General features: G+C 47.5%; 19 protein-coding genes and 5 long non-coding RNA genes across 31 annotated transcripts; 13 read left to right on the top strand and 11 right to left on the bottom strand.

The window, feature by feature from the left end:
• Positions 1-15,563: 15,563 nt before the first annotated feature.
• LOC147646879 (uncharacterized) lies at positions 15,564-17,612 on the bottom strand. The gene is made up of 2 exons (XR_015281756.1): positions 17,239-17,612; positions 15,564-16,663 (listed from the first exon to the last, which is right to left on the bottom strand). It is a non-coding gene; the product is annotated as an uncharacterized LOC147646879 (long non-coding RNA).
• A 3,754-nt stretch (positions 17,613-21,366) lies between these two features.
• LOC147646880 (uncharacterized) lies at positions 21,367-27,605 on the bottom strand. Of its 2 annotated transcripts, none has more exons than XM_086872774.1 (13): positions 27,343-27,605; positions 26,913-26,984; positions 26,753-26,824; positions 26,599-26,664; positions 26,041-26,148; positions 25,340-25,411; positions 25,180-25,251; positions 25,057-25,092; positions 24,435-24,542; positions 24,078-24,149; positions 23,377-23,454; positions 22,169-22,334; positions 21,367-21,639 (listed from the first exon to the last, which is right to left on the bottom strand). In XM_086872774.1, exons 1-13 carry the CDS (start codon positions 27,437-27,439, stop codon positions 21,441-21,443), a joined length of 1,218 nt encoding a protein of 405 aa, XP_086728900.1. In that variant the 5' UTR covers positions 27,440-27,605; the 3' UTR covers positions 21,367-21,440. The 2 variants fall into 2 exon arrangements, with proteins under 2 accessions (XP_086728900.1, XP_086728899.1); XM_086872773.1 differs by having other exon boundaries at positions 24,994-25,092; positions 27,343-27,569.
• A 4,317-nt stretch (positions 27,606-31,922) lies between these two features.
• On the top strand, positions 31,923-482,727 carry LOC147646881 (uncharacterized). The gene is given in 7 exon segments (XM_086872717.1): positions 31,923-31,985; positions 32,561-32,927; positions 191,097-191,588; positions 312,351-313,023; positions 351,391-351,630; positions 418,662-419,430; positions 482,302-482,727. Coding segments are annotated over 7 exon segments (3,030 nt in total).
• Positions 40,391-47,107, bottom strand: LOC111944231 (uncharacterized). Of its 3 annotated transcripts, XM_086872790.1 has the most exons (4): positions 46,161-47,107; positions 43,629-43,855; positions 42,417-42,495; positions 40,391-42,230 (listed from the first exon to the last, which is right to left on the bottom strand). In XM_086872790.1, exons 3-4 carry the CDS (start codon positions 42,466-42,468, stop codon positions 41,224-41,226), a joined length of 1,059 nt encoding a protein of 352 aa, XP_086728916.1. In that variant the 5' UTR covers positions 42,469-42,495; positions 43,629-43,855; positions 46,161-47,107; the 3' UTR covers positions 40,391-41,223. The 3 variants fall into 3 exon arrangements, with proteins under 3 accessions (XP_086728916.1, XP_086728915.1, XP_086728914.1); XM_086872789.1 differs by lacking the exons at positions 43,629-43,855; positions 46,161-47,107 and adding an exon at positions 44,206-44,266 and having other exon boundaries at positions 42,417-42,499; XM_086872788.1 differs by lacking the exons at positions 43,629-43,855; positions 46,161-47,107 and having other exon boundaries at positions 42,417-42,782.
• LOC111944230 (uncharacterized) lies at positions 47,199-52,797 on the top strand. 2 transcript variants are annotated; one of them, XM_086872808.1, is made up of 11 exons: positions 47,201-47,426; positions 47,783-47,854; positions 48,236-48,307; positions 48,511-48,582; positions 48,673-48,774; positions 49,228-49,335; positions 49,619-49,690; positions 50,288-50,386; positions 50,807-50,936; positions 51,558-51,732; positions 52,260-52,797. In XM_086872808.1, the coding sequence occupies exons 1-9, from the start codon at positions 47,330-47,332 to the stop codon at positions 50,866-50,868; spliced, it is 756 nt and encodes a 251-aa protein (XP_086728934.1). In that variant the 5' UTR covers positions 47,201-47,329; the 3' UTR covers positions 50,869-50,936; positions 51,558-51,732; positions 52,260-52,797. The 2 variants fall into 2 exon arrangements, with proteins under 2 accessions (XP_086728933.1, XP_086728934.1); XM_086872807.1 differs by having other exon boundaries at positions 47,199-47,426; positions 47,783-48,307.
• Positions 65,549-74,036, top strand: LOC147646882 (uncharacterized). The gene is made up of 2 exons (XR_015281772.1): positions 65,549-73,534; positions 73,603-74,036. It is a non-coding gene; the product is annotated as an uncharacterized LOC147646882 (long non-coding RNA).
• LOC147646883 (serine/threonine-protein kinase pim-1-like) lies at positions 92,130-94,706 on the bottom strand. Its single transcript, XM_086872696.1, has 6 exons — positions 94,616-94,706; positions 94,032-94,138; positions 93,877-93,927; positions 93,306-93,672; positions 92,516-92,692; positions 92,130-92,281 (listed from the first exon to the last, which is right to left on the bottom strand). The coding sequence occupies exons 1-6, from the start codon at positions 94,704-94,706 to the stop codon at positions 92,175-92,177; spliced, it is 900 nt and encodes a 299-aa protein (XP_086728822.1). The 3' UTR covers positions 92,130-92,174.
• Positions 199,716-307,173, bottom strand: LOC147646884 (uncharacterized). Its single transcript, XM_086872697.1, has 5 exons — positions 307,111-307,173; positions 306,221-306,924; positions 272,069-272,078; positions 223,072-223,845; positions 199,716-200,522 (listed from the first exon to the last, which is right to left on the bottom strand). The coding sequence occupies exons 1-5, from the start codon at positions 307,171-307,173 to the stop codon at positions 199,716-199,718; spliced, it is 2,358 nt and encodes a 785-aa protein (XP_086728823.1).
• On the top strand, positions 208,924-210,994 carry LOC147646885 (uncharacterized). The gene is made up of 3 exons (XM_086872814.1): positions 208,924-209,144; positions 209,765-209,939; positions 210,467-210,994. Exons 1-3 carry the CDS (start codon positions 209,009-209,011, stop codon positions 210,708-210,710), a joined length of 555 nt encoding a protein of 184 aa, XP_086728940.1. The 5' UTR covers positions 208,924-209,008; the 3' UTR covers positions 210,711-210,994.
• LOC147646886 (uncharacterized) lies at positions 216,197-218,072 on the bottom strand. The gene is made up of 2 exons (XR_015281764.1): positions 216,934-218,072; positions 216,197-216,634 (listed from the first exon to the last, which is right to left on the bottom strand). It is a non-coding gene; the product is annotated as an uncharacterized LOC147646886 (long non-coding RNA).
• Positions 235,142-240,730, top strand: LOC147646887 (uncharacterized). Of its 2 annotated transcripts, none has more exons than XM_086872797.1 (8): positions 235,142-235,368; positions 235,725-236,249; positions 236,452-236,523; positions 236,616-236,717; positions 237,170-237,277; positions 237,561-237,632; positions 238,230-239,674; positions 240,203-240,730. In XM_086872797.1, exons 2-7 carry the CDS (start codon positions 235,994-235,996, stop codon positions 238,568-238,570), a joined length of 951 nt encoding a protein of 316 aa, XP_086728923.1. In that variant the 5' UTR covers positions 235,142-235,368; positions 235,725-235,993; the 3' UTR covers positions 238,571-239,674; positions 240,203-240,730. The 2 variants fall into 2 exon arrangements, with proteins under 2 accessions (XP_086728923.1, XP_086728924.1); XM_086872798.1 differs by having other exon boundaries at positions 235,152-235,368; positions 235,725-235,796; positions 236,178-236,249; positions 237,170-237,632.
• Positions 248,284-253,746, top strand: LOC147646888 (maestro heat-like repeat-containing protein family member 7). The gene is made up of 11 exons (XM_086872806.1): positions 248,284-249,776; positions 250,099-250,246; positions 250,492-250,679; positions 250,769-250,906; positions 251,188-251,612; positions 251,805-251,981; positions 252,125-252,277; positions 252,437-252,535; positions 252,694-252,796; positions 253,078-253,134; positions 253,425-253,746. Exons 6-11 carry the CDS (start codon positions 251,814-251,816, stop codon positions 253,622-253,624), a joined length of 780 nt encoding a protein of 259 aa, XP_086728932.1. The 5' UTR covers positions 248,284-249,776; positions 250,099-250,246; positions 250,492-250,679; positions 250,769-250,906; positions 251,188-251,612; positions 251,805-251,813; the 3' UTR covers positions 253,625-253,746.
• On the bottom strand, positions 320,224-323,132 carry LOC147646889 (uncharacterized). Its single transcript, XM_086872809.1, has 2 exons — positions 322,249-323,132; positions 320,224-322,062 (listed from the first exon to the last, which is right to left on the bottom strand). The coding sequence occupies exon 2, from the start codon at positions 321,738-321,740 to the stop codon at positions 321,054-321,056; it is 687 nt and encodes a 228-aa protein (XP_086728935.1). The 5' UTR covers positions 321,741-322,062; positions 322,249-323,132; the 3' UTR covers positions 320,224-321,053.
• Positions 326,913-332,507, top strand: LOC147646890 (uncharacterized). The gene is made up of 11 exons (XM_086872776.1): positions 326,913-327,158; positions 327,516-327,587; positions 327,966-328,037; positions 328,240-328,311; positions 328,403-328,504; positions 328,957-329,064; positions 329,348-329,419; positions 330,017-330,115; positions 330,558-330,665; positions 331,278-331,452; positions 331,980-332,507. The coding sequence occupies exons 1-11, from the start codon at positions 327,062-327,064 to the stop codon at positions 332,221-332,223; spliced, it is 1,221 nt and encodes a 406-aa protein (XP_086728902.1). The 5' UTR covers positions 326,913-327,061; the 3' UTR covers positions 332,224-332,507.
• LOC111944982 (maestro heat-like repeat-containing protein family member 7) lies at positions 340,047-345,471 on the top strand. The gene is made up of 15 exons (XM_086872754.1): positions 340,047-340,560; positions 340,835-340,899; positions 341,044-341,160; positions 341,345-341,493; positions 341,834-341,981; positions 342,227-342,414; positions 342,504-342,641; positions 342,916-343,030; positions 343,203-343,340; positions 343,533-343,709; positions 343,853-344,005; positions 344,165-344,263; positions 344,422-344,524; positions 344,803-344,859; positions 345,150-345,471. Exons 1-15 carry the CDS (start codon positions 340,440-340,442, stop codon positions 345,347-345,349), a joined length of 1,968 nt encoding a protein of 655 aa, XP_086728880.1. The 5' UTR covers positions 340,047-340,439; the 3' UTR covers positions 345,350-345,471.
• On the bottom strand, positions 363,642-385,904 carry LOC147646891 (serine/threonine-protein kinase pim-1-like). The gene is made up of 6 exons (XM_086872699.1): positions 385,855-385,904; positions 365,539-365,788; positions 365,384-365,434; positions 364,813-365,179; positions 364,023-364,199; positions 363,642-363,788 (listed from the first exon to the last, which is right to left on the bottom strand). The coding sequence occupies exons 1-6, from the start codon at positions 385,902-385,904 to the stop codon at positions 363,682-363,684; spliced, it is 1,002 nt and encodes a 333-aa protein (XP_086728825.1). The 3' UTR covers positions 363,642-363,681.
• Positions 391,963-395,025, bottom strand: LOC147646892 (uncharacterized). The gene has a single exon (XM_086872756.1). It carries the CDS (start codon positions 394,001-394,003, stop codon positions 392,144-392,146), a length of 1,860 nt encoding a protein of 619 aa, XP_086728882.1. The 5' UTR covers positions 394,004-395,025; the 3' UTR covers positions 391,963-392,143.
• On the bottom strand, positions 434,919-463,100 carry LOC147646893 (serine/threonine-protein kinase pim-1-like). Its single transcript, XM_086872700.1, has 12 exons — positions 463,065-463,100; positions 462,759-462,827; positions 442,801-442,974; positions 442,646-442,696; positions 442,075-442,441; positions 441,285-441,461; positions 440,897-441,050; positions 440,494-440,659; positions 439,994-440,153; positions 439,723-439,813; positions 437,842-439,282; positions 434,919-437,780 (listed from the first exon to the last, which is right to left on the bottom strand). Exons 1-7 carry the CDS (start codon positions 463,098-463,100, stop codon positions 440,944-440,946), a joined length of 981 nt encoding a protein of 326 aa, XP_086728826.1. The 3' UTR covers positions 434,919-437,780; positions 437,842-439,282; positions 439,723-439,813; positions 439,994-440,153; positions 440,494-440,659; positions 440,897-440,943.
• A 10,153-nt stretch (positions 482,728-492,880) lies between the features above and the next one.
• On the bottom strand, positions 492,881-496,699 carry LOC147646894 (uncharacterized). Of its 2 annotated transcripts, XM_086872793.1 has the most exons (3): positions 496,633-496,699; positions 494,904-494,982; positions 492,881-494,717 (listed from the first exon to the last, which is right to left on the bottom strand). In XM_086872793.1, exons 2-3 carry the CDS (start codon positions 494,953-494,955, stop codon positions 493,711-493,713), a joined length of 1,059 nt encoding a protein of 352 aa, XP_086728919.1. In that variant the 5' UTR covers positions 494,956-494,982; positions 496,633-496,699; the 3' UTR covers positions 492,881-493,710. The 2 variants fall into 2 exon arrangements, with proteins under 2 accessions (XP_086728919.1, XP_086728918.1); XM_086872792.1 differs by lacking the exon at positions 496,633-496,699 and having other exon boundaries at positions 494,904-495,035.
• A 2,845-nt stretch (positions 496,700-499,544) lies between these two features.
• Positions 499,545-505,748, top strand: LOC111942569 (uncharacterized). Of its 2 annotated transcripts, none has more exons than XR_015281754.1 (13): positions 499,545-499,773; positions 500,131-500,202; positions 500,291-500,362; positions 500,451-500,516; positions 500,967-501,074; positions 501,704-501,775; positions 501,864-501,935; positions 502,023-502,058; positions 502,573-502,680; positions 502,966-503,037; positions 503,661-503,940; positions 504,781-504,946; positions 505,476-505,748. XR_015281754.1 is itself a non-coding variant. In XM_086872772.1 (13 exons), exons 1-13 carry the CDS (start codon positions 499,677-499,679, stop codon positions 505,672-505,674), a joined length of 1,281 nt encoding a protein of 426 aa, XP_086728898.1. In that variant the 5' UTR covers positions 499,545-499,676; the 3' UTR covers positions 505,675-505,748. The 2 variants fall into 2 exon arrangements, 1 of the variants encoding a protein (XP_086728898.1); XM_086872772.1 differs by having other exon boundaries at positions 502,023-502,121; positions 503,661-503,738.
• A 10,023-nt stretch (positions 505,749-515,771) lies between these two features.
• On the top strand, positions 515,772-518,044 carry LOC147646895 (uncharacterized). Its single transcript, XM_086872719.1, has 6 exons — positions 515,772-515,983; positions 516,341-516,412; positions 516,501-516,572; positions 516,661-516,726; positions 517,177-517,284; positions 517,914-518,044. The coding sequence occupies exons 1-6, from the start codon at positions 515,887-515,889 to the stop codon at positions 518,042-518,044; spliced, it is 546 nt and encodes a 181-aa protein (XP_086728845.1). The 5' UTR covers positions 515,772-515,886.
• A 7,711-nt stretch (positions 518,045-525,755) lies between these two features.
• LOC147646896 (uncharacterized) lies at positions 525,756-527,764 on the top strand. The gene is made up of 2 exons (XR_015281762.1): positions 525,756-526,089; positions 526,665-527,764. It is a non-coding gene; the product is annotated as an uncharacterized LOC147646896 (long non-coding RNA).
• A 25,590-nt stretch (positions 527,765-553,354) lies between these two features.
• On the top strand, positions 553,355-556,262 carry LOC147646897 (serine/threonine-protein kinase pim-1-like). Its single transcript, XM_086872720.1, has 7 exons — positions 553,355-553,470; positions 553,576-553,951; positions 554,056-554,106; positions 554,311-554,677; positions 555,292-555,468; positions 555,703-555,856; positions 556,094-556,262. Exons 1-6 carry the CDS (start codon positions 553,355-553,357, stop codon positions 555,807-555,809), a joined length of 1,194 nt encoding a protein of 397 aa, XP_086728846.1. The 3' UTR covers positions 555,810-555,856; positions 556,094-556,262.
• A 340-nt stretch (positions 556,263-556,602) lies between these two features.
• LOC111942582 (uncharacterized) lies at positions 556,603-557,760 on the top strand. The gene is made up of 3 exons (XR_002870602.2): positions 556,603-556,762; positions 556,943-557,033; positions 557,473-557,760. It is a non-coding gene; the product is annotated as an uncharacterized LOC111942582 (long non-coding RNA).
• The last annotated feature ends 3,703 nt before the right edge of the window (positions 557,761-561,463 follow it).

Genomic DNA, 561,463 nt, shown 5'->3' on the forward strand with positions numbered 1-561,463 from the left:
TTCTGGAATTTTGTGAGATGTTTGTGGAATTTTGTGGAAATTGGAAGTGTTTTTGTGGGATATTTCTGGAATTTGGTAGGGTTTTGAGAAGATTTGGGGAATTGTGTGGGATGTTTGTGGAATTTCGAAAGACTTTGAGGAGACATGAAGAATTTTGAGGTATTTTTCTTAGATTGTGTGGAAATTTGTGGAGATTTTGTGGGATGTTTCTGGAATTTGATGGAGTTTTGCGAAAATGTAAAGAATTTTGTGGGAGGTTTCTGGAATGTTGTGCGATTTCTTTGAAATGTTGTGGACTGTTCTGGAATTTAGTGAGATTTTGAGGAGACTTGAAGAATTTTGAGGGAATTTTCTAGGATGTGTGGAAATGTGTAAAGTTTTTGTGGGAAGTTTCTGGAATTTGGTGGGGTTTTGAAAAGATTTTTCTAGAATTTTGAGAGATTTTTCTGGAATTTGGTAGGGTTTTGAGAAGGTTTAAGGAGTTTTTTGGGGTGTTTGTGGAATTTGAAATACTGAGGAGACATGAAAACTTTGAGTATTTTTCTTAGATTGTGTGGTAATTTGTGAAGATTTTGTGGGATATTTCTGGAATTTGGTAGGGTTTTGATAAGACTTAGGGAGTTTGTTGGGATATTTGTGTAATCTTGAGGGATTTTTCTGGAATTTGGTGGAATGTTTGTGGAATTTTGTGGAAATTGGAAAAGTTTTTGTGGGATATTTCTGGAATTTGGTAGGGTTTTGTGAAAATGTAAAGAATTTTGTATGAGGTTTGTGGAAGGTTGTGCGATTTTTTTGGAATGTTGTGGAATGTTCTGGAATTTGGTAAGATTTTAAAGAGACTTGAAGAATTTTGAGGGATTTTTCTAGGATGAGTGGAAATTGGAAAAGTTTTTGTGGGAAGTTTCTGGAATGTGGTAGGGTTTTGAGAAGATTTAGGGAGTTTGTTGGGATTTTTGTGGAATTATGTGTGATGTTTCTGGAATTCTGTGGGATTTTTGTCGAATTTTGTGGGATGTTTCTGCAATTTTAAGGACTGAGGAGATATGAAGCAAGTGAGGTATTTTTCTTAGATTGTGTGGAAATTTTTGGAGATTTTGTGGGATGTTTCTGGAATGTGATAGGGTTTTGAGAAGATTTAGGGAGTTTGTTGGGATATTTCGGGAATTTTGAGGGATTTTGACTAGACTTGAAGAATTTTGAAAGGGTTTTCTTAGATTGTGTGTAAAGTTGTGCAGATTGTGTGGGATGTTTCTGTAATTTGAAAGACTTTGAGGAGACATGAAGAATTTTGAGGTATTTTTCTTAAATTGTGTGGAAATTTGTGGAGATTTTGTGGGATGTTTCTGGAATTTGGTGGAGTTCTGCGAAAATGTAAAGAATTTTGTGTGAGGTTTCTGCTGGAATGTTGTGCAATTTTTTTGGAATGTTGTGGAATGTTTTGGAATTTGGTGAGATTTTGAGAAGATTTTTCTAGAATTTTGTGGGATGTTTCTGAAATTTAGTAAGGTTTTGAGAAGATTTATGGAGTTTGTTGGGATGTTTGTGGAATTTTTTGGGATTTTTCTGGAATTTGGTGGCATGTTTGTGGAATTTGAAAGACTTTGAAGAGATGTCGTGGTTTTAAACCAATAACTGAGAAAATTACTTATTTCTTGCTGTGAGATATGTATTAGAACAAGAGGAAAACAGGCCTAAAACTTAAAAGGAAAAAGGAAAGTTTATTGACAAACTACAATAATAAGAACACCAGAATAAACTTCCAGAAAACCTTTTCATCCCCTATCTACTCACTATTTCCTTGTTCTCATGACAACAGAGACAAAAACTTTGGAACTTTGATGGTTAAAACAGTTCCAATTCTCGATACAGTTATTTCACCAGTCTTTGCAGAGAAACAGAATTTCTTCCTGTTAATTTATGGAGTTTCTCAGAAGAAAACTATTTTTGTTATAGTTTTCCATTGCCCTAATGTTAACTGCCCAGAGCTGCTATTATTCGAGCCCACTCCTCCCATTTTCACATCACTCTGAGGTTTGTATGGGCCATGAGTCTAGGGGTAGCATATTTAAGGATAAGTTATTCAAAGGCAAAAAGTCTTCTTCATCTGTTCTGTGAGCTTCACTAGAAAACAGTTTTCTCATTGCCTCTCAAGGCTTCAAATCTCCCAGCACTTCACTATACCACAATTACTCTACTTTTTACTCAAATTTACACTTTGAACACTTTATTCCTCTCTAGATTCTGGATCATGAATTAAAGGAGTTCTTTTCAGAACTGTCCATCTCCATAGTTTTAACAGGGAGATATTTCAGCTTAATTAAAGCATCTTCTTAATTCTCTACCTTTCCTGAAGCTTCTTTTCTTTCCTGTCAGTGGTAGTTTATAAAGTCTCTTTTCATGTTGATCACTCTCTCTCTCTCTCTCTGGATAAAAAGATTAATCCGCAAGTCTCATCTGGGTAATGAAAGAGTTAAAATCTTGCCCAGGCTTTTTGTAGGTGGTTCGGTGATCTCTGCTGAACAGGAGCTGGAGCCGTCTGCGATGGAAGGTTCCTCATGGCTGCTCTGGAGAGTGTAGTTGCCGCTCCAGCCCGCTGCAAGTCCAGGGCCTCTCTCTTTCTTCACTCGGCATTTTCCAGTGAATTTAGTTACAGCAAAACCTGCAGCTGAGCCAGAGATCGGTTCGGCCCGGCCCGGGCCCGAGGAAAACCTTCCGCAGGCCCCCCGCCATCTGCCAGCCGGGACACGCGGCTGGCCCCGGCCCCGGCCCCGCCCGGCCGCATGGCCTGGGCAGGGAACGGGAGGCCTGGAGCTCTGCCACCCTTCACAGCCAGGAAACAAAGAGAACCAAGAGAGCTCTGGTTTTACACTTTAAGGTAGGGTTCACAAGTTGATCCCACTTTTCAATGGCGTAAACTGCTGTCAATTCTCAGCAATGACCGATAATTGGTCAGGAGAAAAGACTCCAGGCAGTTCCCAGCAACTCCAACTCCCTTAAAGGTAAAGTTAACTCCATGACAATATGATTATATTGTTTTAATTAAAGGTTTCAAGCTAGGACAGCAGTGCTGCCCACAATTTTTCATCAGTTAGTTCTTTTTGAGGCTAAATTTGATTAATGAGAGGGGTTTCCCTCTCCACTGTTTATTTGGTGAGTAAGCATTCTTTGAATTTTTAACCCATTCCTCTCTTCGGGCCACTGGCAAGAGATGGGTCTCATTCCTTTCTTCATCTAATTGTTTCTGCAAAATTTCAACTAGGTTTTGAAAGGAGATGTCATGGTTTTAAACCAGTAACTAAAAAATTACTTATTTCTTGCTGTGAGATATGGATTAGAACAAGGGCAAAACAGGCTTAAAACTTAAAAAGGGATAAAGAAAGTTTATTAACAAAACTACAAGAATAAGAACACCAGAATAAACTTCCAGAAAACTCTTCTATCTCTCACTACTTGACCATTTCTTTGTATACATGACACCATAGAGACAAAAAAAATTTTGAACTTTGGTGGTTAAAACCAGTCCCAATTCTTGCTACAGTCTTTTCATCAGTCTTTGTAGAGAAACAGAAGTCTCTTTCTGATAACCTATGGAGTTTCTCACAAGAAAACTATTTCTGTTACAGTTCTCTGTTGCTCTGATGCCAGCTGCCCGGAAATCTGTCATCAGTTCTTCTCCTCTCATTTCACATCGCTCTGAGGTGTGTATGGGCCATGAGTCTAGGGATGTCATTTTAAGGATGAGTCATTCAAAGGCAAAAGTCTTCTTCATCTGTCTCTGTGAGCTTTCCTAGAAAACAGTTTTCTCATTGCCTCAATGTTTCAAAATCTTCGCTTTACTCAGTTCCAGCAACTCACTGTATCACAATTACTCTCTCTTTTGCTCAAAAATCCACACTTTGAACACTCCAAGCTTCCCAATACTCTGTCATGAATTAAAGGAGTCTTTTTAAGCTACTATTGTCCATCTCCATAGCTTTAACAGAAAGGTATTTCAGCTTGTAAAGCATCTCCTTATTCTCTCTTCCCCATTTAAAACTTAACTCTTTTCCTCACTGCTTTTAGTAGTTTTATGATGTCTTCTTCATGTTGATTGTCTCTCTCTTTCTCTGTCTTTCTGGGAAAAAGGAGTAATCTGTACGTTTTATTCAGGTAGTAAAAGAATTAAAAGCTTTAGAAAAGCTGCAAGAGTTCATGGTGTCAGGTTTCAGTCCAGCAGCAGAAACTGAAAACTAAACCAGGTTGGCCGGCTCTGCTTTCTTTTCCTCCGCGCCCCCCCTGCCCCCGTCCCCCCCGCCTTTGTCCTCTGCGGCCTTGTCCGGCTTGTGGGGGGAGGGGGCAGGGGAGAAGGAGGAGGCCACGACAGAGCCTTGTTACCTTTTCAGAAGCCAGAAACAAAAGAGCGGACCAGAGTGCTCTGACTTTACATATTAGGGCGGTGTTCACAGTTTGAATTCACTTTTTAATGGTCAAAACTGCTGTCAGATCTTAAAAATGACTGATAATTGGTCAGGAGGAAAGTCTCCCATCAGCCACCAGCACCTTCAACTTGCTTAGCTCCTAAAATCACTATAAAGGTAAAGCCACCCCATGACATCAATTAAAGACAGGAATGGCAGCGTGGTGGGGAAAAAGGGTTTCTGGAAGTTCTATTCTGCATTCTTAACCTTGTAGTTTGGTTAATAAACTTACTCATTCCTTTAGGTTTTAAGCTTCTTTTGCCCTTCTCATCATCCACATCTCACAGCAAGAAATGAGTAAGTTTTACAGTGATTTTCTAACTAATGCTTTAAAACCACGACAGGCGTAACAGAGAGTGGAACACTGGGGCTGTGCCTGCTGTGGTGTCACAGAGAGGAGAACACTGGGGCTGTGCCTGCTGTGGTGTCACAGAGAGGAGAACACTGGGGCTGTCCCTGCTGTACTGTCACAGAGAGGGGGATATTGGGACAGTCACAGCAGTGGTGTCACAAAGAGGAGGACATGGTAGCTATCACTGCTGTGGTGTCATAGAGGCGAGAACACTGGGGCTGCCCCTGCTGTGGTGTCACAGAGAGGGGAACACTGGGGCTGTCACTTGTGCTAGTGTGTGTTAGATTGACATTTATGAAAAAAAGAGAAACAGCTAAGGAAGTTAAGGTTGCTGGAAACTGATTGGAGTTTTTTGTCCTGGCCAATACCTGGCCATTTCTGGAATTGACAGTAGTTTTGCCCATTGAAAAGTGACATGAACCTGTGAACACCACCCTTTCAATTTTAAGCCTGGGAATTTCTCTTTCTCTTTGCTTTCTGGCTTTTGAAGAGGTAACTGGGCTCTGGTTCAGCCTCCGCCGCTCCACGTCAGACAAGGCCGCAGCGGGGAGCGGGGCTGGCTGGAGTTCTGCGGTTCCTGGTGCTGGATGGCGACTGTGAAGTGACAGGAGCCCCTTCCCAGAGGGGCTGAAGCCCTCTCAGGGCTCGCTGCGCCCTGTGCAGCGGGGCTGCCGGGTCAGGCCGCTTCCTGGCTCGGCTGCAGTTTCTGACGCTGCTGGCTTTCAGCAGAGACTGCCGAGGAAGGGGAGGGAAAGCTCTTGAGCTGCGGCGTGCTGAGACAGTGGCCACACTCCTCCAGAGCAGCTACCAAAAATCTTCCCTGGCAAACGGCTCCAGCTGCTGCCTCGGCAGAGATCAAGGCCTGGGCAAGAGTTTAACCCTTTCACTAGGCAGATGAGACTTGCAGATTAATCCTTTTTCCAGAGAGAGGGGAAGAGAGAGGGATCACCATGGAAAGAGACAGCATCAAGGATCAAAGGCAGCAAGGGAAGGAATTAACCCTCAGATGGAAAGACAATAAGGAGATGCCTGAATAAGCTGAAGTTTTCTTTTGTTCAAGCTATGGAGAGGGACAATAATGTCCTGAAAAAACTCCTTTCATTCCTGAAAGAGTATTTTGGGGGGAATGGAGTATTTCAAAGTGTAGATCTGAGCAAAAGTAATTCATTGATAAAGCTGAGTCAAGGGTGAAGTGGTTGTAATCCTAGGAGATGCTGGAAGAGAAAAGGAGAAGTGAGAGTTGTTGAAGATTTGTGGCTCTTAAGAGACAAAGCAAAAATTTCTGTTTCCAGAGATGGTCACAGAGACAAATGAAGAGAACTTTTGCCTTGGAAGATCTCATCCTTCAAAGGACACCCCTTGAATCATGGCCCAAGAACACAGCTCAGAGTGGTGTGAAATGGGAGGAAAGGACTGATGGCAGAGTTTTCTGGGCCACTGGCATCAGAGCAATAGGAAGCCACGAGAAAATGGTTTTCTTATGAAAAACTCCATAGATTGACAAAAAAGAATTTCTTTTTCTCGACAAAGACTGCTGAAAAGACTATAGCAAAGTTTGGACTGTTTTAACCACCAGGGTTTGGTTTTTTTTCCTCTATGTTGTCAATTAAAGACAGGAATGGCAGCGTGGTGGGGAAAAAGGGTTTCTGGAAGTTTTATTCTGCTTTCTTAACCTTGTAGTTTGGTTAATAAACTTACTCATTCCTTTAGGTTTTAAGCTTCTTTTGCCCTTCTCATCATCCACATCTCACAGCAAGAAATGAGTAAGTTTTACAGTGATTTTCTAACTAATGCTTTAAAACCACGACAGGCGTAAAAGAGAGTGGAACACTGGGGCTGTGCCTGCTGTGGTGTCACAGAGAGGAGAACACTGGGGCTGTGCCTGCTGTGGTGTCACAGAGAGGAGAACACTGGGGCTGTCCCTGCTGTGCTGTCACAGAGAGGTGGAAACTGGGACATTCACAACGGTTGTGTCACAGTGTCATGGGGTGGTTTTACCTTTATGGTAGTTTTGAGAGCTAAGGAAGTTGAAGGTGCTGGTGGCTGATGGCAGTCTTTCCTCCAGACCAATTATCAGTCATTTCTAACAATTGAGAGCAGTTTTGACCATTAAAACGTAGAGTCACCCTGTGAACACCTCCTTAAGATGTAAAGTCAGAGCACTCTTGTCCTCTTTTGTTTCTGGCTTCTGAAAAGGTAACAAGGCTCTGTCTTGGCCTCCTCCTCTCCCCCCCCGCCCTCCAGGCCGGACAAGGCCACAGAGGACGAAGGCGGGGGCGGAGGAAAAGAAAGCAGAGCCGGCCAACCTGGTTTAGTTTTCAGTTTCTGCTGCTGGACTGAAACCTGACACCATGAACTCCTGCAGCTTTTCTAAAGCTTTTAATTCTTTTACTACCTGAATAAAACGTACAGATTACTCCTTTTTCCCAGAAAGACAGAGAAAGAGAGAGACAATCAACATGAAGAAGACATCATAAAACCACTAAAAACAGTGAGGAAAAGAGTTAAGTTTTAAATGGGGAAGAGAGAATAAGGAGATGCTTTACAAGCTGAAATACCTTTCTGTTAAAGCTATGGAGATAGACAATAGTAGCTTAAAAAGACTCCTTTAATTCATGACAGAGTATTGGGAAGCTTGGAGTGTTCAAAGTGTGGATTTTTGAGCAAAAGAGAGAGTAATTGTGATACAGTGAGTTGCTGGAACTGAGTAAAGCGAAGATTTTGAAGCCTTGGGGGCAATGAGAAAACTGTTTTCTAGGAAAGCTCACAGAGACAGATGAAGAAGACTTTTGCCTTTGAATGACTCATCCTTAAAATGACATCCCTAGACTCATGGCCCATACACACCTCAGAGTGATGTGAAATGGGAAGAGGAAATCTGATGACAGATTTCTGGGCAGCTGGCATCAGGGAAATGTAAAACTATAACAAAAGAGGTTTTCTTGTGAGAAACTCCATAGGTTATCAGAAAGAGACTTCTGTTTCTCTACAAAGACTGATGAAAAGACTCTAGCAGGAATCGAGACTGTTTTAACCACCAAAGTTCTAAAGTTTTTTGTCTCTATGTTGTCACATGTACAAGAGAATGGTCAAGTAGTGGGGGATAAAAGAGTGTTCTGGAAGTTTATTCTGGTGGTTTTATTCTTGTAGCTTTGTTAATAAACTGTCTTTATTCCTTTTAAGTTTTAAGCCTGTTTTGCCCTTGTTCTAATCCATATCTCACAGCAAGAAATAAGTAATTTTTTTAGTTACTGCTTTAAAACCATGACAAGGCCATCGCCTGCCCTTTTGGAACGACGCTCTCCTGTTGCTTAGGACCAACTGACCCATGTTCAACTGCTGTTCACATGGAACCCTGCTCCACTTTAGCCTTTGTAAGAGATGGTCCGAAGATTCTCCCATCTGTCTTACAGCTGCTGCAAGGAAGGACCCTGAATATCACAAGGGACTCGGTACAGGGGCTCTGACCTGGTTGAGGTGGATGCTTGCCAAGTGATTGTTTGCCAGTGTGCTTGCTGTGCTGCCATGGTACACTGCCCTCGTTCCTGCTGGCGAGAAGAGATTTGTACCACACATCTGCCCCCCCCGAGCAATGGGTTTCATCACAATGGTCATCAATCTCCTCTGTTTTTGGCCTTGTGCCCCTCGCTTTGTAAAAAACTATAAAATACACCCAAATATAAAATAAAATATAATTTAATAATAATAATAATATAAAATAAATAATTCTATAATAAATATAAAATTTATTTCTATAATAAAATATAAACATAATAATAAAAATTATAAATATTATAAAATAAAATAAAAATTGTAAAATAAACCCAAAACTTACTTTCCTTTGAGATCTCACCAACAGACAGAAGATTCTGCATTGTTGGATGGCGGAGTGGACTTTGACATTGGTAGCTATAATCCCCTTACTCTCTTTCTTTGTGCTTTGCTTTCTTCTCTTTTCCCTCTATCGCATATTAGTGCTGATGAGCACTCAGTAAAGTGTGTTCTGCTGTTTGAGTCCCTGGTTTGCTGATAATCTTTTGTACTCTACGATCAAATAAAAGAGCCACATCACAAATCCCACCTTGCGGATCGTGACATAAATTGGCATCATGGACAGGATTCTGAGAGACAGAAGTGGTTGCAGGTTGTTGTGCAGTCTGTATCAGGGGAAGGACGTTTTGCTTCAGCCGCCCCTAGCCTGCCACGCTGCTGAGCAGTGTTTAGAAAGCAAGGGAGGCGACTCGAATTTCTCACAAACTGCACATGCCCAGGTGAAAAGCACCCCTACACTCATTTGAGGGCTCTGTCTTCAGAATTTCACAAGGGATCTTCGAGTGCAAAAGGTGGGACTGATATTTTTTTATATTTTGACTGCTTGGTGTAGCAGAGAGACCAGCAGATATTTTAAACTGAAAGAGTCACAAGCAGATTTGGTCTCTTCACCCATTCAGGGAAGCAAAGGGAAACATAGCATGGGCTGCGTAGTGTAACTAAGTTTTACTTTACTCCCTGTAGTGGTATTGGTCCCTTCACACACAAAGATGAATGAAAACTCTGAAAACTCTAGTGCAAAAGATAAAGCTGCATTTTGTTTTGTTAGCAAAACATAATGCTAGGCCCTCTCCAGCTGGGGAAGAATGGGCTCAAAATAATTGGTTCAAGCTGGAAAATGTAACTGACAGAATTTTCTCCCTGCAACATGAGGCAAAGTTCAAATTTGGCCATAATAAAGCCATAATTTGTTCTGTATTGGGAGCTTGCCTTACGTCAGCTGTAGAGGCTTGCATGAGACAAAGGTAGGAAGAAAATGCAATTAGTCAATCCCTACAAAATTTAGTTGAAAGTTTGCAAAATGAAGAAAATAATTTCTTACAAACTGCCCTGAGTGAGGAGTGTGCCAAAAATTCACAGTGTGCTGACTCCTTTAAGGAGTTGCTGGAAAAAGAAACTCCTCAGACAAATCACATATATCCTCAAGCAGATTTACATTTGGTAAAAAATTGTGGTGAAAACTGTTGCTCCCAAGTAAGACCTTTGATTAAAACAGAATATAACTACATCAATGATGAAGATCTTGATCTGCATATAACCACTAAAGAAATCCTGTACACTGCTACTGCATTGGCTAAGTTAAAAAAGGAGTACGGGCGTCTCCCTCATGACTCAGAGACAGAATACGTATTCCGAGTGTCTCTCACAGGGGGAGATCAAATTCGATGAACAGAACAAGAAGCAAGTGGTTATTTGGGACATGGTGTTTTCTTAACAACAGGAGATAACCGCAACCCATGGTCCCTAACCCAGCGAGCTGCATATTGGCCAGGGGGACTTAACCCCCTGGAAAGGGGAGATCCTGTAGCTTTGGCTGGTTCCCCAGACCAAATTCTAGAAAATATTCATAAGGCAGCTTGTTTGCAAGTGATTCATGAAAGAAAATTAAATGCTGGTTATGAATCAACAATGTTGCTACCTGTGAATGCTAAAATTATGACCCCTTTAATTTGTGGTCTTCCAGAATCACTGAAACCTACAGCAATTCTCCTCGAAACAACCATAGATGATATCCTCGTGGGAGGAGATGAAAAGGAAGTAATAAAAAATAAAGATGCTGAAAAGAGTTACACTACCTGGGAAAAAGGATTGTTTGTAGTTATTCCAGCTCTCATAGAAGTAGGAAAAACTGCACAACAACAACCAATTGCATTAAAAGGCCCTTTTGAAGTTATGAAGACAGTCAGTACTGGGACTCCCCCCTCCAATGGGGTGGTCCAGAGGGCCTCAGTGAGAAAGTGGTATGCACAGATTGAACATTACTCTAACATCTTCTCAATAACAGAAGGAGCTGTAAAAAATCAGGTGATACAAAAAACTGAGAGCTTAAGTAGCAGCCATGACAAACCTGACTTGATAATTAAAGAAACCCCTCCTAATATAAAAACAGAAAACGGTAGGCAAATTTCTAGTCTACAGTATTGGTGGAACTTGGGGGTGAAGAAAAGGGTACTGAAGGGTTTAATGGTTAACCTGCCGCTTGAAAAATTAAGTAAATTGGTCTCTCAGTGGCAGGATTCCAGCCCCATTGTACCAAGCGCTCCACCTTGCCCTCAACTGATTCTGGGCAGTGGGCTGAAGCAACACCACTCACAGGTTCTGGACAGTGAGCAAAAACAATCAGCAAACTCTTGGTTCACTGATACCTCTGCCAAACGAGAGGGAGAGGTGTGGAGGTGCAGGGCAGTAGCCCTCCACCTTTCCTCTGCTGAACAAATTGTTACTGAGGAAGAAAGCAGCACTCAGGATGCAGTGCTGATAGCTGTTTGGAGTGTTTTCCAGCGTGAGGCACAGAATACCTCTCTTGTCTGTATCTACACTAACTCCTATGCTATGTTCAAGGGATATACTGAGTGGCTTCCTTTTTGGCAACAAAAGGACTGGGAAGTAAACAGGATTCAGGTATGGCAAAAGGAAAAGTGGCAAGAAATTCTACGCTTTGTGCTGGTAAGAGTGGGGATTATATCTTGGTTAGTCCAAGCTGAAGCTTTTAAAAGAACTACAGGAGAATATGCATGGGTATCCTTCGATGCCTTGGGGAAAGAGCATCGGATAAACACGTGCTGGATAATTCCATTGTTTTAATCTCCTGCCCCTATGTGGCAGACTCTGTTTTGTTTATTCTCTACAGAAGAATACCGAGGGACATGAAGATCAGATAAACCATGAACTTCCAGATTTAAAACAAATGCTGTAGCAAGGCCTATATTTAGTGTAATAATCACATACCATGATGTGAACACTCCTTTTTGTGCTAAATTACAAAACTAATGTTTTCCCTTCTTTCCTGTTAACTCAAGGTGATGATGTTTCAATACGCTGCAGACTGAGTACTGGATTCCACACTGAGCCTGTACACAGTCAAGTCGCCGGATCTCGTGGCCAGGTTAAATCTTGTGAAACTTGGAATCAAGATTGTTGGCTGAATTTAACAGCTGTACAATTGTCCTCCAAAATTGTGTGTGGTAAAAACAATACCAAATCTTGGGGAGAGCTTAATGTTCATGTTGTAATACCTACCACACAGCCACCAATTAGATTGACTCCAAAAATTTCTGAAACCGGACCCTATGTAATCAGGAAAACTGGCCAACAACAAATGCTATTTAATCCAGCATGGTCTATCAAACTGTGATGGATTGGCATTTAAGAAAACAAAGAGAAACACCTAAGGAAGTTCAAACCGCTGGAGCCTGATGGGAGTTTGTCTCCTAGCCAACAGCTGGTCATTTCTAAGAATTGACAGCAGTTCTTAACCATTGAAAAGTGAGACACCACCTTAAGACCTAAGCCTGGGAATTTCTTGGTCTCTTTGTTTCCTGTCTGTGAAAGGTAACTGAGCTTTAGCTGGCTTCCCGTCCCCGGTCCAGCCCATGCGGCCCGGGCAGGGGCTGGGCTGGGCCTGCCGCGGCTCCCGGCCGGGAGATGGGGCCTGCGGGGCTTGCCCCGGGCTCTGGCCGGGCCAGGCCGGTCCCTGGCTTGGCTGCAGTTTTTGCTGTGACTGAATTCACCAGAGACTGCCAAGTAAGGAAAGAAAAGAACCCGCGGCGGGCTGAGACAGTGACCACACTCTCCAGAGCAGCCATGAACAATCTTCCATCGCAGAGATCACAGAACCATCTACAAAGCCTGGGCAAGATTTTAACTCTTTCATCACCCAGATGAGACTTTCAGATTAATCCTTTTTTTCCAGAAAAAGAAAAATATAGTAAACAACATGTAAAGAGACTTTATAAACTATCAGAGACAGTAAAGAAAAGAGTTAAGCTTCAGAAGAGGTAGAGAATAAGGAGATGCTTTAATTAAGCTGAAATATTTTTCTGTTAAAGTTATGGAGATGGACAATAGTGTTCTGAAAAAACTCCTTTAATTCATGACAGAGTATATAGGGAGGAATGGAGTGTTCAAAGTGTAGATTTTGAGCAAAAGGTGGAGGAATTGTGATACAGTGAAGTGCTGGAACAGAGTGGGGAGAAGTAATAGTTGAAGATTTGAAGCCTTGAGAGGCAAAGAGAAAATTTCTTTTTTCCAGGGAAGCTCACAAAGACAAATGAAGAGAACTTTTGCCTTTGAATAACTCATCCTTAAAAATGACATCCCTAGACTCATGGCCCATAACACACCTCAGAGTGATGTGAAATGGGAGGAGAAAATATGATGACAGATTTCTGGACATCAGAAAAATAGAAAGCTATAACAAAAATAGTTTTCTTGTGAGAAACTCCATAGATTAGCAGAAGAAGACTTCTGTTTCTCTACAAAGGCTGATGAAAAGACTCTCAGGGATTGGGACTGTTTTAAACACCTGAGTTCCAAACATTTTTGTCTCTATGTTGTCATTTGAACGAGGGAATGGTTAAGTAGTGGGGGATAAAAAGGTTTTTCTGGAGGTTTATTCTGGTGTTCTTATTCTTGTAGTTTTGTTAATGAACTTACTTTATTCCTTCTAAGTTTTAAGCCTGTTTTGCTCTTGTTCTAATTCACATCTCATAGCAAGAAATAAGTAAATTTTCTAGTAATTTTTTAGTTACTGCTTTAAAACCACGACACTTTTGTAGTCTAAAAGGATTGCTCCTTTGAAAAAGAAGCCAAATTTTAAATTATAATTTACTTTTTCTCTCTTATTTTTTAAACCTCTTCAGGGCTTCATATAATTCTATTTTATAGCAAAAAGAACATTTGCCAAAAAAGCTTTAAAACAAATAGCCAAGCACTGATACACGGTAAAATGCTGATCTTTTTATCTTTTTTTTTACCATTTCTTATCAGTGTTTTTTCTTCTTCTTTTCACTGCAATAGCATCACAAGTAAGGAGAAAGAAAAAAGGCCACAGTCCATCATCATTTTCATCATTTTACAGAAATTTCTAAAAACTTTTGGGAATGAGGATGGGCAAAATCAGAACTACAAGAACAGGAGGCAAGTCCCATCAGAAAGAAACCAGGATTTTCCTGGAAAAAAAAATGCAATAACATTGATAAACACCAAAAAAATTCCCAAATAAAATGAAAAATTTGGGCCCTCCCAGGCCTTGGTAACCTGTTGTGTTGGAATTTCTCCTATTCCACCTCCAAGTTATTCTTTTCTCTCGCACTGTATTAGGAATGGCGAGGAGTACGACACTGACTCCCTTAGCTGCATTGTCCAAGAGAGCAAAGTTTATTATTCTTAATCTACTTTTATACACATGGTTGAGAAGGTCTGAGAGGTAAAACTCCCATTGCTCATTAAAGGTACACATCACCTTCATTGCTTAAGTGGAACACCAGCCCTTGACTAACACCTGCAAATTGGTGTCCTTTACCAAGAACTGTTGGGATTCCTTCTTATGCTTTCCCAGGCCAGAGAGAGAAGCCTGTGTGACTTAGTTTCACACAGGCTCTGTGCTCCCTGCCTGCTTTCAGCATCCATATGCATCCAGTGCATTTGGTTGGAATGTTATCCTTTTTTTCCCTTCTTAAAAATGCTTTTTGTCCCAGTTCCTTTGTGCTTGTTTCTACTGCGATTTCCCCATTCCCAGCACTATCCGGTATTTTTCTGGATCTGGATTCTCTCCTGCCTCACTCCCCGCTGTCTCAGACACCTGAAATCCCGCCCCCAAAAAAATCCCCAAAACTCTCAGAAGACTGGATCAGCACAACTTGTATCAGCACCATCACCAGAGTGTTCCTCGACAAACAGGCAGATTATTTGGGATGAGAACCCATCATCCAGCAGATCCATGAGTTCCTCCAATGTGGAGCTGGAAAAAGCTGCTAAAATCAGGATTTTGCCATTCTGGGAGTGTTTTGGAGCCCAGGTTTATTCCCATGGGGAATAAAATCCTTCCTGGTTTGAACCAATCCATTTGGAAGGCTGCACATGGCTCACCTGGACTGGGAACAACTGGGGAAAAAATGGGAAAATCATGGATTACAAACATGATAGCTCCATCCCTCTGGAATGCTGCACATGGCTAACCTGGGCTGGGAAAAAGCAGAAAAATCCTGGATCACACACCTGAGGGAGGGGTCTCTTAATCCTGGCTCATCCCACAAACTTCCATTCCTCAATCAGGGAAGGATGGATTAGGGAAATCCCCTGTCCAGGAGCACCTATGGCACCTCCCAAATAAACATTTCCTTCTTTTTCCAGTTCCAGGAACTGAAATCCTGGATTATTTCCCATCAGGAAATGGGGTTCATTAAAGATCAGGTCTTTTCCCAGCATTCCGGTCTTAAGCACTCCAGCCATTCTGCTATTCTCTATCCCAAGTGTGATTCAGAGGGTTGGGATCTCCTGGAAAAGGGGATTGATGGTTTGTTCCTTGGAAACCCCAGGGCTCTGGTCCTGGCACATCCTGGCATTCTCACCCCCCTCAGATAAACCTGCTCCAATCTGGAGCCCCAGGGAAGCTCCAGAGCAGCCGGCTGCCAGGAACAAGGCAAATCAAGCCTGGGGGCTGCTCATGGAGCTGGATCAAGATGCACCTGGGAGCCCTCAGCAATCCAGCCAGCACCACACGGGCAGGAGGACACAGATGGTGCTGTCAGGCTGGGACAGGGCTTGTGCCTTCAGCAGAACCACCAAAGGCCAAGGGGCTTCTGGCCATTTTCCCTGCACCACTGCATACCTGGGCAGCTTGCTGAGCACAAAGACCCTTTTCCCCCTCTTCCCCTATGCCCTGCAGACCCTGGGCAGCAAAAGAACAGTCTTGCAGTCTATTTATTAGAACACATCTTTTATTTATACACTACAGAAAAATGATAAAATAACAGTCTTGAAATAAATGGAGAATGCCTGCTGGATCAGGCGGCCACAGCAGACAGAGCCTCCCAGATCACGTCCCTGTGGAGCTCCAGCAGCACAGCCAGGCACAGCCCCACGGACGAGGCCGTGTTCTTTTCCCAGCTGTGCATCTCTTTAAATACCTTCATGCAGTCTTTGGTTATTTCACTAATGGTGTGGGTGGGATTCTTATTTTTCTTTTTGAGAATTTCTTGGAAGGCTTCCTGATACAAAATGAAGGTGCCATCACTGATCTTTGATGGGATAATATCTTCCTAGTGTTTTTTCAACTGCTTTATTGTGGTTTCTTTACGCTTTGATGGCTTTTGAATTTTTTCCTGTGGCTGCTCTTCTGTTTTTCTGTTAGTTTGTAATCCAATTGAGGCTTGTTGTTTTAACATCAGATAGCATCTCTTGTCACTGATTTGTTTTGCAGTTTTGGATGGGATGTGTTCAGCAATCAGTTTATTAATGTTTTTATTACCCTCATATTGTTTTATTAGTTGGATTAGCAGATTTTCCTCCTCTTCACTCCAGCATTTCTTGTGGGCTCCTCTTGCTGATGTTTCTTTTGGTCTCATGGCTTCTAGCCTCTCCTGGTTTCTGACTGCTGGATGTGCAATTCTTTTATGTTGTCCCAGTCCAATTTTAGTTTGAAAACTCATCTGGCATACATTGCAGGGCCATTTTCCTGGGGATGTTTTTTTTATTTTACCTTTGCATTTTGGATAGTGGCAGGCAATGCTGTGAAAATTTGTATTTTCCAAATCACATTTGGTGCATTTAAATTTGCATTCTCTAATTCCATGTGCTCTGAGTAAATGTTCAATTAATCCAGGCATTTTATTCGTTTTAATACCGCAGCACGGGCAGGGTGGATTCTCATCTGGAACTGATATGACAGGGCAGTCTTCTGATTCCCCATTGTTTGGTGGTTGAATAGTGGTTTCCTCTGGCTCTGATAAAACTGCTGCTTCTTCCTGGGTGGGTGGGGGTGTGGCAGTCTTTTCCTGGCTCTTATCAATCCCGTTATCATCTAGAGATAAGCAAGTCATTGTATCATCACAGTACACATCAGGGTATTCCTCCAGCCCCTCCCGCCCCACACAATGGGCATTACATTCTTCGGCACAATGCATCGAGCTGTAGAACTCCAGTTTTAAACTTTCCAAACCTCCCTTCCCAATTCTGAGGGTTTAAAATTTGGGTTTTGTGGCGATTTTATATACCGGTCTTTAAAATTAGTTTGAGTTGCCGTGGACACACGGAGTAGCTTTAAAGCCTTTACCGTGGTGCCGTTTCAAAGTAAAACTAAGTCCAATTGAGGGAATATTGACTAACAGCACCCCCTCAAGCGCTGTCAGCTTTGCCCAACTTGACCGCGGGCTCGGTTTCAGGCAGGGAGCTTTTAAGGAGCTTCTGCCGATAACTTTTCGACGCAAAATCGTGAAACTGCACTTTGGGTGGCGAGTCCAAAGGCAGGGAGGCAGTGAAAAACACAACCTCACTCACACTGGGGCAGAAATCAGCTAGTTACCCTTGCGGGTATCCAGCGGGACCACGAGGAGGTCTGATTTCAGCGGCTAGGCCCAGTTAGGAATGCAAACTTACCTCTGTTAAGAGTCATAGTGACTCGACTCGAGTCGCCGGCAGAGGCGGCGAGCGGGCGGCCGCTTGCACAGGCCGGCAACGGGGCGTCCCCACCCCGCGGGGAGCAGACACGGCACCAGCCAGCAAGCGGCACCTCGGGGCGGACAGCGGGGAAAAGGAAGCAGGCGGAAGCGGGCGGTGGGACGCGGCTGGAAGCCGCCGGCCCCCGGCGTGACTCGACTCGAATCCCCGGCAGAGGCGGCGAGCGGGCGGCCGCTTGCACAGGCCGGCTCTTGGGCGCTCCGCGCAGGTCTTTGGCCCCGGGCCCGCCTCCGGGGGCTCGCCGGGCGGCCCCGCCCTCTGACGTCACCCTGCCTTGGCACCGCCTTCCGGGCTTTCCCCGCCCCCCTGCGGCTTGGGTTCGGGCCGCCGCCGTCGGCCCCTCCCCGCCCACGGCCCAGGCGGCTCCTCAAGCGGCCGGCCGCTCGGCACCGCGACAACGCCTGCGGGGGCTGAGGAGCGGGCCGACGGGACCGCCGGCGGCCTGAGGCTCGGTCTCCTCCCTTTCCGAGGAAGCTTTCTCGCCGGCGCTCTCTCGGAGGCTTTCGCTCCGACGGCGGCTTCCTTCCCGCTCGCCCCCGGCCGGCCCCACCGAAACCTGCAGGCGGACGGCAGCCCCGCTGACCGAGCCAGCCGGGCAGAAACCGAGGCGGGAGCAGGGCCGCCATCTGCTCGGGCCCAGACGCGGGAGGGAGCGCCGCCGGCTTCTGAGGGCTCCCTCCTTCCCTCTCAGGGAGACGCGAAGGCGGCGAGGCGCTCAGGCCGATAGGGGAGAGCCGCTCGACGCGTCACACGGCGGCCCGCCGGCCGACAGCAGGTCTGCCCAGCCGCCGGCCGACAGCAGCCACCAAAGGCCGCTCGCATGCCACTGGGCTCCACCCCAAAGGCCGCCAACTGCCGAGGGCCGCTGTCCTGGTTTAGGGCAAATTTGGGAGAAAACCTCCAATGGGCCTCCCCCCGGGAAGCAAACCCAGGTGGCCCTTTTCTCCCACCCCTCAACCGGTTCGGAAGAGATTTCTCTGAGAGAAGTGGAAAAATCCTGTTTATTTCACAGGCACAACTCTACCCAGCACAAGAATGAATGATGTCAAATTACAAAACCTCTCGCCATTCAGAAGAGATGACGAACTTCAGAGGGTCTCTTTCCTGTGGGTGTTCGCTCTGTTATCAGTCCCTCTGGTGCTGGAAAATGCCGCTGCCCAAGCTGGGCTCCCGGTAGTCCACGGGTGCAAGCTCCCGGTGCTCCCCCGACTCCCCAGTCCAGAGCAGGTTCGATTCGTTTCAGAAAAAGGGAAAGAAAACAGTCCAGGAAGACCTCTCTGCTCCGGCTAGTTGGAAAGCCAAGGCGATCTGTGTCTTGTTGTCTGTCTGTGCTGTAGTCAAAACTCCCGATGTGTGGGGAGCAATTACAGTCTGATAACAGGCTCAGTGCTTCTTTTCCACTCACTTTTAGATGGAATATTAAGAATACAAAATCTGTGTCTGGGTTAGGTGGACGAATGGGGATACAATTTAACATCATAATCAACCCAGGACACGGGGGGTCCCTCAATTTTTTTTTTCTGGAGGTTCACCCCCTCCCCCAATATTTCCTCCATCCCCTTCCCCCCAAACTGAGGTGAGAAAATATTTTTTTAATTTTTTCTCTGGCTTTTTTTTTTTTTACCTTCCCCCCCCCCCTTTTTTTTTTTCCTTTTTTCATCTTTTTATTTATTTACACTTAATTTGGGGGGCCGAGGGGCAGGAATTTTGGGGTGGGGTCACCTGGGGGGACAGGAAACAGGGAGACCCCACTCCCCAAAAAAACGGGAAAAATCCTGAGATTTCTGATGTTTCTCCCCCCACCCAAGGTGTGAAAAAATTTATGTTCTCAGATTTTTGGTGATTTTTAGGGAGAGAGTTGCAATTTTGGTGGAGGTTTTGGGAAGGCTTGCTGGTTTTTTGGGGAGTTCTCCCAGGATTTGAGGTGGAATTGGAGAAATTTGGGGGTTCAGAGGGAAATTTGGGGTTTTGGGGCGAAACTCTGAAGGTCCTGGGGGGAATTTTGGGGTTTTAGGGCAAGAATTTAAGGATTTTTTTTCTAACATTTGGGTGTTAGGGGAGGAAGTTTGGGACTTTGGGGAGAACTTTGGGGTTTTTAGGGAGAGGATTTGGGATTTGGGGAAAAAAATTGGGGATTTGGGGGGGAAAATTTGGTGGTTTTGGGGGGAAATTCAGGGGTCCTGGTGGAGTTCTGATTTTGGGAAGGGGATTTGGGGAGGATTTTTTGTCTTTTGGGGGAATTTCCATTGATGGGGAGAGGTCCTAATCCCAGTGAGGAGGGGCATTTTGGGGAGGCCTGAATTTGGGGAGGGGTCTCAGGGAGGATTCCCAATTTTGGAGTGAGATTTGGGGGATTTTCCAGCGATGGGGAGGTGTCTTGGGGGTGGGATTTCGGGAGGGGTCTCATTGGGGCACCATCCTGAGCTGGAAGCGGGGGAGATGTTGGGAGTGGAATTTGGGGAGCGTAATAAATGGAAATGATTTGTGCTAACTAAATTGTAACTATTTGGAAAGTTATTATTAGAAGCAATCAAGGGAATTGGTGATACAAGGCAGATGTACCCCTTTGCAGATGTTACGTGTTGAAATTAAGGTACAGGATGTAGTTTTGAGATAAGTGGTGTCCCAAGAAGAAATCAACCTTGAGATGGATAAAGTTGGAACAACTTTAGGCATAGGCCTGAAGATTATGAAGTGTAAGACTAATTAGTGGAACACAATGCTTATTTACATAACACTTAGTACACATGCAAAACCTGTAAGGTTATCCAGAGGACAATGAGGATGAGTGTAAGCCTTCATCCAAAATACCATCGAAAGGAGACTGAAGACCCCCTAGCAACAAGTGAGGCTTGCGCCATGAAGAATAGTGATGTAAAATTAAAGAATCAAAAACAGGAGGAGACTTAGGGGAAACATGAATGAATATGTATAAGCATACAGTATATAAGTTTAGTTTGAATTGCTTTGTTTTGGTACGTGAGGCAGGGTGAGAAGCCCTGCCCATACCCCAGTCAGTTTTGCTCATGCTTTAATCATACTCAATTACTAGCAAATTATATTCACATATATATATATATATGAAGATATTCACTAAATTGTACTCTTTTACTGAATTGTTTTCCTTTTATACCAAATTTCTATTCAATCCACTAAATAGTATTATTTTATTATATTGCATCCTTGTGTTCAATTCACTAAGTTGTATAATTTTTTCCCTTGTTATTTAATTGCTGTTAATTCAATAGATCTTGTTGTCTGATTTTAATTTCATTTACAACAGCACCAAGAAGAAAAGGGGCTTACTGAGAGCAAGCAAACTTAATCCTCTGCCAAGGACACAAATTTAGAGGGCAAAAAATTAAAAAACCCCACAGCATCAGCCCAGCTTCCCAGTGAGAAGGGTTGGAACTCTCTGCCCTCAACACTTCCCCAGCAGGTTTACAAAGGTAACTGGGATCTAAGCTGTGCCCTCTGAACCAACAGAGCCAACCTCCCTTCAAGCTGAAAAACCACAGCCCCAGTTATAGCCCTGGGTGCCTCCTGTGCCCCAGAGAATGGCCCGGCTCACCCGGCCCAGCCTGGCCCGAGCAGCCCGGACTGGCCTCAAGGGATGGGCTCCACCTGCCCGCTGTGCCCACAGGCCAGGCCCAAGGGCTCACAAGAGGCTTCCTCCCAGCTCTGCAAAACCTTGGCCAAGACTGTCCCCTTTGCTGTGCTGAGAAGAGTAAAAAACCCTCTCAGTTTAACCCCACTGCACTCCTCCTGGGGAATCCCTGCACACCTTAGGAGAGAGCCCAAATTTTCCCTGTGTGCCTCATGAGGTGCAGGCCCAGGTGATGCCACTGAAGGAAATGTTCCCTCACAGCCCAGGGACGCTCAGCATGGGTTCCCCCAGCCCCTCAGGGCCCCACCGCTGGTCACGGCAGCCCCTGCCTGGCTCCTGCCTGCCCACACCGTGGGCACCCCCGGCTGCTCCTGGACATGGAGCTCAGCTGGGGCTGGTGCCGTGTGGGCTTTGCTGGTGGTACCAGCTGGACACTGGGGTGACAGCTCCATCTCTTTATTTGAAAAAAAACCATGGGCCAACCCCTGCTCTGGTGGACAGGGGCTGCCCAATTTCAGTCCTGGCCAGGGAACAGGGCCAGGGGGCTCAGGGGCAGAGGGTCTCGCTTGGGAGGTGTGGGTCTTGGGATGCCCTCAAGACGGGGATGCAGCCGCAGCACAGCAGATGGGGAGAGATGTGAAGAGCGAGGATAACAGGTCAGCTTCTCAGAGACTAAAATCTTTGGCTGCTCTTCTGAAGCTGCAGAGGTGCTCCTGTGGAGAGAGGAGGTGGCTGAGGCCCCCAGCTACCGCTGGCACTCAGGGACCCTCCTGCACAGCAGGGCCCAGAGCGGCCAAGGCTCCCCAGCATGGCTGGAGCTGCTGGCACAGCTTGGCCCAGCTGGACAGCTGCCCCTCCAGGCCCCAGCGAGCAGGGGATGGCTCTGGGCAGGGTCCCTGACCAGGAGCGGGCCCCAGAGCACCTCTGCCTTTCAAGGGCAATCTCATCCCCGCTCTTTCTCCTGCCCACCTTGCTTTGCCTCTGCCTGCTGCTCCTGGGGCTGCTCTTGGCCAGGCAGCCTGAGTGGGAGCCAGCACTGGCTGCAGCCCCAGCGGGCTCCCCAGGACAAGGCCCAGCAATTAAGAGGCCAATGAAAGGCCTGGGCAGCAGCATAACTCTCAGCAGAGTTATTTGGGCAACCAGGGCCTACCCACAAGTGCACAGCAGCCTCACTGGGAATGTTTCCTGACTATGAGCAGCCTTTCAAGAAGCTGTTTGAGGCCGAGATTGCAAAACACTCACCGTTTTCCCTTCTGGCAATACCAGATTCCGGCACAGCACATCATCAGGAAAACTGCTCCACCAGCCACAATGGCCATTAACTTAATCAAACCATCTGTTCCCTGGTAGAAAACTCTTCTCATGCTCTCCCAGATCTTCTGAGCATGTGCTGTGGTGCCAGCTGCATCTGTGGGAGCAATGGGCAGCGTGAGCCTGTGCTGTGCTCCACTGCTGAGCTGGCAGCACGCTGGATACAGCCAGGACGTTCTCTGTTTCCCCCAGAGCTGGGGCCTGCAGGCACCTTGCCACCCCTTGGCACAAGACTGCTCAACCCCCTGAGCTCGAATGGCACAATTTCTCTGTGCTGTGCTGGTCTTCTCCAGGCAATACTTGTCAAAGACATGGATAAGGATCAGGAAAGTGCCCACGGTTTTGGAAATGCTCCAGGGCCACCCCTCTTCCAAACAGACCCTAAACCTGAACTAGCCTGAGACTGGAAATTTTCAAGGGATCTCAAGGTGTGCGTGGCCCATGGTGCAGTTTGGGCTCCCTGTCACCTGATGCCAAATGCCTTCCTGCAGAGGCTGGGGAGAAGCTGCAGCCAGGCCAGGCTGGGAATCAGCCCTACAGGCCATGAAAGCAGCAGTGGGGCAGCAAGGCTGCCATGGATTCCTTCCTGCTGTGCCGGGCACACGGCGTGTCCTGATGTTCAGAGAAAGCCCCTGGCTGCTGAGTGTCAGGAGGAGGCTGAGGGACATGGACCCACCATGGCATCCCTCCAGATCATTCAGGACTATGTCCAGGTATTTGAGTTCCCCCATTGCTACATTACTATCTCCTATAGGTTTGTTCTTCTTTCTCAGGGGACCATTATATAAAGTATTTGCATTTCCCAGGAATGGATCCCACAGAACCAGTGGTCAGCCTGTGGGATCAGCAGGGAGGCACCACACACCCCAGTGATGGGAGCTGGGCTTGCTGGCAGAATTTAGCTCAGGAGCTGGGAAAGTCCTCCCTGCAGACACACCTATAACTCAACAGCCACAGAAGCTTCAGTCATGTCTGCTGATCTGCACAGGCAGCACTGAGCCACAGGAGCAGTGAGAGGATCACGCAGGGTGAGGGCACAACCATGTACGGCTCTGTCCTGGCACCTGCAGAGATGCCACCGTGGCCGAGCCTTGGGCTCTGAGCTGGAGGCTCTCCCAGGGGGAAAGGCCTTGACCTACCCTCATAATCTTCCTCATCATCAGGCTCAGTAACTGATATGGATTGGGAATCCGGATCATCTTCATCATCAGGTTCATCTGCAAAGAAAGTCAGGACAGAACAACTCCCGTGACACTGCTGAAGATTCTTCTTCAGGCTGGAGTGGCAGTGAGTACACCCAGGTGACTGCTGCCCTCCAAGGCACTTCCTCATCTCTGCCTTCAACTCAGTAGCAAGGGCAGGGGGACCACGTGCCTGCAGTGGGCCCACAGTGGGATGGAAGGAGCCCCTTGCATGGCAGTCAGGGGAGAAAGGACTCCCTGGAGCTGCCAGCAGCTCTGAACTGAGCCTCAAGCAGGGCCAGGGCTTGGCAGCTGGAGCAGGAGCATCTCAGGTTCCCTGGGGCCAGAAAGGAGCCACACAAGGCAGAGCCCCAGGGCACAGCCCTGAGCCCAGCCCTTCCCTCTCTGCTCTTCTCTGTGGCTGCACAGAGCACACGGAAGGAGACACTGGCATTGCACACAGGAAGAGGATTGACAGCTAAATGCTCCTTCCTCCCACTGACAGCAATGCTGTGGGATCACTCAGGGCTCCAGAAGGGAGCAGGGCAAGGTTTCCAGAATCCGTCAACCTTCAGACTCTTGAAGGAAATGGCACATGAGTGAGCTCTTGCCACCTTGACACGGATTGTTCTGTGCGGAAAGGGACATTGAGAACTTGCCTCCAGCATCTGGCAAGGTCTTCAAACCGCCATTTACCAGCACTTCCAAATGCTCCATGTCACCATCCCAATCTAGAAGGGAGCACAGATCAGAACCATTCCATGGTGAGCTGGGATCCCCTTCTGCCTTAGGGAACTGGGCATTGCAAGGGTGTCAGGGAAGGCCATGGGAGCCAGATGTCAATGGACATGGCCAAAGCTGCAGAGGGGCCTGAGGAAAGCTCTGGACTGGCTCTGGACATTCTCAACACCTTTTCCATGCTCTGTGCAAAATCCCTGAAAGGCAGGCACTGCCAAGGAGCAGAGATTTACATCTCAAGCCTCAGCAGGGCTCAGGCCCAGAGGCACAGCAATTACCTCCTGGGACTGTGCCTGGCATGGCCTCCCTTCCTGCAGCAGAGGCTGCCCATGAGCCACTGCTTCCTCCGGGAAATGGCACCTTCAGCACAGCCTTTGGGTTCATCTCTGAAGGAAGGAAGAGCCACAGCTGGATCAGATGGAACCATTCCCCGTTGAGGAGGTGGCATGTTCAAGTGGCAATATTTGTTAAAGTCATGGTTAAGGATCAGGAGAAAGGCCAGGTTATTTGGGCTGGCCAGGGCCCTCCCTCCTCCAAACAGCCCCTACACCTGATCTAGCCCAAGACCGGGAAATTGCAAGGGATCTCTGGCTGTGCATGGCCTGTGCTGCAGTTTGGGCTCCCTGTCAGCTGATGCCAAATGCCTTCCTGCAGGGACTGGGGAGAAGCTGCAGCCAGGCCAGGCTGGGAAACAGCCCTGTAGGCCATGAAAGCAGCAGTGGGACAGCGAGGCTGACATGGATGCCTTCCTGCTGTGCCAACCATAGCATGTCCAGATGTGCAGAGAAAGCCCCCGGCTGCTGAGTCACAGGAGAAGGCTGAGGGACATGGGCTCACTATGGCGTCTCTCCAGTTCACTCAACATCTTATCCATGTGTTTGGATGTCTCCAGCGACTTACTATCCTCTGTAGGTTTGTTCCTCCCTCTTGGAGAACCTTAACAGAAAGTATTTCCATTTCAGATTAATGGATCCCATAGAACCAGGGCTCAGCCTGTGGGATCAGCAGGGACAAACCACTCACCCCTGTGATGGGAGCTGGGCTTGCGTGCAGCAACCAGAAAAGGAGCTTGAAATGTCCTTGATGCAGACACACCTGTAACTCAACAGCCACAGAAGCTTCTGTCACCTGGTTTGTGACAGGTTGTCAATGATTATTTCTTGTTGGGACAGTGAGAACATACCTGCATGGGGCTCCAGAGGCTTAAAATCTTCATGCAGCCAAGCTGCTGGAGGAGCCTTCCTACCACCCTCATCTGGAAGGGAGCACAGATCAGAACCATTCCATGGTGTGCTGGGACCCCCTTCTGCCTTAGGGAACTGGGCACTGCAAGGGGGTCGGGGGATGGCCAAGGGAGCCAGATGTCAGTGGACATGGCCAAAGCTGCAGAGGGGCCTGGAGAGCTCTGGGCTGGCTCTGGACACTCTCCACCTTCTTTGCAGGCCCTGTGCAATATCCCTGGTGGGGCAGCGGCACCAGCCCAGGGCCCAGGGGCTCTCCCTGCCACAGAGGAAACCATTAAGCCCTGGGCCAAACTGCAGCATTCAGTGCCACAGATGTCCCTACCTTCCTCCTGCCCTCTCTCCTGCCCTCCGTCCTTCAGCTGGGACAGCTCCCCCAGCCCAAGGGGACAGAGCCAGGCCCTCTCAGGGCACACTGGAGCTTTACCCTCCCCTCAGCCCTTTCCCCACCATGGACATTCCTTACAGCCGCTGCCAGGTTTTGGGATGTGTCTCCCATGGAGGGACCTCAGCAGAACTGCTCAGTAGCCGAGTGCCCTGAGCCTGCTCAGGATAATTCCTCTGCACTGTGCTCACACAGCCAAGCAACAGAGATGGCAGCTCAAGCCTCAGCAGGGCTCAGGCCCAGGGGCACAGCAATTACCTCCTGGGACTGTGCCTGGCATGGCCTCCCTTCCTGCAGCAGAGGCTGCCCATGAGCCACTGCTTCCTCCGGGAAACGCTGCCTTCAGCACAGCCTTTGGGTTCATCTCTGGAGAAAAGAAGAGCCACAGCTGGATCAGGTGGGGCTGTTCCCCAACAGGAAGGTGGCATCTTCAAAAGGCAATACTTGTCCAAGTCATGAATAAGGTTCAGGAAGCCATCAAAACTTCGGAGCCAGGACAGGGCCCTCCCTCCTCCAAAGAGCTGCCATTCCACATCTACCCCAAGACTGGGAAATTGCAAGGGATCTCTGGCTGTGCATGGCCTGTGCTGCAGTTTGGGCTCCCTGTCAGCTGATGCCAAATGCTTTCCTGCAGAGGCTGGGGAGAAGCTGTAGCCAGGCCAGGCTGGGAAACAGCCCTGCAGGCCATGAAAGCAGCAGGGGGCAGTGAAGCTGCCATGGATCCCTTCCCACTGTGCCAGGAACGGCGTGTCCAGATGTGCAGAGAAAGCCCCCGGCTGCTGAGTCTCAGGAGAAGGCTGAAGGACATGGACCCACCATAGCGTCTATCCAGTTCACTAAGCATCTTGTCTTCTGTGGGTTTATTCCTCCCTCTAGGAGAACCTTAACAAAAAGTATTTCCATTTCAGATGAATGGATCCCACAGAACCAGGGCTCAAGCCTGTGGGATCTGCAAGGACACACCACTCACCCCTGTGATGGGAGCTGGGCTTGCGTGCAGCAACCAGAAAAGGAGCTTGAAATGTCCTTGATGCAGACACACCTGTAACTCAACAGCCACAGAAGCTTCTGTCACCTGGTTCATGACAGGTTGTCAATGATTATTCCTTGTTAGGACAGTGAGAATATACCTGCATGGGGCTCCAGAGGCAGAAAATCTTCATGCAGCCAAGCTGCTGGAGGAGCCTTCCTACCACCCTCATCTGGAAGGGAGCACAGATCAGAACCATTCCATGGTGTGCTGGGACCCCCTTCTGCCTTAGGGAACTGGGCACTGCAAGGGGGTCGGGGGATGGCCAAGGGAGCCAGATGTCAGTGGACATGGCCAAAGCTGCAGAGGGGCCTGGAGAGCTCTGGGCTGGCTCTGGTCACTCTCCACCTTCTTTGCAGGCCCCATGCAACATCCCTGGTGGGGCAGTGGGACCAGCCCAGGGGCTCTGGGGACTCTCTCCCACGCACAGAGGAAGCCCTCCCTTAAGCCCTGGGGGAAAACCATTCCCAATGCTTCCCAGGGAGAAGGAAGTGCTGTCTCAGGAAAGGGAAGCCAGGCCCTGGGCTCACCTGCTCCCTGTGCTCGCCATGGAGCAGCCTGGGCAGCCCTGTCAGGCAGGGCCACTGCCAGGAGGAGCAGGAGGAGGAGGCGCAGAGCAAAGGCCATGGTGCCTTGCCCACTGCCAGTCCTGCAGCTCTTGCTGCCACCACTGTCCTGACACCGCTGTCCCAGTGTCAGCACCGCTGCTGCCGCCGCTGCTGCTGCCACAACAGTCGTGGTCAAAGACTGACTGCTCAATCCTTGTGGTGCTGTGCAACCACGGGTCTCTGGGAGCTCTGTGACCTCAGAGCCTGCTGTCACCTCAGCCTGCTGTCACCCCAGAGACTGCTGTGACCTCATGGCCTTGGCTGTACCCCCTGAGTGTTCTCCCATCTGTACTCCAATCTGTACTGGACTGATTGTAAATCTTTGACTTCATCAAAGGGTCATTGCTAAACAAAACCTTGGTTTTGCCTGCTGACATTGCTGGTCATGTTCTGTCCCATGAGATGCTCTTGATGGTTGCCTCTTTTCCTGGGCATGGCACTGGAGGAGGTCCAGGCCCAGGTGATGCCACTGAAGGAAATGTGCCCTCAGCCCAGGGACACTCAACACAGACTCCCCCAGCCCCTCAGTGCCCCGCTGCTGGTCACAGCAGCCCCTGCCTGGCTCCTGCCTGCCCACACCGTGGTCAGCCCCGCCTGCTCCTGGACATGGAGCTCAGCCAGGGCTGGTGCTGTGTGGGCTTTGCTGGTGGTACCAGCCAGACACTGGGGTGACAGCTCCATCTCTTTATTGGAACAGAAGAGCTGTGTCAGGCCCTGCCCTGGCAGGAGGGACCCACCTTCAGTCCAGGCGACAGAGCAGGGCGGGTCCCTTCAGGGACACAGGGCCTTGCTTTGGGTGGTGGCAGCATCTGCACAGCAGCAAGCTGGTAACGCAGCTGTGACAGGGACATCATGTATGGGCATGGAGATGTGAAATGTGTGGTGCAGGTGTCCCTGAGGGAGGTGTTGGCCTTTCCTGTGAAGCTGCAGAGGGGAACCTGTTGAGAGAGGAGATGGCTGAGGCCCCAGCTGCAGCTGGCACACAGGGACCCTCTTGCACACTGGGAGATTCTCACTGTGCTCAAAGTTTCCCTCTGAAGACTAAGAGGTGAATGTGGATGGGCTTAGCAACTGGTCTGCAGCCAAACAATTGAGTTAGCAAAAGAAGAAATAGAGAAAATACAAGTTTATCCATAGCAAGGAAGAAAGCAAGGCCGTTAGCATGGAAACCAATAAAAAGGTGCATAAGGGGTATTTACAGTTGTAATAAATGGAATTGGTTCGTGCTAACTAAATTGTAGCTGTTATTAAAGTTAGAAACAATCAAGAATCAGTGTTACAAAGCAGATGTACCCCTGTGCAGATGTTACATGTCAAAATTAAGGTACAGGATGTAGTTTAGAAGATAAATGGTGTCTCAAGACCAAAATGGCCTTGAGATGGACCAAAATTAGACCAAATTTAGGCATTGGGCGTAAGGATTAGTAAATATAAGGCAAATTAGTAGACTAACATAACACAAGGCTTAGTACACACATACAAACCTGTAAGGTTTTCCAAAGGACAATGAGGAAGAGGAGAAGCCTTCGCCAAAAGACCACCAAAAGAAGACTGAAGACCTCCTAACAACAAGTGAGGCATGTGCCGTGAAGGAAAATGATGTAAAGTCAGAAAAATCGGAAATAGGAGGAAACTTACAGGAAACATTAATGAATATGTATAAGCATACAGTATATGAGTTTAGCTTGAAGTGCTTTGTTTTGAAGGTGAGGCAGGGTGGGAAGCCTCCATACCCTGGTGGGTTTTGCTTATGCTTTAATCATACTTAATTACTAGTAGATTATATATATAAATTTTATTTTTTTATTAAACTGTATTATTTTACTAAACTGCATTCTTTTACACCACACTATTATTCAGTTTAGTAAATTGTATTCATTTTTAATTAAACTGCCATTAAGCCAAGGGACCTAGTTGTCAAAATTCTAATTTCATTTATAACAATATTTTAGCAAAGAAAGCTGGTACAACAACATTGGTATTTAAAAAACATGACACAATATGAGCTATATTAACAAAGAAGGCACCTTACAGTGACAACATTCTACTGTTCAAACTGTAAAACATCTTTGTGTACTAATCAGAAGGTCGTGATTTACTCTTTATCATCCTGATGCTGAATGTCTCTGTAGGCAGTCTGGTCACAGGGAAGAATGAATCCCTTGCAGGCTGCCCCTGTTTGGACAACCTGCTCCTCACCCCAAGCCTCAGCATGTCTGACATGGCCCACCTGGGACTGACATCCCAAAACATTGATAACATTTCTCTTTATAATTTTTCTTTATCATTAAAATCTAATTACTTAATAAAAATAAAATTTTATTTTTTTATAATAATATTGTTCTGTATTTTTAGAACCTAATTTTTATATTTACATAAAAGAATTGATACATTTTTAGCAACTAAAAACATTATCATTCCTTGGTCAAAGTACCACAATTCCCTTCATTAATTAATTGATCACTATTTCTCCCTTTTTATGCTAATTACACCTATTTTTAGTCCTTTCATAATATTTTTTAATCATTTTCTCAGACAGGGTAAAAGGGACCACTTTGGGGTCCATGGAAACTTTTCTGAGGAACATTTGTGGCAGTTTTGTGTCTGGAGAGGGAATTTAGAGACAACCTGGGGGTCTGGAGGACACCTGGGGGAGCCAGGTGGGCACTTAGGGATTTTGTGGGACAATTCGGGGCCTGGGGGAGCACTTGGGGGTCCAGGGTGGCACTTGGAAGTCAGGAAGGGGAATGTGGGGACACTTCGGGGTCCGGGCGAGCACTTGGGGGGCTGTAACGGGGAATCTATGGGCCGCGGGGGATGATGGGAGTTGTAGGCGCCGGTATAATACAGTTTAATGGGGCCGCGGAGCATCACGGGAGTTATAGGCGCATCTCCAGTGGATTCCGGTGGGTCGTGGGGCATGACGGGAGATGGAGTCATGGCAGAAATAGCGCTCTATGGGTTCCGCGGAGCATGATGGGAGCTGTAGTCCAGGAAGTGGCTCGGAAGGCGCGTTTGGTGGCGTGTGGAAGCACTTGGAGAGCACTTCTGCGTCCGAGCCGTGGCTGCAGGTCCTCGGGGCGAATGTATACGGCTCGGGAGCACTTGGGGGGAACCTGGGGAGCTGTAACTGGGCCCTTTTGGGCAGGGGACACGGCAGGAGGTTTGGGCGTGGAACTGTGTTCTGGGATGATGGGAGATGAATTCCCAGCCATGTCTGGAAGGGGCATCTGTGGGGTCGGGAGCATTCAGGGATCCAGGGACGCTTTGGAGGGTCCTGAACGGGTGCTGAGTGGACACTCGGGGATCTTGGAGGGTTTGGGGCACACTTATGGGACATATGGGGGGCAATACTGGGGTTCTGGGGAGCGCAGGGCATATTCCCAGTTTCTCCCAGTTCCTTCCAGCATGATCCCATTTGATCTCAACTCTCCCAGTCAGCCTCAGCACGATCCCATTCACTCCCAGTATATCACATTTGCCCCCAACCTGGTCTCAATTGCCCCCTGCAGCCTCCTACTCACTGCCAGTATCATCCCAGTATGATCCCAGTAAGATCTGTCTCCCTCAGTGTGATCGCAGTCTCTCCTGGCATGGTCCCAGCTGCTCCCAGTATCATCCCAGTATGATGTCAGTACACAGCCAGTGCAATCTCAGCCACTGCCAGGACGATCCCAGGATGATCCCAGTACAAACCAGTCCCTGCCAGTGCTGCCACTCCTGGGATCCCCCAGCCCTCTCTGTGTTCCCCCCTCCCGCATCTCCCCAGAGGAGCCTCAAGGGTTGGCAGTCCCCAGCCAGGGTCCCCAGCCAGCCCCAGGTTGGATCTGCTGCCCCCAATTTTCCCAGTCTCCCAGCGGGTGGGAGCAGCGGAGAGCCCCGCGCTGCCCATCCTGACCTGTCCCGGCTCCATCCCCGCTCCTGCCATGGGCTGTGAGGGGTTCGGGAATGGGTCACTGAGGGTGTCACTGCTCCTGGGGGAGGAGGGGGAGGGATGGAAGAGGAGGGACAAAGGAAGATCATAGAAAGAAGAAGGAACCACAAATTCACGGGACCCTCAATAGCCTGGAGAGGAGCAGGGGGGAATCCTTGGACCCCCTGCACTCCAAAGCAGAGCATCAGGGGAGAAGGGGCCATGGGAATCCAAAAAGCCCCATCATCCCTAAATGAGGAGATGGAAACAGGGGAAACTTTTTAGATTCCTGGAACTCCCAGTAGCCTGAAAAGGGCAGGGACTGAGCAGACAGGGGAACCTGAGTGCAAGTGTAACCCCAAGCAGCTGAGACAGGGAGGAACCCCTGAACACCAAAGGGGAGAGACCAGAGATGGGGAACTCCTGGGAGGCAATTTCAGGGCTGAATTTTGGTGTCTGGGAGGTTTTTATGGGCCCCAGATGACCGGTGACTTCTAGAGATGGTCTTGGACCGAGAGACATTCAAAGTCAATGTACTCTTCCCCTGTTTTACCCATACCAGGATTTCCCAATCCCAGACCTTGTCTGGATGGAGAAGGAGGCTGTGAGGAAGAGGAAGATGCCCCAGAACACCCAAGCACGTGAGGAGGAAGTCAGTGCCCCTTTCCCTCTCTCCTGCTCCATCTCCCAGCTCAGCATGGCCCCCAGCTGCAGGACAACCCCGCTGCCGACACCGTCCTGCCGGGGATGCACTGGGGGGGATCTCCTTCCCCTTCCATCTGGCACGGAGGCAAATCCCATCCTCTCCTTGTCCTTCCTCCCCCAGTCAAGGAGCTGAGGATGGAGACCAGGGAGGACAAATCCCCATGGCAGAACCTCGTGGAAGAGGCTGATTTGAGCAGCTCCACAGCGCAGGAATCCAATGGGGAGGAAAAGCCCCAGAGATCCCGCAGGAGGGGCTCCAAACCCATCCCAGGGTGCTCTGAGGAGGAAAGACCCACCCTGTGCCGGGAAGGCGGCCGGAGATCCAGCCGGGGCTCTGAGCTGGTGGTCCATGAGCAGCTTCACAAAGGGCAGAAGCGCTACAAGTGCTTGGAGTGTGGGAAGAGCTTCAGCCGGAGCAGCAAACTGATCCGCCACCAGATGATCCACACTGGGGAATGGCCCTACAAGTGTGGGAAATGTGGGAAGGGCTTCAGCTGCAACTCCGAATTCATCTGTCACCAGCACATCCACACTGGGGAGAGGCCCTACGAGTGTCCTGAGTGTGGGAAGAGGTTTCAGAGGAGCTCTCATCTCCTCGTGCACCAGCGGATTCACACAGATGAGAAGCCCTTCCGCTGCCCTGACTGTGGGGAGGGCTTCAAGCACAATTCCACCCTTGTCAGGCACCAGCGCATCCACACTGGGGAGAGGCCCTACGAGTGTCCCCAGTGTGGGAAGAGCTTCAGAAACAGCTCCTACCTGACCATCCACCAGAGGACCCACACTGGGGAACGGCCCTATGAGTGTGGGGAATGTGGGATGACCTTCAGCCAGAGGTCCCAACTGACCATTCACCAGATGATCCACACTGGGGAGAGGCCCTACAAATGTCTCCAGTGTGGGGAGAGGTTTCGCATCAGCTCCACTCTCCTCGTGCACCAGCGGATTCACACAGAGGAGAGGCCCTTCCGCTGCCCTGACTGCGGGAAGGGCTTCAAGCGAAACTCCCACCTCATCTCCCACCGGCGCAGCCACAGCGGGGAGAGGCTCTACAAATGTCCCCAGTGTGGGGAGAGCTTCACCCAGAGCTCTAACTTGACCAGACACCAACAGAGGCACCACTAAGGGAAGCCCTGCGAGTGCCCCAAGTGCAGGAAGAGCTTCATATGCTGCTCCAGCTCCATCCCCCATGGGAGGACCCACGTTGGGCAGAGCCCTGATGACCCATGTTCCCAGTGATCTGTGTTGGGAACACACTGGGCTGGTGGTCCTTTTGTTTTGTTCCGATTATCTTTTGATTCATCTTTATCCTTGTAAAACAGACAAAATTGGGGTAAAAGTCTATAAATTCATCAAAGGCATCTAGAGCCTCACATTTTACTAGTGCTTCAAGGTAATCTGGTATTCAGGGAAATACTTGGGGGTTGTGGAGCTATTTGGTGGAGTTTTCTCCATTTTTTGGCACTCAAAGCAACGAGAGTTTTATCTGTCACCTCAAAACCACTCAGTGCCACTGAAAACTGCACAGTGCCACTCAAAACTATTGGATTCCACAACCCCTCCGGGTGTGATGCCTTAAGTTTTAGCTTTCATGTTTTTCATATTTTGCACTGTCTAGGTTTGTAGTTTTGAACTTCATATTAAGTGTTGGTGAGCTCTCTTCACAGAGTAGGTAGACAAAACAATTCCTTTTCTAGCTTGATACCCAGGACAATCATTACAAGTTCCAGGCTCAAAAGCATAAACAAGGGTGGACTGAAGAGAGAAAACAAGGACAGGACTTCATCATCTGAAGCTAAAATTGGACCATGAACCCAAATATGCAGATGGACCTCAACTTACAAAAATGTGAGACCTCGTGATGAGTTGTTTGTTTTTGTTTTTTTTTGACCATTTTTGGTCCATTTTGGGTGTAGCCCTGGGCAGGCTCTTGTAAGGTGTATCCTTTAAGGCCTTTTAATAAACTTTATTCTTAACTCTGTCTTGGCTCTGTTCTAGGTCAGCCTTCTGAAGGCATCGGGTGGAATGGGGTTGGAAGGGGATTGGGTGAAGTGGGATGCAGATTGGGGGTGTGACATGGGCATTGGGTGGGGCAGGATAGGTGTGATGGAGTTTGGGAGGTGTGAAATGGGGGAAATCAGGCTTGGGAAGGGGGTCTTGATGTCAAGCAGGGATGGGATGGGTTGGGGTTGGGATTGGGGATATGGGGTGGGGCCTGCAATGAGACAGCCAAAGTTTGGGGATAATGATGAAGGGAGGGCGTGTCCGTTACTGAGTGAGTTTTTGGATATTCCACATTCCTGAAGAGATTTTGGGGTATCCCACATTTCTGAGGCAGTTCTGGGGCACTCCCCAGCTCTTGGGGGGTTCCTGAGAGCAGCTCCATGGAGCCCCATTGTCAGGGGTAGTTGCCATGGGCATGAGCTCAGAGCTGCAGCCAGAGTGTGTTGCCTTGGTGCTGGAGAGCAGAGAAATGATGAATGGTCCCAGACATCTCCAGTGTGTGTTTGGGGGGCAGAACAAGTTCTGAATGGGTGGTGCAGTCTCTGCCCTAGCCCAGCCACTGCAGCCTCTGCTCCAGCCCCAAAGTGGCTGCCAAGCCCCTGGCACCCCAAAAACCCCACCTGGGAGAGGAACCACAGCAGGTGAGGCTGTGACACGGGTGTGACACTTGTTGGGAAGGTAGAATTAGAAAGAAATTATAAATATGACTCCTTAGCCAGAAAGGCTAAGGAAGAAATACAAATGAAAGAACAGTTTGAATAATTGAAAGAAGCCGGTCTGGTATGCCAGAACACATTCTTTCCCCCAGTAAAACTAAGCTAAGACCCCTCTTCCCAGCCTTATAAGGAAAGGTCTGAAGGACCCTGAGATAACTAAAAATATGCAAAAGCAGCGATTTCTATAGGTCACACACAAATGTTACTGTATTAGTATACTTAGAAAGATTGGTTAGTGAAGGAATAAAATATTCAATGTATAGGTTATATAAGCAACTGTAAAGGAGAGCTCTCTCTCTTGCTACGCTCTCTTGTCTCTCTTGCCTCACTTTTTCTACGCTCTTTTTCCTGCTCTTTTTACTTCTCTTCTTTATGCTCTTTTCCCAGCTCTCTCACTTCTGTTCTGCTACTCTCTTTCTTAGCTATCTTAAGTCTTGAACTCATGTATTCATATTTTACTCCCTTTTGTATTGTTCCCTCTGAGCCTGCTTTGAGCTTCATCTGCTGGCTCCTAGCAGGTTCTCTCTCTCTCCCACGCCCTGAAATAAACTACTGACATCTAACTCGATTATAGAGGTCTCTGCCGTGTCCCGGAACGTCCACACCCCGAAAGCGTCTCTTACAGACACTGACATGTGCCACAGCCCCGGAGCTCACAGCAGCTGAGATGGCGCTGGATCCAAGGCTGACTGTGGATCTCTGTCCCTCTCTCTTCTCTTGAATTCCTTTTCTCCAAATCTGTATAATTTGAAGTTGGATGGATTAGAGTTTGCTTAGTCAGTGCTCTGTGAAGTGCTTTACTGTAATTCCATGTCACTTTATGATTTCCCAAGTACTTCATTCTCTAAATTTTGCAAGTAAAAGTTTGTTTCCCCCCTCCTGGGAAGCTAGTTGTTTTCTCCCATGCACTGCCCGAGGAGATCGAGGTACCTCAGGTCCCTTTTCAGCAGGGGCCGAGCGAGCCTGGGGCACAGCACAGGGAACTGCAATGCTGAGCCAGCCCTGGCTGGGTTGGAGGAAGCAGAAAGGCCAAGCCCTGAGCCCAGGCCTGGCCCAGCAGGGCCTGTCCCTCACGGGTGGCTCGGGGCTCTTTGTGGGGTAGTGGGACATGAGGGGCAGCAAGGACAAATGCCATAAAACTGCAAGCCCTGCCAGCCTCCTCAGGGAGGGCCGAGCGAGGAGCAAAGACCTTCCTGGGGCTGTGCCCTGGGCCAGGAGGGATTGTGCCAGTGGAGTTGACCCTAAATTTCTTCTGCCAGGCAGCTTTAGGACACGGAACATGGAGAAGCCAAAGTCAACTCTCAGCTTTCCACAGTCTTCCAGTAGAATCCTGTGTGGGGAGCAGCTTGGGAGCAGGGTTTGTGTGTCAAGGGAGGGGAATTCAGAGCCCTTTTCTCCCCCATGGCCTAAGGATCTGCATTTTCAATGGCCCTGCAGCTGCCAAAGGGGCCTTTTTCACCCAGCTGAGAACAGTTCTGCTGATAACCTGCCCTAAACCTGCTTTTCCTGCAAATGTGCCAATGAAGCCTCATTTTTTGCAGCCCCAGGTCTTGTGCACATGCAGACGTGAAAACTGAAGGATGGAAAGGATCTGCTGGGAGGAGTCCTCTTTTTCTTGTTTTTTTTGGTGGTTTTAATTTTTTAATTTTTTTTTTTAATTGATTCCTGCTGTCAGCTCTGGGCAGAGCTCTGTAACTGTATGTGACACTTGTCTGGGGCACTGTGTGGGTGGCCAAGGGGACCTTCCCTGAGCTGTCTGCAGAGGAATCCACAGCAGCCCAGGCTGGGGGTGCTCAGTGGCCTCTCAGTTCCACTGACTGGATGCAGCTCTGGACGCTTCCCTTGGAGCATCTCCAGGGAGGGAACGCTGGGGCTGCCCTGGCTGTGGTGTCACTGCCAGGGGAACACCGGGGCTGCCCTGCTCCTGCCCCACCCCATCAGCTCTGCCAGTGCCTCGAGGGGACACAAAGGCTGAGCCAAAGGGTGAGAGTTGCACAGGGGGCTGAGCTGGGATCTGGGACCCATCGGGATCATGGAGTCCAGCCCCCGGCCCTGCACAGACACCCCAACAATTGCAGCCTGTGCATCCCTGGCAGCGCTGGCCAAAGGCTCCTGGAGCTGTGGCAGCCTCGGGGCCGTGCCCATTCCCTGGGGAGCCTGGGCAGTGCCCCAGCCTCCTGTGGGGGAAGAAGCTTTTGCTGATCCCCAGCCCTGCTCCGGCCCAGCTCCAGCTGTTCCCTTGGGTCCTGACCCTGCTCACCTGGGCAGAGATCAGAGTTTGCCCAGAGAATCCATGGCTGCCCCTGGATCCCTGGAAGTGTCCAAGGCCAGGTTGGACAGGGCTTGGAGCAGCCTGGGATAGTGGAAGGTGTCCCTGCCCATGGCAAGTGGTGGAATGAGATGAACTTTAAGGTCTCTTCCAAGACAAGGCATTCTGTGATTCTGTGATTTTGGGAGAGATGCTGAAGCTCTGGCTCAGCTTTATATCACCAAATGTCTGGACCCAGCAGCAGCCATGGGTGGGATCATCTCCTCCTCCCTCTCGCTGTGGATGTAACTCACCCAAGGGCAGTGTCATAAATGAAATTGAAATTTGGACGACTAGGTCTATTGGGTTAACAGCAGTTTAATAATAAGAAAAAAAAATGATACAATTTAGTGAATTGAATACAAGAAAACAATTAAATAAAAGAGTACAATTTAGTGGCTTGAATAGCAATTTGATGTAAAGGAATACAATTTAGCAAAAGAGTACAATTTAGTGAATATATTCATATATATATATATATATACACACGCATATGCACACACACCCACACATACAGATATATATATATCATACAGATATATATATATAGATATATAGATATATAGATATGAATATAGCTTGCCAATAATTAAGAATGATTAAAGCACTAGCAAAACTGAACGGGTTATGGGGAGGACTTCTCACCCTACCTCACATATAAAACAAAGCAATTCAAACTAAACTTATATACTGTATGCTTATACATATTCATTCATGTTTCCTGTAAGTCTCTTCCTATTTCCGATTCTTTAATTTTACATCACTGTTCTTCACGGCGCATGTTTCACTTTTTGTTAGGGGGTCTTCAGTCTTCTTTTGGTGGTCTTTGGACAAAGGCTTACATTCATCCTTGTTGTCCTCCAGATAACCTTGCAGGTTTTGTGTGCGTACTAAGCATTGTGTTATGTAAGTAAGCATTGTGTTCCACTAATTAGTCTTACACTTCATAATTTTCAGGCCTGTGCCTGAAGTCATTCCAATTTTGTCCATCTCATGGTCAATTTTCTCTTGGGACATTACTTATCTCAAAACTACATCCGGTATCTTAATTTTAACATGTAATATCTGTAAAGGGGTCCATCTGCCTTGCAACACCAATTCCCCTGATTGCTTCTAGTAATAACTTTCCAAATAGTTACAATTTAGTTAGCACAAATTATTTCCATTTCTTACACTCCCCAAATTCCACTCCCAATATCCCCCCTGCTTCCAGCTCAGGATGGTCCCCCAATGAGACTCCTCCCAAAATCCCACCCCCAAGAAACCTCCCCATCACTGGAAAATCCCCCCACATCCCACCCCAAAATCAGGAATCCTCCCTGAGACCCCTCCCCAAATTCAGGCCTCCCCAAAATGCAGCTCCTCACTGTGATCAGGACTCCTCCCCATCAGTGGAGATTCCCCCAAAACCCAAAAAATCGTCCCCAAATCCCCTTCCCAAAATCAGAACTCTGCCAGCACCCTTGAATTTTCCCCCCAAAACCACCAAATTCCTCCCCAAAAATCCAAAAATTCCTTCCAAATACCCCCAAAACCCCTATAATCTTCCAAAAGTCCCACATCCTCACAAGACTCAAATTCTCCCCCCAAAATTTTCCCCCCAATCCCACCAAATTTTCCACCCCAAAACCCCAATTTTTTTACCCCAAACCCCAAATCCTCCCCCTAAAAAACCCAAAGTTCTCCCCAAAACCCCAAATTTCCCCCCAAACACCCAAATGTTACAAAAAAATCCTTAAATTCCTGCCCTAAAACCCCGAAATTCCCCCCAGGAGCTCCAAAGTTTTCCCCCAAACCACCAAGTTCCTCAATTCCACTCCAAAACCTGGGAACACCCCCCAAAAAACAGCAACCCTTCCCCAAAATCCCCCCAAAATTGCAACCCTCTCCCCCAAAATCACCAAAAATCTGAGAACATAATTTTTTTCACATTTTTCACACCTTGGGTCTGGGCAAAACCACCAGAATTCCTGCGATTTTTCCTATTTTTTGTGGGAAGAGGGTCTCCCCAACTTTTCGTGTCACCCCAGGTGAGCCCTCTCCAAAATTCCTGCCCCTCAAAATTAAGTGCAAATAAATAAAAAGAGGGAAAAAAAAAAAAGGTGGGGGGGAAAGGTAAAAATAAAAAAAAAAAAGGAAAAAAAAGACTCTTTTACTCCAATTTGTGGGGAGGGGAATGGAGGAAATATTGGGGGAGGGGGTGAACCCCCAGAAAAAAATTGAGGCACCCACCTCCAAAAAATTGGGGGAACCCCCCCCAAAAAAGCTCACTTTGAAAAATGCCAAAACCACCAAAAAATGGCAAAAAACACTGAGAAATTAGGGGGGAACCCCCCCAAAATGCATAAAAAATGGGGGAACATCCCCTTGAATCCAAGGGATTGTTGGGATTTTTTACACAAAAGTGGTGGGTTTTTGGGGATGGAAGAGGAGGAGAGACCCCCTCCAAATTCCTGGAGTTGTCCCCAAGACACCATCTGCAGAGGCAGCAGAGGGGGACAAAAAGAGCATTATAGGGAAATTAAGGGAATTTGGGGAGTTTTGGGTGAATTTTAGGGAATTTTGGGATTTTGGAGGTCTGGGGAGGGTCTTAATTTTGCGGGGTTTTGCGTTCCAGGGCCGCAGGTTCATGTCCAGGGAGGCTATAGTTACCAGGAACTGGTATGGGACACCAACAAGACGGGATTCTGCTCAGGAAAACATTTATTCAGCAGAGGAACAAACTCAGATCCAGAGACAGCCCCGAACAGAGGCAGGGAGATGGGTTTGGAGAATCAGGGTGGAGTTCAAGGTCAGGGACCACCGGGAACACAGCAAGGGAGAAACACCAGGGGCCCAAACACAATCAGAAATCCCTGGGTTGCCATCCCATGAGGGGTCCAGGGTGGAATTTCTTCCTGGGCTCGCAGGGCCCATACTCCAAGGCAGAGGGATGGAATTCCCTCTTGCCCACACCTCTCACTTTAATCATGTTCATTTGAAACCAAATCTTTGCCTCCCTGGGCAGGGGCACCTCACACAAAAGCTCACCCAGTAATGGGCTCCCCCTCCCTTCATCATCCCCAAACTTTGGCTGTCTCATTCCAGACCCCACCCCACCTCCCCAATCCCAAGGCCAACCCATCTCATCTCTGCTGGACATCAAGACCTCCTTCCCAAGCCCTATTTTGCCCATTTCATACCTCCCAATCCCTATCCCACCCATCCTGCCCCACCCAATGCCCATCTCACCCCACCTGATTTGCATCCCACTTCGCCCAGTCCCCTTCCAACCCCATTCCACCTGATGCCTTGAGAAGGCTGACCTAGAACAGAGGCTGCACAGAGGTAAGAATAAAGTTTATTATAAGGCCTTAAAGGATATACCTTGGGTATACAAGAGCCTGCCCAGGGCTACACCCAAGATCAACCAAAAATGGCCACAAAAATGGATGAACAACTGATTGTAAGGTCTCACATTTTTGTAAGCTTAGGTCCATCTGCATATTTGGATTCATTGTCCAATTACAGCTTCAGATGGTGAAGTCCCATCCTTCTTGTTTTCTTCCTTTAGTCCACCCTTGTTTATGCTTTTGGGCCTGAAACATGTAATGACTGCCCTTGTTATCAAGCTAGAAAAGGAATTGTTTTGTCTACCTACTCTGTGAAGAGAGCTCACTAACACTTAATATGAAGTTCAAAACTATAAACCTAGGCAGCGCAGAATATGAAAAATATGAAAGCTAAAGCTTAAGGCATCACACCCTTAGAGGCTGTGGAATTGTATAATTTTGGAGTGGTTTAGAGGTGGCAGATCAAACCCTCTCATCCCTTTGAGTGCCAAGAAATGGAGACAACTCCACCAAATACTGCCACAACCCCCAAGTTTCTCCCTAAATCCCAGATTACCTTGAAACACTAGTAAAAAGTAAGGTTTAAGATGCTTTTGATGAATTTGTTGATTTTTACCCCAATTTTGTCTGTTTTACAAGGATAAAGATGAACCAAAAGATAACTGAAACCAAACTAAAATGACCACCAGCCCAGTGTCTTCCCAACACAGATCACTGGGAACGTGGGTCATCAGGGCTTTGCCCAACGTGGGTCCTCTGATGGGGGATGGAGTTGGGGCAGCACACAAAGCTCTTCCTGCATTTGGGGCACACGTAGGGCTTCCCTTAGTGGTGCCTCTGTTGGTGTTTGGTCAAGGTACAGCTCTGGGTGAAGCTCTTCCCACACTGGGGACACTCATAGGGCCTCTCCCCGCTGTGGCTGCGCCGGTGGGAGATGAGGTGGGAGTTTCGCTTGAAGCCCTTCCCGCACTCAGGGCAGCGGAAGGGCCTCTCATCCGTGTGAATCCACTGGTGCACGAGGAGACTGGAGCTGATGCGAAACCTCTTCCCACACTGGAGACATTCATAGGGCCTCTCCCCAGTGTGGATCATCTGGTGAATGGTCAGTTGGGACCTCTGGCTGAAGGTCATCCCACATTCCCCACACTCATAGGGCCGTTCCCCAGTGTGGGTCCTCTGGTGGATGGTCAGGTAGGAGCTGTTTCTGAGGCTCTTCCCACACTGGGGACACTCATAGGGCCTCTCCCCAGTGTGGATGCGCTGGTGCCTGACAAGGGTGGAATTGTGCTTGAAGCCCTCCCCACAGTCAGGGCAGCAGAAGGGCTTCTCATCTGTGTGAATCCGCTGGTGCACGAGATGATGAGAGCTCCTCTGAAACCTCTTCCCACACTCAGGACACTCGTAGGGCCTCTCCCCAGTGTGGATGCGCTGGTGACGGATGAATTCGGAGTTGCAGCTGAAGCCCTTCCCACATTCCCCACACTCATAGGCCCATTCCCCAGTGTGGATCATCTGGTGGCGGATCAGTTTGCTGCTCGAGCTGAAGCTCTTCCCACACTCCAAGCACCTGTAGGGTTTCGTCCCATCCTGAAGCTGCTCATGGACCACCAGCTCAGAGCCCTGGCTGGATCTCTGGCCACCTTCCCTGCACAGGGTGGGTCTTTCCTCCTCAGAGCACCCTGGGATGGGTTTGGAGCCCCTCCTCCTGCGGGATCTCCAGGGCTTTTCCTCCCCATTGGATTTCTGTGCTGTGGAGCTGCTCAAAACGGCCTCTTCCATGAGGTTCTGCTGCAGGGATTTGTTCTTCCTTGTTTCCATCCTCAGCTCCATGTCTGGGGGAGGAAGTTCAAGGAGAGGATGGGATTTGCCTCCGTGCCAGAGGGAAGGGGAAGGAGATCTCCCCAGTGCATCCCTGGCAGGACGGTGTCGGCAGCGGGGTTGTCCTGCAGCCGGGGGCCAGGCTGGGCTGGGAGATGGAGCAGGAGAGAGAGGGAAAGGGGCGCTGACTTCCTCCTCACCTGCCTGGGTGTCCTGGGGCATCTTCCTCTTCCTCACAGCCTCCTCTTCCATCTGGCCAAGGTTTGGGAATGGGAAATCCTGGCTTGGGGAAAAATACGATTCATGAGCACATGGGCTGAGGGGGTTCATTCTGTCCATGTTCATCTCTAGAAGTCACCAGGCATCTGCAGTCCATAAAAACCCCCAAACACCCAGATTCAGCCCTGAAAATGCCTCCCAGAAGTTCCCCATCTCTGGTCTCAGGGTGTTCAGGGTTTCCCTCCCATCTTTGGTGTTCAGGGTTTCCCTCCCATCTTTGGTGTTCAGGGTTTCCCTCCCATCCCAGCTCCTGGAGGTCACGCTTGCACTGGGGGTCCCCAATCTACTCAGTCCCTGCCCTCCCCAGGCTGCTGGGAGTGCCAGGAATCCAAGAAGTTACCCGTTTCCATCTCAGCACTTAGGGATGCTGGAGGTTTTTGGGGCTTCAGGGTCCCTTCTCCTCTTATTCTCTGCTTTGGGGTGCAGGGGGTCCAAGGAGTCCCCCCTGCCCCTCTCCAGGCTGTTGAGGGTCCCGTGAATTGTGGTGCTCCTCCTCTCTGGGCTCCCCACTTTGGGGTCCTGGGGGACACAGGGCTCTGCTCCTCCAGGCTGCCTCTGCCAGCAGCTGCCACCAGGACCCCCCAATGTTCCCCCAATGGGCATTTTGCATACAGCTTTGGAGTTCTTCATTCTTCAAACATCACCCACAAAAAAACCCAACCCAGGAACCCTCCAGGATACCAGGGCCAAGCTCCCCCTCCCCTGTCAGCTGTGGGATGCGGGGTGATGATCCCACAGGTGGGGGCTGTGAATTCAGGGAGTGCTTGACCTTGTGGTTCCTTCTCCTTTCCCTGATCCTCCTTTGTTCCTCCTCTTCCTCTTCCTCCTGCTCCGCCTCGTCCTCCCTCCTCCACCTCCTCCCTAACACCACGCCCTTCTCCTACTTCCATCCCTTCTTGCTTTCCTTCATCCTTCCTCTTCCATCCCTCCCCCTCCTCCCCCAGGAGCAGTGACACCCTCGGTGCCCCGTTCCCGAACCCCTCACAGCCCACGGCAGGAGCGGGGATGGAGCCGGGACAGGTCGGGATGGGCAGCGCGGGGCTCTCCGCTGCTCCCACCCGCTGGGGATGGAGGGAACCCGGCCCGGGGAAAAGGAGAGGGAAACTGGGAAAACTGGGGGCTGCAGATCCAACCTGGGGCTGGCTGGGGACCCTGGCTGGGGACTACCAGCCCTTGGGGCTCCTCTGGGGAGATGCGGGAGGGGGGAACACAGAGAGGGCTGGGGGATCCCAGGAGTGGCAGCACTGGCAGGGATTGGTTTGTACTGGGATCATCCTGGCAGTGGCTGAGATTGCACTGGCTGTGTAGTGACATCACACTGGGATATCATACTGGGATCGTCCTGGCAGTGAGTAGGAGCCTGCAGGGGGCAATTGAGATCAGGTTGTGAGGAACTGGAAATATGCCCTGCACTCCCCAGAACCCCGGCATCGCCCCCCATATGTCTCATAAGTCTCCCCCAAACCCTCCAGGATCCCTGAGTGTCCCCTCAACGCTCGTTCAGGACCCCCCAAAGCATCTCTGGACCCCTGAGTTCTCCCGACCCCACAGATGCCCCTTCCAGCCTCTGCTGGGAATTCATCTCCCATCATCCCGGAACACAGTTCCGCGCCCAAACCTCCTGCTGTGCCCCGTGCCCCAAAGAGCCCGGTTACAGCTATCCAGGTTCCCCCCAAGTGGTCCCGAGCTGTATACATTCGCCCCGAGGACCTGCAGCCACGGCTCGAACACAGAAGTGCTCTCCAAGTGCTTCCCTTCACCGCCAAACGCGCCTTCCGAGCCACTTTCGGGACTACAGCTCCCATCATGCTCCGCGGCGCCCATAGAGTGCTATTCCTGCCATGACTCCATTTCCCGTCATGCCCCGCGCCTCACCGGAATCCACTGGAGCTGAGCCTATAACTCCCGTGATGCTCCGCGGCACCATGAAACTGTATTATACCGGCGCCTACAGTTCCCATCATCCCCCGTGACCCATAGATTCCTCGTTACAGCCCCCCAAGTGCCGCCCAAGGGCCCAAAGGGCCCCCAGATTCCCCTCCCTGACTTCCAAGCGCTCCCCTGGACCCCCAAGTGCTCCTCCGGGCCCCGAATTGTCCCACGGAATCCCTAAGTGCCCCTCCATGTGCCCACCCGGCTCCCCAAGTGTCCTCCAGACCCCCAGGTTGTCTCTAAATTCCTTCTCCAGACACAAAACTGCCCCAAATGTTCCCCAGAAAAGTCTCCATAGACCCCAAAGTGGCTCCTTTTGCCCTGTGGGAGAAAATCATTAAAAAATATGATCAAAGGACTAAAAATAGGTGTAATTAGCATAAGGAGGGAGAAATAGTGATCAATTAATTAATGAAGGGAATTGTGGTACTTTGAACCAAGGACCAATAATGTTTTTTGTTCCTGAAAGTGTATCAATTCTTTCATATAAATATAAAAATTAGGTTCTAAAAACACAAAATAATATTATTATAAAAAATAAAATTTTATTTTTATTAATTAATTAGATTTTATTCATAAAGAAAAAAATATAAAGAGAAATGTTATCAATGTTTTGGGATGTCAGTCCCAGGTGGGCCATGTCAGACATGCTGAGGCTCGGGGTGAGGAGCAGGTTGTCCAAACAGGGGCAGCCTGCAAGGGATTCATTCTTCTCTGTGACCAGACTGCCTAAGGAGACATTCAGCATCAGGATGGTAAAGAGTAAATCCTGACCTCCTGATCAGTACACAAAGATGATTACAGTTTGAACAGTAGAATGTTGTCACCGTAAGGTGCCTTCTTTGTTAATATAGCTCATATTGTGTCATGGTTGTTAAATACCAATGTTGTTGTACAACATTGAACAACAACATTGGTATTGTACAACTTTGTACAACATTGTACAACTTCTTTGTTAAAATATTGTTATAAATGAAATTAGAATTTTGACAACTAGGTCCCTTGGCTTAATGGCAGTTTAATTAAAAATGAATACAATTTACTAAACTGAATAGTAGTGTGGTATAAATGAATACAGTTTAGTAAAATAATACAGTTTAATAAAAAATTAAAATTTATATATATAATCTACTAGTAATTAAGTATGATTAAAGCATAAGCAAAACCCACCAGGGTACGGAGGCTTCCCACCCTGCCTCACCTTCAAAACAAAGCACTTCAAGCTAAACTCATATACTGTATGCTTATACATATTCATTAATGTTTCCTGTAAGTTTCCTCCTATTTCTGATTTTTCTGACTTTACATCATTTTTCTTCATGGCACATGCCTCACTTGTTGTTAGGAGGTCTTCAGTCTTCTTTTGGTGGTCTTTTGGCGAAGGCTTCTCCTCTTCCTCATTGTCCTTTGGAAAACCTTACAGGTTTGTATGTGCGTACTAAGCCTTGTGTTATATTAATCTACTAATTACCCTTATATTTACTAATCCTTACGCCCAATGCCTAAATTTGGTCTAATTTTGGTCCATCTCAAGGCCATTTTGGTCTTGAGACACCATTTATCTTCTAAACTACATCCTGTACCTTAATTTTGACATGTAACATCTGCAAAGGGGTACATCTGCTTTGTAACACCGATTCTTGATTGTTTCTAATAATAACTTTAATAACAGTTACAATTTAGTTAGCACAAACCAATTCCATTTATTACAACTGCAAATACCCCTTATGCACCTTTTTATGGGTTTCCATGCTAACGGCCTTGCTTTCTTCCTTGCTATGGATAAACTTGTATTTTCTCTATTCCTTCTTTTGCTCCCTCAATTGTTTGGCCTGCAGACCAGTTGCTAAGCCCATCCACATTCACCTCTTAGTCTTCAGAGGGAAACTTTGAGCACAGTGAGAATCTCCCAGTGTGCAAGAGGGTCCCTGTGTGCCAGCTGCAGCTGGGGCCTCAGCCATCTCCTCTCTCAACAGGTTCCCCTCTGCAGCTTCACAGGAAAGGCCAACACCTCCCTCAGGGACACCTGCACCACACATTTCACATCTCCATGCCCATACGTGATGTCCCTGTCACAGCTGCATTATCAGCTTGCTGCTGTGCAGATGCTGCCACCACCCACAGCAAGGCCCTGTGTCCCTGAAGGGACCCGCCCTGCTCTGTGGCCTGGACTGTAGGTGGGTCCCTCCTGCCAGGGCAGGGCCTGACACAGCTCTTCTGTTCCAATAAAGAGATGGAGCTGTCACCCCAGTGTCTGGCTGGTACCACCAGCAAAGCCCACACAGCACCAGCCCTGGCTGAGCTCCATGTCCAGAAGCAGGCAGGGCTGACCACGGTGTGGGCAGGCAGGAGCCAGGCAGGGGCTGCTGTGACCAGCGGCAGGGCACTGAGGGGCTGGGGGAGTCTGTGTTGAGTGTCCCTGGGCTGAGGGCACATTTCCTTCAGTGGCATCACCTGGGCCTGGACCTCCTCCAGTGCCATGCCCAGGAAAAGAGGGAACCATCAAGAGCATCTCATGGGACAGAACATGACCAGCAATGTCAGCAGGCAAAACCAAGGTTTTGTTTAGCAATGACCCTTTGATGAAGTCAAAGATTTACAATCAGTCCAGTACAGATTGGAGTACAGATGGGAGTACACTTGCAGGAGGTACAGCCAAGGCCATGAGGTCACAGCAGTCTCTGGGGTGACAGCAGGCTGAGGTGACAGCAGGCTCTGAGGTCACAGAGGTCCCAGAGCCCCGTGGTTGCACAGCACCACAAGGACCGAGCAGTCAGTCCTTGACCACGACTGTTGTGGCAGCAGTGGTGCTGACATTGGGACAGTGGTGCTGACATTGGGACAGCAGAGTCAGGACAGTGGTGGCAGCAAGAGCTGCAGGACTGGCAGTGGGCAAGGCACCATGGCCTTTGCTCTGCGCCTCTTCCTCCTGCTCCTCCTGGCAGTGGCCCTGCCTGACAGGGCTGCCCAGGCTGCTCCGTGGCGAGCACAGGGAGCAGGTGAGCCCACGGCCTGGCTTCCCTTTCCTGGGACAGCACTTCCTTCTCCCTGGGAAGCATTGGGGATGGTTTTCCCCAGGGCTTGAGGGTGGGTTTCCTCTGTGGGAGGGACAGAGTCCCCAGGGACCCTGGGCTGGTCCTGCTACCCCTCCAGGGATTTTGCACAGGGCCTGTAATGAGGGTGGAGAGTGTCCAGGGCCAGCCCAGAGCTCCCCAAGCTTTTCTGCAGCTTTGGCCATGTCCACTGATATCTGGCTCCCATGGCCTTACCTGACCCCCTTGCAGTGCCCAGTTCCCTAAGGCAGAAGGGGATCCCAGCTCACCATGGAATGGTTCTGATCTGTGCTCCCTTCTAGACTGGGATCGTGACATGGAGCATCTGGAAGCCCTGGGACATAATGGTTTGAGACCCATGGAGAATGCTGGAGGCAAGTTCTCAATGTCCATTTCCGCACAGTATAATCAGTGTCAATATGGCAAGAGCTCACTCACGTGCCACTTCACCTAAGAGTCTGAAGGTTGATGGATTCTGGAAAAATCGCTCTGCTCCCTTCTGGAGCCCTGAGTGATCCCACAGCATTGCTGTCAGTGGGAGGAAGGAGCTTTTAGCTGTCAATCTCTTACCATGTGCAATGCCCGTGTCTCCTTCCGTGTGCTCTGTGCAGCCATGGAGAAGAGCAGAGAGGAAGGGGCCAGGCCCAGGGCTGTGCCCCGGGGCTGTGCCTTGGGTGGCTCCTTTGCCAGCCCCAGGGAGCCTGAGGATCTCCTACAGAGCCACAGGAGCTCTTCTGTCCTGCCTTTCTTTGCAGCCAAGCCTCTTAGTGAAGGTGATCTGGCTTCTCAACCCACATCCAGGACTGAGGCTCTGGGAGATGGTGAGGGTAGGTCAAGGCCTTTCCCCCTGGGAGAGCTGCCAGCTCAGAGCCCAAAGCTCAGCCAGGGCAGCATCGCTGCAGGTGCCAGGACAGAGCTGTGCACGTGTGTTACCCTCGCCCTGCGTGATCCCCTCAGCACTCCTGTGGCTCAGTGCTGCCTGTGCAGATCAGCAGACACGACAGAAGCTTCTGTGGCTGTTGAGTTACAGGTGTGTCTGCAGGGAGGACTTTCCAGGCTCCTGGGCTGGATGCTGCACACAAGCCCAGCTCCCGTCGCAGGGGTGAGTATTGTGTCCTTGCTGATCCCACAAGCTGAACCCTGATTTTGTAGGATCCATTCCTGGGAAATGGATATATATTTTTTTAATTAGGTCCTCCAAGAGGAAAGAACAAAGCTGCAGGACACTGGAAACCCCATGAGCCATCCAATACCATGCAGCAAATGCTGAAGGAAATGCTGCAGGGAGGACAAGGTGGGTTCATGTCCCTCAGCCTTCTCCTGACACTCAGCAGCTGGGGGCTTTCTCTGCACATCTGGTCACACCGTGCCCAGCAAAGCAGGAAGCAGATACATGGCAGCCTTGCTGCCCCACTGCTGCTTTCATGCCCTGCAGGGCTGTTTCCCAGCCTGGCCTGGCTGCAGCTTCTCCCCAGCCTCTGCAGGAAGGCAATTGGCATCAGCTGACAGGGAGCCCAAACTGCAGCATGGGCCATGCACACCCTGAGATCCCCTGCAATTTCCTGGTCTTGGGCTAGATCAGGTTCAGGGGCTGTTTGGAGGAGGAAGGGCTCTGGCCAATCCCATAAGTTTATATGATTTCCTAATCCTTATCCATGACCTCGACTAGTATCGCATCATGATGACACCACTTCCCTGAAAAGGGAATGGTTCCATCTGATCCAGCTGTGGCTCTTCCTTCCTCCAGAGATGAACCCAAAGGCTGTGCTGAAGGCGGCGTTTCCCGGAGGAAGCAGTGGCTCCTGGGCAGCCTCTGCTGCAGGAAGGGAGGCCATGCCAGGCACAGCCCCAGGAGGTAATTGCTGTGTCCCTGGGCCTGAACCCTGCTGAGGCTTGAGCTGTAAATCTCTGCTGCTTGGCAGTACCTGCCTTTCAGGGATCTTGCACAGAGCATGGAAAAGGTGTTGAGAGTGACCAGGGCCAGCCTAGAGCTGCCCAGGCCCCTCTGCAGCTTTGGCCATGTCCATTGACATCTGGATCCCATGGCCTTCCACGACCCCCTTGCAGTGCCCAGTTCCCTAAGGCAGATGGGGGTCCCAGCACACCATGGAATGATTCTGATCTGTGCTCCCTTCTAGATTGGGATCGTGACATGGAGCATCTGAAAGCCCTGGCACATAATGGTTTGAGACCCATGGAGAATGCTGGAGGCAAGTTCTCAATGTCCATTTCTGCACAGAATTATCAGTGTGAGTGTGGCAAGAGCTCACTCTCATGCCATTTCCCTTAAGAGTCTGAAGGCTGATGGATTCTGGAAACTTTGCTCTGCTCCCTTCTGGAGCCCTGAGTGATCCCACAGCATTGCTGTCAGTGGGAGGAAGGAGCATTTAGCTGTCAATCTCTTCCCATGTGCAATGCCAATGTCATCTTCTGTGTGCTCTGTGCAGCTACAAGGAAGAGCAGAGAGGAAGGGGCTGGGCCCAGGGCTGTGCCCCAGGGCTGTGCCTCGTGTGGCTCCTTTGCCAGCCCCAGGGAGCCTGAGCTGCTCTTGTTGCTGCTGCCAAGCCCTGGCCCTGCCTGGGGCGCAGTTCAGAGCTGCTGGCAGCTCCAGGGAGTCCTTTCTCCCCTGACTGCCATGCAAGGGACTCCTTCCATCCCACTGTGGGGACACTGCAGGCACGTGGTCCTCCTGCTCCTGCTCCTGAGTGGAAGGCAGAGAGGAGGGAGTGCCTTGGAGGGCACCAGTCACCCAGGTGCACTCACTGCCACTCTGGACTGAAGGAGAAATGGAACTACTTTCCATTAAGGTCCTCCAAGATGGAAGAACAAAGAGATAGAAGACAAGAAATCCCTGGAGGCATCCCAACTTCTGGACAGGATGCTGAGTGATCTGGAGAGACACCGTGGTGGGTCCATGTCCCTCAGCCTCCTCCTGACACTCAGCAGCCAGGGGCACATCTGGACACGCCATGCCCGGCACAGCACGAAGGGATCCATGGCAGCCTTGCTGCCCCACTGCTGCTTTCATGGCCTGCAGGGCTGTTTCCCAGCCTGGCCTGGCTGCAGCTTCTCCCCAGCCTCTGCAGGAAGGCATTTGGCATCAGCTGACAGGGAGCCCAAACTGCAGCATGGGCCATGCACACCCTGAGATCCCCTGCAATTTCTGTCTTGGGCTAGATCAGGTGTAGGGGATGTTTGGAGGAGGGAGGGCCCTGGCCCAGCTCCAATAACCTGGATATTTTCCTGACCCTTATCCATGACTTTGACAACTATTGCCTCCTGAAGATACCACCTCCCCTAATGGTGAACAGTTCTGTCTTATCCAGCTGTCCCTTTTCCTTTCTCAAGTGCTGGAGCAGATGTTTGTGCAGATGATGGCATATGCTAGAGGAAGGAATGGCCCTGTGCGAGCTCCTGATGTAGGAAAGGAGGAGATGCCAGGCCCAGGCACAGGAGGTAATTGCTGTGCTGGGCTCTCCCTCGGCAGGGCTGTGTGCCAGCAGCTCTTCCCTCAGGGCCTGCATGGCCCGGCAGCAGCCAAAGCTGGAGGTGCCGTGGCTTCCAGGCCTCTGGAGCTCGTTCCCAGCCCCTGGGAATCGGGACTTGTGCACCAACATCTCTCCCCCAGCAGCTGCTCCTGGAGCTGGCCCTAAGCATCCAGAGGCCCAAGACACAGGAGCAGCCCAGAGTGGGAGCCCTGCCGTGAGCCCAGGGCCACAGCCAGCCCTGGCTCCCAACTGGGCAGGGGATGCACTGGCCCCTTACAGGGCCTGGCTCTGTCCCCTGGGGCTGGGGGAGCTGTCACAGAGCAGGGAGGGTCAGGGGTGGCAGTGGCTGCTAAGGGATGGGTTTGGCCCGTGTCCCTGGAAGGAGCCACTGCCCAAGCAGCTGTGCTGTCCCAGGCTCTGCTCTCGGCCTTCTGGGCTTTGTTGGGTGGCACAGCCTGTGCCAAGGGGTGGCAAGGTGCCTGCAGGCCCCAGCTCTGGGGGAAACAGAGAATGTCCTGGCCATATCCAGTGTGCTGCCAGCTCAGCAATGGAGCACAGCACAGGCTCACACTGCCCATTGCTCCCACAGATGCGCTTGGCAAGTCCAATATAAATGCTGAGAATCCACCGAGCACCCCAAGAGTGTTCTGCCCGCAGGATGTGCGCAAGTCCTGCATGATAGGCACAGCAGTGACACTGTTCACAGTGCCACTTTCCATGGTCCTGTGCTATGTTGGATTCCGGTGGTGGAAGGACAAGAAATGGTAAGTTGTTGTTCATCTCCACCCTCCAGCTTCTTGAAAGGATGCTCATAGTCAGGAAACATTCCCAGTGAGGCTGCTGTGCACTTGTGGGTAGTCAGTGGTTGCCCAAATAACTCTGCTGAGAGTTCTGCTGCTGCCCAGGCCTTTCATTGGCCTCTTAATTGCTGGGCCTTGTCCTGGGGAGCCCGCTGGGGCTGCAGCCAGTGCTGGCTCCCACTGAGGCTGCCTGGCCAAGAGCAGCCCCAAAAGCAGCGGGCAGAGGCAAAGCAAGGTGAGCAGGAGAAAGAGCAGGGACGAGATTGCCCTTGAAAGGCAGAGGCGCTCTGGGGCCCGCTCCCGGCCAGGGACCCTGCCCAGAGCCATTCCCTGCTCGCCGGGGCCTTGAGGGGCAGCTGTCCAGCTGGGCCAAGCTGTGCCAGCAGCTCCAGCCGTGCTGGGGAGCCTTGGCCGCTCTGGGCCCTGCTGTGCAGGAGGGTCCCTGAGTGCCCATGGCAGCTGGGGGCCTCAGCCACCTCCTCTCTCCACAGTCACCCTGCTGCAGCTCCAGCATACCAGCCAAGGAGGTGTGACTCTCCCTTGCCCCCAGGGAGCCCAGAGACTGCCTCATTTGACAGCTCTCAGATGTGGCCTCAGAAGCAGGAGTCGACCTGGAAAGCAGAGCACCAGCACTCCGTGCCTCCCCCACGGCCCCCCAGCCCGGCTGTTAAGAGGAAGCCCCCTGAGATTCCCCCACCTCCTCCCCTCCCGAGCCAGCCACCCTGGTCCAGCTAGGACTGCAAGTGGGACAGCCATGACAGGGCTCGGCCCTCCAGCAGCTTGGGGCATCTGCTCTTGGCTTCAAATAACACATTACCTGTGGGTAACAGCCAGAGGCACTTGTCCTACTCTTCTACCTTCAACAGGAAAGGCTGAAGATTCTTCCCATGCCCTGTCTTATCCCTTTTGATTTTCATACAGCTGGGTGCTGGCTGAACCTTTTCAAAGAACTTTATTTACACTTCATGTTTTAACCCACCTATCAAGGAAAAAGAAAATAAATAAAAGATTTCTTCAGTTTAGACTTCATTTTTAATGTGGTTGGGCCACTCAAATTTTGAGCAATTAATTTTCCATGGTGCCTCTTCCCTTTTCCTTCTTATTTACAAGAAGTTCATCTGGACATGAAAATCAACAGAATTACTGAGATTCACCTCAAAGCCCAGAGGAGAATCTCACACAAAATATTCTCCCTGTATACTGCACAACAAGAAATATTCAGAGGAAAATACCATGTCACCTGAGGCTCCTGGAACTCCCAGAATCCTGAGCCTGCAAAAGAGGCAAACAGCCCTGGCAGTGGCTGAGGGGAATTCTCCTCAGACTCCTCAGAAAGTGTGTCACTTCAGGAGGGAAATGTTTTTAAACCTTTGCCTTATCTTCCTCCTGTGCTAAAATATAAGGCTCCTCCTGAGAAAATACTGAGCTACAAACAATTCTCCATTCCTCAACAAAGCTCCTCAGTTGCTCAACTTAAAGAGCAAAACTAAATGTGGTCAGAAATTTCCCATCAAAGCCCATTTGCAGAGAAACCCCACCATACGTGAGCAAATATTTATTAGCACTTCAGTTCACTCAAAGGATTGCCCCTTTTTTTTCCCAGAGAGTATATTAGAACCATTTGCTCTTGACAGGACTCCTTGGATGGCCCCCAGATCTGGCTCCTCACCACGCCCTGCCTGAGCTGTTCATGCAGCCAGGCAGCACCACCTGACTTTGCCACCCTTTTCAGGCCTTGGGCACGGCTGGTGCCACGGTCCCCTCTGTTGCCACAGTCCCCTTTGGTGCCACAATCCCCTCTGGTGCCACAGTCCCCTCTGGTGCCACGGTCCCCTCTGGTGCCACAGTCCCCTCTGGTGCCACGGTCCCCTCTGGTGCCACAGTCCCCTCTGGTGCCACGGTCCCCTCTGGTGCCACAGTCCCCTCTGGTGCCACGGTCCCCTCTGGTGCCACAATCCCCTCTGGTGACACAGTCCCCTCTGGTACCACAGTCCCCTCCTGGCTCGTGGTGTGTCCCTGCTGCTGGAGGAGCCCTGCTCGTGCTGCTGCCTGCGTTCAACAAGGCCGGTGCTACTCCCCAGCCGAAAAGAGACTAAAGGCACTGCTTTGGGCAGCTGGTTGGAATGAGTTTAACACTTCCTCATCTCTATCACAGATCTCCTAAAACCTGTAACTTCTCTTGTTCTTTTTTTTCTCTTGCTTCTTCTATACTTCTTCTGTGTTTTTCTTTCCTCACAGATTTCTCAGTCCCCTTTGGGCTGAGCTCCTTTGGGATCCTCTCTCGTGGGCAGTCCCGCTTATCTCAGGTCTCTGGGTTTGAAGAACAACTCTCAAGCTCGTTAGAATCTTGTTTCTCGTGTTTATTAGAAGGTTATTACAAAACTTGGCAGGTCTCTCCAGACTATCTGCACAAGTTCAATTCACCACAACCTGGCTCATTTTGCTCTGATGGTACAAAATGGCCCCGAACCACGCGGCTGCCTCATTTTTATATCTATTTTTAACCTTGTTAACTATGGACACATGTATTGTTTTTATATTTTAACAAGTAAGTTTTCTGTATCTATTTACATAACTAAAACTGCAACTAACTTTCAACCAAACATTCTTTGTGCTCCCCAAAACTGCAGAATCATGGAGAAGAAGGAAGAAGAGCTAAAAAAGACCACACCTTTCTTCCTCCATCTTTACTCCGTGTATTAAATCCCTCTAAAATCTATATTTTTCACCTCAGTGGCATACTAAACATTCTACTACTTTCTACTTAATTTTTTATAAATCCTGGTTTACCCAGGGATATTTGGAAGCCTTTCTGTCAATGGCAAATAGGATTGATACTGTTTTGGAAAATAGGACAAACAGAGTAATGTCTCTCCATTTCTGGATTCCTATATCTCCCCCTTCTCTTTGCCAAAAAACCCAACTTTTTTCTTTGATTACTTGTTTTAGAATGGCTTCCCTGACCCTGAATGAGTCAAGCAGATGATGTCTAGATTTGACACATTGGTCAAAGCTCTCCAGACATTTTCTCTCGACTGATTCATGGCAAAACTGTGTTGCATAAGGCAACCAACAAAAGATAAGGCACAAATACAATGGCTAATTGATCTTATTCAACAACCTTATCTCTCGCAAAAGTTCTTAAATTTCTGTATTAAACACCCCTCCCTCACAAAGTCCTCAGTCCATAAATTTTGCACGCTGTTTGTTCAATGTCTAAGATGTTGAATGCTGTTTTCATGCTAAATCATGTTTGCGTACTGGCTTCTTGATTTCTGGAGTCTTCGTCTGCTTGTTTCTCAGCTTGATACGGTTTCACGCACTTTGCAGGAACCCACTTTGGTCCTGCACCTGTGGAGACACAAGCATATCCTTTTCCTTTTTTGCCTGAAAGGGTACTCAAAGGAGTTTTTAAGCTCCATTCCTGGGGCCAGAAGAGATGTGAGGTGACTGTGACATCGGCACCTGTGTCCATCATCCCTTGAATTGACACTGTCTTGCCATTTTATGTCAAGTTGCAGGTGATTACAGGTCTATCACGACTTATCTGCTTTACCCAGGTGGCATGAACTTCAGTAGACTCATTAATAGATAAAACTTGCCTGCTGATCAATGGTCTGATTGGATAATTTGCATGCAGAGGCAAAGCAATGGCTTTAGCTACTAAAGTTTTTGCCGAAAGGATCCATGGAGGACGTAAAGCTTGAGCTAAAACCGTCAATTCTTCATTCTGGTCTGCAGAAACAACACATGGATAAATAACAAGCCCCAAAATACTGCATCTGTCCTTGCCTATAATCAGGAAGTCTTGCCTCTTTTTTCGATGTTCCGGAGACTCCTGTATGGAGTACCGCATGATCTTCATTCAAAAAACAAACCAACTTGGACGTTGCCAATTCACATTGTGCACCTGGTGGCAATAAGCCTGGATCACTGGGAAATTGACAAATGGTCTTGCTGAGGGAATCTGATTGGCGTTCCCTGATGATCACTCTCTGACCGGAGGCCTTTAATGGAATTGACTTTGAGGCTGTCGCTCCATCTCCATTTGTGTCATCATGTGGTGACTCTTTGCACTGTTTTTGGAGTTTCCCAGCAGAGCTAGAGGTTTTCCCTCTACATGTGTTTTTGAATAGCATTGGCTGGGATGATGTTTTCCTCTTCGGCACCTGGGACAAAGGCTTTGTACTTTTTTCTGCAATGGGCAGCTCTTTTTCATGTTTCCCAGTTTCCCACATGGAAAGCATGCTCCCTCATGAAGCGATGCTTCCATCATACCTGCACAGCTGAGTCACTGAAAACCTGACTCCATACTCTTTACTATTTTCATAAATCCTTTGAGTTGTTCTTCGAGCATTCTCTCGAATTCTTCTGTCGAAACACTCGCAACATGCGGAGTGCCTATCTTGCTACATGCCTCTATCATTTCTTCCATGGTTGGATATCCAGGCAACGCACTCTCAGTACGTCCGCACTCTGCATTAGCATTTGCGAAGGCAAGGCCTTGAAGCATGTGTGGCTTCACCTTTTCATCCATCACCTGCTGGTCAATCACCTGTGTGAGGTGATCAATGAAGGTAGTGAAAGGCTCTGAAGGGTCTTGCTTCACTTCTGTGTAGATGCCTTCTGAGGTTCCAGTAGGCTGAATTTGCAGCAGTGTCTTTTCAGATGCTTCTACAACATCTCAAAGCACTTCTGGAGGCAGATCTGCTATTTGAATTTCTGGCTTGTGATACGGCACATTTACTCCTGCCATTTGAGTTGCTGTGATGTCTGCATACGGTCCTCTTGCATATTTGTTCCTCAGTTCAAGGAGAGCTTTTCTCCATCTTGAATTCCACAGTATATATTGTGAATCTGTGAAAATTGTTGAGGCTATATACTTGCAGTCATATGGTGTCATTTCATGGCTGAGGAAAAGACCTCTTAATAAATGCTGAAAATATGGAGAACCAAGTCCTTTTCCTTCCACAGCATCTAATAAATCCTTTAAAAGACAGCAATCCACAGGCTCCCATCTAGGAACATCATCTCTTCTTCCAAGCCTCACTGGTAATACTGTAATGTCCTCAGTTTCTCTGAAAGCATCAGCACCTTCCTTGAGAAGTACCTGCATATCAGGTCCTCCCCCTCCTCTTTGAGGGAGATTTGATATAGATTGTAGCTTTGGTTGTTGAGGAGCTGTAGGTATAGTAGAAAAATACAGTGTTTGTGGATTGTGAATGCACACAGCTTCCTTTAAATCTTGAAAAACAGGAGAAAATTGTAATCTTGTCGAAGAAGAGATGTCCTGTCCTGAGAACCAGTCCTTTGGAGCAGTCTTTTGAAAAGCTGAAATATCGGCTTGAAGCAGAGAATGTGGCATTTGAATCGATGACAGAGGAATTCCTTCGCCTGCTGTTGTTGATATTGCGTCGTTTTTGTCTAAAATATTCTCGATTGTATTTGTAGAAAAAATTAGAAGCTGCTGTGATGCTTTTTGCCCACAAGGCAGCGCTGCTGCTCCATGAATTCGCTCTGGCTTCAGTTTCATAAACGGCTGAGCCTCCAACGGGTTTTGTACCATTCGGAAAAAGTTCTAAAATTCTAAAAAATTCTAAAATCCCCTATTTAGAGAGGAATTCCTTTTTAGGAGATAAATCCCTTTTAGGAATCTACGGATTTTAGTACTTTTTAGTACTTTTCCAAACTGCTCACTTTGCTTTCCATAGTAATCGCAACACCCTCTGCTTTTTCAGCTTTCCCCCACACCTCTCCCTCTTTTCCCAAATCCTCTGAGGGGTTGGGATCAGAGGCTCCCACGCTGTTGAGGGATTTGGGGGTTTCCCTTGCTTTTGGAAAGGGCAGTTCGGATCTGGGTGGCTGGGTTTCCTCTCCCCCTGTTCCACCCCCTTGGCAAGGGGGTGATACATTACATTAAAGACAGTATGACTTGTTTCTATCATATTTCCATGGACACACATTCCCGGGGTTTCTAACTCTATTAACCTCATATTTGCATTTGCCCATATATAGGGTTCAAACAATTGCTCCTTGCTAATGGTGGGGTAATTCTCTCTCACCCAGACCAGTAAAAATTCCAACTCTTTCGTTGGAATTTCATGTAAGGACTGCTCTATTATTTTTTCTAATTTTTGTAAAATTGCCTGTTCCTCCTTAGAAATATTCCATCTCATCTCCTAGGTTGGACAGAGCTTACCAGACCTGCTGGCTATCTCTTCAGATTACTGACCAGCAGAATCCGATGTTTCTGAGTCCTGGGCCCTTGAAGCTCTGGAATTTGGTAGCAGATATTTTCATCCAGATGGATTTCTTTCAGGAACTGGCTGCTCTGATCCAGGCAGGCTTTGATCAAATCCTTTGAGCTCTTACTGACCGACAGACATGGGACACCACTTGCTGCTGTGGAATCTTGGTCTCCTCAGGGCTAAGCCCTTCTGGGATACCTCCTCAAAGGGGAGTTTCCCTTATCTCAGTTCTGTTTCAGGAAAGATTCTCCAAAGGCTTGTTTGCTTCTTGTTTCTTGTGTTTATTAATATTTATTATCAAAAGACTTGGCAGGTCTTCCCCAGACTTTCTGCACAAGTTCAGTCCACCACAGCTTTGTGGTGACCTGAATAGCACAAAATGGCCTTGAACTGTATAGCCTTTTTATTTTTATTCTTAATCTTTCCCAATTAAGTATAGACACGTAAATTATTTTTCTTAGTGACCCTATGACCCAAGACGTTGTGTGCTGCACTGCGGCATTCTCTATCCAAACACCTGCTACTACCCAAAAACCTCTAAAAGAAGAAGATGAAGAAGAAAGAAGAAGGAAAAGAGACAACACCCTAAAGTAGCCATTTTGTCTTCTTGTTTTCTGTTTTCTAAACTAGCTTATACACTAAATTTTAACTTTTTTCACCCAGTGACTTAAGAAAACTCTCTGATCTACACAACTTACACTTTTAGTTTTTCTACTTAATTTTAAAAGTTGTTTTCATGCTGTTCAATGAAATTCAATGTTTTCTTGGATGTCAGAGCTAGGCACCAGAGACAAGGGCACACTCTGTGCCTCAGACTCCAACACAGATCCTTTAGGTGCTCACTTTTCATCACTCTCTAATTTATACAAAAGCTACCACTGGCTACACTTTTGAATCACATGACCTTGCTTCAAAAAATGACCCTCTAGGATTCTTTCTAATATGCTGAAATACATTCTAGTGGACTCATTTCAATAACAACTTTGCTTCTTGTGTTATTCATTCTTAATGCTATCTACATTTCCAAACTTAGCAGTATCTATTAGTAGTTCTTCTCTTTTCCTTATCTTTATTCCCTGTATACTACACCTTACACACACTGGCTATCTCTGAGTCACCCAACACCAATATTCTTTTTTATATTACTAACAAGCAATGTATACAAAAGGATGACATGTTCTGCACAATCTCCAAGGAATTGCAGTATGACACGACGTAAAACGAGTTTCTGAAAACACTGCCTAAAGTAATCATCAGAAGTATATGCTGATGTAAGCCTGGAGTTCACAAGCCTTGACTGTTTACATGGTTTCTAAAACCTCATGTGACTGCTCAGTGTTGTTCAAACACTTGTCAAACTCAGAGGTGCTTGATGCTGTCACCATTTCCTGGGAGAAGCTGTCCCAGTGGCTGACCATGATCTGGGTGAAAAACCTTTTCCTAATATTCAAATATAACCTGCCCTGAGCCAGCTGCCTGCCCTTTTCTTGACTCCTGTCACTGGTCACAAGCGTGAAGAGATCTGCACCTGCCCCTGTGATTCCTCTCAGGAGGATGCTGAAGACCCCAAAGACTCTCTTTAGTCTCCTCTTCTCTGGGCTCAACTAAGTGACCTCAGCTGCACCAAGGCCTTCCCCTCCATACCCTGTCCCATCCTTGCTGCCCTCCTTTGCATTCTGTCTAATGGCTTGATAGCTTTTGATATTGTGCTGCCCAAAACTGCACCTCTCTGCTTTCAGTGCTTCTCCTGGCTGCTCCTTCAGGCTGCTGGCACCATCAGCAGAGACACAGAACAGCTTCTCCTGCCAGAGTTAGCCCTATCATCTGCACTTCCCCACATGTCTGCCTTGATGTTCACTGGGGACCTCCCTGGCAGGTTCAAAAGCTAAACTTGAACATTTTTCACATGCTTGCTTAACATATTTATTCACTTACATGAGGCGTATTTCTGCTGAAACTACAAACTTCTATTCTTACTTCAAGTCTGTGCAACTTTATAGTTCTAAAGCTTCAAGCCTTCTCCAAGGTCTCAGGTCAAACTTTGCATCCATCTCTATCTTGGAGCCTGTATGCTCAAGGCCTTGAAAGCTTTCTATGCCTGCATTCCCCACATCTGCCTGTGTCACAGCCTGTGCGGGTTTAGGATGGTCACCAGACAGGACGTGTCCAAAGGAGGCCGTGCCAGCTTCTGTGCAAGGCCCCGTGCCCTTCCTGCTGCGGCTGTGTCGGCAGCCCTGGGGCTCCTTCTGCTGCCCTGAGCCCGCAGAGCAGGGCAGTGTTTGCTGATGGTTTGAGCTGTTCTTAAAGATCCTGTCAGGTGGCCTTAGACATTTGGAGTGAGGGATTCCTTCCAACTGGGCCAATTTGGGGGCGCTGGGGGTGGCCTGAGAGCAGGTGGCCGTGTGTGCAAGGGCCCTTTGTGACATGGTGCAGCATGGTCACCATGGCATGGCACAGGACAGGGTGTCAAAGGGCCCATGTGACATGTGGTGACATAGGAGCTGGTGGTGACACAGCCACACCACAGTGCTTGGTGCATGCGACGGGACAGGACACACCAGAGCGGTGCTGTGAGGAGCCCCTGCACAGCACACTCGCTTCTGTCTGACCCGGAGCTTTTCTGAAGTGTTATTCCTACACGTGACCTCGAGGCCAGACCTCTGTCCTTGTCGAGGAGCCTCCCGTCCTTGTGGCAGGAGGCCTCGAGACCCAAGAGCAGGACTTGTCCTGTGGTCTTGCCAGGACTTCAGTCTTGCAGGTGCCTTCCAGCCACAACTGCAGCACTTGCTGACGTGAAGCTGTTGCAAGGCATCGCTCCTGCAAGTAGCCATAAATCCAATCACTGGCATGGAGCAGAGAGCTCTGAGAGCACCCAACCTGGCCTGGGTGGAGGAGGAGGAAGAAGGAGGCCCTGGAGCTTCCCCAGCACAGACGACTAAAGAGGTGCAGCAGTTCCAGCTGCTACAGGAGGATGAGTGGCAGAGCTGAGCCACAAGGCTGGGGCCTGCATCCACCTGGGTCCTGTCCCATCCCATCCCATCCCATCCCATCCCATCCCATCCCATCCCATCCCATCCCATCCTCTGGGGACACACCCATGGACAGGACCAGAGAAGGGCCAAGGCTGTGCCTTGGCAGAGGCTGTGCTGCATTAACCGGGGGCATCCCAGAGCTGTCCCTGCCTGGGGAGTGCACGGCTGGGCTGTGTTCTCTGGCCTCTCCTGCAGCCCCTTAGCTCTGGCTGCTCTTTGCCAGATGCAGCCATGGACCAGACTCAAGAGCAGGACCACGCCTGTGGCCTCATCTCCAGAACAGCGCAGGTACCTGCAGCCATCCCCACCTGGGCTGGGCCTGCTGGCACTGCCCAGCCCAGCACCGCACTTGGAGCACTCCATGCAATATTCCTCTCTTCCCGACCTTCTTTCTCCTGCCTGACTTGCAAATTCATGAAATGCATTTGGCAGGAAGAGACCAGCATCATGGGCACTGTGTCCATGGAAAACTGTGATGTCTACACCACTGACACCAGTGCTACCATGCTGAAATGGATTTTGGAGAAGGCTCTTTCCAGTCCAAAGCAAGTAAGCAGCCTATGGCCAGGGTTTGATCCTCCAGGAATTGCTTGGCCTCCCAAGCCATGCCTGCTGCTCACTCTAAGCCTTGGAGGCCATTGCAGTGTGATGAGAAGGAAAGCACTTCTCTGGGGAAGCTGGGGACATTCCTGACTCCCTCTGACAGCTTTCCAACTCTCCCCATGCCTTCTCCAGGTGCCTGCCATCGTGAGGTGCATCCACCAGGTGCTCATGACCAATGAATCTGCTGAGCACAGGCTGGAGAGGACCCTGCTGGATCTCACCGAGGCACAGCCTGACAATGTGGTCATTACTCTCCTGCGTGTGGCCCCAACGTGTGACAGGTTTGGGGCCCACCTGTCCAGAGGGCTCACGGCTCCCCAGCCCATTGCCCTGTACAGCCTGGCCCAGGTGTGTCACCAACAGAGAGTTCCAGGGCCCTCTGGCTGCTCCCTTTCCCAGCCCTGGCATGTCAGCCCCTGAGCCTGCTGCCATGCTGCCACCCTGCCCCTCAGCAGCTTGTCCCCACAGGCCTGGGCTGCCTGGGTGCTGCTGCTGCTGAGGGGCAGTGGGCAGAGGCAGAGCTGGCAGCCAGCTCAGCTCCCTGCTGCTACCCAGGCCATGGGGATGTGTCTGAGACCCTGTGCCTGACATGGAGCTCTGACCCCGCAGAGCTGCAATGACCATATGGAAGAGGATCTTGTGCTCGCCCAGGACTGCACAGAGGGCACTCCTGATACTCCTGGATGTGCTGGGGGACTGGCCAGAGTACAGCAGGTGCACCTCGGATTGGAAGACCACGGGTGTCTTTGCCCTGGCTGTGAGTTTCTGGAACTGGCCTGCACTCACCCCAAGGCTGCCTCTCCAGCAGCTCTGCACCCTCCTTCCCCCACTGCATCTCCCTGCCTCAGGCACTGGGCTGAAACCTGGCCTAGGGGCAGCTTCAGGGCCACCAGGCCAGGTTCTCTCCCTGCGTCTCCCCCGGCCTCTCCCTGCCACACTCAGGCCCTGCTACACGGACACCTGGACACTGAGCGCTGTCTGAGACTGCTTTGTCCCCTGCAGGCAACTGTGGTGATGTGGAAGATCCTCCAGGTGCCCTGCTGGCCAGAAGCTTTAACAGTGTATTTCCCCCAGCTCTTTGTGCATCTGCTCCTCCAAGTGTTCTTCAGCACAGAACAGATGCCAGAGGAGGGCTGGAACTTCTGGAAGAGATGCCAGGAAGAACACGGCTTTGCCACCAGCCCCAACAGGTGCTCCATCCCAGTCCTCCTGCCCCTGCCACATCTCAAGGGCAGAAGCCAGTGCTCCCAGCATGACCTGGACTTTGCTGTGCACACAGGTTTGCAGTGCAGACCCTCAAGTCTCTCCTCTGCCAAATGCACCATGAGGAAGTGGTGCTGTCAATGGAGCACAAGTGTGGCTGGGACACGCTCCTGTGTGCTGACACCCACCACTGTGCCGTGGGTCTGCTGGCCAGGTGAGACCCCCTTCTCCCCACTGCCTCTGGCATTTCTGCCATTTCTGGGCCCAGGGCCTGGCCCAACACCGTCCCCGTGCTTGTGGGCCAGAGGGCCTTGTTAGCAAGGGATGGTCAAGCAGACTGGGAAAAGGCTTGGGAGAGGAAAGAGCCCACAAGGAGCTGCCTCCCAAGGAGCCCATGTCCACTCACATCCTTGGGGAGAAAGACCAGGCCCATGGGAGTGAGTCCCCTGGCAGAGATTTGCTCAGGGTCCTGGTCCCATTTTTACCCTGCCAGGGAGATGCGCCATGCTTCTCTAGGGTTGTGTTCCAGAATTGCATTGCACTTCCTCTGGCTGCTCAGCACACAAGAGCCACGCTGGGATCTGCCCGCCCTGGCATTCCTTGTGGAGGTGAGCCTGATGGCCAGCACTACCTCCCTGAGCTGCCTGCCAGCTCTCTGCCCTCTCATAGCCGCAGCTGCCTGGGACGCTGCCCGTGCCCTGTGCTGCTGCCTGGGCCCGGCCCTGTGCGGTTCCAGGCTTCTGCCGGCTGGCTTCCTTGTCACTGCCCTGTGCCTTTCAGATCCCAGAGTACCTGGACTCCAGTGAATGCAGTGACAGTGTTGTGCAGGTCTCCTCAAGGTGCCTGCAGAGCGAGTGCAGGGAGAGGTGTCACCTGGCGCTCAGGGCCCTTCTCAGGTTCATTGACCATCCCTCCATGGTGAGAAGGGGACAGTGGCTGAAGCTGGGGAATGCAGTCACTTGGGCTTGGCTGGGCTTGGAGCTCTGAGGCAGCTGCTCCCAGCTCTCCTGCCTCCTGCTTCAGCTGCCCCAGTGCTTCAGGACTGGCCTTTGTACTCTGGGTTCTGCCACAGCAGCAAGCTGCGATTTCACACACTTGTGTTCCACACAGGCGAAAAAAATGTGGAGCCTGACTGAAACACTCATGGACCTACTTCAGGACAAAGATGCAGACATAATTGGGATGTCACTCATCATACTCAGCGTTATATTCACCTACAAATACATCGTGGTACCCAGCCCCATTGCCCTGCAGCTGGCTGAGGCGCTCCTGCCGCTCTTTGACCACGTAAGGCTCTGTGCCCTCAGCCATGGGCACTGAGTGCTGCCCAGACACTTTGTACTCTGTGGATTTTCAGGCCTGTGCCAATGTGAGCCTGGAGCACACAATGCTAACATCAACTAACATCATTTACCCTTCCTTTCTTACAGGAGAATAGCCAGGTCCAGCTGCTCTCTATAGGGCTCTTCCGAGGTACGATGGACTTTTTGGGAAGGGGAAAAAATCCTCTGGAGATGCCTGTGCGCCAGAGCCTCCTGCCCCTGTTCTTCCATTGCCATGATGAGAACCAGCGTGTGGCAGAGGTGAGGATTCGTGGGCTGCTGTTGTTGCTCTGGGAGGGAGCTGGGCTGCCTCCTGCCCTGGTGCCTTGCCAGCCACAGCCTCCTCCAGGCCTTGGCACAGGGACGTGGCTCCTGTGCCCTGGGCTGTGGGGCCAACTTTGGGTCTCTGCTGCTCTCCAGGCCTCCCTGGAAACGCTGCATTGTGCAGCCAAGTTCCTGAAGAGGAGGGATCTCCAGAAGCTGGAACAGGAGAACATGTGGATGTTGGGCGACATCCTGGTAAGGGTGGCCTGCAAGCCCCAGCCTCAGGCTGGAGAAGTCCCCTGCCCCTGGTGCCCAGTGTGTGGGGCTGGCCGGGCCTCAGGGCTGGGCGGGCACGGGAGGCCGGGGCTGGGGCACAGCCGGAGCCAACCCTTCCCTCCTGCCGCTCTCTGCAGCTGGCACAGGACAGGAGCCGAGCGGCCGAGCACCTGCGCCGGGCCCTGCCGTACCTGCAGAGCCCACAGGAGCCGCTGCGAGAGGCGGCCATCAGGTTCATGGCTGAGCCAGGAGCCCGGGCTCCCTCCCCGCCCCGCCGCAGCTCGGGCCCAGCCGCGGCTGCTGCCCCGGCAGCGGCACCCGGGCCCGGCGCCCTGGAGCCCCGGCTGCCCTCGGGGCCGCTGCCGGCCTCTGGCAGCCGTGCCCTTGGGCTGAGTCAGGATGCGGCAAGGGCCCGGGCTGAGCCCTGCCGGGCCAGGAGGGCGTGTGGCCCCAGGGCTGGCAGCGCCGCTGGCAGGGAGCTGTGCCGCTGGGGCCCTGACAGGCTCTGTGTTCCCAGGGATGGCCGGGCGGCTCCTGAGGGGGCAGCAGGCAGAGCTGCAGCTCATCTCCGAAGGTGAGTGAGGGCAGCGGGCTGACAGCGGCGGCTGTCGGAGGGAGCTGCAAGCCCTGGCCCGGCTGCGGGGGGCTCTGCTCCCTGTGTGGATGAGGGGCGGCGTGGGCAGAGCTCACCGAGATTTCAGGGGTACGTGGGGCATTCGTGGCCAGCAGCTTCGGGCTGATCCCCTTGGTCCCTGCTCCCTGCTGGCCATGGCAAGAGCCGGCTGGGATGGCCCTGGCAGGGGGCTCTCGTTGGGTCACCGCAGGTCTGGGATCTGACCGTGGCTCTGTTGCTCTCTTTTCCAGCCCTTGAAGTTGTGATAAACGGGCCAGGAGACCAGCTCCTTTTAAAAAGGCCTTTATTAAGCAGCACAGCTCTGGGGTGGGGGCCCGAGGGGTTGCGCACACCGCCACTGCTCCCACTGGACACCGCAGAAGAGGAGGATCCGTGCAGCTCTGTCACTAGGACAGAGCTGGGCCTTCCTTCCTCACGGGAGTCCCCGGGAAGACTCATTCTTTAGGGCTCGTAGTCTAGGCTGTCATCCCAGTCGAGTCTCCTCGAGGTTACGTCGGCCCCTGGAAAGAAGCCAGGGGACTCCTCTGAGTCTTCCTTGTTAGATGGTGCTGGTTTTATTCCTTCCCTTTTGCGTGGCTCGTTGTTTTGGGGTCTTTTCCAGTCTGGGTGCATCCCATAAGTCTCTGGTCTCTCTCGTTTGCATAAAAGTCAGTATGTCATCTTCCTCCTCAGGATGGTACAGCAACTCGGGAAAGGGATACAATGTTGCCATGTGGGAGTCTAGGAGCAGTGTGGGCAGTGCCTGGCTGAACACAGAACAAAAATATGGGGTACAGCAATTTGTGACAGGGGTACAAGGTAAGTAAACCTGGGACAGGGGTACAAGGTAAGTAAGGAGTTTACAAACAGCAACTGGAACGTATTATTCTTAATATCCTGGGACCAGGGTACAAGGTAAGTAAGGAGTTTACAAACAGCAACTGTAACATATTATTCTTAACAATATCCCCCCTCTTATATTTTGATCGGGCTCTAGCCCGCATCAACCATTAACTTCTGGCTCTTGAGAATATTTATCTCTTAATTCTCGATATTGCTCATATATTTCCCTGGCAGTTTTGTGCTCTCGATCCTGACTTTGAGTCTCCATTAACATGATCCTGGCCTGCTTCTTATCTTTTATTTCAGGGATCTGGATGCTTGCTTGTACTGTGGTAGTCACTGTCTTGATTAGGCAGGGGAGTAAACAGGGCAGGAACAAGAAACTTGCAAATGCACAGACAGCAATAAAGACTATTTTTTTCCACCACCCTTTTTTGAAGGACCAAAGGTCATTCCACCAGTCTGAGTTCACCAGAGGAGTCCATTCCTGGGTGCCCACATAAGCTATCTTTCATATTTCTTTTGAGATGTTTTTGATTACCTCACTCTTATCATCTATCTCCAGGCAACATTCAGAGGAATTAAACTTTCCACAAATGCCTCCTTCATCTGCCAATAGGTAGTCCACCGCCAGCCGAATCTGATAGACTACAGCCCTGGTTTGTGCCAATTGTGTGCTGATGTGGTCTAAAGCAAGGGCAGTTCTGTTTGACACCACTTCTAATACTGCCTGGAGACGGATGATTCGGTTTAACATATAGACTGGGGTACGATACCCCCAGGATCCATCCTGGGCCCACGTGGCCGGTCCATATGTCTTAATTATTTCCTCAGGGGTCCAGATCTTCCCCTTCCATTTCTGATTGCTTCCTAGGTCCATTACATGCCTCCTCTTTCGACTGCCTTTTTTTTTAAGTTATCATACAAGGGGACTCCCAAGTATGACCCTGATTTCTTAGGTAGGAGGAAAAAAGCAGGCTTTATTATCCCAATTGTGCAGCTTCCTGCCCAATCCCCTGGGAGGTGGGTATATGCAGTGCTCCCACAAATCCAAAATAAATACTCAGGGGCCTTCCAGAAAGTGTCCTGTGTGTCTGTAGGATGTTCCCAGTATTTTGAGAGTTCTCTTAACCCCCAAAAAGGGTTTATTCCTTTTTCTGCGCACTCATACAGTTTGTACCCCTCATGATAAATACACCCCCTTTCCTTTCTCCCAGTGGCCCAATACCTGTTTGGTTCTTGGGGAATCCACCTGCTGCCTGAGTGTTTCACCGTCAGGTATCTTTTGCAGGCCATTTTTCCCACAGGGGTTTTGTATCTTCTTCCTGTCCTTTTAATGCATTCTTCCCCAATCACTCTTGCTTTCAGATCCCATTGTTCCCGTCCCCTGTTCCCTGTCTGGGGTTTTTGCTCAGTTAATTTCCACCTTAAAATGTCTAAAGGTGCTAGGCTGATCCCTTCCCAGGGCCAAATATCTGACATCTGGGTGTTCCCACATACCCAACAATTGGTTAAGTTTAACCCTCTGCTGATTCTTCTCCATCAGGTCAATGAATAGGTTCTTACCTCGTGTTTCATCCAGATCACCTTTCTTTATCTTCAATTGTTTTTCTTTTATTACATCATTCAGTCCCTCTTGTTCAAAGCAGAGCCAGGATTCTCCTACAGGGCATTCTCCAAGCAGACCTTGCCTAAATGAGGCAGTATTTCTAGTAATCCAATATGTCTTTCCTTCCTCCTGACAGGTTTCCAATTTGGTGTGATCAAAACAGGTGGGATTGATGTTTGTGTGGACCCTCATCAGTGATCTTAGATCCTCTCCATCATATAGGGGATACATGCTTCTCCACTGTCCCCCATCCCAAGGCTCACCAGCTGGACCAACATCAGTCCACCTAAGAGTCCGGTATGAGCTAGTTTTGTTTTAGGGAGCTTCATGGCTCATCTTCCCTGTTAGCCTCACCCGGTCTTGCCTCTTAGGTCTTTTTGGGGGATCAGGAGAGATGGTATGGTCCTTCTTCTCCCACCTTCTTTAATTTAGTTGCCTTTTTGGAGAATGTTCTGTGGGAGAAGTTCATGGTGGGGGGGGTTTCATTCAACTAACTTTGCTAACATCAAAATATTTAACAGCAACAACCACAAGAACTTCAAGAACACTCCCACTTAAACCAACTCACTCGGCAGAGTTCTGCAGTCTTTGTTTATATTCTTTCTCTCTCAGTCTATTTCTGGCTGCCTCTTTATCCTGGTTTAGGGCAAATTTGGGAGAAAACTTCCAGGGGGGGCTCCCCCCGGGAAGCAAACCCATGTGGCTCTTTTCCCCCCACCCCCCAACAAGTTCGGGAAGAGATTTCTCTGAGAGAAGTGAAAAAAAAACCTGTTCATTTCACAGGCACAGCACTACCCAGCACAAAAATGAATGATATCAAATTACAAAACCTCTCGCCCTTCAGAAGAGATGACGAACTTCAGAGGGTCTCTTTCCTGGCGGTGTTGGCTCTGTTATCAGTCCCTCTGGCGCTGGAAAATGCCGCTGCCCAGGCTGGGCTCCCGGTAGTCCACGGGTGCAAGCTCCCGGTGCTCCCCCGAGTCCCCAGTCCAGAGCAGGCTCAATTCGTTTCAGAAAAGGGAAAGAAAACAGTCCAGGAAGACCTCTCTGCTCCGGCTAGTTGGAAAGCCAAGGCGATCTGTGTCTTGTTGTCTGTCTGTGCTGTAGTCAAAACTCCCGATGCGGGGGGGGGGGGGGGGGGCAAGTACAGTCTGATAACAGACTTGGTGCTTCTTTTCCACTCACTTTTACTCTCAGATGGAATTTTAAGAATACAGAACCTGTGTCTGAGTTAGGTGGACAAATGGGGATACAATTTAACATCATAATCAACCCAGGACTTTCTACCCCTTATCCCCTTATTATCGACTTACTGCTAAAACTAACATTCCAACTCTGCACACATTTACATACATAGAAACTTCTCCTCTGTTTCACCCCAAAAATACAAGCAGTATATCCATCATGCCCCTGTCAAGCCCCACAACAAGCTACTGAATCCAGACCCCCCCCACGCTGGAGAGCTGCAGGATTCCCCACTCTCTCATTTTACTTACTCAATACACCATCTTTCACTTGCTCATACCTTCAACACTTACACATTTCCTTCTGTTTCATGTCTGCGTGGTTTAAGATACAGACAATGGCAGTAACCTTTTACCCAATGATCAGTTCTCCCTGAGGTACACATCGTGTTGTTCCATCTCTCTGCATTATCCACCATGTACAACCTGGTCCTTGAGCAAAGACAACCCCACGAATGGGTTTTGTCTGTGCCCAAGGTAGAATTGACCCAAACTGTCTTCCCTAGCAGACCTCTGACATGTACTACTGGGACTTTGTCTCCGTCTACTACATGTAAAGACTCAGACTGGGCAGGACCTGCTCGGTTGGTGGAATCTCTGGTATTGACTAACCAGGTGGCCCTTTGCTAGATGTTGCTCCCAAGTATAGGTTTTCTCTCAGAAAATGATCACACAACCCTTGGGTTCCCCAATGAGTCAGTTCATGTATCTCATTTAATATTTTCCGGGCTAAGGCCTTGTTCAGAAACTTTCGCCCATCTGAGGTTAACCATTCTCCTTGTTCTCCTTGAGACAGTTCTAATTTTTTTATTACTTCCCATTCTTTCTTGGTAAATATTGGTTCCTTCTTTCCGTCCTCTTCAGTTACTACCTCATCCAGTTTAAAAACTTTTACTGATTCCTTTGGATCTAAGGCCACTTCTTTAGCTGCTTGGTCAGCAAGTCGGTTCCCTCTGCTTTCTAAAGAGTCTCCCTTCTGATGCCCCTTCATGTGGACCACTGCAATCTCTGTGGGTTTGGTCAAGGACTCTAATACTGATTTAATCAGCCCTTCATGTGCCAGGTTCTTCCCTTTGGAGTTCAGGTAGCCTCTCTCCTCCCAGATCTTACCAAAGGTATGGACTATCCCAAAGGCATACTTTGAATCTGTATAGATGGTTCCTTTTTCTCTCTCTAGCAAGTCCAGACCCCTCTTTAGAGCATGAACCTCACAGCACTGAGCTGACCAACTGGGGGGTAGTCTCCCTTTTTCTAGGACCTCTAGTTTTCCTTCCCCTACCTCTATGACTACTGCATACCCTGAATATCTTTTCCCCTCCACCACCCTGGAGGAACCATCAGTAAATAGTACCTTCCCATAGGGCAGGGGTACATCTCCCAGATCTTCCCTCACTTTGGTTTGGAGATTTACCAATTCTAAGCAGTCATGTTCTAATTCAGGCAGAGGCTCCCGTGACAAAAATTGTGCCGGGTTCAGGCCCTTGGAGGTTACTAGCTCCAAATTGCTAGTATCCATTAGGATGACTTCATATTTTAATATCCTGGCATCTGTCAGCCACTGCTGAGCCTTTCGGCTCAAGATTGTTTTTAAATCATGTGGTGTGTGGACTCTGATCTTACCCTGTAGGGTTAGCTTTTGGGCCTCTTCTATTAAAATGGCAGCAGCAGCTATTGATTGCACGCAGGTGGGCCACCCACAAGCTACTGGGTCCAGCAGTTTGGATTGACAGGCTATGGGCTTACGACATCCTCCCCATTCCTGGGTCAGAACCCCATATGCAGTCCCTTCTTCAGAGTTGACAAACAAATCAAATTCTTTTTTTTTTTAAGTCAGGCAGGCTTAAAACTGGTGCTGAGGACAGCTTAACCTTCAGCCGATTTAATTACGCTTCATCTTCAGCTGTCTACCTTATGGGTTCACAATCAACTAGCTTTTCATAAAGAAACTTGATGCTCTGGGTATATTGTTCCATCCATAGTTTGCAATATCTAAAAAGGCTTAAGAGTTTTCTTATGTCCCTCTTTGTTTTTGGTGCAGGTATGGCTAGAATGCCTGATACTCTTTCTGGGCTCAGTTCTTCTGGTTTTCAGATGCTGGTACAGTTGGGAGCACATCCAAGGATCTTTAGTACCATACCAAGGCCACTGTCCTTGTATCTCTAGTTTGGGCCAAACCTCTATACAGTAATGGATCATCTTGATCCGGTCTAGGCCCTTGGTGGCCTCTTGTGCATCCCAGCAATTTAACGTTTGCCCTAGTGGGCTATCAGGGGGAATGGTTCTGGTGGCCTCTTCATTCCCCTTGGGACCTACTCTCTTACTTAAACGTTGTCCCATTGCTCCTCCTATCTCCGGGCCTTCACTTAAAAAAACTTACGGTGCCTCTACTTGAATAAAACTGGAACTGACAGACAACACAACTTCTAACCAACTTAAAACTGGCCCTTACTTAAATTAAACTTTATAAAGGTGCTCCTACTCAAACTGAAAATTTCTAATGACGGACAACTGACCTTTCAAACCTCAACAAAAACTCACACTCTAGGAACTCACTCTCTCCTCCTTTCACACTAGGGAATACACTCAATCTTCTCACACAAGAATCCACACCCTTTCTTACACTCGGCCGGCCTTCCACTCACACTTTGAATTTTCTGGGGCTTGCAGTCTCCGCTTGCCCCGGGGGTTAGGTCCCAGCGGGGCTTGCAGGTTCCGCTTGCCCCTCCCTACACCCCAATCCCGTTCCCCTCGCGCCTCGCCTCCCTGACCCCCTTGCCAGCGAAGACTATGAGCACTCCTGGGTCGACGTCGAGGGGACCCTAGCACTAGACGCTCCTGGGACCTTCCCCCGTCCCTGTCTCAGTGCCGTCCACAAGATTTGGTCAGCAGGGCTCACCCCGGAACCCCCTGCCCCTCCGCTCCCTGACTATCCCCCTTCCCCAGTGAGAATAGCTTCTGCGCGAGGGCTGACTGTAAGTGAGTGGTGGGAGAATTCCCCCTTGCCTCCTAGCCGCTCCGCCCACCAGGGAATGGCTTCGGCTAAGGGATGCGTGAGTGTATTACTCTAGCTGCCTCGCCCGCCCGCGCAGACTACCTGCCCCTGTGCTCTCCGGCAGCAGGTTGACGACCTCCCTTCCCAGGAACCCCCTGAGCCGAGACTGAGCCGCGACAACTAGAGCCTTTCAGCACGTCCTGTGTCACAGACCCTGGGAAGCGAGGGCCCTTCGCTGACCGCCTGGTGCCGGTAGGGCCTGGGGACCCCCAATTCCAATTCCCCGGTCAGGTCGTCTGAGTACCCAAGCGGGGGGGGTGTGTTCACTCACACCGAACCTAGGCACCCCCACACACCACCCCGGGAGTTACCTAGATTGCCTGCGTGTGACTCTCACTCACCTAGGCCTTCCACACGCCCGGAGCAGCCTAGGCCGTTTAGCCCTTTTCAGTAGAGGGGCCTACCCCTATGTGCGCCACTCACTCTCTTAGGTACCCTCTGCGCACTCAGAGGGGGGGCTTTTATCCCCAGGAGACGCCTCACTCGTTTCTCTAGGCCCAAGTGAGCCTCTTTCGCTTCCTGCCGTTCCCGGCCGGCCCCCTCGCGGGAGTCCGGAACCGCGGTACTGGGCAGTCCACACTCGCCCCGGGGGTCTGAGCTGCCAGCCCCCGTCTCACTCACACATCCACTCACTCGCCTCCTACTCCCGCCACCGGTGGCTTACCCAATCCGGTGCTCTTCTGCGATGTCGATCCCAGGCTGTTCTTCTGGGTCCGGTATAGCCAGCTGTCCCCCGGAGGCCCAATAGGGTGGGCAGCTGTCCCGTCCTTGGTCCTCTTCAGGGCGTGGCTATCCCGGACGAGCCCCCAAGCTGTGATAAACGGGCCAGGAGACCAGCTCCTTTTAAAAAGGCCTTTATTAAGCAGCACAGCTCTGGGGTGGGGGCCCGAGGGGTTGCGCACACCGCCACTGCTCCCACTGGACACCGCAGAAGAGGAGGATCCGTGCAGCTCTGTCACTAGGACAGAGCTGGGCCTTCCTTCCTCACGGGAGTCCCCGGGAAGACTCATTCTTTAGGGCTCGTAGTCTAGGCTGTCATCCCAGTCGAGTCTCCTCGAGGTTACGTCGGCCCCTGGAAAGAAGCCAGGGGACTCCTCTGGGTCTTCCTTGTTAGATGGTGCTGGTTTTATTCCTTCCCTTTTGCGTGGCTCGTTGTTTTGGGGTCTTTTCCAGTCTGGGTGCATCCCATAAGTCTCTGGTCTCTCTCGTTTGCATAAAAGTCAGTATGTCATCTTCCTCCTCAGGACGGTACAGCAACTCGGGAAAGGGATACAATGTTGCCATGTGGGAGTCTAGGAGCAGTGCGGGCAGTGCCTGGCTGAACACAGAACAAGAAACACAGGGTACAGCAACTTGGGAGAGGGGGCAGGGTCTGGCTGAACACAGAACAAGAAATATGGGGTACAGCAATTTGTGACAGGGGTACAAGGTAAGTAAACCTGGGACAGGGGTACAAGGTAAGTAAGGAGTTTACAAACAGCAACTGGAACGTATTATTCTTAATATCCTGGGACAGGGGTACAAGGTAAGTAAGGAGTTTACAAACAGCAACTGGAACGTATTATTCTTAATATCCTGGGACCAGGGTACAAGGTAAGTAAGGAGTTTACAAACAGCAACTGTAACATATTATTCTTAACAAAGCCATGACAGGTGACATCAGCCTTGAGGAGGGAAGCCTGGCCAGTGAAACCCTGGACCTTCTCAGGGCAGGAGACCGTGCTCCAATCTCTGTGTTCGTGAGGCTGAGAGATCAGCTCCACAGGGCATGGAGGTCACGGCCTCGTCCATGGGGCTGTGCCTGGCTGTGCTGCTGGAGCTCCACTGAGATGTGATCTGGGAGCCTCTGTCTACTGTGGCCGCCTGATCCAGCAGGCATTTTCCATTTATTTCCAGTCTGTCCTTTTCGTGTTTTCAGTTTTCTGTAGTGTTTAAATATAGGATATGTTCTAAAAAACAGACTGCAAGACTGTTCTTTTGCTGCCCAGGGTCTGCAGGGCATAGGGGAAGAGGGGGAAAAGGGTGCTTGTGCTCAGCAAGCTGCCCAGGTGTGCAGTGGTGCAGGGAAAATGGCCAGAAGACCCTTGGCCTTTGGTGGTTGTGCTGAAGGCACAAGCCCTGTCCCAGCCTGGCAGCACCGTCTGTGTCCTCCTGCCCATGTGGTGCTGGCTGGATTGCTGAGGGCTCCCAGGTGCATCTTGCTCCAACTCCATGAGCAGCCCCCAGGCTTGATTTGCCTTGTTCCTGACAGCTGGCTGCTCTGGTGCTTCCCTGGGGCTCCTAACTGGAGTAGGTTTATCTGAGAGGGGTGAGAATGCCAGGATGTGCCAGGACCAGAGCCTTGGGGTTTCCAAGGAAGAAACCATCAATCCCCTTTTCCAGGAGATTCCAACCCTCTAAATCACACCTGGGATGGGGATCAGAGGAATCACTGGAGTGCTTAAGACTGTAATGCTGGGAATAAAATCTGGTCTTTAATGAACCCCATTTCCTGATGGGAAATAATCCAGGAATTCAGTTCCTGGAATTGGAAAAAGAAGGAGATGGTTTTTTGGGAGGTGCCATAGGTGCTCCTGGACAGGGGATTTCCCTAATCCATCCTTCCCTGATTGAGGAATGGAAGTTTGTGGGATGAGCCAGGATTAACAGACCCCTCCCTCAGGTGTGTGATCCAGGACTTTTCCTGCTTTTTCCCAGCCCAGGTGAGACATGTGCAGCATTCCAGAGGGATGGAGCTATCATGTTTGTAATCCATGATTTTCACATTTTTTCCCTAGTTGTTCCCAGTCCAGGTGAGCCGTGTGCAGCCTTCCAAATGGATTGGTTCAAACCAGGAAGGATTTTATTTCCCATGGGAATAAACCTGGGCTCCAAAACACTCCCAGAACGGCAAAATCACAATTTTAGCAGCTTTTTCCAGCTCCACATTGCAGGAATTCATGGATCTGCTGATGGTGATAGTGGATGCTCATCCCAAATAATCTGCCTGTTTGTCTAGGAACACTCGGGTGATGGTGCTGATACAAGTTGTGCTGATTCAGTCTGCTGAGATTTTTGGGGATTTTTTTTGTGTGATTTCAGGGGTGTGGGATAAACAGGGGGGGGGAGGAGGGGAGGGCAGGACACAATCTGGATCTGGAAAAATACCGGATAGTGCATGGAATGAGGAAATTGTCGTGGAAACAAGCACAAAGGAACTGGGAAAAGAAGGATTTTTAACAAGGGATAAAAAGGATAACATTCCAACCAAATGCACTGGATGCGTATGGATGCTGAAAGCAGGCAGGGAGCACAGAGCCTGTGTGAAACTGAGTCACACAGGCTTCTCTCTCTGGCCTGGGAAAGCATAAGAAGGAATCCCAACAGTCCTTGTTAAAGGACACCAATTGGCAGGTGTTGTTTAGTCGAGGGCTGGTGTTCCACTTAACCAATGAAGGTGATGTGTACCTTTAATGAGCAATGGGAGTTTTACCTCTCAGACCTTCTCAAACATGTGTATAAAAGTAGATTAAGAATAATAAACTTTGCTCTCTTGGACAATGCAGCCAAGGGAGTCAGTGTCGTACTCCTTGCCGTTCCTAATACAGTGCAAGAGAAAAGAGTAACTTGGAGGTGGAATAGGAGAAATTCCAACACAACAGGTTACCAAGGCCTGGGAGAGCCCAAATTTTTCATTTTATTTGGGAAATTTTTTGGTGTTTATCAATGTTATTGGATTTTTTTTTCCAAGAAAATCCCACTTTTCCTTTCTGATGGGACTGGCAGTTGCCTCCTGTTCTTGTAGTTCTGATTTTGCCCATCCTCATTCCCAAAAGTTTTTCAAAACTTCTGTAAAATGATGAAAATGATGATGGACTGTGGCCTTTTTTCTTTCTCCTTACTTGTGATGCAATTGCAGTGAAAAGAAGAAGAAAAAACACTGATAAGAAATGGTAAAAAAAAAGATAAAAAGATCAGCATTTTACCATGTATCAATGTCTGGCTATTTCTTTTAAAGCTTTGTTTGGCTACTGGTCTTTTTGCTATAAAATAGAATTATATGAAGCCCTGAGTAGTTTAAAAAAGGAGAGAAAAAAAGTAAATGAAAATTTTAAATTTGGCTTCTTTTTTACAGGAACAATCCTTTTAGACCATGAAAAAAAATTTCCACAAAAAGAATAATAGAAGAAATAATCATAATCATAATAGTGTTAGTAAAACATTGTCAGTATTCTGAATATTTCTTCTTTGTAGTTTTTTGGGGACTAAAAGTTTGCAACTTTATTTTGCTATTTAAAAGACCTTATTTTCTCATGTATTATTCTGGAGAAGAAAACTGCTTTGCTTTTTTTTATTTTTAATTTTTATTCCTTTGAGTTGTCAGCAGTTTTCCTCATTGAAAATTAAAAAAATAGAGGGATAAAGAGATAAGGGGAAAAAAGAAATAAAAAAGATTAAAATAAAGGAAAAATCTCTTGAAAATATAAAAACTAAACAAAAAATTCAGTTACACTGTTTCTAGTGTGTGACAGAGTGCCTTGATTTTTCCATGGTGCTTGGTGCTTTCCGGACTTGTAGAGTTGTCTGGACACGATGTTGAGCTTGGCAGAGATTCCACAGCTGCTGGAGCCGTTCCCAGTTTTCCTTCCCACCTGTAGTTTTTGATACCGTCATGTACATGACCATTTTTTCGCAGTAGTTGTGCCATTTTTCATATTCCTGATGCCCGGAATGCTTTTATTCCATTGAAATTTGGTTCAGCAGCTGGAAGATTTGAAATTCCCAACGCCCAGAATGTGTTATTCCCTAGAAATTTGGAAGGGGAGCTGGAGGATCTGAAATTCCCAACGCCTGGAATGCTGTTATTCCACAGTGTTGGAGTCTGGAATACAGAGTGTGTGCCCTTGTTTCTGATACTTAGTTATAAGATCCAGAAAAACACTGAATTTCATATAACATGAAATTCATGAGCATGTTTTCATGGTGATACATGAAAACAAATGTTAAATTTAGATGGAAAAAGCTGAAAGTGTAAGTGTGTAGATTAGAAAGTTCTTTTAAATCACTGGGTGAAAAAGTAAGTTTAGAGAACAAGAGACAAGACGGAGAATTTAGGGTGTTGTCTCTTGTCCCTTCTTCTTTCTTCTTCATCTTCTTCTCCTAGAGGTTTTTGGGTAGTAGTAAGTGATTGGACAGAGAATGCCGCAGTGCATCACAGAGGTGATGGGTCATTGGGTCATTAAGAAAAATAATATATGTGTCTACTGTTAACTGGGTAAAAATAGGTATAAAGATAAAAGAACTGCGTATTTCGGGGCCATTTTGTGCATCAGACACGAAGTGTGCCACAAGGCCTTGTTTGTACCATCAGAAGAAAGAAATGTACCAGATTGCAAAGATTAACCTTGTGTAGCCAGCCTGGAGAGACCTGTTAAGTTTTCTGATGACCTTTTAATAAACACGAGAAACAAGATTCTAACGAGCTTGGGAGTTTTCTTCAAATCATAAGAACTGAGATAAGCAGGGCTCCCCACGAGGGAGGATCCCAAAAGAATTCAGTCCAAAGGAGGCTGAGAAATCCAAGAATAAAAAGAAAAATACAGAAGAGATGCAGCAGAAACAAAAACAGAAACAGAAAAAGGGTTTTTTATAGAAAAGTTACACACAGGAATTTGGGAGGAGAGCTGGAGGACCCCAAATTGCCAATTCTTGGAATGGTGCTATTCCATGAGAATTTTGTGGGAATTTGGGAGGGGAAATAAAGGATTTGAAATTCCTGATGTCTAGAATGCCATCATTCCAAGAGAATGTAGGTGCAGAACTGGAGGATTGCAAATGGCCAGTACTTGGAATGCCGTTATTCCATAGGAATTGGGTGGGAATTTGGAAACGGAACGGGAAGATTCAAATTTCCTGATGCTCGGATTGCTGTTATTCTATGGGAATTTGGGAGCGGGGATGGAAGATTTGAAATTCCTGAAGCTTGGCATGCTGTTAATCCATAGGAATTTGGGAGTGGAAATGGAGGATTCCAAATTCCCAATGTGTGTAATGCTGTTATTCCATGGGAATTTCAGGAGGGAAGCTGGAGAATTCTTAATTCCTGACACCCAGAATGCCATTATTCCATGGGAATTTGAGAGGGGAGGTGGAGGAGTCAAAAATCCTGATGCCTGGAATGCCATTATTTCATAGGAATATGGGAAGGGAACAGGAAGATTTCTAATTCATGATGCCTGGAATGCTGTTATTCCATGGGAATTTGGTGGGAATCTAACAGTGCATATAAAGGATTCCAAATTCTCAATTTCCAGAATTCTGTAATTCTATCTTTTTGGTGGGAATTGGGAAGGAGGGCTGGAAATTTTTTAAATTTTTGATACCCAGAATGCCATTATTCCACAGGAATCTGTGAGGGGAGCTGGAGGATTCCAAATTCTCAATGTCTGGAATGCCGTTATTCTATGATTTCCCAGCGTTGCCCAGCAAATCCAGCCCCTGAGCTTCAAATCCAAGTTTTGACTTTCAAATCAAACCTTTGACCACATAAACCATCTTGGAATTCAAGTCCAACCTCGACTATCAAATTTAACCTTAAAACACCTGAGATGAGATGGGATGGGATGGGATGGGATGGGATGGGATGGGATGGGATGGGATGGGATGGGATGGGATGGGATTGATAGGACGAAGCTGCTTTTTTTTTTTTCCCAGAATGCAAGAAAGACAGTCAGAAAAGCAGAAGGAAACATAACAGTATCTCTGTACTACTGAATTGTCCTGGGAAACTCAGAAATTGATGGTGTTCTGGTGCTACTGCCAATCCCTTCCATGGAAAAAATTCATTTCAGGAAGGAGCAACATCATCTGACAGATGCCCAGAGTTGCCAGCAGTTGCTCCAGGAGCTCCTGCCATCAGCCCCTGCAGGAAGGAGCCCAGCCCCCAATGCACTTGGGCTTTGACTGCCCTCTGGCACAGAAGCCCCCCAGGGGCACAGGTCTCTGGGGCAGAAGAAGGGCACCAGCAGTGCCAGGGCTCGGGGGGTGGCAGGTCTGCTTCAGTGGGGACTCTGCCACACCTGCTGATTTCAGTGCTGGCTGGGCCCCAGGGCTCAGAGCAGCATTTGTGCCCTGGCCCACACGTTCCATGTCTGTGTCACAGCCTGTGCGGGTTTAGGATGGTCACCAGACAGGATGTGTCCCAAGAAGGCCGTGCCAGCTTCTGTGCAAGGCCCCGTGCCCTTCCTGCTGCGGCTGTGTCGGCAGCCCTGGGGCTCCTTCTGCTGCCCTGAGCCCGCAGAGCAGGGCAGCATTTGCTGATGGTTTGAGGCATTCCTAAATATCCTGTTGGGCTCATTCAATGTGTTCATTCCTTGTTTTCTCACAAACCAGAATTTCTCATTCCCAAACCTTGTCCAGATTGAGGAGGAGGCTGCGAGGAAGAGGAAGATGCCCCAGGACACCCGGGCAGGTGAGGAGGAAGTCAGTGCCCTTTTCCCCCTCTCTCCTGCTCCATCTCCCAGCCCAGCATGGCCCCCGGCTGCAGGAAAACCCCGCTGCTGACGCCGTCCTGCCGGGGATGCACTGGGGGGATCTCCTTCCCCTTCCCTCTGGCACGGAGGCAAATCCCATCCTCTCCTTGTCCTTCCTCCCCCAGTCAAGGAGCTGAGGATGGAGACCAGAGAGGACAAATCCCCACAGCAGAACCTCATAGAAGAGGCTGTTTTGAGTGGCTCCAGAGTGCAAGAAAAAGCCCTGGAGATCCTGCAAGAAGAGGGGCTCCAAACCCCTTTTCCTCTGAGGAGGAAAGACCCACCCTCTGACAGGATGGCAGCCAGAGATCCAGCTGGGGCTCTGAGCTGGTGGCCCAGGAGCAGCTTCACAATGGGGAGAAGCCCTACGAGTGCTTGGAATGTGGGAAGAGCTTCAGCCAGAGCAAGAGCCTGATTTGCCACCAGATGATCCACACTGGGGAATTCCCTATGAGTGTAGGGAATATGGGAAGGGCTTCAGCTGCAAATCCAATCTCATCATCCACCAGCGCATCCACACTGGGGAGAGGCCCTACGAGTGTCCCGAGTGTGGGAAGAGGTTCCAAAGTGGCTCAGATCTCCTCCAGCACCAATGGATTCACACAGAGGAGGGGCCCTTCCGCTGCCCCGACTGAGGGAAGGGCTTCAAGGACAAATCCACCCTCATCACCCACCAGCACATCCACACTGGGGAGAGGCCCTACAAGTGTGGGGAATGTGGGAACAGCTTCAGCTGGAGGTCCCAAATGAGCATCCACCAGATGATCCACACAGGGGAGAGGCCCTACGTGTGTCCTGAGCGTGGGAAGAGCTTCTCAGACAGCTCTCACTTGACCAAACCCCAGTGGAGGCACCACTAAGGGAAGCCCTGCAAATGCCCCAAGTGCAGGAACAGCTTTGTGCACTGCTCCAGCTTCATCCCCCCTTGAAGGAACCACACTGGGAAGACACCTGGTGATCCATGTTCCCTGTGATCCACACCTGTACCTCTTCCTGCCCATGGCAATATCATGATTTTGCATTGTGGAATGTGAGGGTCTGGCCATGGCCCTGTCATTAGATTCAATCCCATCTCAGATCATTGCCAGGGGCAGGAAAAGGACTCGCTTTCTCTCTTCCAGGCATGAGAAAATACGTGGCCAGGAAGAGCCAGTTGCTGGTGTTGTAGTTTTCTTCATAAATAGTTTGTCTTATCCCTCCTGTTACCAAAATTGTTTCTATTCCTGTTTGTTCCTTATCTCGTTGCTGTTCCAAGCAAATTGTTCTTATCCCAACCCGGGATCTTTGCCTTTTGTGCTTTCCACAGGAGTTGGGATGGAAGCGAGTGGCAGTGCAGTTTTAGCTGGAGCAGGAAATTGGGGAATCCCATTCCTGAAGCCCAGCCTGTAGAAACCGAGCATCCCAGCTGGTGCCAGGCCTGGTTGCCGTGGCAGCAGCCTTGGGAGCGGGTCCCTGGTTGGGGGCTGCAGGAACCTCTTCCCTCTGGTGCCCAGGGAGAGGAGTGGAGGGAGCAGCTGGAGCTGAGGCAGGCAGGTTTAGGCTGGATGTGAGGAAAAGGTTTTTCCCCGAGGCTGCTGGGGCACTGAACAGGCTCCTCAGGGAGGGCTCCCAGCTCCAGGGCTGTCTGAGCTCCAGCAGCACTTGGCCAGTGCTGCCAGGCCCAGGCTGGGATTGTCGGGGTGTCCTGTGCAGGGCCAGCAGTTGGACTGGAGGATCCCCATGGGTCCCTCCCAGCTCAGCCAATTCTGTGGCTCTGTGATCCCATGAGCCTGGGGATGGGACTGCAAATGGTTGCCATGGCAATGGGCTCTGGCTCCAGGCCTGAGCTGTTGTCCACGGCAACAACTGAGGCATGGGGTCTCCATGGAGCTGCCAAGGGACTGACCATAGCAACAGGGGACTGTGATGGTTGCCATGGAAACAGACCATAGCTACAGGGGACTGCAATGGTTGCCACGGAAACAGACCATAGCAACAGGAGGCAGTGGTCATTTCCATGGAAACAGACCATAGTTACAGGGGACAGTGATGGTTGCCATAGAAATAAATCATAGTAACAGGGGGCTGTAATGGTAGCCATGGAAAGAGACCAGAGCAACAGGTCCTGGTGATGGTTGCCTACCAAGGATCAGATTTGTTACAGACCCTCAGAGGGGATCCATGGGGCCATTCCCAGAGTCTCCAGGCTGTTCAAGAGCTGCAATGTCACAGGCACAGACAGGGGCTACAGAGAGACCTCCCAGGGCTTTCTGGGGATGCTGAAGAGCCGTGTGGTCAGACACAGTCACAGTAATTCCATGGTGACATCCCAGGGGACCATGGGCTGCAAAGGCACCGCTCTGTCACAGGCACTCATGCAGGCTCCACGGTGACATCCCAGGAGTCCCCAGGCTGCCAAAGAGCTGGGATATTACAGACACTCCCAGGGCTTCCCGTCATGGGCAGAGTGGGAGCTTCTGGCAAAAGCTTTATTTCTTTATTGGAGAAACTCCTGCTGAGTCATGAAGTGGAGAAATGACACTCAACAGCCACCATGGATCCTCAAACCCCTCCAGAATGCCTAGACTTTCAAATCCCTTCTAAGCAAAGAGACTGGAAGCGGCTGGATCCAATTGCAGCCCCAGACTTTCTCAAAAGGTTTATGTGTACATATTGGACAGGTGGAATTGAACCGTAATGCAGTTTGTCCCACACGATTACAAATGGAATACCATCTGTCTGTTGCCGCTGAAGATGAATAGATCACACGGACACAGGTCGAGGTGTGGTGAAAAGAAGAGAGAGTTTATTTTCCCTCCCAGGATTTATAGGCTTCTGACCATGGCCACGGATTGGATGGTCAGGATAACACTTTCCCACTGCACTGGCCATGAGAGATGCCCATCACAAGATGTGTAACAGAAAGAATGTACACATATCTATGCTTACAGTTACTGTCCTGGGAAAGTACTTAGAAAACTATGTTAGCAAACTCAGAAGCTGAGTTTTCAGAGTGATAAACTCTAATTAAAATAAATAGATGGGCCTTGCTAAAATTAAAGGTAGATAGAGAGGCCTTGCTAAAATAGAGGTAAAGCATTGGCTAATAACTAATTGTCGATGTTATGCTTGTTCAGTTGGGCTTATAGTGAGAAATAAAGTATCTGGTAAAGAACTTCAAGAACATAAGACAGTTGCAAATCAGAAACTCATTGAAGATATGAAACAAGGAGCCCAGCCAAGGCTCCATTTGTCACTTTGCATTGAAAAGGTAGAAAGGGCAGAAGGAGGAAGAGCCATATCCCTTCCTCCCTTCTGTGACCCCTCCTCAGAAAAAGACCACTGACCCATTTCAAGGATCATGCTTAACTGCTTTTTTCCTAAGTAGCATAGGAAGTGAAAAGTTGGTGGGAACTGGGTCATGAATATGTATTTGTATTCAATACTTCTGTAAATAAAAAGCCTGTATTCACCTGTGCTCCGGGCTGTGTGTATTAAGGGGTGACCTGACACATCAGCCTAGTGCTGTGAATAAACATACACTTTTTAATCCTAAAACAGTTAAAGAGTCTTTGTGTGTCTCAGTTGGATATTGATACCAGATCATATCCATATTTTAGTAAATCAGCCTTAAAATGAATCCAAAAATTGCATGTGGAAAAAGGAAAAGAATTTGGGGGTTTGGGAAGAGTAGGATGGATTTTGTTAACAGCTAAGATAGGAAAAAGCACCAAGAGAAGGAACAATTGTTTTTGGAACACTCCCATGTGGAGTGACAGAAGAAGGTTATAGTCTCGAGCTCAGATTTGTTTGTGCAAGTGAAACAACAAGAACAAGAACAATAATGATAATGATTATAATAATGATGATAATGATGATAATGATGATAATGATGATAATAATATAACACAATAATATATATTTATATACATAATTAAAAATTGATAATGTGAAATAATGTTGACAGTACTGATTTGTGAGCTTTGGCTGCTCACTGTAACACTAAGCACCCTACAAAAAAGGACTGGCAAAGACCCAAATGTCAGTGGTAAACTTTTGTGAATTGTATACATGGAATAAAGGAGGAAGGGGTGAAATTGGCTGGTTTTATAGGGTTTGGTGATACTATGATGCAGAATGCTTTGTCTGTTCCTGTGAAAAGCACAGTGATTAAGACTGCTGGGTTTTTCATGTACCAGACTCTCTACAAGCTGCAGGACTGGTTGAACACGTGAAGGAGTTGTTAAGAGAGCAGTTGATAAAATGAGGAAATGGGAACCTGTCCTGGTGGAGAACCCATCTCCCAGATGTGTTCCATGCCCTTAACAATGGGCCCACTGGGGAAATGGAAACCCCTGGGTGTGCAGGGCTGCACCCAATTTGCAAACACAACCATGGACAGTGAGACTTGGACTGCCTGGGAAATGGTTCTGGGTGTGATGGCCCCTGACAGGGCCACCCCAGAGGCTGCAGGGCTGGACCTTCATGCACTGGAATTAATTAGGAAAAAGCCAAAGCAAATGAGAGTTAACAATACAAGAATAGGAATTCAGATTCCTCCAGAACACTTTGGTTTGGTAACTGCTCACTTAAGCTTGGCCTTGCAAAGTGTTGATGTCATGGGAGGAAGAATTGATGCAGATTATCAAGGAGAAATTAAAGTAAGTCTGTTAAACAATAATGAACAAGATTTTGTTTTCCAACCCCATGGCAGGATAGTACAGTTATTAATACTGCAGTTTTAAAAACAATTGTGAAAGAAGGACATCTACCTCCAATCACCTCTGTTCATGGAGATCAAGAGTTTGGATGCACCAGTCCTAATAATTGGTCCAGAGGCCAAATGGCCCTCCAGAGGCAGCTGAAGGAACAGCTCTGGGGAAAGACAACACTGTTTGAATCCTGAAACCTGGGCAGGAACAATGGGAATATCCCTGCAGCCAAGTGTTCTCTGCCACAACAAGCTGATGTTATGGGATATTGTTTTACAAATGCTGCCAGACCAGATCTCCCTGTTTGCCCCAACGACCCCTTTGGAAAATGCTCTGATCCACGGGGCTCCATGTGAAGGCTGATGTGACACTGAGGGACTTCCACACCAATTCCAGCCAGGAGCCTGGGTGCCCATCAGGGACTGGGACCTGGCAATTCTCCAGCCGAAGGGGAGAGGATCCCAATTTCCAGCTCCTGGCTGGAATTGGTGTGCAAGTCCCTCAGTGTCACATCAGCCTTCACATGGAGCCCTGTGGATCAGAACATTTTCCAAAGGGGTCGTTGGGCCAAACAGGGAGATTTGCTCTGGCAGCATCTGTAAAACAATATTGACTTGTCGTGGCAGAGAACACTTGGCTGCAGGGATATATTCCCATTCTTCATGCTCAGGTTTCAGGATTCAAACAGTGTTGTCTTTCCCCAGAGCTGTTCCTTCAGCTGCCTCTGGAGGGCCATTTGGCCTCTGGACCCACACTCTGGCTCCATTATTAGGACTGCTGCATCCAAACCTTTTATCTCCACAAACAGTGCTGATTGGAGGTGGATCTCCTTCTTTCACAAACGTTTTTAAACTGCAATATCAATATTTGTGGATAACCTGTCATGGGGTTGAATAATCCAATCTTCTTCATTCATTTTTAACAGAATTTCTTTAATTTCTCCTTGATAATCTGCATCAATTCCTCCTCCCATGACATCAACACTTTTCAAGGCCAAGCTCAAGTGAGCAGTTACCAAACCAAAGCGTTCTGGAGGAATCTGAATTCCTGTTCTTGTATTGTTAACTTTCATTTGCTTTGGCTTTTTCCTAATTAATTCCAGTGCATGAAGGTCCAGCCCTGCAGCCTCTGGGGTGGCCCTGTCAGGGGCCATCACACCCAGAACCATTTCCCAGGCAGTCCAAGTCTCACTGTCCATGGTTGTGTTTGCAAATTGGGTGCAGCCCTGCACACCCAGGGGTTTCCATTTCCCCAGTGGGCCCATTGTTAAGGGCATGGAACACATCTGGGAGATGGGTTCTCCACCAGGACAGGTTCCCATCTCCTCATTTTATCAACTGCTCCCTTAACAACTCCTTCACCTGTTCAACCAATCCCGCAGCTTGTAGAGAGTCCGGTACATGAAAAACCCAGCAGTCTTAATCAGTGTGTTTTTCACAGGAACAGACAAAGCATTCTGCATCATAGTATCAACAAACCCTATAAAAATAGCCAGTTTTATCCCTTCCTCCTTTATTCCTTGTATACAATTCACAAAGTTTACCATTGACATTTGGGTCTTTGCCAGTTCTTTTTTGTAGGGTATTCAGTGTTACAGTGAGCAGCCAAAACTCACAAATTGGTATTTTCAGCATTATTTCACATTATTGAGTTTTGATTATATATATAAATATATATTATTGTGTTGTTATTGTTATTGTTATTATGTTACTTGCACAAACAAACCTGAGCTCAAGACTAAAACCTTTTTCTGTACCTTCATGTGGGAGCATTCCAAAAAACAACTGTTCCTTCCGTTGGTGCTGTTAAGAAAATCCATCCTTGTCTTCCCAAACCCACAAGTTCTTTTCCTTTTTCCATATGCAATGTTTGGATGCATTTTAAGACATCCTGCGGTTCAGCCTCTTTTAACCGACTGCCCCACTGCTCGCACGGTGCTCCCACCTCAGCCCCACTCCAGAGCCAGTGAACTCTGGGGAGGGCTTCCCTTCTGGGAATTTCAGGTGGGACAGATTCCTTACATTTACATTTAAAAAGTGATATTTTGTTGTGATCTGGCCAGACTTTGCCAATTTGGTTTCACCAGTGGGCAGGGCCAGCACCAAAGGCACCAACACCACCTGAAGGAATCAGTGTCACTTACTGCAGCTCCAAGCAGCAAAGGATCACAAAAGGAGCAGCTCAGCAATGCACCCAATCATCACTGCCAAAGATTGCCCGCAGGCATTAACAAAGATCCAGTTCCCCTCAGACTTTGCCATCCCCAGATCCACCCATCAGCTGGGGAAGCTGTCACAGCCAAGGACTGGAGAGCCACTCCTGGACACTGGGAAATCCTGCAGGTGCCTCCAGCCACAGGTGAGGCTCAACCTCTGCTGTGAGAGAGGGCCCAGCTTTGATAGTGCTGAATAAACAAACTGACAGCACTTCTGCTGTGGGAACATCTGGTTTCATCCTCCTCTTGGGTCCCTACCAAAGCCTGGCCAGGCCTCAAGGAGGAACCAAGGGAGTTGACTCTGTCCATACACCCCAAACAAGGCCAGATATCAGACTGAATGGCCTTGTCTGGCTTCTAAACACAGAAAGGTCAATCCATGTTTCATTGATGAGTGGATCCATCTATCACAGTGCTAATGACCATGCATATTTCAGTAATGAGCAGACAGACAGATAACCTCTGGTTGGAAGGTTCATCCAGAGGTCACCTTTGGCTCAGGGCCTGTTGTTCAGGCCTCACTCAGGGCCTGTTGTTCAGAACTTGGCACTTCAGGGACGAGGTTTAGTGCTGGGCTTGAAACTGCTGGGTGACTGGCTGGACTGGATGAGCTCAGAGGCCTTTTCCAGCAAAATGGATTCTATAATTGCAGGATTCTATCTGCTGCATTCAGCTAGGTCCATTACTTAGCAGCATTACTTTGGCCCAAAAGCCCCCTCTTACTCAGCTCTTGTGGCCTGAGGCTTCAGCTCCTTCAGCTCCTGGTGCTGAGCTGCTCACGCTGAACGAGACGACTCAGAGAGAATACAGTTCATCCAATTCCTTCTGGGACACAGAGAGGGGAGGTGTGAAAACAGGAGCATTGTTAGGTGTGGCCTCTTCTCTGCCCTTCACACCTTTCAGGGCTTTGAACCAGCCAAGAGCTTCCTCCAGGAGTTCAATGAAGCAGCTGTTCCTGCTCCCAGGTCTGGCTCTTCCCAGTCTCTGACCTTGACTGCTTTTGTCGCTCTTGCTGTGCCCTCTGCTCCCCCAGGGCTCGGTGGCTGCTGCCCAGGACTGTGGGACTGGCACAGATCAAGGGGTCGAGCCCCTCCTTTCTGTGCCCTTGGAGCTGCCTGGTCACAGCAGCCTTTTCCATCTGGAAGCTCCACATGGAGAGGAAGTCCCCAGCTCTGTTCCTGGCGTAACATGCAGGAGCCCAGGGCTGCCATTTCAAGTCCCTGCTGGCACTGAGGGCTCCCAGGTGCCTCAGGCTGCTGTGACACCGCTGCACAGGGAGGGAAGCATGGCAGAGGCTGCACTGAAAGTCAGCTCCATGTGCTGCTGTTGGTACTGCTGCGGGTGCTGGCACTGCTGGTGCTGGTGGTGCTGGTGCTGGTGCTGGTGGTGCTGCTGCTGCTGCTGGTGCAGGTGCTGGTGGTGGTGCTGCTGGTCCTGCTGGTGCTGCCACTTATGCTGCTGGTGGTGCTGGTGGTGGTGCTGCTGATGCTATGGCTGGTGCTGCTGGTGCTGATCCTGCCCCTGGTGCTACTGCTGGTGCTGCTGGTGCTGGTGCTGTTGCTGCTGGCACTGGTGCAGGTGCTGGTGATGCTGATGCTGCTGCTGGCACTACTGGTGCTGCTTGTGCTGGTGTTGGTGCTGGTGACGATGGTGCTACTGGTGCTGCTGCCTCTGCTGCTGCTGGTACTGCTGGTGCTGCCACTGGTGCTGCTAGTGCTTCTGCTGGTGCTGCTGGTGGTGGTGGTGGTGCTCCTGCTGCTTCTGCTGGTGCTGGTACTGCTGGTGCTGCCACTGATGCTGCTGATGGTGCTGCTGGTGCTGCTTCTTCTGGTGCTGCTGCTGCTGGTGCTTGTCCAGCCCCTGGTGCTGCTGCTGATGCTATGGCTGGTGCTGCTGCTGGTGCTGCTGGTGCTGATCCTGCCCCTGGTGCTACTGCTGGTGCTGGCGGTGCTGGTGCTGCTGCTGCTCGCACTGGTGGCAGTGCTGCTGCTGGTTCTGCTGGTGCTGCTGGTGCTGGTGATGCCACTGATGCTGCTGGTGGTGCTGCTGGTGCTGCAGGTGCTGCTGCTGCTGATGCTGTACTGGTGATGCTGGTGCTGCTGGTGCTTCTGCTGGTGCTGCTGCTGGTGCTGCTGGTGCTGGTCCAGCCCCTGGTGCTGCTGCTGGTGCTGCTGCTGCTGCTGGCACTGCTGGTGCTGCTGGTGCTGGTGCTGCCACTGATGTTGCTGGTGGTGATGCTGGTGCTGGTGCTGCTGCTGCTGATCCTGCCCCTGGTGCTACTGCTGGTGCTGGCGGTTCTGTTGCTGCTGTTGCTGCTGCTGCTGGTGCTGCTAGCACTGCTGGTGCTGGTGGTGGTGGTGCTGCTGCTGGTGCTGCTGGTACTGGTGCTGCTGGTGCTGCTGGTCCTGCTTCTGGTGCTGATGCTGGTGCTGCTCTTGGTGCTGCTGGTGCTGCTGCTGTTGCTGCTATTGTTGCTGCTGTTGTTGCTGCTGCCACTGATGCTGCTGCTGATGCTGCTGCTTCTGGTGCTGCTGGTGCTGCTGCTGGTCCAGCCCCTGGTGCTGCTGCTGATGCTATGGCTGATGCTGCTGCTGGTGCTGCTGGTGCTGATCCTGCCCCTGGTGCTACTGCTGGTGCTGGTGGTGCTGCTGCTGGCACTGGTGGTAGTGCTGCTGCTGGTTCTGCTGGTACTGCTGGTGCTGCTGGTCCTGGTGCTGCAGGTGATGCTGCTGCTGCTGCTGCTGCTGGTGATGCTGGTGCTGCTGGTGCTGCTGGTGCTGGTGGTGGTGCTGCTCGTGCTGGTGGTGGTGCTGCTGCTGGCACTGCTGGTGAAGCTAGTGCTGGTCCTGTCCCTGGTGCTGCTACCGCTGCTGGTTCTGCTGGTACTGCTGGTGCTGCTGGTGCTGCTGCTGCTGGTGATGCTGGTGCTGCTGGTGCTGGTACTGCTGGCACTGATGGTGCTGTTGGTGCTGGTGCTGCTGGTGCTGCTGGTCCTGCTGCTGCTGCTTCGGCTGCTGGTCGTGCTGCTGCTGGTGCTGCTTTTGGTGCTGGTGCTGCTTTTGGTGCTGGTGCTGCTGCTGCTGCTGTTGGTGCTTCTGGAGCTGGTTCTGCTGGTACTGCTGGTGCTGCTGCTGCTGCTGCTGGTGCTGATCCTGCCCCTGGTGCTACTGCTGGTGCTGGTGCTGCTGGAGCTGGTGCTGCTGGAGCTGGTTCTGCTGGTACTGCTGGTACTGCTGGTGCTGCTGGTGCTGCTGGTGCTGCTGCTGGTGCTGATCCTGCCCCTGGTGCTGCCGCTCGTGCTGCTGCTGATCGTGCTGCTGGTGGTGCTGCTGCTGGCGCTGCTGGTGAAGCTGGTGCTGGTGGTGGTGCTGGTACTGCTGCTGGTGGTGCTGCTGCTGCTGCTCCTGCTGCTGGTGGTGCTGCTGCTGATGCTACTGCTGGTGCTGCTGGCGCTGCTGGTGCTGCTGCTGGTGCTGCTGCTGATGCTTTTGGTGCTGGTGCTGCTGCTGCAATCATTTTTCCAGCACTGCCCCACACTGAGGGATCAGATCCAGGCACTGCTGCTGCTCCCTCGGGACCAACCCCACTTTGGTTGTTGCTGTCAGTGCCAGCACAAGCCGTGGCTGGAGCAGCAGGTGCTGACAGTGCCCCAAGGCCCAGGGCTGGAGGGGTCCCTGGGCTGGGGCTGGGAGGGAGCTGCCCCTTGTTCTCCCTGTGCCTCACGCAGAGCTGGGCCAGGCACAAGTGGGGCAGCAGAGCCAACAGGGAGCCTGCGAGTCTCTTCCAGCCGTGCCTGCTCAGAGTTTGGCCTTGGAGCTTCAGGTGGGCAAAGGCAGCTGCTCTGCTCCCTCTGCGTGTGCCCGTGTTCAGCAGTGCTGCTCCATCAGTCTGTGCCCAGCAACGGGGAAAAGCCTCAGCCCTGCAGGGCCAGGAGCTGCTGGGCTCTGCCTGAGCAGCTCAGCCAGCGGGAAGGGAGCTGCTCCACGCAGGAACCAGGAGCAAAGGACACTTCTTTTTCATAGCATGATTTCTGTTTTAAGGGGAAAAATGCGGAAAAATAAAAGAAAAAAACTTCTATAAAATGTGAAAGATAAAAACAGAACCCAAGTGTGCAGTGAAAAATCTTCTCTAACTTTGAATTAAGGTGTAATTGGTCTTTTGAAACATAAAACTCAGTTATTTACTTTGTAAATGTGCTGATGGCATGATGCATCTTACCGGCCTCAGGAACCTTTTTGAAAAAGTTTGTGGGGTTGGATTCCAATATTGTTATTTTAAATTGTGGTGAAATTGGAGTGAAGCAAGAAGAAAGTGCTTTGCGCCTTGCCAGCTCCAAGCAGCACTGGGAATCTAAACTCTTTCAAACCCCAAATCCTTTAGAAGATGCCCTTCCTTCTCACCCTGTGAATGAGCTACACATTCCTTTTCAAACATTCAGGGGTTTCTTAAAGATGCAAAGTCCCACTTACAGCTTTTTGCTCTGGTTTGGAAGTGCAGAAGGGCGATTCTTCATCCATCAGCTCCAGACTGCACTGCCTCAGGAACACAGCAGTGGCACTTCTAGAGGAGGAAGAAAGTGCAATTGCACAATTCCAGCCAAAAAGAAAGGAAGAGTGGGACACAGAAAACATCCTGTGCAGATGCAGGCATTCAGCTGGGACTGTGGAGAGTTTGGGTCCTTGCCAATTGGATGTGTGTCCCTAACTGCAATCTCTTGGCCTGCAGGAGAGTTTCACTCACCTGCAAAAGCAGAAAGCTCAGGCGCTGTGCTAGGAACGGGCTCGTGTGATGCAAAGCTGTCAGAGCAATGGGAGGGCAGGGTGAGCCCAGCTGTGCCTGGGGCTGAGCCCAGCAGAGCCCTGGCAGAGCCCAGAGCAGCCTCAGCATCCGCAGAGCCCAGCTGCAAGGAGAGAAACCAGAAACCGCCCGTCAGCTGAAGGCTCCTGTCCCCTTGTCCCAGCCACCCGCGGTGCCCAGGCCATGCTGGCCATGCTCAGAGCTGGGCCCAAAGCTGCCCATCACTGCTGCCTTTGGGAGCAGAGCAGGAGGGCAGGCCATGTGCCCAGCCTGCAGACCCAGCCCCTCAGCAGCTGTCCAGAGACAAAAAGCAGCTTGGCAGCCAACTGAAGAATTGCTTGCATCCACCCCAGCCAAGGGGGGAACCTTTGGTGCCTGGCCAGGCTGTGCCATGCCCAGATCTGGGAGCATCCCCTGGCTGTGGACTCACCTGCAAATTGGGCGTGGAGCGAGTCTTTGAAGAAGACATGCCAGAATTGAAATCCATCATCTTCAGCTGGCCAGCTGGAGGAAGAGATTGCCATCCTCGAGGTTGCCCTTGGTGTCTCCAGCAGCAGCCCCAGCGGGTAACAGCTTCTCCAGGGGCTCCTTCTCCTTGCCTAGGGGCCAGACCAGGCTGTCAGTGCTCTGCCCAGGGTCCCAGCCATCAGTGAAGCAGACAAGCAAAAGCAGGGGGAATGGTGGCCACCAGTGCTTGCCACACCAGGTGTCCAGCTCAGCTCCAGCCCAAGAGCTGTGTGTTCCCTTCTGATGACCCCTGCTCAGAGCTACAGGCACGACAAAAACAGCCTGGTTTGCTTTGCCACTGATTGCCAAGAAATGTGTGGAGCTGTTACCTGCCAGGCCCCTGGATCCAACTGTGCATGTGGATCTCTCCCATCTCCTAGGGCAGATGAACAGCCTGCATCCAAGGATCGCGGAAAAGGTCTTCTAAGGATGGCCTGTCCGAGGGTTGCATGGACAAACACCTCTTAATAATATCTTGGCATTCTGAAGAGAGAAACCAGGAATCACCAGTCAGTTGGAGAAGTTGCCACCCCCTTCCAGTGCCCAGGCCATGCTGGGTGTGCCCAGAGCTGGGCCTAAACTTCCCCATGGATTCCCTGTTTGCAGGAGAGCAGGACATGTGCCACCTCCTCAGCAGCTGCCAGAGCAGGATGCTCATAAGCCCACAGCTGTCTCCCAAGCCTGGTGTTCCCCCTGTGCCCAGAGATGAGGATTCACCTTGGGAGAGCCGTCGTGGGAACAAGATCCGCCCCCAGATGATCTGCTGGCCCCTCATGAATGGGTGCTTCCCTATGACCAGCTGGTAGAGCAGGAGGCCCAGGGACCAGATTGTTGCTGCCTGGCCATGGTAGCGTTGCTGGCGGATCCACTCTGGTGGGCTGTAGGACAGGGTTCCTGTGGAACACAGATGGAGCTCATCAGGGGGATGCTGCTGCTCCCAGAGCCTGGCCCCAGCATCCCTGGGCATGTGGGGGCTGCCCCAGCGGCACACGGGGTGACCCACTGCCCTCTTGCCAGCACCTGGCACTTGGCTACAAACCCAGGGTTGGAAAAGAAGCCACTGCTGCTGCAAGAGGGCAGCAGAAGCACTGGGGAGGCCCAACCATGACAAGCAAATAAAAACCCACCCCGTGGTAGAGAAAACACACTCTCCTCCCTGCCTGCATGGCCTCCAAAACATTGTTAATAGGCCAAGGCAAACGTGGGGAGCAGAGGAGTTCAAGCCCTTCCTCGCTGACTCACTAAACTCTCTGGGGCATGGGGTCAGACCCCCGCCCTCTGCTACCCCCATGGGGGTTTTTGTCAGGCTGGCTGTCCCAGCCCCAGCCCAGGGCACAGTGGGTGCTGAAGGCTCTTGGCAGGGCTGGGAGCTGGCCCCCCTCACACCCCCATCCAAATCAATTTGCCTCAAGCATTGATCCCATCCTGGCAGCACCACGGGGAATCCCCGGTGCCACAGCCAGGCTAGGCCATGAGATGGCCAGGAGCATCCCCTGCGAGGGCTCACCTGCAAACTGGGTGTAGGCTGTGTCTTGCAGGAAGGCGCCACAGCCAAAGTCGATGAATTTCAGCTGCCCAGTGGCCAGGTCGAGCAGGATGTTCTCCGGTTTTATGTCCCTGTGCAGGACCCCGCAGCTGCTGCAGTGCTGCACGGCCTCCAGCACCTGGCGAAAGAGCCCCCGCGCCTCCTCCTCTGGCAGGAACCTCCGCTCCGCCAGCAAATGCGAGAGGTCCTGGCACCGCTGTGGACGCTCCAACACTAACACGAAGCTGTCGGGGAGCTCAAGCCACTCCAGCAGCTGAATGACTGCAGCACAGCCAGAGGACACCCTGTCCAGCAGCACAATCTCCAGGGGAGCACGGGTGCCGTCGGGCTGCGGGAGGAGCACGGTGCTGTCAGTGGGGCTGAGGCCGGGCCAGGGCTCTGGGACCCCTCAGCCAGCCCGGGATGCTCTGCACACCTCGCTCACCCCACGCCCGCTCTCCCCGCAGGGCTCTCGGCGGCTCCCACCCCGCCGGGCCCCGGCTCATCCCTGCCCGGCACGCCCCGGCTTCTGCCGCTGGCCCCGCACACTCACCAGCTCGCCCCAGAGCCGGACGCGATCCCGCGGCACACATTTGATGGCCACCTGCGAGCAAGGAGCAGCAGAGGCTTGAGCTCGCTGCCCGCCCCGCCGCGCCCCCGCCATCTCCTCCGCCCCCTCCTCCTCCTCCTCCTCTGCCCACCGCTCACCGGGGCGCCGTCCGAGAGTCGCGTGGCCGCGAAGACGCTGCCGAAGCCGCCGCGCCCCAGCAGCGGGCCCAGCTTGTAGCGCTGCTGCAGGGCCTCCTGCGCCTTCCCTGGGGGCGAGTCGCGGCCATCAGCGCTCGGCCCGGGGACAGGAACGGCCCCCGAGCGCTCCCCGAGCTCCCCGGGCCGGGCATCCGCAGGCGTTCCCTCATTGGAACGCGGCAGCGGCGGCTCGGGGCCAGCGGCCGCGCTGCTGAGCGGCGGAGCTCGGGCCGGGGAAGCCGCAGCGGAGGCGGCGGCAGCGGCCGCGCCGCCTGTGTCCTCCGCGGGCCCCGGGAGGAGCCGGGGCCGGGGCCGGGGTCGGGGCCGGGGCCGAGGCCGGGGTCGGGGCCGGGGCCGGGGCCGGGGCCGGGGCCGGGGCCGGGGCCGGGGCCGGGGTCGGGGCCGGGGCCGGAGCCTGCGTCGGGGCCGGGGCCGGGATCGGGCAAGGCGGAGCCAAAGGGCAGCGATTCCGCCCCAGCCCCAGGCAATGATGCCCGCCCAGCAGCGCCAGCGCCAGCACAGCCAGAGCCCGGCGAAGGCGAGACCACGGCGGGACGGCCGGGGACGGGGCCGGGACCGGGGCCGGGGCAGCCCCGCCTGGGCCCGTGGGCGGGTCCGGGGGCGGGCCGGGGGCATGGCCCGGGCGGGTACGGGGAGAGGGAACCTGGAAGAGGGGGGGACACAGGAAAAGGGAGACCCGGAGGGAATGTGGGACAGTGGGAAAGGGAGAGGAGAGACAGAAAAGTGATAAATTTGATGCTTTCGCTGCTTCCACTGCTGCTGCTGCCGCCGCTGCTGCTGCTGCCGCTGCTGCCGCCGCTGCAACTGAAGCACCGGGACAGTTTGTCCCCGTGTCCGTTTGTCCGTTGCCCGCTCGGCCCCGGCCCGAGCCCCGCACTCCCCGGGCAGCCCCTGAGCCTGGCCAAACACGGGAACTTTGCCGTGTTGAGCCAAGAGCCAGAGTCTTGACTCCTGCACAGGGGCACAGGACGGCCCTTGGCTGCTGCTGTACCTTGTCCCTGCTGAGGGTCAGACACCGTCTGAGCACATTCCCTGAATGCAGAATTTGTACCCGACCCAAGCACTGCACTTGTGTCTCCAGCATTGCTTTCCAAGGAAAACAGGGCAAGGCAAACTGGGTATAGCTCATGGTATTTTACAGTGTCTAAAACTTGCCAAGTCTCAGATCTTAGAGGTGAGATCCATTTGGAATGAATGGGATGGAGAAAGTGCAAGATGGAAAAGGGGAACATAAAAATAAATAGAGAAAAATAGAGAAAAACATATTGGTTGTTTCTTTTGATTTGATTTTCATTTCATAAAAAAGTTGTTTCAATTTTCCCAGAATCTTCTCCACAGTCACATCTGTTCTTTCCAAAAACCTGTCCTGGAGAACAAGGCGCAGCTCCTGTCACAAAATGTGCCCCCAGCTGCAGCTTCTCTTGGTTTCCCACACTGTAAGTGACTGCAGCACAACTCTTGCAGCAAAGCAGGACAAATATTTGAAGCACTTGACAATTTGTTCTTTCTTTTCCTTGTGGACAGGGGAGTTGTGCCATTGGTAAGGTTTTCACTGTTACTCTTCTAGCCAAAGAAAACATGATGAGGTACCAGGAATTGTTAGGGAATACAAGCATGGCTGAATGTGGAGAAAGAATCTCCAGGGTGTGCAGCCAGAAGTGGAGAGCTGATCATTCCAAATCCCCCATGGACACCTTGAAAGTGATCTGGAACATGAAAATGGGCTGACAGAGAGAGTTTGTTTCTGTGTTCAGTTTAGATGATTCTCCATCTCTTGCACTGGGAGAAATCAAGAGCACAATCAGTTGATGATAAGCATCTGAACATGATAAGCTGGACCTCTCTGGATGACAGAAAGAATGTGAAAAGGAGAAATGCAGGGAATGACTTGGTGAACTTTGTATATAAGAAGGTACATTTTTTCCTAATAATTTCCAATTCATTCCCTTTGTTTTATCCTTTTAAAAAGGCCAATTGCATCTCAGATTCCCCATGAAATGAGAACCCTGAGCTTGTGGAACTGCCTGAAAGGTGCCCTGTTCCTTTTTCTTCTGCTGCTCGGTAGAAACAGTGAAGCGAGTTGGGGAGTTCTGTTTTTCCTTTCTCCTGGTCGATATTTTCATTTTATTTGCCACTGTAAAGGCAATTTCTGTGATGGCCTCTGTCAGTTGATTCTATTTCAGCAGCAGCAGCAGCAACAGGGCTGTGTTTGAACACTGCAAATGTGACCTGTGTGGCTTTAATTCTCTTTGATTTTGTGCTCAGGGCCTTGGGAGCATTTGGAGATCTACTACTCATGAGGCCTTTTTAACAAGCAGTCCGAGTTCCCTGTCAGAAAAGCACAGTGGGCCGCACTGATTGAAAGAGGAAATTGCAGCTGTACTGCTAAAATTCAAGTGGCAAGCAGAAGAGGGGCAAGATCAGCTGGGATCCACAATTGCCAAGGCCAAGGCACCAACAGCCTCCTGCTGTCTCCTCAGGGTGAGTAAAACAGCGCTGAAAACAGCGCTGGAACCCGATCCTTTCTTCCTCTGAGGGCTGGCTGAGGGCAGCAGAGGCGGGCCTGAGAAATCAGGGCTGTTTGTGGGGGATTGTTGCTGTAGTCCAGAATTGCCCTGGCAAAAGGCCTGGGAAGCCGAGGCAGGAGCAGGTGGGAAGGGCCGGCGCTGCTGCTGCTCGTGGCCGGGAGCCCCGGCCGGGCCGGGCCGGCGCCCGCTGCGCTGCGGCTGCTGCTGCTGCCAGAGCCGGGCGGGACTCGGGGACAGGGAATGGACACGGGGGGACAGCAAAGGCCTTGGGGGCTGCAGGGATGTTGGGCCAGCGCCAGCACAGAGCTTCAGCCTGCAATGAACCCCGAGGGAAACGCTGGGGAAAGGCTCCATTCAGCCTTTCTTTACTCATCGCTATGAAGGGACCGAAATAAAAGGAGAAAGAGCAGGGCCCGACCCCTTCTCCTTTGGGAGGAACCCCGCGCCTGGAGCTGAGAGGGGCCGTGAGGAAAAATGAGGGGCCATGAAGGGCTTTGAGAGGCCATGAGGGACCATACGAGGCCATGAGAGGTTTTATGGGGCCATGAGAGGTTTTATGGGGCCATGAGAAATTCTATGGGGCCATGAGGGGCTGTGAGGGGCCATGAGGAGCCTCAGCCCTGGCAGGAGGGGGTCCCACCATGTTCCCAGGGCAGGGCCGCCGTGAGGGGCCGCGAGCGCAGACGTGGCAGCAGAGCGGGCTTGGGGCGCCTCTGGGAGGGGATGAGACCCTTCCCCCGCTCCAAACCACACCAAACCCGGCATTAACAGGATTTTCCGTCTTTAGAATCCACTGGCAACTTGGAGTTGAGTGTCCAGTTTAATTCTGGTGGGAAAAACAAGGGAATTTTCCCAGTGTGTGACATCCAGCCATTGTTATTTATGTCTAAGATTTAAAAGTCTTGACAATGAAAAGTAATACTAAAAAATAATAATAACAACAACAAGACCAAGAAATAAAGCCCCGAATCCCAACTATCAGCTCAGAAACATGTTTTTGTTTGTAGTAATAGAGTAGTACTAAAGAAATAAATGAAAGCGATTTAATTTGTAATTCAGACAAAAGATGTTTCATCTTTTTCCAAGGTTCTGGTCCCCTTCCTCCAGGGTCATTTCCTTTACTCACCCACTTTCTAATAGGTAGAAGGGAGTTAAGCCCATTGGAAAAGACAACAGCTCCTGTTTCCAAGATTAGCAGCCACCACTCCAGGGACCCTGAATTGCCCCCAGGCGCGTGTGTGCACTTGAAGGGTGAGCGGGTGTTGGGGACAGAGATCTCAAACTCCTTCTAAGGCTGTGAGAAACCCACAAGTGGCAAAGTATCATTGTGGGTCAGCTCCTGCTGAAATTCCATTCCCCCACACCCTCCAAATGGGCAGGCAGGGCTGGGCTCTGGCAGGGTTCAGTTTTGAGTGCCTTGTGCTCCCTGGCATGGAAGTGATCCTATGAACTCTGGCATTGATGGACTGTGGTATGGCTGCTGAAAGAGGAGGGGGAATCTCAGGAGACAGGAAAGTCTCTCGTTCTCCCTTCTCCCTGCAGAACCCCCTCTCCAAAGAGAAATGCCTGTGCCGGGTTTCCATGAGACCCCTTCCCTCAGGCCAGTGTCTGAGCCACTGTGTGGTCTGCAGGAGCCAAAGCCAGAGGAGTCCCAATATCAGTCACCCCACGGTCCCCACACAGCAGGAGAAAGCACTGCTTGCAGTGGGGCTGCTGATCTGTGACCCGTCCTGGTTCCATCCACCCCACTCCTCTCAGCCACAGGCACCAGAAGGATCCCAGGAAAGCCACAGTGCTGTACCAGATGTCAGGAGCACTCCCTGCTGTGGCCTCAGGGATGCTGGGTGACCTCGTCAATGAGGATCTGTGGCTGGTGATGGAATGTGTGGATGGAGGCCCTTGACAGGAGGTTGTTGGAGACACGCATGGGGCTGAAGGAGAGATGGCAGCTGTCAGTCGGGAGGGCAGGGACCCCGCTTGTGAGTCCATTGCCTTGGACACCCTCAGCCACAAGATGTCCAAGAAGTCACGCAAAACTTCTTTCCCCCAAGTTCCAGCTTTATGTACAGTTACAGCAGAGAACGTTGCTTGTTTCTAGAACTAGAACAAAGATCCCAGATGGAACAAGCCTTGCTGGTTTTAGTCAGAAGCATCAGTGACCAAAAGTTGTATTTCCTTTGGTTTGGTCACTTCTTTGTTCCTTCTCAGTGTTCAGGCTGGGCTGTGGGGTGTCCTCATTTGCTGCATTTTCTGAGCTCCTCTTGGATCCTTTGAGCAATAGGTTGTGCCCTCTGAGGATCCTTTGTGCTCCTTGGTGACCCAGGAGAACCTTGCAAACAATTTTTGGGGGAGCTGCTGCTGTGATGTCACAGGAACGTTGCCGTGTCTTTGTGGTGTTCCCGTTGCTGTGGGGCACAGAGGCCTCAGTGTCAGAGCGGCTCTGGGCACCTGCTCATTGCCTGAGGATCGTCCTGCCCGAGGCATTCTCAGCAGCCAGCCCAGCCCCTGATGGGTGTCCTTCTGTCCTTGCAGGGGGACAGACAGTCTGCAGACGTGTGCAGCACAGCCAAAATGATCCAGCAAGTGGTTGTTGCAGTTTGCACTCTGGACTCTGTGGCTTCTTATGGGTATTTTTTAACCCACTGGGCCCCTAAATGGAGGATTTCCCCAGGTGCACCATATGTGCCTTTGGGATTGCTGTGGGCTTTCTGTTCATCCTTTGGAACGGAGGTGATTTTGAATGAAAATTGCCATTAAGATGCCATTTATTTGGGAGAGCTCCTGCCAACAACTTCTTAAAAAAGGGGTTGTTTGTAGCCAGCAGGGTGTGCACAGCATTTGGAATGGAGCCTGGGGGGGTTCTGTTCCCCAAGAGGAGAGTCTGTGGTAGCGGACCCTGGCGCTCCCTCTGTTTGCTCACCCAGCCAAAAACTGGACACAGCCTTCTATTTTGTGCTGTTCTCTTGCTTGCTGTGTGATCCAAAAGGACTATGACTCCAGGAGGGAAGTTGTGAAAGTAAAATGCTCTCTCTTGGCATTGACTTTTTGTGTGGGATTTGCCAGCAGAGGCAGCTTTTTCTCCTAACAGCATCTGGTTCAGGTGAAGGTCCCCTCACACATGGACACTGGGAAGCTCCTTCTTCAGTGGGCAGGAAAAAAACCTTTGGTGTTCAGAGATCCCAGCTGTTCCCTTTCAACACCAGTATGAGTCCAGTAAGCTCAAGTATGATCCTTGTCACATGGCAGCACTCCCAGGATGGTCCCATTTGCCTCTGACTAGATCAACCCAGTCAGTCCCAGTATGATGCCTTTGGCTCCCAGCATGCTCCCATTTGCTCCCAGTCACCCCCAGTATGGGGGATGATGTGCATGGTATGTTCCCAGTCATTCTCAGATACTCCCAGTATGAGTCCAGTCACTCCCATTATGATCCAAAACTGGATTGCTGGGAGGCTTCATGGAATCCTGGAGACCATTGTGACACTCTAGGGCCCCATGGAACCGTGGTGACACCAGCTTGGCTGGGAGTGTTGATGTGCTGCAGCGTAGGAGGGCTCTGCACAGGCAGCTGGACAGGCTGGATCCAGGGCCCAAACCCAACAAGGTGAGGTTTAACAAGTCCAAGTGTCGGGTCGTGCACTTTGGCCCCAACAACCCCTGCAGTGCTACAGGCTGGGGACAGAGTGGCTGGACAGCAGCCAGGCAGAAAGGGAGCTGGGGCACTGATGGACAGCAGGCTGGGCATGAGCCAGCAGTGTGCCCAGGTGGCCAAGAAGGCCAATGGCTCCTGGCCTGGATCAGGAACAGTGTGGCCAGCAGGAGCAGGGCAGGGATTCCTCCCCTCTGCTCTGCACTGGTTGGGCAGCACCTCGAGTGCTGTGTCCAGTTCTGGGCCCCCAATTTATTTAGGAAGGTCATGGATGGGCTGGAGCGTGTCCAGAGAAGGGCAACAAGGCTGGTGAGGGCTCTGGAGCACACAAGTCCTGTAAGTGATAGTAAAAGGTCTCAAAATCTTAGAAAATTTGGGGACTTAGAAAGTTAGTTAGGTTTGGAAAGGCCTTGGAAAAGTTGGCCCTGGGAAATGTTAGGCCTTGTACTTGCTAAAAATTAGGTCAAAATTGCACCTGTGTAATCAGTAGATGATCATGATACAATTGTTAGATGTGATTAGCTGTAATTATTGTTTAAAGAACGTGAGGAACAATGTTAGGGGGCTGGGGGGGATCAGGAGAAATCCATGCTTGGGTAAAAACAATGCATACAATAGAACAATGTAAGTTTAATAATTAATATGTGAGTTATATAATGCTAGACTATGAAAATATGTTCAACTCAAAACCAAGATGGGAGAGATTTGGTTATGTGTACCCCTGACACCCAGATCTCTTAATAAAGCACCCGCATATAATCATTTGTGATTATGTGTGTTCCTGAACACTAACAATTTAATCAGATTTTACTGGAATTTTCTGAGATATTTGTGGAATATTGTGTAATAATTGTGGAATTCTGTGGGATGTTTCTGGAATTTTGTGGGATTTTTGTGGAATTTTGTGGGATACTGATGAGACTTGAAAAATTCTGAGGGATTTTTCTTCGATTTTGTGGAAATCTGTAAAGATTTTGTGGGATGGATCTGGAAAATGGTAGGGTTTTGAGAAGATTTACAGATTTTGTTGGGATGTTTGTGGAATTTTGTGGGATTTTTCTGGAATTTTCTGGGATGTTTCTGGAATTTTTAGGAATTTTGACTCGACTTGAAGAATTTTGAAATGTTTTTCTTAGATTGTATGGAAATTTGTGGAGATTTTGTGGGATGTTTCTGGAACTTGGTGGAGTTTTGTGAAAATGTAAAGAATTTTGTGGGAGGTTTCTGGAATGTGCGATTTTTTTAAAATGTTGTGGAATGTTCTGGAATTTGGTGAGATTTTGAGGAGACGTGAAGAATTTTGAGGGAATTTTCTAGGATGTGTGGAAATTTGTAAAGATTTTGTGGGAAGTTTCTGGAATTTGATGGGGTTTTGAGAAGATTTAAGGAGTTAGTTGGGATGTTCATGGAATTTTGTGGGATTTTTCTGGAATTTTGAAGGACTTTGAAGAGACATGAAGAATTTTGAGGTATTTTTCTTAGATTGTGTGGTAATTTGTAAAGATTTAGTGGGATATTTCTGGAATTCGGTGGGGTTTTGAGAAGACTTAGGGAGTTTGTTGGGATGTTTGTGGAATTTTGTGTGATTTTTCTGGAATTTGGTGGGATGTTTCTGGAATTTTTAGGAATTTTGACTCGACTTGAAGAATTTTGAAATGTTTTTCTTAGATTGTATGGAAATTTGTGGAGATTTTGTGGGATGTTTCTGGAATTTGGTGGAGTTTTGTGAAAATGTAAAGAATTTTGTGGGAGGTTTCTGGAATGTGCGATTTTTTTAAAATGTTGTGGAATGTTCTGGAATTTGGTGAGATTTTGAGGAGACGTGAAGAATTTTGAGGGAATTTTCTAGGATGTGTGGAAATTTGTAAAGATTTTGTGGGAAGTTTCTGGAATTTGATGGGGTTTTGAGAAGATTTAAGGAGTTAGTTGGGATGTTCATGGAATTTTGTGGGATTTTTCTGGAATTTTGAAGGACTTTGAAGAGACATGAAGAATTTTGAGGTGTTTTTCTTAGATTGTGTGGTAATTTGTAAAGATTTTGTGGGATATTTCTGGAATTCGGTGGGGTTTTGAGAAGACTTAGGGAGTTTGTTGGGATGTTTGTGGAATTTTGTGGGATTTTTCTGGAATTTGGTGGAATGTTTGTGGAATTTTGTGGAAATTGGAAAAGTTTTGTGGGATGTTTCTGGAATTTGGCAGGGTTTTGAGAAGGTTTAGGGAATTGTGTAGGATGTTTGTGGAATTTTGAAAGACTTTGAGGAGATATGAAGAATTTAGAGGTATTTTTCTTAAATTGTGTGGAAATTTGTGGAGATTTTGTGGGATGTTTCTGGAATTTGATGGAGTTTTGCGAAAATGTAAAGAATTTTGTGGGAGGTTTCTGGAACGTTGTGCGATTTCTTTGAAATGTTGTGGAATGTTCTGGAATTTGGTGAGATTTTGAGGAGACGTGAAGAATTTTGAGGGAATTTTCTAGGATGTGTGGAAATTTGTAAAGATTTTGTGGGATGTTTCTGGAATTTGGTGGGGTTTTGAGAAGGTTTAAGGAGTTTGTTGGGATGTTTGTGGAATTTTGTGGGATGTTTGTGGAATTTGTAAGACTTTGAGGAGACATGAAGAATTTTGAGGTATTTTTCTTAGATTGTGTGGAAATTGGAAAAGTTTTTGTGGGATGTTTCTGGAATTTGGTAGGGTTTTGAGAAGATTTAGGGAGTTTGATGGGATGTATGTGGAATTTTGTGTAATTTTTCTGGAATTTGGTGGGATGTTTCTGGAATTTTTTGGGATTTTGACTAGACTTGAAGAATTTTGAAAGATTTTTCTTAGATTGTGTGCAAATTGGTGGAGGTTTAGTGGGAAGTTTCTGGAATTTGGTAGGGTTTTGTGAAATTGTAAAGAATTTTGTAGGAGGTTTCTGGAAGGTTGTGCGATTTTTTTGGAATGTTGTGGAATGTTCTGGAATTTGGTAAGATTTTAAAGAGACTTGAAGAATTTTGAGGGATTTTTCTAGGATGAGTGGAAATTGGAAAAGTTTTGTGGGATTTTTCGAGAATGTGGTAGGGTTTTGAGAAGATTCAGGGAGTTTGTTGGGATGTTTGTGGAATTATGTGCGATGTTTCTGGAATTCTGTGGGATTTTTGTGGAATTTTGTGGGATGTTTCTGCAATTTTAAGGACTGAGGAGATATGAAGCAATTGAGGTATTTTTCTTAGATTGTGTGTAAATTTGTGGAGATTTTTGGGGGATGTTTCTGGAATTCGATAGAGTTTTGCGAAAATGTAAAGAATTTTGTGGGAGGTTTCTGGAATGTTGTGTGATTTCTTTGAAATGTTGTGGAATGTTCTGGAATTTGGTGAGATTTTGAGGAGACGTGAAGAATTTTGAGGGAATTTTCTAGGATGTGTGGAAATTTGTAAAGATTTTGTGGGAAGTTTCTGGAATTTGGTGGGGTTTTGAGAAGATTTTTCTAGAATTTTGTGAGATGTTTCCGGAATTTGGTAGGGCTTTGAGAAGGTTTAAGGAGTTTGTTGGGATGTTTGTGGAATTTTGTGGGATGTTTGTGGAATTTGTAAGACTTTGAGGAGACATGAAGAATTTTGAGGTATTTTTCTTAGATTGTGTGGAAATTTGTGGAGATTTTGTGGGATGTTTCTGGAATTTGGTAGGGTTTTGAGAAGATTTAGGGAGTTTGATGGGATGTATGTGGAATTTTGTGTGATTTTTCTGGAATTTGGTGGGATGTTTCTGGAATTTTTTGGGATTTTGACTAGACTTGAAGAATTTTGAAAGATTTTTCTTAGATTGTGTGCAAATTGGTGGAGGTTTAGTGGGAAGTTTCTGGAATTTGGTAGGGTTTTGTGAAATTGTAAAGAATTTTGTAGGAGGTTTCTGGAAGGTTGTGCGATTTTTTTGAAATGTTTTGGAATGTTCTGGAATTTGGTGAGATTTTGAGAAGGCTTGAAGTATTTTGAAGGATTTTTCTTAGATTGTGTGGTAAATTGTAAAGATTTTGTGGGATATTTCTGGAATTTGGTAGGGTTTTGATAAGAATTAGGGAGTTTGTTGTGATATTTGTGGAATTTTGTGGGATTTTTGTGGAATTTTGTGGAAATTTTTGTAGATTTTGTGGGATATTTCTGGAATTTGGTAGGGTTTTGAGAAGATTTTTCTGGAATTTCGTGCGATGTTTGTAGAATTTTGTGGAAATTTTTGGAGATTTTTGTGGGATGTTTCTGGAATTTGGTAGGGTTTTGAGAAGATTTATGGAGTTGGTTGGGATGTTTGTGGAATTCCATGGAATGTTTTTGGAATTCGGTGGGATTTTTGAGGGATTTTGCAGGATATTTCTGGAATTTGGTAGGGTTTTGAGAAGATTTTTCTGGAATTTTGTGCAATGTTTGTGGAATTTTGTGGAAATTGGAAGAGTTTTTGTGGGATGTTTCTGTTATTTGGAAGGGTTTTGAAAAGATTTAGGGACTTGTGTGGGATATTTGTGGAATTTCGAAAGACTTTGAGGAGACATGAAGAATTTTGAGGTATTTTTCTTAGATTGTGTGGAAATTTGTGGAGATTTTGTGGGATGTTTCTGGAATTTGGTGGAGTTTTGCGAAAATGTAAAGAATTTTGTGGGAGGTTTCTGGAACGTTGTGCGATTTCTTTGAAATGTTGTGGAATGTTCTGGAATTTGGTGAGATTTTGAGGAGACGTGAAGAATTTTGAGGGAATTTTCTAGGATGTGTGGAAATTTGTAAAGATTTTGTGGGATGTTTCTGGAATTTGGTGGGGTTTTGAGAAGGTTTAAGGAGTTTGTTGGGATGTTTGTGGAATTTTGTGGGATGTTTGTGGAATTTGTAAGACTTTGAGGAGACATGAAGAATTTTGAGGTATTTTTCTTAGATTGTGTGGAAATTGGAAAAGTTTTTGTGGGATGTTTCTGGAATTTGGTAGGGTTTTGAGAAGATTTAGGGAGTTTGATGGGATGTATGTGGAATTTTGTGTAATTTTTCTGGAATTTGGTGGGATGTTTCTGGAATTTTTTGGGATTTTGACTAGACTTGAAGAATTTTGAAAGATTTTTCTTAGATTGTGTGCAAATTGGTGGAGGTTTAGTGGGAAGTTTCTGGAATTTGGTAGGGTTTTGTGAAATTGTAAAGAATTTTGTAGGAGGTTTCTGGAAGGTTGTGCGATTTTTTTGGAATGTTGTGGAATGTTCTGGAGTTTGGTAAGATTTTAAAGAGACTTGAAGAATTTTGAGGGATTTTTCTAGGATGAGTGGAAATTGGAAAAGTTTTGTGGGATTTTTCGGGAATGTGGTAGGGTTTTGAGAAGATTCAGGGAGTTTGTTGGGATGTTTGTGGAATTATGTGCGATGTTTCTGGAATTCTGTGGGATTTTTGTGGAATTTTGTGGGATGTTTCTGCAATTTTAAGGACTGAGGAGATATGAAGCAATTGAGGTATTTTTCTTAGATTGTGTGTAAATTTGTGGAGATTTTTGGGGGATGTTTCTGGAATTCGATAGAGTTTTGCGAAAATGTAAAGAATTTTGTGGGAGGTTTCTGGAATGTTGTGTGATTTCTTTGAATTGTTGTGGAATGTTCTGGAATTTGGTGAGATTTTGAGGAGACGTGAAGAATTTTGAGGGAATTTTCTAGGATGTGTGGAAATTTGTAAAGATTTTGTGGGAAGTTTCTGGAATTTGGTGGGGTTTTGAGAAGATTTTTCTAGAATTTTGTGAGATGTTTCCGGAATTTGGTAGGGCTTTGAGAAGGTTTAAGGAGTTTGTTGGGATGTTTGTGGAATTTTGTGGGATGTTTGTGGAATTTGTAAGACTTTGAGGAGACATGAAGAATTTTGAGGTATTTTTCTTAGATTGTGTGGAAATTGGGAAAATTTTGTGGGATGTTTCTGGAATTTGGTAGGGTTTTGAGAAGATTTAGGGAGTTTGATGGGATGTATGTGGAATTTTGTGTGATTTTTCTGGAATTTGGTGGGATGTTTCTGGAATTTTTTGGGATTTTGACTAGACTTGAAGAATTTTGAAAGATTTTTCTTAGATTGTGTGCAAATTGGTGGAGGTTTAGTGGGAAGTTTCTGGAATTTGGTAGGGTTTTGTGAAATTGTAAAGAATTTTGTAGGAGGTTTCTGGAAGGTTGTGCGATTTTTTTGAAATGTTTTGGAATGTTCTGGAATTTGGTGAGATTTTGAGAAGGCTTGAAGTATTTTGAAGGATTTTTCTTAGATTGTGTGGTAAATTGTAAAGATTTTGTGGGATATTTCTGGAATTTGGTAGGGTTTTGATAAGAATTAGGGAGTTTGTTGTGATATTTGTGGAATTTTGTGGGATTTTTGTGGAATTTTGTGGAAATTTTTGTAGATTTTGTGGGATATTTCTGGAATTTGGTAGGGTTTTGAGAAGATTTTTCTGGAATTTCGTGCGATGTTTGTAGAATTTTGTGGAAATTTTTGGAGATTTTTGTGGGATGTTTCTGGAATTTGGTAGGGTTTTGAGAAGATTTATGGAGTTGGTTGGGATGTTTGTGGAATTCCATGGAATGTTTTTGGAATTCGGTGGGATTTTTGAGGGATTTTGCAGGATATTTCTGGAATTTGGTAGGGTTTTGAGAAGATTTTTCTGGAATTTTGTGCAATGTTTGTGGAATTTTGTGGAAATTGGAAGAGTTTTTGTGGGATGTTTCTGTTATTTGGAAGGGTTTTGAAAAGATTTAGGGACTTGTGTGGGATATTTGTGGAATTTCGAAAGACTTTGAGGAGACATGAAGAATTTTGAGGTATTTTTCTTAGATTGTGTGGAAATTTGTGGAGATTTTGTGGGATGTTTCTGGAATTTGGTGGAGTTTTGCGAAAATGTAAAGAATTTTGTGGGAGGTTTCTGGAATGTTGTGCGATTTCTTTGAAATGTTGTGGAATGTTCTGGAATTTGGTGAGATTTTGAGGAGACGTGAAGAATTTTGAGGGAATTTTCTAGGATGTGTGGAAATTTGTAAAGATTTTGTGGGATGTTTCTGGAATTTGGTGGGGCTTTGAGAAGGTTTAAGGAGTTTGTTGGGATGTTTGTGGAATTTTGTGGGATGTTTGTGGAATTTGTAAGACTTTGAGGAGACATGAAGAATTTTGAGGTATTTTTCTTAGATTGTGTGGAAATTGGAAAAGTTTTTGTGGGATGTTTCTGGAATTTGGTAGGGTTTTGAGAAGATTTAGGGAGTTTGATGGGATGTATGTGGAATTTTGTGTAATTTTTCTGGAATTTGGTGGGATGTTTCTGGAATTTTTTGGGATTTTGACTAGACTTGAAGAATTTTGAAAGATTTTTCTTAGATTGTGTGCAAATTGGTGGAGGTTTAGTGGGAAGTTTCTGGAATTTGGTAGGGTTTTGTGAAATTGTAAAGAATTTTGTAGGAGGTTTCTGGAAGGTTGTGCGATTTTTTTGGAATGTTGTGGAATGTTCTGGAGTTTGGTAAGATTTTAAAGAGACTTGAAGAATTTTGAGGGATTTTTCTAGGATGAGTGGAAATTGGAAAAGTTTTGTGGGATTTTTCGGGAATGTGGTAGGGTTTTGAGAAGATTCAGGGAGTTTGTTGGGATGTTTGTGGAATTATGTGCGATGTTTCTGGAATTCTGTGGGATTTTTGTGGAATTTTGTGGGATGTTTCTGCAATTTTAAGGACTGAGGAGATATGAAGCAATTGAGGTATTTTTCTTAGATTGTGTGTAAATTTGTGGAGATTTTTGGGGGATGTTTCTGGAATTCGATAGAGTTTTGCGAAAATGTAAAGAATTTTGTGGGAGGTTTCTGGAATGTTGTGTGATTTCTTTGAATTGTTGTGGAATGTTCTGGAATTTGGTGAGATTTTGAGGAGACGTGAAGAATTTTGAGGGAATTTTCTAGGATGTGTGGAAATTTGTAAAGATTTTGTGGGAAGTTTCTGGAATTTGGTGGGGTTTTGAGAAGATTTTTCTAGAATTTTGTGAGATGTTTCCGGAATTTGGTAGGGCTTTGAGAAGGTTTAAGGAGTTTGTTGGGATGTTTGTGGAAATTTGTGGGATGTTTGTGGAATTTGTAAGACTTTGAGGAGACATGAAGAATTTTGAGGTATTTTTCTTAGATTGTGTGGAAATTGGGAAAATTTTGTGGGATGTTTCTGGAATTTGGTAGGGTTTTCAGAAGATTTAGGGAGTTTGATGGGATGTATGTGGAATTTTGTGTGATTTTTCTGGAATTTGGTGGGATGTTTCTGGAATTTTTTGGGATTTTGACTAGACTTGAAGAATTTTGAAAGATTTTTCTTAGATTGTGTGCAAATTGGTGGAGGTTTAGTGGGAAGTTTCTGGAATTTGGTAGGGTTTTGTGAAATTGTAAAGAATTTTGTAGGAGGTTTCTGGAAGGTTGTGCGATTTTTTTGAAATGTTTTGGAATGTTCTGGAATTTGGTGAGATTTTGAGAAGGCTTGAAGTATTTTGAAGGATTTTTCTTAGATTGTGTGGTAAATTGTAAAGATTTTGTGGGATATTTCTGGAATTTGGTAGGGTTTTGTTAAGAATTAGGGAGTTTGTTGTGATATTTGTGGAATTTTGTGGGATTTTTGTGGAATTTTGTGGAAATTTTTGTAGATTTTGTGGGATATTTCTGGAATTTGGTAGGGTTTTGAGAAGATTTTTCTGGAATTTCGTGCGATGTTTGTAGAATTTTGTGGAAATTTTTGGATATTTTTGTGGGATGTTTCTGGAATTTGGTAGGGTTTTGAGAAGATTTATGGAGTTGGTTGGGATGTTTGTGGAATTCCATGGAATGTTTTTGGAATTCGGTGGGATTTTTGAGGGATTTTGCAGGATATTTCTGGAATTTGGTAGGGTTTTGAGAAGATTTTTCTGGAATTTTGTGCAATGTTTGTGGAATTTTGTGGAAATTGGAAGAGTTTTTGTGGGATGTTTCTGTTATTTGGAAGGGTTTTGAAAAGATTTAGGGAATTGTGTGGGATGTTTGTGGAATTTCGAAAGACTTTGAGGAGACATGAAGAATTTTGAGGTATTTTTCTTAGATTGTGTGGAAATTTGTGGAGATTTTGTGGGATGTTTCTGGAATTTGGTGGAGTTTTGTGAAAATGTAAAGAATTTTGTGGGAGGTTTCTGGAATGTTGTGCGATTTCTTTGAAATGTTGTGGAATGTTCTGGAATTTGGTGAGATTTTGAGGAGACGTGAAGAATTTTGAGGGAATTTTCTAGGATGTGTGGAAATTTGTAAAGATTTTGTGGGATGTTTCTGGAATTTGGTGGGGTTTTGAGAAGGTTTAAGGAGTTTGTTGGGATGTTTGTGGAATTTTGTGGGATGTTTGTGGAATTTGTAAGACTTTGAGGAGACATGAAGAATTTTGAGGTATTTTTCTTAGATTGTGTGGAAATTGGAAAAGTTTTTGTGGGATGTTTCTGGAATTTGGTAGGGTTTTGAGAAGATTTAGGGAGTTTGATGGGATGTATGTGGAATTTTGTGTAATTTTTCTGGAATTTGGTGGGATGTTTCTGGAATTTTTTGGGATTTTGACTAGACTTGAAGAATTTTGAAAGATTTTTCTTAGATTGTGTGCAAATTGGTGGAGGTTTAGTGGGAAGTTTCTGGAATTTGGTAGGGTTTTGTGAAATTGTAAAGAATTTTGTAGGAGGTTTCTGGAAGGTTGTGCGATTTTTTTGGAATGTTGTGGAATGTTCTGGAGTTTGGTAAGATTTTAAAGAGACTTGAAGAATTTTGAGGGATTTTTCTAGGATGAGTGGAAATTGGAAAAGTTTTGTGGGATTTTTCGGGAATGTGGTAGGGTTTTGAGAAGATTCAGGGAGTTTGTTGGGATGTTTGTGGAATTATGTGCGATGTTTCTGGAATTCTGTGGGATTTTTGTGGAATTTTGTGGGATGTTTCTGCAATTTTAAGGACTGAGGAGATATGAAGCAATTGAGGTATTTTTTTTAGATTGTGTGTAAATTTGTGGAGATTTTTGGGGGATGTTTCTGGAATTCGATAGAGTTTTGCGAAAATGTAAAGAATTTTGTGGGAGGTTTCTGGAATGTTGTGTGGTTTCTTTGAAATGTTGTGGAATGTTCTGGAATTTGGTGAGATTTTGAGGAGACGTGAAGAATTTTGAGGGAATTTTCTAGGATGTGTGGAAATTTGTAAAGATTTTGTGGGAAGTTTCTGGAATTTGGTGGGGTTTTGAGAAGATTTTTCTAGAATTTTGTGAGATGTTTCCGGAATTTGGTAGGGCTTTGAGAAGGTTTAAGGAGTTTGTTGGGATGTTTGTGGAATTTTGTGGGATGTTTGTGGAATTTGTAAGACTTTGAGGAGACATGAAGAATTTTGAGGTATTTTTCTTAGATTGTGTGGAAATTGGAAAAGTTTTTGTGGGATGTTCCTGGAATTTGGTAGGGTTTTGAGAAGATTTAGGGAGTTTGATGGGATGTATGTGGAATTTTGTGTGATTTTTCTGGAATTTGGTTGGATGTTTTTGGAATTTTGTGGGATTTTGACTAGACTTGAAGAATTTTGAAAGGGTTTTCTTAGATTGTGTGCAAATGTTTGGAGATTTTGTTGGATGTTTCTGGAATTTGAAAGACTTTGAGGAGACATGAAGAATTTTGAGGTTTTTTTTTAGATTGTGTGGAAATTTGTCAAGATTTTGTGGGATATTTCTGGAATTTGGTAGGGTTTTGAGAAGATTTAGGGAATTGTGTGCATTGTTTGTGGAATTTCGAAAGACTTTGAGGAGACATGGAGAATTTTTAGGTATTTTTCTTAGATTGTGTGGAAATTTGTGGAGATTTTGTGGGATGTTTCTGGAATTTGATGGAGTTTTGCGAAAATGTAAAGAATTTTGTGGGAGGTTTCTGGAATGTTGTGCGATTTCTTTGAAATGTTGTGGAATGTTCTGGAATTTGGTAGGGCTTTGAGAAGGTTTAAGGAGTTTGTTGGGATGTTTGTGGAATTGTGTGGGATGTTTGTGGAATTTCAAAAGACTTTGAGGAGACATGAAGAATTTTGAGGTATTTTTCTTAGATTGTGTGGAAATTTGTGGAGATTTTGTGGGATGTTTCTGGAATTTGGTAGGGTTTTCAGAAGATTTAGGGAGTTTGATGGGATGTATGTGGAATTTTGTGTGATTTTTCTGGAATTTGGTGGGATGTTTCTGGAATTTTTTTGGATTTTGACTAGACTTGAAGAATTTTGAAAGATTTTTCTTAGATTGTGTGCAAATTGGTGGAGGTTTAGTGGGAAGTTTCTGCAATTTGGTAGGGTTTTGTGAAATTGTAAAGAATTTTGTAGGAGGTTTCTGGAAGGTTGTGCGATTTTTTTGAAATGTTTTGGAATGTTCTGGAATTTGGTGAGATTTTGAGAAGGCTTGAAGTATTTTGAAGGATTTTTCTTAGATTGTGTGGTAAATTGTAAAGATTTTGTGGGATATTTCTGGAATTTGGTAGGGTTTTGATAAGAATTAGGGAGTTTGTTGGGATATTTGTGGAATTTTGTGGGATTTTTGTGGAATTTTGTGGAAATTTTTGTAGATTTTGTGGGATATTTCTGGAATTTAGTAGGGTTTTGAGAAGATTTTTCTGGAATTTCGTGCGATGTTTGTAGAATTTTGTGGAAATTTTTGGAGATTTTTGTGGGATGTTTCTGGAATTTGGTAGGGTTTTGGTAAGACTTACGGAGTGTGTTGGGATGTTTGTGGAATTTTGTGGGATTTTTCTGGAATTTTGTGGAATGTTTGTGGAATTTTGTGGAAATTGGGAAAGTTTTTGTGGGATGTTTCTGGAATTTGGTAGGGTTTTGAGAAGATTCAGGCAGTGTGTTGGGATGTTTGTGGATTTTTGTGGGATGTTTGTGGAATTTTGTGGAAATTTTTGTAGATTTTGTGGGATGTTTCTGAAATTTGGAAGGGTTTTGAGAAGATTCAGGCAGTGTGTTGGGATGTTTGTGGAATTCCGTGGAATGTTTTTGGAATTTGGTGGGATTTTAGAGGGATTTTGCAAGATGTTTCTGGAATTTGGTAGGGTTTTGAGAAGATTTTTCTGGAATTTTGTGAAATGTTTGTGGAATTTTTGGAAATAGGAAGCGTTTTTGTGGGATGTTGCTAAAATTTGGAAGGGTTTTGAGAAGATTTAGCGAATTGTGTGGGATGTTTTTGGAATTTCGAAAGACTTTGAGGGGACATGAAGAATTTTGAAGTATTTTGCTTATATTGTGTGGAAATTTGTGGATATTTTGTGGGATGTTTCTGTAATTTGGTGGAGTTTTGCGAAAATGTAAAGAATTTTGTGGGAGGTTTCTGGAATGTTGTGCGATTTCGTTGAAATGTTGTTGAATGTTTTGGAATTTGGTGAGATTTTGAGGAAACGTGAAGAATTTTGAGGGAATTTTCTAGGATGTGTGGAAATTTGTAAAGATTTTGTGGGAAGTTTCTGTAATTTAGTAGGGTTTTGAAAAGATTTTTCTAGAATTTTGTGGGATGTTTCTGGAATTTGGTGGAGTTTTGTGAAAATGTAAAGAATTTTGTGGGAGGTTTCTGGAATGTTGTGCGATTTTTTTGAAATGTTGTGGAATGTTCTGGAATTTGGTGAGATTTTGAGAAGGCTTGAAGAATTTTGAGGGATTTTTCTAGGATGTGTGGAAATTTGTAAAGATTTTGTGGGATGTTTCTGGAATTTGGTAGGGTTTTGAGAAGACATGAAGAATTTTGAGGTATTTTTCTTAGATTGTGTGGTAAATTGTAAAGATTTTGTGGGATGTTTCTGGAATTTGGTAGGGTTTTGAGAAGATTTATAGAGTTGGTTGGGATGTTTGTGGAATTCCATGGAATGTTTTTGGAATTCGGTGGGATTTTTGAGGGATTTTGCAGGATATTTCTGGAATTGGGTAGGGTTTTCAGAAGATTTTTCTGTAATTTTGTGCAATGTTTGTGGAATTTTGTGGAAATTGGAAGAGATTTTGTGGGATGTTTCTGGAATTTGGAAGGGTTTTGAGAAGATTTAGGGAATTGTGTGGGAAGTTTGTGGAATTTCGAAAGACTTTGAGGAGACATGAAGAATTTTGAGGTATTTTTCTTAGATTGTGTGGTAATTTGTGGAGATTTTGTGGGATGTTTCTGGAATTTGATAGACTTTGAGGAGACATGAAGAATTTTGAGGGTTTTTTTTAGATTGTGTGGAAATTTGTCAAGATATTGTGGGATATTTCTGGAATTTGGTAGGGTTTTGAGAAGATTTTTCTGGAATTTTGTGGGATGTTTGTGGAATTTTTGGAAATAGGAAGAGTTTTTGTGGGATGTCGCTAAAATTTGGAAGGGTTTTGAGAAGATTTAGGGAATTGTGTGGGATGTTTGTGGAATTTCGAAAGACTTTGAGGGGACATGAAGAATTTTGAAGTATTTTGCTTATATTGTGTGGAAATTTGTGGAGATTTTGTGGGATGTTTCTGTAATTTGGTGGAGTTTTGTGAAAATGTAAAGAATTTTGTGGGAGGTTTCTGGAATGTTGTGCGATTTTTTTGAAATGTTGTGGAATGTTCTGGAATTTGGTGAGATTTTGAGAAGGCTTGAAGAATTTTGAGGGATTTTTCTAGGATGTGTGGAAATTTGTAAAGATTTTGTGGGATGTTTCTGGAATTTGAGAAAGTTTTGCAAAATTGTAAAGGATTTTGTGGGAGGTTTTTGGAATTTGGTAGGGTTTTGAGAAGACATGAAGAATTTTGAGGTATTTTTCTTAGATTGTGTGGTAAATTGTAAAGATTTTGTGGGATTTTTCTGGAATTTGGTAGGGTTTTGAGAAGATTTATGGAGTTGGTTGGGATGTTTGTGGAATTCCATGGAATGTTTTTGGATTTCGGTGGGATTTTTGAGGGATTTTGCAGGATGTTTCTGGAATTTGGTAGGGTTTTGAGAAGATTTTTCTGAAATTTTGTGCGATGTTTGTGGAATTTTGTGGAAATTGGAAGAGATTTTGTGGGATTTTTCTGGAATTTGGAAGGGTTTTGATAAGAATTAGTGAGTTTGTTGGAATGTTTGTGGAATTTTGTGGAAATTGGAAGAGATTTTGTGGGATGTTTCTGGAATTTGGAAGGGTTTTGAAAAGATTTAGGGACTTGTGTGGGATGTTTGTGGAATTTCGAAAGACTTTGAGGAGACATGAAGAATTTTGAGGTATTTTTCTTAGATTGTGTGGAAATTTGTGGAGATTTTGTGGGATGTTTCTGGAATTTGGTGGAGTTTTGTGAAAATGTAAAGAATTTTGTGGGAGGTTTCTGGAATTTTTTGCGATTTTTTTGAATTGTTGTGGAATGTTCTGGAATTTGGTGAGATTTTGAGAAGGCTTGAAGAATTTTGAGGGATTTTTCTAGGATGTGTGGAAATTTGTAAAGATTTTGTGGGATGTTTCTGGAATTTGAGAAAGTTTTGCAAAATTGTAAAGGATTTTGTGGGAGGTTTTTGGAATTTGATAGGGTTTTGAGAAGACATGAAGAATTTTGAGGTATTTTTCTTAAATTGTGTGGTAAATTGTAAAGATTTTGTGGGATATTTCTGGAATTTGGTAGGGTTTTGATAAGAATTAGTGAGTTTGTTGGGATGTTTGTGGAATTTTGTGGGATTTTTCTGGAATTTTGTGGAATGTTTGTGGAATTTTGTGGAAATTGGGAAAGTTTTTGTGGGATGTTTCTGGAATTTGGTAGGGTTTTGATAAGAATTAGTGAGTTTGTTGGGATGTTTGTGGAATTTTGTGGGATGTTTGTGGAATTTTGTGGAAATTTTTGTAGATTTTGAGGGATGTTTCTGGAATTTGGAAGGGTTTTGAGAAGATTCAGGCAGTGTGTTGGGATGTTTGTGGTATTCCGTGGAATGTTTTTGGAATTTGGTGGGATTTTTGAGGGATTTTGCAAGATGTTTCTGGAATTTGGTAGGGTTTTGAGAAGATTTATGGAGTTGGTTGGGATGTTTGTGGAATTCCATGGAATGTTTTTGGAATTCGGTGGGATTTTTGAGGGATTTTGCAGGATATTTCTGGAATTTGGTAGGGTTTTGAGAAGATTTTTCTGAAATTTTGTGCAATGTTTGTGGAATTTTGTGGAAATTGGAAGAGTTTTTGTGGGATGTTTCTGTTATTTGGAAGGGTTTTGAAAAGATTTAGGGAATTGTGTGGGATGTTTGTGGAATTTCGAAAGACTTTGAGGAGACATGAAGAATTTTGAGGTATTTTTCTTAGATTGTGTGGAAATTTGTGGAGATTTTGTGGGATGTTTCTGGAATTTGGTGGAGTTTTGCGAAAATGTAAAGAATTTTGTGGGAGGTTTCTGGAATGTTGTGCGATTTTTTTGAAATGTTGTGGAATGTTCTGGAATTTGGTGAGATTTTGAGAAGGCTTGAAGTATTTTGAGGGATTTTTCTTAGATTGTGTGGTAAATTGTAAAGATTTTGTGGGATATTTCTGGAATTTGGTAGGGTTTTGATAAGAATTAGGGAGTTTGTTGGGATATTTGTGGAATTTTGTGGGATGTTTGTGGAATTTTTTGGAAATTTTTGTAGGTTTTGTGGGATATTTCTGGAATTTGGTAGGGTTTTGAGAAGATTTATGGAGTTGGTTGGGATGTTTGTGGAATTCCGTGGAATGTTTTTGGATTTCGGTGGGATTTTTGAGGGATTTTGCAGGATATTTCTGGAATTTGGTAGGGTTTTGAGAAGATTTTTCTGAAATTTTGTGCGATGTTTGTGGAATTTTGTGGAAATTGGAAGAGATTTTGTGGGATGTTTCTGGAAATTGGAAGGGTTTTGAGAAGATTTAGGGAATTGTGTGGGAAGTTTGTGGAATTTCGAAAGACTTTGAGAAGACATGAAGAATTTTGAGGTATTTTTCTTAGATTGTGTGGTAATTTGTGGAGATTTTGTGGGATGTTTCTGGAATTTGATAGACTTTGAGGAGACATGAAGAATTTTGAGGGGTTTTTTTAGATTGTGTGGTAATTTGTGGAGATTTTGTGGGATATTTCTGGAATTTGGTAGGGTTATGAGAAGATTTTTCTGGAATTTTGTGGGATGTTTGTAGAATTTTTGGAAATAGGAAGAGTTTTTGTGGGATGTCGCTAAAATTTGGAAGGGTTTTGAGAAGATTTAGGGAATTGTGTGGGATGTTTGTGGAATTTCGAAAGACTTTGAGGGGACATGAAGAATTTTGAAGTATTTTGCTTATATTGTGTGGAAATTTGTGGAGATTTTGTGGGATGTTTCTGTAATTTGGTGGAGTTTTGTGAAAATGTAAAGAATTTTGTGGGAGGTTTCTGGAATGTTGTGCGATTTCGTTGAAATGTTGTTGAATGTTCTGGAATTTGGTGAGATTTTGAGGAAACGTGAAGAATTTTGAGGGAATTTTCTAGGATGTGTGGAAATTTGTAAAGATTTTGTGGGATGTTTCTGGAATTTGAGAAAGTTTTGCAAAATTTTAAAGGATTTTGTGGGATATTTCTGGAATTTGGTAGGGTTTTGATAAGAATTAGTGAGTTTGTTGGGATGTTTGTGGAATTTTGTGGGATTTTTCTGGAATTTTGTGGAATGTTTGTGGAATTTTGTGGAAATTGGGAAAGTTTTTGTGGGATGTTTCTGGAATTTGGTAGGGTTTTGATAAGAATTAGTGAGTTTGTTGGGATGTTTGTGGAATTTTGTGGGATGTTTGTGGAATTTTGTGGAAATTTTTGTAGATTTTGAGGGATGTTTCTGGAATTTGGAAGGGTTTTGAGAAGATTCAGGCAGTGTGTTGGGATGTTTGTGGTATTCCGTGGAATGTTTTTGGAATTTGGTGGGATTTTTGAGGGATTTTGCAAGATGTTTCTGGAATTTGGTAGGGTTGTGAAAAGATTTTTCTGGAATTTTGTGCGATGTTTGTAGAATTTTGTGGAAATTTTTGGAGATTTTTCTGGGATGTTTCTGGAATTTGGTAGGGTTTTGAGAACATTTATGGAGTTGGTTGGGATGTTTGTGGAATTCCATGGAATGTTTTTGGAATTCGGTGGGATTTTTGAGGGATTTTGCAGGATATTTCTGGAATTTGGTAGGGTTTTGAGAAGATTTTTCTGGAATTTTGTGCAATGTTTGTGGAATTTTGTGGAAATTGGAAGAGTTTTGGTGGGATGTTTCTGTTATTTGGAAGGGTTTTGAAAAGATTTAGGGAATTGTGTGGGATGTTTGTGGAATTTCAAAAGACTTTGAGGAGACATGAAGAATTTTGAGGGTTTATTTTAGATTGTGTGGTAATTTGTGGAGATTTTGTGGGATATTTCTGGAATTTGGTAGGGTTTTGAGAAGATTTTTCTGGAATTTTGTGGGATGTTTGTAGAATTTTTGGAAATAGGAAGAGTTTTTGTGGGATGTCGCTAAAATTTGGAAGGGTTTTGAGAAGATTTAGGGAATTGTGTGGGATGTTTGTGGAATTTCGAAAGACTTTGAGGGGACATGAAGAATTTTGAAGTATTTTGCTTATATTGTGTGGAAATTTGTGGAGATTTTGTGGGATGTTTCTGTAATTTGGTGGAGTTTTGTGAAAATGTAAAGAATTTTGTGGGAGGTTTCTGGAATGTTGTGCGATTTCATTGAAATGTTGTTGAATGTTCTGGAATTTGGTGAGATTTTGAGGAAACGTGAAGAATTTTGAGGGAATTTTCTAGGATGTGTGGAAATTTGTAAAGATTTTGTGGGAAGTTTCTGGAATTTGGTGGGGTTTTGAAAAGATTTTTCTAGAATTTTGTGGGATGTTTCTGGAATTTGGTGGAGTTTTGTGAAAATGTAAAGAATTTTGTGGGAGGTTTCTGGAATGTTGTGCGATTTTTTTGAAATGTTGTGGAATGTTCTGGAATTTGGTGAGATTCTGAGAAGGCTTGAAGAATTTTGAGGGATTTTTCTAGGATGTGTGGAAATTTGTAAAGATTTTGTGGGATGTTTCTGGAATTTGAGAAAGTTTTGCAAAAATGTAAAGGATTTTGTGGGAGGTTCCTGGAATTTGGTAGGGTTTTGAGAAGACATGAAGAATTTTGAGGGATTTTTCTTAGATTGTGTGGTAAATTGTAAAGATTTTGTGGGATTTTTCTGGAATTTGGTAGGGTTTTGAGAAGATTTATGGAGTTGGTTGGGATGTTTGTGGAATTCCATGGAATGTTTTTGGAATTCGGTGGGATTTTTGAGGGATTTTGCAGGATATTTCTGGAATTTGGTAGGGTTTTGAGAAGATTTTTCTGGAATTTTGTGCAATGTTTGTGGAATTTTGTGGAAATAGGAAGAGTTTTTGTGGGATGTTTCTGTTATTTGGAAGGGTTTTGAAAAGATTTAGGGAATTGTGTGGGATGTTTGTGGAATTTCGAAAGACATTGAGGAGACATGAAGAATTTTGAGGTACATTTCTTAGATTGTGTGGAAATTTGTGGAGATTTTGTGGGATGTTTCTGGAATTTGGTGGAGTTTTGCGAAAATGTAAAGAATTTTGTGGGAGGTTTCTGGAATGTTGTGCGATTTTTTTGAAATGTTGTGGAATGTTCTGGAATTTGGTGAGATTCTGAGAAGGCTTGAAGAATTTTGAGGGATTTTTCTAGGATGTGTGGAAATTTGTAAAGATTTTGTGGGATGTTTCTGGAATTTGAGAAAGTTTTGCAAAATTGTAAAGGATTTTGTGGGAGGTTTTTGGAATTTGGTAGGGTTTTGAGAAGACATGAAGAATTTTGAGGGATTTTTCTTAAATTGTGTGGTAAATTGTAAAGATTTTGTGGGATATTTCTGGAATTTTGTAGGGTTTTGATAAGAATTAGTGAGTTTGTTGGGATGTTTGTGGAATTTTGTGGGATTTTTCTGGAATTTTGTGGAATGTTTGTGGAATTTTGTGGAAATTGGGAAAGTTTTTGTGGGATGTTTCTGGAATTTGGTAGGGTTTTGATAAGAATTAGTGAGTTTGTTGGGATGTTTGTGGAATTTTGTGGGATGTTTGTGGAATTTTGTGGAAATTTTTGTAGATTTTGAGGGATGTTTCTGGAATTTGGAAGGGTTTTGAGAAGATTCAGGCAGTGTGTTGGGATGTTTGTGGTATTCCGTAAAATGTTTTTGGAATTTGGTGGGATTTTTGAGGGATTTTGCAAGATGTTTCTGGAATTTGGTAGGGTTTTGAGAAGATTTTTCTGGAATTTTGTGCGATGTTTGTAGAATTTTGTGGAAATTTTTGGAGATTTTTGTGGGATGTTTCTGGAATTTGGTAGGGTTTTGAGAAGATTTATGGAGTTGGTTGGGATGTTTGTGGAATTCCATGGAATGTTTTTGGAATTCGGTGGGATTTTTGAGGGATTTTGCAGGATATTTCTGGAATTTGGTAGGGTTTTGAGAAGATTTTTCTGGAATTTTGTGCAATGTTTGTGGAATTTTGTGGAAATAGGAAGAGTTTTTGTGGGATGCTTCTGTTATTTGGAAGGGTTTTGAGAAGATTTAGGGAATTGTGTGGGATGTTTGTGGAATTTCGAAAGACTTTGAGGAGACATGAAGAATTTTGAGGTATTTTTCTTAGATTGTGTGGAAATTTGTGGAGATTTTGTGGGATGTTTCTGGAATTTGGTGGAGTTTTGTGAAAATGTAAAGAATTTTGTGGGAGGTTTCTGGAATGTTGTGCGATTTTTTTGAATTGTTGTGGAATGTTCTGGAATTTGGTGAGATTTTGAGAAGGCTTGAAGTATTTTGAGGGATTTTTCTTAGATTGTGTGGTAAATTGTAAAGATTTTGTGGGATATTTCTGGAATTTGGTAGGGTTTTGATAAGAATTAGGGAGTTTGTTGGGATATTTGTGGAATTTTGTGGGATGTTTGTGGAATTTTTTGGAAATTTTTGTAGATTTTGTAGGATATTTCTGGAATTTGGTAGGGTTTTGAGAAGATTTATGGAGTTGGTTGGGATGTTTGTGGAATTCCGTGGAATGTTTTTGGATTTCGGTGGGATTTTTGAGGGATTTTGCAGGATATTTCTGGAATTTAGTAGGGTTTTGAGAAGATTTTTCTGAAATTTTGTGCGATGTTTGTGGAATTTTGTGGAAATTGGAAGAGATTTTGTGGGATGTTTCTGGAATTTGGAAGGGTTTTGAGAAGATTTAGGGAATTGTGTGGGAAGTTTGTGGAATTTCGAAAGACTTTGAGAAGACATGAAGAATTTTGAGGTATTTTTCTTAGATTGTGTGGTAATTTGTGGAGATTTTGTGGGATGTTTATGGAATTTGATAGACTTTGAGGAGACATGAAGAATTTTGAGGGTTTATTTTAGATTGTGTGGTAATTTGTGGAGATTTTGTGGGATATTTCTGGAATTTGGTAGGGTTTTGAGAAGATTTTTCTGGAATTTTGTGGGATGTTTGTAGAATTTTTGGAAATAGGAAGAGTTTTTGTGGGATGTCGCTAAAATTTGGAAGGGTTTTGAGAAGATTTAGGGAATTGTGTGGGATGTTTGTGGAATTTCGAAAGACTTTGAGGGGACATGAAGAATTTTGAAGTATTTTGCTTATATTGTGTGGAAATTTGTGGAGATTTTGTGGGATGTTTCTGGAATTTGGTGGAGTTTTGCGAAAATGTAAAGAATTTTGTGGGAGGTTTCTGGAATGTTGTGCGATTTTTTTGAAATGTTGTGGAATGTTCTGGAATTTGGTGAGATTTTGAGAAGGCTTGAAGTATTTTGAGGGATTTTTCTTAGATTGTGTGGTAAATTGTAAAGATTTTGTGGGATATTTCTGGAATTTGGTAGGGTTTTGATAAGAATTAGGGAGTTTGTTGGGATATTTGTGGAATTTTGTGGGATGTTTGTGGAATTTTTTGGAAATTTTTGTAGGTTTTGTGGGATATTTCTGGAATTTGGTAGGGTTTTGAGAAGATTTATGGAGTTGGTTGGGATGTTTGTGGAATTCCGTGGAATGTTTTTGGATTTCGGTGGGATTTTTGAGGGATTTTGCAGGATATTTCTGGAATTTGGTAGGGTTTTGAGAAGATTTTTCTGAAATTTTGTGCGATGTTTGTGGAATTTTGTGGAAATTGGAAGAGATTTTGTGGGATGTTTCTGGAAATTGGAAGGGTTTTGAGAAGATTTAGGGAATTGTGTGGGAAGTTTGTGGAATTTCGAAAGACTTTGAGAAGACATGAAGAATTTTGAGGTATTTTTCTTAGATTGTGTGGTAATTTGTGGAGATTTTGTGGGATGTTTCTGGAATTTGATAGACTTTGAGGAGACATGAAGAATTTTGAGGGGTTTTTTTAGATTGTGTGGTAATTTGTGGAGATTTTGTGGGATATTTCTGGAATTTGGTAGGGTTATGAGAAGATTTTTCTGGAATTTTGTGGGATGTTTGTAGAATTTTTGGAAATAGGAAGAGTTTTTGTGGGATGTCGCTAAAATTTGGAAGGGTTTTGAGAAGATTTAGGGAATTGTGTGGGATGTTTGTGGAATTTCGAAAGACTTTGAGGGGACATGAAGAATTTTGAAGTATTTTGCTTATATTGTGTGGAAATTTGTGGAGATTTTGTGGGATGTTTCTGTAATTTGGTGGAGTTTTGTGAAAATGTAAAGAATTTTGTGGGAGGTTTCTGGAATGTTGTGCGATTTCGTTGAAATGTTGTTGAATGTTCTGGAATTTGGTGAGATTTTGAGGAAACGTGAAGAATTTTGAGGGAATTTTCTAGGATGTGTGGAAATTTGTAAAGATTTTGTGGGATGTTTCTGGAATTTGAGAAAGTTTTGCAAAATTTTAAAGGATTTTGTGGGATATTTCTGGAATTTGGTAGGGTTTTGATAAGAATTAGTGAGTTTGTTGGGATGTTTGTGGAATTTTGTGGGATTTTTCTGGAATTTTGTGGAATGTTTGTGGAATTTTGTGGAAATTGGGAAAGTTTTTGTGGGATGTTTCTGGAATTTGGTAGGGTTTTGATAAGAATTAGTGAGTTTGTTGGGATGTTTGTGGAATTTTGTGGGATGTTTGTGGAATTTTGTGGAAATTTTTGTAGATTTTGAGGGATGTTTCTGGAATTTGGAAGGGTTTTGAGAAGATTCAGGCAGTGTGTTGGGATGTTTGTGGTATTCCGTGGAATGTTTTTGGAATTTGGTGGGATTTTTGAGGGATTTTGCAAGATGTTTCTGGAATTTGGTAGGGTTGTGAAAAGATTTTTCTGGAATTTTGTGCGATGTTTGTAGAATTTTGTGGAAATTTTTGGAGATTTTTCTGGGATGTTTCTGGAATTTGGTAGGGTTTTGAGAACATTTATGGAGTTGGTTGGGATGTTTGTGGAATACCATGGAATGTTTTTGGAATTCGGTGGGATTTTTGAGGGATTTTGCAGGATATTTCTGGAATTTGGTAGGGTTTTGAGAAGATTTTTCTGGAATTTTGTGCAATGTTTGTGGAATTTTGTGGAAATTGGAAGAGTTTTGGTGGGATGTTTCTGTTATTTGGAAGGGTTTTGAAAAGATTTAGGGAATTGTGTGGGATGTTTGTGGAATTTCAAAAGACTTTGAGGAGACATGAAGAATTTTGAGGTATATTTCTTAGATTGTGTGGAAATTTGTGGAGATTTTGTGGGATGTTTCTGGAATTTGGTGGAGTTTTGCGAAAATGTAATGAATTTTGTGGGAGGTTTCTGGAATGTTGTGCGATTTTTTTGAAATGTTGTGGAATGTTCTGGAATTTGGTGAGATTTTGAGAAGGCTTGAAGTATTTTGAGGGATTTTTCTTAGATTGTGTGGTAAATTGTAAAGATTTTGTGGGATATTTCTGGAATTTGGTAGGGTTTTGATAAGAATTAGGGAGTTTGTTGGGATATTTGTGGAATTTTGTGGGATGTTTGTGGAATTTTTTGGAAATTTTTGTAGATTTTGTGGGATATTTCTGGAATTTGGTAGGGTTTTGAGAAGATTTATGGAGTTGGTTGGGATGTTTGTGGAATTCCGTGGAATGTTTTTGGATTTCGGTGGGATTTTTGAGGGATTTTGCAGGATATTTCTGGAATTTGGTAGGGTTTTGAGAAGATTTTTCTGAAATTTTGTGCGATGTTTGTGGAATTTTGTGGAAATTGGAAGAGATTTTGTGGGATGTTTCTGGAATTTGGAAGGGTTTTGAGAAGATTTAGGGAATTGTGTGGGAAGTTTGTGGAATTTCGAAAGACTTTGAGAAGACATGAAGAATTTTGAGGTATTTTTCTTAGATTGTGTGGTAATTTGTGGAGATTTTGTGGGATATTTATGGAATTTGATAGACTTTGAGGAGACATGAAGAATTTTGAGGGTTTATTTTAGATTGTGTGGTAATTTGTGGAGATTTTGTGGGATATTTCTGGAATTTGGTAGGGTTTTGAGAAGATTTTTCTGGAATTTTGTGGGATGTTTGTAGAATTTTTGGAAATAGGAAGAGTTTTTGTGGGATGTCGCTAAAATTTGGAAGGGTTTTGAGAAGATTTAGGGAATTGTGTGGGATGTTTGTGGAATTTCGAAAGACTTTGAGGGGACATGAAGAATTTTGAAGTATTTTGCTTATATTGTGTGGAAATTTGTGGAGATTTTGTGGGATGTTTCTGTAATTTGGTGGAGTTTTGTGAAAATGTAAAGAATTTTGTGGGAGGTTTCTGGAATGTTGTGCGATTTCATTGAAATGTTGTTGAATGTTCTGGAATTTGGTGAGATTTTGAGGAAACGTGAAGAATTTTGAGGGAATTTTCTAGGATGTGTGGAAATTTGTAAAGATTTTGTGGGAAGTTTCTGGAATTTGGTGGGGTTTTGAAAAGATTTTTCTAGAATTTTGTGGGATGTTTCTGGAATTTGGTGGAGTTTTGTGAAAATGTAAAGAATTTTGTGGGAGGTTTCTGGAATGTTGTGCGATTTTTTTGAAATGTTGTGGAATGTTCTGGAATTTGGTGAGATTCTGAGAAGGCTTGAAGAATTTTGAGGGATTTTTCTAGGATGTGTGGAAATTTGTAAAGATTTTGTGGGATGTTTCTGGAATTTGAGAAAGTTTTGCAAAAATGTAAAGGATTTTGTGGGAGGTTCCTGGAATTTGGTAGGGTTTTGAGAAGACATGAAGAATTTTGAGGTATTTTTCTTAGATTGTGTGGTAAATTGTAAAGATTTTGTGGGATTTTTCTGGAATTTGGTAGGGTTTTGAGAAGATTTATGGAGTTGGTTGGGATGTTTGTGGAATTCCATGGAATGTTTTTGGAATTCGGTGGGATTTTTGAGGGATTTTGCAGGATATTTCTGGAATTTGGTAGGGTTTTGAGAAGATTTTTCTGGAATTTTGTGCAATGTTTGTGGAATTTTGTGGAAATAGGAAGAGTTTTTGTGGGATGCTTCTGTTATTTGGAAGGGTTTTGAGAAGATTTAGGGAATTGTGTGGGATGTTTGTGGAATTTCGAAAGACTTTGAGGAGACATGAAGAATTTTGAGGTACATTTCTTAGATTGTGTGGAAATTTGTGGAGATTTTGTGGGATGTTTTTGGAATTTGGTGGAGTTTTGTGAAAATGTAAAGAATTTTGTGGGAGGTTTCTGGAATGTTGTGCGATTTTTTTGAATTGTTGTGGAATGTTCTGGAATTTGGTGAGATTTTGAGAAGGCTTGAAGTATTTTGAGGGATTTTTCTTAGATTGTGTGGTAAATTGTAAAGATTTTGTGGGATATTTCTGGAATTTGGTAGGGTTTTGATAAGAATTAGGGAGTTTGTTGGGATATTTGTGGAATTTTGTGGGATGTTTGTGGAATTTTTTGGAAATTTTTGTAGATTTTGTGGGATATTTCTGGAATTTGGTAGGGTTTTGAGAAGATTTATGGAGTTGGTTGGGATGTTTGTGGAATTCCGTGGAATGTTTTTGGATTTCGGTGGGATTTTTGAGGGATTTTGCAGGATATTTCTGGAATTTAGTAGGGTTTTGAGAAGATTTTTCTGAAATTTTGTGCGATGTTTGTGGAATTTTGTGGAAATTGGAAGAGATTTTGTGGGATGTTTCTGGAATTTGGAAGGGTTTTGAGAAGATTTAGGGAATTGTGTGGGAAGTTTGTGGAATTTCGAAAGACTTTGAGAAGACATGAAGAATTTTGAGGTATTTTTCTTAGATTGTGTGGTAATTTGTGGAGATTTTGTGGGATGTTTATGGAATTTGATAGACTTTGAGGAGACATGAAGAATTTTGAGGGTTTATTTTAGATTGTGTGGTAATTTGTGGAGATTTTGTGGGATATTTCTGGAATTTGGTAGGGTTTTGAGAAGATTTTTCTGGAATTTTGTGGGATGTTTGTAGAATTTTTGGAAATAGGAAGAGTTTTTGTGGGATGTCGCTAAAATTTGGAAGGGTTTTGAGAAGATTTAGGGAATTGTGTGGGATGTTTGTGGAATTTCGAAAGACTTTGAGGGGACATGAAGAATTTTGAAGTATTTTGCTTATATTGTGTGGAAATTTGTGGAGATTTTGTGGGATGTTTCTGGAATTTGGTGGAGTTTTGTGAAAATGTAAAGAATTTTGTGGGAGGTTTCTGGAATGTTGTGCGATTTCGTTGAAATGTTGTTGAATGTTCTGGAATTTGGTGAGATTTTTAGGAAACGTGAAGAATTTTGAGGGAATTTTCTAGGATGTGTGGAAATTTGTAAAGATTTTGTGGGAAGTTTCTGGAATTTGGTGGGGTTTTGAAAAGATTTTTCTAGAATTTTGTGGGATGTTTCTGTAATTTGGTGGAGTTTTGTGAAAATGTAAAGAATTTTGTGGGAGGTTTCTGGAATGTTGTGCGATTTCATTGAAATGTTGTTGAATGTTCTGGAATTTGGTGAGATTTTGAGGAAACGTGAAGAATTTTGAGGGAATTTTCTAGGATGTGTGGAAATTTGTAAAGATTTTGTGGGAAGTTTCTGGAATTTGGTGGGGTTTTGAAAAGATTTTTCTAGAATTTTGTGGGATGTTTCTGGAATTTGGTGGAGTTTTGTGAAAATGTAAAGAATTTTGTGGGAGGTTTCTGGAATGTTGTGCGATTTTTTTGAAATGTTGTGGAATGTTCTGGAATTTGGTGAGATTCTGAGAAGGCTTGAAGAATTTTGAGGGATTTTTCTAGGATGTGTGGAAATTTGTAAAGATTTTGTGGGATGTTTCTGGAATTTGAGAAAGTTTTGCAAAATTGTAAAGGATTTTGTGGGAGGTTTTTGGAATTTGGTAGGGTTTTGAGAAGACATGAAGAATTTTGAGGGATTTTTCTTAGATTGTGTGGTAAATTGTAAAGATTTTGTGGGATTTTTCTGGAATTTGGTAGGGTTTTGAGAAGATTTATGGAGTTGGTTGGGATGTTTGTGGAATTCCATGGAATGTTTTTGGAATTCGGTGGGATTTTTGAGGGATTTTGCAGGATATTTCTGGAATTTGTTAGGGTTTTGAGAAGATTTTTCTGGAATTTTGTGCAATGTTTGTGGAATTTTGTGGAAATTGGAAGAGTTTTTGTGGGATGTTTCTGTTATTTGGAAGGGTTTTGAAAAGATTTAGGGAATTGTGTGGGATGTTTGTGGAATTTCGAAAGACATTGAGGAGACATGAAGAATTTTGAGGTACATTTCTTAGATTGTGTGGAAATTTGTGGAGATTTTGTGGGATGTTTCTGGAATTTGGTGGAGTTTTGCGAAAATGTAAAGAATTTTGTGGGAGGTTTCTGGAATGTTGTGCGATTTTTTTGAAATGTTGTGGAATGTTCTGGAATTTGGTGAGATTCTGAGAAGGCTTGAAGAATTTTGAGGGATTTTTCTAGGATGTGTGGAAATTTGTAAAGATTTTGTGGGATGTTTCTGGAATTTGAGAAAGTTTTGCAAAATTGTAAAGGATTTTGTGGGAGGTTTTTGGAATTTGGTAAAGTTTTGAGAAGACATGAAGAATTTTGAGGGATTTTTCTTAAATTGTGTGGTAAATTGTAAAGATTTTGTGGGATATTTCTGGAATTTGGTAGGGTTTTGATAAGAATTAGTGAGTTTGTTGGGATGTTTGTGGAATTTTGTGGGATTTTTCTGGAATTTTGTGGAATGTTTGTGGAATTTTGTGGTAATTGGGAAAGTTTTTGTGGGATGTTTCTGGAATTTGGTAGGGTTTTGATAAGAATTAGTGAGTTTGTTGGGATGTTTGTGGAATTTTGTGGGATGTTTGTGGAATTTTGTGGAAATTTTTGTAGATTTTGAGGGATGTTTCTGGAATTTGGAAGGGTTTTGAGAAGATTCAGGCAGTGTGTTGGGATGTTTGTGGTATTCCGTGGAATATTTTTGGAATTTGGTGGGATTTTTGAGGGATTTTGCAAGATGTTTCTGGAATTTGGTAGGGTTGTGAAAAGATTTTTCTGGAATTTTGTGCGATGTTTGTAGAATTTTGTGGAAATTTTTGGAGATTTTTGTGGGATGTTTCTGGAATTTGGTAGGGTTTTGAGAAGATTTATGGAGTTGGTTGGGATGTTTGTGGAATTCCATGGAATGTTTTTGGAATTCGGTGGGATTTTTGAGGGATTTTGCAGGATATTTCTGGAATTTGGTAGGGTTTTGAGAAGATTTTTCTGGAATTTTGTGCAATGTTTGTGGAATTTTGTGGAAATTGGAAGAGTTTTTGTGGGATGTTTCTGTTATTTGGAAGGGTTTTGAAAAGATTTAGGGAATTGTGTGGGATGTTTGTGGAATTTCGAAAGACTTTGAGGAGACATGAAGAATTTTGAGGTATATTTCTTAGATTGTGTGGAAATTTGTGGAGATTTTGTGGGATGTTTCTGGAATTTGGTGGAGTTTTGCGAAAATGTAAAGAATTTTGTGGGAGGTTTCTGGAATGTTGTGCGATTTTTTTGAAATGTTGTGGAATGTTCTGGAATTTGGTGAGATTTTGAGAAGGCTTGAAGTATTTTGAGGGATTTTTCTTAGATTGTGTGGTAAATTGTAAAGATTTTGTGGGATATTTCTGGAATTTGGTAGGGTTTTGATAAGAATTAGGGAGTTTGTTGGGATATTTGTGGAATTTTGTGGGATGTTTGTGGAATTTTTTGGAAATTTTTGTAGATTTTGTGGGATATTTCTGGAATTTGGTAGGGTTATGAGAAGATTTATGGAGTTGGTTGGGATGTTTGTGGAATTCCGTGGAATGTTTTTTGGATTTCGGTGGGATTTTTGAGGGATTTTGCAGGATATTTCTGGAATTTGGTAGGGTTTTGAGAAGATTTTTCTGAAATTTTGTGCGATGTTTGTGGAATTTTGTGGAAATTGGAAGAGATTTTGTGGGATGTTTCTGGAATTTGGAAGGGTTTTGAGAAGATTTAGGGAATTGTGTGGGAAGTTTGTGGAATTTCGAAAGACTTTGAGAAGACATGAAGAATTTTGAGGTATTTTTCTTAGATTGTGTGGTAATTTGTGGAGATTTTGTGGGATGTTTCTGGAATTTGATAGACTTTGAGGAGACATGAAGAATTTTGAGGGTTTTTTTTAGATTGTGTGGTAATTTGTGGAGATTTTGTGGGATATTTCTGGAATTTGGTAGGGTTTTGAGAAGATTTTTCTGAAATTTGTGGGATGTTTGTGGAATTTTTGGAAATAGGAAGAGTTTTTGTGGGATGTCGCTAAAATTTGGAAGGGTTTTGAGAAGATTTAGGGAATTGTGTGGGATGTTTGTGGAATTTCGAAAGACTTTGAGGGGACATGAAGAATTTTGAAGTATTTTGCTTATATTGTGTGGAAATTTGTGGAGATTTTGTGGGATGTTTCTGTAATTTGGTGGAGTTTTGTGAAAATGTAAAGAATTTTGTGGGAGGTTTCTGGAATGTTGTGCGATTTCATTGAAATGTTGTTGAATGTTCTGGAATTTGGTGAGATTTTGAGGAAACGTGAAGAATTTTGAGGGAATTTTCTAGGATGTGTGGAAATTTGTAAAGATTTTGTGGGAAGTTTCTGGAATTTGGTGGGGTTTTGAAAAGATTTTTCTAGAATTTTGTGGGATGTTTCTGGAAATGGTGGAGTTTTGTGAAAATGTAAAGAATTTTGTGGGAGGTTTCTGGAATGTTGTGCGATTTTTTTGAAATGTTGTGGAATGTTCTGGAATTTGGTGAGATTTTGAGAAGGCTTGAAGAATTTTGAGGGATTTTTCTAGGATGTGTGGAAATTTGTAAAGATTTTGTGGGATGTTTCTGGAATTTGAGAAAGTTTTGCAAAAATGTAAAGGATTTTGTGGGAGGTTCCTGGAATTTGGTAGGGTTTTGAGAAGACATGAAGAATTTTGAGGGATTTTTCTTAGATTGTGTGGTAAATTGTAAAGATTTTGTGGGATTTTTCTGGAATTTGGTAGGGTTTTGAGAAGATTTATGGAGTTGGTTGGGATGTTTGTGGAATTCCATGGAATGTTTTTGGAATTCGGTGGGATTTTTGAGGGATTTTGCAGGATATTTCTGGAATTTGGTAGGGTTTTGAGAAGATTTTTCTGGAATTTTGTGCAATGTTTGTGGAATTTTGTGGAAATTGGAAGAGTTTTTGTGGGATGTTTCTGTTATTTGGAAGGGTTTTGAAAAGATTTAGGGAATTGTGTGGGATGTTTGTGGAATTTCGAAAGACATTGAGGAGACATGAAGAATTTTGAGGTACATTTCTTAGATTGTGTGGAAATTTGTGGAGATTTTGTGGGATGTTTCTGGAATTTGGTGGAGTTTTGCGAAAATGTAAAGAATTTTGTGGGAGGTTTCTGGAATGTTGTGCGATTTTTTTGAAATGTTGTGGAATGTTCTGGAATTTGGTGAGATTCTGAGAAGGCTTGAAGAATTTTGAGGGATTTTTCTAGGATGTGTGGAAATTTGTAAAGATTTTGTAGGATGTTTCTGGAATTTGAGAAAGTTTTGCAAAATTGTAAAGGATTTTGTGGGAGGTTTCTGGAATTTGGTAGGGTTTTGAGAAGACATGAAGAATTTTGAGGTATTTTTCTTAAATTGTGTGGTAAATTGTAAAGATTTTGTGGGATATTTCTGGAATTTTGTAGGGTTTTGATAAGAATTAGTGAGTTTGTTGGGATGTTTGTGGAATTTTGTGGGATGTTTGTGGAATTTTGTGGAAATTTTTGTAGATTTTGAGGGATGTTTCTGGAATTTGGAAGGGTTTTGAGAAGATTCAGGCAGTGTGTTGGGATGTTTGTGGTATTCCGTGGAATGTTTTTGGAATTTGGTGGGATTTTTGAGGGATTTTGCAAGATGTTTCTGGAATTTGGTAGGGTTGTGAAAAGATTTTTCTGGAATTTTGTGCGATGTTTGTAGAATTTTGTGGAAATTTTTGGAGATTTTTGTGGGATGTTTCTGGAATTTGGTAGGGTTTTGAGAAGATTTATGGAGTTGGTTGGGATGTTTGTGGAATTCCATGGAATGTTTTTGGAATTCGGTGGGATTTTTGAGGGATTTTATGGGATATTTCTGGAATTTGGTAGGGTTTTGAGAAGATTTTTCTGGAATTTTGTGCAATGTTTGTGGAATTTTGTGGAAATTGGAAGAGTTTTTGTGGGATGTTTCTGTTATTTGGAAGGGTTTTGAAAAGATTTAGGGAATTGTGTGGGATGTTTGTGGAATTTCGAAAGACATTGAGGAGACATGAAGAATTTTGAGGTACATTTCTTAGATTGTGTGGAAATTTGTGGAGATTTTGTGGGATGTTTCTGGAATTTGGTGGAGTTTTGCGAAAATGTAAAGAATTTTGTGGGAGGTTTCTGGAATGTTGTGCGATTTTTTTGAAATGTTGTGGAATGTTCTGGAATTTGGTGAGATTCTGAGAAGGCTTGAAGAATTTTGAGGGATTTTTCTAGGATGTGTGGAAATTTGTAAAGATTTTGTGGGATGTTTCTGGAATTTGAGAAAGTTTTGCAAAATTGTAAAGGATTTTGTGGGAGGTTTTTGGAATTTGGTAGGGTTTTGAGAAGACATGAAGAATTTTGAGGGATTTTTCTTAAATTGTGTGGTAAATTGTAAAGATTTTGTGGGATATTTCTGGAATTTTGTAGGGTTTTGATAAGAATTAGTGAGTTTGTTGGGATGTTTGTGGAATTTTGTGGGATTTTTCTGGAATTTTGTGGAATGTTTGTGGAATTTTGTGGAAATTGGGAAAGTTTTTGTGGGATGTTTCTGGAATTTGGTAGGGTTTTGATAAGAATTAGTGAGTTTGTTGGGATGTTTGTGGAATTTTGTGGGATGTTTGTGGAATTTTGTGGAAATTTTTGTAGATTTTGAGGGATGTTTCTGGAATTTGGAAGGGTTTTGAGAAGATTCAGGCAGTGTGTTGGGATGTTTGTGGTATTCCGTGGAATGTTTTTGGAATTTGGTGGGATTTTTGAGGGATTTTGCAAGATGTTTCTGGAATTTGGTAGGGTTTTGAGAAGATTTTTCTGGAATTTTGTGCGATGTTTGTAGAATTTTGTGGAAATTTTTGGATATTTTTGTGGGATGTTTCTGGAATTTGGTAGGGTTTTGAGAAGATTTATGGAGTTGGTTGGGATGTTTGTGGAATTCCATGGAATGTTTTTGGAATTCGGTGGGATTTTTGAGGGATTTTGCAGGATATTTCTGGAATTTGGTAGGGTTTTGAGAAGATTTTTCTGGAATTTTGTGCAATGTTTGTGGAATTTTGTGGAAATAGGAAGAGTTTTTGTGGGATGCTTCTGTTATTTGGAAGGGTTTTGAGAAGATTTAGGGAATTGTGTGGGATGTTTGTGGAATTTCGAAAGACTTTGAGGAGACATGAAGAATTTTGAGGTATTTTTCTTAGATTGTGTGGAAATTTGTGGAGATTTTGTGGGATGTTTCTGGAATTTGGTGGAGTTTTGTGAAAATGTAAAGAATTTTGTGGGAGGTTTCTGGAATGTTGTGCGATTTTTTTGAATTGTTGTGGAATGTTCTGGAATTTGGTGAGATTTTGAGAAGGCTTGAAGTATTTTGAGGGATTTTTCTTAGATTGTGTGGTAAATTGTAAAGATTTTGTGGGATATTTCTGGAATTTGGTAGGGTTTTGATAAGAATTAGGGAGTTTGTTGGGATATTTGTGGAATTTTGTGGGATGTTTGTGGAATTTTTTGGAAATTTTTGTAGATTTTGTGGGATATTTCTGGAATTTGGTAGGGTTTTGAGAAGATTTATGGAGTTGGTTGGGATGTTTGTGGAATTCCGTGGAATGTTTTTGGATTTCGGTGGGATTTTTGAGGGATTTTGCAGGATATTTCTGGAATTTAGTAGGGTTTTGAGAAGATTTTTCTGAAATTTTGTGCGATGTTTGTGGAATTTTGTGGAAATTGGAAGAGATTTTGTGGGATGTTTCTGGAATTTGGAAGGGTTTTGAGAAGATTTAGGGAATTGTGTGGGAAGTTTGTGGAATTTCGAAAGACTTTGAGAAGACATGAAGAATTTTGAGGTATTTTTCTTAGATTGTGTGGTAATTTGTGGAGATTTTGTGGGATGTTTATGGAATTTGATAGACTTTGAGGAGACATGAAGAATTTTGAGGGTTGATTTTAGATTGTGTGGTAATTTGTGGAGATTTTGTGGGATATTTCTGGAATTTGGTAGGGTTTTGAGAAGATTTTTCTGGAATTTTGTGGGATGTTTGTAGAATTTTTGGAAATAGGAAGAGTTTTTGTGGGATGTCGCTAAAATTTGGAAGGGTTTTGAGAAGATTTAGGGAATTGTGTGGGATGTTTGTGGAATTTCGAAAGACTTTGAGGGGACATGAAGAATTTTGAAGTATTTTGCTTATATTGTGTGGAAATTTGTGGAGATTTTGTGGGATGTTTCTGTAATTTGGTGGAGTTTTGTGAAAATGTAAAGAATTTTGTGGGAGGTTTCTGGAATGTTGTGCGATTTCATTGAAATGTTGTTGAATGTTCTGGAATTTGGTGAGATTTTGAGGAAACGTGAAGAATTTTGAGGGAATTTTCTAGGATGTGTGGAAATTTGTAAAGATTTTGTGGGAAGTTTCTGGAATTTGGTGGGGTTTTGAAAAGATTTTTCTAGAATTTTGTGGGATGTTTCTGGAATTTGGTGGAGTTTTGTGAAAATGTAAAGAATTTTGTGGGAGGTTTCTGGAATGTTGTGCGATTTTTTTGAAATGTTGTGGAATGTTCTGGAATTTGGTGAGATTCTGAGAAGGCTTGAAGAATTTTGAGGGATTTTTCTAGGATGTGTGGAAATTTGTAAAGATTTTGTGGGATGTTTCTGGAATTTGAGAAAGTTTTGCAAAATTGTAAAGGATTTTGTGGGAGGTTTTTGGAATTTGGTAGGGTTTTGAGAAGACATGAAGAATTTTGAGGGATTTTTCTTAGATTGTGTGGTAAATTGTAAAGATTTTGTGGGATTTTTCTGGAATTTGGTAGGGTTTTGAGAAGATTTATGGAGTTGGTTGGGATGTTTGTGGAATTCCATGGAATGTTTTTGGAATTCGGTGGGATTTTTGAGGGATTTTGCAGGATATTTCTGGAATTTGTTAGGGTTTTGAGAAGATTTTTCTGGAATTTTGTGCAATGTTTGTGGAATTTTGTGGAAATTGGAAGAGTTTTTGTGGGATGTTTCTGTTATTTGGAAGGGTTTTGAAAAGATTTAGGGAATTGTGTGGGATGTTTGTGGAATTTCGAAAGACATTGAGGAGACATGAAGAATTTTGAGGTACATTTCTTAGATTGTGTGGAAATTTGTGGAGATTTTGTGGGATGTTTCTGGAATTTGGTGGAGTTTTGCGAAAATGTAAAGAATTTTGTGGGAGGTTTCTGGAATGTTGTGCGATTTTTTTGAAATGTTGTGGAATGTTCTGGAATTTGGTGAGATTCTGAGAAGGCTTGAAGAATTTTGAGGGATTTTTCTAGGATGTGTGGAAATTTGTAAAGATTTTGTGGGATGTTTCTGGAATTTGAGAAAGTTTTGCAAAATTGTAAAGGATTTTGTGGGAGGTTTTTGGAATTTGGTAAAGTTTTGAGAAGACATGAAGAATTTTGAGGGATTTTTCTTAAATTGTGCGGTAAATTGTAAAGATTTTGTGGGATATTTCTGGAATTTGGTAGGGTTTTGATAAGAATTAGTGAGTTTGTTGGGATGTTTGTGGAATTTTGTGGGATTTTTCTGGAATTTTGTGGAATGTTTGTGGAATTTTGTGGAAATTGGGAAAGTTTTTGTGGGATGTTTCTGGAATTTGGTAGGGTTTTGATAAGAATTAGTGAGTTTGTTGGGATGTTTGTGGAATTTTGTGGGATGTTTGTGGAATTTTGTGGAAATTTTTGTAGATTTTGAGGGATGTTTCTGGAATTTGGAAGGGTTTTGAGAAGATTCAGGCAGTGTGTTGGGATGTTTGTGGTATTCCGTGGAATGTTTTTGGAATTTGGTGGGATTTTTGAGGGATTTTGCAAGATGTTTCTGGAATTTGGTAGGGTTGTGAAAAGATTTTTCTGGAATTTTGTGCGATGTTTGTAGAATTTTGTGGAAATTTTTGGAGATTTTTGTGGGATGTTTCTGGAATTTGGTAGGGTTTTGAGAAGATTTATGGAGTTGGTTGGGATGTTTGTGGAATTCCATGGAATGTTTTTGGAATTCGGTGGGATTTTTGAGGGATTTTGCAGGATATTTCTGGAATTTGGTAGGGTTTTGAGAAGATTTTTCTGGAATTTTGTGCAATGTTTGTGGAATTTTGTGGAAATTGGAAGAGTTTTTGTGGGATGTTTCTGGAATTTGGAAGGGTTTTGAAAAGATTTAGGGAATTGTGTGGGATGTTTGTGGAATTTCGAAAGACTTTGAGGAGACATGAAGAATTTTGAGGTATATTTCTTAGATTGTGTGGAAATTTGTGGAGATTTTGTGGGATGTTTCTGGAATTTGGTGGAGTTTTGCGAAAATGTAAAGAATTTTGTGGGAGGTTTCTGGAATGTTGTGCGATTTTTTTGAAATGTTGTGGAATGTTCTGGAATTTGGTGAGATTTTGAGAAGGCTTGAAGTATTTTGAGGGATTTTTCTTAGATTGTGTGGTAAATTGTAAAGATTTTGTGGGATATTTCTGGAATTTGGTAGGGTTTTGATAAGAATTAGGGAGTTTGTTGGGATATTTGTGGAATTTTGTGGGATGTTTATGGAATTTTTTGGAAATTTTTGTAGATTTTGTGGGATATTTCTGGAATTTGGTAGGGTTTTGAGAAGATTTATGGAGTTGGTTGGGATGTTTGTGGAATTCCGTGGAATGTTTTTTGGATTTCGGTGGGATTTTTGAGGGATTTTGCAGGATATTTCTGGAATTTGGTAGGGTTTTGAGAAGATTTTTCTGAAATTTTGTGCGATGTTTGTGGAATTTTGTGGAAATTGGAAGAGATTTTGTGGGATGTTTCTGGAATTTGGAAGGGTTTTGAGAAGATTTAGGGAATTGTGTGGGAAGTTTGTGGAATTTCGAAAGACTTTGAGAAGACATGAAGAATTTTGAGGTATTTTTCTTAGATTGTGTGGTAATTTGTGGAGATTTTGTGGCATGTTTCTGGAATTTGATAGACTTTGAGGAGACATGAAGAATTTTGAGGGTTTTTTTTAGATTGTGTGGTAATTTGTGGAGATTTTGTGGGATATTTCTGGAATTTGGTAGGGTTTTGAGAAGATTTTTCTGGAATTTTGTGGGATGTTTGTGGAATTTTTGGAAATAGGAAGAGTTTTTGTGGGATGTCGCTAAAATTTGGAAGGGTTTTGAGAAGATTTAGGGAATTGTGTGGGATGTTTGTGGAATTTCGAAAGACTTTGAGGGGACATGAAGAATTTTGAAGTATTTTGCTTATATTGTGTGGAAATTTGTGGAGATTTTGTGGGATGTTTCTGTAATTTGGTGGAGTTTTGTGAAAATGTAAAGAATTTTGTGGGAGGTTTCTGGAATGTTGTGCGATTTCATTGAAATGTTGTTGAATGTTCTGGAATTTGGTGAGATTTTGAGGAAACGTGAAGAATTTTGAGGGAATTTTCTAGGATGTGTGGAAATTTGTAAAGATTTTGTGGGAAGTTTCTGGAATTTGGTGGGGTTTTGAAAAGATTTTTCTAGAATTTTGTGGGATGTTTCTGGAAATGGTGGAGTTTTGTGAAAATGTAAAGAATTTTGTGGGAGGTTTCTGGAATGTTGTGCGATTTTTTTGAAATGTTGTGGAATGTTCTGGAATTTGGTGAGATTTTGAGAAGGCTTGAAGAATTTTGAGGGATTTTTCTAGGATGTGTGGAAATTTGTAAAGATTTTGTGGGATGTTTCTGGAATTTGAGAAAGTTTTGCAAAAATGTAAAGGATTTTGTGGGAGGTTCCTGGAATTTGGTAGGGTTTTGAGAAGACATGAAGAATTTTGAGGGATTTTTCTTAGATTGTGTGGTAAATTGTAAAGATTTTGTGGGATTTTTCTGGAATTTGGTAGGGTTTTGAGAAGATTTATGGAGTTGGTTGGGATGTTTGTGGAATTCCATGGAATGTTTTTGGAATTCGGTGGGATTTTTGAGGGATTTTGCAGGATATTTCTGGAATTTGGTAGGGTTTTGAGAAGATTTTTCTGGAATTTTGTGCAATGTTTGTGGAATTTTGTGGAAATTGGAAGAGTTTTTGTGGGATGTTTCTGTTATTTGGAAGGGTTTTGAAAAGATTTAGGGAATTGTGTGGGATGTTTGTGGAATTTCGAAAGACATTGAGGAGACATGAAGAATTTTGAGGTACATTTCTTAGATTGTGTGGAAATTTGTGGAGATTTTGTGGGATGTTTCTGGAATTTGGTGGAGTTTTGCGAAAATGTAAAGAATTTTGTGGGAGGTTTCTGGAATGTTGTGCGATTTTTTTGAATTGTTGTGGAATGTTCTGGAATTTGGTGAGATTCTGAGAAGGCTTGAAGAATTTTGAGGGATTTTTCTAGGATGTGTGGAAATTTGTAAAGATTTTGTAGGATGTTTCTGGAATTTGAGAAAGTTTTGCAAAATTGTAAAGGATTTTGTGGGAGGTTTCTGGAATTTGGTAGGGTTTTGAGAAGACATGAAGAATTTTGAGGTATTTTTCTTAAATTGTGTGGTAAATTGTAAAGATTTTGTGGGATATTTCTGGAATTTTGTAGGGTTTTGATAAGAATTAGTGAGTTTGTTGGGATGTTTGTGGAATTTTGTGGGATGTTTGTGGAATTTTGTGGAAATTTTTGTAGATTTTGAGGGATGTTTCTGGAATTTGGAAGGGTTTTGAGAAGATTCAGGCAGTGTGTTGGGATGTTTGTGGTATTCCGTGGAATGTTTTTGGAATTTGGTGGGATTTTTGAGGGATTTTGCAAGATGTTTCTGGAATTTGGTAGGGTTGTGAAAAGATTTTTCTGGAATTTTGTGCGATGTTTGTAGAATTTTGTGGAAATTTTTGGATATTTTTGTGGGATGTTTCTGGAATTTGGTAGGGTTTTGAGAAGATTTATGGAGTTGGTTGGGATGTTTGTGGAATTCCATGGAATGTTTTTGGAATTCGGTGGGATTTTTGAGGGATTTTATGGGATATTTCTGGAATTTGGTAGGGTTTTGAGAAGATTTTTCTGGAATTTTGTGCAATGTTTGTGGAATTTTGTGGAAATTGGAAGAGTTTTTGTGGGATGTTTCTGTTATTTGGAAGGGTTTTGAAAAGATTTAGGGAATTGTGTGGGATGTTTGTGGAATTTCGAAAGACTTTGAGGAGACATGAAGAATTTTGAGGTATTTTTCTTAGATTGTGTGGAAATTTGTGGAGATTTTGTGGGATGTTTCTGGAATTTGGTGGAGTTTTGTGAAAATGTAAAGGATTTTGTGGGAGGTTTCTGGAATGTTGTGCGATTTTTTTGAAATGTTGTGGAATGTTCTGGAATTTGGTGAGATTTTGAGAAGGCTTGAAGTATTTTGAGGGATTTTTCTTAGATTGTGTGGTAAATTGTAAAGATTTTGTGGGATATTTCTGGAATTTGGTAGGGTTTTGATAAGAATTAGGGAGTTTGTTGGGATATTTGTTGAATTTTGTGGGATGTTTGTGGAATTTTGTGGAAATTTTTGTAGATTTTATGGGATATTTCTGGAATTTGGAAGGGTTTTGAGATAATTTATGGAGTTGGTTGGGATGTTTGTGGAATTCCGTGGAATGTTTTTGGATTTCGGTGGGATTTTTGAGGGATTTTGCAGGATATTTCTAGAATTTGGTAGGGTTTTGAGAAGATTTTTCTGAAATTTTGTGCGATGTTTGTGGAATTTTGTGGAAATTTGAAGAGATTTTGTGGGATGTTTCTGGAATTTGGAAGGGTTTTGAGAAGATTTAGGGAATTGTGTGGGAAGTTTGTGGAATTTCGAAAGACTTTGAGAAGACATGAAGAATTTTGAGGTATTTTTCTTAGATTGTGTGGTAATTTGTGGAGATTTTGTGGGATGTTTCTGGAATTTGAAAGACTTTGAGGAGACATGAAGAATTTTGAGGGTTTTTTTTAGATTGTGTGGAAATTTGTCAAGATATTGTGGGATATTTCTGGAATTTGGTAGGGTTTTGAGAAGATTTTTCTGGAATTTTGTGGGATGTTTGTGGAATTTTTGGAAATAGGAAGAGTTTTTGTGAGATGTTGCTAAAATTTGGAAGGGTTTTGAGAAGATTTAGCGAATTGTGTGGGATGTTTGTGGAATTTCGAAAGACTTTGAGGAGACATGAAGAATTTTGAAGAATTTTGCTTATATTGTGTGGAAATTTGTGGAGATTTTGTGGGATGTTTCTGTAATTTGGTGGAGTTTTGTGAAAATGTAAAGAATTTTGTGGGAGGTTTCTGGAATGTTGTGCGATTTCGTTGAAATGTTGTTGAATGTTCTGGAATTTGGTGAGATTTTTAGGAAACGTGAAGAATTTTGAGGGAATTTTCTAGGATGTGTGGAAATTTGTAAAGATTTTGTGGGAAGTTTCTGGAATTTGGTGGGGTTTTGAAAAGATTTTTCTAGAATTTTGTGGGATGTTTCTGGAATTTGGTGGAGTTTTGTGAAAATGTAAAGAATTTTGTGGGAGGTTTCTGGAATGTTGTGCGATTTCGTTGAAATGTTGAATGTTCTGGAATTTGGTGAGATTTTGAGGAAACGTGAAGAATTTTGAGGGAATTTTCTAGGATGTGTGGAAATTTGTAAAGATTTTGTGGGAAGTTTCTGGAATTTGGTGGGGTTTTGAAAAGATTTTTCTAGAATTTTGTGGGATGTTTCTGGAATTTGGTGGAGTTTTGTGAAAATGTAAAGAATTTTGTGGGAGGTTTCTGGAATGTTGTGCGATTTTTTTGAAATGTTGTGGAATGTTCTGGAATTTGGTGAGATTTTGAGAAGGCTTGAAGAATTTTGAGGGATTTTTCTAGGATGTGTGGAAATTTGTAAAGATTTTGTGGGATGTTTCTGGAATTTGAGAAAGTTTTGCAAAAATGTAAAGGATTTTGTGGGAGGTTCCTGGAATTTGGTAGGGTTTTGAGAAGACATGAAGAATTTTGAGGTATTTTTCTTAGATTGTGTGGTAAATTGTAAAGATTTTGTGGGATTTTTCTGGAATTTGGTAGGGTTTTGAGAAGATTTATGGAGTTGGTTGGGATGTTTGTGGAATTCCATGGAATGTTTTTGGAATTCGGTGGGATTTTTGAGGGATTTTATGGGATATTTCTGGAATTTGGTAGGGTTTTGAGAAGATTTTTCTGGAATTTTGTGCAATGTTTGTGGAATTTTGTGGAAATTGGAAGAGTTTTTGTGGGATGTTTCTGTTATTTGGAAGGGTTTTGAAAAGATTTAGGGAATTGTGTGGGATGTTTGTGGAATTTCGAAAGACTTTGAGGAGACATGAAGAATTTTGAGGTATTTTTCTTAGATTGTGTGGAAATTTGTGGAGATTTTGTGGGATGTTTCTGGAATTTGGTGGAGTTTTGTGAAAATGTAAAGAATTTTGTGGGAGGTTTCTGGAATGTTGTGCGATTTTTTTGAAATGTTGTGGAATGTTCTGGAATTTGGTGAGATTTTGAGAAGGCTTGAAGTATTTTGAGGGATTTTTCTTAGATTGTGTGGTAAATTGTAAAGATTTTGTGGGATATTTCTGGAATTTGGTAGGGTTTTGATAAGAATTAGGGAGTTTGTTGGGATATTTGTTGAATTTTGTGGGATGTTTGTGGAATTTTGTGGAAATTTTTGTAGATTTTATGGGATATTTCTGGAATTTGGAAGGGTTTTGAGATAATTTATGGAGTTGGTTGGGATGTTTGTGGAATTCCGTGGAATGTTTTTGGATTTCGGTGGGATTTTTGAGGGATTTTGCAGGATATTTCTAGAATTTGGTAGGGTTTTGAGAAGATTTTTCTGAAATTTTGTGCGATGTTTGTGGAATTTTGTGGAAATTGGAAGAGATTTTGTGGGATGTTTCTGGAATTTGGAAGGGTTTTGAGAAGATTTAGGGAATTGTGTGGGAAGTTTGTGGAATTTCGAAAGACTTTGAGAAGACATGAAGAATTTTGAGGTATTTTTCTTAGATTGTGTGGTAATTTGTGGAGATTTTGTGGGATGTTTCTGGAATTTGAAAGACTTTGAGGAGACATGAAGAATTTTGAGGGTTTTTTTTAGATTGTGTGGAAATTTGTCAAGATATTGTGGGATATTTCTGGAATTTGGTAGGGTTTTGAGAAGATTTTTCTGGAATTTTGTGGGATGTTTGTGGAATTTTTGGAAATAGGAAGAGTTTTTGTGAGATGTTGCTAAAATTTGGAAGGGTTTTGAGAAGATTTAGCGAATTGTGTGGGATGTTTGTGGAATTTCGAAAGACTTTGAGGAGACATGAAGAATTTTGAAGAATTTTGCTTATATTGTGTGGAAATTTGTGGAGATTTTGTGGGATGTTTCTGTAATTTGGTGGAGTTTTGTGAAAATGTAAAGAATTTTGTGGGAGGTTTCTGGAATGTTGTGCGATTTCGTTGAAATGTTGTTGAATGTTCTGGAATTTGGTGAGATTTTTAGGAAACGTGAAGAATTTTGAGGGAATTTTCTAGGATGTGTGGAAATTTGTAAAGATTTTGTGGGAAGTTTCTGGAATTTGGTGGGGTTTTGAAAAGATTTTTCTAGAATTTTGTGGGATGTTTCTGGAATTTGGTGGAGTTTTGTGAAAATGTAAAGAATTTTGTGGGAGGTTTCTGGAATGTTGTGCGATTTCGTTGAAATGTTGAATGTTCTGGAATTTGGTGAGATTTTGAGGAAACGTGAAGAATTTTGAGGGAATTTTCTAGGATGTGTGGAAATTTGTAAAGATTTTGTGGGAAGTTTCTGGAATTTGGTGGGGTTTTGAAAAGATTTTTCTAGAATTTTGTGGGATGTTTCTGGAATTTGGTGGAGTTTTGTGAAAATGTAAAGAATTTTGTGGGAGGTTTCTGGAATGTTGTGCGATTTCGTTGAAATGTTGAATGTTCTGGAATTTGGTGAGATTTTGAGAAGGCTTGAAGAATTTTGAGGGATTTTTCTAGGATGTGTGGAAATTTGTAAAGATTTTGTGGGATGTTTCTGGAATTTGAGAAAGTTTTGCAAAAATGTAAAGGATTTTGTGGGAGGTTCCTGGAATTTGGTAGGGTTTTGAGAAGACATGAAGAATTTTGAGGTATTTTTCTTAGATTGTGTGGTAAATTGTAAAGATTTTGTGGGATTTTTCTGGAATTTGGTAGGGTTTTGAGAAGATTTATGGAGTTGGTTGGGATGTTTGTGGAATTCCATGGAATGTTTTTGGAATTCGGTGGGATTTTTGAGGGATTTTATGGGATATTTCTGGAATTTGGTAGGGTTTTGAGAAGATTTTTCTGGAATTTTGTGCAATGTTTGTGGAATTTTGTGGAAATTGGAAGAGTTTTTGTGGGATGTTTCTGTTATTTGGAAGGGTTTTGAAAAGATTTAGGGAATTGTGTGGGATGTTTGTGGAATTTCGAAAGACTTTGAGGAGACATGAAGAATTTTGAGGTATTTTTCTTAGATTGTGTGGAAATTTGTGGAGATTTTGTGGGATGTTTCTGGAATTTGGTGGAGTTTTGTGAAAATGTAAAGGATTTTGTGGGAGGTTTCTGGAATGTTGTGCGATTTTTTTGAAATGTTGTGGAATGTTCTGGAATTTGGTGAGATTTTGAGAAGGCTTGAAGTATTTTGAGGGATTTTTCTTAGATTGTGTGGTAAATTGTAAAGATTTTGTGGGATATTTCTGGAATTTGGTAGGGTTTTGATAAGAATTAGGGAGTTTGTTGGGATATTTGTTGAATTTTGTGGGATGTTTGTGGAATTTTGTGGAAATTTTTGTAGATTTTATGGGATATTTCTGGAATTTGGAAGGGTTTTGAGATAATTTATGGAGTTGGTTGGGATGTTTGTGGAATTCCGTGGAATGTTTTTGGATTTCGGTGGGATTTTTGAGGGATTTTGCAGGATATTTCTAGAATTTGGTAGGGTTTTGAGAAGATTTTTCTGAAATTTTGTGCGATGTTTGTGGAATTTTGTGGAAATTTGAAGAGATTTTGTGGGATGTTTCTGGAATTTGGAAGGGTTTTGAGAAGATTTAGGGAATTGTGTGGGAAGTTTGTGGAATTTCGAAAGACTTTGAGAAGACATGAAGAATTTTGAGGTATTTTTCTTAGATTGTGTGGTAATTTGTGGAGATTTTGTGGGATGTTTCTGGAATTTGAAAGACTTTGAGGAGACATGAAGAATTTTGAGGGTTTTTTTTAGATTGTGTGGAAATTTGTCAAGATATTGTGGGATATTTCTGGAATTTGGTAGGGTTTTGAGAAGATTTTTCTGGAATTTTGTGGGATGTTTGTGGAATTTTTGGAAATAGGAAGAGTTTTTGTGAGATGTTGCTAAAATTTGGAAGGGTTTTGAGAAGATTTAGCGAATTGTGTGGGATGTTTGTGGAATTTCGAAAGACTTTGAGGAGACATGAAGAATTTTGAAGAATTTTGCTTATATTGTGTGGAAATTTGTGGAGATTTTGTGGGATGTTTCTGTAATTTGGTGGAGTTTTGTGAAAATGTAAAGAATTTTGTGGGAGGTTTCTGGAATGTTGTGCGATTTCGTTGAAATGTTGTTGAATGTTCTGGAATTTGGTGAGATTTTTAGGAAACGTGAAGAATTTTGAGGGAATTTTCTAGGATGTGTGGAAATTTGTAAAGATTTTGTGGGAAGTTTCTGGAATTTGGTGGGGTTTTGAAAAGATTTTTCTAGAATTTTGTGGGATGTTTCTGGAATTTGGTGGAGTTTTGTGAAAATGTAAAGAATTTTGTGGGAGGTTTCTGGAATGTTGTGCGATTTTTTTGAAATGTTGTGGAATGTTCTGGAATTTGGTGAGATTTTGAGAAGGCTTGAAGAATTTTGAGGGATTTTTCTAGGATGTGTGGAAATTTGTAAAGATTTTGTGGGATGTTTCTGGAATTTGAGAAAGTTTTGCAAAAATGTAAAGGATTTTGTGGGAGGTTCCTGGAATTTGGTAGGGTTTTGAGAAGACATGAAGAATTTTGAGGTATTTTTCTTAGATTGTGTGGTAAATTGTAAAGATTTTGTGGGATTTTTCTGGAATTTGGTAGGGTTTTGAGAAGATTTATGGAGTTGGTTGGGATGTTTGTGGAATTCCATGGAATGTTTTTGGAATTCGGTGGGATTTTTGAGGGATTTTATGGGATATTTCTGGAATTTGGTAGGGTTTTGAGAAGATTTTTCTGGAATTTTGTGCAATGTTTGTGGAATTTTGTGGAAATTGGAAGAGTTTTTGTGGGATGTTTCTGTTATTTGGAAGGGTTTTGAAAAGATTTAGGGAATTGTGTGGGATGTTTGTGGAATTTCGAAAGACTTTGAGGAGACATGAAGAATTTTGAGGTATTTTTCTTAGATTGTGTGGAAATTTGTGGAGATTTTGTGGGATGTTTCTGGAATTTGGTGGAGTTTTGTGAAAATGTAAAGAATTTTGTGGGAGGTTTCTGGAATGTTGTGCGATTTTTTTGAAATGTTGTGGAATGTTCTGGAATTTGGTGAGATTTTGAGAAGGCTTGAAGTATTTTGAGGGATTTTTCTTAGATTGTGTGGTAAATTGTAAAGATTTTGTGGGATATTTCTGGAATTTGGTAGGGTTTTGATAAGAATTAGGGAGTTTGTTGGGATATTTGTTGAATTTTGTGGGATGTTTGTGGAATTTTGTGGAAATTTTTGTAGATTTTATGGGATATTTCTGGAATTTGGAAGGGTTTTGAGATAATTTATGGAGTTGGTTGGGATGTTTGTGGAATTCCGTGGAATATTTTTGGATTTCGGTGGGATTTTTGAGGGATTTTGCAGGATATTTCTAGAATTTGGTAGGGTTTTGAGAAGATTTTTCTGAAATTTTGTGCGATGTTTGTGGAATTTTGTGGAAATTGGAAGAGATTTTGTGGGATGTTTCTGGAATTTGGAAGGGTTTTGAGAAGATTTAGGGAATTGTGTGGGAAGTTTGTGGAATTTCGAAAGACTTTGAGAAGACATGAAGAATTTTGAGGTATTTTTCTTAGATTGTGTGGTAATTTGTGGAGATTTTGTGGGATGTTTCTGGAATTTGAAAGACTTTGAGGAGACATGAAGAATTTTGAGGGTTTTTTTTAGATTGTGTGGAAATTTGTCAAGATATTGTGGGATATTTCTGGAATTTGGTAGGGTTTTGAGAAGATTTTTCTGGAATTTTGTGGGATGTTTGTGGAATTTTTGGAAATAGGAAGAGTTTTTGTGAGATGTTGCTAAAATTTGGAAGGGTTTTGAGAAGATTTAGCGAATTGTGTGGGATGTTTGTGGAATTTCGAAAGACTTTGAGGAGACATGAAGAATTTTGAAGAATTTTGCTTATATTGTGTGGAAATTTGTGGAGATTTTGTGGGATGTTTCTGTAATTTGGTGGAGTTTTGTGAAAATGTAAAGAATTTTGTGGGAGGTTTCTGGAATGTTGTGCGATTTCGTTGAAATGTTGTTGAATGTTCTGGAATTTGGTGAGATTTTTAGGAAACGTGAAGAATTTTGAGGGAATTTTCTAGGATGTGTGGAAATTTGTAAAGATTTTGTGGGAAGTTTCTGGAATTTGGTGGGGTTTTGAAAAGATTTTTCTAGAATTTTGTGGGATGTTTCTGGAATTTGGTGGAGTTTTGTGAAAATGTAAAGAATTTTGTGGGAGGTTTCTGGAATGTTGTGCGATTTCGTTGAAATGTTGAATGTTCTGGAATTTGGTGAGATTTTGAGGAAACGTGAAGAATTTTGAGGGAATTTTCTAGGATGTGTGGAAATTTGTAAAGATTTTGTGGGAAGTTTCTGGAATTTGGTGGGGTTTTGAAAAGATTTTTCTAGAATTTTGTGGGATGTTTCTGGAATTTGGTGGAGTTTTGTGAAAATGTAAAGAATTTTGTGGGAGGTTTCTGGAATGTTGTGCGATTTCGTTGAAATGTTGAATGTTCTGGAATTTGGTGAGATTTTGAGAAGGCTTGAAGAATTTTGAGGGATTTTTCTAGGATGTGTGGAAATTTGTAAAGATTTTGTGGGATGTTTCTGGAATTTGAGAAAGTTTTGCAAAAATGTAAAGGATTTTGTGGGAGGTTCCTGGAATTTGGTAGGGTTTTGAGAAGACATGAAGAATTTTGAGGTATTTTTCTTAGATTGTGTGGTAAATTGTAAAGATTTTGTGGGATTTTTCTGGAATTTGGTAGGGTTTTGAGAAGATTTATGGAGTTGGTTGGGATGTTTGTGGAATTCCATGGAATGTTTTTGGAATTCGGTGGGATTTTTGAGGGATTTTATGGGATATTTCTGGAATTTGGTAGGGTTTTGAGAAGATTTTTCTGGAATTTTGTGCAATGTTTGTGGAATTTTGTGGAAATTGGAAGAGTTTTTGTGGGATGTTTCTGTTATTTGGAAGGGTTTTGAAAAGATTTAGGGAATTGTGTGGGATGTTTGTGGAATTTCGAAAGACTTTGAGGAGACATGAAGAATTTTGAGGTATTTTTCTTAGATTGTGTGGAAATTTGTGGAGATTTTGTGGGATGTTTCTGGAATTTGGTGGAGTTTTGTGAAAATGTAAAGAATTTTGTGGGAGGTTTCTGGAATGTTGTGCGATTTTTTTGAAATGTTGTGGAATGTTCTGGAATTTGGTGAGATTTTGAGAAGGCTTGAAGTATTTTGAGGGATTTTTCTTAGATTGTGTGGTAAATTGTAAAGATTTTGTGGGATATTTCTGGAATTTGGTAGGGTTTTGATAAGAATTAGGGAGTTTGTTGGGATATTTGTTGAATTTTGTGGGATGTTTGTGGAATTTTGTGGAAATTTTTGTAGATTTTATGGGATATTTCTGGAATTTGGAAGGGTTTTGAGATAATTTATGGAGTTGGTTGGGATGTTTGTGGAATTCCGTGGAATGTTTTTGGATTTCGGTGGGATTTTTGAGGGATTTTGCAGGATATTTCTAGAATTTGGTAGGGTTTTGAGAAGATTTTTCTGAAATTTTGTGCGATGTTTGTGGAATTTTGTGGAAATTGGAAGAGATTTTGTGGGATGTTTCTGGAATTTGGAAGGGTTTTGAGAAGATTTAGGGAATTGTGTGGGAAGTTTGTGGAATTTCGAAAGACTTTGAGAAGACATGAAGAATTTTGAGGTATTTTTCTTAGATTGTGTGGTAATTTGTGGAGATTTTGTGGGATGTTTCTGGAATTTGAAAGACTTTGAGGAGACATGAAGAATTTTGAGGGTTTTTTTTAGATTGTGTGGAAATTTGTCAAGATATTGTGGGATATTTCTGGAATTTGGTAGGGTTTTGAGAAGATTTTTCTGGAATTTTGTGGGATGTTTGTGGAATTTTTGGAAATAGGAAGAGTTTTTGTGAGATGTTGCTAAAATTTGGAAGGGTTTTGAGAAGATTTAGCGAATTGTGTGGGATGTTTGTGGAATTTCGAAAGACTTTGAGGAGACATGAAGAATTTTGAAGAATTTTGCTTATATTGTGTGGAAATTTGTGGAGATTTTGTGGGATGTTTCTGTAATTTGGTGGAGTTTTGTGAAAATGTAAAGAATTTTGTGGGAGGTTTCTGGAATGTTGTGCGATTTCGTTGAAATGTTGTTGAATGTTCTGGAATTTGGTGAGATTTTTAGGAAACGTGAAGAATTTTGAGGGAATTTTCTAGGATGTGTGGAAATTTGTAAAGATTTTGTGGGAAGTTTCTGGAATTTGGTGGGGTTTTGAAAAGATTTTTCTAGAATTTTGTGGGATGTTTCTGGAATTTGGTGGAGTTTTGTGAAAATGTAAAGAATTTTGTGGGAGGTTTCTGGAATGTTGTGCGATTTCGTTGAAATGTTGAATGTTCTGGAATTTGGTGAGATTTTGAGGAAACGTGAAGAATTTTGAGGGAATTTTCTAGGATGTGTGGAAATTTGTAAAGATTTTGTGGGAAGTTTCTGGAATTTGGTGGGGTTTTGAAAAGATTTTTCTAGAATTTTGTGGGATGTTTCTGGAATTTGGTGGAGTTTTGTGAAAATGTAAAGAATTTTGTGGGAGGTTTCTGGAATGTTGTGCGATTTCGTTGAAATGTTGAATGTTCTGGAATTTGGTGAGATTTTGAGAAGGCTTGAAGAATTTTGAGGGATTTTTCTAGGATGTGTGGAAATTTGTAAAGATTTTGTGGGAAGTTTCTGGAATTTGGTGGGGTTTTGAAAAGATTTTTCTAGAATTTTGTGGGATGTTTCTGGAATTTGGTGGAGTTTTGTGAAAATGTAAAGAATTTTGTGGGAGGTTTCTGGAATGTTGTGCGATTTCGTTGAAATGTTGAATGTTCTGGAATTTGGTGAGATTTTGAGAAGGCTTGAAGAATTTTGAGGGATTTTTCTAGGATGTGTGGAAATTTGTAAAGATTTTGTGGGATGTTTCTGGAATTTGAGAAAGTTTTGCAAAAATGTAAAGGATTTTGTGGGAGGTTCCTGGAATTTGGTAGGGTTTTGAGAAGACATGAAGAATTTTGAGGTATTTTTCTTAGATTGTGTGGTAAATTGTAAAGATTTTGTGGGATTTTTCTGGAATTTGGTAGGGTTTTGAGAAGATTTATGGAGTTGGTTGGGATGTTTGTGGAATTCCATGGAATGTTTTTGGAATTCGGTGGGATTTTTGAGGGATTTTATGGGATATTTCTGGAATTTGGTAGGGTTTTGAGAAGATTTTTCTGGAATTTTGTGCAATGTTTGTGGAATTTTGTGGAAATTGGAAGAGTTTTTGTGGGATGTTTCTGTTATTTGGAAGGGTTTTGAAAAGATTTAGGGAATTGTGTGGGATGTTTGTGGAATTTCGAAAGACTTTGAGGAGACATGAAGAATTTTGAGGTATTTTTCTTAGATTGTGTGGAAATTTGTGGAGATTTTGTGGGATGTTTCTGGAATTTGGTGGAGTTTTGTGAAAATGTAAAGAATTTTGTGGGAGGTTTCTGGAATGTTGTGCGATTTTTTTGAAATGTTGTGGAATGTTCTGGAATTTGGTGAGATTTTGAGAAGGCTTGAAGTATTTTGAGGGATTTTTCTTAGATTGTGTGGTAAATTGTAAAGATTTTGTGGGATATTTCTGGAATTTGGTAGGGTTTTGATAAGAATTAGGGAGTTTGTTGGGATATTTGTTGAATTTTGTGGGATGTTTGTGGAATTTTGTGGAAATTTTTGTAGATTTTATGGGATATTTCTGGAATTTGGAAGGGTTTTGAGATAATTTATGGAGTTGGTTGGGATGTTTGTGGAATTCCGTGGAATGTTTTTGGATTTCGGTGGGATTTTTGAGGGATTTTGCAGGATATTTCTAGAATTTGGTAGGGTTTTGAGAAGATTTTTCTGAAATTTTGTGCGATGTTTGTGGAATTTTGTGGAAATTGGAAGAGATTTTGTGGGATGTTTCTGGAATTTGGAAGGGTTTTGAGAAGATTTAGGGAATTGTGTGGGAAGTTTGTGGAATTTCGAAAGACTTTGAGAAGACATGAAGAATTTTGAGGTATTTTTCTTAGATTGTGTGGTAATTTGTGGAGATTTTGTGGGATGTTTCTGGAATTTGAAAGACTTTGAGGAGACATGAAGAATTTTGAGGGTTTTTTTTAGATTGTGTGGAAATTTGTCAAGATATTGTGGGATATTTCTGGAATTTGGTAGGGTTTTGAGAAGATTTTTCTGGAATTTTGTGGGATGTTTGTGGAATTTTTGGAAATAGGAAGAGTTTTTGTGAGATGTTGCTAAAATTTGGAAGGGTTTTGAGAAGATTTAGCGAATTGTGTGGGATGTTTGTGGAATTTCGAAAGACTTTGAGGAGACATGAAGAATTTTGAAGAATTTTGCTTATATTGTGTGGAAATTTGTGGAGATTTTGTGGGATGTTTCTGTAATTTGGTGGAGTTTTGTGAAAATGTAAAGAATTTTGTGGGAGGTTTCTGGAATGTTGTGCGATTTCGTTGAAATGTTGTTGAATGTTCTGGAATTTGGTGAGATTTTTAGGAAACGTGAAGAATTTTGAGGGAATTTTCTAGGATGTGTGGAAATTTGTAAAGATTTTGTGGGAAGTTTCTGGAATTTGGTGGGGTTTTGAAAAGATTTTTCTAGAATTTTGTGGGATGTTTCTGTAATTTGGTGGAGTTTTGTGAAAATGTAAAGAATTTTGTGGGAGGTTTCTGGAATGTTGTGCGATTTCGTTGAAATGTTGAATGTTCTGGAATTTGGTGAGATTTTGAGGAAACGTGAAGAATTTTGAGGGAATTTTCTAGGATGTGTGGAAATTTGTAAAGATTTTGTGGGAAGTTTCTGGAATTTGGTGGGGTTTTGAAAAGATTTTTCTAGAATTTTGTGGGATGTTTCTGGAATTTGGTGGAGTTTTGTGAAAATGTAAAGAATTTTGTGGGAGGTTTCTGGAATGTTGTGCGATTTTTTTGAAATGTTGTGGAATGTTCTGGAATTTGGTGAGATTTTGAGAAGGCTTGAAGAATTTTGAGGGATTTTTCTAGGATGTGTGGAAATTTGTAAAGATTTTGTGGGATGTTTCTGGAATTTGAGAAAGTTTTGCAAAAATGTAAAGGATTTTGTGGGAGGTTCCTGGAATTTGGTAGGGTTTTGAGAAGACATGAAGAATTTTGAGGTATTTTTCTTAGATTGTGTGGTAAATTGTAAAGATTTTGTGGGATTTTTCTGGAATTTGGTAGGGTTTTGAGAAGATTTATGGAGTTGGTTGGGATGTTTGTGGAATTCCATGGAATGTTTTTGGAATTCGGTGGGATTTTTGAGGGATTTTATGGGATATTTCTGGAATTTGGTAGGGTTTTGAGAAGATTTTTCTGGAATTTTGTGCAATGTTTGTGGAATTTTGTGGAAATTGGAAGAGTTTTTGTGGGATGTTTCTGTTATTTGGAAGGGTTTTGAAAAGATTTAGGGAATTGTGTGGGATGTTTGTGGAATTTCGAAAGACTTTGAGGAGACATGAAGAATTTTGAGGTATTTTTCTTAGATTGTGTGGAAATTTGTGGAGATTTTGTGGGATGTTTCTGGAATTTGGTGGAGTTTTGTGAAAATGTAAAGAATTTTGTGGGAGGTTTCTGGAATGTTGTGCGATTTTTTTGAAATGTTGTGGAATGTTCTGGAATTTGGTGAGATTTTGAGAAGGCTTGAAGTATTTTGAGGGATTTTTCTTAGATTGTGTGGTAAATTGTAAAGATTTTGTGGGATATTTCTGGAATTTGGTAGGGTTTTGATAAGAATTAGGGAGTTTGTTGGGATATTTGTTGAATTTTGTGGGATGTTTGTGGAATTTTGTGGAAATTTTTGTAGATTTTATGGGATATTTCTGGAATTTGGAAGGGTTTTGAGATAATTTATGGAGTTGGTTGGGATGTTTGTGGAATTCCGTGGAATGTTTTTGGATTTCGGTGGGATTTTTGAGGGATTTTGCAGGATATTTCTAGAATTTGGTAGGGTTTTGAGAAGATTTTTCTGAAATTTTGTGCGATGTTTGTGGAATTTTGTGGAAATTGGAAGAGATTTTGTGGGATGTTTCTGGAATTTGGAAGGGTTTTGAGAAGATTTAGGGAATTGTGTGGGAAGTTTGTGGAATTTCGAAAGACTTTGAGAAGACATGAAGAATTTTGAGGTATTTTTCTTAGATTGTGTGGTAATTTGTGGAGATTTTGTGGGATGTTTCTGGAATTTGAAAGACTTTGAGGAGACATGAAGAATTTTGAGGGTTTTTTTTAGATTGTGTGGAAATTTGTCAAGATATTGTGGGATATTTCTGGAATTTGGTAGGGTTTTGAGAAGATTTTTCTGGAATTTTGTGGGATGTTTGTGGAATTTTTGGAAATAGGAAGAGTTTTTGTGAGATGTTGCTAAAATTTGGAAGGGTTTTGAGAAGATTTAGCGAATTGTGTGGGATGTTTGTGGAATTTCGAAAGACTTTGAGGAGACATGAAGAATTTTGAAGAATTTTGCTTATATTGTGTGGAAATTTGTGGAGATTTTGTGGGATGTTTCTGTAATTTGGTGGAGTTTTGTGAAAATGTAAAGAATTTTGTGGGAGGTTTCTGGAATGTTGTGCGATTTCGTTGAAATGTTGTTGAATGTTCTGGAATTTGGTGAGATTTTTAGGAAACGTGAAGAATTTTGAGGGAATTTTCTAGGATGTGTGGAAATTTGTAAAGATTTTGTGGGAAGTTTCTGGAATTTGGTGGGGTTTTGAAAAGATTTTTCTAGAATTTTGTGGGATGTTTCTGGAATTTGGTGGAGTTTTGTGAAAATGTAAAGAATTTTGTGGGAGGTTTCTGGAATGTTGTGCGATTTCGTTGAAATGTTGAATGTTCTGGAATTTGGTGAGATTTTGAGGAAACGTGAAGAATTTTGAGGGAATTTTCTAGGATGTGTGGAAATTTGTAAAGATTTTGTGGGAAGTTTCTGGAATTTGGTGGGGTTTTGAAAAGATTTTTCTAGAATTTTGTGGGATGTTTCTGGAATTTGGTGGAGTTTTGTGAAAATGTAAAGAATTTTGTGGGAGGTTTCTGGAATGTTGTGCGATTTTTTTGAAATGTTGTGGAATGTTCTGGAATTTGGTGAGATTTTGAGAAGGCTTGAAGAATTTTGAGGGATTTTTCTAGGATGTGTGGAAATTTGTAAAGATTTTGTGGGATGTTTCTGGAATTTGAGAAAGTTTTGCAAAAATGTAAAGGATTTTGTGGGAGGTTCCTGGAATTTGGTAGGGTTTTGAGAAGACATGAAGAATTTTGAGGTATTTTTCTTAGATTGTGTGGTAAATTGTAAAGATTTTGTGGGATTTTTCTGGAATTTGGTAGGGTTTTGAGAAGATTTATGGAGTTGGTTGGGATGTTTGTGGAATTCCATGGAATGTTTTTGGAATTCGGTGGGATTTTTGAGGGATTTTATGGGATATTTCTGGAATTTGGTAGGGTTTTGAGAAGATTTTTCTGGAATTTTGTGCAATGTTTGTGGAATTTTGTGGAAATTGGAAGAGTTTTTGTGGGATGTTTCTGTTATTTGGAAGGGTTTTGAAAAGATTTAGGGAATTGTGTGGGATGTTTGTGGAATTTCGAAAGACTTTGAGGAGACATGAAGAATTTTGAGGTATTTTTCTTAGATTGTGTGGAAATTTGTGGAGATTTTGTGGGATGTTTCTGGAATTTGGTGGAGTTTTGTGAAAATGTAAAGAATTTTGTGGGAGGTTTCTGGAATGTTGTGCGATTTTTTTGAAATGTTGTGGAATGTTCTGGAATTTGGTGAGATTTTGAGAAGGCTTGAAGTATTTTGAGGGATTTTTCTTAGATTGTGTGGTAAATTGTAAAGATTTTGTGGGATATTTCTGGAATTCGGTAGGGTTTTGATAAGAATTAGGGAGTTTGTTGGGATATTTGTTGAATTTTGTGGGATGTTTGTGGAATTTTGTGGAAATTTTTGTAGATTTTATGGGATATTTCTGGAATTTGGAAGGGTTTTGAGATAATTTATGGAGTTGGTTGGGATGTTTGTGGAATTCCGTGGAATGTTTTTGGATTTCGGTGGGATTTTTGAGGGATTTTGCAGGATATTTCTAGAATTTGGTAGGGTTTTGAGAAGATTTTTCTGAAATTTTGTGCGATGTTTGTGGAATTTTGTGGAAATTGGAAGAGATTTTGTGGGATGTTTCTGGAATTTGGAAGGGTTTTGAGAAGATTTAGGGAATTGTGTGGGAAGTTTGTGGAATTTCGAAAGACTTTGAGAAGACATGAAGAATTTTGAGGTATTTTTCTTAGATTGTGTGGTAATTTGTGGAGATTTTGTGGGATGTTTCTGGAATTTGAAAGACTTTGAGGAGACATGAAGAATTTTGAGGGTTTTTTTTAGATTGTGTGGAAATTTGTCAAGATATTGTGGGATATTTCTGGAATTTGGTAGGGTTTTGAGAAGATTTTTCTGGAATTTTGTGGGATGTTTGTGGAATTTTTGGAAATAGGAAGAGTTTTTGTGAGATGTTGCTAAAATTTGGAAGGGTTTTGAGAAGATTTAGCGAATTGTGTGGGATGTTTGTGGAATTTCGAAAGACTTTGAGGAGACATGAAGAATTTTGAAGAATTTTGCTTATATTGTGTGGAAATTTGTGGAGATTTTGTGGGATGTTTCTGTAATTTGGTGGAGTTTTGTGAAAATGTAAAGAATTTTGTGGGAGGTTTCTGGAATGTTGTGCGATTTCGTTGAAATGTTGTTGAATGTTCTGGAATTTGGTGAGATTTTTAGGAAACGTGAAGAATTTTGAGGGAATTTTCTAGGATGTGTGGAAATTTGTAAAGATTTTGTGGGAAGTTTCTGGAATTTGGTGGGGTTTTGAAAAGATTTTTCTAGAATTTTGTGGGATGTTTCTGGAATTTGGTGGAGTTTTGTGAAAATGTAAAGAATTTTGTGGGAGGTTTCTGGAATGTTGTGCAATTTCGTTGAAATGTTGAATGTTCTGGAATTTGGTGAGATTTTGAGGAAACGTGAAGAATTTTGAGGGAATTTTCTAGGATGTGTGGAAATTTGTAAAGATTTTGTGGGAAGTTTCTGGAATTTGGTGGGGTTTTGAAAAGATTTTTCTAGAATTTTGTGGGATGTTTCTGGAATTTGGTGGAGTTTTGTGAAAATGTAAAGAATTTTGTGGGAGGTTTCTGGAATGTTGTGCGATTTCGTTGAAATGTTGAATGTTCTGGAATTTGGTGAGATTTTGAGAAGGCTTGAAGAATTTTGAGGGATTTTTCTAGGATGTGTGGAAATTTGTAAAGATTTTGTGGGATGTTTCTGGAATTTGAGAAAGTTTTGCAAAAATGTAAAGGATTTTGTGGGAGGTTCCTGGAATTTGGTAGGGTTTTGAGAAGACATGAAGAATTTTGAGGTATTTTTCTTAGATTGTGTGGTAAATTGTAAAGATTTTGTGGGATTTTTCTGGAATTTGGTAGGGTTTTGAGAAGATTTATGGAGTTGGTTGGGATGTTTGTGGAATTCCATGGAATGTTTTTGGAATTCGGTGGGATTTTTGAGGGATTTTATGGGATATTTCTGGAATTTGGTAGGGTTTTGAGAAGATTTTTCTGGAATTTTGTGCAATGTTTGTGGAATTTTGTGGAAATTGGAAGAGTTTTTGTGGGATGTTTCTGTTATTTGGAAGGGTTTTGAAAAGATTTAGGGAATTGTGTGGGATGTTTGTGGAATTTCGAAAGACTTTGAGGAGACATGAAGAATTTTGAGGTATTTTTCTTAGATTGTGTGGAAATTTGTGGAGATTTTGTGGGATGTTTCTGGAATTTGGTGGAGTTTTGTGAAAATGTAAAGAATTTTGTGGGAGGTTTCTGGAATGTTGTGCGATTTTTTTGAAATGTTGTGGAATGTTCTGGAATTTGGTGAGATTTTGAGAAGGCTTGAAGTATTTTGAGGGATTTTTCTTAGATTGTGTGGTAAATTGTAAAGATTTTGTGGGATATTTCTGGAATTTGGTAGGGTTTTGATAAGAATTAGGGAGTTTGTTGGGATATTTGTGGAATTTTGTGGGATGTTTGTGGAATTTTGTGGAAATTTTTGTAGATTTTTGTGGGATGTTTCTGGAATTTGGTAGGGTTTTGAGAAGATTTATGGAGTTGGTTGGGATGTTTGTGGAATTCCATGGAATGTTTTTGGATTTCGGTGGGATTTTTGAGGGATTTTGCAGGATATTTCTAGAATTTGGTAGGGTTTTGAGAAGATTTTTCTGAAATTTTGTGCGATGTTTGTGGAATTTTGTGGAAATTGGAAGAGATTTTGTGGGATGTTTCTGGAATTTGGAAGGGTTTTGAGAAGATTTAGGGAATTGTGTGGGAAGTTTGTGGAATTTCGAAAGACTTTGAGAAGACATGAAGAATTTTGAGGTATTTTTCTTAGATTGTGTGGTAATTTGTGGAGATTTTGTGGGATGTTTCTGGAATTTGAAAGACTTTGAGGAGACATGAAGAATTTTGAGGGTTTTTTTTAGATTGTGTGGAAATTTGTCAAGATATTGTGGGATATTTCTGGAATTTGGTAGGGTTTTGAGAAGATTTTTCTGGAATTTTGTGGGATGTTTGTGGAATTTTTGGAAATAGGAAGAGTTTTTGTGAGATGTTGCTAAAATTTGGAAGGGTTTTGAGAAGATTTAGCGAATTGTGTGGGATGTTTGTGGAATTTCGAAAGACTTTGAGGAGACATGAAGAATTTTGAAGAATTTTGCTTATATTGTGTGGAAATTTGTGGAGATTTTGTGGGATGTTTCTGTAATTTGGTGGAGTTTTGTGAAAATGTAAAGAATTTTGTGGGAGGTTTCTGGAATGTTGTGCGATTTCGTTGAAATGTTGTTGAATGTTCTGGAATTTGGTGAGATTTTTAGGAAACGTGAAGAATTTTGAGGGAATTTTCTAGGATGTGTGGAAATTTGTAAAGATTTTGTGGGAAGTTTCTGGAATTTGGTGGGGTTTTGAAAAGATTTTTCTAGAATTTTGTGGGATGTTTCTGGAATTTGGTGGAGTTTTGTGAAAATGTAAAGAATTTTGTGGGAGGTTTCTGGAATGTTGTGCGATTTCGTTGAAATGTTGAATGTTCTGGAATTTGGTGAGATTTTGAGGAAACGTGAAGAATTTTGAGGGAATTTTCTAGGATGTGTGGAAATTTGTAAAGATTTTGTGGGAAGTTTCTGGAATTTGGTGGGGTTTTGAAAAGATTTTTCTAGAATTTTGTGGGATGTTTCTGGAATTTGGTGGAGTTTTGTGAAAATGTAAAGAATTTTGTGGGAGGTTTCTGGAATGTTGTGCGATTTCGTTGAAATGTTGAATGTTCTGGAATTTGGTGAGATTTTGAGAAGGCTTGAAGAATTTTGAGGGATTTTTCTAGGATGTGTGGAAATTTGTAAAGATTTTGTGGGATGTTTCTGGAATTTGAGAAAGTTTTGCAAAAATGTAAAGGATTTTGTGGGAGGTTCCTGGAATTTGGTAGGGTTTTGAGAAGACATGAAGAATTTTGAGGTATTTTTCTTAGATTGTGTGGTAAATTGTAAAGATTTTGTGGGATTTTTCTGGAATTTGGTAGGGTTTTGAGAAGATTTATGGAGTTGGTTGGGATGTTTGTGGAATTCCATGGAATGTTTTTGGAATTCGGTGGGATTTTTGAGGGATTTTATGGGATATTTCTGGAATTTGGTAGGGTTTTGAGAAGATTTTTCTGGAATTTTGTGCAATGTTTGTGGAATTTTGTGGAAATTGGAAGAGTTTTTGTGGGATGTTTCTGTTATTTGGAAGGGTTTTGAAAAGATTTAGGGAATTGTGTGGGATGTTTGTGGAATTTCGAAAGACTTTGAGGAGACATGAAGAATTTTGAGGTATTTTTCTTAGATTGTGTGGAAATTTGTGGAGATTTTGTGGGATGTTTCTGGAATTTGGTGGAGTTTTGTGAAAATGTAAAGAATTTTGTGGGAGGTTTCTGGAATGTTGTGCGATTTTTTTGAAATGTTGTGGAATGTTCTGGAATTTGGTGAGATTTTGAGAAGGCTTGAAGTATTTTGAGGGATTTTTCTTAGATTGTGTGGTAAATTGTAAAGATTTTGTGGGATATTTCTGGAATTTGGTAGGGTTTTGATAAGAATTAGGGAGTTTGTTGGGATATTTGTGGAATTTTGTGGGATGTTTGTGGAATTTTGTGGAAATTTTTGTAGATTTTTGTGGGATGTTTCTGGAATTTGGTAGGGTTTTGAGAAGATTTATGGAGTTGGTTGGGATGTTTGTGGAATTCCATGGAATGTTTTTGGATTTCGGTGGGATTTTTGAGGGATTTTGCAGGATATTTCTAGAATTTGGTAGGGTTTTGAGAAGATTTTTCTGAAATTTTGTGCGATGTTTGTGGAATTTTGTGGAAATTGGAAGAGATTTTGTGGGATGTTTCTGGAATTTGGAAGGGTTTTGAGAAGATTTAGGGAATTGTGTGGGAAGTTTGTGGAATTTCGAAAGACTTTGAGAAGACATGAAGAATTTTGAGGTATTTTTCTTAGATTGTGTGGTAATTTGTGGAGATTTTGTGGGATGTTTCTGGAATTTGAAAGACTTTGAGGAGACATGAAGAATTTTGAGGGTTTTTTTTAGATTGTGTGGAAATTTGTCAAGATATTGTGGGATATTTCTGGAATTTGGTAGGGTTTTGAGAAGATTTTTCTGGAATTTTGTGGGATGTTTGTGGAATTTTTGGAAATAGGAAGAGTTTTTGTGAGATGTTGCTAAAATTTGGAAGGGTTTTGAGAAGATTTAGCGAATTGTGTGGGATGTTTGTGGAATTTCGAAAGACTTTGAGGAGACATGAAGAATTTTGAAGAATTTTGCTTATATTGTGTGGAAATTTGTGGAGATTTTGTGGGATGTTTCTGTAATTTGGTGGAGTTTTGTGAAAATGTAAAGAATTTTGTGGGAGGTTTCTGGAATGTTGTGCGATTTCGTTGAAATGTTGTTGAATGTTCTGGAATTTGGTGAGATTTTTAGGAAACGTGAAGAATTTTGAGGGAATTTTCTAGGATGTGTGGAAATTTGTAAAGATTTTGTGGGAAGTTTCTGGAATTTGGTGGGGTTTTGAAAAGATTTTTCTAGAATTTTGTGGGATGTTTCTGGAATTTGGTGGAGTTTTGTGAAAATGTAAAGAATTTTGTGGGAGGTTTCTGGAATGTTGTGCAATTTCGTTGAAATGTTGAATGTTCTGGAATTTGGTGAGATTTTGAGGAAACGTGAAGAATTTTGAGGGAATTTTCTAGGATGTGTGGAAATTTGTAAAGATTTTGTGGGAAGTTTCTGGAATTTGGTGGGGTTTTGAAAAGATTTTTCTAGAATTTTGTGGGATGTTTCTGGAATTTGGTGGAGTTTTGTGAAAATGTAAAGAATTTTGTGGGAGGTTTCTGGAATGTTGTGCGATTTCGTTGAAATGTTGAATGTTCTGGAATTTGGTGAGATTTTGAGAAGGCTTGAAGAATTTTGAGGGATTTTTCTAGGATGTGTGGAAATTTGTAAAGATTTTGTGGGATGTTTCTGGAATTTGAGAAAGTTTTGCAAAAATGTAAAGGATTTTGTGGGAGGTTCCTGGAATTTGGTAGGGTTTTGAGAAGACATGAAGAATTTTGAGGTATTTTTCTTAGATTGTGTGGTAAATTGTAAAGATTTTGTGGGATTTTTCTGGAATTTGGTAGGGTTTTGAGAAGATTTATGGAGTTGGTTGGGATGTTTGTGGAATTCCATGGAATGTTTTTGGAATTCGGTGGGATTTTTGAGGGATTTTATGGGATATTTCTGGAATTTGGTAGGGTTTTGAGAAGATTTTTCTGGAATTTTGTGCAATGTTTGTGGAATTTTGTGGAAATTGGAAGAGTTTTTGTGGGATGTTTCTGTTATTTGGAAGGGTTTTGAAAAGATTTAGGGAATTGTGTGGGATGTTTGTGGAATTTCGAAAGACTTTGAGGAGACATGAAGAATTTTGAGGTATTTTTCTTAGATTGTGTGGAAATTTGTGGAGATTTTGTGGGATGTTTCTGGAATTTGGTGGAGTTTTGTGAAAATGTAAAGAATTTTGTGGGAGGTTTCTGGAATGTTGTGCGATTTTTTTGAAATGTTGTGGAATGTTCTGGAATTTGGTGAGATTTTGAGAAGGCTTGAAGTATTTTGAGGGATTTTTCTTAGATTGTGTGGTAAATTGTAAAGATTTTGTGGGATATTTCTGGAATTTGGTAGGGTTTTGATAAGAATTAGGGAGTTTGTTGGGATATTTGTGGAATTTTGTGGGATGTTTGTGGAATTTTGTGGAAATTTTTGTAGATTTTTGTGGGATGTTTCTGGAATTTGGTAGGGTTTTGAGAAGATTTATGGAGTTGGTTGGGATGTTTGTGGAATTCCATGGAATGTTTTTGGATTTCGGTGGGATTTTTGAGGGATTTTGCAGGATATTTCTAGAATTTGGTAGGGTTTTGAGAAGATTTTTCTGAAATTTTGTGCGATGTTTGTGGAATTTTGTGGAAATTGGAAGAGATTTTGTGGGATGTTTCTGGAATTTGGAAGGGTTTTGAGAAGATTTAGGGAATTGTGTGGGAAGTTTGTGGAATTTCGAAAGACTTTGAGAAGACATGAAGAATTTTGAGGTATTTTTCTTAGATTGTGTGGTAATTTGTGGAGATTTTGTGGGATGTTTCTGGAATTTGAAAGACTTTGAGGAGACATGAAGAATTTTGAGGGTTTTTTTTAGATTGTGTGGAAATTTGTCAAGATATTGTGGGATATTTCTGGAATTTGGTAGGGTTTTGAGAAGATTTTTCTGGAATTTTGTGGGATGTTTGTGGAATTTTTGGAAATAGGAAGAGTTTTTGTGAGATGTTGCTAAAATTTGGAAGGGTTTTGAGAAGATTTAGCGAATTGTGTGGGATGTTTGTGGAATTTCGAAAGACTTTGAGGAGACATGAAGAATTTTGAAGAATTTTGCTTATATTGTGTGGAAATTTGTGGAGATTTTGTGGGATGTTTCTGTAATTTGGTGGAGTTTTGTGAAAATGTAAAGAATTTTGTGGGAGGTTTCTGGAATGTTGTGCGATTTCGTTGAAATGTTGTTGAATGTTCTGGAATTTGGTGAGATTTTTAGGAAACGTGAAGAATTTTGAGGGAATTTTCTAGGATGTGTGGAAATTTGTAAAGATTTTGTGGGAAGTTTCTGGAATTTGGTGGGGTTTTGAAAAGATTTTTCTAGAATTTTGTGGGATGTTTCTGGAATTTGGTGGAGTTTTGTGAAAATGTAAAGAATTTTGTGGGAGGTTTCTGGAATGTTGTGCGATTTCGTTGAAATGTTGAATGTTCTGGAATTTGGTGAGATTTTGAGGAAACGTGAAGAATTTTGAGGGAATTTTCTAGGATGTGTGGAAATTTGTAAAGATTTTGTGGGAAGTTTCTGGAATTTGGTGGGGTTTTGAAAAGATTTTTCTAGAATTTTGTGGGATGTTTCTGGAATTTGGTGGAGTTTTGTGAAAATGTAAAGAATTTTGTGGGAGGTTTCTGGAATGTTGTGCGATTTTTTTGAAATGTTGTGGAATGTTCTGGAATTTGGTGAGATTTTGAGAAGGCTTGAAGAATTTTGAGGGATTTTTCTAGGATGTGTGGAAATTTGTAAAGATTTTGTGGGATGTTTCTGGAATTTGAGAAAGTTTTGCAAAAATGTAAAGGATTTTGTGGGAGGTTCCTGGAATTTGGTAGGGTTTTGAGAAGACATGAAGAATTTTGAGGTATTTTTCTTAGATTGTGTGGTAAATTGTAAAGATTTTGTGGGATTTTTCTGGAATTTGGTAGGGTTTTGAGAAGATTTATGGAGTTGGTTGGGATGTTTGTGGAATTCCATGGAATGTTTTTGGAATTCGGTGGGATTTTTGAGGGATTTTATGGGATATTTCTGGAATTTGGTAGGGTTTTGAGAAGATTTTTCTGGAATTTTGTGCAATGTTTGTGGAATTTTGTGGAAATTGGAAGAGTTTTTGTGGGATGTTTCTGTTATTTGGAAGGGTTTTGAAAAGATTTAGGGAATTGTGTGGGATGTTTGTGGAATTTCGAAAGACTTTGAGGAGACATGAAGAATTTTGAGGTATTTTTCTTAGATTGTGTGGAAATTTGTGGAGATTTTGTGGGATGTTTCTGGAATTTGGTGGAGTTTTGTGAAAATGTAAAGAATTTTGTGGGAGGTTTCTGGAATGTTGTGCGATTTTTTTGAAATGTTGTGGAATGTTCTGGAATTTGGTGAGATTTTGAGAAGGCTTGAAGTATTTTGAGGGATTTTTCTTAGATTGTGTGGTAAATTGTAAAGATTTTGTGGGATATTTCTGGAATTTGGTAGGGTTTTGATAAGAATTAGGGAGTTTGTTGGGATATTTGTGGAATTTTGTGGGATGTTTGTGGAATTTTGTGGAAATTTTTGTAGATTTTTGTGGGATGTTTCTGGAATTTGGTAGGGTTTTGAGAAGATTTATGGAGTTGGTTGGGATGTTTGTGGAATTCCATGGAATGTTTTTGGATTTCGGTGGGATTTTTGAGGGATTTTGCAGGATATTTCTAGAATTTGGTAGGGTTTTGAGAAGATTTTTCTGAAATTTTGTGCGATGTTTGTGGAATTTTGTGGAAATTGGAAGAGATTTTGTGGGATGTTTCTGGAATTTGGAAGGGTTTTGAGAAGATTTAGGGAATTGTGTGGGAAGTTTGTGGAATTTCGAAAGACTTTGAGAAGACATGAAGAATTTTGAGGTATTTTTCTTAGATTGTGTGGTAATTTGTGGAGATTTTGTGGGATGTTTCTGGAATTTGAAAGACTTTGAGGAGACATGAAGAATTTTGAGGGTTTTTTTTAGATTGTGTGGAAATTTGTCAAGATATTGTGGGATATTTCTGGAATTTGGTAGGGTTTTGAGAAGATTTTTCTGGAATTTTGTGGGATGTTTGTGGAATTTTTGGAAATAGGAAGAGTTTTTGTGAGATGTTGCTAAAATTTGGAAGGGTTTTGAGAAGATTTAGCGAATTGTGTGGGATGTTTGTGGAATTTCGAAAGACTTTGAGGAGACATGAAGAATTTTGAAGAATTTTGCTTATATTGTGTGGAAATTTGTGGAGATTTTGTGGGATGTTTCTGTAATTTGGTGGAGTTTTGTGAAAATGTAAAGAATTTTGTGGGAGGTTTCTGGAATGTTGTGCGATTTCGTTGAAATGTTGTTGAATGTTCTGGAATTTGGTGAGATTTTTAGGAAACGTGAAGAATTTTGAGGGAATTTTCTAGGATGTGTGGAAATTTGTAAAGATTTTGTGGGAAGTTTCTGGAATTTGGTGGGGTTTTGAAAAGATTTTTCTAGAATTTTGTGGGATGTTTCTGGAATTTGGTGGAGTTTTGTGAAAATGTAAAGAATTTTGTGGGAGGTTTCTGGAATGTTGTGCGATTTCGTTGAAATGTTGAATGTTCTGGAATTTGGTGAGATTTTGAGGAAACGTGAAGAATTTTGAGGGAATTTTCTAGGATGTGTGGAAATTTGTAAAGATTTTGTGGGAAGTTTCTGGAATTTGGTGGGGTTTTGAAAAGATTTTTCTAGAATTTTGTGGGATGTTTCTGGAATTTGGTGGAGTTTTGTGAAAATGTAAAGAATTTTGTGGGAGGTTTCTGGAATGTTGTGCGATTTTTTTGAAATGTTGTGGAATGTTCTGGAATTTGGTGAGATTTTGAGAAGGCTTGAAGAATTTTGAGGGATTTTTCTAGGATGTGTGGAAATTTGTAAAGATTTTGTGGGATGTTTCTGGAATTTGAGAAAGTTTTGCAAAAATGTAAAGGATTTTGTGGGAGGTTCCTGGAATTTGGTAGGGTTTTGAGAAGACATGAAGAATTTTGAGGGATTTTTCTTAGATTGTGTGGTAAATTGTAAAGATTTTGTGGGATTTTTCTGGAATTTGGTAGGGTTTTGAGAAGATTTATGGAGTTGGTTGGGATGTTTGTGGAATTCCATGGAATGTTTTTGGAATTCGGTGGGATTTTTGAGGGATTTTATGGGATATTTCTGGAATTTGGTAGGGTTTTGAGAAGATTTTTCTGGTATTTTGTGCAATGTTTGTGGAATTTTGTGGAAATTGGAAGAGTTTTTGTGGGATGTTTCTGTTATTTGGAAGGGTTTTGAAAAGATTTAGGGAATTGTGTGGGATGTTTGTGGAATTTCGAAAGACTTTGAGGAGACATGAAGAATTTTGAGGTATTTTTCTTAGATTGTGTGGAAATTTGTGGAGATTTTGTGGGATGTTTCTGGAATTTGGTGGAGTTTTGTGAAAATGTAAAGAATTTTGTGGGAGGTTTCTGGAATGTTGTGCGATTTTTTTGAAATGTTGTGGAATGTTCTGGAATTTGGTGAGATTTTGAGAAGGCTTGAAGTATTTTGAGGGATTTTTCTTAGATTGTGTGGTAAATTGTAAAGATTTTGTGGGATATTTCTGGAATTTGGTAGGGTTTTGATAAGAATTAGGGAGTTTGTTGGGATATTTGTTGAATTTTGTGGGATGTTTGTGGAATTTTGTGGAAATTTTTGTAGATTTTATGGGATATTTCTGGAATTTGGAAGGGTTTTGAGATAATTTATGGAGTTGGTTGGGATGTTTGTGGAATTCCGTGGAATGTTTTTGGATTTCGGTGGGATTTTTGAGGGATTTTGCAGGATATTTCTAGAATTTGGTAGGGTTTTGAGAAGATTTTTCTGAAATTTTGTGCGATGTTTGTGGAATTTTGTGGAAATTGGAAGAGATTTTGTGGGATGTTTCTGGAATTTGGAAGGGTTTTGAGAAGATTTAGGGAATTGTGTGGGAAGTTTGTGGAATTTCGAAAGACTTTGAGAAGACATGAAGAATTTTGAGGTATTTTTCTTAGATTGTGTGGTAATTTGTGGAGATTTTGTGGGATGTTTCTGGAATTTGAAAGACTTTGAGGAGACATGAAGAATTTTGAGGGTTTTTTTTAGATTGTGTGGAAATTTGTCAAGATATTGTGGGATATTTCTGGAATTTGGTAGGGTTTTGAGAAGATTTTTCTGGAATTTTGTGGGATGTTTGTGGAATTTTTGGAAATAGGAAGAGTTTTTGTGAGATGTTGCTAAAATTTGGAAGGGTTTTGAGAAGATTTAGCGAATTGTGTGGGATGTTTGTGGAATTTCGAAAGACTTTGAGGAGACATGAAGAATTTTGAAGAATTTTGCTTATATTGTGTGGAAATTTGTGGAGATTTTGTGGGATGTTTCTGTAATTTGGTGGAGTTTTGTGAAAATGTAAAGAATTTTGTGGGAGGTTTCTGGAATGTTGTGCGATTTCGTTGAAATGTTGTTGAATGTTCTGGAATTTGGTGAGATTTTTAGGAAACGTGAAGAATTTTGAGGGAATTTTCTAGGATGTGTGGAAATTTGTAAAGATTTTGTGGGAAGTTTCTGGAATTTGGTGGGGTTTTGAAAAGATTTTTCTAGAATTTTGTGGGATGTTTCTGGAATTTGGTGGAGTTTTGTGAAAATGTAAAGAATTTTGTGGGAGGTTTCTGGAATGTTGTGCGATTTCGTTGAAATGTTGAATGTTCTGGAATTTGGTGAGATTTTGAGGAAACGTGAAGAATTTTGAGGGAATTTTCTAGGATGTGTGGAAATTTGTAAAGATTTTGTGGGAAGTTTCTGGAATTTGGTGGGGTTTTGAAAAGATTTTTCTAGAATTTTGTGGGATGTTTCTGGAATTTGGTGGAGTTTTGTGAAAATGTAAAGAATTTTGTGGGAGGTTTCTGGAATGTTGTGCGATTTCGTTGAAATGTTGAATGTTCTGGAATTTGGTGAGATTTTGAGAAGGCTTGAAGAATTTTGAGGGATTTTTCTAGGATGTGTGGAAATTTGTAAAGATTTTGTGGGATGTTTCTGGAATTTGAGAAAGTTTTGCAAAAATGTAAAGGATTTTGTGGGAGGTTCCTGGAATTTGGTAGGGTTTTGAGAAGACATGAAGAATTTTGAGGTATTTTTCTTAGATTGTGTGGTAAATTGTAAAGATTTTGTGGGATTTTTCTGGAATTTGGTAGGGTTTTGAGAAGATTTATGGAGTTGGTTGGGATGTTTGTGGAATTCCATGGAATGTTTTTGGAATTCGGTGGGATTTTTGAGGGATTTTATGGGATATTTCTGGAATTTGGTAGGGTTTTGAGAAGATTTTTCTGGAATTTTGTGCAATGTTTGTGGAATTTTGTGGAAATTGGAAGAGTTTTTGTGGGATGTTTCTGTTATTTGGAAGGGTTTTGAAAAGATTTAGGGAATTGTGTGGGATGTTTGTGGAATTTCGAAAGACTTTGAGGAGACATGAAGAATTTTGAGGTATTTTTCTTAGATTGTGTGGAAATTTGTGGAGATTTTGTGGGATGTTTCTGGAATTTGGTGGAGTTTTGTGAAAATGTAAAGAATTTTGTGGGAGGTTTCTGGAATGTTGTGCGATTTTTTTGAAATGTTGTGGAATGTTCTGGAATTTGGTGAGATTTTGAGAAGGCTTGAAGTATTTTGAGGGATTTTTCTTAGATTGTGTGGTAAATTGTAAAGATTTTGTGGGATATTTCTGGAATTTGGTAGGGTTTTGATAAGAATTAGGGAGTTTGTTGGGATATTTGTGGAATTTTGTGGGATGTTTGTGGAATTTTGTGGAAATTTTTGTAGATTTTTGTGGGATGTTTCTGGAATTTGGTAGGGTTTTGAGAAGATTTATGGAGTTGGTTGGGATGTTTGTGGAATTCCATGGAATGTTTTTGGAATTCGGTGGGATTTTTGAGGGATTTTGCAGGATATTTCTGGAATTTGGTAGGGTTTTGAGAAGATTTTTCTGGAATTTTGTGCAATGTTTGTGGAATTTTGTGGAAATTGGAAGAGTTTTTGTGGGATGTTTCTGTTATTTGGAAGGGTTTTGAAAAGATTTAGGGAATTGTGTGGGATGTTTGTGGAATTTCGAAAGACTTTGAGGAGACATGAAGAATTTTGAGGTATTTTTCTTAGATTGTGTGGAAATTTGTGGAGATTTTGTGGGATGTTTCTGGAATTTGGTGGAGTTTTGTGAAAATGTAAAGGATTTTGTGGGAGGTTTCTGGAATGTTGTGCGATTTTTTTGAAATGTTGTGGAATGTTCTGGAATTTGGAGAGATTTTGAGAAGGCTTGAAGAATTTTGAGGGATTTTTCTAGGATGTGTGGAAATTTGTAAAGATTTTGTGGGATGTTTCTGGAATTTGAGAAAGTTTTGCAAAATTGTAAAGGATTTTGTGGGATGTTTCTGGAATTTGGTAGGGTTTTGAGAAGACATGAAGAATTTTGAGGTATTTTTCTTAAATTGTGTGGTAAATTGTAAAGATTTTGTGGGATATTTCTGGAATTTGGTAGGGTTTTGATAAGAATTAGTGAGTTTGTTGGGATGTTTGTGGAATTTTGTGGGATTTTTCTGGAATTTTGTGGAATGTTTGTGGAATTTTGTGGAAATTGGGAAAGTTTTTGTGGGATGTTTCTGGAATTTGGTAGGGTTTTGATAAGAATTTGTGAGTTTGTTGGGATGTTTGTGGAATTTTGTGGGATGTTTGTGGAATTTTGTGGAAATTTTTGTAGATTTTGAGGGATGTTTCTGGAATTTGGAAGGGTTTTGAGAAGATTCAGGCAGTGTGTTGGGATGTTTGTGGTATTCCGTGGAATGTTTTTGGAATTTGGTGGGATTTTTGAGGGATTTTGCAAGATGTTTCTGGAATTTGGTAGGGTTGTGAAAAGATTTTTCTGGAATTTTGTGCGATGTTTGTAGAATTTTGTGGAAATTTTTGGAGATTTTTGTGGGATGTTTCTGGAATTTGGTAGGGTTTTGAGAAGATTTATGGAGTTGGTTGGGATGTTTGTGGAATTCCATGGAATGTTTTTGGAATTTGGTGGGATTTTTGAGGGATTTTGCAGGATATTTCTGGAATTTGGTAGGGTTTTGAGAAGATTTTTCTGGAATTTTGTGCAATGTTTGTGGAATTTTGTGGAAATTGGAAGAGATTTTGTGGGATGTTTCTGTTATTTGGAAGGGTTTTGAAAAGATTTAGGGAATTGTGTGGGATGTTTGTGGAATTTCGAAAGACTTTGAGGAGACATGAAGAATTTTGAGGTATTTTTCTTAGATTGTGTGGAAATTTGTGGAGATTTTGTGGGATGTTTCTGGAATTTGGTGGAGTTTTGTGAAAATGTAAAGGATTTTGTGGGAGGTTTCTGGAATGTTGTTCGATTTTTTTGAAATGTTGTGGAATGTTCTGGAATTTGGTGAGATTTTGAGAAGGCTTGAAGAATTTTGAGGGATTTTTCTAGGATGTGTGGAAATTTGTAAAGATTTTGTGGGATGTTTCTGGAATTTGAGAAAGTTTTGCAAAATTGTAAAGGATTTTGTGGGAGGTTTCTGGAATTTGGTAGGGTTTTGAGAAGACATGAACAATTTTGAGGGATTTTTCTTAAATTGTGTGGTAAATTGTAAAGATTTTGTGGGATATTTCTGGAATTTGGTAGGGTTTTGATAAGAATTAGTGAGTTTGTTTGGATGTTTGTGGAATTTTGTGGGATTTTTCTGGAATTTTGTGGAATGTTTGTGGAATTTTGTGGAAATTGGAAGAGTTTTTGTGGGATGTTTCTGTTATTTGGAAGGGTTTTGAAAAGATTTAGGGAATTGTGTGGGATGTTTGTGGAATTTCGAAAGACTTTGAGGAGACATGAAGAATTTTGAGGTGTATTTCTTAGATTGTGTGGAAATTTGTGGAGATTTTGTGGGATGTTTCTGGAATTTGGTGGAGTTTTGTGAAAATGTAAAGAATTTTGTGGGAGGTTTCTGGAATGTTGTGCGATTTTTTTGGAATGTTGTGGAATGTTCTGGAATTTGGTGAGATTTTGAGAAGGCTTGAAGTATTTTGAGGGATTTTTCTTAGATTGTGTGGTAAATTGTAAAGATTTTGTGGGATATTTCTGGAATTTGGTAGGGTTTTGATAAGAATTAGGGAGTTTGTTGGGATATTTGTGGAATTTTGTGGGATGTTTGTCGAATTTTTTGGAAATTTTTGTAGATTTTGTGGGATGTTTCTGGAATTTGGTAGGGTTTTGAGAAGATTTATGGAGTTGGTTGGGATGTTTGTGGTATTCCATGGAATGTTTTTGGATTTCGGTGGGATTTTTGAGGGATTTTGCAGGATATTTCTGGAATTTGGTAGGGTTTTAAGAAGATTTTTCTGAAATTTTGTGCGATGTTTGTGGAATTTTGTGGAAATTGGAAGAGATTTTGTGGGATTTTTCTGGAATTTGGTAGGGTTTTGATAAGAATTAGTGAGTTTGTTGGAATGTTTGTGGAATTTTGTGGAAACTGGAAGAGATTTTGTGGGATGTTTCTGGAATTTGGAAGGGTTTTGAAAAGATTTAGGGACTTGTGTGGGATGTTTGTGGAATTTCGAAAGACTTTGAGGAGACATGAAGAATTTTGAGGTATTTTTCTTAGATTGTGTGGAAATTTGTGGAGATTTTGTGGGATGTTTCTGGAATTTGGTGGAGTTTTGTGAAAATGTAAAGAATTTTGTGGGAGGTTTCTGGAATGTTGTGCGATTTTTTTGAAATGTTGTGGAATGTTCTGGAATTTGGTGAGATTTTGAGAAGGCTTGAAGAATTTTGAGGGATTTTTCTAGGATGTGTGGAAATTTGTAAAGATTTTGTGGGATGTTTCTGGAATTTGAGAAAGTTTTGCAAAATTGTAAAGGATTTTGTGGGAGGTTTTTGGAATTTGGTAGGGTTTTGAGAAGACATGAAGAATTTTGAGGGATTTTTCTTAGATTGTGTGGTAAATTGTAAAGATTTTGTGGGATATTTCTGGAATTTGGTAGGGTTTTGATAAGAATTAGTGAGTTTGTTGGGATGTTTGTGGAATTTTGTGGGATTTTTCTGGAATTTTGTGGAATGTTTGTGGAATTTTGTGGAAATTGGGAAAGTTTTTGTGGGATGTTTCTGGAATTTGGTAGGGTTTTGAGAAGATTTAGTGAGTTTGTTGGGATGTTTGTGGAATTTTGTGGGATGTTTGTGGAATTTTGTGGAAATTTTTGTAGATTTTGTGGGATGTTTCTGGAATTTGGAAGGGTTTTGAGAAGATTCAGGCAGTGTGTTGGGATGTTTGTGGTATTCCGTGGAATGTTTTTGGAATTTGGTGGGATTTTTGAGGGATTTTGCAAGATGTTTCTGGAATTTGGTAGGGTTGTGAAAAGATTTTTCTGGAATTTTGTGCGATGTTTGTAGAATTTTGTGGAAATTTTTGGAGATTTTTGTGGGATGTTTCTGGAATTTGGTAGGGTTTTGAGAAGATTTATGGAGTTGGTTGGGATGTTTGTGGAATTCCATGGAATGTTTTTGGAATTCGGTGGGATTTTTGAGGGATTTTGCAGGATATTTCTGGAATTTGTTAGGGTTTTGAGAAGATTTTTCTGGAATTTTGTGCAATGTTTGTGGAATTTTGTGGAAATTGGAAGAGTTTTTGTGGGATGTTTCTGTTATTTGGAAGGGTTTTGAAAAGATTTAGGGAATTGTGTGGGATGTTTGTGGAATTTCGAAAGACTTTGAGGAGACATGAAGAATTTTGAGGTATTTTTCTTAGATTGTGTGGAAATTTGTGGAGATTTTGTGGGAGGTTTCTGGAATTTGGTAAGGTTTTTATAAGACTTAGGGAGTGTGTTGGGATGTTTGTGGAATTTTGTGGGATTTTTCTGGAATTTTGTGGAATGTTTGTGGAATTTTTTGAAAATTGGAAAAGTTTTTGTGGGATATTTCTGGAATTTGGTAGGGTTTTGATAAGACTTAAGGAGTTTGTTGGGATGTTTGTGGAATTTTGTGGGATATTTCTGGAATTTGGTTGGATTTTTGTGGAATTTGGTGGGATGTTTCTTGAATTTTGAAGGACTTTGAGGAGACATGAAGAATTTTGAGGTATTTTGCTTAGATTGTGTGTTAATTTTTGGATATTTTGTGGGTTGTTTCTGGAATTTGAAAGACTTTGAGGAGTCATGAAGAATTTTGAGGGTTTTTTTAGATTTTGTGGAAATTTGTCAAGATTTTGTGGGATATTTGTCTGGAATTTGGTAGGGTTTTGAGAAGATTTTTCTGGAATTTTGTGGGATGTTTCTGGAATTTGGTAGAGTTTTGAGACGATTTAGGGAGTGTGTTGGGATGTTTGTGGAATTCCGTGGAATGTTTTTGGAATTTGGTGGGATTTTTGAGGGATTTTGCAGGATGTTTCTGGAATTTGTTAGGGTTTTGAGAAGATTTTTCTGGAATTTTGTGGGATGTTTGTGGAATTTTTGGAAATAGGAAGAGTTTTTGTGGGATGTTGCTTAAATTTGGAAGGGTTTTGAGAAGATTTAGCGAATTGTGTGGTATGTTTGTGCAATTTCGAAAGACTTCGAGGGGACATGAAGAATTTTGAAGTAATTTGCTTATATTGTGTGAAAATTTGTGGAGATTTTGTGGGATGTTTCTGGAATTTGGTGGAGTTTTGCGAAAATGTAAAGAATTTTGTGGGAGGTTTCTGGAATGTTGTGCGATTTTGTTGAAATGTTGTGGAATGTTCTGGAATTTGGTGAGATTTTGAGGAAACGTGAAGAATTTTGAGGGAATTTTCTAGGATGTGTGGAAATTTGTAAAGATTTTGTGGGAAGTCTCTGGAATTTGGTGGGGTTTTGAAAAGATTTTTCTAGAATTTTGTGAGATGTTTCTGGAATTTGGTAGGGCTTTGAGAAGGTTTAAGGAGTTTATTGGGATGTTTGTGAAATTTGTGGGATGTTTGTGGAATTTGTAAGACTTTGAGGAGACAGGAAGAATTTTGAGGTATTTTTCTTAGATTGTACGGAAGTTGGAAATGTTTTTGTGGGATGTTTCTGGAATTTGGTAGGGTTTTGAGAAGATTTAGGGAGTTTGTTGGGATGTTTCGGGAATTTTGTGGGATTTTGACTTGACTTGAAGAATTTTGAAAGAGTTTTCTTAGATTGTGTGCAAATTTCTGGAGATTTTGTGGGATGTTTCTGGAATTTGAAAGACTTCGAGGAGACATGAAGAATTTTGAGGGGTTTTTTTAGATTGTGTGGAAATTTGTCAAGATTTTGTGGTATATTTCTGGAATTTGGTAGGGTTTTGAGAAGATTTTTCTGGAATTTTGTGGGATGTTTGTGGAATTTTTGGAAACAGGAAGATTTTTTGGGATGTTTCTAAAATTTGGAAGGGTTTTGAGAAGATTTAGGGAATTGTGTGGGATGTTTGTGCAATTTCAAAAGACTTTGAGGGGACATGAAGAATTTTGAGGTATTTTGCTTATATTGTGTGGAAATTTGTGGAGATTTTGTGGGATGTTTCTGGAATTTGGTGGAGTTTTGTGAAAATGTAAAGAATTTTGTGGGAGGTTTCTGGAATGTTGTGCGATTTCTTTGACATGTTGTGGAATGTTCTGGAATTTGGTGAGATTTTGAGGAGACTTGAAAATTTTGAGGGATTTTTCTAGGATGAGTGGAAATTGGAAAAGTTTTGTGGGATTTTTCGGGAATGTGGTAGGGTTTTGAGAAGATTCAGGGAGTTTGTTGTGATGTTTGTGGAATTATGTACGATGTTTCTGGAATTCTGTGGGATTTTTGTGGAATTTTGTGGGATGTTTCTGCAGTTTTAAGGACTGAGGAGATATGAAGCAATTGAGGTATTTTTCATAGATTGTGTGGAAATTTGTGGAGATTTTTGGGGGATGTTTCTGGAATTCGATGGAGTTTTGCAAAATTGTAAAGAATTTTGTGGGAGGTTTCTGGAATGTTGTGCGATTTCTTTGGAATGTTGTGGAATGTTCTGGAATTTGGTGAGATTTTGAGGAGACGTGAAGAATTTTGAGGGAATTTTCTAGGATGTGTGGAAATTTGTAAAGATTTTGTGGGAAGTTTCCTGAATTTGGTGGGGTTTTGAGAAGATTTTTCTAGAATTTTGTGAGATGTTTCTGGAATTTGGTAGGGCTTTGAGAAGGTTTAAGGAGTTTGTTGGGATGTTTGTGGAATTGTGTGGGATGTTTGTGGAATTTCGAAAGACTTTGTGGAGACATGAAGAATTTTGAGGTATTTTTCTTAGATTGTGTGGAAATTTGTGGAGATTTTGTGGGATGTTTCTGGAATTTGGTGGAGTTTTGCGAAAATGTAAAGAATTTTGTGTGAGGTTTCTGCTGGAATGTTGTGCGATTTTTTTGGAATGTTCTGGAATGTTCTGGAATTAGGTGAGATTTTGAGGAGACTTGAAGAATTTTGAGGGATTTTTCTAGGATGTGTTGTAATTTGTAAAGTTTTTGTGGGAAGTTTCTGGAATTTGGTGGGGTTTTGAGAAGATTTTTCCAGAATTTTGTGAGAGGTTTCTGGAATTTAGTGGGGCTTTGAGAAGATTTACGGAGTTTGTTGGTATGATTGTGGAATTTTGTGGGATTTTTCTGGAATTTGGTGGCATGTTTCTGGAATTCGAAAGACTTTGATGCGACATGAAGCATTTTGAAATATTTGTCTTAGATTGTGTGGAAATTTGTGGAGATTTTTGTGGCATGTTTCTGGAATTTGTTAGGGTTTTGAGAAGATTTAGGGAGTTTGTTGGGATGTTTCTGGAATTTTGTGGGATTTTGACTAGAATCATTTTGAAAGATTTTTCACAGTTTGTGTGCAAATTTGTGGAGATTTTGTGGAATGTTTGTGGAATTTGTAAGACTTTGAAGAGATGTCGTGGTTTTAAACCAATAACTGAGAAAATTACATATTTCTTGCTGTGAGATATGTATTAGAACAAGAGCAAAACAGGCCTAAAACTTAAAAGGAAAAAGGAAAGTTTATTGACAAACTACAATAATAAGAACACCAGAATAAACTTCCAGAAAACCTTTTCATCCCCTATCTACTCACTATTTCCTTGTTCACATGACAACAGAGACAAAAACTTTGGAACTTTGATGGTTAAAACAGTTCCAATTCTTGCTACAGTCTTTTCACCAGTCTTTGTAGAGAAACAGAAGTTTCTTCCTGTTAATTTATGGAGTTTCTCAGAAGAAAACTATTTTTGTTATAGTTTTCCATTGCCCTAATGTTTGCTGCCCAGAGCTGCTATTATTCGAGCCCACTCCTCCCATTTTCACATCACTCTGAGGTTTGTATGGGCCATGAGTCTAGGGGTAGCATTTTTAAGGATAAGTTATTCAAAGGCAAAAAGTCTTCTTCATCTGTTCTGTGAGCTTCACTAGAAAACAGTTTTCTCATTGCCTCTCAAGGCTTCAAATCTCCCAGCACTTCACTATACCACAATTACTCTACTTTTTACTCAGATTTACACTTTGAACACTTTATTCCTCTCTAGATTCTGTATCATGAATTAAAGGAGGTCTTTTCAGAACTGTCCATCTCCATAGTTTTAACAGAAAGATATTTCAGCTTAATTAAAGCATCTTCTTAATTCTCTACCTTTCCTGAAGCTTCTTTTCTTTCCTGTCAGTGGTAGTTTATAAAGTCTCTTTTCATGTTGATCACTCTCTCTCTCTCTCTCTGGATAAAAAGATTAATCCGCAAGTCTCATCTGGGTAATGAAAGAGTTAAAATCTTTCCCAGGCTTTTTGTAGGTAGTTCGGTGATCTCTGCCGAACAGGAGCTGGAGCCGTCTGCGATGGAAAGTTCCTCATGGCTGCTCTGGAGAGTGTAGTCGCCGCTCCAGCCCGCTGCAAGTCCAGGGCCTCTCTCTTTCTTCACTCGGCATTTTCCAGTGAATTTAGTTACAGCAAAACCTGCAGCTGAGCCAGAGATCGGTTCGGCCCGGCCCGGGCCCGAGGAAAACCTTCCGCAGGCCCCCCGCCATCTGCCGGCCGGGACACGCGGCTGGCCCCGGCCCCGGCCCCGCCCGGCCGCATGGCCTGGGCAGGGAACGGGAGGCCTGGAGCTCTGCCACCCTTCACAGCCAGGAAACAAAGAGAACCAAGAGAGCTCTGCTTTTACACTTTAAGGTAGGGTTCACAAGTTGATCCCACTTTTCAATGGCGTAAACTGCTGTCAGTTCTCAGCAATGACCGATAATTGGTCAGGAGAAAAGACTCCAGGCAGTTCCCAGCAACTCCAACTTTCCTTAAAGGTAAAGTTAACTCCATGACAATATGATTATATTGTTTTAATTAAAGGTTTCAAGCTAGGACAGCAGTGGTCCCCACAATTTTTCATCAGTTAGTTCTTTTTGAGGCTAAATTTGATTAATGATAGGGGTTTCCCTCTCCACTGTTTCTTTGGTGAGTAAGCATTCTTTGAATTTTTAACCCATTCCTCTCTTCGGGCCACTGGCAAGAGATGGATCTCATTCCTTTCTTCATCTAATTGTTTTTGCAAAATTTCAACTAGGTTTTGAAAGGAGATGTCATGGTTTTAAACCAGTAACTAAAAAATTACTTATTTCTTGCTGTGAGATATGGATTAGAGCAAGAGCAAAACAGGCTTAAAACTTAAAAAGGGATAAAGAAAGTTTATTAACAAAACTACAAGAATAAGAACACCAGAATAAACTTCCAGACCACTCTTTTATCCCCCACTACTTGACCATTTCTTTGTATACATGACAACATAGAGACAAAAAAAATTTTGAACTTTGGTGGTTAAAAACAGTCCCAATTCTTGCTACAGTCTTTTCATCAGTCTCTGTAGAGAAACAGAAGTCTCTTTCTGATAACCTATGGAGTTTCTCACAAGAAAACTATTTCTGTTACAGTTCTCTGTTGCTCTGATGCCAGCTGCCCGGAAATCTGTCATCAGTTCTTCTCCTCTCATTTCACATCACTCTGAGGTGTGTATGGGCCATGAGTCTAGGGATGTCATTTTAAGGATGAGTCATTCAAAGGCAAAAGTCTTCTTCATCTGTCTCTGTGAGCTTTCCTAGAAAACAGTTTTCTCATTGCCCCAAGGCTTCAAAATCTTCGCTTTACTCAATTCCAGCAACTCACTGTATCACAATTACTCTCTCTTTTGCTCAAAAATCCACACTTTGAACACTCCATTCCTCCCAATATACTCTGTCATGAATTAAAGGAGTCTTTTTAAGCTACTATTGTCCATCTCCATAGCTTTAACAGAAAGGTATTTCAGCTTGTAAAGCATCTCCTTATTCTCTCTTCCCCATTTAAAACTTAACTCTTTTCCTCACTGGTTTTAGTGGTTTTATGATGTCTTCTTCATGTTGATTGTCTCTCTCTTTCTCTGTCTTTCTGGGAAAAAGGAGTAATCTGTACGTTTTATTCAGGTAGTAAAAGAATTAAAAGCTTTAGAAAAGCTGCAAGAGTTCATGGTGTCAGGTTTCAGTCCAGCAGCAGAAGCTGAAAACTAAACCAGGTTGGCCGGCTCTGCTTTCTTTTCCTCGGTGCCCCCCCTGCCCCCGTCCCCCCCCCTTCGTCCTCTGCGGCCTTGTCCGGCTTGGGGGGGGAGGGGGCAGGGGAGAAGGAGGAGGCCACGACAGAGCCTTGTTACCTTTTCAGAAGCCAGAAACAAAAGAGCGGACCAGAGTGCTCTGACTTTACATATTAGGGCGGTGTTCACAGTTTGAATTCACTTTTTAAAGGTCAAAACTGCTGTCAGTTCTTAAAAATGACTGATAATTGGTCAGGAGGAAAGTCTCCCATCAGCCACCAGCACCTTCAACTTCCTTAGCTCCTAAAATCACTATAAAGGTAAAGCCACCCCATGACATCAATTAAAGACAGGAATGGGAGCGTGGTGGGGAAAAAGGGTTTCTGGAAGTTCTATTCTGCATTCTTAACCTTGTAGTTTGGTTAATAAACTTACTCATTCCTTTAAGTTTTAAGCTTCTTTTGCCCTTCTCATCATCCACATCTCACAGCAAGAAATGAATAAGTTTTACAGTGATTTTCTAACTAATGCTTTAAAACCACGACAGGCGTAACAGAGAGTGGAACACTGGGGCTGTGCCTGCTGTGGTGTCACAGAGAGGAGAACACTGGGGCTGTGCCTGCTGTGGTGTCACAGAGAGGAGAACACTGGGGCTGTCCCTGCTGTCGTGTCACAGAGGGGGGGAAATTGGGACAGTCACAGCAGTGGTGTCACAAAGAGGAGGACATGGTAGCTATCACTGCTGTGGTGTCACAGAGAGGAGAACACTGGGGCTGTCCCTGCTGTGGTGTCACAGAGAGGGGAACACTGGGGCTGTCACTTGTGCTAGTTTGTGTTAGATTGACATTTATGAAAAAAAGAGAAACAGCTAAGGAAGTTAAGGTTGCTGGAAACTGATTGGAGATTTTTGTCCTGGCCAATACCTGGCCATTTCTGGAATTGACAGTAGTTTTGCCCATTGAAAAGTGACATCAACCTGTGAACACCACCCTTTCAATTTTAAGCCTGGGAATTTCTCTTTCTCTTTGCTTTCTGGCTTTTGAAGAGGTAACAGGGCTCTGGTTCAGCCTCCACCGCTCCACGTCAGACAAGGTCGCGGCGGGGAGCGGGGCTGGCTGGAGTTCTGCGGTTCCTGGTGCTGGATGGCGACTGTGAAGTGACAGGAGCCCCTTCCCAGAGGGGCTGAAGCCCTTGCAGGGCTAGCTGCGCCTTGTGCAGCGGGGCTGCCGGGTCAGGCCGCTTCCTGGCTCGGCTGCAGTTTCTGACGCTGCTGGCTTTCAGCAGAGACTGCCGAGGAAGGGGAGGGAAAGCTCTTGAGCTGCGGCGTGCTGAGACAGTGGCCACACTCCTCCAGAGCAGCTACCAAAAATCTTCCCTGGCAAACGGCTCCAGCCGCTGCCTCGGCAGAGATCAAGGCCTGGGCAAGAGTTTAACCCTTTCACTAGGCAGATGAGACTTGCAGATTAATCCTTTTTCCAGAGAGAGGGGAAGAGAGAGGGATCACCATGGAAAGAGACAGCATCAAGGATCAAAGGCAGCAAGGGAAGGAATTAACCCTCAGATGGAAAGACAATAAGGAGATGCCTGAATAAGCTGAAGTTTTCTTTTGTTCAAGCTATGGAGAGGGACAATAATGTCCTGAAAAAACTCCTTTCATTCCTGAAAGAGTATTTTGGGGGGAATGGAGTATTTCAAAGTGTAGATCTGAGCAAAAGTAATTCATTGATAAAGCTGAGTCAAGGGTGAAGTGGTTGTAATCCTAGGAGATGCTGGAAGAGAAAAGGAGAAGTGAGAGTTGTTGAAGATTTGTGGCTCTTAAGAGACAAAGCAAAAAATTCTGTTTCCAGAGATGGTCACAGAGACAAATGAAGAGAACTTTTGCCTTGGAAGATCTCATCCTTCAAAGGACACCCCTTGAATCATGGCCCAAGAACACAGCTCAGAGTGGTGTGAAATGGGAGGAAAGGACTGATGGCAGAGTTTTCTGGGCCACTGGCATCAGAGCAATAGGAAGCCACGAGAAAATGGTTTTCTTATGAAAAACTCCATAGATTGAAATAAAAGAACTTCTTTTTCTCGACAAAGACTGCTGAAAAGACTACAGCAAAGTTTGGACTGTTTTAACCACCAGGGTTTGTTTTTTTTCCTCTATGTTGTCAATTAAAGACAGGAATGGCAGCGTGGTGGGGAAAAAGGGTTTCTGGAAGTTTTATTCTGCTTTCTTAACCTTGTAGTTTGGTTAATAAACTTACTCATTCCTTTAGGTTTTAAGCTTCTTTTGCCCTTCTCATCATCCACATCTCACAGCAAGAAATGAGTAAATTTTACAGTGATTTTCTAACTAATGCTTTAAAACCACGACAGGCGTAACAGAGAGTGGAACACTGGGGCTGTGCCTGCTGTGATGTCACAGAGAGGAGAACACTGGGGCTGTCCCTGCTGTGGTGTCACAGAGAGGAGAACACTGGGGCTGTCCCTGCTGTGCTGTCACAGAGAGGTGGAAACTGGGACATTCACAGCGGTTGTGTCACAGTGTCATGGGGTGGTTTTACCTTTATGGTAGTTTTGAGAGCTAAGGAAGTTGAAGGTGCTGGTGGCTGATGGCAGTCTTTCCTCCAGACCAATTATCAGTCATTTCTAACAATTGATAGCAGTTTTGACCATTAAAACGTAGAGTCACCCTATGAACACCTCCTTAAGATGTAAAGTCAGAGCACTCTTGTCCTCTTTTGTTTCCAGCTTCTGAAAAGGTAACAAGGCTCTGTCTTGGCCTCCTCCTCTCCCCCCCCCGCCCTCCAGGCCGGACAAGGCCACAGAGGACGAAGGCGGGGGCGGAGGAAAAGAAAGCAGAGCCGGCCAACCTGGTTTAGTTTTCAGTTTCTGCTGCTGGACTGAAACCTGACACCATGAACTCTTGCAGCTTTTCTAAAGCTTTTAATTCTTTTACTACCTGAATAAAATGTACAGATTACTCCTTTTTCCCAGAAAGACAGAGAAAGAGAGAGACAATCAACATGAAGAAGACATCATAAAACCACTAAAACCAGTGAGGAAAAGAGTTAAGTTTTAAATGGGGAAGAGAGAATAAGGAGATGCTTTACAAGCTGAAATACCTTTCTGTTAAAGCTATGGAGATGGACAATAGTAGCTTAAAAAGACTACTTTAATTCATGACCGAGTATACTGGGAGGAATGGAGTGTTCAAAGTGTAGATTTTTGAGCAAAAGAGAGAGTAATTGTGATACAGTGAGTTGTTGGAACAGGGTGAAGCGAAGATTTGAGGCCTTGAGGGCAATGAGAAAACTGTTTCCAGAGAAGCTCACAGAGACAGATGAAGACGACTTTTGCCTTTGAATGACTCATCCTTAAAATGACATCCCTAGACTCATGGCCCATACACACCTCAGAGTGATGTGAAATGGGAGGAGAAAATCTGATGACAGATTTCTGGGCAGCTGGCATCAGGGAAATGTAAAACTATAACAAAAGAGGTTTTCTTGTGAGAAACTCCATAGGTTAGCAGAAGGAGGGGAAGAAACCTCTCAAGAACTTCCAAGTCAGAATCCAACTCCAAAGTTTCTTTTCCTTTTAATGGGTCCCACTGAGGGACGTGACTGAGAAAGTGTCCCCAGGCCCCAGGCAGAGCAGAGAACTGGAGGCTCTGATGACAGATGGGGACAAAGAGAAGCCAAGTCCTGGTGCCCTGGGCCACAGCAGCCTCTGTGCCAGCAAGGGCTGTGAGGAGACACTTTGTCCTGAGGCCCTGGGGCCTCCTGGCACAGCCCCAGCAAGGCTGGCCACTGTCACCCCCTTGGCCTGCCCTCAGCATCCCCCCTAGCCCACATGCCAGTGGCCTCAGGGATCTGCTGGAAGGAGTCCCTGGGGAGCCTTGCTCAGGAATGGCCCTGGGGGCTCCTTCATGCTCCAGGGACTGCAGCTTTTTCAAAGGACTTTGGCTTTTGCCTTGGAGTCTCTGAGAGCTTTGTGCAATCCTGGTCTCCAATTATCTGCTGTAATTAGTCCCTTGAGAGGCTTTGTCAGTAACAACACTCCGTGGGGCTCATTAATGCTTCAAGGTACTTCAGTTTTTAAGGTACTTTCTTTTTTCCTTCCCACACTGAGTGTCTGAGAAGTTTGTGCAATCAAGGCCCCAATTATCTGCTTTAACGAGTCCCTTGGGAGCTTTGCATTGACACTCGGTGGGGCTCATCAATACTTTGAGATACTCTGGGGTTTTTCAGCTACTTTGGATTTTCCTTCCAACACTGAGTCTCTGAGAGGTTTCTGTGCAATTCTGGCCTCCAGTTCTCTCCTCCAAGGAGTCCATCAGGAGCCTGTGTTGGGGATGAATCTCAGTGGCACCCATTAATGTTTGGAAATACTTTGGGTTTTTCCTCTGACTTGGACTCCTGGAAAGGTTTGTGCAATCTCCTCTCAGGCCCTGAGGTTCAAGGGCTCAGCTCCAAATGCACCACGGGGCTCATTAGGATCAAGCAAATCCTAACAAACCATGGCTGTGCCTTGATTTCCCTCTGGTCTGGTGCAGTTCTTAGGAAAGTTTCCTACAATAGTTATGGAGAAATAGTTCAAAGAGCTTCTAGGAAGTATGTGTTCCTATTTTAAAGGGTGTCTTTTATTCCTGTTCTCTTTAGAGCAGATGTGATTGCAGCATTCAGTGATGGATATTGATCCAGGGTCTCTCCTAAGGAGGTCTGGCCAGGTCAGAGAAGCTGTGCCTTGAGGTCTGACCCAGTGTGGACAACCTTGTTCCACATTCCCCAGCCCCATCCTGTCTCTCCTCCCTCACCTGGGACCTGCTTTGCTCAGAGAACTGGCTGCACTCAGGCAAAGAGGGGTTTTTCTTCTTTTATTGTAGCAATCTAAAACTTCTGAGTTTCCCCATGGAAATCAGATACCCTCCTCAAGTGTGTGCCAAGCCAAGGTGCCACCAAGGAGGTTCCCCTTCTCCAAGGCAGAACCACACAAGGAATGTTTCAGACACGCAGGGAGTTCTACAAGAAACACAAACCTAGAGTTGGCTGAAGGCAGAATTAGAGCAGCTGCAGAGGGACAGACAAGCTTTGAACTCCTTGCAGCTGAAAGCACCAAGTGGGTTGTTGGGAGGTGTGTGAGTGAGGCAAGAGTGAGGGAAAGGAAATGCAGAGAGCCCTGGAAGTGCTTCTGTGCAGACAGGCTGTGGGAAAGGGCACTGCAGAGCTGCCCTGGGCCAGCTGTGAGAGTGGATTATCATCCCAACCTGCACTGGGCCATTGCAAGGGGCTGTTGCCATGGACACTGCACTGACCCCACTGTTGGGTTTGGGTGCCACAGCTGGCCTCATCAGATTTGAAAACTTGAATCAAATTATTCCCAGAGGTTTGGTTTGTTTAGGTCTTCTGAATGCTCGTGAGCCCTGGGGCACTGAATTCCTGACTTGAAGAGCTGAAGGCTGAACAAGCCTCTGGAGAAGTAAAACTCAGCACCAGCAGCCTCCAAGTTTCTGAGGAAGTCAGCAGCCCCCACTGAGGCCATCCCTGCCCAGAGACTGTGGGGGAATGGGCAGACAAGGAGAGCATCCCTGGGGCTGGGGAAGCAGAACTCAGAGGCACCAGCAGCTCCAGGTGGGAAATGGAGCGTGGAATGGGGCTGTGAAAGCCCTGCCTGGGCTGTGCCAATCAGGACAGACAAACCCTGACCCCCATCCCCCAAACAACTCTCTCAAGGACACATTTAGAAGGAATTACAATTGTTTGTGTCCTCTGAGTTGGATGCACTGGAGAAATACCTACAAGAAATTTTTTAGAGCTCAAAAGAACAAAATATACTTTACTGGCAACTTTAGAAACTCAGAGAAACTTTGTCAAAAGGTTTAATATGACATTCAACCAACAAAAAATATTTCTCAAAGCAATAACTTGGCTCATTCAACTTTAAAAACTCTAAGTTTTTAAGTTTCTCAAAATTTGCAAGAGGATAGAAATAGAAGAAGAAGACACTGAAAGACAGAAAGACAACAAAACCTTAGAGAAGCACACACAGAGATACCAACTCCTGGATTCCAGCAGCATTCAGATTGAAATTCCAAGAGGATGTAGGGTCAAGACTTGTTCTTGCCTTGTGGTCAGCCTTAAATTCCCCTTGGTCTTCCTGGGCCCTTTCCCCAGGTGGGATTTCCCATCATTTGGTCACTCAGGAGCTGGGCTGGGTGCTCCAGAGGTGGGTGTGGAGCATTGCCTTTGGTGTGCCAGGGACTGGCAGACACTGCTGGGCTGGGAGAGAGGCTCTGGGGGGATTGGGGTTACAGGGCAGTGCAGTGCTGGGGTTACAGGGCAGGACAAGGCTGGACCTGCCCCTTCCTTCCCCACAGACAAGATGTTTCCAGCCAACAACCTCCTCCAGTCTCACAACAGGCAACGTTGGAGGTGGAATCCCAGTTCTGGCCATGGATACCTGGCTGAGAAAGTCAGTTCTTTTTCATTGGAGGGAAGTACAGAGCCCCAGGGTTTGGAAGGCAAGTGAGACATGGACATCAGGAGGCCAAGGCCAGCCAGATTTGCCAATAATGGCAGACTTCATCTGGGAGCAGAATTTTCCTGGCAATATTCCTATGGGAAAACTGCTGAATATCAGGAAATTTGGAGATGCAATCCCAATTCTGGTTTTTGGTGCCTAGAGAAGAAGGACAGTTCTTTTTCATAGCAAGGAAAGCATGGAGCCCCAGTGTTCTAGTAGCAGATGAGAAGTGATCCTCAAGAGGCCCAGGTCAGCCACACAAGTCAGGCCAAGCCAGACCTGTTCTGTGTTCCCTTGGTTCTATTGGGCCCTGCAGTGTCACAATGGTCTCTGTGGTTCCACAGGTCCCAAAATGTCACAATGGGCCCTTGGTCCCATGGAGCCCCCCAGGGTCACTCTGGTTCCCTTGGATCCATGAGGCCCCGTGGTATCACAATGGGTCCTTGGTTCCATGGAGCCCCACAGTGTCAGAATGTTCTGCTTGGTTCCATTGGGCCCTGTAGTGTCACAATGGTCCCTTGGTTCCATGGGGCCCTGTGCTGGTGCATTCCCCCCTGCCCTTCTCAGGCCGCCCTGCCAGCTGAGAAATGCTCCTTGGGCCTGGGCCTTGGCCAACAGCCCCTGGGCTCAGCTCCTCTGCAGCTCATCAGAAACACTGTCTGCTCCCAGGCACTGCTGCTGCCCAAGCAGCTCCTGCTTGCTTCAGGAGCAGCCCTGGGAACTGTTTCTGTTCCCTCCATGGCACAACATCCCTGTTCTCAGCCTTGCAAAGAAAGCTGTCGATGCCAAGAGCGGCCAAGATGAAACATTGCTGTGCCTGAAGCCCCTCTCTTGAGGCCCTACAAACAGCGCTCCAAAAGGAGCCCCTTGCAGCTCTCCTGGGCCAGCCACCTCCCTCGGAGTGGGGCCTCTGTGAGCCGGGAACTCTCCCGTTTGCTGCACTCGGGGCGTCCCCGAACAGCGACGGAGCCTGGGCCGATCCCCCCACTCCTCCAGGCTCAGCCCTTGCCCACTGGGGAGATGCCAGGGAGCATTTCCCTGCCCTGCAGGGGAATTTCTCACAGCTGCCTTGCACTGCCTCTTTGTGTCTGTGTGCACACACCAGTGCTGTGCCCTGGCAAATGTGGCAGAAATGCTGCTGTCGGAGGAGCTGGAGTGCCTTGGAAATGTGAGTCAGTCAGGCCTGTAAGTGAGGTTAAGTCATGAGGTCTAAGCTAAGTTAAATGTTGCTAAGTGTTGTTCTTTTCCTAACTTGTAATGTTTTATATATATTATAAGCTAAGTTAAATACTGTTAAATATTATTCATCTGCTAAACTGCTAAGTCATATAAGTTAGGTTAAATACAGTAAATACTGTTCTTTTGCTAAATTGTGATGTTTGGGATATCAATTAAGGTTAAGGTATCAGTTAAGTCCTGTTAAGTTTGAGCTCTGTTAATCTTTTAGGCTGTATTACTTTTATCCTTGCTCTCACTGTCCTTTTGTCACACACACACACACACACACACACACATATACACACACGGACACTTCTGGGTTCATTTTTGGTTTAGTTGCCTGGAATTTCTTTGGTTTTGTTGTTGCTTTGTTTCCTTGCTGTGCCTGAAGTGTCCAGTCAGGACTACAGTGACTCTTGCAAAGGAACTTTGTGCTGCTGGTGCTTAATATTAAATCTTGTTTTTGTTCCTTCCTTGCCAGGGATTTTTTAAACGCTCTCAAGCCCTCGTTTGCGACAGGGTGAAGGAGCCCTGGCCCAGGCTCTGGTTCTGGCAGCACTGGCCAAACGCTGCTGGAGCTCAGACAGCCCTGGAGATGGGAGCCTTCCCTGAGGAGCCTGTTCAGTGCCCCAGCAGCCTCGGAGGAAAAACCTTTTCCTCACATCCAGCCTAAATCTGCCTGCCTCAGCTCCAGCTGCTCCCTCCACTCCTGTCCCTGGGCACCAGAGGGAAGAGGTTCCTGCAGCCCCCAGCCAGGGACCCGCTCTCAAGGCTGCTGCCACGGCAACCAGGCCTGGCACCAGCTGGGATGCTCGGATTCCACGGGCTGGGCTTCATGAATGGGATTCCCCAATTTCCTGCTCCCGCTAAATTCGCGCTGCCGCTCACTTCCCTCCCGCCTCCCATGGAAAACACAAAAGGCAAAGATCCCAGGCTCGGATAAGAACAATTTATTGAGAATAGAAAAAAGATAAGGAACAAACAGGAAGAGAAACAATTTGGATTACAGAAGGGATAAGACAAACTATTTACAGGGAAAACTAAACACCACCTACTGGCTCTTCCTGGACATGTATTTCCTCCTGCCAGGAAATGACACCCTTCTCCTCTGGTGAGTCCTTTTCCTGCCCCTGGCAATGACCTGAGATGGGATTGAATATAATGACAGGGCCATGGCCATACCCTCACATTCTTTGATCCCAAATCATGTCATTGCCACAGGCAGGAAAAGGTACAGGGGTGTTCTCAGCATGGATCACATGGAACATGGATCACGAAGTCACCAGGTCATTTCCCAACATGGATCCTCTGGAGCTGGAGCCATGGACAGAGCTCTTGCTGCATTTGGGGCTTTAGCAGGGCTTGGTGGAGGCACTTACTGGTGCTTCTGTTGGTGTTTGATCAAGTGAGAGTGCCTGGAGAAGCTCTTCCCACACTGGGGACATTCGTAGGGCCTCTCCCAAATGTGCATGAGTTTGTGGGTACTGAGGCTGGAGCTTGGGCTGAAGCTCTTCCCACATTCCCCACATTCAAAAGGCCTCTCCCCAGTGTGGATCCGCCGGTGCCTGACGAGGGTGGAGCTGTGCTTGAAGCCCTCCCCACAGTCAGGGCAGCAGAAGGGCTTCTCATCTGTGTGAATACGCTGGTGCACGAGGAGATTGGAGCTGGTCTGAAACCTCTTCCCACACTCAGGACACTCGTAGGGCCTCTCCCCAGTGTGGATGCACTGGTGGATGATGAGTTGGGAGTTGAAGCTGAAGCCCTTCCCACTTTTCCCACACTTGTAGGCCCAATCCCCAGTGTGGATCATCTGGTGGCGGATCATTTTGCTGCTCCGGCTGAAGCTCTTCCCACATTCCAAGCACTTGTAGCGCTTCTCCCCATCCTGAAGCTGCTCATGGACCACCAGCTCAGAGCCCTGGCTGGATCTCCGGCCACCTTCCCTGCACAGGGTGGGTCTTTCCTCCTCAGAGCACCCTGGGATGGGTTTGGATTCCCTCCTCCTGCGGGATCTCCAGGGATTTTCCTCCCCGTTTGATTTTTGTGCTGTGGAGCTGCTCAAAACAGCCTCTTCCATGAGGTTCTGCCCTGGGGATTTGTCCTCCCTGGTCTCCATCCTAAGTTCCTTGTCTGGGGGAGGAAGGACTAGGAGAGAATAAAATTTGCCTCCGTGCCAGAGGGAAGGGGAAGGAGATCCCCCCAGTGCATCCCTGGCAGGACGGTGTTGGCAGCGGGGTTGTCCTGCAGCCGGGGCCATGCTGGGCTGGGAGATGGAGCAGGAGAGAGGGGGAAAGGGGCACTGACTTCCTCCTCACCTGCCTGGGTGTCCTGGGGCATCTTCCTCTTCCTCACAGCCTCTTCCTCCATCCAGCCAAGGTTTGGGAATGGGAAATCCTGGTTTGGAGAAAACAAGGAATGAGCACAATGAGTTTGAATGTCCCTTGGCCCAAGTCCCTCTCTAGAAGCCACTGGATATCTGAGGTGTCTTGGTTTGAAAGGAAAGGTGTTTGCTAGGGAAGGCAGAAACCTCCACGGAAATTGATAAAAATGTAAGCAACAACCCCTTCAAAATTCCAGAAACATCCCACAAAATCTCCTCCAATTTGCACACAATGGAAGAAAAATCTTTCAAAATTCTTCAAGTCTCGTAAAAATCCCTCAAAATTCCACAAAAATCCCAGGAAATTCCACAAACTTCCCACAAATTTGGCTCCTCTCCCTGGGTGGAGCATCTCACAATGGGCTGATGTCATTTTATCACTATTGCAGTGAGACTCAATGGCCCATTACCAGAAGATATCCCCCTGGGGGAAGGATGGGTGGTGGGAGAGATAAAGAAAACTGCCTCACCAGGTTTTAACAGCTGGCCCATTAACAGAAGATATCCCCCCCATTATGAGGGATGGGTGATGAAAGAGATAAAGAAAACTGCCCCACCAGGTTTTAACAGATGGTGATAGAATACATACTTTTGGCTACATCTTGCATTGTAACCCAAGACATGGGGTCCATAAAAATTTTACACCACCAAAATTCAGCCCTGAAAATGCCTTCCAGGAATTCCCCACCTCTGTTTTCTCCCTTTTGCTGTTCAGGGTTTCCTCCTTGTCCCAGCTCCTTGGGGTCATGTGTGTACTGGGGGTCCTCTGTCTACTCAGTCCCTGACCTCTTCAGGCTGCTGGGAGTGCCAGGAATCTAAAAATTTCCCCTGTTTCCATCTCAACACTTAGGGATGCTGGAAGTTTTTGGGGTCCCAGGGTCCCTGCTCCCCTTATTCTCTTCTTGGGGTTTCAGGGGGTCCGTGGAGACACCTCCCTCCCCCCCCCCGCCCCTCTCCAGGCTGTTGAGGGTCCCGCGAATCGCGGCTGTCCCCCTCTCTGGACTCCCCACTTTGGGGTCCTGGGGGTCACAGAGCTCTGCTCCTCAAGACTGCCTCTGCCAGCAGCAGCCACTGGGAACCCCCAATGTCCCCCCAAGGGGCATTTTCCACTCAGCTCTGGAGTTCTTCATTTTCCAAACATCCCCCCCGCCCCAAAACGCAACCCAGGAACCCCCCAGGATATCTGGGCCGAGCTTGCCCTCCCCAGTCACCTGTGGGATGGCGGGGTGACGATCCCACGGATGGGAGGCTGTGAATTCAGGGAATGCTCAGCTGGGATATACTGGGCCTGATATCATACTGGGATAAGAAGCACTTGACTGGGATTACTAGGAGTGTCTGGGAATGGCTATGGACATGCTGAGGGCAAATGGGATATACTGGGGGTGTCTGTGACCATACTGGGGATGACTGGGAACACACTGGGAACAATGGGAACTGTGCTGGGGACAACTGGGACCCTGTGCTGCAGACAACTGGGAACAAGTAGGAGTGACTGTGTCTGCACTGGGTGCAACTGAGCGTGACTGGGACCATGCTGGGAGCGGCTGGGATCATCTGGGGAGGGACTGGGACTATACTGGGGGCAACTGGGTGCAACTGGGATCACACTGGGAGGAACAGGGAGCAACTGGAACCATGCTGAGGGCAACTGGCATCCTGCCAGGAACACAGTGGGAGCAGCTGGGCCATGATGGGCAAGACTGGGACCATACTGGCAGCAACTGTAACTGCACTCAGGATGACTGGGAGTGGCTGGGAGCAACTGGGATCAGGCTGGAAGCACCTGAGGAGTGACTGAGAGTGACTGGGATAGACTGGGAGAGACTGAAACCACAGTGCAGGTAAATGGGAGCAACTGGAACCACACTGGATAATCATGGGAGCAGCTGTGCCCATGCTGGGGTCATACTGGGATCCCAGTGGAACTAACTGGGGTCCTACTGGGAGCAAATGGAATGGAAAGGTGCTGGCCATGACTGGAAGCATGCTGGGAGGATCTGGGGTTGACTGGAACCATACTGGGAGTGACTGAGTGCAACAGCTCATACCTGAGAGTGACTGCAATTGTACTGGGAGTGGCCGGGATCATCCTGGAAATGTTTTTCTGTAGATCTTCTGTCTTTCTGGTCTCTTTTTCTTCTCCTTCTTATCCTACGTACCTGGAAAATTTTTGGATATCTTAATGTTACCCAAAATCTTAAGGGTTTACACTTTTTAGGTTAAATGGTTAAAGTTAGTAAACTTAATGCTATGGTAAGAGTTGTATGTTCAGTTTAATGTTGTATTAAACCCTTTGCATAGTTCCATGATTGTCTATGTTCTGCCAGTTAAATTTTGTATCATTTTGACCTTTTTGCTCAGTTGGTCAGAGAATGGTGCCAGCATCACCGAGGTTGTGGGTTCAATCCTTGTGGGGCTATTCACTTAGGAATTGGATTTGATGGTCCTTGTGGGTCCCTTCCTACCAAGAATATTCTTTGCATCTGTCCATTCTGAGAATATCTGGTTGGTGTTCCTCCTGTGCGCTAAACTCAAGCACAGGAACCTTTGGTTACCACCAGCATTGAAGTGTTCTGGGGTGTTACAGCCCTGCAGGCTCACAGTGGCATCTTGTTTCCATAAGGCCCCAGAGTGTCCCACTGGTTCCTTGGTTCTATGGGCCCAAGAGTGCCAAAATGATCCCCTTGGTTCCACAACTTCCCACAGTGTCCCACTGGCCCCTTGGTACCATAAGGATCTAGAATGTCACACAGGTTTATGGCATTTGTCCTTGCTGCCCCTCACATCCCACTGCCCCACAGAGAGCCCTGAGCCACCCGTGAGGGACAGGCCCTGCTGGGCCAGGCCTGGGCTCAGGGCTTGGCCTTTCTGCTTCCTCCAACCCAGCCAGGGCTTGCTCAGCATTGCAGTTCCCTGCTCAGAGCCTTTGGCTCCCGGCAATCCTGGCCTCCAGAATCTGCTCTCACCAGTGCCTGGGGAGCCTTTGGCAGTCCCTGCCCTCAGTGGGGCCGATTGAAGCTCCAAGGGTCTTGGAGTTTTGCTTCTGATTCCTTGAGCAGCTTCTTCAGCCTGAAGGAGGGACAAAAGTGGATCAGGAAAAATAGAAGGAACCACGAGGTTGAGCACTCCCTGAATTCATAGCCCCCTACTTGTGGGATCATCATCCCCCACCCCTCAATCCGACAGGTGCCTGGGGAGGGGGAGCTCGGCCCAGATATCCTGAGGGGTCCCTCAGGGGTTGGGTTTTTTGGGGAGGATGTTTGGAGAATGAAGAACTCCAGAGCTGAGTGGAAAATGCCCCTTGGGGGGATACTGGGGGATACCAGCATCCCTAAGTGAGGAGATAGAAATAGGGGGAACATTTCAAATTCCTGGCACTCCCAGCAGCCTGAAGAGGTCAGGGACCGAGTAGACAGAGGACCCCCAGTACAAGTGTGATCCCCAGCAGCTGGGACAAGGAGGAAACCATGAACACCAAAAGAGGGAGACCAGAGATGGGGAACTCGTGGAAGGCATTTTCAGGGCTGAATCTTGGTGTTTGGGAGGTTTTTATGGACCCCATGTCTTGGGTTGCAATGCAAGATGTAACCAAAAGTATGTATTCTATCACCATCTTTTAAAACCTGGTGGGGCAGTTTTCATTATCTCCTCCATGACCCAACCCTCATAACTGGGGGATATCTCCTGTTAATGGGCCAGCTGTTAAAACCTGGTGAGGCAGTTTTCTTTATCTCTCCCACCACCCATCCTCCCCCCAGGGGGATAGCTTCTGGTAATGGGCCATTGAGTCTCACTGCAATACTGATAAAATGACAACATTCCATTGTGAGATGCTCCACCCAGGAGCATCCTGGGCCATTCCTGCCTAGATATAATCTGAGCATCAGAACACCACAGGCAGTCTTTCTCCACTTGTATCCCAGAGGAGACAGAAGACACATCTACAGCACCAGAATTTCAGAGGTAAGCTACACCCTTCTATGGGATCATTGCTTCAACAGAACCACATCTGTCACTCCATGTGGACTGCAGCCACCATTTAATCTTAAATTTGGATAAGACTGCTTCCAACACCCTGACCAACAGGGTGTCAGGTTGTATTCTGATTCTCTCAGTGAGTTGTTTTTTTGTTGGTTTGTTTGTTGTTTTTTTTTTTTGTACTGCTGCATTTTCATTTCCTTTCTTTAGTAAATAACTGTTATCTATCTTCCTATATCAATATTTGAGAGCACTTTGATATCAAGATTATAATAATTCGGAGGGGGGTGTTGCTTACATTCTTACCAATTTCAGTGGAGGTTTCTGCCTTCCCTAGCAAACACCTGTCCTTTCAAACCAAGACACCTCAGATATCCAGTGGCTTCTAGAGAGGGACTTGGGCCAAGGGACATTCAAACTCATTGTGCTCATTCCTTGTTTACTCCCAAACCAGGATTTTCCAATCCCAAATCTTGTCTGGATGGAGAAGGAGGCTGTGAGGAAGAGGAAGATGCCCCAGGACACCCAGGCAGGTGAGGAGGAAGTCAGTGCCCCTTTCCCCCTCTCTCCTGCTCCATCTCCCAGCCCAGCCTGGCCCCGGCTGCAGGACAACCCCGCTGCCAACACCGTCCTGCCAGGGACACACTGCGGGGATCTCCTTCCCCTTCCCTCTGGCACGGAGGCAAATTTTATTCTCTCCTTGTCCTTCCTCCCCCAGACAAGGAACTTAGGATGGAGACCAGGGAGGACAAATCTTCACAGCAAAACGTCATGGAAGAGGCTGACTTGAGCGGCTCCACATTCCGGGAATCCAATGGGGAGGAAAAGCCCTGGAGATCCCGCAGGAGGAGGGGATCCAAACCCATCCCAGGGTGCTCTGAGGAGGAAAGACCCACCCTGTGCAGGGAAGGTGACCAGAGATCCAGCCGGGGCTCTGAGCTGGTGGTCCATGAGCAGCTTCAGGATGGGGCGAAGCCCTACAAGTGCTTGGAGTGTGGGAAGAGCTTCAGCTCGAGCAGCAAACTGATCCGCCACCAGATGATCCACACTGGGGAATGGGCCTATGAGTGTGGGAAATGTGGGAAGGGCTTCAGCTGCAACTCCGAATTCATCCGTCACCAGCGCAGCCACACTGGGGAGAGGCCCTACGAGTGTCCCAAGTGTGGGAAGAGGTTTCAGAGGAGCTCTCATCTCCTCGTGCACCAGCGGATTCACACAGATGAGAAGCCCTTCTGCTGCCCTGACTGTGGGGAGGGCTTCAAGCACAATTCCACCCTTGTCAGGCACCAGCGGATCCACACTGGGGAGAGGCCCTGTGAGTGTCCCCAGTGTGGGAAGAGCTTCAGAAACAGCTCCTACCTGACCATCCACCAGAGGACCCACACTGGGGAACGGCCCTATGAGTGTGAGGAATGTGGGATGACCTTCAGCCAGAGGTCCCAACTGACCATTCACCAGATGATCCACACTGGGGAGAGGCCCTATGAATGTCTCCAGTGTGGGAAGAGGTTTCGCATCAGCTCCACTCTCCTCGTGCACCAGCGGATTCACACAGAGGAGAGGCCCTTCCGCTGCCCTGACTGCGGGAAGGGCTTCAAGCGAAACTCCCACCTCATCTCCCACCGGTGCAGCCACAGCGGGGAGAGGCCCTATGAGTGTCCCCAGTGTGGGAAGAGCTTCACCCAGAGCTCTCACTTGACCAGACACCAACAGAGGCACCACTAAGGGAAGCCCTGCGAGTGCCCCAAGTGCAGGAAGAGCTTCATGTGCTGCTCCAGCTCCATCCCCCATCAGAGGCCCCATGTTGGGCAGAGCCCTGATGACCCACGTTCCCAGTGATCTGTGTTAGGAAGACACTGGGCTGGTGGTCCTTTTGTTTTGTTCCGATTATCTTTTGATTCATCTTTATCCCTTTAAAACAGTCAAAATTGGGGTAAAAGTCTATAAATTCATCAAAGGCATCTAGAGCCTCACATTTTACTAGTGCTTCAAGGTAATCTGGTATTCAGGGCAATACTTGGGGGTTGTGGAGCTATTTGGTGGAGTTTTCTCCATTTTTGGCACTCAAAGCAACGAGAGTTTTATCTGTCACCTCAGAACCACTCAATGCCACTGAAAACTGCACAGTGCCACTCAAAACTATTGGATTCCACAACCCCTCCGGGTGTGATGCCTTAAGTTTTAGCTTTTAAATTTTTCATATTTTGCACTGTCTAGGTTTGTAGTTTTGAACTTCATATTAAGTGTTAGTGAGCTCTCTTCACAGAGTAGGTAGACAAAACAATTCCTTTTCTAGCTTGATACCCAGGACAATCATTACAAGTTGCAGGCTCAAAAGCATAAACAAGGGTGGACTGAAGAGAGAAAACAAGGACAGGACTTCATCATCTGAAGCTATAATTGGACCATGAACCCAAATATGCAGATGGACCTCAACTTACAAAAATGTGAGACCTCGTGATGAGTTGTTTGTTTTTGGGTTTTTTTGACCATTTTTGGTCCATTTGGGGTGTAGCCCTGGGCAGGCTCTTGTACTGCCTAAGGTATATCCTTTAAGACCTTTTAATAAACTTTATTCTTAACTCTGTCTAGCCTCTGTTCTAGGTCAGCCTTCTGAAGGCATCAGGTGGAATGGGGTTGGAAGGGGATTGGGCGAAGTGGGATGCAGATCAGGGGTGTGACATGGGTATTGGGTGGGGCAGGATAGGTGTGATGGAGTTTGGGAGGTGTGAAATGGGGGAAATCAGGCTTGGGAAGGGGGTCTTGATGTCCAGCAGGGATGGGATGGGTTGGGGTTGGGATTGGGGATATGGAGTGGGGCCTGCAATGAGACAGCCAAAGTTTGGGAATGATGAAGGGAAGGCGTGTCCGTTACTGAGTGAGTTTTTGGATATTCCACATTCCTGAAGAGATTTTGGGGTATCCCACATTTCTGAGGCAGTTCTGGGGCACTCCCCAGCTCTTGGGGGGTTCCTGAGAGCAGCTCCATGGAGCCCCATTGTCAGGGGTAGTTGCCATGGGCATGAGCTCAGAGCTGCAGCCAGAGTGCGTTGCCTTGGTGCTGGAGAGCAGAGAAATGATGAATGGTCCCAGACATCTCCAGTGTGTGTTTGGGGGGGCAGAACAAGTTCTGAATGGGTGGTGCAGTCTCTGCCCTAGCCCAGCCACTGCAGCCTCTGCTCCAGCCCCAAAGTGGCTGCCAAGCCCCTGGCACCCCAAAAACCCCACCTGGGAGAGGAACCACAGCAGGTGAGGCTGTGACACGGGTGTGACACTTGTTGGGAAGGTAGAATTAGAAAGAAATTATAAAGATGACTCCTTAGCCAGAAAGGCTAAGGAAGAAATACAAATGAAAGTACAGTTTGAATAATTCAAAGAAGCCGGTCTGGTATGCCAGAACACATTCTTTCCCCCAGTAAAACTAAGCTAAGACCCCTCTTCCCAGCCTTATAAGGAAAGGTCTGAAGGACCCTGAGATAACTAAAAATATGCAAAAGCAGCGATTTCTATAGGTCACACACAAATGTTACTGTATTAGTATACTTAGAAAGATTGGTTAGTGAAGGAATAAAATATTCAATGTATAGGTTATATAAGCAACTGTAAAGGAGAGCTCGCTCTCTTGCTACGCTCTCTTGTCTCTCTTGCCTCACTTTTTCTACTCTCTTTTTCCTGCTCTTTTTACTTCTCTTCTTTATGCTCTTTTCCCAGCTCTCTCACTTCTGTTCTGTTACTCTCTTTCTTAGCTATCTTAAGTCTTGAACTCATGTATTCATATTTTACTCCCTTTTGTATTGTTCCCTCTGAGCCTGCTTTGAGCTTCATCTGCTGGCTCCTAGCAGGTTCTCTCTCTCTCCCACGCCCTGAAATAAACTACTGACATCTAACTCGATTATAGAGGTCTCTGCCGTGTCCCGGAACGTCCACACCCCGAAAGCGTCTCTTACAGACACTGACATGTGCCACAGCCCCGGAGCTCACAGCAGCTGAGATGGCGCTGGATCCAAGGCTGACTGTGGATCTCTGTCCCTCTCTCTTCTCTTGAATTCCTTTTCTCCAAATCTGTATAACTTGAAGTTGGATGGATTAGAGTTTGCTTAGTAAGTGCTCTGTGAAGTGCTTTACTGTAATTCCATGTCACTTTATGATTTCCCAAGTACTTCATTCTCTAAATTTTGCAAGTAAAAGTTTGTTTCCCCCCTCCTGGGAAGCTAGTTGTTTTCTCCCATGCACTGCCCGAGGGGATCGAGGTACCTCAGGTCCCTTTCCAGCAGGGGCCGAGCGAGCCTGGGGCACAGCACAGGGAACTGCAATGCTGAGCCAGCCCTGGCTGGGTTGGAGGAAGCAGAAAGGCCAAGCCCTGAGCCCAGGCCTGGCCCAGCAGGGCCTGTCCCTCACGGGTGGCTCGGGGCTCTTTGTGGGGTAGTGGGACATGAGGGGCAGCAAGGACAAATGCCATAAAACTGCAAGCCCTGCCAGCCTCCTCAGGGAGGGCCGAGCGAGGAGCAAAGACCTTCCTGGGGCTGTGCCCTGGGCCAGGAGGGATTGTGCCAGTGGAGTTGACCCTAAATTTCTTCTCCCAGGCAGCTTTAGGACACGGAACATGGAGAAGCCAAAGTCAACTCTCAGCTTTCCACAGTCTTCCAGTAGAATCCTGTGTGGGGAGCAGCTTGGGAGCAGGGTTTGTGTGTCAAGGGAGGGGAATTCAGAGCCCTTTTCTCCCCCATGGCCTAAGGATCTGCATTTTCAATGGCCCTGCGGCTGCCAAAGGGGCCTTTTTCACCCAGCTGAGAACAGTTCTGCTGATAACCTGCCCTAAACCTGTTTTTCCTGCAAATGTGCCAATGAAGCCTCATTTTTTGCAGCCCCAGGTCTTGTGCACATGCAGACGTGAAAACTGAAGGATGGAAAGGATCTGCTGGGAGGAGTCCTCTTTTTCTTGTTTTTTTTGGTGGTTTTAATTTTTTATTTTTTTATTTTTTAATTGATTCCTGCTGTCAGCTCTGGGCAGAGCTCTGTAACTGTGTGTGACACTTGTCTGTGGCACTGTGTGGGTGGCCAAGGGGACCTTCCCTGAGCTGTCTGCAGAGGAATCCACAGCAGCCCAGGCCGGGGGTGCTCAGTGGCCGCTCAGTTCCACTGACTGGATGCAGCTCTGGACACTTCCCTTGGAGCATCTCCAGGGAGGGAACGCTGGGGCTGCCATGGCTGTGGTGTCACTGCCAGGGGAACGCTGGGGCTGCCCCGGCTGTGGTGTCACTGCCAGAGGAACACCGGGGCTGCCCCGCTCCTGCCCCACCCCATCAGCTCTGCCAGCGCCTCCAGGGGACACAAAGGCTGAGCCAAAGGGTGAGAGCTGCACAAGGGGCTGAGCTGGGATCTGGGACCCATCGGGATCATGGAGTCCAGCCCCCGGCCCTGCACAGACACCCCAACAATCGCAGCCTGTGCATCCCTGGCAGCGCTGGCCAAAGGCTCCTGGAGCTGCGGCAGCCTCGGGGCCGTGCCCATTCCCTGGGGAGCCTGGGCACTGCCCCAGCCCCCTGTGGGGGAAGAAGCTTTTGCTGATCCCCAGCCCTGCTCTGGCCCAGCTCCAGCTGTTCCCTTGGGTCCTGACCCTGCTCACCTGGGCAGAGATCAGAGCTTGCCCAGAGAATCCATGGCTGCCCCTGGATCCCTGGAAGTGTCCAAGGCCAGGTTGGACAGGGCTTGGAGCAGCCTGGGATAGTGGAAGGTGTCCCTGCCCATGGCAAGTGGTGGAATGAGATGAACTTTAAGGTCTCTTCCAAGGCAAGGCATTCTGTGATTCTGTGATTTTGGGAGAGATGCTGAAGCTCTGGCTCAGCTTTATATCACCAAATGTCTGGACCCAGCAGCAGCCATGGGTGGGATCATCTCCTCCTCCCTCTCGCTGTGGATGTAACTCACCCAAGGGCAGTGTCATAAATGAAATTGAAATTTGGACGACTAGGTCTATTGGGTTAACAGCAGTTTAATAATAAGAAAAAAAAAATGATACAATTTAGTGAATTGAATACAAGAAAACAATTAAATAAAAGAGTACAATTTAGTGGATTGAATAGCAATTTGATGTAAAGGAATACAATTTAGCAAAAGAGTACAATTTAGTGAATATATTCATATATATATATATATATACACACGTATATGCACACACACCCACACATACAGATATATATATATATATATCATACAGATATATATATATAGATATATAGATATATAGATATATAGATATGAATATAGCTTGCCAATAATTAAGAATGATTAAAGCACTAGCAAAACTGAATGGGTTATGGGGAGGACTTCTCACCCTACCTCACATATAAAACAAAGCAATTCAAACTAAACTTATATACTGTATGCTTATACATATTCATTAATGTTTCCCGTAAGTCTCTTCCTATTTCCGATTCTTTAATTTTACATCACTGTTCTTCACGGCGCATGTTTCACTTTTTGTTAGGGGGTCTTCAGTCTTCTTTTGGTGGTCTTTGGACAAAGGCTTACATTCATCCTTGTTGTCCTCCAGATAACCTTGCAGGTTTTGTGTGCGTACTAAGCATTGTGTTATGTAAGTAAGCATTGTGTTCCACTAATTAGTCTTACACTTCATAATTTTCAGGCCTGTGCCTGAAGTCATTCCAATTTTGTCCATCTCATGGTCAGTTTTCTCTTGGGACATTACTTATCTCAAAACTACATCCGGTATCTTAATTTTAACATGTAATATCTGTAAAGGGGTCCATCTGCCTTGCAACACTAATTCACTTGATTGCTTCTAGTAATAACTTTCCAAATAGTTACAATTTAGTTAGCACAAATTATTTCCATTTCTTACACTCCCCAAATTCCACTCCCAACGTCCCCCCTGCTTCCAGCTCAGGATGGTCCCCCAATGAGACTCCTCCCAAAATCCCACCCCCAAGAAACCTCCCCATCACTGGAAAATCCCCCCACATCCCACCCCAAAATCAGGAATCCTCCCTGAGACCCCTCCCCAAATTCTGGCCTCCCCAAAATGCAGCTCCTCACTGTGATCAGGACTCCTCCCCATCAGTGGAGATTCCCCCAAAACCCAAAAAATCCTCCCCAAATCCCCTTCCCAAAATCAGAACTCTGCCAGCACCCCTGAAATTTCCCCCCAAAACCACCAAATTCCTCCCCAAAAAATCCAAAAATTCCTTCCAAATACCCCCAAAACCCCTATAATCTTCCAAAAGTCCCACATCCTCACAAGACTCAAATTCTCCCCCCAAAATTTTCCCCCCAATCTCACCAAATTTTCCACCCCAAAACCCCAATTTTTTTACCCCAAACCCCAAATCCTCCCCCTAAAAAACCCAAAGTTCTCCCCAAAACCCCAAATTTCCCCCCAAACACCCAAATGTTACAAAAAAATCCTAAAATTCCTGCCCTAAAACCCCGAAATTCCCCCCAGGAGCTCCAAAGTTTTCCCCCAAACCACCAAATTCCTCAATTCCACTCCAAAACCTGGGAACACCCCCCAAAAAACAGCAACCCTTCCCCCAAAATTGCAACCCTCTCCCCCAAAATCACCAAAAATCTGAGAACATAATTTTTTTCACATTTTTCACACCTTGGGTCTGGGCAAAACCACCAGAATTCCTGGGATTTTTCCTATTTTTTGTGGGAAGAGGGTCTCCCCAACTTTTCGTGTCACCCCAGGTGACCTCTCTCCAAAATTCCTGCCCCTCAAAATTAATTGCAAATAAATAAAAAGAGGAAAAAAAAAAAAAGGTGGGGGGGAAAGGTAAAAATAAAAAAAAAAAAGGAAAAAAAAGACTCTCTTACCCCAATTTGGGGGGAGGGGAATGGAGGAAATATTGGGGGAGGGGGTGAACCCCCAGAAAAAAATTGAGGCACCCACCTCCAAAAAATTGGGGGAACCCCCCCCAAAAAAGCTCACTTTGAAAAATGCCAAAACCTCCAAAAAATGGCAAAAAACACTGACAAATTAGGGGGGAACCCCCCCAAAATGCATAAAAAATGAGGCAACATCCCCTTGAATCCAAGGGATTGTTGGGATTTTTTTTCACAAAAGTGCTGGGTTTTTGGGGATGGAAGAGGAGGAGAGACCCCCTCCAAATTCCTGGAGTTGTCCCCAAGACACCATCTGCAGAGGCAGCAGAGGGGGACAAAAAGAGCATTATAGGGAAATTAAGGGAATTTGGGGAGTTTTGGGTGAATTTTAGGGAATTTTGGGATTTTGGAGGTCTGGGGAGGGTCTTAATTTTGCAGGGTTTTGCGTTCCAGGGCCGCAGGTTCATGTCCAGGGAGGCTATAGTTACCAGGAACTGGCATGGGACACCAACAAGACGGGATTCTGCTCAGGAAAACATTTATTCAGCAGAGGAACAAACTCAGATCCAGAGACAGCCCCGAACAGAGGCAGGGAGATGGGTTTGGAGAATCAGGGTGGAGTTCAAGGTTAGGGACCACTGGGAACACAGCAAGGGAGAAACACCAGGGGCCCAAACACAATCAGAAATCCCTGGGTTGCCATCCCATGAGGGGTCCAGGATGGAATTTCTTCCTGGGCTTGCAGGGCCCATACTCCAAGGCAGAGGGATGGAATTCCCTCTTGCCCACACCTCTCACTTTAATCATGTTCATTTGAAACCAAATCTTTGCCTCCCTGGGCAGGGGCACCTCACACAAAAGCTCACTCAGTAATGGGCTCCCCCTCCCTTCATCATCCCCAAACTTTGGCTGTCTCATTCCAGACCCCACCCCACCTCCCCAATCCCAAGGCCAACCCATCTCATCTCTGCTGGACATCAAGACCTCCTTCCCAACCCCTATTTTGCCCATTTCATACCTCCCAATCCCTATCCCACCCATCCTGCCCCACCCAATGCCCATCTCACCCCACCTGATTTGCATCCCACTTCGCCCAGTCCCCTTCCAACCCCATTCCACCTGATGCCTTCAGAAGGCTGACCTAGAACAGAGGCTGCACAGAGGTAAGAATAAAGTTTATTATAAGGCCTTAAAGGATATACCTTGGGTATACAAGAGCCTGGCCAGGGCTACACCCAAGATCAACCAAAAATGGCCACAAAAATGGATGAACTACTCATTGTAAGGTCTCACATTTTTGTAAGCTTAGGTCCATCTGCATATTTGGGTTCATTGTCCAATTACAGCTTCAGATGGTGAAGTCCCATCCTTCTTGTTTTCTTCCTTTAGTCCACCCTTGTTTATGCTTTTGGGCCTGAAACTTGTAATGACTGCCCTTAGTATCAAGCTAGAAAAGGAATTGTTTTGTCTACCTACTCTGTGAAGAGAGCTCACCAACACTTAATATGAAGTTCAAAACTAAAAACCTAGCCAGTGCAGAATATGAAAAATATGAAAGCTAAAGCTTAAGGCATCACACCCTTAGAGGCTGTGGAATGGTAAAATTTTGGAGTGGTTTAGAGGTGGCAGATCAAACCCTCTCATCCCTTTGAATGCCAAGAAATGGAGACAACTACACCAAATACCGCCACAACCCCCAAGTTTCTCCCTAAATCCCAGATTCCCTTGAAACACTAGTAAAAAGTGAGGCTTAAGATGCTTTTGATGAATTTGTTGATTTTTACCCCAATTTTGTCTGTTTTACAAGGATGAAGATGAACCAAAAGATAATTGAAACCAAACTAAAATGACCACCAGCCCAGTGTCTTCCCAACACAGATCACTGGTAATGTGGGTCATCAGGGCTCTGCCCAACGTGGGTCCTCTGATGGGGGATGGAGCTGGAGCAGCATATGAAGCTCTTCCTGCACTTGGGGCACTCGCAGGGCTTCCCTTAGTGGTGCCTCTGTTGGTGTCTGGTTGAGTTAGAGCTCTGGGTGAAGCTCTCCCCACACTGGGGACATTTGTAGAGCCTCTCCCCGCTGTGGCTGCGCCGGTGGGAGATGAGGTGGGAGTTTCGCTTGAAGCCCTTCCCGCAGTCAGGGCAGCGGAAGGGCCTCTCCTCTGTGTGAATCCGCTGGTGCACGAGGAGAGTGGAGCTGATGCGAAACCTCATCCCACACTGGAGACATTCATAGGGCCTCTCCCCAATGTGGATGCACCGGTGCCTATTGAGGTTGGAGTTGTCCTTGAAGCCCCCACCACAGTCGGGGCAGTGGAAAGGCCTCTCCTCTGTATGAATCCACTGGTGCTGGAGGAGATGAGAGCTGGTCTGAAACCTCTTCCCACACTCGGGACACTCGTAGGGCCTCTCCCCAGTGTGGATGCACTGGTGATGGATGCAGTCGGAGTTGCAGCTGAAGCCCTTCCCACATTTCCCACACTCATAGGCCCATTCCCCAGTGTGGATCATCTGGTGGTGGATCAGGCTGTTTCTGTAGCTGAAGCTCTTCCCACACTCCAAGCACTTGTAGCGCTTCTCCCCATCCTGAAGCTGCTCATGGACCACCAGCTCAGAGGCCTGGCTGTATCTCCGGCCGCCTTCCCGGCACAGGGTGGGTCTTTCCTCCTCAGAGCACCCTGGGATGGGTTTGGAGCCCCTCCTCCTGTGGGATCTCCAGGGCTTTTCCTCCCCATTGGATTTCTGTGCTGTGGAGCTGCTCAAATCAGCCTGTACCATGAGGTTCTGCCGTGGGGATTTGTCCTCCCTGGTCTCCATCCTCAGCTCCTTGTCTGGGGGAGGAAGGACAAGGAGAGGATGGGATTTGCCTCCGTGCCAGAGGGAAGGGGAAGGAGATCCCCCCAGTGCATCCACAGCAGGACGGCGTTGGCAGCGGGGTTGTCCTGCAGCTGGGGGCCATGCTGGGCTGGGAGATGGAGCAGGAGAGAGGGGGAAAGGGGCACTGACTTCCTCCTCACCTGCCTGGGTGTCCTGGGGCATCTTCCTCTTCCTTGTAGCCTCTTCTTCCATCCAGCCAAGGTTTGGGAATGGGAAATCCTGGCTTGGGGAAAAATACGATTCATGAGCACATCGGCTGAGGGGGTTCCTTCTGCCCATGTTCATCTCTAGAAGTCAACAAGCATCTGCAGTCCATAAAAAACCCCAAACACCAAGATTCAGCCCTGAAAATGCCTCCCAGAAGTTCCCCATCTCTGTTCTCTCCCCTTTGGTGTTCAGGGTTTCCCTCCCATCCCAGCTCCTGGAGGTCATGCTTGCACTGGGGGTCCCCAATCTACTCAGTCCCTGCCCTCCCCAGGCTGCTGGGAGTGCCAGGAATCCAAGAAGTTACCCGTTTCCATCTCAGCACTTAGGGATGCTGGAGGTTTTTGGGGCTTCAGAGTCCCTTCTCCCCTTATTCTCTGCTTTGGGGTGCAGGGGGTCCAAGGAGTTCTCCCTGCCCCTCTCCAGGCGGTTGAGGGTCCAACAAATTGCAGAGCACCTCCTCTCTGGGCTCCCCACTTTGGGGTCCTGGGGGACACAGGGCTCTGCTCCTCCAGGCTGCCTCTGCCAGCAGCTGCCACCAGGACCCCCCCAATGTTCCCCCAAGGGGCATTTTGCATACAGCTTTGGAGTTCTTCATTCTTCAAACATCACCCACAAAAAAACCCAACCCAGGAACCCTCCAGGATACCAGGGCCAAGCTCCCCCACCCCGGTCAGCTGTGGGATGCGGGGTGATGATCCCACGGGTGGGGGTTGTGAATTCAGGGTGTGCTGGACCTTGTGATTCCTTCTCCTTTCCCTGATCCTCCTCTGTCCCTCCTCTTCCTCTTCCTCCTGCTCCGCCTCTTCCTCCCTCCTCCACCTCCTCCCTAACACCACTCCCTTCTCCTACTTCCATCCTGTCTTGCTCTCCTTCATCCCTCCTCTTCCATCCCTCCCCCTCCTCCCCCAGGAGCAGTGACACCCTCGGTGCCCCATTCCCGAACCCTTCACAGCCCACAGCAGGAGCGGGGATGGAGCCAGGACAGGTCGGGATGGGCAGCGCGGGGCTCTCCGCTGCTCCCACCCGCTGGGGATGGAGGGAACCCGGCCCAGGGAAAAGGAGAGGGAAACTGGGAAAATTGGGGGCTGCAGATCCCCCAAAACTGGGCTGGCTGGGGACCCTGGCTGGGGACTGCCAGCCCTTGGGGCTCCTCTGGGGAAATGTGGGAGGGGGGAACACAGAGAGGGCTGGGGGATCCCAGGAGTGGCAGCACTGGCAGGGACTGGTTTGTACTGGGATCATCCTGGCAGTGGCTGAGATTGCACTGGCTGTGTACTGACATCATCCTGGGATATCATACTGGGATCGTCCTGGCAGTGAGTAGGAGCCTGCAGGGGGCAATTGAGACCAGGTTGTGAGGAACTGGGAACATGCCCTGCGCTCCCCAGAACCCTGGGATCGCCCCCCATAGGTCCCATGTGTCCCCCAGACCCTTCAGGATCCCCGAGTGCCCCCATAGCGCCCGTTCTGGACCCCCCAAAACGTCCCTGGATCACTGAATGCTCCCGACCTCACAGATGCCCCTTCCAGACACTGCTGAGAATTCATCTCCCATCATCCCAGAACACAGTTCCGCGCCCAAACCTCCTGCTGTGCACCGCGCCCTAAAGAGCCCAGTCAGAGCTCCCCAGGTTCTCCCCAGGTGCTCCCGAGCCGTATACATTCGCCCCGAGGACCTGCAGCCACGGCTCGGACGCAGAAATGCTCTCCAAGTACCTCCCCACATCGCCAAATGCGCCTTCCGAGCCACTTACGGGACTACAGCTCCCATCATGCTCTGCGACGCCCGTAAAACGCTATTGCAGCCGGGACTCCATCTCCCGTCATGCCCCACGCCCCACTGGAACCCATTGGAGCTGTGCCTATAACTCCCGTGATGCTCCGCGGCCGCATTAAACCGTTTTACATCGGCGCCTACAGCTCCCATCATCCCCCGCGACCCATAGATTCCCCGTTACAGCCCCCCAAGTGCCCGCCTGGTCCCCGAAGGGCCCCCAGATTCACGTCCCTGACCCCCAAGCGCCCCTTTGGACCCCCAAGTGCTCCCCCAGGCCCCGAATTGTCCCACAGAATCCCTAAGTACCCCTCCAAGTGCCCACCCGACTCCCCCAAGTGTCCTCCAGACCACTAAGTTCTCTCTAAATTCCCTCCCCAGACACAAAACTGCCCCAAATGTTCCCCAGAAAAGTTTCCATGGATCCCAAAGTGATCCCTTTTACCCAATCTGAGAAAATGATTAAAAAATATGATCAAAGGACTAAAAATAGGTGTAATTAGCATAAGGAGGGAGAAATAGTGATCAATTAATTAATGAAGGTGGAACTTTGAACCAAGGACCAATAATGTTTTTAGTTGCTAAAAATGTATCAATTATTTTATATAAATATAAAAATTAGGTTATAAAAATACAGAACAATATTATTATAAAATAATAAAATTTTATTTTTATTAATTAATTCAATTTTATTGATAAAGAGAAGTTGATAAATGTTATCAATGTTTTAGGATGTCAGTCCCAGGTGGGCCATGTCAGACATGCTGAGGCTCGGGGTGAGGAGCAGGTTGTCCAAACAGGGGCAGCTCACGAGGGATTCATTCTTCTTTGTGACCAGACTCCCTAAGGAGATATTCAGCATCAGGATTGTAAAGAGTAAATCCTGACCTCCTGATCAGTACAGAAAGATATTTTACAGTTTGAACAGTAGAATGTTGTCATCATAAGGTGCCTTCTTTGTTAATATAGCTCATATTGTGTCACGGTTGTTAAATACCAATGTTGTTGTACCAGCCTTCTTTGTTAAAATACTGTTATAAATGAAATTAGAATTTTGACAACTAGGTCCCTTGGCTTAATGGCAGTTTAATTAAAAATGAATACAATTTACTAATCTGAATAGCAATGTGGTATAAAGGAATATAGTTTAGTAAAATAATACAGTTTAATAAAAAATTAAAATTTATATATATAATCTACTAGTAATTAAGTATGATTAAAGCATAAGCAAAACCCACCAGGGTATGGAGGCTTCCCACCCTGCCTCACGTTCAAAACAAAGCACTTCAAGCTAAACTCATATACTGTATGCTTATACATATTCATTAATGTTTCCTGTAAGTTTCCTCCTATTTCTGATTTTTCTGACTTTACATCATTTTTATTCATGGCACATGCCTCACTTGTTGTCAGAAGGTCTTCAGTCTTCTTTTGGTGGTCTTTTGGTGAAGGCTTCTCCTTTTCCTCATTGTCCTTTAGATAACCTTACAGGTTTGCGTGTGCGTACTAAGCCTTGTGTTATGTTAGTCTACTAATTAGCCTTATATTTACTAATCTTTACGCCCAATGCCTAAATTTGTTCTAATTTTGGTCCATCTCAAGGCCATTTTGGTCTTGAGACACCATTTATCTTCTAAACTCCATCCTGTACCTTAATTTTGACATGTGACATCTGCAAAGGGGTACATCTGCTTTGTAACACTGATTCTTGATTGTTTCTAATCATAACTTTAATAACAGCTACAATTTAGTTAGCACGAACCAATTCCATTTATTACCACTGCAAATACGCCTTATGCACCTTTTTATTGGTTTCCATGCTAACGGCCTTGCTTTCTTCCTTGCTATGGGTAAACTTGTATTTTCTCAATTTCTTCTTTTGCTACCTCAATTGTTTGGCCTGCAGACCAGTTGCTAAGCCCATCCACATTCAGCTCTTAGTCTTCTGAGGGAAACTGTGAGCACAGTGAGAATCTCCCAGTGTGCAAGAGGGTCCCTGTGTGCCAGCTGCAGCTGGGGCCTCAGCCATCTCCTCTCTCAACAGGTTCCCCTCTGCAGCTTCAAAGGAAAGGCCAAACACCTCCCTCAGGGACACCTGTACCACACATTTCACATCTCCATGCCCATACGTGATGTCCCTGTCACAGCTGCATTATCAGCTTGCTGCTGTGCAGATGCTGCCACCACCCAAAGCAAGGCCCTGTGTCCCTGAAGGGACCCGCCCTGCTCTGTGGCCTGGACTGAAGGTGGGTCCCTCCTGCCAGGGCAGGGCCTGACACAGCTCTTCTGTTCCAATAAAGAGATGGAGCTGTCACCCCAGTGTCTGGCTGGTACCACCAGCAAAGCCCACACAGCACCAGCCCTGGCTGAGCTCCATGTCCAGGAGCAGGCGGGGCTGACCACGGTGTGGGCAGGCAGGAGCCAGGCAGGGGCTGCTGTGACCAGCAGCGGGGCCCCGAGGGGCTGGGGGAGTTTGTGTTGAGTGTCCCTGGGCTGAGGGCACATTTCCTTCAGTGGCATCACCTGGGCCTGGACCTCCTCCAGTGCCATGCCCAGGAAAAGAGGCAACCATCAAGAGCATCTCATGGGACAGAACATGACCAGCAATGTCAGCAGGGAAAACCAAGGTTTTCTTTAGCAATGACCCTTTGATGAAGTCAAAGATTTACAATCAGTCCAGTACAGTTTGGAGTACAGATGGGAGTACACTTGCAGGAGGTACAGCCAAGGCCATGAGGTCACAGCAGTCTCTGGGGTGACAGCAGGCTGAGGTGACAGCAGGCTCTGAGGTCACAGAGGTCCCAGAGCCCTGTGGTTGCACAGCACCACAAGGACCGAGCAGTCAGTCCTTGACCACGACTGTTGTGGCAGCAGTGGTGCTGACATTGGGACAGCGGTGTCAGGACAGTGGTGGCAGCAAGAGCTGCAGGACTGGCAGTGGACAAGGCACCATGGCCTTTGCTCTGCGCCTCTTCCTCCTGCTCCTCCTGGCAGTGGCCCTGCCTGACAGGGCTGCCCAGGCTGCTCCGTGGCGAGCACAGGGAGCAGGTGAGCCCAGGGCCTGGCTTCCCTTTCCTGGGACAGCACTTCCTTCTCCCTGGGAAGCGTTGGGGATGGTTTTCCCCAGGGCTTGAGGGAGGGTTTCCTCTGTGGGAGGGAGAGAGTCCCCAGAGCCCCTGGGCTGGTCCTGCTGCCTCTCCAGGGATGTTGCATGGGGCCTATAAAGAGGGTGGAGAGTGACCAGAGCCAGCCTAGAGCTCCCCAAGTCCCTCTGCAGCTTTGGCCATGTCCATTGACATCTGGCTCCCATGGCATTACCCAACCCCCTTGCAGTGCCCAGTTCCCTAAGGCAGAAGGGCATCCTAGCACACCGTGGAATGGTTCTGATCTGTGCTCCCTTCTAGATTGGGATCGTGACATGGGGCATCTGGAAGCCCTAGGACATGACGGTTTGAGACCCATGGAGAATGCTGGAGGCAAGTTCTCAATGTCCCTTTCCGCACAGAATAATCACTGTCGAAGTGGCAAGAACTTACGTGCCACTTCACTTAAGAGTCTGAAGGTTGATGGATTCTGGAAACATCACTCTGCTCCCTTCTGGAGCCCTGAGTGATCCCACAGCATTACTGTCAGTGAGAGGAAGGAGCATTTAGCTGTTAATCTCTTCCCATGTGCAATGCCAGTGTCTCCTTCCGTGTGCTCTGTGCAGCCACAGAGAAGATCAGAGAGGGAAGGGGCCGGGCCCAGGGCTGTGCCCCGGGACTGTGCCTCGTGTGGCTCCTTTGCCAGCCCCAGGGAGCCTGAGGATCTCCTACAGAGCCACGGGAGCTCTTCTGTCCTGCCTTTCTTTGCAGCCAAGCCTCTTGGTGAAGGTGATCTGGCTTCTCAACCCACATCCAGGACTGAGGCTCTGGGAGATGGTGAGGGTAGGTCAAGGCCTTTCCCCCTGGGAGAGCTGCCAGCTCAGAGCCCAAATCGCAGCCAGGGCAGCATCGCTGCAGGTGCCAGGACAGAGCTGTGCACGTGTGTTACCCTCGCCCTGCGTGATCCCCTCAGCACTCCTGCGGCTCAGTGCTGCCTGTGCAGATCAGCAGACATGACAGAAGCTTCTGTGACTGTTGAGTTACAGGTGTGTCTGCAGGGAGGACTTTCCAGGCTCCTGGGCTGGATGCTGCACGCAAGCCCAGCTCCCGTCACAGGGGTGAGTATGGTATCCTTGCTGATCCCACAAGCTGAACCCTGATTTTTAGGATCCATTCCTGGGACATGGATATATATTTTTTTAATTAGGTCCTCCAAGAGGAAAGAACAAAGCTGCAGGACACTGGAAACCCCATGAGCCATCCAATACCAGGCAGCAAATGCTGAAGGAAATGCTGCAGGGAGGACAAGGTGGGTCCATGTCCCTCAGCCTTCTCCTGACACTCAGCAGCTGGGGGCTTTCTCTGCACATCTGGACACGCCGTGCCCAGCACAGCAGGAAGGGATCCATGGCAGCCTTGCTGCCCCGCTGCTGCTTTCATGCCCTGCAGGGCTGTTTCCCAGCCTGGCCTGGCTGCAGCTTCTCCCCAGCCTCTGCAGGAAGGCATTTGGCATCAGCTGACAGGGAGCCCAAACTGCATCGTGGGCCATGCACATCCTGAGATCCCCTGCAATTTCCTGGTCTTGGGCTAGATCAGGTGTAGGGGCTGTTTGGAGGAGAGAGGGCTCTGGCCAATCCCATAAGTTTATATGATTTCCTAATCCTTATCTTTGACCTCGACTAGTATCCCATCATGATGACACCACTTCCCTGAAAGGGGAATGGTTCCATCTGATCCAGCTGTGGCTTTTCCTTTCTCCAGAGATGAACCCAAAGGCTGTGCTGAAGGTGCCTTTTCCCGGAGGAAGCAGTGGCTCATGGGCAGCCTCTGCTGCAGGAAAGGAGGCCATGCCAGGCACAGCCCCAGGAGGTAATTGCTGTGCCTCTGGGCCTGAGCCCTGCTGAGGCTTGAGCTGTAAATCTCTGCACCTTGGCAGTGCCTGCCTTTCAGGGATTTTGCACAGAGCATGGAAAAGGTGTTGAGAGTGTCCAGGGCCAGCCTGGAGCTCCCCAGGCCCCTCTGCAGCTTTGGCCATGTCCATTGACATCTGGCTCCCATGGCCTTCCATGACCCCCTTGCAGTGCCCAGTTCCCTAAGGCAGAAGGGGATCCCAGCTCACCATGGAATGGTTCTGATCTGTGCTCCCTTCTAGATTGGGATCGTGACATGGAGCATCTGAAAGCCCTGGCACATAATGGTTTGAGACCCATGGAGAATGCTGGAGGCAAGTTCTCTATGTCCATTTCTGCACAGAATTATCAGTGTGAGTGTGGGAAGAGCTCACGCTCATGCCATTTCCCTCAAGAGTCTGAAGGTTGATGGATTCTGGAAACTTCGCTCTGCTCCCTTCTGGAGCCCTGAGTGATCCCACAGCATTGCTGTCAGTGGGAGGAAGGAGCATTTAGCTGTCAATCTCCTCCTATGTGCAATGCCAGTGTCACCTTCCATGTGCTCTGTGCAGGCACAGAGAAGAGCAGAGAGGAAGAGGCTGGGCCCAGGGCTGTGCCCCGGGGCTGTGCCTCCGGTGGCTCCTTTGCCAGCCCCAGGGAGCCTGAGCTGCTCCCATTGCTGCTGCCAAGCCCTGGCCCTGCCTGGGGCTCAGTTCAGAGCTGCTGGCAGCTCCAGGGAGACCTTTCTCCCCTGACTGCCATGCAAGGGGCTCCTTCCTTCCCACTGTGGGGACACTTGGGGACACTGCAGGCACGTGATCCCCCTGCTCCTGCTCCTGAGTGGAAGGCAGAGAGGAGGGAGTGCCTTGGAGGGCACCAGTCACCCAGGTGCACTCATTGCCACTCTGGACTGATGGAGAAATGGAACTACTTTCCATTAAGGTCCTCCAAGATGGAAGAACAAAGAGATGGAAGACAAGAAATCCCTGGAGGCATCCCAACTTCTGGACAAGATGCTGAGTGATCTGGAGAGACGCCGTGGTGGGTTCATGTCCCTCAGCCTCCTCCTGACACTCAGCGGCCAGGGGCACATCAGGACACGCCGTGCCCGGCACAGCAGGAAGGGATCCATGGCAGCCTTGCTGCCCCACTGCTGCTTTCATGGCCTGCAGGGCTGTTTCCCAGCCTGGCCTGGCTGCAGCTTCTCCCCAACCTCTGCAGGAAGGCATTTGGCATCAGCTGACAGGGAGCCCAAACTGCAGCGTGGGCCATGCACACCCTGAGATCCCCTGAAATTTCTGTCTTGGGCTAGATCAGGTGTAGGGACTGTTTGGAGGAGGGAGGGCCCTGGCCCAGCCCCAATAACCTGGGTATTTTCCTGACCCTTATCCATGACTTTGACAACTATTGCCTCCTGAAGATACCACCTCCCCTAATGGTGAACAGTTTTATCTTATGCAGCTGTCCCTTTTCCTTTCTCAAGTGCTGGAGCAGATGTTTGTGCAGATGATGGCATATGCTAGAGGAAGGAATGGCCCTGTGCCAGCTCCTGTTGCAGGAAAGGAGGAGATGCCAGGCCCAGGCACAGGAGGTAATTGCTGTGCTGGGCTCTCCCTCGGCAGGGCTGTGTGCCAGCAGCTCTTCCCTCAGGGCCTGCATGGCCCGGCAGCAGCCAAAGCTGGAGGTGCCGCGGCTTCCAGGCCTCTGGAGCTCATTCCCAGCCCCTGGGAATCGGGACTTGTGCACCAACATCTCTCCCCCAGCAGCTGCTCCTGGAGCTGGCCCTAAGCATCCAGAGGCCCAAGACACAGGAGCAGCCCAGAGTGGGAGCCCTGCCGTGAGCCCAGGGCCACAGCCAGCCCTGGCTCCCAACCGGGCAGGGGATGCACTGGGCCCTGACAGGGCCTGGCTCTGTCCCCTTGGGCTGGGGGAGCTGTCAGAGAGCAGGGAGGGTCAGGGGTGGCAGTGGCTGCTCAGGGATGGGTTTGGCCCGTGTCCCTGGAAGGAGCCACTGCCCAAGCAGCTGTGCTGTCCCGGGCTCTGCTCTCGGCCTTCTGGGCTTTGTTGGGTGGCACAGCCTGTGCCAAGGGGTGGCAAGGTGCCTGCAGGCCCCAGCTCTGGGGAAACAGAGAATGTCCTGGCCGTATCCACCGTGCTGCCAGCTCAGCAATGGAGCACAGCACAGGCTCATGCTGCTCATTGCTCCCACAGATGCACTTGGCAAGTCCAGTATAAATGCTGAGAATCCACCAAGCACCCCAAGAGTGTTCTGCCCGCAGGATGTGCGCAAGTCCTGCATGATAGGCACAGCAGTGACACTGTTCACAGTGCCACTTTCCATGCTCCTGTGCTATGTTGGATTCCAGTGGTGGAAGGACAAGAAACGGTAAGTTGTTGTTCATCTCCACCCTCCAGCTTCTTGAAAGGCTGCTCATAGTCAGGAAACATTCCCAGTGAGGCTGCTGTGCACTTGTGGGTAATCAGTGGTTGCCCAAATAACTCTGCTGAGAGTTCTGCTGCTGCCCAGGCCTTTCATTGGCCTCTTAATTGCTGGGCCTTGTCCTGGGGAGCCCGCTGGGGCTGCAGCCAGTGCTGGCTCCCACTGAGGCTGCCTGGCCAAGAGCAGCCCCAGGAGCAGCGGGCAGAGGCAAAGCAAGGTGGGCAGGAGAAAGAGCGGGGACGAGATTGCCCTTGAAAGGCAGAGGCGCTCTGGGGCCCGCTCCTGGCCAGGGACCCTGCCCAGAGCCATCCCCTGGTTGCCAGGGCCTTGAGGGGCAGCTGTCCAGCTGGGCCAAGCTGTGCCAGCAGCTCCAGCCGTGCTGGGGAGCCTTGGCCGCTCTGGGCCCTGCTGTGCAGGAGGGTCCCTGAGTGCCCACGGCAGCTGGGGGCCTCAGCCACCTCCTCTCTCCACAGTCACCCTGCTGCAGCTCCAGCATACCAGCCAAGAAGGTGTGACTCTCCCTTGCCCTCAGGGAGCCCAGAGATTGCCTCGTTCATCAACTCTCAGATGTGGCCTCAGAAGCAGGAGTCGACCTGGAAAGCAGAGCACCAGCACTCCGTGCCTCCCCCACGGCCCCCCAGCCCGGCTGTGAAGAGGAAGCCCCCTGAGATCCCCCCACCTCCTCCCCTCCCGAGCCAGCCACCCTGGTCCAGCTAGGACTGAAAGTGGGACAGCCATGGCAGGGCTTGGGCCACCAGCAGCTTGGGGCATCTGCTCTTGGCTACAAATAACACATTACCTGTGGGTAACAGCCAGAGGCACTTGTCCTACTCTTTTACCTTCAACGGGAAGGGCTGAAGATTCTTCCCATGCCCTGTCTTATCCCTTTTGATTTTCATACAGCTGGGTTCTGGCTGAACCTTTTCAAAGACCTTTATTTACCCTTCATGTTGTAACCCACCTACCAAGGAAAAAAAAAATAAAAGTTTTCTTTCAGTTTAGACTTCAGTTTTAGTGTGGTTGGGCCACTCAAATTTTGAGCAATTAATTTTCCATGGTGCCTCTTCCCTTTTCCTTCCTATCTACCAAAAGTTCATCTGGACATGAAAATCAACAGAATTACTGAGATTCACCTCAAAGCCCAGAGGAGAATCTCACACAAAATATTCTCCCTGTATACTGCACAACAAGAAATATTCAGAGGAAAATACCGTGGCAGCTGAGGCTCCTGGAACTCCCAGAATCCTGAGCCTGCAGAGGAGGCAAACAGCCCTGGCAGAGGCTGAGGGGAATTCTCCTCAGACTCCTCAGAAAGTGTGTCACTTCAGGAGGGGAAAGCTTTTAAACCTTTGCCTTATCTTCCTCCTGTGCTAAAATGTAAGGCTCCTCCTGAGAAAATACTGAGCTAGAAACAATTCTCCATTCCTCAACAAAGCTCCTCAGTTGCTCAACTTAAAGAGCAAAACTAAATGTGGTCAGAAATTTCCCATCAAAGCCCATTTGCAGAGAAACCCCACCATATGTGAGCAAATATTTATTAGCACTTCAGTTCACTCTAAAGATTGCTCCTTTTTTTTCCCAGAGAGAATATTAGAACCATTTGCTCTTGACAGGACTTCTTGGATGGCCCCCAGACCTGGCTCCTCACCATGCCCTGCCTGAGCTGTTCATGCAGCCAGGCAGCACCACCTGACTTTGCCACCCTTTTCAGGCCTTGGGCACGGCTGGTGCCACGGTCCCCTCTGGTGCCACAGTCCCCTCTGGTGCCACAGTCCCCTCTGGTGCCACGGTACCCTCTGGTGCCACGGTCCCCTCTGGTGCCACGGTCCCCTCCTGGTTCATGGTGTGTCCCTGCTGCTGGAGGAGCCCTGCTCGTGCTGCTGCCTGCGTTCAACAAGGCTGGTGCTACTTCCCAGTCAAAGAGACACTAAAGTCACTGCTTTGGCCAGCTCATTGGAATGAGTTCAACACTTCCTCACCTCTATCACAGATAAAAACCCACATACTCCTAAAACCCACATACCAGCAGCATAAAGTCACCTCATCTACAGAGGTGAGGAGGCCTGAGCAAACAGAAGGTCGGCTTTCAAGCACATTGGGTTTTTAATTTAGTGGAAGCACTCAGTTGTGCACAAGCCTTATTTGTCAAACTGGACTGTGCAATGCTATTCTCTTGCTCGTATTAAAGAGGAGCCAGGGAGAAATTACCTAAGAAACCAGAAACACTTGAGGCTCAGGCCTGGCACACAAATAGAGCAGGGTGGCACCTGCCCACTTTTCCCGCATCCCTTTTCCTGACAGACAAAGGTGGACGCGGCTCCACTGGGGGCACCATGGAAAGGCTTCTGATCTGTGCTCCCGTCTAGATTGATATCAGAACATGGATTATCTGGAAGCCCTGGCACATGACAGTTTGAGATCCATGGAGAATGCTGGAGGCAAGTTCTCAATGTCCCTTTCCACGCAGAACAATGAGTGTCAATGTGGCAAGAGCTCACTCACATGCCATAGCCTCTTGAAGATGCCACCTCCTGTAATGGTTAACAGTTCTATTGTTGTGATGTCTGCTTTGCTTGAATGGTTTCTCCAATTGTTCTCCATAGTCATTGGTTTGCTCCTAGTTTGTATCCTCCTACCCACCTATAAATCCAACCTGCCTCAAGCCTAGCCCTTGTTTTCTCATGTTCCCCATCTGTCATTACACCCATTTGTCAGTCTTCCCTTAGGCCAGCCTCCTACCTGAACCACCCCTCTGGAAATCCCCTAATCTCCAATTCCCCATTGGCCCATGTGACCCACTCTGCTCCCCTTGTTTCCCCTATTGTATTGTTGAATGGAACCTTCCACTCCTCCCATAGTTTCTTCCGATTGGTTAAAATTTTGTACCCTCCCTCTGGCCTCCCCCATATAAAAACCCACACTCAGTTGTGTTCTTGGTCTTCAGTCCCTGGATGCTCCAGTGGAGTAAAAGCCTTTGGAACCCATACTGGAGATCTCCTCCTCATCCTTGTCTCCACCGTGCGCCTACCAATATCCTCGTGCCGTGGAGCATTTGCTCTAAGCCACACCTTGGGTCACCCCGCTCCCGAGTGTCACGATCCGCTAACACAAGTGGGAGTCATGAGAGGTTCATTTGATCTCAGATTGCAAAAAGGACACCAAAGGATTTCAGTTTAAATCACATCAGCAGTAATACATCTTTATTTTAGTGCCAGCAACAAGGGTTATGCGATAGAGGATAGGGAGAGAGAGAGGGAGAGAGGGATAAAGAGGCAAAATGCAAGGAGAAAAAAGCGGGGAGGGGGGGGCGGTTATAGCTACCAACAGACAAAACAGGGTCGCCGGTGTCTTCTTCCATCTCTCTCAAAAAAAGTAACGTGGAAAAGTCATTTTTACAGTCTGTTTCAAAGCAAGGGGCAGCTGGCCAAGAGGTGGGGAAATTCCTCGGCTATTTTGATGAGACCCCTTGCTCTGGGAAGCAGGTGTAAGGTACAGAACAGGCCGCTCCTTACAAGTCCCTGCTCACCAGCAGGAATGAAGGCAGTGTACCTTGACAGCACAGCAAGCACTCCTGCAAACAATCACCTGGCAAGCTTCCACCTCAACCAGGCCAGAACCCCTGCACAAAGTCCCTTGGTGTCTTCAGGGTCTCGGTCTCTGTTCTTGCAATGGTTGTGAGGCAGATGAGGGAAACTCTGGACCGTTTCTTACAGGCCTCTGCCCATGTTTAGAGTTTGAACACTCCATCTCTCCATATTTTCTAATGAATTAAAGGGGATATTTTAGTGTATCATAGTCCATGTCCATTGCCTTACCAAAAGAACTTTCAGCCCCAATACTAAGGCATCTCCTCATTCTCCTTTCATCTGGGACTTGACTCCTTCTTTACTGACTTTGGCGTCTTCATGTTGTCTTCTACATGTCCTCACTCTGTCCTTTTCTCTCACCCAAGGGGAGGATCGAGGTCTGCAGGTCTCATCTGTGCACTGAAATAGTTAATATCTCACCCAGGCCTGCAGATGATCATGATGGTTTTTGCCTGGTCCAAAAGCAGTCACAGTGATGAATTTCAGGCTGCCCTGGAGCTGTGCAAAGATCTCAGGGGGCCTGGCCAGAACAGTCGTGGCTATTCTGCCCACATGGCTGGTCCCAGGCCCCTGCTTCCTTCAATTTCAGCTGCGGGCCGATGGCTTCCCCTCCCTGTGCCTGGCAGCCGCTGGGGCCGCGCGGGCCGTGGTGAAGGGGGCCTGGCGGAGCCCGGCTCGGTGCAGGCCAGGGTGGAGCAGGGCCGGCCTGACCAGCACCCAGTTAACTCTTCACAGCTGGAAACAACAGAGAGCTTTCCTCGGCTTGACTGTCTTTAAAATGTGGATTTCACAGAGGAGAATCCAGCTTCTAAATGGTTTCATAGGTTGTCAGTTCTCAGAGCCAGCCAGCTATTGGTTTTGCTAAGCACAGAGGAAGCTCTTAGCAGCCCCCTCCTAGAAAAAGCATTTGCATGGGTGGCTTCTTCCCTCCTCACCAACTATCAACTAATACAAACCAGCACAGACACTCACGGTGGAACAGGAAGCAATTTTGAAGCAATTGTTTTAAAGCAAAATCAGTTATTGCACAGAGATTGATGTCACTCCCCCACACCACTGGAGAGACACAGTGACTCCACCACCTCCCCTCTGGCCAGCCCATTCCAATTCCCAATCAGCCTTTCTGTGAAGAACTCCTTCCTATTGTGAAAAACGAGGTTCACTCACTTAATAAATTATAAAAGGTTTAATATAAACAAAAAGACAATTAGGAGACAAAGACAATAAAGCAAAGGGTTAAAACAGCCAGGGTATCCTGGTGCATTGCCAGGAACACACCTGATATCTTTGGAACACTCCCATTCTGCTGGGGGGTTTTAATGCATATTCATATTTTTCCAGAAAGTATTTTTCATGTCTACGCCCTGAATCTGCCTTTTTAGAGCATGTGTCTTACAGATTTTATTTCCCTTTAGCACATTTTTATTTGGGCTGGGTTTCCTTCTTCTGCAGGCGGTCAGTGTTGATAGCAGCCTGGGCCCCATCATTTGTTTCCTGGAGGTTATCTTGCTTTGCACAGACAGGACATTGCCCTAACGTGCAAAATTCTTCTTGACCTATGCCTAAAACTTGCTAGCAGGAGAAAAAGACATTGCAAAAGCATAGAACATACAGCATTCATCTTAATACTTGCAAAAGCCAGTATCACAACATGGATTTATAACAAGGTACCCTTTATTGTCCACTGTATTTTTGATCTAGTAGTGGCTCTTTTTGTTTTGTCCTATGTACTAAGTGGTCTATTTAAAGTCTGATGTCTTTTAATCCTTTTTCAATTCAATAAAGATTTCATTTTATAATAAACCCAATCAGCCATTCTTAAGAACTTGTGAATGAGAGACATTTGGGGTGCAGGCTGCCTCAAAATGAGCTGCTGCCACAAGGCTGAGACAAAGGCAGAACTTGTCTAAACTTGTCTCCATTTGTAACAGCAGAGCCCAAACAGAGGCGGAGGAAGAAGGAGCTGGAGCTGTTTTGTGGCCATGCCCAAGAGAGACTGGAAGGATGCCCTCCCTCTGGTCTCACTTGCTTGGCTTTCTGACAGGCTCTGAGGCAGGGGCTGCAGTTCCTCAGTTGTGGGGCCCAGAACCAAAGCCGGGATCCCGGCACTGCCTGACAGCGCTCCGGACGCCGGCACGGTTGTGCGTCCGAGTCTCGGCCACTGTGCTGCTGCTTCATTTGCTCTTAGACACACCCACAGCTCCCTGTTAAGCCCAGATGCTCTCTGGTTCTGCCCTCTTCCTGATCCTGAGCAGGGATGGAGCATTACTGTGCTTTCAGGAAGCTATTCTTGAAAGCCTCAGGCATTCTAAGCTCCTTTGCTGTCTGTGGATGCTTGACACAGAACCCCTCACAGCAGGGTTCAGGGCATACTCAGCTTGGCTCTTCCAAAATCCAAGGCTCAGGGTGCTCAGCAAGACCTTTAACTCCACAATGTTGTGGAACTGGACCTTCAGCACAGGGACCTATCCAGCCTGATCTGCGCTCGTTCCTCTGCATCTCTGAACAAAACAGAGTGCAGAAGAGAACAGCAGGAGGGGCCCGTGTGTCTCAGGGCTCAGGATTTGTGTCACAGAACTCCAGAATTGTGACCCTTCAGCTCCACACAGATGCAGGTTAAGTGAAAAAGCCAAACTGTTTATTGCTGGAAGGCAAAGCAAAGGGATGAGCTGAGAGGCAAAAAAGGGGGTGGCACAATCTGAGGGCTGGGGGGATGGAGCTGTCAAAAGGGAGGGAGAATGAAAGGGAAAAAGAAGGAGTGGGCAGTGTCTGAGGGCTGCAGGGAGGGAACTATCTACAGGCAGGGAGAGGCCTGAAGCCACATGAGCTTCCCACAGGCTCAGCTGTGCCAATCATTAGCTGTGCCTGGAGCTCCAGCTGGTCTCTTCTGGTGTCAAGGTGTTCTCATCTTCCATGGCATCTGGAGGTCTTCAATGAACACTGTTTCTTCTGAGCCAGCAGATGAGTGTACTTCTGCAGCTCTTTCACAGAATATCAGTTGAGCTACTGTGTTTGTCTGGGAAGGGCTGTCATTCCTCCTCAGGGCTTAAAAGGCTGGAAGAGAGAGGAACAGAGCCACAATCAGAGCCCGCACCTGTGGGAATCCTAGGAGAATGTCCTGCCAAGGCCATCCCAGCCTGCTCTTGCCAGTTACAAGAGGAGAGTGGCCAACGGGATCAGCTGCAAGGTCCTGGTCACGAATCCACACCCGCCAAACCCCCCGCCCCACGTCCCTGAAATCTCTCTGTGCTCTGCCCTCACCACCCCTTGTCCACACAGGGAGCAAAGCCCTCAGTGGCCAGGGCAGAGACTGCAGCTCCCCCCGCCAGCCCCCACGGACAGCACTCACTCACCCTTACTGAAGGCCTAGAGCTCTTCCTGCTGACCCCTCATTGGCACCTCGACCATCTCTGGGAACACAGAGCCTGTCAGGGCCCCAGCGGCACAGCTCCCTGCCAGCGGCGCTGCCAGCCCTGGGGCCACACGCCCTCCCGCCCCCGGCAGGGCTCAGCCCGGGCCCGTGCCGCATCCTGACTCAGCCCAAGGGCACGGCTGCCAGAGGCCGGCAGCAGCCCCGAGGGCAGCCGGGGCTCCAGGGCGCCGGGCCCGGGTGCCGCTGCCGGGGCAGCAGCCGCGGCTGGGGCCGAGCTGCGGCGGGGCGGGGAGGGAGCCCAGCCAGGTTCGTGGCTCACCCATGAACCTGATGGCCGCCGCTCGCAGGGACTCCTGAGGGCTCTGCAGGTACGGCAGGGCCCGGCGCAGGTGCTCAGCTGCTCGCCTCTCGTCCTGTGCCAGCTGCAGAGAGCGGCAGGAGGGAAGGGTTGGCGCGGGCTGTGCCCCTCGGTCGGGCACTGCCTGCGGCCAGCCCCGGCCTCCCGTGCCCGCCCAGCCCTGAGGCCCGGCCAGCAGCCGCTGGCGCCGGGCTCTGGAGGGGGCAGAGGGCCGGGTGCTGCCTGGGGAGCCGCGGTGCCGACCCGGCCCACAGCCCCAGTGGGCCAGGGTGAAACAGAGAAATTAGGAATTAGGAATCATTTATAAAAATTGCCTTGAGTAAAAGAAAGGCTACAAAACCCGTGTGAAATGCTGACTGCTCCCCTAAGAGCAGGAAGAGAATAAAGACTGCAGGATGAGATAAAGAGCTAGAATACATAAACAGGATGCAAGCATAAATGCACCACAGGATGAGGGGGGTTCCTTGGATTCTTTTGGACCCCTAAGCCACAAGTTCAGCTGCAGGAAAATTGCTGACTTCAGCCCCAAAGGCCTCCAGACGACCACCAGAGTGACCAACAAGGAGCAGTGTGCAGCTGCAAATAGGCGTGGAACTAATTTTAGTATGAAGCGGGGAAAGGCAGGGTTAGCAAATGAATATGTATTAGGCATACTGTGTAACCCTGGTTTGTAGAGAATAAAAAGGGAGAAACAAGTCTCCAAGGTGTGCATGCTTTTGGAGGAGATATCCCCCATGCACCTCAGCACTGAATAAATTCATACCTACTCTCATAACTACTCTGTGAGTTACAGAGGTTTTCTATCCGCATACCAAGGGCTCCATTGGCACCTGGCTCGGGGCCACGGGAGCCTGGAGAAGAACGTGTGCGGCCCAGGGAAGGGAGCGGTGTGTGCGGCGCAGGCTGGCGCCCCTGGGTGCGGCACTGGGCAGGGGCACGAATGCCGCTCTGAGCCCTGGGGCCCAGCCAGCACTGAAATCAGCAGGTGTGGCAGAGTCCCCACCGAGGCAGACCTGCCACCCCCCGAGCCCTGGCAGTGCTGGTGCCCATCTCCTGCCCCAGACACCTGTGCCCCTGAGGGGCTTCTGTGCCAGAGGGCAGCCAAAGCCCATGTGCATTGGGGGCTGGGCTCCTTCCTGCAGGAAGCTCCTGGAGCTACTGCTGGCCACTTGCTATCTGTCAGATGATGTTGCTCCTTCCTGGAATGAGGTTTTCCATGGAAGGGGTTTGCAGTAGCACAAAAACACCATCAGCTGCTGAGTTTCCTAGGATGGTTTGATTGTACGGAGGCACTGTCACATTTCAGTCTGATCTTCGGTCTGTTTTTCTGGGAGAAACATTAGCCCACTCTCTGATGTTCAAGGCTTCAGTTGCTGCCTGTCTGTCTGTGTGCAGCTGGTACAAGGCAGACATTTTCCCCAGACACAAAAAGTCCTGCCTGGACAATCACAGAGCTACATCTATTTTTAATTTTAACTTTTTAAAATTTTTCCAGAGCCTGCTGGCTGTGTTCAAGGTTTTCTCCCAATTTTCTCCCAGGTGCACATTCTCCAGAAATTGTGCTTTTACATCCTTTTGCATTTATTAAATTTACCTGCAATGACCAGTCAATCAAAACACTGGGAAAACATGAACATCAGGTTGAACCCAGGCAAAATACTTATCTCCCACATCTGAAGCCATGAACTGCCAAGTACTGTCCCTGCAGTCACACCCTGTCCCCTGTAAGTGTGCTGATGCCATTTCAAAGGGGTTGCAAATGAGAAGTTTTAATATTTTTGTAGTTTCCGCATTGGCATTAAAATCCTTGACTAGAAAAATCACATGTCAAAATTTCTAGGATTCTTCCATACCAAAGCTGTCATTTTCACCCTGGATTTTAGAGTGTCTGAACAGTCACACAAGGTTTTAGTATTAGACATTACAGAAAAAATCTTTGCTGTTTGGCTATATCTTTACATCAGCATGTAGTCCTGATGATTCCTTTAGGCAGGAGCAGCGAACACAAGAATGAGCCAAACAAGCTATTCCTGTGTTCTCATGTCCTGCACAGCAGTAACTGGGAATTCAAGAATGGATTCAGGAGGCAATGGGTGCACAGGGAACCACAAAGACTTTGGGATGCTGAAATGGACCAGACTGGTGCCTGTGCCCAGGCTGCACCAGGCTGAGTCCAACTGGACAATCTAACAATGGTTGAATGGACACACCATGGGCCACTGGAGACTCCTGCTCCTAATTCTGTGAGCTACAATATTCATTTGTGATTCACCAGATGATTTTTTTATCTTTGCTTGAAATCCAGGAGAAGAAAAGGTCAACATGGAGAAGTGTTCTTCCAGTTCTAGTGACAGTTGTGTCTGCACACCACCTGTGCCCATGGCAGGGTGGTTGGAACTGGATGTTTATGATTCTTTGCAACACAAAGTGCTCTGGAATTCTGCGGTTCCCCAAGTGGAGAGCAAAACTGAGCTGTGTAAGTCCCTGCTTTTTTTCAGCACATGCTGCTTCTTCCATTGTTCTAAGCAAGTCCAGGGTTTAGTTTCAGAGCTGACGCCTCTGTCATTAAGATGCCTTCACAGAAGAGAGGGAGGACAGGTGTAGCACAAGGCTCGAACCCCATCAGTGTCTCTCTCTCACGATGGCACCAATGCCACTGCCTTGGGACACCTGAGTGTGGAAGGCGAGCCCGCCCTCAAGCATGGCCATCCAAGTCAGTCACGGGCACAGGCTGCAGCTGAAGCTGCCCAGTGTTGCTGTGAGGCTGCAAGTGAAGAGAGCCATTGTGGCCAATTCTGCTGAAACCTTTTGCCAAACCAAAGGCAGCTGTGCCCACAGCCTCCCCGTTTGGCACCCGGCTGCTGCGGACGCCTCAGTGTGCAGGTGCCGACGTTCGGGGTGCTGCTGTTCCTGTGCCCACTCTGCTGCTGTTTCTGTGGCTCCAGAGCCTCTTCAGCAGCAGCGACTCTGCAGCCCTGCTCGAGGAGACATCGCCACCCTCCCCATGGTGGCAGCAGCTCTGTGGGCCCCGAGCTCTGCGTCAGGGGGGCCTCGGTCACAGCACCGTGGCCTGGGCAGCCGTGAGGGCCTGGGCTGGTGGCCAGCCCTGCCTCTGCCCACTGCCCCTTCCTGGAGGCACCCAGTGGCCGTGGCCTGGCAGCACCCCCCTGCCCTCCATGTCCCCAGCCAGCCCAGCCTGGGCACCTTGGGCTGTCCCCACCCTCCTGGAGGGCTGGTGTCCCAGCCTCGAGGGCTTCTGCTGCAGGCCTGGGAGACATTTTGTGGAAGCACCGGAGCAGCCGGGTGTCAGGAACAAGGCGGCTGCCCGGGGGCTGCTTATGGCCTCTGACACCCAATTCCTCAGGTCTTCCCACCACCCCAGCCCCTCAGGGGCCTCCTGTCCCCTTGGAGCCTCCAGCCTCCACACATCCCCCTCACGCCTTCCCACGGTTTTGTCCCGTCTAGGCCTCCACAGCCCCTCATCCATTTACAGCCTCCCAGTGCCCTGTTCCCTCAGTGTCTCCCCCAGCCTGGCCCAGCAGCAGCGCTGCAGCCCCACAGGAGCTCCAGAGGAGCTGGATCAAGAGGCACCTGGGAGCCCTCAGCAACCCAGCCAGCACCACACGGGCAGCAGGACACAGATGGCGCTTCCTGGATGGGACAGGGCTTGTGCCTTCAGCAGAACCACCAAAGGCCAAGGGTTTCTGGCCATTTTCCCTGCACCACGGCATGCCCTGACAGGTTGCTGAGCACAAGCACCCATTTCCGTCTCTTCCCGTATGCCCTGCACACCCTGGGCAAAAGAAAGATCTTAGGACTCTGTGTATTATAACATATCCTGTATTTACTGTATGTATATTCCCTATGTAGGGAAATACTTTAATAGAGTAAAAGCATGATATTTTAGTAAAAGCCTGTCTGCACAACCCAGCTTTTAATTCAGGTGACAATATTAAAGGCAGTGTCGTTGAAATTCTCCTGGAACAGTGAGAATAAAGAAAAACAATGGCATGGTGTACATGCAAAAGAATGTAAACAATATGTGTTAACCAATAGTAGCTTGTTAAGCCCCGCGAACCCTGTCAGACCCTACAAAAGTGTGCTAAAGATAGAAATAAACAACGTTCACTACACCTCTATGAGGACTCAGTGAATAGTCTGAACAGTTTTCCATTGGCCTATTGGACCAAAATGTTATATATTTCTGTGCAGAGAAGAAACTCTGACTTCCACAAGCTATGGCTGACTTGTTGCTCCTCTATTAATCTCATGCCTTGAGACTGATATCTTATCGAACTACTTGAGCAATAAATCATCTCAAAGCATAGTGGTCCCATCCCTCATTTTTCATCTTGACACCAAACGCACACTGGAGATGTCTGGGGCCATTCATCATTTCTCTGCTCTCCAGCACTGAGGCAACGCACTCTGGCTACAGCTCTGAGCTCATGCCCATGGCAACCACTCCTGGCAGTGGGGCTCCATGGAGCTGCTCTCAGGAGCCCTGTAAGACTTGGGGAGTGCCCAAAAACCACCTCAGAAACATAAGATACCCCAAAATCTCTGCAGGAACGTGGAATATCCAAAAACTCACTCAGTAATGGGCTCCCCCTTTGTTCATTATCCCCAAACTTTGACTGTCTCATTGCAGACCCCACCCCACCTCCCCAGTCCCAATCCCAACCCATCCCATCCCTGCTGGACATCAAGACCCCCTTCCCAAGCCCTATTTCCCCCATTTCACACCTCCCAAACTCCATCACATCCATCCTGCCCCATCCAATGCCCATCTCACCCCTCCTGATTTGCATCCCACTTTGCCCAATCCCCTTCTAACCCCATTCCACCTGATGCCTTCAGAAGGCTGACCTAGAACAGAGCCGAGACAGAGTTAAGAATAAAGTTTATTATATGGCTTTAAAGGATACACCTTGGGCAGTACAAGAGCCTGGCCAAAAGTACACCCAAGATGGAGCAAAAATGGTCACAAAAATGGACAACTGATCACAAGGTCTCACATTTTTAGAAGTTGAGGTCCATCACCATACTTGGGTTCATGGTCCAGTTACAGCTTCAGATGACGAAGCCCTGTCCTTCTTCTTTTCTCTCTTCAGTCCACCCTGGTTTATGCTTTTGGGCCTGAAACTTGTAACAACTGCCCTTAGTATCAAGCTAGAAAAGGAATTGTTTTGTCTACCTCCTCTGTGAAGAGAGCTCACCAACACTTAATATGAAGTTCAAAACTACAAACCTAGGCAGCGCAGAATATGAAAAATATGAAAGCTAAAGCTTAAGGCTTTACACCCTGAGAACCTGTGGAATCCAATAATTGTGGGTGGGGATGAATATTTTCGGTGGCATTGAGTGGTTTTGAGGTGACAGATCAAACTCTCTCATCTCCTTGAGTGGCAAAAGATGGAGACAAATACACCAAATAACCCCCAAAACCCTCCCATGTACCTCCCCCAATCCCAGATTCCCTTGAAGCACTAGTAAAAAGTGAGGTTTTAGATGCCTTTGATGAATCTGTTGGTTGTTACTCCAATTTTGTAAATTTTAAAGGGATGAAGATGAATCAAAAGAATATTAGAGCCAAAAAAAATCACCACCAGCTCACTGTCTTCACAATGAAGATCACTGGGAACATGGGTCATCAGGGCTCTGCCCAGCGTGGGGCCTCTGATGGGGGATGGAGCTGGAGCAGCACATGAAGCTCTTCCTGCACTTGGGGCACTCGCAGGGCTTCCCTTACTGGTGCCTCTGTTGGTGTCTGGTCAAGTTACAGCTCCTGGAGAAGCTCTTCCCACACTGGGGACACTCATAGGGCCTCTCCCCAGTGTGGATGCGCCGGTGCCTGAAGAGGTGGGAGCTTTCCTTGAAGCCCTTCCCGCACTCGGGGCAGCGGAAGGGCCTCTCATCCGTGTGAATCCGCTGGTGCTGGAGGAGACTGGAGCTGGTCTGAAACCTCTTCCCACACTCGGGACACTCGTAGGGCCTCTCCCCAGTGTGGATCATCTGGTGGATGATCAGTTGGGACCTACACCTGAAGGTCATCCCACATTCCCCACACTCATAGGGCCGTTCCCCAGTGTGGATGCGTTTGTGGGTAATGAGGCTGGAGCTCTGGCGGAAGCTCTTCCCACATTCCCCACACTCAAAGGGCCTCTCCCCAGTGTGGATGCGCCGGTGGTTGATGAGGTTGGAGTTGTACTTGAAGCCCTCCCCACAGTCGGGGCAGCGGAAGGGCCTCTCATCCGTGTGAATCCGCTGGTGCACGAGGAGATCTGAGCTCCTCCGAAACCTCTTCCCACACTCAGGACACTCGTAGGGCCTCACCCCCATGTGGATGTGATGATGGATGACGAGCTGGGAGTTGCAGCTGAAGCCCTTCCCAGATTTCCCACACTCATAGGCCCATTCCCCAGTGTGGATCATCTGGTGGCAGATCAGGCTGTTGCTGTGGCTGAAGCTCTTCCCACACTCCAAGCACTTGTAGGGCTTCTCCCCATCCTGAAGCTGCTCATGGACCACCAGCTCAGAGCCCCGGCTGGATCTCTGGTCACCTTCCCTGCACAGGGTGGGTCTTTCCTCCTCAGAGCACCCTGGGATGGGTTTGGAGCCCCTCCTCCTGCGGGATCTCCGGGGCTTTTCCTCCCCATTGGATTCCTGCACTGTGGAGCTGCTCAAAACGGCCTCTTCCATGAGGTTCTGCCCCAGGAATTTGTCCTCCCTGGTCTCCATCCTCAGCTCCTTGTCTGGGGGAGGAAGTTCAAGGAGAGGATGGGATTTGCCTCCGTGCCAGAGGGAAGGGGAAGGAGATCCCCCCAGTGCATCCCCAGCAGGACGGCGTCAGCAGCGGGGTTGTCCTGCAGCCGGGGCCATGCTGGGCTGGGAGATGGAGCAGGGGAGAGGGGGAAAGGGGCACTGACTTCCTCCTCACCTGCCTGGGTGTCCTGGGGCATCTTCCTCTTCCTCACAGCCTCCTTCTCCATCCAGACAAGGTCTGGGAATGGGAAATCCTGGTATGGGTAAAACAGGGGAAGAGTACATTGAGTTTGAATGTCTCTCGCTCCAAAACCATCTCTAGAAGTCAACGGTCATCTGGGGCCCATAAAAACCTCCCAGACACCAAAATTCAGCCCTGAAATTGCCACCCAGGAGTTCCCCATCTCTGGTCTCTCCCCTTTGGTGTTCAGGGGTTCCTCCCTGTCTCAGCTGCTGGGGGTTACGCTTGCACTCAGGTTCCCCTGTCTGCTCTGTCCCTGCCCTTTTCAGGCTACTGGGAGTGCCAGGAATCCAAAAAGTTTCCCCTGTTTCCATCTCCTCATTTAGGGATGATGGGGCTTTTTGGATTCCCATGGTCCCTTGTCCCCCTGATTCTCTGCTTTGGAGTGCAGGGTGTCCAAGGATTCCCCCCTGCTCCTCTCCAGGCTGTTGAGGGTCCCATGAATTTGTGGTTCCTTCTTCTTTCTATGATCTTCCTTTGTCCCTCCTCTTCCATCCCTCCCCCTCCTCCCCCTGGAGCAGTGACACCCTCGGTGCCCCGTTCCCGAACCCCTCACAGCCCATGGGAGGAGCGGGGATGGAGCCGGGACAGGTCGGGATGGGCAGCGCGGGGCTCTCCGCTGCTCCCACCCGCTGGGGACGGGGGGAACCCGGCCTGAGGAAAAGGAGAGGGAAACTGGGAAAATTGGGGGCTGCAGATCCCCCAAAACTGGGGCTGGCTGGGGACCCTGGCTGGGGACTGCCAGCTCTTGGGGCTCCTCTGGGGAGATGCGGGAGGGGGGAACACAGAGAGGGCTGGGGGATCCCAGGAGTGGCAGCACTGGCAGGGACTGGTTTGTACTGGGATCATCCTGGGATCATCCTGGCAGTGGCTGAGATTGCACTGGCTGTGTACTGACATCATACTGGGATGATACTGGGAGCAGCTGGGACCATGCCAGGAGAGCCTGTGATCACACTGAGGGAGACAGATCATACTGGGATGATACTGGCAGTGAGTAGGAGGCTGCAGGGGGCAATTGAGACCAGATTGGGGGCAAATGTGATATACTGGGAGTGAATGGGATCGTGCTGAGGCTGACTGGGAGAGCTGAGAGCAAATGGGATCATGCTGGAAGGAACTGGGAATATGCCCTGCGCTCCCCGGAACCCCGGGATCACCCTCCATATGTCCCATAAGTGTGCCCCAGACCCTCCAAGATCCCCGAGTGCCCCCTCAGCGCCCGTTCAGGACCCCCCAAAGCGTCCCCGGATCCCTGAATGCTCCCGACCCCACAGATGCCCCTTCCAGACACTGCTGGGAATTCATCTCCCATCATCCCGGAACACGGTTCCACGCCCAAACCTCCTGCCGTGCCCCGCGCCGCAAAGAGCCCGGTTACAGCTCCCCAGGTTCCCCCCAAGTGCTCCCGAGCCGTATACATTCGCCCCGAGGACCTGCAGCCACGGCTCGTTCGCAGAAGTGCTCTCCAAGTGCTTCCCCACGCCGCCAAACGCGCCTTCCGAGCCACTTCCGGGACTACAGCTCCCATCATGCTCCGCGGCGCCCACAGAGCGCTATTCCTGCCATGACTCCATCTCCCGTCATGCCCCGCGACCCACCGGAACCTATTGGAGCTACTCCTATAACTCCCGTGATGCTCCGCGGCCCCATTAAACCGTATTATACCGGCGCCTACAACTCCCATCATCCCCCGCGCCCCATAGATTCCCTGTTACAGCCCCCCAGGTACTCGCCCGGACCCCGAAGTGTCCCCAGATTCCCCTCCCTGACTTCCAAGCGCCCCCCTGGACCCCCAAGTGCTCCCCCAGACCCCGAATTGTCCCACAGAATCCCTAAGTGCCCACCTGGCTGCCCCAAGTGTCCTCCAGACCTCCAAGTTCTCTCTAAATTCCCTCGTCAGACATAAAACTGCCCCAAATGTTCCCCAGAAAAGTTTCCATGGACCCCAAAGTGGTCCCTTTTACCCTGTCTGAGAAAATGATTAAAAAATATGATCAAAGCACTAAAAGTAGGACAAATTAGCATACAGAGGGAGAAATAGTGGTCAATTAATTAATGAAGGGAATTGTGGTACTTTGAACCAAGGACCGATAATGGTTTTTGTTCCTAAAATTGTATCAATTCTTTTATAGAAATATAAAAATTAGGTTCTAAAAATACAGAACAATATTATTATAAAAAAATAAAATTTTATTTTTTTAATTAATTAGATTTTAATGATAAAGAAAAATTATAAAGAGTAATGTTATCAATGTTTTGGGATGTCTGTCCCAGGTGGGCCATGTCAGACATGCTGAGGCTCGGGGTGAGGAGCAGGTTGACCAAACAGGGGCAGCTCACGAGGGATTCATTCTTCTCTGTGAGCAGACTGCCTAAGGAGACATTCAGCATCAGGATTGTAAAGAGTAAATCCTGACCTCCTGATCAGTACACAAAGATGTTTTACAGTTTGAAGAGTAGAATGTTGTCACCATAAGGTGCCTTCTTTGTTAATATAGCTCATATTGTGTCATGTTTTTTAAATACCAATGTTGTTGTACCAACCTTCTTTGTTAAAATATTGTTATAAATGAAATTAGAATTTTGACAACTAGGTCCCTTGGCTTAATGGCAGTTTAATTAAAAATGAATACAATTTACTAAACTGAATAGTAGTGTGGTATAAAAGAATATAGTTTAGTAAAATAATACAGTTTAATAAAAAATTAAAATTTATATATATAATCTACTAGTAATTAAGTATGATTAAAGCATAAGCAAAACCCACCAGGGTACGGAGGCTTCCCACCCTGCCTCACCTTCAAAACAAAGCACTTTAAGCTAAACTCATATACTGTATGCTTATACATATTCATTAACGTTTCCTGTAAGTTTCCTCCTGTTTCGGAGTTTTCTGACTTAACATTATTTTTCTTCACGGCACATGCCTCACTTGTTGCAATGGGGTCTTCCGTCTTCTTTTAGTGGTCTTTTGGCAAAGGCTTCTCTTCTTCCTCATTGTCCTTTGGATAACCTTACAGGCTTGTGTGTGTGTACTAAACCTTGTGTTATGTTAGTCTACTAATTAGCCTTATGTTTACTAATCCTTACGTCCAATGCCGAAATTTGTTCTAATTTTGATCCATCTCAAGGCCATTTTGGTCTTGAGACACCATTTATCTTTTAAACTACATCCTGTACCTTCATTTTGACATGTAACATCTGCAAAGGGGTACATCTGCTTTGTAACACTGATTCTTGATTGTTTCTAATAATAACTTTAATAACAGCTACAATTTAGTTAGCACAAACCAATTCCATTTATTGCAACTGCAAATACGCCTTATGCACCTTTTTATTGGTTTCCATGCTAACGGCCTTGCCTTCTTCCTTGCTATGGATAAACTTGTATTTTGTCAATTTCTTATTTTGCTACCTGTACTAGTTTGAAATCAAACCAGTGAGAGATCGCAAGTCAGAATTATAATTTAATAGGAAAATGATAAAAAGAATAAATGCAATAATATCAAAAACACTGACAGAGTCAGAATACAGCCTGGAACCCTGTTAGGGTGATGGTAGTCGTCCAGATGAGGTGGTCTTGTTGAAGCGTGATCCTCTGGAAGAAAGGGGGTCTGGTCTTCAGCTGAAAGTCCAGCAGTAGCTCCTGTCCTCTGGAAGTCCCGTAGGTAAGGGCTGCTGTGGTGTTCGAATTCTCAGCTTATATCCAGTATGGAATGCTTGGCTCCTCCCTCGGGGAGGAGCATCTCACAATGGGATGGTGAGTCATGAGATAAGGCCTTGATGAGCCATTAACAGAAAACAGTCCAGGAGGAAGTTATCTCTGAGTCATGCAGCAAGGCAGTGGTGGGCCCATTAACAGGGGACAATACAGGGGGAAGTTATCTATGAGTCATGGGGCAGGGCATTGATGGGCCCATTAACAGAAGGTAGCCCGGGGGGTGGGGGGGGAGGCAGGGAGCACTGCCTCACCTGGTTTCAACAGTACATGAGGATGGTGATAGAATATACTGCAACCCAGGACATAATCCACCCCTTATTCTATTACCATCTACATAATTCCAAATCAGTACCTTCCTTAAACTCCACACACACACACACACATATATATATATATATACAATGGAACCTTACACACAGTTCTCACTTAAAATGAGGTCTCCTTGTGGCACACATCGGGTTTCCCCATCTTTCCGCATTACCCACCAAGTGCAACCAGGTCCTTGAGCGAAGACAATCCCACGGATAGGTTTGCTCTTGCCTGAGGTGGGATTAATCCAAACAGTCTTTCCTAACATACCTCTCATGTGTACCACAGGGACTTTATCTCCATCCACCGTGTGCAAGGGTTCAGACTGGGCAGGACCAGCTCGATTGATGGATCCTCTGGTGTTAACCATCCAGGTGGCCTTTGCTAAGTTCACTTCCCAATTTTTGAAGGTTCCTCCACCAAGTGCTTTTAGGGTAGTCTTGAGTAGTCCATTGCACCGTTCAACTTTCCCAGCAGCTGGTGCATGATAAGGGATATGATAGATCCATTCAATTCCATGTTCTCTGGCCCAAGTACTTACGAGGCTGTTCTTGAAATGCGTCCCGTTGTCTGACTCGATTCTCTCAGGGGTGCCATGTCTCTAAAGGACTTGCTTTTCCAGGCCCAAGATGGTGTTCCGGGCAGTAGCATGAGGCACAGGGTATGTCTCCAGCCATCCAGTGGTTGCTTCCACCATGGTCAACACGTAGCGCTTGCCTTGGCGGGTTTGGGGAAGGGTGATGTAGTCAATTTGCCAGGCTTCCCCATACCTGTACTTGGACCATTTTCCACCGTACCACAGAGGCTTCACCCGCTTGGCCTGTTTGATTGCAGCGCAGGTCTCGCAGTTGTGGATAACCTGTGAGATGCTGTCCATAGTAAGGTCCACCCCTCGCTCACGAGCTTATCGGTACGTTGCATCTCGTCCCTGATGACCAGAGGCATCATGGGCCCAACGAGCTAAAAATAATTCTCCCTTGTGCTGCCAGTCCAGATTCACCTGTGATATTTTCACCTTGGCAGCTCGATCCACCTGCTCATTGTTACGGTGCTCTTCATTAGCCTGACTTTTGGGTACATGAGCATCTACGTGTCGAACCTTCACGATCAGCTTCTCCACCCGAGCGGCGATGTCCTGTCAAATCTCAGCGGACCAGATGGGTTTCCCTCTGCGCTGCCAGTTGGCTTTTCTCCAGCGATCCAGCCATCCCCACAGAGCATTAGCTACCATCCAGGAGTCAGTGTAGAGATAGAGCCTCGGCCACTTCTCTCTTTCAGCAATATCTAAAGCCAGCTGGACAGCTTTAAGTTCTGCGACCTGACTCGATCCACCCTCTTCTTCGGTAGCTTGTGCAACTCGTCGTGTGGGGCTCTATACAGCAGCTTTTCATTTCCGGTTAGTGCTTACAATTCGGCAGGAACCATCGGTGAAGAGGGCATATCGTCTTTCACTCTCCGGTAGCTCATTATATGGTGGGGCTTCCTCAGCACGTGTCACTTGCTCCTCTTCTTCAGAAGATAATCCAAAAGTCTCACCTTCAGGCCAGTTTGTTATAATTTCCAGAATCCCAGGGCGGTTCAGGTTTCCAATACGGGCACGCTGTGTAATGAGGGCAATCCATTTGCTCCAAGTAGCATCGGTGGCATGATGCGTGGAAGGAATCTTTCCCTTGAACATCCACCCCAGCACCGGCAGTCGGGGTGCCAGAAGCAGCTGCGCTTCAGTACCAATGACCTCTGAGGCAGCTTGGACTCTTTCATAGGCGGCCAAAATTTCCCTCTCTGTTGGGGTGTAGTTGGCCTCGGATCCTCTGTAGCTTCGGCTCCAGAATCCCAGTGGTCGACCCCGAGTCTCACCAGGCACCTTCTGCTAAAGGTTCCAGGACAGACCATTGTTCCCGGCTGCAGAGTAGAGCACGTTTTTCACTTCTGGCCCCGTTCTGACTGGACCAAGGGCTACCGCATGAGCGATTTCCTGCTTGATCTGGGCAAAAGCTTGTTGCTGTTCAGGGCCCCAATGGAAATTGTTCTTCTTGCGGGTAACCAGGTAGAGAGGGCTCACAATCTGGCTATATTCAGGAATGTGCATTCTCCAAAAGCCTATGGCACCTAGGAAAGCTTGTGTTTTCTTCTTGTTGGTCGGTGGAGACATCGCAGTGATCTTATTGATGACTTCAGTGGGAATCTGACGCCATCCATCTTGCCACTTTACCCCCAGGAACTGGATCTCCCGGGCAGGTCCCTTGACTTTGCTCTTTTTGATGGCAAAACCAGCCTTCAGGAGAATCTGGATGATCTTCTGTCCCTTCTCAAATACTTCTGCTGCCGTGTTCCCCCACACAATGATGTCATCAATGTACTGCAGGTGTTCTGGAGCCTCACCCTTTTCTAGCACAGTCTGGATCAGTCCATGGCAGATAGTAGGACTGTGCTTCCACCCCTGGGGCAATCGGTTTCAGGTATACTGCACACCCTTCCAGGTGAAGGCAAACTGAGGCCTGCACTCTGCTGCCAGAGGAATGGAGAAAAACGCATTTGCAATATCAATGGTCGCGTACCACTTTGCTGCCTTGGATTCCAGCTCATACTGAAGCTCCAGCATGTCTGGTACGGCTGCACTCAGTGGTGGCGTGACTTCATTCAGTCCACGGTAATCCACCGTCAGTCTCCATTCTCCACTGGACTTACGCACTGGCCATATGGGGCTGTTAAAGGGTGAACGAGCCTTGCTGACCACCCCTTGGCTCTCCAGCTCACGAATCATCGTATGGATGGGGACCACAGAGTCTCTGTCGGTGCGGTATTGCCGACGGTGCACTGTTGCTCTGGCAATTGGTACCTGTTGTTCTTCAACTCTCAGTAGTCCCACAGCAGAAGGGTTGTCTGAGAGACCAGGCAAGGTACTCAGTTGTCTGATGCCTTCTGTCTCTAGAGCAGCTATCCCAAAAGCCCAGCGATAACCTTTTGGGTCTTTGAAGTACCCGTTCCTGAGGTAATCTATGCCGAGGATGCATGGGGCCTCTTGACCAGTCACGATGGGGTGTTTCTGCCACTCATTCCCAGTTAAACTCACTTCAGCTTCCAGTACCGTGAGCTCCTGGGATCCCCCTGTCACCCCAGAAATAGAAATGGGTTCCGCTCCCACATACCTTGATGGCATTAGAGTGCATTGAGCGCCGGTATCAACCAAAGCCGTATATCTTTGTGGGTCAGATGTGCCAGGCCATCGGATCCACACTGTCCAATAGATCCGGTTGTCCCTCTCCTCTACCTGGCTAGAGGCAGGGACCCTCTAATCCTGGTCATGGTGCACGTTGCTCTCTTCCGGTGAATATGCTCTTGATGTCCCTTCAAGAGGATCACTCATATCATCATTTCTATACCTTCTGATGTTCTGGCCACGAGAGACCGGAGCGGCGCTGGCTCTAGATGAGCTCCTTGTGGTAGTTGTCCCTCTTTTTAGTTCACGTACCCGGGCTGCTAAGGAGGAGGTGGGTTTTCCATCCCACTTCCTCATGTCTTCTCCATGCTCCTGGAGAAAAAACCAGAGGTTACCTCGTGGAGTGTATCCTTTCTCCCTGGCTGGGGAATGCCTACTCCTAATAGCAGAGACTCTTGTTGGTTCTGGGGAGACGTGGTAAATTTCTTCCTTAAGTTCCTTTTTTAGTTTCTGATGGCCCTCTTCAATCAAGCTCCGGACTTGCTCAGCCAGCCTTGTTTCCACAGATGAGACATGGGTGCGAAACGGGGCAGTGACAGTGTCCTCGTAGATTCTTAGTTTATTGGCCAGGACACCCACCCTGTCCTCACCTTCCCTCCATTGCAGTGTTGCCAGGTAACGGGAGTACATCTCTGGTCCAAGCCGTGCAAATCTCAGCCACATCTGTGACGTGCACTGGACACCATCTGGGCTCTTAGGAAATCTCTCATCTTCTGCAAAAATGATCTCCAGCACAGCCAACTCCCTCAGGCATCGGATACCCTGTTCCATTGTGCTCCATTTTCCCTGGTGCACCTGGAGGTCTTCTTTGCAGAGGTATCTGTCCCTTACACTTGTCAGCAGTCGCCTCCAGAGGCTGAGAGTTTCTTGGGTTCTCCCAATCCCCTGGTCAATGACCACATCCCGGGACAGCGATCCCAGTTGCCTGGCCTCACTTCCATCCAGGATGGTGTCGTTTGCTGCAGCGTCCCAGATGCGGAGCAGCCAGGTTAGGATGGACTCGTTCGTCTGGCGGGTGAATTCCCTCCGCAGGTCACGCAGCTCACCTAGGGATAGAGAGCGAGTGATAATCTCTGGTTCTGTCTCCTCCGCTGCGTGTGAAGGTCCTGCCTCACCCTCATCAGTCACTATGCGGACTGATTTGCTTTTTGATTTCTTTTTCTGAATGGGGGCAACTTCTACCGGTTTAGGCTGCTCTGGTTCGGTGACTGTTTGTGTGGAGGTGCTCATGGCCCTTTTGGTTCCTTTCTCCTCTGTGGTAGTCTGCGTAGACATGGACGCTGTTGTTTTGCTCTTGGTTCCTTTCTCCTCTGTGGCAGTCTGAGTGGACACGGATGCTGTTGCTTTGCTCTTGGTTTCTTTCTCCTCTGTGGCAGTCTGCGTAGACACGGACGCTGTGGCTTTGCTCTTGGTTCCTTTCTCCTCTGTGGCAGTCTGTGTGGTCATGGATGCTGTTGCTCTGCTCTTGGTTCTTTTCTCTTCCTCCTCAAGAAGACGCTGTACCACACCAAACAGTGCTTTGTTTCTAAGCATGGTGTACATGGTGCAGGCCATGCAGAGAAAACAAAACAGCAAGACTAGGCTGTCCTTGGCATCCAGAGAGAACTCAATATTTTTAAAAACTGCTGTGCCTGACCTGAAAGGCTGGAAGAAACCACTCTCCACTCTTCCCACCAAGGGCAGGGTGCGATTGTTGAGAAGGTCCCAGATGTAGCAGCCCAGACTAGGACAAGCAAACAAAATTGAGTATATATTCCGAATGGTATTCATTGCCTCACAGGTTATCATGCCATAAGCATAATAAACCAATAAAGCAATTCTCATACCATTCCCTGGTCTCAACAGGAGCAATACAACAGGCAAGTAGTTCCCCATGTGAGGGAAAATATAGAGAGCAAGATACAGTACCCATATAGACAAGCCAACCACCATGGTGGATAGGTTTCTGTTAATATGAAATTGCAATTCTGACTTTCTCTCAGGTTAATGCCCCACGTTGGGCGCCAAAATATGTACTAGTTTGAAATCAAACCAGTGAGAGATCGCAAGTCAGAATTATAATTTAATAGGAAAATGATAAAAAGAATAAATGCAATAATATCAAAAACACTGACAGAGTCAGAATACAGCCTGGAACCCTGTTAGGGTGATGGTAGTCGTCCAGATGAGGTGGTCTTGTTGAAGCGTGATCCTCTGGAAGAAAGGGGGTCTGGTCTTCAGCTGAAAGTCCAGCAGTAGCTCCTGTCCTCTGGAAGTCCCGTAGGTAAGGGCTGTTGTGGTGTTCGAATTCTCAGCTTATATCCAGTATGGAATGCTTGGCTCCTCCCTCGGGGAGGAGCATCTCACAATGGGATGGTGAGTCATGAGATAAGGCCTTGATGAGCCATTAACAGAAAACAGTCCAGGAGGAAGTTATCTCTGAGTCATGCAGCAAGGCAGTGGTGGGCCCATTAACAGGGGACAATACAGGGGGAAGTTATCTATGAGTCATGGGGCAGGGCATTGATGGGCCCATTAACAGAAGGTAGCCCGGGGGGTGGGGGGGGAGGCAGGGAGCACTGCCTCACCTGGTTTCAACAGTACATGAGGATGGTGATAGAATATACTGCAACCCAGGACACTACCTCAATTGTTTGGCCTGCAGACCAGTTGCTAAGCCCATCCACATTCACCTCTTAGTCTTCAGAGGGAAACTGTGAGCACAGTGAGAATCTCCCAGTGTGCAAGAGGGTCCCTGTGTGCCAGCTGCAGCTGGGGCCTCAGCCATCTCCTCTCTCAACAGGTTCCCCTCTGCAGCTTCACAGGAAAGGCCAACACCTCCCTCAGGGACACCTGCACCACACATTTCACATCTCCATGCCCATACGTGATGTCCCTGTCACAGCTGCATTACCAGCTTGCTGCTGTGCAGATGCTGCCACCGCCCAAAGCAAGACCCTGTGTCCCTGAAGGGACCCGCCCTGCTCTGTGGCCTGGACTGAAGGTGGGTCCCTCCTGCCAGGGCAGGGCCTGACACAGCTCTTCTGTTCCAATAAAGAGATGGAGCTGTCACCCCAGTGTCTGGCTGGTACCACCAGCAAAGCCCACACAGCACCAGCCCTGGCTGAGCTCCATGTCCAGGAGCAGGCAGGGCTGACCACAGTGTGGGCAGGCAGGAGCCAGGCAGGGGCTGCTGTGACCAGCAGCAGGGCCCCGAGGGGCTGGGGGAGTCTGTGCTGAGTGTCCCTGGGCTGAGGGCACATTTCCTTCAGTGGCATCACCTGGGCCTGGACCTCCTCCAGTGCCATGCCCAGGAAAAGAGGCAACCATCAAGAGCATCTCATGGGACAGAACATGACCAGCAATGTCAGCAGGGAAAACCAAGGTTTTCTTTAGCAATGACCCTTTGATGAAGTCAAAGATTTACAATCAGTCCAGTACAGTTTGGAGTACAGATAGGAGAACACTCGGGGGGTACAGCCAAGGCCATGAGGTCACAGCAGTCTCTGGGATGACAGCAGGCTGAGGTGACAGCAGGCTCTGAGGTCACAGAGGTCCCAGAGCCCCGTGGTTGCACAGCACCACAAGGACCGAGCAGTCAGTCCTTGACCACGACTGTTGTGGCAGCAGCGGCGGCGGCAGCAGCGGTGCTGACATTGGGACAGCGGTGTCAGGACAGTGGTGGCAGCAAGAGCTGCAGGACTGGCAGTGGGCAAGGCACCATGGCCTTTGCTCTGCGCCTCTGCCTCCTGCTCCTCCTGGCAGTGGCCCTGCCTGACAGGGCTGCCCAGGCTGCTCCGTGGCAAGCACGGCGAGCAGGTGAGCCCACGGCCTGGCTTCCCTTTCCTGGGACAGCACTTCCTTCTCCCTGGGAAGCATTGGGGATGGTTTTCCGCAGGGCTTGAGGGAGGGTTTCTTCTGTGGGAGGGAGAGAGTCCCCAGAGCCCCTGGGCTGGTCCTGCTACCCCACCAGGGATTTTGCACAGGGCCTGTAAAGAAGGTGGAGAGTGACCAGAGCCAGCCTAGAGCTCCCCAGGCCCCTCTGCAGCTTTGGCCATGTCCATTGACATCTGGCTCCCATGGCCTTACCTGACCCCCTTGCAGTGCCCAGTTCCCTAAGGCAGAAGGGGGTCCCAGCACACCATGGAATGGTTCTGATCTGTGCTCCCTTCTAGACTGGGATCGTGACATGGAGCATCTGGAAGCCCTGGCACATAATGGTTTGAGACCCATGGAGAATGCTGGAGGCAAGTTCTCAATGTCCCTTTCCGCACAGTAAAATCAGTGTCAATGTGGCAAGAGCTCACTCACGTGCCACTTCACTTAAGGATCTGAAGGTTGATGGATTCTGGAAACATCGCTCTGCTCCCTTCTGGAGCCCTGAGTGATCCCACAGCATTGCTGTCAGTGGGAGGAAGGAGCATTTAGCTGTTAATCTCTTGCCATGTGCAATTCCAGTGTCTCCTTCCGTGTGCTCTGTGCAGCCACAGAGAAGAGCAGAGAGGAAGGGGCCGGGCCCAGGGCTGTGCCCCGGGGCTGTGCCTCGTGTGGCTCCTTTGCCAGCCCCAGGGAGCCTGAGGATCTCCTACGGTCCCAGGGGAACTCTTCTGTCCTGCCTTTCTTTGCAGCCAAGCCTCTTGGTGAAGGTGATCTGGCTTCCCAACCCACATCCAAGACTGAGGTTCTGGGAGATGGTGAGGGTAGGTCAAGGCCTTTCCCCCTGGGAGAGCTGCCAGCTCAGAGCCCAAATCGCAGCCAGGGCAGCATCGCTGCAGGTGCCAGGACAGAGCTGTGCACGTGTGTGCCCTCGCTCTGCGTGATCCCCTCACTGCATCTGCGGCTCAGTGCTGCCTGTGCAGATCAGCAGACATGACAGAAGCTTCTGTGGCTGTTGAGTTACAGGTGTGTCTGCAGGGAGGACTTTCCAGGCTCCGGGGCTGGATGCTGCACGCAAGCCCAGCTCCCGTAGCAGGGGTGAGTATTGTGTCCTTGCTGATCCCACAAGCTCAACCCTGATTTTGTAGGATCCATTCCTGGGAAATGGATATATATATATTTTTAATTAGGTCCTCCAAGAGGAAAGAACAAAGCTACAGGACACTGGAAACCCCATGAGCCATCCAATACCATGCAGCAAATGCTGAAGGAAATGCTGCAGGGAGGACAAGGTGGGTCCATGTCCCTCAGCCTCCTCCTGACACTCAGCAGCTGGGGGCTTTCTCTGCACATCAGGACACGCTGTGCCCGGCACAGCAGGAAGGGATCCATGGCAGCCTTGCTGCCTCGCTGCTGCTTTCATGGCCTGCAGGGCTGTTTCCCAGCCTGGCCTGGCTGCAGCTTCTCCCCAGCCTCTGCAGGAAGGCATTTGGCATCAGCTGACAGGGAGCCCAAACTGCAGCATGGGCCATGCACACCCTGAGATCCCCTGCAAGTTCCTGGTCTTGGGGTAGATCAGGTTCAGGGGCTGTTTGGAGGAGGGAGGGCTCTGGCCAATCCCATAAGTTTATATGATTTCCTAATCCTTATCCATGACCTCGACTAGTATCGCATCATGATGACACCACTTCCCTGAAAAGGGAATGGTTCCATCTGATCCAGCTGTGGCTTTTCCTTCCTCCAGAGATGAACCCAAAGGCTGTGCTGAAGGTGCCTTTTCCCGGAGGAAGCAGTGGCTCATGGGCAGCCTCTGCTGCAGGAAGGGAGGCCATGCCAGGCACAGCCCCAGGAGGTAATTGCTGTGCCTCTGGGCCTGAGCCCTGCTGAGGCTTGAGCTGTAAATCTCTGCACCTTGGCAGTGCCTGCCTTTCAGGGATTTTGCACAGAGCATGGAAAAGGTGTTGAGAGTGTCCAGGGCCAGCCTGGAGCTCCCCAGGCCCCTCTGCAGCTTTGGCCATGTCCATTGACATCTGGCTCCCATGGCCTTACCTGACCCCCTTGCAGTGCCCAGTTCCCTAAGGCAGAAGGGGGTCCCAGCTCACCATGGAATGGTTCTGATCTGTGCTCCCTTCTAGATTGGGATCGTGACATGGAGCATCTGAAAGCCCTGGCACATAATGGTTTGAGACCCATGGAGAATGCTGGAGGCAAGTTCTCTATGTCCATTTCTGCACAGAATTATCAGTGTGAGTGTGGGAAGAGCTCACTCTCATGCCATTTCCCTTAAGAGTCTGAAGGTTGATGGATTCTGGAAACATCGCTCTGCTCCCTTCTGGAGCCCTGAGTGATCCCACAGCATTGCTGTCAGTGGTAGGAAGGAGCATTTAGCTGTCAATCTCTTGCCATGTGCAATGCAAGTGTCACCTTCCATGTGCTCTGTGCAGCTACAAGGAAGAGCAGAGAGGAAGGGGCTGGGCCCAGGGCTGTGCCCCAGGGCTGTGCCTTGCGTGGCTCCTTTGCCAGCCCCAGGGAGCCTGAGCTGTTCCCGTTGCTGCTGCCAAGCCCTGGCCCTGCCTGGGGCTCAGTTCAGAGCTGCTGGCAGCTCCAGGGAGTCCTTTCTCCCCTGACTGCCATGCAAGGGGCTCCTTCCATCCCACTGTGGGGACACTGCAGGCACGTGGTCCCCCTGCTCCTGCTCCTGAGTGGAAGGCAGAGAGGAGGGAGTGCCTTGGAGGGCACCAGTCACCCAGGTGCACTCACTGCCACTCTGGACTGATGGAGAAATGGAACTACTTTCCATTAAGGTCCTCCAAGATGGAAGAACAAAGAGATAGAAGACAAGAAATCCCTGGAGGCATCCCAACTTCTGGACAAGATGCTGAGTGATCTGGAGAGACGCCGTGGTGGGTTCATGTCCCTCAGCCTCCTCCTGACACTCAGCGGCCAGGGGCACATCAGGACACGCCATGCCCGGCACAGCAGGAAGGGATCCATGGCAGCCTTGCTGCCCCACTGCTGCTTTCATGGCCTGCAGGGCTGTTTCCCAGCCTGGCCTGGCTGCAGCTTCTCCCCAGCCTCTGCAGGAAGGCATTTGGCATCAGCTGACAGGAAGCCCAAACTGCAGCATGGGCCACGCACATCCTGAGATCCCCTGAAATTTCTGTCTTGGGCTAGATCAGGTGTAGGGACTGCTTGGAGGAGTGAGGGCCCAGGCCCAGCCCCAATAACCTGGATATTTTCCTGACCTTTATCCATGACTTTGACAAGTATTGCCTCCTGAAGATACCACCTCCCCTAATGGTGAACAGTTCTATTTTATCCAGCTGTCCTTTTTCCTTTCTCAAGTGCTGGAGCAGATGTTTGTGCAGATGATGGCATATGCTAGAGGAAGGAATGGCCCTGTGCCATCTCCTGATGCAGGAAAGGAGGAGATGCCAGGCCCAGGCACAGGAGGTAATTGCTGTGCTGGGCTCTCCCTCGGCAGGGCTGTGTGCCAGCAGCTCTTCCCTCAGGGCCTGCATGGCCCGGCAGCAGCAAAAGCTGGAGGTGCCGCGGCTTCCAGGCCTCTGGAGCTCATTCCCAGCCCCTGGGAATCGGGACTTGTGCACCAACATCTCTCCCGCTGCAGCTGCTCCTGGAGCTGGCCCTAAGCATCCAGAGGCCCAAGACACAGGAGCAGCCCAGAGTGGGAGCCCTGCCATGAGCCCAGGGCCACAGCCAGCCCTGGCTCCCAACTGGGCAGGGGATGCACTGGCCCCTTACAGGGCCTGGCTCTGTCCCCTTGGGCTGGGGGAGCTGTCACAGAGCAGGGAGAGTCAGGGGTGGCAGTGGCTGCTCAGGGATGGGTTTGGCCCGTGTCCCTGTTAGGAGCCACTGCCCAAGCAGCTGTGCTGTCCCGGGCTCTGCTCTCGGCCTTCTGGGCTTTGTTGGGTGGCACAGCCTGTGCCAAGGGGTGGCAAGGTGCCTGCAGGCCCCAGCTCTGGGGGAAACAGAGAATGTCCTGGCCGTATCCACCGTGCTGCCAGCTCAGCAATGGAGCACAGCACAGGCTCACGCTGCCCATTGCTCCCACAGATGTGCTTGGCAAGTCCAGTATAAATGCTGAGAATCCACCGAGCACCCCAAGAGTGTTCTGCCCGCAGGATGTGCACAAGTCCTGCATGATAGGCACAGCAGTGACACTGTTCACAGTGCCACTTTCCATGGTCCTGTGCTATGTTGGATTCTGGTGGTGGAAGGACAAGAAACGGTAAGTTGTTGTTCATCTCCACCCTCCAGCTTCTTGAAAGGCTGCTCATAGTCAGGAAACATTCCCAGTGAGGCTGCTGTGCACTTGTGGGTAGGCCTTGATTGCCCAAATAACTCTGCTGAGAGTTCTGCTGCTGCCCAGGCCTTTCATTGGCCTCTTAATTGCTGGGCCTTGTCCTGGGGAGCCCGCTGGGGCTGCAGCCAGTGCTGGCTCCCACTGAGGCTGCCTGGCCAAGAGCAGCCCCCGGAGCAGCAGGCAGAGGCAAAGCAAGGTGGGCAGGAGAAAGAGCGGGGACGAGATTGCCCTTGAAAGGCAGAGGTGCTCTGGCGCCCGCTCCTGGCCAGGGACCCTGCCCAGAGCCATCCCCTGCTTGCTTGGGGCCTTGAGGGGCAGCTGTCCAGCTGGGCCAAACTGTGCCAGCAGCTCCAGCCGTGCTGGGGAGCCTTGGCCGCTCTGGGCCCTGCTGTGCAGGAGGGTCCCTGAGTGCCCATGGCAGCTGGGGGCCTCAGCCACCTCCTCTCTCCACAGTCACCCTGCTGCAGCTCCAGCATACCAGCCAAGAAGGTGTGATTCTCCCTTGCCCCCAGGGAGCCCAGAGACTGCCTCGTTCATCAGCTCTCAGATGTGGCCTCAGAAGCAGGAGTCGACCTGGAAAGCAGAGCACCAGCACTCCGTGCCTCCCCCACGGCCCCCCAGCCCGGCTGTGAAGAGGAAGCCCCCTGAGATCCCCCCACCTCCTCCCCTCCCGAGCCGGCCACCCTGGTCCAGCTAGGACTGAAAGTGGGACAGCCATGGCAGGGCTTGGGCCATCAGCAGCTTGGGGCATCTGCTCTTGGCTACAAATAACACATTACCTGTGGGTAACAGCCAGAGGCACTTGTCCTACTCTTTTACCTTCAACGGGAAGGGCTGAAGATTCTTCTCATGCCCTGTCTTATCCCTTTTGATTTTCATACAGCTGGGTTCTGGCTGAACCTTTTCAAAGAACATTATTTACACTTCATATTTTAACCCACCTATCAAGGAAAAAAAAAATAAAAGTTTTTTTTCAGTTTAGACTTCATTTTTAGTGTGGTTGGGCCACTCAAATTTTGAGCAATTAATTTTCCATGGTGCCTCTTCCCTTTTCCTTCCTATCTACAAAAAGTTCATCTGGACATGAAAATCAACAGAATTACTGAGATTCACCTCAAAGCCCAGAGGAGAATCTCACACAAAATATTCTCCCTGTATACTGCACAACAAGAAATATTCAGAGGAAAATACCGTGTCACCTGAGGCTCCTGGAACTCCCAGAATCCTGAGCCTGCAGAGGAGGCAAACAGCCCTGGCAGAGGCTGAGGGAAATTCTCCTCAGACTCCTCAGAAAGTGTGTCACTTCAGGAGGGGAAAGCTTTTAAACCTTTGCCTTACCTTCCTCCTGTGCTAAAATGTAAGGCTCCTCCTGAGAAAATACTGAGCTACAAACAATTCTCCATTCCTCAATAAAGCTGCAAAACCAAATGTGGTCACAAGTTTTCCATCAAAGCCCATTTGCAGAGAAACCCCACCATACGTGAGCAAATATTTATTAGCACTTCAGTTCACTCAAATGATTGCCCCTTTTTTTTTCCCAGAGAGTATATTAGAACCATTTACTCTTGACAGGACTCCTTGGATGGCCCCCAGACCTGGCTCCTCACCACGCCCTGCCTGAGCTGTTCATGCAGCCAGGCAGCACCACCTGACTTTGCCACCCTTTTCAGGCCTTGGGCACGGCTGGTGCCACGGTCCCCTCTGGTGCCACACTCCCCTCTGGTACCACGGTCCCCTCTGGTGCCACAGTCCCCTCTGGTGCCACAGTCCCCTCTGGTGCCACAATCCCCTCTGGTGCCACAGTCCCCTCTGGTGCCACAGTCCCCACTGGTGCCACAGTCCCCTCTGGTGCCACAGTCCCCTCTGGTGCCACGGTCCCCTCCTGGCTCGTGGTGTGTCCCTGCTGCTGGAGGAGCCCTGCTCGTGCTGCTGCCTGCGTTCAACAAGGCCGGTGCTACTCCCCAGCTGAAAAGAGACTAAAGGCACTGCTTTGGGCAGCTGGTTGGAACGAGTTTAACACTTCCTCATCTCTATCACAGATCTCCTAAAACCTGTAACTTCTCTTGTTCTTTTTTTTCTCTTGCTTCTTCTATACTTCTTCTGTGTTTTTCTTTCCTCACAGATTTCTCAGTCCCCTTTGGGCTGAGCTCCTTTGGGATCCTCCCTCATGGGCAGTCCCGCTTATCTCAGTTCTCTGGGTTTGAAGAAAAACTCCCAAGTTCATTTGAATCTTTTTTTCTCATGTCTATTAGAAGGTTATTACAAAACTTGGCAGGTCTCTCCAGACTATCTGCACAAGTTTCATTCACCACAACCTGGCTCATTTTGCTCTGATGGTACAAAATGGCCCCGAACCACGCGGCTGCCTCATCTTTATATCTATTTCTAACCTTGTTAACTATGGACACATGTATTGTTTTTCTATTTTAACAACTAAGTTTTCAGTATCTACTTACATAACTAAAACTGCAACTAACTTTCAACCAAACATTCTTTGTGCTCCCAAAAACTGCAGAATCATGGAGAAGAAGGAAGAAGAAGAGCTAAAAAAGACCACACCTTTCTTCCTCCATCTTTACTCCGTGTATTAAACCCCTATAAAATCTGTATTTTTCACCTCAGTGGCATACTAAACATTCTACTACTTTCTACTTAATTTTTTATAAATCCTGGTTTACCCAGGGATATTTGGAAGCCTTTCTGTCAATGGCAAATAGGATTGATACTGTTTTGGAGAATAGGACAGAGAAATGTCTCTCCATTTCTGGATTCCTGTATCTCCCTCTTCTCTTTGCCAAAAAAACCAACTTTTTTCTTTGATTACTTGTTTTAGAATGGCTTCCCTGACCCTGAATGAGTCAAGCAGATGATGTCTAGATTTGACACATTGGTCAAAGCTCTCCAGACATTTTCTCTCGACTGATTCATGGCAAAACTGTGTTGCATAAGGCAACCAACAAAAGATAAGGCACAAATACAATGGCTAATTGATCTTATTCAACAACCTTATCTCTCGCAAAAGTTCTTAAATTTCTGTATTAAACACCCCTCCCTCACAAAGTCCTCAGTCCATAAATTTTGCACGCTGTTTGTTCAATGTCTAAGATGTTGAATGCTGTTTTCATGCTAAATCACGTTTGCGTACTGGCTTCTTGATTTCTGGAGTCTTCGTCTGCTTGTTTCTCAGCTTGATACGGTTTCACGCACTTTGCAGGAACCCACTTTGGTCCTGCACCTGTGGAGACACAAGCATATCCTTTTCCTTTTTTGCCTGAAAGGGTACTCAAAGGAGTTTTTAAGCTCCATTCCTGGGGCCAGAAGACATGTGAGGTGACTGTGACATCGGCACCTGTGTCCATTGTCCCTTGAATTGACACTGTCTTGCCATTTTATGTCAAGTTGCAGGTGATTACAGGTCTATCGCGACTTATCTGCTTTACCCAGGTGGCATGAACTTCAGTAGACTCATTAATAGATAAAACTTGCCTGGTGATCAATGGTCTGATTGGATAATTTGCATGCAGAGGCAAAGCAATGGCTTTAGCTACTAAAGGTTTTGCCGAAAAGATCCATGGAGGACGTAAAGCTTGAGCTAAAACTGTCAATTCTTCATTCTAGTCTGCAGAAACAACACATGGATAAATAACAAGCCCCAGAATACTGCATCTGTCCTTGCCTATAATCAGGAAGTCTTGCCTCTTTTTTCAATGTTCCAGAGACTCCTGTATGGAGTACCGCATGATCTTCATTCAAAAAACAAACCAAGTCGGACGTTGCCAATTCACATTGTGCACCTGGTGGCAATAAGCCTGGATCACTGGGAAATTGACAAATGGTCTTGCTGAGGGAATCTGATTGGCGTTCCCTGATGATCACTCTCTGACCAGAGGCCTTTAATGGAATTGACTTTGAGGCTGTCGCTCCATCTCCATTTGTGTCATCATGTGGTGACTCTTTGCACTGTTTTTGGAGTTTCCCAGCAGAGCTAGAGGTTTTCCCTCTACATCTGTTTTTTGAATAGCATTGGCTGGGATGATGTTTTCCTCTTCGGCACCTGGGACAAAGGCTTTGTACTTTTTTCTGCAATGGGCAGCTCTTTTTCATGTTTCCCAGTTTCCCACATGGAAAGCGTGCTCCCTCATGAAGCGATGTTTCCATCATATCTGCACAGCTGAGTCACTGAAAACCTGACTTCATACTCTTTACTATTTTCATAAATCCTTTGAGTTGTTCTTCGAGCATTCTCTCGAATTCTTCTGTCAAAACACTCGCAACATGCGGAGTGCCTATCTTGCTACATGCCTCTATCATTTCTTCCATGGTTGGATATCCAGGCAACGCACTCTCAGTATGTCTGCACTCTGCATTAGCATTTGCGAAGGCACAGCCTTGAAGCATGTGTGGCTTCACCTTTTCATCCATCACCTGCTGGTCAATCACCTGTGTGAGGTGATCAATGAAGGTAGTGAAAGGCTCTGAAGGGTCTTGCTTCACTTCTGTGTAGATGCCTTCTGAGGTTCCAGTAGGTTGAATTTGCAGCAGTGTCTTTTCAGATGCTTTTACAACATCTCAAAGCACTTCTGGAGGCAGATCTGCTATTTGAATTTCTGGCTTGTGATACGGCACATTTACTCCTGCCATCTGAGTTGCTGTGATGTCTGCATACGGTCCTCTTGCATATTTGTTCCTCAGTTCAAGGAGAGCTTTTCTCCATCTTGAATTCCACAGTATATATTGTGAATCTGTGAAAATTGTTGAGGCTATATACTTGCAGTCATATGGTGTCATTTCATGGCTGAGGAAAAGACCTCTTAATAATTGCTGAAAATATGGAAAACCAAGTCCTTTTCCTTCCACAGCATCTAATAAATCCTTTAAAAGAGAGCGATCCACAGGCTCCCATCTAGGAACATCATCTCTTCTTCCAAGCCTCACTGGTAATACTGTAATGTCCTCAGTTTCTCTGAAAGCATCAGCTCCTTCCTTGAGAAGTACCTGCATATCAGGTCCTCCCCCTCCTCTTTGAGGGAGATTTGATATAGATTGTAGCTTTGGTTGTTGAGGAGCTGTAGGTATAGTAGAAAAATACAGTGGTTGTGGATTGTGAATGCACACAGCTTCCTTTAAATCTTGAAAAACAGGAGAAAATTGTAATCTTGTCGAAGAAGAGATGTCCTGTCCTGAGAACCAGTCCTTTGGAGCAGTCTTTTGAAAAGCTGAAATATCGGCTTGAAGCAGAGAATGTGGCATTTGAATCGATGACAGAGGAATTCCTTCGCCTGCTGTTGATGATATTGCGTCGTTTTTGTCTAAAATATTCTCGATTGTATTTGTAGAAAAAATTAGAAGCTGCTGTGATGCTTTTTGCCCACAAGGCAGCGCTGCTGCTCCATGAATTCGCTCTGGCTTCAGTTTTATAAACGGCTGAGCCTCCAACGGGTTTTGTACCATTCGAAAAAAATTCTAAAATTCTAAAAAATTCTAAAATCCCGTATTTAGGGAGGAATTCCTTTTTAGGAGATAAATCCCTTTTAGGAATTTATGGATTTTAGTACTTTTTAGTACTTTTCCAAACTGCTCACTTTGCTTTCTATAGTAATCGCAACACCCTCTGCTTTTTCAGCTTTCCCCCACACCTCTCCCTCTTTTCCCAAATCCTCTGAGGGGTTGGGATCAGGGGCTCCCACGCTGTTGAGGGATTTGGGGGTTTCCCGTGCTTTTGGAAAGGGCAGTTTGGATCTGGGTGGCTGGGTTTCCTCTCCCCCTGTTCCACCCCCTTGGCAAGGCAGTTTTGGAAAATGACTGTGATACATTACATTAAAGACAGTATGATTTGTTTCTGTCATATTTCCATGGACACACATTCCCGGGGTTTCTAACTCTTTTAACCTCATATTTGCATTTGCCCTTATATAGGGTTCAAACAATTGCTCCTTGCTAATGGTGGGGTAATTCTCTCTCACCCAGACCAGTAAAAATTCCAACTCTTTCTTTGGAATTTCATATAAGGACTGCTCTATTATTTTTTCTAATTTTTGTAAAATTGCCTGTTCCTCCTTAGAAATATTCCATCTCATCTCCTAGGTTGGACAGAGCTTACCAGACCTGCTGGCTATCTCTTCAGATTACTGACCAGCAGAATCCGATGTTTCTGAGTTCTGGGCCCTTGAAACTCTGGAATTTGATAGCAGATATTTTCATCCAGATGGATTTCTTTCAGGAACTGGCTGCTCTGATCCAGGCAGGCTTTGATCGAATCCTTTGAGCTCTTACTGACCGACAGATATGGGACACCACTTGTTGCTGTGGAATCTTGTTCTCCTCAGGGCTAAGCCCTTCTGGGATACCTCCTCAAAGGGGAGTTTCCCTTATCTCAGTTCTGTTTCAGGAAAGATTCTCCAAAGGCTTGTTTGCTTCTTGTTTCTTGCGTTTATTAATATTTATTATCAAAAGACTTGGCAGGTCTTCCCCAGACTTTCTGCACAAGTTCAGTCCACCACAGCTTTGGCTCTAGTTTGCTTGAATAGCACAAAATGGCCTTGAACTGCATAGCCTTTTTATCTTTATTCTTAATCTTTCCCAGTTAAGTATAGACACGTAAATTATTTTTCTTAGTGACCCTATGACCCAAGACGTTGTGTGCTGCACTGCGGCATTCTCTATCCAATCACCTGCTACTACCCAAAAACCTCTAAAAGAAGAAGATGAAGAAGAAAGAAGAAGGAAAAGAGACAACACCCCAAAGTAGCCATTTTGTCTTCTTGTTTTCTGTTTTCTAAACTAGCTTATACACTAAACTTTAACTTTTTTCACCCAGTGACTTAAGAAAACTCTCTAATCTACACACTTACACTTTTAGTTTTTCTACTTAATTTTAAAAGTTGTTTTCATGCTGTTCAATGAAATTCAATGTTTTCTTGGATGTCAGAACTAGGAACCAGAGACAAGGGCACACTCTGTGCCTCAGACTCCAACACAGATCCTTTAGGTGCTCACTTTTCATCACTCTCTAATTTATACAAAAGCTACCACTGGCTACACTTTTGAATCACATGACCTTGCTTCAAAAAATGACCCTCTAGGATTCTTTCTAATGTGCTGAAATACATTCTAGTGGACTCATTTCAATAACAACTTTGCTTCTTGTGTTATTCATTCTTAATGCTATCTACATTTCCAAACTTAGCAGTATCTATTAGTAGTTCTTCTCTTTTCCTTATCTTTATTCCCTGTATACTACACCTTACACACACTGGCTATCTCTGAGTCACCCAACACCAATATTCTTTTTTATATTACTAACAAGCAATGTATACAAAAGGATGACATGTTCTGCACAATCTCCAAGGAATTGGAGTATGACACGATGTAAAACGAGTTTCTGAAAACACTGCCTAAAGTAATCATCAGAAGTATATGCTGATGTAAGCCTGGAGTTCACAAGCCTTGACTGTTTACATGGTTTCTAAAACCTCATGTGACTGCTCAGTGTTGTTCAAACACTTGTCAAACTCAGAGGTGCTTGATGCTGTCACCATTTCCTGGGAGAAGCTGTCCCAGTGGCTGACCATGCTCTGGGTGAAAAACCTTTTCCTAATATTCAAATATAACCTGCCCTGAGCCAGCTGCCTGCCCTTTTCTTGACTCCTGTCACTGGTCACAAGCGTGAAGAGATCTGCACCTGCCCCTGTGATTCCTCTCAGGAGGATGCTGAAGACCCCAAAGACTCTCTTTAGTCTCCTCTTCTCTGGGCTCAACTAAGTGACCTCAGCTGCACCAAGGCCTTCCCCTCCATACCCTGTCCCATCCTTGCTGCCCTCCTTTGCATTCTGTCTAATGGCTTGATAGCTTTTGACATTGTGCTGCCCAAAACTGCACCTCTCTGCTTTCAGTGCTTCTCTTGGTTGCTCCTTCAGGCTGCTGGCACCACCAGCAGAGACACAGAACAGCTTCTCCTGCCAGAGTTAGCCCTGTCATCTGCACTTCCCCACATGTCTGCCTTGATGTTCACTGGGGACCTCCCTGGCAGGTTCAAAAGCTAAACTTGAACATTTTTCACATGCTTGCTTAACATATTTATTCACTTACATGAGGCGTATTTCTGCTGAAACTACAAACTTCTATACTTACTTCAAGTCTGTGCAACTTTATAGTTCTAAAGCTTCAAGCCTTCTCCAAGGTCTCAGGTCAAACTTTGCATCCATCTCTATCTCGGAGCCTGTATGCTCAAGGCCTTGAAAGCTTTCTATGCCTGCATTCCCCACATCTGCCTGTGTCACAGCCTGTGCGGGTTTAGGATGGTCACCAGACAGGACGTGTCCCAAGGAGGCCGTGCCAGCTTCTGTGCAAGGCCCCGTGCCCTTCCTGCTGCGGCTGTGTCGGCAGCCCTGGGGCTCCTTCTGCTGCCCTGAGCCTGCAGAGCAGGGCAGCGTTTGCTGATGGTTTGAGCTGTTCTTAAAGATCCTGTCAGGTGGCCTTAGACATTTGGAGTGAGGGATTCCTTGCACCTGGGCCAATTTGGGTGGGCTGGGGGTGGCCTGAGGGCAGGTGGCCGTGTGTGCAAGGGCCCTTTGTGACATGGTGCAGCATGGTCACCATGGCATGGCACAGGACAGGGTGTCAAAGGGCCCATGTGACATGTGGTGACATAGGAGCTGGTGGTGACACAGCCACACCACAGTGCTTGGTGCATGCGACAGGACAGGACACACCAGAGCGGTGCTGTGAGGAGCCCCTGCACAGCACACTCGTTTCTGTCAGACCCGGAGCTTTTCTGAAGTGTTATTCCTACACGTGACCTCGAGGCCAGACCTCTGTCCTTGACGAGGAGCCTCCCGTCCTTGTGGCACGAGGCCTCAAGGCCCAAGAGCAGGACTTGTCCTGTGGTCTTGCCAGGACTTCAGTCTTGCAGGTGCCTTCCAGCCACAACTGCAGCACTTGCTGACGTGAAGCTGTTGCAAGGCATCGCTCCTGCAAGTAGCCATATATCCAATCACTGGCATGGAGCAGAGAGCCCTGAGAGCACCCAAATTGGCCTGGGTGGAGGAGGAGGAAGAAGGAGGCCCTGGAGCTTCCCCAGAACAGATGACTAAAGAGGTGCAGCAGTCCCAACTGCTGCAGGAGGGTGAGTGGCAGAGCTGGGCCACAAGGCTGGGCCCTGCATCCAGCTGGGTCCTGTCCCATCCCATCCCATCCTCTGGGGACACACCCATGGACAGGACCAGAGAAGGGCCAAGGCTGTGCCTTGGCAGAGGCTGTGCTGCATTAACCGGGGGCATCCCAGAGCTGTCCTTGCCTGGGGAGTGCACGGCTGGGCTGTGTTCTCTGGCCTCTCCTGTAGCCCCTCAGCTCTGGCTGCTCTTTGCCAGATGCAGCCATGGACCAGACTCAAGAGCAGGACCCCGCCTACGGCCTCATCTCCAGAACAGCACAAGTACCTGCAGCCATCCCCACCTGGGCTGGGCCTGCTGGCACTGCCCAGCCAAGCACCGAGCTTGGAGCACTCCATGCAATATCCCTCTCTTCCTGCCCTTCTTTCTCCTGCCTGACTTGCAAATTCATCAAGTGCATTTGGGAAGAAGAGACCAGCATCATGGGCACTGTGTCCATGGAAAACTGTGATGCCTACACCACTGACACCAGTGCTACCATGCTGAAATGGATTTTGGAGAAGGCTCTTTGCAGTCCAAAGCAAGTAAACCCTGTGGCCAGGGTTTGATCCTCCAGGAATTGCTTGGCCTCCCAAGCCATGCCTGCTGCTCACTCTAAGCCTTGGAGGCCATTGCAGTGTGATGAGAAGGAAAGCACTTCTCTGGGGAAGCTGGGGACATTCCTGACTCCCTCTGACAGCTTTCCAACTCTCCCCACGCCTTCTCCAGGTGCCCGCCATCGTGAAGTGCATCCACCAGGTGCTCATGACCAATGAATCTGCTGAGCACAGGCTGGAGAGGACCCTGCTGGATCTCACCGAGGCACAGCCCGACAATGTGGTCATTACTCTCCTGCGTGTGGCCCCAACGTGTGACAGGTATGGGGCCCACCTGTCCAGAGGGCTCACGGCTCCCCAGCCCATTGCCCTGTACAACCTGGCCCAGGTGTGTCACCAACAGAGAGGGGCCTCTGGCTGCTCCCTTTCCCAGCCCTGGCATGTCAGCCCCTGAGCCTGCTGCCGTGCTGCCACCCTGCCCCTCAGCAGCTTGTCCCCACAGGCCTGGGCTGCCTGGCTGCTGCTGCTGCTGAGGGGCAGTGGGCAGAGGCAGAGCTGGCAGCCAGCTCAGCTCCCTGCTGCTACCCAGGCCATGGGGATGTGTCTGAGACCCTGTGCCTGACATGGAGCTCTGACCCTGCAGAGCTGCAATGACCATATGGAAGAGGATCTTGTGCTCGCCCAGGACTGCACAGAGGGCACTCCTGATACTCCTGGATGTGCTGGGGGACTGGCCAGAGTACAGCAGGTGCACCTCGGATTGGAAGACCACGGGTGTCTTTGCCCTGGCTGTGAGTTTCTGGAACTGGCCTGCACTCACCCCAAGGCTGCCTCTCCAGCAGCTCTGCACCCTCCTTCCCCCACTGCATCTCCCTGCCTCAGGCACTGGGCTGAAACCAGGCCTAGGGGCAGCTTCAAGGCCACCAGGCCAGGTTCTCTCCCTGCGTCTTCCCCGGCCTCTCCCTGCCACACTCAGGCCCTGCTACACGGACACCTGGACACTGAGCGCTGTCTCAGGCTGCTTTGTCCCCTGCAGGCAACTGTGGTGATGTGGAAGATCCTCCAGGTGCCCTGCTGGCCAGAAGCTTTAACAGTGTATTTCCCCCAGCTCTTTGTGCATCTGCTCCTCCAAGTGTTCTTCAGCACAGAACAGATGCCAGAGGAGGGCTGGAACTTCTGGAAGAGATGCCAGGAAGAACACGGCTTTGCCACCAGCCCCAACAGGTGCTCCATCCCAGTCCTCCTGCCCCTGCCACATCTCAAGGGCAGAAGCCAGTGCTCCCAGCATGACCTGGACTTTGCTGTGCACACAGGTTTGCAGTGCAGACCCTCAAGTCTCTCCTCTGCCAAATGCACCATGAGGAAGTGGTGCTGTCAATGGAACGCAAGTGTGGCTGGGACACACTGCTGTGTGCTGACACCCACCACTGTGCCGTGGGTCTGCTGGCCAGGTGAGACCCCCTTCTCCCCACTGCATCTGGCATTTCTGCCCTGGGCTCTGGACCTGGCCCAATACCGTCCCCGTGCTTGTGGGCCAGAGGGCCTTGTTAGCAAGGGATGGTCAAGCAGACTGGGAAAAGGCTTTCCTCTGGGAGAGGAAATATCCCACAAGGAGCTGCCTCCCAAGGAGCCCATGTCCACTCACATCCTTGGGGAGAAAGACCAGGCCCATGGGAGTGAGTCCCCTGGCAGAGGTTTGCTCAGGGTCCTGGTCCCATTTTTACCCTGCCAGGGAGATGTGCCACGCTTCTCTAGGGTTGTGTTCCAGAATTGCATTGCACTTCCTCTGGCTGCTCAGCACACAAGAGCCACGCTGGGATCTGCCCGCCCTGGCATTCCTTGTGGAGGTGAGCCTGATGGCCAGCACTACCTCCCTGAGCTGCCTGCCAGCTCTCTGCCCTCTCATAGCCGCAGCTGCCTGGGACGCTGCCCGTGCCCTGTGCTGCTGCCTGGGCCCGGCCCTGTGCGGTTCCAGGCTTCTGCCGGCTGGCTTCCTTGTCACTGCCCTGTGCCTTTCAGATCCCAGAGTACCTGGACTCCAGTGAATGCAGTGACAGTGTTGTGCAGGTCTCCTCAAGGTGCCTGCAGAGCGAGTGCAGGGAGAGGCATCACCTGGCGCTCAGGGCCCTTCTCAAGTTCATTGACCATCCCTCCGTGGTGAGAAGGGGACAGTGGCTGAAGCTGGGGAATGCAGTCACTTGGGCTTGGCTGGGCTTGGAGCTCTGAGGCAGCTGCTCCCAGCTCTCCTGACTCCCGCTTCAGCTGCCCCAGTGCTTAGGGACTGGCCTTTGCACTCTGGGTTCTGCCACAGCAGCAAGCTGCGATTTCACACACTTGTGTTCCACACAGGCAAAAAAAATGTGGAGCCTGACTGAAACACTCATGGACCTACTTCAGGACAAGGATACAGACATAATTGGGATGTCACTCATCATACTCAGCTTCATATTCACCTACAAATACATTGTGGTACCCAGCCCCATTGCCCTGCAGCTGGCTGAGGCGCTCCTGCCGCTCTTTGACCACGTAAGGCTCTGTGCCCTCAGCCACGGGCACTGAGTGCTGCCCAGACACTTTGTACTCTGTGGATTTTCAGGCCTGTGCCAATGTGAGCCTGGAGCACACAATGCTAACATCAACTAACATCATTTACCCTTCCTTTCTTACAGGAGAATAGCCAGGTCCAGCTGCTCTCTATAGGGCTCTTCCAAGTTACAGTGGATTTTTTGGGAAGGGGAAGAAATCCTTTGGAGATGCCTGTGCGCCAGAGCCTCCTGCCCCTGTTCTTCCATTGCCATGATGAGAACCAGCGTGTGGCAGAGGTGAGGATTCGTGGGCTGCTGGTGTTGCTCTGGGAGGGAGCTGGGCTGCCTCCTGCCCTGGTGCCTTGCCGGCCGCTGCCTCCTCCAGGCCTTGGCACAGGGACGCGGCTCCTGTGCCCTGGGCTGTGGGGCCAACTTTGGGTCTCTGCTGCTCTCCAGGCCTCCCTGGAAACGCTGCATTGTGCAGCCAAGTTCCTGAAGAGGAGGGATCTCCAGAAGCTGGAACAGGAGAACCTGTGGATGTTGGGCGACATCCTGGTAAGGGTGGCCTGCAAGCCCCAGCCTCAGGCTGGAGAAGCCCCCTGCCCCTGGTGCCCAGTGTGTGGGGCTGGCCGGGCCTCAGGGCTGGGCGGGCACGGGAGGCCGGGGCTGGGGCACAGCCGGCGCCAACCCTTCCCTCCTGCCGCTCTCTGCAGCTGGCACAGGACAGGAGCCGAGCGGCCGAGCACCTGCGCCGGGCCCTGCCGTACCTGCAGAGCCCACAGGAGTCCCTGCGAGCGGCGGCCATCAGGTTCATCGGTGAGCCACGAACCTGGCTCGGCTCCCTCCCCGCCCCGCCGCAGCTCGGCCCCAGCCGCGGCTGCTGTCCCGGCAGCGGCACCCGGGCCCGGCGCCCTGGAGCCCCGGCTGCCCTCGGGGCTGCTGCCGGCTTCTGGCAGCCGTGCCCTTGGGCTGAGTCAGGATGCGGCAAGGGCCCGGGGTGAGCCCTGCCGGGCCAGGAGGGCGTGTGGCCCCAGGGCTGGCAGCGCCGCTGGCAGGGAGCTGTGCCGCTGGGGCCCTGACAGGCTCTGTGTTCCCAGGGATGGCCGGGCGGCTCCTGAGGGGGCAGCAGGCAGAGCTGCAGCTCATCTCCGAAGGTGAGTGAGGGCAGCGGGCTGACAGCGGCGGCTGGCGGGGGGAGCTGCAAGCCCTGGCCCGGCTGCGGGAGGCTCTGCTCCCTGTGCGGATGAGGGGCGGCGTGGGCAGAGCACACCGAGATTTCAGGGGTACGTGGGGCATTCGTGGCCAGCAGCTTCGGGCTGATCCCCTTGGTCCATGCTCCCTGCTGGCCATGGCAAGAGCCGGCTGGGATGGCCCTGGCAGGGGGCTCTCGTTGGGTCACCGCAGGTCTGGGATCTGACCGTGGCTCTGTTGCTCTCTCTTCCAGCCCTTGAAGCCATGGCAGGTGACATCAGCCTTGAGGAGGGAAGCCTGGCCAGTGAAACCCTGGACCTTCTCAGGGCAGGAGACCGTGCCCCGGTGTCCGTGTTCGTGAGGCTGAGAGATCAGCTCCACAGGGCATGGAGGTCACGGCCTCGTCCATGGGGCTGTGCCTGGCTGTGCTGCTGGAGCTCCACTGAGACGTGACCTGGGAGCCTCTGTCTGCTGTGGCCGCCTGAACCAGCAGGCATTTTCCATTTATTTCCAGTCTGTCCTTTTCATGTTTTCAGTTTTCTGTAGTGTTTAAATATAGGATATGTTCTAAGAAACAGACTGCAAGACTGTTCTTTTGCTGCCCAGGGTCTGCAGGGCATAGGGGAAGAGGGGGAAGAGGGTGCTTGTGCTCAGCAAGCTGCCCAGGTATGCAGTGGTGCAGGGAAAATGGCCAGAAGGCCCTTGGCCTTTGGTGGTTGTGCTGAAGCCACAAGTCCTGTCCCAGCCTGGCAGCGCCGTCTGTGTCCTCCTGCCCGTGTGGTGCTGGCTGGATTGCTGAGGGCTCCCAGGTGCATCTTGCTCCAGCTCCATGAGCAGCCCCCAGGCTTGATTTGCCTTGTTCCTGACAGCCGGCTGCTCTGGTGCTTCCCTGGAGCTCCTAACTGGAGCAGGTTTATCTGAGAGGGGTGAGAATGGCAGGATGTGCCAGGACCAGAGCCCTTGGTATTTCAAGGAAGAATCCATCAATCCCCTTTTCCAGGAGATCCCAACCCTCTGAATCACACCTGGGATAGAAATCAGCAGAATGGCTGGAGTTCTTAAGACCGGAATGCTGGGAATAAAATCTGGTCTATAATTAACCCCATTTCCTGATGGGAAATAATCCAGGAATTTGGTTCCTGGAATTGGAAAAAGAAGGAAATGTTTTTTTGGGAGGTGCGATTGGTCCTCCTGGACAGGGGATTTCCCTAATCCATCCTTCCCTGATTGAGGAATGGAAGTTTGTGGGATGAGCCAGGATTAACAGACCCCTCCCTCAGGTGTGTGATCCAAGATTTTTCTGCTTTTTCCCAGCCCAGGTTAGCCATGTGCAGCATTCCAGAGGGATGGGGCTATCATGTTTGTAATCCATGATTTTCCCATTTTTTCCCCAGTTGTTCCCAGTCCAGGTGAGCCGTGTGCAGCCTTCCAAATGGATTGGTTCAAACCAGGAAGGATTTTATTTCCCATGGGAATAAACCTGGGCTCCAAAACACTCCCAAAATGGCAAAATCACAATTTTAGCAGTTTTTTCCAGCTCCACATTGCAGGAATTCATGGATCTGCTGATGGTGATAGTGGATGCTCATCCCAAATAATCTGCCTGTTTGTCTAGGAACACTCTAGTGATGGTGCTGATACAAGTTGTGCTGATTCAGTCTGCTGAGATTTGTGGGGATTTTTTTTGTGTGATTTCAGGGGTCTGGGAGGAGCGGGGGGGGAGGGGGGGAGGGCAGGACACAATCTGGATCTGGAAAAATACCGAATAGTGCAGGGAATGAGGAAATTGTCGTGGAAACAAGCACAAAGGAACTGGGAAAAGAAGAATTTTTAAGAAGGGATAAAAAGGATAACATTCCAACCAAATGCACTGGATGTGTATGGATGCTGAAAGCAGGCAGGGAGCACAGAGCCTGTGTGAAACTAAGTCACACAGGCTTCTCTCTCTGGCCTGGGAAAGCATAAGAAGGAATCCCAACAGTCCTTGTTAAAGGACACCAATTGGCAGGTGTTGTTTAGTCGAGGGCTGGTGTTCCACTTAAGCAATGAAGGTGATGTGTACCTTTAATGAGCAATGGGAATTTTACCTCTCAGACCTTCTCAACCATGTGTATAAAAGAAGATTAAGAATAATAAACTTTGCTCTCTTGGACAATGCAGCTAAGGGAGTCAGTGTCGTACTCCTCGCCATTCCTAATACAGTGCGAGAGAAAAGAATAACTTGGAGGTGGAATAGGAGAAATTCCAACACAACAGGTTACCAAGGCCTGGGAGGGCCCAAACTTTTCATTTTATTTGGGAAATTTTTTGGTGTTTATCAATGTTATTGGATTTTTTTTTCCAAGAAAATCCCACTTTTCCTTTCTGATGGGACTTGCAGTTGCCTCCTGTTCTTGTAGTTCTGATTTTGCCCATCCTCATTCCCAAAAGTTTTTCGAAACTTCTGTAAAATGATGAAAATGATGATGGACTGTGGCCTTTTTTCTTTCTCCTTACTTGTGATGCTATTGCAGTGAAAAGAAGAAAAAACACTGATAAAAAATGGGAAAAAAAATATAAAAAGATCAGCATTTTACCATGTATCAGTGTCTGGCTATTTCTTTTAAAGCTTTGTTTGGCTAATGTTCTTTTTGCTATAAAATAGAATTATATGAAGCCCTGGGGAGGTTTAAGAAAAAGAGAAAAAATGTAAATTAAAATTTTAAATTTGGCTTCTTTTTCACAGGAGCAATCCTTTTAGACTACAAATAAAATAAAAAAAAAATCCCACAAAAAGAGCAATAGAAGAAATAATCATAATCACAATTGTCCGTATTCTGAATATTTATTCTTTGTAGTTTTTTGGGGACTAAAAGTTTGCAACTTTATTTTGCTATTTAAAAGACCTTATTTTCTCATGTATTATTCTGGAGAAGAAAACTGCTTTGCTTTTTTTGATTTTTAATTTTTATTCCTTTGAGTTGTCAGCAGTTTTCCTCATTGAAAATTAAAAAAATAGAGGGATAAAGAGATAAGGGGAAAAAAGAAATAAAAAAGATTAAAATAAAGGAAAAATCTCTTGAAAATATAAAAACTAAACAAAAAATTCAGTTACACTGTTTCTAGTGTGTGACAGAGTGCCTTGATTTTTCCATGGTGCTTGGTGCTTTCCGGACTTGTAGAGTTGTCTGGACACGATGTTGAGCTTGGCAGAGATTCCACAGCTGCTGGAGCCATTCCCAGTTTTCCTTCCCACCTGTAGTTTTTGATACCGTCATGTACATGACCATTTTTTCACTGTAGTTGTACCATTTTTCATATTCCTGATGCCCGGAATGCTTTTATTCCATTGAAATTTGTTTCAGCAGCTGGAAGATTTGAAATTCCCAATGCCCAGAATGTGTTATTCCCTAGAAATTAGGAAGGGGAGCTGGAGGATCTGAAATTCCCAAAGCCTGGAATGCTGTTATTCCACAGTGTTGAAGTCTGGAATACAGAGTGTGTGCCCTTGTTTCTGATACTTAGTTATAAGATCCAGAAAAACACTGAATTTCATATAACATGAAATTCATGAGCATGTTTTCATAGTGATACATGAAAACTAATGTTGAAGTTAGATGGAAAAAGCTAAAAGTGTAAGTGTGTAGATTAGAAAGTTCTTTTAAATCACTGGGTGAAAAAGTAAGTTTAGAGAACAAGAGACAAGATGGAGGATTTAGGGTGTTGTCTCTTGTCCCTTCTTCTTTCTTCTTCATCTTCTTCTCCTAGAGGTTTTTGGGTAGTAGTAAGTGATTGGACAGAGAATGCCGCAGTGCATCACAGAGGTGATGGGTCATTGGGTCATTAAGAAAAATAATATATGTGTCTACTGTTAACTGGGTAAAAATAGGTATAAAGATAAAAGAACTGCGTATTTCGGGGTCATTTTGTGCATCAGACACGAAGTGTGCCACAAGGCCTTGTTTGTACCATCAGAAGAAAGAAATGTACCATATTGCAAAGATTAACCTTGTGTAGCCAGCCTGGAGAGACCTGTTAAGTTTTCTGATGACCTTTTAATAAACACAAGAAACAAGATTCTAATGAGCTTGGGAGTTTTCTTCAAATCATAAGAACTGAGATAAGCAGGGCTCCCCACGAGGGAGGATCCCAAAAGAATTCAGTCCAAAGGAGGCTGAGAAATCCAAGAATAAAAAGAAAAATACAGAAGAGATGCAGCAGAAACAGAAACAGAAACAGAAAAAGGATATTTATAGAAAAGTTACACACAGGAATTTGGGAGGAGAGCTGGAGGACCTCAAATTGCCAATTCTTGGAATGGTGCTATTCCATGAGAATTTTGTGGGAATTTGGGAGGGGAAATAAAGGATTTGAAATTCCTGATGTCTAGAATGCCATCATTCCAAGAGAATGTAGGTGCAGAACTGGAGGATTGCAAATGGCCAGTACTTGGAATGCCGTTATTCCATAGGAATTGGGTGGGAATTTGGAAACGGAACGGGAAGATTCAAATTTCCTGATGCTCGGATTGCCGTTATTCTATGGGAATTTGGGAGGGGGGATGGAAGATTTGAAATTCCTGAAGCTTGGCATGCTGTTAATCCATAGGAATTTGGGAGTGGAAATGGAGGATTCCAAATTCCCAATGTGTGTAATGCTGTTATTCCATGGGAATTTCAGGAGGGAAGCAGGAGAATTCTTAATTCCTGACACCCAGAATGCCATTATTCCATGGGAATTTGAGAGGGGAGGTGGAGGAGTCAAAAATCCTGATGCCTGGAATGCCATTATTTCATGGGAATATGGGAAGGGAACAGGAAGATTTCTAATTCATGATGCCTGGAATGCTGTTATTCCATGGGAATTTGGTGGGAATCTAACAGTGCATATAAAGGATTCCAAATTCTCAATTTCCAGAATTCTGTAATTCTATCTTTTTGGTGGGAATTGGGAAGGAGGGCTGGAAACTTTTTAAATTCTTGATACCCAGAATGCCATTATTCCACAGGAATCTGTGAGGGGAGCTGGAGGATTCCAAATTCTCAATGCCTGGAATGCCGTTATTCTATGATTTCCCAGCGTTGCCCAGCAAATCCAGCCCCTGAGCTTCAAATCCAACTTTTGACTTTCAAATCAAACATTTGACCACATAAACCATCTTGGAATTCAAGTCCAACCTCGACCATCAAATTTAACCTTAAAACACCTGGGATGGGATGGGATGGGATGGGATGGGATGGGATGGGATGGGATGGGATGGGATGGGATGGGATGGGATGGGATGGGATGGGATTGATAGGACGAAGCTGCTTTTTTTTTTTCCCAGAATGCAAGGAAGACAGTCAGAAAAGCAGAAGGAAACATAACAGTATCTCTGTACTACTGAATTGTCCTGGGAAACTCAGAAATTGATGGTGTTCTGGTGCTACTGCCAATCCCTTCCATGGAAAAAATTCATTCCAGGAGGGAGCAAAATCATCTGACAGATGCCCAGAGTTGCCAGCAGTTGCTCCAGGAGCTCCTGCCATCAGCCCCTGCAGGAAGGAGCCCAGCCCCCAATGCACTTGGGCTTTGGCTGCCCTCTGGCACAGAAGCCCCCCAGGGGCACAGGTCTCTGGGGCAGAAGAAGGGCACCAGCACTGCCAGGGCTCGGGGGGTGGCAGGTCTGCTTCAGAGGGGACTCTGCCACATCTGCTGATTTCAGTGCTCGCTGGGCCCCAGGGCTCAGAGCAGCATTTGTGCCCTGGCCCACACGTTCCATGTCTGTGTCACAGCCTGTGTGGGTTTAGGATGGTCACCAGACAGGATGTGTCCCAAGAAGGCTGTGCCAGCTTCTGTGCAAGGCCCCGTGCCCTTCCTGCTGCGGCTGTGTCGGCAGCCCTGGGGCTCCTTCTTCTGCCCTGAGCCCGCAGAGCAGGGCAGCATTTACTGATGGTTTGAGGCATTCCTAAATATCCTGTTGGGCTCATTCAATGTGTTCGTTCCTTGTTTTCTCACAAACCAGAATTTCTCATTCCCAAACCTTGTTCAGATTGAGGAGGAGGCTGCAAGGAAGAGGAAGATGCCCCAGGACACCCGGGCAGGTGAGGAGGAAGTCAGTGCCCTTTTCCCCCTCTCTCCTGCTCCATCTCCCAGCCCAGCCTGGCCCCCAGCTGCAGGAAAACCCCGCTGCTGATGCTGTCCTGCTGGGGATGCACTGGGGGGATCTCCTTCCCCTTCCCTCTGGCACGGAGGCAAATCCCATCCTCTCCTTGTCCTTCCTCCCCCAGACAAGGAGCTGAGGATGGAGACCAGAGAGGACAAATCCCCACAGCAGAACCTCATAGAAGAGGCTGTTTTGAGTGGCTCCAGAGTGCAAGAAAAAGCCCTGGAGATCCTGCAAGAGGAGGGGCTCCAAACCCCTTTTCCTCTAAGGAGGAAAGACCCACCCTCTGACAGGATGGCAGCCAGAGATCCAGCCGGGGCTCTGAGCTGGTGGTCCATGAGCAGCTTCAGGATGGGGAGAAGCCCTATGAGTGCTTGGAATGTGGCAAGAGCTTCAGCCAGAGCAAGAGCCTGATTTGCCACCAGATGATCCACACTGGGGAATGGCCCTATGAGTGTAGGGAATATGGGAAGGGCTTCAGCTGCAAATCCAATCTCATCATCCACCAGCGCATCCACACTGGGGAGAGGCCCTACGAGTGTCCCCAGTGTGGGAAGAGGTTCCAAAGCGGTTCAGATCTCCTCCAGCACCAATGGATTCACACAGAGGAGGGGCCCTTCCGCTGCCCCGACTGAGGGAAGGGCTTCAAGGACAAATCCACCCTCATCACCCACCGGCACATCCACACTGGGGAGAGGCCCTACAAGTGTGGGGAATGTGGGAACAGCTTCAGCTGGAGGTCCCAAATGACCATCCACCAGATGATCCACACAGGGGAGAGGCCCTACATGTGTCCTGAGTGTGGGAAGAGCTTCTCAGACAGCTCTCACTTGACCAAACCCCAATGGAGGCACCACTAAGGAAAGCCCTGCAAATGCCCCAAGTGCAGGAACAGCTTTGTGCACTGCTCCAGCTTCATCCCCCCTTGGAGGAACCACACTGGGAAGACACCCGGTGATCCATGTTCCCTGTGATCCACACCTGTACCTCTTCCTGCCCATGGCAATATCATGATTTTGCATTGTGGAATGTGAGGGTCTGGCCATGGCCCTGTCATTAGATTCAATCCCATCTCAGATCATTGCCAGGGGCAGGAAAAGGACTCGCTCTCTCTCTTCCAGGCAGGAGAAAATACGTGGCCAGGAAGAGCCAGTTGCTGGTGTTGTAGTTTTCCCTGTAAATAGTTTGTCTTATCCCTCCTGTTACCAAAATTGTTTCTGTTCCTGTTTGTTCCTTATCTGGTTGCTGTTCCCAGCAAATTGTTCTTATCCCAACCCGGGATCTTTGCCTTTTGTGCTTTCCACAGGAGTTGGGATGGAAGCGAGTGGCAGTGCAGTTTTAGCTGGAGCAGGAAATTGGGGAATCCCATTCCTGAAGCCCAGCCTGTGGAAACCGAGCATCCCAGCTGGTGCCAGGCCTGGTTGCTGTGGCAGCAGCCTTGGGAGCGGGTCCCTGGCTGGGGGCTGCAGGAACCTCTTCCCTCTGGTGGCCAGGGACAGGAGTGGAGGGAGCAGCTGGCACTGAGCCAGGCAGGTTTAGGCTGGATGTGAGGAAAAGGTTTTTCCCCCGAGGCTGCTGGGGCACTGAACAGGCTCCTCAGGGAGGGCTCCCAGCTCCAGGGCTGTCTGAGCTCCAGCAGCACTTGGCCAGTGCTGCCAGGCCCAGGCTGGGATTGTTGGGGTGTCCTGTGCAGGGCCAGCAGTTGGACTGGAGGATCCCCATGGGTCCCTCCCAGCTCAGCCAATTCTGTGGCTCTGTGATCCCATGAGCCTGGGGATGGGACTGCAAATGGTTGCCATGGCAATGGGGTCTGGCTCCAGGCCTGAGCTGGTGTCCACGGCAACAACTGAGGCATGGGGTCTTCATGGAGCTGCCAAGGGACTGACCATAGCAACAGGGGACTGTGATGGTTGCCATGGAAACAGACCATAGCTACAGGGGGCTGCAATGGTTGCCATGGAAACAGACCATAGCAACAGGAGGCAGTGGTCATTTCCATGGAAACAGACCATAGTCACAGGGGACAGTGATGGTTGCCATAGAAATAAATCATAGCAACAGGGGGCTGTAATGGTAGCCATGGAAAGAGACCAGAGCAACAGGTCCTGGTGATGGCTGCCTACCAAGGATCAGATTTGGTACAGACCCTCAGAGGGGATCCATGGGGCCATTCCCAGAGTCTCCAGGCTGTTCAAGAGCTGCAATGTCACAGGCACAGTCAGGGGCTACAGAGAGACCTCCCAGGGGTTTCTGGGGATGCTGAAGAGCCGTGTGGTCAGACACAGTCACAGTAATTCCATGGTGACATCCCAGGGGACCTTGGGCTGCAAAGGCACCGCTCTGTCACAGGCACTCATGCAGGCTCCACGGTGACATCCCAGGAGTCCCCAGGCTGCCAAAGAGCCGGGATATTACAGACACTCCCACGGCTTCCTGTCATGGGCAAAGTGGGAGCTTCTGGCAAAAGCTTTATTTCTTTATTGGAGAAACTCCTGCTGAGTCATGAAGTGGAGAAATGACACTCAACAGCCACCGTGGATCCTCAAAACCCTCCAGAATGCCTAGACTTTCAAATCCCTTCTAAGCAAAGAGACTGGAAGCGGCTGGATCCAATTGCAGCCCCAGACTTTCTCAAAAGGTTTATGTGTACAGATTGGACAGGTGGAATTGAACCGTAATGCAGTTTGTCCCACAGGATTAAAAATGGAATACCATCTGTCTGTTGCCGCTGAAGATGAATAGATCACACGGACACAGGTCGAGGTGTGGTGAAAAGAAGAGAGAGTTTATTTTCCCTCCCAGGATTTATAGGCTTCTGACCATGGCCACGGATTGGATGGTCAGGATAACACTTTCCCACTGCACTGGCCATGAGAGATGCCCATCACAAGATGTGTAACAGAAAGAATGTACACATATCTATGCTTACAGTTACTGTCCTGGGAAAGTACTTAGAAAACTATGTTAGCAAACTCAGAAGCTGAGTTTTCAGAGTGATAAACTCTAATTAAAATAAATAGATGGGCCTTGCTAAAATTAAAGGTAGATAGAGAGGCCTTGCTAAAATAGAGGTAAAGCATTGGCTAATAACTAATTGTCGATGTTATGCTTGTTCAGTTGGGCTTATAGTGAGAAATAAAGTATCTGGTAAAGAACTTCAAGAACATAAGACAGTTGCAAATCAGAAACTCATTGAAGATATGAAACAAGGAGCCCAGCCAAGGCTCCATTTGTCACTTTGCATTGAAAAGGTAGAAAGGGCAGAAGGAGGAAGAGCCATATCCCTTCCTCCCTTCTGTGACCCCTCCTCAGAAAAAGACCACTGACCCATTTCAAGGATCATGCTTAACTGCTTTTTTCCAAAGTAGCATAGGAAGTGAAAAGTTGGTGGGAACTGGGTCATGAATATGTATTTGTATTCAATACTTCTGTAAATAAAAAGCCTGTATTCACCTGTGCTCCGGGCTGTGTGTATTAAGGGGTGACCTGACACATCAGCCTAGTGCTGTGAATAAACATACACTTTTTAATCCTAAAACAGTTAAAGAGTCTTTGTGTGTCTCAGTTGGATATTGATACCAGATCATATCCATATTTTAGTAAATCAGCCTTAAAATGAATCCAAAAATTGCATGTGGAAAAAGGAAAAGAATTTGGGGGTTTGGGAAGAGTAGGATGGATTTTGTTAACAGCAAATAGGAAAAAGCACCAACAGAAGGAACAATTGTTTTTGGAACACTCCCATGTGGAGTGACAGAAGAAGGTTATAGTCTTGAGCTCAGATTTGTTTGTGCAAGTGAAACAACAACAACAAGAACAATGATGATAATGATTATAATAATGATAATAATGATGATAATGATAATGATGATAATGATGATAATAATATAACACAATAATATATATTTATATACATAATTAAAAATTGATAATGTGAAATAATGTCAACAGTACTGATTTGTGAGTTTTGGCTGCTCACTGTAACACTAAGCACCCTACAAAAAAGGACTGGCAAAGACCCAAATGTCAGTGGTAAACTTTGTGAATTGTATACACGGAATAAAGGAGGAAGGGGTGAAATTGGCTGTTTTTATAGGGTTTGGTGATACTATGATGCAGAATGCTTTGTCTGTTCCTGTGAAAAACACACTGATTAAGACTGCTGGGTTTTTCATGTACCAGACTCTCTACAAGCTGCAGGATTGGTTGAACAGGTGAAGGAGTTGTTAAGGGAGCAGTTGATAAAATGAGGAGATGGGAACCTGTCCTGGTGGAGAACCCATCTCCCAGATGTGTTCCATGCCCTTAACAATGGGCCCACTGGGGAAATGGAAACCCCTGGGTGTGCAGGGCTGCACCCAATTTGCAAACACAACCATGGACAGTGAGACTTGGACTGCCTGGGAAATGGTTCTGGGTGTGATGGCCCCTGACAGGGCCACCCCAGAGGCTGCAGGGCTGGACCTTCATGCACTGGAATTAATTAGGAAAAAGCCAAAGCAAATGAAAGTTAACAATACAAGAACAGGAATTCAGATTCCTCCAGGATGCTTTGGTTTGGTAACTGCTCACTTGAGCTTGGCCTTGCAAAGTGTTGATGTCATGGGAGGAGGAATTGATGCAGATTATCAAGGAGAAATTAAAGTAAGTCTGTTAAACAATAATGAACAAGATTTTGTTTTCCAACCCCATGGCAGGATAGAACAGTTATTAATATTGCAGTTTTAAAAACAATTGTGAAAGAAGGAGATCCACCTCCAATCACCTCTGTTCATGGAGATCAAGAGTTTGGATCCAGCAGTCCTAATAATGGAGCCAGAGTGTGGGTCCAGAGGCCAAATGGGCCTCCAGAGGCAGCTGAAGGAACAGCTCTGGGGAAAGACAACACTGGTTGAATCCTGAAACCTGACCATGAAGAATGGGAATATATCCCTGCAGCCAAGCGTTCTCTGACACAACAAGCTGATGTTATGGGATATTGTTTTACAGATGCTGCCAGACCAAATCTCCCTGTTTGGCCCAACGACCCCTTTGGAAAATGCTCTGATCCACGGGGCTCCATGTGAAGGTTGATGTGACACTGAGGGACTTCCACACCAATTCCAGCCAGGAGCCTGGGTGCCCGTCAGGGACTGGGACCTGGCACTTCTCCAGCCAAAGGGGAGAGGATCCCAATTTCCAGCTCCTGGCTGGAATTGGTGTGGAAGTCCCTCAGTGTCACATCAGCCTTCACATGGAGCCCCGTGCATCAGAGCATTTTCCAAAGGGGTCGCTGGGGCAAACAGGGAGATTTGGTCTGGCAGCATCTGTAAAACAATATTGACTTGTTGTGGCAGAGAACGCTTGGCTGCAGGGATATATTCCCATTCTTCATGGTCAGGTTTCAGGATTCAACCAGTGTTGTCTTTCCCCAGAGCTGTTCCTTCAGCTGCCTCTGGAGGCCCATTTGGCCTCTGGACCCACACTCTGGCTCCATTATTAGGACTGCTGGATCCAAACTCTTGATCTCCATGAACAGAGGTGATTGGAGGTGGATCTCCTTCTTTCACAATTGTTTTTAAAACTGCAATATTAATAACTGTTCTATCCTGCCATGGGGTTGGAAAACAAAATCTTGTTCATTATTGTTTAACAGACTTACTTTAATTTCTCCTTGATAATCTGCATCAATTCCTCCTCCCATGACATCAACACTTTGCAAGGCCAAGCTCAAGTGAGCAGTTACCAAACCAAAGCATCCTGGAGGAATCTGAATTCCTGTTCTTGTATTGTTAACTTTCATTTGCTTTGGCTTTTTCCTAATTAATTCCAGTGCATGAAGGTCCAGCCCTGCAGCCTCTGGGGTGGCCCTGTCAGGGGCCATCACACCCAGAACCATTTCCCAGGCAGTCCAAGTCTCACTGTCCATGGTTGTGTTTGCAAATTGGGTGCAGCCCTGCACACCCAGGGCTTTCCATTTCCCCAGTGGGCCCATTGTTAAGGGCATGGAACACATCTGGGAGATGGGTTCTCCACCAGGACAGGTTCCCATCTCCTCATTTTATCAACTGCTCTTTTAACAACTCCTTCACCTGTTCAACCAATCCTGCAGCTTGTAGATAGTCTGTACATGAAAAACCCAGCAGTCTTAATCACTGTGCTTTTCACAGGAACAGACAAAGCATTCTGTATCACAACATCACCAAACCCTATAAAAACAGCCAATTTCATCCCTTTTTCCTTTATTCCTTGTATAAAATTCACAAAGTTTACCACTGACATTTGGGTCTTTGCCAGTTCTTTTTTGTAGGGTGTTTAGTGTTACAGTGAGCAGCCAAAGCTCACAAATCAGTACTGTTGACATTATTTCACATTATTGATTTTTAGTTATATATATAAATATATATTATTGTGTTGTTATTGTTATTTTTATTGTTATTGTTATTATTTTACTTGGACTAACAAACCTGAGCTCAAGACTAAAACCTTTTTCTGTACCTTCATGTGGGAGCATTCCAAAAACAACTGTTCCTTCCGTTGGTGCTGTTAAGAAAATCCATCCTTGTCTTCCCAAACCCACAAGTTCTTTTCCTTTTTCCATATGCAATGTTTGGATGCATCTTAAGACATCCTGCGGTTCAGCCTCTTTTAACCGACTGCCCCACTGCTCGCACGGTGCTCCCACCTCAGCCCCACTCCAGAGCCAGTGAACTCTGGGGAGGGCTTCCCTTCTGGGAATTTCAGATGGGACTGATTCCTTACATTTACATTTAAAAAGTGATATTTTGTTGTGATCTGGCCAGACTTTGCCAATTTTGTTTCACCAGTGGGCAGGGTCAGCACCAAAGGCACAAACACCACCTGAAGGAATCAGTGTCACTTACTGCAGCTCCAAGCAGCAAAGGATCACAAAAGGAGCAGCTCAGCAATGCACCCAATCATCACTGCCAAAGATTGCCTGCAGGCATTAACAAAGATCCAGTTCCCCTCAGACTTCGCCATCCCCAGATCCACCCATCAGCTGGGGAAGCTGTCACAGCCAAGGACTGGAGAGCCACTCCTGGACACTGGGAAATCCTGCAGGTGCCTCCAGCCACAGGTGAGGCTCAACCTCTGCTGTGAGAGAGGGCCCAGCTTTGATAGTGCTGAATAAACAAACTGACAGCACTTCTGCTGTGGGAACATCTGGTTTCATCCTCCTCTTGGGTCCCTACCAAAGCCTGGCCAGGCCTCAAGGAGGAACCAAGGGAGTTGACTCTGTCCATACACCCCAAACAAGGCCAGATATCAGACTGAATGGCCTTGTCTGGCTTCTAAACACAGAAAGGTCAATCCATGTTTCATTGATGAGTGGATCCATCTATCACAGTGCTAATGACCATGCATATTTCAGTAATGAGCAGACAGACAGATAACCTCTGGTTGGAAGGTTCATCCAGAGGTCACCTTTGGCTCAGGGCCTGTTGTTCAGGCCTCACTCAGGGCCTGTTGTTCAGAACTTGGCACTTCAGGGACGAGGTTTAGTGCTGGGCTTGAAACTGCTGGGTGACTGGCTGGACTGGATGAGCTCAGAGGCCTTTTCCAGCAAAATGGATTCTAAAATTGCAGGATTCTATCTGCTGCATTCAGCTAGGTCCATTACTTAGCAGCATTACTTTGGCCCAAAAGCCCCCTCTTGCTCAGCTCTTGTGGCCTGAGGCTTCAGCTCCTTCAGCTCCTGGTGCTGAGCTGCTCACGCTGAACGAGACGACTCAGAGAGAAGAATACAGTTCATCCAATTCCTTCTGGGACACAGAGAGGGGAGGTGTGAAAACAGGAGCATTGTTTGGTGTGGCCTCTTCTCTGCCCTTCACACCTTTCAGGGCTTTGAACCAGCCAAGAGCTTCCTCCAGGAGTTCAATGAAGCAGCTGTTCCTGCTCCCAGGTCTGGCTCTTCCCAGTCTCTGACCTTGACTGCTTTTGTCGCTCTTGCTGTGCCCTCTGCTCCCCCAGGGCTCGGTGGCTGCTGCCCAGGACTGTGGGACTGGCACAGATCAAGGGGTCGAGCCCCTCCTTTCTGTGCCCTTGGAGCTGCCTGGTCACAGCAGCCTTTTCCATCTGGAAGCTCCACATGGAGAGGAAGTCCCCAGCTCTGTTCCTGGCGTAACATGCAGGAGCCCAGGGCTGCCATTTCAAGTCCCTGCTGGCACTGAGGGCTCCCAGGTGCCTCAGGCTGCTGTGACACCGCTGCACAGGGAGGGAAGCATGGCAGAGGCTGCACTGAAAGTCAGTTCCATGTGCTGCTGTTGGTACTGCTGCGGGTGCTGGCACTGCTGGTGCTGGTGGTGCTGGTGCTGGTGCTGGTGGTGGTGCTGCTGGTCCTGCTGGTGCTGCCACTTATGCTGCTGGTGGTGCTGGTGGTGGTGCTGGTGGTGGTGCTGCTGATGCTATGGCTGGTGCTGCTGGTGCTGATCCTGCCCCTGGTGCTACTGCTGGTGCTGCTGCTGCTGCTGCTGCTGCTGCTGGCACTGGTGCAGGTGCTGGTGATGCTGCTGCTGCTGCTGGCACTACTGGTGCTGCTTGTGCTGGTGTTGGTGCTGGTGACGATGGTGCTCCTGGTGCTGCTGCCTCTGCTGCTGCTGGTACTGCTGGTGCTGCCACTGGTGCTGCTAGTGCTTCTGCTGGTGCTGCTGGTGGTGGTGGTGGTGCTCCTGCTGCTTCTGCTGGTGCTGGTACTGCTGGTGCTGCCACTGATGCTGCTGATGGTGCTGCTGGTGCTGCTTCTTCTGGTGCTGCTGCTGCTGGTGCTTGTCCAGCCCCTGGTGCTGCTGCTGATGCTATGGCTGGTGCTGCTGCTGGTGCTGCTGGTGCTGATCCTGCCCCTGGTGCTACTGCTGGTGCTGGCGGTGCTGGTGCTGCTGCTGCTCGCACTGGTGGCAGTGCTGCTGCTGGTTCTGCTGGTGCTGCTGGTGCTGGTGATGCCACTGATGCTGCTGGTGGTGCTGCTGGTGCTGCAGGTGCTGCTGCTGCTGATGCTGTACTGGTGATGCTGGTGCTGCTGGTGCTTCTGCTGGTGCTGCTGCTGGTGCTGCTGGTGCTGGTCCAGCCCCTGGTGCTGCTGCTGGTGCTGCTGGTGCTGGCAGTGCTCGTGCTGCTGTTGCTGGTGCTGCCACTGATGTTGCTGGTGGTGATGCTGGTGCTGCTGCTGCTGCTGCTGATCCTGCCCCTGGTGCTACTGCTGGTGCTGGTGGTGCTGCTGCTGGCACTGGTGGTAGTGCTGCTGCTGGTTCTGCTGGTACTGCTGGTGCTGCTGGTCCTGGTGCTGCAGGTGATGCTGCTGCTGCTGCTGCTGCTGGTGATGCTGGTGCTGCTGGTGCTGCTCGTGCTGGTGGTGGTGCTGCTCGTGCTGGTGGTGGTGCTGCTGCTGGCACTGCTGGTGAAGCTAGTGCTGGTCCTGTCCCTGGTGCTGCTACCGCTGCTGGTTCTGCTGGTACTGCTGGTGCTGCTGGTGCTGCTGCTGCTGGTGATGCTGGTGCTGCTGGTGCTGGTACTGCTGGCACTGATGGTGCTGTTGGTGCTGGTGCTGCTGGTCCTGCTGCTGCTGCTTCGGCTGCTGGTCGTGCTGCTGCTGGTGCTGCTTTTGGTGCTGGTGCTGCTTTTGGTGCTGGTGCTGCTGCTGCTGCTGTTGGTGCTTCTGGAGCTGGTTCTGCTGGTACTGCTGGTGCTGCTGCTGCTGCTGCTGGTGCTGATCCTGCCCCTGGTGCTACTGCTGGTGCTGGTGCTGCTGGAGCTGGTGCTGCTGGAGCTGGTTCTGCTGGTACTGCTGGTACTGCTGGTGCTGCTGGTGCTGCTGGTGCTGCTGCTGGTGCTGATCCTGCCCCTGGTGCTGCCGCTCGTGCTGCTGCTGATCGTGCTGCTGGTGGTGCTGCTGCTGGCGCTGCTGGTGAAGCTGGTGCTGGTGGTGGTGCTGGTACTGCTGCTGCTGCTGCTGCTGCTGCTGCTCCTGCTGCTGGTGGTGCTGCTGCTGATGCTACTGCTGGTGCTGCTGGCGCTGCTGGTGCTGCTGCTGGTGCTGCTGCTGATGCTTTTGGTGCTGGTGCTGCTGCTGCAATCATTTTTCCAGCACTGCCCCACACTGAGGGATCAGATCCAGGCACTGCTTCTGCTCCCTCGGGACCAACCCCACTTTGGTTGTTGCTGTCAGTGCCAGCACAAGCCGTGGCTGGAGCAGCAGGTGCTGACAGTGCCCCAAGGCCCGGGGCTGGAGGGGTCCCTGGGCTGGGGCTGGGAGGGAGCTGCCCCTTGTTCTCCCTGTGCCTCACGCAGAGCTGGGCCAGGCACAAGTGGGGCAGCAGAGCCAACAGGGAGCCTGCGAGTCTCTTCCAGCCGTGCCTGCTCAGAGTTTGGCCTTGGAGCTTTAGGTGGGCAAAGGCAGCTGCTCTGCTCCCTCTGCGTGTGCCCGTGTTCAGCAGTGCTGCTCCATCAGTCTGTGCCCAGCAACGGGGAAAAGCCTCAGCCCTGCAGGGCCAGGAGCTGCTGGGCTCTGCCTGAGCAGCTCAGCCAGCGGGAAGGGAGCTGCTCCACACAGGAACCAGGAGCAAAGGACAATTCTTTTTCACAGCATGATTTCTGTTTTAAGGGGAAAAATGCGGAAAAATAAAAGAAACTTCTATAAAATGTGAAAGATAAAAACAGAACCCAAGTGTGCAGTGAAAAATCTTCTCTAACTTTGAATTAAGGTGTAATTGGTCTTTTGAAACATAAAACTCAGTTATTTACTTTGTAAATGTGCTGATGGCATGATGCATCTTACCGGCGTCAGGAACCTTTTTGAAAAAGTTTGTGGGGTTTGATTCCAATATTGTTATTTGAAATTGTGGTGAAATTGGAGTGAAGCAAGAAGAAAGTGCTTTGCGCCTTCACAGCTCCAAGCAGCACTGGGAATCTAAATTCTGTCAAACCCCAAATCCTTTAGAAGATGCCCTTCCTTCTCACCCTGTGAATGAGCCGCACATTCCCTTTCAAACATTCAGGGGTTTCTTAAAGATGCAAAGTCCCACTTACAGCTTTTTGCTCTGGTTTGGAAGTGCAGAGGGGCGATTCTTCATCCATCAGCTCCAGACTGCACTGCCTCAGGAACACAGCAGTGGCACTTCTAGAGGAGGAAGAAAGTGCAATTGCACAATTGCAGCCAAAAAGAAAGGAAGAGTGGGACACAGAAAACATCCTGTGCAGATGCAGGCATTCAGCTGGGACTGTGGAGAGTTTGGGTTCTTGCCAATTGGATGTGTGTCCCTAAGTGCAATCTCTTGGCCTGCAGGAGAGTCTCACTCACCTGCAAAAGCAGAAAGCTCAGGCGGTGTGCTGGGAACGGGCTCGTGTGATGCAAAGCTGTCAGAGCAATGGGAGGGCAGGGTGAGCCCAGCTGTGCCTGGGGCTGAGCCCAGCAGAGCCCTGGCAGAGCCCAGAGCAGCCTCAGCATCCGCAGAGCCCGGCTGCAAGGAGAGAAAGCAGAAACCGCCCGTCAGCTGAAGGCTCCTGTCCCCTTGTCCCAGCCACCCGCGGTGCCCAGGCCATGCTGGCCGTGCTCAGAGCTGGGCCCAAAGCTGCCCATCACTGCTGCCTTTGGGAGCAGAGCAGGAGGGCAGGCCATGTGCCCAGCCTGCAGCCAGCCACGGCAGACCCAGCCCCTCAGCAGCTGTCCAGAGACAAAAAGCAGCTTGGCAGCCAACTGAAGAATTGCTTGCATCCACCCCAGCCAAGGGGGGAACCTTTGGTGCCTGGCCAGGCTGTGCCATGCCCAGATCTGGGAGCATCCCCTGGCTGTGGACTCACCTGCAAATTGGGCGTGGAGCGAGTCTTTGAAGAAGACATGCCAGAATTGAAATCCATCATCTTCAGCTGGCCAGCTGGAGGAAGAGATTGCCATCCTTGAGGTTGTCCTTGGTGTCTCCAGCAGCAGCCCCACCTGGTAACAGCTTCTCCAGGGGCTCCTTCTCCTTGCCTAGGGGCAAGACCAGGCTGTCAGTGCTCTGCCCAGGGTCCCAGCCATCAGTGAAGCAGACAAGCAAAAGCAGGGGGAATGGTGGCCACCAGTGCTTGCCACACCAGGTGTCCAGCTCAGCTCCAGCCCAAGAGCTGTGTGTTCCCTTCTGATGACCCCTGCTCACAGCTACAGGCACGACAAAAACAGCCTGGTTTGCTTTGCCACCGATTGCCAAGAAATGTGTGGAGCTGTTACCTGCCAGGCCCCTGGATCCAACTGTGCATGTGGATCTCTCCCATCTCCTAGGGCAGATGAACAGCCTGCATCCAAGGATCGCGCAAAAGGTCTTCTAAGGATGGCCTGTCCGAGGGTTGCATGGACAAACACCTCTTAATAATATCTTGGCATTCTGAAGAGAGAAACCAGGAATCACCAGTCAGTTGGAGAAGTTGCCGCCCCCTTCCAGTGCCCAGGCCATGCTGGGTGTGCCCAGAGCTGGGCCTCAACTTCCCCATGGATTCCCTGTTTGCAGGAGAGCAGGACATGTGCCACCTCCTCAGCAGCTGCCAGAGCAGGATGCTCATGAGCCCACAGCTGTCTCCCAAGCCCGGTGTTCCCCCTGTGCCCAGAGATGAGGATTCACCTTGGGAGAGCCGTCGTGGGAACAAGATCCGCCCCCAGATGATCTGCTGGCCCCTCATGAATGGGTGCTTCCCTACGACCAGCTGGTAGAGCAGGAGGCCCAGGGACCAGATTGTTGCTGCCTGGCCATGGTAGCGTTGCTGGTGGATCCACTCTGGTGGGCTGTAGGACAGGGTTCCTGTGGAACACAGATGGAGCTCATCAGGGGGATGCTGCTGCTCCCAGAGCCTGGCCCCAGCATCCCTGGGCATGTGGGGGCTGCCCCAGCGGCACACGGGGTGACCCACTGCCCTCTTGCCAGCACCTGGCACTTGGCTACAAACCCAGGGCTGGAAAATAAGCACCTGCTGCTGGAAGAGGGCAGCATAAGCACAGGGGAGGCCCAACCATGACAAGCAAATAAAAACCCACCCCATGGTAGAGAAAACACACTCTCCTCCCTGCCTGCATGGCCTCCAAAACATTGTTAATAGGCCAAGGCAAACGTGGGGAGCAGAGGAGTTCAAGCCCTTCCTCGCTGACTCACTAAACTCTCTGGGGCATGGGGTCAGACCCCCGCCCTCTGCTACCCCCATGGGGGTTTTTGTCAGGCTGGCTGTCCCAGCCCCAGCCCAGGGCACAGTGGGTGCTGAAGGCTCTTGGCAGGGCTGGGAGCTGGCCCCCCTCACACCCCCATCCAAATCAATTTGCCTCAAGCATTGATCCCATCCTGGCAGCACCACGGGGAATCCCCGGTGCCACAGCCAGGCTGGGCCATGAGATGGCCAGGAGCATCCCCTGCGAGGGCTCACCTGCAAACTGGGTGTAGGCTGTGTCTTGCAGGAAGGCGCCACAGCCAAAGTCGATCAATTTCAGCTGCCCTGTGGCCAGGTCGAGCAGGACGTTCTCCGGTTTTATGTCCCTGTGCAGGACCCCGCAGCTGCTGCAGTGCTGCACGGCCTCCAGCACCTGGCGAAAGAGCCCCCGCGCCTCCTCCTCTGGCAGGAACCTCCGCTCCGCCAGCAAATGCGAGAGGTCCTGGCACCGCTGTGGACGCTCCAACACTAACACGAAGCTGTCGGGGAGCTCAAGCCACTCCAGCAGCTGAATGACTGCAGCACAGCCAGAGGACACCCTGTCCAGCAGCACAATCTCCATGGGAGCACGGGTGCCGTCGGGCTGCGGGAGGAGCACGGTGCTGTCAGTGGGGCTGAGGCCGGGCCAGGGCTCTGGGACCCCTCAGCCAGCCCGGGATGCTCTGCACACCCCGCTCACCCCACGCCCGCTCTCCCCGCAGGACTCTCGGCGGCTCCCACCCCGCCGGGCCCCGGCTCATCCCTGCCCGGCACGCCCCGGCTTCTGCCGCTGGCCCCGCACACTCACCAGCTCGCCCCAGAGCCGGACGCGATCCCGCGGCACACATTTGATGGCCACCTGCGAGCAAGGAGCAGCAGAGGCTTGAGCTCGCTGCCCGCCCCGCCGCGCCCCCGCCATCTCCTCCGCCCCCTCCTCCTCCTCCTCCTCTGCCCACCGCTCACCGGGGCGCCGTCCGAGAGTCGCGTGGCCGCGAAGACGCTGCCGAAGCCGCCGCGCCCCAGCAGCGGGCCCAGCTCGTAGCGCTGCTGCAGGGCCTCCTGCGCCTTCCCTGGGGGCGAGTCGCGGCCATCAGCGCTCGGCCCGGGGACAGGAACGGCCCCCGAGCGCTCCCCGAGCTCCCCGGGCCGGGCATCCGCAGGCGTTCCCTCATTGGAACGCGGCAGCGGCGGCTCGGGGCCAGCGGCCGCGCTGCTGAGCGGCGGAGCTCGGGCCGGGGGAGCCGCAGCGGAGGCGGCGGCAGCGGCCGCGCCGCCTGTGTCCTCCGCGGGCACCGGGAGGAGCCGGGGCCGGGGGCAGGGCCGGGGTCGGGACCGGAGCTGGGGTCGGGACCGGAGCCTGCGTCGGGGCCGGGGCCGGGATCGGGCAAGGCGGAACCAAAGGGCAGCGATTCCGCCCCAGCCCCAGGCAATGATGCCCGCCCAGCAGCGCCAGCGCCAGCACAGCCAGAGCCCGGCGGAGGCGAGACCACGGCGGGACGGCCGGGGCCGGGGCCGGGGCCGGGGCCGGGGCAACCCCGCCAGGGCCCGGGGGCGGGTCCGGGGGCGGGCCGGGGGCATGGCCCGGGCGGGTACGGGGAGAGGGAACCTGGAAGAGGGGGGGACGCAGGAAAAGGGAGACCCACAGAGAATGTGGGACAGTGGGAAAGGGAGAGGAGAGACAGAAAAGTGATAAATTGGCTGCTTTCGCTGCTTCCACTGCTGCTGCTGCCGCCGCTGCTGCTGCTGCTGCCGCTGCCGCCGCTGCAACTGAAGCACCGGGACCGTTTGTCCCCGTGTCCGTTTGTCCGTTGCCCGCTCGGCCCCGGCCCGAGCCCCGCACTCCCCGGGCAGCCCCTGAGCCTGGCCAAACACGGGAACTTTGCCGTGTTGAGCCAAGAGCCAGAGTCTTGACTCCTGCACAGGGGCACAGGAATGCCCTTGGTTGCTGCTGTGCCTTGTCCCTGCTGAGGGTCAGACACCATCTGAGCACATTCCCTGAATGCAGAATTTGTACCCGACCCAAGCACTGCACTTGTGTCTCCAGCATTGCTTTCCAAGGAAAACAGGGCAAGGCAAACTGGGTATAGCTCATGGTATTTTACAGTGTCTAAAACTTGCCAAGTCTCAGATCTTAGAGGTGAGATCCATTTGGAATGAATGGGATGGAGAAAGTGCAAGATGGAAAAGGGGAACATAAAAATAAATAGAGAAAAATAGAGAAAAACATATTGGTTGTTTCTTTTGATTTGATTTTCATTTCATAAGAAAGTTGTTTCAATTTTCCCAGAATCTTCTCCACAGTCCCGTCTGTTCTTTCCAAAAACCTGTCCTGGAGAACAAGGCGCAGCTCCTATCACAAGATGTGCCCCCAGCTGCAGCTTCTCTTGGCTTCCCACACTGTGACTGCAGCACAACTCTTGCAGCAAAGCAGGACAAATATTTGAAGCACTTGACAATTTGTTCTTTCTTTTCCTTGTGCACTGGGGAGTTGTGCCATTGGTAAGGTTTTCACTGTTACTCTTCTACCCAAAGAAATCATGATGAGGTACTGGGAATTGTTAGGGAATACAAGCCTGGCTGAATGTGGAGAAAGAATCTCCAGGGTGTGCAGCCAGAAGTGGAGAGCTGATCATTCCAAATGCCCCATGGACATCTTGAAAGTGATCTGGAACATGAAGATGGGCTGACAGAGAGAGTTTGTTTCTGTGTTCAGTTTAGATGATTCTACATCTCTTGCACTGGGAGAAATCAAGAGCACAATCAGTTGATGATTAAGTATCAGAACATGATAGGCTGGACCTCTCTGGATGACAGAAAGAATGTGAAAAGGAGAAATGTAGGGAATGACTTGGTGAACTTTGTATATAAGAAGGTACATTTTTTCCTAATAATTTCCAGTTCATTCCCTTTGTTTTAGCCTTTTAAAAAGGCCAATTGCATCTCAGATTCCCCATGAAATGAGAACCCTGAGCTTGTGGGACTGCCTGAAAGGTGTCCTGTTCCTTTTTCTTCAGCTGCTCAATAGAAACAGTGAAGCGAGTTGGGGAGTTCTGTTTTTTCTTTCTCCTGGTCGATTTTTTCATTTTATTTGCCACTGTAAAGGCAATTTCTGTGATGGCCTCTGTCAGTTGATTCTATTTCAGCAGCAGCAGCAGCAACAGGGCTGTGTTTGAGCACTTCAAATGTGACCTGTGTGGCTTTAATTCTCTTTGATTTTGTGCTCAGGGCCTTGGGAGCATTTGGAGATCTACTACTCATGAGGCCTTTTTAACAAGCAGTCCGCGTTCCCTGTCAGAAAAGCACAGTGGGTCGCACTGATTGAAAGAGGCAATTGCAGCTGTACTGCTAAAATTCAAGTGGCAAGCAGAAGAGGGGCAAGAGCAGCCAGGATCTCCAATTGCCAAGGCCAAGGCACCAACAGCCTCCTGCTGTCACCTCAGGGTGAATAAAACAGTGCTGAAAACAGCGCTGGAACCCGATCCTTTCTTCCTCTGAGGCCTGGCTGAGGGCAGCAGAGGCGGGCCTGAGGAATCAGGGCTGTTTGTGGGGGATTGTTGCTGTAGTCCAGAATTGCCCTGGCAAAAGGCCTGGGAAGCCGAGGCAGGAGCAGGTGGGAAGGGCCGGCGCTGCTGCTGCTCGTGGCCGGGAGCCCCGGCCGGGCCGGGCCGGCGCCCGCTGCGCTGCGGCTGCTGCTGCTGCCAGAGCCGGGCAGGACTCGGGGACAGGGAATGGACACGGGGGGACAGCAAAGGCCTTGGGGGCTGCAGGGATGTTGGCACTAGGGCCAGCGCCACACAGAGCTTCAGCCCGCAATGAACCCCGAGGGAAACGCTGGGGAAAGGCTCCATTCAGCCTTTGTTTACTCGTCGCTATGAAGGGACCGAAATAAAAGGAGAAAGAGCAGGGCCCGACCCCTTCTCCTTTGGGAGGAGCCCCGCGCCTGGAGCTGAGAGGGGCCGTGAGGAAAAATGAGGGGCCATGAAGGGCTTTGAGAGGTCTTGAGGGACCATGAGAGGCCATGAGAGGTTTTATGGGCCCATGAGAAGTTCTATGGGGCCATGAGGGGCTGTGAGGGGCCATGAGGAGCCTCAGCCCTGGCAGGAGGGGGTCCCACCATGTCCCCAGGGCAGGGCCGCCGTGAGGGGCCGCGAGTGCAGACGTAGCAGCAGAGCGGGCTTGGGGCACTTCTGGGAGGGGATGAGACCCTTCCCCAGCTCCAAACCACACCAAACCCGGCATTAACAGGATTTTCCGTCTTTAGAATCCACTGGCAACTTGGAGTTGAGTGTCCAGTTTAATTCTGGTGGGAAAAACAAGGGAATTTTCCCAGTGTGTGACATCCAGCCATTGTTATTTATGTCTAAGATTTAAAAGTCTTGACAGTGAAAAGTAATACTAAAAAATAATAATAACAACAACAAGAACAAGAAATAAAGCCCCGAATCCCAACAATCAGCTCAGAAACATGTTTTTGTTTGTAGTAAAAGAGTAGTACTAAAGAAATAAATGAAAGCGATTTAATTTGTAATTCAGACAAAAGATGTTTCATCTTTTTCCAAGGTTCTGGTCCCCTTCCTCCAGGGTCATTTCCTTTACTCAGCCACTTTCTAATAGCTAGAAGGGAGTTAAGGCCATTGGAAAAGACAACAGCTCCTGTTTCCAAGATTAGCAGCCACCACTCCAGGGACCCTGAATTGCCCCCAGGCACGTGTGTGCACTTGAAGGGTGAGCGGGTGTTGGGGACAGAGATCTCAAACTCCTTCTAAGGCTGTGAGAAACCCACAAGTGGCAAAGTATCATTGTGGGCCAGCTCCTGCTGAAATTCCATTCCCCCACACCCTCCAAATGGGCAGGCAGGGCTGGGCTCTGGCAGGGTTCAGTTCTGAGTGCCTTGTGCTCCCTGGCAAGGAAGTGATCCTATGAACTCTGGTATTGATGGATTGTGGTATGGCTGCTGAAAGAGGAGGGGGAATCTCAGGAGACAGGAACGTCTCTTGTTCTCCCTTCTCCCTGCAGAACCCCCTCTCCAAAGAGAAATGCCTGTGCCGGGTTTCCATGAGACCCCTTCCCTCAGGCCAGTGTCTGAGCCACTGTGTGGTCTGCAGGAGCCAAAGCCAGAGGAGTCCCAATATCAGTCACCCCACAGTCCCCACACAGCAGGAGAAAGCACTGCTTGCAGTGGGGCTGCTGATCTGTGACCCGTCCTGGTTCCATCCACCCCACTCCTCTCAGCCACAGGCACCAGAAGGATCCCAGGAAAGCCACAGTGCTGTACCAGATGCCAGGAGCACTCCCTGCTGTGGCCTCAGGGATGCTGGGTGACCTCGTGGATGAGGATCTCTAGCTGGTGATGGAATGTGTGGATGGAGGCCCTTGTCAGGAGGTTGTTGGAGACACGCATGGGGCTGAAGGAGAGATGGCAGCTGTCAGTCGGGAGGGCAGGGAACCCGCTTGAGAGTCCATTGCCTTGGACACCCTCAGCCACAAGATGTCCAAGAAGTCACACAAGACTTCTTTTCCCCAAGTTCCAGCTTTATGTACAGTTACAGCAGAGAATGTTGCTTGTTTCTAGAACAAAGATCCCAGATGGAACAGCCTTGCTGGTTATAGTCAGAAGCATCAGTGACCAAAAGTTGTATTTCCTTTGGTTTGGTCACATCTTTGTTCGTTCTCAGTGTTCAGGCTGGGCTGTGGGGTGTCCTCATTTGCTGCATTTTCTGAGTTCCTCTTGGATCCTTTGAGCAATAGGTTGTGCCCTCTGAGGATCCTTTGTGCTCCTTGGTGACCCAGGAGAACCTTGCAGGCAATTTTTGGGGGAGCTGCTGCTGTGATGTCACAGGAACGTTGCCGTGTCCTTGTGGTGTTCCCGTTGCTGTGGGGCACAGAGGCCTCAGTGTCAGAGCGGCTCTTGGGCACCTGCTCATTGCCTGAGGATCGTCCTGCCCGAGGCATTCTCAGCAGCCAGCCCAGCCCCTGATGGGTGTCCTTCTGTCCTTGCAGGGGGACAGACAGTCTGCAGACATGTGCAGCACAGCCAAAATGATCCAGCAAGTGCTTGCTGCAGTTTGCACTCTGGACTCTGTGGCTTCTTATGGGTATTTTTTAACCCACTGGGCCCCTAAGTCGAGGATTTCCCCAGGTGCACCATGTGTGCCTTTGGGATTGCTCTGGGCCTTTTGTTCTTTCATTGGAACGAAGGTGATTTTGAATGAAAATTGCCATTAAGATGCCATTTATTTGGGAGAGCTCCTGCCAAGAACTTCTTAAAAAAGGGGTTGTTTGTAGCCAGCAGGGTGTGCACAGCATTTGGAATGGAGCCTTGGGGGGTTCTGTTCCCCAAGAGGAGAGTCTGTGGCAGCGGACCCTGGCACTCCCTCTGTTTGCTCACCCAGCCAAAAACTGGACACAGCCTTATATTTTGTGCTGTTCTTTTGCTTGCTGTGTGATCCAAAAGGACTATGACTCCAGGAGGGAAGTTGTGAAAGTAAAATGCTCTCTCTTGGCATTAACTTGTTGTGTGGGATTTTCCAGCACAGGAAGCTTTTTCTCCTAACAGCATCTGGTTCAGGTGAAGGTCCCCTCACACATGGATACTGGGAAGCTCCTTCTTCAGTGGGCAGGAAAAAAACCTTTGGTGTTCAGAGATCCCAGCTGTTCCTTTTCAACACCAGTATGAGTCCAGTAAGGTCCAGTATGATCCTTGTCACATGGCAGCACTCCCAGGATGATCCCATTTTCCTCGGACTAGATCAACCCATTCAGTCCCAGTATGATGCCGTTGGCTCCCAGCACGCTCCCAGTTGCTCCCAGTCACCCCCAGTATGGGGGATGATGTGCATGGTATGTTCCCAGTCATTCTCAGATACTCCCAGTATGAGTCCAGTCACTCCCAGTATGATCCAAAACTGGATTGCTGGGAGGCTTCATGGAATCCTGGAGACCATTGTGACACTCTAGGGCCCCATGGAACCATGGTGACAGCAGGTTGGCTGGGAGTGTTGATGTGCTGCAGGGTAGGAGGGCTCTGCACAGGCAGCTGGACAGGCTGGATCCAGGGCCCAAACCCAACAAGGTGAGGTTTAACAAGTCCAATTGTCGGGTCCTGCACTTCGGCCCCAACAACCCCTGCAGTGCTACAGGCTGGGGACAGAGTGGCTGGACAGCAGCCAGGCAGAAAGGGAGCTGGGACACTGATGGACAGCAGGCTGGGCATGAGCCAGCAGTGTGCCCAGGTGGCCAAGAAGGCCAATGGCTCCTGGCCTGGATCAGGAACAGTGTGGCCAGCAGGAGCAGGCCAGGGATTCCTCCCCTCTACTCTGCACTGGTTGGGCAGCACCTCGAGTGCTGTGTCCAGTTCTGGGCCCCCAATTTATTTAGGAATGCCATGGATGGGCTGGAGCATGTCCAGAGAAGGGCAGCAAGGCTGGTGAGGAGTCTGGAGCACAAGTCCTGTAAGTGATAGTAAAAGGTCTCAAAATGTTAGAAAATTCGGGGACATAGAAAGGAATTTAGGTTTGGAAAGGCCTTGGAAAAGTTGGCCCTGGGAAATGTTAGGCCTTGTACTTGCTAAAGTTCAGGTCAAACTGCACCTGTGTAATCAGTAGATGATGATGATACACTTGTTAGATATGATTGGATATAATTATTGTTTAAAGTACATGAAGAACAATGTTAGGGGGCTGGGGGGGATCAGGAGAAATCCATGCTTGGGTAAAAACAATGCATACGATAGAACAATGTAAGGTTAATAATTAATATGTGAGTTAAATAATGCTAGAGTATAAAACATGTTGAGTTCAAAACCAAGCTGGGTCAGATTTGGGTATGTGTACCCCTGACACCCAGATCTCCTAATAAAGCACCTGCATAGAATCATTTGTGATTATGTGTGTTCCTGAATGCTAACAATTTCATCAGATTTTACTGGAATTTTGTGAGATGTTTCTGGAATGTTGTGGATTTTTGTGGAATTTTGTGGGATATTGAGGGGACTTGAAAATTTTTGAGGGATCTTTCTTAGATTTTGTGGAAATTTGTGGAGATTTTATGGGATGTTTCTGTAATTCGGGAGGGTTTTGAGAAGATTTACAAATTTTGTGGGATGTTTGTGGAATTTTGCGGGATTTTTTTAGATTGTTGTAGCATTTCCTAGAATTTTTGGGGATTTTGAAGAGACTTGAGGAATTTTGAAATATTTTTCTAAGATTGAGTTGAAATTTACAAAGATTGTGTGGACTATTTCTGGAATTTGGTAGGGTTTTGAGAAGAGTTATGTAATTTGATAGGGTTTTTCTGGAATTTTGTGGATTTTTTTTGAATGTTGAGGAATTTTCTGGAATTTGGTGAGATTTTGAAGAGACTTGAAGAATTTTGAGAGGATTTTCTTTGTGCGGAAATTTGTGGAGATTTTGTGGGATATTTCTGTAATTTGGTAGGGTTTTGAGAAGATTTTGGGAATGTTGTGAGATGTTTTTGAAAATTTGTTAGATTTTTTGGGAATGTTGAAGAATTTTCTAGAAATTTGTGGGATTTTGATGAGACTTGAAGAATTTTGAGGGATTTTTCTTAGATTGTGTGGAAATTTGTGGAGATTTTGTGGGATGTTTCTGGAATTTGGTAGGGTTTTGAGAAGATTTAGGGAGTTTCTTGGGATGTTTGTGGAATTTTATGGGATGTAGCTGGAATTTTTGTGGGATGTTTTTGGAATTTTGTGGGAAGTTTTTGGAATTTTGAAGGACTTTATGGAGACATGAAGAATTTTGAGGGATTTTTCCTAGATTGTGTGGAAATGTGTAAAGATTTTGTGGGATGTTTGTGGAATTTGGTAGGGTTTTGAGAAGATTCAGGGAGTTTGTTGGAATGTTTGTGGAATTTTGTGGGATTTTCCTGGAATTTGGTGGGATTTTTGTGGAATTGTGTGGGAAGTTTTTGGAATTTTGAAGGACTTTATGGAGACATGAAGAATTTTGAGGGATTTTTCCTAGATTGTGTGGAAATGTGTAAAGATTTTGTGGGATGTTTGTGGAATTTGGTAGGGTTTTGAGAAGATTCAGGGAGTTTGTTGGAATGTTTGTGGAATTTTGTGGGATTTTCCTGGAATTTGGTGGGATTTTTGTGGAATTGTGTGGGAAGTTTTTGGAATTTTGAAGGACTTTATGGAGACATGAAGAATTTTGAGGGATTTTTCCTAGATTGTGTGGAAATTTGTGGAGATTTTGTGGGGTGTTTCTGGAATTTGGAAGGGTTTTGGAAGATTTAGAGAGTTTGTTGGGATGTTTGTGGAATTTTGTGCATGGTGTGTAGAATTTTGTGGGTGGTGTTTGTGGAAATTTGTGGGTTGCTTGTGGAATTTTGTGGAATTTCTGTGGAGTTTTGTGGGATGATTCCTGAGTTTGGTAGGACTTTGAGGAGACACAAAGGACTTTGAGGTATTTTTCTTAGATTGTGTGGTAATTTGTAAAGATTTTGTGGGATGTTTGTGGAATTTGGTAGGGTTTTGAGAAGATTCAGGGAGTTTGTTGGGATGTTTGTGGAATTTTGTGGGTGGTTTATGGAATTTTGTGGGTGGTTTGTGGAATTTTGTGGGATGTTTCTGGAATTTGGTAGGGTTTTGAGGAGATTTAGAGTTTGTTGGGATGTTTGTGGATTTTTTGGGAGGTTTCTGGAAATTTGTTGGATTTTTCTTTGATTTTCTGGAAATTTTTGGGGCGTTTCCTGAATTTTGAAGGACTTTGAGGAGACACGAAGCACTTTGAGGTATTTTTCTTAGATTGTGTGGAAATTTGTAAAGATTTTGTGGGATGTTTGTGGAATTTGGTAGGGTTTTGAGAAGATTTAGGGAGTTGGGATGTTTGTGGAATTTTGTGGGATGTAGCTGGAATTTTTGTGGGATGTCTGTTGCATATTGTGGGTGGTTTCTTAAATTTTTGTGGAATTTTTGTGGACTTTTGTGGAATGTTTCCTGAATTTTGAAGTACTTTGAGGAGACATGAAGAACTTTGAGGGAATTTTCTTAGATTGTGTGGAAATTTGTAAAGATTTTGAGGGATGTTTCTGGAATTTGTAGGGTTTTGAGAAGATTTAGGGAGTTTATTTGGTTGCTTGTGGAATTTTGCGGGTGGTTTGTGGAATTCTGTGAAATTTTTCTGGAATTTCGTGGAATTTTGTGGGACATTTCCTGAATTTTGAAGGACTTTGAGGAGACACAAAGCACTTTGATGTATTTTTCTTAGATTGTGTGGAAATTTGTGGAGATTTTGTGGGAAGTTTTTGTAATTTGTTGGCATTTTGAGAAAATGCTTAGAATGTTGTCGGAGGTTCCTGGAATGTTGTGCGATTTTTTTGGTATGTTGTGGAATGTTCTGGAATTTGGTGAGATTTTTGAGGGGACTTGAAGAACTTTGATGTATTTTTCTTAGATTGTGTGGAAATTTGTGGAGATTGGGTGGGATGTTTCTGGAATGTGTTAGGGTTTTGAGAAGATTTAGGGAGTTTGTCGGGATGTTTGTGGAATTTTGTGGGATTTTTCTTGAATTTTGTGGGATGTTTGTGGAATTTGGTGTGGTTTTGAGAAGATTTTTCTGAAATTTTGTGGGATGTTTCTGGAATTTGGTAGGATTTTTAGAAGATTTAAGGAGTTTGTTGGGATGTTTGTGGAATTTTGTGGGATGTTTCAGGAATTTTGTGGGATTTTGACAAGACTTGAAGAATTTTGAAAGATTTTTATTAGACTGTGTGCATATTGCAGGAGATTTTGTGGAATGTTTGCGGAATTTTAAAGGACTTTGAGGAGACATGAAGCATTTTGAGGTATTTTTCTTAGATTGTGTGGTAATTTGTAAAGATTTTGTGGGATGTTTCTGGAATTTGGTGGGGTTTTGTGAAAATGTAAAGAATTTTGTGGGTGGTTTCTGGAATGTTGTGCGATTTTTTTGTAATGTTTTGGAATGTTCTTGAATTTGGTGAGATTTTGAGGGGACTTGAAGAATTTTGAAGGATTTTTCTTAGATTGTGTGGAAATTTTTTAAAGATTTTGTGGGATGTTTCTGGAATTTGGTAGGGTTTTGAGAAGATTTAGGGAGTTTCGTGGGATGTTTGTGAAATTTTGTGGGATGTTTTGTGGAATTTTGTGGAAATTGGAAGAGATTTTGTGGAATATTTCTGGAATTTGGTAGGGTTTTGAGAATATTTAGGGAGTTTGTTGGGATGTTTTTGCAATTTTGTGGGATGTTTCTGGAATTTGTAAAGACTTTGAGGAGAGATGAAGTGTTTTGAAGTATTTCTCTTAGATTGTGTGGTAATTTTTTAAGATTTTGTGGGATGTTTCTGGAATTTGGTAGGGTTTTGAGAAGATTTAGTGAATTTTGTACGATTTTTCTTTAATTTTCTGAGATTTTTAGGAGACTTGAAGAATTTTGAGGGATTTTTCTTAGATTGCGTGGAAATTTGTAAAGGTTTTGTGGGATATTTCTGGAATTTGGTAGGGTTTTTTTGAGAGTTAGGGTATTTGGTAAGGTTTCTCTGGAATTTTATGGATTTTTTGGAATGTTGCGGGATTTTCTGGAATTTGGTGAAATTTTGAAGAGACCTGAAGAATTTTGAGAAATTTTCTTAGGTTGTGTGGAAATTTACAAATGTTTTGTGGGATGTTTGTGGAATTTCATAGGGTTTTGAGAAGATTTAGGGAATTTGGTGGGATGTTTGTGAAATTTTGTGGGATTATTTTGGAATGTTGTGGAATTTTCTAGAATTTGGTGAGATTTTGAGGAGACGAAGAATTTTGAGGAGATTTTCTTTGATTGTGTGGAAATTTGTAAAGATTTTGTGGGATGTTTCTGGAATTTGGTAGGGTTTTGAGAAGAGTTAGGGAATTTGGTTGGGTTTCTCTGGAATTTTATGGATTTTTTTGGAATTTGTGGAATATTTTGGAATTTGGTGAGATTTTGAAGAGACTTGAAGAATTTTGAGAAGATTTTCTTAGATTGTGTGGAAATCTGCAATGTTTTGGGTGGATGTTTCTGGAATTTGATAGGGTTTTGAGAAGATTTTGGGAATTTTGTGGGATGTTTGTGGAATTTTGTGGGATTTTTTTCTGGAATTTTGTAGAGTTTTCTACGATTTTGAAGGACTTTGAGGAGACATGAAGAACTTTGAGGGCTTTTTCTTAGATTGTGTGGAAATTTGTAAAGATTTTGTGGGATGTTTCTTGTATTTTGAGGGATTTTGATGTGCCTTGAAGAATTTTGAGGGATTTTTCTTGAATTTTGTGGGATGTTTGTGGAATTTTGTTTAAATTGGAAGAGATTTTGTGGGTTGTTTCTGTAATTTGGTAGTGTTTTCATAAGATTTTAGGTGTTTTTTTTTATTTTTCTGGTACTTTGTGGGATATGGATGAAACCTGAAGAATTTTGAGGGATTTTTCTTAGATTGTGAGGAAATTTGTAAAGGGTTTGTGCGATGTTTCTTGTATTTTGAAAGATTTTGAAGTGACTTGAAGAATTTTGAGAAAATTTTTTTGATTGTGTGGAAATTGGAAGAGATTTTGTGGAATCTTTCTGTAATTTGGTAGGGTTTTGAGAAGATTTGGGGACTTTTGTGGGATGTTTGTGGAATTATGTGGGATTTTTCTTGAATTTTGTGAGATTTTGAGGAGACTTGAAGAATTCTGAGGGATTCTTTTTTAGATTGTGTGGAAATTTGTAAATGTTTTGTGGGATGTTTCTGGAATTTGGTAGGGTTTTGACAAGATTTTGGGAATTTTGTGGGATGTTTGTGGAATTTGGTGGGTTTTTTCTGGATCTTTGTGGGATATGGATGAAACTTGAAGAATTTTGAGGAGATTTTCTTTGATTGTGTGGAAATTTGCAATGGTTTTTGTGGTATGTTTCTGTAATTTGGTAGGGTTTCGAGAAGATTTAGGGAATCTGGTAGGGTTTCTGTTGAATTTTATGGATTTTTTTTGAATGTTGTGGAATTTTCTGGAATTTGGTGACATTTTGAAGAGACTTGAAGAATTTTGAGAAGATTTTCTTAGATTGTGTGGAAATTTGTGGAGATTTTGTGGGATGTTTCTGGAATTTGGTAGGGTTTTGAGAAAGTTTTGGGAATTTTGTGGGATGTTTGTGGAATTTTGTGGGATGTTTGCAGATTTTTTGTGGGATTTTTTTCTGGAATTTTGTGGAATTTTCTAGAATTTTGTGGGATTTTGAAGAGTCTTGAAGAATTCTGAGGAGATTTTCTAAGATTTTGTGGAAAGTTTTAAAGCTTTTGTGGGATGTTTCCAGAATTTTTAGGGATTTTGAGGAGACTTGAAAAATTGTGAGGGGATTTTTCTAAAATTGTGTGGAAATTTGTAAAGATTTTGTGGGATGTTTCTGGAATTTGGTAGGGTTTTGAGAAGATTTAGGGAGTTTCTTGGGATGTTTGTGGAATTTTATGGGATGTAGCTGGAATTTTTGTGGGATGTTTTTGGAATTTTGTGGAATGTTTGTGGAATTTTGAAGGACTTTGAGGAGACATGAAGCACTTTGAGGTATTTTTCTTAGATTGTGTGGAAATGTGTAAAGATTTTGTGGGATGTTTGTGGAATTTGGTAGGGTTTTGTGAAGATTCAGGGAATTTTTTGGGATGTTTGTGGAACTTAGTGGGATTTTTTTGGAGTGTTGTAGAATTTTCTAGAATTTTGTGGGAATTTGAGGAGACTTGAAGAATTTTGTGGAGATTTTCTTAGATTGTGTGGAAATTTGTGAAGTTTTTTGGGATGTTTCTGGAATTCAGTAGGGTTTTGCGAAGATTTTAATGGAATTTTGTAGGTTTTTTCCGGAATTTTATGGAAATTTGTGGAGATTTTGTGGGATGTTTCTGTAATTTGGTAGGGTTTTGAGAAGATTTTGGGAGATATTTGTTGAATTTTGTGGGATTTTTCTGGATCTGTGTGGGATATGGATGAAACTTGAAGAATTTTGAGGAGATTTTCTTAGATTGCGTGGAAAATTTTAAAGATTTTGTAGGATGTATCTGGAATTTGGTAGGGTTTTGAGAAGATTTAGAGAATTTGGTAGGGTTTTTCTTGAATTTTATGGATGTTTCTGGAATTTTGTGGAATTTCCTAGAATTTTTTTGGATTTTGAGGGGATTGAAGAATTTTGAGGAGATTTTCTTAAATTGTGTGGTAATTTTTTAAGATTTTGTGGGATGTCTCTGGAATTTGGTAGGGTTTTGTGAAGATTTAGGGAGTTTTGTGGGATGTTTGTGGAATTTCGTGGGATTTTTCTGGACCTTTCTGGGATATGGATGACACTTGGAAAATCTTGAGGGATTTTTCTTAGATTGTGTGGAAATTTGTAAAGAATTTGTGGGATATTTCTGGAATTTGGTAGGGTTTTGAGAAGATTTTAATGGAATTTGGTATGGTTTTTCTTGAATTTTATGGAGTTTTTTGGAATGTTGTAGAATTTTCTGGAATTTGGTGACATTTTGAAGAGACTTGAAGAATTTTGAGAAGATTTTCTGAGATTGTGTTGTAATTTGTGGAGATTTTGTGGGATGTTTCTGGAATTTGGTAGGGTTTTGAGAAGATTTTGTGAATTTTGTGGGCTGTTTGTGGAATTTTGTGGGATGTTTGTGGAATTTTGTGGGATTTTTATGAGACTTGAAGAATTTTGAGAAGATAATTCTTCAATTGTGTGCAAGTTGGAGATTTTGTGGGGTGTTTCTGGAATCTGGTAGGGTTTTGAGAAGATTTTTAAGGAATTTCTTAGGATGTTTCCAAAATTTTGTGGAAATTTGTAAAGATTTTGTGGATGTTTCTGGAATTTGGTAGGGTTTTGAGTAGATTTAAGGAATTTTGTTACGTGTTTCTAGAATTTTGTGGGCTGTTTGTGGAATTTTGTGTGATTTTTGTGGAATTTTGTGGGATTTTTACAAGACTTGAAGAATTTTAAAAGATTTTTTATCGATTGTGTTCAAATTGGAGGAGATTTTATGGGATGTTTCTGGAATTTGGTAGGGTTTTGGGAATATTTTTCTGGAATTCTGTGGGATGTGTCCAGAATTTCGTAGGGTTTTGAGAAGTGTTAATGAATGTAGTAGGGTTTTTCCTGAATTTTATGGGGTTTTTTGTAATGTTGTGGAATTTCTTGGAATTTTGAGGGATTTTTATGAGACTTGAAGAAGTTTGAGAAGATTTTTCTTTGATTGTGTTCAAGTTGGAGGAGATTTTGTGGGATTTTTCTTGGATTTGGTAGGGTTTTGAGAAGAGTTAGTGAATTTGGTCGTGTTTTTCTGGAATTTTATCGATTTTTTTGGAATGTTGTGTAATTTTCTGGAATTTGGTGAGAACTTGAGGAGACGATGAATTTTGGGGAGATTCTCTTAGATTGTGAGGAAATTCGTAAAGATTTTTTGGGATGTTTCTGGAATTGTTTTGAAAAGATTTTTCTGGGATTTTGTGGGATGTTTGTGGAATTTTGAGGGATTTTCAGGGGACATCATAATTTTTTGGGAGTTTTCTTATATTTTGTGGAAACTGGAGGAGATTTTTTGGGATGTTTCTGGAATTTGGTAGAGTTTTGAGTAGATTTAGGGAATTTTGTGAGATTTTTCTTGAATTTTGTGATACGTTTCTGGAAGTATCAGGATTTTGAGGAGGTTTGGGTAATTTTGTGGATTTTTTCTGAAATTTTTGCAGGATTTTGAGAACGTTTGGGTGAATTTTTATGAAGATTTTGATGAAAAAGACATTTGGAGAAAAACAGGTAAAAGTGATTAAATTTTGCTAAACAAAGCTGAAAAGCAAAACCATCCAAAGGAACCTGAACTCTGTGCTAAATCCGCGTGGTTTGGCCTAACATCAGCCAAATGGGGTTAAAATCATCCCAAGGTGTCCAAAGTGCAACCAAAAGGGCATAGAAATGCCCAAACTGGTGTAAAACCCACTCCAAATGGCCTAAAATCAGCCTTGAATCTCCCAAATGCGTGCAAGATCCACCCTGAAAGTCGCTGGTTTTGCCTCAAATCATCCAAAGGGCTCCAGCATCACCCAAACTGGCCTGAAATGCCCAAAAGGGACCTAAAATCACCCAAAAAGGGCTCAATTTGACCAGCACCAGGACTGGGAGCGAGACTGAGACCTAGACCAGGCCTGAGACTGGGACTGAATCCGGCACCGGCACCGAGACTGGCAGCGCTCCAGGACCAGGACTGAGACCGGGACCAGGATCAGCACTGGGATCATTCCAGGACCAGCACTGGGATCAGTACCGGGATTACTCCAGGACCAGCACTGGGATCAAAACCGGGATCAGCACCGGGATCGCTCCAGGACCAGCACTGACACTGGGACAGGAACTGCTCCGAGGCCAAGACCGAGACCAGGACTGAAACCAGCACTGGCACCGGCACTGAGACTGGCACCGCTCCGGGACCAAGACCAAGACCGGGACTGAGAGTGAGATCGAGACAAAGACTGGGACTGGGAGCGCTCTGGGACCGACACTGGGACCACCACAGCTCCGGGACAGAGATCGACACCGGGACCGGAATCAGCTCTGGGATCGCTCTGGGGCCACCGCGTTCACTCCGGGCAGTTTTGGCCGTGCCCCCGGGCGAGACTGGGAGGGAACTGGGAGGGAACTGGGAGAGAACTGGGAGAGAGCCTTCAGCGGGGCGTGACCGCCTTGGTTTGCATCGTTCCAGTGCAGCCATCCCGGTCCATGTGGTCCTGGTCCATGTGATCCCAGTCTCTGGTGCTGATCCATACGGTCCCGGTCTGTGCGATCCCAGTCTGTGCAATCCCAGTCTGTGCAATCCCAGTCTGTGCGATCCCAGTCTGTGCAATCCCAGTCTGTGCGATCCCAGCCAATGGATCCCAGTCTGTGTGGTCCTGCATGGCACACACTCCAAGAGTCTGGAATTCCAGTTGCCAGCAAGGAAAAGATGTTCCTGCCCTTGAAGGCAAAGCTCTTGAGAAGGGGCCGAGAGCCAAGTGCAGCAAGATCTTACAGTGATATTTCTCTGCCAGCCCCCAGAACTTCACCCATGCTTGTTGTAGCTCCTGGATTGGGAATTAAATCAGGGAAGGGTTCTGGTGGGAGCTGCCCTGGGTGCAGGGAGACGCTGATGTCAGCGTTCACGAACACACATAATCACAGATTGATTATATGCAGGTGCTTTATTGAAGTGCACGGGAACTAGGGGTATCAGCAACCCAAATCTAGCTCCATCGTCTTTGTCCAAAGTGCACATATTTCTACAATTTCAGCTGGAGCAGTAATCACTGTAACAACCTTACCAATATTGCTTCATTAATATTGCTTGATTAGCTTTATCAATATTGCTTCATGACAGTTAGCTCATCCTTGTACAAACATGTACAAATCTGATCTCTGGGTGGGTACCTTGGAATCCCCAAGTACCAGTTCCCATTACCATAAACATTTCAGCTTGCTAGACCATCCCCAATACCAGACCTTCTTGCGGCCTACGTCTTCATGGTTTTAAGAAACCTTTTCAGAAACATTAAACCCCATAGTAACATATTTCTCCCCTTTGAAAGTATTTCACTTTACTAAAATTAATGTAATGCTTTCACTATATAGTCTTTTTCCTCTGAGTTTATACTTGATGTTCATTTTCGAATCTACAGTTGTTGTAAGCGTTGTTACACTCTGGAGGACTTGGAGATGACAAATGCGGATGTGGATCTCTGTCCCATGTCAGTGCCTTTATTATTTTCTGGTTCCAAGATACTCTTTTCTTTATCTCTCCTTTCAGAACTGCATAGATTAACCAGATTGCTAAGAACACAATCACTAGGATTATCAGACTCTCAAGAATAGATTTGATCCATGAGCTCACATTCCATCCCAATCCTTCAAAAAATTTTATCTAACTAACTTGTGGTCAGATCTTGCTGCTCTTTCTGTGCTTCATGTTCTATTGGTTTTAATTGATTAATGTCGTGTTCTACATCTGCAGTTCCATTTGGGATGTGGATGCAGCAGTGATCAATTTGTCCTTTTATGTACCCCCATACTCCGTGTTCTTTCAACAATAACATATCTAAAGCCAATCTGTTTTGCAGGGTCATTTTAGTCGTGGCTTGTAATTGTACATTTACCTCTCTAAATCCCTCTGGTAACTCCTGCCAGTCTTTCTACCTGACCTGTAAGTTTGTACATCTTTCTCTTATTGTAATTTGTTATTGGACTAAACAAGGATTCCAGAGCTCACTCAAATTTTATACTACTGGAGGGTTCTTGCCATCTTTCTTCATCTTCAATTTTGTTTTCCTGAACTTCTTGTCTCGTCCTTACTTGCAGAAGTTCATGTTCTCCTTTAAATGGGGACCTTTTCCAAATTGGGCATAAGGTGGGGAGGCCTAAAGTAATCTCTTTTACTTTTCCACTTACAGGCAAATGTGTTGTCCAGGTGCCATCGCTTGCTGCCCACACAAATTGGCCTGGACTCTGAACTGTACTTCTGCTCCATACTACCTTTTGGATCACTTGTCCTATCTTGTCATTTTTTTCACCTTGTTTATGTTTGATTCCTCTGCAGGCACATCCAATTCGCAGAGCTACCACTGGCAGTGGCATTTGTTTTATTTCCTCATCATCAGAAGTACAGTCCTAAGTTTTGTTACATACCCACCAATTCACTTTGTCTGCTTCCATTCTACTATTGCTTGCAGTGTTCCGTACTTATGGATCTGTTTCATTTTCAGAGCCTTCCCACTTAATGCACCAAGGGCTATCTGACATGTATTGGAATTTCTGAAGCACACTCACTCACCATGCAGTGTCCCAAGCTTCAGCCCGATCTTTTCTTTCCTTTCATACTTCCATTGTGACACTGGAATCTTTTCTTTAATAACCTTTACTATCTTTCCATAACACCATCCATAATTTCCTAATCCCCCATACCAGCCTAGTTTTGGTTCATCCTTTCCTCCATTTTCATGACAATCCCATATAGATGAATACTTTGGCTTCACAGCATTTTCAAACACTGTCTTATTTGGGTACTGGTAATCTATTTGCAATACACAGCTCATGTTTTCATTTTTATTCTTTTGTATTTCTGGTAATTTTGATGGTATAATTCCGCAACTTATTGGGTCTCCTGCTGCCTTTGGTATTGGCAGACAGACAGTTATTTTGCTGGTGTTTTGCATGTTGGCAAAATCTTTAATTAATCCAATCATCACATTTTCTGCCTAAATGCTATTAGAGACTTTTATCACTTGTGTTTCAGGCTGCACCCCCACATCCCTCTTCATTCTAAAATGAAGAGTTGTCAGCTGATCCTTTTGCATTTCACATCTCAAGGTAACATTGATTCCAACTGATGGCACTAAAGGCCATAAAATAATCACCATTACAGTCACTAGCAACCTAGACATTTGAAACAATCAAACCCGCTTTATCTGCAGCTTTGTTGGCCCTACAGTTTGTGCAGTCCACAGTGCAAGGGAAACCTTCTTCACTCTGGTGTAAGTTATCCAGGGATCCAGTCCAGCTATTTTGACTGCTGTAAAGGTAGTTAACAGTACCTGATAGGGTCCATTCCACCTTTCTTTTAATGGTTCTTCGTTCCAGCTTTTAACGTACACTTCATCTCCCGGGGGGATGTCATGAACTGGATTCTCAAGAGTCAGCGGCCTATTCCACACAAGGGTGCTCTGAAGTTGAGCTAGAGCTTTTCCAAGAGACAACATAATTCTACACCTCTTGCTTCCCTGTAACATGTACATTTGCATTAGGTTCAGGGGATTCCTATGGTTTCCCATACAATATCTGAAAAGGACTGACTGACATCCTGCTTCTAGGCTTTATCCGAATCCTCAGCAGTGCTATTGGTAGAGCTTGTGGCCACTGCAGTTTAGCCTCTTGGCATATTTTGCTGATTTGCTTCTTCAAGGTCTGATTCATCCTCTCTACCTGTCCACTGGATTGGGGTCTCCGTGGTGTGTGGAGATCCCAAGCTATTCCCAGCAACTGACTCACCTCCCTCACTACTGTGGCTATGAAATGTAGGCCCCTATCTGATGATATTCCTAGAGGCACCCCAAATCCTGGAATGATTTCTTGCAGTACCCACTTGACTGTCTCCTTTGCTTGATTTGTGTGACAGGGAAGAGCTTCTGGCCATCCTGAAAATGTGTTCAACCCCTACCAATAGATATTTGTATCCTCGAGTTCTTGGTAATTCTACAAAATCTACTTGCCAATAATCTCCTGGTTCTGCTCCTACCCAAATTCTTCCTATTTGTGCCTGTTGTTTAGCCACTGGATTGTTTTTTAACCAAATTTCACATTTTGACATTACTGATTTTGCCATTGTTAACATCCGTACTGAAATTAAATTTGGTTTTAACAATTTCACCAATGCCTCTGCACCCCATGACGTTCGTTATGTTTAATTTGTAGAACTTCTCTCATTATCAAGGGAGGTACCACTACTTATCCCTGTGTAGTCACATACCACTCTTCTGAATTCTTCTGTGCATTCAGTGAGCGTCCCAATTTCTCATCTTCTATTGAATATTTTGGTTCTGGAGGTAAATTGAATTGAGATACAGGAGTTTTTAAAGGTATCAATGCCATTGCAGTTTGCACTTCTCGAGCAACTTGTCGGGCTGTCCAGTCTGCTTTCTGATTTCCCTCATGAATTTTGGAGCTTCCTGATTGGTGAGCTTTGCAGTGCATAACTGCTACTTGCTCAGGTTTTTATACTGCTTTTATTAATTGCAGGACTGCATCTTGATGTTTAATGTGTGTGTCTTTAGAAGACAGCAGTCCTCTTTCTTTCCACAGTGCCCCGTGTACGTGCGCCACTCCAAAAGCGTATTTTGAATCTCTCCATATATTTACTTTCTTCCCTTCACTCAGCTCTAATGCCCTGGTCAAGGCAACCAGTTCTGCTCGTTGGGCAGATGTGTTTGCTGGCAAGGCCTTTGCCTCCACCACTGCACCTGTTGTTGTTACCGCATATCCAGCATATCTGGTCCCGTTCTCCACAAAACTGCTTCCATCTGTAAACAGCTCCCAGTCTGCCTGTTCCAGTGGGACGTCTTTCAAATCTGCCCTAGCTGAACAGGTGTGTTCTATCACTTCCACACAATCATGTTCCAGTGGGCCTTCTTCAGTTGTGGTACATGGGAACAAAGCTGGATTCAAGAGGTTAGTTGTCTTTCGTGTGACATCATCCTGCTCACTCAGGATTACCTGGAATTTCATCATCCTGCTTGGATATAGCAAATGACCCCCCTTTTGTTCTGAAACAGTGGTCACCATGTGTGGCACGTAGACATCTATGTCTCTACCCATCGTGAGTTTCCTAACCTCTTGTATCAGCATCACAGTGGCTGCGACTGCCCGCAGGCATGAAGGCCATCTGGCACTCTCATTGTCAAGTTGTTTGGAGAAGTAGCCTACCGGCCTTTTCCAGCCTCCCAAAGGTTGGGTCAGCACTCCCAGTGCTAGGTGTGATCTTTCATGCACAAACAGGTGAATATCTTTGGCTAAATCAGGCAATCCTAATGCCAGAGCCGTTGTCAATGCCTCCTTCAGTTTGAAGAAGGTCTCCTTCTGTGGTTTGCCCCAGGTAAATGGTTGTGTCTTCTGGGCTTCATACAGGGGTTTTGCAATTAGTCCATAGTCCATGATCCACAGGTGGCACCACCCTGTCATCCCAAGGAAAACTCGCAGCTCATGCAGGTTCTGGGGTTCTGGAATAGCACAAATAGCTTGAATATGATCAGTACCCAGCTTACGTTGCCTTTGTGAGATTTCACATCCCAGGTAAATCACAGTTTGCCGGGCAATTTGTGCCTTTTCTTTAGACACCTTATATCCTCCCATTCCCAGCTGATTTAAAATTTCAATTGTTACCTTTATGCAGGTTGTTTTCTCTTCTGTAGCTGACAGTGTATTGACATACTGTAGCAGCAGGTATTGTTCTCTCAGTACTTGCCCATTCTTGGTCCAAATCTCCAGCTTCTTAGCCAGCTGGCTTCCAAATAGGGTTGGACTGTTCTTGTACCCTTGTGGGAGTCGTGTTCAGGTGAGCTGAGTTTTCCTTCCATTTTCTGGATTTTCCCATTCAAAGGGAAACAGTTTCCTACTTTCTTTGTCAAGGGGTATGCAGAAAAAGGCATCTTTTAAATCAATTACAGTAAACCATTTATATTTCTCTTTTATCGAGAACAATGTGTAAGGATTATCTTCCACTGGGTAAATATCTTTAGTTATTCTATTTATTGCTCTCAAATCCTGTACTAGTCTGTATCAGTCAACACAGAAATTTGGGCTCTAGTGTTAACTACAGAAGTAATAGGTGCATGTTTAGGACCCACTATTGCTGTAATCAGTATGTCTCCAGTTTTGTTATTTCTAGTGAGCATTTTAAATACAACTAACTTCCACCTCTCTGCTCACCCATGAGAGGCAGAGTTACCAGTTTCCCTGATTCTGAGGCTGTTTGGGCTCCACTCCCAGAAGCTGAGAAGGAGACTGCTTTGGCTCGCAGCCCAGAGCCTGTGGAGGTGTGCTGGGTTATACAGTGGGGCATTTGATACAATGAACTTGGGACAGTGCCAATTAGAGACTACTTTACTCAACGATTAAGTGATAAGCCACCCATTATGTTTTTGGAGACCCCTTTCTTTATCTCTAGTGACCACCAATACTGGCGATTAGAGATTTGTTTTCTCTTTTTTTGGGCTTTCATTAAGAGAACCAATGTATCTAACACCCTTTGCTTTCTCTGATTTTTTTCCTTCTGGGATTTTTTACAGGTCCATAATTTCAGTTTTCACAGGTAACAACATTGGTGATTCATAACCAACAATTAATTTTCTTTTGTGTATCATTTGCAAGCAGGCAGCTTTCTGAATATTTTTCAGTAGATGGTTGGGGGTACAAACTATAACAATAAAGTCCCCCCCTTTCCAAGGAGTTAAGCCCCTCTGCCCAATAATCTGTGTGCTGAGTTAGGGACCATGGGTTACGTCTGTCTCCTGTTGTTAAGAAGACCTCATGTCCCAGTGCCCACTAGATTCCCATTCTCTCAATCGAATTTGATCACCTCCAGTTAGAGACACTCAGAATACGTATTCTGTCTCTGACTCGTGAGGGAGACGCCCATACTCCCTATTTTTTCTTTTTTTTTCTATTTTTTTTCCACTTTTTTCTTTTTTTTCCTTTTATTTTTTTCCCTTTTTTCTATTTTTAGTGGTTATGTGCGGATCAAGATCCTTATCATTGATATAGTTATATTCTGTTTTAATTAAAGGTTTCAAACTAGGACAGCAGTGTTCCCCACAATTTTATCCCAGTTAGATCTTTTTGAGGGTAAATTTGATTAATGAGAGGGCTTTCCCTCTCTTGTTTCCTTTAGCAAGTCAGCATTTTTTGAATTTTTATCATGGAGGGCTACTCACAACAGATTGATCTTACTTCTTTCTTCATCCAATTGTTTTTGCAAAATTTTAACTAGGTTTTGGAGGGAGTCTATTGTAGTTTTTTCCTTACTTCTTTACTTACAGTGAGTTTCTATAGCTGCTGTAAGACAAGTTCCCAAAACTGAGCAGAGTATAGTTTTATTTTTGCCCAGTATAAATTTTGTTTCATGTTGTAAAGAACATACTCTATCAATCACATTTGCCAAATTAAACCAATTATTGAGCACCAACTTTTCCCTCCTGGAGAAGGTCTGGCATTGTGTTTTGCTAACAGAGCATAACATGCATAAAATGCAGCTTTAACTTCTGCACTGCTGTTTTCAGTCATTTTTACAAAGGAAAAACCACTACAGGGAGGTATCAACTTAAATTATACACACACACACACACACACACACAACTTTTTGCTTCCCTGTATGGGTACAAAGAACAAATCTGCTTGGGAGGCACTCCTTCAGTTTAAAATTCTGGTTGTCTCTTTGCTACACCAAGGAGTCAAAATTCATACACACAACAACAACAAAAACAGTCCCGCCCTTTTGCACTAAGAGATCTTTTGCGAAATTCTGCAGACAGAGCCCTCATGTGAGTGCGGGGTGCTTTTCACCTTGGCATGTGCAGTTTGCGGGAAATTCAAGTTGCCCCCCTTGCTTTCCAGACACCGCTCACTCTTTTGGGAGTGTCGGGCTGGGTGCAGCTGGAGCAAAACGTCCTTCCCCTAATACAGACTGCACAACAAACCTGCAGCCCCTTCTGTCTGTCAGAAATCCTGTCCGTGACTCCAGTTTAAATGCCACGATTCGCTAACGCGAGTGGGACTCGTGAGAGGTTCGTTTGATCTCAGAGTGCAAGACGGACACAAGGGATTTCAGTTTAAATCACAACAACAATAATGCACCTTTATTTTAGTGACAACAACAAGGGTTATGCAATAGAAGAGAGAGATGAGGAAAACAAAGTAAAGAAAGAGAGAAGAGGTTATAGCTACCAACAGAAGAGACGGGGTTGCTGGGGTCTTTTTCTGTGGGAGATCTGGCCGAAATTATCTTAGTCTTATGTAATTCTTCCCCAAAGTCACCTTGTTTCCAATGTGCTAATAAGCACCCCAAAGGAGAAGTACCTGGTATGGGAGCATAGCAGCCCAAAACCCTTCTCCATGTTGCAACTACAATGCACCAAATGCCGAACCTGCGACGCTTTCGCAGGCGTCTTATGGACAGCGCCTAGGCAATACCAACGGGAATTCCTTTAGCCCAACCGAGCGCAGCTTTCACTGTGTCTAACTGGCAGGCACCCAAACCAAAATAAAGCACCTTACCTTTCTCTCCTAAGGATGTTGTGAGCAGCAGAGACGGTCGCAGCTGATGGGTTCCCTGAGAATCCCTCGGTGCCGGCTGGAGCATGATTGGGTCACGAGTTTGCTCAGCAGCACTCACAAGGTCCCATCTGGGGTCGCCAAAATGTTAGTGTTCAGGAACACACATCATCACAGAATGATTAAATGAAGGTGCTTTATTGAAGAGCTCTGGGTGTCAGGGGTACACATACCCAAATCTCACCAGATTTGGTTTTGAGTTGAATGTGTTTTATACTCTATCGTTATATAACTTACATATTAATTATTAAACTTACATTGTTCTATTGTAAGCATTGTTTTTACCCAAGCATAAACTTCTCATGATTCCCCCCAGCCCCCTAACATTGTTCCTTATGTTCTTTAAACTATAATTATATCTAATCACATCTAACAATTGTATCATTTATCATCTATTGACTACACAGGTACAGTTTGACCTGATCTTTAGCAAGCACAAGGCCTAACATTTCCCAGGGCCTACTTTTCCCAGGGCTTTCCAAACCTAACTTTCTTTCTAAGTCTCTGAATTTTCTAATATTTTAGAACCTTTTACTATCATCCACACTGCAGCCTTGAGCTCCTGGTACCTCAGACTGTAGATGAGGGGGTTCAGGCCTGGAGGCACCATCAAGTACAGAACTGGCACTGCCAGATCCAGGGATGGGGAGGAGATAGAGGGGGGCTTCAGGTAGGCAAATGCTGCAGTGCTGAGGAACAGGGAGAGCACGGCCAGGTGAGGGAGGCAGGTGGAAAAGGCTTTGTGCCGTCCCTGCTCAGAGGAGATCCTCAGCACAGCCCTGAAGATCTGCACGTAGGAGAAAATGAACACAAAACAACCTAAAGTTGAACACACACCAACAGCAAGAAGGAAAATTTCCCTGAGATAGGATTTGGAGCAGGAGAGCTTGGGGATCTGGGGCACCTCACAGAAGAATTGGCCCAGGGCATTGCCCTGGCAAAGGGGCAGGGAAAATGTATTGGCCGTATGCAGCAGTGAATAGAGAAAGCCACTGGCCCAGGCAGCTGCTGCCATGTGGGCACAAGCTCTGCTGCCCAGGAGGGTCTTGTAGTGCAGGGGTTTGCAGATGGACATGTAGCGGTCATAGGACATGATGGTCAGGAGGAAATACTCTGTTGCAGTGCAGAAAACAAAAAAAAATACTTGTGCCTCACATCCTGCATAGGAGATGTCTCTGGTGTCCCAGAGGGAATTGTGCATGGCTTTGGGCACAGTGGTGCAGATGCAGCCCAGGTCGCTGAGGGACAGGTTGAGCAGGAAGAAGAACATGGGGCTGTGCAGGTGGTGGCTGCAGGCTACGGCGCTGATGATGAGGCCGTTGCCCAGGAGGGCAGCCAGGGAGATGCCCAGGAAGAGGCAGAAGTGCAGGAGCTGCAGCTGCCGCGTGTCTGCCAATGCCAGCAGGAGGAAGTGGCTGATGGAGCTGCTGTTGGACATTTGCTGTGGCTGGACATTGGGTACTGCCTAGAGAAAAGGACAGTGAAGAGTTAGGGTTGATCTGTAATAAAAATCAAAGCCATTTCCCATTCTCCCTCTTCTGTAACATACATGGACATACTTCTGTGTTTAGGAGTCCTGAGGTTTTCTTTATAAGCTCCTGTATATCTCTCCTGGTATTCTTGGATACCAAACCCTCTGCATTTCTGCATCTGCCACGAAGAACCGAGCAAGTTCTGTGAGGCAAAGTAATGAGTGCAGAGTGAAGGGAGATGATCTATGGTTTGACCTGTTCAGAGTTTTTCGGAGCTTTAACCTTCCTCCAGTGGAGTATGATCACCTTCCCATGTTTCCCTATTAAGACAGCTAGATATTGCAGAAAGCAGATGGACCCAGCATAGCCCAGCTCCACATTTGTATCTGAGGACTCATGTCGCTCATTTCACCAACCCAGCAGCATTTTCACTGTCAGAACACCTCTGCCTTTCCCCACGAGTCTTTCAGATAACACAAAGATGCTCTAGGACAGGTTTGCATCCTGGATTGGAGCTCCCAGCTGTGACTGAAATCTCAGGGAGACTTCCAAGTGTCCTTATGATGGCATTGGATGAAGGGAGATCCAGCTCCTTCCCTGGCTGCACCGCCAGCCTTGCCCACAGCCGGGCACTGGGGACAGCGTCACCCTGAGCCAGCTGTGCCCCCTGCCAGAGCCCCCAGTGCTGGGCAGCTGCTCCCAGCCCTGTGCTCTGCAGAGGGAACTGGGCCCGGGACTGCAGAGCTGCCCCACAGCTCTGCTGCAGCTCTGCCTGCACAGGAGGGGCTTCACACCTGGGAGCCTGGCCCTGAGGGCAGAGGCTGGGGGGACAGGAGGGAAGGGGCTTGTTCAGAGGGAGGGGCTGCACTGCAGGGGCTCCTGTGGACATCTCTAAACTCTCTCTGCCACAGGATTTCTGGGCTTTTGTTTTCTCTCATTCCCTGAGCTTCTCTCTGCTTCCTGGAGATTTTCCTCCTGCAGGTGCTTCCCTGTGCCTGATCTCTCTCTGCCAGCACCCACACACCCCAAATCTCTGTGCACTCCCCTTGGCCTGACAGAACGCTGCCTGTTTGCAGGGCTCTGTCTGGGGGCAGGTTCTGTTTGCAGCTTGGAGAAAGGACAGCTCAGACTAAGCCTGATGGGTTCAGCAAAGGTAATGCTGGTGCTGTCCATGGGAAGAGCAGCTGAAAGAACATCAGGAATCTCCTGTGAACCTATTGATCACTAAAAGTAACAGTTTGGATGTCTCAGGCACTTCTCAAAAATTCATAATACCTTTAATATTTATCCCCATCGTCACTGCAGTTCTGCAATAATAGGAAACTGAGTACAAAGTCTTAAGAAATGTCCTCATTTTTATCAAAATGCTTGTCTTGGAAATATTTTATGACTGATCAGAAACCCTCAGCATGTCAGAGCTTCATGAGCATTCACCTCCCCTCCACCAGAAATACTCAGAGTTGTACTCACAGAGTCTGTAGGCACTGGCATGTTCCAGCTTTAGGAGATGCCTCCAGGAGCTGCAGCTGCATTGTCCTGCAGCCAGAGGCTTCCTGTGTCAAGGGCTGGCAGGGATTGTGCCCCAGGCACTTCTCAGCACCTTCCCAGCCCTGACTGATTGAAGCTCTCTGTGCCTCTGGGCTGTGCCCAGGGTGGCTGCAGGCAGTGCCCCAGCCCTGCTGGGCTGGCAGAAGAGCTGCTCAGCAAGAGAAATGTGCTTTTGAAGCTCTTCTTGGTTTCCAGGAGCTGCCTCTGTGCCAGGAGCCTGGCCCAGCTCAGCAGCACAGACACAGCAGCAGGACTTGAATGAGCCTCTTGGGGCTTTGTGCTGAGGCCCTGAACATCAGTCCCTGAGAGGGAGGGGAAGAAACCTCTCAAGAACTTCCAAGTCAGAATCCAACTCCAAAGTTTCTTTTCCTTTTAATGGGTCCCACTGAGGGACGTGACTGAGAAAGTGTCCCCAGGCCCCAGGCAGAGCAGAGAACTGGAGGCTCTGATGACAGATGGGGACAAAGAGAAGCCAAGTCCTGGTGCCCTGGGCCACAGCAGCCTCTGTGCCAGCAAGGGCTGTGAGGAGACACCTTGTCCTGAGGCCCTGGGGCCTCCTGGCACAGCCCCAGCAAGGCTGGCCACTGTCACCCCCTTGGCCTGCCCTCAGCATCCCCCCTAGCCCACATGCCAGTGGCCTCAGGGATCTGCTGGAAGGGGTCCCTGGGGAGCCTTGCTCAGGAATGGCCCTGGGGGCTCCTTCATGCTCCCAGGGACTGCAGCTTTTTCAAAGGACTTTGGCTTTTGCCTTGGAGTCTCTGAGAGCTTTGTGCAATCCTGGTCTCCAATTATCTGCTGTAATTAGTCCCTTGAGAGGCTTTGTCAGTAACAACACTCCGTGGGGCTCATTAATGCTTCAAGGTACTTCAGTTTTTAAGGTACTTTCTTTTTTCCTTCCCACACTGAGTGTCTGAGAAGTTTGTGCAATCAAGGCCCCAATTATCTGCTTTAACGAGTCCCTTGGGAGCTTTGCATTGACACTCGGTGGGGCTCATCAATACTTTGAGATACTCTGGGGTTTTTCAGCTACTTTGGATTTTCCTTCCAACACTGAGTCTCTGAGAGGTTTCTGTGCAATTCTGGCCTCCAGTTCTCTCCTCTAAGGAGTCCATCAGGAGCCTGTGTTGGGGATGAACCTCAGTGGCACCCATTAATGTTTGGAAATACTTTGGGTTTTTCCTCTGACTTGGACTCCTGGAAAGGTTTGTGCAATCTCCTCTCAGGCCCTGAGGTTCAAGGGCTCAGCTCCAAATGCACCACGGGGCTCATTAGGATCAAGCAAATCCTAACAAACCATGGCTGTGCCTTGATTTCCCTCTGGTCTGGTGCAGTTCTGAGGAAAGTTTCCTACAATAGTTATGGAGAAATAGTTCAAAGAGCTTCTAGGAAGTATGCGTTCCTATTTTAAAGGGTGTCTTTTATTCCTGTTCTCTTTAGAGCAGATGTGATTGCAGCATTCAGTGATCGATATTGATCCAGGGTCTCTCCTAAGGAGGTCTGGCCAGGTCAGAGAAGCTGTGCCTTGAGGTCTGACCCAGTGTGGACAACCTTGTTCCACATTCCCCAGCCCCATCCTGTCTCTCCTCCCTCACCTGGGACCTGCTTTGCTCAGAGAACTGGCTGCACTCAGGCAAAGAGGGGTTTTTCTTCTTTTCTTGTAGCAATCTAAAACTTCTGAGTTTCCCCATGGAAATCAGATACCCTCCTCAAGTGTGTGCCAAGCCAAGGTGCCACCAAGGAGGTTCCCCTTCTCCAAGGCAGAACCACACAAGGAATGTTTCAGACACGCAGGGAGTTCTACAAGAAACACAAACCTAGAGTTGGCTGAAGGCAGAATTAGAGCAGCTGCAGAGGGACAGACAAGCTTTGAACTCCTTGCAGCTGAAAGCACCAAGTGGGTTGTTGGGAGGTGTGTGAGTGAGGCAAGAGTGAGGGAAGGGAAATGCAGAGAGCCCTGGAAGTGCTTCTGTGCAGACAGGCTGTGGGAAAGGGCACTGCAGAGCTGCCCTGGGCCAGCTGTGAGAGTGGATTATCATCCCAACCTGCACTGGGCCATTGCAAGGGGCTGTTGCCATGGACACTGCACTGACCCCACTGTTGGGTTTGGGTGCCACAGCTGGCCTCATCAGATTTGAAAACTTGAATCAAATTATTCCCAGAGGTTTGGCTTGTTTAGGTCTTCTGAATGCTCGTGAGCCCTGGGGCACTGAATTCCTGACTTGAAGAGCTGAAGGCTGAACAAGCCTCTGGAGAAGTAAAACTCAGCACCAGCAGCCTCCAAGTTTCTGAGGAAGTCAGCAGCCCCCACTGAGGCCATCCCTGCCCAGAGACTGTGGGGGAATGGGCAGACAAGGAGAGCATCCCTGGGGCTGGGGAAGCAGAACTCAGAGGCACCAGCAGCTCCAGGTGGGAAATGGAGCGTGGAATGGGGCTGTGAAAGCCCTGTCTGGGCTGTGCCAATCAGGACAGACAAACCCTAACCCCCATCCCCCAAACAACTCTCTCAAGGACACATTTAGAAGGAATTACAATTGTTTGTGTCCTCTGAGTTGGATGCACTGGAGAAATACCAACAAGAAATTTTTTAGAGCTCAAAAGAACAAAATATACTTTACTGGCAACTTTAGAAACTCAGAGAAACTTTGTCAAAAGGTTTAATATGACATTCAACCAACAAAAAATATTTCTCAAAGCAATAACTTGGCTCATTCAACTTTAAAAACTCTAAGTTTTTAAGTTTCTCAAAATTTGCAAGAGGATAGAAATAGAAGAAGAAGACACTGAAAGACAGAAAGACAGCAAAACCTTAGAGAAGCACACACAGCTACCAACTCCTGGATTCCAGCAGCGTTCAGATTGAAATTCCAAGAGGATGTAGGGTCAAGACTTGTTCTTGCCTTGTGGTCAGCCTTAAATTCCCCTTGGTCTTCCTGGGCCCTTTCCCCAGGTGGGATTTCCCATCATTTGGTCACTCAGGAGCTGGGCAGGGGGCTCCAGAGGTGGGTGTGGAGCATTGCCTTTGGTGTGCCAGGGACTGGCAGACACTGCTGGGCTGGGAGAGAGGCTCTGGGGGGATTGGGGTTACAGGGCAGTGCAGTGCTGGGGTTACAGGGCAGGACAAGGCTGGACCTGCCCCTTCCTTCCCCACAGACAAGATGTTTCCAGCCAACAACCTCCTCCAGTCTCTCACAACAGGCAACGTTGGAGGTGGAATTCCAGTTCTGGCCATGGATACCTGGCTGAGAAGGTCAGTTCTTTTTCATTGGAGGGAAGTACAGAGCCCCAGGGTTTGGAAGGCAAGTGAGACATGGACATCAGGAGGCCAAGGCCAGCCAGACTTGCCAATAATGGCAGACTTCATCTGGGAGCAGAATTTTCCTGGCAATATTCCTATGGGAAAACAGCTGAATATCAGCCCAATTCTGGTTTTTGATGCCTAGAGAAGAAGGACAGTTCTTTTTCATAGCAAGGAAAGCATGGAGCCCCAGTGTTCTAGTAGCAGATGAGAAGTGATCCTCAAGAGGCCCAGGTCAGCCACACAAGTCAGGCCAAGCCAGACCTGTTCTGTGTTCCCTTGGTTCTATTGGGCCCTGCAGTGTCACAATGGTCTCTGTGGTTCCACAGGTCCCAAAATGTCACAATGGGCCCTTGGTCCCATGGAGCCCCCCAGGGTCACTCTGGTTCCCTTGGATCCATGAGGCTCCGTGGTATCACAATGGATCCTTGGTTCCATGGAGCCCCACAGTGTCAGAATGTTCTGCTTGGTTCCATTGGGCCCTGTAGTGTCACAATGGCCCCTTGGTTCCATGGGGCCCTGTGCTGGTGCATTCCCCCCTGCCCTTCTCAGGCCGCCCTGCCAGCTGAGAAATGCTCCTTGGGCCTGGGCCTTGGCCAACAGCCCCTGGGCTCAGCTCCTCTGCAGCTCATCAGAAACACTGTCTGCTCCCAGGCACTGCTGCTGCCCAAGCAGCTCCTGCTTGCTTCAGGAGCAGCCCTGGGAATGTTTCTGTTCCCTCCATGGCACAACATCCCTGTTCTCAGCCTTGCAAAGAAAGCTGTTGATTCCAAGTGCGGCCAGGACGAAATTTATGCTGTGCCTGAAGTCCCTCTCTTGAGGCCCTACAAACAGCGCTCCAAAAGGAGCCCCTTGCAGCTCTCCTGGGCCAGCCACCTCCCTCGGAGTGGGGCCTCTGTGAGCCGGGAACTCTCCCGTTTGCTGCACTCGGGGCATCCCCGAACAAGGATGGAGCCTGGGCCGATCCCCCCACTCCTCCAGGCTCAGCCCTTGGCCTGCTGGGGAGATGCCAAAGCATCCGCAGGGAGCATTTCGCTGCCCTGCAGGGGAATTTCTCACAGCTGCCTTGCACTGCCTCTTTGTGTCTGTGTGCACACACCAGTGCTGTGCCCTGGCAAATGTGGCAGAAATGCTGCTGTCGGAGAGGTTGGAGTGCCTTGGAGATGTGAGTCAGTCAGACCTGTAAGTGAGGTTCAGTCACGAGGTCTAAGCTAAGTTAAATGCTGCTAAGTTTTGTTCTTTTCCTAACTTGTAATGTTTTATATATATATTATAAGCTAAGTTAAATACTGCTAAATATTATTCATCTGCTAAACTGCTAAGTCATATAAGTTAGGTTAAATACAGTAAATACTGTTCTTTTGCTAAATTGTGATGTTTGGGATATCAATTAAAGTTAAGGTATCAGTTAAGTCCTGTTAAGTTTGAGCTCTGTTAATCTTTTAGGCTGTATTCCTTTTATCCTTGCCCTCACTGTCCTTTTGTCACACACACACACACACACACACACATATACACACACGGACACTTCTGGGTTCATTTTTGGTTTAGTTGCCTGGAATTTGTTTGGTTTTGTTGTTGCTTTGTTTCCTTGCTGTGCCTGAAGTGTCCAGTCAGGACTACAGTGACTCTTGCAAAGGAACTTTGTGCTGCTGGTGCTTAATATTAAATCTTGTTTTTGTTCCTTCCTTGCCAGGGATTTTTTAAACGCTGTCAAGCCCTCATTTGCGACAGGGTGAAGGAGCCCTGGCCCAGGCTCTGGTTCTGGCAGCACTGGCCAAACGCTGCTGGAGCTCAGACAGCCCTGGAGCTGGGAGCCTTCCCTGGGGAGCCTGTTCAGTGCCTCAGCAGCCTCGGGGTAAAAAACCTTTTCCTCACATCCAGCCTAAACCTGCCTGGCTCAACTCCAGCTGCTCCCTCCACTCCTGTCCCTGGGCACCAGAGGGAAGAGGATCCTGCAGCCCCCAGCCAGGGACCCGCTCTCAAGGCTGCTGCCACGGCAACCAGGCCTGGCACCAGCTGGGATGCTCGGATTCCATGGGCTGGGCTTCATGAATGGGATTCCCCAATTTCCTGCTCCCGCTAAATTCGCGCTGCCGCTCACTTCCCTCCCGCCTCCCATGGAAAACACAAAAGGCAAAGATCCCAGGCTCGGATAAGAACAATTTATTGAGAATAGAAACAAGATAAGGAACTAACAGGAAGAGAAACAATTTGGATTACAGAAGGGATAAGACAAACTATTTACAGGGAAAAGTAAACACCACCTACTGGCTCTTCCTGGACATGTATTTCCTCCTGCCAGGAAATGACACCCTTCTCCTCTGGTGAGTCCTTTTCCTGCCCCTGGCAATGACCTGAGATGGGATTGAATATAATGACAGGGCCATGGCCATACCCTCACATTCTTTGATCCCAAATCATGTCATTGCCACAGGCAGGAAAAGGTACAGGGGTGTTCTCAGCATGGATCACATGGAACATGGATCACAAAGTCACCAGGTCACTTCCCAACATGGATCCTCTGGAGCTGGAGCCATGGACAGAGCTCTTGCTGCATCTGGGGCTTTAGCAGGGCTTGGTGGAGGCACTTACTGGTGCCTCCGTTGGTGTTTGATCAAGTGAGAGTGCCTGGAGAAGCTCTTCCCACACTGGGGACATTCGTAGGGCCTCTCCCCAGTCTGCATGAGTTTGTGGGTACTGAGGCTGGAGCTTGGGCTGAAGCTCTTCCCACATTCCCCACATTCATAAGGCCTCTCCCCAGTGTGGATCCGCCGGTGCCTGACGAGGGTGGAATTGTGCTTGAAGCCCTCCCCACAGTCAGGGCAGCAGAAGGGCTTCTCATCTGTGTGAATCCGCTGGTGCACGAGGAGATGAGAGCTCCTCTGAAACCTCTTCCCACACTCGGGACACTCGTAGGGCCTCTCCCCAGTGTGGATGCGCTGGTGGATGATGAGTTTGGAGTTGAAGCTGAAGCCCTTCCCACATTTCTCACACTCATAGGGCCATTCCCCAGTGTGGATCATCTGATGCTGGATCAGTTTGGTGCTCCGGCTGAAGCTCTTCCCACATTCCAAGCACTCATAGGGCTTCTCCCCATCCTGAAGCTGCTCATGGACCACCAGCTCAGAGCCCCGGCTGGATCTCCGGCCGCCTTCCCTGCACAGGGTGGGTCTTTCCTCCTCAGAGCACCCTGGGATGGGTTTGGATCCCCTCCTCCTGCGGGATCTCCAGGGCTTTTCCTCCCCATTGGATTCCTGGAATGTGGAGCCGCTCAAGTCAGCCTGTTCCATGAGGTTCTGCCCTGGGGATTTGTCCTCCCTGGTCTCCATCCTCTGCTCCTTGTCTGGGGGAGGAAGGACAAGGAGAGGATGGGATTTGCCTCTGTGCCAGAGGGAAGGGGAAGGAGATCCCCCCAGTGCATCCCCGGCAGGACGGCGTCAGCAGCAGGGTTTTCCTGCAGCTGGGGGCCAGGCTGGGCTGGGAGATGGAGCAGGAGAGAGGGGGAAAGGGGCACTGACTTCCTCCTCACCTGCCTGGGTGTCCTGGGGCATCTTCCTCTTCCTCACAGCCTCCTCTTCCATCTGGCCAAGGTCTGGGAATGAGAAATCCTGGTTTGGGAGAAAACAAGGAATGAGCACAATGAGTTTGAATGTCTCTTGGCCCAAGTCCCTCTCTAGAAGCCACTGGATATCTGAGGTGTCTTGGTTTGAAAGGAAAGGCGTTTGCTAGGGAAGGCAGAAACCTCCACGGAAATTGATAAAAGTGTAAGCAACAACCCCTTCAAAATTCCAGAAACATCCCACAAAGTCTCCTCCAATTTGCACACAATCGAAGAAAAATCTTTCAAAATTCTTCAAGTCTCGTAAAAATCCCTCAAAATTCCACAAAAATTCCATGAAATTCCACAAACAGCCCACAAAATTCCACAAACAACCCATCAAATTCTCAAAATCTTCTCAAAACCCTACCAAATTCCAGAAACATCCCACAAAGTCTCCTCCAATTTGCACACAATCGAAGAAAAATCTTTCAAAATTCTTCAAATCTCGTAAAAATCCCTCAAAATTCCACAAAAATCCCAGGAAATTCCACAAACTTCCCACAAATTTGGCTCCTCTCCCTGCGTGGAGCATCTCACAATGGGCTGATGTCATTTTATCAGTATTGCAGTGAGACTCAATGGCCCATTACCAGAAGCTATCCCCCTGGGGGGAGGATGGGTGGTGGGAGAGATAAAGAAAACTGCCTCACCAGGTTTTAACAGCTGGCCCATTAACAGAAGACATCCCCCCCATTATGAGGGATGGGTGATGAAAGAGATAAAGAAAACTGCCCCACCAGGTTTTAACAGATGGTGATAGAATACATACTTTTGGTTACATCTTGCATTGTAACCCAAGACATGGGGTCCATAAAAATTTTACACCACCAAAATTCAGCCCTGAAAATGCCTTCCAGGAATTTCCCACCTCTGTTTTCTCCCTTTTGCTGTTCAGGGTTTACTCCTTGTCCCAGCTCCTTGGGGTCACGTGTGTACTGGGGGTCCTCTGTCTACTCAGTCCCTGACCTCTTCAGGCTGCTGGGAGTGCCAGGAATCTAAAAATTTCCCCTGTTTCCATCTCAACACTTAGGGATGCTGGAAGTTTTTGGGGTCCCAGGGTCCCTGCTCCCCTTATTCTCTTCTTGGGGTTGCAGGGGGTCCGTGGAGACACCCCCCCCCCCCCCGCCCCTCTCCAGGCTGTTGAGGGTCCCGCGAATCGCGGCTGTCCCCCTCTCTGGACTCCCCACTTTGGGGTCCTGGGGGTCACAGAGCTCTGCTCCTCGAGACTGCCTCTGCCAGCAGCAGCCACTGGGAACCCCCAATGTCCCCCCAAGGGGCATTTTCCACTCAGCTCTGGAGTTCTTCATTCTCCAAACATTCCCCCCCCCCCCCAAAACGCAACCCAGGAACCCCCCAGGATATCTGGGCCGAGCTTGCCCTCCCCAGTCACCTGTGGGATGGCGGGGTGACGATCCCACGGATGGGAGGCTGTGAATTCAGGGAATGCTCAGCTGGGATATACTGGGCCTGATATCATACTGGGATAAGAAGCACTTGACTGGGATTACTAGGAGTGTCTGGGAATGGCTATGGACATGCTGAGGGCAAATGGGATATACTGGGGGTGTCTGTGACCATACTGGGGATGACTGGGAACACACTGGGAACAATGGGAACTGTGCTGGGGACAACTGGGACCCTGTGCTGCAGACAACTGGGAACAAGTAGGAGTGACTGGGTCTGCACTGGGTGCAACTGAGTGTGACTGGGACCATGCTGGGAGCGGCTGGGTGCAACTGGGATCACACTGGGAGGAACAGGGAGCAACTGGAACCATGCTGAGGGCAACTGGCATCCTGCCGGGAACACAGTGGGAGCAGCTGGGCCATGATGGGCAAGACTGGGACCATACTGGCAGCAACTGTAACTGCACTCAGGATGACTGGGAGTGGCTGGGAGCAACTGGGATCAGGCTGGAAGCACCTGAGGAGTGACTGAGAGTGACTGGGATAGACTGGGAGAGACTGAAACCACAGTGCAGGTAAATGGGAGCAACTGGAACCACACTGGATAATCATGGGAGCAGCTGTGCCCATGCTGGGGTCATACTGGGATCCCAGTGGAACTAACTGGGGTCCTACTGGGAGCAAATGGAATGGAAAGGTGCTGGCCATGACTGGAAGCATGCTGGGAGGATCTGGGGTTGACTGGAACCATACTGGGAGTGACTGAGTGCAACAGCTCATACCTGAGAGTGACTGCAATTGTACTGGGAGTGGCCGGGATCATCCTGGAAATGTTTTTCTGTAGATCTTCTGTCTTTCTGGTCTCTTTTTCTTCTCCTTCTTATCCTACGTACCTGGAAAATTTTTGGATATCTTAATGTTACCCAAAATCTTAAGGGTTTACACTTTTTAGGTTAAATGGTTAAAGTTAGTAAACTTAATGCTATGGTAAGAGTTGTATGTTCAGTTTAATGTTGTATTAAACCCTTTGCATAGTTCCATGATTGTCTATGTTCTGCCAGTTAAATTTTGTATCATTTTGACCTTTTTGCTCAGTTGGTCAGAGAATGGTGCCAGCATCACCGAGGTTGTGGGTTCAATCCTTGTGGGGCTATTCACTTAGGAATTGGACTTGATGGTCCTTGTGGGTCCCTTCCTACCAAGAATATTCTTTGCATCTGTCCATTCTGAGAATATCTGGTTGGTGTTCCTCCTGTGCACTAAACTCAAGCACAGGAACCTTTAGTTACCACCAGCATTGAAGTGTTCTGGGCTGTTACAGCCCTGCAGGCTCACAGTGGCATCTTGTTTCCATAAGGCCCCAGAGGGTCCCACTGGTTCCTTGGTTCTATGGGCCCAAGAGTGCCACAATGATCCCCTTGGTTCCACAACTTCCCACAGCGTCCCACTGGCCCCTTGATACCATAAGGATCTAGAATGTCACACAGGTTTATGGCATTTGTCCTTGCTGCCCCTCACATCCCACTGCCCCACAGAGAGCCCTGAGCCACCCGTGAGGGACAGGCCCTGCTGGGCCAGGCCTGGGCTCAGGGCTTGGCCTTTCTGCTTCCTCCAACCCAGCCAGGGCTTGCTCAGCATTGCAGTTCCCTGCTCAGAGCCTTTGGCTCCCGGCAATCCTGGCCTCCAGAATCTGCTCTCACCAGTGCCTGGGGAGCCTTTGGCAGTCCCTGCCCTCAGTGGGGCCGATTGAAGCTCCAAGGGTCTTGGAGTTTTGCTTCTGATTCCTTGAGCAGCTTCTTCAGCCTGAAGGAGGGACAAAAGTGGATCAGGAAAAATAGAAGGAACCACGAGGTTGAACACTCCCTGAATTCATAGCCCCCTACTTGTGGGATCATCATCCCCCACCCCTCAATCCGACAGGTGCCTGGGGAGGGGGAGCTCGGCCCAGATATCCTGAGGGGTCCCTCAAAGGTTGGGTTTTTTGGGGAGGATGTTTGGAGAATGAAGAACTCCAGAGCTGAGTGGAAAATGCCCCTTGGGGGGATACTGGGGGATACCAGCATCCCTAAGTGAGGAGATAGAAATAGGGGGAACATTTCAAATTCCTGGCACTCCCAGCAGCCTGAAGAGGTCAGGGACCGAGTAGACAGAGGACCCCCAGTACAAGGGTGATCCCCAGCAGCTGGGACAGGAGGAAACCGTGAACACCAAAAGAGGGAGACCAGAGATGGGGAACTCGTGGAAGGCATTTTCAGGGCTGAATCTTGGTGTTTGGGAGGTTTTTATGGACCCCATGTCTTGGGTTGCAATGCAAGATGTAACCAAAAGTATGTATTCTATCACCATCTTTTAAAACCTGGTGGGGCAGTTTTCATTATCTCCTCCATGACCCAACCCTCATAACTGGGGGATATCTTCTGTTAATGGGCCAGCTGTTAAAACCTGGTGAGGCAGTTTTCTTTATGTCTCCCACCACCCATCCTCCCCCCAGGGGTATATCTTCTGGTAATGGGCCATTGAGTCTCACTGCAACACTGATAAAATGACAACATTCCATTGTGAGATGCTCCACCCAGGAGCATCCTGGGCCATTCCTGCCTAGATATAATCTGAGCATCACAACACCACAGGCAGTCTTTCTCCACTTGTATCCCAGAGGAGAGAGAAGACGCATCTACAGCACCAGAATTTCAGAGGTAAGCTACACCCTTCTATGGGATCATTGCTTCAACAGAACCACATCTGTCACTCCATGTGGACTGCAGCCACCATTTAATCTTAAATTTGGATAAGACTGCTTCCAACACCCTGACCAACAGGGTGTCAGGTTGTATTCTGATTCTCTCAGTGAGTTGTTTTTTTGTTGGTTTGTTTGTTGTTTTTTTTTTTTGTACTGCTGCATTTTCATTTCCTTTCTTTAGTAAATAACTGTTATTTATATTCCTATATCAATATTTGAGAGCACTTTGATATCAAGATTATAATAATTCGGAGGGGGTTGTTGCTTACATTTTTATCAATTTCAGTGGAGGTTTCTGCCTTCCCTAGCAAACACCTGTCCTTTCAAACCAAGACACCTCAGATATCCAGTGGCTTCTAGAGAGGGACTTGGGCCAAGGGACATTCAAACTCATTGTGCTCATTCCTTGTTTTCTCCCAAACCAGGATTTTCCAATCCCAAATCTTGTCTGGATGGAGAAGGAGGCTGTAAGGAAGAGGAAGATGCCCCAGGACACCCAGGCACGTGAGGAGGAAGTCAGTGCCCCTTTCCCCCTCTCTCCTGCTCCATCTCCCAGCCCAGCCTGGCCCCCCGCTGCAGGACAATCCCGCTGCCGACACCGTCCTGCTGTGGACGCACTGGGGGGATCTCCTTCCCCTTCCCTCTGGCACGGAGGCAAATCCCATCCTCTCCTTGTCCTTCCTCCCCCAGACAAGGAACTTAGGATGGAGACCAGGGAGGACAAATCCTCACAGCAAAACCTCATGGAAGAGGCTGACTTGAGCGGCTCCACATTCCGGGAATCCAATGGGGAGGAAAAGCCCTGGAGATCCCGCAGGAGGAGGGGATCCAAACCCATCCCAGGGTGCTCTGAGGAGGAAAGACCCACCCTGTGCCAGGAGGGTGACCAGAGATCCAGCCGGGGCTCTGAGCTGGTGGTCCATGAGCAGCTTCAGGATGGGGCGAAGCCCTACAAGTGCTTGGAGTGTGGGAAGAGCTTCAGCTCGAGCAGCAAAATGATCCGCCACCAGATGATCCACACTGGGGAATGGGCCTATGAGTGTGGGGAATGTGGGAAGGGCTTCAGCTGCAACTCCGAATTCATCCGTCACCAGCGCATCCACACTGGGGAGAGGCCCTACGAGTGTCCCGAGTGTGGGAAGAGGTTTCAGAGGAGCTCTCATCTCCTCGTGCACCAGCGGATTCACACAGATGAGAAGCCCTTCTGCTGCCCTGACTGTGGGGAGGGCTTCAAGCACAATTCCACCCTTGTCAGGCACCAGCGGATCCACACTGGGGAGAGGCCCTACGAGTGTCCCCAGTGTGGGAAGAGCTTCAGAAACAGCTCCTACCTGACCATCCACCAGAGGACCCACACTGGGGAACGGCCCTATGAGTGTGGGGAATGTGGGATGACCTTCAGCCAGAGGTCCCAACTGACCATTCACCAGATGATCCACACTGGGGAGAGGCCCTATGAATGTCTCCAGTGTGGGGAGAGGTTTCGCATCAGCTCCACTCTCCTCTTGCACCAGCGGATTCACACGGAGGAGAGGCCCTTCCGCTGCCCTGACTGTGGCAAGGGCTTCAAGCGAAACTCCCACCTCATCTCCCACCGGCGCAGCCACAGCGGGGAGAGGCCCTATGAGTGTCCCCAGTGTGGGAAAAGCTTCACCCAGAGCTCTCACTTGACCAGACACCAACAGAGGCACCACTAAGGGAAGCCCTGCGAGTGCCCCAAGTGCAGGAAGAGCTTCATGTGCTGCTCCAGCTCCATCCCCCATCAGAGGCCCCACGTTGGGCAGAGCCCTGATGACCCACGTTCCCAGTGATCTGTGTTAGGAAGACACTGGGCTGGTGGTCCTTTTGTTTTGTTCCGATTATCTTTTGATTCATCTTTATCCCTTTAAAACAGTCAAAATTGGGGTAAAAGTCTATAAATTCATCAAAGGCATCTAGAGCCTCACATTTTACTAGTGCTTCAAGGTAATCTGGTATTCAGGGCAATACTTGGGGGTTGTGGAGCTATTTGGTGGAGTTTTCTCCATTTTTGGCACTCAAAGCAACGAGAGTTTTATCTGTCACCTCAGAACCACTCAATGCCACTGAAAACTGCACAGTGCCACTCAAAACTATTGGATTCCACAACCCCTCCGGGTGTGATGCCTTAAGTTTTAGCTTTTAAATTTTTCATATTTTGCACTGTCTAGGTTTGTAGTTTTGAACTTCATATTAAGTGTTAGTGAGCTCTCTTCACAGAGTAGGTAGACAAAACAATTCCTTTTCTAGCTTGATACCCAGGACAATCATTACAAGTTGCAGGCTCAAAAGCATAAACAAGGGTGGACTGAAGAGAGAAAACAAGGACAGGACTTCATCATCTGAAGCTATAATTGTACCATGAACCCAAATATGCAGATGGACCTCAACTTACAAAAATGTGAGACCTCGTGATGAGTTGTTTGTTTTTGGGTTTTTTTGACCATTTTTGGTCCATTTGGGGTGTAGCCCTGGGCAGGCTCTTGTACTGCCTAAGGTATATCCTTTAAGACCTTTTAATAAACTTTATTCTTAACTCTGTCTAGCCTCTGTTCTAGGTCAGCCTTCTGAAGGCATCGGGTGGAATGGGGTTGGAAGGGGATTGGGTGAAGTGGGATGCAGATCAGGGGTGTGACATGGGCATTGGGTGGGGCAGGATGGATGTGATGGAGTTTGGGAGGTGTGAAATGGGGGAAATCAGGCTTGGGAAGGGGGTCTTGATGTCCAGCAGGGATGGGATGGGTTGGGGTTGGGATTGGGGATGTGGAGTGGGGCCTGCAATGAGACAGCCAAAGTTTGGGAATGATGAAGGGAAGGCGTGTCCGTTACTGAGTGAGTTTTTGGATATTCCACATTCCTGAAGAGATTTTGGGGTATCCCACATTTCTGAGGCAGTTCTGGGGCACTCCCCAGCTCTTGGGGGGTTCCTGAGAGCAGCTCCATGGAGCCCCATTGTCAGGGGTAGTTGCCATGGGCATGAGCTCAGAGCTGCAGCCAGAGTGCGTTGCCTTGGTGCTGGAGAGCAGAGAAATGATGAATGGTCCCAGACATCTCCAGTGTGTGTTTGGGGGGCAGAACAAGTTCTGAATGGGTGGTGCAGTCTCTGCCCTAGCCCAGCCACTGCAGCCTCTGCTCCAGCCCCAAAGTGGCTGCCAAGCCCCTGGCACCCCAAAAATCCCACCTGGGAGAGGAACCACAGCAGGTGAGGCTGTGACACGGGTGTGACACTTGTTGGGAAGGTAGAATTAGAAAGAAATTATAAAGATGACTCCTTAGCCAGAAAGGCTAAGGAAGAAATACAAATGAAAGTACAGTTTGAATAATTCAAAGAAGCCAGTCTGGTATGCCAGAACACATTCTTTCCCCCAGTAAAACTAAGCTAAGACCCCTCTTCCAAGCCTTATAAGGAAAGGTCTGAAGGACCCTGAGATAACTAAAAATATGCAAAAGCAGCGATTTCTATAGGTCACACACAAATGTTACTGTATTAGTATACTTAGAAAGATTGGTTAGTGAAGGAATAAAATATTCAATGTATAGGTTATATAAGCAACTGTAAAGGAGAGCTCGCTCTCTTGCTATGCTCTCTTGTCTCTCTTGCCTCACTTTTTCTACTCTCTTTTTCCTGCTCTTTTTACTTCTTTACGCTCTTTTCCCAGCTCTCTCACTTCTGTTCTGTTACTCTCTTTCTTAGCTATCTTAAGTCTTGAACTCATGTATTCATATTTTACTCCCTTTTGTGTTGTTCCCTCTGAGCCTGCTTTGAGCTTCATCTGCTGGCTCCTAGCAGGTTCTCTCTCTCTCCCACGCCCTGAAATAAACTACTGACATCTAACTCGATTATAGAGGTCTCTGCTGTGTCCCGGAACGTCCACACCCCGAAAGCGTCTCTTACAGACACTGACATGTGCCACAGCCCCGGAGCTCACAGCAGCTGAGATGGCGCTGGATCCAAGGCTGACTGTGGATCTCTGTCCCTCTCTCTTCTCTTGAATTCCTTTTCTCCAAATCTGTATAATTTGAAGTTGGATGGATTAGAGTTTGCTTAGTCAGTGCTCTGTGAAGTGCTTTACTGTAATTCCATGTCACTTTATGATTTCCCAAGTACTTCATTCTCTAAATTTTGCAAGTAAAAGTTTGTTTCCCCCCTCCTGGGAAGTTAGTTGTTTTCTCCCATGCACTGCCCGAGGGGATCGAGGTACCTCAGGTCCCTTTCCAGCAGGGGCCGAGCGAGCCTGGGGCACAGCACAGGGAACTGCAATGCTGAGCCAGCCCTGGCTGGGTTGGAGGAAGCAGAAAGGCCAAACCCTGAGCCCAGGCCTGGCCCAGCAGGGCCTGTCCCTCACGGGTGGCTCGGGGCTCTTTGTGGGGTAGTGGGACATGACGGGCAGCAAGGACAAATGCCATAAAACTGCAAGCCCTGCCAGCCTCCTCAGGGAGGGCCGAGCGAGGAGCAAAGACCTTCCTGGGGCTGTGCCCTGGGCCAGGAGGGATTGTGCCAGTGGAGTTGACCCTAAATTTCTTCTCCCAGGCAGCTTTAGGACACGGAACATGGAGAAGCCAAAGTCAACTCTCAGCTTTCCACAGTCTTCCAGTAGAATCCTGTGTGGGGAGCAGCTTTGGAGCAGGGTTTGTGTGTCAAGGGAGGGGAATTCAGAGCCCTTTTCTCCCCCATGGCCTGAGGGTCTGCATTTTCAATGGCCCTGCGGCTGCCAAAGGGGCCTTTTTCACCCAGCTGAGAACAGTTCTGCTGATAGGCTGCCCTAAACCTGCTTTTCCTGCAAATGTGCCAATGAAGCCTCATTTTTTGCAGCCCCAGGTCTTGTGCACATGCAGACGTGAAAACTGGAGGATGGAAAGGATCTGCTGGGAGGAGTCCTCTTTTTCTTGCTTTTTTTGGTGGTTTTAATTTTTTAATTTTTTTTTTTAATTGATTCCTGCTGTCAGCTCTGGGCAGAGCTCTGTAACTGTGTGTGACACTTGTCTGGGGCACTGTGTGGGTGGCCAAGGGGACCTTCCCTGAGCTGTCTGCAGAGGAATCCACAGCAGCCCAGGCCGGGGGTGCTCAGTGGCCGCTCAGTTCCACTGACTGGATGCAGCTCTGGACGCTTCCCTTGGAGCATCTCCAGGGAGGGAACGCTGGGGCTGCCATGGCTGTGGTGTCACTGCCAGGGGAACGCTGGGGCTGCCCCAGCTGTGGTGTCACTGCCAGGGGAACGCTGGGGCTGCCCTGGCTGTGGTGTCACTGCCAGGGGAACGCTGGGGCTGCTGGCCCGGCTGTGGTGTCACTGCCAGGGGAACGCTGGGGCTGCTGGCCCGGCTGTGGTGTCACTGCCAGGGGAACACCGGGGCTGCCCCACTCCTGCCCCACCCCATCAGCTCTGCCAGCGCCTCCAGGGGACACAAAGGCTGAGCCAAAGGGTGAGAGCTGCACAAGGGGCTGAGCTGGGATCTGGGACCCATCGGGATCATGGAGTGCAGCCCCCGGCCCTGCACAGACACCCCAACAATCGCAGCCTGTGCATCCCTGGCAGCGCTGGCCAAAGGCTCCTGGAGCTGCGGCAGCCTCGGGGCCGTGCCCATTCCCTGGGGAGCCTGGGCACTGCCCCAGCCCCCTGTGGGGGAAGAAGCTTTTGCTGATCCCCAGCCCTGCTCCGGCCCAGCTCCAGCTGTTCCCTTGGGTGCTGTCCCTGCTCACCTGGGCAGAGATCAGAGCTTGCCCAGAGAATCCATGGCTGCCCCTGGATCCCTGGAAGTGTCCAAGGCCAGGTTGGACGGGGCTTGGAGCAAACTGGGATAATGGAAGGTGTCCCTGCCCATGGCAAGTGGTGGAATGAGATGAACTTTAAGGTCTCTTCCAAGGCAAGGCATTCTGTGATTCTGTGATTTTGGGAGAGATGCTGAAGCTCTGGCTCAGCTTTATATCACCAAATGTCTGGACCCAGCAGCAGCCATGGGTGGGATCATCTCCTCCTCCCTCTCGCTGTGGATGTAACTCACCCAAGGGCAGTGTCATAAATGAAATTGAAATTTGGACGACTAGGTCTATTGGGTTAACAGCAGTTTAATAATAAGAAAAAAAAATGATACAATTTAGTGAATTGAATACAAGAAAACAATTAAATAAAAGAGTACAATTTAGTGGCTTGAATAGCAATTTGATGTAAAGGAATACAATTTAGCAAAAGAGTACAATTTAGTGAATATATTCATATATATATATACACACACGTATATGCACACACACCCACACATACAGATATATATATATATATCATACAGATAGATATATAGATATATAGATATATAGATATATAGATATATAGATATATAGATATATAGATATATAGATATATAGATATGAATATAGCTTGCCAATAATTAAGAATGATTAAAGCACTAGCAAAACTGAACGGGTTATGGGGAGGACTTCTCACCCTACCTCACATATAAAACAAAGCAATTCAAACTAAACTTATATACTGTATGCTTATACATATTCATTCATGTTTCCCGTAAGTCTCTTCCTATTTCCGATTCTTTAATTTTACATCACTGTTCTTCACGGCGCATGTTTCACTTTTTGTTAGGGGGTCTTCAGTCTTCTTTTGGTGGTCTTTGGACAAAGGCTTACACTCATCCTTGTTGTCCTCCAGATAACCTTGCAGGTTTTGTGTGCGTACTAAGCATTGTGTTATGTAAGTAAGCATTGTGTTCCACTAATTAGTCTTACACTTCATAATTTTCAGGCCTGTGCCTGAAGTCATTCCAATTTTGTCCATCTCATGGTCAGTTTTCTCTTGGGACATTACTTATCTCAAAACTACATCCGGTATCTTAATTTTAACATGTAATATCTGTAAAGGGGTCCATCTGCCTTGCAACACCAATTCCCCTGATTGCTTCTAGTAATAACTTTCCAAATAGTTACAATTTTGTTAGCACAAATTATTTCCATTTCTTACACTCCCCAAATTCCACTCCCAACCTCCCCCCTGCTTCCAGCTCAGGATGGTCCCCCAATGAGACTCCTCCCAAAATCCCACCCCCAAGAAACCTCCCCATCACTGGAAAATCCCCCCACATCCCACCCCAAAATTAGGAATCCTCCCTGAGACCCCTCCCCAAATTCAGGCCTCCCCAAAATGCCCCTCCTCACTGTGATCAGGACTCCTCCCCATCAGTGGAGATTCCCCCAAAACCCAAAAAATCCTCCCCAAATCCCCTTCCCAAAATCAGAACTCTGCCAGCACCCCTGAATTTTCCCCCCAAAACTACCAAATTCCTCCCCAAAAAATCCAAAAATTCCTTCCAAATACCCCCAAAACCCCTATACTCTCCCAAAAGTCCCACATCCTCACAAGACTCAAATTCTCCCCCCAAAATTTTCCCCCCAATCCCACCAAATTTTCCACCCCAAAACCCCAGTTTTTTTACCCCAAACCCCAAATCCTCCCCCTAAAAAACCCAAAGTTCTCCCCAAAACCCCAAATTTCCCCCCAAACACCCAAATGTTACAAAAAAAATCCTTAAATTCCTGCCCTAAAACCCCGAAATTCCCCCCAGGAGCTCCAAAGTTTTCCCCCAAACCACCAAATTCCTCAATTCCACTCCAAAACCTGGGAACACCCCCCAAAAAACAGCAACCCTTCCCCAAAATCCCCCCAAAATTGCAACCCTCTCCCCCAAAATCAACAAAAAGGGGGCAGGGGAATGGAGGAAATATTGGGGGAGGGGGTGAACCCCCAGAAAAAAATTGAGGCACCCACCTCCAAAAAATTGGGGGAACCCCCCCCAAAAAAGCTCACTTTGAAAAATGCCAAAACCACCAAAAAATGGCAAAAAATACTGACAAATTAGGGGGGAACCCCCCCAAAATGCATACAAAATGGGGGAACACCCCCTTGAATCCAAGGGATTGTTGGGATTTTTTTTCACAAAAGTGCTGGGTTTTTGGGGGGTGGCAGAGGAGGAGAGACCCCCTCCAAATTCCTGGAGTTGTCCCCAAGACACCATCTGCAGAGGCAGCAGAGGGGGACAAAAAGAGCATTATAGGGAAATTAAGGGAATTTGGGGAGTTTTGGGTGAATTTTAGGGAATTTGGGGATTTTGGAGGTCTGGGGAAGGTCTTAATTTTGCAGGGTTTTGCATTCCAGGGCCGCAGGTTCATGTCCAGGGAGGCTATAGTTACCAGGAACTGGCATGGGACACCAACAAGACGGGATTCTGCTCAGGAAAACATTTATCCAGCTCAGGAACAAACTCAGATCCAGAGACAGCCCCGAACAGAGGCAGGGAGATGGGTTTGGAGAATCAGGGTGGAGTTCAAGGTTAGGGATCACTGGGAACATAGCAAGGGAGAAGCACCAGGGGCCCAAACCAAATCAGAAATCCCTGGGCTGCCATCCCATGAGGGGTCCAGGATGGAGCTTCTTCCTGGGCTCATAGGGCCCATACTCCAAGGCAGAGGGATGGAATTCCCTCTTGCCCACACCTCTCACTTTAATAATGTTCATTTGAAACCAAATCTTTGCCTCCCTGGGCAGGGGCACCTCACACAAAAGCTCACTCAGTAATGGGCTCCCCCTCCCTTCATCATCCCCAAACTTTGGCTGTCTCATTCCAGACCCCACCGCACTTCCCCAATCCCAAGGCCAACCCATCTCATCTCTGCTGGACATCAAAACCTCCTTCCCAACCCCTATTTTGCCCATTTCACCCTTCCCAATCCCTATCCCACCCATCCTGCCCCACCCAATGCCCATCTCACCCCTCCTGATCTGCATCCCACTTCGCCCAGTCCCCTTCCAATCCCATTCCACCTGATGCCTTCAGAAGGCTGACCTAGAACAGAGGCTGCACAGAGTTAAGGATAAAGTTTATTAAAAGGCCTTAAAGGATATACCTTGGGTATACAAGAGCCTGGCCAGGGCTACACCCAAGATCAACCAAAAATGGCCACAAAAATGGATGAACAACTGATTGTAAGGTCTCACATTTTTGTAAGCTTACGTCCATCTGCATATTTGGGTTCATTGTCCAATTACAGCTTCAGATGGTGAAGTCCCATCCTTCTTGTTTTCTTCCTTCAGTCCACCCTTGTTTATGCTTTTGGGCCTGAAACTTGTAACGACTGCCCTTGTTATCAAGCTAGAAAAGGAATTGTTTTGTCTACCTACTCTGTGAAGAGAGCTCACTAACACTTAATATGAAGTTCAAAACTATAAACCTAGACAGTGCAGAATATGAAAAACATGAAAGCTAAAACTTAAGGCATCACACCCTTAGAGGCTGTGGAATTGTATAATTTTGGAGTGGTTTAGAGGTGGTAGATCAAACCCTCTCATCCCTTTGAATGCCAAGAAATGGAGACAACTACACCAAATACCACCACAACCCCCAAGTTTCTCCCTAAATCCCAGATTACCTTGAAACACTAGTAAAAAGTGAGGTTTAAGATGCTTTTGATGAATTTGTTGATTTTTACCCCAATTTTGTCTGTTTTACAAGGATAAAGATGAACCAAAAGATAATTGAAACCAAACTAAAATGACCACCAGCCCAGTGTCTTCCCAACACAGATCACTGGGAACGTGGGTCATCAGGGCTCTGCCCAACGTGGGTCCTCTGATGGGGGATGGAGTTGGGGCAGCACACAACGCTCTTCCTGCACTTGGGGCACTCGCAGGGCTTCCCTTAGTGGTGCCTCTGTTGGTGTCTGGTCAAGTTAGAGCTCTGGGGGAAGCTCTTCCCACACTGGGGACACTCATAGGGCCTCTCCCCGCTGTGGCTGCGCCGGTGGGAGATGAGGTGGGAGTTTCGCTTGAAGCCCTTCCCGCAGTCAGGGCAACGGAAGGGCCTCTCCTCTGTGTGAATCCGCTGGTGCAAGAGGAGAGTGGAGCTGATGCGAAACCTCTCCCCACACTGGAGACATTCATAGGGCCTCTCCCCAGTGTGGGTCATCTGGTGAATGGTCAGTTGGGACCTCTGGCTGAAGGTCATCCCACATTCCCCACACTCATAGGGCCGTTCCCCAGTGTGGGTCCTCTGGTGGATGGTCAGGTAGGAGCTGTTTCTGAAGCTCTTCCCACACTGGGGACACTCGTAGGGCCTCTCCCCAGTGTGGATCCGCTGGTGCCTGACAAGGGTGGAATGGTGCTTGAAGCCCTCCCCACAGTCAGGGCAGCAGAAGGGCTTCTCATCTGTGTGAATCCGCTGGTGCACGAGGAGATGAGAGCTCCTCTGAAACCTCTTCCCACACTCGGGACACTCGTAGGGCCTCTCCCCAGTGTGGCTGCGCTGGTGACGGATGAATTCGGAGTTGCAGCTGAAGCCCTTCCCACATTTCCCACACTCATAGGCCCATTCCCCAGTGTGGATCATCTGGTGGCGGATCAGTTTGCTGCTCGAGCTGAAGCTCTTCCCACACTCCAAGCACTTGTAGGGCTTCTCCCCATCCTGAAGCTGCTCATGGACCACCAGCTCAGAGCCCCGGCTGGATCTCCGGCCGCCTTCCCTGCACAGGGTGGGTCTTTCCTCCTCAGAGCACCCTGGGATGGGTTTGGATCCCCTCCTCCTGTGGGATCTCCAGGGCTTTTCTTCCCCTGGTTGGATTTCTGTGCTGTGGAGCTGGTCAAAACTTCCTCTTCCATGAGGTTCTGCTGCAGGGATTTGTTCTTCCTGGTCTCCATCCTCGGCTCCATGTCTGGGGGAGGAAGGACAAGGAGAGGATGGGATTTGCCTCCGTGCCAGAGGGAAGGGGAAGGAGATCCCCCCAGTGCATCCCCGGCAGGACGGTGTCGGCAGCGGGGTTGTCCTGCAGCCGGGGGCCAGGCTCGGCTGGGAGATGGAGCAGGAGAGAGGGGGAAAGGGGCACTGACTTCCTCCTCACCTGCCTGGGTGTCCCGGGGCATCTTCCTCTTCCTCACAGCCTCCTCTTCCATCTGGCCAAGGTTTGGGAATGGGAAATCCTGGCTTGGGGAAAAATACGATTCATGAGCACATGGGCTGAGGGGGTTCCTTCTGCCCATGTTCATCTCTAGAAATCACCGGGCATCTGCAGTCCATAAAAACCCCCAAACACCCGGATTCAGCCCTGAAAATGCCTCCCAGAAGTTCCCCATCTCTGGTCTCTCCCCTTTGGTGTTCAGGGTTTCCCTCCCATCCGAGCTCCTGGAGGTCATGCTTGCACTGGGGGTCCCCAGTCTACTCAGTCCCTGCCCTCCCCAGGCTGCTGGGAGTGCCAGGAATCTGAGATGTTCCCCGTTTCCATCTCAGCACTTAGGGATGCTGGAGGTTTTTGGGGCTTCAGAGTCCCTTCTCCCCTTATTCTCTGCTTTGGGGTGCAGGGGGTCCAAGGAGTCCCCCCTGCCCCTCTCCAGGCTGTTGAGGGTCCAACAAATTGCAGAGCTCCTCCTCTCTGGGCTCCCCACTTTGGGGTCCTGGGGGACACAGGGCTCTGCTCCTCCAGGCTGCCTCTGCCAGCAGCTGCCACCAGGAACCCCCAATGTCCCCCCAAGGGGCATTTTGCATACAGCTTTGGAGTTCTTCATTCTTCAAACATCACCCACAAAAAAACCCAACCCAGGAACCCTCCAGGATACCAGGGCCAAGCTCCCCCTCCCCTGTCAGCTGTGGGATGCGAGGTGATGATCCCACAGGTGGGGGCTGTGAATTCAGGGAGTGCTGGACCTTGTGATTCCTTCTCCTTTCCCTGATCCTCCTCTGTCCCTCCTCTTCCTCTTCCTCCTGCTCCGCCTCTTCCTCCCTCCTCCACCTCCTCCCTAACACCACTCCCTTCTCCTACTTCCATCCCTTCTTGCTCTCCCTCATCCTTCCACTTCCATCCCTCCCCCTCCTCCCCCAGGAGCAGTGACAACCTCAGTGCCCCATTCCCGAACCCCTCACAGCCCATGGGAGGAGCGGGGATGGAGCCAGGACAGGTCGGGATGGGCAGCGTGGGGCTCTCCACTGCTCCCACCCGCTGGGGGCGGGGGAACCCGGCCTGGGGAAACTGGGAAAACTGGGGGCTGCAGATCCAAACTGGGGCTGGCTGGGGACCCTGGCTGGGGACTGCCAGCCCTTGGGGCTCCTCTGGGGAGATGTGGGAGGGGGGAACACAGAGAGGGCTGGGGGATTCCAGGAGTGGCAGCACTGGCAGGGACTGGTTTGTTCTGGGATCATCCTGGCACTGGCTGAGATTGCACTGGCTGTGTAGTGACATCATACTGGGATATCATACTGGGATCGTCCTGGCAGTGAGTAGGAGCCTGCAGGGGGCAATTGAGACCAGGTTGTGAGGAACTGGGAATATGCCCTGCGCTCCCCAGAACCCCGGCATCGCCCCCCATATGTCTCATAAGTCTCCCCCAAACCCTCCAGGATCCCTGAGTGTCCCCTCAGCGCTCGTTCAGGACCCCCCAAAGCATCTCTGGACACCTGAGTTCTCCCGACCCCACAGATGCCCCTTCCAGACACGGCTGGGAATTCATCTCCCATCATCCCAGAACACAGTTCCGCGCCCAAACCTCCTGCTGTGCCCCGAGCCCCAAAGAGCCCGGTTACAGCTCCCCAGGTTCCCCCCAAGTGCTCCCAAGCCGTATACATTCGCCCCGAGGACCTGCAGCCACGGCTCGGACGCAGAAGTGCTTCCCGAGTGCTTCCCTTCACCGCCAAACGCACCTTCCGAGCCACTTCCGGGACTACATCTCCCATCATGCTCCGCGGCGTCAATAAAACGCTACTGCAGCCGGGACTCCATCTCCCGTCATGCCCCGCGCCCCACCGGAACCCATTGGAGCTGAGCCTATAACTCCCGTGATGCTCCGCGGCACCATGAAAGCATACTATACCGGCGCCTACAGCTCCCATCATCCCCTGCGACCCATAGATTCCCGTTACAGCCCCCCAAGTGCCCGCCCGGTCCCCGAAGGGGCCCCAGATTCCCCTCCCTGACTTCCAAGCGCTCCCCTGGACCCCCAAGTGCTCCCCCAGGCCCCGAATTGTCCCACAGAATCCCTAAGTGCCCACCCGGCTCCCCAAGTGTCCTCCAGACCCCCAGGTTGTCTCTAAATTCCCTCTCCAGACACAAAACTGCCCCAAATGTTCCCCAGAAAAGTCTCCATAGACCCCAAAGTGGCTCCTTTTGCCCTGTGGGAGAAAATCATTAAAAAATATGATCAAAGGACTAAAAATAGGTGTAATTAGCATAATGAGGGAGAAATAGTGATCAATTAATTAATGAAGGGAATTGTGGTACTTTGAACCAAGGACCAATAATGTTTTTTGTTCCTGAAAGTGTATCAATTCTTTCATATAAATATAAAAATTAGGTTCTAAAAACACAGAATAATATTATTATAAAAAACAAAATTTTATTTTTATTAATTAATTAGATTTTATTCATAAAGAAAAAATTCTAAAGAGAAATGTTATCAATGTTTTGGGATGTCAGTCCCACGTGGGCCATGTCAGACATGCTGAGGCTTGGGTGAGGAGCAGGTTGTCGAAACAGGGGCAGCCTGCAAGGGATTCATTCTTCTCTGTGACCAGACTGCCTACGGAGACATTCAGCATCAGGATTGTAAAGAGTAAATCCTGACCTCCTGATCACTACACAAAGATGATTACAGTTTGAACAGTAGAATGTTGTCACCGTAAGGTACCTTCTTTGTTAATATAGCTCATATTGTGTCATGGTTGTTAAATACCAATGTTGTTGTACAACATTGTACAACAACATTGGTAATGTACAACTTTGTACAACATTGTACAACTTCTTTGTTAAAATATTGTTATAAATGAAATTAGAATTTTGACAACTAGGTCCCTTGGCTTAATGGCAGTTTAATTAAAAATTAATACAATTTACCAAACTGAATAGTAATGTGGTATAAAAGAATGCAGTTTAGTAAAATAATACAGTTTAATAAAAAATTAAAATTTATATATATAATCTACTAGTAATTAAGTATGATTAAAGCATAAGCAAAACCCACCAGGGGTACGGAGGCTTCCCACCCTGCCTCACATTCAAAACAAAGCACTTCAAGCTAAACTCATATACTGTATGCTTATACATATTCATTAATGTTTCCTGTAAGTTTCCTCCTATTTCTGATTTTTCTGACTTTACATCATTTTTATTCATGCCACATGCCTCACTTGTTGCGAAGGGGTCTTCAGTCTTCTTTTGGTGGTCTTTTGGTGAAGGCTTCTCCTCTTCCTCATTGTCCTTTGGATAACCTTACAGGTTTGCGTGTGCGTACTAAGCCTTGTGTTATGTTAGTCTACTAATTTGCCTTATATTTACTAATCCTTACGCCCAATGCCTAAATTTCAAGGCCATTTTGGTCTTGAGACACCATTTATCTTCTAAACTACATCCTGTACCTTAATTTTGACATGTAACATCTGCAAAGGGGTACATCTGCTTTGTAACACTGATTCTTGATTGTTTCTAATAATAACTTTAAGAACAGTTACAATTTAGTTAGCACGAACCAATTCCATTTATTACAACTGTAAATACCCCTTATGTCCCTTTTTATTGGTTTCCATGCTAACGGCCTTGCTTTCTTCCTTGCTATGGATAAACTTGTATTTTCTCAATTTCTTCTTTTGCTACCTCAATTGTTTGGCCTGCAGACCAGTTGCTAAGCCCATCCACATTCAGCTCTTAGTCTTCAGAGGGAACCTGTGAGCACAGTGAGAATCTCCCAGTGTGCAAGAGGGTCCCTGTGTGCCAGCTGCAGCTGGGGCCTCAGCCATCTCCTCTCTCAACAGGTTCCCCTCTGCAGCTTCACAGGAAAGGCCAAACACCTCCCTCAGGGACACCTGCACCACACATTTCACATCTCCATGCCCATACGTGATGTCCCTGTCACAGCTGCGTTACCAGCTTGCTGCTGTGCAGATGCTGCCACCACCCAAAGCAAGGCCCTGTGTCCCTGAAGGGACCCGCCCTGCTCTGTGGCCTGGACTGAAGGTGGGTCCCTCCTGCCAGGGCAGGGCCTGACACAGCTCTTCTGTTCCAATAAAGAGATGGAGCTGTCACCCCAGTGTCTGGCTGGTACCACCAGCAAAGCCCACACAGCACCAGCCCTGGCTGAGCTCCATGTCCAGGAGCAGGCGGGGCTGACCACGGTGTGGGCAGGCAGGAGCCAGGCAGGGGCTGCTGTGACCAGTGGCAGGGCCCTGAGGGGCTGGGGGAGTCTGTGTTGAGTGTCCCTGGGCTGAGGGCACATTTCCTTCAGTGGCATCACCTGGGCCTGGACCTCCTCCAGTGCCATGCCCAGGAAAAGAGGCAACCATCAAGAGCATCTCATGGGACAGAACATGACCAGCAATGTCAGCAGGCAAAACCAAGGTTTTCTTTAGCAATGACCCTTTGATGAAGTCAAAGATTTACAATCAGTCCAGTACAGATTGGAGTACAGATGGGAGTACACTCGGGGGGTACAGCCAAGGCCATGAGGTCACAGCAGTCTCTGGGGTGACAGCAGGCTGAGGTGACAGCAGGCTCTGAGGTCACAGAGGTCCCAGAGCCCCGTGGTTGCACAGCACCACAAAAACCAATCAGTCAGTCCTTGACCACGACTGTTGTGGCAGCAGCGGCGGCGGCAGCAGCGGTGCTGACATTGGGACAGCGGTGTCAGGACAGTGGTGGCAGCAAGAGCTGCAGGACTGGCAGTGGGCAAGGCACCATGGCCTTTGCTCTGCGCCTCTTCCTCCTGCTCCTCCTGGCAGTGGCCCTGCCTGACAGGGCTGCCCAGGCTGCTCCGTGGCGAGCACGGCGAGCAGGTGAGCCCAGGGCCTGGCTTCCCTTTCCTGGGACAGCACTTCCTTCTCCCTGGGAAGCATTGGGGATGGTTTTCCCCAGGGCTTGAGGGAGGGTTTCCTCTGTGGGAGGGAGAGAATCCCCAGAGCCCCTGGGCTGGTCCTGCTGCCTCTCCAGGGATGTTTGCATGGGGCCTACAAAGAGGGTGGAGAGTGACCAGAGCCAGCCTAGAGCTCCCCAAGTCCTTCTGCAGCTTTGGCCATGTCCATTGACATCTGGCTCCCACAGCATTACCCAAACCCCTTGCAGTGCCCAGTTCACTAAGGCAGAAGGGCATCCCAGCTCACCATGGAATGATTCTGATCTGTGCTCCCTTCTAGATTGGGATCGTGACATGGGGCATGTGGAAGCCCTAGGACATGACGGTTTGAGACCCATGGAGAATGCTGGAGGCAAGTTCTCAATGTCCCTTTCCGCACAGAATAATCAGTGTCGAAGTGGCAAGAACTTACGTGCCACTTCATTTAAGAGTCTGAAGGTTGATGGATTCTGGAAACATCGCTCTGCTCCCTTCTTGAGCTCTGAGTGATCCCACAGCATTGCTGTCAGTGGGAGGAATGAGTATTTAGCTTTTAATCTCTTCCCATGTGCAATGCCAGTGTCTCCTTCCGTGTGCTCTGTGCAGCCACAGAGAAGATCAGAGAGGGAAGGGGCCGGGCCCAGGGCTGTGCCCCAGGGCTGGGCCTCGTGTGGTTCCTTTGCCAGCCCCAGGGAGCCTGAGGATCTCCTACAGAGCCACAGGAGCTCTTCTGTCCTGCCTTTCTTTGCAGCCAAGCCTCTTGGTGAAGGTGATCTGGCTTCTCAACCCACATCCAAGACTGAGGCTCTGGGAGATGGTGAGGGTAGGTCAAGGCCTTTCCCCCTGGGAGAGCTGCCAGCTCAGAGCCCAAATCACAGCCAGGGCAGCGTCGCTGCAGGTGCCAGGACAGAGCTGTGCACGTGTGTGCCCTCGCCCTGCGTGATCCCCTCAGCACTCCTGTGGCTCAGTGCTGCCTTTGCAGATCAGCAGACATGACAGAAGCTTCTGTGGCTGTTGAGTTACAGGTGTGTCTGCAGGGAGGACTTTCCCAGCTCCTGGGCTGGATGCTGCACGCAAGCCCAGCTCCCGTCACAGGGGTGAGTATTGTGTCCTTGCTGATCCCACAAGCTGAACCCTGATTTTTAAGATCCATTCCTGGGACATGGATATATATATATTTTTAATTAGGTCCTCCAAGAGGAAAGAACAAAGCTACAGGGCACCAGGAACCCCATGAGCCATCCAATACCATGCAGCAAATGCTGAAGGAAATGCTGCAGGGAGGACAAGGTGGGTCCATGTCCCTCAGCCTCCTCCTGACACTCAGCAGCCGGGGGCTTTCTCTGCACATCTGGTCACACCGTGCCCAGCACAGCAGGAAGGGATCCATGGCAGCCTTGCTGCCCCACTGCTGCTTTCATGGCCTACAGGGCTGTTTCCCAGCCTGGCCTGGCTGCAGCTTCTCCCCAGCCTCTGCAGGAAGGCATTTGGCATCAGCTGACAGGGAGCCCAAACTGCAGCATGGGCCATGCACACCCTGAGATCCCTTGCAATTTCCTGGTCTTGGGCTAGATCAGGTGTAGGGGCTGTTTGGAGGAGGGAGGGCTCTGGCCAATCCCATAAGTTTATATGATTTCCTAATCCTTATCTTTGACCTCGACTAGTATCTCATCATGATGATACCACTTCCCTAAAAGGGGAATGGTTCCATCCAATCCAGTTATCACTTTTCCTTTCTCCAGAGATGAACCCAAAGGCTGTGCTGAAGGTGGCGTTTCCCAGAGGAAGCAGTGGCTCATGGGCAGCCTCTGCTGCAGGAAGGGAGGCCATGCCAGGCACAGTCCCAGGAGGTAATTGCTGTGCCTCTGGGCCTGAGCCCTGCTGAGGCTTGAGCTGTAAATCTCTGCTGCTTGGCAGTGCCTGCCTTTCAGGGATGTTGCACAGAGCATGGAAAAGGTGTTGAGAGTGTCCAGGGCCAGCCCAGAGCTGCCCAGGCCCCTCTGCAGCTTTGGCCATGTCCATTGACATGTGGCTCCCATGGCCTTCCACGACCCCCTTGCAGTGCCCAGTTCCCTAAGGCAGAAGGGGATCCCAGCTCACCATGGAATGGTTCTGATCTGTGCTCCCTTCTAGATTGGGATCGTGACATGGAGCATCTGAAAGCTCTGGCACATAATGGTTTGAGACCCATGGAGAATGCTGGAGGCAAGTTCTCAATGTCCATTTCTGCACAGAATTATCAGTGTGAGTGTGGGAAGAGCTCACTCTCATGCTATTTCCCTTAAGAGTCTGAAGGTTGATGGATTCTGGAAACATTGCCCCACTCCCTTCTGGAGCCCTGAGTGATCCCACAGCATTGCTGTCAGTGGGAGGAAGGAGCATTTAGCTGTCAATCTCTTCCCATGTGCAATGCCAGTGTCACCTTCCATGTGCTCTGTGCAGCCACGGAGAAGAGCAGAGAGGAAGAGGCTGGGCCCAGGGCTGTGCCCCGGGGCTGTGCCTCGTGTGGCTCCTTTGCCAGCCCCCGGGAGCCTGAGCTGCTCCTGTTGCTGCTGCCAAGCCCTGGCCCTGCCTGGGGCTCAGTTCAGAGCTGCTGGCAGCTCCAGGGAGTCCTTTCTCCCCTGACTGCCATGCAAGGGGCTCCTTCCATCCCATTGTGGGGACACTGCAGGCACGTGGTCCCCCTGCTTCTGCTCCTGAGTGGAAGGCAGAGAGGAGGGAGTGCCTTGGAGGGCACCAGTCACCCAGGTGCACTCATTGCCACTCTGGACTGATGGAGAAATGGAACTACTTTCCATTAAGGTCCTCCAAGATGGAAGAACAAAGAGATGGAAGACAAGAAATCCCTGGAGGCATCCCAACTTCTGGACAAGATGCTGAGTAATCTGGAGAGACGCCGTGGTGGGTTCATGTCCCTCAGCCTCCTCCTGACACTCAGCGGCCAGGGGCACATCAGGACACGCCATGCTCGGCACAGCAGGAAGGGATCCATGGCAGCCTTGCTGCCCTGCTGCTGCTTTCATGCCCTGCAGGGCTGTTTCCCAGCCTGGCCTGGCTGCAGCTTCTTCCCAGCCTCTGCAGGAAGGCATTTGGCATCAGCTGACAGGGAGCCCAAACTGCAGCATGGGCCATGCACACCCTGAGATCCCCTGCAATTTCTGTCTTGGGCTAGATCAGGTGTAGGGGCTGTTTGGAGGAGGGAGGGCCCTGGCCCAGCCCCAATAACCTGGGTATTTTCCTGACCTTTATCCATGACTTTGACAACTATTGCCTCCTGAAGATACCACCTCCTCTAATGGTGAGCAGTTCTATCTTATCCAGCTGTCCTTTTTCCTTTCTCAAGTGCTGGAGCAGATGTTTGTGCAGATGATGGTATATGCTAGAGGAAGGAATGGCCCTGTGCCAGCTCCTGTTGCAGGAAAGGAGGAGATGCCAGGCCCAGGAACAGGAGGTAATTGCTGTGCTGGGCTCTCCCTCGGCAGGGCTGTGTGCCAGCAGCTCTTCCCTCAGGGCCTGGATGGAGCTCGAGGTGCCGTGGCTTCCAGGCCTCTGGAGCTCATTCCCTGCCCCTGGGAATCGGGACTTGTGCACCAACATCTCTCCCCCTGCAGCTGCTCCTGGAGCTGGCCCTGAGTGCCCAGAGGCCCAAGACACAGGAGCAGCCCCGAGTGGGAGCCCTGCCACGAGCCCAGGGCCACAGCCAGCCCTGGCTCCCAACTGGGCAGGGGATGCACTGGCCCCTTACAGGGCCTGGCTCTGTCCCCTTGGGCTGGGGGAGCTGTCAGAGAGCAGGGAGGGTCAGGGGTGGCAGTGGCTGCTCAGGGATGGGTTTGGCCCGTGTCCCTGGAAGGAGCCACTGCCCAAGCAGCTGTGCTGTCCCTCTCTGGGGACTCTGCTCTCGGCCTTCTGGGCTTTGTTGGGTGGCACAGCCTGTGCCAAGGGGTGGCAAGGTGCCTGCAGGCCCCAGCTCTGGGGAAACAGAGAATGTCCTGGCCGTATCCACCGTGCTTCCAGCTCAGCAATGGAGCACAGCACAGGCTCACGCTGCCCATTGCTCCCACAGATGCACTTGGCAAGTCCAATATAAATGCTGAGAATCCACCAAGCACCCCAAGAGTGTTCTGCCCGCAGGATGTGCGCAAGTCCTGCATGATAGGCACAGCAGTGACACTGTTCACAGTGCCACTTTCCATGGTCCTGTGCTATGTTGGATTCCGGTGGTGGAAGGACAAGAAACGGTAAGTTGTTGTTCATCTCCACCCTCCAGCTTCTTGAAAGGCTGCTCATAGTCAGGAAACATTCCCAGTGAGGCTGCTGTGCACTTGTGGGTAATCAGTGGTTGCCCAAATAACTCTGCTGAGAGTTCTGCTGCTGCCCAGGCCTTTCATTGGCCTCTTAATTGCTGGGCCTTGTCCTGGGGAGCCCGCTGGGGCTGCAGCCAGTGCTGGCTCCCACTGAGGCTGCCTGGCCAAGAGCAGCCCCAGGAGCAGCGGGCAGAGGCAAAGCAAGGTGGGCAGGAGAAAGAGCGGGGACGAGATTGCCCTTGAAAGGCAGAGGCGCTCTGGGGCCCGCTCCTGGCCAGGGACCCTGCCCAGAGCCATCCCCTGGTTGCCAGGGCCTTGAGGGGCAGCTGTCCAGCTGGGCCAAGCTGTGCCAGCAGCTCCAGCCGTGCTGGGGAGCCTTGGCCGCTCTGGGCCCTGCTGTGCAGGAGGGTCCCTGAGTGCCCACGGCAGCTGGGGGCCTCAGCCACCTCCTCTCTCCACAGTCACCCTGCTGCAGCTCCAGCATACCAGCCAAGAAGGTGTGACTCTCCCTTGCCCTCAGGGAGCCCAGAGATTGCCTCGTTCATCAACTCTCAGATGTGGCCTCAGAAGCAGGAGTTGACCTGGAAAGCAGAGCACCAGCACTCCGTGCCTCCCCCACGGCCCCCCAGCCCGGCTGTGAAGAGGAAGCCCCCTGAGATCCCCCCACCTCCTCCCCTCCCGAGCCAGCCACCCTGGTCCAGCTAGGACTGAAAGTGGGACAGCCATGGCAGGGCTTGGGCCACCAGCAGCTTGGGGCATCTGCTCTTGGCTACAAATAACACATTACCTGTGGGTAACAGCCAGAGGCACTTGTCCTACTCTTTTACCTTCAACGGGAAGGGCTGAAGATTCTTCCCATGCCCTGTCTTATCCCTTTTGATTTTCATACAGCTGGGTTCTGGCTGAACCTTTTCAAAGACCTTTATTTACCCTTCATGTTGTAACCCACCTACCAAGGAAAAAAAAAATAAAAGTTTTCTTTCAGTTTAGACTTCAGTTTTAGTGTGGTTGGGCCACTCAAATTTTGAGCAATTAATTTTCCATGGTGCCTCTTCCCTTTTCCTTCCTATCTACCAAAAGTTCATCTGGACATGAAAATCAACAGAATTACTGAGATTCACCTCAAAGCCCAGAGGAGAATCTCACACAAAATATTCTCCCTGTATACTGCACAACAAGAAATATTCAGAGGAAAATACCGTGGCAGCTGAGGCTCCTGGAACTCCCAGAATCCTGAGCCTGCAGAGGAGGCAAACAGCCCTGGCAGAGGCTGAGGGGAATTCTCCTCAGACTCCTCAGAAAGTGTGTCACTTCAGGGGGGGGAAGCTTTTAAACCTTTGCCTTACCTTCCTCCTGTGCTAAAATGCAAGGCTCCTCCTGAGAAAATACTGAGCTACAAACAATTCTCCATTCCTCAACAAAGCTCCTCAGTTGCTCAACTTAAAGAGCAAAACTATATGTCGTCGGAAATTTCCCATCAAAGCCCATTTGCAGAGAAACCCCACCATACGTGAGCAAATATTTATTAGCATTTCAGTTCACTCAAAGGATTGCCCCTTTTTTTCCCCAGAGAGTGTATTAGAACCATTTGCTCTTGACAGGACTCCTTGGATGGCCCCCAGACCTGGCTCCTCACCACGCCCTGCCCAAGGTGTTCATGCAGCCAGGCAGCACCACCTGACTTCGCCACCCTTTTCAGGCCTTGGGCACGGCTGGTGCCACGGTCCCCTCTGGTACCACGGTCCCCTCTGGTGCCACGGTCCCCTCTGGTACCACGGTCCCCTCTGGTGCCACAATCCCCTCTGGTGCCACGGTCCCCTCCTGGCTCGTGGTGTGTCCCTGCTGCTGGAGGAGCCCTGCTCGTGCTGCTGCCTGCGTTCAACAAGGCCGGTGCTACTCCCCAGCTGAAAAGAGACTAAAGGCACTGCTTTGGGCAGCTGGTTGGAACGAGTTTAACACTTCCTCATCTCTATCACAGACCTCCTAAAACCTGTAACTTCTCTTATTCTTTTTCTTCTTCTATACTTCTGTGTTTTTCTTTCCTCACAGATTTCTCAGTCCCCTTTGGGCTGAGCTCCTTTGGGATCCTCCCTCGTGGGCAGTCCCGCTTATCTCAGTTCTCTGGGTTTGAAGAAAAACTCCCAAGTTCATTAGAATCTTGTTTCTCATGTTTATTAGAAGGTTATTACAAAACTTGGCAGGTCTCTCCAGACTATCTGCACAAGCTCAATTCACCACAACCTGGCTCATTTTGCTCTGATGGTACAAAATGGCCCCGAACCACGCGGCTGCCTCATCTTTATATCTATTTCTAACCTTGTTAACTACGGACACGTGTATTGTTTTTCTATTTTAACAACTAAGTTTTCAGTATCTACTTACATAACTAAAACTGCAACTAACTTTCAACCAAACATTCTTTGTGCTCCCCAAAACTGCAGAATCATGGAGAAGAAGGAAGAAGAAGAGCTAAAAAAGACCACACCTTTCTTCCTCCATCTTTACTCCGTGTATTAAACCCCTATAAAATCTGTATTTTTCACCTCAGTGGCATACTAAACATTCTACTACTTTCTACTTAATTTTTTATAAATCCTGGTTTACCCAGGGATATTTGTAAGCCTTTCTGTCAATGGCAAATAGGATTGATACTGTTTTGGAGAATAGGACAGAGAAATGTCTCTCCATTTCTGGATTCCTGTATCTCCCTCTTCTCTTTGCCAAAAAAACCAACTTTTTTCTTTGATTACTTGTTTTAGAATGGCTTCCCTGACCCTGAATGAGTCAAGCAGATGATGTCTAGATTTGACACATTGGTCAAAGCTCTCCAGACATTTTCTCTCGACTGATTCATGGCAAAACTGTGTTGCATAAGGCAACCAACAAAAGATAAGGCACAAATACAATGGCTAATTGATCTTATTCAACAACCTTATCTCTCGCAAAAGTTCTTAAATTTCTGTATTAAACACCCCTCCCTCACAAAGTCCTCAGTCCATAAATTTTGCACGCTGTTTGTTCAATGTCTAAGATGTTGAATGCTGTTTTCATGCTAAATCACGTTTGCATACTGGCTTCTTGATTTCTGGAGTCTTCGTCTGCTTGTTTCTCAGCTTGATACGGTTTCACGCACTTTGCAGGAACCCACTTTGGTCCTGCACCTGTGGAGACACAGGCATATCCTTTTCCTTTTTTGCCTGAAAGGGTACTCAAAGGAGTTTTTAAGCTCCATTCCTGGGGCCAGAAGAGATGTGAGGTGACTGTGACATCGGCACCTGTGTCCATTGTCCCTTGAATTGACACTGTCTTGCCATTTTATGTCAAATTGCAGGTGATTACAGGTCTATCGCGACTTATCTGCTTTACCCAGGTGGCATGAACTTCAGTAGACTCATTAATAGATAAAACTTGCCTGCTGATCAATGGTCTGATTGGATAATTTGCATGCAGAGGCAAAGCAATGGCTTTAGCTACTAAAGGTTTTGCCGAAAGGATCCACGGAGGACATAAAGCTTGAGCTAAAACTGTCAATTCTTCATTCTAGTCTGCAGAAACAACACATGGATAAATAACAAGCCCCAAAATACTGCATCTGTCCTTGCCTATAATCAGGAAGTCTTGCCTCTTTTTTCGATGTTCCGGAGACTCCTGTATGGAGTACTGCATGATCCTCATTCAAAAAACAAACCAAGTTGGACGTTGCCAATTCACATTGTGCACCTGGTGGCAATAAGCCTGGATCACTGGGAAATTGACAAATGGTCTTGCTGAGGGAATCTGATTGGCGTTCCCTGATGATCACTCTCTGACCGGAGGCCTTTAATGGAATTGACTTTGAGGCTGTCGCTCCATCTCCATTTGTGTCATCATGTGGTGACTCTTTGCACTGTTTTTGGAGTTTCCCAGCAGAGCTAGAGGTTTTCCCTCTACATGTGTTTTTGAATAGCATTGGCTGGGATGATGTTTTCCTCTTCGGCACCTGGGACAAAGGCTTTGTACTTTTTTCTGCAATGGGCAGCTCTTTTTCATGTTTCCCAGTTTCCCACATGGAAAGCGTGCTCCCTCATGAAGCGATGTTTCCATCACAACTGCACAGCTGAGTCACTGAAAACCTGACTCCATACTCTTTACTATTTTCATAAATCCTTCCAGTTGTTCTTCGAGCATTCTCTCGAATTCTTCTGTTGAAACACTCGCAACATGCGGAGTGCCTATCTTGCTACATGCCTCTATCATTTCTTCCATGGTTGGATATCCAGGCAACGCACTCTCAGTACGTCTGCACTCTGCATTAGCATTTGCGAAGGCACGGCCTTGAAGCATGTGTGGCTTCACCTTTTCATCCATCACCTGCTGGTCAATCACCTGTGTGAGGTGATCAATGAAGGTAGTGAAAGGCTCTGAAGGGTCTTGCTTCACTTCTGTGTAGATGCCTTCTGAGGTTCCAGTAGGTTGAATTTGCAGCAGTGTCTTTTCAGATGCTTCTACAACATCTCGAAGCACTTCTGGAGGCAGATCTGCTATTTGAATTTCTGGCTTGTGATACGGCACATTTACTCCTGCCATTTGAGTTGCTGTGATGTCTGCATATGGTCCTCTTGCATATTTGTTCCTCAGTTCAAGGAGAGCTTTTCTCCATCTTGAATTCCACAGTATATATTGGGAATCTGTGAAAATTGTTGAGGCTATATACTTGCAGTCATATGGTGTCATTTCATGGCTGAGGAAAAGACCTCTTAATAATTGCTGAAAATATGGAGAACCAAGTCCTTTTCCTTCCACAGCATCTAATAAATCCTTTAAAAGACAGCGATCCACAGGCTCCCATCTAGGAACATCATCTCTTCTTCCAAGCCACACTGGTAATACTGTAATGTCCTCAGTTTCTCTGAAAGCATCAGCTCCTTCCTTGAGAAGTACCTGCATATCAGGTCCTCCCCCTCCTCTTTGAGGGAGATTTGATATAGATTGTAGCTTTGGTTGTTGAGGAGCTGTAGGTAAAGTAGAAAAATACAGTGGTTGTGGATTGTGAATGCACACAGCTTCCTTTAAATCTTGAAAAACAGGAGAAAATTGTAATCTTGTCGAAGAAGAGATGTCCTGTCCTGAGAACCAGTCCTTTGGAGCAGTCTTTTGAAAAGCTGAAATATCGGCTTGAAGCAGAGAATGTGGCATTTGAATCGATGACAGAGGAATTCCTTCGCCTGCTGTTGTTGATATTGCGTCGTTTTTGTCTAAAATATTCTCGATTGTATTTGTAGAAAAAATTAGAAGCTGCTGTGATGCTTTTTGCCCACAAGGTAGCGCTGCTACTCCATGAATTCGCTCTGGCTTCAGTTTTATAAACGGCTGAGCCTCCAACGGGTTTTGTACCATTCGAAAAAAATTCTAAAATTCTAAAAAATTCTAAAATCCCGTATTTAGAGAGGAATTCCTTTTTAGAAGATAAATCCCTTTTTGGAATTTATGGATTTTAGTACTTTTTAGTACTTTTCCAAACTGCTCCCTTTGCTTTCCATAGTAATCGCAACACCCTCTGCTTTTTCAGCTTTCCCCCACACCTCTCCCTCTTTTCCCAAATCCTCTGAGGGGTTGGGATCAGGGGCTCCCACGCTGTTGAGGGATTTGGGGGTTTCCCTTGCTTTTGGAAAGGGCAGTTCGGATCTGGGTGGCTGGGTTTCCTCTCCCCCTGTTCCACCCCCTTGGCAAGGCAGTTTTGGAAAATGACTGTGATACATTACATTAAAGAGAGTATGACTTGTTTCTGTCATATTTCCATGGACACACATTCCCGGGGTTTCTAACTCTTTTAACCTCATATTTGCATTTGCCTATATATAGGGTTCAAACAATTGCTCCTTGCTAATGGTGGGGTAATTCTCTCTCACCCAGACCAGTAAAAATTCCAACTCTTTCGTTGGAATTTCATGTAAGGACTGCTCTATTATTTTTTCTAATTTTTGTAAAATTGCCTGTTCCTCCTTAGAAATATTCCATCTCATCTCCTAGGTTGGACAGAGCTTACCAGACCTGCTGGCTATCTCTTCAGATTACTGACCAGCAGAATACGATGTTTCTGTGTCCTGGGCCCTTGAAATTCTGGAATTTGATAGCAGATATTTTCATCCAGATGGATTTCCTTCAGGAACTGGCTGCTCTGATCCAGGCAGGCTATGATCGAATCCTTTGAGCTCTTACTGACCGACAGATATGGGACACCTCTTGTTGCTGTGGAATCTTGGTCTCCTCAGGGCTAAGCCCTTCTGGGATACCTCCTCAAAGGGGAGTTTCCCTTATCTCAGTTCTGTTTCAGGAAAGATTCTCCAAAGGCTTGTTTGCTTCTTGTTTCTTGCGTTTATTAATATTTATTATCAAAAGACGTGGCAGGTCTTCCCCAGACTTTCTGCACAAGTTCAGTCCACCACAGCTTTGGCTCTAGTTTGCTTGAATAGCACAAAATGGCCTTGAACTGCATAGCCTTTTTATCTTTATTCTTAATCTTTCCCAATTAAGTATAGACACGTAAATTATTTTTCTTAGTGACCCTATGACCCAAGACGTTGTGTGCTGCACTGCGGCATTCTCTATCCAATCACCTGCTACTGCCCAAAAACCTCTAAAAGAAGAAGATGAAGAAGAAAGAAGAAGGAAAAGCGATAACACCCTAAAGTAGCCATTTTGTCTTCTTGTTTTCTGTTTTCTAAACTAGCTTATACACTAAACTTTAACTTTTTTCACCCAGTGACTTAAGAAAACTCTCTAATCTACACACACTTTTAGTTTTTCTACTTAATTTTAAAAGTTGTTTTCATGCTGTTCAATGAAATTCAATGTTTTCTTGGATGTCAGAGCTAGGCACCAGAGACAAGGGCACACTCTGTGCCTCAGACTCCAACACAGATCCTTTAGGTGCTCACTTTTCATCACTCTCTAATTTATACAAAAGCTACCACTGGCTACACTTTTGAATCACATGACCTTGCTTCAAAAAAAGACCCTCTAGGATTCTTTCTAATGTGCTGAAATACATTCTAGTGGACTCATTTCAATAACAACTTTACTTCTTGTGTTATTCATTCTTAATGCTATCTACATTTCCAAACTTAGCAGTATCTATTAGTAGTTCTTCTCTTTTCCTTATCTTTATTCCCTGTATACTACACCTTACACACACTGGCTATCTCTGAGTCACCCAACACCAATATTCTTTTTTATATTACTAACAAGCAATGCATACAAAAGGATGACATGTTCTGCACAATCTCCAAGGAATTGCAGTATGACACGACATAAAACGAGTTTCTGAAAACACTGCCTAAAGTAATCATCAGAAGTATATGCTGATGTAAGCCTGGAGTTCACAAGCCTTGACTGTTTACATGGTTTCTAAAACCTCATGTAACTGTTCAGTGTTGTTCAAACACTTGTCAGACTCAGAGGTGCTTGATGCTGTCACCATTTCCTGGGAGAAGCTGTCCCAGTGGCTGACCATGCTCTGGGTGAAAAACCTTTTCCTGATATTCAAATATAACCTGCCCTGAGCCAGCTGCCTGCCCTTTTCTTGACTCCTGTCACTGGTCACAAGCGTGAAGAGATCTGCACCTGCCCCTGTGATTCCTTTCAGGAGGATGCTGAAGACCCCAAAGACTCTCTTTAGTCTCCTCTTCTCTGGGCTCAACTAAGTGACCTCAGCTGCACCAAGGCCTTCCCCTCCATACCCTGTCCCATCCTTGCTGCCCTCCTTTGCATTCTGTCTAATGGCTTGATAGCTTTGGATATTGTGCTGCCCAAAACTGCACCTCTCTGCTTTCAGTGCTTCTCCTGGCTGCTCCTTCAGGCTGCTGGCACCATCAGCAGAGACACAGAACAGCTTCTCCTGCCAGAGTTAGCCCTGTCATCTGCACTTCCCCACATGTCTGCCTTGATGTTCACTGGGGACCTCCCTGGCAGGTTCAAAAGCTAAACTTGAACATTTTTCACATGCTTGCTTAACATATTTATTCACTTACATGAGGCGTATTTCTGCTGAAACTACAAACTTCTATTCTTACTTCAAGTCTGTGCAACTTTATAGTTCTAAAGCTTCAAGCCTTCTCCAAGGTCTCAGGTCAAACTTTGCATCCATCTCTATCTCGGAGCCTGTATGCTCAAGGCCTTGAAAGCTTTCTATGCCTGCATTCCCCACATCTGCCTGTGTCACAGCCTGTGCGGGTTTAGGATGGTCACCAGACAGGACGTGTCCAAAGGAGGCTGTGCCAGCTTCTGTGCAAGGCCCCGTGCCCTTCCTGCTGCGGCTGTGTCGGCAGCCCTGGGGCTCCTTCTGCTGCCCTGAGCCTGCAGAGCAGGGCAGCGTTTGCTGATGGTTTGAGCTGTTCTTAAAGATCCTGTCAGGTGGCCTTAGACATTTGGAGTGAGGGATTCCTTCCAACTGGGCCAATTTGGGGGGGCTGGGGGTGGCCTGAGGGCAGGTGGCCGTGTGTGCAAGGGCCCTTTGTGACATGGTGCAGTATGGTCACCATGGCATGGCACAGGACAGGGTGTCAAAGGGCCCATGTGACATGTGGTGACATAGGAGCTGGTGGTGACACAGCCACACCACAGTGCTTGGTGCATGCGACAGGACAGGACACACCAGAGCGGTGCTGTGAGGAGCCCCTGCACAGCACACTCGCTTCTGTCAGACCCGGAGCTTTTCTGAAGTGTTATTCCTACACGTGACCTCGAGGCCAGACCTCAGTCCTTGACGAGGAGCCTCCCGTCCTTGTGGCAGGAGGCCTCGAGACCCAAGAGCAGGACTTGTCCTGTGGTCTTGCCAGGACTTCAGTCTTGCAGGTGCCTTCCAGCCACAACTACAGCACTTGCCGACGTGAAGCTGTTGCAAGGCATCGCTCCTGCAAGTAGCCATAAATCCAATCACTGGCATGGAGCAGAGAGCCCTGAGAGCACCCAAACTGGCCTGGGTGGAGGAGGAGGAAGAAAGAGGCCCTGGAGCTTCCCCAGCACAGACTAAAGAGGTGCAGCAGTTCCAGCTGCTACAGGAGGGTGAGTGGCAGAGCTGAGCCACAAGGCTGGGGCCTGCATCCACCTGGGTCCTGTCCCATCCCATCCCATCCCATCACATCCCATCCCATCCCATCCCATCCTCTGGGGACACACCCATGGACAGGACCAGAGAAGGGCCAAGGCTGTGCCTTGCCAGAGGCTCTGCTGCATTAACCGGGGGCATCCCAGAGCTGTCCCTGCCTGGGGAGTGCACGGCTGGGCTGTGTTCTCTGGCCTCTCCTGCAGACCCTCAGCTCTGGCTGCTCTTTGCCAGATGCAGCCATGGACCAGACTCAAGAGCAGGATCCCACCTGTGGCCTCATCTCCAGAACAGCGCAGGTACCTGCAGCCATCCCCACCTGGGCTGGGCCTGCTGGCACTGCCCAGCCCAGCACCGAGCTTGGAGCACTCCATGCAATATCCCTCTCTTCCCGACCTTCTTTCTCCTGCCTGACTTGCAAATTCATGAAATGCATTTGGCAGGAAGAGACCAGCATCATGGGCATTGCGTCCATGGAAAACTGTGATGTCTACACCACTGACACCAGTGCTGCCATGCTGAAATGGATTTTGGAGAAGGCTCTTTCCAGTCCAAAGCAAGTAAACCCTGTGGCCAGGGTTTGATCCTCCAGGAATTGCTTGGCCTCCCAAGCCACGCCTGCTGCTCACTCTAAGCCTTGGAGGCCATTGCAGTGTGATGAGAAGGAAAGCACTTCTCTGGGGAAGCTGGGGACATTCCTGACTCCTTCTGACAGCTTTCCAACTCTCCCCATGCCTTCTCCAGGTGCCTGCCATCGTGAGGTGCATCCACCAGGTGCTCATGACCAATGAATCTGCTGAGCACAGGCTGGAGAGGACCCTGCTGGATCTCACCGAGGCACAGCCCGACGATGTGGTCATTACTCTCCTGCGTGTGGCCCCAACGTGTGACAGGTATGGGGCCCACCTGTTCAGAGGGCTCACGGCTCCCCAGCCCATTGCCCTGTACAGACTGGCCCAGGTGTGTCACCAACAGAGACTTCCAGGGGCCTCTGGCTGCTCCCTTTTCCAGCCCAGGCATGTCAGCCCCTGAGCCTGCTGCCATGCTGCCACCCTGCCCCTCAGCAGCCTGTCCCCACAGGCCTGGGTTGCCTGGCTGCTGCTGCTGCTGCTGCTGCTGCTGAGGGGCAGTGGGCAGAGGCAGAGCTGGCAGCCAGCTCAGCTCCCTGCTGCTACCCAGGCCATGGGGATGTGTCTGAGACCCTGTGCCTGACATGGAGCTCTGACCCTGCAGAGCTGCAATGACCATATGGAAGAGGATCTTGTGCTCGCCCAGGACTGCACAGAGGGCACTCCTGATACTCCTGGGTGTGCTGGGGGACTGGCCACAGCACAGCAGCTGCACATCGGATTGGGAGACCACGGGTGTCTTTGCCCTGGCTGTGAGTTTCTGGAACTGGCCTGCACTCACCCCAAGGCTGCCTCTCCAGCAGCTCTGCACCCTCCTTCCCCCACTGCATCTCCCTGCCTCGGGCACTGGGCTGAAACCTGGCCTAGGGGCAGCTTCAGGGCCACCAGGCCAGGTTCTCTCCCTGCGTCTTCCCCGTCCTCTCCCTGCCACACTCAGGCCCTGCTACATGGACACCTGGACACTGAGCGCTGTCTCAGGCTGCTTTGTCCCCTGCAGGCAACTGTGGTGATGTGGAAGATCCTCCAGGTGCCCTGCTGGCCAGAAGCTTTAACAGTGTATTTCCCCCAGCTCTTTGTGCATCTGCTCCTCCAAGTGTTCTTCAGCACAGAACAGATGCCAGAGGAGGGCTGGAACTTCTGGAAGAGATGCCAGGAAGAACACGGCTTTGCCACCAGCCCCAACAGGTGCTCCATCCCAGTCCACCTGTCCCTGCCACGTCCCAAGGGCAGAAGCCAGTGCTCCCAGCATGACCTGGACTTTGCTGTGCACACAGGTTTGCAGTGCAGACCCTCAAGTTTCTCCTCTGCCAAATGCAGCATGAGGAAGCCGTGCTGTCAATGGAACACAAGTGTGGCTGGGACACGCTGCTGTGTGCTGACACCCACCACTGTGCCGTGGGTCTGCTGGCCAGGTGAGACCCCCTTCTCCCCACTGCCTCTGGCATTTCTGCCCTGGGCCCAGGGCCTGGCCCAACACAGTACCCATGCTTGTGGGCCAGAGGGCCTTGTTAGCAAGGGATGGCCAAGCAGACTGGGAAAAGGCTGGGAGAGGAAAGAGCCCACAAGGAGCTGCCTCCCAAGGAGCCCATATCCATTCACAGCTTTGGGGGGAAAGACCAGGCCCATGGGAGTGAGTCCCCTGGCAGAGATTTGCTCAGGGTCCTGGTCCCATTTTTACCCTGTCAGGGAGATGCACCATGCTTCTCTAGGGTTGTATTCCAGAACTGCATTGCACTTCCTCTGGCTGCTCAGCACACAAGAGCCACACTGGGATCTGCCTGCCCTGGCATTCCTTGTGGAGGTGAGCCTGATGGCCAGCACTACCTCCCTGTGATGCCTGCCAGCTCTCTGCCCTCTCATAGCCCCAGCTGCCTGGGACGCTGCCTGTGCCCTGTGCTGCTGCCCGGGCCCGGCCCTGTGCGGTTCCAGGCTTCTGCCGGCTGGCTTCCCTGTCACTGCCCTGTGCCTTTCAGATCCCGGAGTACCTGGACTCCAGTGAATGCAGTGACAGTGTTGTGCAGGTCTCCTCAAGGTGCCTGCAGAGCGAGTGCAGGGAGAGGCGTCACCTGGCACTCAGGGCCCTTCTCAAGTTCATTGACCATCCCTCCATGGTGAGAAGGGGACAGTGGCTGAAGCTGGGGAATGCAGTCACTTGGGCTTGGCTGGGCTTGGAGCTCTGAGGCAGCTGCTCCCAGCTCTCCTGACTCCTGCTTCAGCTGCCCCAGTGCTTCGGGATTGGCCTTTGCACTCTGGGTTCTGCCACAGCAGCAAGCTGCGATTTCACACACTTGTGTTCCACACAGGCGAAAAAAATGTGGAGCCTGACTGAAACACTCATGGACCTACTTCAGGACAAGGATACAGACATAATTGGGATGTCACTCATCATACTCAGCTTCATATTCACCTACAAATACATTGTGGTACCCAGCCCCATTGCCCTGCAGCTGGCTGAGGCGCTCCTGCCGCTCTTCGACCACGTAAGGCTCTGTGCCCTCAGCCACGGGCACTGAGTGCTGCCCAGACACTTTGTACTCTGTGGATTTTCAGGCCTGTGCCAATGTGAGCCTGGAGCACACAATGCTAACATCAACTAACATCATTTACCCTTCCTTTCTTACAGGAGAATAGCCAGGTCCAGCTGCTCTCTATAGGGCTCTTCCAAGTTACAGTGGATTTTTTGGGAAGGGGAAGAAATCCTTTGGAGATGCCTGTGTGCCAGAGCCTCCTGCCCCTGTTCTTCCATTGCCATGATGAGAACCAGCGTGTGGCAGAGGTGAGGATTCGTGGGCTGCTGGTGTTGCTCTGGGAGGGAGCTGGGCTGCCTCCTGCCCTGGTGCCTTGCCGGCCGCTGCCTCCTCCAGGCCTTGGCACAGGGACGCGGCTCCTGTGCCCTGGGCTGTGGGGCCAACTTTGGGTCTCTGCTGCTCTCCAGGCCTCCCTGGAAACGCTGCATTGTGCAGCCAAGTTCCTGAAGAGGAGGGATCTCCAGAAGCTGGAACAGGAGAACCTGTGGATGTTGGGCGACATCCTGGTAAGGGTGGCCTGCAAGCCCCAGCCTCAGGCTGGAGAAGCCCCCTGCCCCTGGTGCCCAGTGTGTGGGGCTGGCCGGGCCTCAGGGCTGGGCGGGCACGGGAGGCCGGGGCTGGGGCACAGCCGGCGCCAACCCTTCCCTCCTGCCGCTCTCTGCAGCTGGCACAGGACAGGAGCCGAGCGGCCGAGCACCTGCGCCGGGCCCTGCCGTACCTGCAGAGCCCACAGGAGTCCCTGCGAGCGGCGGCCATCAGGTTCATGGGTGAGCCACGAACCTGGCTGGGCTCCCTCCCCGCCCCGCCGCAGCTCGGCCCCAGCCGCGGCTGCTGCCCCGGCAGCGGCACCCGGGCCCGGCGCCCTGGAGCCCCGGCTGCCCTCGGGGCTGCTGCCGGCTTCTGGCAGCCGTACCCTTGGGCGTCAGGATGCGGCAAGGGCCCGGGCTGAGCCCTGCCGGGCCAGGAGGGCGTGTGGCCCCAGGGCTGGCAGCGCCGCTGGCAGGGAGCTGTGCCGCTGGGGCCCTGACAGGCTCTGTGTTCCCAGAGATGGCCGGGCGGCTCCTGAGGGGGCAGCAGGCAGAGCTGCAGCTCATCTCCGAAGGTGAGTGAGGGCAGCGGGCTGACAGTGGCGGCTGGCGGGGGGAGCTGCAAGCCCTGGCCCGGCTGCGGGGGGCTCTGCTCCCTGTGCGGATGAGGGGCGGCGTGGGCAGAGCACACCGAGATTTCAGGGGTACGTGGGGCATTCGTGGCCAGCAGCTTCGGGCTGATCCCCTTGGTCCGTGCTCCCTGCTGGCCATGGCAAGAGCCGGCTGGGATGGCCCTGGCAGGGGGCTCTCGTTGGGTCACCGCAGGTCTGGGATCTGACCGTGGCTCTGTTGCTCTCTCTTCCAGCCCTTGAAGCCATGGCAGGTGACATCAGCCTTGAGGAGGGAAGCCTGGCCAGTGAAACCCTGGACCTTCTCAGGGCAGGAGACCGTGCCCCGGTGTCCGTGTTCGTGAGGCTGAGAGATCAGCTCCACAGGGCATGGAGGTCACGGCCTCGTCCGTGGGGCTGTGCCTGGCTGTGCTGCTGGAGCTCCACTGAGACGTGACCTGGGAGCCTCTGTCTGCTGTGGCCGCCTGAACCAGCAGGCATTTTCCATTTATTTCCAGTCTGTCCTTTTCATGTTTTCAGTTTTCTGTAGTGTTTAAATATAGGATATGTTCTAAGAAACAGACTGCAAGACTGTTCTTTTGCTGCCCAGGGTCTGCAGGGCATAGGGGAAGACGGGGAAAAGGGTGCTTGTGCTCAGCAAGCTGCCCAGGTGTGCAGTGGTGCAGGGAAAATGGCCAGAAGGCCCTTGGCCTTTGGTGGTTGTGCTGAAGGCACAAGCCCTGTCCCAGCCTGGCAGCGCCGTCTGTGTCCTCCTGCCCGTGTGGTGCTGGCTGGATTGCTGAGGGCTCCCAGGTGCATCTTGCTCCAGCTCCATGAGCAGCCCCCAGGCTTGATTTGCCTTGTTCCTGACAGCCGGCTGCTCTGGTGCTTCCCTGGAGCTCCTAACTGGAGCAGGTTTATCTGAGAGGGGTGAGAATGGCAGGATGTGCCAGGACCAGAGCCCTTGGTATTTCAAGGAAGAATCCATCAATCCACTTTTCCAGGAGATTCCAACCCTCTAAATCACACCTGGGATAGAAATCAGCAGAATGGCTGGAGTTCTTAAGACCAGAATGCTGGGAATAAAATCTGGTCTTTAATGAACCCCATTTCCTGATGGGAAATAATCCAGGATTTCAGTCCCTGGAACTGGAAAAAGAAGGAAATGTTTATTTGGGAGGTGCCATAGGTGCTCCTGGACGGGGGATTTCCCTAATCCATCCTTCCCTGATTGAGGAATGGAAGTTTGTGGGATGAGCCAGGATTAACAGACCCCTCCCTCAGGTGTGTGATCCAAGATTTTTCTGCTTTTTCCCAGCCCAGGTGAGCCATTTGCAGCATTCCAGAGGGATGGAGCTATCATGTTTGTAATCCATGATTTTCCCATTTTTTCCCCAGTTGTTCCCAGTCCAGGTGAGCCATGTGCAGCCTTCCAAAGGGATTGGTTCAAACCAGGAAGGTTTTTATTTCCCATGGGAATAAACCTGGGCTCCAAAACACTCCCAGAATGGGAAAATCACAATTTTAGCAGTTTTTTCCAGCTCCACATTGCAGGAATTCATGGATCTGCTGATGGTGATAGTGGATGCTCATCCCAAATAATCTGCCTGTTTGTCTAGGAACACTCCGGTGATGGTGCTGATACAAGTTGTGCTGATTCAGCCTGCTGAGATTTGTGGGGATTTTTTTTGTGTGATTTCAGGGGTCTGGGAGGAGCGGGGGGGGAGGGGGGGAGGGCAGGACACAATCTGGATCTGGAAAAATACCGGATAGTGCAGGGAATGAGGAAATTGTCGTGGAAACAAGCACAAAGGAAATGGGAAAAAAAGCATTTTTAAGAAGGGGAAAAAAGGATAACATTCCAACCAAATGCACTGGATGCGTATGGATGCTGAAAGCAGGCAGGGAGCACAGAGCCTGTGTGAAACTAAGTCACACAGGCTTCTCACTCTGGCCTGGGAAAGCATAAGAAGGAATCCCAACAGTCCTTGGTAAAGAACATCAATTGGCAGGTGTTGTTTAGTCAAGGGCTGGTGTTCCACTTCAGCAATGAAGGTGATGTGTACCTTTAATGAGCAATGGGAGTTTTACCTCTCAGACCTTCTCAACCATGTGTATAAAAGAAGATTAAGAATAATAAACTTTGCTCTCTTGGACAACGCAGCCAAGGGAGTCAGTGTCGTACTCCTCGCCGTTCCTAATACAGTGCGAGAGAAAAGAATAACTTGGAGGTGGAATAGGAGAAATTCCAACACAACAGGTTACCAAGGCCTGGGAGGGCCCAAATTTTTCATTTTATTTGGGAAATTTTTTGGTGTTTATCAATGTTATTAGATTTTTTTTTCCAAGAAAATCCCACTTTTCCTTTCTGATGGGACTGGCAGTTGCCTCTTGTTCTTGTAGTTCTGATTTTGCCCATCCTCATTCCCAAAAGTTTTTAGAAACTTCTGTAAAATGATGAAAATGATGATGGACTGTGGCCTTTTTTCTTTCTCCTTACTTGTGATGCTATTGCAGTGAAAAGAAGAAAAAACACTGATAAAAAATGGGAAAAAAAAGATAAAAAGATCAGAATTTTACCATGTATCAGTGCCTGGCTATTTGTTTTAAAGCTTTGTTTGGCTAATGTTCTTTTTGCTATAAAATAGAATTAAATGAAGCCCTGGGGAGGTTTAAGAAAAAGAGAAAAAATGTAAATTAAAATTTTAAATTTGGCTTCTTTTTCACAGGAGCAATCCTTTTAGACTACAAATAAAAAAAAATCCCACAAAAAGAGCAATAGAAGAAATAATCATAATCACAATTGTCCATATTCTGAATATTTCTTCTTTGTAGTTTTTTGGGGACTAAAAGTTTGCAACTTTATTTTGCTATTTAAAAGACCTTATTTTCTCATGTATTATTCTGGAGAAGAAAACTGCTTTGCTTTTTTTTTATTTTTAATTTTTATTCCTTTGAGTTGTCAGCAGTTTTCCTCGTTGAAAATTAAAAAAATAGAGGGATAAAGAGATAAGGGGAAAAAAGAAATAAAAAATATGAAAATAAAGGAAAAATCTCTTGAAAATATAAAAACTAAACAAAAACTTCAGTTACACTGTTTCTAGTGTGTGACAGAGTGCCTTGATTTTTCCATGGTGCTTGGTGCTTTCCGGACTTGTAGAGTTGTCTGGACACGATGTTGAGCTTGACAGAGATTCCACAGCTGCTGGAGCCATTCCCAGTTTTCCTTCCCACCTGTAGTTTTTGATACCGTCATGTACATGACCATTTTTTCGCAGTAGTTGTGCCATTTTTCATATTCCTGATGCCCGGAATGCTTTTATTCCATTGAAATTTGGTTCAGCAGCTGGAAGATTTGAAATTCCCAACGCCCAGAATGTGTTATTCCCTAGAAATTAGGAAGAGGAGCTGGAGGATCTGAAATTCCCAACACCTGGAATGCTGTTATTCTACAGTGTTGGAGTCTGGAATACAGAGTGTGTGCCCTTGTTTCTGATACTTAGTTATAAGATCCAGAAAAACACTGAATTTCATATAACATGAAATTCATGAGCATGTTTTCATGGTGATACATGAAAACAAATGTTAAATTTAGATGGAAAAAGCTGAAAGTGTGTGTAGATTAGAAAGTTCTTTTAAATCACTGGGTGAAAAAGTAAGTTTAGAGAACAAGAGACAAGATGGAGGATTTAGGGTGTTGTCTCTTGTCCCTTCTTCTTTCTTCTTCATCTTCTTCTCCTAGAGGTTTTTGGGTAGTAGTAAGTGATTGGACAGAGAATGCCGCAGTGCATCACAGAGGTGATGGGTCATTGGGTCATTAAGAAAAATAATATATGTGTCTACTGTTAACTGGGTAAAAATAGGTATAAAGATAAAAGAACTGCGTATTTCGGGGTCATTTTGTGCATCAGACACGAAGTGTGCCACAAGGCCTTGTTTGTACCATCAGAAGAAAGAAATGTACCATATTGCAAAGATTAACCTTGTGTAGCCAGCCTGGAGAGACCTGTTAAGTTTTCTGATGACCTTTTAATAAACACGAGAAACAAGATTCTAACGAGCTTGGGAGTTTTCTTCAAATCATAAGAACTGAGATAAGCAGGGCTCCCCACGAGGGAGGATCCCAAAAGAATTCAGTCCAAAGGAGGCAGAGAAATCCAAGAATAAAAAGAAAAATACAGAAGAGATGCAGCAGAAACAGAAACAGAAAAAGGATATTTATAGAAAAGTTACACACAGGAATTTGGGAGGAGAGCTGGAGGACTCCAAATTGCCAATTCTTGGAATGGTGCTATTCCATGAGAATTTTTTGGGAATTTGGGAGGGGAAATAAAGGATTTGAAATTCCTGATGTCTAGAATGCCATCATTCCAAGAGAATGTAGGTGCAGAACTGGAGGATTGCAAATGGCCAGTACTTGGAATGCTGTTATTCCATAGGAATTGGGTGGGAATTTGGAAACTGAACTGGAAGATTCAAATTTCCTGATGCTCGGATTGCCGTTATTCTATGGGAATTTGGGAGGGGGGATGGAAGATTTGAAATTCCTGAAGCTTGGAATGCTGTTAATCCATAGGAATTTGAGAGTGGAAATGGAGGATTTCAAATTCCCAATGTGTGTAATGCTGTTATTCCATGGGAATTTCAGGAGGGAAGCTGGAGAATTCTTAATTCCTGACACCCAGAATGCCATTATTCCATGGGAATTTGGGAAGGGAACAGGAAGATTTCTAATTCATGACGCCTGGAATGCTGTTATTCCATGGGAATTTGGTGGGAATCTAACAGTGCATATAAAGGATTCCAAATTCTCAATTTCCAGAATTCTGTAATTCTATCTTTTTGGTGGGAATTGGGAAGGAGGGCTGGAAATTTTTTAAATTCTTGATACCCAGAATGCCATTATTCCACAGGAATCTGTGAGGGGAGCCGGAGGATTCCAAATTCTCAATGCCTGGAATGCCGTTATTCCATGGTTTCCATGTGCTGCCCAGCAAATCCAACCCCCGAGCTTCAAATCCAACTTTTGACTTTCAAATCAAACATTTGACCACATAAACCATCTTGGAATTCAAGTCCAACCTCGACTATCAAATTTAACCTTAAAACACCTGGGATGGGATGGGATGGGATGGGATGGGATGGGATGGGATGGGATGGGATGGGATGGGATGGGATGGGATGGGATGGGATGGGATGGGATGGGATGGGATGGAATTGATAGGACCAAGCTGCTTTTTTTTTTTTCCCAGAATGCAAGAAAGACAGTCAGAAAAGCAGAAGGAAACATAACAGTATCTCTGTACTACTGAATTGTCCTGGGAAACTCAGAAATTGATGGTGTTCTGGTGCTACTGCCAATCCCTTCCATGGAAAAAATTCATTCCAGGAAGGAGCAACATCATCTGACAGATACCCAGAGTTGCCAGCAGTTGCTTCAGGAGCTCCTGCCATCAGCCCCTGCAGGAAGGAGCTCAGCCCCCAATGCACTTGGGCTTTGACTGCCCTCTGGCACAGAAGCCCCCCAGGGGCACAGGTCTCTGGGGCAGGAGAAGGGCACCAGCAGTGCCAGGGCTCGGGGGGTGGCAGGTCTGCTTCAGTGGGGACTCTGCCACACCTGCTGATTTCAGTGCTCGCTGGGCCCCAGGGCTCAGAGCAGCATTCGTGCCCTGGCCCACACGTTCCATGTCTGTGTCACAGCCTGTGTGGATTTAGGATGGTCACCAGACAGGACGTGTCCAAAGGAGGCTGTGCCAGCTTCTGTGCAAGGCCCTGTGCCCTTCCTGCTGCGGCTGTGTCGGCAGCCCTGGGGCTCCTTCTGCTGCCCTGAGCCTGCAGAGCAGGGCAGCATTTGCTGATGGTTTGAGGCATTCCTAAATATCCTGTTGGGCTCATTCAATGTGTTCATTCCTTGTTTTCTCACAAACCAGAACTTCTCATTCCCAAACCTTGTCCAGATTGAGGAGGAGGCTGCGAGGAAGAGGAAGATGCCTCAGGACACCCAGGCAGGTGAGGAGGAAGTCACTGCCCTTTCCCCCCTCTCTCCTGCTCCATCTCCCAGCCCAGCATGGCCCCCAGCTGCAGGAAAACCCCGCTGCTGACGCCGTCCTGCCGGGGATGCACTGGGGGGATCTCCTTCCCCTTCCCTCTGGCATGGAAGCAAATCCCATCCTCTCCTTGTCCTTCCTCCCCCAGTCAAGGAGCTGAGGATGGAGACCAGAGAGGACAAATCCCCACAGCAGAACCTCATAGAAGAGGCTGTTTTGAGTGGCTCCAGAGTGCAAGAAAAAGCCCTGGAGATCCTGCAAGAAGAGGGGCTCCAAACCCCTTTTCCTCTGAGGAAGAAAGACCCACCCTCTGACAGGATGGCAGCCAGAGATCCAGCTGGGGCTCGGAGCTGGTGGTCCATGAGCAGCTTCAGGATGGGGAGAAGCCCTATGAGTGCTTGGAATGTAGGAAGAGCTTCAGCCAGAGCAAGAGCCTGATTTGCCACCAGATGATCCACACTGGGGAATGGCCCTATGAGTGTAGGGAATATGGGAAGGGCTTCAGCTGCAAATCCAATCTCATCATCCACCAGCGCATCCACACTGGGGAGAGGCCCTACAAGTGTGGGGAATGTGGGAACAGCTTCAGCTGGAGGTCCCAAATGACCATCCACCAGATGATCCACACAGGGGAGAGGCCCTACGTGTGTCCTGAGTGTGGGAAGAGCTTCTCAGACAGCTCTCACTTGACCAAACCCCAATGGAGGCACCACTAAGGGAAGGCCTGCAAATGCCCCAACTGCAGGAACAGCTTTGTGCACTGCTCCAGCTTCATCCCCCCTTGAAGGACCCATGTTGGCAAGACACCTGGTGATCCATGTTCCCTGTGATCCACACCTGTACCTCTTCCTGCCCATGGCAGTATCATGATTTTGCATTGTGGAATGTCAGGGTCTGGCCATGGCCCTGTCATTAGATTCAATCCCATCTCAGATCATTGCCAGGGGCAGGAAAAGGACTCGCTCTCTCTCTTCCAGGCAGGACAAAATACGTGGCCAGGAAGAGCCAGTTGCTGGTGTTGTAGTTTTCTTCGTAAATAGTTTGTCTTATCCCTCCTGTTACCAAAATTGTTTCTGTTCCTGTTTGTTCCTTATCTCATTGCTGTTCCCAGCAAATTGTTCTTATCCCAACCCGGGATCTTTGCCTTTTGTGCTTTCCACAGGAGTTGGGATGGAAGCGAGTGGCAGTGCAGTTTTAGCTGGAGCAGGAAATTGGGGAATCCCATTCCTGAAGCCCAGCCTGTGGAAACCGAGCATCCCAGCTGGTGCCAGGCCTGGTTGCCGTGGCAGCAGCCTTGGGAGCGGGTCCCTGGCTGGGGGCTGCAGGATCCTCTTCCCTCTGGTGCCCAGGGACAGGAGTGGAGGGAGCAGCTGGAGCTGAGGCGGGCAGATTTAGGCTGGATGTGAGGAAAAGGTTTTTCCCCCGAGGCTGCTGGGGCACTGAACAGGCTCCTCAGGGAGGGCTCCCAGCTCCAGGGCTGTCTGAGCTCCAGCAGCACTTGGCCAGTGCTGCCAGGCCCAGGCTGGGATTGTTGGGGTGTCCTGTGCAGGGCCAGCAGTTGGACTGGAGGATCCCCATGGGTCCCTCCCAACTCAGCCAATTCTGTGGCTCTGTGATCCCATGAGCCTGGGGATGGGACTGCAAATGGTTGCCATGGCAATGGGCTCTGGCTCCAGGCCTGAGCTGGTGTCCATGGCAACAACTGAGGCATGGGGTCTTCATGGAGCTGCCAAGGGACTGACCATAGCAACAGGGGACTGTGATGGTTGCCATGGAAACAGACCATAGCTACAGGGGACTGCAATGGTTGCCATGGAAACAGACCATAGCAACAGGAGGCAGTGGTCATTTCCATGGAAACAGACCATAGTTACAGGGGACAGTGATGGTTGCCATAGAAATAAATTATAGCAACAGGGGGCTGTAATGGTAGCCATGGAAAGAGACCAGAGCAACAGGTCCTGGTGATGGTTGCCTACCAAGGGTCAGATTTGTTACAGACCCTCAGAGGGGATCCATGGGGCCATTCCCAGAGTCTCCAGGCTGTTCAAGAGCTGCAATGTCACAGGCACAGACAGGGGCTACAGAGAGACCTCCCAGGGGTTTCTGGGGATGCTGAAGAGCCGTGTGGTCAGACACAGTCACAGTAATTCCCTGGTGACATCCCAGGGGACCATGGGCTGCAAAGGCACTGCTCTGTCACAGGCACTCATGCAGGCTCCACGGTGACATCCCAGGAGTCCCCAGGCTGCCAAAGAGCCGGGATATTACAGACACTCCCAGGGCTTCCTGTCATGGGCAGAGTGGGAGCTTCTGGCAAAAGCTTTATTTCTTTATTGGAGAAACTCCTGCTGAGTCATGAAGTGGAGAAATGACACTCAACAGCCACCATGGATCCTCAAACCCCTCCAGAATGCCTAGACTTTCAAATCCCTTCTAAGCAAAGAGACTGGAAGCGGCTGGATCCAATTGCAGCCCCAGACTTTATCAAAAGGTTTATGTGTACAGATTGGACAGGTGGAATTGAACCGTAATGCAGTTTGTCCCACAGGATTAAAAATGGAATACCATCTGTCTGTTGCCGCTGAAGATGAATAGATCACACGGACACAGGTCGAGGTGTGGTGAAAAGGAGAGTTTATTTTTCCTCCCAGGATTTATAGGCTTCTGACCATGGCCAGGGATTGGATGGTCAGGATAACACTTTCTCACTGCACTGGCCATGAGAGATGCCCATCACAAGACGTGTAACAGAAAGAATGTACACATATCTATGTTTACAGTTACTGTCCTGGGAAAGCACTTAGAAAACTATGTTAGCAAACTCAGAAGCTGAGTTTTCAGAGTGACAAACTCGAATTAAAATAAATAGATGGGCCTTGCTAAAATTAAAGGTAGATAGAGAGGCCTTGCTAAAATAGAGGTTAATCATTGGCTAACAACTAATTGTCAACTTTATGCTTGTTCAGTTGGGCTTAGAGTGAGAAATAAAGTATCTGGTAAAGAACTTCAAGAACATAAGACAGTTGCAAATCAGAAATTCACTGAAGATATGAAACAAGGAGCCCAGCCAAGGGTCCATTTGTCACTTTGCATTGAAAAGGTAGAAAGGTCAGAACGAGGAAGAGCCATATCCCTTCCTCCCTTCTGTGACCCCTCCTCAGAAAAAGACCACCGACCCATTTCAAGGATCATGCTTAACTGCTTTTTTCCTAAGTAGCATAGGAAGTGAAAAGTTGGTGGGAACTGGGTCATGAATATGTATTTGTATTCAATACTTCTGTAAATAAAAAGCCTGTATTCACCTGTGCTCCGGGCTGTATGTATTAAGGGGTGACCTGACACATCGGCCCAGCACTGTGAATAAACATACACTTTTTAACCCTAAAACAGTTAAAGAGTCTTTGTCTGTCTCAGTTGGATATTGATACCAGATCATATCCATATTTTAGTAAATCAGCCTTAAAATGAATCCAAAAATTGCATGTGGAAAAAGGAAAAGAATTTGGGGGTTCGGGAAGAGTAGGATGGATTTTGTTAACAGCAAATAGGAAAAAGCACCAACAGAAGGAACAATTGTTTCTGGAACACGCCCATGTGGAGTGACAGAAGAAGGTTATAGTCTTGAGCTCAGATTTGTTTGTGCAAGTGAAACAACAACAACAAGAACAATAATGATAATAATAATGATAATAATGATGATAATGATCATGATGATAATGATGATAATAATATAACACAATAATATATATTTATATACATAATTAAAAATTGATAATGTGAAATAATGTCAACAGTACTGATTTGTGAGTTTTGGCTGCTCACTGTAACACTAAACACCCTACAAAAAAGAACTGGCAAAGACCCAAATGTTGGTGGTAAACTTCAAATTTTATACAAAGAATAAAGGAGGAAGGGGTGAAATTGGCTGTTTTTATAGGGTTTGGTGATGCTGTGATGTGGAATGCTTTGTCTGTTCCTGTGAAAAACACAGTGATTAAGACTGCTGGGTTTTTCATGTACCAGACTGTCTACAAGCTGCAGGACTGGTTGAACAGGTGAAGGAGTTGTTAAAAGAGCAGTTGATAAAATGAGGAGATGGGAACCTGTCCTGGTGGAGAACCCATCTCCCAGATGTGTTCCATGCCCTTAACAATGGGCCCACTGGGGAAATGGAAACCCCTGGGTGTGCAGGGCTGCACCCAATTTGCAAAAACAGCCATGGACAGTGAGACTTGGACTGCCTGGGAAATTGTTCTGGGTGTGATGGCCCCTGACAGGGCCACCCCAGAGGCTGCAGGGCTGGACCTTCATGCACTAGAATTAATTAGGAAAAAGCCAAAGCAAATGAAGGTTAACAATGCAAGAACAGGAATTCAGATTCCTCCAGGATGCTTTGGTTTGGTAACTGCTCACTTGAGCTTTGCCTTGCAAAGTGTTGATGTCATGGGAGGAGGAATTGATGCAGATTATCAAGGAGAAATTGAAGTAAGTCTGTTAAACAATAATGAACAAGATTTTGTTTTTCAACCCCATGGCAGGGCAGTACAGTTATTAATATTGCAGCTTTAAAAACCATTGTGAAAGAAGGACATCTACCTCAAATCACCTCTGTTCATGGAGATAAAGAGTTTGGATCCAGCAGTCCTAATAATTGGTCCAGAGTGTGGGACCAGAGGCCAAATGGGCCTCCAGAGGCAGCTGAAGGAACAGCTCTGGGGAAAGACAGCACTGTTTGAATCCTGAGACCTGAGCATGAAGAATGGGAATATATCCTTGCAGCCAAGTGTTCTCTGACACAACAAGCTGATGTTATGGGATATTGTTTTACAGATGCTGCCAGAGCAAATCTCCCTGTTTGCCCCAACGACCCCTTTGGAAAATGCTCTGATCCACAGGGCTCCATGTGAAGGCTGATGTGACACTGAGGGACTTCCACACCAAATCCAGCCAGGAGCTGGAAATTGGGATCCTCTCCCCTTTGGCTGGAGAAGTGCCAGGTCCCAGTCCCTGATGGGTACCCAGGCTCCTGGATGGAATTGGTGTGGAAGTCCCTCAGTGTCACATCAGCCTTCACATGGAGCCCCGTGGATCAGAGCATTTTCCAAAGGGGTCGTTGGGCCAAACAGGGAGATCTGGTCTGGCAGCCTCTGTAAAACAATATCCCATAACATCAGCTTGTTGTGGCAGAGAACACTTGGCTGCAGGGACATATTTCCATTGTTCCTGCCCAGGTTTCAGGATTCAACCAGTGTTGTCTTTCCCCAGAGCTGCTCCTTCAGCTGCCTCTGGAGGCCCATTTGGCCTCTGGTCCCACACTCTGGACCAATTATTAGGACTGCTGCATCCAAACCTTTTATCTCCACAAACAGTGCTGATTGGAGGTGGATCTCCTTTCACAATCGTTTTTAAACTGCAATATCAATATTTTATGATAACCTGTCATGGGGTTGAATCATCCAATCTTCTTCATTCATTTTTAACAGAATTTCTTTAATTTCTCCTTGCTAATCTGCATCAATACCTCCTCCCATGACATCAACACTTTGCAAGGCCAAGCTCAAGTGAGCAGTTACCAAACCAAAGCGTCCTGGAGGAATCTGAATTCCTATTCTTGTATTGTTAACTTTCATTTGCTTTGGCTTTTTCCTAATTAATTCCAGTGCATGAAGGTCCAGCCCTGCAGCCTCTGGGGTGGCCCTGTCAGGGGCCATCACACCCAGAACCATTTCCCAGGCAGTCCAAGTCTCACTGTCCATGGCTGTTTTTGCAAATTGGGTGCAGCCCTGCACACCCAGGGGTTTCCATTTCCCCAGTGGGCCCATTGTTAAGGGCATGGAACACATCTGGGAGATGGGTTCTCCACCAGGACAGGTTCCCATCTCCTCATTTTATCAACTGCTCTTTTAACAACTCCTTCACCTGTTCAACCAGTCCTGCAGCTTGTAGACAGTCTGGTACATGAAAAATCCAGCAGTCTTAATCAGTGTGTTTTTCACAGGAACAGACAAAGCATCATAGTATCACCAAACCCTATAAAAACAGCCAATTTCACCCCTTCTTCCTTTATTCCATGTATACAATTCACAAAAGTTTACCAGTGACATTTGGGTCTTTGCCAGTTCTTTTTTGTAGGGTGTTTAGTGTTACAGTGAGCAGCTAAAACTCACAAATTGGTATTTTCAGCATTATTTCACATTATTGAGTTTTGGTTATATATATAAATATATATTATTGTGTTGTTATTGTTATTGTTATTATGTTACTTGCACAAACAAACCTGAACTCAAGACTAAAACCTTTTTCTGTACCTTCATGTGGAAGCATTCCAAAAAACAACTGTTCCTTCTGTTGGTGCTGTTAAGAAAATCCATCCCTGTCTTCCCAAACCCACAAGTTCTTTTCCTTTTTCCATATGCAATGTTTGGATGCATTTTAAGACATCCTGCGGTTCAGCCTCTTTTAACCGACTGCCCCACTGCTCGCACGGTGCTCCCACCTCAGCCCCACTCCAGAGCCAGTGAACTCTGGGGAGGGCTTCCCTTCTGGGAATTTCAGATGGGACAGATTCCTTACATTTACATTTAAAAAGTGATATTTTGTTGTGATCTGGCCAGACTTTGCCAATTTGGTTTCACCAGTGGGCAGGGTCAGCACCAAAGGCACAAACACCACCTGAAGGAATCAGTGTCACTTACTGCAGCTCCAAGCAGCAAAGGATCACAAAAGGAGCAGCTCAGCAATGCACCCAATCATCACTGCCAAAGATTGCCTGCAGGCATTAACAAAGATCCAGTTCCCCTCAGACTTTGCCATCCCCAGATCCACCCATCAGCTGGGGATGCTGTCACAGCCAAGGACTGGAGAGCCACTCCCGGACACTGGGAAATCCTGCAGGTGCCTCCAGCCACAGGTGAGGCTCAACCTCCGCTGTGAGAGAGGGCCCAGCTTTGATAGTGCTGAATAAACAAACTGACAGCACTTCTGCTGTGGGAACATCTGGTTTCATCCTCCTCTTGCGTCCCTACCAAAGCCTGGCCAGGCCTCAGGGAGGAACCAAGGGAATTGACTCTGTCCATACACCCCAAACAAGGCCAGATGTCGGATTGAATGGCCTTGTCTGGCTTCTAAACACAGAAAGGTCAATCCATGTTTCATTGATGAGTGGATCCATCTATCACAGTGCTAATGACCATGCATATTTCAGTAATGAGCAGACAGACAGATAACCTCTGGTTGGAAGGTTCATCCAGAGGTCACCTTTGGCTCAGGGCCTGTTGTTCAGGCCTCACTCAGGGCCTGTTGTTCAGACCTTGGCACTTCAGGGACGAGGTTTAGTGCTGGGCTTGACACTGCTGGGTGACTGGCTGGACTGGATGAGCTCAGAGGCCTTTTCCAGCAAAATGGATTCTATAATTGCAGGATTCTATCTGCTGCATTCAGCTAGGTCCATTACTTAGCAGCATTACTTTGGCCCAAAAGCCCCCTCTTGCTCAGCTCTTGTGGCCTGAGGCTTCAGCTCCTTCAGCTCCTGGTGCTGAGCTGCTCATGCTGAATGAGATGACTCAGAGAGAAGAATACAGTTCATCCAATTCCTTCTGGGACACAGAGAGGGTAGGTGTGAAAACAGGAGCATTGTTTGGTGTGGCCTCTTCTCTGCCCTTCACACCTTTCAGGGCTTTGAACCAGCCAAGAGCTTCCTCCAGGAGTTCAATGAAGCAGCTGTTCCTGCTCCCAGGTCTGGCTCTTCCCAGTCTCTGACCTTGACTGCTTTTGTCCCTCTTGTTGTGCCCTCTGCTCCCCCAGGGCTCGGTGGCTGCTGCCCAGGACTGTGGGACTGGCACAGATCAAGGGGTCGAGCCCCTCCTTTCTGTGCCCTTGGAGCTGCCTGGTCACAGCAGCCTTTTCCATCTGGAAGCTCCACATGGGGAGGGAGTCCCCAGCTCTGTTCCTGGCGTAACGTGCAGGAGCCCAGGGCTGCCATCTCAAGTCCCTGCTGGCACTGAGGGCTCCCAGGTGCCTCAGGCTGCTGTGACACCGCTGCACAGGGAGGGAAGCATGGCAGAGGCTGCACTGAAAGTCAGCTCCATGTGCTGATGTTGGTACTGCTGCGGGTGCTGGCACTGCTGGTGCTGGTGATGGTGCTGGTGCTGCTGGTGGTGCTGGTGGTGCAGGTGCCGGTGGTGGTGCTGCTGGTCCTGCTGGTGCTGCCACTTATGCTGCTGGTGGTGCTGGTGGTGGTGCTGCTGATGCTATGGCTGGTGCTGCTGGTGCTGATCCTGCCCCTGGTGCTACTGCTGGTGCTGCTGGTGCTGGTGCTGCTGCTGGTACTGGTGCAGGTGCTGGTGGTGCTGCTGCTGGCACTGCTGCTGCAGCTGCTGCTGCTGGTGGTGCTGGTGGTGGTGCTGCTGGTCCTGCTGCTGGTGCTGCTGGCACTGCTGGTGCTGCTGTTACTGGTGCTGGTGCTGCTCGTGCTGGTGGTGGTGCTGGTGGTGATGCTGGTGCTGGTGGTGGTGCTGCTGGCACTGCTGGTCCTGCTGCTGGTGCTGCTGATGCTGCTGCTGGCACTACTGGTGCTGCTTGTGCTGGTGTTGGTGCTGGTGACGATGGTGCTACTGGTGCTGCTGCCTCTGCTGCTGCTGGTACTGCTGGTGCTGCCACTGGTGCTGCTAGTGCTTCTGCTGGTGCTGCTGTTGGTGGTGGTGCTGCTTCTGCTGCTTCTGCTGGTGCTGGTACTGCTGGTGCTGCCACTGATGCTGCTGATGGTGCTGCTGGTGCTGCTTCTTCTGGTGCTGCTGCTGCTGGTGCTTGTCCAGCCCCTGGTGCTGCTGCTGATGCTATGGCTGGTGCTGCTGCTGGTGCTGCTGGTGCTGATCCTGCCCCTGGTGCTACTGCTGGTGCTGCTGGTGCTGGTGATGCTGCTGCTCGCACTGGTGGCAGTGCTGCTGCTGGTTCTGCTGGTGCTGCTGGTGCTGGTGCTGCCACTGATGCTGCTGGTGGTGCTGCAGGTGCTGCTGCTGCTGCTGCTGCTGCTGTGCTGGTGATGCTGGTGCTGCTGGTGCTGGTGCTGCTGGTGCTGGCACTGCTGGTGCTGCCACGGATGTTGCTGGTGCTGCTGCTGGTGCTGCTGCTGCTGCTGTTGCTGCTGCTGCTGATCCTGCCCCTGGTGCTACTGCTGGTGCTGGCGGTTCTGTTGCTGCTGCTGCTGTTGCTGCTGCTGGTGCTGCTGCTAGCACTGCTGGTGCTGGTGGTGCTGCTGCTGGTGCTGCTGGTACTGGTGCTGCTGGTGCTGCTGGTCCTGCTTCTGGTGCTGCTGCTGGTGCTGCTCTTGGTGGTGGTGGTGCTGTTGGTGGTGCTGCTGCTGTTGCTGCTGCCACTGATGCTGCTGGTGGTGCTGCTGATGCTGCTTCTTCTGGTGCTGCTGCTGCTGGTGCTGGTCCAGCCCCTGGTGCTGCTGCTGATGCTATGGCTGGTGCTGCTGCTGGTGCTGCTGGTGCTGATCCTGCCCCTGGTGCTACTGCTGGTGCTGCTGCTGCTGGCACTGGTGGTAGTGCTGCTGCTGGTTCTGCTGGTACTGCTGGTGCTACTGGTCCTGGTGCTCCAGGTGCTGCTGGTGCTGCTGCTGGTGATGCTGGTGCTGCTGGTGCTTCTGCTGGTGCTGCTGCTGGTGCTGGTGGTGCTGCTGCTGCTGCTGGTACTGGTGCAGGTGCTGCTGGTGCTGCTGCTAGCACTGCTGCTGGTGCTGCTGACACTACAGGTAGTGCTGCTGGTGCTGCTGCTGTTGCTGCTGCTGGTGGTGCTGCTGGCGCTGCTGCTGGTGGTGCTGCTGGTGCTGCTGGTGCTGATCTTGCCCCTGGTGCTACTGCTGGTGCTGGTGGTGCTGCTGGTGGTGCTGGTTCTGGTGCTGCTGGCACTGGTGGTGGTGGTGGTGCTGGTGCTGCTGGCACTGCTGCTGATGCTGCTGCTGGTACTGGTGCTGCTGGTGCTGGTGCTGCTGCTGCTGCTGCTGCTGGTGCTGCTGGTGCTGGTGGTGGTGCTGCTGCTGGCACTGCTGGTGAAGCTAGTGCTGGTCCTGTCCCTGGTGCTGCTGCCGCTGCTGGTTCTGCTGGTACTGCTGGTGCTGCTGGTGCTGCTGGTGCTGCTGCTGCTGCTGCTGCTGCTGCTGCTGTTGCTGCTGCTGCTGGTGCTGCTGGTGATGCTGGTGCTGGTGCTGCTGGTGCTGCTGATGCTGGTGCTGCTGGTGCTGGTACTGCTGGCACTGCTGGTGCTGTTGGTGCTGGTGCTGGTGCTGCTGGTCCTGCTGCTGCTGCTTCGGCTGCTGGTCGTGCTGCTGCTGGTGCTGCTTTTGGTGCTGCTGCTCGTGCTGCTGCTGATCGTGCTGCTGGTGGTGCTGCTGCTGGCGCTGCTGGTGAAGCTGGTGCTGGTGGTGGTGCTGGTACTGCTGGTGCTGGTGCTGGTGCTGCTGCTGCTCCTGCTGCTGGTGGTGGTGCTGCTGATGCTACTGCTGGTGCTGCTGGCACTGGTGCTGCTGCTGGTGCTGCTGGTGCTGCTGCTGCGATCATATTTCCAGCACTGCCCCACACTGAGGGATCAGATCCAGGTACTGCTGCTGCTCCCTCGGGACCAGCCCCACTTTGGTTGTTGCTGTCAGTGCCAGCACAAGCCATGGCTGGAGCAGCAGGTGCTGACAGTGCCCCAAGGCCCGGGGCTGGAGGGGTCCCTGGGCTGGGGCTGGGAGGGAGCTGCCCCTTGTTCTCCCTGTGCCTCACGCAGAGCTGGGCCGGGCACAAGTGGGGCAGCAGAGCCAACAGGGAGCCTGCGAGTCTCTTCCAGCCGTGCCTGCTCGGAGTTTGGCCTTGGAGCTTCAGGTGGGCAAAGGCAGCTGCTCTGCTCCCTCTGCATGTCCCTGTGTTCAGCAGTGCTGCTCCATCAGTCTGTGCCCAGCAATGGGGAAAAGCCTCAGCCCTGCAGGGCCAGGAGCTGCTGGGCTCTGCCTGAGCAGCTCAGCCAGCGGGAAGGGAGCTGCTCCACACAGGAACCAGGAGCAAAGGACACTTCTTTTTCATAGCATGATTTCTGTTTTAAGGGGAAAAATGTGGAAAAATAAAAGAAAAAAAAAACTTCTATAAAATGTGAAAGATAAAAACAGAACCCAAGTGTACAGTGAAAAATCTTCTCTAACTTTGAATTAAGGTGTAATTGGTCTTTTGAAACATAAAACTCAGTTATTTACTTTGTAAATGTGCTGATGGCATGATGCATCTTACCGGCCTCAGGAACCTTTTTGAAAAAGTTTTTGGGGTTTGATTCCAATATTGTTATTTGAAATTGTGGTGAAATTGGAGTGAAGCAAGAAGAAAGTGCTTTGCGCCTTGCCAGCTCCAAGCAGCACTGGGAATCTAAACTCTGTCAAACCCCAAATCCTTTAGAAGATGCCCTTCCTTCTCACCCTGTGAACGAGCCGCACATTCCCTTTCAAACATTCAGGGGTTTCTTAAAGATGCAAAGTCCCACTTACAGCTTTTTGCTCTGGTTTGGAAGTGCAGAGGGGCGATTCTTCATCCATCAGCTCCAGACTGCACTGCCTCAGGAACACAGCAGTGGCACTTCTAGAGGAGGAAGAAAGTGCAATTGCACAATTGCAGCCAAAAAGAAAGGAAGAGTGGGACACAGAAAACATCCTGTGCAGATGCAGGCATTCAGCTGGGACTGTGGAGAGTTTGGGTTCTTGCCAATTGGATGTGTGTCCATAAGTGCAATCTCTTGGCCTGCAGGAGAGTCTCACTCACCTGCAAAAGCAGAAAGCTCAGGCGGTGTGCTGGGAACGGGCTTGTGTGATGCAAAGCTGTCAGAGCAATGGGAGGGCAGGGTGAGCCCAGCTGTGCCTGGGGCTGAGCCCAGCAGAGCCCTGGCAGAGCCCAGAGCAGCCTCAGCATCCACAGAGCCCGGCTGCAAGGAGAGAAAGCAGAAACCGCCCGTCAGCTGAAGGCTCCTGTCCCCTTGTCCCAGCCACCCGCGGTGCCCAGGCCATGCTGGCTGTGCTCAGAGCTGGGCCCAAAGCTGCCCATCACTGCTGCCTTTGGGAGCAGAGCAGGAGGGCAGGCCATGTGCCCAGCCTGCAGCCAGCCACGGCAGACCCAGCCCCTCAGCAGCTGTCCAGAGACAAAAAGCAGCTTGGCAGCCAACTGAAGAATTGCTTGCATCCACCCCAGCCAAGGGGGGAACCTTTGGTGCCTGGCCAGGCTGTGCCATGCCCAGATCTGGGAGCATCCCCTGGCTGTGGACTCACCTGCAAATTGGGTGTGGAGCGAGTCTTTGAAGAAGACATGCCAGAATTGAAATCCATCATCTTCAGCTGGCCAGCTGGAGGAAGAGATTGCCATCCTTGAGGTTGCCCTTGGTGTCTCCAGCAGCAGCCCCACCTGGTAACAGTTTCTCCAGGGGCTCCTTCTCCTTGCCTAGGGGCCAGACCAGGCTGTCAGTGCTCTGCCCAGGGTCCCAGCCATCAGTGAAGCAGACAAGCAAAAGCAGGGGGAATGGTGGCCACCAGTGCTTGCCACACCAGGTGTCCAGCTCAGCTCAAGCCCAAGAGCTGTGTGTTCCCTTCTGATGACCCCTGCTCAGAGTTACAGGCACAACAAAAACAGCCTGGTTTGCTTTGCCACCGATTGCCAAGAAATGTGTGGAGCTGTTACCTGCCAGGCCCCTGGATCCAACTGTGCATGTGGATCTCTCCCATCTCCTAGGGCAGATGAACAGCCTGCATCCAAGGATCGCGGAAAAGGTCTTCTAAGGATGGCCTGTCCGAGGGTTGCATGGACAAACACCTCTTAATAATATCTTGGCATTCTGAAGAGAGAAACCAGGAATCACCAGTCAGTTGGAGAAGTTGCCGCCCCCTTCCAGTGCCCAGGCCATGCTGGGTGTGCCCAGAGCTGGGCCTCAACTTCCCCATGGATTCCCTGTCTGCAGGAGAGCAGGACATGTGCCACCTCCTCAGCAGCTGCCAGAGCAGGATGCTCATGAGCCCACAGCTGTCTCCCAAGCCTGGTGTTCCCCCTGTGCCCAGAGATGAGGATTCACCTTGGGAGAGCCGTCGTGGGAACAAGATCCGCCCCCAGATGATCTGCTGGCCCCTCATGAATGGGTGCTTCCCTACGACCAGCTGGTAGAGCAGGAGGCCCAGGGACCAGATTGTTGCTGCCTGGCCATGGTAGCGTTGCTGGTGGATCCACTCTGGTGGGCTGTAGGACAGGGTTCCTGTGGAACACAGATGGAGCTCATCAGGGGAATGCTGCTGCTCCCAGAGCCTGGCCCCAGCATCCCTGGGCATGTGGGGGCTGCCCCAGCGGCACACGGGGTGACCCACTGCCCTCTTGCCAGCACCTGGCACTTGGCTACAAACCCAGGGTTGGAAAAGAAGCCACTGCTGCTGCAAGAGGGCAGCAGAAGCACTGGGGAGGCCCAACCATGACAAGCAAATAAAAACACACCCCGTGGTAGAGAAAACACACTCTCCTCCGTGCCTGCATGGCCTCCAAAAAATTGTTAATAATCCAAGGCAAATGTGGGGAACAGAGGAGTTCAAGCCCTTCCTCGCTGACTCACTAAACTCTCTGGGGCATGGGGTCAGACACCTGCCCTCTGCTACCCCCATGGGGGTTTTTGTCAGGCTGGCTGTCCCAGCCCCAGCCCAGGGCACAGTGGGTGCTGAAGGCTCTTGGCAGGGCTGGGAGCTGGTCCCCCTCACACCCCCATCCAAATCAATTTGCCTCAAGCATTGATCCCATCCTGGCAGCACCACGGGGAATCCCCGGTGCCACAGCCAGGCTGGGCCATGAGATGGCCAGGAGCATCCCCTGCGAGGGCTCACCTGCAAACTGGGTGTAGGCTGTGTCTTGCAGGAAGGCGCCACAGCCAAAGTCGATCAATTTCAGCTGCCCAGTGGCCAGGTCGAGCAGGATGTTCTCCGGTTTTATGTCCCTGTGCAGGACCCCGCAGCTGCTGCAGTGCTGCACGGCCTCCAGCACCTGGCGAAAGAGCCCCCGCGCCTCCTCCTCTGGCAGGAACCTCCGCTCCGCCAGCAAATGCGAGAGGTCCTGGCACCGCTGTGGACGCTCCAACACTAACACGAAGCTGTCGGGGAGCTCAAGCCACTCCAGCAGCTGAATGACTGCAGCACAGCCAGAGGACACCCTGTCCAGCAACACAATCTCCATGGGAGCACGGGTGCCGTCGGGCTGCGGGAGGAGCACGGTGCTGTCAGTGGGGCTGAGGCCGTGCCAGGGCCCTGGGACCCCTCAGCCAGCCCGGGATGCTCTGCACACCTCGCTCACCCCACGCCCGCTCTCCCCGCAGGGCTCTCGGCGGCTCCCACCCCGCCGGGCCCCGGCTCATCCCTGCCCGGCACGCCCCGGCTTCTGCCGCTGGCCCCGCACACTCACCAGCTCGCCCCAGAGCCGGACGCGATCCCGCGGCACACATTTGATGGCCACCTGCGAGCAAGGAGCAGCAGAGGCTTGAGCTCGCTGCCCGCCCCGCCGCGCCCCCGCCATCTCCTCCGCCCCCTCCTCCTCCTCCTCCTCTGCCCACCGCTCACCGGGGCGCCGTCCGAGAGTCGCGTGGCCGCGAAGACGCTGCCGAAGCCGCCGCGCCCCAGCAGCGGGCCCAGCTCGTAGCGCTGCTGCAGGGCCTCCTGCGCCTTCCCTGGGGGCGAGTCGCCGCCATCAGCGCTCGGCCCGGGGACAGGAACGGCCCCCGAGCGCTCCCCGAGCTCCCCGGGCCGGGCATCCGCAGGCGTTCCCTCATTGGAACGCGGCAGCGGCGGCTCGGGGCCAGCGGCCGCGCTGCTGAGCGGCGGAGCTCGGGCCGGGGAAGCCGCAGCGGAGGCGGCGGCAGCGGCCGCGCCGCCTGTGTCCTCCGCGGGCCCCGGGAGGAGCCGGGGCCGGGGCCGGGGCCGGGGTCGGGGCCGGGGCCGGCGCCGGGGGCAGGGCTGGGGTCGGGACCGGAGCTGGGGCCGGGACCGGAGCCTGCGTCGGGGCCGGGGCCGGGATCGGGCAAGGCGGAGCCAAAGGGCAGCGATTCCGCCCCAGCCCCAGGCAATGATGCCCGCCCAGCAGCGCCAGCACCAGCACAGCCAGAGCCCAGCGGAGGCGAGACCACGGCGGGACGGCCGGGGCCGGGGCCGGGGCCGGGGCAACCCCGCCAGGGCCCGGGGGCGGGTCCGGGGGCGGGCCGGGGGCATGGCCCGGGCGGGTACGGGGAGAGGGAACCTGGAAGAGGGGGGGACGCAGGAAAAGGGAGACCCGGAGGGAATGTGGGTCCGTGGGAAAGGGAGAGGAGAGACAGAAAAGTGATAAATTTGATGCTTTCGCTGCTTCCACTGCTGCTGCTGCCGCCGCTGCTGCTGCTGCCGCTGCTGCCGCCGCTGCAACTGAAGCACCGGGACCGTTTGTCTCCGTGTCCGTTTGTCCGTTGCCCGCTCGGCCCCGGCCCGAGCCCCGCACTCCCCGGGCAGCCCCTGAGCCTGGCCAAACACGGGAACTTTGCCGTGTTGAGCCAAGAGCCAGAGTCTTGACTCCTGCACAGGGGCACAGCAATGCCCTTGGCTGCTGCTGTGCCTTGTCCCTGCTGAGGGTCAGGCACCGTCTGTGCACATTCCCTGAATGCAGAATTTGTACCCGACCCAAGCGCTGCACTTGTGTCTCCAGCATTGCTTTCCAAGGAAAACAGGGCAAGGCAAACTGGGTATAGCTCATGGTATTTTACAGTGTCTAAAACTTGCCAAGTCTCAGATCTTAGAGGTGAGATCCATTTGGAATGAATGGGATGGAGAAAGTGCAAGATGGAAAAGGGGAACATAAAAATAAATAGAGAAAAATAGAGAAAAACATATTGGTTGTTTCTTTTGATTTGATTTTCATTTCATAAGAAAGTTGTTTCAATTTTCCCAGAATCTTCTCCACAGTCCCGTCTGTTCTTTCCAAAAACCTGTCCTGGAGAACAAGGCGCAGCTCCTATCACAAGATATGCCCCCAGCTGCAGCTTCTCTTGGCTTCCCACACTGTAAGTGACTGCAGCACAACTCTTGCAGCAAAGCAGAACAAATATTTGAAGCACTTGAAACTTGTTCTTTCTTTTCCTTGTGCACTGGGGAGTTGTGCCATTGGTAAGGTTTCCACTGTTACTCTTCTAGCCAAAGAAAACATGATGAGGTACCGGGAATTGTTAGGGAATACAAGCCTGGCTGAATGTGGAGAAAGAATCTCCAGGGTGTGCAGCCAGAAGTGGAGAGCTGATAATTCCAAATCCCCCATGGACACCTTGAAAGTGATCTGGAACATGAAAATGGGCTGACAGAGAGACTTTGTTTCTGTGTTCAGTTTAGATGATTCTACATCTCTTGCACTGGGAGAAATCAAGAGCACAATCAGTTGATGATAAGCATCAGAACATGATAAGCTGGACCTCTCTGGATGACAGAAAGAATGTGAAAAGGAGAAATGCAGGGAATGACTTGGTGAACTTTGTATATAAGAAGGTACATTTTTTCCTAATAATTTCCAATTCATTCCCTTTGTTTTATCCTTTTAAAAAGGCCAATTGCATCTCAGATTCCCCATGAAATGAGAAGCCTGAGCTTGTGGGACTGCCTGAAAGGTGCCCTGTTCCTTTTTCTTCTGCTGCTCGGTAGAAACAGTGAAGCGAGTTGGGGAGTTCTGGGTTTTTTTTCTCCTAGTCGATTTTTTCATTTTATTTGCCACTGTAAAGGCAATTTCTGTGATGGCCTCTGTCAGTTGATTCTATTTCAGCAGCAGCAGCAGCAACAGGGCTGTGTTTGAGCACTGCAAATGTGACCTGTGTGGCTTTAATTCTCTTTGATTTTGTGCTCAGGGAGTTGGGAGCATTTGGAGATCTACTACTCATGAGGCCTTTTTAACAAGCAGTCCGAGTTCCCTGTCAGAAAAGCACAGTGGGTAGCACTGATTGAAAGAGGCAATTGCAGCTGTACTGCTAAAATTCAAGTGGCAAGCAGAAGAGGGGCAAGATCAGCTGGGATCCACAATTGCCAAGGCCAAGGCACCAACAGCCTCCTGCTGTCACCTCAGGGTGAGTAAAACAGTGCTGAAAACAGCGCTGGAACCCGATCCTTTCTTCCTCTGAGGGCTGGCTGAGGGCAGCAGAGGCGGGCCTGAGGAATCAGGGCTCTTTGTGGGGGATTGTTGCTGTAGTCCAGAATTGCCCTGGCAAAAGCCCTGGCAAGCCGAGGCAGGAGCAGATGGGAAGGGCCGGCGCTGCTGCTGCTCGTGGCCGGGAGCCCCGGCCGGGCCGGGCCGGCGCCCGCTGCGCTGCGGCTGCTGCTGCTGCCAGAGCCGGGCGGGACTCGGGGACAGGGAATGGACACGGGGGGACAGCAAAGGCCTTGGGGGCTGCAGGGATGTTGGCACTGGGGCCAGCGCCAGCACAGAGCTTCAGCCCGCAATGAACCCCGAGGGAAACGCTGGGGAAAGGCTCCATTCAGCCTTTGTTTACTCGTCGCTATGAAGGGACCGAAATAAAAGGAGAAAGAGCAGGGCCCGACCCCTTCTCCTTTGGGAGGAGCCCCGCGCCTGGAGCTGAGAGGGGCCGTGAGGAAAAATGAGGGGCCATGAAGGGCTTTGAGAGGCCATGAGGGACCATGAGAGGCCATGAGAGGTTTTATGGGGCCATGAGAGGTTCTGTGGGGCCATGAGGGGCTGTGAGGGGCCATGAGGAGCCTCAGCCCTGGCAGGAGGGGGTCCCACCATGTCCCCAGGGCAGGGCCGCCGTGAGGGGCCGCGAGTGCAGACGTGGCAGCAGAGCGGGCTTGGGGCGCCTCTGGGAGGGGATGAGACCCTTCCCCAGCTCCAAACCACACCAAACCCGGCATTAGCAGGATTTTCCGTCTTTAGAATCCACTGGCAACTTGGAGTTGAGTGTCCAGTTTAATTCTGGTGGGAAAAACAAGGGAATTTTCCCAGTGTGTGACATCCAGCATTTGTTATTTATGTCTAAGATTTAAAAGTCTTGACAATGAAAAGTAACACTAAAACATAATAATAACAACAACAAGAACAAGAAATAAAGCCCCGAATCCCAACAGTCAGCTCAGAAACATGTTTTTGTTTGTAGTAATAGAGTAGTACTAAAGAAATAAATGAAAGGGATTTAATTTGTAATTCAGACAAAAGATGTTTCATCTTTTTCCAAGGTTCTGGTCCCCTTCCTCCAGGGTCATTTCCTTTACTCACCCACTTTCTATTAGGTAGAAGGGAGTTAAGGCCATTGGAAAAGACAACAGCTCCTGTTTCCAAGATTAGCAGCCACCACTCCAGAGACCCTGAATTGCCCCCAGGCACGTGTGTGCACTTGAAGGGTGAGCGGGTGTTGGGGACAGAGATCTCAAACTCCTTCTAAGGCTGTGAGAAACCCACAAGTGGCAAAATATCATTGTGGGTCAGCTCCTGCTGAAATTCCATTCCCCCACACCCTCCAAATGGGCAGGCAGGGCTGGGCTCTGGCAGGGTTCAGTTTTGAGTGCCTTGTGCTCCCTGGCAAGGAAGTGATCCTATGAACTCTGGTATTGATGGATTGTGGTATGGCTGCTGAAAGAGGAGGGGGAATCTCAGGAGACAGGAACGTCTCTCGTTCTCCCTTCTCCCTGCAGAACCCCCTCTCCAAAGAGAAATGCCTGTGCCGGGTTTCCATGAGACCCCTTCCCTCAGGCCAGTGTCTGAGCCACTGTGTGGTCTGCAGGAGCCAAAGCCAGAGGAGTCCCAATATCAGTCACCCCACGGTCCCAACACAGCAGGAGAAAGCACTGCTTGCAGTGGGGCTGCTGATCTGTGACCTGTCCTGGTTCCATCCACCCCACTCCTCTCAGCCACAGGCACCAGAAGGATCCCAGGAAAGCCACAGTGCTGTACCAGATGCCCTCCCTGCTGTGGCCTCAGGGATGCTGGGTGACCTCGTCAATGAGGATCTCTAGCTGGTGATGGAATGTACAGTTACAGCAGAGAACATTGCTTGTTTCTAGAACTAGAACAAAGATCCCAGATGGAACAAGCCTTGCTGGTTATAGTCAGAAGCATCAGTGACCAAAAGTTGTATTTCCTTTGGTTTGGTCACTTCTTTGTTCGTTCTCAGTGTTCAGGCTGGGCTGTGGGGTGTCCTCATTTGCTGCATTTTCTGAGTTCCTCTTGGATCCTTTGAGCAATAGGTTGTGCCCTCTGAGGATCCTTTGTGCTCCTTGGTGACCCAGGAGAACCTTGCAGGCAATTTTTGGGGGAGCTGCTGCTGTGATGTCACAGGAACGTTGCCGTGTCCTTGTGGTGTTCCCGTTGCTGTGGGGCACAGAGGCCTCAGTGTCAGAGCGGCTCTGGGCACCTGCTCATTGCCTGAGGATCGTCCTGCCCAAAGCATTCTCAGCAGCCAGCCCAGCCCCTGATGGGTGTCCTTCTGTCCTTGCAGGGGGACAGAGAGTCTGCAGACATGTGCAGCACAGCCAAAATGATCCAGCAAGTGGTTGTTGCAGTTTTGCACTCTGCACTCTGTGGCTTCTTATGGGTATTTTTTAACCCACTGGGCCCTGAAGTTGAGGATTTCCCCAGGTGCACCATATGTGCCTTTGGGATTGCTGTGGGCTTTCTGTTCATCCTTTGGAATGGGGGTGATTTTGAATGAAAATTGCCATTAAGATGCCATTTATTTGGGAGAGCTCCTGCCAACAACTTCTTAAAAAAGGGGTTGTTTGTAGCCAGCAGGGTGTGCACAGCATTTGGAATGGAGCCTGGGGGGGTTCTGTTCCCCAAGAGGAGAGTCTGTGGCAGCAGACCCTGGTACTCCCTCTGTTTGCTCACCCAGCCAAAAACTGGACACAGCCTTATATTTTGTGCTGTTCTCTTGCTTCCTGTGTGATCCAAAAGGACTATGACTCCAGGAGGGAAGTTGTGAAAGTAAAATGCTCTCTCTTGGCATTGACTTGTTGTGTGGGATTTGCCAGCAGAGGCAGCTTTTTCTCCTAACAGCATCTGGTTCAGGTGAAGGTCCCCTCACACATGGATACTGGGAAGCTCCTTCTTCAGTGGGCAGGAAAAAAACCTTTGGTGTTCAGAGATCCCAGCTGTTCCCTTTCAACACCAGTATGAGTCCAGTAAGCTCCAGTATGATCCTTGTCACATGGCAGCACTCCCAGGATGGTCCCATTTGCCTCGGACTAGATCAACCCAGTCAGTCCCAGTATGATGCCTTTGGCTCCCAGCATGCTCCCAGTTGCTCCCAGTCACCCCCAGTATGGGGGATGATGTGCATGGTATGTTCCCAGTCATTCTCAGATACTCCCAGTATGAGTCCAGTCACTCCCAGTATGATCCAAAACTGGATTGCTGGGAGGCTTCATGGAATCCTGGAGACCATTGTGACACTCTAGGGCCCCATGGAACCGTGGTGACAGCAGGTTGGCTGGGAGTGTTGATGTGCTGCAGGGTAGGAGGGCTCTGCACAGGCAGCTGGACAGGCTGGATCCAGGGCCCAAACCCAACAAGGTGAGGTTTAACAAGTCCAAGTGTCGGGTCGTGCACTTTGGCCCCAACAACCCCTGCAGTGCTACAGGCTGGGGACAGAGTGTCTGGACAGCAGCCAGGCAGAAAGGGAGCTGGGACACTGATGGACAGCAGGCTGGGCATGAGCCAGCAGTGTGCCCAGGTGGCCAAGAAGGCCAATGGCTCCTGGTCTGGATCAGGAACAGTGTGGCCAGCAGGAGCAGGGCAGGGATTCCTCCCCTCTACTCTGCACTGGTTGGGCAGCACCTCGAGTGCTGTGTCCAGTTCTGGGCCCCCAATTTATTTAGGAAGGTCATGGATGGGCTGGAGCGTGTCCAGAGAAGGGCAACAAGGCTGGTGAGGGGTCTGGAGCACACAAGTCCTGTAAGTGATAGTAAAAGGTCTCAAAATGTTAGAAAATTTGGGGACTTATAAAGTTAGTTAGGTTTGGAAACGCCTTGGAAAAGTTGGCCCTGGGAAATGTTAGGCCTTGTACTTGCTAAAAATCAGGTCAAAATTGCACCTGTGTAATCAGTAGATGATCATGATACAATTGTTAGATTTGATTAGCTGTAATTATTGTTTAAAGAACGTGAGGAACAATGTTAGGGGGGTGGATCAGGAGAAATCCATGCTTGGGTAAAAACAATGCATACAATAGAACAATGTAAGTTTAATAATTAATATGTGAGTTATATAATGCTAGACTATGAAAATATGTTCAACCCAAAACCAAGATGAGAGAGATTTGGGTATGTGTACCCCTGACACCCAGATCTCTTAATAAAGCACCCGCATATAATCATTTGTGGTTATGTGTGTTCCTGAACGCTAACAATTTAATCAGATTTTACTGGAATTTTCGGAGATATTTGTGGAATTTTGTGTAATAATTGTGGAATTCTGTGGGATGTTTCTGGAATTTTGTGGGATTTTTGTGGAATTTTGTGGGATACTGAGGAGACTTGAAAAATTCTGAGGGATTTTTCTTCGATTTTGTGGAAATCCGTAAAGATTTTGTGGGATGGTTTTGGAAAATGGTAGGGTTTTGAGAAGATTTACAGATTTTGTTGGGATGTTTGTGGAATTTTGTGGGATTTTTCTGGAATTTTCTGGGATGTTCCTGGAATTTTGAGGAATTTTGACTAGACTTGAAGAATTTTGAAATATTTTTCTTAGATTGTATGGAAATTTGTGGAGATTTTGTGGGATGTTTCTGGAATTTGGTGGAGTTTTGTGAAAACGTAAAGAATTTTGTAGGAGGTTTCTGGAATGTGCAGTTTTTTTGAAATGTTGTGGAATGTTCTGGAATTTGGTGAGATTTTGAGAAGACTTGAAAAATTTTGAGGGATTTTTCTAGGATGTGTGGAAATTTCTAAAGTTTTTGTGGGAAGTTTCTGGAATTTGATGGGGTTTTGAGAAGATTTAAGGAGTTTGTTGGGATGTTCATGGAATTTTGTGGGATTTTTCTAGAATTTTGAAGGACTTTGAGGAGACATGAAGAATTTTGAGGTATTTTTCTTAGATTGTGTGGTAATTTGTAAAGATTTAGTGGGATATTTCTGGAATTCAGTGGGGTTTTGAGAAGACTTAGGGAGTTTGTTAGGATGTTTGTGGAATTTTGTGGGATTTTTCTGGAATTTGGTGGAGTGTTTGTGGAATTTTGTGGAAATTGGAAAAGTTTTTGTGGGATGTTCCTGGAATTTGGTAGGGTTTTGAGAAGGTTTAGTGAATTGTGTGGGATGTTTGTGGAATTTCGAAGGACTTTGTGGAGACATGAAGAATTTTGAGGGATTTTTCTTAGATTATGTGGAAATTTGTGGAGATTTTGTGGTATGTTTCTGGAATTTGGTGGAGTTTTGTGAAAATGTAAAGAATTTTGTGGGAGGTTTCTGGAATGTTGTGCGATTTTTTTGAAATGTTGTGGAATGTTCTGGAATTTGGTGAGATTTTGAGAAGGCTTGAAGAATTTTGAGGGATTTTTCAAGGATGTGTGGAAATTTGTCAAGATTTTGTGGGATGTTTCTGGAATTTGAGAAAGTTTTGCAAAATTGTAAAGGATTTTGTGGGAGGTTTCTGGAATTTGGTAGGGTTTTGAGAAGACATGAAGAATTTTGAGGTATTTTTCTTAGATTGTGTGGTAAATTGTAAAGATTTTGTGGGATATTTCTTGAATTTGGTAGGGTTCTGATAAGAATTAGGGAGTTTGTTGGGATGTATGTGGAATTTTGTGGGATTTTTCTGGAATTTTGTGGAATGTTTGTGGAATTTTGTGGAAATTGGGAAAGTTTTTGTGGGATGTTTCTGGAATTTCGTAGGGTTTTGAGAAGATTTAGGGAGTGTGTTGGGATGTTTGTGGAATTCCGTGGAATGTTTTTGGGATTTGGTGGGATTTTTGAGGGATTTTGCAAGATGTTTCTGGAATTTGGTAGGGTTGTGAAAAGATTTTTCTGGAATTTTGTGCGATGTTTGTGGAATTTTGTTGAAATTGGAAGAGTTTTTGTTGGATGTTTCTGGAATTTGGAAGGGTTTTGAAAAGATTTATGGAATTGTGTCGGATGTTTGTGGAATTTCGAAAGACTTTGAGGAGACATGAAGAATTTTGAGGTATTTTGCTTATATTGTGTGGAAATTTGTGGAGATTTTGTGGGATGTTTCTGGAATTTGGTGGAGTTTTGTGAAAATGTAAAGAATTTTGTGGGAGGTTTCTGGAATGTTGTGCGATTTCTTTGAAATGTTGTGGAATGTTCTGGAATTTGGTGAGATTTTGAGAAGGCTTGAAGAATTTTGAGGGTTTTTCTAAGATATGTGGAAATTTGTAAAGATTCTGTGGGGAGTTTCTAGAATTTCGTAGGGTTTTGAGAAGACATGAAGAATTTTGAGGTATTTTTCTTAGATTGTGTGGTAATTTGTAAAGATTTTGTGGGATATTTCTGGAATTTGGTAGGGTTTTGAGAAGATTTTTCTGGAATTTTGTGCAATTTTTGTAGAATTTTGTGGAAATTTTTGGAGATTTTTGTGGGATGTTTCTGGAATTTTGAAGGACTTTGAGGGGACATGAAGAATTTTGTGGGTATTTCTTAGTATGTGTGGAAATTTGTCAAGATTTTGTGGGATATTTCTGGAAATTGGTGGGGATTTACGAAGATTTTTCTGGAATTTTGTGGGATGTTTGTGGCATTTTGTGGGAAGTGGAAAAGATTTTGTGGGATGTTTCTTGAATTTGGTAGGGTTTTGAGAAGATTTAGGGAGTTTGTTGGGATGTTTGTGGAATTCCGTGGAATGTTTTTGGGATTTGGTGGGATTTTTGAGGGATTTTGCAATATGTTTCTGGAATTTGGTAGGGTTGTGAAAAGATTTTTCTGGAATTTTGTGGGATGTTTGTGGAATTTTGTGGAAATTTTTGGAGATTGTTGTGGAATGTTTCTGGAATTTGGTAGGGTTTTGAGAAGATTTATGGAGTTGGTTAGGATGTTTTTGGAATTCCATGGAATGTTTTTGGAATTCGGTGGTATTTTTGACGGATTTTGCAGGATATTTCTGGAATTTGGTAGGGTTTTGAGAAGATTTTTCTGGAATTTTGTGGGATGTGTGTGGAATTTTGTGGAAATTGGAAGAGATTTTGTGGGATGTTTCTGGAATTTGGTAGGGTTTTTAGAAGATTTATGGAGTTTGTTGGGATGTTTGTGGAATTTTGTGGGATGTTTGTGGAATTTCGAAAGACTTTGAGTAGACATGAAGAATTTTGAGGTATTTTTCTTAGAATTTTGTGGAAATTTGTGGAGATTTTGTGGGATGTTTCTGTAATTTGATGGAGTTTTGCGAAAATGTAAAGAATTTTGTGGGAGGTTTCTGGAATGTTGTGCGATTTTTTTGAAAAGTTGTGGAATGTTCTGGAATTTGGTGAGATTTTGAGAAGGCTTGAAGAATTTTGAGGGATTTTTCTAGGCTGTGTGGAAATTTGTAAAGATTTTGTGGGGTGTTTCTGGAATTTGAGAAAGTTTTTCAAAAATGTAAAGGATTTTGTGGGAGGTTTCTGGAATTGGGTAGGGTTTTGAGAAGACATGAAGAATTTTGAGGTATTTTTCTTAGATTGTGTGGTAATTTGTAAAGATTTTGTGGGATATTTCTGGAATTTGGTAGGGTTTTGATAAGAGTTAGGGAGTTTGTTGGGATGTTTGTGGAATTTTGTGGAATGTTTGTGGAATTTTGTGGAAATTGGAAAAGTTTTTGTGGGATTTTTCTGGAATTTGGTAGGGTTTTGAGAAGATTTAGGGAGTTTGTTGGGATGTTTGTGGAATTTTGTGGGATGTTTCTAGAATTTTGTGTGATTTTTGTGGAATTTGGTGGGATGTTTATGGAATTTTGTGGGACTTTGAGGAGACATGAAGCATTTTGAGGTATTTTTCTTCGATTGCGTGGAAATTTTGGGATATTTTGTGGGTTGTTTCTGAAATTCGTAAGACTTTGAGGAGTCATGAAGAATTTTGAGGGGTTTTTTAGATTTTGTGGAAATTTCTCAAGTTTTTGTGGGATATTTCTGGAATTTGGTACGGTTTTAAGAGGATTTTTCTGGAATTTTGTGGGATGTTTGTGGACCTTTGTGGAAATTTTTGTAGATTTTGTGGGATGTTTCTGGAATTTGGAAGGTTTTGAGAAGATTTAGGGAATGTGTTGAAATGTTTGTGGAATTCCGTGGAATGTTTTTGGAATTTGGTGGGATTTTTGAGGGATTTTACAAGATGTTTCTGGAATTTGGTAGGGTTGTGAAAAGATTTTTCTGGAATTTTGTGGGATGTTTGTAGAATTTGGTAAGGTTTTGATAAGATTTAGTCAGTTTTTTTGGATGTTTGTGGAATTCTGTGGGATGTTTTTGGAATTTGGTAGGGTTTGGAGAAGATTTTTCTGGAATTTTGTGGGATGTTTGTGGAATTCTGTGGGATGTTTTTGGAATTTGGAAGGGTTTTGAGAAAATTTAGTGAATTGTGTGGGATGTCTGTGGAATTTCGAAAGACTTTGAGGAGATATGAGGAATTTTGAGGCATTTTTCTTAGATTGTGTGGAAATCTGTGGAGATTTTGTGGGATGTTTCTGGAATTTGGTAGACTGAAGAGACGTGAAACATTTTGAGGTATTTTTCTTAGCTGGTGTGCAAATTGGAGGCGGTTTTGTGGGAAGTTTCTGAAATTTGGTAGGGTTTTGTGAAAATGTAAAGAATTTTGTGTGAGGTTTGTGGAAGGTTGTGCGATTTTTTTGGAATGTTGTGGAATGTTCTGGAATTTGGTAAGATTTTCAAGAGACTTGAAGAATTTTGAGGGATTTTTCTAGGATGTGTGGAAATTGGAAAAATTTTTGTGGGAAGTTTCTAGAAATTGGTAGGGTTTTGAGAAGGTTTAGGGAGTTTGTTGGGATGTTTGTGGAATTCTGTGGGATGTTTTTGGAATCTGTTGAAATTTTTGTGGAATTTTGTGGGTTGTTTCTGCAATTTTATGGACTCAGTAGACATGAAGCATTTTGAGGTATTTTTTTTAGATTGTGTGGAAATTTTTGAAGATTTTGTGGGATGTTTCTGGAATGTGGTAGGGTTTTGAGAAGATTTAGGGAGTTTGTTGGGATGTTTCTGGAAATTTGAGGGATTATGTCTAGACTTTAAGAATTTTGAAAGAGTTTTCTTAGATTGTGTGGAAGTTTGTCGAGATTTTTTGGGATGTTTCTGGAATTTGATAGGGTTTTGAAAAGATTTTTCTGTAATTTTCTGGGATGTTTGTGGAATTTTGTGGAAATTGAATGAGATTTTGTAGGATGTTTCTGGAATTTGGAAGGGTTTTGAGAAGATTTAGGGAATTGTGTGGGATGTTTGTGGAATTTCGAAAGACTTTGAAGAGACATGAAGAATTTTGAGGTATTTTTCTTAGATTGTGTGGAAATATGTGGAGATTTTGTGGGATGTTTCTGGAATTTGATGGGGTTTTGCGAAAATGTAAAGAATTTTGTGGGAGGTTTCTGGAATGTTGTGCGATTTCTTTGAAATGTTGTGGAATGTTCTGGAATTTGGTGAGATTTTGAGGAGACTTGAAGAATTTGAGGGACTTTTCTAGGATGTGTGGAAATTTTTAAAGATTTTGTGAGATGTTTCTGGAATTTGGTAGGGCTTTGAGAAGGTTTAAGGAGTTTGTTGGGATGTTTGTGGAATTGTGTGGGATGTTTGTGGAATTTCGAAAGACTTTGAGGAGACATGAAGAATTTTGAGGGTTTTTTTTAGATTGTGTGGAAATTTGTCAAGATTTTGTGGGATATTTCTGGAATTTGGTATAGTTTTGAGAAGATTTTTCTGTAATTTTGTGGGATGATTTTGGAATTTTGTGGGATTTTTGTGGGATTTTGCAGGATATTGCTGGAGTTTGGTAGGGTTTTGAAAAGATTTTTCTGGATATTTGTGGGATGTTTGCGGAGTTTTTGGAAATTGGAAGAGTTTTTGTGGGATGTTACTGGAATTTGGTAGGGCTTTGAGAAGATTTAGGGAATTGTGTGGGAAGTTTGTGGAATTTCGAAAGTCTTTGAGGAGACATGAAGGATTTTGAGGTTTTTTTCTTAGATTGTGTGGTAATTTGTGGAGATTTTTGTGGGATGTTTCTGGAATTTGGTAGGGTTTTGAGAAGATTTAGTGAGTTTGTTGGATGTTTGTGGAATTCTGTGAGGCGTTTTTGGAATCTTGAAATTTTTGTGGAATTTTGTGGGATGTTTCTGGAATTTGGTAGTGTTTTGAGAAGATTTAGTCAATTGTGTGGGATGTATGGGGAATTTTAATACTTTGAGGAGACATGAAGTATTTTGAGGTATTTTTCTTAGATTGTGTGGAAATTTGTGGAGATTTTGTGGGATGTTTCTGGAATTTGGTGGAGTTCTGCAAAAATGTAAAGAATTTTCTGGGAGGTTTCTGGAATGTTGTGCGATTTTTTTGGAATGTTGTGGAATGTTCTGGAATTTAGTGAGATTTTGAGAAGACTTGAAGAATTTTGAGGGATTTTTCTAGGATGTGTGGAAATTTGTAAAGTTTTTGTGGGATGTTTCTGGAATGTGGTAGGGTTTTGAGATGATTTAGGGAGTTTGTTGGGATGTTTCTGGAATTTTGTTGGATTTTGACTAGACTTGAATCATTTTGAAAGATTTTTCATAGTTTGTGTACAAATGTGTGGAGATTTTGTGGAATGTTTCTGGAATTTGAAAGACTTTGAAGAGACGTCGTGGTTTTAAACCAATAACTGAGAAAATTACTTATTTCTTGCTGTGAGATATGGATTAGAGCAAGAGCAAAGCAGGCCTAAAACTTTAAAGGAAAAAGGAAAGTTTATTGACAAACTACAATAATAAGAACACCAGAATAAACTTCCAGAAAACCTTTTCATCCCCTATCTACTCACTATTTCCTTGTTCACATGACAACAGAGACAAAAACTTTGGAACTTTGATGGTTAAAACAGTCCCAATTCTTGCTACAGTCTTTTCACCAGTCTTTGTAGAGAAACAGAAGTTTCTTCCTGTTAATTTATGGAGTTTCTCACAAGAAAACTATTTTTATTATAGTTTTCCATTGCCCTAATCTTAGCTGCCCAGAGCTGCTATTATTCGAGCCCACTCCTCCCATTTTCACATCACTCTGAGGTTTGTATGGGCCATGAGTCTAGGGATAGCATTTTTAAGGATAAGTTATTCAAAGGCAAAAAGTCTTCTTCATCTGTTCTGTGAGCTTCACTAGAAAACAGTTTTCTCATTGCCTCTCAAGGCTTCAAATCTCCCAGCACTTCACTATACCATAATTACTCTACTTTTTACTCAAATTTGAACACTTTGAACACTTTATTCCTCTCTAGATTCTGTATCATGAATTAAAGGAGTTCTTTTCAGAACTGTCCATCTCCATAGTTTTAACAGAAAGATATTTCAGCTTAATTAAAGCATCTTCTTAATTCTCTACCTTTCCTGAAGCTTCTTTTCTTTCCTGTCAGCGGTAGTTTATAAAGTCTCTTTTCATGTTGATCACTCTCTCTCTCTCTCTGGATAAAAAGATTAATCCGCAAGTCTCATCTGGGTAATGAAAGAGTTAAAATCTTGCCCAGGCTTTTTGTAGGTGGTTCGGTGATCTCTGCCGAACAGGAGCTGGAGCCGTCTGCGATGGAAGGTTCTTCATGGCTGCTCTGGAGAGTGTAGTCGCCGCTCCAGCCCGCTGCAAGTCCAGGGCCTCTCTCTTTCTTCACTCGGCATTTTCCAGTGAATTTAGTTACAGCAAAACCTGCAGCTGAGCCAGAGATCGGTTCGGCCCGGCCCGGGCCCGAGGAAAACCTTCCGCAGGCCCCCCGCCATCTGCCAGCCGGGACACGCGGCTGGCCCCGGCCCCGGCCCCGCCCGGCCGCATGGCCTGGGCAGGGAACGGGAGGCCTGGAGCTCTGCCACCCTTCACAGCCAGGAAACAAAGAGAACCAAGAGAGCCCTGGTTTTACACTTTAAGGTAGGGTTCACAAGTTGATCCCACTTTTCAATGGCGTAAACTGCTGTCAATTCTCAGCAATGACCGATAATTGGTCAGGAGAAAAGACTCCAGGCAGTTCCCAGCAACTCCAACTCCCTTAAAGGTAAAGTTAACTCCATGACAATATGATTATATTGTTTTAATTAAAGGTTTCAAGCTAGGACAGCAGTGCTGCCCACAATTTTTCATCAGTTAGTTCTTTTTGAGGCTAAATTTGATTAATGAGAGGGGTTTCCCTCTCCACTGTTTCTTTGGTGAGTAAGCATTCTTTGAATTTTTAACCCATTCCTCTCTTCGGGCCACTGGCAAGAGATGGGTCTCATTCCTTTCTTCATCTAATTGTTTTTGCAAAATTTCAACTAGGTTTTGAAAGGAGATGTCATGGTTTTAAAGCAGTAACAAAAAAATTACTTATTTCTTACTCTGAGATATGGATTAGAGCAAGAGCAAAACAGGCTTAAAACTTAAAAAGGGATAAAGAAAGTTTATTAACAAAACTACAAGAATAAGAACACCAGAATAAACTTCCAGAAAACTCTTCTATCTCTCACTACTTGACCATTTCTTTGTATACATGACAACATAGAGACAAAAAAAATTTTGAACTTTGGTGGTTAAAAACAGTCCCAATTCTTGCTACAGTCTTTTCATCAGTCTTTGTAGAGAAACAGAAGTCTCTTTCTGATAACCTATGGAGTTTCTCACAAGAAAACTGTTTCTGTTAGAGTTCTCTGTTGCTCTGATGCCAGCTGCCCGGAAATCTGTCATCAGTTCTTCTCCTCTCATTTCACATCACTCTGAGGTGTGTACGGGCCATGAGTCTAGGGATGTCATTTTAAGGATGAGTCATTCAAAGGCAAAAGTCTTCTTCATCTGTCTCTGTGAGCTTTCCCAGAAAACAGTTTTCTCATTGCCCCCAAGGCTTCAAAATCTTCGCTTTACTCAGTTCCAGCAACTCACTGTATCACAATTACTCTCTCTTTTGCTCAAAAATCCACACTTTGAACACTCCAAGCTTCCCAATACTCTGTCATGAATTAAAGCTTTGAGTCTTTTTAAGCTACTATTGTCCATCTCCATAGCTTTAACAGAAAGGTATTTCAGCTTGTAAAGCATCTCCTTATTCTCTCTTCCCCATTTAAAACTTAACTCTTTTCCTCACTGGTTTTAGTGGTTTTATGATGTCTTCTTCATGTTGATTGTCTCTCTCTTTCTCTGTCTTTCTGGGAAAAAGGAGTAATCTGTACGTTTTATTCAGGTATTAAAAGAATTAAAAGCTTTAGAAAAGCTGCAAGAGTTCATGGTGTCAGGTTTCAGTCCAGCAGCAGAAACTGAAAACTAAACCAGGTTGGCCGGCTCTGCTTTCTTTTCTTCCACGCCCCCCCCGCCCCCGTCCCCCCCCCTTTGTCCTCTGCGGCCTTGTCCGGCTTGGCGGGGGAGGGGGCAGGGGAGAAGGAGGAGGCCACGACAGAGCCTTGTTACCTTTTCAGAAGCCAGAAACAAAAGAGTGGACCAGAGTGCTCTGACTTTACATATTAGGGCGGTGTTCACAGTTTGAATTCACTTTTTAATGGTCAAAACTGCTGTCAGTTCTTAAAAATGACTGATAATTGGTCAGGAGGAAAGTCTCCCATCAGCCACCAGCACCTTCAACTTCCTTAGCTCCTAAAATCACTATAAAGGTAAAGCCACCCCATGACATCAATTAAAGACAGGAATGGGAGCGTGGTGGGGAAAAAGGGTTTCTGGAAGTTTTATTCTGCTTTCTTAACCTTGTAGTTTGGTTAATAAACTTACTCATTCCTTTAAGTTTTAAGCTTCTTTTGCCCTTCTCATCATCCACATCTCACAGCAAGAAATGAGTAAGTTTTACAGTGATTTTCTAACTAATGCTTTAAAAAAACTAATGCTAACTAATTTTCTAACTAATGCTTTAAAACCACGACAGGCGTAACAGAGAGTGGAACACTGGGGCTGTGCCTGCTGTGGTGTCACAGAGAGGAGAACACTGGGGCTGTCCCTGCTGTACTGTCACAGAGAGGAGAACACTGGGGCTGTGCCTGCTGTGGTGTCACAGAGAGGAGAACACTGGGGCTGTCCCTGCTGTACTGTCACAGAGAGGGGGAAATTGGGACAGTCACAGCAGTGGTGTCACAAAGAGGAGGACATGGTAGCTATCACTGCTGTGGTGTCACAGAGAGGAGAACACTGGGGCTGTCACTTGTGCTAGTGTGTGTTAGATTGACATTTATGAAAAAAAGAGAAACAGCTAAGGAAGTTAAGGTTGCTGGAAACTGATTGGAGATTTTTGTCCTGGCCAATACCTGGCCATTTCTGGAATTGACAGTAGTTTTGCCCATTGAAAAGTGACATCAACCTGTGAACACCACCCTTTCAATTTTAAGCCTGGGAATTTCTCTTTCTCTTTGCTTTCTGGCTTTTGAAGAGGTAACAGGGCTCTGGTTCAGCCTCCGCCGCTCCACGTCAGACAAGGCCGCGGCGGGGAGCGGGGCTGGCTGGAGTTCTGCGGTTCCTGGTGCTGGATGGCGACTGTGAAGTGACAGGAGCCCCTTCCCAGAGGGGCTGAAGCCCTCGCAGGGCTCGCTGTGCCTTGTGCAGCGGGGCTGCCGGGTCAGGCCGCTTCCTGGCTCGGCTGCAGTTTCTGACGCTGCTGGCTTTCAGCAGAGACTGCCGAGGAAGGGGAGGGAAAGCTCTTGAGCTGCGGCGTGCTGAGACAGTGGCCACACTCCTCCAGAGCAGCTACCAAAAATCTTCCCTGGCAAACGGCTCCAGCCGCTGCCTCGGCAGAGATCAAGGCCTGGGCAAGAGTTTAACCCTTTCACTAGGCAGATGAGACTTGCAGATTAATCCTTTTTCCAGAGAGAGGGGAAGAGAGAGGGATCACCTCTGGAAAGAGACAGCATCAAGGATCAAAGATCAAAGGCAGCAAGGGAAGGAATTAACCCTCAGATGGAAAGACAATAAGGAGATGCCTGAATAAGCTGAAGTTTTCTTTTGTTCAAGCTATGGAGAGGGACAATAATGTCCTGAAAAAACTCCTTTCATTCCTGAAAGAGTATTTTGGGGGGAATGGAGTATTTCAAAGTGTAGATCTGAGCAAAAGTAATTCATTGATAAAGCTGAGTCAAGGGTGAAGTGGTTGTAATCCTAGGAGATGCTGGAAGAGAAAAGGAGAAGTGAGAGTTGTTGAAGATTTGTGCCTCTTAAGAGACAAAGCAAAAAATTCTGTTTCCAGAGATGGTCACAGAGACAAATGAAGAGAACTTTTGCCATGGAAGATCTCATCCTTCAAAGGACACCCCTTGAATCATGGCCCAAGAACACAGCTCAGAGTGGTGTGAAATGGGAGGAAAGGACTGATGGCAGAGTTTTCTGGGCCACTGGCATCAGAGCAATAGGAAGCCACGAGAAAATGGTTTTCTTATGAAAAACTCCATAGACTGACAAAAAAGAACTTCTTTTTCTCGACAAAGACAGCTGAAAAGACTATAGCAAAGTTTGGACTGTTTTAACCACCAGGGTTTGGTTTTTTTCCTCTATGTTGTCAATTAAAGACAGGAATGGCAGCGTGGTGGGGAAAAAGGGTTTCTGGAAGTACTATTCTGCATTCTTAACCTTGTAGTTTGGTTAATAAACTTACTCATTCCTTTAAGTTTTAAGCTTCTTTTGCCCTTCTCATCATCCACATCTCACAGCAAGAAATGAGTAAGTTTTACAGTGATTTTCTAACTAATGCTTTAAAACCACGACAGGCGTAACAGAGAGTGGAACACTGGGGCTGTGCCTGCTGTGGTGTCACAGAGAGGAGAACACTGGGGCTGTCCCTGCTGTACTGTCACAGAGAGGAGAACACTGGGGCTGTGCCTGCTGTGGTGTCACAGAGAGGTGGAAACTGGGACATTCACAGCGGTTGTGTCACAGTGTCATGGGGTGGTTTTACCTTTATGGTAGTTTTGAGAGCTAAGGAAGTTGAAGGTGCTGGTGGCTGATGGCAGTCTTTCCTCCAGACCAATTATCAGTCATTTCTAACAATTGACAGCAGTTTTGACCATTAAAACGTAGAGTCACCCTGTGAACACCTCCTAATATGTAAAGTCAGAGCACTCTTGTCCTCTTTTGTTTCTGGCTTCTGAAAAGGTAACAAGGCTCTGTCTTGGCCTCCTCCTCTCCCCCCCCGCCCTCCAGGCCGGACAAGGCCGCAGAGGACGAAGGCGGGGGCGGAGGAAAAGAAAGCAGAGCCGGCCAACCTGGTTTAGTTTTCAGTTTCTGCTGCTGGACTGAAACCTGACACCATGAACTCTTGCAGCTTTTCTAAAGCTTTTAATTCTTTTACTACCTGAATAAAACGTACAGATTACTCCTTTTTCCCAGAAAGACAGAGAAAGAGAGAGACAATCAACATGAAGAAGACATCATAAAACCACTAAAACCAGTGAGGAAAAGAGTTAAGTTTTAAATGGGGAAGAGAGAATAAGGAGATGCTTTACAAGCTGAAGTACCTTTCTGTTAAAGCTATGGAGATGGACAATAGTAGCTTAAAAAGACTCCTTTAATTCATGACAGAGTATATTGGGAGGAATGGAGTGTTCAAAGTGTGGATTTTTGAGCAAAAGAGAGAGTAATTGTGATACAGTGAGTTGCTGGAACAGGGTGAAGCGAAGATTTGAGGCCTTGAGGGCAATGAGAAAACTGTTTTCTAGGAAAGCTCACAGAGACAGATGAAGAAGACTTTTGCCTTTGAATAACTCATCCTTAAAATGACATCCCTAGACTCATGGCCCATACACACCTCAGAGTGATGTGAAATGGGAAGAGGAAATCTGATGACAGATTTCTGGGCAGCTGGCATCAGGGAAATATAAAACTATAACAAAAGAGGTTTTCTTGTGAGAAACTCCATAGGTTAGCAGAAGGAGACTTCTGTTTCTCTACAAAGACTGATGAAAAGACTCTATCAGGAATCGAGACTGTTTTAACCACCCAAGTTCTAAAGTTTTTTGTCTCTATGTTGTCACATGTACAAGAGAATGGTCAAGTAGTGGGGGATAAAAGAGTGGTCTGGAAGTTTATTCTGGTGGTTTTATTCTTGTAGTTTTGTTAATAAACGGTCTTTATTCCTTTTAAGTTTTAAGCCTGTTTTGCCCTTGTTCTAATCCATATCTCACAGCAAGAAATAAGTAATTTTTTTAGTTACTGCTTTAAAACCATGACAAGGCCATCGCCTGCCCTTTTGGAACGACGCTCGCCTGTTGCTTAGGACCAACTGACCCATGTTCAACTGCTGTTCACATGGAACCCTGCTCCACTTCAGCCTTTGTAAGAGATGGTCTGAAGATTCTCCCATCTGTCTTACAACTGCTGCAAGGAAGGACCCTGAATATCACAAGGGACTCGGTACAGGGGCTCTGACCTGGTTGAGGTGGATGCTTGCCAAGTGATTGTTTGCCAGTGTGCTTGCTGTGCTGCCATGGTACACTGCCCTCATTCCTGCTGGTGAGAAGAGATTTGTACCACACATCTGCCCCCCCGAGCAATGGGCTTCATCACAATGGTCATCAATCTCCTCTGTTTTTGGCCTTGTGCCCCTCGCTTTGTAAAAAACTATAAAATACACCCAAATATAAAATAAAATATAATTTAATAATAATAATAATAATAATAATAATAATATAAAAGAAATAATTCTATAATAAATATAAAATTTATTTCTATAATAAAATATAAACATAATAATAAAAATTATAAATATTATAAAATAAAATAAAAATTGTAAAATAAACCCAAAACTTACTTTCCTTTGAGATCTCACCAACAGACAGAAGACTCTGCATCGTTGGATGGCGGAGTGGACTTCGACATTGGTAGCTATAATCCCCTTACTCTCTTTCTTTGTGCTTTGCTTTCTCCTCTTTTCCCTCTATCGCATATTAGTGCTGATGAGCACTCAGTAAAGTGTGTTCTGCTGTTTGAGTCCCTGGTTTGCTGATAATCTTTTGTACTCTACGATCAAATAAAAGAGCCACATCACGAATCCCACCTTGCGGATCGTGACATAAATTGGCATCATGGACAGGATTCTGAGAGACAGAAGTGGTTGCAGGTTGTTGTGCAGTCTGTATCAGGGGAGGGACGTTTCGCTTCAGCCGCCCCTAGCCTGCCACGCTGCTGAGCAGTGTTTAGAAAGCAAGGGAGGCGACTCGAATTTCTCACAAACTGCACATGCCCAGGTGAAAAGCACCCCTACACTCATTTGAGGGCTCTGTCTTCAGAATTTCACAAGGGATCTTCGAGTGCAAAAGGTGGGACTGATATTTTTTTCTGTTTTGACTGCTTGGTGTAGCAGAGAGACCAGCAGATATTTTAAACTTTAAGAGTCACAAGCAGATTTGGTCTCTTCACCCATTCAGGGAAGCAAAGGGAAACATAGCATGGGCTGCGTAGTGTAACTAAGTTTTACTTTACTCCCTGTAGTGGTATTGGTCCCTTCACAAACAAAGATGAATGAAAACTCTGAAAACTCTAGTGCAAAAGATAAAGCTGCATTTTGTTTTGTTAGCAAAACATAATGCTAGGCCCTCTCCAGCTGGGGAAGAATGGGCTCAAAATAATTGGTTCAAGCTGGAAAATGTAACTGACAGAATTTGCTCCCTGCAACATGAGGCAAAGTTCAAATTTGGCCGTAATAAAGCCATAATTTGTTCTGTATTGGGAGCTTGCCTTACGTCAGCTGTAGAGGCTTGCATGAGACAAAGGTAGGAAGAAAATGCAATTGGTCAATCCCTACAAAATTTAGTTGAAAGTTTGCAAAATGAAGAAAATAATTTCTTACAAACTGCCCTGAGTGAGGAGTGTGCCAAAAATTCACAGTGTGCTGACTCCTTTAAGGAGTTGCTGGAAAAAGAAACTCCTCAGACAAATCACATATATCCTCAAGCAGAATTACATTTGGTAAAAAATTGTGGTGAAAACTGTTGCTCCCAAGTAAGACCTTTGATTAAAACAGAATATAACTACATCAATGATGAAGATCTTGATCTGCATATAACCACTAAAGAAATCCCGTACACTGCTACTGCATTGGCTAAGTTAAAAAAGGAGTACGGGCGTCTCCCTCATGACTCAGAGACAGAATACGTATTCCGAGTGTCTCTCACAGGGGGAGATCAAATTCGATGAACAGAACAAGAAGCAAGTGGTTATTTGGGACATAGTGTTTTCTTAACAACAGGAGATAACCGCAACCCATGGTCCCTAACCCAGCGAGCTGCATATTGGCCAGGGGGACTTAACCCCCTGGAAAGGGGAGATCCTGTAGCTTTGGCTGGTTCCCCAGACCAAATTCTAGAAAATATTCATAAGGCAGCTTGTTTGCAAGTGATTCATGAAAGAAAATTAAATGCTGGTTATGAATCACCAATGTTGCTACCTGTGAATGCTAAAATTATGACCCCTTTAATTTGTGGTCTTCCAGAATCACTGAAACCTACAGCAATTCTCCTCGAAACAACCATAGATGATATCCTCGTGGGAGGAGATGAAAAAGAAGTAATAAAAAATAAAGATGCTGAAAAGAGTTACACTACCTGGGAAAAAGGATTGTTTGTAGTTATTCCAGCTCTCATAGAAGTAGGAAAAACTGCACAACAACAACCAATTGCATTAAAAGGCCCTTTTGAAGTTATGAAGACAGTCAGTACTGGGATTCCCCCCTCCAATGGGGTGGTCCAGAGGGCCTCAGTGAGAAAGTGGTATGCCCAGATTGAACATTACTCTAACATCTTCTCAATAACAGAAGGAGCTGTAAAAAATCAGGTGATACAAAAAACTGAGAGCTTAAGTAGCAGCCATGACAAACCTGACTTGATAATTAAAGAAACCCCTCCTAATATAAAAACAGAAAACGGTAGGCAAATTTCTAGTCTACAGTATTGGTGGAACTTGGGGGTGAAGAAAGGGGTACTGAAGGGTTTAATGGTTAACCTGCCGCTTGAAAAATTAAGTAAATTGGTCTCTCAGTGGCAGGATTCCAGCCCCATTGTACCAAGCACTCCACCTTGCCCTCAACTGATTCTGGGCAGTGGGCTGAAGCAACACCACTCACAGGTTCTGGACAGTGAGCAAAAACAATCAGGAAACTCTTGGTTCACTGATACCTCTGCCAAACGAGAGGGAGAGGTGTGGAGGTGCAGGGCAGTAGCCCTCTGTCATGGAGTTACTTTACCTTTAAGGGAGTTGGAGTTGCTGGGAAGTGCTTGGAGTCTTTTCTCCTGACCAATTATCGGTCATTGCTGAGAATTGACAGCAGTTTAGGCCATTGAAAAGTGGGATCAACTTGTGAACCCTACCTTAAAATGTAAAAGCAGAGCTCTCTGGGCTCTCTTTGTTTTCTGGCTGTGGAGAGTGGTGGAGCTCCAGGCCTCCCGTTCCCTGCCTAGGCCATGCGGCCGGGCGGGGATGGGGCCGGGCCTGCCCCGTCTCCCGGCCGGGAGATAGGGGGGCCTGGGGAAGGTTTTCCTCGGGCCCGGGCCGGACCGAGCCGATCTCTGGCTCAGCTGCAGGTTTTGCTGTAACTAAATTCACTAGAAACTGCCCAGTGAAGAAAGAGGGAGGCCCTAGACTTGCAGCGGGTTGGAACAGCGACCACACGCTCCAGAGCAGCCATGAGGAACCTTCCATCGCAGACGGCTCCAGCTCCTGTTCAGCAGAGATCCTCGAACCATCTACAAAAGCCTGGGCAAGATTTTAACTCTTTCATTACCCAGATGAGACTTGCGGATTAATCTTTTTATCCAGAGAGAGAGAGAGAGAGAGATCAACATGAAAAGAGACTTTATAAACTACCAGTGACAGGAAAGAAAAGAAGCTTCAGGAAAGGTAGAGAATTAAGAAGATGCTTTAATTAAGCTGAAATATCTCCCTGTTAAAACTATGGAGATGGACAATGAAGTCCTGAAAAGAACTCCTTTAATTCATGATATAAGATCCAGAGAGGAATAGTGTTCAAAGTGTAAATTTGAGTAAAGAGTAATTATAGTATAGTGAAGTACTGGGAGATTAAAAGCCTTGAGAGGCCATGAGAAAACTGTTGGGAGATTTGAAGCCCTGAGAGGCCATGAGAAAACTGTTTTCTGGTGAAGCTCACAGAAACAGATGAAGAAGACTTTTTTTTGCCTTTGAATAACTTATCCTTAAAAATGCTATCTCTAGATGCATGGCCCATACACACTTCAGAGTGATGTGAGAATGGGAGGGGTGAACTCTAGTAATAGCAGCTCTGGACAGCTAACATTAGGGCAATAGAAAACTATAACAAAAATAGTTTTCTTGTGAGAATCTCCATAAATTAACAGGAAGAAACTTCTGTTTCTCTATAAAGACTGGTGAACATACTAGCAAGAATTGGGACTGTTTTAACCATCAGAGTTCCAGAGTTTTTGTCTCTGTTGTCATGTGAACAAGAGAATAGTGGGTGGATAGGGGATGGAAAGGTTTTTCTGGAAGTTTATTCTGGTGTTCTTATTATTGTGGTTTGTCAATAAACTTTCTTTTTTTTCCCTTTTAAGTTGTATGCCTGTTTTGCTCTTATTCTAATCCATATCTCACAGCAAGAAGTAAGTAATTTTCTTAGTTAGTGGTTTAAAACCACGACACCCTCCACCTTTCCTCTGCTGAACAAATTGTTACTGAGGAAGAAAGCAGCACTCAGGATGCAGTGCTGATAGCTGTTTGGAGTGTTTTCCAGCGTGAGGCACAGAATACCTCTCTTGTCTGTATCTACACTAACTCCTATGCTATGTTCAAGGGATATACTGAGTGGCTTCCTTTATGGCAACAAAAGGACTGGGAAGTAAACAGAATTCAGGTATGGCAAAAGGAAAAGTGGCAAGAAATTCTACGCTTTGTGCTGGTAAGAGTGGGGATTATATCTTGGTTAGTCCAAGCTGAAGCTTTTAAAAGAACTACAGGAGAATATGCATGGGTATCCTTCGATGCCTTGGGGAAAGAGCATCGGATAAACACGTGCTGGATAATTCCATTGTTTTAATCTCCTGCCCCTATGTGGCAGACTCTGTTTTGTTTATTCTCTACAGAAGAATACCGAGGGACATGAAGATCAGATAAACCATGAACTTTCAGATTTAAAATAAATGCTGTAGCAAGGCCTATATTTAGTGTAATAATCACATACCATGATGTGAACACTCCTTTTTGTGCTAAATTACAAAACTAATGTTTTCCCTTCTTTCCTGTTAACTCAAGGTGATGATGTTTCAATACGCTGCAGACTGAGTACTGGATCCCATACTGAGCCTGTACACAGTCAAGTCGCCGGATCTCATGGCCAGGTTAAATCTTGTGAAACTTGGAATCAAGATTGTTGGCTGAATTTAACAGCTGTACAATTGTCCTCCAAAATTGTGTGTGGTAAAAACAATACCAAATATTGGGGAGAGCTTAATGTTCATGTTGTAATACCTACCACACAGCCACCAATTAGATTGACTCCAAAAATTTCTGAAACTGGACCCTATGTAATCAGGAAAACTGGCCAACAACAAATGCTATTTAATCCAGCATGGTCTATCAAACTGTGATGGATTGGCATTTAAGAAAACAAAGAGAAACACCTAAGGAAGTTCAAACCGCTGGAGCCTGATGGGAGTTTGTCTCCTAGCCAACAGCTGGTCATTTCTAAGAATTGACAGCAGTTCTTAACCATTGAAAAGTGAGACACCACCTTAAGACCCAAGCCTGGGAATTTCTTGGTCTCTTTGTTTCCTGTCTGTGAAAGGTAACTGAGCTTTAGCTGGCTTCCCGTCCCCGGCCCAGCCCATGCGGCCCGGGCAGGGGCTGGGCTGGGCCTGCCGCGGCTCCCGGCCGGGAGATGGGGCTTGCGGGGCTTGCCCCGGGCTCTGGCCGGGCCAGGCCGGTCCCTGGCTTGGCTGCAGTTTTTGCTGTGACTGAATTCACCAGAGACTGCCAAGTAAGGAAAGAAAAGAAGCTCTTGACCTGCTGTCACGATCCACAAGGTGGGATTCGTGATGTGGTTCTTTTAGCCGGTCTTAGAGTACAAAAGATTATCAGCAAACCAAGGACTTAAACAAGAAAACACAGTTTATTGAGTGCTCATCAGCACTAATATGCGATAGAGGGAAAGAAAAGAGAAAGCAAAGCATAAGGAAAAGAGAGTAAGGGGATTATAGCTACCAACGTCGAAGTTCACTCAGCCGTCCAACGACGCAGAGTCTTCTGTCTGTTGGGGAGATCTCAAAGGAAGGTAAGTTTGGGGTATAATTTTATAGTCTTTTGCAAAGCGAGGGGCGCAGGGCCAAAACCAGATGAGATTGATGATCATTGTGATGAATTCCATTGCGCAGGGAGCAGGTGTAGGGTACAGAGCGATCCATGTCTTGCAAGTCTTTGCTCACCAGCAGGAACAAGGACAAGGTGTTGTGGAAAACCCATTGCACCGGGTACCAGGCACAAACCTCTGCTCACCAGCAGGAATGAGAGCCATGAGTCGTGGAAAACCCGTTGTGCAGGTTACCAAGCCTCTGCTCACCAGCAGGAACGAGAGCAGTGTACCGTGCAACCACCTGCAAACAATCACTGAGCAAACATCCATCTCAGCTAGGCCCAAACCCCCAAACCAAGTCCCTTGTGATATTCAGGGTCTCAGTCTCTGTCCTTGAGACGGTTGTGAGACAGATGAGGGAATCTTCGGGCCGTCTCTTACACCACCCCGTGGCTCACAATCGTCGAGGTCTTTCTGCACGATGTTGTAGTGCTGCTGCAGAATTCTTCTCTGAAGTCTTCAGGACTCGTTACAGTTGGTAGTATATCCCAGAAAAAAACAGAGACAGATAGTAGGGAAAAGATAAGGGACAGAAAAAGGAAAAAGAGAAAATAAAAACAATAAGAAAATCAATATGCTGATTTCAAAGAAAAACTATTCCATATATATAATTTCAACTAAGACTTACATATTGGTTTCTTATCTTAAAACAAACAATAAATTATATTCTAAAATACACCATGATAAAATGATTAACCTCATAGTCACAATGTCAAATTATTTATTGTAGTGCCTGCATAATTCATCGAGTATCGATAACCTTAGGGGTATCAGCAACATGTAAAGTACCAATCATGTTGTGTGCATCCATTATGGAAGTCAATTGTGTCAACCTCTTCATCATTCTCCAATTCAGGATGTACAAAATTGCTGATAGAACAAAACCAAGTAAAACTAAAACCAAGAGGACGATGATGGGATGACACAATTTGTTCAAAACACCTGTAGCAGTTGGTGACCACCCAAAAAGAGTGTCCCACCACTTGCGTTCAGCATCTTTCCTTACTCTTTCCAGAACACGATGTATTCCTTTCACATTGTGGTGAACCGTAACTAAGGTCTTTTGTCCATCCTTTTTGATCTTTTCCAAAATTTCGATTAAATCCTGGTGAAGCAACAATTGCCTTACCAGAGTAAAGTTCATTCCAATTGGAGCAGGCACTAAACGATGAATCAAAGTGTAATTATATTGCAAAAGATAATATGAAGTAACTGGAGCTAAATAAGAAAAGTCACAACCTATAATCTCAGTAAAATTGCATACACAAAAATTTGAATGATTCTTAGTATCCACTACTATGTTTTCTACAAGCATACTATCACAAGCAGTTCTCAAGCATACACATCCATTGCCTACATACACAAGCACTGTTGCAGAAGTGTCATTAGGATGGATTTCAAAATGACAGATATTCTGTTCTGTGTCTAAACAAATGTCTTGAGCTTTGATTGCATTACTTTCACAGATAAACCCTTGTTGTTCCTGGACAATACAATTTTCTAAACCAACAGTTTGCCATTTCCCACCAATCTGACGGGCCCATTCCCTATGCTCTAAAGGATAGAGAACAGCTCCGTCATGATTCAGCCCCAGTGCAATGATAGGAAAGATTGAATGTACTGAAGCATTACGTATTGTCAACACAAAAGCTGTGGCTGTGTTTGTGGTGGGATCGTAGGTAAAATTTACCAAATTCCACCAAGATTGAAATTCCTTTTCAAAATCATTGGCATTGTCCCAGACTATTTTCCGAATCTCAGTGGGAAAGGTGCCTTCTTCACCCTCTCTGATAATTGATGCAGCAACTGACTGCATCCACAACTGGGCTTGAATACAGCTAAGAGCCAGAGAAACATTGTTTTGGGTAGCACTGAGTGCATCAATTATTAATTTGTGATCATCTACATTTACCCTTTCCCAATTTGGTAATATGTTTAATAGCAACCACTGTTGGGTTCCCAAAGCAGTTAAAGATGACCTCAGTGGTTGTTGTATTTTGGTCAAATCTTTAGTTGCAACAGCCAATTTATTCATCAATACTTCTGAATCAATACTATTCAAAATTCCTAGTCCTGATCCCACGACACCGGTTATATCTCTTGTCATCCGTTTGTGAAAAGAATTTCGCTTTCGCAACCAGGTTGTCCACCCCTCAAAGGAAGTTTGCAAAAAAGGTGAACAAGCTGGCTGAATCTCTGAGACATTGTTTTGCATTAGTAATTTAACTTGTTTGATAGACCATGCTGGATTAAATAGCATTTGTTGTTGGCCAGTTTTCCTGATTACATAGGGTCCAATTTCAGAAATTTTTGGAGTCAATCTAATTGGTGGTTGTGTGATAGGTACTACAGCCTGAACATTAAGCTCTCCCCAATATTTGGTATTGTTTTTACCACACACGACTTTGGAGGACAATTGTACAGCTGTTAAATTCAGCCAACAATCTTGATTCCGAGTGTCACAAGATATAACCTGGCCATGAGATCCGGCAACTTGACTGTGTACAGGCTCAGTATGGGATCCGGTACTCAGTCTGCAGCGTATTGAAACGTCATCACCTTGAGTTAACAGAAAAGAAAGGGAAAATATTAGCTTTGTCATTTAGCACAAAAAGGGGTATTCACACCATGGTATGTGATTATTACACTAAATATAGGCTTTGTTACAGCATTTATTTTAAATCTATAAATTCATGGTTTATCTGATCTTCATGTCCCTCGGTGTTCTTCTGTAGAAAATAAACAAAACAGAGTCTGCCACATAGGGGCAGGAGATTAAAATGATGGAATTATCCAGTGGGTGTTTATCCAATGCTCTATCCCCAGGGCATCGGAGGTTACCCATGAATATTCTCCTGTAGTTCTTTTAAAAGTTTCAGTTTGGACTAACCAAGATATAATCCCCACTCTTACCAGCAGAAAGCGTAGAATTTCTTGCCACTTTTCCTTTTGCCATACTGAAATTCTGTTTACTTCCCAGTCCTTTTGTTGCCAAAAAGGAAGCCACTCAGTATATCCCTTGAACATAGCATAGGAGTTAGTGTAGATACAGACAGGAGAGGTATTCTGTACCTCATGTTGGAAAACACTCCAAACAGCTATCAGCTCTGCAGCCTGAGTGCTGCTTTCTTCCTCAATAACAATTTGTTCAGCAGAGGAAAGCTGGAGGGCTACTGCCCCACACCTCCACACCTCTCCCTCTCGTTTGGCAGAGGTATCAGTGAACCAAGAGTTTGCTGATTGTTTTTGCTCACTGTCCAGAACCTGTGAGTGGTGTTGCTTCAGCCCACTGCCCAGAATCAGTTGAGGGTGAGGTGGAGCGCTTGGTACAATGGGGCTGGAATCCTGCCACTGAGAGACCAATTTACTTAATTTTTTAAGCGGCAGGTTAACCATTAAACCCTTTGGTACCTCTTTCTTCACCCCCAAGTTCCACCAATACTGTAGGCTAGAAATCAGCCTACCCTTTTCTGTTTTTATGTTGGGAGGGGTTTCTTTAATTATCAAGTCAGGTTTGTCATGGCTGCTACTTAAGCTCTCAGTTTTTTGTATCACCTGATTTTTTACAGCTCCTTCTGTTATTGAGAAGATGTTAGAGTCATGTTCAATCCGGGCATACCACTTTCTCACTGAGGCCCTTTGGGACACCCCGTCAGGGTGGAGAGTCCCAGTAGTGGCTGTCTTAGTAATTTCAAAAGGGCCTTTTAATGCAATTGGTTGTTGTAGTGTAATTTTTCCTACTTCTATGAGAGCTGGAATAACTACCAACAATCCCTTTTCCCAGGTAGTGCACCTCTTTTCAGCATCTTTATTTTTTATTACTTCTTTTTCATCTCCTCCCACAAGGATATAGTCTATGGTTGTTTGGAGGAGAATTGCTGTAGGTTTCAGTGATTCTGAAAGACCACAAATTAAAGGGGTCATAATTTCAGCTTTCACAGGTAACAAAATTGGTGATTCATAACCAACAATTAATTTTCTTTCATAAATCAGTTGTAGACAAGCTGCCTTATGCATGTTTTTGAGAATTTGGTCTGGGGAGCCGGTTAGAGCTACAGGATCTCCCCTTTCCAGGGGTTTAAGTCCCTCTGGCCAATATGCAGCTCGCTGTGTTAGGGACCATGGGTTGTGGTTATCTCCTGTTGTTAAGAAAACACCATGTCCCCAGTAACCACTTGCTTCTTGTTCAGATAATCGAATTTGATCTCCCCCTGTGAAAGACACTTGAAATACGTATTCTGTCTCTGACTCGTGAGGGAGACGCCCATACTCCTTTTTTAACTTAGCCAATTCAGTAGCAGTGTACGGGATTTCTTTAGTGGTTATATGTGGATCAAGATCTTCATCATTGATATAGTTATATTCTGTTTTAATCAAAGGTCTTATTTGGGAGCAACAGTTTTCACCACAATTTTTTACCAAATGTAATTCTGCTTGAGAATATTTGTGATTTATCTGAGGAGTTTCTTTTTCCAGCGACTCCTTAAAGGAATCAGCACACTGTGAATTTTTGGCACACTCCTCACTCAGAGCAGTTCGTAACAAATTATTTTCATTTTGCAAACTTTCAACTAAATTTTGTAGGGATTCAATAATTGCATTTTCTTCCTGCCTTCGTCTCGTGCGAGCCTCTACAGCTGACGTAAGGCAAGCTCCCAATACAGAACAAATTATGGTTTTATTACGGCCAAATTTGAATTTTGCCTCATGTTGCAGGGAGCAAATTCTATCATTTACATTTTCTAGGTTGTACCAATTATTTTGAGCCCATTCTTCCCCAGCTGGAGAGGGCTTAGCATTGTGTTTTGCTAACAAAGCAATGAATGCAGCTTTATCTTTTATACTAGAGTTTTCAGAGTGGTCACTCATGTTTGTGTGTGTGAAGGGTTCAGTACCACTACAGGGAGGTAAGACTTAAGTTACGCACAGACGCAGCCTTTGCCACGTCACCCTTCACGTCCCTGTATGGATGAAGAGACAAAAATCTGCTTGGGAGGCACCCCTTTATGTTAAAATTCAAGTTGTCTCTTTACTACACCAAGCAGTCAAAATTCATCAAAAACACATAACAGTACACAGAACCACTACAGGGAGGTAAAACTCACACTACATCAGACGCAGCCAACGTTGCGTTCCCCCCTGCCGTGGGTGGAGAGACCAAATCTGCTTGGGAGGCACACCTTTATGTTAAAATTCAGACTCTCCGCTACACCAAGCAGTCAAAATTCATCAAAAACACATAACAGTACACAGAACCACTACAGGGAGGTAAAACTCAGTCACACTACATCAGACGCAGCCAACGCTGCGTTCCCCCCTGTCGTGGGTGGAGAGACCAAATCTGCTTGGGAGGCACACCTTTATGTTAAAATTCAGACTCTCCGCTACACCAAGCAGTCAGCATATAAAAAACCAGTAAGTCCCACCTTTTGTACTCAAAGATCCCGTGTAAAATTCTGAAGACAGAGCCCTCAAATGAGTGTAGGGGTGCTTTTCACCTGGGCGTGTGCAGTTTGCGAGAAATTCGAGTCACCTCCCTTGCTTTCTAGACACTGCTCACCAGCATGGCAGGCTAGGTGCGGCTGAAGCGAAACGTCCTTCCCCTGATACAGACTGCACAACAACCTGCAACCCCTTCTGTCTCTCAGAATCCTGTCCGTGACGCCAATTTATGTCACGATCCACAAGGTGGGATTCGTGATGTGGTTCTTTTAGCCGGTCTTAGAGTACAAAAGATTATCAGCAAACCAAGGACTTAAACAAGAAAACACAGTTTATTGAGTGCTCATCAGCACTAATATGCGATAGAGGGAAAGAAAAGAGAAAGCAAAGCATAAGGAAAAGAGAGTAAGGGGATTATAGCTACCAACGTCGAAGTCCACTCAGCCGTCCAACGACGCAGAGTCTTCTGTCTGTTGGGGAGATCTCAAAGGAAGGTAAGTTTGGGGTATAATTTTATAGTCTTTTGCAAAGCGAGGGGCGCAGGGCCAAAACCAGATGAGATTGATGATCATTGTGATGAATTCCATTGCGCAGGGAGCAGGTGTAGGGTACAGAGCGATCCATGTCTTGCAAGTCTTTGCTCACCAGCAGGAACAAGGACAAGGTGTTGTGGAAAACCCATTGCACCGGGTACCAGGCACAAACTCCAGGCACAAACATGGCTCTCATTCCTGCTCACCAGCAGGAATGAGAGCCATGAGTCGTGGAAAACCCGTTGTGCAGGTTACCAAGCCTCTGCTCACCAGCAGGAACGAGAGCAGTGTACCGTGCAACCACCTGCAAACAATCACTGAGCAAACATCCATCTCAGCTAGGCCCAAACCCCCAAACCAAGTCCCTTGTGATATTCAGGGTCTCAGTCTCTGTCCTTGAGACGGTTGTGAGACAGATGAGGGAATCTTCGGGCCGTCTCTTACACCTGCGGCGGGCTGAGACAGTGACCACACTCTCCAGAGCAGCCATGAACAATCTTCCATCGCAGACAACTCCAGCTGCTGCTCCGGCAGAGATCACAGAACCATCTACAAAGCCTGGGCAAGATTTTAAGTCTTTCATCACCCAGATGAGACTTTCAGATTAATCCTTTTTTTCCAGAAAAAGAAAAATATAGTAATCAGCATGTAAAGAGACTTTATAAACTATCAGAGACAGTAAAGAAAAGAGTTAAGCTTCAGAAGAGGTAGAGAATAAGGAGATGCTTTAATTAAGCTGAAATACTTTTCTGTTAAAGTTATGGAGATGGACAATAGTGTCCTGAAAAAACTCCTTTAATTCATGACAGAGTATATAGGGAGGAATGGAGTGTTCAAAGTATAGATTTTGAGCAAAAGGTGGAGGAATTGTGATACAGTGAAGTGCTGGAACAGAGTGGGGAGAAGTAATAGTTGAAGATTTGAAGCCTTGAGAGGCAAAGAGAAAATTTCTTTTTTCCAGGGAAGCTCACAAAGACAAATGAAGAGAACTTTTGCCTTTGAATAACTCATCCTTAAAAATAACATCCCTAGACTCATGGCCCATAACACACCTCAGAGTGATGTGAAATGGGAGGAGAAAATATGATGACAGATTTCTGGACATCAGAAAAATAGAAAGCTATAACAAAAATAGTTTTCTTGTGAGAAACTCCATAGATTAGCAGAAGAAGACTTCTGTTTCTCTACAAAGGCTGATGAAAAGACTCTATCAGGAATTGGGACTGTTTTAAACACCTGAGTTCCAAACTTTTTTGTCTCTATGTTGTCATTTGAACAAGGGAATGGTTAAGTAGTGGGGGATAAAAAGGTTTTTCTGGAGGTTTATTCTGGTGTTCTTATTCTTGTAGTTTTGTTAATGAACTTACTTTATTCCTTTTAAGTTTTAAGCCTGTTTTGCTCTTGTTCTAATCCACATCTCATAGCAAGAAATAAGTAAATTTTCTAGTAATTTTTTAGTTACTGCTTTAAAACCACGACACTTTTGTAGTCTAAAAGGATTGCTCCTTTGAAAAAGAAGCCAAATTTTAAATTATAATTTACTTTTTCTCTCTTATTTTTTAAACCTCCTCAGGGCTTCATATAATTCTATTTTATAGCAAAAAGAACATTTGCCAAAAAGCTTTAAAACAAATAGCCAAGCACTGATACATGGTAAAATGCTGATCTTTTTATCTTTTTTTTTACCATTTCTTATCAGTGTTTTTTCTTCTTCTTTTCACTGCCATAGCATCACAAGTAAGGAGAAAGAAAAAAGGCCACAGTCCATCATCATTTTCATCATTTTACAGAAGTTTCTAAAAAATTTTGGGAATGAGGATGGGCAAAATCAGAACTACAAGAACAGGAGGCAACTGCAAGTCCCATCAGAAAGAAACCGGGATTTTCCTGGAAAAAAACAAAATGCAATAACATTGATAAACACAAAAAAAATTCCCAAATAAAATGAAAAATTTGGGCTCTCCCAGGCCTTGGTAACCTGTTGTGTTGGAATTTCTCCTATTCCACCTCCAAGTTATTCTTTTCTCTCGCACTGTATTAGGAATGGCGAGGAGTACGACACTGACTCCCTTGGCTGCGTTGTCCAAGAGAGCAAAGTTTATTATTCTTAATCTACTTTTATACACATGGTTGAGAAGGTCTGAGAGGTAAAACTCCCATTGCTCATTAAAGGTACACATCACCTTCATTGCTTAAGTGGAACACCAGCCCTCGACTAAACAACACCTGCCAATTGGTGTCCTTTAACAAGGACTGTTGGGATTCCTTCTTATGCTTTCCCAGGCCAGAGAGAGAAGCCTGTGTGACTCAGTTTCACACAGGCTCTGTGCTCCCTGCCTGCTTTCAGCATCCATATGCATCCAGTGCATTTGGTTGGAATGTTATCCTTTCTTTCCCTTCTTAAAAATGCTTTTTTTCCCAGTTCCTTTGTGCTTGTTTCTACTGTGATTTCCCCATTTCCAGCACTATCCAGTATTTTTCTGGATCTGGATTCTCTCCTGCCTCACTCCCCGCTGTCTCAGACACCTGAAATCCCGCCCCCAAAAAAATCCCCAAAACTCTCAGAAGACTGGATCAGCACAACTTGTATCAGCACCATCACCAGAGTGTTCCTCGACAAACAGGCAGATTATTTGGGATGAGAACCCATCATCCAGCAGATCCATGAATTCCTCCAATGTGGAGCTGGAAAAAGCTGCTAAAATCAGGATTTTGCCATTCTGGGAGTGTTTTGGAGCCCAGGTTTATTCCCATGGGGAATAAAATCCTTCCTGGTTTGAACCAATCCATTTGGAAGGCTGCACATGGCTCACCTGGGCTGGGAAAAAGCAGAAAAATCCTGGATCACACACCTGAGGGAGGGGTCTGTTAATCCTGGCTCATCCCACAAACTTCCATTCCTCAATCAGGGAAGGATGGATTAGGGAAATCCCCCGTCCAGGAGCACCTATGGCACCTCCCAAAAAAACATTTCCTTCTTTTTCCAATTCCAGGAACCAAATTCCTGGATTATTTCCCATCAGGAAATGGGGTTCATTAAAGATCAGGTTTTTTCCCAGCATTCCGGTCTTAAGCACTCCAGCAATTCTGCTATTCTCTATCCCAGGTGTGATTCAGAGGGTTGGGATCTCCTGGAAAAGGGGATTGATGGTTTCTTCCTTGGAAACCCGAGGCCTCTGGTCCTGGCACATCCTGGCATTCTCACCTCCCTCAGATAAACCTGCTCCAATTTGGAGCTCCAGGGAAGCACCAGAGCAGCCGGCTGTCAGGAACAAGGCAAATCAAGCCTGGGGGCTGCTCATGGAGCTGGATCAAGATGCACCTGGGAGCCCTCAGCAATCCAGCCAGCACCACATGGGCAGGAGGACACAGACGGCGCTGCCAGGCTGGGACAGGGCTTGTGGCTTCAGCACAACCACCAAAGGCCAAGGGGCTTCTGGCCATTTTCCCTGCACCACTGCACACCTGGGCAGCTTGCTGAGCACAAGCACCCTTTTCCCCCTCTTCCCCTATGCCCTGCAGACCCTGGGCAGCAAAAGAACAGTCTTGCAGTCTGTTTATTAGAACACATCTTTTATTTATACACTACAGAAAAATGATAAAAGAACAGTCTTGAAATAAATGGAGAATGCCTGCTGGATCAGGTGGCCACAGCAGACAGAGCCTCCCAGATCAGGTCCCTGTGGAGCTCCAGCAGCACAGCCAGGCACAGCCCCACGGACGAGGCCGTGTTCTTTTCCCAGCTGTGCATCTCTTTAAATACCTTCATGCAGTCTTTGGTTATTTCACTAATGGTGTGGGTGGGATTCTTATTTTTCTTTTTGAGAATTTCTTGGAAGGCTTCCTGATACAAAATGAAGGTGCCATCACTGATCTTTGATGGGATAATATCTTCCTAGTGTTTTTTCAACTGCTTTATTTTGGTTTCTTTACGCTTTGATGGCTTTTGAATTTTTTCCTGTGGCTGCTCTTCTGTTTTTCTGTTAGTTTGTAATCCAATTGAGGCTTGTTGTTTTAACATCAGATAGCATCTCTTGTCACTGATTTGTTTTGCAGTTTTGGATGGGATGTGTTCAGCAATCAGTTTATTAATGTTTTTATTACCCTCATATTGTTTTATTAGTTGGATTAGCAGATTTTCCTCCTCTTCACTCCAGCATTTCTTGTGGGCTCCTCTTGCTGATGTTTCTTTTGGTCTCATGGCTTCTAGCTTTTCCTGGTTTCTGACTGCTGGATGTGCAATTCTTTTATGTTGTCCCAGTCCAATTTTAGTTTGAAAACTCATCTGGCATACATTGCAGGGCCATTTTCCTGGGGATGGTTTTTTTATTTTACCTTTGCATTTTGGATAGTGGCAGGCAATGCTGTGAAAATTTGTATTTTCCAAATCACATTTGGTGCATTTAAATTTGCATTCTCTAATTCCATGTGCTCTGAGTAAATGTTCAATTAATCCAGGCATTTTATTCGTTTTAATACCGCAGCACGGGCAGGGTGGATTCTCATCTGGAACTGATATGACAGGGCAGTCTTCTGATTCCCCATTGTTTGGTGGTTGAATAGTGGTTTCCTCTGGCTCTGATAAAACTGCTGCTTCTTCCTGGGTGGGTGGGGATGTGGCAGTCTTTTCCTGGCTCTTATCAATCCCGTTATCATCTAGAGATAAGCAAGTCATTGTATCATCACAGTACACATCAGGGTATTCCTCCAGCCCCTCCCGCCCCACACAATGGGCATTACATTCTTCGGCACAATGCATCGAGTTGTAGAACTCCAGTTTTAAACTTTTCCAAACCTCCCTTCCCAATTCTGAGGGTTTAAAATTTGGGTTTTGTGGCGATTTTATATACCAGTCTTTAAAATTAGTTTGAGTCGCCGTGGACACACGGAGTAGCTTTAAAGCCTTTACCGTGGTGCCGTTTCAAAGTAAAACTAAGTCCAGTTGAGGGAATATTGACTAACAGCACCCCCTCAAGCGCTGTCAGCTTTGCCCAACTTGACCGCGGGCTCGGTTTCAGGCAGGGAGCTTTTAAGAAGCTTCTGCCGATAACTTTTCGACGCAAAATCGTGAAACTGCACTTTGGGTGGCGAGTCCAAAGGCAGGGAGGCAGTGAAAAACACAACCTCACTCACACTAGGGCAGAAATCAGCTAGTTACCCTTGCGGGTATCCAGCGGGACCACGAGGAGGTCTGATTTCAGCGGCTAGGCCCAGTTAGGAATGCAAACTTACCTCTGTTAAGAGTCATAGTGACTCGACTCGAGTCGCCGGCAGAGGCGGCGAGCGGGCGGCCGCTTGCACAGGCCGGCAACGGGGCGTCCCCACCCCGCGGGAAGCAGACACGGCACCAGCCAGCAAGCGGCACCTCGGGGCGGACAGCGGGGAAAAGGAAGCAGGCGGAAGCGGGCGGTGGGACGCGGCTGGAAGCCGCCGGCCCCCGGCGTGACTCGACTCGAATCCCCGGCAGAGGCGGCGAGCGGGCGGCCGCTTGCACAGGCCGGCTCTTCGGCGCTCCGCGCAGGTCTTTGGCCCCGGGCCCGCCTCCGGGGGCTCGCCGGGCGGCCCCGCCCTCTGACGTCACCCTGCCTTGGCACCGCCTTCCGGGCTTGCCCCGCCCCCCTGCGGCTTGGGTTCGGGCCGCCGCCGTCGGCCCCTCCCCGCCCACGGCCCAGGCGGCTCCTCAAGCGGCCGGCCGCTCGGCACCGCGACAACGCCTGCGGGGGCTGAGGAGCGGGCCGACGGGGCCGCCGGCGGCTTGAGGCTCGGTCTCCTCCCTTTCCGAGGAAGCTTTCTCGCCGGCTCTCTCTCGGAGGCTTTCGCTCCGACGGCGGCTTCCTTCCCGCTCGCCCCCGGCCGGCCCCACCGAAACCTGCAGGCGGACGGCAGCCCCGCTGACCGAGCCAGCCGGGCAGAAACCGAGGCGGGAGCAGGGCCGCCATCTGCTCGGGCCCAGACGCGGGAGGGAGCGCCGCCGGCTTCTGAGGGCTCCCTCCTTCCCTCTCAGGGAGACGCGAAGGCGGCGAGGCGCTCAGGCCGATGGGGGAGAGCCGCTCGACGCGTCACACGGCGGCCCGCCGGCCGACAGCAGGTCTGCCCAGCCGCCGGCCGACAGCAGGTCTACCCAGCCGCCGGCCGACAGCAGCCACCAAAGGCCGCTCGCGTGCCACTGGGCTCCACCCCAAAGGCCGCCAACTGCCGAGGGCCGCTGTCCTGGTTTAGGGCAAATTTGGGAGAAAACCTCCAATGGGCCTCCCCCCGGGAAGCAAACCCAGGTGGCCCTTTTCTCCCACCCCTCAACCGGTTCGGAAGAGATTTCTCTGAGAGAAGTGGAAAAATCCTGTTTATTTCACAGGCACAGCTCTACCCAGCACAAGAATGAACGATATCAAATTACAAAACCTCTCGCCATTCAGAAGAGATGACAAACTTCAGAGGGTCTCTTTCCTGTGGGTGTTCGCTCTGTTAATCAGTCCCTCTGGTGCTGGAAAATGCCGCTGCCCAGGCTGGGCTCCCGGTAGTCCACGGGTGCAAGCTCCCGGTGCTCCCCCGAGTCCCCAGTCCAGAGCAGGTTCGATTCGTTTCAGAAAAAGGGGAAAGAAAACAGTCCAGGAAGACCTCTCTTCTCCGGCTAGTTGGAAAGCCAAGGCGATCTGTCTCTTGTTGTCTGTCTGTGCTGTAGTCAAAACTCCCGATGTGTGGGGAGCAATTACAGTCTGATAACAGACCCAGTGCTTCTTTTCCACTCACTTTTACTGTTAGATGGAATTTTTAGAATACAAAATCTGTGTCTGGGTTAGGTGGACGAATGGGGATACAATTTAACATCATAATCAACCCAGGACACGGGGGGTCCCTCAATTTTTTTTTTCTGGAGGTTCACCCCCTTCCCCAATATTTCCTCCATCCCCCTCCCCCCAAACTGAGGTGAGAAAATATTTTTTTAATTTTTTTTCTGGCTTTTTTTTTTTTTTACCTTCCCCCCCCCTTTTTTTTTTTTCCTTTTTTCATCTTTTTATTTATTTACACTTAATTTGGGGGGCCAAGGGGCAGGAATTTTGGGGTGGGGTCACCTGGGGGGACAGGAAACAGGGAGACCCCCCTCCCCAAAAAAACGGGAAAAATCCTGAGATTTCTGGTGTTTCTCCCCCCACCCAAGGTATGAAAAAATTTATGTTCTCAGATTTTTGGTGATTTTTGGGGAGAGAGTTGCAATTTTGGTGGAGGTTTTGGGAAGGCTTGCTGGTTTTTGGGGAGTTCTCCCAGGATTTGGGGTGGAATTGGAGAAATTTGGGGGTTCAGGGGGAAATTTGGGGTTTTGGGGCAAAACTCTGAAGGTCCTGGGGGGAATTTTGGGGTTTTAGGGCAAGAATTTAAGGATTTTTTTCTAACATTTGGGTGTTTGGGGAGGAAGTTTGGGGCTTTGGGGAGAACTTTGGGGTTTTTAGGGAGAGGATTTGGGATTTGGGGAAAAAAATTGGGGATTTGGGGGGGAAAATTTGGTGGTTTTGGGGGGAAATTCAGGGGTCCTGGTGGAGTTCTGATTTTGGGAAGGGGATTTGGGGAGGATTTTTTGTCTTTTGGGGGAATTTCCATTGATGGGGAGAGGTCCTAATCCCAGTGAGGAGGGGCATTTTGGGGAGGCCTGAATTTGGGGAGGGGTCTCAGGGAGGATTCCCAATTTTGGAGTGAGATTTGGGGGATTTTCCAGCAATGGGGAGGTGTCTTGGGGGTGGGATTTGGGGAGGGGTCTCATCGGGGCACCATCCTGAGCTGGAAGCGGGGGAGATGTTGGGAGTGGAATTTGGGGAGCGTAATAAATGGAAATGATTTGTGCTAACTAAATTGTAACTATTTGGAAAATTATTATTAGAAGCAATCAAGGGAATTGGTGATACAAGGCAGATGTACTCCTTTGCAGATGTTACGTGTTGAAATTAAGGTACAGGATGTAGTTTTGAGGTAATTGGTGTCCCAAGAAGAAATCAACCTTGAGATGGATAAAGTTGGAACAACTTTAGGCATAGGCCTGAAGATTATGAAGTGTAAGACTAATTAGTGGAACACAATGCTTACTTACATAACACTTAGTACACATGCAAAACCTGTAAGGTTATCCAGAGGACAATGAGGATGAGTGTAAGCCTTCATCCAAAATACCATCAAAAGGAGACTGAAGACCCCCTAGCAACAAGTGAGGCTTGCGCCATGAAGAATAGTGATGTAAAATTAAAGAATCAAAAATAGGAGGAGACTTAGGGGAAACATGAATGAATATGTATAAGCATACAGTATATAAGTTTAGTTTGAATGGCTTTGTTTTGGTACGTGAGGCAGGGTGAGAAGCCCTGCCCATACCCCAGTCAGTTTTGCTCATGCTTTAATCATATTTAATTACTAGCAAATTATATTCACATATACATATATATATATATGAAGATATTCACTAAATTGTACTCTTTTACTGAATTGTTTTCCTTTTATACTAAATTTCTATTCAATCCACTAAATAGTATTATTTTATTATATTGCATGCTTGTATTCAATTCACTAAGTTGTATAATTTTTTCCCTTGTTATTTAATTGCTGTTAATTCAATAGATCTAGTTGTCTGATTTTAATTTCATTTACAACAGCAGCAAGAAGAAAAGGGGCTTACTGAGAGCAAGCAAACTTTATCCTCTGCCAGGACACAAATTTAGAGGGCAAAAATTAAAAAACCCCACAGCATCAGCCCAGCTTCCCAGTGAGAAGGGTTGGAACTCTCTGCCCTCAACAGTTCCCCAGCAGGTTTACAAAGGTAACTGGGATCTAAGCTGTGCCCTCTGAACCAACAGAGCCAGTCTCCCTTCAGGCTGAAAAACCACGGCCCCAGTTATAGCCCTAGGTGCCTCCTGTGCCCCAGAGAATGGCCCGGCTCACCCGGCCCAGCCTGGCCCGAGCAGCCCGGACTGGCCTCAAGGGATGGGCTCCACCTGCCCGCTGTGCCCACAGGCCGGGCCCAAGGGCTCACAAGAGGCTTCCTCCCAGCTCTGCAAAACCTCAGCCAAGACTGTCCCCTTTGCTGTGCTGAGAAGAGTAAAAAACCCTCTCAATTTAACCCCACTGCACTCCTCATGGGGAATCCCTGCACACCTTAGGAGAGAGCCCAAATTTGCCCTGTGTGCCTCATGAGGTGCAGGCCCAGGTGATGCCACAGAAGGAAATGTGCCCTCACAGCCCAGGGATGCTCAGCACGGGTTCCCCCAGCCCCTCAGGGCCCCACCGCTGGTCACGGCAGCCCCTGCCTGGCTCCTGCCTGCCCACACCATGGTCAGCCCTGCCTGCTCCTGGACATGGAGCTCAGCCAAGGCTGGTGCTGTGTGGGCTTTGCTGGTGGTACCAGCCGGACACTGGGGTGAGAGCTCCATCTCTTTATTTGAACAAAAAACATGGGCCAACCCCTGCTCTGGTGTCGCTGCCTGCTCGGCCCTTCATGCCCCGGCTAGCTTGTGCCAAGCATCGGCGGCAGGAGTGGGGAACCAGGTGAGCACTGTGTGGCTCGACCTGGAACCTCTAGAGCTCCTTTGGGCTTGGGCTCTATAGTATGCAGGGCGACACGAGGTGAAGTAAAGGGAGAGAGAGTGCTCGGAGTCCTCCAATTTCCCAGGAACAAGTTTATTCCAGCAGGTGCAGGGAGAAGGCGATGAGGGACAGGGCTGGGATCTCGAGGAGAAAGTCCAAGCCGAGCCCCTGGGCACCTCTGTGCGCCAGGTTTTAAAGCCTGTGGGCGGCTCATACAACAACCAATAATATTGCAGCAGGGGAGGTGTTGTGGGAAGGGGTTACAATACACAAATCCAATGGTAGGGACTTGGGGGAGGGAGGATAGCTATACAACCAATAGGGCATCGAGTAAGGGATGATGAGCAGGGAAGGAACCAGAACAAAAGGTGTGGTGTACATAGATTGATAGGACTTGGGGGTAGGACCAAAGTGATGGATGGGGAACAATCTGGAAAGAGGGGAGAGGTTTACAGTGACAGGCAACTGGGAACAAACTATATCGGGATAGTGGGGAGTAACTGGGGCAAACCAACTCTAAACTCAACGAAGGTGAACAAACATACTTAATGAAGGTAAACTAACAGGCGGCAACATAAACATACTTAATGAAGGTAAACTAACAGGCGGCAACACTCTGGTGGACAGGGGCTGCCCAATTTCAGTCCTGGCCAGGGAACAGGGCCAGGGGGCTCAGGGGCAGAGGGTCTCGCTTGGGAGGTGTGGGTCTTGGGATGCCCTCAAGACGGGGATGCAGCTGCAGCACAGCAGATGGGGAGAGATGTGGAGAGCGAGGATAACAGGTCAGCTTCTCAGACACTGGAATCTTTGTCTGCTCTTCTGAAGCTGCAGAGGTGCTCCTGTGGAGAGAGGAGGTGGCTGAGGCCCCCAGCTACTGCTGGCACTCAGGGACCCTCCTGAACAGCAGGGCCCAGAGCGGCCAAGGCTCCCCAGCATGGCTGGAGCTGCTGGCACAGCTTGGCCCAGCTGGACAGCTGCCCCTCAAGGCCCCAAGCAAGCAGGGGATGGCTCTGGGCAGGGTCCCTGGCCAGAAGCGGGCCCCAGAGCACCTCTGCCTTTCAAGGGCAATCTCGTCCCCGCTCTTTCTCCTGCCCACCTTGCTTTGCCTCTGCCTGCTGCTCCTGGGGCTGCTCTTGGCCAGGCAGCCTCAGTGGGAGCCAGCACTGGCTGCAGCCCCAGCGGGCTCCCCAGGACAAGGCCCAGCAATTAAGAGGCCAATGAAAGGCCTGGGCAGCAGCAGAACTCTCAGCAGAGTTATTTGGGCAACCAAGGCCTACCCACAAGTGCACAGCAGCCTCACTGGGAATGTTTCCTGACTATGAGCAGCCTTTCAAGAAGCTGTTTGAGGCCGAGATCGCAAAACACTCACCGTTTTCCCTTCTGGCAATACCAGATTCCGGCACAGCACATCATCAGGAAAACTGCTCCACCAGCCACAATGGCCATTAACTTAATCAAACCATCTGTTCCCTGGTAGAAAACTCTTCTCATGCTCTCCCAGATCTTCTGAGCATGCGCTGTGGTGCCAGCTGCATCTGTGGGAGCAATGGGCAGCCTGAGCCTGTGCTGTGCTCCACTGCTGAGCTGGCAGCACGCTGGATACAGCCAGGACGTCCTCTGTTTCCCCAGAGCTGGGGCCTGCAGGCACCTTGCCACCCCTTGGCACAAGACTGCTCAACCCCCTGAGCTCGAATGGCACAATTTCTCTGTGCTGTGCTGGTCTTCTCCAGGCAATACTTGTCAAAGACATGGATAAGGATCAGGAAAATGCCCAAGGTTTTGGAAATGCTCCAGGGCCACCCCTCTTCCAAACAGACCCTAAACCTGAACTAGCCTGAGACTGGAAATTTTCAGGGGATCTCAAGGTGTGCGTGGCCCATGGTGCAGTTTGGGTTCCCTGTCAGCTGATGCCAAATGCTTTCCTGCAGAGGCTGGGGAGAAGCTGCAGCCAGGCCAGGCTGGGAAACAGCCCTGTTGGCCATGAAAGCAGCAGTGGGGCAGCAAGGCTGCCATGGATCCCTTCCTGCTGTACCAGGCACGGCGTGTCCAGATGTGCAGAGAAAGCCCCCGGCTGCTGAGTGTCAGGAGGAGGCTGATGGACATGGACCCACCATGGCATCCCTCCAGATCATTCAGGATTATGTCCAGGTATTTGAGTTCCCCCATTGCTACATTACTATCTCCTATAGGTTTGTCCTTCTTTCTCAGGGGACCATTATATAAAGTATTTGCATTTCCCAGGAATGGATCCCACAGAACCAGTGGTCAGCCTGTGGGATCAGCAGGGAGGCACCACACACCCCCAGTGATGGGAGCTGGGCTTGCTGGCAGAATTTAGCTCAGGAGCTGGGAAAGTCCTCCCTGCAGACACACCTATAACTCAACAGCCACAGAAGCTTCAGTCATGTCTGCTGATCTGCACAGGCAGCACTGAGCCACAGGAGCAGTGAGAGGATCACGCAGGGTGAGGGCACAACCATGCACGGCTCTGTCCTGGCACCTGCAGAGATGCCACCGTGGCCAAGCCTTGGGCTCTGAGCTGGCAGCTCTCCCAGGGGGAAAGGCCTTGACCTACCCTCATAATCTTCCTCATCATCAGGCTCAGTAACTGATATGGATTGGGAATCCGGATCATCTTCATCATCAGGTTCATCTGCAAAGAAAGTCAGGACAGAACAACTCCCGTGACACTGCTGAAGATTCTTCTTCAGGCTGGAGTGGCAGTGAGTACACCCAGGTGACTGCTGCCCTCCAAGGCACTTCCTCATCTCTGCTTTCAACTCAGTAGCAAGGGCAGGGGGACCACGTGCCTGCAGTGGGCCCACAGTGGGATGGAAGGAGCCCCTTGCACGGCAGTCAGGGGAGAAAGGACTCCCTGGAGCTGCCAGCAGCTCTGAACTGAGCCTCAAGCAGGGCCAGGGCTTGGCAGCTGGAGCAGGAGCATCTCAGGTTCCCTGGGGCTGGCAAAGGAGCCACACAAGGCAGAGCCCCAGGGCACAGCCCTGGGCCCAGCCCTTCCCTCTCTGCTCTTCTCCGTGGCTGTACAGAGCACACAGAAGGAGACATTGGCATTGCACACAGGAACGAGATTGACAGCTAAATGCTCCTTCCTCCCACTGACAGCAATGCTGTGGGATCACTCAGGGCTCCAGAAGGGAGCAGGGCAAGGTTTCCAGAATCTGTCAACCTTCAGACTCTTGAGGGAAATGGCACATGAGTGAGCTCTTGCCACCTTGACACGGATTGTTCTGTGCGGAAAGGGACATTGAGAACTTGCCTCCAGCATCTGGCAAGGTCTTCAAACCGCCATTTACCAGCACTTCCAGATGCTCCATGTCACCATCCCAATCTAGAAGGGAGCACAGATCAGAACCATTCCATGGTGTGCTGGGATCCCCTTCTGCCTTAGGGAACTGGGCACTGCAAGGAGGTCACGTAAGGCCGTGGGAGCCACATGTCAATGGACATGGCCAAAGCTGCAGAGGGGCCTGAGGAAAGCTCTGGACTGGCTCTGGACATTCTCAACACCTTTTCCATGCTCTGTGCAAAATCCCTGAAAGGCAGGCACTGCCAAGGAGCAGAGATTTACATCTCAAGCCTCAGCAGGGCTCAGGCCCAGAGGCCCAGCAATTACCTCCTGGGGCTGTGCCTGGCATGGCCTCCCTTCCTGCAGCAGAGGCTGCCCATGAGCCACTGCTTCCTCTGGGAAACGCTGCCTTCAGCACAGCCTTTGGGTTCATCTCTGGAGGAAGGAAGAGCCACAGCTGGATCAGATAGAACCATTCCCCGTTGAGGAGGTGGCATGTTCAAGTGGCAATATTTGTTAAAGTCATGGTTAAGCATCAGGAGAAAGGCCAGGTTATTGGGGCTGGCCAGGGCCCTCCCTCCTCCAAACAGCTCCTACACCTGATCTAGCCCAAGACCGGGAAATTGCAAGGGATCTCTGGCTGTGCGTGGCCTGTGCTGCAGTTTGGGCTCCCTGTCAGCTGATGCCAAATGCCTTCCTGCAGGGACTGGGGAGAAGCTGCAGCCAGGCCAGGCTGGGAAACAGCCCTGCAGGGCATGAAAACAGCAGTGGGACAGCGAGGCTGACATGGATGCCTTCCTGCTGTGCCAGCCATAGCATGTCCAGATGTGCAGAGAAAGCCCCCAGCTGCTGAGTCACAGGAGAAGGCTGAGGGACATGGGCTCACTATGGCGTCTCTCCAGTTCACTCAACATCTTATCCATGTGTTTGGATGTCTCCAGCGACTTACTATCCTCTGTAGGTTTGTTCCTCCCTCTCGGAGAACCTTAACAGAAAGTATTTCCATTTCAGATGAATGGATCCCACAGAACCAGGGCTCAGCCTGGGGGATCAGCAGGGACACACCACTCACCCCTGTGATGGGAGCTGGGCTTGCGTGCAGCAACCAGAAAAGGAGCTTGAAATGTCCTTGATGCAGACACACCTGTAACTCAACAGCCACAGAAGCTTCTGTCACCTGGTTTGTGACAGGTTGTCAATGATTATTTCTTGTTGGGACAGTGAGAACATACCTGCATGGGGCTCCAGAGGCTTAAAATCTTCATGCAGCCAAGCTGCTGGAGGAGCCTTCCTACCACCCTCATCTGGAAGGGAGCACAGATCAGAACCATTCCATGGTGTGCTGGGACTCCCTTCTGCATTAGGAAACTGGGCACTGCAAGGGGGTCGGGGGATGGCCAAGGGAGCCAGATGTCAGTGGACATGGCCAAAGCTGCAGAGGGGCCTGGGGAGCTCTGGGCTGGCTCTGGACACTCTCCACCTTCTTTGCAGGCCCTCTGCAATATCCCTGGTGGGGCAGCGGCACCAGCCCAGGGCCCAGGGGCTCTCCCTGCCACAGAGGAAACCATTAAGCCCTGGGCCAAACTGCAGCATTCAGTGCCACAGATATCCCTACCTCCGTCCTGCCCTCTCTCCTGCCCTCCGTCCTTCAGCTGGGACAGCTCCCCCAGCCCAAGGGGACAGAGCCAGGCCCTCTCAGGGCACACTGGAGCTTTACCCTCCCCTCAGCCCTTTCCCCACCATGGGCATTCCTTGAAGCCGCTGCCAGGTTTTGGGATGTGTCTCCCATGGAGGGACCTCAGCAGAACTGCTCAGTAGCCGAGTGTCCTGAGCCTGCTCAGGATAATTCCTCTGCACTGTGCTCACACAGCCAAGCAACAGAGATGGCAGCTCAAGCCTCAGCAGGGCTCAGGCCCAGAGGCACAGCAATTACCTCCTGGGACTGTGCCTGGCATGGCCTCCCTTCCTGCAGCAGAGGCTGCCCATGAGCCACTGCTTCCTCCGGGAAACGCTGCCTTCAGCACAGCCTTTGGGTTCATCTCTGGAGAAAAGAAGAGCCACAGCTGGATCAGGTGGGGCTGTTCCCCAACAGGAAGGTGGCATCTTCAAAAGGCAATACTTGTCCAAGTCATGAATAAGGTTCAGGAAGCCATCAAAACTTCGGAGCCAGGACAGGGCCCTCCCTCCTCCAAAGAGCTGCCATTCCACATCTACCCCAAGACTGGGAAATTGCAGGGAATCTCAGGGTGTGCATGGCCTGTGCTGCAGTTTGGGCTCCCTGTCACCTGATGCCAAATGCCTTCCTGCAGAGGCTGGGGAGAAGCTGCAGCCAGGCCAGGCTGGGAAACAGCCCTGCAGGACATGAAAGCAGCAGGGGGCAGTGAAGCTGCCATGGATCCCTTCGCACTGTGCCAGGCACGGCGTGTCCAGATGTGCAGAGAAAGCCCCTGGCTGCTGAGTCTCAGGAGAAGGCTGAGGGACTTGGACCCACCATAGTGTCTATCCAGTTCACTAAGCATCTTGTCTTCTGTGGGTTTATTCCTCTCTCTAGGAGAACCTTAACAGAAAGTATTTCCATTTCAGATGAATGGATCCCACAGAACCAGGGCTCAGCCTGGGGGATCAGCAGGGACAAACCACTCACCCCTGTGATGGGAGCTGGGCTTGCGTGCAGCAACCAGAAAAGGAGCTTGAAATGTCCTTGATGCAGACACACCTGTAACTCAACAGCCACAGCAGCTTCTGTCACCTGGTTCATGACAGGTGGTCAATGATTATTTCTTGTTGGGACAGTGAGAATATACCTGCATGGGGCTCCAGAGGCAGAAAATCTTCATGAAGCCAAGCTGCTGGAGGAGCCTTCCTACCACCCTCATCTGGAAGGAAGCACAGATCAGAACCATTCCATGGTGTGCTGGGACCCCCTTCTGCATTAGGAAACTGGGCACTGCAAGGGGGTCGGGGGAAGGCCATGGGAGCCAGATGTCAGTGGACATGGCCAAAGCTGCAAAGGAGCCTGAGGAGCTCTGGGCTGGCTCTGGAGACTCTCCATCTTCTTTGCAGGCCCTCTGCAACATCCCTGGTGGGGCAGAGGGACCAGCCCAGGGGCTCTGGGGACTCTCTCCCACCCATAGAGGAAACCCTCCCTCAAGCCCTGGGGAAAACCATCCCAAATGCTTCCCAGGGAGAAGGAAGTGCTGTCCCAGGAAAGGGAAGCCAGGCCATGGGCTCACCTGCTCCCTGTGCTCGCCACGGAGCAGCCTGGGCAGCCCTGTCAGGCAGGGCCACTGCCAGGAGGAGCAGGAGGATGAGGTGCAGAGCAAAGGCCATGGTGCCTTGCCCACTGCCAGTCCTGCAGCTCTTGCTGCCACCACTGTCCTGACACCGCTGTCCCAATGTCAGCACCGCTGCTGCTGCCGTCGCTGCTGCCACAACAGTCGTGGTCAAGGACTGACTGCTCGGTCCTTGTGGTGCTGTGCAACCACGGGGCTCTGGGACCTCTGTGACCTCAGAGCCTGCTGTCACCTCAGCCTGCTGTAACCCCAGAGACTGCTGTGACCTCATGGCCTTGGCTGTACCCCCCGAGTGTACTCCCATCTGTACTCCAAACTGTACTAGACTGATTGTAAATCTTTGACTTCATCAAAGGGTCATTGCTAAACAAAACCTTGGTGTTGCCTGCTGACATTGCTGGTCATGTTCTGTCCCATGAGATGCTCTTGATGGTTGCCTCTTTTCCTGGGCATGGCACTGGAGGAGGTCCAGGCCCAGGTGATGCCACTGAAGGAAATGTGCCCTCAGCCCAGGGACACTCAACACAGACTCCCCCAGCCCCTCGGGGCCCTGCTGCTGGTCACAGCAGCCCCTGCCTGGCTCCTGCCTGCCCACACCGTGGTCAGCCCCGCCTGCTCCTGGACATGGAGCTCAGCCGGGGCTGGTGCTGTGTGGGCTTTGCTGGTGGTACCAGCCAGACACTGGGGTGACAGCTCCATCTCTTTATTGGAACAGAAGAGCTGTGTCAGGCCCTGCCCTGGCAGGAGGGACTCACCTTCAGTCCAGGCCACAGAGCAGGGCAGGTCCCTTCAGGGACACCGGGCCTTGCTTTGGGTGGTGGCAGCATCTGCACAGCAGCAAGCTGGTAATGCAGCTGTGACAGGGACATCACGTATGGGCATGGAGATGTGAAATGTGTGGTGCAGGTGTCCCTGAGGGAGGTGTTTGGCCTTTCCTGTGAAGCTGCAGTGGGGAACCTGTTGAGAGAGGAGATGGCTGAGGCCCCAGCTGCAGCTGGCACACAGGGACCCTCTTGCACACTGGGAGATTCTCACTGTGCTCACAGTTTCCCTCTGAAGACTAAGAGCTGAATGTGGATGGGCTTAGCAGCTGATCTGCAGGCCAAACAATTGAGGTAGCAAAAGAAGAAATTGAGAAAATACAGGTTTATACATAGCAAGGAAGAAAGCAAGGCTGTTAGCATGGAAACCAATAAAAAGGGACATAAGGGGTATTTGCAGTGGTAATAAATGGAATTGGTTCGTGCTAACTAAATTGGAACTGTTATTAAAGTTATTTTTAGAAACAATCAAGAATCAGTGTTACAAAGCAGATATGCCCCTTTGCAGATGTTACATGTCAAAATTAAGGTACAGGATGTAGTTTAGAAGATAAGTGGTGTCTCAAGACCAAAATGGCCTTGAGATGGACCAAAATTAGAACAAATTTAAGCATTGGGCGTAAGGATTAGTAAATATAAGGCTGATTAGTAGATTAATATAACAGAAGGCTTAGTACGCACGCGCAAACCTGTAAGGTTATCCAAAGGACCATGAGGAAGAGGAGAAGCCTTCACCAAAAGACCACCAAAAGAAGACTGAAGACCTCCTAACAACAAGTGAGGCATGTGCTGTGAAGGAAAATGATGTAAAGTAAGAAAAATCAGAAACAGGAGGAAACTTACAGGAAACATTAATGAATATGTATAAGCATACAGTATATGAGTTTAGCTTGAAGTGCTTTGTTTTGAAGGTGAGGCAGGGTGGGAAGCCTCCGTACCCTGGACGGTTTTGCTTATGCTTTAATCATACTTAATTACTAGTAGATTATATATATAAATTTTAATTTTTTATTAAACTGTATTATTTTACTAAACTGTATTCTTTTACACCGCATTACTATTCAGTTTAGTAAATTGTATTAATTTTTAATTAAACTGCCATTAAGCCAAGGGACCTAGTTGTCAAAACTCTAATTTCATTTATAACAATATTTTAACAAAGAAGTTTGGTACAACAACATTGGTATTTAAAAAACATGACACAATATGAGCTATATTAACAAAGAAGGCCCCTTACGGTGACAACATTCTACTGTTCAAACTGTAATCATCTTTGTGTACTGATCAGGAGGTCAGGATTTACTCTTTACAATCCTGATGCTGAATGTCTCCTTAGGCAGTCTGGTCACAGAGAAGAATGAATCCCTTGCAGGCTGCCCCTGTTTGGACAACCTGCTCCTCACCCCAAGCCTCAGCATGTCTGACATGGCCCACCTGGGACTGACATCCCAAAACATTGATAACATTTCTCTTTAGAATTTTTCTTTATAATTAAAATCTAATTAATTAAAAAAATAAAATGTTATTTTTTATAATAATATTGTTCTGTACTTTTAGAACCTAATTTTTATATTTATATAAAAGAATTGATACAATTTTAGGAACAAAAAACATTATCGGTCCTTGGTTCAAAGTACCACAATTCCCTTCATTAATTAATTGACCACTATTTCTCCCTCTTTATGCTAATTTGTCCTACTTTTAGTCCTTTGATCATATTTTTTAATAATTTTCTCAGACAGGGTAAAAGGGACCACTTTGGGGTCCATGGAAACTTTTCTGGGGAACATTTGGGGCAGTTTTGTGTCTGGGGAGGGAATTTAGAGACAACCTGGGTGTCTGGAGGACACTTGGGGGAGCCAGGTGGGCACTTAGGGATTCTGTGGGACAATTCATGGTCTGGGGGAGCACTTGAGCGTCCAGGGGGGCGCTTGGAAGTCAGGGAGGGGAATCTGGGGACACTTCAGGGTCCGGGCGGGCACTTGGGGGGCTGTAACAGGGAATCTATGGGTCGCAGGGGATGATGGGAGCTGTAGGCGCCGGTATAATACGGTTTAATGGGGCCGCAGAGCATCACGGGAGTTATAAGCGCAGCTCCAATGGGTTCCGGTGGGTCGCGGGGCATGACGGAAGATGGAGTCATGACTGGAATAGCACCATATGGGCGCCGCGGAGCATGATGGGAGCTGTAGTGTAGTCCCGGAAGTGGCTCGGAAGGCGCGTTTGGTGTTGCAGGGAAGCACTCAGAGAGAACTTTTCCGTCCGAGCTGTGGTTGCAGGTCCTCGGGGCGAATGTATACGGCTCGGGAGCACTTGGGGGGAACCTGGGGAGCTGTAACCGGGCTCTTTGGGGCGTGGGGCACGGCAGGAGGTTTGGGCGCGGAACTGTGTTCTGGGATGATGGGAGATGAATTCCCAGCAGTGTCTGGAAGGGGCATCTGTGGGGTCGGGAGAATTCAGGTGTCCAGGGAGGCTTTGGGGGGCTCTGAGGGGGCACTCAGGGATCCTGGAGGGTTTGGGGGAGACTTATGGGACATATGGGGGGTGATCCCGGGGTTCTGGGGAGCGCAGCGCATATTCCCAGTTCCTCACAACCTGATCTCAATTGCTCCCTGCAGCCTGCTACTCACTGCCAGGACGATCCCAGTATGATATCCCAGTATGATGTCAGTACACAGCCAGTGCAATCTCAGCCACTGCCAGGACGATCCCAGTATGATCCCAGTACAAACCAGTCCCTGCTAGTGCTGCCACTCCTGGGATCCCCCAGCCCTCTCTGTGTTCCCCCCTCCCACATCTCCCCAGAGGAGCCCCAAGGGCTGGCAGTCCCCAGCCAGGGTCCCCAGCCACCCCCAGGTTGGATCTGCAGCCCCCAATTTTCCCAGTTTCCCTCTCCTTTTCCCCGGGCTGGGTTCCCCCCGTCCCCAGCGGGTGGGAGCAGCGGAGAGCCCCACGCTGCCCATCCCGACCTGTCCCGGCTCCATCCCCGCTCCTGCCGTGGGCTGTGAGGGGTTCGGGAACGGGGCACTGAGGGTGTCACTGCTCCTGGGGGAGGAGGGGGAGGGATGGAAGAGGAGCAGGAGGAGGAGGAGGAGGGACAAATGAGGATCAGGGAAAGGAGAAGGAACCACAAGGTCAAGCACTCCCTGAATTTATAGTCCCCAACCTGTGCGATCATCACCCACCATCCCACAGGTGACTGGGGAGTGGGAGCTTTGCCCAGATATCCTGGGGGGGTCCCTGGGTTGGGTTTATTTGGGGGGGGGATGTTTGGAGATTGTGGAACTCCAAAGCTGAGTGGAAAATCCTACTTGGGGGGTCCCACCATCCTTAAGTGGGGAGATGGAAACAGGGGGAACTTTTCAGATTCCTGGCACTCTCAGCAGCCCGGGGAGGGCAGGGACCGAGCAGACAGGTGATCTCCAGTACAAGCGTGACTCCCAGCAGCTGGGACAGGGGGGAGCCCTTGAACCCCAAACAGGAGAGACCAGAGATGGGGAACTCCTGGGAGGCATTTTCAGGCTGAATTTTGGTGTTTTCTGGAGGTTTTATGGACCCCAGATGTCCGATGACTTCTAGAGATGAACACGGGCAGAGGGACCTGCAAACTCGATGTCCTCATCCCTTGTATTTCCCCAAACCAGGATTTCCCATTGCCAAACCTTGGCTGGATGGAGAGGAAGGCTGCGAGGAAGAGGAAGATGCCTCGGGACACCCAGGCAGGTGAGGAGGAAGTCAGTGCCCCTTTCTCTCTCTCTCCTGCTCCATCTCCCAGCTCAGCATGGCCCCGGCTGCAGGACAACCCCGCTGCCAAGGCCATCCTGCCGGGGATGCACTGGGGGGATCTCCTTCCCCTTCCCTCTGGCACGGAGGCAAATCCCATCCTCTCCTTGTCCTTCCTCCCCCAGACAAGGAGCTGAGGATGGAGACCAGGGAGGAAAAATCCCTGCAGCAGAACCTTGTGGAAGAGGCTGATTTGGGCAGTTCCACAGTGCAGGAATCCAATGGGGAGGAAAAGCCCCGGAGATCCCGCAGGAGGAGGGGCTCCAAACCCATCCCAGGGTGCTCTGAGGAGGAAAGACCCACCCTGTGCCGGGAAGGCGGCCAGAGATCCAGCCGGGGCTCTGAGCTGGTGGTCCATGAGCAGCTTCACAAAGGGCAGAAGCGCTACAAGTGCTTGGAGTGTGGGAAGAGCTTCAGCCAGAGCAACAGCCTGATCTGCCATCAGATGGATCCACACTGGGGAATGGCCCTACGAGTGTGGGAAATGTGGGAAGGGCTTCAGCTTTAACTCCAAACTCATCATCCACCAGCGCAGCCACACTGGGGAGAGGCCCTACGAGTGTCCCGAGTGTGGGAAGAGTTTTCAGATCAGCTCCAGTCTCCTCGTGCACCAGAGGATTCACACAGAGGAGAGGCCCTTCCGCTGCCCTGACTGTGGGGAGGGCTTCAAGCACAGCTCCACCCTCACCATTCACCGGCGCATCCACACTGGGGAGAGGCCCTTCAAATGTGGGGAATGTGGGAAGAGCTTCAGCCGGAGGTCCCACCTGATCCGCCACCAGAGGACCCACTCCGGGGAATGTCCCTATGAATGTGAGGAATGTGGGAAGAGCTTCAGCCGGAGCTCCCAACTGGCCATCCATCAGATGATCCACACTGGGGAGAGGCCCTACGAGTGTCCAGAATGTGGGAAGAGGTTTCAGACCAGCTTCCAGTTCCTCAGGCACCAGCGGATTCATACGGATGAGAGGCCCTTCCGCTGCCGTGACTGTGGGGAGCGCTTCAAGCAAAACCTCATCACCCACCGGCGCATCCACACTGGGGAGAGGCCTTATAAGTGTGACGAATGTGGGAAGGGGTTCAGCCAGAGCTCCAGCCTCAGTACCCACAAACGCATCCACACCGGGGAGAGGCCCTATGAGTGTCCCCAGTGTGGGAAGAACTTCTCAGACAGCTCTCAATTGACCAGACACAAACGGAGGCACCACTAAGGGAAGCCCTGCGTGTGCTCCAAGTGCAGGAAGAGCTTCGTGCGCTGCTCCAACTCCATCCCCCATCAGTGGACCCATGTTGGGCAGAGCCCTGATGGCCCATGTTCCCTGTAATCTGTGTTGGGAAGACACTGGGCTGGTGGTCGTTTTGGTTTCGTTCTAATTATCTTTAGATTCATCTTCATCCCTTTGGAACAGACTAAATTGGGGTAAAAATCAACAAATTAATGGCATCTACTTAATCAATGGCACCTAAAACCTCACATTTTACTAGTGCTTCAAGAGAAACTGGGAATCAGGCTGCTACTTGAGAGTATTTAGGGGTTGTGGGGTATTTGGAGTTGTCTCCATTTCTTGGCACTCAAAGAGATGAGGGGCTTCAATCTGTCACCTCAAGACCTCTCAGTGCCTCTGAATGCTACTCAGTCTTACCCCAGAATTATTCAATTCCACGCCCCCCTCCAGCTATGATGCCCTTAGTTTTAGCTTTCATATTTTTCATATTCTGCACTGCCTAGGTTTGTAGTTTTGAACTTCATATTAATTGTTAGTGTCAGAAAAAATTAATCCACAAACACCAGAGGTTTATATGCAAAAAGGAGATAGAGGAGTGCTTTCAATTTTTTCAAATAAAGGGAGAGGCCATGGGGCGTTCCCCTGGGATCTCTCTAATTTTTGGAGGGCGCAGCCTCCCTTTTACCCCAATTCCAGGCCGTACGTCCCTTCTCCCTTTCCCCATAGGCTGAGGGATTTGAGAGGTACAGACTTCCTGGTACACATGATACCTGAGACACCATCCCCCCTCTCCCCAGTGCATAATCTTCTTAGTTCTTAGCCCTTGTGGAATTTTATGGTGTTTCCCCAGTGTCTCTTTCATCTTTCAGTTGAATCCATCCCATTGTTTCTGTTATCTCTCAGTGATAGTTTCATTTTATCGGCAGACTCACGGCTTGTTTGTAAAGACAAGTGTCACTCTGATAGTATAAGGTTTTAAAATCTTAGAAAATTTGGGGACTTAGAAAGAAAGTTAGGTTTGGTGAGCCCGGGAAGAGTAGGTCCTGGCAAGTGTTAGACCTTGTACTTGCTAAAGATCATGTCAAACTGCACCTGTGTAACTGGTATATGATGAATGATACAATTGTTAGATGTGATTAGATATAATTATTGTTTAAAGAACATGAGGAACAATGTTAGGGGGTTGAGGGGGATCACAAGAAATCCATGCTTGGGTAAAAACAATGCATACAATAGAACAATGTAAGTTTAATAATTAATATGAAAGTTATATAATGATAGAGTATAAAAGTATGTTCAACTCAAAACCAAGTCAGGTCAGATTTGGGTATGTGTACCCCTGACACCCAGAGCTCTTAATAAAGCACCTTCATTTAATCATTCTGTGATTATGTGTGTTCCTGAACACTAACATTTTGGCGACCCCAGATGGGACCTTGTGAGTGCTGCTGAGCAAACTCACGACCCGATCACGCTCCAGCCGGCACCAAGGAATTCTTGGGGACCCCATCAGCTGCGACCATCTCTGCTGCTCACAATTTCCCCAGGAGAGAAAGGTAAGGTGCTTTACTGTGGGGGTCAGGAAACCATCTGATTCAGAGATCCTGGCTCTCCCTTGGAGGCAAGGCACTTTCTCTCAGAGAGAGAAAAGTATTACTCCCAGAAATCTTTGAGTTAGTTGCCTAGGCGCCGTCTGTCAGACGACTGCAATAGTGTTGCAGATCCAGCATTTGTGGTATATTTTAGTTATAATATGGAGAAACTTAAAGGGATTTTGGGCAGCAACGCTCCCATACCGGATACTTCTCCTTTGGGTGCTTATTAGCACATTGGAAACAAGGTAACACTGGGGAAGAATTACATAAGACTAAGATAATTTCGGCCAGATCTTCCCACAGAAAAAGACCCCAGCAACCCCGTCTCTTCTGCTGGTAGCTATAACCCGCTCTTCTCTCTCTTTACTTTGTTTTCTTTATCTCACCCTCTCTTCCTCTCCTCTCTCGCATAACCCTTGTTGTCACTAAAATAAAGGTACATTATTGTTGTTGTGATTTAAACTGAAATCCCTTGTGTCCGTCTTGCACTCTGAGATCAAACGAACCTCTCATGAGTCCCACTCGCGTTAGCGAATCGTGGCATTTAAACTGGAGTCACAGACAGGATTTCTGACAGACAGAAGGGGCTGCAGGTTTGTTGTGCAGTCTGTATTAGGGGAAGGACGTTTTGCTCCAGTTGCACCCCGCCCGACACTCCCAAAAGAGTGAGTGGTGTCTGGAAAGCAAGGGGGGCAACTTGAATTTCCCGCAAATTGCACACGCCGAGGTGAAAAGCACCCCGCACTCACTTGAGGGCTCTGTCTGCAGAATTTCGCAAAAGATCTCTCAGTGCAAAAGGGCGGGACTGTTTTTGTTGTTGTTGTGTGTATGAATTTTGACAGCTTGGTGTAGCAAAGAGACAACCTGAATTTTAAACTGAAGGAGTGCCTCCCAAGCAGATTTGTTCTTTTTACCCATACAGGGAAGCAAAAAGTTGTGTGTGTGTGTATAATTTAAGTTGATACCTCTCTGTAGTGGTTTTTCCCTCTGTAAAAATGACTGAAAATGTCTGCAGAAGTTAAAGCTGCATTTTACGCATGTTATGCTTTGTTAGCAAAACACAATGCCAGACCTTCTCCAGGAGGGAAAAGTTGATGCTTAATAATTGGTTTAATTTGGCAAATGTGATTGATAGAGTATGTTGGTTTTTTTCACAACATGAAATAGAATTTAAACTGGGCAAAAATAAAACTATACTCTGCTCAGTTTTGGGAGCTTGTCTTACAGCAGCTATAGAAACTCGCTTTAAATGAAGAAGTGAGGAAAGAACTACAATAGACTCCCTCCAAAACCTAGTTAAAATTTTGCAAAAACAATTGGATGAAGAAAGGAGTAAGATCAATGTGTTGTGAGTAGCCCTTCATGATAAAAAATTCAAAAAATGCTGACTTGCTAAAAGAAACAAGAGAGGGAAAGCCCTCTTATTAATCAAATTTACCCTCAAAAGGAGATAACTTGGATAAAATTGTGGGGAACACTGGTGTCTTAGTTTGAAACCTTTAATTAAAACAGAATATAAGTATAACAATGATAAGAATCCTGATCTGTATATAATAACAAAATATAAAAAAAAAAGGAAAAAAAAAAAAGAAAAAAAAAAAGAATAAAAAGGATTATGGGTGTCTCCCTCACGAGTCAGAGATAGAATACGTATTCCGAGTGTCTCTCACTGAAGGAGATTGAATGTGATTGAGAGAACGGGAATCCAGTGGGTACTGGGGACATGGAATCTTCTTAACAACAGGAGACAGATATAACCCATGGTCCCTAAATCAGCACGCAGCTTATTGGGCAGAGGGGCTAAACCCCTTGGAAATGGGGGACCCTGTAGCTATAGTTGGTACCCCCAACGAACTACTGGAAAACATTCACAATGTTGCCTGCTTGAAAATGATACACAAAAGAAAATTAATTGCTGGTTATGAATTACCAATGTTGTTACCTGTGAAAACTGAAATTATTACCTCTTTAATTCAAGGCCTTCCAGAATCACTTAAGCCTACAGCAATTTTTCTCATAAAAAACCCCCAAAACCATAGCAGCTATAACCCCTGTTGATAGACTAGATAGATTTCTTGGAAACCCGACTGATTGACCTGGTTCCACTGATCCTGGGTTTACTCCCTTCACCACCCCCTCTCAGCCGACAGGTTCACAACTGCGTTCTCCTGCTAGGAACCATAAAATTTGGACATGGAGCAAAGTTGCAAAAGAGTTAATTAATTACAGTAGAAATTATGGACCTGTAAAAATCCCAGAAGAAAAATCAGAGAAAGCAAAGGGTGTTAGTTACATTAGTTCTCTTAATGAAAACCCAGAAAAGAGAAAACAAATCTCTAACCACCAGTACTGGTGGTCACTAAGGATAAAGAAGAGGGTCCCCAGAAACATAATGGATGACTTATCACTTAAAAGTTGAGTAAAGTAGTTTCTAATTAACACTGTCCCAAGTTCATTGTATCGAATGCCCCATTGTATAACCCAGCACACCTCCACAGGCTCTGGGCTGTGAGCCAAAGCAGTCTCCTTCTCAGCTTCTGGGAGTGGATCCCAAACAGCCTCAGAATCAGGGAAACTGGTAATTCTGCCTCTCATGGGTGAGCAGAGAGGTGGAAGTTAGTTGTATTTAAAATGCTCGCTAGAAATAACAAAACTGGAGACATACTGATTTTAGCAATGGTGGGTCCCAAACGTGCGCCTATTACTTCTGTAGTTAACACTAGAGCCCAAATTTCTGTGTTGACCAATACAGACTAGTACAGGATTTGAGAGCAATAAATAGAATAACTAAAGATATTTACCCAGTGGTAGCTAATCCTTGCACATTGTTAACATCCATAAAAGAGAAATATAAATGGATTACTGTAATTGATTTAAAAGATGCCTTTTTCTGCATACCCCTTGACAAATATATATGATAAAAATATATGAGATAAATATATGAGACAAATATATGAGATAACACACTCAATGTATCTCAATTTTTCTGCATACCCTTGACAAAGAAAGTAGGAAACTACTTGCCTTTGAGTGGGAAAATCCAGAAAATGGAAGAAAAACTCAGCTCACCTGGACACACCTCCCACAAGGATACAAGAACAGTCCAACCCTATTTGGAAGCCAGCTATTTAAGGAGCTGGAGATTTGGACTGAGAATGAGCAAGTACTGAGAGAACAATACCTGCTGTTACAGTATGTTGATGATACACTGACAACTACAGAAGAGAAAACAACCTGCATAAAGGTAACAATTGAAATTTTAAATCAGCTGGGAATGGTAGGATATAAGGTGTCTAAAGAGAAGGCACAAATTGCCCGGCAAACTGTGATTTACCTGAGATGTGAAATCTCACACGGGCAACATAAGCTGGATATTGATCATATTCAAGCTATTTGTGCTATTCCAGAACCCCAGAACCTTCATGAGCTGCGAGTTTTCCTTGGGATGACAGGGTGGTGCCATCTATGGGTCATGGACTATGGACTAATTGAAAACCCCTGTATGAAGCCCAGAAGACGCAGCCATTTACCTGGGGCAAACCACAGAAGGAGGCCTTCCTCAAACTGAAGGAGGCATTGACAACGGCTCCGGCATTAGGATTGCCTGATTTGTCCAAAGATTTTCACCTGTTTGTGCATGAAAGATCACACCTAGCACTGGGAGTGCTGACCCAGCCTTTGGGAAGCTGGAAAAGGCCGGTAGGCTGCTTTTCCAAACAGCTTGACAATGAGAGTGCCAGATGGCCTTCGTGCCTGTGGGCAGTCGCAGCCACTGTGATGCTGAAACAAGAGGTTAGGAAACTCACAATGGGTAGAGACATAGATGTCTACGTGCCACACATGGTGACCACTGTTGTAGAACAAAAGGGGGGTCATTGGCTATATCCAAGCAGGATGATGAAATTCCAGGTAATCCTGACTGAGCAGGATGATGTCACACTAAAGACAACTAACCTCTTGAATCCAGCTTTGTTCCCACGTACCACAACTGAAGAAGGCCCATTAAAGCACGACTGTGTAGAAGTAATAGAGTACACCTATTTGGCAAGAGAAGACCTGAAAGACATCCCACTAGAGCAACCAGAATGAGAGCTATTCACAAATGGAAGCAGCTTGGTGGAGAACGGGACCAGATACGCTGGATATGCGGTAACAACAGTCAGTACAATAGTGGAGGCAAAAGCAAATACCAAATACAAATCACCAAATTCATCTGCCCAGAGGGCAGAACTGGTTGCCTTAAGCAGAGCACTAGAATTGAGTAAAGGGAAAAGGGTAAAGATATGGACTGACTCAAAGTATGCTTTTGGAGTAGTACATGTACATGGAGCACTGTAGAAAGAAAGAAGACTACTGGCTTCTCAAGGTACACACGTTAAACATCAAGATGCAGTCCTGCAATTGATAAAAGCAATACAAAAACCTGAACAAGTATCAATTATACAGTGTAAAGCACACCAATCAAGAAACTCCAAAATTTGTGAGGAAAATCGAAAAGCAGACTGGACAGCTCGACAGATTGCTTGAGAAGTGCAAACAACAATGGCATTGATACCTTTAAAAGTTAATGTATCTCAATGTAATTTGCCTCCAAAACCAAAATATTCAGTAAAAGATGAGAAATTGGGACATTTGCTAAATGCACAAAATAATTCAGAAGAGTGGTATGTAACTGCACAAATAGTGTTAACCCCCTTGATAATGAGAGAAGTTCTACAAATTAAACATAACAAATGCCATTGGGGTGCAGAAACATTGGTGAAATTGCTAAAACAAAAATTAATCTTGGTATGGATGCTAACAATGGCAAAATCAACTCAGTGGCTAGACACAGGCAGAGCTAGGAAGGATTAAGATAAGAACCCTTTAGTAGAGCGAAATTTGGGTGGGCCCTAGAGTCTTTGCTCGATCCTATAGCAAACTATCAGAATAAAGAAATGTTGTACAAACTTACAGGTCAGGTAGATAAATTAGCAAGAGTGACCTGAGAAAGATTTAAAGAACTAAACATACAATTACAATTTACTACTCCTGAAAGAGCATGGAGTGTGTGGGTTTTTTAAAGGGAAGGATTGATCATTGCTGCATCCACATCCCAAATGTAACTGCAGATGTAGAATATGACATCAATCAGTTGCAACAAATAGAGCATGGAGCACAGGAAGAGCAAAAGGATTTGACTACAATTGGTTAGGCAGAATCTTCAAAGGGTTAGGGTGGAATGTGAGGTCGTGGAGTAAATCTATCATTGAGAGTGCCATAGTCTTACTAATTGTATTCTTAGCAATTTGGTTAGTTTGCAGCATCTTCAAGGTAGAAATACAGAAGAAAATGTCCTGGAACCAGAAAATAATAAAGGCACTGATGTGAGATCCACCATCTTCTGGTTCTCCAGTTCCTGACAGCATCCAGGACAGCTCACCTGGATGAGGTTTACATCAATCAAGGATTCAAAGAACATCAAGTATAAACTCAGAAACAAGGAACTGTATCAAGTGAAAACATTTGCACTTATAGTGAAGTGAAAATGCTTTCATTTAGATATGTAATATCAAATATATAATACAAATATGTTATGATAGTAAAAGGTCTCAAAATCTTAGAAAATCCAGGGACTTAGAAAGTTAGGTTTGCCAAGCCTGGGAAAAGTTGGCCCTGGGAAATGTTAGGCCTTGTACTTGCTAAAAATCAGGTCAAAACTGCACCTGTGTAATCAGTAGATGATCATGATACAATTGTTAGATGTGATTAGCTGTAATTATTGTTTAAAGAACATGAGGAACAATGTTAGGGGGCTGGGGTGGATCAGGAGCAATCCATGCTTGGGTAAAAACAATGCATACAATAGAGCAATGTAAGTTTAATAATTAATATAGAAGTTATATAATAACAGAGTATAAAACATGTTCAACTCAAAACCAAGATGGGTCAGATTTGGGTATGTGAACCCCTGACACCCAGATCTCTTAATAAAGCCCCTGCATATAATCATTTGTGATTATGTGTGTTCCTGAACGCTAACAATTTCATCAGATTTTACTGGAATTTTGTGGGATTTTTCTGGAATTTTGTGGGATTTTTCTTGAGTTTTGCGGGATTTTTCTTGAATTTTGTGGGGTTTTGAGAAGATTTAGGGACTTGTGGGATTTTTCTTGAATTTTGTGGGATTTTTCTTGGATTTTTCTGGCTATTGAAGAGATTTTGTGGGATGCTTCTGGAATTTTGTGGGATTCTCATGGAATTTTGTGGGATATTGAGGAGACTTGAAAACTTTTGAGGGATTTTTTTTAGATTTTGTGGAAATTTGTGGAGATATTGTGGAATATTTCTGGAATTTGGTAGCATTTTGAGAAGATTTAGGGAATTTTGTGGGATTTTTTTTCAATTTTGTGGGATTTTTGTGGAAGTATGTGAGACTTTGAACAAATGAAAATAATTTTGTGGGATGTTTCTTGAATTTTGTGGGATTTTTGTGAATGTTCTAGAATTGCCTAAAATTTTGTAGGATTTTTTAAAATTATTTTTGTGGAATTTTTCGGAAATTTTGTGGGACTTTTCTGGAATTTTGAAGGATTGTTCTTGAATTTTATGGGATATTCAGGCAATTTTGTGGGATTTTTCTGGAATTTTGTGGGATGTTTCTGGAATTTGGTAGGGTTTTGAGGAGATTTAGGGAATTTTTTGTGATTTTTCTGCAATTTACCAGGATATTGATGAGATTTTGTGGGATTTCTCTGGAATTACATGGGATTTTTCAGGAATTTGGAAGTATTTTGAGGAGATTTAAGGAATTTCGTGGGATTTTTTTGAATATTAGTGGGATATTGAGATTTTTTGGGATGTTTCTGGAATTTTATGGGATTTTTCTTGAATTTTGTGAGGTTTTCCAAGGATTTTGTGAGATTTTTCTGGAATATTGTCAAAATTGGCAGAGATATTGTGGGATTTTTCTGGAATTTTTTTTGATTTTCCAGGAGTTTTGTTGGAAGTGGAGGAGATTTTGTGGGATGTTTCTGGAATTTGGTGGGATTTTTCTGAAATTTTGTGGGATTTTCCTTGAATGATGTGGGATTTTTTTCTAGATTTTCTTGGAACTTGTGCAGATTTTGTGGGATGTTTTGTTATTTGGTGGGGTTTTGAGAAGATGTAGGGAATTTTGCGGGATTTTTCAGGAATTTGTGGGATTTTTCTTAAATTTTGTGGGATGTTTCTGGAATTTTGTAGGATTTTGAGGAGACTTGAAGAATTTTGAGGGATTTTTCTTAGAATTTGTGGAAATTTGTAAAGATCTTGTGGGATGTTTCTGGAATTTTGTGGATTTTTCTTCAATCTTGTGGGATTTTTCTGTAATCTTGTGAAATTTTTCAGGATTTTTTCAGAAATTTGTGGAGATTTAGTGAAATGTTTCTGGAATTTGGTAGGGTTTTCAGAAGATTTATGGAATTTTGTGGAATTTTTATTGAATTTGGTAGGATTTTTCTGGAATTGTGTGGGATTTTGAGGAAATGTTTTGGAATTTTGTGGGATGTACCTGGATTTTTTGTGGGATGTTTGTGGAATCTTCTCAGCTTTTTCTGGAATTTTGTAGGAAATTGGAGAAAATTTTGTGGGATGTTTCTGGAATTTGGTAGCGTTTTGAGAAGATTTAGGGAATTATGTGGGATTTTTCAGGAATTTAGTGGGATATTTCTGGAATTTTGTGGGATTTTTCTTGAATTTTGTGGGACATTTCTTGAATTTTGTGGAATTTTTTTGGCATGTTGTGGAATGTTTTGGCATTTTGTGGGATTTTAGGGAGACTTGAAGAATTTTGAGAGATTTTTCTTAGATTTTCTGGAAATTGGAGGAGATTTTGTGGGATGTTTCTGGTATTTGGTGGGGTTTTTGTTGGAATGTCTAGGAAATTGTAGGAGATTTTGTGGGATGTTTCTGGAATTTGCTGGGGTTTTTGTGGCATTTTGTGGCATTTTGAGGAGACTTGAAGAATTTTGAGGGATTTTTCTGAGATTTTGTGGAAATTTGTAAAGAATTTTGTGGGATGTTTCTGGAATTTCATAGCGTTTTGAAAAGATTTAGGGTATTTTGTGGGATTTTTCTTCAATCTTGTGGTATTTTTCTGCAATTGTGTGGAAATTGGAGGAGATTTTGTGGGATGTTTTTGGAATTTGGTAGGGTTTTGAGAAGATTTAAGGAATCTTGTGGCATTTTTGTGGAGTTTTGTTGGCCTTTTGTCCTTCTTTAAGGCCAATTTAGGAGGAAAACTCCAAGTGGGGGTTTCCCCAGGGAAATGACCCCTCCCCCCCCAACTGTTCCGGGAAAGGAAAAAAATTTCCTTGGAGAGAAGTGGGAAAAGCTGTTTATTTAACAGAAATTTGTTGCCGCCTGTTCATTTTGTTCTGATTATTAATTTAAATGGTTTGCTCCTGATGTTATTCCCCCCATGGGTTGTAATGGTTTTACCCGCTTGTCAGTTTTGTAAACCCCTCCCCTTTTTCCTGAACCTTCCTTGTCCATCACCCTGTTCCTGCCCCTGATCCCCATCAATCTATGTAAACCCCACCTCTTGTTCTAGCTCCTTCCCTGTCATTCATCCCTCACTCGAAGCCCCATTGGCATTGTGATTGCCGCCCCTCCCACATGTGATTCCTATTGGTCCCCAACATTGTAAGCCCTCCCCCCAACTCCTCCCCTGAGATGCCCTGATTGGTTCCTGTGTTTGTACCCTCCCCACCTTAAATTGAGGCGCACAGCGGTGCTGCTTGCCCAGAGCCTTGGGGTTCCTGTGCACCTTTCCAGCCCTTGTCCCGTCACTGTTCCCTTTCCCTTAATAAATCCTTCTTCCTGGAAAGCTGCTTAGACTCTGGGTCTCCTCCATCTCTTCGCCGAAGCCCACGACGCCGTGATCCGCAGAGCCTATAGTGGCACCAGGGCTTTGAAGGTTCGGTCTGGGGAAAACAGCTCCCAGACCGTTCCCCACTCCTGACGCTGCAAGCGGCCAGTGAGCAGAGCTAGCCTAAAGCGTTACGGGCCACAGCGGGCAGCGTCAGAAATTGAATAATATTAAATAAGAAAACCTCTTGCTGTTGAATGGGATGGCAAATCTAGGAAGAAAATCCTTTTCATGTGGTGTAGCTCGGCTCGCTCAGGTTCTTATCAGTCCTTTCGGCGCTGGAAAGTGCCGAGGCCCAGGCCCCGGTGGGCCACAGGCGTGAGCTCCCGGGGTTTGGCTGCGTGTTCGGTCCAGAGCAGGCTTGTACAGATGCAGGTAAAAAGGGAAAAAACAAAGGTCCAGGGAACTCCTCTGCCTCAGCTAGCTAAAACTAACTAAAAGCCAGAGAGAAGCTGTGTCCTGCAGTGTGTCCGTGCTGCAGACACCACAGTCCAGGAGCGGGATGTGGGGGAGTGATGTTTTCTTTCAACACAAATTGCACACTTCTTCTTCCGCCCCCTTCGCTCTCAGAGCCAGTCTTAAAGGTGCACAACTTAATATATAACATAAACCAGACGATTGGGGATACCAGGATCATAAAGTCACCCCAGGACAGCTCTATATATGACCTTTTTATTATTATTTTTTTTCCTACCAACTGGCCTCCTTTTCAGACACCTTAAGTCTTTTTAGCAAGAAAATTAAGCAGCTTTACAGTAGCCTCTTCAACCACCTTTTGTCCCCCTGACAAAAGCAAATCATCCACATCCTGCAACATCCTAACTCCTGAGGCTGGAGTAAACTCTCTTAATATTTTCTGCAAAGCTTGCCCAAACAAAACCAGTGACGCCGGATATCCCTGTGGGAGGACTGTCCATGTCAAATGTTGTTGTACCATTTTCCTTCCTTTTGTTCCAGTCATTTTCCTTTTAAACATGATCCAGTTCAGTGGCAAGCAATGCCACTGCCTAAAGCCAATCACATTTTTTGTTTTAGTAACCAATTGCTCCCTGTCCCAATTTTTCGCATCAAGTCCATCTTAGGCGTAGGGAGGTAACTAAAAAATTAACCAAGGAAAGATAATAAAATACTTTCCCCTCAAGTTTTCCTACAGCCCCCACAGAGGAAGCTGCATGAGAAATATCTGGGCCTGCATAGGGACAGCACCAGCCCCGCAAGGCAGCAGCTGCAGAATCGGCCTCAGAACTGAATCCTGCCAATTCTGCCTTTTTACAACAAAACACACAAAAAGCAGAGGGGCATGGTGAGACACAAACTTTGAAGAATTTAAGATTCTAGAGAAGCTGAGGCCTTAATTAAAAAGAAGCCTTGCTAACTCTAATTAAAATCAATAGATGGGCCTTGCTAAAATTAAAGGTAGATAGAGAGGATGTCGCTCTATTAGGAACGGCGAGAAGAACGACACAGACTCTCTTGGGAGTCGATCAGGAGAATTTCTCTCTGGTTTATTACCTCAGGTCTTTTTTATAGACCGATACGTGAAAAGTACAGAAAAGAAACTCTTATTGGTTAGTAAACTAACACATCACTATCATTGGTCAGTGGGGTACACCACCCCTCGACCTTCTCTTGCAAGAAAACAAGGAACAGACAAACAGCACCTGCAAGGCTGTTTTCTGTCTCTGAGGATTGTTTTAATTCCTCCTCATGATTTCCCAGGCCACTTTCTCAGGCAAGACTGAGAAAGCTATGTGGCCTGCAATTTCCACAGGCACCGTGCTCTCTGTTTCAGTTAGCATCCACAAGAGGCCTTGCTAAAATAGAGGTTAAGCATGGGCTAATAACTAATTGTCAACTTTATGCTTGTTCAGTTGGGCTTATAGTGAGAAATAAAGTATCTGGTAAAGAACTTCAAGAACATAATACAGTTGCAAATCAGAAACTCATTGAAGATATGAAACAAGGAGCCCAGCCAAGGGTCCATTTGTCACTTTGCATTGAAAAGGTTGAAAGGGCAGAACGAGGAAGAGCCATATCCCTTCCTCCCTTCTGTGACCCCTCCTCAGAAAAAGACCACTGACCCATTTCAAGGATCATGCTTAACTGCTTTTTTTCCTAAGTAGCATAGGAAGTGAAAAGTTGGTGGGAACTGGGTCATGAATATGTATTTGTATTCAATACTTCTGTAAATAAAAAGCCTGTATTCACCTGTGCTTGGGGCCGTGTGTATTAAGGGGTGACCTGACACATCAGCCCAGTGCTGTGAATAAACATACACTTTTTAATCCTAAAACAGTTAAGGAGTCTTTGTCTTTCTCAGTTGGATATTGATACCAGATCATATCCATGTTTTAGTAAATCAGCCTTAAAATGAATCCAAAAATTGCATGTGGAAAAAGGAAAAGAATTTGGGGGTTTGGGAAGAGTAGGATGGGTTTTGTTAACAGCAAATAGGAAAAAGCACCAACAGAAGGAACAATTGTTTTTGGAACACTCCCATGTGGAGTGACAGAAGAAGGTTATAGTCTTGAGCTCAGATTTGTTTGTACAAGTGAAAAAACAACAACAAGAACAATGATGATAATGATTATAATAATGATGATAATGATGATAATGATAATGATAATGATAATGATAATGATAATGATAATGATAATGATAATAATAATATAACACAATAATATATATTTATATACATAATTAAAAATTGATAATTTGAAATAATGTTGACAGTACTGATTTGTGAGCTTTGGCTGCTCACTGTAACACTAAGCACCCTACAAAAAAGGACTGGCAAAGACCCAAATGTCAGTGGTAAACTTTTGTGAATTGTATACATGGAATAAAGGAGGAAGGGGTGAAATTGGCTGTTTTTATAGGGTTTGGTGATACTATGATGCAGAATGCTCTGTCTGTTCCTGTGAAAAACACACTGATTAAGACTGCTGGGTTTTTCATGTACCAGACTCTCTACAAGCTGCAGGATTGGTTGAACAGGTGAAGGAGTTGTTAAGAGAGCAGTTGATAAAATGAGGAAATGGGAACCTGTCCTGGTGGAGAACCCATCTCCCAGATGTGTTCCATGCCCTTAACAATGGGCCCACTGGGGAAATGGAAACCCCTGGGTGTGCAGGGCTGCACCCAATTTGCAAACACAACCATGGACAGTGAGACTTGGATTGCCTGGGAAATTGTTCTGGGTGTGATGGCCCCTGACAGGGCCACCCCAGAGGCTGCAGGGCTGGACCTTCATGCACTGGAATTGATTAGGAAAAAGCCAAAGCAAATGAAAGTTAACAATACAAGAATAGGAATTCAGATTCCTCCAGGATGCTTTGGTTTGGTAACTGCTCACTTGAGCTTGGCCTTGCAAAGTGTTGATGTCATGGGAGGAGGAATTGATGCAGATTATCAAGGAAAAATTGATGTAAGTCTGTTAAACAATAATGAACAAGATTTTGTTTTCCAACCCCATGGCAGGGTATTACAGTTATTAATACTGCAGTTTTAAAAAGAATTGTGAAAGAAGGACATCTACCTCAAATCACCTCTGTTCATGGAGATCAAGAGTTTGGATGCACCAGTCCTAATAATTGGTCCAGAGGCCAAATGGCCCTCCAGAGGCAGCTGAAGGAACAGCTCTGGGGAAAGACAACACTGTTTGAATCCTGAGACCTGGGCAGGAACAATGGGAATATGTCCCTGCAGCCAAGTGTTCTCTGCCACAACAAGCTGATGTTATGGGATATTGTTTTACAGATGCTGCCAGAGCAAATTACCCTGTTTGGCCCAACGACCCCTTTGGAAAATGCTCTGATCTACGGGGCTCCATGTGAAGGCTGATGTGACACTGAGGGACTTCCACACCAATTCCAGCCAGGAGCCTGGGTGCCCGTCAGGGACTGGGACCTGGCACTTCTCCAGCCGAAGGGGAGAGGATCCCAGTTTCCAGCTCCTGGCTGGAATTGGTGTGCAAGTCCCTCAGTGTCACATCAGCCTTCACATGGAGCCCCATGGATCAGAGCATTTTCCAAAGGGGTCGTTGGGCCAAACAGGGAGATTTGCTCTGGCAGCATCTGTAAAACAATATTGACTTTTTCTGGCAGAGAACACTTGGCTGCAGGGACATATTCCCATTCTTCATGCTCAGGTTTCAGGATTCAACCAGTGTTGTCTTTCCCCAGAGCTGTTCCTTCAGCTGCCTCTGGAGGGCCATTTGGCCTCTGGACCCACACTCTGGACCAATTATTAGGACTGCTGCATCCAAACCTTTTATCTCCACAAACAGTGCTGATTGGAGGTGGATCTCCTTCTTTCACAATCGTTTTTAAACTGCAATATCAATATTTGTGATAACCTGTCATGGGGTTGAATAATCCAATCTTGTTCATTCATTTTTAACAGAATTTCTTTAATTTCTCCTTCATAATCTGCATCAATTCCTCCTCCCATGACATCAACACTTTGCAAGGCCAAGCTCAAGTGAGCAGTTACCAAACCAAAGCGTCCTGGAGGAATCTGAATTCCTATTCTTGTATTGTTAACTTTCATTTGCTTTGGCTTTTTCCTAATTAATTCCAGTGCATGAAGGTCCAGCCCTGCAGCCTCTGGGGTGGCCCTGTCAGGGGCCATCACACCCAGAACAATTTCCCAGGCAGTCCAAGTCTCACTGTCCATGGTTGTGTTTGCAAATTGGGTGCAGCCCTGCACACCCAGGGGTTTCCATTTCCCCAGTGGGCCCATTGTTAAGGGCATGGAACACATCTGGGAGATGGGTTCTCCACCAGGACAGGTTCCCATTTCCTCATTTTATCAACTGCTCTCTTAACAACTCCTTCACCTGTTCAACCAATCCTGCAGCTTGTAGAGAGTCTGGTACATGAAAAACCCAGCAGTCTTAATCAGTGTGTTTTTCACAGGAACAGACAAAGCATTCTGCATCATAGTATCAACAAACCCTATAAAAACAGCCAGTTTTATCCGTTCCTCCTTTATTCCTTGTATAAAATTCACAAAGTTTACCACTGACATTTGGGTCTTTGCCAGTTCTTTTTTGTAGGGTATTTAGTGTTACAGTGAGCAGCCAAAGCTCACAAATTGGTATTTTCAGCATTATTTCACATTATTGAGTTTTGGTTATATATATAAATATATATTATTGTGTTGTTATTGTTATTGTTATTGTTATTATGTTACTTGCACAAACAAATCTGAGCTCAAGACTAAAACCTTTTTCTGTACCTTCATGTGGGAGCATTCCAAAAAACAACTGTTCCTTCTGTTGGTGCTGTTAAGAAAATCCATCCTTGTCTTCCCAAACCCACAAGTTCTTTTCCTTTTTCCATATGCAATGTTTGGATGCATTTTAAGACATCCTGCGGTTCAGCCTCTTTTAACCGACTGCCCCACTGCTCGCACGGTGCTCCCACCTCAGCCCCACTCCAGAGCCAGTGAACTCTGGGGAGGGCTTCCCTTCTGGGAATTTCAGATGGGACTGATTCCTTACATTTACATTTAAAAAGTGATATTTTGTTGTGATCTGGCCAGACTTTGCCAATTTTGTTTCACCAGTGGGCAGAGTCAGCACCAAAGGCACAAACACCACCTGAAGGAATCAGTGTCACTTACTGCAGCTCCAAGCAGCAAAGGATCACAAAAGGAGCAGCTCAGCAATGCACCCAATCATCACTGCCAAAGATTGCCTGCAGGCATTAACAAAGATCCAGTTCCCCTCAGACTTTGCCATCCCCAGATCCACCCATCAGCTGGGGATGCTGTCACAGCCAAGGACTGGAGAGCCACTCCTGGACACTGGGAAATCCTGCAGGTGCCTCCAGCCACAGGTGAGGCTCAACCCCCGCTGTGAGAGAGGGCCCAGCTTTGATGGTGCTGAATAAACAAACTGACAGCACTTCTGCTGTGGGAACATCTGGTTTCATCCTCCTCTTGCGTCCCTACCAAAGCCTGGCCAGGCCTCAAGGAGGAACCAAGGGAGTTGACTCTGTCCATACACCCCAAACAAGGCCAGATGTCGGATTGAATGGCCTTGTCTGGCTTCTAAACACAGAAAGGTCAATCCATGTTTCATTGATGAGTGGATCCATCTATCACAGTGCTAATGACCATGCATATTTCAGTAATGAGCAGACAGACAGATAACCTCTGGTTGGAAGGTTCATCCAGAGGTCACCTTTGGCTCAGGGCCTGTTGTTCAGGCCTCACTCAGGGCCTGTTGTTCAGACCTTGGCACTTCAGGGACGAGGTTTAGTGCTGGGCTTGACACTGCTGGGTGACTGGCTGGACTGGATGAGCTCAGAGGCCTTTTCCAGCAAAATGGATTCTATAATTGCAGGATTCTATCTGCTGCATTCAGCTAGGTCCATTACTTAGCAGCATTACTTTGGCCCAAAAGCCCCCTCTTACTCAGCTCTTGTGGCCTGAGGCTTCAGCTCCTTCAGCTCCTGGTGCTGAGCTGCTCACACTGAACGAGACGACTCAGAGAGAAGAATACAGTTCATCCAATTCCTTCTGGGACACAGAGAGGGGAGGTGTGAAAACAGGAGCATTGTTTGGTGTGGCCTCTTCTCTGCCCTTCACACCTTTCAGGGCTTTGAACCAGCCAAGAGCTTTCTCCAGGAGTTCAATGAGGCAGCTGTTCCTGCTCCCAGGTCTGGCTCTTCCCAGTCTCTGACCTTGACTGCTTTTGTCCCTCTTGCTGTGCCCTCTGCTCCCCCAGGGCTCGGTGGCTGCTGCCCAGGACTGTGGGACTGGCACAGATCAAGGGGTTGAGCCCCTCCTTTCTGTGCCCTTGGAGCTGCCTGGTCACAGCAGCCTTTTCCATCTGGAAGCTCCACATGGGGAGGGAGTCCCCAGCTCTGTTCCTGGCGTAACATGCAGGAGCCCAGGGCTGCCATCTCAAGTACCTGCTGGCACTGAGGGCTCCCAGGTGCCTCAGGCTGCTGTGACAGCGCTGCACAGGGAGGGAAGCATGGCAGAGGCTGCACTGAAAGTCAGCTCCATGTGCTGGTGTTGGTACTGCTGCGGGTGCTGGCACTGCTGGTGCTGGTGCTGCTGGTGCTGGTGGTGCTGGTGCTGGTGGTGCTGGTGCTGCTGCTGGTGCTGCTGCTGCTGCTGCTGCTGCTGGTGCAGGTGCTGGTGGTGGTGCTGCTGGTCCTGCTGGTTCGGGTGCTGCCACTGATGCTGCTGGTGGTGATGCTGGTGCTGCAGGTGCTGGTGCTAGTGCTGGTGCTGGTGCTGCTGCTGCTGCTGCTGCTGCTGCTGCTGATCCTGCCCCTGGTGATACTGCTGGTGCTGCTGGTGCTGGTGATGCTGCTGCTGGTACTGGTGCAGGTGCTGGTGCTGGTGCTGCTGCTGCTCGCACTGGTGGCAGTGCTGCTGCTGGTTCTGCTGGTGCTGCTGGTGCTGCTGGTGCTGGTGCTGCCACTGATGCTGCTGGTGGTGATGCTGGTGCTGCAAATGCTGCTGCTGCTGCTGCTGCTGCTTCTGTGCTGGTGATGCTGGTGCTGCTGGTGCTTCTGCTGGTGCTGCTGCTGGTGCTGCTGGTGCTGGTCCAGCCCCTGGTGCTGCTGTTGGTGCTGCTGGTGCTGGTGCTGCTGGTGCTGCTCTTGGTGGTGGTGGTGCTGTTGGTGGTGCTGCTGCAGGTGCTGCTGGTGCTGCTGCTGTTGCTGCTATTGTTGCTGCTGTTGTTGCTGCTGCCACTGATGCTGCTGCTGATGCTGCTTCTTCTGGTGCTGCTGCTGCTGCTGGTGCTGGTCCAGCCCCTGGTGCTGCTGCTGATGCTATGGCTGGTGCTGCTGCTGATGCTATGGCTGGTGCTGCTGCTGGTGCTGCTGGTGCTGATCCTGCCCCTGGTGCTACTGCTGGTGCTGGTGGTGCTGCTGCTGGTTCTGCTGGTACTGCTGGTGCTGCTGGTCCTGGTGCTGCAGGTGATGCTGCTGCTGGTGCTTCTGCTGGTGCTGCTGCTGGTGCTGGTGCTGCTGCTGCTGCTGCTGGTACTGGTGCAGGTGCTGCTGGTGCTGCTGCTGGCACTGCCGCTGGTGCTGCTGGCACTACTGGTACTGCTGCTGTTGCTGCTGCTGTTGCTGCTGCTGGTGGTGCTGCTGGTGGTGCTGGTGCTGCTGGTGCTGATCTTGCCCCTGGTACTACTGCTGGTGCTGGTGGTGCTGCTGGTGGTGGTGCTTCTGGTGCTGCTGGCACTGGTGGTGCTGCTGCTGCTGCTGCTGCTGCTGCTGGCACTGCTGGTGAAGCTAGTGCTGGTCCTGTCCCTGGTGCTGCTACCGCTGCTGGTTCTGCTGGTACTGCTGGTGCTGCTGGTGCTGCTGGTGCTGGTGCTGCTGCTAGTGCTGCTGGTGCTGGTACTGCTGGCACTGCTGGTGCTGTTGGTGTTGGTGCTGCTGGTGCTGCTGGTCCTGCTGCTGCTGCTTCGGCTGCTGGTCGTGCTGCTGCTGGTGCTGCTTTTGGTGCTGCTGCTGCTGTTGGTGCTTCTGGAGCTGGTTCTGCTGGTGCTGCTGCTGCTGCTGCTGCTGCTGATCCTGCCCCTGGTGCTGCTGCTGCTGCTGGAGCTGCTGGAGCGGGTTCTGCTGGAGCTGGTTCTGCTGGTACTGCTGGTACTGCTGGTGCTGCTGGTGCTGCTGCTGGTGCTGCTGCTGGTGCTGATCCTGCCCCTGGTGCTGCTGCTCGTGCTGCTGCTGATTGTGCTGCTGGTGGTGCTGCTGCTGGCGCTGCTGGTGAAGCTGGTGCTGGTGGTGGTGCTGGTACTGCTGGTGCTGCTGGTGCTGGTGCTGCTGCTGCTGCTGCTCCTGCTGCTGGTGGTGGTGCTGCTGATGCTACTGCTGGTGCTGCTGGCGCTGGTGCTGCTGGTGCTGCTGCTGGTGGTGGTGCTGCTGCTGCGATCATATTTCCAGCACTGCCCCACACTGAGGGATCAGATCGAGGCACTGCTGCTGCTCCCTCAGGACCAGCCCCACTTTGGTTGTTGCTGTCAGTGCCAGCAGAAGCCGTGGCTGGAGGAGCGGGTGCTGACAGTGCCCCAAGGCCCAGGGCTGGAGGGGTCCCTGGGCTGGGGCTGGGAGGGAGCTGCCCCTTCTTCTCCCTGTGCCTCACGCAGAGCTGGGCCAGGCACAAGTGGGGCAGCAGAGCCAACAGGGAGCCTGCGAGTCTCTTCCAGCTGTGTCTGCTCAGAGTTTGGCCTTGGAGCTTCAGGTGGGCAAAGGCAGCTGCTCTGCTCCCTCTGCGTGTCCCTGTGTTCAGCAGTGCTGCTCCATCAGTCTGTGCCCAGCAACGGGGAAAAGCCTCAGCCCTGCAGGGCCAGGAGCTGCTGGGCTCTGCCTGAGCAGCTCAGCCAGCGGGAAGGGAGCTGCTCCACACAGGAACCAGGAGCAAAGGACACTTCTTTTTCATAGCATGATTTCTGTTTTAAGGGGAAAAATGCGGAAAAATAAAAGAAAAAAAACTTCTATAAAATGTGAAAGATAAAAACAGAACCCAAGTGTGCAGTGAAATATCTTCTCTAACTTTGAATTAAGGTGTAATTGGTCTTTTGAAACATAAAACACAGTTATTTACTTTGTAAATGTGCTGATGGCATGATGCATCTTACCGGCCTCAGAAACCTTTCTGAAAAAGTTTTTGGGGTTTGATTCCAATATTGTTATTTGAAATTGTGGTGAAATTGGAGTGAAGCAAGAAGAAAGTGCTTTGCGCCTTGCCAGCTCCAAGCAGCGCTGGGAATCTAAACTCTGTCAAACCCCAAATCCTTTAGAAGGTGCCCTTCCTTCTCACCCTGTGAATGAGCTGCACATTCCCTTTCAAACATTCAGGGGTTTCTTAAAGATGCAAAGTCCCACTTACAGCTTTTTACTCTGGTTTGGAAGTGCAGAGGGGCGATTCTTCATCCATCAGCTCCAGACTGAACTGCCTCAGGAACACAGCAGTGGCACTTCTAGAGGAGGAAGAAAGTGCAATTGCACAATTGCAGCCAAAAAGAAAGGAAGAGTGGGACACAGAAAACATCCTGTGCAGATGCAGGCATTCAGCTGGGACTGTGGAGAGTTTGGGTCCTTGCCAATTATATGTGTGTCCCTAACTGCAATCTCTTGGCCTGCAGGAGAGTCTCACTCACCTGCAAAAGCAGAAAGCTCAGGCGGTGTGCTGGGAACGGGCTCGTGTGATGCAAAGCTGTCAGAGCAATGGGAGGGCAGGGTGAGCCCAGCTGTGCCTGGGGCTGAGCCCAGCAGAGCCCTGGCAGAGCCCAGAGCAGCCTCAGCATCCGCAGAGCCCGGCTGCAAGGAGAGAAACCAGAAACCGCCCGTCAGCTGAAGGCTCCTGTCCCCTTGTCCCAGCCACCCGCAGTGCCCAGGCCATGCTGGCCGTGCTCAGAGCTGGGCCCAAAGCTGCCCATCACTGCTGCCTTTGGGAGCAGAGCAGGAGGGCAGGCCATGTGCCCAGCCTGCAGCCAGCCACGGCAGACCCAGCCCCTCAGCAGCTGTCCAGAGACAAAAAGCAGCTAGGCAGCCAACTGAAGAATTGCTTGCATCCACCCCAGCCAAGGGGGGAACCTTTGGTGCCTGGCCAGGCTGTGCCATGCCCAGATCTGGGAGCATCCCCTGGCTGTGGACTCACCTGCAAATTGGGCGTGGACCAAGTCTTTGAAGACATGCCAGAATTGAAATCCATCATCTTCAGCTGGCCAGCTGGAGGAAGAGATTGCCATCCTTGAGGTTGTCCTTGGTGTCTCCAGCAGCAGCCCCAGCTGGTAACAGCTTCTCCAGGGGCTCCTTCTCCTTGCCTAGGGGCCAGACCAGGCTGTCAGTGCTCTGCCCAGGGTCCCAGCCATCAGTGAAGCAGACAAGCAAAAGCAGGGGGAATGGTGGCCACCAGTGCTTGCCACACCAGGTGTCCAGCTCAGCTCCAGCCCAAGAGCTGTGTGTTCCCTTCTGATGACCCCTGCTCAGACCTACAGGCACGACAAAAACAGCCTGGTTTGCTTTGCCACCGATTGCCAAGAAATGTGTGGAGCTGTTACCTGCCAGGCCCCTGGATCCAACTGTGCATGTGGATCTCTCCCATCTCCTAGGGCAGATGAACAGCCTGCATCCAAGGATCGCGCAAAAGGTCTTCTAAGGATGGCCTGTCCGAGGGTTGCATGGACAAACACCTCTTAATAATATCTTGGCATTCTGAAGAGAGAAACCAGGAATCACCAGTCAGTTGGAGAAGTTGCCGCCCCCTTCCAGTGCCCAGGCCATGCTGGGTGTGCCCAGAGCTGGGCCTCAACTTCCCCATGGATTCCCTGTCTGCAGGAGAGCAGGACATGTGCCACCTCCTCAGCAGCTGCCAGAGCAGGATGCTCATGAGCCCACAGCTGTCTCCCAAGCCCGGTGTTCCCCCTGTGCCCAGAGATGAGGATTCACCTTGGGAGAGCCGTCGTGGGAACAAGATCCGCCCCCAGATGATCTGCTGGCCCCTCATGAATGGGTGCTTCCCTACGACCAGCTGGTAGAGCAGGAGGCCCAGGGACCAGATTGTTGCTGCCTGGCCATGGTAGCGTTGCTGGTGGATCCACTCTGGTGGGCTGTAGGACAGGGTTCCTGTGGAACACAGATGGAGCTCATCAGGGGGATGCTGCTGCTCCCAGAGCCTGGCCCCAGCATCCCTGGGCATGTGGGGGCTGCCCCAGCGGCACACGGGGTGACCCACTGCCCTCTTGCCAGCACCTGGCACTTGGCTACAAACCCAGGGCTGGAAAATAAGCACCTGCTGCTGGAAGAGGGCAGCATAAGCACAGGGGAGGCCCAACCATGACAAGCAAATAAAAACCCACCCCATGGTAGAGAAAACACACTCTCCTCCCTGCCTGCATGGCCTCCAAAACATTGTTAATAGGCCAAGGCAAACGTGGGGAGCAGAGGAGTTCAAGCCCTTCCTCGCTGACTCACTAAACTCTCTGGGGCATGGGGTCAGACCCCTGCCCTCTGCTACCCCCATGGGGGTTTTTGTCAGGCTGGCTGTCCCAGCCCCAGCCCAGGGCACAGTGGGTGCTGAAGGCTCTTGGCAGGGCTGGGAGCTGGCCCCCCTCACACCCCCATCCAAATCAATTTGCCTCAAGCATTGATCCCATCCTGGCAGCACCACGGGGAATCCCCGGTGCCACAGCCAGGCTGGGCCATGAGATGGCCAGGAGCATCCCCTGCGAGGGCTCACCTGCAAACTGGGTGTAGGCTGTGTCTTGCAGGAAGGCGCCACAGCCAAAGTCGATCAATTTCAGCTGCCCTGTGGCCAGGTCGAGCAGGATGTTCTCCGGTTTTATGTCCCTGTGCAGGACCCCGCAGCTGCTGCAGTGCTGCACGGCCTCCAGCACCTGGCGAAAGAGCTCCCGCGCCTCCTCCTCTGGCAGGAACCTCCGCTCCGCCAGCAAATGCGAGAGGTCCTGGCACCGCTGTGGACGCTCCAACACTAACACGAAGCTGTCGGGGAGCTCAAGCCACTCCAGCAGCTGAATGACTGCAGCACAGCCAGAGGACACCCTGTCCAGCAGCACAATCTCCATGGGAGCACGGGTGCCGTCGGGCTGCGGGAGGAGCACGGTGCTGTCAGTGGGGCTGAGGCCGGGCCAGGGCTCTGGGACCCCTCAGCCAGCCCGGGATGCTCTGCACACCCCGCTCACCCCACGCCCGCTCTCCCCGCAGGACTCTCGGCGGCTCCCACCCCGCCGGGCCCCGGCTCATCCCTGCCCGGCACGCCCCGGCTTCTGCCGCTGGCCCCGCACACTCACCAGCTCGCCCCAGAGCCGGACGCGATCCCGCGGCACACATTTGATGGCCACCTGCGAGCAAGGAGCAGCAGAGGCTTGAGCTCGCTGCCCGCCCCGCCGCGCCCCCGCCATCTCCTCCGCCCCCTCCTCCTCCTCCTCCTCTGCCCACCGCTCACCGGGGCGCCGTCCGAGAGTCGCGTGGCCGCGAAGACGCTGCCGAAGCCGCCGCGCCCCAGCAGCGGGCCCAGCTCGTAGCGCTGCTGCAGGGCCTCCTGCGCCTTCCCTGGGGGCGAGTCGCGGCCATCAGCGCTCGGCCCGGGGACAGGAACGGCCCCCGAGCGCTCCCCGAGCTCCCCGGGCCGGGCATCCGCAGGCGTTCCCTCATTGGAACGCGGCAGCGGCGGCTCGGGGCCAGCGGCCGCGCTGCTGAGCGGCGGAGCTCGGGCCGGGGGAGCCGCAGCGGAGGCGGCGGCAGCGGCCGCGCCGCCTGTGTCCTCCGCGGGCACCGGGAGGAGCCGGGGCCGGGGGCAGGGCCGGGGTCGGGACCGGAGCTGGGGTCGGGACCGGAGCCTGCGTCGGGGCCGGGGCCGGGATCGGGCAAGGCGGAGCCAAAGGGCAGCGATTCCGCCCCAGCCCCAGGCAATGATGCCCGCCCAGCAGCGCCAGCGCCAGCACAGCCAGAGCCCGGCGGAGGCGAGACCACGGCGGGACGGCCGGGGCCGGGGCCGGGGCAACCCCGCCAGGGCCCGGGGGCGGGTCCGGGGGCGGGCCGGGGGCATGGCCCGGGCGGGTACGGGGAGAGGGAACCTGGAAGAGGGGGGGACGCAGGAAAAGGGAGACCCGGAGGGAATGTGGGTCCGTGGGAAAGGGAGAGGAGAGACAGAAAAGTGATAAATTGGCTGCTTTCGCTGCTTCCACTGCTGCTGCTGCCGCCGCTGCTGCTGCTGCTGCCGCTGCCGCCGCTGCAACTGAAGCACCGGGACCGTTTGTCCCCGTGTCCGTTTGTCCGTTGCCCGCTCGGCCCCGGCCCGAGCCCCGCACTCCCCGGGCAGCCCCTGAGCCTGGCCAAACACGGCAACTTTGCCGTGTTGAGCCAAGAGCCAGAGTCTTGAATCCTGCACAGGGGCACAGGAATGCCCTTGGTTGCTGCTGTGCCTTGTCCCTGCTGAGGGTCAGACACCATCTGAGCACATTCCCTGAATGCAGAATTTGTACCCGACCCAAGCACTGCACTTGTGTCTCCAGCATTGCTTTCCAAGGAAAACAGGGCAAGGCAAACTGGGTATAGCTCATGGTATTTTACAGTGTCTAAAACTTGCCAAGTCTCAGATCTTAGAGGTGAGATCCATTTGGAATGAATGGGATGGAGAAAGTGCAAGATGGAAAAGGGGAACATAAAAATAAATAGAGAAAAATAGAGAAAAACATATTGGTTGTTTCTTTTGATTTGATTTTCATTTCATAAGAAAGTTGTTTCAATTTTCCCAGAATCTTCTCCACAGTCCCGTCTGTTCTTTCCAAAAACCTGTCCTGGAGAACAAGGCGCAGCTCCTATCACAAGATGTGCCCCCAGCTGCAGCTTCTCTTGGCTTCCCACACTGTGACTGCAGCACAACTCCTGCAGCAAAGCAGGACAAATATTTGAAGCACTTGACAACTTGTTCTTTCTTTTCCTTGTGGACAGGGGAGTTGTGCCATTGGTAAGGTTTTCACTGTTACTCTTCTACCCAAAGAAATCATGATGAGGTACTGGGAATTGTTAGGGAATACAAGCCTGGCTGAATGTGGAGAAAGAATCTCCAGGGTGTGCAGCCAGAAGTGGAGAGCTGATCATTCCAAATGCCCCATGGACATCTTGAAAGTGATCTGGAACATGAAGATGGGCTGACAGAGAGAGTTTGTTTCTGTGTTCAGTTTAGATGATTCTACATCTCTTGCACTGGGAGAAATCAAGAGCACAATCAGTTGATGATTAAGTATCAGAACATGATAGGCTGGACCTCTCTGGATGACAGAAAGAATGTGAAAAGGAGAAATGTAGGGAATGACTTGGTGAACTTTGTATATAAGAAGGTACATTTTTTCCTAATAATTTCCAGTTCATTCCCTTTGTTTTATCCTTTTAAAAAGGCCAATTGCATCTCAGATTCCCCATGAAATGAGAACCCTGAGCTTGTGGGACTGCCTGAAAGGTGTCCTGTTCCTTTTTCTTCAGCTGCTCAATAGAAACAGTGAAGCGAGTTGGGGAGTTCTGTTTTTTCTTTCTCCTGGTCGTATTTTTCATTTTATTTGCCACTGTAAAGGCAATTTCTGTGATGGCCTCTGTCAGTTGATTCTATTTCAGCAGCAGCAGCAGCAACAGGGCTGTGTTTGAGCACTGCAAATGTGACCTGTGTGGCTTTAATTCTCTTTGATTTTGTGCTCAGGGCCTTGGGAGCATTTGGAGATCTACTACTCATGAGGCCTTTTTAACAAGCAGTCCGAGTTCCCTGTCAGAAAAGCACAGTGGGTCGCACTGATTGAAAGAGGCAATTGCAGCTGTACTGCTAAAATTCAAGTGGCAAGCAGAAGAGGGGCAAGAGCAGCCAGGATCTCCAATTGCCAAGGCCAAGGCACCAACAGCCTCCTGCTGTCACCTCAGGGTGAATAAAACAGTGCTGAAAACAGCGCTGGAACCCGATCATTTCTTCCTCTGAGGGCTGGCTGAGGGCAGCAGAGGCGGGCCTGAGGAATCAGGGCTGTTTGTGGGGGATTGTTGCTGTAGTCCAGAATTGCCCTGGCAAAAGGCCTGGGAAGCCGAGGCAGGAGCAGGTGGGAAGGGCCGGCGCTGCTGCTGCTCGTGGCCGGGAGCCCCGGCCGGGCCGGGCCGGCGCCCGCTGCGCTGCGGCTGCTGCTGATGCCAGAGCCGGGCGGGACTCGGGGACAGGGAATGGACACGGGGGGACAGCAAAGGCCTTGGGGGCTGCAGGGATGTTGGCACTAGGGCCAGCGCCAGCACAGAGCTTCAGCCCGCAATGAACCCCGAGGGAAACGCTGGGGAAAGGCTCCATTCAGCCTTTGTTTACTCGTCGCTATGAAGGGACCGAAATAAAAGGAGAAAGAGCAGGGCCTGACCCCTTCTCCTCTGGGAGGAGCCCCGCGCCTGGAGCTGAGAGGGGCCGTGAGGAAAAATGAGGGGCCATGAAGGGCTTTGAGAGGTCTTGAGGGACCATGAGAGGCCATGAGAGGTTTTATGGGCCCATGAGAAGTTCTATGGGGCCATGAGGGGCTGTGAGGGGCCATGAGGAGCCTCAGCCCTGGCAGGAGGGGGTCCCACCATGTCCCCAGGGCAGGGCCGCCGTGAGGGGCCGCGAGTGCAGACGTAGCAGCAGAGCGGGCTTGGGGCACTTCTGGGAGGGGATGAGACCCTTCCCCAGCTCCAAACCACACCAAACCCGGCATTAACAGGATTTTCCGTCTTTAGAATCCACTGGCAACTTGGAGTTGAGTGTCCAGTTTAATTCTGGTGGGAAAAACAAGGGAATTTTCCCAGTGTGTGACATCCAGCCATTGTTATTTATGTCTAAGATTTAAAAGTCTTGACAGTGAAAAGTAATACTAAAAAATAATAATAACAACAACAAGAACAAGAAATAAAGCCCCGAATCCCAACAATCAGCTCAGAAACATGTTTTTGTTTGTAGTAAAAGAGTAGTACTAAAGAAATAAATGAAAGCGATTTAATTTGTAATTCAGACAAAAGATGTTTCATCTTTTTCCAAGGTTCTGGGCCCCTTCCTCCAGGGTCATTTCCTTTACTCAGCCACTTTCTAATAGCTAGAAGGGAGTTAAGGCCATTGGAAAAGACAACAGCTCCTGTTTCCAAGATTAGCAGGCACCACTCCAGGGACCCTGAATTGCCCCCAGGCACGTGTGTGCACTTGAAGGGTGAGCGGGTGTTGGGGACAGAGATCTCAAACTCCTTCTAAGGCTGTGAGAAACCCACAAGTGGCAAAGTATCATTGTGGGCCAGCTCCTGCTGAAATTCCATTCCCCCACACCCTCCAAATGGGCAGGCAGGGCTGGGCTCTGGCAGGGTTCAGTTCTGAGTGCCTTGTGCTCCCTGGCATGGAAGTGATCCTATGAACTCTGGTATTGATGGATTGTGGTATGGCTGCTGAAAGAGGAGGGGGAATCTCAGGAGACAGGAACGTCTCTTGTTCTCCCTTCTCCCTGCAGAACCCCCTCTCCAAAGAGAAATGCCTGTGCCGGGTTTCCATGAGACCCCTTCCCTCAGGCCAGTGTCTGAGCCACTGTGTGGTCTGCAGGAGCCAAAGCCAGAGGAGTCCCAATATCAGTCACCCCACAGTCCCCACACAGCAGGAGAAAGCACTGCTTGCAGTGGGGCTGCTGATCTGTGACCTGTCCTGGTTCCATCCACCCCACTCCTCTCAGCCACAGGCACCAGAAGGATCCCAGGAAAGCCACAGTGCTGTACCAGATGCCAGGAGCACTCCCTGCTGTGGCCTCAGGGATGCTGGGTGACCTCGTGGATGAGGATCTCTAGCTGGTGATGGAATGTGTGGATGGAGGCCCTTGTCAGGAGGTTGTTGGAGACACGCATGGGGCTGAAGGAGAGATGGCAGCTGTCAGTCGGGAGGGCAGGGAACCCGCTTGAGAGTCCATTGCCTTGGACACCCTCAGCCACAAGATGTCCAAGAAGTCACACAAGACTTCTTTTCCCCAAGTTCCAGCTTTATGTACAGTTACAGCAGAGAATGTTGCTTGTTTCTAGAACAAAGATCCCAGATGGAACAGCCTTGCTGGTTATAGTCAGAAGCATCAGTGACCAAAAGTTGTATTTCCTTTGGTTTGGTCACATCTTTGTTCGTTCTCAGTGTTCAGGCTGGGCTGTGGGGTGTCCTCATTTGCTGCATTTTCTGAGTTCCTCTTGGATCCTTTGAGCAATAGGTTGTGCCCTCTGAGGATCCTTTGTGCTCCTTGGTGACCCAGGAGAACCTTGCAGGCAATTTTTGGGGGAGCTGCTGCTGTGATGTCACAGGAACATTGCCGTGTCCTTGTGGTGTTCCCGTTGCTGTGGGGCACAGAGGCCTCAGTGTCAGAGCGGCTCTTGGGCACCTGCTTATTGCCTGAGGATCGTCCTGCCCGAGGCATTCTCAGCAGCCAGCCCAGCCCCTGATGGGTGTCCTTCTGTCCTTGCAGGGGGACAGACAGTCTGCAGACATGTGCAGCACAGCCAAAATGATCCAGCAAGTGCTTGCTGCAGTTTGCACTCTGGACTCTGTGGCTTCTTATGGGTATTTTTTAACCCACTGGGCCCCTAAGTCGAGGATTTCCCCAGGTGCACCATGTGTGCCTTTGGGATTGCTCTGGGCCTTTTGTTCTTTCATTGGAACGAAGGTGATTTTGAATGAAAATTGCCATTAAGATGCCATTTATTTGGGAGAGCTCCTGCCAACAACTTCTTAAAAAAGGGGTTGTTTGTAGCCAGCAGAGTGTGCACAGCACTTGGAATGGAGCCTGGGGGTGTTCTGTTCCCCAAGAGGAGAGTCTGTGGCAGCGGACCCTGGCACTCCCTCTGTTTGCTCACCCAGCCAAAAACTGGACACAGCCTTATATTTTGTGCTGTTCTTTTGCTTGCTGTGTGATCCAAAAGGACTATGACTCCAGGAGGGAAGTTGTGAAAGTAAAATGCTCTCTCTTGGCATTAACTTGTTGTGTGGGATTTTCCAGCACAGGAAGCTTTTTCTCCTAACAGCATCTGGTTCAGGTGAAGGTCCCCTCACACATGGATACTGGGAAGCTCCTTCTTCAGTGGGCAGGAAAAAAACCTTTGGTGTTCAGAGATCCCAGCTGTTCCTTTTCAACACCAGTATGAGTCCAGTAAGGTCCAGTATGATCCTTGGATCATCCTGTCACATGGCAGCACTCCCAGGATGATCCCATTTTCCTCGGACTAGATCAACCCATTCAGTCCCAGTATGATGCCGTTGGCTCCCAGCACGCTCCCAGTTGCTCCCAGTCACCCCCAGTATGGGGGATGATGTGCATGGTATGTTCCCAGTCATTCTCAGATACTCCCAGTATGAGTCCAGTCACTCCCAGTATGATCCAAAACTGGATTGCTGGGAGGCTTCATGGAATCCTGGAGACCATTGTGACACTCTAGGGCCCCATGGAACCATGGTGACAGCAGGTTGGCTGGGAGTGTTGATGTGCTGCAGGGTAGGAGGGCTCTGCACAGGCAGCTGGACAGGCTGGATCCAGGGCCCAAACCCAACAAGGTGAGGTTTAACAAGTCCAATTGTCGGGTCCTGCACTTCGGCCCCAACAACCCCTGCAGTGCTACAGGCTGGGGACAGAGTGGCTGGACAGCAGCCAAGCAGAAAGGGACCTGGGACACTGATGGACAGCAGGCTGGGCATGAGCCAGCAGTGTGCCCAGGTGGCCAAGAAGGCCAATGGCTCCTGGCCTGGATCAGGAACAGTGTGGCCAGCAGGAGCAGGCCAGGGATTCCTCCCCTCTACTCTGCACTGGTTGGGCAGCACCTCGAGTGCTGTGTCCAGTTCTGGGCCCCCAATTTATTTAGGAATGCCATGGATGGGCTGGAGCATGTCCAGAGAAGGGCAGCAAGGCTGGTGAGGAGTCTGGAGCACAAGTCCTGTAAGTGATAGTAAAAGGTCTCAAAATGTTAGAAAATTCGGGGACATAGAAAGGAATTTAGGTTTGGAAAGGCCTTGGAAAAGTTGGCCCTGGGAAATGTTAGGCCTTGTACTTGCTAAAGTTCAGGTCAAACTGCACCTGTGTAATCAGTAGATGATGATGATACACTTGTTAGATATGATTGGATATAATTATTGTTTAAAGTACATGAAGAACAATGTTAGGGGGCTGGGGGGGATCAGGAGAAATCCATGCTTGGGTAAAAACAATGCATACGATAGAACAATGTAAGGTTAATAATTAATATGTAAGTTAAATAATGCTAGAGTATAAAACATGTTGAGTTCAAAACCAAGCTGGGTCAGATTTGGGTATGTGTACCCCTGACACCCAGATCTCCTAATAAAGCACCTGCATAGAATCATTTGTGATTATGTGTGTTCCTGAATGCTAACAATTTCATCAGATTTTACTGGAATTTTGTGAGATGTTTCTGGAATGTTGTGGATTTTTGTGGAATTTTGTGGGATATTGAGGGGACTTGAAAATTTTTGAGGGATCTTTCTTAGATTTTGTGGAAATTTGTGGAGATTTTATGGGATGTTTCTGTAATTCGGGAGGGTTTTGAGAAGATTTACAAATTTTGTGGGATGTTTGTGGAATTTTGTGGGATTTTTTTAGATTGTTGTAGCATTTCCTAGAATTTTTGGGGATTTTGAAGAGACTTGAGGAATTTTGAAATATTTTTCTTAGATTGAGTTGAAATTTACAAAGATTGTGTGGACTATTTCTGGAATTTGGTAGGGTTTTGAGAAGAGTTATGTAATTTGATAGGGTTTTTCTGGAATTTTGTGGATTTTTTTTGAATGTTGAGGAATTTTCTGGAATTTGGTGAGATTTTGAAGAGACTTGAAGAATTTTGAGAGGATTTTCTTTGTGCGGAAATTTGTGGAGATTTTGTGGGATATTTCTGTAATTTGGTAGGGTTTTGAGAAGATTTTGGGAATGTTGTGAGATGTTTTTGAAAATTTGTTAGATTTTTTGGGAATGTTGAAGAATTTTCTAGAAATTTGTGGGATTTTGATGAGACTTGAAGAATTTTGAGGGATTTTTCTTAGATTGTGTGGAAATTTGTGGAGATTTTGTGGGATGTTTCTGGAATTTGGTAGGGTTTTGAGAAGATTTAGGGAGTTTCTTGGGATGTTTGTGGAATTTTATGGGATGTAGCTGGAATTTTTGTGGGATGTTTTTGGAATTTTGTGGAATGTTTGTGGAATTTTGAAGGACTTTGAGGAGACATGAAGCACTTTGAGGTATTTTTCTTAGATTGTGTGGAAATGTGTAAAGATTTTGTGGGATGTTTGTGGAATTTGGTAGGGTTTTGAGAAGATTCAGGGAGTTTGTTGGAATGTTTGTGGAATTTTGTGGGATTTTCCTGGAATTTGGTGGGATTTTTGTGGAATTGTGTGGGAAGTTTTTGGAATTTTGAAGGACTTTATGGAGACGAAGATTTTTGAGGGATTTTTCCTAGATTGTGTGGAAATGTGTAAAGATTTTGTGGGATGTTTGTGGAATTTGGTAGGGTTTTGAGAAGATTCAGGGAGTTTGTTGGAATGTTTGTGGAATTTTGTGGGATTTTCCTGGAATTTGGTGGGATTTTTGTGGAATTGTGTGGGAAGTTTTTGGAATTTTGAAGGACTTTATGGAGACATGAAGAATTTTGAGGGATTTTTCCTAGATTGTGTGGAAATTTGTGGAGATTTTGTGGGGTGTTTCTGGAATTTGGAAGGGTTTTGGAAGATTTAGAGAGTTTGTTGGGATGTTTGTGGAATTTTGTGCATGGTGTGTAGAATTTTGTGGGTGGTGTTTGTGGAAATTTGTGGGTTGCTTGTGGAATTTTGTGGAATTTCTGTGGAGTTTTGTGGGATGATTCCTGAGTTTGGTAGGACTTTGAGGAGACACAAAGGACTTTGAGGTATTTTTCTTAGATTGTGTGGTAATTTGTAAAGATTTTGTGGGATGTTTGTGGAATTTGGTAGGGTTTTGAGAAGATTCAGGGAGTTTGTTGGGATGTTTTTGGAATTTTGTGGGTGGTTTATGGAATTTTGTGGGTGGTTTGTGGAATTTTGTGGGATGTTTCTGGAATTTGGTAGGGTTTTGAGGAGATTTAGAGTTTGTTGGGATGTTTGTGGATTTATTGGGAGGTTTCTGGAAATTTGTTGGATTTTTCTTTGATTTTCTGGAAATTTTTGGGGCGTTTCCTGAATTTTGAAGGACTTTGAGGAGACACGAAGCACTTTGAGGTATTTTTCTTAGATTGTGTGGAAATTTGTAAAGATTTTGTGGGATGTTTGTGGAATTTGGTAGGGTTTTGAGAAGATTTAGGGAGTTGGGATGTTTGTGGAATTTTGTGGGATGTAGCTGGAATTTTTGTGGGATGTCTGTTGCATATTGTGGGTGGTTTCTTAAATTTTTGTGGAATTTTTGTGGACTTTTGTGGAATGTTTCCTGAATTTTGAAGTACTTTGAGGAGACATGAAGAACTTTGAGAGAATTTTCTTAGATTGTGTGGAAATTTGTAAAGATTTTGAGGGATGTTTCTGGAATTTGTAGGGTTTTGAGAAGATTTAGGGAGTTTATTTGGTTGCTTGTGGAATTTTGCGGGTGGTTTGTGGAATTCTGTGAAATTTTTCTGGAATTTCGTGGAATTTTGTGGGACATTTCCTGAATTTTGAAGGACTTTGAGGAGACACAAAGCACTTTGATGTATTTTTCTTAGATTGTGTGGAAATTTGTGGAGATTTTGTGGGAAGTTTTTGTAATTTGTTGGCATTTTGAGAAAATGCTTAGAATGTTGTCGGAGGTTCCTGGAATGTTGTGCGATTTTTTTGGTATGTTGTGGAATGTTCTGGAATTTGGTGAGATTTTTGAGGGGACTTGAAGAACTTTGATGTATTTTTCTTAGATTGTGTGGAAATTTGTGGAGATTGGGTGGGATGTTTCTGGAATGTGTTAGGGTTTTGAGAAGATTTAGGGAGTTTGTCGGGATGTTTGTGGAATTTTGTGGGATTTTTCTTGAATTTTGTGGGATGTTTGTGGAATTTGGTGTGGTTTTGAGAATATTTTTCTGAAATTTTGTGGGATGTTTCTGGAATTTGGTAGGATTTTTAGAAGATTTAAGGAGTTTGTTGGGATGTTTCTGGAATTTTGTGGGATGTTTCAGGAATTTTGAGGGATTTTGACAAGACTTGAAGAATTTTGAAAGATTTTTATTAGACTGTGTGCATATTGCAGGAGATTTTGTGGAATGTTTGCGGAATTTTAAAGGACTTTGAGGAGACATGAAGCATTTTGAGGTATTTTTCTTGATTGTGTGGTAATTTGTAAAGATTTTGTGGGATGTTTCTGGAATTTGGTGGGGTTTTGTGAAAATGTAAAGAATTTTGTGGGTGGTTTCTGGAATGTTGTGCGATTTTTTTGTAATGTTTTGGAATGTTCTTGAATTTGGTGAGATTTTGAGGGGACTTGAAGAATTTTGAAGGATTTTTCTTAGATTGTGTGGAAATTTTTTAAAGATTTTGTGGGATGTTTCTGGAATTTGGTAGGGTTTTGAGAAGATTTAGGGAGTTTCGTGGGATGTTTGTGAAATTTTGTGGGATGTTTTGTGGAATTTTGTGGAAATTGGAAGAGATTTTGTGGAATATTTCTGGAATTTGGTAGGGTTTTGAGAATATTTAGGGAGTTTGTTGGGATGTTTTTGCAATTTTGTGGGATGTTTCTGGAATTTGTAAAGACTTTGAGGAGAGATGAAGTGTTTTGAAGTATTTCTCTTAGATTGTGTGGTAATTTTTTAAGATTTTGTGGGATGTTTCTGGAATTTGGTAGGGTTTTGAGAAGATTTAGTGAATTTTGTACGATTTTTCTTTAATTTTCTGAGATTTTTAGGAGACTTGAAGAATTTTGAGGGATTTTTCTTAGATTGCGTGGAAATTTGTAAAGGTTTTGTGGGATATTTCTGGAATTTGGTAGGGTTTTTTTGAGAGTTAGGGTATTTGGTAAGGTTTCTCTGGAATTTTATGGATTTTTTGGAATGTTGCGGGATTTTCTGGAATTTGGTGAAATTTTGAAGAGACCTGAAGAATTTTGAGAAATTTTCTTAGGTTGTGTGGAAATTTACAAATGTTTTGTGGGATGTTTGTGGAATTTCGTAGGGTTTTGAGAAGATTTAGGGAATTTGGTGGGATGTTTGTGAAATTTTGTGGGATTATTTTGGAATGTTGTGGAATTTTCTAGAATTTGGTGAGATTTTGAGGAGACGAAGAATTTTGAGGAGATTTTCTTTGATTGTGTGGAAATTTGTAAAGATTTTGTTGGATGTTTCTGGAATTTGGTAGGGTTTTGAGAAGATTTAGGGAATTTTGTGGGATGTTTCTGGAATTTGTTAGGGTTTTGAGAAGAGTTAGGGAATTTGGTTGGGTTTCTCTGGAATTTTATGGATTTTTTTGGAATTTGTGGAATATTTTGGAATTTGGTGAGATTTTGAAGAGACTTGAAGAATTTTGAGAAGATTTTCTTAGATTGTGTGGAAATCTGCAATGTTTTGGGTGGATGTTTCTGGAATTTGATAGGGTTTTGAGAAGATTTTGGGAATTTTGTGGGATGTTTGTGGAATTTTGTGGGATTTTTTTCTGGAATTTTGTAGAGTTTTCTACGATTTTGAAGGACTTTGAGGAGACATGAAGAACTTTGAGGGCTTTTTCTTAGATTGTGTGGAAATTTGTAAAGATTTTGTGGGATGTTTCTTGTATTTTGAGGGATTTTGATGTGCCTTGAAGAATTTTGAGGGATTTTTCTTGAATTTTGTGGGATGTTTGTGGAATTTTGTTTAAATTGGAAGAGATTTTGTGGGTTGTTTCTGTAATTTGGTAGTGTTTTCATAAGATTTTAGGAGGTTTTTTTTATTTTTCTGGTACTTTGTGGGATATGGATGAAACCTGAAGAATTTTGAGGGATTTTTCTTAGATTGTGAGGAAATTTGTAAAGGGTTTGTGCGATGTTTCTTGTATTTTGAAAGATTTTGAAGTGACTTGAAGAATTTTGAGAAAATTTTTTTGATTGTGTGGAAATTGGAAGAGATTTTGTGGAATCTTTCTGTAATTTGGTAGGGTTTTGAGAAGATTTGGGGACTTTTGTGGGATGTTTGTGGAATTATGTGGGATTTTTCTTGAATTTTGTGAGATTTTGAGGAGACTTGAAGAATTCTGAGGGATTCTTTTTTAGATTGTGTGGAAATTTGTAAATGTTTTGTGGGATGTTTCTGGAATTTGGTAGGGTTTTGACAAGATTTTGGGAATTTTGTGGGATGTTTGTGGAATTTGGTGGGTTTTTTCTGGATCTTTGTGGGATATGGATGAAACTTGAAGAATTTTGAGGAGATTTTCTTTGATTTTGTGGAAATTTGCAATGGTTTTTGTGGTATGTTTCTGTAATTTGGTAGGGTTTTGAGAAGATTTAGGGAATCTGGTAGGGTTTCTGTTGAATTTTATGGATTTTTTTTGAATGTTGTGGAATTTTCTGGAATTTGGTGACATTTTGAAGAGACTTGAAGAATTTTGAGAAGATTTTCTTAGATTGTGTGGAAATTTGTGGAGATTTTGTGGGATGTTTCTGGAATTTGGTAGGGTTTTGAGAAAGTTTTGGGAATTTTGTGGGATGTTTGTGGAATTTTGTGGGATGTTTGCAGATTTTTTGTGGGATTTTTTTCTGGAATTTTGTGGAATTTTCTAGAATTTTGTGGGATTTTGAAGAGTCTTGAAGAATTCTGAGGAGATTTTCTAAGATTTTGTGGAAAGTTTTAAAGCTTTTGTGGGATGTTTCCAGAATTTTTAGGGATTTTGTGGAGACTTGAAAAATTGTGAGGGGATTTTTCTAAAATTGTGTGGAAATTTGTAAAGATTTTGTGGGATGTTTCTGGAATTTGGTAGGGTTTTGAGAAGACTTTTCTGGAATTTTGTGGGATGTCTGTGGAATTTTTTGGAAATTTGTGGAGATTTTGTGGTAAGTTTCTGGAATTTGGTAGGGTTTTGTGAAGATTCAGGGAATTTTTTGGGATGTTTGTGGAACTTAGTGGGATTTTTTTGGAGTGTTGTAGAATTTTCTAGAATTTTGTGGGAATTTGAGGAGACTTGAAGAATTTTGTGGAGATTTTCTTAGATTGTGTGGAAATTTGTGAAGTTTTTTGGGATGTTTCTGGAATTCGGTAGGGTTTTGCGAAGATTTTAATGGAATTTTGTAGGTTTTTTCCGGAATTTTATGGAAATTTGTGGAGATTTTGTGGGATGTTTCTGTAATTTGGTAGGGTTTTGAGAAGATTTTGGGAGATATTTGTTGAATTTTGTGGGATTTTTCTGGATCTGTGTGGGATATGGATGAAACTTGAAGAATTTTGAGGAGATTTTCTTAGATTGCGTGGAAAATTTTAAAGATTTTGTAGGATGTATCTGGAATTTGGTAGGGTTTTGAGAAGATTTAGAGAATTTGGTAGGGTTTTTCTTGAATTTTATGGATGTTTCTGGAATTTTGTGGAATTTCCTAGAATTTTTTTGGATTTTTAGGGGATTGAAGAATTTTGAGGAGATTTTCTTAAATTGTGTGGTAATTTTTTAAGATTTTGTGGGATGTCTCTGGAATTTGGTAGGGTTTTGTGAAGATTTAGGGAGTTTTGTGGGATGTTTGTGGAATTTCGTGGGATTTTTCTGGACCTTTCTGGGATATGGATGACACTTGGAAAATCTTGAGGGATTTTTCTTAGATTGTGTGGAAATTTGTAAAGAATTTGTGGGATATTTCGGAATTTGGTAGGGTTTTGAGAAGATTTTAATGGAATTTGGTATGGTTTTTCTTGAATTTTATGGAGTTTTTTGGAATGTTGTAGAATTTTCTGGAATTTGGTGACATTTTGAAGAAACTTGAAGAATTTTGAGAAGATTTTCTGAGATTGTGTTGTAATTTGTGGAGATTTTGTGGGATGTTTCTGGAATTTGGTAGGGTTTTGAGAAGATTTTGTGAATTTTGTGGGCTGTTTGTGGAATTTTGTGGGATGTTTGTGGAATTTTGTGGGATTTTTATGAGACTTGAAGAATTTTGAGAAGATAATTCTTCAATTGTGTGCAAGTTGGAGATTTTGTGGGGTGTTTCTGGAATCTGGTAGGGTTTTGAGAAGATTTTTAAGGAATTTCTTAGGATGTTTCCAAAATTTTGTGGAAATTTGTAAAGATTTTGTGGATGTTTCTGGAATTTGGTAGGGTTTTGAGTAGATTTAAGGAATTTTGTTACATGTTTCTAGAATTTTGTGGGCTGTTTGTGGAATTTTGTGTGATTTTTGTGGAATTTTGTGGGATTTTTACAAGACTTGAAGAATTTTAAAAGGTTTTTTATCGATTGTGTTCAAATTGGAGGAGATTTTATGGGATGTTTCTGGAATTTGGTAGGGTTTTGGGAATATTTTTCTGGAATTCTGTGGGATGTGTCCAGAATTTTGTAGGGTTTTGAGAAGTGTTAATGAATGTAGTAGGGTTTTTCCTGAATTTTATGGGGTTTTTTGTAATGTTGTGGAATTTCTTGGAATTTTGAGGGATTTTTATGAGACTTGAAGAAGTTTGAGAAGATTTTTCTTTGATTGTGTTCAAGTTGGAGGAGATTTTGTGGGATTTTTCTTGGATTTGGTAGGGTTTTGAGAAGAGTTAGTGAATTTGGTCGTGTTTTTCTGGAATTTTATCGATTTTTTTGGAATGTTGTGTAATTTTCTGGAATTTGGTGAGAACTTGAGGAGACGATGAATTTTGGGGAGATTCTCTTAGATTGTGAGGAAATTCGTAAAGATTTTTTGGGATGTTTCTGGAATTGTTTTGAAAAGATTTTTCTGGGATTTTGTGGGATGTTTGTGGAATTTTGAGGGATTTTCAGGGGACATCATAATTTTTTGGGAGTTTTCTTATATTTTGTGGAAACTGGAGGAGATTTTTTGGGATGTTTCTGGAATTTGGTAGAGTTTTGAATAGATTTAGGGAATTTTGTGAGATTTTTCTTGAATTTTGTGATATGTTTCTGGAAGTATCAGGATTTTGAGGAGGTTTGGGTAATTTTGTGGATTTTTTCTGAAATTTTTGCAGGATTTTGAGAACGTTTGGGTGAATTTTTATGAAGATTTTGATGAAAAAGACATTTGGAGAAAAACAGGTAAAAGTGATTAAATTTTGCTAAACAAAGCTGAAAAGCAAAACCATCCAAAGGAACCTGAACTCTGTGCTAAATCCGCGTGGTTTGGCCTAACATCAGCCAAATGGGGTTAAAATCATCCCAAGGTGTCCAAAGTGCAACCAAAAGGGCATAGAAATGCCCAAACTGGTGTAAAACCCACTCCAAATGGCCTAAAATCAGCCTTGAATCTCCCAAATGCGTGCAAGATCCACCCTGAAAGTCGCTGGTTTTGCCTCAAATCATCCAAAGGGCTCCAGCATCACCCAAACTGGCCTGAAATGCCCAAAAGGGACCTAAAATCACCCAAAAAGGGCTCAATTTGACCAGCACCAGGACTGGGAGCGAGACTGAGACCTAGACCAGGCCTGAGACTGGGACTGAATCCGGCACCGGCACCGAGACTGGCAGCGCTCCAGGACCAGGACTGAGACCGGGACCAGGATCAGCACTGGGATCATTCCAGGACCAGCACTGGGATCAGTACCGGGATTACTCCAGGACCAGCACTGGGATCAAAACCGGGATCAGCACCGGGATCGCTCCAGGACCAGCACTGACACTGGGACAGGAACTGCTCCGAGGCCAAGACCGAGACCAGGACTGAAACCAGCACTGGCACCGGCACTGAGACTGGCACCGCTCCGGGACCAAGACCAAGACCGGGACTGAGAGTGAGATCGAGACAAAGACTGGGACTGGGAGCGCTCTGGGACCGACACTGGGACCACCACAGCTCCGGGACAGAGATCGACACCGGGACCGGAATCAGCTCTGGGATCGCTCCGGGACCACCGCGTTCACTCCGGGCAGTTTTGGCCGTGCCCCCGGGCGAGACTGGGAGGGAACTGGGAGGGAACTGGGAGAGAACTGGGAGAGAGCCTTCAGCGGGGCGTGACCGCCTTGGTTTGCATCGTTCCAGTGCAGCCATCCCGGTCCATGTGGTCCTGGTCCATGTGATCCCAGTCTCTGGTGCTGATCCATACGGTCCCGGTCTGTGCGATCCCAGTCTGTGCAATCCCAGTCTGTGCAATCCCAGTCTGTGTGATCCCAGTCTGTGCAATCCCAGTCTGTGCGATCCCAGCCAATGGATCCCAGTCTGTGTGGTCCTGCATGGCACACACTCCAAGAGTCTGGAATTCCAGTTGCCAGCAAGGAAAAGATGTTCCTGCCCTTGAAGGCAAAGCTCTTGAGAAGGGGCCGAGAGCCAAGTGCAGCAAGATCTTACAGTGATATTTCTCTGCCAGCCCCCAGAACTTCACCCATGCTTGTTGTAGCTCCTGGATTGGGAATTAAATCAGGGAAGGGTCTCTGGTGGGAGCTGCCCTGGGTGCAGGGAGACGCTGATGTCAGCGTTCAGGAACACACATAATCACAGATTGATTATATGCAGGTGCTTTATTGAAGTGCACGGGAACTAGGGGTATCAGCAACCCAAATCTAGCTCCATCGTCTTTGTCCAAAGTGCACATATTTCTACAATTTCAGCTGGAGCAGTAATCACTGTAACAACCTTACCAATATTGCTTCATTAATATTGCTTGATTAGCTTTATCAATATTGCTTCATGACAGTTAGCTCATCCTTGTACAAACATGTACAAATCTGATCTCTGGGTGGGTACCTTGGAATCCCCAAGTACCAGTTCCCATTACCGTAAACATTTCAGCTTGCTAGACCATCCCCAATACCAGACCTTCTTGCGGCCTACGTCTTCATGGTTCTAAGAAACCTTTTCAGAAACATTAAACCCCATAGTAACATATTTCTCCCCTTTGAAAGTATTTCACTTTACTAAAATTAATGTAATGCTTTCACTATATAGTCTTTTTCCTCTGAGTTTATACTTGATGTTCATTTTCGAATCTACAGTTGTTGTAAGCGTTGTTACACTCTGGAGGACTTGGAGATGACAAATGCGGATGTGGATCTCTGTCCCATGTCAGTGCCTTTATTATTTTCTGGTTCCAAGATACTCTTTTCTTTATCTCTCCTTTCAGAACTGCATAGATTAACCAGATTGCTAAGAACACAATCACTAGGATTATCAGACTCTCAAGAATAGATTTGATCCATGAGCTCACATTCCATCCCAATCCTTCAAAAAATTTTATCTAACTAACTTGTGGTCAGATCTTGCTGCTCTTTCTGTGCTTCATGTTCTATTGGTTTTAATTGATTAATGTCGTGTTCTACATCTGCAGTTCCATTTGGGATGTGGATGCAGCAGTGATCAATTTGTCCTTTTATGTACCCCCATACTCCGTGTTCTTTCAACAATAACATATCTAAAGCCAATCTGTTTTGCAGGGTCATTTTAGTAGTGGCTTGTAATTGTACATTTACCTCTCTAAATCCCTCTGGTAACTCCTGCCAGTCTTTCTACCTGACCTGTAAGTTTGTACATCTTTCTCTTATTGTAATTTGTTATTGGACTAAACAAGGATTCCAGAGCTCACTCAAATTTTATACTACTGGAGGGTTCTTGCCATCTTTCTTCATCTTCAATTTTGTTTTCCTGAACTTCTTGTCTCGTCCTTACTTGCAGAAGTTCATGTTCTCCTTTAAATGGGGACCTTTTCCAAATTGGGCATAAGGTGGGGAGGCCTAAAGTAATCTCTTTTACTTTTCCACTTACAGGCAAATGTGTTGTCCAGGTGCCATCGCTTGCTGCCCACACAAATTGGCCTGGACTCTGAACTGTACTTCTGCTCCATACTACCTTTTGGATCACTTGTCCTATCTTGTCATTTTTTTCACCTTGTTTATGTTTGATTCCTCTGCAGGCACATCCAATTCGCAGAGCTACCACTGGCAGTGGCATTTGTTTTATTTCCTCATCATCAGAAGTACAGTCCTAAGTTTTGTTACATACCCACCAATTCACTTTGTCTGCTTCCATTCTACTATTGCTTGCAGTGTTCCGTACTTATGGATCTGTTTCATTTTCAGAGCCTTCCCACTTAATGCACCAAGGGCTATCTGACATGTATTGGAATTTCTGAAGCACACTCACTCACCATGCAGTGTCCCAAGCTTCAGCCCGATCTTTTCTTTCCTTTCATACTTCCATTGTGACACTGGAATCTTTTCTTTAATAACCTTTACTATCTTTCCATAACACCATCCATAATTTCCTAATCCCCCATACCAGCCTAGTTTTGGTTCATCCTTTCCTCCATTTTCATGACAATCCCATATAGATGAATACTTTGGCTTCACAGCATTTTCAAACACTGTCTTATTTGGGTACTGGTAATCTATTTGCAATACACAGCTCATGTTTTCATTTTTATTCTTTTGTATTTCTGGTAATTTTGATGGTATAATTCCGCAACTTATTGGGTCTCCTGCTGCCTTTGGTATTGGCAGACAGACAGTTATTTTGCTGGTGTTTTGCATGTTGGCAAAATCTTTAATTAATCCAATCATCACATTTTCTGCCTAAATGCTATTAGAGACTTTTATCACTTGTGTTTCAGGCTGCACCCCCACATCCCTCTTCATTCTAAAATGAAGAGTTGTCAGCTGATCCTTTTGCATTTCACATCTCAAGGTAACATTGATTCCAACTGATGGCACTAAAGGCCATAAAATAATCACCATTACAGTCACTAGCAACCTAGACATTTGAAACAATCAAACCCGCTTTATCTGCAGCTTTGTTGGCCCTACAGTTTGTGCAGTCCACAGTGCAAGGGAAACCTTCTTCACTCTGGTGTAAGTTATCCAGGGATCCAGTCCAGCTATTTTGACTGCTGTAAAGGTAGTTAACAGTACCTGATAGGGTCCATTCCACCTTTCTTTTAATGGTTCTTCGTTCCAGCTTTTAACGTACACTTCATCTCCCGGGGGGATGTCATGAACTGGATTCTCAAGAGTCAGCGGCCTATTCCACACAAGGGTGCTCTGAAGTTGAGCTAGAGCTTTTCCAAGAGACAACATAATTCTACACCTCTTGCTTCCCTGTAACATGTACATTTGCATTAGGTTCAGGGGATTCCTATGGTTTCCCATACAATATCTGAAAAGGACTGACTGACATCCTGCTTCTAGGCTTTATCCGAATCCTCAGCAGTGCTATTGGTAGAGCTTGTGGCCACTGCAGTTTAGCCTCTTGGCATATTTTGCTGATTTGCTTCTTCAAGGTCTGATTCATCCTCTCTACCTGTCCACTGGATTGGGGTCTCCGTGGTGTGTGGAGATCCCAAGCTATTCCCAGCAACTGACTCACCTCCCTCACTACTGTGGCTATGAAATGTAGGCCCCTATCTGATGATATTCCTAGAGGCACCCCAAATCCTGGAATGATTTCTTGCAGTACCCACTTGACTGTCTCCTTTGCTTGATTTGTGTGACAGGGAAGAGCTTCTGGCCATCCTGAAAATGTGTTCAACCCCTACCAATAGATATTTGTATCCTCGAGTTCTTGGTAATTCTACAAAATCTACTTGCCAATAATCTCCTGGTTCTGCTCCTACCCAAATTCTTCCTATTTGTGCCTGTTGTTTAGCCACTGGATTGTTTTTTAACCAAATTTCACATTTTGACATTACTGATTTTGCCATTGTTAACATCCGTACTGAAATTAAATTTGGTTTTAACAATTTCACCAATGCCTCTGCACCCCATGACGTTCGTTATGTTTAATTTGTAGAACTTCTCTCATTATCAAGGGAGGTACCACTACTTATCCCTGTGTAGTCACATACCACTCTTCTGAATTCTTCTGTGCATTCAGTGAGCGTCCCAATTTCTCATCTTCTATTGAATATTTTGGTTCTGGAGGTAAATTGAATTGAGATACAGGAGTTTTTAAAGGTATCAATGCCATTGCAGTTTGCACTTCTCGAGCAACTTGTCGGGCTGTCCAGTCTGCTTTCTGATTTCCCTCATGAATTTTGGAGCTTCCTGATTGGTGAGCTTTGCAGTGCATAACTGCTACTTGCTCAGGTTTTTATACTGCTTTTATTAATTGCAGGACTGCATCTTGATGTTTAATGTGTGTGTCTTTAGAAGACAGCAGTCCTCTTTCTTTCCACAGTGCCCCGTGTACGTGCGCCACTCCAAAAGCGTATTTTGAATCTCTCCATATATTTACTTTCTTCCCTTCACTCAGCTCTAATGCCCTGGTCAAGGCAACCAGTTCTGCTCGTTGGGCAGATGTGTTTGCTGGCAAGGCCTTTGCCTCCACCACTGCACCTGTTGTTGTTACCGCATATCCAGCATATCTGGTCCCGTTCTCCACAAAACTGCTTCCATCTGTAAACAGCTCCCAGTCTGCCTGTTCCAGTGGGACGTCTTTCAAATCTGCCCTAGCTGAACAGGTGTGTTCTATCACTTCCACACAATCATGTTCCAGTGGGCCTTCTTCAGTTGTGGTACATGGGAACAAAGCTGGATTCAAGAGGTTAGTTGTCTTTCGTGTGACATCATCCTGCTCACTCAGGATTACCTGGAATTTCATCATCCTGCTTGGATATAGCAAATGACCCCCCTTTTGTTCTGAAACAGTGGTCACCATGTGTGGCACGTAGACATCTATGTCTCTACCCATCGTGAGTTTCCTAACCTCTTGTATCAGCATCACAGTGGCTGCGACTGCCCGCAGGCATGAAGGCCATCTGGCACTCTCATTGTCAAGTTGTTTGGAGAAGTAGCCTACCGGCCTTTTCCAGCCTCCCAAAGGTTGGGTCAGCACTCCCAGTGCTAGGTGTGATCTTTCATGCACAAACAGGTGAATATCTTTGGCTAAATCAGGCAATCCTAATGCCAGAGCCGTTGTCAATGCCTCCTTCAGTTTGAGGAAGGTCTCCTTCTGTGGTTTGCCCCAGGTAAATGGTTGTGTCTTCTGGGCTTCATACAGGGGTTTTGCAATTAGTCCATAGTCCATGATCCACAGGTGGCACCACCCTGTCATCCCAAGGAAAACTCGCAGCTCATGCAGGTTCTGGGGTTCTGAAATAGCACAAATAGCTTGAATATGGTCAGTACCCAGCTTACGTTGCCTTTGTGAGATTTCACATCCCAGGTAAATCACAGTTTGCCGGGCAATTTGTGCCTTTTCTTTAGACACCTTATATCCTCCCATTCCCAGCTGATTTAAAATTTCAATTGTTACCTTTATGCAGGTTGTTTTCTCTTCTGTAGCTGACAGTGTATTGACATACTGTAGCAGCAGGTATTGTTCTCTCAGTACTTGCCCATTCTTGGTCCAAATCTCCAGCTTCTTAGCCAGCTGGCTTCCAAATAGGGTTGGACTGTTCTTGTACCCTTGTGGGAGTCGTGTTCAGGTGAGCTGAGTTTTCCTTCCATTTTCTGGATTTTCCCATTCAAAGGGAAACAGTTTCCTACTTTCTTTGTCAAGGGGTATGCAGAAAAAGGCATCTTTTAAATCAATTACAGTAAACCATTTGTATTTCTCTTTTATCGAGAACAATGTGTAAGGATTAGCTTCCACTGGGTAAATATCTTTAGTTATTCTATTTATTGCTCTCAAATCCTGTACTAGTCTGTATCAGTCAACACAGAAATTTGGGCTCTAGTGTTAACTACAGAAGTAATAGGTGCATGTTTAGGACCCACTATTGCTGTAATCAGTATGTCTCCAGTTTTGTTATTTCTAGTGAGCATTTTAAATACAACTAACTTCCACCTCTCTGCTCACCCATGAGAGGCAGAGTTACCAGTTTCCCTGATTCTGAGGCTGTTTGGGCTCCACTCCCAGAAGCTGAGAAGGAGACTGCTTTGGCTCGCAGCCCAGAGCCTGTGGAGGTGTGCTGGGTTATACAGTGGGGCATTTGATACAATGAACTTGGGACAGTGCCAATTAGAGACTACTTTACTCAACGATTAAGTGATAAGCCACCCATTATGTTTTTGGAGACCCCTTTCTTTATCTCTAGTGACCACCAATACTGGCGATTAGAGATTTGTTTTCTCTTTTTTTGGGCTTTCATTAAGAGAACCAATGTATCTAACACCCTTTGCTTTCTCTGATTTTTTTCCTTCTGGGATTTTTTACAGGTCCATAATTTCAGTTTTCACAGGTAACAACATTGGTGATTCATAACCAACAATTAATTTTCTTTTGTGTATCATTTGCAAGCAGGCAGCTTTCTGAATATTTTTCAGTAGATGGTTGGGGGTACAAACTATAACAATAAAGTCCCCCCCTTTCCAAGGAGTTAAGCCCCTCTGCCCAATAATCTGTGTGCTGAGTTAGGGACCATGGGTTACGTCTGTCTCCTGTTGTTAAGAAGACCTCATGTCCCAGTGCCCACTAGATTCCCATTCTCTCAATCGAATTTGATCACCTCCAGTTAGAGACACTCAGAATACGTATTCTGTCTCTGACTCGTGAGGGAGACGCCCATACTCCCTCTTTTTTCTTTTTTTTTCTATTTTTTTTCCACTTTTTTCTTTTTTTTCCTTTTATTTTTTTCCCTTTTTTCTATTTTTAGTGGTTATGTGCGGATCAAGATCCTTATCATTGATATAGTTATATTCTGTTTTAATTAAAGGTTTCAAACTAGGACAGCAGTGTTCCCCACAATTTTATCCCAGTTAGATCTTTTTGAGGGTAAATTTGATTAATGAGAGGGCTTTCCCTCTCTTGTTTCCTTTAGCAAGTCAGCATTTTTTGAATTTTTATCATGGAGGGCTACTCACAACAGATTGATCTTACTTCTTTCTTCATCCAATTTTTTTTGCAAAATTTTAACTAGGTTTTGGAGGGAGTCTATTGTAGTTTTTTCCTTACTTCTTTACTTACAGTGAGTTTCTATAGCTGCTGTAAGACAAGTTCTCAAAACTGAGCAGAGTATAGTTTTATTTTTGCCCAGTTTAAATTTTGTTTCATGTTGTAAAGAACATACTCTATCAATCACATTTGCCAAATTAAACCAATTATTGAGCACCAACTTTTCCCTCCTGGAGAAGGTCTGGCATTGTGTTTTGCTAACAGAGCATAACATGCATAAAATGCAGCTTTAACTTCTGCACTGCTGTTTTCAGTCATTTTTACAAAGGAAAAACCACTACAGGGAGGTATCAACTTAAATTATACACACACACACACACACACACACAACTTTTTGCTTCCCTGTATGGGTAAAAAGAACAAATCTGCTTGGGAGGCACTCCTTCAGTTTAAAATTCTGGTTGTCTCTTTGCTACACCAAGCTGTCAAAATTCATACATACAACAACAACAAAAACAGTCCCGCCCTTTTGCACTAAGAGATCTTTTGCGAAATTCTGCAGACAGAGCCCTCAAGTGAGTGTGGGGTGCTTTTCACCTCGGCGTGTGCAGTTTGCGGGAAATTCAAGTTGCCCCCCTTGCTTTCCAGACACCACTCACTCTTTTGGGAGTGTCGGGCTGGGTGCAACTGGAGCAAAACGTCCTTCCCCTAATACAGACTGCACAACAAACCTGCAACCCCTTCTGTCTGTCAGAAATCCTGTCCGTGACTCCAGTTTAAATGCCACGATTCGCTAACGCGAGTGGGACTCGTGAGAGGTTCGTTTGATCTCAGAGTGCAAGACGGACACAAGGGATTTCAGTTTAAATCACAACAACAATAATGCACCTTTATTTTAGTGACAACAACAAGGGTTATGCAATAGAAGAGAGAGATGAGGAAAACAAAGTAAAGAAAGAGAGAAGAGGTTATAGCTACCAACAGAAGAGACGGGGTTGCTGGGGTCTTTTTCTGTGGGAGATCTGGCCGAAATTATCTTAGTCTTATGTAATTCTTCCCCAAAGTCACCTTGTTTCCAATGTGCTAATAAGCACCCCAAAGGAGAAGTACCTGGTATGGGAGCATAGCAGCCCAAAACCCTTCTCCATGTTGCAACTGCAATGCACCAAATGCCGAACCTGCGACGCTTTCGCAGGCGTCTTATGGACGGCGCCTAGGCAATACCAACGGGAATTCCTTTAGCCCAACCACGTGCAGCTTTCACTGTGTCTAACTGGCAGGCACACAAACCAAAATAAAGCACCTTACCTTTCTCTCCTGGGGAAATTGTGAGCAGCAGAGACGGTCGCAGCTGATAGGGTCCCCAAGAATCCCTCGGTGCCAGCTGGAGCATGATTGGGTCACGAGTTTGCTCAGCAGCACTCACAAGGTCCCATCTGGGGTCGCCAAAATGTTAGTGTTCAGGAACACACATCATCACAGAATGATTAAATGAAGGTGCTTTATTGAAGAGCTCTGGGTGTCAGGGGTACACATACCCAAATCTCACCAGATTTGGTTTTGAGTTGAATGTGTTTTATACTCTATCGTTATATAACTTACATATTAATTATTAAACTTACATTGTTCTATTGTAAGCATTGTTTTTACCCAAGCATAAACTTCTCGTGATTCCCCCCAGCCCCCTAACATTGTTCCTTATGTTCTTTAAACTATAATTATATCTAATCACATCTAACAATTGTATCATTTATCATCTACTGACTACACAGGTACAGTTTGACCTGATCTTTAGCAAGCACAAGGCCTAACATTTCCCAGGGCCTACTTTTCCCAGGGCTTTCCAAACCTAACTTTCTTTCTAAGTCTCTGAATTTTCTAGTATTTTAGAACCTTTTACTATCATCCACACTGCAGCCTTGAGCTCCTGGTTCCTCAGACTGTAGATGAGGGGGTTCAGGCCTGGAGGCACCATCAAGTACAGAACTGGCACTGCCAGATCCAGGGATGGGGAGGAGATAGAGGGGGGCTTCAGGTAGGCAAATGCTGCAGTGCTGAGGAACAGGGAGAGCACGGCCAGGTGAGGGAGGCAGGTAGAAAAGGCTTTGTGCCGTCCCTGCTCAGAGGAGATCCTCAGCACAGCCCTGAAGATCTGCACGTAGGAGAAAATGAACACAAAACAACTTAAAGTTAAACACACACCAACAGCAAGAAAGAAAATTTCCCTGAGATAGGATTTGGAGCAGGAGAGCTTGGGGATCTGGGGCACCTCACAGAAGAATTGGCCCAGGGCATTGCCCTGGCACAGGGGCAGGGAAAATGTATTGGCCGTGTGCAGCAGTGAATAGAGAAAGCCACTGGCCCAGGCAGCTGCTGCCATGTGGGCACAAGCTCTGCTACCCAGGAGGGTCTTGTAGTGCAGGGGTTTGCAGATGGACATGTAGCGGTCATAGGACATGATGGTCAGGAGGAAATACTCTGTTGCAGTGCAGAAAACAAAAAAAAATACTTGTGCCTCACATCCTGCATAGGAGATGTCTCTGGTGTCCCAGAGGGAATTGTGCATGGCTTTGGGCACAGTGGTGCAGATGCAGCCCAGGTCGCTGAGGGACAGGTTGAGCAGGAAGAAGAACATGGGGCTGTGCAGGTGGTGGCTGCAGGCTACGGCGCTGATGATGAGGCCGTTGCTCAGGAGGGCAGCCAGGGAGATGCCCAGGAAGAGGCAGAAGTGCAGGAGCTGCAGCTGCCGCGTGTCTACCAATGCCAGCAGGAGGAAGTGGCTGATGGAGCTGCTGTTGGACATTTGCTGTGGCTGGACATTGGGTACTGCCTAGAGAAAAGGACAATGAAGAGTTAGGGTTGATCTGTAATAAAAATCAAAGCCATTTCCCATTCTCCCTCTTCTGTAACATACATGGACATACTTTTGTGTTTAAGAGTCCTGAGGTTTTCTTTATAAGCTCCTGTATATCTCTTCTGGTATTCTTGGATACCAAACCCTCTGCATTTCTGCATCTGCCACGAAGAACCGAGCAAGTTCTGTGAGGCAAAGTAATGAGTGCAGAGTGAAGGGAGATGATCTATGGTTTGACCTGTTCAGAGTTTTTCGGGGCTTTAACCTTCCTCCAGTGGAGTATGATCACCTTCCCATGTTTCCCTATTAAGACAGCTAGATATTGCAGAAAGCAGATGGACCCAGCATAGCCCAGCTCCACATTTGTATCCGAGGACTCACGTTGCTCATTTCACCAACCCAGCAGCATTTTCACTGTCAGAACACCTCTGCCTTTCCCCACGAGTCTTTCAGATAACACAAAGATGCTCTAGGACAGGTTTGCATCCTGGATTGGAGCTCCCAGCTGTGACTGAAATCTCAGGGAGACTTCCAAGTGTCCTTATGATGGCATTGGATGAAGGGAGATCCAGCTCCTTCCCTGGCTGCACTGCCAGCCTTGCCCACAGCCGGGCACTGGGGACAGCGTCACCCTGAGCCAGCTGTGCCCCCTGCCAGAGCCCCCAGTGCTGGGCAGCTGCTCCCAGCCCTGTGCTCTGCAGAGGGAACTGGGCCCGGGGCTGCAGAGCTGCCCCACAGCTCTGCTGCAGCTCTGCCTGCACAGGAGGGGCTTCACACCTGGGAGCCTGGCCCTGACGGCAGAGGCTGGGGGGACAGGAGGGAAGGGGCTTGTTCAGAGGTAGGGGCTGCACTGCAGGGGCTCCTGTGGACATCTCTAAACTCCCTCTGCCACAGGATTTCTGGGCTTTTGTTTTCTCTCATTCCCTGAGCTTCTCTCTGCTTCCTGGAGATTTTCCTCCTGCAGGTGCTTCCCTGTGCCTGATCTCTCTCTGCCAGCACCCACACACCCCAAATCTCTGTGCACTCCCCTTGGCCTGACAGAACCCTGCCTGTTTGCAGGGCTCTGTCTGGGGGCAGGTTCTGTTTGCAGCTTGGAGAAAGGAGAGCTCAGACTAAGCCTGATGGGTTCAGCAAAGGTAATGCTGGTGCTGTCCATGGGAAGAGCAGCTGAAAGAACATCAGGAATCTCCTGTGAACCTACTGATCACTAAAAGTAACAGTTTGGATGTCTCAGGCACTTCTCAAAAATTCATAATACCTTTAATATTTATCCCCATCGTCCCTGCAGTTCTGCAATAGTAGGAAACTGAGTAGAAAGTCTTAAGAAATGTCCTCATTTTATCAAAATGCTTGTCTTGGAAATATTTTATGACTGATCAGAAACCCTCAGCATGTCAGAGCTTCATGAGCATTCACCTCCCCTCCACCAGAAATATTCAGAGTTGTACTCACAGAGTCTGTAGGCACTGGCATGTTCCAGCTTTAGGAGATGCCTCCAGGAGCTGCAGCTGCATTGTCCTGCAGCCAGAGGCTTCCTGTGTCAAGGGCTGGCAGTGATTGTGCCCCAGGCACTTCTCAGCACCTTCCCAGCCCTGACTGATTGAAGCTCTCTGTGCCTCTGGGCTGTGCCCAGGGTGGCTGCAGGCAGTGCCCCAGCCCTGCTGGGCTGGCAGAAGAGCTGCTCAGCAAGAGAAATGTGCTTTTGAAGCTCTTCTTGGTTTCCAGGAGCTGCCTCTGTGCCAGGAGCCTGGCCCAGCTCAGCAGCACAGACACAGCAGCAGGACTTTAATGAGCCTCTTGGAGCTTTGTGCTGAGGCCCTGAACATCAGTCCCTGAGAGGGAGGGGAAGAAACCTCTCAAGAACTTCCAAGTCAGAATCCAACTCCAAAGTTTCTTTTCCTTTTAATGGGTCCCACTGAGGGACGTGACTGAGAAAGTGTCCCCAGGCCCCAGGCAGAGCAGAGAACTGGAGGCTCTGATGACAGATGGGGACAAAGAGAAGCCAAGTCCTGGTGCCCTGGGCCACAGCAGCCTCTGTGCCAGCAAGGGCTGTGAGGAGACACCTTGTCCTGAGGCCCTGGGGCCTCCTGGCACAGCCCCAGCAAGGCTGGCCACTGTCACCCCCTTGGCCTGCCCTCAGCATCCCCCCTAGCCCACATGCCAGTGGCCTCAGGGATCTGCTGGAAGGAGTCCCTGGGGAGCCTTGCTCAGGAATGGCCCTGGGGGCTCCTTCATGCTCCAGGGACTGCAGCTTTTTCAAAGGACTTTGGCTTTTGCCTTGGACTCTCTGAGAGCTTTGTGCAATCCTGGTCTCCAATTATCTGCTGTAATTAGTCCCTTGAGAGGCTTTGTCAGTAACAACACTCCGTGGGGCTCATTAATGCTTGAAGGTACTTCAGTTTTTAAGGTACTTTCTTTTTTCCTTCCCACACTGAGTGTCTGAGAAGTTTGTGCAATCAAGGCCCCAATTATCTGCTTTAACGAGTCCCTTGGGAGCTTTGCATTGACACTCGGTGGGGCTCATCAATACTTTGAGATACTCTGGGGTTTTTCAGCTACTTTGGATTTTCCTTCCAACACTGAGTCTCTGAGAGGTTTCTGTGCAATTCTGGCCTCCAGTTCTCTCCTCCAAGGAGTCCATCAGGAGCCTGTGTTGGGGATGAACCTCAGTGGCACCCATTAATGTTTGGAAATACTTTGGGTTTTTCCTCTGACTTGGACTCCTGGAAAGGTTTGTGCAATCTCCTCTCAGGCCCTGAGGTTCAAGGGCTCAGCTCCAAATGCACCACGGGGCTCATTAGGATCAAGCAAATCCTAACAAACCATGGCTGTGCCTTGATTTCCCTCTGGTCTGGTGCAGTTCTTAGGAAAGTTTCCTACAATAGTTATGGAGAAATAGTTCAAAGAGCTTCTAGGAAGTATGTGTTCCTATTTTAAAGGATGTCTTTTATTCCTGTTCTCTTTAGAGCAGATGTGATTGCAGCATTCAGTGATCGATATTGATCCAGGGTCTCTCCTAAGGAGGTCTGGCCAGGTCAGAGAAGCTGTGCCTTGAGGTCTGACCCAGTGTGGACAACCTTGTTCCACATTCCCCAGCCCCATCCTGTCTCTCCTCCCTCACCTGGGACCTGCTTTGCTCAGAGAACTGGCTGCACTCAGGCAAAGAGGGGTTTTTCTTCTTTTATTGTAGCAATCTAAAACTTCTGAGTTTCCCCATGGAAATCAGATACCCTCCTCAAGTGTGTGCCAAGCCAAGGTGCCACCAAGGAGGTTCCCCTTCTCCAAGGCAGAACCACACAAGGAATGTTTCAGACACGCAGGGAGTTCTACAAGAAACACAAACCTAGAGTTGGCTGAAGGCAGAATTAGAGCAGCTGCAGAGGGACAGACAAGCTTTGAACTCCTTGCAGCTGAAAGCACCAAGTGGGTTGTTGGGAGGTGTGTGAGTGAGGCAAGAGTGAGGGAAGGGAAATGCAGAGAGCCCTGGAAGTGCTTCTGTGCAGACAGGCTGTGGGAAAGGGCACTGCAGAGCTGCCCTGGGCCAGCTGTGAGAGTGGATTATCATCCCAACCTGCACTGGGCCATTGCAAGGGGCTGTTGCCATGGACACTGCACTGACCCCACTGTTGGGTTTGGGTGCCACAGCTGGCCTCATCAGATTTGAAAACTTGAATCAAATTATTCCTAGAGGTTTGGCTTGTTTAGGTCTTCTGAATGCTCGTGAGCCCTGGGGCACTGAATTCCTGACTTGAAGAGCTGAAGGCTGAACAAGCCTCTGGAGAAGTAAAACTCAGCACCAGCAGCCTCCAAGTTTCTGAGGAAGTCAGCAGCCCCCACTGAGGCCATCCCTGCCCAGAGACTGTGGGGGAATGGACAGGCAAGGAGAGCATCCCTGGGGCTGGGGAAGCAGAACTCAGAGGCACCAGCAGCTCCAGGTGGGAAATGGAGCGTGGAATGGGGCTGTGAAAGCCCTGCCTGGGCTGTGCCAATCAGGACAGACAAACCCTGACCCCCATCCCCCAAACAACTCTCTCAAGGACACATTTAGAAGGAATTACAATTGTTTGTGTCCTCTGAGTTGGATGCACTAGAGAAATACCTACAAGAAATTTTTTAGAGCTCAAAAGAACAAAATATACTTTACTGGCAATTTTAGAAACTCAGAGAAACTTTGTCAAAAGGTTTAATATGACATTCAACCAACAAAAAAATATTTCTCAAAGCAATAACTTGGCTCATTCAACTATAAAAACTCTAAGTTTTTAAGTTTCTCAAAATTTGCAAGAGGATAGAAATAGAAGAAGAAGACACTGAAAGACAGAAAGACAGCAAAACCTTAGAGAAGCACACACAGCTACCAACTCCTGGATTCCAGCAGCGTTCAGATTGAAATTCCAAGAGGATGTAGGGTCAAGACTTGTTCTTGCCTTGTGGTCAGCCTTAAATTCCCCTTGGTCTTCCTGGGCCCTTTCCCCAGGTGGGATTTCCCATCATTTGGTCACTCAGGAGCTGGGCAGGGGGCTCCAGAGGTGGGTGTGGAGCATTGCCTTTGGTGTGCCAGGGACTGGCAGACACTGCTGGGCTGGGAGAGAGGCTCTGAGGGGATTTGGGCTACAGGGCAGTGCAGTGCTGGGGTTACAGGGCAGGACAAGGCTGGACCTGCCCCTTCCTTCCCCACAGACAAGATGTTTCCAGCCAACAACCTCCTCCAGTCTCTCACAACAGGCAACGTTGGAGGTGGAATCCCAGTTCTGGCCATGGATACCTGGCTGAGAAGGTCAGTTCTTTTTCATTGGAGGGAAGTACAGAGCCCCAGGGTTTGGAAGGCAAGTGAGACATGGACATCAGGAGGCCAAGGCCAGCCAGACTTGCCAATAATGGCAGACTTCATCTGGGAGCAGAATTTTCCTGGCAATATTCCTATGGGAAAACTGCTGAATATCAGCCCAATTCTGGTTTTTGATGCCTAGAGAAGAAGGACAGTTCTTTTTCATAGCAAGGAAAGCATGGAGCCCCAGTGTTCTAGTAGCAGATGAGAAGTGATCCTCAAGAGGCCCAGGTCAGCCACACAAGTCAGGCCAAGCCAGACCTGTTCTGTGTTCCCTTGGTTCTATTGGGCCCTGCAGTGTCACAATGGTCTCTGTGGTTCCACAGGTCCCAAAATGTCACAATGGGCCCTTGGTCCCATGGAGCCCCCCAGGGTCACTCTGGTTCCCTTGGATCCATGAGGCCCCATGGTATCACAATGGATCCTTGGTTCCATGGAGCCCCACAGTGTCAGAATGTTCTGCTTGGATCCATTGGGCCCTGTAGTGTCACAATGGTCCCTTGGTTCCATGGGGCCCTGTGCTGGTGCATTCCCCCCTGCCCTTCTCAGGCCGCCCTGCCAGCTGAGAAATGCTCCTTGGGCCTGGGCCTTGGCCAACAGCCCCTGGGCTCAGCTCCTCTGCAGCTCATCAGAAACACTGTCTGCTCCCAGGCACTGCTGCTGCCCAAGCAGCTCCTGCTTGCTTCAGGAGCAGCCCTGGGAATGTTTCTGTTCCCTCCATGGCACAACATCCCTGTTCTCAGCCTTGCAAAGAAAGCTGTTGATGCCAAGTGCGGCCAGGATGAAACATTGCTGTGCCTGAAGCCCCTCTCTTGGGGCCCTACAAACAGCGCTCCAAAAGGAGCCCCTTGCAGCTCTCCTGGGCCAGCCACCTCCCTCGGAGTGGGGCCTCTGTGAGCCGGGAACTCTCCCGTTTGCTGCACTCGGGGCATCCCCGAACAAGGATGGAGCCTGGGCCGATCCCCCCACTCCTCCAGGCTCAGCCCTTGGCCTGCTGGGGAGATGCCAAAGCATCCGCAGGGAGCATTTCGCTGCCCTGCAGGGGAATTTCTCACAGCTGCCTTGCACTGCCTCTTTGTGTCTGTGTGCACACACCACTGCTGTGCCCTGGCAAATGTGGCAGAAATGCTGCTGTCAGAGAGGTTGGAGTGCCTTGGAGATGTGAGTCAGTCAGGCCAGTGAGTGAGGTTAAGTCACGAGGTCTAAGCTAAGTTAAATGCTGCTAAGTTTTGTTCTTTTCCTAACTTGTAATGTTTTATATATATATTATAAGCTAAGTTAAATACTGTTAAATATTATTCATCTGCTAAACTGCTAAGTCATATAAGTTAGGTTAAATACAGTAAATACTGTTCTTTTGCTAAATTGTGATGTTTGGGATATCAATTAAAGTTAAGGTATCAGTTAAGTCCTGTTAAATTTGAGCTCTGTTAATCTTTTAGGCTGTATTCCTTTTATCCTTGCCCTCACTGTCCTTTTGTCACACACACACACACACACACACACATATACACACACGGACACTTCTGTGTTCATTTTTGGTTTAGTTGCCTGGAATTTGTTTGGTTTTGTTGTTGCTTTGTTTCCTTGCTGTGCCTGAAGTGTCCAGTCAGGACTACAGTGACTCTTGCAAAGGAACTTTGTGCTGCTGGTGCTTAATATTAAATCTTGTTTTTGTTCCTTCCTTGCCAGGGATTTTTTAAACGCTCTCAAGCCCTCGTTTGCGACAGGGTGAAGGAGCCCTGGCCCAGGCTCTGGTTCTGGCAGAACTGGCCAAACGCTGCTGGAGCTCAGCCAGCCCTGAGCTGGGAGCCTTCCCTGGGGAGCCTGTTCAGTGCCCCAGCAGCCTCGGGGGAAAAACCTTTTCCTCACATCCAGCCTAAACCTGCCTGGCTCAGCTCCAGCTGCTCCCTCCACTCCTGTCCCTGGGCACCAGAGGGAAGAGGTTCTGCAGCCCCCAGCTAGGGACCCGCTCTCAAGGCTGCTGCCACGGCAACCAGGCCTGGCACCAGCTGGGATGCTCGGATTCCATGGGCTGGGCTTCATGAATGGGATTCACCAATTTCCTGCTCCCACTAAATTCGTGCTGCCGCTCACTTCCCTCCCGCCTCCCATGGAAAACACAAAAGGCAAAGATCCCAGGCTCGGATAAGAACAATTTATTGAGAATAGCAACAAGATAAGGAACGAACAGGAAGAGAAACAATTTGGATTACAGAAGGGATAAGACAAACTATTTACAGGGAAAACTAAACACCACCCACTGGCTCTTCCTGGACATGTATTTTCTCCTGCCAGGAAATGACACCCTTCTCCTCTGGTGAGTCCTTTTCCTGCCCCTGGCAATGACCTGAGATGGGATTGAATATAATGACAGGGCCATGGCCATACCCTCACATTCTTTGATCCCAAATCATGTCATTGCCACAGGCAGGAAAAGGTACAGGGGTGTTCTCAGCATGGATCACATGGAACATGGATCACAAAGTCACCAGGTCACTTCCCAACATGGATCCTCTGGAGCTGGAGCCATGGACAGAGCTCTTGCTGCATTTGGGGCTTTAGCAGGGCTTGGTGGAGGCACTTACTGGTGCCTCCGTTGGTGTTTGATTAAGTGAGAGTGCCTGGAGAAGCTCTTCCCACACTGGGGACATTCGTAGGGCCTCTCCCCAGTGTACATGAGTTTGTGGGTACTGAGGCTGGAGCTTGGGCTGAAGCTCTTTCCACATTCCCCACATTCATAAGGCCTCTCCCCAGTGTGGATCCACCGGTGCCTGATGAGGGTGGAATTGTGCTTGAAGCCCTCCCCACAGTCAGGGCAGCAGAAGGGCTTCTCATCTGTGTGAATCCGCTGGTGCACGAGGAGATGAGAGCTCCTCTGAAACCTCTTCCCACATTCGGGACACTCGTAGGGCCTCTCCCCAGTGTGGATGCACTGGTGGATGATGAGTTGGGAGTTGAAGCTGAAGCCCTTCCCACATTTCCCACATTCATAGGGCCATTCCCCAGTGTGGATCATCTGATGCTGGATCAGTTTGGTGCTCTGGCTGAAGCTCTTCCCACATTCCAAGCACTTTTAGGGCTTCTCCCCATCCTGAAGCTGCTCATGGACCACCAGCTCAGAGCCCCGGCTGGATCTCTGGTCACCTTCCCTGCACAGGGTGGGTCTTTCCTCCTCAGAGCACCCTGGGATGGGTTTAGAGCCCCTCCTCCTGTGGGATCTCCGGGGATTTTCATCCCCATTTGATTTTTGTGCTGTGGAGCTGCTCAAAACAGCCACTTCCATGAGGTTCTGCCCTGGGGATTTGTCCTCCCTGGTCTCCATCCTCAGCTCCTTGTCTGGGGGAGGAAGGACAAGGAGAGGATGGGATTTGCCTCCGTGCCAGAGGGAAGGGGAAGGAGATCCCCCCAGTGCGTCCCCAGCAGGACGGTGTCGGCAGCGGGGTTGTCCTGCAGCTGGGGGCCATGCTGGGCTGGGAGATGGAGCAGGAGAGAGGGGGAAAGGGGCACTGACTTCCTCCTCACCTGCCTGGGTGTCCTGGGGCATCTTCCTCTTCCTCACAGCCTCCTCTTCCATCTGGACAAGGTCTGGGAATGAGAAATCCTGGTTTGGGAGAAAACAAGGAATGAGCACAATGAGTTTGAATGTCTCTTGGCCCAAGTCCCTCTCTAGAAGCCACTGGATATCTGAGGTGTCTTGGTTTGAAAGGAAAGGTGTTTTCTAGGGAAGGCAGAAACCTCCACTGAAATTGATAAAAATGTAAGCAACAACCCCTTCAAAATTCCAGAAACATCCCACAAAATCTCCTCCAATTTGCACACAATCGAAGAAAAATCTTTCAAAATTCTTCAAGTCTCATAAAAATCCCTCAAAATTCCACAAAAATTCCACGAAATTCCACAAACTGCCCACAAAATTCCACAAACAATGAATTCCACAAAAATTCTCGAAATCTTCTCAAAACCCTACCAAATTCCAGAAACATCCCACAAAATCTCCTCCAATTTCCACACAATCTTAAAAAAATCTCTCAAAATTCTTCAAGTCTCCTCAAAATCCCTCAAAATTCAAGAAAATCCCACAAAACCTTTACAAATTTCCACATAATCTAAGAAAATCTCCTCAAAATTCTTCAAGTCTCCTCAAAATCCCACAAAATTCTAGAAAATTCTACATCTCAAAAATCCCCACAAAATTCCACAAACATCCCACAAAATTCCCTTAATCTTCTCAAAAACCTACCAAATTCCAGAAATATCCCACAAAATCTTTCTAAATTTCCACACAATCTAAGAAAAATCCCTCAAAATTTTCCAAGTGTCATCCGTATCCCACAAAGATCCAGAAAAATCCCACCAAATTCCACAAACATCCTACAAAATCTCCACAAATTTCCACACAATCTAAGAAAATCTTCTCAAAATTCCTCATGTCTTTTCAAAATCTCACCAAATTCCCGAAAATTCCACAACATTCCAAAAAACTCCATAAAATTCAAGAAAAACCCTACTAAATTCCCTAACTCTTCTGAAAACCCTACCAAATTCCAGAAACTTCTCACAAAATCTCCACAAATTTTCACAAAATTCTGGAAACATCCCTCAAAATTCCAGAAAAGTCTTCTCAAAACCCTACCAAATTTCCTAAATCCTCTCAAAACCCTACCAAATTCCAGAAACATCCCACAAAATCTCCTCCAATTTGCACACAGTCGAAGAAAAATCTTTCAAAATTCTTCAAATCTTGTAAAAATCCCTCAAAATTCCACAAAAATCCCACGAAATTCCACAAACTTCCCACAAACTTGGCTCCTCTCCCTGGGTGGAGCATCTCACAATGGGCTGATGTCATTTTATCAGTATTGCAGTGAGACTCAACGGCCCATTACCAGAAGCTATCCCCCTGGGGGGAGGATGGGTGGTGGGAGAGATAAAGAAAACTGCCTCACCAGGTTTTAACAGCTGGCCCATTAACAGAAGACATCCCCCCCATTATGAGGGATGGGTGATGAAAGAGATAAAGAAAACTGCCCCACCAGGTTTTAACAGATGGTGATAGAATACATACTTTTGGCTACATCTTGCATTGTAACCCAAGACATGGGGTCCATAAAAATTTTACACCACCAAAATTCAGCCCTGAAAATGCCTTCCACGAGTTCCCCATCTCTGGTCTCCCTCTTTTGGTGTTCAGGGTTTCCTCCTTGTCCCAGCTCCTTGGGGTCATGTGTGTACTGGGGGTCCTCTGTCTACTCAGTCCCTGACCTCTTCAGGCTGCTGGGAGTGCCAGGAATCTAAACATTTCCCCTGTTTCCATCTCAACACTTAGGGATGCTGGAAGTTTTTGGGGTCCCAGGGTCCCTGCTCCCCTTATTCTCTTCTTGGGGTTGCAGGGGGTCCGTGGAGACACCCCCCCCCCGCCCCTCTCCAGGCTGTTGAGGGTCCCGCGAATCGCGGCTGTCCCCCCCTCTGGGCTCCCCACTTTGGGGTCCTGGGGGTCACAGAGCTCTGCTCCTCGAGACTGCCTCTGCCAGCAGCAGCCACTGGGAACCCCCAATGTCCCCCCAAGGGGCATTTTCCACTCAGCTCTGAAGTTCTTCATTCTCCAAACATCCCCCCCCCCCCCCAAAACGCAACCCAGGAACCCCCCAGGATATCTGGGCCGAGCTTGCCCTCCCCAGTCACCTGTGGGATGGCGGGGTGACGATCCCACGGATGGGAGGCTGTGAATTCAGGGAATGCTCAGCTGGGATATACTGGGCCTGATATCATACTGGGATAAGAAGCACTTGACTGGGATTACTAGGAGTGTCTGGGAATGGCTATGGACATGCTGAGGGCAAATGGGATATACTGGGGGTGTCTGTGACCATACTGGGGATGACTGGGAACACACTGGGAACAATGGGAACTGTGCTGGGGACAACTGGGACCCTGTGCTGCAGACAACTGGGAACAAGTAGGAGTGACTGGGTCTGCACTGGGTGCAACTGAGTGTGACTGGGACCATGCTGGGAGCGGCTGGGTGCAACTGGGATCACACTGGGAGGAACAGGGAGCAACTGGAACCATGCTGAGGGCAACTGGCATCCTGCCGGGAACACAGTGGGAGCAGCTGGGCCATGATGGGCAAGACTGGGACCATACTGGCAGCAACTGTAACTGCACTCAGGATGACTGGGAGTGGCTGGGAGCAACTGGGATCAGGCTGGAAGCACCTGAGGAGTGACTGAGAGTGACTGGGATAGACTGGGAGAGACTGAAACCACAGTGCAGGTAAATGGGAGCAACTGGAACCACACTGGATAATCATGGGAGCAGCTGTGCCCATGCTGGGGTCATACTGGGATCCCAGTGGAACTAACTGGGATCCTACTGGGAGCAAATGGAATGATGGTGGCTGTGACTGGAAGCATGCTGGGAGGATCTGGGGTTGACTGGAACCATACTGGGAGTGACTGAGTGCAACAGCTCATACCTGAGTGTGACTGCAATTGTACCTGGAGTGGCCGGGATCATCCTGGAAATGTTTTTCTGTAGATCTTCTGTCTTTCTGGTCTCTTTTTCTTCTCCTTCTTATCCTACATACCTGGAACATTTTTGGATATCTTAATGTTACCCAAAATCTTAAGGGTTAACACTTTTTAGGTTAAATGGGCTAAGTTAGTAAACTTAATGCTATGGTAAGAGTTGTATGTTCAGTTTAATGTTGTATTAAACCCTTTGCATAGTTCCATGATTGTCTATATTCTGCCAGTTAAATTTTGTATCATTTTGACCTTTTTGCTCAGTTGGTCAGAGAATGGTGCCAGCATCACCGAGGTTGTGGGTTCAATCCTTGTGGGGCTATTCACTTAGGAATTGGACTTGATGGTCCTTGTGGGTCCCTTCCTACCAAGAATATTCTTTGCATCTGTCCATTCTGAGAATATCTGGTTGGTGTTCCTCCTGTGCACTAAACTCAAGCACAGGAACCTTTGGTTACCACCAGCATTGAAGTGTTCTGGGCTGTTACAGCCCTGCAGGCTCACAGTGGCATCTTGTTTCCATAAGGCCCCAGAGGGTCCCACTGGTTCCTTGGTTCTATGGGCCCAAGAGTGCCAAAATGATCCCCTTGGTTCCACAACTTCCCACAGCGTCCCACTGGCCCCTTGATACCATAAGGATCTAGAATGTCACACAGGTTTATGGCATTTGTCCTTGCTGCCCCTCACATCCCACTGCCCCACAGAGAGCCCTGAGCCACCCGTGAGGGACAGGCCCTGCTGGGCCAGGCCTGGGCTCAGGGCTTGGCCTTTCTGCTTCCTCCAACCCAGCCAGGGCTTGCTCAGCATTGCAGTTCCCTGCTCAGAGCCTTTGGCTCCCGGCAATCCTGGCCTCCAGAATCTGCTCTCACCAGTGCCTGGGGAGCCTTTGGCAGTCCCTGCCCTCAGTGGGGCCGATTGAAGCTCCAAGGGTCTTGGAGTTTTGCTTCTGATTCCTTGAGCAGCTTCTTCAGCCTGAAGGAGGGACAAAAGTGGATCAGGAAAAATAGAAGGAACCACGAGGTTGAGCACTCCCTGAATTCATAGCCCCCTACTTGTGGGATCATCATCCCCCACCCCTCAATCCGACAGGTGCCTGGGGAGGGGGAGCTCGGCCCAGATATCCTGAGGGGTCCCTCAGGGGTTGGGTTTTTGGGGGGGATGTTTGGAGAATGAAGAACTCCAGAGCTGAGTGGAAAATGCCCCTTGGGGGGATACTGGGGGATACCAGCATCCCTAAGTGAGGAGATAGAAATAGGGGGAACATTTCAAATTCCTGGCACTCCCAGCAGCCTGAAGAGGTCAGGGACCGAGTAGACAGAGGACCCCCAGTACAAGGGTGATCCCCAGCAGCTGGGACAAGGAGGAAACCGTGAACACCAAAAGAGGGAGACCAGAGATGGGGAACTCATGGAAGGCATTTTCAGGGCTGAATCTTGGTGTTTGGGAGGTTTTTATGGACCCCATGTCTTGGGTTGCAATGCAAGATGTAACCAAAAGTATGTATTCTATCACCATCTTTTAAAACCTGGTGGGGCAGTTTTCATTATCTCCTCCATGACCCAACCCTCATAACTGGGGGATGTCTTCTGTTAATGGGCCAGCTGTTAAAACCTGGTGAGGCAGTTTTCTTTATCTCTCCCACCACCCATCCTCCCCCCAGGGGGATAGCTTCTGGTAATGGGCCATTGAGTCTCACTGCAATACTGATAAAATGACAACATTCCATTGTGAGATGCTCCACCCAGGAGCATCCTGGGCCATTCCTGCCTAGATAAAATCTGAGCATCAGAACACCACAGGCAGTCTTTCTCCACTTGTATCCCAGAGGAGAGAGAAGACGCATCTACAGCACCAGAATTTCAGAGGTAAGCTACACCCTTCTATGGGATCATTGCTTCAACAGAACCACATATGTCACTCCATGTGAACTGCAGCCACCATTTAATCTTAAATTTGGATAAGACTGCTTCCAACACCCTGACCAACAGGGTGTCAGGTTGTATTCTGATTCTCTCAGTGAGTTGTTTTTTTGTTGGTTTGTTTGTTGTTTTTTTTTTTTTTGTACTGCTGTATTTTCATTTTCCTTTCTTTAGTAAATAACTGTTATTTATATTCCTATATCAATATTTGAGAGCACTTTGATATCAAGATTATAATAATTCGGAGGGGGTTGTTGCTTACATTTTTATCAATTTCAGTGGAGGTTTCTGCCTTCCCTAGCAAACACCTTTCCTTTCAAACCAAGACACCTCAGATATCCAGTGGCTTCTAGAGAGGGATTTGGGCCAAGGGGCATTCAAACTCATTTAGCACATTCCTTGTTTTCTCCCAAACCAGGATTTTCCAATCCCAAATCTTGTCTGGATAGAGAAGGAGGCTGTGAGGAAGAGGAAGATGCCCCAGGACACCCAGGCAGGTGAGGAGGAAGTCAGTGCCCCTTTCCCCCTCTCTCCTGCTCCATCTCCCAGCCCAGCATGGCCCCCGGCTGCAGGACAATCCCGCTGCCGAGGCCGTCCTGCCGGGGATGCACTGGGGGGATCTCCTTCCCCTTCCCTCTGGCACGGAGGCAAATTTTATTCTCTCCTTGTCCTTCCTCCCCCAGACAAGGAACTTAGGATGGAGACCAGGGAGGACAAATCCTCACAGCAAAACCTCATGGAAGAGGCTGACTTGAGCGGCTCCACATTCCAGGAATCCAATGGGGAGGAAAATCCCTGGAGATCCCGCAGGAGGAGGGGATCCAAACCTATCCCAGGGTGCTCTGAGGAGGAAAGACCCACCCTGTGCCGGGAAGGCAGTCGGAGATCCAGCTGGGGCTCTGAGCTGGTGGTCCATGAGCAGCTTCAGGATGGGGCGAAGCCCTACAAGTGCTTGGAGTGTGGGAAGAGCTTCAGCTCGAGCAGCAAAATGATCCGCCACCAGATGATTCACACTGGGGAATGGGCCTATGAGTGTGGGAAATGTGGGAAGGGCTTCAGCTGCAACTCCGAATTCATCCGTCACCAGCGCATCCACACTGGGGAGAGGCCCTACGAGTGTCCTGAGTGTGGGAAGAGGTTTCGCAGCAGCTCCACTCTCCTCGTGCACCAGCGGATTCACACAGAGGAGAGGCCCTTCCACTGCCCTGACTGCGGGAAGGGCTTCAAGCGAAACTCCCACCTCATCTCCCACCGGCGCAGCCACAGCGGGGAGAGGCTCTATGAGTGTCCCCAGTGTGGGAAGAGCTTCACCCAGAGCTCTAACTTGACCAGACACCAACAGAGGCACCACTAAGGGAAGCCCTGCGAGTGCCCCAAGTGCAGGAAGAGCTTCATGTGCTGCTCCAGCTCCATCCCCCATGGGAGGACCCACGTTGGGCAGAGCCCTGATGACCCACGTTCCCACTGATCTGTGTTAGGAAGACACTGGGCTGGTGGTCCTTTTGTTTTGTTCCGATTATCTTTTGATTCATCTTTATCCCTTTAAAACAGACAAAATTGGGGTAAAAGTCTATAAATTCATCAAAGGCATCTAGAGCCTCACATTTTACTAGTGCTTCAAGGTAATCTGGTATTCAGGGAAATACTTGGGGGTTGTGGAGCTATTTGGTGGAGTTTTCTCCATTTTTTGGCACTCAAAGCAACGAGAGTTTTATCTGTCACCTCAGAACCACTCAATGCCACTGAAAACTGCACAGTGCCACTCAAAACTATTGGATTCCACAACCCCTCCGGGTGTGATGCCTTAAGTTTTAGCTTTCATATTTTTCATATTTTGCACTGTCTAGGTTTGTAGTTTTGAACTTCCTGTTTTGTTACTGAGCTCTCTTCACAGAGTAGGTAGACAAAACAATTCCTTTTCTAGCTTGATACCCAGGACAATCATTACAAGTTGCAGGCTCAAAAGCATAAACAAGGGTGGACTGAAGAGAGAAAACAAGGACAGGACTTCATCATCTGAAGCTATAATTGGACCATGAACCCAAATATGCAGATGGACCTCAACTTACAAAAATGTGTGACCTCGTGATGAGTTGTTTGTTTTTGGTTTTTTTTGACCATTTTTGGTCCATTTTGGGTGTAGCCCTGGGAAGGCTCTTGTACTGCCTAAGGTGTATCCTTTAAGACCTTTTAATAAACTTTATTCTTAACTCTGTCTAGCCTCTGTTCTAGGTCAGCCTTCTGAAGGCATCAGGTGGAATGGGGTTGGAAGGGGATTGGGTGAAGTGGGATGCAGATCAGGGGTGTGACATGGGCATTGGGTGGGGCAGGATAGGTGTGATGGAGTTTGGGAGGTGTGAAATGGGGGAAATCAGGCTTGGGAAGGGGGTCTTGATGTCCAGCAGGGATGGGATGGGTTGGGGTTGGGATTGGGGATGTGGAGTGGGGTCTGCAATGAGACAGCCAAAGTTTGGGAATGATGAAGGGAAGGCGTGTCCGTTACTGAGTGAGTTTTTGGATATTCCACATTCCTGAAGAGATTTTGGGGTATCCCACATTTCTGAGGCAGTTCTGGGGCACTCCCCAGCTCTTGGGGGGTTCCTGAGAGCAGCTCCATGGAGCCCCATTGTCAGGGGTAGTTGCCATGGGCATGAGCTCAGAGCTGCAGCCAGAGTGCGTTGCCTTGGTGCTGGAGAGCAGAGAAATGATGAATGGTCCCAGACATCTCCAGTGTGTGTTTGGGGGGCAGAACAAGTTCTGAGTGGGTGGTGCAGTCTCTGCCCTAGCCCAGCCACTGCAGCCTCTGCTCCAGCCCCAAAGTGGCTGCCAAGCCCCTGGCACCCCAAAAACCCCACCTGGGAGAGGAACCACAGCAGGTGAGGCTGTGACACGGGTGTGACACTTGTTGGGAAGGTAGAATTAGAAAGAAATTATAAATATGACTCCTTAGCCAGAAAGGCTAAGGAAGAAATACAAATGAAAGAACAGTTTGAATAATTGAAAGAAGCCGGTCTGGTATGCCAGAACACATTCTTTCCCCCAGTAAAACTAAGCTAAGACCCCTCTTCCCAGCCTTATAAGGAAAGGTCTGAAGGACCCTGAGATAACTAAAAATATGCAAAAGCAGCGATTTCTATAGGTCACACACAAATGTTACTGTATTAGTATACTTAGAAAGATTGGTTAGTGAAGGAATAAAATATTTAATGTATAGGTTATATAAGCAATTGTAAAGGAGAGCTCGCTCTCTTGCTACGCTCTCTTGTCTCTCTTGCCTCACTTTTTCTACACTCTTTTTCCTGCTCTTTTTACTTCTCTTCTTTATGCTCTTTTCCCAGCTCTCTCACTTCTGTTCTGTTACTCTCTTTCTTAGCTATCTTAAGTCTTGAACTCATGTATTCATATTTTACTCCCTTTTGTATTGTTCCCTCTGAGCCTGCTTTGAGCTTCATCTGCTGGCTCCTAGCAGGTTCTCTCTCTCTCCCACGCCCTGAAATAAACTACTGACATCTAACTCGATTATAGAGGTCTCTGCCGTGTCCCGGAACGTCCACACCCCGAAAGCGTCTCTTACAGACACTGACATGTGCCACAGCCCCGGAGCTCACAGCAGCTGAGATGGCGCTGGATCCAAGGCTGACTGTGGATCTCTGTCCCTCTCTCTTCTCTTGAATTCCTTTTCTCCAAATCTGTATAACTTGAAGTTGGATGGATTAGAGTGTCGTTCCGATTGGGAACGGCTTTAAGGAACGACAAAGGACTCTCAAGGGAGTCACGACAGGAGAAATCCTAGTTTATTGCTTCAGCTCTGTCTTATAGACAGATACGTGGAAAGTACAGAAAGGAAACTCTTATTGGTTAACAAAGTACTATATCACTATCATTGGTCAGGGGCACTCTGCCCCCCTTGACTGTCTCTTGCAAGGAGAAACAAGAAGTTGCAAAACAACACCTGCAAGGCTGTTTAGTATCTCTGAGAATTGTTTTAATTCCTTCTCATGAATTTCCCAGGCTAGGCTTCAGTCAGGCCTGAGAGCTATGTGGCCTGCAATAACTACAGGCACTCTGGTTCAGATTTAGCATCCATAACTCACCTTTTTCGCTTAGGAAAAAAAAAATAAAAATGGACTGTGTTTGTAATTTTCTGTTGGGCCCTTCAGAAAAGGAACAAACACAGCACAAGAGGTTTCTTTTACTAGAAATTGGAATGGATGCTGATTTAGAATTAATTTAGAATTTTGGTTTATGTTTTGGTATTTAGGATTTGTTCTCTTTGCAAGGATTTGATGGTTGAGTCTAATATTTCTAATTCAGTGAATTAATACACACACTATATAAAACTATATACAACATTGTTAGTCTGTTCGAATTGACAGTCTAACATGTCAATAGAGTAGTTTGAAAGAATACCAAAGTGATAAAAACAATGCACAATGCAATTTATATGCTATTTGATCCCCTCTTCTTATCCCGCTTTTTATTTTTTTTTTTTTTTTTTTTTTTTCACATACAATTGAAGGATTTTTGAGGGATTTATAAAGTTTTCATGGTTGCTGTTATTGTTCATCGGGTTTGAACAGTAGTTCATGAATTTCAGGAAGGTTTAGGGAATTTGAAGTTACTATCTCTTCACGGCTGTTTGTCAGTTCTGTAAACACAAAATTTAAAAGATACAAAATGAGTGAGTAAATTTGGGTCCCGCAGGACGCTGGCACGGCTCAGGCCGCTGGAGTTGACAGACTTCGTCGAGGCATCTCCTCGGGTCGATGCAGAAAGTCCCGGTGGAGCGGCCCGCCGCTGTCTTTCTCTCCCCCCGCCACCTTTATGGGTGCGGGGGGGCCGCTGCTAGAGTTCAGATCGGGAGCGGAGCACAACAAGCGCTCTCTCTCCCTCCCGCGCCTCCCCGCTGGAGTGCGGGGGGACCGTGAGGGCGAGCCGTCCCGCGCACGCGAGGGGAGAGCGAGGTCGCCGGCCCCCCCCGCCTGCGCTTTCTCGCCGGTGTTTCGGACGCGCAGGGGGGGCAATCCTTGCCACGGGCCTGGCCCCGGCCCCAGATTTGGGTTTGAGTTCGGGTTTTTCGGGGTTTTCGCGGCCGGCGGCGGCGGGCAGGCACAGGGGGAAAGCAAAGCTGCTGCTTTTCTTCTCCCCGCCGCTCCTCCGCCCGTGGTCGGCCGGCGGCCGGCCGGACCACAGCTGGTGGCGGCGGGCAGGCGCAGGGGGAACGCGGCCGCTGCCTCCCTTCCCCCCGCCGCTTCTCTGCCGGGGGCAGCCGCACGCCCCGCCGCGTTGGTGCACGGGGGGTTTACTTGGGCGGGCCCGCCCCCTCCCTCGGTGGCGGCGGCCCGCCGTGTTTCGGAGCTGCGCTCGGACTCTCCGGCGGCTGTGGCCCGCGCGCCGGGCGCGGGGGAGCCGAGCGCCGACTCTCTCCCCCTCCCCCGCCGCGCTGACGGGCTGCAGCGGGGGTGTCTGCGCTTTTGTTCGCGGCACAGAAGGAAGAAGCTCGGACAGCGCAAAGGCGCTGGAGAAAGCAGGTTCTGCGGCGGCCGGCGGTGGCGCTTTTGGCGCCGGCGGAGGCTTTGCGGGTGGCACAGGCGGAGGCGGGCAGTCTCCCGCTGGCAAAGCCCGTGCGCCCAGCTCCGCGGATGGCGGCCGCTCAAACGTCTCAGGAGAGGGAGATCTCTGGGCTGCGGGTTGCTCTCGCTCGCCGCCAAAGTCCTCCGAGGGTCTGGGCAGAGCTAAAAGAGCACTATGCAGCTCATCCACGGTTTCATCTCCCGGTCCCTTATCTTGTACAAAGGAGGCACTCCCGGCATCTAAGTTTTTCATCCCGGTTTCACTGTCCTCAGACTGGCTCTGTTTCAGTGCTTTAAAAAGCACTCCCCAGGTGGCTGCTAGGCTACACACGCTGATATCTCCGTTCATGAATTTTGACCGTAAATGGTTCTCTATTGACAGCCAAAGTTCGAGATTAAAGGCATTGTCCATAGTTATATTAAAACCTTGCTCTTTAACCCACTGGAATAAAGCACGCATGGCATCTTCAGAAACACTGAGTCCCATGCGGGGCAGGGCTTCCTGCCATGCAAGGTAGGCCAGCTGTTCATCAGCTGAAGTGCAGTCCTTCATTATGAGGACTTTATCTTGGCGGCTCCGCGAATGTAATCACACACACGCTAACGGCTCGGACCCGGGGTTTTTGAGCTCTGCTTCGCGAAGACGACCGTTCCAAACCCACTCACTGGCACGCTCCACTATCCCGTTGGTTTCCAGAACCAGCTTCCTCTTGGAAAGCCCGGGAGAATTCCACTTACCCCTCTAGGGGGAAGGGCTGGCTTTTTCCCGCTCGCTGCTTACCCTCACGGGATTAGCAGAAGTCACGTCGGTCACCTTCTGACCTCAGGGGTCGGCTGCACCACACGTCGGGCGGTCACCAGATGTCGTTCCGATTGGGAACGGCTTTAAGGAACGACAAAGGACTCTCAAGGGAGTCACGACAGGAGAAATCCTAGTTTATTGCTTCAGCTCTGTCTTATAGACAGATACGTGGAAAGTACAGAAAGGAAACTCTTATTGGTTAACAAAGTACTATATCACTATCATTGGTCAGGGGCACTCTGCCCCCCTTGACTGTCTCTTGCAAGGAGAAACAAGAAGTTGCAAAACAACACCTGCAAGGCTGTTTAGTATCTCTGAGAATTGTTTTAATTCCTTCTCATGAATTTCCCAGGCTAGGCTTCAGTCAGGCCTGAGAGCTATGTGGCCTGTAATAACTACAGGCACTCTGGTTCAGATTTAGCATCCATATTAGAGTTTGCTTAGTAAGTGCTCTGTGAAATGCTTTACTGTAATTCCATGTCACTTTATGATTTCCCAAGTACTTCATTCTCTAAATTTTGCAAGTAAAAGTTTGTTTCCCCCCTCCTGGGTAGCTAGTTGTTTTCTCCCATGCACTGCCCGAGGGGATCGAGGTACCTCAGGTCCCTTTCCAGCAGGGGCCAAGCGAGCCTGGGGCACAGCACAGGGAACTGCAATGCTGAGCCAGCCCTGGCTGGGTTGGAGGAAGCAGAAAGGCCAAGCCCTGAGCCCAGGCCTGGCCCAGCAGGGCCTGTCCCTCACGGGTGGCTCGGGGCTCTTTGTGGGGTAGTGGGACATGAGGGGCAGCAAGGACAAATGCCATAAAACTGCAAGCCCTGCCAGCCTCCTCAGGGAGGGCCGAGCAAGGAGCAAAGACCTTCCTGGGGCTGTGCCCTGGGCCAGGAGGGATTGTGCCAGTGGATTTGACCCTAAATTTCTTCTCCCAGGCAGCTTTAGGACACGGAACATGGAGAAGCCAAAGTCAACTCTCAGCTTTCCACAGTCTTCCAGTAGAATCCTGTGTGAGGAGCAGCTTGGGAGCAGGGTTTGTGTGTCAAGGGAGGGGAATTCAGAGCCCTTTTCTCCCCCATGGCCTAAGGATCTGCATTTTCAACGGCCCTGCAGCTGCCAAAGGGGACTTTTTCACCCAGCTGAGAACAGTTCTGCTGATAACCTGTCCTAAACCTGCTTTTCCTGCAAATGTGCCAATGAAGCCTCATTTTTTGCAGCCCCAGGTCTTGTGCACATGCAGACGTGAAAACTGAAGGATGGAAAGGATCTGCTGGGAGGAGTCCTCTTTTTCTTGTTTTTTTTGGTGGTTTTAATTTTTAAATTTTTTTTTTTTAATTGATTCCTGCTGTCAGCTCTGGGCAGAGCTCTGTAACTGTGTGTGACACTTGTCTGGGGCACTGTGTGGGTGGCCAAGGGGACCTTCCCTGAGCTGTCTGCAGAGGAATCCACAGCAGCCCAGGCTGGGGGTGCTCAGTGGCCGCTCAGTTCCACTGACTGGATGCAGCTCTGGACGCTTCCCTTGGAGCATCTCCAGGGAGGGAACGCTGGGGCTGCCATGGCTGTGGTGTCACTGCCAGGGGAACACTGGAGCTGCCCCAGCTGTGGTGTCACTGCCAGGGGAACGCTGGGGCTGCCCCAGCTGTGGTGTCACTGCCAGGGGAACACCGGGGCTGCCCCGCTCCTGCCCCACCCCATCAGCTCTGCCAGCGCCTCCAGGGGACACAAAGGCTGAGCCAAAGGGTGAGAGCTGCACAAGGGGCTGAGCTGGGATCTGGGACCCAGAGGGATCATGGAGTCCAGCCCCCGGCCCTGCACAGACACCCCAACAATCGCAGCCTGTGCATCCCTGGCAGCGCTGGCCAAAGGCTCCTGGAGCTGCGGCAGCCTCGGGGCCGTGCCCATTCCCTGGGGAGCCTGGCCAGTGCCCCAGCCCCCTGTGGGGGAAGAAGCTTTTGCTGATCCCCAGCCCTGCTCCGGCCCAGCTCCAGCTGTTCCCTTGGGTCCTGACCCTGCTCACCTGGGCAGAGATCAGAGCTTGCCCAGAGAATCCATGGCTGCCCCTGGATCCCTGGAAGTGTCCAAGGCCAGGTTGGACGGGGCTTGGAGCAGCCTGGGATAGTGGAAGGTGTCCCTGCCCATGGCAAGTGGTGGAATGAGATGAACTTTAAGGTCTCTTCCAAGGCGAGGCATTCTGTGATTCTGTGATTTTGGGAGAGATGCTGAAGCTCTGGCTCAGCTTTATATCACCAAATGTCTGGACCCAGCAGCAGCCATGGGTGGGATCATCTCCTCCTCCCTCTCGCTGTGGATGTAACTCACCCAAGGGCAGTGTCATAAATGAAATTGAAATTTGGACGACTAGGTCTATTGGGTTAACAGCAGTTTAATAATAAGAAAAAAAAATGATACAATTTAGTGAATTGAATACAAGAAAACAATTAAATAAAAGAGTACAATTTAGTGGCTTGAATAGCAATTTGATGTAAAGGAATACAATTTAGCAAAAGAGTACAATTTAGTGAATATATTCATATATATATATATATACACACACGTATATGCACACACACCCACACATACAGATATATATATATATATATCATACAGATATATATATAGATATATAGATATATAGCTATGAATATAGCTTGCCAATAATTAAGAATGATTAAAGCACTAGCAAAACTGAATGGGTTATGGGGAGGACTTCTCACCCTACCTCACATATAAAACAAAGCAATTCAAACTAAACTTATATACTGTATGCTTATACATATTCATTTATGTTTCCTGTAAGTCTCTTCCTATTTCCAATTCTTTAATTTTACATCACTGTTCTTCACGGTGCATGTTTCACTTTTTGTTAGGGGGTCTTCAGTCTTCTTTTGGTGGTCTTTGGACAAAGGCTTACATTCATCCTTATTGTCCTCCAGATAACCTTGCAGGTTTTGTGTGCATACTAAGCATTGTGTTATGTAAGTAAGCATTGTGTTCCACTAATTAGTCTTACACTTCATAATTTTCAGGCCTGTGCCTGAAGTCATTCCAATTTTGTCCATCTCATGGTCAGTTTTCTCTTGGGACATTACTTATCTCAAAACTACATCCGGTATCTTAATTTTAACATGTAATATCTGTAAAGGGGTCCATCTGCCTTACAACACTAATTCACTTGATTGCTTCTAGTAATAACTTTCCAAATAGTTACAATTTTGTTAGCACAAATTATTTCCATTTCTTACACTCCCCAAATTCCACTCCCAACGTCCCCCCTGCTTCCAGCTCAGGATGGTCCCCCAATGAGACTCCTCCCAAAATCCCACCCCCAAGAAACCTCCCCATCACTGGAAAATCCCCCCACATCCCACCCCAAAATTAGGAATCCTCCCTGAGACCCCTCCCCAAATTCAGGCCTCCCCAAAATGCCCCTCCTCACTGTGATCAGGACTCCTCCCCATCAGTGGAGATTCCCCCAAAACCCAAAAAATCCTCCCCAAATCCCCTTCCCAAAATCAGAACTCTGCCAGCACCCCTGAATTTTCCCCCCAAAACTACCAAATTCCTCCCCAAAAATCCAAAAATTCCTTCCAAATACCCCCAAAACCCCTATACTCTCCCAAAAGTCCCACATCCTCACAAGACTCAAATTCTCCCCCCAAAATTTTCCCCCCAATCCCACCAAATTTTCCACCCCAAAACCCCAGTTTTTTTACCCCAAACCCCAAATCCTCTCCCTAAAAAACCCAAAGTTCTCCCCAAAACCCCAAATTTCCCCCCGAACACCCAAATGTTACAAAAAAAATCCTTAAATTCCTGCCCTAAAACCCCGAAATTCCCCCAGGAGCTCCAAAGTTTTCCCCCAAACCACCAGATTCCTCAATTCCACTCCAAAACCTGGGAACACCCCCCAAAAAACAGCAACCCTTCCCCAAAATCCCCCCAAAATTGCAACCCTCTCCCCCAAAATCACCAAAAAGGGGGGAGGGGAATGGAGGAAATATTGGGGGAGGGGGTGAACCCCCAGAAAAAAATTGAGGCACCCACCTCCAAAAAATTGGGGGAACCCCCCCCAAAAAAGCTCACTTTGAAAAATGCCAAAACCACCAAAAAATGGCAAAAAACACTGACAAATTAGGGGGGAACCCCCCCAAAATGCATACAAAATGGGGGAACACCCCCTTGAATCCAAGGGATTGTTGGGATTTTTTTTCACAAAAGTGCTGGGTTTTTGGGGGGTGGCAGAGGAGGAGAGACCCCCTCCAAATTCCTGGAGTTGTCCCCAAGACACCATCTGCAGAGGCAGCAGAGGGGGACAAAAAGAGCATTATAGGGAAATTAAGGGAATTTGGGGAGTTTTGGGTGAATTTTAGGGAATTTGGGGATTTTGGAGGTCTGGGGAAGGTCTTAATTTTGCAGGGTTTTGCATTCCAGGGCCGCAGGTTCATGTCCAGGGAGGCTATAGTTACCAGGAACTGGCATGGGACACCAACAAGACGGGATTCTGCTCAGGAAAACATTTATTCAGCAGAGGAACAAACTCAGATCCAGAGACAGCCCCGAACAGAGGCAGGGAGATGGGTTTGGAGAATCAGGGTGGAGTTCAAGGTTAGGGACCACTGGGAACACAGCAAGGGAGAAGCACCAGGGGCCCAAAGCCAATCAGAAATCCCTGGGCTGCCATCCCATGAGGGGTCCAGGGTGGAGCTTCTTCCTGGGCTCATAGGGCCCATACTCCAAGGCAGAGGGATGGAATTCCCTCTTGCCCACACCTCTCACTTTAATCATGTTCATTTGAAACCAAATCTTTGCCTGCCTGGGCAGGGGCACCTCACACAAAAGCTCACCCAGTAATGGGCTCCCCTTCCCTTCATCATCCCCAAACTTTGGCTGTCTCATTGCAGACCCCACCCCACCTCCCCAATCCCAACCCCAACCCATCTCATCTCTGCTGGACATCAAGACCTCCTTCCCAACCCCTATTTTGCCCATTTCACACCTCCCAATCCTTATCCCACCCATCCTGCCCCACCCAATGCCCATCTCACCCCTCCTGATCTGCATCCCACTTCGCCCAGTCCCCTTCCAATCCCATTCCACCTGATGCCTTCAGAAGGCTGACCTAGAACAGAGGCTGCACAGAGTTAAGGATAAAGTTTATTAAAAGGCCTTAAAGGATATACCTTGGGTATACAAGAGCCTGGCCAGGGCTACACCCAAGATCAACCAAAAATGGCCACAAAAATGGATGAACAACTGATTGTAAGGTCTCACATTTTTGTAAGCTTAGGTCCATCTGCATATTTGGGTTCATTGTCCAATTACAGCTTCAGATGGTGAAGTCCCATCCTTCTTGTTTTCTTCCTTTAGTCCACCCTTGTTTATGCTTTTGGGCCTGAAACTTGTAACGACTGCCCTTGTTATCAAGCTAGAAAAGGAATTGTTTTGTCTACCTACTAAGTGAAGAGAGCTCACCAACACTTAATATGAAGTTCAAAACTATAAACCTAGACAGTGCAGAATATGAAAAACATGAAAGCTAAAACTTAAGGCATCACACCCTTAGAGGCTGTGGAATTGTATAATTTTGGAGTGGTTTAGAGGTGGTAGATCAAACCCTCTCATCCCTTTGAATGCCAAGAAATGGAGACAACTACACCAAATACCGCCACAACCCCCAAGTTTCTCCCTAAATCCCAGATTACCTTGAAACACTAGTAAAAAGTGAGGTTTAAGATGCTTTTGATGAATTTGTTGATTTTTACCCCAATTTTGTCTGTTTTACAAGGATGAAGATGAACCAAAAGATAATTGAAACCAAACTAAAATGACCACCAGCCCAGTGTGTTCCCAACACAGATCACTGGGAACGTGGGTCATCAGGGCTCTGCCCAACGTGGGGCCTCTGATTGGGGATGGAGCTGGGGCAGCACACAAAGCTCTTCCTGCACTTGGGGCACTCGCAGGGCTTCCCTTAGTGGTGCCTCTGTTGGTGTCTGGTCAAGTTAGAGCTCTGGGTGAAGCTCTTCCCACACTGGGGACACTCATAGAGCCTCTCCCCGCTGTGGCTGCGCCGGTGGGAGATGAGGTGGGAGTTTCGCTTGAAGCCCTTCCCGCAGTCAGGGCAGCGGAAGGGCCTCTCCTCTGTGTGAATCCGCTGGTGCACGAGGAGAGTGGAGCTGATGCGAAACCTCTCCCCACACTGGAGACATTCGTAGGGCCTCTCCCCAGTGTGGATCATCTGGTGAATGGTCAGTTGGGACCTCTGGCTGAAGGTCATCCCACATTCCCCACACTCATAGGGCCGTTCCCCAGTGTGGGTCCTCTGGTGGATGGTCAGGTAGGAGCTGTTTCTGAAGCTCTTCCCACACTGGGGACACTCGTAGGGCCTCTCCCCAGTGTGGATCCGCTGGTGCCTGACAAGGGTGGAATTGTGCTTGAAGCCCTCCCCACAGTCAGGGCAGCAGAAGGGCTTCTCATCTGTGTGAATCCTCTGGTGCACGAGGAGATGAGAGCTCCTCTGAAACCTCTTCCCACACTCGGGACACTCGTAGGACCTCTCCCCAGTGTGGATGCGCTGGTGACGGATGAATTCGGAGTTGCAGCTGAAGCCCTTCCCACATTTCCCACACTCATAGGCCCATTCCCCAGTGTGAATCATCTGGTGGCGGATCAGTTTGTTGCTCCGGCTGAAGCTCTTCCCACATTCCAAGCACTTATAGGGCTTCGCCCCATCCTGAAGCTGCTCATGGACCACCAGCTCAGAGCCCCGGCTGGATCTCCGGCCGCCTTCCCGGCACAGGGTGGGTCTTTCCTCCTCAGAGCACCCTGGGATGGGTTTGGAGCCCCTCCTCCTGTGGGATCTCCAGGGCTTTTCTTCCCCGTTGGATTTCTGTGCTGTGGAGCTGGTCAAAACGGCCTCTTCCATGAGGTTCTGCCCCAGGGATTTGTTCTTCCTGGTCTCCATCCTCAGCTCCATGTCTGGGGGAGGAAGGACAAGGAGAGGATGGGATTTGCCTCCGTGCCAGAGGGAAGGGGAAGGAGATCCCCCCAGTGCATCCCCGGCAGGATGGCCTCGGCAGCGGGGTTGTCCTGCAGCCGGGGGCCATGCTGGGCTGGGAGATGGAGCAGGAGAGAGGGGGAAAGGGGCACTGACTTCCTCCTCACCTGCCTGGGTGTCCTGGGGCATCTTCCTCTTCCTCACAGCCTCCTCTTCCATCTGGCCAAGGTTTGGGAATGGGAAATCCTGGCTTGGGGAAAAATACGATTCATGAGCAGATGGGCTGAGGGGGTTCATTCTGCCCATGTTCATCTCTAGAAATCACCGGGCATCTGCAGTCCATAAAAACCCCCAAACACCCGGATTCAGCCCTGAAAATGCCTCCCAGAAGTTCCCCATCTCTGGTCTCTCCCCTTTGGTGTTCAGGGTTTCCCTCCCATCCCAGCTCCTGGAGGTCATGCTTGCACTGGGGGTCCCCAGTCTACTCGGTCCCTGCCCTCCCCAGGCTGCTGGGAGTGCCAGGAATCCGAGAAGTTACCCGTTTTCATCTCAGCACTTAGGGATGCTGGAGGTTTTTGGGGCTTCAGGGTCCCTTCTCCCCTTATTCTCTGCTTTGGGGTGCAGGGGGTCCAAGGAGTCCCCCCTGCCCCTCTCCAGGCTGTTGAGGGTCCAACAAATTGCAGAGCTCCTCCTCTCTGGGCTCCCCACTTTGGGGTCCTGGGGGACACAGGGCTCTGCTCCTCCAGGCTGCCTCTGCCAGCAGCTGCCACCAGGACCCCCCAATGTCCCCCCAAGGGGCATTTTGCATACAGCTTTGGAGTTCTTCATTCTTCAAACATCACCCACAAAAAAACCCAACCCAGGAACCCTCCAGGATACCAGGGCCAAGCTCCCCCTCCCCTGTCAGCTGTGGGATGCGAGGTGATGATCCCACGGGTGGGAGCTGTGAATTCAGGGAGTGCTGGACCTTGTGATTCCTTCTCCTTTCCGTGATCCTCCTCTGTCCCTCCTCTTGCTCTTCCTCCTGCTCTGCCTCTTCCTCCCTCCTCCACCTCCTCCCTAACACCACTCCCTTCTCCTACTTCCATCCCTTCTTGCTCTCCCTCATCCTTCCACTTCCATCCCTCCTCCTCCTCCCCCAGGAGCAGTGACAACCTCAGTGCCCCATTCCCGAACCCCTCACAGCCCATGGGAGGAGCGGGGATGGAGCCGGGACAGGTCGGGATGGGCAGCGTGGGGCTCTCCGCTGCTCCCACCCGCTGGGGATGGAGGGAACCCGGCCTGGGGAAACTGGGAAAATTGGGGGCTGCAGATCCAAACTGGGGCTGGCTGGGGACCCTGGCTGGGGACTGCCAGCCCTTGGGGCTCCTCTGGGGAGATGCGGGAGGGGGGAACACAGAGAGGGCTGGGGGATCCCAGGAGTGGCAGCACTGGCAGGGACTGGTTTGTACTGGGATCATCCTGGCACTGGCTGAGATTGCACTGGCTGTGTAGTGACATCACACTGGGATATCATACTGGGATCGTCCTGGCAGTGAGTAGGAGCCTGCAGGGGGCAATTGAGACCAGGTTGTGAGGAACTGGGAATATGCCCTGCGCTCCCCAGAACCCCGGCATCGCCCCCCATATGTCTCATAAGTCTCCCCCAAACCCTCCAGGATCCCTGAGTGTCCCCTCAGCGCTCGTTCAGGACCCCCCAAAGCATCTCTGGACACCTGAGTTCTCCCGACCCCACAGATGCCCCTTCCAGACACGGCTGGGAATTCATCTCCCATCATCCCAGAACACAGTTCCGCGCCCAAACCTCCTGCTGTGCCCCGCACCCCAAAGAGCCCGGTTAGAGCTCCCCAGGTTCCCCCCAAGTGCTCCCAAGCCATATACATTCGCCCCGAGGACCTGCAGCCATGGCTCGGACGCAGAAGTGCTTCCCGAGTGCTTCCCTTCACCGCCAAACGCACCTTCCGAGCCACTTCCGGGACTACATCTCCCATCATGCTCCGCGGCGCCAATAAAACGCTACTGCAGCCGGGACTCCATCTCCCGTCATGCCCCGCGCCCCACCGGAACCCATTGGAGCTGAGCCTGTAACTCCCGTGGTGCTCCGCGGCACCATGAAACCATACTATACCGGCGCCTACAGCTCCCATCATCCCCCGCGGCCCATAGATTCCCCGTTACAGCCCCCCAAGTGCCCGCCCGGTCCCCGAAGGGGCCCTAGATTCCCCTCCCTGACTTCCAAGCGCTCCCCTGGACCCCCAAGTGCTCCCCCAGGCCCCGAATTGTCCCACAGAATCCCTAAGTGCCCACCCGGCTCCCCAAGTGTCCTCCAGACCACCAGGTTGTCTCTAAATTCCCTCTCCAGACACAAAACTACCCCAAATGTTCCCCAGAAAAGTCTCCATAGACCCCAAAGTGGCTCCTTTTGCCCTGTGGGAGAAAATCATTAAAAAATATGATCAAAGGACTAAAAATAGGTGTAATTAGCATAATGAGGGAGAAATAGTGATCAATTAATTAATGAAGGGAATTGTGGTACTTTGAACCAAGGACCAATAATGTTTTTTGTTCCTGAAAGTGTATCAATTCTTTCATATAAATATAAAAATTAGGTTCTAAAAACACAGAATAATATTATTATAAAAACCAAAATTTTATTTTTATTAATTAATTAGATTTTATTCATAAAGAAAAAATTATAAAGAGAAATGTTATCAATGTTTTGGGATGTCAGTCCCAGGTGGGCCATGTCAGACATGCTGAGGCTTGGGGTGAGGAGCAGGTTGTCCAAACAGGGGCAGCCTGCAAGGGATTCATTCTTCTCTGTGACCAGACCTCCTCAGGAGACATTCAGCATCAGGATTGTAAAGAGTAAATCATGACCTCCTGATCAGTACACAAAGATGTTTTACAGTTTGAACAGTAGAATGTTGTCACCGTAAGGTGCCTTCTTTGTTAATATAGCTCATATTGCGTCATGTTTTTTAAATACCAATGTTGTTGTACCAGCTTTCTTTGCTAAAATATTGTTATAAATGAAATTAGAATTTTGACAACTAGGTCCCTTGGCTTAATGGCAGTTTAATTAAAAATGAATACCATTTACTAATCTGAATAGTAATGTGGTATAAAAGAATACAGTTTAGTAAAATAATACAATTTAATAAAAAAATAAAATTTATATATATAATCTACTAGTAATTAAGTATGATTAAAGCATAAGCAAAACCCACCAGGGTACGGAGGCTTCCCACCCTGCCTCACGTTCAAAACAAAGCACTTCAAGCTAAACTCATATACTGCATGCTTATACATATTCATTAGTGTTTCCTGCAAGTTTCCTCCTATTTCCGATTTTTCTGACTTAACATCACTTTTCTTCACGGCACATGCCTCACTTGTTGCAATGGGGTCTTCAGTCTTCTTTTGGTGGTCTTTTGGTGAAGGCTTCTCTTCTTCCTCATTGTCCTTTGGATAACCTTACAGGTTTGCGCGTGCCTACTAAGCCTTGTGTTATGTTAGTCTACTAATTAGCCTTATGTTTACTAATCTTTAGGCCCAATGCCTAAATTTGTTCTAATTTTGGTCCCTCTCAAGGCCATTTTGGTCTTGAGACACCATTTATCTTCTAAACTACATCCTGTACTTTCATTTTGACATGTAACATCTGCAAAGGGGTACATCTGCTTTGTAACACTGATTCTTGATTGTTTCTAATAATAACTTTAATAACAGTTACAATTTAGTTAGCACGAACCAATTCCATTTATTACAACTGTAAATACCCCTTATATCCTTTTTTATTGGTTTCCATGCTAACGGCCTTGCTTTCTTCCTTGCTATGGATAAACTTGTATTTTGTCAATTTGTTCTTCTGCTGCCTCAATTCTTTGGCCTGCAGACCAGTTGCTAAGCCCATCCACATTCAGCTCTTAGTCTTCAGAGGGAAACTTTGAGCACAGTGAGAATCTCCCAGTGTGCAGGAGGGTCCCTGTGTGCCAGCTGCAGCTGGGGCCTCAGCCATCTCCTCTCTCAACAGGTTCCCCTCTGCAGCTTCACAGGAAAGGCCAACACCTCCCTCAGGGACACCTGTACCTCACATTTCACATCTCCATGCCCATACATGATGTCCCTGTCACAGCTGCGTTACCAGCTTGCTGCTGTGCAGATGCTGCCACCACCCACAGCAAGGCCCTGTGTCCCTGAAGGGACCCGCCCTGCTCTGTGGCCTGGACTGAAGGTGGGTCCCTCCTGCCAGGGCAGGGCCTGACACAGCTCTTCTGTTCCAATAAAGAGATGGAGCTCTCACCCCAGTGTCTGGCTGGTACCACCAGCAAAGCCCACACAGCACCAGCCCCGGCTGAGCTCCATGTCCAGGAGCAGGCGGGGCTGACCACGGTGTGGGCAGGCAGGAGCCAGGCAGGGGCTGCTGTGACCAGCGGCAGGGCACTGAGGGGCTGGGGGAGTCTGTGTTGAGTGTCCCTGGGCTGAGGGCACATTTCCTTCAGTGGCATCACCTGGGCCTGGACCTCCTCCAGTGCCATGCCCAGGAAAAGAGGGAACCATCAAGAGCATCTCATGGGACAGAACATGACCAGCAGTGTCAGCAGGCAAAACCAAGGTTTTGTTTAGCAATGACCCTTTGATGAAGTCAAAGATTTACAATCAGTCCAGTACAGATTGGAGTACAGATGGGAGAACACTCAGGGGGTACAGCCAAGGCCATGAGGTCACAGCAGTCTCTGGGGTGACAGCAGGCTGAGGTGACAGCAGGCTCTGAGGTCACAGAGCTCCCAGAGCCCCGTGGTTGCACAGCACCACAAGGATCAAGCAGTCAGTCTTTGACCACGACTGTTGTGGCAGCAGCGGTGCTGACATTGGGACAGTGGTGTCAGGACAGTGGTGGCAGCAAGAGCTGCAGGACTGGCAGTGGGCAAGGCACCATGGCCTTTGCTCTGCACCTCTTCCTCCTGCTCCTCCTGGCAGTGGCCCTGCCTGACAGGGCTGCCCAGGCTGCTCCGTGGCGAGCACGGCGAGCAGGTGAGCCGGCAGCCTCGGTCCCCTTTCCCGGGACAGTGCTCCCTTCTCCCTGGGAAGTGTTGGGGATGGTTTTCCCCCAGGGCTTAAGGGAGGGTTTCCTCTGTGGGAGGGAGAGAGTCCCCAGAGCCCCTGGGCTGGTCCCACTGCACCACCAGGGATGTTGCATGGGGCCTGCAAAGAAGGTGGAGAGTGACCAGAGCCAGCCCAGAGCTCTCCAGGCCCCTCTGCAGCTTTGGCCATGTCCACCGACATCTGGCTGCCACGGCCTTTCCCAACCCCCTTGCAGTGCCCAGTTCCCTAATGCAGAAGGGCGTCCCACCACACCATGGAATGGTTCTGATCTGTGCTCCCTTCTAGATGACGGTGGTAGGAAGGCTTCTCCAGCAGCTTGGCTTCATGAAGATTTTCTGCCTCTGGAGCCCCATGCAGGTATATTCTCACTGTCCCAGCAAGAAATAATCATTGACCACCTGTCATGAACCAGGTGACAGAAGCTTCTGTGGCTGTTGAGTTACAGGTGTGTCTGCATCAAGGACATTTCAAGCTCCTTTTCTGGTTGCTGCACGCAAGCCCAGCTCCCATCACAGGGGTGAGTGGTGTGTCCTTGCTGATCCCACAGGCTTGAGCCCTGGTTCTGTGGGATCCATTCATCTGAAAAGGAAATACTTTTTGTTAAGGTTCTCCTAGAGGGAGGAATAAACCCACAGAAGACAAGATGCTGAGTGAACTGGATAGACGCTATGGTGGGTCCAAGTCCCTCAGCCTTCTCCTGAGACTCAGCAGCCAGGGGCTTTCTCTGCACATCTGGACACGCCGTGCCTGGCACAGTGGGAAGGGATCCATGGCAGCTTCACTGCCCCCTGCTGCTTTCATGGCCTGCAGGGCTGTTTCCCAGCCTGGCCTGGCTACAGCTTCTCCCCAGCCTCTGCAGGAAGGCATTTGGCATCAGCTGACAGGGAGCCCAAACTGCAGCACAGGCCATGCACAGCCAGAGATCCCTTGCAATTTCCCAGTCTTGGGGTAGATGTGGAATGGCAGCTCTTTGGAGGTGGGAGGGCCCTGGCATGGCTCCAAAGTTTTGATGGCTTCCTGAACCTTATTCATGACTTGGACAAGTATTGCCTTTTGAAGATGCCACCTTCCTGTTGGGGAACAGCCCCACCTGATCCAGCTGTGGCTCTTCTTTTCTCCAGAGATGAACCCAAAGGCTGTGCTGAAGGCAGCGTTTCCCGGAGGAAGCAGTGGCTCATGGGCAGCCTCTGCTGCAGGAAGGGAGGCCATGCCAGGCACAGTCCCAGGAGGTAATTGCTGTGCCTCTGGGCCTGAGCCCTGCTGAGGCTTGAGCTGCCATCTCTGTTGCTTGGCTGTGTGAGCACAGTGCAGAGGAATTATCCTGAGCAGGCTCAGGGCACTCGGCTACTGAGCAGTTCTGCTGAGGTCCCTCCATGGGAGACACATCCCAAAACCTGGCAGCGGCTTCAAGGAATGCCCATGGTGGGGAAAGGGCTGAGGGGAGGGTAAAGCTCCAGTGTGCCCTGAGAGGGCCTGGCTCTGTCCCCTTGGGCTGGGGGAGCTGTCCCAGCTGAAGGACGGAGGGCAGGAGAGAGGGCAGGAGGAAGGTAGGGATATCTGTGGCACTGAATGCTGCAGTTTGGCCCAGGGCTTAATGGTTTCCTCTGTGGCAGGGAGAGCCCCTGGGCCCTGGGCTGGTGCCGCTGCCCCACCAGGGATGTTGCATGGGGCCTGCAAAGAAGGTGGAGAGTGTCCAGAGCCAGCCCAGAGCTCTCCAGGCCCCTCTGCAGCTTTGGCCATGTCCACTGACATCTGGCTCCCTTGGCCATCCCCCGACCCCCTTGCAGTGCCCAGTTTCCTAAGGCAGAAGGGGGTCCCAGCACACCATGGAATGGTTCTGATCTGTGCTCCTTTCTAGACAAGGGTGGTAGGAAGCCTCCTCCAGCAGCTTGGCTGCATGAAGATTTTAAGCCTCTGGAGCCCCATGCAGGTATGTTCTCACTGTCCCAACAAGAAATAATCATTGACAACCTGTCACAAACCAGGTGACAGAAGCTTCTGTGGCTGTTGAGTTACAGGTGTGTCTGCATCAAGGACATTTCAAGCTCCTTTTCTGGTTGCTGCACGCAAGCCCAGCTCCCATCACAGGGGTGAGTGGTGTGTCCCTGCTGATCCCACAGGCTGAGCCCTGGTTCTGTGGGATCCATTCATCTGAAATGGAAATACTTTCTGTTAAGGTTCTCCGAGAGGGAGGAACAAACCTACAGAGGATAGTAAGTCGCTGGAGACATCCAAACACATGGATAAGATGTTGAGTGAACTGGAGAGACGCCATAGTGAGCCCATATCCCTCAGCCTTCTCCTGTGACTCAGCAGCTGGGGGCTTTCTCTGCACATCTGGACATGCTATGGCTGGCACAGCAGGAAGGGATCCATGTCAGTCTTGCTGTCCCACTGCTGCTTTCATGGCCTACAGGGCTGTTTCCCAGCCTGGCCTGGCTGCAGCTTCTCCCCAGTCCCTGCAGGAAGACATGTGGCATCAGCTGACAGGGAGCCCAAACTGCAGCACAGGCCATGCACAGCCAGAGATCCCTTGCAATTTCCCGGTCTTGGGCTAGAACAGGTGTAGGGGCTGTTTGGAGGAGGGAGGGCCCCGGCCAGCCCAAATAACCTGGCCTTTCTCCTGATCCTTAACCATGACTTTAACAAATATTGCCACTTGAACATGCCACCTCCTCAACGGGGAATGGTTCTATCTGATCGAGCTGTGGCTCTTCCTTCCTCCAGAGATGAACCCAAAGGCTGTGCTGAAGGTGCCATTTCCCGGAGGAAGCAGTGGCTCATGGGCAGCCTCTGCTGCAGGAAGGGAGGCCATGCCAGGCACAGTCCCAGGAGGTAATTGCTGTGCCTCTGGGCCTGAGCCCTGCTGAGGCTTGAGCTGTAAATCTCTGCTGCTTGGCAGTGCCTGCCTTTCAGGGATTTTGTACAGAGCATGGAAAAGGTGTTGAGAATGTCCAGAGCCAGTCCAGAGCTTTCCTCAGGCCCCTCTGCAGCTTTGGCCATGTCCATTGACATCTGGCTCCCATGGCCTTCCCCGACCCCCTTGCAGTGCCCAGTTCCCTAAGGCAGAAGGGGATCCCAGCACACCATGGAATGGTTCTGATCTGTGCTCCCTTCTAGATTGGGATCGTGACATGGAGCATCTGGAAGTGCTGGTAAATGGCGGTTTGAAGACCTTGCCAGATGCTGGAGGCAAGTTCTCGATGTCCCTTTCCGCACAGAACAATCCGTGTCAAGGTGGCAAGAGCTCACTCATGTGCCATTTCCTTCAAGAGTCTGAAGGTTGACGGATTCTGGAAACCTTGCCCTGCTCCCTTCTGGAGCCCTGAGTGATCCCACAGCATTGCTGTCAGTGGGAGGAAGGAGCATTTAGCCGTCAATCCTCTTCCTGTGTGTAATGCCAGTGTCTCCTTCCGTGTGCTCTGTGCAGCCACGGAGAAGAGCAGAGAGGGAAGGGCTGGGCTCAGGGCTGTGCCCTGGGGCTCTGCCTTGTGTGGCTCCTTTCTGGCCCCAGGGAACCTGAGATGCTCCTGCTCCAGCTGCCAAGCCCTGGCCCTGCTTGAGGCTCAGTTCAGAGCTGCTGGCAGCTCCAGGGAGTCCTTTCTCCCCTGACTGCCATGCAAGGGGCTCCTTCCATCCCACTGTGGGCCCACTGCAGGCATGTGGTCCCCCTGCCCTTGCTACTGAGTTGAAGGCAGAGATGAGGAAGTGCCTTGGAGGGCAGCAGTCACCTGGGTGTACTCACTGCCACTCCAGCCTGAAGAAGAATCTTCAGCAGTGTCACGGGAGTTGTTCTGTCCTGACTTTCTTTGCAGATGAACCTGATGATGAAGATGATCCGGACTCCCCATCCATATCAGTTACTGAGCCTGATGATGAGGAAGATTATGAGGGTAGGTCAAGGCCTTTCCCCCTGGGAGAGCCTCCAGCTCAGAGCCCAAGGCTCGGCCACGGTGGCATCTCCGCAGGTGCCAGGACAGAGCCGTGCATGGTTGTGCCCTCACCCTGCGTGATCCTCTCACTGCTCCTGTGGCTCAGTGCTGCCTGTGCAGATCAGCAGACATGACTGAAGCTTCTGTGGCTGTTGAGTTATAGGTGTGTCTGCAGGGAGGACTTTCCCAGCTCCTGAGCTAAATTCTGCCAGCAAGCCCAGCTCCCATCGCTGGGGTGTGTGGTGCCTCCCTGCTGATCCCACAGGCTGACCACTGGTTCTGTGGGATCCATTCCTGGGAAATGCAAATACTTTATATAATGGTCCCCTGAGAAAGAAGAACAAACCTATAGGAGATAGTAATGTAGCAATGGGGGAACTCAAACACCTGGACGTAATCCTGAATGATCTGGAGGGACGCCATGGTGGGTCCATGTCCCTCAGCCTTCTCCTGACACTCAGCAGCCGGGGGCTTTCTCTGTACATCTGGACACGCCGTGTGCCCGGCACAGCAGGAAGGAATCCATGGCAGCCTTGCTGCCCCATTGCTGCTTTCATGGCCTACAGGGCTGTTTCCCAGCCTGGCCTGGCTGCAGCTTCTCCCCAGCCTCTGCAGGAAGGCATTTGGCATCAGCTGACCGGGAGCCCAAACTGCAGCATGGGCCACGCACACCTTGAGATCCCTTGAAAATTTCCAGTCTCAGGCTAGTTCAGGTTTAGGGTCCGTTTGGAAGAGGGGTGGCCCTGGAGCATTTCCAAAACCTTGGGCATTTTCCTGATCCTTACCCATGTCATTGAGAAGTATTGCCTGGAGAAGACCAGCACAGCACAGAGAAATTGTGTCATTCGAGCTCAGGGGGTTGAGCAGTCTTGTGCCAAGGGGTGGCAAGGTGCCTGCAGGCCCCAGCTCTGGGGGAAACAGAGAACGTCCTGGCTGTATCCAGCGTGCTGCCAGCTCAGCAATGGAGCACAGCAAAGGCTCACGCTGCCCATTGCTCCCACAGATGCAGCTGGCACCACAGCACATGCTCAGAAGATCTGGGAGAGCATGAGAAGAGTTTTCTACCAGGGAACAGATGGTTTGATTAAGTTAATGGCCATTGTGGCTGGTGGAGCAGTTTTCCTGATGATGTGCTGTGCCGGAATCTGGTATTGCCAGAAGGGAAAACGGTGAGTGTTTTGCGATCTCAGCCTCAAACAGCTTCTTGAAAGGCTGCTCATAGTCAGGAAACATTCCCAGTGAGGCTGCTGTGCACTTGTGGGTAGGCCTTGGTTGCCCAAATAACTCTGCTGAGAGTTCTGCTGCTGCCCAGGCCTTTCATTGGCCTCTTAATTGCTGGGCCTTGTCCTGGGGAGCCCGCTGGGGCTGCAGCCAGTGCTGGCTCCCACTCAGGGTTCCTGGCCAAGAGCAGCCCCAGGAGCAGCAGGCAGAGGCAAAGCAAGGTGGGCAGGAGAAAGAGCGGGGATGAGATTGCCCTTGAAAGGCAGAGGTGCTCTGGGGCCCGCTCCTGGTCAGGGACCCTGCCCAGAGCCATCCCCTGCTCGCTGGGGCCTGGAGGGGCAGCTGTCCAGCTGGGCCAAGCTGTGCCAGCAGCTCCAGCCATGCTGGGGAGCCTTGGCCGCTCTGGGCCCTGCTGTGCAGGAGGGTCCCTGAGTGCCAGCAGTAGCTGGGGGCCTCAGCCACCTCCTCTCTCCACAGGAGCACCTCTGCAGCTTCAGAAGAGCAGCCAAAGATTTTAGTCTCTGAGAAGCTGACCTGTTATCCTCGCTCTTCACATCTCTCCCCATCTGCTGTGCTGCGGCTGCATCCCCGTCTTGAGGGCATCCCAAGACCCACACCTCCCAAGCGAGACCCTCTGCCCCTGAGCCCCCTGGCCCTGTTCCCTGGCCAGGACTGAAATTGGGCAGCCCCTGTCCACCAGAGCAGGGGTTGGCCCATGGTTTTTTTTCAAATAAAGAGATGGAGCTGTCACCCCAGTGTCCAGCTGGTACCACCAGCAAAGCCCACACGGCACCAGCCCCAGCTGAGCTCCATGTCCAGGAGCAGACGGGGGTGCCCACGGTGTGGGCAGGCAGGAGCCAGGCAGGGGCTGCCGTGACCAGCGGTGGGGCCCCGAGGGGCTGGGGGAGCCCATGCTGAGCGTCCCTGGGCTGTGAGGGCACATTTCCTTCAGTGGCATCACCTGGGCCTGCACCTCATGAGGCACACAGGGCAAATTTGGGCTCTCTCCTAAGGTGTGCAGGGATTCCCCAGGAGGAGTGCAGTGGGGTTAAACTGAGAGGGGTTTTTACTCTTCTCAGCACAGCAAAGGGGACAGTCTTGGCTGAGGTTTTGCAGAGCTGGGAGGAAGCCTCTTGTGAGCCCTTGGGCCCGGCCTGTGGGCACAGCAGGCAGGTGGAGCCCATCCCTTGAGGCCAGTCCGGGCTGCTCGGGCCAGGCTGGGCCGGGTGAGCCGGGCCATTCTCTGGGGCACAGGAGGCACCCAGGGCTATAACTGGGGCTGTGGTTTTTCAGCTTGAAGGGAGGCTGGCTCTGTTGATTCAGAGGGCACAGCTTAGATCCCAGTTACCTTTGTAAACCTGCTGGGGAAGTGTTGAGGGCAGAGAGTTCCAACCCTTCTCACTGGGAAGCTGGGCTGATGCTGTGGGGTTTTTTAATTTTTTGCCCTCTAAATTTGTGTCCTGGCAGAGGATTAAGTTTGCTTGCTCTCAGTAAGCCCCTTTGCTTCTTGGTGCTGTTGTAAATGAAATTAAAATCAGACAACTAGATCTATTGAATTAACAGCAATTAAATAACAAGGGAAAAAATTATACAACTTAGTGAATTGAATACAAGGATGCAATATAATAAAATAATACTATTTAGTGGATTGAATAGAAATTTGGTATAAAAGGAAAACAATTGAGTAAAAGAGTACAATGTAGTGAATATCTTCATATATATATATATATATGTGAATATAATTTGCTAGTAATTGAGTATGATTAAAGCATGAGCAAAACTGACTGGGGTATGGGCAGGGCTTCTCACCCTGCCTCACGTACCAAAACAAAGCAATTCAAACTAAACTTATATACTGTATGCTTATACATATTCATTAATGTTTCCCCTAAGTCTCCTCCTATTTTTGATTCTTTAATTTTACATCACTATTCTTCATGGCGCAAGCCTCACTTGTTGCTAGGGGGTCTTCAGTCTCCTTTCGATGGTATTTTGGATGAAGGCTTACACTCATCCTCATTGTCCTCTGGATAACCTTACAGGTTTTGCATGGGTACTAAGTGTTATGTAAATAAGCATTGTGTTCCACTAATTAGTCTTACACTTCATAATCTTCAGGCCTATGCCTAAAGTTGTTCCAACTTTATCCATCTCAAGGTTGATTTCTTCTTGGGACACCACTTACCTCAAAACTACATCCTGTACCTTAATTTCAACATGTAACATCTGCAAAGGGGTACATCTGCCTTGTATCACCAATTCCCTTGATTGCTTCTAATAATAATTTTCCAAATAGTTACAATTTAGTTAGCACAAATCATTTCCATTTATTACGCTCCCCAAATTCCACTCCCAACATCTCCCCAGCTTCCAGCTCAGGATGGTGCCCTGATGAGACCCCTCCCCAAATCCCACCCCCAAGACACCTCCCCATCGCTGGAAAATCCCCCAAATCTCACTCCAAAATTGGGAATCCTCCCTGAGACCCCTCCCCAAATTCAGGCCTCCCCAAAATGCCCCTCCTCACTGGGATTAGGACCTCTCCCCATCAATGGAAATTCTGCCAAAACACAAAAAATCCTCCCCAAATCCCCTTCCCAAAATCAGAACTCCACCAGGACCCCTGAATTTCCCCCCAAAACCACCAAATTTTCCCCCCCAAATCCCCAATTTTTTTCCCCAAATCCCAAATCCTCTCCCTAAAAACCCCGAAGTTCTCCCCAAAGCCCCAAATTTCCTCCCCAAACACCCAAATGTTAGAAAAAAATCCTTAAATTCTTGCCCTAAAACCCCAAAATTCCCCCCAGAACCTTCAAAGTTTCGCCCCAAAACCCCAAATTTCCCCCCGAACCCCCAAATTTCTGCAATTCCACCCCAAAACATGGGAGAACTCCCCAAAAAACCAGCAAGCCTTCCCAAAACCTCCACCAAAATTGCAACTCTCTCCCCAAAAATCACCAAAAATCTGAGAACATAAATTTTTTCACGCCGCGGGTGGGGGGAGAAACACCAGAAATCTCAGGATTTTTTTCCGTTTTTTTGGGGACGGGGGTCTCCCTGTTTCCTGTTCCCCCAGATGACCCCACCCCAAAGTTCCTGCCCCTCAGCCCCCCAAATTGAGTATAAATAAATAAAAAGAGGAAAAAAGAAAAAAAAAAGGGGGGGGAAAGGTAAAAATAAAAAATAAAACCAGAAAAAAAGTAAAAAAAATATTTTCTCACCTCAATTTGGGGGGAGAGGGATGGAGGAAATATTGGTGGAGGGGGTGAACCTCCAGAAAAAAAATTGAGGGACCCCCCAAAAAAATTGGGGGAACCCCCCCCAAAAGCTCACTTCAAAAAATGCCAAAACCATCAAAAATGAAAAAAAAATAGTAAATAAAAAAATGAAAAATTTGGGGAAAACACACAAAAAATGCATTAAAAATGGAGGAACTCCCCCTTGAATCCAAGGGATTTTGGAGAATTTTCTTTTCCTAAAGCCATGGTTTTTTTGGGGTGGCAAGGGAGGAGAGATCCCCTCCAAATTCCTGGGGGCATCCCCAAGATCCAGTGGAGGCACCTGGTCCGGGAGGGGACAGAAAGGGCATTTTACAGAAATTAAGGGAATTTTGGAGGATTTGGGCAAATATTAGATAATTCTGGGACTTTTGGGGGGTCTGGGGGGGGTGGGGGGGCGGGTTGTGTCTCAATTTTGCGGGGTCTTGCATTCCAGGGCCGCAGGATCATGTCCAGGGAAGCCACAGTTACCCGGAACAGGCACGGGACACCAATGAGATGGGACTCTGCTCAGGAAACCATTTATCCAGCTCAGGAACAAACTCAGATCCAGAGACAGCCCTGAACAGAGGCAGGGAGATGGGTTTTGAGAATCAGGGTGGAGCTCAAAATCAGGGACGACTGGGAACACAGCAAGGGAGAAACACCAGGGGCCCAAAGCCAATCAGAAATCCCTGGGCTGCCACCCCACGAGGGTGGAGTTTCTTCCTGGGCTCGCAGGGCCCATACTCCAAGGCAGAGGGATGGAATTCCCTCTTGCCCACACCTCTCACTTTAATCATGTTCAATTGAAACCAAATCTTTGCCTCCCTGGGCAGGGGCACCTCACACAAAAGCTCACCCAGTAATGGGCTCCCCCTCTCTTCACCATCCCCAAAATTTGGCTGTCTCATTCCAGACCCCACCGCACCTCCCCAATCCCAAGGCCAACCCATCTCATCTCTGCTGGACATCAAGACCTCCTTCCCAACCCCTATTTTGCCCATTTCACACCTCCCAATCCTTATCCCACCCATCCTGCCCCACCCAATGCCCATCTCACCCCACCTGATTTGCATCCCACTTCGCCCAGTCCCCTTCCAACCCCATTCCACCTGATGCCTTGAGAAGGCTGACCTAGAACAGAGGCTGCACAGAGGTAAGAATAAAGTTTATTAAAAGGCCTTAAAAGATATGCTTTGGGCAGTACAAGAGCCTGGCCAGGGCTACACCCAAGATCAACCAAAAATGGCCACAAAAATGGATGAACAACTGATTGTAAGGTCTCACATTTTTGTAAGCTTAGGTTCATCTGCATATTGGGATTAATGGTCCAATTACAGCTTCAGATGATGAAGTCCCATCCTTCTTGTTTTCTTCCTTTAGTCCACCCTTGTTTATGCTTTTGGGCCTGAAACTTGTAACAACTGCCCTTGGTATCAAGCTAGAAAAGGAATTGTTTTGTCTACCTACTCTGTGAAGAGAGCTCACCAACACTTAATATGAAGTTCAAAACTACAAACCTAGGCAGCGCAGAATATGAAAAATATGAAAGCTAAAGCTTAAGGCATCACACCCTTAGAGGCTGTGGAATGGTAAAATTTTGGAGTGGTTTAGAGGTGGCAGATCAAACCCTCTCATCCCTTTGAGTGCCAAGAAATGGAGACAACTCCACCAAGTACCACCACAACCCCCAAGTTTCTCCCTAAATCCCAGATTCCCTTGAAACACTAGTAAAAAGTGAGGCTTAAGATGCTTTTGTTGAATTTGTTGATTTTTACCCCAATTTTGTCTGTTTTACAAGGATGAAGATGAACCAAAAGATAATTGAAACCAAACTAAAATGACCACCAGCCCAGTGTGTTCCCAACACAGATCACTGTGAACGTGGGTCATGAGAGCTCTGCCCAACGTGGGTCCTCTGATGGGGGATGGAGCTGGGGCAGCGCACGAAGCTCTTCCTGCACTTGGGGCACTCGCAGGGCTTCCCTTACCGGTGCCTCTGTTGGCGTTTGGTCAAGGTACAGCTCTGGGTGAATCTCTTCCCACACTGGGGACACTCATAGGGCCTCTCCCCAGTGTGGATGCGCCGGTGGGTGATGAGGGTGGAGTTGTGCTTGAAGCCCTTGCTGCAGTCAGGGCAGCAGAAGGGCCTCTCCTGTGTGAATCCTCTGGTGCACGAGGAGACTGGAGCTGATCCGAAAACTCCTCCCACACTCGGGACACTCGTAGGGCCTCTCCCCAGTGTGGCTGCGCTGGTGGATGATGAGTTCGGAGTTGCAGCTGAAGCCCTTCCCACATTTCCCACACTCGTAGGGCCATTCCCCAGTGTGGATCATCTGATGCTGGATCAGGCTGTTGCTCCAGCTGAAGCTCTTCCCACACTCCAAGCACTTGTATGGCTTCGCCCCATCCTGAAGCTGCTCATTGACCACCAGCTCAGAGGCCTGGCTGGATCTCCGGCTGCCTTCCTGGCACAGGGTGGGTCTTTCCTCCTCAGAGCACCCTGGGATGGGTTTGGATTCCCTCGTCCTGCGGGATCTCCAGGGATTTTCCTCCCCGTTGGATTTATGTGCTGTGGACCTGCTAAAATCAGCTTCTTCCATGAGGTTCTGCTGTGGGGATTTGTCCTCCCTGGTCTCCATCCTCAGCTCCATGTCTGGAGGAGGAAGGACAAGGAGAGGATGGGATTTGCCTCCATGTCACAGGGAAGGGGAAGGAGATCTCCCCAGTGTGTCCCCGGCAGGACAGCGTCAGCAGCGGGATTGTCCTACAGCCGGGGGCCATGCTGGGCTGGGAGATGGAGCAGGAGAGAGGGGGAAAGGGGCACTGACTTCCTCCTCACCTGCCTGGGTGTTCCGGGGCATCTTCCTCTTCCTTGTAGCCTCTTTCTCCATCCGGCCAGGGTTTGGGAATAGGAAATCCTGGCTTGGGGAAAAATACGATTCATGAGCACATGGGCTGAGGGGGCTCCTTCTGCCCATGTTCATCTCTAGAAGTCACCGGGCATCTGGAGTCCATAAAAAACCCCAAACACCAAGATTCTTCCCTGAAAATGCCTCCCAGGAGTTCTCCATCTCTGGTCTCTCCCCTTTGGTGTTCAGGGTTTCCCTCCCATCCCAGCTCCTGGAGGTCACGCTTGCACTGGGGGTCCCCAATCTACTCGGTCCCTGCCCTCCCCAGGCTGCTGGGAGTGCCAGGAATCCGAGAAGTTACCCATTTCCATCTCAGCACTTAGGGATGCTGGAGGTTTTTGGGGCTTCAGGGTCCCTTCTCCCCTTATTCTCTGCTTTGGGGTGCAGGGGATCCAAGGAGTCCCCCCTGCCCCTCTCCAGGCTGTTGAGGGTCCCGTGAATTGTGGCGCTCCCCCTCTCTGGGCTCCCCACTTTGGGGTCCTGGGGGACACAGGGCTCTGCTCCTCCAGGCTGCCTCTGCCAGCAGCTGCCACCAGGACCCCCCAATGTCCCCCCAAGGGGCATTTTGCATACAGCTTTGGAGTTCTTCATTCTTCAAACATCACTCACAAAAAAACCCAACCCAGGAACCCTCCAGGATATCAGGGCCAAGCTCCCCCACGCCGGTCAGCTGTGGGATGCGGGGTGATGATCCCACGGGTGGGGGCTGTGAATTCAGGGAGTGCTGGACCTTGTGGTTCCTTCTCCTTTCTCTGATCCTCCTTTGTTCCTCCTCTTCCTCTTCCTCCTGCTCTGCCTCTTCCTCCCTTCTCCACCTCCTCCCTAACACCACTCCCTTCTCCTACTTCCATCCCTTCTTGCTCTCCTTCATCCTTCCTCTTCCATCCCTCCTCCCCCTCCTCCCCCAGGAGCACTGACACCCTCGGTGCCCCATTCCCGAACCCCTCACAGCCCATGGGAGGAGTGGGGATGGAGCCGGGACAGGTCGGGATGGGCAGCGCGGGGCTCTCCGCTGCTCCCACCCGCTGGGGATGGAGGGAACCCGGCCTGGGGAAAAGGAGAGGGAAACTGGGAAAATTTGGGTCTGCAGATCCAACCTGAGGCTGGCTGGGGACCCTGGCTGGGGACTGCCAGCCCTTGGGGCTCCTCTGGGGAGATGTGGGAGGGGGGAACACAGAGAGGGCTGGGGGATCCCAGGAGTGGCAGCAATGGCAGGGACTTGTTTGTACTGGGATCATCCTGGCACTGGCTGAGATTGCACTGGCTGTGTAGTGACATCATACTGGGATATCATACTGGGATCGTCCTGGCAGTGAGTAGGAGACTGCAGGGGGCAATTGAGACCAGGTTGTGAGGAACTGGAAATATGCCCTGCACTCCCTAGAACCCCAGCATCGCCCCCCATATGTCCCATAAGTCTCCCCCAAACCCTCCAGGATCCCTGAGTCCCTTTCAACGCCCGTTCGGGACCCCCCAAAACCTCCCTGGACCCCTGAATGCTCCCGACCCCACAGATGCCCCTTCCAGACACGGCTGGGAATTCATCTCCCATCATCCCAGAACACAGTTCCACGCCCAAACCTCCTGCCGTGCCCCGCGCCCTAAAGAGCTCGGTTACAGCTATCCAGGTTCCCCCCAAGTGCTCCCGAGCCGTATACATTCGCCCGAGGACCTGCAGCCACGGCTCGGACGCAGAAGTGCTCCCCAAGTGCTTCCCCACACCGCCAAACGCGCCTTCCGAGCCACTTCCTGGACTACAGCTCCCATCATGCTCCGCGGCGCCCATGGAACACTATTTCTGCCATGACTCCATCTCCCGTCGTGTCCCGCGACCCACCGGAATCCACTGGAGCTGAGCCTATAACTCCCGTGATGCTCCGCGGCCCCATTAAACCGTATTATACCGGCGTATACAACTCCCATCATCCCCCGCGGCCCATAGATTCCCTGTTACAGCCCTCCAAGTGCTCGCCCGGGCCCCGAAGTGTCCCCAGATTCCCCTCTCTGACTTCCAAGCGCCCCCCTGGACTCTCAAGTGCTCCCCCAGACCCCGAATTGTCCCACAGAATCCCTAAGTGCCCACCTGGCTCCCCCAAGTGTCCTCCAGACCACCAAGTTCTCTCTAAATTCCCTCCCCAGACCCAAAACTGCCCCAAATGTTCCTCAGAAAAGTTTCCATGGACCCCAAAGTGGTCCCTTTTACCCTGTCTGAGAAAATGATTAAAAAATATGATCAAAGGACTAAAAATAGGTGTAATTAGCATAAAGAGGGATAAATAGTGATCAATTAATTAATGAAGGGAATTGTGGTACTTTGACCAAGGAATGATAATGTTTTTAGTTGCTAAAAATGTATCAATTCTTTCATATAAATATAAAAATTAGGTTCTAAAAATACAGAACAATATTATTATAAAATAATAAAATTTTATTTTTATTAATTAATTAGATTTTATTCATAAAGAAAAATTCTAAAGAGAAATGTTATCAATGTTTTGGGATGTCAGTCCCAGGTGGGCCATGTCAGACATGCTGAGGCTCGGGGTGAGGAGCAGGTTGTCCAAACAGGGGCAGCCTGCAAGGGATTCATTCTTCTCTGTGACCAGACTGCCTACGGAGACATTCAGCATCAGGATTGTAAAGAGCAAATCCTGACCTCCTGATCAGTACACAAAGATGTTTTACAGTTTGAACAGTAGAATGTTGTCACCGTAAGATGCCTTCTTTGTTAATATAGCTCATATTGCGTCATGTTTTTTAAATACCAATGTTGTTGTACCAGCTTTCTTTGCTAAAATATTGTTATAAATGAAATTAGAATTTTGACAACTAGGTCCCTTGGCTTAATGGCAGTTTAATTAAAAATGAATACCATTTACTAATCTGAATAGTAATGTGGTATAAAAGAATACAGTTTAGTAAAATAATACAGTTTAATAAAAAAATAAAATTTATATATATAATCTACTAGTAATTAAGTATGATTAAAGCATAAGCAAAACCCACCAGGGTACGGAGGCTTCCCACCCTGCCTCACGTTCAAAACAAAGCACTTCAAGCTAAACTCATATACTGTATGCTTATACATATTCATTAGTGTTTCCTGCAAGTTTCCTCCTATTTCCGATTTTTCTGACTTAACATCACTTTTCTTCACGGCACATGCCTCACTTGTTGCAATGGGGTCTTCAGTCTTCTTTTGGTGGTCTTTTGGTGAAGGCTTCTCTTCTTCCTCATTGTCCTTTGGATAACCTTACAGGTTTGCATGTGCGTACTAAGCCTTGTGTTATGTTAGTCTACTAATTAGCCTTATGTTTACTAATCTTTAGGCCCAATGCCTAAATTTGTTCTAATTTTGGTCCCTCTCAAGGCCATTTTGGTCTTGAGACACCATTTATCTTCTAAACTACATCCTGTACTTTCATTTTGACATGTAACATCTGCAAAGGGGTACATCTGCTTTGTAACACTGATTCTTGATTGTTTCTAATAATAACTTTAATAACAGTTACAATTTAGTTAGCACGAACCAATTCCATTTATTACAACTGTAAATACCCCCTATATCCTTTTTTATTGGTTTCCATGCTAACGGCCTTGCTTTCTTCCTTGCTATGGATAAACTTGTATTTTGTCAATTTGTTCTTCTGCTGCCTCAATTCTTTGGCCTGCAGACCAGTTGCTAAGCCCATCCACATTCAGCTCTTAGTCTTCAGAGGGAAACTTTGAGCACAGTGAGAATCTCCCAGTGTGCAAGAGGGTCCCTGTGTGCCAGCTGCAGCTGGGGCCTCAGCCATCTCCTCTCTCAACAGGTTCCCCTCTGCAGCTTCACAGGAAAGGCCAACACCTCCCTCAGGGACACCTGTACCTCACATTTCACATCTCCATGCCCATACGTGATATCCCTGTCACAGCTGCGTTACCAGCTTGCTGCTGTGCAGATGCTGCCACCACCCAAAGCAAGGCCCTGTGTCCCTGAAGGGACCCGCCCTGCTCTGTGGCCTGGACTGAAGGTGGGTCCCTCCTGCCAGGGCAGGGCCTGACACAGCTCTTCTGTTCCAATAAAGAGATGGAGCTCTCACCCCAGTGTCTGGCTGGTACCACCAGCAAAGCCCACACAGCACCAGCCCTGGCTGAGCTCCATGTCCAGGAGCAGGCAGGGCTGACCACGGTGTGGGCAGGGAGGAGCCAGGCAGGGGCTGCTGTGACCAGCAGCAGGGCCCCGAGGGGCTGGGGGAGTCTGTGTTGAGTGTCCCTGGGCTGAGGGCACATTTCCTTCAGTGGCATCACCTGGGCCTGGACCTCCTCCAGTGCCATGCCCAGGAAAAGAGGGAACCATCAAGAGCATCTCATGGGACAGAACATGACCAGCAATGTCAGCAGGCAAAACCAAGGTTTTGTTTAGCAATGACCCTTTGATGAAGTCAAAGATTTACAATCAGTCCAGTACAGATTGGAGTACAGATGGGAGAACACTCAGGGGGTACAGCCAAGGCCATGAGGTCACAGCAGTCTCTGGGGTGACAGCAGGCTGAGGTGACAGCAGGCTCTGAGGTCACAGAGCTCCCAGAGCCCCGTGGTTGCACAGCACCACAAGGATTGAGCAGTCAGTCTTTGACCACGACTGTTGTGGCAGCAGCGGTGCTGACATTGGGACAGTGGTGTCAGGACAGTGGTGGCAGCAAGAGCTGCAGGACTGGCAGTGGGCAAGGCACCATGGCCTTTGCTCTGCACCTCTTCCTCCTGCTCCTCCTGGCAGTGGCCCTGCCTGACAGGGCTGCCCAGGCTGCTCCGTGGCGAGCACGGCGAGCAGGTGAGCCAGCAGCCTCGGTCCCCTTTCCCGGGACAGTGCTCCCTTCTCCCTGGGAAGTGTTGGGGATGGTTTTCCCCCAGGGCTTAAGGGAGGGTTTCCTCTGTGGGAGGGAGAGAGTCCCCAGAGCCCCTGGGCTGGTCCCACTGCACCACCAGGGATGTTGCATGGGGCCTGCAAAGAGGGTGGAGAGTGACCAGAGCCAGCCCAGAGCTCTCCAGGCCCCTCTGCAGCTTTGGCCATGTCCACCGACATCTGGCTGCCACGGCCTTTCCCAACCCCCTTGCAGTGCCCAGTTTCCTAAGGCAGAAGGGCGTCCCACCACACCATGGAATGGTTCTGATCTGTGCTCCCTTCTAGATGACGGTGGTAGGAAGGCTTCTCCAGCAGCTTGGCTGCATGAAGATTTTCTGCCTCTGGAGCCCCATGCAGGTATATTCTCACTGTCCCAACAAGAAATAATCATTGACCACCTGTCATGAACCAGGTGACAGAAGCTTCTGTGGCTGTTGAGTTACAGGTGTGTCTGCATCAAGGACATTTCAAGCTCCTTTTCTGGTTGCTGCACGCAAGCCCAGCTCCCATCACAGGGGTGAGTGGTGTGTCCTTGCTGATCCCACAGGCTTGAGCCCTGGTTCTGTGGGATCCATTCATCTGAAATGGAAATACTTTCTGTTAAGGTTCTCCAAGAGGGAGGAATAAACCCACAGAAGACAAGATGCTCAGTGAACTGGATAGACGCCATGGTGGGTCCAAGTCCCTCAGCCTTCTCCTGAGACTCAGCAGCCAGGGGCTTTCTCTGCACATCTGGACACGCTGTTCCTGGCACAGTGGGAAGGGATCCATGGCAGCTTCACTGCCCCCTGCTGCTTTCATGGCCTGCAGGGCTGTTTCCCAGCCTGGCCTGGCTACAGCTTCTCCCCAGCCTCTGCAGGAAGGCATTTGGCATCAGCTGACAGGGAGCCCAAACTGCAGCACAGGCCATGCACAGCCAGAGATCCCTTGCAATTTCCCAGTCTTGGGGTAGATGTGGAATGGCAGCTCTTTGGAGGTGGGAGGGCCCTGGCATGGCTCCAAAGTTTTGATGGCTTCCTGAACCTTATTCATGACTTGGACAAGTATTGCCTTTTGAAGATGCCACCTTCCTGTTGGGGAACAGCCCCACCTGATCCAGCTGTGGCTCTTCTTTTCTCCAGAGATGAACCCAAAGGCTGTGCTGAAGGCAGCGTTTCCCGGAGGAAGCAGTGGCTCCTGGGCAGCCTCTGCTGCAGGAAGGGAGGCCATGCCAGGCACAGTCCCAGGAGGTAATTGCTGTGCCTCTGGGCCTGAGCCCTGCTGAGGCTTGAGCTGCCATCTCTGTTGCTTGGCTGTGTGAGCACAGTGCAGAGGAATTATCCTGAGCAGGCTCAGGGCACTCGGCTACTGAGCAGTTCTGCTGAGGTCCCTCCATGGGAGACACATCCCAAAACCTGGCAGCAGCTGTAAGGAATGCCCATGGTGGGGAAAGGGCTGAGGGGAGGGTAAAGCTCCAGTGTGCCCTGAGAGGGCCTGGCTCTGTCCCCTTGGGCTGGGGGAGCTGTCCCAGCTGAAGGACGGAGGGCAGGAGAGAGGGCAGGAGGAAGGTAGGGATATCTGTGGCACTGAATGCTGCAGTTTGGCCCAGGGCTTAATGGTTTCCTCTGTGGCAGGGAGAGCCCCTGGGCCCTGGGCTGGTGCTGCTGCCCCACCAGGGATGTTGCATGGGGCCTGCAAAGAAGGTGGAGAGTGTCCAGAGCCAGCCCAGAGCTCTCCAGGCCCCTCTGCAGCTTTGGCCATGTCCACTGACATCTGGCTCCCTTGGCCATCCCCCGACCCCCTTGCAGTGCCCAGTTTCCTAAGGCAGAAGGGCGTCCCAGCACACCATGGAATGGTTCTGATCTGTGCTCCTTTCTAGACAAGGGTGGTAGGAAGGCTCCTCCAGCAGCTTGGCTGCATGAAGATTTTAAGCCTCTGGAGCCCCATGCAGGTATGTTCTCACTGTCCCAACAAGAAATAATCATTGACAACCTGTCACAAACCAGGTGACAGAAGCTTCTGTGGCTGTTGAGTTACAGGTGTGTCTGCATCAAGGACATTTCAAGCTCCTTTTCTGGTTGCTGCACGCAAGCCCAGCTCCCATCACAGGGGTGAGTGGTGTGTCCCTGCTGATCCCACAGGCTGAGCCCTGGTTCTGTGGGATCCATTCATCTGAAATGGAAATACTTTCTGTTAAGGTTCTCCGAGAGGGAGGAACAAACCTACAGAGGATAGTAAGTCGCTGGAGACATCCAAACACATGGATAAGATGTTGAGTGAACTGGAGAGACGCCATAGTGAGTCCATGTCCCTCAGCCTTCTCCTGTGACTCAGCAGCTGGGGGCTTTCTCTGCACATCTGGACATGCTATGGCTGGCACAGCAGGAAGGGATCCATGTCAGTCTTGCTGTCCCACTGCTGCTTTCATGGCCTACAGGGCTGTTTCCCAGCCTGGCCTGGCTGCAGCTTCTCCCCAGTCCCTGCAGGAAGACATGTGGCATCAGCTGACAGGGAGCCCAAACTGCAGCACAGGCCATGCACAGCCAGAGATCCCTTGCAATTTCCCGGTCTTGGGCTAGATCAGGTGTAGGGGCTGTTTGGAGGAGGGAGGGCCCCGGCCAGCCCAAATAACCTGGCCTTTCTCCTGATCCTTAACCATGACTTTAACAAATATTGCCACTTGAACATGCCACCTCCTCAACGGGGAATGGTTCTATCTGATCGAGCTGTGGCTCTTCCTTCCTCCAGAGATGAACCCAAAGGCTGTGCTGAAGGTGCCATTTCCCGGAGGAAGCAGTGGCTCATGGGCAGCCTCTGCTGCAGGAAGGGAGGCCATGCCAGGCACAGCCCCAGGAGGTAATTGCTGTGCCTCTGGGCCTGAGCCCTGCTGAGGCTTGAGATGTAAATCTCTGCTCCTTGGCAGTGCCTGCCTTTCAGGGATTTTGCACAGAGCATGGAAAAGGTGTTGAGAATGTCCAGAGCCAGTCCAGAGCTTTCCTCAGGCCCCTCTGCAGCTTTGGCCATGTCCATTGACATGTGGCTCCCATGGCCTTCCCCGACCCCCTTGCAGTGCCCAGTTCTCTAAGGCAGAAGGGGATTCCAGCACACCATGGAATGGTTCTGATCTGTGCTCCCTTCTAGATTGGGATGGTGACATGGAGCATCTGGAAGTGCTGGTAAATGGCGGTTTGAAGACCTTGCCAGATGCTGGAGGCAAGTTCTCGATGTCCCTTTCCGCACAGAACAATCCGTGTCAAGGTGGCAAGAGCTCACTCATGTGCCATTTCCTTTAAGAGTCTGAAGGCTGACGGATTCTGGAAACCTTGCCCTGCTCCCTTCTGGAGCCCTGAGTGATCCCACAGCATTGCTGTCAGTGGGAGGAAGGAGCATTTAGCTGTCAATCCTCTTCCTGTGTGTAATGCCAGTGTCTCCTTCCGTGTGCTCTGTGCAGCCACGGAGAAGAGCAGAGAGGGAAGGGCTGGGCGAAGGGCTGTGCCCTGGGGCTCTGCCTTGTGTGGCTCCTTTCTGGCCCCAGGGAACCTGAGATGCTCCTGCTCCAGCTGCCAAGCCCTGGCCCTGCTTGAGGCTCAGTTCAGAGCTGCTGGCAGCTCCAGGGAGTCCTTTCTCCCCTGACTGCCATGCAAGGGGCTCCTTCCATCCCACTGTGGGCCCACTGCAGGCACGTGGTCCCCCTGCCCTTGCTACTGAGTTGAAGGCAGAGATGAGGAAGTGCCTTGGAGGGCAGCAGTCACCTGGGTGTACTCACTGCCACTCCAGCCTGAAGAAGAATCTTCAGCAGTGTCACGGGAGTTTTTCTGTCCTGACTTTCTTTGCAGATGAACCTGATGATGAAGATGATCCGGACTCCCCATCCATATCAGTTACTGAGCCTGATGATGAGGAAGATTATGAGGGTAGGTCAAGGCCTTTCCCCCTGGGCGAGCCTCCAGCTCAGAGCCCAAGGCTCGGCCACGGTGGCATCTCTGCAGGTGCCAGGACAGAGCCGTACATGGTTGTGCCCTCACCCTGCGTGATCCTCTCACTGCTCCTGTGGCTCAGTGCTGCCTGTGCAGATCAGCAGACATGACTGAAGCTTCTGTGGCTGTTGAGTTATAGGTGTGTCTGCAGGGAGGACTTTCCCAGCTCCTGAGCTAAATTCTGCCAGCAAGCCCAGCTCCCATCGCTGGGGTGTGTGGTGCCTCCCTGCTGATCCCACAGGCTGACCACTGGTTCTGTGGGATCCATTCCTGGGAAATGCAAATACTTTATATAATGGTCCCCTGAGAAAGAAGAACAAACCTATAGGAGATAGTAATGTAGCAATGGGGGAACTCAAATACCTGGACATAATCCTGAATGATCTGGAGGGACGCCATGGTGGGTCCATGTCCCTCAGCCTCCTCCTGACACTCAGCAGCCAGGGGCTTTCTCTGCACATCAGGACACGCCGTGTGCCCGGCACAGCAGGAAGGGATCCATGGCAGCCTTGCTGCCCCACTGCTGCTTTCATGGCCTACAGGGCTGTTTCCCAGCCTGGCCTGGCTGCAGCTTCTCCCCAGCCTCTGCAGGAAGGCATTTGGCATCAGGTGACAGGGAGCCCAAACTGCAGCATGGGCCACGCACACCTTGAGATCCCTTGAAAATTTCCAGTCTCAGGCTAGTTCAGGTTTAGGGTCTGTTTGGAAGAGGGGTGGCCCTGGAGCATTTCCAAAACCGTGGGCACTTTCCTGATCCTTATCCATGTCTTTGACAAGTATTGCCTGGAGAAGACCAGCACAGCACAGAGAAATTGTGCCATTCGAGCTCAGGGGGTTGAGCAGTCTTGTGCCAAGGGGTGGCAAGGTGCCTGCAGGCCCCAGCTCTGGGGGAAACAGAGAACGTCCTGGCTGTATCCAGCGTGCTGCCAGCTCAGCAATGGAGCACAGCAAAGGCTCACGCTGCCCATTGCTCCCACAGATGCAGCTGGCACCACAGCACATGCTCAGAAGATCTGGGAGAGCATGAGAAGAGTTTTCTACCAGGGAACAGATGGTTTGATTAAGTTAATGGCCATTGTGGCTGGTGGAGCAGTTTTCCTGATGATGTGCTGTGCCGGAATCTGGTATTGCCAGAAGGGAAAACGGTGAGTGTTTTGCAATCTCGGCCTCAAACAGCTTCTTGAAAGGCTGCTCATAGTCAGGAAACATTCCCAGTGAGGCTGCTGTGCACTTGTGGGTAGGCCTTGGTTGCCCAAATAACTCTGCTGAGAGTTCTGCTGCTGCCCAGGCCTTTCATTGGCCTCTTAATTGCTGGGCCTTGTCCTGGGGAGCCCGCTGGGGCTGCAGCCAGTGCTGGCTCCCACTCAGGCTGCCTGGCCAAGAGCAGCCCCAGGAGCAGCAGGCAGAGGCAAAGCAAGGTGGGCAGGAGAAAGAGCGGGGATGAGATTGCCCTTGAAAGGCAGAGGTGCTCTGGGGCCCGCTCCTGGTCAGGGACCCTGCCCAGAGCCATCCCCTGCTCGCTGGGGCCTGGAGGGGCAGCTGTCCAGCTGGGCCAAGCTGTGCCAGCAGCTCCAGCCATGCTGGGGAGCCTTGGCCGCTCTGGGCCCTGCTGTGCAGGAGGGTCCCTGAGTGCCAGCAGTAGCTGGGGGCCTCAGCCACCTCCTCTCTCCACAGGAGCACCTCTGCAGCTTCAGAAGAGCAGCCAAAGATTTTAGTCTCTGAGAAGCTGACCTGTTATCCTCGCTCTTCACATCTCTCCCCATCTGCTGTGCTGCGGCTGCATCCCCGTCTTGAGGGCATCCCAAGACCCACACCTCCCAAGCGAGACCCTCTGCCCCTGAGCCCCCTGGCCCTGTTCCCTGGCCAGGACTGAAATTGGGCAGCCCCTGTCCACCAGAGCAGGGGTTGGCCCATGGTTTTTTTTCAAATAAAGAGATGGAGCTGTCACCCCAGTGTCCAGCTGGTACCACCAGCAAAGCCCACATGGCACCAGCCTTGGCTGAGCTCCATGTCCAGGAGCAGGCAGGGCTGACCATGGTGTGGGCAGGCAGGAGCCAGGCAGGGGCTGCCGTGACCAGCGGTGGGGCCCTGAGGGGCTGGGGGAACCCGTGCTGAGCGTCCCTGGGCTGTGAGGGAACATTTCCTTCAGTGGCATCACCTGGGCCTGCACCTCATGAGGCACACAGGGCAAATTTGGGCTCTCTCCTAAGGTGTGCAGGGATTCCCCAGGAGGAGTGCAGTGGGGTTAAACTGAGAGGGTTTTTTACTCTTCTCAGCACAGCAAAGGGGACAGTCTTGGCTGAGGTTTTGCAGAGCTGGGAGGAAGCCTCTTGTGAGCCCTTGGGCCCGGCCTGTGGGCACAGCGGGCAGGTGGAGCCCATCCCTTGAGGCCAGTCCGGGCTGCTCGGGCCAGGCTGGGCCGGGTGAGCCGGGCCATTCTCTGGGGCACAGGAGGCACCCAGGGCTATAACTGGGGCTGTGGTTTTTCAGCTTGAAGGGAGGCTGGCTCTGTTGATTCAGAGGGCACAGCTTAGATCCCAGTTACCTTTGTAAACCTGCTGGGGAAGTGTTGAGGGCAGAGAGTTCCAACCCTTCTCACTGGGAAGCTGGGCTGATGCTGTGGGGTTTTTTAATTTTTTGCCCTCTAAATTTGTGTCCTGGCAGAGGATTAAGTTTGCTTGCTCTCAGTAAGCCCCTTTGCTTCTTGGTGCTGTTGTAAATGAAATTAAAATCAGACAACAAGATCTATTGAATTAACAGCAATTAAATAACAAGGGAAAAAATTATACAACTTAGTGAATTGAACACAAGGATGCAATATAATAAAATAATACTATTTAGTGGATTGAATAGAAATTTGGTATAAAAGGAAAACAATTCAGTAAAAGAGTACAATTTAGTGAATATCTTCATATATATATATATATGTGAATATAATTTGCTAGTAATTGAGTATGATTAAAGCATGAGCAAAACTGACTGGGGTATGGGCAGGGCTTCTCACCCTGCCTCACGTACCAAAACAAAGCAATTCAAACTAAACTTATATACTGTATGCTTATACATATTCATTCATGTTTCCCCTAAGTCTCCTCCTGTTTTTGATTCTTTAATTTTACATCACTATTCTTCATGGCGCAAGCCTCACTTGTTGCTAGGGGGTCTTCAGTCTCCTTTCGATGGTATTTTGGATGAAGGCTTACGCTCATCTTCATTGTCCTCTGGATAACCTTACAGGTTTTGCATGGGTACTAAGTGTTATGTAAATAAGCATTGTGTTCCACTAATTAGTCTTACACTTCATAATCTTCAGGCCTATGCCTAAAGTTGTTCCAACTTTATCCATCTCAAGGTTGATTTCTTCTTGGGACACCACTTATCTCAAAACTACATCCTGTACCTTAATTTCAACACGTAACATCTGCAAAGGGGTACATCTGCCTTGTATCACCAATTCCCTTGATTGCTTCTAATAATAACTTTCCAAATAGTTACAATTTAGTTAGCACAAATCATTTCCATTTATTACGCTCCCCAAATTCCACTCCCAACATCTCCCCCGCTTCCAGCTCAGGATGGTGCCCTGATGAGACCCCTCCCGAAATCCCACCCCCAAGACACCTCCCCATCGCTGGAAAATCCCCCAAATCTCACTCCAAAATTGGGAATCCTCCCTGAGACCCCTCCCCAAATTCAGGCCTCCCCAAAATGCCCCTCCTCACTGGGATTAGGACCTCTCCCCATCAATGGAAATTCCCCCAAAAGACAAAAAATCCTCCCCAAATCCCCTTCCCAAAATCAGAACTCCACCAGGACCCCTGAATTTCCCCCCAAAACCACCAAATTTTCCCCCCCAAATCCCCAATTTTTTTCCCCAAATCCCAAATCCTCTCCCTAAAAACCCCAAAGTTCTCCCCAAAGTCCCAAACTTCCTCCCCTAACACCCAAATGTTAGAAAAAAAATCCTGAAATTCTTGCCCTAAAACCCCAAAATTCCCCCCAGGACCTTCAGAGTTTCACCCCAAAACCCCAAATTTCCCTCTGAACCCCCAAATTTCTCCAATTCCACCTCAAATCCTGGGAGAACTCCCCAGAAAACCAGCAAGCCTTCCCAAAACCTCCACCAAAATTGCAACTCTCTCCCTAAAAATCACAAAAAATCTGAGAACATAAATTTTTTCACGCCGCGGGTGGGGGGAGAAACACCAGAAATCTCAGGATTTTTCCCGTTTTTTTGGGGAGTGGGGTCTCCCTGTTTCCTGTCCCCCCAGGTGACCCCACCCCAAAACTCCTGCCCCTCGGCCCCCCAAATTAAGTGTAAATAAATAAAAAGATGAAAAAAGGAAAAAAAAAAAAAAGGGGGGGGGGGGAAAGGTAAAAAAAAAAAAGCCAGAGAAAAAATTAAAAAAATATTTTCTCACCTCAGTTTGGGGGGAAGGGGATGGAGGAAATATTGGGGGAGGGGGTGAACCTCCAGAAAAAAAAAATTGAGGGACCCCCCGTGTCCTGGGTTGATTATGATGTTAAATTGTATCCCCATTCGACCACCTAACCCAGACACAGATTTTGTATTCTTAATATTCCATCTAAAAGTGAGTGGAAAAGAAGCACTGAGCCTGTTATCAGACTGTACTTGCTCCCCCCACATCGGGAGTTTTGACTACAGCACAGACAGACAACAAGACACAGATCGCCTTGGCTTTCCAACTAGCCGGAGCAGAGAGGTCTTCCTGGACTGTTTTCTTTCCCTTTTTCTGAAACGAATCGAACCTGCTCTGGACTGGGGAGTCGGGGGAGCACCGGGAGCTTGCACCCGTGGACTACCGGGAGCCCAGCTTGGGCAGCGGCATTTTCCAGCACCAGAGGGACTGATAACAGAGCGAACACCCACAGGAAAGAGACCCTCTGAAGTTCGTCATCTCTTCTGAATGGCGAGAGGTTTTGTAATTTGATATCATTCATTCTTGTGCTGGGTAGAGCTGTGCCTGTGAAATAAACAGGATTTTTCCACTTCTCTCAGAGAAATCTCTTCCGAACCGGTTGAGGGGTGGGTGAAAAGGGCCACCTGGGTTTGCTTCCCGGGGGGAGGCCCATTGGAGGTTTTCTCCCAAATTTGCCCTAAACCAGGACAGCGGCCCTCGGCAGTTGGCGGCCTTTGGGGTGGAGCCCAGTGGCACGCGAGCGGCCTTTGGTGGCTGCTGTCGGCCGGCGGCTGGGTAGACCTGCTGTCGGCCGGCGGGCCGCCGTGTGACGCGTCGAGCGGCTCTCCCCTATCGGCCTGAGCGCCTCGCCGCCTTCGCGTCTCCCTGAGAGGGAAGGAGGGAACCCTCTGAAGCCGGCGGCGCTCCCTCCCGCGTCTGGGCCCGAGCAGATGGCGGCCCTGCTCCCGCCTCGGTTTCTGCCCGGCTGGCTCGGTCAGCGGGGCTGCCGTCCGCCTGCAGGTTTCGGTGGGGCCGGCCGGGGGCGAGCGGGAAGGAAGCCGCCGTCGGAGCGAAAGCCTCCGAGAGAGCGCCGGCGAGAAAGCTTCCTCGGAAAGGGAGGAGACCGAGCCTCAAGCCGCCGGCGGCCCCGTCGGCCCGCTCCTCAGCCCCCGCAGGCGTTGTCGCGGTGCCGAGCGGCCGGCCGCTTGAGGAGCCGCCTGGGCCGTGGGCGGGGAGGGGCCGACGGCGGCGGCCCGAACCCAAGCCGCAGGGGGGCGGGGCAAGCCCGGAAGGCGGTGCCAAGGCAGGGTGACGTCAGAGGGCGGGGCCGCCCGGCGAGCCCCCGGAGGCGGGCCCGGGGCCAAAGACCTGCGCGGAGCGCCGAAGAGCCGGCCTGTGCAAGCGGCCGCCCGCTCGCCGCCTCTGCCGGGGATTCGAGTCGAGTCACGCCGGGGGCCGGCGGCTTCCAGCCGCGTCCCACCGCCCGCTTCCGCCTGCTTCCTTTTCCCCGCTGTCCGCCCCGAGGTGCCGCTTGCTGGCTGGTGCCGTGTCTGCTCCCCGCGGGGTGGGGACGCCCCGTTGCCGGCCTGTGCAAGCGGCCGCCCGCTCGCCGCCTCTGCCGGCGACTCGAGTCGAGTCACTATGACTCTTAACAGAGGTAAGTTTGCATTCCTAACTGGGCCTAGCCGCTGAAATCAGACCTCCTCGTGGTCCCGCTGGATACCCGCAAGGGTAACTAGCTGATTTCTGCCCCAGTGTGAGTGAGGTTGTGTTTTTCACTGCCTCCCTGCCTTTGGACTCGCCACCCAAAGTGCAGTTTCACGATTTTGCGCCGAAAAGTTATCGGCAGAAGCTCCTTAAAAGCTCCCTGCCTGAAACCGAGCCCGCGGTCAAGTTGGGCAAAGCTGACAGCGCTTGAGGGGGTGCTGTTAGTCAATATTCCCTCAATTGGACTTAGTTTTACTTTGAAACGGCACCACGGTAAAGGCTTTAAAGCTACTCCGTGTGTCCACGGCAACTCAAACTAATTTTAAAGACTGGTATATAAAATCGCCACAAAACCCAAATTTTAAACCCTCAGAATTGGGAAGGGAGGTTTGGAAAGTTTAAAACTGGAGTTCTACAACTCGATGCATTGTGCCGAAGAATGTAATGCCCATTGTGTGGGGCGGGAGGGGCTGGAGGAATACCCTGATGTGTACTGTGATGATACAATGACTTGCTTATCTCTAGATGATAACGGGATTGATAAGAGCCAGGAAAAGACTGCCACATCCCCACCCACCCAGGAAGAAGCAGCAGTTTTATCAGAGCCAGAGGAAACCACTATTCAACCACCAAACAATGGGGAATCAGAAGACTGCCCTGTCATATCAGTTCCAGATGAGAATCCACCCTGCCCGTGCTGCGGTATTAAAACGAATAAAATGCCTGGATTAATTGAACATTTACTCAGAGCACATGGAATTAGAGAATGCAAATTTAAATGCAACGAATGTGATTTGGAAAATACAAATTTTCACAGCATTGCCTGCCACTATCCAAAATGCAAAGGTAAAATAAAAAAAACATCCCCAGGAAAATGGCCCTGCAATGTATGCCAGATGAGTTTTCAAACTAAAATTGGACTGGGACAACATAAAAGAATTGCACATCCAGCAGTCAGAAACCAGGAGAGGCTAGAAGCCATGAGACCAAAAGAAACATCAGCAAGAGGAGCCCACAAGAAATGCTGGAGTGAAGAGGAGGAAAATCTGCTAATCCAACTAATAAAACAATATGAGGGTAATAAAAACATTAATAAACTGATTGCTGAACACATCCCATCCAAAACTGCAAAACAAATCAGTGACAAGAGATGCTGTCTGATGTTAAAACAACAAGCCTCAATTGGTTTACAAACTAACAGAAAAACAGAAGAGCAGCCACAGGAAAAAATTCAAAAGCCATCAAAGCGTAAAGAAACCAAAATAAAGCAGTTGAAAAAACACTAGTAAGATATTATCCCATCAAAGATCAGTGATGGCACCTTCATTTTGTATCAGGAAGCCTTCCAAGAAATTCTCAAAAAGAAAAATAAGAATCCCACCCACACCATTAGTGAAATAACCAAAGACTGCATGAAGGTATTTAAAGAGATGCACAGCTGGGAAAAGAACACGGCCTCATCCGTGGGGCTGTGCCTGGCTGTGCTGCTGGAGCTCCACAGGGACCTGATCTGGGAGGCTCTGTCTGCTGTGGCCACCTGATCCAGCAGGCATTCTCCATTTATTTCAAGACTGTTCTTTTATCATTTTTCTGTAGTGTATAAATAAAAGATGTGTTCTAATAAACAGACTGCAAGACTGTTCTTTTGCTGCCCAGGGTCTGCAGGGCATAGAGGAAGAGGGGGAAAAGGGTCTTTGTGATCAGCAAGCTGCCCAGGTGTGCAGTGGTGCAGGGAAAATGGCCAGAAGCCCCTTGGCCTTTGGTGGTTGTGCTGAAGGCACAAGCCCTGTCCCAGCCTGGCAGCGCCGTCTGTGTCCTCCTGCCCATGTGGTGCTGGCTGGATTGCTGAGGGCTCCCAGGTCTGTCTTGATCCAGCTCCATGAGCAGCCCCCAGGCTTGATTTGCCTTGTTCCTGACAGCCGGCTGCTCTGGTGCTTCCCTGGGGCTCCTAACTGGAGCAGGTTTATCTGAGGGGGATGAGAATGCCAGGATGTGCCAGGACCAGAGCCCTGGGGTTTCCAAGGAAGAAACCATCAATCCCCTTTTCCAGGAGATTCCAACCCTCTAAATCACACCTGGGATAGAGATCAGCGGAATGGTTGGAGTGCTTAAGACCGGAATGCTGGGAAAAAACCTGATCTTTAATTAACCCCATTTCCTGATGGGAAATAATCTAGGATTTCAGTTCCTGGAACTGGAAAAAGAAGGAAATGTTTATTTGGGCGGTGCCATAGGTGCTCCTGGATGGGGGATTTCCCTAATCCATCCTTCCCTGATTGAGGAATGGAAGTTTGTGGGATGAGCCAGGATTAACAGACCCCTCCCTCAGGTGTGTGATCCAGGACTTTTCTGCTTTTTCCCAGCCCAGGTGAGCCATGTGCAGCATTCCAGAGGGATGGAGCTGTCATGTTTGTAATCCATGATTTTCCCATTTTTTCCCCAGTTGTTCCCAGTCCAGGTGAGCCATGTGCAGCCTTCCAAATGGATTGGTTCAAACCAGGAAGGATTTTATCCCCCATGGGAATAAACCTGGGCTCCAAAACACTCCCAGAATGGAAAAATCCTGATTTTAGCAGCTTTTTCCAGCTCCACATTGGAGGAACTCATGGATCTGCTGGATGATGGGTTCTCATCCGAAATAATCTGCCTGTTTGTCTAGGAACACTCCGGTGATGGTGCTGATACAAGTTGTGCTGATTCAGTCTTCTGAGAGTTTTGGGGATTTTTTGGGGGGCGGGATTTCAGGTGTCTGAGACAGCGGGGAGTGAGGCAGGAGAGAATCCAGATCCAGAAAAATACCGGATAGTGCAGGGAATGGGGAAATCGCAGTAGAAACAAGCACAAAGGAACTGGGAAACAAAGCATTTTTAAGAAGGGAAAGAAAGGATAACATTCCAACCAAATGCACTGGATGCATATGGATGCTGAAAGCAGGCAGGGAGCACAGAGCCTGTGTGAAACTGAGTCACACAGGCTTCTCACTCTGGCCTGGGAAAGCATAAGAAGGAATCCCAACAGTCCTTGTTAAAGGACACCTTTGGCAGGTGTTGTTTAGTCAAGGGCTGGTGTTCCACTTAAGCAATGAAGGTGATGTGTACCTTTAATGAGCAATGGGAGTTTTACCTCTCAGACCTTCTCAAACATGTGTATAAAAGTAGATTAAGAATAATAAACTTTGCTCTCTTGGACAATGCAGCCAAGGGAGTCAGTGTCATACTCCTCGCCGTTCCTAATACAGTGCGAGAGAAAAGAATAACTTGGAGGTGGAATAGGAGAAATTCCAACACAACAGGTTACCAAGGCCTGGGAGGGCCCAAATTTTTCATTTTATTTGGGAATTTCTTTTGTGTTTATCAATGTTATTGCATTTTGGTTTTTTCCAGGAAAATCCCGGTTTCTTTCTGATGGGACTTGCAGTTGCCTCCTGTTCTTGTAGTTCTGATTTTGCCCATCCTCATTCCCAAAATTTTTTAGAAATTTCTGTAAAATGATGAAAATGATGATGGACTGTGGCCTTTTTTCTTTCTCCTTACTTGTGATGCTATTGCAGTGAAAAGAAGAAGAAAAAACACTGATAAGAAATGGTAAAAAAAAAGATAAAAAGATCAGCATTTTACCATGTATCAGTGCTTGGCTATTTGTTTTAAAGCTTTTTTGGCAAATGTTCTTTTTGCTATAAAATAGAATTATATGAAGCCCTGAGTAGTTTAAAAAAGGAGAGAAAAAAAGTAAATTATAATTTAAAATTTGGCTTCTTTTTCAAAGGAGCAATTTTTTTAGACTACAAAAGTGTTGTGGTTTTAAAGCAGTAACTAAAAAATTACTAGAAAATTTACTTATTTCTTGCTGTGAGATGTGGATTAGAACAAGAGCAAAACAGGCTTAAAACTTAAAAGGAATAAAGTAAGTTCATTAACAAAACTACAAGATTAAGAACACCAGAATAAACCTCCAGAAAAACCTTTTTATCCCCCACTACTTAACAATTCCCTCATTCAAATGACAACATAGAGACAAAAAAATTTGGAACTCAGGTGTTTAAAACAGTCCCAATCCCTGATAGAGTCTTTTCATCAGGCTTTGTAGAGAAACAGAAGTCTTCTTCTGCTAATCTATGGAGTTTCTCACAAGAAAACTATTTTTGTTATAGCTTTCTATTTTTCTGATGCCCAGAAATCTGTCATCATATTTTCTCCTCCCATTTCACATCACTCTGAGGTGTGTAATGGGCCATGAGTCTAGGGATGTCATTTTTAAGGATGAGTTATTCAAAGGCAAAAGTTCTCTTCATTTGTCTTTGTGAGCTTCCCTGGAAAAAAGAAATTTTCTCTTTGCCTCTCAAGGCTTCAAATCTTCAACTATTACTTCTCCCCACTCTGTTCCAGCACTTGACTGTATCACAATTCCTCCACCTTTTGCTCAAAATCTACACTTTGAACACTCCATTCCTCCCTATATACTCTGTCATGAATTGAAGGAGTTTTTTCAGGACACTATTGTCCATCTCCATAACTTTAACAGAAAAGTATTTCAGCTTAATTAAAGCATCTCCTTATTCTCTACCTCTTCTGAAGCTTAACTCTTTTCTTTACTGTCTCTGATAGTTTATAAAGTCTCTTTACATGTTGATTACTATATTTTTCTTTTTCTGGAAAAAAAGGATTAATCTGAAAGTCTCATCTGGGTGATGAAAGAGTTAAAATCTTGCCCAGGCTTTGTAGATGGTTCTGTGATCTCTGCGATGGAAGATTGTTCATGGCTGCTCTGGAGAGTGTGGTCACTGTCTCAGCCCGCCGCAGGTCAAGAGCTTCTTTTCTTTCCTTACTTGGCAGTCTCTGGTGAATTCAGTCACAGCAAAAACTGCAGCCAAGCCAGGGACCGGCCTGGCTCGGCCAGAGCCCAGGGCAAGCCCCGCAGGCCCCATCTCCCGGCCGGGAGCCGTGGCAGGCCCAGCCCAGCCCCTGCCCGGGCCGCATGGGCTGGGCCGGGGACGGGAAGCCAGCTAAAGCTCAGTTACCTTTCACAGACAGGAAACAAAGAGACCAAGAAATTCCCAGGCTTAGGTCTTAAGGTGGTGTCTCACTTTTCAATGGTTAAGAACTGCTGTCAATTCTTAGAAATGACCAGCTGTTGGCTAGGAGACAAACTCCCATCAGGCTCCAGCGGTTTGAACTTCCTTAGGTGTTTCTCTTTGTTTTCTTAAATGCCAATCCATCACAGTTTGATAGACCATGCTGGATTAAATAGCATTTGTTGTTGGCCAGTTTTCCTGATTACATAGGGTCCAGTTTCAGAAATTTTTGGAGTCAGTCTAATTGGTGGCTGTGTGGTAGGTATTACAACATGAACATTAAGCTCTCCCCAGTATTTGGTATTGTTTTTGCCACAAACAACTTTGGAGGACAATTGTACAGCTGTTAAATTCAGCCAACAATCTTGATTCCAAGTTTCACAAGATTTAACCTGGCCACGAGATCCAGCAACTTGACTGTGTACAGGCTCAGTGTGGGATCCAGTACTCAGTCATGAATTAAAGTAGTCTTTTTAAGCTACTATTGTCCATCTCCATAGCTTTAACAGAAAGGTATTTCAGCTTGTAAAGCATCTCCTTATTCTCTCTTCCCCATTTAAAACTTAACTCTTTTCCTCACTGTTTTTACTGGTTTTATGATGTCTTCTTCATGTTGATTGTCTCTCTCTTTTTCTGTCTTTCTGGGAAAAAGGAGTAATCTGTACGTTTTATTCAGGTAGTAAAAGAATTAAAAGCTTTAGAAAAGCTGCAAGAGTTCATGGTGTCAGGTTTCAGTCCAGCAGCAGAAACTGAAAACTAAACCAGGTTGGCCGGCTCTGCTTTCTTTTCCTCCGCCCCCGCCTTCGTCCTCTGTGGCCTTGTCCGGCCTGGAGGGCGGGGGGGGAAAGGAGGAGGCCAAGACAGAGCCTTGTTACCTTTTCAGAAGCCAGAAACAAAAGAGGACAAGAGTGCTCTGACTTTACATCTTAAGGAGGTGTTCACAGGGTGACTCTACGTTTTAATGGTCAAAACTGCTGTCAGTTCTTAAAAATGACTGATAATTGGTCTGGAGGAAAGACTGCCATCAGCCACCAGCACCTTCAACTTCCTTAGCTCTCAAAACTACCATAAAGGTAAAACCACCCCATGACACTGTGACACAACCGCTGTGACTGTCCCAGTTTCCACCTCTCTGTGACAGCACAGCAGGGACAGCCCCAGTGTTCTCCTCTCTGTGACACGACAGCAGGGACAGCCCCAGTGTTCTCCTCTCTGTGACACCACAGCAGGCACAGCCCCAGTGTTCCACTCTCTGTTATGCCTGTCGTGGTTTTAAAGCATTAGTTAGAAAATCACTGTAAAACTTACTCATTTCTTGCTGTGAGATGTGGATGATGAGAAGGGCAAAAGAAGCTTAAAACCTAAAGGAATGAGTAAGTTTATTAACCAAACTACAAGGTTAAGAAAGCAGAATAAAACTTCCAGAAACCCTTTTTCCCCACCACGCTGCCATTCCTGTCTTTAATTGACAACATAGAGGAAAAAAAACAAACCCTGGTGGTTAAAACAGTCCAAACTTTGCTATAGTCTTTTCAGCAGTCTTTGTCGAGAAAAAGAAGTTCTTTTTTGTCAGTCTATGGAGTTTTTCATAAGAAAACCATTTTCTCGTGGCTTCCTATTGCTCTGATGCCAGTGGCCCAGAAAACTCTGCCATCAGTCCTTTCCTCCCATTTCACACCACTCTGAGCTGTGTTCTTGGGCCATGATTCAAGGGGTGTCCTTTGAAGGATGAGATCTTCCAAGGCAAAAGTTCTCTTCATTTGTCTCTGTGGCCATCTCTGGAAACAGAAATTTTTGCTTTGTCTCTTAAGAGCCACAAATCTTCAACAACTCTCACTTCTCCTTTTCTCTTCCAGCATCTCCTAGGATTACAACCACTTCACCCTTGACTCAGCTTTATCAATGAATTACTTTTGCTCAGATCTACACTTTGAAATACTCCATTCCCCCAAAATACTCTTTCAGGAATGAAAGGAGTTTTTTCAGGACATTATTGTCCCTCTCCATACAAACAAAAGAACAAAAGAAAACTTCAGCTTATTCAGGCATCTCCTCATTGTCTTTCCATCTGAGGGTTAATTCCTTCCCTTGCTGCCTTTGATCCTTGATGCTGTCTCTTTCCATGGTGATCCCTCTCTCTTCCCCTCTCTCTGGAAAAAGGATTAATCTGCAAGTCTCATCTGCCTAGTGAAAGGGTTAAACTCTTGCCCAGGCCTTGATCTCTGCCGAGGCAGCGGCTGGAGCCGTTTGCCATGGAAGATTTTTGGTAGCTGCTCTGGAGGAGTGTGGCCACTGTCTCAGCACGCCGCAGCTCAAGAGCTTTCCCTCCCCTTCCTCAGCAGTCTCTGCTGAAAGCCAGCAGCGTCAGAAACTGCACTCGAGCCAGGAAGTGGCCTGACCCGGCAGCCCCACTGCACAAGGCGCAGAGAGCCCTGCAAGGGCTTCAGCCCCTCTGGGAAGGGGCTCCTGTCACTTCACAATCGCGATCCAGCACCAGGAACCGCAGAACTCCAGCCAGCCCCGCTCCCCGCTGCGGCCTTGTCTGACGTGGAGCGGCGGAGGCTGAACCAGAGCCCTGTTACCTCTTCAAAAGCCAGAAAGCAAAGAGAAAGAGAAATTCCCAGGCTTAAAATTGAAAGGGTGGTGTTCACAGCTTCATGTCACTTTTCAATGGGCAAAACTACTGTCAATTCCAGAAATGGCCAGGTATTGGCCAGGACAAAAATCTCCAATCAGTTTCCAGCAACCTTAACTTCCTTAGCTGTTTCTCTTTTTTTCGTAAATGTCAATCTAACACACACTAGCACAAGTGACAGCCCCAGTGTTCCCCTCTCTGTGACACGACAGCAGGGACAGCCCCAGTGTTCTCCTCTCTGTGACACCACAGCAGGCACAGCCCCAGTGTTCTCCTCTCTGTGACACCACAGCAGTGATAGCTACCATGTCCTCCTCTTTGTGACACCACTGCTGTGACTGTCCCAATTTCCCCCTCTCTGTGACACGACAGCAGGGACAGCCCCAGTGTTCTCCTCTCTGTGACACCACAGCAGGCACAGCCCCAGTGTTCCACTCTCTGTTACGCCTGTCGTGATTTTAAAGCATTAGTTAGAAAATCACTGTAAAACTTACTCATTTCTTGCTGTGAGATGTGGATGATGAGAAGGGCAAAAGAAGCTTAAAACTTAAAGGAATGAGTAAGTTTATTAACCAAACTACAAGGTTAAGAATGCAGAATAGAACTTCCAGAAACCCTTTTTCCCCACCACGCTCCCATTCCTGTCTTTAATTGATGTCATGGGGTGGCTTTACCTTTATAGTGATTTTAGGAGCTAAGGAAGTTGAAGGTGCTGGTGGCTGATGGGAGACTTTCCTCCTGACCAATTATCAGTCATTTTTAAGAACTGACAGCAGTTTTGACCCTTAAAAAGTGAATTCAAACTGTGAACACCGCCCTAATATGTAAAGTCAGAGCACTCTGGTCCACTCTTTTGTTTCTGGCTTCTGAAAAGGTAACAAGGCTCTGTCGTGGCCTCCTCCTTCTCCCCTGCCCCCTCCCCCGCCAAGCCGGACAAGGCCGCAGAGGACCAAGGGGGGGGGACGGGGGCGGGGGGGGCGCGGAGGAAAAGAAAGCAGAGCCGGCCAACCTGGTTTAGTTTTCAGTTTCTGCTGCTGGACTGAAACCTGACACCATGAACTCTTGCAGCTTTTCTAAAGCTTTTAATTCTTTTACTACCTGAATAAAACGTACAGATTACTCCTTTTTCCCAGAAAGACAGAGAAAGAGAGAGACACTCAACATGAAGAAGACATCATAAAACCAGTAAAAACAGTGAGGAAAAGAGTTAAGTTTTAAATGGGGAAGAGAGAATAAGGAGATGCTTTACAAGCTGAAATACCTTTCTGTTAAAGCTATGGAGATGGACAATAGTAGCTTAAAAAGACTCCTTTAATTCATGACAGAGTATTGGGAAGCTTGGAGTGTTCAAAGTGTGGATTTTTGAGCAAAAGAGAGAGTAATTGTGATGCAGTGGGTTGCTGGAACTGAGTAAAGCGAAGATTTTGAAGCCTTGGGGGCAATGAGAAAACTGTTTTCTAGGAAAGCTCACAGAGACAGATGAAGAAGACTTTTGCCTTTGAATGACTCATCCTTAAAATGACATCCCTAGACTCATGGCCCATACACACCTCAGAGCGATGTGAAATGAGAGGAGAAGAACTGATGACAGATTTCCGGGCAGCTGGCGTCAGAGCAACAGAGAACTGTAACAGAAATAGTTTTCTTGTGAGAAACTCCATAGGTTATCAGAAAGAGACTTCTGTTTCTCTACAAAGACTGATGAAAAGACTGTAGCAAGAATTGGGACTGTTTTTAACCACCAAAGTTCAAAATTTTTTTTGTCTCTATGTTGTCATGTATACAAAGAAATGGTCAAGTAGTGAGAGACAGAAGAGTTTTCTGGAAGTTTATTCTGGTGTTCTTATTCTTGTAGTTTTGTTAATAAACTTTCTTTATCCCTTTTAAAGTTTTAAGCCTGTTTTGCTCTTGCTCTAATCCATATCTCACAGCAAGAAATAAGTAATTTTTTAGTTACTGGTTTAAAACCATGACATCTCCTTTCAAAACCTAGTTGAAATTTTGCAGAAACAATTAGATGAAGAAAGGAATGAGACCCATCTCTTGCCAGTGGCCCGAAGAGAGGAATGGGTTAAAAATTCAAAGAATGCTTACTCACCAAAGAAACAGTGGAGAGGGAAACCCCTCTCATTAATCAAATTTAGCCTCAAAAAGAACTAACTGATGAAAAATTGGGGGAGCACTGCTGTCCTAGTGTCATGGGGTAGCTTTACCTTTAAGACAGCTTGGAGGGAGAGGAAGTTGAAGCTGCTGGTGGCTGATGGGAGTTTTTCTTCCTGACCAATTATCGGTCATTTCCAAGAATTGACAGCAGATCTGACCATTAAAAAGTGAATTCAACTTGTAAACACCCCCTTAAGAAGTACAGACAGAATTCTCTTGCCCTCTTTGGTTTCCGGCTTCTGACAAGGTAGCAGGCTCTGTCTTGGCCTTCCCCCCCACCTCTCCAGGCCGACAAGGCCGCGGGGTGGAGGGGGAGAGGGGGAAGAGAAGCAGCGCTGGTCAGCCGAGCTTGGTTTTCAGTTTTTGTTGCTAGACTGGAACTTAACACCATGAACTCTTGCAGTTTTCTTAAAGCTTTTAATTCTTTTACTACCTGGATAAACATACAGATTACTCTTTTTCTCAGAAAGACAGAGAGAGAGACAATCAACATAGAGGAGACATCATAGAACTACTAAAAACAGTGAAGAAAAGAGTTAAGTTTAAATAAGAAAGAGAGAATAAGGAGATGCTTTACAGCTGAAATATTTTTCTGTTAAAGCTATGGAGATGGACAATAATAGTATAAAAAGACTCTTTTAATTTATGATAAGAGTATTAGGAGGAATGAGATATTCAAAGTGTAACTTTTGAGCAGAAGAGAGAGAGAGTACTTGTGATACTGTGAGTTGCTGGAATTGAGTTGAGTGAAGATTTTGAAGCTTTGGGGGGTAAAGAGAAAACTGTTTTCTAGGAAGGCTCACAGAGACAAATGAAGAAGACTTCTGCCTTTGAATAACTTATCTTTAAAAATAAGATTCCTAAACTCTGTGACTCATACACACCTCGGAGATGTGAAATGAGAGGAGAAGATCTAATGACAGATTTCCGGGCAGCTGGAATTAGAGAAATAGAAAACTATGATGAAAAATAGTTTTCTCGTGAGAAACTCCGTAAGCTAACAGAAAGAGACTTCTGTTTCTCTACAAAGACTGATGAAAGACTGTAGCAAGAATTAAGACTGTTTTTAACCACCAGAATCCTAAAGTTATTTGTCTCTATGTTGTCATGTGTACAGAGAAATAGTTAAGATGTAGAAGATAAGGAGGTTTTCTGAAAGTTTATTCTGGTATTCTTATTCTTGTAGTTTGTTAATAAACTGTCTTTATTACTTTTAAGTCTTAAGCCTCTTTTGCTCTTGTTCTAATCCATATCTCACAACAAAAAATAAGTAGTTTTTTTAGTTACTGGTTTAAAACCACGACACCTAGCTTGAAACCTTTAATTAAAACAATATAATCATATTGTCATGGAGTTAACTTTACCTTTAAGGGAGTTGGAGTTGCTGGGAACTGCCTGGAGTCTTTTCTCCTGACCAATTATCGGTCATTGCTGAGAATTGACAGCAGTTTACGCCATTGAAAAGTGGGATCAACTTGTCAACCCTACCTTAAAGTGTAAAACCAGAGCTCTCTTGGTTCTCTTTGTTTCCTGGCTGTGAAGGGTGGCAGAGCTCCAGGCCTCCTGTTCCCTGCCCAGGCCATGCAGCCGGGCGGGGCCGGGGCCGGGGCCAGCCGTGTGTCCCGGCCGGCAGATGGCGGGGGGCCTGCGGAAGGTTTTCCTCGGGCCCGGGCCAGGCCGAACCGATCTCTGGCTCGGCTGCAGGTTTTGCTGTAACTAAATTCACTGGAAAATGCCGAGTGAAGAAAGAGAGAGGCCCTGGACTTGCAGCGGGCTGGAGCGGCGACTACACTCTCCAGAGCAGCCATGAGGAACTTTCCATCGCAGACGGCTCCAGCTCCTGTTTGGCAGAGATCACCGAACCACCTACAAAAAGCCTGGGCAAGATTTTAACTCTTTCATTACCCAGATGAGACTTGCGGATTAATCTTTTTATCCAGAGAGAGAGAGAGAGAGTGATCAACATGAAAACAGACTTTATAAACTACCACTGACAGGAAAGAAAAGAAGCTTCAGAAAAGGTAGAGAATTAAGAAGATGCTTTAATTAAGCTGAAATATCTTTCTGTTAAAACTATGGAGATGGACAGTTCTGAAAAGAACTCCTTTAATTCATGATACAGAATCTAGAGAGGAATAAAGTGTTCAAAGTGTAAATTTGAGTAAAGAGTAGAGTAATTGTGGTATAGTGAAGTGCTGGGAGATTTGAAGCCTTGAGAGGCAATGAGAAAACTGTTTTCTAGTGAAGCTCACAGAACAGATGAAGAAGACTTTTTGCCTTTGAATAACTTATCCTTAAAAATGCTACCCCTAGACTCATGGCCCATACAAACCTCAGAGTGATGTGAAAATGGGAGGAGTGGGCTCGAATAATAGCAGCTCTGGGCAGCAAACATTAGGGCAATGGAAAACTATAACAAAAATAGTTTTCTTCTGAGAAACTCCATAAATTAACAGGAAGAAACTTCTGTTTCTCTACAAAGACTGGTGAAAAGACTGTAGCAAGAATTGGGACTGTTTTAACCATCAAAGTTCCAAAGTTTTTGTCTCTGTTGTCATGTGAACAAGGAAATAGTAAGTAGATAGGGGATGAAAAGGTTTTCTGGAAGTTTATTCTGGTGTTCTTATTACTGTAGTTTGTCAATAAACTTTCCTTTTTCCTTTTAAGTTTTAGGCCTGTTTTGCTCTTGTTCTAATCCATATCTCACAGCAAGAAATAAGTAATTTTCTCAGTTATTCGTTTAAAACCACGACATCTCTTCAAAGTCTTTCAAATTCCAGAAACATTCCACAAAATCTCCACAAATTTGCACATAAACTATGAAAAATCTTTCAAAATGATTTAAGTCTAGTCAAAATCCCACAAAATTCCAGAAACATCCCAACAAACTCCCTAAATCTTCTCAAAACCCCACTAAATTCCAGAAACATCCCACAAAAACTTTACAAATTTCCACACATCCTAGAAAAATCCCTCAAAATTCTTCAAGTCTCCTCAAAATCTCACCTAATGCCAGAACATTCCACAACATTCCAAATTAAACGCACAATATTCCAGCAGAAACCTCCCACAAACTTCTTTACATTTTCGCAAAACTCCACCAAATTCCAGAAACATACCACAAAAACTCCACAAATTTCCACACAATCTAAGAAAAATACCTCAAAATCCTTCATGTCTCTTCAAAGTCTACCAAATTCCAGAAACATCCCACAAAAACTTTTCCAATTTCCACACAATCTAAGAAAAATACCTCAAAATTCTTCATGTCTCCTCAAAGTCTTACAAATTCCACAAACATCCCACACAATTCCACAAACATCCCAACAAACTCCTTAAACCTTCTCAAAGCCCTACCAAATTCCAGAAACATCTCATAAAATTCTAGAAAAATCTTCTCAAAACCCCACCAAATTCCAGAAACTTCCCACAAAATCTTTACAAATTTCCACACATCCTAGAAAAATCCCTCAACATTCTTCAAGTCTTCTCAAAATCTCACCAAATTCCAGAACATTCCACAACATTTCAAAAAAATCGCACAACATTCCAGAAACCTCCCACAAAATTCTTTACATTTTCGCAAAACCCCACCAAATTCCAAAAACCTCCTACAAAATCTTTACAGATTTCCACACAATCTAAGAAAAATACCTCAAAATTCTTCATGTCTCCTCAAAGTCTTTCGAAATTGCACAAACATCCCACACAATTCCCTAAATCTTTTCAAAGCTCTACCAAATTCCAGTAACATCCCACAAAAACTCTTCCAATTTCCAAAAATTCCGCAAACATCCCACAAATATACAGAAAAATCTTTTCAAAACCCTACCAAACTCCAGCAATATCCTGCAAAATCCCACAAAAATCCTACAAAATTCCAAAAACATCCCACAAAATTCCAGAAAAATCTTCTCAAAACCCTACCAAATTCCAGAAATATCCCACAAAATCTTGACAAATTTCCACACAATCTAAAAAAAACCCTCAAAATTCTTCATGTCTCCTCAAAGTCTTTCAAATTACAGAAACATCCCACAAAATCTCCACAAATTTGCACACAATCTAAGAAAACTCAAAATTCTTCAATTCTAGTCAAAATCCCTCAAAAATCCCGAAACATCCAAACAAACTCCCTAAATCTTCTCAAAACCATACCAAATTCCAGAAACATCCCACAAAAACTTTTCCAATTTCCACACAATCTAAGAAAAATTCCTCAAAATTCTTCATGTCTCCTCAAAGTCTTACAAATTCCACAAACATCCCACAAAATTCCACAAACATCCCAACAAACTCCTTAAACCTTCTCAAAGCCCTACCAAATTCCAGAAACATCTCACAAAATTCTAGAAAAATCTTCTCAAAACCCCACCAAATTCCAGAAACTTCCCACAAAATCTTTACAAATTTCCACACATCCTAGAAAATTCCCTCAAAATCCTTCAAGTCTTCTCAAAATCTCACCAAATTCCAGAACATTCCACAACATTTCAAAGAAATCGCACATTCCAGAAACCTCCCACAAAATTCTTTACATTTTCGCAAAACTCCATCAAATTCCAGAAACATCCCACAAAATCTCCACAAATTTCCACACAATCTAAGAAAAATACTTCAAAATTCTTCATAGCTCCTCAAAGTCTTTCGAAATTCCACAAACATCCCAAACAATTCCCTAAATCATCTCAAAACCCTACCAAATTTCACAAACATCCCACAAAATCTCTTCCAATTTCCACAAAATTCCACAAACATCCCACAAAAATCCAGAAAAATCTTTTCAAAACCCTACCAAATTCCAGAAAAATCCTGCAAAATCCCTCAAAATTTCCACCAAATTCCAAAAACATTCCACGGAATTCCACAAACATTCCAACACACTCCCTATATCTTCTCTAAACTCTACCAAATTCCAGAAACATCCCACAAAATCTTCAAAAATTACCACAAAATTCCACAAACATCCCACAAAATTCCAGAAAAATCTTCTCAAAACCCTACCAAATTCCAGAAATATCCCACAAAATCTTGACAAATTTCCACACAATCTAAAAAAAACCCTCAAAACTCTTCATATCTCCTCAAAGTCTTTCAAATTACAGAAACATCCCACAAAATCTCCACAAATTTGCACACAATCTAAGAAAACTCAAAATTCTTCAATTCTAGTCAAAATCCCCCAAAAATCCCGAAACATCCAAACAAACTCCCTAAATCTTCTCAAAACCATACCAAATTCCAGAAACATACCACAAAACCTTTCCAATTTCCACAAAATTCCACAAACATTCCACCAAATTCCAGAAAAATCCCTCAAAATTACACAAATATCCCAACAAACTCACTAAGTCTTCTCAAAAACCTACCAAATTCCAGAAACATCCCACAAAATCTCCACAAATTACCACACAATCTAAGAAAAATACTTCAAAATTCTTCATAGCCTCTCAAAGTCTTTCGAAATTCTAAACATCATCCCACACAATTCCCTAAATCATCCCAAAACCCTACCAAATTCCACAAACATCCCACAAAATCTCTTCCAATTTCCACAAAATTCCACAAACATCCCACAAAATTCCAGAAAAATCTTCTCAAAACCCTACCAAATTCCGGAAACATCCCACGGAATTTCACAAACATCCCAACAAACTCACTAAATCTTCTCAAAACCTTGACAAATTCCGGAAACATCCCACAAAAATCTCCACAAATTACCACACAACCTATGAAAATACTTCAAAATACTTCATGTCTCCTCAAAGTCTTTCGAAATTCCACAAACATCCCACACAATTCCACAAACATCCCAACAAACTCCTTAAACCTTCTCAAAACCCCACCAAATTCCAGAAACATGCCACAAAAATCACAAAAAATTTCCACAAAATTCCGCAAACATCGCACAAAATTCCAGAAAAATCTTTTCAAAACCATACCAAATTCCAGAAATATCCCACAAAAACTTTTCCAATTTCCACTCATCCTAGAAAAATCCCTCAGAATTCTTCAAGTCTCTTTAAAATCTTACCAAATTCCAGAACATTCCACAACATTCCAAAAAAATCACACAACCTTCCAGAAACCTCACACAAAATTCTTTACAATTTCACAAAACCCTACCAAATTCCAGAAACTTCCCACTAAACCTCCACCAATTTGCACACAATCTAAGAAAAATCTTTCAAAATTCTTCAAGTCTAGCCAAAATCCCACAAAATTCTAGAAACATCCCACCAAATTCCAGAAAAATCACACAAAATTCCACATACATCCCATCAAACTCCCTAAATCTTCTCAAAACTCTACCAAATTCCAGAAACATCCCACAAAAACTTTTCCAATTTCCACACAATCTAAGAAAAATACCTCAAAATTCTTCATGTCTCCTCAAAGTCTTACAAATTCCACAAACATCCCACACAATTCCACAAACACCCCAACAAACTCCTTAAACCTTCTCAAAGCCCTACCAAATTCCAGAAACATCTCATAAAATTCTAGAAAAATCTTCTCAAAACCCCACCAAATTCCAGAAACTTCCCACAAAATCTTTACAAATTTCCACACATCCTAGAAAAATCCCTCAACATTCTTCAAGTCTTCTCAAAATCTCACCAAATTCCAGAACATTCCACAACATTTCAAAAAAATCGCACAACATGCCAGAAACCTCCCACAAAATTCTTTACATTTTCGCAAAACCCCACCAAATTCCAAAAACTTCCCACAAAATCTTTACAGATTTCCACACAATCTAAGAAAAATACCTCAAAATTCTTCATGTCTCCTCAAAGTCTTTCGAAATTGCACAAACATCCCACACAATTCCCTACATCTTCTCAAAACCCTAACAAATTCCGGAAACATCCCACCAAAATCTCCACAAATTACCACACAATCTATGAAAATACTTCAAAATCCTTCATGTCTCCTCAAAGTCTACCAAATTCCAGAAAAATCCCACACAATTCCTTAAATCTTTTCAAAACCCCACCAAATTCCAGAAACATCCCACAAAAACTTCCACAATATTCTCTAAACATCCCGCAAAATTCCAGAAAAATCTTTTCAAAACCCTACCAAATTCCAGAAAAATCCTACAAAATCCCTCAAAATTCCCACCAAATTCCAAAAACATTCCACGGAATTCCACATACATCCTAACACACTCCCTAAATCTTCACTAAACTCTACCAAATTCCAGAAACATCCCACAAAAACTCTTCCAATTTCCACAAAATTCCACAAACATCCCACAAAATTCCAGAAAAATCTTCTCAAAACCCTACCAAATTCCAGAAATATCCCACAAAATCTTGACAAATTTCCTCACAATATAAAAAAACCCCTCAAAATACTTCATGTCTCCTCAAAGTCTTTCAAATCCCAGAAACATCCCATAAAATCTCCACAAATTACCACACAATCTATGAAAACTCTTTCAAAATTCTTCAAGTCTAGTCAAGATCCCTCAAAATTCCAGAAACATCCCATTAAATTCCACAAAAATCCCACCAAATTCCACAAACATCCAAGCAAACACCCTAAATCTTCTCAAAACTCTACCAAATTCCAGAAACATCCCATAAAATCTCTTCCACTTCCCACAAAATTCCACAAACATCCCACAATATTACAGAAAAATCTTCGCAAATCCCCACCAAATTCCAGAAACATCCCCTCAAATTCCAGAAAAATCCCACAAAATTCCACAAACATCCCAACAAACTCCCTAAATCTTCTCAAAACCCTACGAAATTCCAGAAACATCCCACAAAAACTTTTCCAATTTCCACAAAATTCCACAAACATTCCAAAAATTCCAGAAAAATCCCACAAAATTCCACAAACATCCCAACAAACTCCCTAAGTCTTATCAAAACCCTACCAAATTCCAGAAATATCCCACAAAATCTTTACAAATTACCACACAAAGAAAAACACCTTAAAATTCTTCATGTCTTCTCAAAACCCTATCAAATTCCAGAAACCTCACACAAAATTATTTACATTTTTGCAAAACTCTCTCAAATTCCAGAAACATCCTACAAAAATCTCCAAAAATTTCCACAAAATTCTACAAACATCCCGCAAAATTCCAGAAAAATCTTTTCAAAACACTACGAAATTCCAGAAACATCTTGCAAAATCCCTCAAAAATCCCACCAAATTCCAACAACATTCCACGGAATTCCACAAACATCCCAACACACTCCCTAAATCTTCTCAAAACTCTACCAAATTCCAGAAACTTCCCACAAAATCTACAAAAATTTCCACAAAATTCCAGAAACATCCCACAAAATTCCACAAACATCCCAACAAACTCCCTAAATCTTCTCTAAACCCTAACAAATTCCAGAAATATCCCACAACATCTTGACAAATTTCCACAAAATCGAAAAAAACCCTCAAAATTCTTCATGACTTCTCAAAGTCTTTCAAATTCCAGAAACATCCCACAAAATCTCCAAAAATTTCCACACAATCTAAGAAAAATACCTCAAAATGCTTCATGTCTCCTCAAAGTCCTTCAATTTCCAGAAACATCCCTCACAATTCCACAAAAATCCCACCAAATTCCAGAAACATCCCACAAAATTCCACAAACATCCCAACAAACTCTCTAAATCTTCACAAGGTACTTCAAAATTCCAGAAACATCCCACAAAATTCCACAAACATCCCAACAAACTCCCTAAATCTTCTCAAAACCCTACCATATTCCAGAAACATCCCACAAAATCTCCACAAATTTCCACACAATCTAAGAAAAATACCTCAAAATTCTTCATGTCTCCTCAAAGTCTTTCGAAATTCCACAAACATCCCACACAATTCCCTAAATCTTCTCAAAACCCTTCCAAATTCCAGAAACATCCCACAAAATCTCTTCCACTTCCCACAAAATTCCGCAAACATCACACAAAATTCCAGAAAAATCTTCTCAAAACCCCACCAAATTCCAGAAATATCCCACAAAATCTCCACAAATTTCCACACAATATAAGCAAAATACCTCAAAATTCTTCATGTCTCCTCAAACTCCTTCAAAATTCCAGAAACATCCCACAAAATTCCACAAACATCCCAACAAACTCCCTAAGTCTTATCAAAACCCTACTAAATTCCAGAAACATCACACAAAATTCTAGAAAAAGCTTCTCAAAACCCCACCAAATTCCAGAAACTTCCCACAAAAACTTTACAAATTTCCACACATCCCAGAAAAATCCCTCAAAATTCTTCAAATCTCCTCAACATCTCACCTAATTCCAGAACATTCCACAACATTTCAAAGAAATCGCACAACATTCCAGAAACCTCCCACAAAATTCTTTACATTTTCACAAAACTCCACCAAATTCCAGAAACATCCCACAAAATCTTGACAAATTTTCACACAATTTAAGAAAAATACCTCTAAATTCTTCGTATCTCCTCAAAGTCTTTCGAAATTCCACAAACATCCCACACAATTCCCTAAACCTTCTCAAAACCCTACCAAATTCCAGGAACATCCCACAAAAACTTTTCCAATTTCCACAAAATTCCACAAACACTCCACCAAATTCCAGAAAAATCCCACAAAATTCCACAAACATCCTAACAAACTCCCTAAGTCTTCTCAAAACCCCACCGAATTCCAGAAATATCCCACTAAATCTTTACAAATTACCACACAATCTAAGAAAAATACCTCGAAATTCTTCATGTCTCTTCAAAGTCCTTCAAAATTCTAGAAAAATCCCACAAAATTCCATGAACATCCCAACAAACTCCTTAAATCTTCTCAAAACCCCATCAAATTCCAGAAACTTCCCACAAAAACTTTAGAAATTTCCACACATCCTAGAAAAATCCCTCAAAATTCTTCAAGTCTTCTCAAAATCTCACCAAATTCCAGAACATTCCACAACATTTCAAAAAAACCGCACATTCCAGAAACCTCCTACAAAATTCTTTACATTTTCACAAAACTCCACCAAATTCCAGAAACATCCCACAAAATCTCCACAAATTTCCACACAATCTAAGAAAAATCTTTCAAAATTCTTCAAGTCTAGTCAAAATTCCTCAAAATTCCAGAAACATCCCAGAAAATTCCAGAAAAATCCCACAAAATTCCACAAACATCCCAACAAAATCTGTAAATCTTCTCAAAACCCTACCATTTTCCAGAACCATCCCACAAAATCTTTACGGATTTTCACAAAATCGAAGAAAAATCCCTCAGAATTTTTCAAGTCTCCTCAGTATCCCACAAAATTCCACAAAAATCCCACAAAATTCCAGAAACATCCCACAGAATTTCACAATTATTACACAAAATTCCACAAATATCTCCGAAAATTCCAGTAAAATCTGATTAAATTGTTAGCGTTCAGGAACACACATAACCACAAATGATTATATGCGGGTGCTTTATTAAGAGATCTGGGTGTCAGGGGTACACATACCCAAATCTCTCTCATCTTGGTTTTGGGTTGAACATATTTTCATAGTCTAGCATTATATAACTCACATATTAATTATTAAACTTACATTGTTCTATTGTATGCATTGTTTTTACCCAAGCATGGATTTCTCCTGATCCACCCCAGCCCCCTAACATTGTTCCTCACGTTCTTTAAACAATAATTACAGCTAATCACATCTAATAATTGTATCATGATCATCTACTGATTACACAGGTGCAATTTTGACCTGACTTTTAGCAAGTACAAGGCCTAACATTTCCCAGGGCCAACTTTTCCAAGGCCTTTCCAAACCTAACTAACTTTATAAGTCCCCAAATTTTCTAACATTTTGAGACCTTTTACTATCACTTACAGGACTTGTGTGCTCCAGACCCCTCACCAGCCTTGTTGCCCTTCTCTGGACACGCTCCAGCCCATCCATGACCTTCCTAAATAAATTGGGGGCCCAGAACTGGACACAGCACTCGAGGTGCTGCCCAACCAGTGCAGAGTAGAGGGGAGGAATCCCTGCCCTGCTCCTGCTGGCCACACTGTTCCTGATCCAGGCCAGGAGCCATTGGCCTTCTTGGCCACCTGGGCACACTGCTGGCTCATGCCCAGCCTGCTGTCCATCAGTGTCCCAGCTCCCTTTCTGCCTGGCTGCTGTCCAGCCACTCTGTCCCCAGCCTGTAGCACTGCAGGGGTTGTTGGGGCCAAAGTGCACGACCCGACACTTGGACTTGTTAAACCTCACCTTGTTGGGTTTGGGCCCTGGATCCAGCCTGTCCAGCTGCCTGTGCAGAGCCCTTCTACCCTGCAGCACATCAACACTCCCAGCCAAGCTGGTGTCACCACGGTTCCATGGGGCCCTAGAGTGTCACAATGGTCTCCAGGATTCCATGAAGCCTCCCACCAATCCAGTTTTGGATCATACTGAGAGTGACTGGACTCATACTGGGAGTATCTGAGAATGACTGGGAACATACCATGCACATCATCCCCCATACTGGGGGTGACTGGGAGCAACTGGGAGCATGCTGGGAGCCAAAGGCATCATACTGGGACTGACTGGGTTGATCTAGTCAGAGGCAAATGGGACCGTCCTGGGAGTGCTGCCATGTGACAAGGATCATACTGGAGCTTACTGGACTCATACTGGTGTTGAAAGGGAACAGCTGGGATCTCTGAACACCAAAGGTTTTTTTCCTGCCCACTGAAGAAGGAGCTTCCCAGTGTCCATGTGTGAGGGGACCTTCACCTGAACCAGATGCTGTTAGGAGAAAAAGCTGCCTCTGCTGGCAAATCCCACACAACAAGTTAATGCCAAGAGAGAGCATTTTACTTTCACAACTTCCCTCCTGGAGTCACAGTCCTTTTGGATCACACAGCAAGCAAGAGAACAGCACAAAATATAAGGCTGTGTCCAGTTTTTGGCTGGGTGAGCAAACAGAGGGAGTGCCAGGGTCCACTGCCACAGACTCTCCTCTTGGGGAACAGAACCCCCCAAGGCTCCATTCCAATGCTGTGCACACCCTGCTGGCTACAAACAACCCCTTTTTTAAGAAGTTGTTGGCAGGAGCTCTCCCAAATAAATGGCATCTTAATGGCAATTTTCATTCAAAATCACCTCCGTTCCAAAGGATGAACAGAAAGCCCACAGCAATCCCAAAGGCACATATGGTGCACCTGGGGAAATCCTCAACTTCAGGGCCCAGTGAGTTAAAAAATACCCATAAGAAGCCCCAGAGTCCAGAGTGCAAATCTGCAACAACCACTTGCTGGATCATTTTGGCTGTGCTGCACATGTCTGCAGACTCTCTGTCCCCCTGCAAGGACAGAAGGACACCCATCAGGGGCTGGGCTGGCTGCTGAGAATGCCTCAGGCAGGAGGATCCTCAGGCAATGAGCAGGTGCCCAGAGCCGCTCTGACACTGAGGCCTCCGTGCCCCACAGCAACGGGAACACCACAAGGACAAGGCAACGTTCCTGTGACATCACAGCAGCAGCTCCCCCAAAAATTGTTTGCAAGGTTCTCCTGGGTCACCAAGGAGCACAAAGGATCCTCAGAGGGCACAACCTATTGCTCAAAGGATCCAAGAGGAGCTCAGAAAATGCAGCAAATGAGGACACCCCACAGCCCAGCCTGAACACTGAGAACGAACAAAGAAGTGACCAAACCAAAGGAAATACAACTTTTGGTCACTGATGCTTCTGACTATAACCAGCAAGGCTTGTTCCATCTGGGATCTTTGTTCTAGTTCTAGAAACAAGCAACGTTCTCTGCTGTAACTGTACATTCCATCACCAGTCAGAGATCCTCATCGACGAGGTCACCCAGCATCCCTGAGGCCACAGCAGGGAGTGCTCCTGGCATCTGGTACAGCACTGTGGCTTTCCTGGGATCCTTCTGGTGCCTGTGGCTGAGAGGAGTGGGGTGGATGGAACCAGGACAGGTCACAGATCAGCAGCCCCACTGCAAGCAGTGCTTTCTCCTGCTGTGTGGGGACCGTGGGGTGACTGATATTGGGACTCCTCTGGCTTTGGCTCCTGCAGACCACACAGTGGCTCAGACACTGGCCTGAGGGAAGGGGTCTCATGGAAACCCGGCACAGGCATTTCTCTTTGGAGAGGGGGTTCTGCAGGGAGAAGGGAGAACAAGAGACATTCCTGTCTCCTGAGATTCCCCCTCCTCTTTCAGCAGCCATACCACAGTCCATCAATACCAGAGTTCATAGGATCACTTCCATGCCAGGGAGCACAAGGCACTCAAAACTGAGCCCTGCCAGAGCCCAGCCCTGCCTGCCCATTTGGAGGGTGTGGGGGAATGGAATTTCAGCAGGAGCTGACCCACAATGATACTTTGCTACTTGTGGGTTTCTCACAGCCTTAGAAGGAGTTTGAGATCTCTGTCCCCAACACCCGCTCACCCTTCAAGTGCACACACGTGCCTGGGGGCAATTCAGGGTCCCTGGAGTGGTGGCTGCTAATCTTGGAAACAGGAGCTGTTGTCTTTTCCAATGGCCTTAACTCCCTTCTAGCTATTAGAAAGTGGGTGAGTAAAGGAAATGACCCTGGAGGAAGGGGACCAGAACCTTGGAAAAAGATGAAACATCTTTTGTCTGAATTACAAATTAAATCGCTTTCATTTATTTCTTTAGTACTACTCTATTACTACAAACAAAAACATGTTTCTGAGTTGATTGTTGGGATTCGGGGCTTTATTTCTTGGTCTTGTTGTTGTTATTATTATTTTTTAGTATTACTTTTCATTGTCAAGACTTTTAAATCTTAGACATAAATAACAAATGCTGGATGTCACACACTGGGAAAATTCCCTTGTTTTTCCCACCAGAATTAAACTGGACACTCAACTCCAAGTTGCCAGTGGATTCTAAAGACGGAAAATCCTGTTAATGCTGGGTTTGGTGTAGTTTGGAGCTGGGGAAGGGTCTCATCCCCTCCCAGAGGCGCCCCAAGCCCGCTCTGCTGCCACGTCTGCGCTCGCGGCCCCTCACGGCGGCCCTGCCCTGGGGACATGGTGGGACCCCCTCCTGCCAGGGCTGAGGCTCCTCATGGCCCCTCACAGCCCCTCATGGCCCCATAGAACTTCTCATGGCCTCATAAAACCTCTCATGGCCTCTCATGGTCCCTCATGGCCTCTCAAAGCCCTTCATGGCCCCTCATTTTTCCTCACGGCCCCTCTCAGCTCCAGGCGCGGGGCTCCTCCCAAAGGAGAAGGGGTCGGGCCCTGCTCTTTCTCCTTTTATTTCGGTCCCTTCATAGCGACGAGTAAACAAAGGCTGAATGGAGCCTTTCCCCAGCGTTTCCCTCGGGGTTCATTGCGGGCTGAAGCTCTGTGCAGGCGCTGGCCCTAGTGCCAACATCCCTGCAGCCCCCAAGGCCTTTGCTGTCCCCCCGTGTCCATTCCCTGTCCCTGAGTCCCGCCCGGCTCTGGCAGCAGCAGCAGCCGCAGCGCAGCGGGCGCAGGCCCGGCCCGGCCGGGGCTCCCGGCCACGAGCAGCAGCAGCGCCGGCCCTTCCCACCTGCTCCTGCCTCGGCTTCCCAGGGCTTTTGCCAGGGCAATTCTGGACTACAGCAACAATCCCCCACAAACAGCCCTGATTCCTCAGGCCCGCCTCTGCTGCCCTCAGCCAGCCCTCAGAGGAAGAAAGGATCGGGTTCCAGCGCTGTTTTCAGCACTGTTTTACTCACCCTGAGGTGACAGCAGGAGGCTGTTGGTGCCTTGGCCTTGGCAATTGTAGATCCTGGCTGCTCTTGCCCCTCTTCTGCTTGCCACTTGAATTTTAGCAGTACAGCTGCAATTGCCTCTTTCAATCAGTGCGGCCCACTGTGCTTTTCTGACAGGGAACTCGGACTGCTTGTTAAAAAGGCCTCATGAGTAGTAGATCTCCAAATGCTCCCAAGGCCCTGAGCACAAAATCAAAGAGAATTAAAGCCACACAGGTCACATTTGCAGTGCTCAAACACAGCCCTGTTGCTGCTGCTGCTTGTTATAAATGCAACGGCAGATTAAAAATTAACAAAGATAAATTTATTATAAATTAATAAAGCAACAAACAGCGAGGAAAAACCACAATAAATGGACAGCGCAGCGCTGGGTGGACAGGGTCTATACGCAAGGTATAGGTGTTCCCAAATCCACGTCTGAGGGTTCTCTGGCCTGGGTTTTTATAGGGATTTTATGTCCCCAGGCTAGAATTCCAACCAGTTTCCATTCACCAAGTGTCCCTGATTGTCGGGTGAATGGATTTCCTGGCCTAGAACATTGAATCAGTAAGTGTCCGGGCAGAGTCTCCTCAAATGCAAAGTGAGTCTGTATGTATTTTAACATATTTCATCACAGCAGAATCGAGGGATCCGGGCTAGCGCCGATGGATATCTCGGAGGAGTAGTCTCTTCTTTGTCTTTCTTGATTGAGTTTCTGTAGTATGGGTTTGGCGGGTGTGGTGTTCAATTCTGGCAACGACCATTTTCCTGGGGCTCGTCCCTTTTGTCTTGCTTGATGGTCTCCGGCCAAAATCGGCCGGGCGTTGCCTTTATCTGGAGGTAGACTTTCAGGCTAGTTCTTTTGTTTCTATGATGGCCTGTGTCCTGTCCTTTCCTCCGAGTTGATGAGCTTGCTGAAGCTTGTTATCTGGGGGGGTTCTTTTGCAATCCGTGACTTTGGAAAAGGAATTCTGCCTCGACCTGGAGGAGAATTCCTTATTCCATATTTTCATTAGTTATAATTACACATACTTTATTTAAACCTCTTATTCCGAATTTTTATTTACCCAATTCTTTATTACATGCTGAAATAGAATCAACTGACAGAGGCCATCACAGAAATTGCCTTTACAGTGGCAAATAAAATGAAAATGTCGACCAGGAGAAAGGAAAAACAGAACTCCCCAACTCGCTTCACTGTTTCTATTGAGCAGCAGAAGAAAAAGGAACAGGGCACCTTTCAGGCAGTCCCACAAGCTCAGGGTTCTCATTTCATGGGGAATCTGAGATGCAATTGGCCTTTTTAAAAGGATAAAACAAAGGGAATGAATTGGAAATTATTAGGAAAAAATGTACCTTCTTATATACAAAGTTCACCAAGTCATTCCCTGCATTTCTCCTTTTCACATTCTTTCTGTCATCCAGAGAGGTCCAGCTTATCATGTTCTGATGCTTATCATCAACTGATTGTGCTCTTGATTTCTCCCAGTGCAAGAGATGTAGAATCATCTAAACTGAACACAGAAACAAAGTCTCTCTGTCAGCCCATTTTCATGTTCCAGATCACTTTCCAGATGTCCATGGGGGATTTGGAATGATCAGCTCTCCACTTCTGGCTGCACACCCTGGAGATTCTTTCTCCACATTCAGCCAGGCTTGTATTCCCTAACAATTCCCGGTACCTCATCATGTTTTCTTTGGGTAGAAGAGTAACAGTGAAAACCTTACCAATGGCACAACTCCCCTGTCCACAAGGAAAAGAAAAAACAAATTGTCAAGTGCTTCAAATATTTGTCCTGCTTTGCTGCAAGAGTTGTGCTGCAGTCACTTACAGTGTGGGAAACCAAGAGAAGCTGCAGCTGGGGGCATATCTTGTGATAGGAGCTGCGCCTTGTTGTCCAAAACAGGTTTTTGGAAAGAACAGACGGGACTGTGGAGAAGATTCTGGGAAAATTGAAACAACTTTCTTATGAAATGAAAATCAAATCAAAAGAAACAACCAATATGTTTTTCTCTATTTTTCTCTATTTATTTTTATGTTCCCCTTTTCCATCTTGCACTTTCTCCATCCCATTCATTCCAAATGGATCTCACCTCTAAGATCTGAGACTTGGCAAGTTTTAGACACTGTAAAATACCATGAGCTATACCCAGTTTGCCTTGCCCTGTTTTCCTTGGAAAGCAATGCTGGAGACACAAGTGCAGTGCTTGGGTCGGGTACAAATTCTGCATTCAGGGAATGTGCTCAGACGGTGTCTGACCCTCAGCAGGGACAAGGCACAGCAGCAGCCAAGGGCATTCCTGTGCCCCTGTGCAGGAGTCAAGACTCTGGCTCTTGGCTCAACACGGCAAAGTTCCCGTGTTTGGCCAGGCTCAGGGGCTGCCCGGGGAGTGCGGGGCTCGGGCCGGGGCCGAGCGGGCAACGGACAAACGGACACGGGGACAAACGGTCCCGGTGCTTCAGTTGCAGCGGCGGCAGCGGCAGCAGCAGCAGCAGCGGCGGCAACAGCAGCAGTGGAAGCAGCGAAAGCATCAAATTTATCACTTTTCTGTCTCTCCTCTCCCTTTCCCACTGTCCCACATTCCCTCCGGGTCTCCCTTTTCCTGCGTCCCCCTCTCTTCCAGGTTCCCTCTCCCCGTACCCGCCCGGGCCATGCCCCCGGCCCGCCCCCGGACCCGCCCACGGGCCCAGGCGGGGTTGCCCCGGCCCCGGTCCCGGCCCCGTCCCCGGCCGTCCCGCCGTGGTCTCGCCTCCGCCGGGCTCTGGCTGTGCTGGCGCTGGCGCTGCTGGGCGGGCATCATTGCCTGGGGCTGGGGCGGAATCGCTGCCCTTTGGCTCCGCCTTGCCCGATCCCGGCCACGGCCCCGACGCAGGCTCCGGCCCCGGCCCTGGCCCCGGCCCCGGCCCCGGCTCCTCCCGGGGCCCGCGGAGGACACAGGCGGCGGGGCCGCTGCCGCCGCCTCCGCTGCGGCTTCCCCGGCCCGAGCTCCGCCGCTCAGCAGCGCGGCCGCTGGCCCCGAGCCGCCGCTGCCGCGTTCCAATGAGGGAACGCCTGCGGATGCCCGGCCCGGGGAGCTCGGGGAGCGCTCGGGGGCCGTTCCTGTCCCCGGGCCGAGCGCTGATGGCCGCGACTCGCCCCCAGGGAAGGCGCAGGAGGCCCTGCAGCAGCGCTACGAGCTGGGCCCGCTGCTGGGGCGCGGCGGCTTCGGCAGCGTCTTCGCGGCCACGCGACTCTCGGACGGCGCCCCGGTGAGCGGTGGGCAGAGGAGGAGGAGGAGGAGGGGGCGGAGGAGATGGCGGGGGCGCGGCGGGGCGGGCAGCGAGCTCAAGCCTCTGCTGCTCCTTGCTCGCAGGTGGCCATCAAATGTGTGCCGCGGGATCGCGTCCGGCTCTGGGGCGAGCTGGTGAGTGTGCGGGGCCAGCGGCAGAAGCCGGGGCGTGCCGGGCAGGGATGAGCCGGGGCCCGGCGGGGTGGGAGCCGCCGAGAGCCCTGCGGGGAGAGCGGGCGTGGGGTGAGCGGGGTGTGCAGAGCATCCCGGGCTGGCTGAGGGGTCCCAGAGCCCTGGCCCGGCCTCAGCCCCACTGACAGCACCGTGCTCCTCCCGCAGCCCGACGGCACCCGTGCTCCCCTGGAGATTGTGCTGCTGGACAGGGTGTCCTCTGGCTGTGCTGCAGTCATTCAGCTGCTGGAGTGGCTTGAGCTCCCCGACAGCTTCGTGTTAGTGTTGGAGCGTCCACAGCGGTGCCAGGACCTCTCGCATTTGCTGGCGGAGCGGAGGTTCCTGCCAGAGGAGGAGGCGCGGGGGCTCTTTCGCCAGGTGCTGGAGGCCGTGCAGCACTGCAGCAGCTGCGGGGTCCTGCACAGGGACATAAAACCGGAGAACATCCTGCTCGACCTGGCCACTGGGCAGCTGAAATTGATCGACTTTGGCTGTGGCGCCTTCCTGCAAGACACAGCCTACACCCAGTTTGCAGGTGAGCCCTCGCAGGGGATGCTCCTGGCCATCTCATGGCCCAGCCTGGCTGTGGCACCGGGGATTCCCCGTGGTGCTGCCAGGATGGGATCAATGCTTGAGGCAAATTGATTTGGATGGGGGTGTGAGGGGGGGCCAGCTCCCAGCCCTGCCAAGAGCCTTCAGCACCCACTGTGCCCTGGGCTGGGGCTGGGACAGCCAGCCTGACAAAAACCCCCATGGGGGTAGAAGAGGGCAGGGGTCTGACCCCATGCCCCAGAGAGTTTAGTGAGTCAGTGAGGAAGGGCTTGATCTCCTCTGCTCCCCACGTTTGCCTTGGATTATTAACAATTTTTTGGAGGCCATGCAGGCAGGGTGGAGAGTGTGTTTTCTCTACCATGGGGTGGGTTTTTATTTGCTTGTCATGGTTGGGCCTCCCCAGTGCTTCTGCTGCCCTCTTGCAGCAGCAGTGGCTTCTTTTCCAACCCTGGGTTTGTAGCCAAGTGCCAGGTGCTGGCAAGAGGGCAGTGGGTCACCCCGTGTGCCGCTGGGGCAGCCCCCACATGCCCAGGGATGCTGGGGCCAGGCTCTGGGAGCAGCAGCATCCCCCTGATGATCTCCATCTGTGTTCCACAGGAACCCTGTCCTACAGCCCACCAGAGTGGATCCACCAGCAACGCTACCATGGCCAGGCAGCAACAATCTGGTCCCTGGGCCTCCTGCTCTACCAGCTGGTCATAGGGAAGCACCCATTCATGAGGGGCCAGCAGATCATCTGGGGGCGGATCTTGTTCCCACGACGGCTCTCCCAAGGTGAATCCTCATCTCTGGGCACAGGGGGAACACCGGGCTTGGGAGACAGCTGTGGGCTTATGAGCATCCTGCTCTGGCAGCTGCTGAGGAGGTGGCACATGTCCTGCTCTCCTACAAACAGGGAATCCATGGGGAAGTTGAGGCCCAGCTCTGGGCACACCCAGCATGGCCTGGGCACTGGAAGGGGGCGGCAACTTCTCCAACTGACTGGTGATTCCTGGTTTCTCTCTTCAGAATGCCAAGATATTATTAAGAGGTGTTTGTCCATGCAACCCTCGGACAGGCCATCCTTAGAAGACCTTTTCCGCGATCCTTGGATGCAGGCTGTTCATCTGCCCTAGGAGATGGGAGAGATCCACATGCACAGTTGGATCCAGGGGCCTGGCAGGTAACAGCTCCACACATTTCTTGGCAATCGGTGGCAAAGCAAACCAGGCTGTTTTTGTCGTGCCTGTAGCTCTGAGCAGGGGTCATCAGAAGGGAACACACAGCTCTTGGGCTGGAGCTGAGCTGGACACCTGGTGTGGCAAGCACTGGTGGCCACCATTCCCACTGCTTTTGCTTGTCTGCTTCACTGATGGCTGGGACCCTGGGCAGAGCACTGACAGCCTGGTCTGGCCCCTAGGCAAGGAGAAGGAGCCCCTGGAGAAGCTGTTACCAGCTGGGGCTGCTGCTGGAGACACCAAGGACAACCTCAAGGATGGCAATCTCTTCCTCCAGCTGGCCAGCTGAAGGTGATAGATTTCAATTCTGGCATGTCTTCTTCAAAGACTTGCTCCACGCCCAATTTGCAGGTGAGTCCACAGCCAGGGGATGCTCCCAGATCTGGGCATGGCACAGCCTGGCCAGGCACCAAAGGTTCCCCCCTTGGCTGGGGTGGATGCAAGCAATTCTTCAGTTGGCTGCCAAGCTGCTTTTTGTCTCTGGACAGCTGCTGAGGGGCTGGGTCTGCCGTGGCTGGCTGCAGGCTGGGCACATGGCCTGCCCTCCTGCTCTGCTCCCAAAGGCAGCAGTGATGGGCAGCTTTGGGCCCAGCTCTGAGCACGGCCAGCATGGCCTGGGCACCGCGGGTGGCTGGGACAAGGGGACAGGAGCCTTCAGCTGACGGGCGGTTTTTGGTTTCTCTCCTTGCAGCCGGGCTCTGCGGATGCTGAGGCTGCTCTGGGCTCTGCCATGGCTCTGCTGGCCGCAGCCCCAGGCACAGCTGGGCTCACCCTGCCCTCCCATTGCTCTGACAGCTTTGCATCACACGAGCCCGTTCCCAGCACACCGCCTGAGCTTTCTGCTTTTGCAGGTGAGTGAGACTCTCCTGCAGGCCAAGAGATTGCAGTTAGGGACACACATATAATTGGCAAGGACCCAAACTCTCCACAGTCCCAGCTGAATGCCTGCATCTGCACAGGATGTTTTCTGTGTCCCACTCTTCCTTTCTTTTTGGCTGCAATTGTGCAATTGCACTTTCTTCCTCCTCTAGAAGTGCCACTGCTGTGTTCCTGAGGCAGTGCAGTCTGGAGCTGATGGATGAAGAATCGCCCCTCTGCACTTCCAAACCAGAGCAAAAAGCTGTAAGTGGGACTTTGCATCTTTAAGAAACCCCTGAATGTTTGAAAGGGAATGTGCAGCTCATTCACAGGGTGAGAAGGAAGGGCACCTTCTAAAGGATTTGGGGTTTCACAGAGTTTAGATTCCCAGTGCTGCTTGGAGCTGGCAAAGCGCAAAGCACTTTCTTCTTGCTTCACTCCAATTTCACCACAATTTAAAATAACAATGTTGGAATCCAACCCCAAAAACTTTTTCAAAAAGGTTCCTGAGGCCGGTAAGATGCATCATGCCATCAGCACATTTACAAAGTAGATAAGTGAGTTTTATGTTTCAAAAGACCAATTACTCCTTAATTCAAAGTTACAGAAGATTTTTCACTGCACGCTCGGGTTCTGTTTTTATCTTTCACATTTTATAGAAGTTTTTTCCTTTTATTTTTCTGCATTTTTCCCCTTAAAACAGAAATCATGCTATGAAAAAGAAGTGTCCTTTGCTCCTGGTTCCTGTGTGGAGCAGCTCCCTTCCCGCTGGCTGAGCTGCTCAGGCAGAGCCCAGCAGCTCCTGGCCCTGCAGGGCTGAGGCTTTTCCCCGTTGCTGGGCACAGACTGATGGAGCAGCACTGCTGAACACAGGGACATGCAGAGGGAGCAGAGCAGCTGCCTTTGCCCACCTGAAGCTCCAAGGCCAAACTCTGAGCAGGCACGGCTGGAAGAGACTCGCAGGCTCCCTGTTGGCTCTGCTGCCCCACTTGTGCCCGGCCCAGCTCTGCGTGAGGCACAGGGAGAACAAGGGGCAGCTCCCTCCCAGCCCCAGCCCAGGGACCCCTCCAGCCCCTGGCCTTGGGGCACTGTCAGCACCTGCTGCTCCAGCCATGGCTTGTGCTGGCACTGACAGCAACAACCAAACTGGGGCTGGTCCCGAGGGAGCAGCAGCAGTGCCTGGATCTGATCACTCAGTGTGGGGCAGTGCTGGAAATATGATCGCAGAAGTGGCAGCAGCACCAGCAGCAGCAGCAGCAGCACCAGCAGCACCAGCGCCAGCAGCACCAGTAGCAGCAGTAGCATCAGTGGCAGTACCAGCACCAGCAGCACCAGGAGCACCAGCACCACCAGCATCACCACTAGCAGCAGCACCAGGGACAGGACCAGCACTAGCTTCACCAGCAGTGCCAGCAGCAGCACCACCACCACCAGCACAAGCAGCAGCAGCACCAGCACCAGAAGCAGGACCAGCTCCAGCAGCAGCACCAGGGGCAGGATCAGCACCAGCAGCACCAGCAGCAGCACCAGCAGCAGCAGCAGCAGCAACAGCAGCACCAATAGAACCAGCAGTACCAGCAGAACCAGCACCACCAGCAGCAGCAGCAGCAGCACCAACAGCATCACCACCAGCACCAGCAGCAGCAGCACCAACAGCATCACCAGCAGCAGCACCAGCACCAGCACCAACACCAGCACCGCCCGCACCAGCTGCACCACCAGTACCAGCAGTAGCAACAGTGGCAGCATCAGCAGCAGCAGCAGCAGCAGCAGCAGCAGCAGCAGCAGAACCACCAGGGACAGGACCAGCACCAGCATAAACCAGCAGCAGCAGCAGCATCACCACCAGCAGCATCAGTGGCAGCACCAGCAGCAGAAGCACCAGCAGTACCAGCAGTAGCAGCAGCAGCAGTGCCAGCAGCAGCACCAGCTGCACCAGCAGGAGCACCAGCACCAGCACCACCACCACCACCACCAGCAGGACCAGCAGCACCAGCACCAGCAGCAGGACCAGCAGTGCCAGCAGCACCATCACCAACAGCAGCTGCAGAAGCAGTGTCAGCAGCAGCGTCAGCAGCACCTGCACCAGTACCAGCAGCACCAGCACCAGTACCAGCAGAACCAGCACCAGCACCACCACCAGTGCCAGCAGCACCAGCAGCACCAGCAGCACCAGCACCAGCAGTAGCACCAGGGGCTGGACCAGCAGCACCAGCACCAGCAGAAGCACCAGCACCAGCATCACCAGCACCAGCTGCAGCACCAGCACCAGCAGTGCCAGCAGTATTAGCACCAGCACCAGCACCAGCAGCACCAGCAGCATCAGCAGCAGCGCCAGCAGCACCAGCAACAGCACCACCAGCAGCACCAGCAACAGCACCACCAGCAGCAGCAGCAGCACCAGGGACAGGACCAGCACTAGCTTCACCAGCAGTGCCAGCAGCAGCACCACCACCAGCACGACCAGCAGCAGCACCAGCACCAGAAGCAGGACCAGCACCAGCAGCAGCAGCACCAGCAACAGCACCGGGGGCAGGATCAGCACCAGCAGCACGAGCAGCAGCAACAGCAGCAGCAGCACCAGCAGTGCCAGCAGCAACACCAGCACCAGCAGCACCAGCAGTGCCAGCAGCACCAGGACCACCACCAGTACCAGCAGCAGCACCAGCAGTGCCAGCACCAGCAGTACCAACAACATCACATGGAGCTGACTTTCAGTGCAGCCTCTGCCATGCTTCCCTCCCTGTGCAGCGCTGTCACAGCAGCCTGAGGCACCTGGGAGCCCTCAGTGCCGGCAGGGACTTGAAATGGCAGCCCTGGGCTCCTGCATGTTGCACCAGGAACAGAGCTGGGGACTCCCTCTCCATGTGGAGCTTCCAGATGGAAAAGGCTGCTGTGACCTGGCAGCTCCAAGGGCACAGAAAGGAAGGACTCGACCCCTTGATCTGTGCCAATCCCACAGTTCTGGGCAGCAGCCACCGAGCCCTGGGGGAGCAGAGGGCACAGCAAGAGGGACAAAAGCAGTCAAGGTCAGAGACTGGGAAGAGCCAGACCTGGGAGCAGGAACAGCTGCTTCATTGAACTCCTGGAGGAAGCTCTTGGCTGGTTCAAAGCCCTGAAAGGTGTGAAGGGCAGAGAAGAGGCCACACCTAACAATGCTCCTGTTTTCACACCTCCCTTCTCTGTGTCCCAGAAGGAATTGGATGAACTGTATTCTTCTCTCTGAGTCGTCTCGTTCAGCGTGAGCAGCTCAGCACCAGGAGCTGAAGGAGCTGAAGCCTCAGGCCACAAGAGCTGAGCAAGAGGGAGCTTTAGGGCCAAAGTAATGCTGCTAAGTGTCCTGGGGTCCTAAGTAATGGACCTAGCTGAATGCAGCAGATAGAATCCTGCAATTATAGAATCCATTTTGCTGGAAAAGGCCTCTGAGCTCATCCAGTCCAGCCAGTCACCCAGCAGTGTCAAGCCCAGCACTAAACCTCGTCCCTGAAGTGCCAAGGTCTGAACAACAGGCCCTGAGTGAGGCCTGAACAACAGGCCCTGAGCCAAAGGTGACCTCTGGATGAACCTTCCAACCAGAGGTTATCTGTCTGTCTGCTCATTACTGAAATATGCATGGTCATTAGCACTGTGGTAGATGGATCCACTCATCAATGAAACATGGATTGACCTTTCTGTGTTTAGAAGCCAGACAAGGCCATTCAATCCGACATCTGGCCTTTTTTGGGGTGTATGGACAGAGTCAACTCCCTTGGTTCCTCCTTGAGGCCTGGCCAGGCTTTGGTAGGGACCCAAGAGGAGGATGAAACCAGATGTTCCCACAGCAGAAGTGCTGTCAGTTTATTCAGCACTATCAAAGCTGGGCCCTCTCTCACAGCTGGGGTTGAGCCTCACCTGTGGCTGGAGGCACCTGCAGGATTTCCCAGTGTCCGGGAGTGGCTCTCCAGTCCTTGGCTGTGACAGCTTCCCCAGCTGATGGGTGGATCTGGGGATGGCAAAGTCTGATGGGAACTGGATCTTTGTTAATGCCTGCGGGCAATCTTTGGCAGTGATGATTGGGTGCATTGCTGAGCTGCTCCTTTTGTGATCCTTTGCTGCTTGGAGCTGCAGTAAGTGACACTGATTCCTTCAGGTGGTGTTGGTGCCTTTGGTGCTGACCCTGCCCACTGGTGAAACCAAATTGGCAAAGTCTGGCCAGATCACAACAAAATATCACTTTTTATATGTAAATGTAAGGAATCTGTCCCATCTGAAATTCCCAGAAGGGAAGCCCTCCCCAGAGTTCACTGGCTCTGAAGTGGGGCTGAGGTGGGAGCACCGTGCGAGCAGTGGAGCAGTCGGTTAAAAGAGGCTGAACCGCAGGATGTCTTAAAATGCATCCAAATATTGCATATGGAAAAAGGAAAAGAACTTGTGGGTTTGGGAAGACAAGGATGGATTTTGTTAACAGCACCAACAGAAGGAACAGTTGTTTTTGGAATGCTCCCACATGAAGATACAGAAAAAGGTTTTAGTCTTGAGCTCAGGTTTGTTAGTCCAAGTAAAATAATAACAATAACAATAACAACAAAATAATATATATTTATATATATAACTAAAAATCAATAATGTGAAATAATGTCAACAGTACTGATTTGTGAGCTTTGGCTGCTCACTGTAACACTAAACACCCTACAAAAAAGAACTGGCAAAGACTG

This window comes from Cyanistes caeruleus, unplaced genomic scaffold, assembly GCF_971803275.1.
Source record: "Cyanistes caeruleus unplaced genomic scaffold, bCyaCae1.hap1.1 HAP1_SCAFFOLD_76, whole genome shotgun sequence".
NCBI classification, from domain to species: Eukaryota; Metazoa; Chordata; class Aves; order Passeriformes; family Paridae; genus Cyanistes; species Cyanistes caeruleus.

Coding starts and splice junctions, on each gene's coding strand:
- LOC111944982 (XM_086872754.1), top strand. CDS start 340,440: ATGGAGCAGAGAGCCCTGAGAGCACCCAAACTGGCCTGGGTGGAGGAG. Junction 341,161..341,344: donor CTCTTTCCAGTCCAAAGCAA/GTAAACCCTGTG, acceptor TGCCTTCTCCAG/GTGCCTGCCATCGTGAGGTG. Junction 342,642..342,915: donor GCCGTGGGTCTGCTGGCCAG/GTGAGACCCCCT, acceptor TTACCCTGTCAG/GGAGATGCACCATGCTTCTC.
- LOC147646883 (XM_086872696.1), bottom strand. CDS start 94,706: ATGCCCCCGGCCCGCCCCCGGACCCGCCCACGGGCCCAGGCGGGGCTG. Junction 94,139..94,615: donor TCCCCGGCCGTCCCGCCGTG/GTCTCGCCTTCG, acceptor ACTCGCCCCCAG/GGAAGGCGCAGGAGGCCCTG. Junction 92,693..93,305: donor AGCCTACACCCAGTTTGCAG/GTGAGCCCTCGC, acceptor TGTGTTCCACAG/GAACCCTGTCCTACAGCCCA.
- LOC111942569 (XM_086872772.1), top strand. CDS start 499,677: ATGGCCTTTGCTCTGCACCTCTTCCTCCTGCTCCTCCTGGCAGTGGCC. Junction 500,363..500,450: donor GCCCAGCTCCCATCACAGGG/GTGAGTGGTGTG, acceptor CTTTTTGTTAAG/GTTCTCCTAGAGGGAGGAAT. Junction 501,936..502,022: donor GCCCAGCTCCCATCACAGGG/GTGAGTGGTGTG, acceptor CTTTCTGTTAAG/GTTCTCCGAGAGGGAGGAAC.
- LOC147646888 (XM_086872806.1), top strand. CDS start 251,814: ATGTGGAGCCTGACTGAAACACTCATGGACCTACTTCAGGACAAGGAT. Junction 252,797..253,077: donor GGCGGCCATCAGGTTCATCG/GTGAGCCACGAA, acceptor CTGTGTTCCCAG/GGATGGCCGGGCGGCTCCTG. Junction 253,135..253,424: donor GCTGCAGCTCATCTCCGAAG/GTGAGTGAGGGC, acceptor TCTCTCTTCCAG/CCCTTGAAGCCATGGCAGGT.
- LOC147646884 (XM_086872697.1), bottom strand. CDS start 307,173: ATGGAAGAGGAGGCTGTGAGGAAGAGGAAGATGCCCCAGGACACCCAG. Junction 306,925..307,110: donor CCCAGGCAGGTGAGGAGGAA/GTCAGTGCCCCT, acceptor GACAAGGAGCAG/AGGATGGAGACCAGGGAGGA. Junction 200,523..223,071: donor ACTTGACCAGACACCAACAG/AGGCACCAGTAA, acceptor ACCAGGGAGGAC/AAATCCCCACGGCAGAACCT.
- LOC147646892 (XM_086872756.1), bottom strand. CDS start 394,003: ATGACAAAGCTAATATTTTCCCTTTCTTTTCTGTTAACTCAAGGTGAT.
- LOC111944231 (XM_086872788.1), bottom strand. CDS start 42,561: ATGAACATGGACAGAATGAACCCCCTCAGCCCATGTGCTCATGAATCG. Junction 42,231..42,416: donor GCCCCAGGACACCCAGGCAG/GTGAGGAGGAAG, acceptor TTCCTCCCCCAG/ACATGGAGCTGAGGATGGAA.
- LOC147646895 (XM_086872719.1), top strand. CDS start 515,887: ATGGCCTTTGCTCTGCACCTCTTCCTCCTGCTCCTCCTGGCAGTGGCC. Junction 516,573..516,660: donor GCCCAGCTCCCATCACAGGG/GTGAGTGGTGTG, acceptor CTTTCTGTTAAG/GTTCTCCAAGAGGGAGGAAT. Junction 516,727..517,176: donor TGAACTGGATAGACGCCATG/GTGGGTCCAAGT, acceptor TCTTTTCTCCAG/AGATGAACCCAAAGGCTGTG.
- LOC147646887 (XM_086872797.1), top strand. CDS start 235,994: ATGTGCAATTCCAGTGTCTCCTTCCGTGTGCTCTGTGCAGCCACAGAG. Junction 236,250..236,451: donor GGTTCTGGGAGATGGTGAGG/GTAGGTCAAGGC, acceptor GTTGAGTTACAG/GTGTGTCTGCAGGGAGGACT. Junction 237,278..237,560: donor GCCAGGCACAGCCCCAGGAG/GTAATTGCTGTG, acceptor GCTCCCTTCTAG/ATTGGGATCGTGACATGGAG.
- LOC147646897 (XM_086872720.1), top strand. CDS start 553,355: ATGCCCCCGGCCCGCCCCCGGACCCGCCCACGGGCCCAGGCGGGGTTG. Junction 553,471..553,575: donor GCCTCCGCCGGGCTCTGGCT/GTGCTGGCGCTG, acceptor GCCCCGACGCAG/GCTCCGGCCCCGGCCCTGGC. Junction 554,107..554,310: donor TCCGGCTCTGGGGCGAGCTG/GTGAGTGTGCGG, acceptor CTCCTCCCGCAG/CCCGACGGCACCCGTGCTCC.
- LOC147646885 (XM_086872814.1), top strand. CDS start 209,009: ATGCAGCTGTCCCTTTTCCTTTCTCAAGTGCTGGAGCAGATGTTTGTG. Junction 209,145..209,764: donor GCCAGGCCCAGGCACAGGAG/GTAATTGCTGTG, acceptor TTGCTCCCACAG/ATGCACTTGGCAAGTCCAGT. Junction 209,940..210,466: donor TGGTGGAAGGACAAGAAACG/GTAAGTTGTTGT, acceptor CTCTCTCCACAG/TCACCCTGCTGCAGCTCCAG.
- LOC147646891 (XM_086872699.1), bottom strand. CDS start 385,904: ATGTCGAAGTCCACTCCGCCATCCAACGATGCAGAGTCTTCTGTCTGT. Junction 365,435..365,538: donor GACTCTCGGACGGCGCCCCG/GTGAGCGGTGGG, acceptor CCTTGCTCGCAG/GTGGCCATCAAATGTGTGCC. Junction 364,200..364,812: donor AGCCTACACCCAGTTTGCAG/GTGAGCCCTCGC, acceptor TGTGTTCCACAG/GAACCCTGTCCTACAGCCCA.
- LOC147646893 (XM_086872700.1), bottom strand. CDS start 463,100: ATGGGTAGAGACATAGATGTCTACGTGCCACACATG. Junction 442,975..462,758: donor CCAGATATGCTGGATATGCG/GTAACAACAACA, acceptor CGGCCCGGGGAG/CTCGGGGAGCGCTCGGGGGC. Junction 442,697..442,800: donor GACTCTCGGACGGCGCCCCG/GTGAGCGGTGGG, acceptor CCTTGCTCGCAG/GTGGCCATCAAATGTGTGCC.
- LOC147646880 (XM_086872773.1), bottom strand. CDS start 27,439: ATGGCCTTTGCTCTGCGCCTCCTCCTCCTGCTCCTCCTGGCAGTGGCC. Junction 25,412..26,040: donor GCCAGGCACAGTCCCAGGAG/GTAATTGCTGTG, acceptor GCTCCCTTCCAG/ATGAGGGTGGTAGGAAGGCT. Junction 25,252..25,339: donor GCCTCTGGAGCCCCATGCAG/GTATGTTCTCAC, acceptor GTTGAGTTACAG/GTGTGTCTGCATCAAGGACA.
- LOC147646889 (XM_086872809.1), bottom strand. CDS start 321,740: ATGATCCACACTGGGGAATGGGCCTATGAGTGTGGGAAATGTGGGAAG.
- LOC147646894 (XM_086872792.1), bottom strand. CDS start 495,033: ATGAACCCCCTCAGCCCATCTGCTCATGAATCGTATTTTTCCCCAAGC. Junction 494,718..494,903: donor GCCCCAGGACACCCAGGCAG/GTGAGGAGGAAG, acceptor TTCCTCCCCCAG/ACATGGAGCTGAGGATGGAG.
- LOC111944230 (XM_086872807.1), top strand. CDS start 48,052: ATGTGCAATGCCCGTGTCTCCTTCCGTGTGCTCTGTGCAGCCATGGAG. Junction 48,308..48,510: donor GGCTCTGGGAGATGGTGAGG/GTAGGTCAAGGC, acceptor GTTGAGTTACAG/GTGTGTCTGCAGGGAGGACT. Junction 48,583..48,672: donor GCCCAGCTCCCGTCGCAGGG/GTGAGTATTGTG, acceptor TTTTTTAATTAG/GTCCTCCAAGAGGAAAGAAC.
- LOC147646890 (XM_086872776.1), top strand. CDS start 327,062: ATGGCCTTTGCTCTGCGCCTCTTCCTCCTGCTCCTCCTGGCAGTGGCC. Junction 328,038..328,239: donor GGCTCTGGGAGATGGTGAGG/GTAGGTCAAGGC, acceptor GTTGAGTTACAG/GTGTGTCTGCAGGGAGGACT. Junction 330,666..331,277: donor GCCAGGCCCAGGAACAGGAG/GTAATTGCTGTG, acceptor TTGCTCCCACAG/ATGCACTTGGCAAGTCCAAT.